Consider the following 561,890-nt stretch of genomic DNA (forward strand, 5'->3'; position numbering starts at 1 on the left):
AATTCCCTTTTCTCAAACATGGGACCTTCTGACCTGCTTCTAAGAAATAAAATCAAGTGGAGGTGGTAGTGTGAAACTTTGGAGTCTAGAATTTTAAATCACAAAAGGCGCTGTGGCTCTCTCCTCACTTCTTGCCCTCTCTTGGACCGCTTGCTCTGGAGGAGGCCAGCAGTCATGTGAGGAAAGTCAGTTTCCCTACTGAGAAGCACATGTGCTTCAGAAATTTGGAATCCTTGGATCCTGCCAACAACCACGCGATGAGCCGTCTTGGAAGCAGCTCCGCTAGCCCCGGTCAATCCTTCAGATCACTGCAACCCTAGAACACCTTGACTGCAACTTGAGAGACCCTGAGCCAAGACCACACCTCAGAAACCTTGTGTGATAATAAATGCTTATCGTTTTTACCTGCTGGACTGCAGGGGGATTGATTAGACAGCCACAAGTTAACTAATACGTGAGTCGACTGTCTTTGTCTTGAACAGCTCCCAGAATGTTAGAATATGCTCTCCTTCCTCTTTGCAATCTTCTGGAAAAGACAACTTTAAGGCAAAAAAAAAAAAAAAAAGGAAATAATATTTGCCAAGGCAAAAAGTAAATTTACAGAACTCACTAACCCATAATTTGTCATAGCTTGGATGTATTCCTAGGTTCATGGAGGGCTTGGCTACACTTACAAATGATACTCGTTGTTTATTCATTCATTCACAAGTCACCTAGAAGCACCTATTCTGTGTGAGTCACCATGACTGATGATGGTAGGGTCTTACTTGGCTGTTAAGGAAAAGGACTTATGTTGGGAGGAGACACCTGCAGCCCTCTGAGTCTGGGGTGAAGGCAGACATCCACACCCTCCTTCAAATGCACCAGAGTGGCCCCCTGGGAGATAAAAATGGGCTGTGAGGTACGGAACTGGAAGAGGATTAATTATGCCCTCGTAGTTAAGGTTTTCGAGTAGATCACTCACTGCCGTCTACATGATGAACCTGTGGTTTTCCTCTCTGCAGTACCCAGTGAAGTTCTTTCCATTTTCCATGTAGTACAGCAGACAGGAAAAGGAGAGGCTGCCCATCGTAGACCATCAGCAGAGTCCAAAACCTGGAGTCTCATCGTGCTTTCCCAGCCCGAAGTTGTTAGTCACTGTAAAACAGAAAACTTGTGGCACAGATGGAAAAGGAATTTCATCTAAGTGAAGCAGAGTAAATGAGAAGGGGGGAATAAAACCTCAAAGATCAAAAAGCTGCTCAAGAGATACTCTAAGGACACAGATTATATAAATACCTGTAAGCTATGAGTGTTTTCATACAGTGCTATTAAGAAACCTGCAATTAAGGTGCTGGAGGTTTTTCTTAAACACACACGCACACATACACTCCCAGGGAAACCCATCTCCTCTCACAAAAGAACAGCGGTAGGTGTGCGAAGCGGTTTCCGTGCCTCAGGAAAGCAGAGTGCTGCTCGAGGAAACACAGCTGAGTCAGTCTAACCTGTGGGAAGGTATAATTTGCTGCACCACTGAGAGAACAAAGGCAGCAACACTTCCCTAGGAGCCTGCCACTTCTCCTACAAGCCCCAAACAGAGATGTGCGGAGAACCCTGCCGCTGAGCGGGGCGGTGGGGAGGGCGGGGTGGGTGTGTTTACTCCAGAGCCGAGTGGGCATCTAGGAGACAGTCCTGTCATCACCTAACCAGGTACACGCCTGCGCCTCGTGCCTGCAGCCTCTCTGAATCAAGCCATCATGCCTTTGCTTAGCTGGTCCCTTTAAGGGGCACAAAGGGAACCCTTAAATTTTTGCATGGCCAATGTCATGCAGTGCTCTTTACTCGAGGCTGACTCACCACTGAAGTGTCTGAATATTTAGACCCACTGTGTCTGAAAAAGCAGTCCAGACCATGTGAAACTTTAGTCAACGAGACTCAATCAAAAAAATGTGGTATGGGTAAAATGAGAATTTCATATGCTTTCTTTAGGAGCTGGTTGTCCAGGCGTGGTCCCTGGACTGGCAGCATGGGCATCGCCTGGAACTTGTCGGAAATGAAAATTCTCAGGCCCCACCCAGACCTCCTGGAAGGGGCCCAGCAATCTGTGTGTTAAGAAGCCTTCCAGCCGTCTCGGGACCGTGACAGTTTGAGAATCACTGCCTTAGAGGGATGGGCTGTCATCCCACTCTGTGGCTATTTACAGAACCATAGGAATGGTACGGGAACCTACTGGGTCCTGTTCGAAGGTACTAAAGCAGTTCTGTTTCTGCACTTCCAGGTGAGGATTTCTGGCTACTCCATTTTCCTAGCTTGTTTCAGGAGCCTCGGTGAAAACTGAGAATACCTCCCCCACGCCCGTGGGGCTGACGGCTGCAGTGGCGTTTGTGTGACCCGTGTCAGCGCATCTTTCGCTTTCTCAAGATGTTATAATCGAGTCTGGTTCATGATTTTTCATATCGGAGTAATGCTTTCCCAGGGGTGAGGGACAGCGGGCTGTGCTGCCTGTGTATCAATAAGTAAGCATTTTGTGTCAATAATTCACTGTGTTTCGGCTTGTAAGTCCACAGAGGCTCAGGCAGAGGACGATTTTGTCCAGCAAGGAACAACCACCTCCAAGCCTCGCAGAATCACACTAGGCTCAGGACAGAGACAGGCAGAGGACCGAGACATTATGGCATCATTCTGACCTGTCACTCAAACTTAGAAAATGCGAGCTTCCTTCAAAATTGTAAAGGAGGGAGACCCATGACTTCCACTTAAATAAAACAGCCTTTCAATTCAAGGCTCTCGCAGCGATTAAGCTAATGTTAGTACAGTGCTTCTGGACTTACCGATGCAAAAAGCTAAACATGTGCATGTGGAGTATTATGATAAGCAACAGGCCACAACAGTGTTGGGGCCCACGAGAAGCGCAAATCAAATCCCTCATTGTTCTCCTTGACACGCGTCCTCCGTTCCACGGTGTCATTAGTCCCAGGGAGCTGACCTATAATTTCTGTAATCATAACCATCCAGTATTACAGCTCCAAAAGTGAGGGGTTTTTTCCTAATGTTTAGTGAAAGAGATTTCTACAATCATGTTTCTTATGTCATGGTAGTCAGAAAAGGAATAAAAATGTGGTTCAGAGATTTTTTTGAGATGTCATATAATTTGATACATAACTGTCACCATGGTTTTCACTGTGTTATTTTTCCAAGAGAAGATTTCAGAATTTCTTGCAGCGATAATTGTTATGAACATAGAGGAATACCTGTTGAGCAGCTCTGTAAACGTGAGGACGTTACGTGGGAGAGGACTCCAGACTAGAACGGAAGCTAAGCTCCCAGGGACACTCCCCTGGCTCTCAACCATATCTGAAGGTATCATCGTCTCACTACCCCTAAAACAGGCCTGGAAGACAAAACAGCATTTAAAATTCTGGTCCAACTCTCCCAGCAACATTATGATTTCTGTAAATGCTGCCACCATAATGCCTAAAACTTGAGGCATCAATAAAACCTCAACTTTAGCCCCCGTGTCAGTAGTGGTAGATCCAATAGTTTCCAAAAGCATCTCAATTTCTGTTCTCATATAGTAAGTGTGAGATAAAAGAAAATATATTTGTTGGCCTCTGCCCCCAGTTCCTGCACAGAGCTCCTGAAACCCCTGGAATTACCTGGGTGACAGGAGTGGCTTTTACTCTAACGAGGACACTCTGGGTGGGCTCCTGAATGGCTCCTGGATGTAAGCTGATCACTGGAAAGACCAAGCCAGGATAAGAAGCTTGGAATCTTCAGCTCCGCCCCTCACTCTCTTGAGAAGGGAGAAGGGCTGAGAATGGACTTTATGGTTGATTGTGCCAACATGATGAAGCCGCTGTAAAATTCCAAAAGTAAGGAGCTTCAGAGAGCCCCAGGTCAGTGAGCAGACGGAGCCGCTGGGAGAGTGGTGCCCCAGAGAAGGCGTGGGGCTCTGTGCTGCTTCCCACACACCTCGTCCTGTGTGTCTTCTCATCTGGCTGTTCATCTGTGTCTTTTATCACATTCTTTAATAAATTGGTAAATGCAAGTAAGTGCTTCCCTGAGTTCTGTGAGCTGCCCTAGCAAATGAACCGAACCCAAGGAGAGGTTGGTTGGAACCTCCTCTGTAGCCAAAGTCGGACAGAAGTCTGACTGGGGAGCTACTGCTTGCAGTTGGCTCCGAAGTGGGGTGGGGACAGTCTTGTGGGACTGAGCCCTTAACCTGTGGCATCTGATGCTATCTCCAGGTGGATAGTGTCAGAATTAAGTTGAATTGTAGGACACCCAGGTGGTGCCTGATGTGAGAATTGCTTCATGTGGGAAAGAACCTCTGCACTTTTGGTGACCAGAACCTTATAGTGGGTAACATTATTATTTGATTAAGGCAACAATTATTCTCAGCCTCCATTTTCTGTCACTCACCATCTATGATATAGGCTAAAAGAGTGAGATTATTTGCTTTCCCAGATTCTCTTTCAGCTAGGGGTTACTAAGAACGTTCCCAGGTCTAGATAATGAGCCAAAGGGGGTTTCTGGAAAAGCATTTATACTCAGTAGTATCAAAGATGTAAAAAGTGTTTGCTTCTGCCAATTCCATCTTGCTTAAAATGCTGGTGTTGGAAAATTATGCCCAGAATGTGGCAGCAATCATGTGACCTCGAGAGGACAACTTGGGGATGAAAGCGATTATGCTGAGGATGGTAAAGTGAAAGGATGGAAAGAATTTGAGTGTCTGGTGGTGTCACCAAGTCATCAGATCAAACCTGGAACTGCCTACCTCAATGTGGCTGATAGGGAAAATAATCAACTGTCTTCACTGATTAAAATATCATCAGATGAGTTATCTGTTGTTTGCAGCCCAAGTCATTCCTAATTGAAATATATATCATAGTTCAGATAGTTCACAGTTGTGTTTTAATTCTTGGCTTAGAAATTATCAGTGTATCATGGTTAATCGGTAAGTCCCCAAAGTATCCTTTGGGATTGCTTTCTCATATGTTCTTTTCTCTCTAGGCATGTTGTCACCTTACTTGATATGTGGATCAAAACCTGTTGTTAAGTTTTGTGTTTTTTACATTAGGTTTTGAATGTTTGTGTCCCTCCCCCAAATTTAAATGCTTAAGCCCTAACCTTCAATGTGATAGTGTTTGAAGGCGGGGCTTTTGGAGGGTAATCAGGGCTAGATGAGGTCACGAGGGTGGAGCCTTGGCCCAATGGGATCAGTGCTCTTATAAGAAGAGACATCAGAGAACTTGCTTCTCTCTCTGCCCCATGTGAAGACACAGCGTGAAGGCAGCCTTTTATAAGCCAGTAAGACAGCCTTCACCAGAAATTAACCGCACTGGCACCCTGATCTCAGGCTCCCAGCTTCACAACTGTGGGAAATACGTTTCTGTTGTTTAAGCCGCCCAGTCTCTGGTGTTGTGTGATGGCAGCCCTAGCAGAGCAATACACATGTTTTGGCTTATGAATCTTTTTGTAAGTAGGTTTAGTACTCATTTTTATTTTGGAGACACTACGGACGACAAATTAAGAAAAATAAAATATTTGTTGATCAATCTGTATATATCAGGAGCTTTAATTCTTAACTTCCCCATGAGTAATAATTATTATTATTATCATTATTATTATTATAGCTAAGGATACTGAAGTTTAGAAATGTTAAGTAATTATATGTCCAAGGTCTCTTTAATGAGGAACAGAGTCAGGGTAAGTCCCAGGATCTGTCTTATGGCAATGACTCTGACCTTTTCACCTCACCCAAATCCTCTTTCTCCTATGTTCTGTGAGAACTTGGCTTGTTCCATTCATGAAACTCTCTGTATCATCTTTCAATACAGGCTTTGTGAAAAAAAAAAAAAAAAAGAAAGTGTATACACAATCATTGACAATATAACAAATACACAATCGTTATTGTGTTTACATACATTTTACATTTACACAGGTTGAGCCCTTGAGCCCAGGAGCTGTGGACCTGAGAAGCTATGTCTCCCCACCGAGGTACCAACACTTGCAATACCTGGCGCTTGGTGAGGGACCTAATTCGTTACAAAAAGCGTAAGTTTATAATCATTACTCTCAATTAGGCCTTTTCTAACAAAAAGTATGTTAAAATAAAACTTGATGGGATCTTTAGTTTTAAAAATTCTGAAATAAAACCTTAGTGGACGACAAAGGTAAAAAGTTGGAAATTAAATTAAAATTTTGCAAAATTGAGTTATTTTTCTCACCATTAAAAATGATAGGATATAGAATAATATGTCCTTGAATAAGACTGTGAGGAGAAATTTAACATGTTATCAATTCTATAAAACTCTTGGTGCACTAAGGACATTTCACAGATGTTAATTGTTATTATCACTTATAAAAATACCAGTGATGAGGTCATTAGATATACTGCCCAGTCTAAATCCTAGTGAAAACAAAGTTAGCAAATGTAAAAAGATACCAGGAAAGTGCCTCAAAATTTTGTCTGCTAAGCTACTCTAAAAGTCTTAATCCATATTTAAATATGAATATATTTATACATAAAATAACAACTGGGCTTCAAAAAAGATAAAAACTCAAAATATCTTTTATCTCATTTCTTTAAAAACTCTTGGTATCATTTTAGGTGGACAAACACAAGAAAGGAGAAAAAATTAATCATTTCAGCTTGAACATACTGGTCCTTTTTTAAAAACCACCTACCCTTCGTTCTAACTGCCTAAACATAAAAATGATTTAGGAGCAAGAAGGTCTGAAACAATCTTTAAGTCAAGTAGTATATAAAAGCAATTATGGGAGGTGACATGTTCTATGCTATGTGGGGAAAAGTATATAAAAATGTCAAAATAGTAACAATAAAAAGACTATAAACTTCATCCTCATGTCCAGCCAGGAAATGAAAGATCTGTGTACAGGCTGTGCTTTGAAAAAAATGGAAGTGCTCTATGAGTGAAAGACATTGTAGGACCAGGTCATTACTAGCTCCCAGAAAGGGTAGGGGGGAGAAAGCACACAAGACTGAGAAGTGGTTGTTTTAGAACTTTCCTTCCATTTCTTTGTAGGCGGAGGACGTAAAGGGCAGACAGGGTTTGCTGTCTTATTTCTTCCGGGGCAGAGAAGTTCTAGACAAAACACCATCACGGTCACACGTGCTTGACCCCTTCATCATGTCTCCTGCACGTCCTTGCTCCCCTGCCATGACCCTCCCTCTGCAGAGTTCCAGGGGTGCTCTCTGGGGACCCACCTGTCCCTGCCTCCCAGACCCTCTCTCTCCTTGTCCTTCACCGCTGGCAGTTATCTGCCCTGAACTCCATTCTCCAGAGCCCTGCAGGTCTTGCCAACTGAATAAACAATATAAGCTAAAATGTTTCTCACTGATAAATGGCAAAGTGTGTTATCCAACCTAGAAGACATTTCATTTTAATGCCTTATGCCAAAAAGAAAATGGCATAGACATTTCTGGCAAGGCCAATAGAGGAAAATCTGTAGGTCTTAGAAATTTCTCCAAAGAAAATGTTTTACCCACATTTCTAAAGCCTTCCTAAGTCAACCAAGATGTAGTCTTCCAGCCTCACTGCCTAGTTCCACCAGAAAAGCCTCCAAAATACCACATTTTATGTCCTAAGAACTCCCCACATTAAAGATGCCTCCATACATACATATATATTTAAAGTTTAATAAATTGAGTCTCTCAGTTTGAGTAGAAACTTTATCCACTTCATTGTACTAGTCTTCTATGGCATTGTAACAAATTACCAAGAAGTGACTTAAAGCATCATCCACTTCCACTTACTAGCTCCCAGTACTGTAGGTCACAAGTCTGAGCTGGCTCAACTGAGTTATCTGCTGAGGGTCTCACAAGGCTGAGATCGAGGTGTCAGTCCAACTTGGCTCTTAACTGGAGCCTCTCTTCAAACATTCAGATTGTTGGCAGAATTCAGCTCCTCGTGGCTATAGGGCTGAAATCTCCACTTCCTTGGTAGCTGTCACTAGGGACCATGTTCAGCAACTGGAGGTCACTCTCAGTTCCTCCCTCTGAGCCTCCCTCCATCCTGACAACAGCTTACTTCACATTCATTCCTTCTCAGGCTTCCAGTCTCCCTGCCTTCCCCTTCTGCCACCAGCCAGAGAAAACTCCCTGCTTTTAAAGGGCTCCTGTGATGAGGGTGGGCCCTCTGGGTAACCTCACTCCCTTTATGGTCAACTGACTTAATTTTAACTTAACTGACTTAACCTTGGTTACGTCTGGAAAATCCTTTTTTGTCATGTAAGGTAACAATAACAGGAGGAACACTGGGGGCAATGTTCCTGGGGCCCATTTTAAAGTTCTGTCAGCAACAGGGATCGCATAGAAATTTGCTTAATCGTGATGCTTTTAGAGCCGTATTTATTTCTGCCCTCTTTGTAGGTGATTTATGTAGATGTTATGTAGATGTCTAAGCTGTCTCTAATAGAAAGATAACTCCTGAGAGCAGAGATGTTTTCTTTCTCAGTAAATTACTTGGGGAGAGCGATAGCTGAGACCAAAAAAAGTAAAATACAAAGAAAAGTGCTGAATGTGTTTTGTCTAATCAGATAACAAAGAGATAAGTTGCAGTTTAGATAGGGGATTCAGAATTCTGTCTCTGGAAATCAAATAATGAAAATTTGGGTAAGGCTGAAACTTGAAAGGCACACAGAAGACACACATGACCCATGGGACAGTGAAACTAAATTTTATCCCAGCCAAAAACTGCAAGCTTGGAGTTGGCCAGGGACACAGCTGCTTAAAATCAGGTTGTAAGAATGGGCTCAGAGGATGTGGCTCAGGGAGCACATCCTGGAAGTGGTACCTGGGTGTTGTTTCCAGGTCACGTTCCTTATCCTGACCTGGACCAGTACCCTTCTCCTGGTCCCATGTTTTCAACCAGCAAGCACAACAGACTCGCTGTCTCTTTTTTCCCGCCAGCTTTGTAATTGACAAAATTATTTATATTTAAAGTGTGCATGGTGGTGATTTGACATGCATATACTCTGGAATGATTACCACAATCAGATTAACGAACATATCCATAACCTCATAAGTTACCTTTCTGTGTGTGTGTGTGTGTGTGTGTGTGTGTGTGTGTGTTTGTACGCGAATGCTTAAGATCTATTCTCTTAGCAAACTTCACAACACGGCACTATTAACCAGAGTCATCATCTGCACAATAAATCCCAGAACTTATTCATATTATGACTGAAGCCTTCTACCCATTGACCAGCATTTCTCCCCATTTCTCCCCACCTCCCTCTTCCCAGCCTCTGGCAACCACCCTCTATTTTCATGAGTTTGGCTTTTTTTTTTTTTTTTTTAAGATTCCACATATACATGAGATCATACAGTATTGGTCTTTGTCACATAGCAGGCTCTTCTTTAAAAAATTTCTATTGAATTTTAGTTGAGTTACAATGTTAGTTTCAGATATACAGCAAAGTGATTCAGTTATACATACATATACATACACAAATATATTTTCCTTTCAGATTCTTTTCCATTATATGTTATTACAAGAAACTAAATACAGTTTCCTGTGCTGTACAGTAGGTCTTTGTTGTTTATCAGTTTTATATATGGCAGACACAGCGGGCTCTTGATGGTAACCTGCTCCCTTTAGTTGGGAAACTATAAATTCAAATCGCGTTTATCTTCTTGTGTAAGCTGTTTCATAGTCACTGTGCTGCTTTGGACATGCTTTGTCTGTTTTAAGATGTTTGAAATGGATAAGAGAATTCGCTTTATTGAATTTATAAATCTGATTTATTAAAAATCTGATTATTACAAGAGTTTTATAAAGATTGTAAATATCTTGCATGTTAGTAAGTTTGCTAAGTTTAACAGGTGTTCAAAATATTTGAAAGAATCAGTTTATCAAATTGGCAATGATAGTGTGAAATGTCTAAGAAAATCTAGTTAATAAAGTTTCTAAATAGTCTTAACATTTAAGAGATTTAATCCATCAAATTTATAAGCTAATTCAGCATTAATTAAATAACAATGTTAAGTGTTTAAAGTTGTAACAATATCATTTGTGAATATAGCAGCAAGATTTGTGAGTGAAAAATAAAGGCTTATAAAAACTAGGTTATAAAGTGGGAGGGTATAGCTCAAGTGACAGAGTGCATGCTTAGCATGCAGGGGGTCCTGGGTTCAATCCCCAGCACCTCCTCTAAAAAATAAATAAATAAATAAATCTAATTACCTCCCCCTCAAAAAAAAGAATATTAAAAAAATTAAAATTAGGTTATAAAATTTATACCTTTTATAAACTGAATATAAGCACAAGCATAAAGAACTAAAAATATTATTTTCTATGCCAAAAAAAGCAGCTTTGGGCACTAAAACCTCAATTACCATTATTAAACACTAAAGAGCAATATAACTGTAATGGATACTAATCATAGTATTCATTATTTATTATGTACTGACCACATACCAATTCTGTGATATATACTGAGTTTATTTAGTTATTTGTTTGTTTTTGAAGAGAAGAGATACTATAAATAAAGCACAATCTTTTAAAATCTAAAAATTACACACTGGTTGGAACTCCTTTGGCCACAAGTAACAGAAAAGTGAAGTCAAATTGTTTCAATAAGAAGAGTAATTAACAGCAACAACAAGAAGAAAGGGATTCAAGTCACTTAAGCAGTCCAGAGATAGAGGAAGCCCACCACCTGGCCCTTCCTTCCAAAAAGAAGAGTCGACTGTGAGGAGTGCAGGTAACCGATAGCCACCAGCTGCAGGGCATGTGGGGCTCCCCACAGTCTTGAGCTGGGACCACACTCTTTCTGGGCAAGCCCTGGTCAATAAGCACGGTGAGCAGACCAGGGCCTGGGCATTTCTGCCTGGTGTGAGACTCCGCCAACAAAGTGGTCTTTGCTCTGAGGCTCCGTGTTGGGTTGGCCAATACTTAATACAATCGGCATCATGGTCTAGGCTCCCCCTGCCCCATCCTGAGTCCTCCCCCTTTGCTTTCACAGGTATCACTGTCTAATATGCTGCCTGCACCTTCGTCTTTCACTGGCATTACCCCAGATAAGTCTTGGTCACTGGGAACTCTGTCCACATGCTGCTTACCAGAGGACCTGAGAGGACACTTGGGGAGAGCATGGTCCAGTAGTTTAATGATGCTTCATTTCCGTCTCTCTGCTCTGCCTTCCCCGGTGGCAGCACCGCCCTAAAGGTGTCACTCTTCATGATAGCACCAGGCCACAAGCATCGGCTGGAGCAAACTGCTTACCCATTCACAGCCAGTGGAGGAAGGGAGCATCTTTCGGTAGCATTCGTGAGGGAGAGAAAACTTCTTCTCCAGATGCTCCTCATTAAACATCTCTCTGTCCCTTTGACACAGTTTGAGTCATCATCCTATTCTAACCACCATGACCACAGCTCATCCCTAGAGCTCCTATGAGATCAGTTCCAACCAATCTGCTAAGCTGGGAAACTCTGGATCCTATTAGAAAGGGGGCAGAGAGAATGAATGCTGGGACAGAAACAATTACATTTCCCTGCAATGCTTATTTTAATGTAATTTCTTTAAGAAGATGAAACAATTCATATTACTCAGAACAGTAAAAATTTTGAAATTGACTATTATGTAGTCCACAGGTCCATTGCAGTTGACCCAATGTAAGGCCACAATCAAGGCCAGCTGTGCAAAATACTTACATCTATGGACACCTAGGAGGTGTTATGCAGGTATTATAGCATAACCCTTATTTTACTATTACTGGGGGAATGACCCTCTTGCCCTGTTGACAAACTCTGTTTTTGCTTCACTGACCTTGAGTCCCAAATCATCATAGTTAGCCTATTTCTTCTGGAGTAAACAGTATGCTCCAACTTAACTTTATTCCTCAAGAATTCTTTGTGTCTCTGCTTCTTGCGGCTTGTTTTTTTAAATGGTGACGTATCAGTTAAGTTTTTTAGGTCCAGATTAAAAGAGTAAGCATCCTTGAACACCACCCAACATCACACCACAGAATGAGTCCTGTGAGGACTCTGCTGCTACCAACAAGAGGCATAAACTCTGGGGCATAAACTGCTAATAATGCAGACACACAAGTCAGACGCTGCCATTGAAACTCTGACCACTGCAGCTTCTGGAAGCTGGAGGTCCTGTCGCCTCTGCCTGCAGACTTGCCAGAGTGGATTCTGCAGAGTTCTTCCTTCTCCAAGCCATCGGGTTCCCATTCAGACAAGAGCCAGTGCATCTGATTAGAAGAGTCCACATCCTGAGCCCCGGCCACAAGGGAGGTGGTGGGTGGAAAGTTTCTATCAACTTCAGCTTCTAGAATGGGAGGTGAGCTCTGCCTCCCAAGGTAGAAGATTCCAGATGCTGGATTCTTTGCACTTACTTTCGTTCTGCCTGAGTCTCCTGTGTGTAATCTTCAGAATGGCTTTAAAAGAGTTTTCTTTCATACCTAAGGAAGAAAAGAACACACTGGTGCTCAAATGTCTTAGACAAGTCAGTGTCGGTCAGAACAATCCCATTCAGTTTGGGCTTCTTTGGGGAAGCTGATTACCATATTAATAATACATTGCATTCCATTTTTGTTTTTGTTAGCAAGACAAGAATATATTGCCTTTATTAATGCTAAACCCATAGACTTTATACAGAGTACTTGTCACTATTACCCCACCATTCCTATAAACATTCATCTTGGAAAGATTAAATTCAACTTGACAGATGTTTATTTAGCTCATGATAAATGCAAGCCCTTGTGCTGGGGACTGGGGAATGACAGATTTGCCTTAAGTTGTCACTGTCATGACTGCTTGTTATTTCAATCCCTCCCTCATAGAAAAATTAGGAATTAACTATTCATGATCTACTTTTATGTTTCACTGTCAGTTTTCTATTATTTCCAGTTCTACAGCAGAGCTCCAAAATCTCCACAATACATTTTTAGAAGTGAATCTTCACTACAGATTCTCTTTTGTTCATATTATGAATATCATTTTGAAATGCAAGCAATAAATATCTGAATGTAAAAAGCAATTGTTAAAGGTGTTAATTATTCATACAGTAAAGTTACTACTATTATTATTGTGCAAAAGGAAATTCACAAATGTAAGTATGTGTTGGAGAGGATATGCTGTTTACACTTGCTTTTGTGCTAACATGGCATTTAGTAGCTGTTAACAGCAGAGGAAGCTTATGAGAAAACATTGATCAGAGCTCTGTTTCAATGCTGGAGGCTGTCCCCACACCATACTATTTGAACCGGATAAAAAGGTAAAAGTCATGACTCATCTTTGAATTGAATTTTGAATTGACTCTCGTCGTCAGCTATGAAGATGACATTTGCCAGTTTGTGATCTACTCCTGTTTTCCCCAAATCAACTCTATAAAGGTTCTTCGTGTTATACACTCTAATCCTTTCATTTCTCCATCTGAAATCAAGTCTTTATCACACTTGATCACAGGGGTGATGAGGTCACACTTTTTACTTTAATTTCCAAACTGACTAGACATTAGCTGGGGAGAAGTTGGCAGTAGCTATGGAAGAAGTGACAGTTGAGGCCCCAGTCCCTGCAGTCAAACAAGCTTAGATTTCTCCCCACTGGCCACAGAATGTGAGGCAATTACACAACCTCTTAATTCTTAGCTTTCATCTCTAAGGAGAAACTGGCCATAATACTTTCCACATACAACTGCTGGTGAGAACTGAATGACGTACTGTCTTTAAAAGTCTTTGGTCACAGCACCCAGTAATCACAATCTTAGGTATTTACCCAAATGAGATGAGGATATATGCCACCAAAACACCTGCACACAATGACCACTACCAATAGCAATGTGGTTGATGGGGTATGAATAGGACACTTAGAGTGTTATGTGCACAGCCAACTCTGAGGGAGGCAGGAGTGACAAGGCCATTGAGGAATTGTCAGGGTCATTTTTTCCATTTGTCAGAAGTGCCAGTCTAGGAACTCAGTCCTTATCAGTTCATTGTGAGTTGACAAGGTTACAGGAGACAGAGTTACATTAGTTAACCTCATAAACCACTGAAGTATCAAGGCGACAGCACTCACTGGGAGAACTAAAACGCCAGTCCTGGGCTCTGGTCCCGTCCTCACCGTTTCTCCCCCTGGGCAGATCTGCAGGAAGCCCGTTACAAATCAGCTCCTTGGGTGGGCAGGAGGTCCGTGCAAGGGAGAGGAGTGAGTCCTAAGGAACATGTGGTCCGGGTCACAGGAAAACCCCAGTCAGTCGTCCCTGTTCTCATAATTCACCAGAGCAGTGTCCTTGTTTATTGACACATGTGGGGTAAACACTGATACAATCTTGTTGGCATCTCTCTTTTCTGTAGACTCCGTGTTTCCCCTCTTCAGTCTTTCCTTGGATCTGGAGCGTCAGCCTTGACAGGAGCCGCTCTCTTGGTTACAGCCATGCCTTTTCCTTCACCTGGAGATGTTGCCTTTATTGAATTTGGTGTTCCCAGGTCACTTCTGCCCCACAGTGAGAGGGAGGATCTAGTCTTTCTTCGGCAGGTAGTTTATGGCATCTGTTTATATATTGCTTTTGCTCGTTTAACAATTAAAGAGCAATTAAAGTTTTAGTTACCTATTGCCCCATGGCAAACCACCGTAAGGCCTGGCAGTGTAAGATAACAACACTCATTTTCCTATTGACTCTCCTGGTTTGGGAGGGTCACTGGGCTCAGTTAGGTGGCTTTCAATCACAGTGTGTCCTGCAGTCACAGCCAGGTGATGGCTGGTGCGGGAATACTCTGAATGCTCGCTGCTAACACGTCTGGTATGTAGGCTGGGAAAACTCAGACAGCCAGAGTTTGGAACCTCTAGAGGCTCCTAGTCCTGTTTCTTTATCTCTGTGTGTCTCCACGTGGTCTCTCCAGCAGAACTGCTTAAGGGTAGCCGGACATCTCAGGGTCCAAAGGCTCATGTGCCAAGTGAGAGAGAGTCAGGCAGAATCTGTTCTACCGTTGATTCCCCAGCCTCAGAAGTCACACAGTGTCATTCCACCAGACTCTGCTAGTCAAGACATCACAAAGACACCCCACCACCACCCCAGGTTCAAGGGGAGGAACAAAGATTAGGCTCTCGATGAGAATGCAGCAAGGTTCTGGAGGTGGGACTGGAAATATCATCACAGACAGTTTTGGAAAATACAATCTACCGCAAAAGGTAACCTTCACTTTTAGTTTTTAGAAGATTGAGAGTATTTCATTACATAGCAGCCTGTTTCCAGGAGTGCTACTTACATGGCCTGTATTTGCTGCCCCTCTGCACAGCCCAGTGAGGTGGGCAAACTAATAGATGATGACATTAAGATGATTTAAAAATTGATAAACTTCCTCCAAAATCTAATTCAGAAATATTTGAGGATCTCTGACTCTGACCTAAATAGGCAAATGCTTTTCAAAATGAAATTGGCAATTAAAGGAGAAGAATATACTATAAACATTTTTTAAAACAACTACTTGAGTTGGTTTCAGATGTGTGTCAGGAAGTGAATAGTTTAATGTTTCTGTGTGGTTAGGGGCTTCCTGGCAAATTTACTGGGGACTGGTTACAAAATAGGCCACAGCAGTTAAACAATACCTGGATGGAGAACAAGAGATGTATCTTATTGAATTTTGAATTGACTATCATTGTCATCTATGAAGATGACATTTGCCAGTTTGGGAATAATAATAATAATAATAATAATAGTAAGTGGCCAGAGTGGGAAGGTTTTATCCCTTTTAGACAAAGAAACAATGAAAATAAGTAAAAACAAAGAACTGAGGCATGTGTTTACATGCAACGGGGGTTGAGACCCAAGCCTTGGAGACTTTCCAGAGGCTGTAACTCAGAGATGACGTCCTCCTCATCCACCAGAGACATTTATTTATATTTTAAAAAGTAGCAACCCAGGATCCTTCTTCTCTTCCCAAGGGGACTTTGCTTTCATTAGGGAGATGAAGTTTCTTTTCTGCCCTCAGGAGGGGAGATTTAACGCAAGTTCCCAGGTTCATGATCCTGCCCTCATCACAACTCTCTAAGGAGAAGAACTGGGACAAAAGGGCGTCAATGAGATCATCACTGTGAGCTGGTAATTGTAATCTGTTTTGGCCCCAGAAATCTCTTATCTATATGAATATAGACAATAAAAAACTACCAATGTTAAAACAGCACAAAACATACTTAAATATATGTATTTAGGTAATTATTTCTTAATTCTCTTTTTCTGGTTAATATACTTACTATTGCATTAGTTTTGGTCACAGAAGAAGTTAGAATTCACTGGGATTTTTTTTAGGTGAACTGTCGGAGAGGAAAAATTGTCTTTTACCCTCTTTGGGCCTAAGAATTAAATTGAGATAAGACATATTTATAGGAGAAAAGCACACATTTCATTGCATTTTTCCATGTACGTGGGAGCTTTCACGAGAGAACAAAGACCTGAAGAAGTGGCCAGAGTGGGAAGCTTTTATCCCTTTTAGACAAAGAAACAATGAAAATAAGTAAAAACAAAGAATTGACCAGACCGTGGGCTTTGGGCTGGGGTCGTAAGTGGTGAAGAAATGACTAGGAAATAAGGATTGGTTTGACACGGTTTATTTGTACAAATTTACTGGCCCCAAATGTCCTGTCTCTGGTGACAGGGATGTCTTCCTCCCTCTCGGTACAGGGAGGGCACCTTTCACATGAAAGCTTTGTCTGCTGCTTTCATGGAAGAAGGAATGATGGGGGCAGGTCAGAGTGACCTTCCTGCACCTGCTGTTTCCTCAAACTTCTTCAACTTAAGATATTCAATATGCCAAGGTGGCATATTTTGGGGAAGTGTGTCCTGGGTCTTATCACTCTGGAAGTCTTAGCCCATGGGTCCATGACTATGGGTCCCAAAGTCCTCCCATGGGACAAAGAAGCCCTAATTCCCAGGGAAGACAGGTACAGCGTCACTAGGGACCACGGGCACGTCTCTCGTGTCAATATAGTATGAGATTAAAAGCGTGATGGAGGCACAAACTTTGTTTTTATCTCTTCCACGGAGTCTTTTCAGTAAGTATTGTTGAATTGAATTCTGATGAAGAGGAAAAAAAGTTTGCAGTTGGGCTGCACTCTGTGCTTGCGCAGCCCCAAGACCGAAGAAAGAGCCCAGGGTCAGCTGTAGAGACATCAGGGGTTTAACGGATGGGGGATTGTCCACGTCTGAAGCAAGGTCCTGGAGTGACATCCCACTGTGCACAGCAGACAGCAGGCAGGACGTGGCGGCAGTCTTCCCTGGGGGTGGGGGGTTACCAGTGACAGGGGGAATTGACTTCAGGATGGCTCATTGGTTACCAGGGAAACCAGCAGGGGTGCACACCCCTCACTGCCCATTTGATAAGCTATCAAAGTGGAGATGTTCTGGTATTTAGATCAAAACAACCACTTGCTGGGGCAGGAGTCAAGTCTGTAGGCATTTACTGATTAGGCTGTATGATTAAGAAGGAGGGTCGGTCATGAGGTGAGGCAGGGGCTGGTCAAGCAGGGGATGTGCAGAGCGCAGGAGAACCGCCATCTTGAGTGGCCTGATCATACATCCATCCTTCTAGATTCTTCTGGCTGGTCTAAGAATTAAATTGACATGAGACAGATTAACAGGAGAAAATGAAATTTAATTTTACATATGTATGGCTCTGTAAGAATAGGAGGCCCAAGGACAAGTTAAGCTATTATGGTTTATATGTCATCTGAGAAAAGGGAAAGGAGGTAGGGTTTGGGGCATCAAAGGGAAGGAAGGCCGTTCACAAAGAAGATGAAAAAAATCAAATGTTTGGTAAACAAATGTTTGCTGGGCCATAGAGAAACAATGGGACACAGGAATTTTAACATACAGACTTTGCCAAGTTCCTCCCTGTCCACCACTGCCAATTCATATTAGACTCTATAGTTATCTGGGATGATAGCTGCCTTCCTGGAAAAGGTCATTGATCTAAATTCTTTTAGGCAGTTAGGGACAAGGACAAAGGGTCTTTCTGAGTTTTTTGAGCCTCGATTGTTTTTAGCTCAAAATAATCCCCAGCCCAAAGAGACATGTTTTGGAGTGGCAAGTTTTGCTCCCCTATAATTCCATTCATCCTCAAAGGTCCAATTTAAAGTCAGTGAAACTCCCCAGTCTGCTTAATTCAATATGCCTCTTATCATTTATGGGAACTACTTGTACTAGAGACCACAGCTCAGACATGGAGTGTTTTACCACATGGACGTCAGTGGGTTAAAGCCCATCGTCTGCCCCTCGCCCCGTTTCAGGCCTATCTCTGAGGCATGGGCAGAGCACCAGGAGACTGAAAATCTCTACATGGGTTTGCTGAAGTTTCTTTACACTTTGAAACTAAGCCACTGAGCATTTGTCAGGCCCACTCTTACTGGGTTTTCACACAAGGTTGTGGATCTGAGCTGCAGACATTTGGTGACCAGTCAGAGTTAACCCATTTCTCCTGGAGTCTAGGATAACTATTAGCAGGGGCATAGCGACAACCACTGCTTGGTAAGTCCCAACACAGAGCCTGCACGAGATGCTCAGTGAGTTCCCCTGATTCATACACATTGCAGAGGAAACCCTAGGAGTAAGTGAAAATTTGTTGATTCTACACTAAAATGTAAGACGCCCTCCAGAAAATGACACAGACGTGCAGTCAGGGAAGCCTGTTAAGTAGCAATTCTCAGAGAACAGTGCTGGCACCAGAATAAATTACCTCGCCACTTAGCAATGCTTTTCTCTTCCCTCCTAACTCACCCTTCTCACCTGCTGAGGACCAGGGGTGCCCAGACTGGATGATGTAACGTGGCCACCTAGACTGAAGAAGCAGAGTCTCATCACAGAGAGCGGAGTGCCCTGGTGAACTCGCACAGCCAACAGTAACTGCACTTTAATTGGTCTCCGTTGTCTACCTTCACAATTGCTTTTGATTAGGCTATGTTTACAGCAAGAGGAGGGTCTAAGCAACCCCACCAAAGAAGACATATTGTTCACAAGTGTCTGAAAAATTAAATATACCCTCAGAATTATTCACAACCTGATATCCAGCAAAGCTAATTGTTCCCAGAATGGTAATCAGCAGCCATAATATAAAGACAGGAAAGGAAACATCCACATTATAGCTTTGTTTCAGTGACACAGGAATTTTCTCACAGGTGCCATTTATATACATTCTCATTTAGCGGTAGTTTAAGACTCATTAAATATTTAAGAAGAAAATGAAAAAGGAAGGAACAGAAGACTGTTTTCTGGGGTTTTTGTTTGTTTGTTTGTTTTCCAGGGCAAAGTGACAGACTGTGTCCCTCTTAGGAGCCAAACTTGGGGAGAAATCACTCTTAGTTCCTTTACTTGTTTATTAATCTATTCAAAACACGTTTGTTGAACTCTCATACACTGCTACTGGGAGTGAAAATTGGTAACACCACTTTGAAAAACTGGTCACAGTTTTCTCTATTCTAAAAAATTATAAACCGAAACCTCAATTAAATAGAGTCAAGACCCCAGAAGGAGGAGCTCTCACGCCCTGTGACGACAGTGGAGCCCAACAGGAAGAAGAAAGACTCCTCTCCCCTTTCCTGGCAAGGACTCAGCCAGTGAAGAGCCGTGGACCTGGTTTGCTGCAGCCCTCCCAACTTCCCCTCCCCTTCTATAAAAGCATTCTCCTTCCCTGGGATGGGGAGACTAGCATGTGGCTCACCATGGTTGCAGATCCCGAGTTGCAAATTCTTTGGTGATCCTGAATAAATCCTTCTTTGCAGGAGGGATATCTGGCAGTCCATTTGTTTCAGGTCAACATCAAGAAAGATGAATATATGAAAAACCTATGATCCATCAATTTTTCTCTTAGAAAAGCAAACACATGTGCACCAAGAAACATGTATGGGAATGTTCATAGTAGCACTATACATCATGACCCCAAACTGAAGATTTCAATGCCCAATTAGAGTGGACCAAATAAATAAATTATGGTATACTTACACAGTGGAATACTGCCAAGCTAGGAAAACAAACCAACTGGAGCTTTACACACAAAAGTTCTTGGAAGAATGTTCTGTAGGGAAGGAAAAGGAATTTTCCCTCTACCCTTCTGAGACACCTTGTAATTAAAGACAAGTTCACAACAGGAAAAAAAAAGTTTATTAATATATATACCCCATATATACATGGGAGATACCTTGGAAAAATGAATAACTCTCCAAGGTGGCGCAAGCTGCTACCTTCAATACTATCTTCAGCTAAAGAAAAAAGAAAAATGTTGCATGATGGAGGAGAGGCCAGTTATGGGGAATTACCAGGAAAAGCCTGGTAAGTAAGGGATACAATTTATTATGTAGATTTTTCTGTGCCTTCTCCATTGATAAGAGTTTCTTGTGACTTAGAATCATCCTTCTCTTCCTCAAACAGAGAAGGAGATACTCTTACAAATGGAGATTTCCCTTATAAAGGTAAATTTCCCCCACAAAACGACAAGTTCTACTAGATTTTCAGAGCTTCTCCAGTGTCTGCTGTTTCTTAATAATCAGCTCCAGATAATCCATATGCCAAAGAAGCATATTTTGGGGCAGCATATTCTGCTCCCTTCACTTCCAAACATAATGTTTCATGAAAGAAGCAAACACAAAAGAATGCAACTATATTATTTCATTTATATAAAGTTCAAAAATGGCAAAAAATAACGTGTGGTGTTAGATGTCAGAATAGTTGTTGGCTTTGAGGGAGGGGAAGCAGTTGGAGCAGTGCACGGGGACTTCTGGGTCCCGGAAGTGTTCTATTCTTTGATCTGGTTGCTGGGTACATGGCTGTGTTCACTACTGATACAGAAAAGTGGGGCACGAGAGGATGGCCACATCCCAGGTCCTGGGCGAGTCCCTGGGACATGCCCTGTCAAGTGAGGGTCCTTGGCTTGGTACAGGAAAGAATCCAAAAGCAAGCCATAGTTGACTGAAAGCAGATTTATTCAGAGAGATGGACACTCCATAGAGAGGGTGTAGGCTGTCTCCGAAGGTGAGAGAGAACAGGCTTAGGAGACACACATTCCACAGACAGATTGTAGGCCATCTCAAAAGGCAAGAGGCAACCCCAGAGCACAGGGTCATCTAAGAGAATGAGATCGGCCACGAGGTGTGGTGGTGGTTAGTTTTTATGGGCTTCGTAATTTCATAAGCTAACAAGAGGGAAGATTATTCCAACTACTTTGGGGGAAAGGACAGGGGTTCCCAGGAACTGGGCCACCACCCTCTTTCTGGCCCTTGACGGCCAGCCTAGGAGCTGCCGTGGCACCTGCTGCGATGCTACTTTGTATGCTAATATACTACAATGAGCATATAATGAAGCTCAAAGTCTACTGGGAGTCAAATCTTCTGCCATCTTGGTCCTAACCAGTTTTTGTCCTGTCCTCAATCGTGTGTCATTCTTTTAATGGCTGTGCCCTTGCCCCTTCCCATCTGTCTTACTATCAGAAAATTAACCGAGCTGTAAATGTATAGTTTCTTTAATTTCCTGCATTGTGAAATGCTTTAAAAAAAAAAGGGAGAGAGATTACATTAAAAAAATTGTTATGTGCTGTGTGTCAGGTACAGAGTAACAGAAAAGAGTATGGTCCCAAGATAGTTTTTGACCTCTAGGAGCTCACAGACTTAAGACTTAAGAAACAAGCAAGGAGACAGTCCTGAATAATACTGAGTGACTGAGAAAGCATGAATGCTCCAGGGCAGGGGCCTTGCAGTCAGCGATGGGAGTGGGGAAAGGAATCGGGAGAGCTTCCTATGGGAGGCGAAGCCCGTGCGACACTGAAATGATAACTAGGAATCAGCCAGTAAGTTAAAGAATGTCAGAGAGCTGGCAGAGGGAGGGGAAGCAGGCAACGCCCCCCGCCCCCGAGCCCCACACTAAAGCAAGTGTACAAATGAGCCTATTTTGTCTCAAAAGAGAAGCAAAAGTCCTTGTAAGACCTCTGATTCACCTCAGTTAATAGTGAAAGAAAGCTCAGTAGTTTCTGCCTGAGAATTGAGACCACATAGATCAACACGACTTACTTGCTTGTTCCAGGAAATTCTTCTGCCCAGGAACATAAGACAGTCACTGGTCACAAAACGGGGCCTCCCAACAGTCTTGAGCACTTTGTTTCTCGTCAATCTATTTTGAAAGGTGCAATAAGGTGAGAGCCGCAAACAAGGAGATTTTTGTTTGCAGTAGACACTAAAAAAAGGACCGGGAACTTCCTATTTTCAAAGATTTAAAGGAGCGTTCATCTGTCAAAGGTTTACTCAGTTTGAATGTTTGACATATGAGCCTACAGGGGAAGAAAAATAATTTTCTCTCTACCCTTCTGAGTTCTTGGCTGAGACCCCTTGTAATAATAAATGAATTAACCAAAGAGGGGGAAAAAAGAAAATTATTAAACATATATATTTCATATATATGTGAGAGACACCCAGGAAAAAAGAGATCCTTTCTGAGATGGTGCAAGCTGCTACCTCATATACCATCTTCAGATAAAGACAGAAGAAAAATATTGGGGAGGGAGGTGCAGAGAGGCCAGTTATAAGAAATTACCAGGAAAAGCATGGTAAAAAAAAGGATACGGTTTGTTATGTGGCTTTAAGCCTGTGCCTCCTCCAGTGATAACAGTTTCTTGTGATTTGTAGTCATCCTTCTCGTCCTGGTAACAAAGAGGGAAACACCCTTACAAATGGAGATTTCCGTAATAAATATAACAAAAGGGTAACTTGTCTATTTTTAGAGCTTCTCTGTGTCTGTTATTTCTCAAAATAATCCCTATGCGAAAGAGGCACGTTCTGGGATGGCGTATTCTGCAGCCCTTCAAGCCTGTATGGGATATGACACCACGTATAAAAGTCCCTCTCCTTTCCCTACCATCAAAGTAACCCGATTAGGCCCAAGATGGAGTCACGGATGCTTAAGCCCCACATCAGCAAACCAGAACTCAACTGTCCATGCTCAGGCCTCCTCGAAAAGGAAGGTTGAAGTCAACTAACCAGAACTTGCCTCTCAGCACAAGTTACCTGACCCAACCCCAAGACTCCCTTTATAATTTTGGTTGGGGCTGCAAATTATACTCAGAGACTGAGATTGTCCTTGCCAATATTTTACTTAACACATATCCACTGTGGGGATTATAATAATTTCACAAAGCAATAGCATACAGGGTAATGTCTCTTAGTCAGCCAATAAAGAACTAACATACTCCAAACCAAGAAGGAGAGCTATTTACATCAGCAAAGAGTAGGATTGCCCAGACCCAACACTCTTGAGTTGCAGGTCAAATACATTGGTATTTAAAGCTTAAATGTCCCCTAGCCATAGTCTCTCCTCAACATGTTTTTCTTGATAAGCCCCAGCAGTACTCATCAATAGCTGATGGACAGCCACCTGCTGATTGACAACCACGGATGTCAATGACTACTTCCTGATGCAACTTCCTCAATGTAAACTACTTCACTCTTAGGACAAAGCAACTTCATTCTCAGATCAAAAAAATAACTGGATTTGAAATCATATCAAACCAATACACAACACATTTGTTTGTTCCACACAAGTTACTCTGGTTCATCTAATCAGCAAATGTCCAGTATTACTTCCTTGTTCCTGATCACATTGATCTACAAAAATCTCTGACCTGGTATAGCATTTCTGAGTTCCTCTCCACCTGCTAGGTTAGATGCTGCCTGATTCATGAATCACTGAATAAAAGCCTACTAGATCATTAAATTTTCTGTGGAAAAGTCATACTTTTAGCAGGACTAAAAGACTTTCTTTCTTCTTATCACTAACCATTCCACCATGTTTTCACAGAAATATGCCCCTAAGGACCTGAGCTTTCTAGGATTTCTTTAAAACCAACCCACTTAAGCCCTTCTAAAGGAAAAGGCATTCTTCATTATGGGCATCTCAGGCACTTGCAGCAGATTTCTCTCTTTATTGTTTTATACTTGAATTAGCCAATCTCTTGTATGGGTGACCCTGGCTTGTTCTCCAGAGCCCCTGCCTGCTGGTTCAGTTTCAGAAGACTGTTTGATGAGTACCTCCTTTGAGGGACCAGGAACCACCCCATCTCACTGTGCTTGTTAAGGGAGTTTAACCAGAAACCCAAAAGTTAAAGTTTTAACATTCTTGTATCAAAAAAAGAAATACTTAAAAATAAAGTGCTCTTTTAAAAGACTCAGATACTAGGCTTCTGTACCCCAGTGTAATGTTTCCTTTATGCAACTTGCAGAGTCATGGCCCTCAACTCCTTCTTTCAGTGACTAAACTCAAGAAACTAGAATATTTGACAAAATCATTTAACTCCTCTTCACACACACCTCCCCCACCATAAGACCCTGGGGCGTCAATCCAAATGAAGTTCCAGGGGTTCATCACTTTGATCACTTGGGTATCCCATATTTCTCCAAAGTAGCTGTGCAGATTTAATAGCAAAATGTTCCTGGGTTGGTGCCATATATTAAAAGAAACAAACCATATCCCCAAGAAGGAGACAGGATTTGCAGAAGCCTTTCTCTAAAGGAAAAGTTATAAGATGAAATCTTAGGATAAATCAGAGAGAGGCATGAAAGCTGGAAAAAGCAAATCTGAGTCAGGAGCCAAAGTCTAGTCCACTAGTGCTCAGGCTGGGGCTGACCATAGGACAGGTGCAATAGAGACGAGCTCAAAAGAAATCCATGATGCTCAAGAACAAAAGTATATCAGATCCAAACAGGAGAAGCTAGGGTAGACTGTATCCACTGAACTCAGGTAAATCTGTTGGAAATACTATACCGTCATTGTCTTCCCCTGGAGGACCTCATGCCATGACTGGTGCTGAGGGGCCTCTCACGTTCAGCATGACTTGGTCACAAGGGCAGAGAGTAGCAAGCAGTGTCTGGGAGTCCTGACGCCCTGCCTAGGACATTGCCTGGGCCAGCGAGGCCTCGGGAGTCATAGAGTCCCACCAGCCCACCAAATATTTGAATAGAAAAACTAGTTAGATGCTGATTTCAGCAACATTACAGACTGAATAACCTGAAACATACTTAAGGATGTTAGATAAACACAAATGGATGTTCTTATAAATTTTCATCTGATAATACTAGAAAAGAAATTCCCAGTGGCCAAAAATAGAGAGGAAACTGAAAAACAGAGTAGTAAGTGTATGAATTGATGCTGTGGTGGCTGTGGAGATGGAATGGTGCTGTTCCCATTGCCTGGGGGACTGGATACAGTTTGCAGGAGAAGAAAAATAGCTGTTTCTCTGCTCTTCTGAGTTCTTAGCTGAGATCCCTGTAACCAAAGACAGACAAACAAGAGAAAAACAAACAAAAGTTTCTTAACTGCTATACATCATGTATACACGGGAGATAGCCATGGAAAATGAGTAACTCAAAGAGGTGGGTTAGAATTCAGACGTAAATACCCTCTTCAGAGGGAAAAGGGAGAAGGAATGTAGGCCTCTTAGGGGAGAATAAATGATTTTTAGGAAAAATGAGTGGACCCTTAGAAGAATAGATGGGGTTATGATAGTCTGTGACAACACACTGGGTGTGGTATCAACTTCTAGTCTCCTCTTCTGGGACAAGAGTCAATCTTCCCTGGTTAATTGAACTCCTGAGAAGGGGATCCATGATGACTGATTTCCTTTAGAGGATCAGCCTTTAAACAGATAAGTGCAAAGAAAGCCTCTCCCTGAATTTGCTGTTTTTCAAGAGCCTGTATCTCAAAATAACCAATACGCCCAGGTAGCATAGTCTGCTGCACTTCAGATATTAACCCCAGATAGGAACAGGAATGAGATCTGGGGCCTACATAATAGACGGGGGTGGTTAGAGCTGTGTCAACAACATGAATCCAGGATCCTTGAAAGTCTTACTTGAAAAGGATTCTATAAAATGTCTAGAGTCAAGATGCTAAGTTTCTGCTCAGACACGTAAAAAGCTTGAAAGGTATCATTCTTGTTTTTATAACAAGATAAAGCTGGATAAACTGAAAATCAGTGACTTTTCTTGGACCATCATAGACCTGAGTTTGCAAGGTGAACCACCACCTTGAAGTCTGGAGAGGGAGGTGCATCTGTAGAGCCACAGCTGAGATCTGATGGAACAGAAGCTGCTGGAGTCAAACCTGGTAACAACACTTAAATGGCAATTTTGATGAATTACTGGAGGCTGCGTGTGAAATAACATGAGGATAAGAAACTCCTGGAAGACAGAGCTTTGGGAGAGATGGGCACAGTTTCATGGTCTTTACCTCCAGGAACTCTACCAGATTCTAGTGGTGAAGATCCAAGAGAGATCCTCTTAATATTCCGATAGGGGGAGAGAAAGAGTAATCGTTGTGAAACATACCCAAAGATCTCCTCTCCAGGGGGAAAGACTTTGCCAGAGCCTTATCCCAGCTAGGGGGAAATACATTCTCCTCTTCCTGCCCCACATAATTCAGAGGACAATGTAGTCAACAAAGGTCAAGGCTTAAAGAAATAGATCAGGAGCACTGCAGCCAGAGAGAGAATTATGGGATGTGGGGAAAAGCTATACCACTGGAGAAATGTTTCTGAAGGTGAAAGACTGAAGACACAGGCTCACTAATGGACTGAAATTTAATTGGAAGATTAGAGAATGCTTTCTCTCCCACATACCTTAGCACCACACCACGGGGCTCCCATATAACAGTGGGTACTGCTAAAACATCCACAAAACATATGCTCTCTCTGAGGAGGAGTACTAAGGGAAGCCTGAAGTCAAGAGAGGAGACAAAAAAGAACACTGGAGGAATTTAGAGCCTCTGGCACTTGTAGCTTAAAGAAGATTAAACACAACACAAATCCTAGCCATATTAATATAAATCCTCATACACGCTTATTTACTGTAATTTCTATCATCTAGTATAACATGTCCAGCTCTCAACAAAAGATTATAAGGGATGCCAAAAGGCAGAGAAAACGCAATTGGAAGAGACAAAGTAATCATCAGAACCAGACTTAGCTATGACAATGATGCTGGAATTACAAAACAAGGCATTTAAAATAATTAAGGGTTCTAATGGAAAGAGTAGACAACATGCAAAAGCAAATTTAAAAATGAGAAGTATACAGTAATAAGCTTTCATACAGTATTTAAAATAAAGTATATTTATATAATTTATCCTCTTTGCAGATTAAAAAAGAAAACCCTATGATCTGTCAGTAGATGCAAGTAAAAGCACATGCTAAAATTCAGTATATTCTCATGATTAAAAACTTAACCAAATAAGAAGAAAACTTTCTAAGCCTGATAGAGGGTCTCTATGACAGGAACTCACAGAAAACCTATAGTAGGCATAATTCTTAAAATACTAGAAGCAGTCCCTTTATAGTCAGAAAGAAGCCAAGGATTTCTACTATCATAGCTTTTGTTAAACATTACGCTGGAGGTCTTAACAACGTAGTAATATCAAAGAAAGTTAGAAAATTTATAAAGATCAGAGAGAAAAAAATACTGTCACTATTTACAAGTTATATGATTGTCTCAAAATTAAATCTAGAAGGATCTACACAAAATCTCTTAAGGCTAATAAGAAAATCTGGAAAGTTGTTGGACACAAAATCAACCCACTAAAATTGATTTTATTCCCATGAACCAATGATGAATAAAACATGAGATTTAAGGATATCATTTACAGTAACAAAAACTCAAGGTACCTGGGAATAAAGCTAACATAAGATGCACAGGTCTTCAGTAAGATATAAAAAGAAAGACCTGAATAAATGAATGAAATTCGTCAACAGAAAGTCATACTGTAAATATCCACTAATAGGGCAATGGACAAATAACATGTGCTTTATTTAAAAGTCGAGTACTATATAGCAATTCAAACAAATAAATTCTAGCTACTTGCATCAATGTGGATAACCTCAAAAAGATAACACTGAGTATAAAAAGCAAGTCAGTGCTTGCTTCAGTAGCACATAAACTAAAACTGGAATGATACAGAGAGGATTAGAATAGCCCTGCGCAAGGATGACACGCAAATTCGTGAAGCGTTCCATATTTGTATATATATGACTGACTAAAATACTATGCTGTACACCAGAAATTGATACAACATTGTAAACTGACAATACTTCAATAAAAAAGAAAAAAGAAATTCATATAAAACATACACTGTCATACAATTTTTGTATTTTTAAAATATGTAAACTGTACATTGTTTATGAATACATATATGTAGAAAAACATAAACATCATGTAGAATAGTAGTTACATTTGGAGTGGTGAGGAGGGCAATGTTTCCCATACTTTGCACATTGTAATAATTGCCTGGGAATCTTAAAAAATATTAATGACTGGCTGCCTTCAATTTAATTGGTATGAAACAAGACCTGGGCAACAGGAGTCTTAAATTTCTCCAGGTGATGCTTATGTGTATCAAAGTTTGGAAGCCACTAGGGAAAATGGGTTAATGGCGGGTGGTTATACAGGTAACTTCAGCTCTGTGAATTTCTGTTTCTTAAAATAAGTTCTGGATTCAATATGCAAAAATGCTAAGATTTGACAAGACTAGGTGGTAGGTATATAAGTGTTTATGATATTATTTTCTATATTTTCCTGCTTCCTTGAATATTTTCAAAAGAGGAAGGAAGGTAGGAAAGAAGGAAGGAAGAAAGAGAAAGGGAAGGGAGGGGAGGGAGGGAGGAAGAAAGATTCTGTTCCTCTGACTGAGTCACAATGTATAGCTGTTGGGAACAGTAGATTGTACCAATTTCCCTTATTCACCCTGGTGCCTATTTATCAAATTTGGAGTCACTTAACTGGAGCAGGAATGTGGTAAGAAAAAGGTCCTGGAATGCTGGCCTGGCTAACGTGATCTTGGTCCTACTATGATGGCAAACACCCAGCTCAGCACGTGGTAGAGACTAGCCCCTGAATGTTTACACATGTTGTAACAGGTAAGTAGAATAATGCCTTGGTTCTAGTGGTGAAATTACTCATTCAATGTGAAACTACTGGGTACAAGGTACAATAACTGGTTCAATTTTGGCATAAAAAAATGTAAGATAAAATACACTCTAACACTGTTTTAGCAATATCAATACTAACATTCATACCTGAGTACTTACAGATTTATTAAAAACAGACCCTCTTAATTGAATGAAACGTATCTCTTCTTGACAACAGATACAAATCAGTAGAGTTAAATAATGAAGTGAGATGGTTTGAGAGTCAGCAGTTATTCTTGGTGGGTGTCAAGGTGGGAATGTTGATTTATGTAGGAATATGAGAAGAAAGAATAAAATAATCTCCATGAACATTAATTCTCCTGGGCAAAACTCTATCTCTGGCAGAAAAAAAAATGAGACATAACTTATACTCATTTCTACTTAAAAAGAGATCAATGCAGTTGGACTAAAAATTAGTTCTCGGCCCTGGCTGCAAGTTAACATCCTCTGGCAAAATTTTTTAAAATGTCAGTGTACCTGGCAAATTCACTGAATCAGAGTATGTGGAGGTGGAATTTGGCATAAAGGGTGGATAACTGCAGGACTTAAGTGAACAGAAAATTCATAATTACCTAACTTGATGATTTTCAAAATTGTTATTTTTAAATTGTTGGGGCTTTTTTTCAAACCCAAATAAAGCAAACTAAGTACATAAAATTTGGGCTGTACTAGTTCAATCAGGGTTGGGAGGGCAGGGTTAGGACTGGAAAGATGATGTCCAGACCCATGCCTACTCTCACATTCTCATATTCTGTCCTTCTTTCTGTCCTCCCAGACCCTGAGTGGGTCTGGACTCCTTGGAGCCAGATTTTAAAACTTCACATCTGAAAGTTTAAAAGGTTTAATTTTACGGATTCAGAAGTGAAAACCCAGATGCTGCTCATTAGTGCCTAGGAATAGATTAACAGTCTTCTTAGATGTCTGTAAAGAAAAAAATCACTACAATGAGTGATCTAAAAAAGATTACAAAAGCCTTATAAAGAGCTTTACCATAAGGGGTCATTTGCCCATATTGGTTTGAAGGCAGTGAAATGGATTAAATGAACTCACAAGATTCCATTTTCACATCTGCTATTCTACCAATCAGCTCCTCTTTTAATCAACTTTTTCCAGCAGAGGAGCACTAAGCCTACTGTTGAAAAAAATTCTTTTTCTTAATATATTAGCTTATGTTGTTAACTACTGCTGCTGTTTAATGATTCATTTATGATAATTAATGTATTAATTCTTTGTACTTGTGCCCTTAAGCAATTCTGTGCAGGAGGCAAATTTCAAAATTCAACAAATATAAATAACAAGCAGTAACTGTCCAAGCAGTACCATTTAAGTGCTATTTCATGAATTATAATAATTCAATTCCATTAAGTTAAGAGGATTAGCTTCCAAAGTATTGTCGTCTTCTGATTCTATTTCATGTCAATTACTCTTGCAATACCAGTAACATCAGATTTCGTGCAGCATCTTTCTTTCACAGGCTCTTTACTCATAGTGAAAGCAAGAATGTAAAAAACAGAGATAGGGAATGCTCTAGTTCAGTTAAATCCAGCAAGTGTTTATGGAATACCCACTACGTGCTGGGCACTGAGACAGATACAAAGATGTGTGAGTCACAGTCAGTGGTCCAAGGCAGGCTAATGGGCTTTAAGATATAATAGCTTTGAGTACCTGCCATGTACCAGATCATGTATATTATCTTTCTCTTCCTGACAATGGCATAGGGTAGGAATTATAAACTCTATCTTACACATGATGAAAGATTAAGAGATAAATGACATGCACAGCTACCCAGCTACTACTGTCAGAGCCAGGATTTGAACCCAGGGATGATTTGCTGGACAATTCTGCCTTTCCCTAGTAGAATACACACTCTGAAGACTCTAGGCAAAATTGTGAAGTAGACAATGCTTCCCTTTGGTCTCCCGGCCATCCCCATTTTGTGTGATCTTATTTTTCTATGACCTCTCCCACCTCTTTTTTAGTACTTTTTTCTGGTTATTTGGATTCCAAGCACAGCATAAAAACAGTCCACTTAGACATGCTTTCTCCATCAAGTTCCCTTTACTCTAGACCAGAGCTATCCAATAAGTTTCGGTAATAATAGAAATGTTCTGTATCAGCACCATCCAATATGGTAGCCACTAGCTACACGTGGCTACTCAACTCTTAAAGGTAGCTGAGGTGACTAAGGGACTGAATTATTTATTTTATTTTAAGTAATTTAAGTTTGCATTTAGGTTTAAAAAAACCACACATGGCTAGTGTCCATTGCATTGGACAACACAGCTCCAAAACATTCTCAACTCACTTTGTGTTTAAAACATTTTTACCCATGTTTGATTTCCCAAAGCCTGTTCAGCTAGTCCACAGTATCACTGCATCTGATACACTGATGGTAATTAATTTGTATGTGTATCTCCCAGAAAAAAAAAATGCTGCATTTGAACAGAGGCCATCTGGACAGAAAAATGTGAATATTCAGATGCAATGACAAGCCACTGAGGGAGTTATTCTTTTTTATCAAAGGAAACTTTGAATCTCATTAATTCCATAATGTGAACAGCCAGATGTTTGTGTCACATAGTATTTTTTGTCACATTCACTCTTTACAATAATCAAGCAATTTGTATCATGTACTTCAATACAGAACTCTGGTGTTTTCAAGCATTTTTCAAAGTTCTCTTCCTGAAGTACGTTTTATCCTGTTCTCTGATTTCTTTCTATTTTGGAACCCAAAAAGGTAACATCAACTGGAGTACCCAGTTTCATGGAAAATACTGCTGCCAGGAGCCCAATGGCAACAGCCCCAACTTGTCCCGCACCTGTGGCAGGTGTCCAGGAGGTACTAACAAGGCTACAAGAGGGTCTCCATTCCAGAGAGATCACCTTTTTCCTCCAGAGTTACAAAACTGAAGGTAATCAGAGTTACAAAAGTGAGGCTTTCAGAGTAAAAAATTGAGGAGGAGCAAAGTGTGTAGCTGAGACACAGTAGCAGACAATAGGAGCAGACCTCTTCCATCAAAGGACTTTGGTAAAAGCAAAAGATGCACAGAGCTGGGGGAAGGTGGATCAAGGATCAAAGCCAAAGCTGAAATCCAAGGACCAAAGTAAGCTATTCCAAGTCATGCCCCAGGTGGGAGGGGACAGGCTCAAAGAAGCCTAGAAAACAACACATGTTCTGGGGGTTGAATCTGAAGATCCAATGATCTGAGAGTGCTTTTGCTTTCCGGCAGGTTTTCCCAGGTGACACCCAGATGGTCACCTGGCCTTGTCTAATCTTAAAGCAGCCTGACAGGAAGATGTGTGAGGATGTGCCTTGCCCTAATATATCCTTTCTTTCATGCACAAACATTTAGCACAGACCCCTAAATGGGCCATGTGCTGTTGGCCTTCAACTTCAGGAAACTGACATGGTAGCTATGAAATAATAAGAAATATATATTGGTCTCTGCTCCTGGTTCCTGCTCATATTTGGTCTTTGACCCCAGTTTCTGACACAGAGCTCCTAAATCCCTTGGAATTTCCTGGATGATAGGAGTGTCTTTTGTTCAAATGAGGTGACTCTGGGTGGCTCCTGGATGGGGGCCGGTCTTCACAAAAATCAAGCCATGATTGGAAGCATGGAACTTTCAGTCCCATCCTCCATCCTAAAGAAAGAAGAGAGGGGCTGGAGATCGAGTTAATGATTGATCATGCCTACTTGGTGCAGCGTCCATAAAAATCCCTAAAGTACCTGAAGTATAGGATGTGTTGCTGAGCATGTCCACATGCTAGGACTGAGGTGTCCCCTAAATCCACCGGGACAGAAACTTCTGCCCTTGGGACCCTTCCATACCTGGACTTATGTATCTCTTTATCTGACTGCCCATCTCTATCCTTTCTTATATCCTTTATAATAAACCAGTAAATGTAATAAGTGTTTCCTGGACTTGCGTGAGCACTTCTAGCAAATTATCAAGTCCAATAAGAGGGTCTGGGGAACTCTAATTTACAGGTGGTTGGTTGGTCATAAGTACAGGTGACAACCTGGGACTTGAATTGTCTGAAGTGGGGGCACTCCTGTGAGTCTGAGCCCTTAACCTGCGAACCTGCGAGATCCACGCCACCTGCAGGTGGACAACGTCAGAACTGAATTGAATTGTAGGACATCCTGCTGGTGTCAGAGTATTGGTCATTGTGGGGAAAACCCCACACATCTGGTGGCAGAATAACTGTGAGTGTGAGAGTAGAGGAAACCACAGGAGCTTTTCCCAGACAGCAGGGACAGAAAGGCAGGAACCCACAGAAAACAAGTGAACAAAGCTCTTAAAACAAATACCTCCCAATTTTCACTCAAAAGCAATGTAGGGGAAACCATCCTTGTAGATACCGTCAGTGTTTATTCTCAGAAATGTATGAATTCTTTCATTCATAATCTGTACAACTTCACTCTTGGTAATTCACATAAAAGCACCAAGTGGCTCAATTCTGATTGAAATTAGAGGGTTGCCCTCTGAGAAATGCATTACAGTTTATTAGATATGGCTCTTCATGTAGCTGGAGCCTCTCCCTTCAGGTGCACGAGTATTGCAGTATTAAGTCCACAGATGTGAAGTACCATGATTGCCCGATGAAAATAATAGTCATTTGGCTAAATAAAATAAAACATCTTTCTATAGGGCTTACAACCATTAATTTTCTGTCTCTCGAAGATGACTGTCCTCCATGTTTTAGGTAAGTGGCATACACTTTGGGTCCAAGACCAGGGATGAGAGGACAGGGCAACCTCTATTCCAAGGCTGTTTCCTGGTAGGGTTCCTCCAAGCCTTTGGAAAAGGTGACTCTGTTGTGTTCGCCGCGCTAACTCTTCAGGTTTCTTTCCGCATACATATTAAAGGAGCTTATTCTCCCTGGCAGAGCCTTCCTGATTTGACAGAACAGTGTAAGATATATTCACTCAAGTGAGAAAAAAGGAAATTGAGGTCTGTTTGTATTTCCTTTAGGCCATAAGCCTCCTAAGCAGACACGGTCAGGGTTTTCACTCCTTAGTGTGTAACCATAGCATGACTTTCTGCATCTAATTAGTCATTTCATTAATTTTATTGAAGCCACGATGGTGACCAGTGGCCTAATTTGAAGAAATCGCTGTTGGCTTCTAGGCTTAAAGATAAGCCCTTGTGGTGTAGAGGGAGGGGTTGTTCTTTACAAAAAACCCCACGGCAGTCCGCCGCCCGGCACTGCCCTCTCCGCTTCGCATTTCTCATTTCCCTCGGTCTCCCGCCTGCGGAGACCCAACAAGGGGGAGGGGGCAGTGGACATGGGTTCCACCGGCCTGTGATTTGTGGCTTCTGAGAGTCGAGTGACAGCTTGATCAGTGAATTCTTGTTTTTAAATTATTGACACGCATTTTAAAATTATAATTTGAATATACATATATGTGCATGTATGTGTGTGTGTATATATTTTTTTAATTAAAAACAGTACTCTCAGAAACAGTTACAACTGCCAAATATATAATCTATATAATGGTGAATATTCAAACTATTCACTCCTTCAAACACTTTTGAACTAATTTCTCAAGCTCTTCCAAAGGTGCTGTTGATAAGCTTCTGCCAACACCCGGGGGATGCGCCTGTGGCATCCGGGTCCACCGCGATTCTGGGGCTACAAGTTGAAGGAGATTTAATTTTCACACCTCAGAGGCTTTATTTTTCCTGCCAAAGTTTATTTGCAGAAGCCAGCTCCTGCCCCCAGATTTCTCATAACAATTCATTATAAAAAGCTGACTTAAGGAACAAACGGTTAAGCAGGAAGATTTAGTTGTCCTCACGTTTGCACGGTTTTATATTCACTGTTTAAATTTTCCGGTGCAAAGCACAATTAACATTTGAGTCCACCTAGCCATGAAGAAATAGCAATTACTGTTTTGACTGAAAAGAATTCACTTTGGTGTCTTCTCACATCCTGGCTGCCTAATCGTTCTGAGTTTCCTCTTCCCCATGACAACCATCCAATATGGCTCTCTTCCTGCCCTGGTGTTTTATCATATATTAGTAAAAACTCCTTTATGTGCTGCTTGGTATATTTGGCTAAAAGAAAAAAAAAAACTGTCGAGGACAGGGACTGGATTATATGTAGTAATTCTTTAGAAGTCCATTCAGCATCTAAAACAGTGTGAGGTACGTAAGGATTCTCCATAAATATTTGCTAAACTGAAACTAGAAGCAAATGTTATGTCAAGCTTAAAGCCATGAATCACTGTGGCTATTAATCAGCCTTCTTTTACAAAGAATTTGTATAATTTCTCAACTATTGCCTTATATCACTGAGACACCCTTTTTCTGACTTTTGCTCTTGCCATTCAACCACATATTTCTCAAATAGATTTTTACCCAAACCGAGAAGTCTGGGCTTAAAAGGAAATCATGGAGTAGACTTCTAGGCCAGTTCAGCAGCAGGGTTTTTTTTCAATAAAAATATCCTACTTTTTCCCATTTAGAAACAATGTGATTCTCTCCAGCTCACAAGTCCATTTGTGACCATACAAAATAAAGTGAGTGGCTGCTGACTGATCATTCTGGAAGAGAAAACGTCCTGCTTTTTGTGTTATATTTAGCGGCCGTTTCCCAGTCAAATCAACAGCCTTCTCCTGGTATCATCTTGTGCCTTCTGTGCTATGACCAAGAGAAGTACCCTCTTAGGTTTACCATCATCATTAAACCCCAGATACACTGGGTGACACGAACACTGTCAAGGACAAGGATGGTATCTCTTTCACCCCGGTGTTTCAGGGCCCTATTGTTTCACATGCTTTATCTCAGTTCTCACCACAATCTAACCAGTAGTCATGGTTATATTCCTTTTAGAGATGAGATATCATTTGAATGGGAAATTTAGTGCTTTGATTCAAAGATTTAAAAATACGTATACATAAAGATGAACTATTTTCTGTCTCCCACCTACTCAGCTCTCATTCTCCCAGCCCCCACACCACTTTTTGTTTGTTCCTGTGTACCCTTTCGGAGTTCATTTACGCATAAAGAGAAAGAGTGAATATATAGTCTTATTCCCCCTGTTTATTAAAAAAAAAGAAAGTCAGTATGCTACCATGCCATTTGTGACTTCATAGGAGAAATTTTAGTCCAGTACTAGCCAGCTTCAAAGCTCAAGATTTCTCCACCCTGAAAACTGCTTTCTTAACTACAGAGAAGCCAGAAAAAACATCTTGGATCTTGTTCCATATTCCTACCCACCAGTCTCCCTGTCCCAGCTATGCTAAGTCCTCAGGGCTCTAAAATTAAGCTCAGGAGTCTTAAGAGGATCACATGAAACTAGCAAAACTTTAAGCTTGCTGGTTTTAAGGTTTGCATCTGGTATGGTAAAGACAGGAGAAGAAAAAAGTTCCATGCTCTAGAATATTTTCTGACCTTGATACCTTCTAGCCAGCTTGCATTCCAATTCAAGATCTGTTTCTTTATATCAAAAGTAGCATCTTTTACTGGTGATAGGAGGTCTGGGGTGAATACTATAGACCTGGCCCAGGTTGCTCAGGGAGCTGGGCTTAGGGAGCAGGAGAAGAAGGGAGTCAGCTCTTACTACACTCCCAGTGGACAAGGAGCCCAAAGGGAATCATTTAAAATGCAAATGGTATCACATCACTCTCTTCCTTAAAAGCAGTCAGTGGCTCCCATCACCTTTAGGTAAAGAGTCCCAGCTGGTTCTAGCCATAACACCCAAGACCCTTGATTTCTTTTGGGCCTCCTGTCTTCTGCTCCCCACGCACCTCCGGCCATGCATAAAGTTCAAGTTGCCCTCTTGGCTTGCAGTGCTCTTCCATGCCCTTTCCCAGTGAATTCCCATTTGTTCTTCAAGACCCAGATCAGGCCGCAACTTCTCCAGAAAACCTTTCCAGACACCCCTCTTCTGGATGTGCTGTCCTTCCTGTGGTGCCTGCTGACACTTGGCTTGTGGAAGTATGCCACCTGCCACACTCCAGCTGCATCTTCTGTCTCCCCTACCAGCTGGGAAGTCAGTCCTACATTTAACAGGTGGTTTTCATAAAGTTTTATAGTGTAGTGAGCCCTGGAATAGGATTTCCTGAGTCTGTAGTTCATCTCTGCCTCTCATGGGCTTTGAGAGTTTGGGTACACTGATTTACCCTCTCTGTCCTTCATTTTACTCATTTGTAACATTAAGTGAATAGTCGTACCCACATGGGTTGTTCTGATAATTAAATGATATGGCGTAATTAAGTGCTTAGCACAGTGTAGAGAGAAAGTCGTTAGCGTGTTCATTTATTTGCTTACTTTTTATGGTTTTTTCTTTCCCCTCTGGAATGGTAGCTCCGAGAGAGTAAGGAGCATATCTGGTTTGTTCACGGCTGTGTTCCCAGCACCTAGAACAAGACGCAGGAGCCCAGTGGGTAACTGTCGGCTATTTTGTTCAACAGTTGCATCGATGAACGACATGTGAGCGAGTCAGAGTGTGTTCACGCCACGGCAGGCCAGCCAGTCTCCTAAGGAAGTGGATGTACCGTGTTCTCCCAGCATGGTCCCTAGACACATTAGCTGCTCAACAAATATTGGTGCCTTGTGCTTCCTGTTGTCAGCTGCAATCTCTTGCCTGAGAATGAGACCTTTGGCAATATCCGCTCTGGAGTTTGATGACAGAGACAAATACGAGTACAAACATCAGCAGTCCCAGTCTCTCAGGCGTGCACATGCACAGCCTTGCTGCTAACGATGACAGTCGTAACAACTATTTCAAAACAACTCAGGCAAAGCAAGTTCCTAGTTATCACTCGTATCTCTACAGATATTGGAATCCAAGTTTTTGCAGAGTTTATATCCTTCACCAGGAATTCATTTTTTTGTGGTCACTGACATTATCATTTAACAAACGGGAACCTGACATTTTTAATATGAGAAATATATTGTGACTCTGTAGAAAAAATTTTAAGCATCTCAAGTAAGGAGAGCATCATGTAATAAGAAAATTTTTTTGATTTGACAGCTATTTTTTATAAATGGAGTTTGGGGGATGGTTAAATTCATCAGAGTATTTATTTTGGCTCAAGCTGGCCAGCAATGCAGTGTGCAGAGAATAAGGAGACGAGGCTTTATTTGTTCTAGACCAGGCTGTTCAGCGTGCCACACTCTGGCTGTGTGACTGACTTTAAACAATCACTGCATTTCTCACTGCACATGCAGGGGCCACTGAGTACGTGGTCTCCAAGTCTTCCCAGCCCTATCCTTCTGGGTATTTTCAGCTGACGGTGCCCTAACGGCTCTATAATGGGTGGAGCAATCGTGGGATGACGCCCTGATTTGACTCTATGCAAAACATAGTAAAGGATGAATAAGAGGTGGGGTGTGCCCTCAAACAGCTTACCTATTCAATAATATTTAAGAATAATGGGGGTAGGTCGGACAGACTTTGAAACAAGGCAATTCTCTGCCCCATTACTTTGATTTTCTTTTAAATATACAAATTTATTTGTTTTAAAGGATTATTTTTAAAAATCATGCTGAAGGAGTCATGAAACTTTTTTTGGTTATCGTAGGGAAGGGATACAAGAATGGTTGGTGGTGGGAGAAGATGATGATGGTAGGACGGGTTGAAGGGGCTGATAAGCACTGGTCTAGTGAAACACGATACAGGTGTCAGCTGTGTGATGTTGGGCACATTCCTTAGTCTCTCTCTCCCAGCTTCCCAGCCTCCTCATCTATGCCGTGAGCATAATACCCTTCCTCCCTACCTCACACACTTCTGGGGAAGAGCCCATTTTTATCAAGTTCATGGAAATGCTTTGAAATGGTAAACTCTACAACTGTAAGTTTATTCATTCTAACTTCTACAAAATAGGGTATAAATAACACTATATGTGACATGAACCTTGTTCATAATTCAGATGTACAAAGATGTAGTTTATTTCCTACCACTAAACTTAATGTCTGTTTCAGACCTGCAAACTTCATCTCAGTCAGTCCCGTACTTCTTTGCTACAGAGTTGAGTGTAAGTTCTGGGGCCTCACAGAGTACAAGGTGCGAGTAAGGTGGGGCTCTCCGGTGCCTGGTTTCGCATCTCCACAGCCGCCTGCTGGGGCTTCCACGCATCCATCCGCAGCTGTTGATGCACACAGGTTGCCAGGGACATACAAAACCGTTCGTTCTATCCAGCTGGTGCCTTATACCCCGTGCCTCTCTGCGCTGTGCCTGTGCCTCCTGGGCGACGCAGGAATGTTTCTCTGAGGCCAGGTAAGGACCCTCTTCCTCTGTTCATCTGAAGTCCCTCCCTAGGGTCTTCCTGTCCTTGAGTTCCATCAGCTCTCATCTGTCACCCAGATCTGAGGTTCTCTCAGACTCCTAGTTACTAACAGGAAGGAAACATCTGTCTATGCTTTCTGGTCTCCTTACTGGTTCTGGGGAAATGCCTCCTGGGCCCCAGAGGAGTCTTCTTCCCTTCGAACCCCCTCTGATATTCTCCTTCCCGAGATCTGCTCTTTCCCTGGAGCTGTCATCATCCCCTCGGCCTCGGGTTTATCCTGCCGGTGCGCCCTCCCCGCCCCCGCCCAGTCCCAGCCTCCCTTGAGATGATGAGCACAGCGTAGCCCGGCTGCCTGAGGGGATGGAGACGGTGGGGGGAAATACTGGCTCAGAGACAGAAACGTCAGTTAACATTTTACAAGACTTAAAATATTTTATAGAAGTTAATATCCCGCTATCGCTACCAACAGCAATAATGGATGTGTGTAAATAGAACTCGGTTAGTTGAGTTTGAGACAGTCCATCCAGACAAAAAATAAATTGAAAGTTTCAGATAAGAAGGAAAGGAGAAAATAACACATGGTCTCTGCAACGTGGTTGCTTTTGAACTTACTAGAGTCACTGCGAGCAGCAGCGTTTTGTCACGTGACTTTCCTGCCTCTGTCCTGCCTCTACGCCCTTCTCTGACAGTCAGCAGCAGGAAGGAAGCACCTGTCTTGTGCCCTCAGGTGTTCAGGTGGCCCCTGGGTCAGTGTTCTTGGAGCCGGCATACGTTGTGCCCCAGTGGAGGGGCCGATAAGCCAGCCAGTGCCCTCCTCCTTCCACCCCTGCCTCGCAGGGCTGCTCCAGCGCCTCCTCTCCTGCTAACCTGCCAGGCTGCATTTTCAATTACTGCCTTTGAAAAATGTCCAGGTGGACCTATTAAATCAATGAATGTGATGAGTCGAACACAAGGCAATGGCAATTGTGTGGCCTCCCTTGGGATAATGGGTGATACCATGGGGTGTTAAAAATCTGAGCCTGAAAATCATTGCTTTGAAGGAGAGGATAACTCAACCGTTTCTTCCATTAAAATGCATGAAATTTAAATAACATCCCTGTTCTTCTCGAAGCCCATCAACGTTCCCCTTTTTATGCATTGAAAAGTCTAAATATTTATTAGCTTCAATTTACAGAATTTATTATAGCTGCATTCAGCCAGGGTACAACACACATTTTAAAAATATATGGCACTTTAAAAATAGCATCATTTAAAAATAATTAGGAAATAATTGTTTTTATTTTAAAGAAACAAAGTACTTCTTAGCTTAATAAAATAACCAAAAAAAAGTGGTTCTTGCCCAAAGGCCCACAAACCAACAGGTACGCATTAGTTAGATCAGGTAGATACAACCAGCATCATTCCATGCAGACAAACCAGAGTTGTTCACATCTGAGGAATAACTAGCTGGACCAGTTTGTCAGAGGGAGCAGAGAAAGGCTCTCTAGAAAGTCTGCTTCTAGCCACGTTCCAGGCCATCTGGTTTTTCTCTTCCGTGAAGTCAGAACGCTGGCTTTGTGCACTGGTGGGAAGAGGTGAGGTCCCAGCCCAGACTGTCATCACCAGGAGGGTCACCTTTTAAGGTGGCTGGAGGTGATGTCAAGGATTGGGGGAAGAGGGGAGGGGAAACTTTGGCCGTGATCTCCGTAAGCCACTCCCCTCATTTTTGACACGTAGAGAGTTGGAATAGATACTGTCTCTGTCTTATCTACAGTGCTCTGACACCTAGCTTCAGCCTGTTCTCTGCACAGATTCCTTTAGAGATGTTCTGGAACTGCTTCTCTCCATGTTTCTTAATGGCCACTTCCCACAAAAACTGCTACTGACTAAGCAGATGCCCTGTCTTTCTTGCCTGTTCCCTTCATCATCATGCTTTGTTACCAACTAACACAGTTTTTGGAGATAATATTAGGGGGAAAAAAGCCAACAAAGGAGTATAATTTGAAATCCCACCATGCAGAGAAAACCACTTTTCCTAGGGAATACAGACCTCTTCCAACTTACGCAATCAACTAGTTTTCAAAGGTCTTGAGTAAATCACATTTCACATACATTGAAATGCTTTAGATTTGCCTCCACTGCTTTTGTATCAGCACTAGCAGTGTTACCATTCCTTTTTAAACTTTTTTTTTCCAAGAAAAAGACAAGATTTTTAAAACTATTGAACCACCCGTGACTAGCCACAAACTTTGTACTAAGGATGCTGCATTTTTCCTTTTATGCCTTGAAATAGACTGCTAGCCTCCGCCTTATCACCACTTTGCAGTTGCAATTAAAATGCAGTAAAGGAGAATGCTACAAACCCGAGGTGAAGAGCGGCTGACCCCTGAGATCCCACTGGGCAGCAGGTGGGGTCAGCGGGACCAGGTGGGGAGGCTGCTGTGGGCTGACTTGCACTCCCTGCTGCTTGCCTGCACACTGGGCTACTTTGTGTTGCACACTGGATGCAAGAACGTCCACGTCTCTAAAATTAAATCACACACTTAATGGAGCAATTTGCCTGAAACAACGTTGTGTCCGTTCTGTGTCCCATCACCTGGGGAACTTCAGTGTACTTATAGTTTCTTTAAAAAAACAATAAAAATAAATCCAGAGTATACGTACCACTTTGTAACTCATTTTTTTGTTCGTAAATGCTTCATGTCCATAAATAAGCACAGGAGTCATAAAAAAAAGATTCCGTTATATGCATCTATACCAATTTGTTTAAACAGTCTCCAGTTAGTGCACATTCGGGGTGTTTGCATTTGGGGCCGGTTCCCAGGGTCGTGTTCTTTGGCCTACCTCCGGCTGCAGCCACAATGGCAATGGTGACGTGTCACAAGAGCTCAGACTCACCTGGTGCTGACAGCCCAGCTCCAGGCAGCATGGGCCCCTCCAGTGCTGAAGGAGCCTGGAAGCAGAGGAGAGAAGTTGTCCCCGTGACCCCAGGCAACCTGCAGCCAGTGGGGGACAGAGCTTCGAATAAATGCTGCAGCTGCCTGTCTTCCAGAGGAAAACTCCAGAGGCCTTCTGAGTGAGATCTGTGAGGGTGCAGTGGAGGGGAGGGGAGCCCCAGGAGCCAAAGCATCCACCTCATTATATTCGTTTTTCCTTCTTGCCTACCCTCTCCCTCCTGCTTCTCAGGACCATCTCGAAATACCTGTATCAAGGCCAGTCTTGCTCACAGGCTCTGAGCTAAAACAGGACTCTGAGAAACAGTGATGCATATATTGTCCTTAAATGTACATCTTGGCCATGGATCTAATTATTTCTTTAGGATAAACTCCTAGAAATGTACATTATTGGATCAAATGGCATGGACTTTCAAAAGCAAGCTCAAACTACTGCTCTGTTTAACAGAGTTCCTAACTGTAAGGGGGTTGCTTTTATTTTATTTGCCTGTGCCTGTTTAATCCCAGAACTATCATGAAGCCGACACTTCCATCAAAAAGCAAAGTGTTAACACTAACTTTCTGTAGTCTTTTCAGCGAGCCTCTCCGGAGGCTCTGGAAATCCCTGCCTTTTGCTGCCCTAAAATCATGATGAATGGAATAATTGGAATGCACACCCACTGTCTCCCAAATAGACAGCTCATTTTATTGCTTGGTAGTTATTAAGAATGAGTAGTAATTTTGCTGCTGAAAAGACTACTTATGGGGAAAGTAAGAAATAAGAAAAACATTCACTCATAATTTAAGCCACAAGGAAATAAAAACCACCACAAGATAAAATACCTGTCTCTCAGACAACTCGATCTTTATATCATAGTAGCAGCGGAACTCTTAATTATAGATAGTAAAGGCTCTGGATTTTATTTCTCATCCAGCATTCGTGGTAAGAGATGTGAAAGTAACTGCTCGGCGTCGTACTGAAGGAACTCTACAGGCAGGCACTCTGGGGGACAGCAGAACCTTCTCCCTAGAGAGGGGACCGTGGAAAGACAGTGTCAGCGCCAAACTGGATAAGCCACAGCCTTTCCAAGAGGGGAACTGGTGAGCATATGTTTGCATGTATAATTTATACAAACACATATGCGATTATTTTTTAAAATAGCTCCACTATTCATAAACCATTTAAAGAGCCAATGTACCTTTCTGACATCGTTCAGGAAGTCTATTTTTATTTATTTTTTTAGAATTTATTTTGGACAGAGAACAGTTTTATTTGACTTTTGAAGGCACGCAGCACACAGCATACCAGATTCTAATGCATACTCCCTCCTTCTCTCTTCCCCATCTTCATGTCGAAATCCCAGGGCCTCAGGAAGTCTATTTTTAAATGGTATATAAAATCTTTCTCTTGGCAGACTCTTGCAGGTTCTGCCCTCTTGAATGGTTTCCCTAAAAAGAAAAAGGAGGAAAAAAAAAAAAAAACAAACCTTCCTTGGCCGTGTTTGCCATCAACATCAATAACTGCAGCGAGGCATTCTGACTGCTATTTATTCTCTCATAATTACTATCACCAAACATACATGATTACAGCCTTAGTAATTCTGTTGATTATAAATAGCACTAACGCTGTAATACATCAGCAAAGACTGGCAGCATTGTGCAGACCTGGTCCATACACACGCGGAGAGTTGGACCTTTGAGGATTATAATGTAAACATCTCCCAGGACACGTTAGCCGCGCGTGGCCTCTCTTTCCAATGGCTCCAATAAAGGCTTTGTTTAAACAGCTCTATTGTTCTCCCTGCTCAGTGTCTCTGTGGTCTTCTCGGATGTCCTTCCCGCCATCTAGGCTGTGTATCGTATTCAAAAGATAATCCCTTGACAGTGTATGGACCTAGTACTGTCCTGGTTTCTTGCTAAGAGCAGGGGCATTGGGTTGTGAAAGCCACTACAGCCAATTCTATTTCCGTTTTAACAGTGATAGATCTTCCTTTTGTCAAGAAGTCTATTGAGTGAGTTCTTATAGCACCGAACCCTTCTCTGTTGCAGGTTTTTTTTATAATTATTTTTTGAAGGGGGAGGGCAAAGGGTACAATTGAGCCTTTATTCAAAACACCCACACATCACAGAGGGAATCTGCATTTACTGTGCAATTTTGGTTTTCAAAATTTTTGCACAGGGTCACCTGGGTAATGAGAATTCCCCTCTGGAACAACATGTTTCCACCTTCCCTGAAGCACACTGCTCTCCAAGGGAGGGTGCTTTCATTCAAAACGGTGTGTGCTGAATGAAGCTGACATATTCCCTGTTGTCAGCTGTCTACCTGATTCTTGAGAGTACTTTTTTTTTTTTAACATAACCCTTCCTTTATTGAATCAGAACTAGAAAAATGTTTAATGCAATCGTAACATTTTTTAACAAAGGAAGTCTGTTTTTGGCAATTCTCTGGTTCATGGCATGAATGTGTATGAGCCTGTCTATGTGTATAAAAATCTCCTCTGACTTATCTTAAGGTGAGTTTAAAAAAACTGGAAATGTATAAACTACTATCCTGCTAACTGAGACTACAGTTTGACACTTTACGATGTCATTTTTCTGCTCATATTCACACATGGTGGCCTCACATCCTGAAGTTTTCAAGGATAATCAAAATTCCAAATATTCTGTTCTGTTGTTAGATCATTTTTCCTGATTTGAAGGTACAGAAAAGATGCCACCTCAGGTAAGAACTGAAGAATGGATAATTGTAAAACGTGATAAAGATACACAGACTGTAAGTAAGCCTCATCCAAAATCTTCAGTTCAAAATAGGTATCTGTTCTTCTTGGAAGCATTTTGAAGTAAATAAATCTTTTGATTGTCTCCTAAATTTACTTCAAATTAAATTTATGTCCTGCTTAAACTTCTAACCGTTCTGCAGCTATATGCAGACCCCAAATGGATGCAAATAATGAGGCATATTGGCAGCTAGCTGTCTTGTGTAGACCCAACTTAAAAGAAACAAGGGGTAGATTTGTAGTATTGTCATTTTGTTTTGAAAGGAAAGCCAGCTCCACTCTACAGCTTACTTGTAGCATAAATTGATCTTTTTAACAAATAAAATCAATCTTCCTACCTTCCGTGACCCTGCCCCAAACAGAAAGAGACCCCGCCTCCAAGATTACTAAGCATTTTCTGAATAGCAACAGACTTCAGATTCTTGCATTAATTGTTAGAAATGTCAGGTAGAGAGAGTTTGACTGCATTTCCTTACACCTCCTGTAACTACGAAAAGGCTTTTGATGAGGCCCAGAGATCTGGATGAAAAGTAGAACACAACCAGTGACTCCAGTGGCTGCTGGGGTCACCAGGCCAAGGCAGTGAACTGGCTCTCATTTTGGATTTGCTCTGATTGAAGACCTCTCATGACTCAAAAGAGGGATGTATTACGTTGATTCCAATACTTCCAGAATATTTATATGTTCCTAGAGAGAAGAGAAAGGGGAAAAAAGCCTCTGGTGAGAGTCACACGGTGCTCACTTAATTTTGAATTTGAGGAGTGCTTGCTCTGTGTAGGGCTCGACTTCAAATCTGAATGACTATGAGAAGATTTGATTACAAATTTGAACACCCAAGAAGGCACAGCCTGCCCAGAAGGCAGACAGGTCAGGCTGCTTTTTCTTCACTGGTTTGATTCAATCCTCTGGCAGCTCAGATGTAACTTAAGGACGATTAAACTTTAGAACAAGATGCCAGGAGGACTGTGAAATCTTCATCCCTAAAATTAAGAGTGACAATCACTTGGCTCAGATGGTTTATGAAGCCACCAGTTTGGGCTGGATTAGTGATTTCTAAACACTGGCCCCTGTCCCTGTGCCAGACCACTGTGAGAACACCATTCCTCAGTAAAATGAGAAAAGTGAGTGATAGGTCATGTTTTTCCATAAGTTAAATTTGTCCCATTTCAATTATAGATTATATCCATAGTATAACTCCCTTTGTCTGTAACACCATATTGCTGCTGGTAGCTGTAAATTCATTTTCCTGTGCCTTAGCTAGAAAAATAAAAAGTAATCCATCCTATATCAATCCCAATTTCTTTTTTAAAGTTTTAATGGGCCTTGAAATCCAAAATTCTGGGAACCACTGATCTAGATAATCTTCATTCAACAAACATTCATTCATCTGTCTGTTCTTATGTCATATGAGGGAAAAATAATAACTTTGTCCCACAGGAGAATGAAAATAATAAAGTCAACTAACACTCATTGCATGAGACACCACACAAAGTGCTTTCCATACATTATTCTATTTAATTCTTGCCATGCCTTGCAGACAAAGATACTCAACCAAAAGCAGTGGAGGTGGGATTAACACCAGGTTACCTCTGGCATAGGATCCCATAATTGACCTTTTTTTTTTAATTAACCTCCTAAGAAAACAAACCATTAATGGTATTTCAGGGAGGTTAGCATGGTATCAGAGAAATACTTTAAAATACACTTCTTTGTATGAAATCAAAGCTTGAACTGTGGGATGGGTAGGGCATAGTGATAAAAAGAAACCAAAAAGAAAGAAAAGGTGGATGTTACAAGTATTAGTGGCATTTTTTCATATAGGAAACACCTCCGATTAGTCAGTTTTCAATAATCAGAGACCATGTGTCCAGAAGGCCTGATCATCCTAGCTCAACAGTTCATTCAACCCTAGGCACTTCTGCTTCACAAGGTATCTGCTTCTAGCTCCTTGATTCCTGTGAGCATTTCTGCATATGCTGCAGCACTAAACAAGGTGTGACCAGGAACTGGCATCTAGCTAATGGCGATGGCCAATTGCAGAATTGCAAAAGTGACCATTTGCATTTGATTGAACCACTTAAACATTAACCCTATATTAAAAATCAGGAGTAGGGATGTGGGTGTATGCCAAAGCCATTTGCAACTACAACAAATCCTTAAGTCACTGAGCCCTAAACTAGGTGAGTTAAGTCATCATTTTGATGCTATTTTTCACAGGTCGAGTGAGATGTGCTAGGTGGGGTCTAGGATCCCTAGAAGATAATCAGTTAGTTGTTGCTATGGACTGAACTGTGTCCCTCTCACCCCCAAAATCATGTATTGGAGCTCTAATCCCCAGTGTGATAGTATTTGGGGCTGTAGACTTTGGGAAGTAATTAGGTTTAGATGAGTTCATGAGGGTGGGGTCCATGTGATGGGATTAGTGCCCTTATGAAAAGAAGAGATACCTCTCCACTGTGGAGAAGAGCTCTCTCCACTCTGTGAGGACACAGCAAGAAGGCAGCTTTCTGCAAGCCAGGAAGAGAGCTCTCACCACAACCCAACCACTTGGCATCCTGATCTCAGACGTCCAGAACTATAAGAAAGTAAATCTCTGTTGTGTAAGCCACCCAGCCTACAGTGTTTTGTATCAGCAGCAGAGCTAAGACTGCTGTCCTTAGGACTGTGAGTCAGTAACTCAACTGCAGTAGAAAGGAGTTGTAACTGGCACTTTTTGATTGAGGTTTGAAAAAGGAAAAGCAACCTGACTCCAAGATTCATGAGTCTTTGGAGAGGAGAGGGAAGAAAGGTCTGTATCCACCAGAGGTAGAGGCCTGACATGATTCTGACACAATTCTGACACAGACAGCTGCAACCCCAGCAAGTCAGCAAGAGTGTCATCTCTGAACATCTCTGGCACGGAGAGAGTGCCAGGGCCATCGCAGAAAGCAGAGGCCAGGCCAGTGACGGCTCAGCCGGCTGTGATGGGGCGGCCTGCAGGGCCAGCTTTCAGGACAGCTCATGGACAGGAGGAAAAAGGCAGGAGTGGTGGCAGAGGACTTCCAGAGCATCCTACAACTAGATGGAGTGGACTCCTCGTGTGTCCTGCATAGTCTGCCACCCAAGACAATTCAGTGGAAGAGGAACACTCCAAAGGGAGAGAGTAGATTTGCTGACCATCTGGCACAGGGATTCCTAAGCCGATTTGTATTTTAATGGGAGAAATAGAGATGATATGTATCTGTCCTTGTACCCTTAGGTTACTGAGTTGTTACAATTGTCAGGTAGAAATAAAGGAAAAATGGCTTCTTTTTGTAGGAAAATCATCAGCTCTGGACTCAGGAAGGTCTCTTAGAGAGGCAGTACGGCATGGTGCTTAAGAGCATGGGCCCGGTACCATGTCACCTGGGTTGGAACCTCAGTCCTGCCAATTTACCAGCTGTGTAACCTTAAGCAAATTCCTTATCTTATGTGCCTCATCTGTTACATGGATATAATGACAGTACCTTCCTTCAGATGTTACAGTGAGTCTTAAGCATGAAGTATTCAGAACTACACCTTGGACAAAATTATTTCTTTGTATTATCAGTTCCAAACCTAATATTTTGTAGAACAGGTTACCAGGACTCAGAGGTAAATCCCTGAGGTCAAAAGCACATTTGGTATCATTACTATCAGTAACATGTTAGGGGAACTCCCACATCCAGCTTTCCTAGGACTAAAAGCCCTGCATTCTAAGCAAACCAGGACGTTTGGTCACTCTCCAGGGATGGGATAAAGTCACATGGCGTGAGATCAGCTAAACAAGGTCCTAACCATCGGAGAGATTTTCTTCTGGAAGGGACCAATATAACCACTGAAGCTGTAATGCCAAATCTAAGTGCCTGGTGTGAGACTCTGATAACTGTTAAGAAAGCATCTGTCAAGTTGTGTGCGACTATACAAAGCAAAGTTCCTCTAATAACGTGTTAGTTTGGTGGTCAGGAATTTTCCAGACAGGCTTTCTATCCTCTGAGGTATTCCAGCTGTGCAGATGTGGTCTGGTCTCATAAGCTGAGGGTCTGTGCTGATATTTACAGAATGGAGTTCTGAATAATAATCTAAGATTGCATTTGTAGAACATTTATCTCCAAGGAGCTTGGTGTTCTTGGCAGTCATTATTTAATTAATCCTCGCACTGTCTCTGTGCGACACAGAGCAGGCAGGTGTAATTATCTCTGTTTTGCAGATTATACGACTTGGAGTTATGCCTGGTTACAAGGTGCCTTGGAAAGAGATGTTTCACTCTGATAACAGGTTTGATTTGGTTCTCATTCTTTTTAGGGAGCCTTAGATTTGATGTGACTCTAGGGAACCCTAAATGAACACCAAAAGTGTACTCTTTGCTGACAGTCCATCCCTCTTCACTTGTCACGTGGTACATTTGGTCACCATGTTGAGCAGCTTGTGTCCAACAGGCAGGACACTCAGCCTCCAGAGGTCAGTCAACACAGTCCATTCCCTGCATGAAAAACACCCACGCTATGCCTTTGTGTACACTGTGAGATCTTTACTGATTGATTAAATAATGGATTAATAATTGAGAAATGCCAAACAACTCAGCCCACACTCTCGCCTCGGGAGTAGTAAGTCCAAACAGGAGGGGATAAGAGAGGATAAGAATTGATTTCCCCATCAGAAGAGAAGTGCTAAGAAGAACAAAATGGAATAATGGTCAACATGCACTGAATCCTTAAAGCAGACCAAGCATTTCATATGTATCAATGCTATGGATGCGAGGTTTGTATCCCCCAAAAATTCTTATGTTGAAATCTAATCCCAATGTGATAGTTTCAGGAGGTGGGACCTTTGGGAGGTGACTTGGCTGAGTGCCCTTATAAAAGAGGCCCCAGAGACCTCCCTGGCCCCTTCCACCCTATGTGGTTACAGGAGATGGATGAATGTCTATGAAGCAGGGAGCAGGTCCTCTCCAGACACCGAATCTGCCAGCACCTTGATCTTGGACTTCCCAGTCTTCAGAATGGAGAGAAGTAAATGTTGTTCAAGCCAGCCAGTCCATGGTATTTTGTTAGATCAGCCCACACTGACTCTGCTAACCGACTCATTTCATCCTCACCAATAAGGTGGGAGTTAATTTTTCAGATAAGGAAACTGAGGCACAAAGACATTAAATAATTTGTAAAAGGTTACAGAGCTAACAAGTGGCAGAGCTGGGATTTGAACCCAGGCACGGTGCCTTCAGAGACCTTGGACTTAACTACCACGCTGTAGTGAAGGCAGCGATCAGGCACTTAAAAAATAATTTCCTTCTTATTAAGTAGAACTCATGTCCTGCCTAAATGATAAACCCGATGGCCATGTGTCCTCTGACAGGTCCTCAGCCGCTCTGATTGGGGGTGTGACTGGCAAGGAGAAAGTTGTATCTATCTGAGACCAGGAGGGGTGGGTGCAGCACTGGGCATAGCAGCAGGTTTGCCAGTATTGAAGGACTTTCTCGGTTTAACTATTTTCCCAAACATGCCATTCAGGCTAATCGGAAATCAACATAATTATTTTACACCCAGTGCCTCCACATTTATCATGGTTTGCTCAAGGGACACAAGCTCATCATTTATTGTGATTTCAGCTACGGCGCCTCCATTTGTCCTTGTACAAGTCAGGGGAAGTGGGGTGGGGGGCAATCCAGAGAGAGGAAAGATCTGGGGAGCACTCAGCTAGGAAGGGGAAAGCTGTTTCATCCTGGAAACTCTTGTACTAGTTCCCAAAACCCAGAGCTGTCACCATGGGTCCAAGTCACTCCAGGGTCAGGCAGCCCCCATGAGCATTTGTGGCTGTGGGTGCAGATCCTCACAAGCACAAAGCATGTGTACATAATGAGAAGTGCATTGACAAAAGCTAGTTTTATAACAATTCTGAAACGTTACAAGATGATGTCGTCAGTAGGGTCTTAAATCAAGCCTCATGGGCAATTCCAATCAGTAGATGCTTTTTTTTTTCTTCTTTTTGAGACTTTGGAAGCTGCCATCAATCTGCTGGGGTGAGAACAATTGAGAACACCTTGTTTCCATTTCTGTTTCACCTTTAGAATACAAACCAATCTAAACTGGCATATCACTTGCCAATTTGGACATTGCTTTTAGGCAGTCAGCAATATTTGAGGGCAGCAACACCCATCTTACTGAAGCTGCCTTCGCCTGCCTCCGGTTCACTTAGTGGTTCTCCCACCGACATGTTCCGGCCATTGTCCCAGTCCCCAGGCTACTGGAGGCAGGGAATAGATGAAGGCGAGCAGCGTAAACACTGAGCTTGCCTTTCCACAAATCTCTTCCTCGACACCAGCTTCCTTCTTTCCTGAGACAGACCTGCTCTTCTTCTGCGCCAGACCCCGAGCCTCCTGCATAGGTCTGAGTTCCTTCCCAGCTCTGCCCGGATCCCTGTGGAGTCTAGCGGTTCCTCTGGGGTTCTGGGAACGTTACCATTCTCAAGACCTGCAGTTCACCCCGTGGGCAGCGCATATTGACAGGTTGTAGGAACTGGGGACTGCCAAGGAGCAAGGTGGACTGTCCTTGCCTCCTGAGGGCAAAAGGGAGATGGGTAACAAGCAAACAATAAATACTTGAATTTCACAAGTGAAGACTGCTCTAAAGAAACCTCCAGCAGGGTAAGGATATGCAAGTGATGGAGACTGTGGAACAGGATGGAGTTTTGTCCCAAGCCCTATATTGCTGCCGGGTGCCCTGTCACCTGTCACCTCTCACCTAAGAAGAAACTCCCCTCCGGTATCCAGGCCCCATACCACAACTCAAGACTGGTCCAGTGACAAATGAAAATGCCAGGCCCCTTGTTAAAAAAGTATTAAGAGTTTCAAGACCATGGAAGCAGAGAGTTAACCAAGCTCATGGCCCTGTGCACCTGTACAGGCTGCCAACCTCGTCTCCGAGGAACCTGCTCCGATTCGGTTCCTGGTTCCGGCTTCCCATTGGCAGGCTCTGCTCAGCTCAGCCCTCAGGCTGCTGTCTGCTTCTACTGCAACAGCCGGTTTCCCTTTATACAGCTGGGGCTGGCCAGGCCCCTCAAGCCCAGATCCTGCGCCTCCACTACCCTCCAGTCCCCATCCCAGCCTCGGAGAACCTCACCTGGCCACCAGGCCCACCCAGCAGCATGTGCTCTGCAGTAGAAGCTGGTCCATTTCCAGGTTATTTCAGATCATCCTTCCTCACCCCCAGGGGCTTCTCTCACTTCCCATGCTTCCACTCCCCACTCCATCCTTGCCTGCTGCTTCTCAGTCCTGCCACTGGCAAAACGATTAGGTCAATGAACACAACCAATGCTAATATTTGGCCTTGCTTTCACAAGCTCTGGGCATATTCCTCCAAGTACCACTTAAGGAGAGAGCTCAGCAGATTGCCTACATTGAGGATAAGGCTGCAGTGAACCAGCCAGTCCGTCCACTGGAGAAGCACAGACTACTCAACTACCAAGATGTAGCTGCAGGGAACATACCGGTGCGGGAGTACTCACTGGACTCTGTAAACCGCATGCAAGGGCATTTCAGCGCCCAGGTTTCAATGCCACGCTCACCTGGTCTCTGCTCCTGCTACTGCATGAGATGAAGAGGGAGGGATAACTGAATATGTGTTTGTTGAATCAGCTTCTGTGACAAGGGAGATAACAAATGTGAGTCAGAAAGTGAAAGGAACGGGTCTTAGAAATAGGAAGCAGCAGCATCCTTTCTTCCAGGCGTGAAACTTGGAGCGAGTCACGTGGAGAGGATCGGAGGGGTAAGCTTCTTTAATGCAAAGGAAGGAGGATGATAAGGGCTCCTGCCGGGACTCACTATTGTACGTGTGGGAACAAGGGAACTGATACCCTTTCTAGTTTAGTAATGAGGAGGATTAAAAATGTGCTTTCAGAACTGTGTGGGCTCCTTTTTATATGCTTCAGCAAGGGGCAAGAATACAGATTGACCTAGTTATATCTTCCCACCCCAGAAAACCTATGGGAAAAAAAAGTCTTAATTTTATGACTTGATATGACTTAAGTATATTCAGATAATCTGGGAAGATAGCTTATTATTTTGGTTAAAAAAAATTAAAGCATGCAACTGATTGCTGCTGAAAAGGAACTTACCCAAGGCGTAATTTCACTCCTAAAATCAAGACAGACCTGTGGAAAAGTGCAGGCTTTAAAGTGTGACGTCGACTCCTCCGAGCGGAGGAGGATGCCGCGCGTGACGTCGGGGGACCACCGCGGCGGCAGGAGGTGGGGGCGCCGGGGGAAGCCGTGCACCTGGTCCGGCCACCGGTGCGCGGGAGTTCTCTGGACCCAAGCCCTCTGTGCCCTTCCCGTACATTCCCTCCTTCTCTCAATCCTCTAGTTTTATTTTGCTTTTTTATTTGTTTTGGTTTTGTTTTCTTTATCTTGACTCATTTCTGGCTACACTGTCCTTGATATTGAAACTCTCTCAAGTGTCCACTTTGATCTGTCTAGCTTTAGACTCCTTTCTGGTGGATGACACTTGGACCGGCTCATCTGCAGCCTCCAGATCCAACCAGCTCTGCAGCTGAGCATCCCTGGACAGCCTCTCCCAGGGCAGGAGGCTCCTGCCCGTACTTTGCCTCCAAATGCCTGTGACTTCCTGCCAAGCTTGTGGCTTCCCCTGGACGTCCAGTTCAGCTCATACCAAACATCCGTAGTTCGTGGATTAACATCAGTGAACAAGAGTAGGCAAATTACTTCCTAATTCTCTTTCTTGGGATAGTTTTTCCAAGAAGTAATCTTTTTTGTTTGTTTGTTAAGCCTGGATCCTATGAGTAATATATGCAGAGGTGCTTTGAAAACTAAGTGCTGTGCAAACATTAACTACTATGTTCCATCTGAAGGGACCCTTCTGGAACCGCAAGTGGAAGTAAAGCCTTCACAAGAGACAGAGCTACTCATTTTAGGTTTTTGTTTTAGTTTTCTAAAAACATTCTTCAAATTTCAAACACCATTTAATATTTGAAAGTTCCCCTCATCCATATTTTTAATCATCTTGATCTTCAGGCATTCCATTCAGCCTACATGCCTACTGTATGAAATTACAACCTGTCACCCTGGAGTCCCAGACAGGGATGGCAATAGGCCAAATAGAACATTTCAGCCTTCTGCTCAAAACCTCCCTAGGATAGTTTCCGCTGGAATCTTTGTTATACCCAAAGCAATCTCTGATGTACGGTCCCAGGACATGTATGTAAAGAAACACACCCATGGGCCTTTTAAGATATCTATTCAGTACTCTGTTTCAATGACTTATCAATAAAAAATAAAAAATTTTTCCCAAACCACTTTGGCTTTATTGCGTCTTTATTGATCCGGTGTGATACACGACAACATAAGATTTAATTCTAAATCAAGGTTTTATAGGCTCTTTAGTGACGGCATTAATTTGAAATGAGCCTGTCTCATCTAAAATGTTTTCTATTGCTCCCATGTCAGAGACAATAACACATTTGTTTGTTCAGATTCTCCATTTTTGTTCAACACTCTGTTAGCTTCTTATAGGGCCTTGGTGAGGTCTGAGTAGAACAAATTGAAAAATGTTTAGGAGTGCAATTTAGTTTTGTTTTTTCACATATGCACTAAGAATTATTTTAAGAAGATAGTCATAGCCTTGCAAGTACTACATGTGCTAACGGCGAGAGCTACTGTTGGTGTAATAGTTGAGTCAATAAGTGCATTTAAAATTAGGTCACACTCAACTTTTGGCAGTTGGTGTTATGCTGCCTTTGTATTTAGCATAACATTTTCCACATCACGCTTAACTTGATATAAAAATTTTGAAGTTCATGTTTCTAAGAAAGGAGTCCACCAGATTTAATACAAAATTCTCAGCCCTAATTGCACATTAGAATCACCTGGGGAGCTTTTGAAGCTATAAATGCCCAGGCCCCGTCTGAGACCAATTAATTTCAGATCTCTAGGTCTTAGTTCTCAGTGTGGTCCCTGGACAGGGACTTCAGCACCACCTAGGAACTTGCCAGGGTTGCACATTTTCAGGCCTGACGCAGACCTGCGGAATCATTCCGCTGGGGCTGAGGGCGGGCGGGGGCCAGTCCCTCTGTGCTGAAAAAGTTCTCCACATGACTGCTGCTAAAGCTCAAGAATCATGGCTTCAGGTACCAAGACTTGTATTTTTAAAAAGCTTCCGGAGATTAAAATACACATCCAGGGTTGAGAATCCCTGGGACAGTAGTGCTGTATGAGGGCAATCTACTTTTCTCAGCCTAAAAAAGGAAGAAACTGCTGGAACAGAAAAATACATAAAACTTTTATTTTTAGGGGAGCTGCCTCCTACACCCCACGTGCACCTCTAGGGAGAAAAGCAGTCAGTGTAGCTTGCTGAGGTCACACTCAGTGCCTGGAGAAGGCGGGCCATCTCCCTGGTTGGAACATTACGCACGGTCCTGCCACACCAACCGGCCCCTCCCAGTCAGGATGCAAAGAAGGCAATCAGAATGACCGGCCAGGGACGCAGGACTCACCTGCATGCTCGGCTATACGACAGCCCTGCCTGGAGAGAATATTTTGCACCAGATGGTTGGATTTGGGATTCCAGGTACATAATATTTTATATGGCCTTTTTCCTAATAAGTTTCATTGAAATAAATATTCCAAGTGATTGTCTCAAAGAACATGCAGATAAATACAAACCAAGGAATGCTTCCACTTGATCAAGCATTCAGATTGAATACAATACATCATTTTCAACAGTTCTTTCAAAACTCTCCTCAGGAGTGGTTCTTTAAGAGGCTAGGCATGTGGAAAAATACTCATCTGAGTCCATTTATAGCTTAGGTTGTCCACAATGAATTCCCCTTACTAAATTCTTGGTAATGAAATGTACTAAAAAATAAAAGATCTATTTAATTTTCCCTACAGTGTGTATATATTTCCTAGACGTCAACATAAATTTCATTTTAAGTTATTTAGGATTTTTAAGCTCACCTTTGGCAGGCACTGTAGGGTTAAGGAAATTTTCATTGAAATCACTTCCTTCAGAAAGAAAGGAAGCTTTGTATTTACACCCAGTAAAATGTATTTTAAGAATTATTTAAAATAGAATTATCTTAGAAAAGAGTAAGAAAAAATAGGTATGAGATTCCAAGTCAGCTCATTGCAGGAAAAGCCTCCTGAATTGAAACCTTCTCATTAGTCTTCAAACAGAAGGCCGCCTCCTCCTCGTACTCTCGTTGCATGTTGATGAGATTTTATTTAGTGCCGTTTTAAATTCTGCTTGGTGTCTGGAAAAGGTATCATCCGATGCTCAAATCATCTGTACTACGCCCCTCTCTAAACCCCTCTAGTGACACGAAACCCACCCCCTCCTGATGCAGAGGATTCATCCCATTTTTGTTTTGTGGGCTAGAAAATGACGTCTCCCTGCTGGCCCCTTATCTGTCTTTCTATTGCCCACGTCTGCCCCACTTCTGGCTCTGGCCGCGTAGACCCTGTCTGTTCCCTCCACAAGTATACTAACCCTTCATGCACCTGAAAACTGCTACCAAGAAAAACTGCACCTGGATAAAAGTAAAGATTTCCACGGGACTCAAGAAATAAGCTGTGTAAATACAAGATTGGAACAGCGTGAGTTTCTACCCCAATACTTTAGCTCCAGTTTACAGAAGAGGAAGTTAAGGCTGGAAACCAGGAATGAGCTCCCTGCTCACAGTGCTGGTCACTGGTGGAACTGAGGCTCGAGCCCAGACTGTTCTCTGTGCACTTCTGTTCTCTTTCCGCCTCTCCCTGAAGCCACATGCTGCTCTTTGACAATCTTTCTGAATTTCCAGTTTATTACCCAGTATGGTCTTCCCACGCCAGCACTGTCTATATGGTGAACCATTTACTTGGCTTCCCTTGCCTCCCCTGTTAGAATCTGATTTTTTTTTTAATGGCAGAGATTATGCCTTTCATTTAATGTAACATTTTCCATTGTATCACCCACACTGAGATGTGGAAAAATCATTGACTTGCAAAGGAAAGTCAAATCTTTATTTGGACAGTTTACTCTCTATAGAAGCAACATAAGGAAAAAGAAAATTATCTCAACCTAGAAATGTAAATGCTTTTTTTTTTCAGTGTGGTCTTACATTACATATAGTTGCTGGTGCCAAAGATATGTCTTAGTTAAAAACTTGGTATTTTTTTTCCCTAAAGATATGAATGTTTTAAGTACTACGCTAACAAATGCCTAAATATTTTGCATTTTTCCACTTCTTCAATTAAACACGTTGCTGATCTTAAACATGTTTCTCTGCTTCCAATCTTTCTCTCCTCCAGATCTGTCTATAGATTCCTTCCATACTCTCCTTCTTCCCTAAGAAAACGAGTCTCCTGGCCTCCTGAGTCAGTTGCACACTCCTCGGCACGGTTCAGGGCTGCACGACGCCGCTCATTTATCTCACTCTGTGCCCCCGCGGGCCTGGCGGGCACCTGGCTGAACAGAACTCCGTGCCCTCCTCCAGGCCCACACCAGTTCTCCCGCCTGCCTTGCTGTGTTCTCTCTGCTGTCCTGAAAAACTGTGGAATATCAGCAGTTTGTTTCTTTTTGGTTCTCTTCCAAACTATTAAAAACAAATTTTTTTCCAAAAGCCAATCTTAGAAAATAATAGATTTATCTGGTTCCTAATATGACTATAAACCCAGAAAAGAACAGATTTCAGTTCCTGGTTATGCCTTATATAAGGAGAGTGCTGGCAAAGGAACTGTCATTGATTTGCTTCAGGCTGAGCCTTGTTGGCTGGGTGCGGTGCTTAATTTTACGTGTCAACTTGACTGGACTAAAGGATGCCCAGATAGCTGGTAAAACATTGTTTCTGGATGGCTCGGTGAGGGTGATTCTGGAAGTTTAGCACTCAGTAGGCTGAGAAAAGTAGATTGCCCTCATGAATGCCTTGAGGGTCTGAATGGAACAAAACAAAAAGGCAGAGGAAGAGCAAATTTGCTTTCTGTGCTAGAGCCTGGACATCCATCTTCTCCCGCCCTCAGACATCGGGGCTCCGGATGACAGGCCTCCAGACTCAGACTGAATTACACCTCAAGCTTTTCTGGTCTCCAGCTTGCAGACAGCAGATCGTGGGACTTCTCGGCCTCCGTAATCACATAAGCCGATTTCTGTCATGTAAGTATATATATTTATATATAAATAAATAAAATATCCTATTGGTTCTGGTTCTCTGGAGAATTATGAAAACACAGTAGGAAAAGCCTACTGACCTGGTTTCTTATGAGCATTTTGTTCTAGCCTTGAGCCAAATGGCGATGTTGAGGAGAATAATGAGGAAAATCGTGGTAGCTAACTTTTACTGACAGCTTACTATGTACTAATGTAAGGCTCTATCCTCAGCTCTTTACTTGTATAATTTTATCCACACCCCTGTACAGTGCTGTGAAGTTGGTACAGTCTTTACGAGAAGACTGAGGCTCAGAGAGTTTGGGTAACTTACTCAGGGTCACAGAGTTAGGAAATGGTAGAACGTCGTCTGATACGAAGCCCTGGCCTTTAACCATCTTCCCAGCTTTGAGGGTTTGTGAACACCAACTACCGGTAGATCGGGTCATACTTTATTTTCTGTTAGTATCAGATCTGTCCTTAGGTTCAAAGGACTCTGGTGCTGACTCCCCACATTTATGTGCATAGAAGAAAAGCATCTGATGGTGCTCAAATTTCATTGTGGTTCTCGCCTGGCTGTACCTTGGAACTACCGGGTGGGCCCTTTCAAAGGACAGACGCCCCATCTCAGAGATTCTGGTTATGTTATTCAGAGGTGAGGCACCAATGTTCATAGTTTTTTAAAGCTGAGGCTTCTGCTGAGAACAATGTGGGTCCAGATTGCCACAGGTAAGTGGACTGACTAATCCACTGACGAGGAGCCCACAGTGCAGACGGCACTCCAGAAGGGGGAGAGGCCGCCAGGACCCCCGTCCTCAATCTCCAGGCACATCTCGCAACCAGGGGTTAGCTGCACTTCACAGCCTACTTTGCTGGCCCGGGGGGGTGAAGAGGCGCTCTCAGGGGTGGCATACAGCTTTCACCAGGGTCCAGGTCCCTGCTGCACCCACAGTCCCGCCGAGGGCCCGACAGGCAGGTGTAATCAGAATTTCCTGGGGGATATTCAGAGCAGGTCCCCCAGGAAGCACAGCTTCTAAATTTGTCCTCGAAAATGATTAATCTGTTTAAGCAAATTCCTAGAGCATAATTAAGATGCTCTAATCAAGGAAGGAGATTGTTAATGCAGTGCCTCGGGCACTGATTCAGCGGTAGCAGCTCGTGACCAAGAGGCCTGAAAAACCTGAAGAACTCGGGAAGGTGACGGGGTGGGCTCCGCCGGGCGGCTGGAGCTCACGACGGTCCAGCGAGAGAAGGCTGTGAAGGCAGGGGGCTCAGCAGGTGGAGCCCTGCCGAGGGGCAGGGGTGGGGAGCCATGAGGTCACTCCTCCAGATTTGGGGGGTCAGGTTATTAATGGCTGTGGGAATGGCCGCAGAGTTTGTGGATGTTCTTCTCAGCCGAGTGAGGATTGGCTGTTTGGTCCCTGGGGGCTTCCAAGGCTGGGAAAGTGAGGCCAGAGTCCCTTGGGGAGTGTTAAGGAAAGGGGGGCTGGGGGGGCAGGGCTGTTTCTCCAGCATTCCTCCCCCTGTCTGGGGAGTAGAATTATACGATGATGGCCCAGATTACGTCTCTGGGCCCTGGGGGCTGACAGTGATTTACCATCTCCCCAAGAATCCCGGAGGCCCTAGCATCCCAATGGCATGTGCCTCCCCACTAGAGCCACAGCTCCCACACACATATTCTCAAAGGGACACACTGACCTCCTCGCTGGCCCCAGGTCTCAAATTACAATGACAGGTAGATCATCCCCTCTTCTCTCCCCTCCCTGCACAGAATGGTACATCTGGGGAACAGGTCCCCCTGCCCCCAGGGACTGAAAGAGGCCTGGGTGGGGGAGGGGCGGGGGAGGTGGGAGGAAGAAGGTTGGGGAGAGCAGGGAAAGGTAGGGCTGGGGGTGTTTAATAGTTCTAACTTCATCTCTGTCTCTGCTTCGCTCTGCCCTCACCACAGACCCTCACCACCTTCCCTTCCATCGTGCTTTGTCACTCCAACCCTTGAGGTAACACAGATCTCACCTTCCTGGTCCCCTCCTTCAAATCAGCGGCCCCAGGCCGGGCCCATGTCCCTGACACAAAGTCTCGGTTGGTTGGCGCTCTAATTTCCTTCTTAACCTGCGTGAGGCCCATTAGATTAAGTACTCTTGACACCCAGACTCTTAAAACAGAAACAGCTCAGAGGGCTGCACGGTCAGCACAGGAAATACGTGGAGGGTTCATCCAGCCCCTCCCTGGTTCTGGGGACGGAGCCCTTTCAGCCTCACACCTTGGCTGGCATGTCAGGTCCCTGTGGTTGAAACAAGGGGAAGGGCATGGGGATACAACAGATACAGAGGATGGTCCCAACTCAGGCACCGCTGCCACCTCGGCACCTGCTCAGTATCTCAGGTGAATTTTCCATAGGTGAATTACTTTCCCTTTCAAGACATTAATAGGATGTAGTTTCTGAACCAGGTCAAGAGAGGGAAGTGGAGTCAAGTGTGTGAGGCCAGTGTCAACAGGCTAGAGACGTTTTCCAGGAATTCAAGTTAGATGCTTGACTGGAAGGGAACGGGAGTGCTTCCCTTTGGAGAAGAGCTGCATCTCTCTCGGGAGGTGGAGCCTCTGTCCAGGGACCGGGGGGGGGGGGGGGGGGCTTCTACTGGGGAATCAGCAGCAGCAGGAATCGCACCAGTATCATCTCTACGACCCGTGTCTTCCTTGCCATCCCCGCCACCGGAGTGGAGTTTATCTTCCCCGTTCTCCAATTCAAGGGCCCCTTTAAGGAGCTGACACAGTCCTGATTCCTATTCAAATGTTTTCTAAGGTTTGTTGACTAATATTGAAGACAGATTCCAACTCCCTAAAGAGTGCGGCTATGGAACAATGTCAACAGCATTAATGCTCTACAAACACAAGATATGTTTAACTCAAATATTTAAATACAAATGCTCCGTTTTGGTACTGAGTACAGATGAAAGTACTCCACTGCGTTTAACTGCTGAGATCCATTGGGAGATGTCAACGTTATTAAATAACCACAAACTCGCTTCCCCGGAAAAATCCACTGGGGTGCCGTGTACTGACCCTGACTTTTTTTCTTTCCTAAATTGGCTTTATGTTGGTTCTGTTTTATCTTTCCATCTCGAGGGACAGCTTGTCTCCTGAATTGTTCATCTCTCTACCCTGGTTGGGCCTGAAGGGTGCTGTCATCACCAGACAGACACAGAGGGCTGGTGGCAGGGCACACGGGTGACCGGCCACGGCTCTTCCCTACCTTTCAGGCTGACAGCCCAGCTCCTCTCAAGGTCAGAGCCTCGAGTACTCAGCTGAGCAAAACATATGCTACCTCCTTGGGAGACTTTGATGTTCTGGGCTGGAGCTTCATTGAAAAGTACCAGGATATAATACCCTTACCCTTCAGGTCAGACACTCCAGAGGGGGAGGCCCAACTGAGACTCTAAGATGTCTGGAGCTTGAAAAAAATATATATGATTTCTCTCCCACCATACAATTCAAAATAATACATTAAGATACAAAAGAATTCGAGACATTTTGGTGCAATCAATGAACACATAAATACCCCAGCCAAGGATCGTCCCTTTGCCGTCCTGTTTCTCTCTGTCCTGCTCTGTGTCCTGGGAGCTTAAATGAGCTGATTGTTCCAACAAGTTCCCTTGCTCTTGGTTTCCAGGTGGGTTTGGCTAATGGGGCACAGAGCAGGAGGTGAGAGGGCGGGAGACGAGTGAAGTGGTAGTGCTGAGGGCTGACTGCAGCTCTGTGACCTGCCTTCCCTACCCAGCTCCACGAGTCTCCAGGTGCAGGTCAGCCTTCCAGGACCCAGACCCTTCTTCAGGCTTGGGAAAAACAGGGCTTACAGGGCCCACTGTTACCAGCCTGAGGACCCTGCACTATCTTTTGTGGCTTCCCTACTCCTTGATAAATAATACTCAAATTTGTCCAATTCAACTGTGCCATTTATTTCCTGCTGGGGCTTAACTAATATAATATCAAATATCAAATTATTTAAAAATGTTTCCTTTGGTGCCCTAGCTTTGAAAATGCCTTCAGAACATCCTGAGTCTTTTTCTTGGGTAATCCAGTGCCTCAAGCAAGGGCCAGTTTGTAATGCAAACAGATTACCCCTACGCTGGGTCTACCCCTAAGCCATTACACCAGGGCAGCTGCGCGGAAGTGTGGACGGCCAGGGGCAACCGACCCTGAAGAGCAAGATGGGAATATTCAACAGCAGAAGAATTAGTGCTTTTCTTACAAAAATTCAAAGAGTGATTATGACTTTTAATTTAGGACTGCTGAAGACCACAAATGGCTTTATTACAAAAATCTACTTAAATAAACATGATTTGGATTTCAGCATTGTCAGCTGAAAACACTGTAAAGAGCCTAAAACATTGTAAAGGAAATAGGAGTAAATTGTCAAGTTTTGTAACATTTGTGCTCACTGGGAAATCCACCCATGCCTCTCTCCTCCTGATGCCACGGCCTGCTTCCTGCAGAAATGAAACAGAAGCTAGTCCCTGCTCTGTGCGCAGTGAAGGATGCCGCAGTCTGCAGTATGCCTTCTGACTTCCTGGGTCAGGGACAGAGTTTAGATGACTCATCCCAGTTCCAGACTTAATTTAGCCCTCTCCTCTGGGAAGCCTTCCTGGCTCTCTCCGCTGTGCTCCTGAGACACTGAAAGGATTAGTATTTTATACTGTCGTTCTCAGATTTCTGTCTTCCCAGCCTCCCCACAGACTGACTTTGTGGAGGGCAGAAAGGAGGCCTTTCCTCCTGCCAAGAGCAGATGTCTCCCACGCACATCTCAAGGCCCCATTCTCAGTTATCTGCTGCGTGGATGGATGAATGAATCAGTGAGAGAGTGAAGGTCTATTACCACAAAATAGTGGTAAAGTTTGTAAGTCATTTTTTCCAAATCTAAAATTCCGAAGTGGTTTAGCCAAACAGGACAAGGCACAACTGCCTCTCCTTTGAGGGGCATCAGGACTTTCTAATAAATACACTTTTTAAAAACACTCTTGTATTTGGTACCAAGCAAAAACATTTGTGTCAAATGGGATAGCTGTCCCCCTCAGAGGAGAACTTTCTTTTATTTTCATTTATATGTAGTATTTACCAATCTCTTTTGTATATGGGCCTATTCAGGAAATGGAAAAGCTTACCAATGACTTATCTTTTCCATCCAAAACGGAAAAAAAATTAGTCTTGTTGAGTCCCAAAAAAGGAAAATTATGTGTGTGTGTGGTAGGGGAGAGGGGAGTTTCCCCAATTAATTTACTTATGTTATTAAACAGAAGAATGTCAATGAGAAAATTAACATGGCTTTTTAGTCACTAAACTGTTCCTCTTTGGAGATATTTGAGAAGTACACACATGAGGAAACTTTTTGATTTTTTGTTTAATTAACAGACTTTATTATTTATACTGGATTTAGGTTTACAGAAAAATTGAGCCAAAAGCACAGAGAATACCCGTATCCCCGCTTACTCTCCCAGCCCCTCTGCACAGCCCCCACCAGTGTCCCCATCAACATTTTGAATCAGTGTGGTGACTGTGTTATGACTGATGAACCAATATTGACGTATTCACTAAAATTCATCATCTACATGAGAGTTCCCTTTTTGTGGTACACATTCTTCAGATTTTAACAAGCTCATAACGTCGTGTATCCACCATTACAGCATCACACCGAAGAGTTTCACTACCTAAATATTCCCTGTGCTTCACCTGTTTACCCCTCCCCAACCACTTATCTTTTTATTGTCTCCATAGTTTTATTTTTTTATATGTCACATAGTTGGAATCATACAGTATGTAGCCTTTTCAGATTGGCTTCTTTCACTAAGTAATATGCACTTAAGTTCCCCCATATCTTTTCATGACTTGATAACTCATTTCCTATCACTGAATAATATTCCATTGTATGAATGTACCACAGTTTATTTATCCATTTGCCAATTGAAGGACAACTTAGGTGCTTCCAGTTTTTGACAATGATTTGTTTCTTTGTTTAGCTTCTATAAACATTCATGTGCAGGTTTTTCAATGTATTTAGCAAATACCAAAGGGGGACAACTGTTGGATCATGTGTTAAGCCTGTTTTTAGCTTTGTAAGAAACTGCCAAACTGTCCAAAGTGGCTGTACACATTCTGTATTCACACCAACAGTGAAGGAGAGTTCCAGTTGCTCAACATCCTTATCAGCATTTGGTGTTGTCAGTATTTTGGGTTTTGATTATTCTAATAGGAATCTAAGTGGTATCTCATTGTTGTGTTAATTTGTAGTCCTTAATGACATAAGATATCGAGCATCATTTTATATGCTTATTTGCCATCTGTATACCCTGTAGCATCTCTTATGTGATGTCTCTTGAGATCTTTTGCCCATTTTTAATTGGGTTGTTTACTTATTGTTGAGTTTTAAGAGATCTTTGTATAGTTTATATCTTTTATCAGATATGTGTTTGCGCATATTTTCTCACAGTCTATGGGATGCTTTTTTATTCTCTTAAAGCTTTCCAACTGTTTAAGCATTATAGCATTTTCGAGTTTACAGAACTCACTCAAATGTAGTATCTCATTGCATCCACAAAATGACCTCTGGAAGTCCATATTGTAATGGCCACATGAGAGAAATGGAAACAAAGAGGTGAGGAGATTTGATTCTGGTCACAGAGGGGTTCAGTGTAGAAAGGGGAAAAAAGTTTGCCTCAATCATTGGGATTTTTTAGTTTCCTGTTGTGTGTTGGCACTGTGCTTGCCAGGTGCTGCAGGGCTGTACAGAGTCACTCCCACGCCCCCAGCTTGCCTATCTGATGCCTGGACGTGTCTGTTTTCTACTTGGGCGGAGCTGAAGATTTACACTGAAGAGGATCCTGGTTTTCAGAGATCCTACTTCTAGCATCGTCATCCCAATCCTTCAACGGGTGAGGGGCTCAGAGCAGGCCGCCGCAGAACGTGCCACTTTCACATATTGCTTATTTTGAATTAAAGTTAAGAAACAGCCAGTACAAGAAGGACACTCTGACCCTCCTTTATCCCCACCGAAAGCAAGAAATACGTGTCCCATGTGAAAGGCACCAGGAGGAAGACAGACATCCTCATCACCAGAGATAGGAAAGTCAGGGCTGAGAAGGCTGTATAAACACACCTGGTTACTTCTTCACTAATTTATTACCCCAAGCCCAAACAATTCTTCACAAATTTATTGGCTTTTTGTCTAAAAGGTATAAAAGCTGCCTGCTTTGGTCACTTTTTTGAGTTTCATATTTTTTAATGAGCTCCCATATGTACAAAATTAAATTTGTTTTTCTCCTGTTAATCTGTCTTATGTCATTTTAATTATTAGGCCAGTTGAAGAACCTAGAGGGAAGGAGGGAGAAGTCTCCTCCCCTACGTGGGGTGATTCTGTCCACCAGCTCTCAGCCTGCATCCAAGGGCTGCCTGTGGTCCGGGGGCCAATGGGGAGCAGCTACTCGGAGACAAGAGATTTTAAAATGCTTTTTCCTTCCTTCCTTCCTTCCTTCCTTCCTTCCTTCCTTCCTTCCTTCCTTCCTTCCTTCCTTCCTTCTTTCCTTCCTTCCTTCCTTCCTTCCTTCCTTCCTTCCTTCCTTCCTTCCTTCCTTCTTTTTTCTTTCTCTTTCTTTCTCCAAGGTGATTGCCCTCTCCTCCTTTGACAAAAACAAAATACAAAAACTCATACACACAACAATAGGAAAACAAACAAGTGAGGTGCTCTCCTTGTGAACTGACATTCTGCATTTTGACTCAATTGTGAGTTAGCCCACTTACTGGGGGTTACTGATCTCCATCTTACTCTAGTCTCAGCTTCTCGGGAGGGGACTGCTCCCCTGGAGACTCAGGGCACATTAAGAAGCTGCACAAACTCTTCCAGGTGTCACCGCTGTAGTAAAGGGACCATGATGGTAACTCTGCACCGAGGATAACCCCAACCACATCATCCACGCACGGGGACCTGCATGCCACCTTCTACCCACCCGGATGCACGGCCCAGCCTAAGGCAGTGTCGGGGGCTTTGAGCTCCGCATCTTTCCTGAGTCGAGAGATTTAAAGCCCTTTCTCTTTTTGTTCTTGCTGAATCTGATTAAATAAAGACAGCATTAGCAATACGAAGAATTTAATGGAGTGGTTAATGGTGTGGGTGATGTCAATAGGAATTTGGCAGCATCTGTGAGGATAATCTGAGAGAGATAATCGAGTTGACAGCCCTTCTCTCAGAAAGCAAAATTGCCTGGTTCTGGTTATACCGGCTGTTATTGGCTTCCCTGCCTGCAAAAATGTCACAGTAATTCCAATGGAGTTGTTTACACAAGTGGAAAAATCTGACTCCTTGATAACATGTTTCAGTTGCAACCCCTTTAATGACACTCAGAGGCCTTCCAGTAAGAGAGAAATTTCCTCCCAACTAAGGGAGCAGTTATCTGGAAACAGCGCCCTTCCTCAGTAAGGTTATTTATGTTCATTGGGCTAATGGTTTTTGTCCAGTAATACATTTAAATTGCTTTTCATTTTAGAGTTATGCTTTGCTATCACATTGCAGAAAGTCGCTTCTCTTCCTCCGTACAGCCGGCAATTTCCTTAAGTATGCGATGACAGCATTGTCCTTTCGAAGTCATTTGAAATAGACTCTGTCTCAGCCACCTCTCAGGAGAATATTCTCTGTCTGATAATCATAGCCAAGTGGAAAGTGCAAACGAACTCAGGCCGTCTGGTCGCTCCTTTCTCTGGTTCCCTGCAGGGTGACGGTGCCCGGTTGTTCTGGGAAGGAGCCCTACATCCGGCCTCTGATTACCTGAGAAACAGGCCCCCAGCTCGGGGATAAGAAGTGCAGGGGTTGAGAGGAGTCACTCCACAAGTGATTTATAAACTGAGTCACACTTATCTGGTATGGACAACAAAGAAAATTTCTGTCTGTAGAAATGGACATAATTAGGGGTATACGACCTTGTAGCAGACATTTCTCAGTGAGACTGACAGCTCACAGGCAGTTGGGAATAAAAGTATTCCTTTATCTTTTATTTTTATCTTTTTAAATTTTTTTTTGCGGGGGAAGGTAGGTTTTTGTTCATTTTTTAAAATTAATTAATTCACTTATTTATTGGTGGGGCAGGTAATTAGGCTTATTTAATTTTGGAGGAGGTACTGGGACCTTGTGTATGCTAAGCATGCACTCTACCACTTGAGCTATACCCTCCCCCAAAAAACATTCTTTTAAAACTGGGGGAAAAAGGTGGATCAGGTGGGTTGAATCTGAAGCACATGTAATTTTAATTAAACATCTTGGGTAATAACTGTAATATAAGTGCTATAAAATACTAGCTTTATTTTTTTTAAAAAAGGTAAAAATTTAAGTGAAAATAGATCATACTTCTGCCTGATTTTCAAACTGAGAACTGTGTGTATACTGTAAGTTTTGAAGGTATAGACACATCTCATTTTATTGCACTTCACTTTATTTTACTCTGCGGATAACGCAGTTTTTACAAATTGAAGGTTTGTGGCAACTCTGGGTTGAGCAAGTCGATTGGCACCATTTTTTCCAACATTGGCTCACTTTGTGTCCCTGTGTCACGTTTTGGTAATTCCCACATTTCAGACCTTTTCATTATTACTATATTTGTTATGGTGATCTTTGGTGTTAATACAATGACTTGCTGAAGGCTCAGTCGATGATTACCATTTTTTAGCAATAAAGTATTTTTAAACTTAGGTATGTACATTGTTTTGGACATAATGCTTTTGCACACTTAGTAGATTACAGCATAGTGTAAACATAGCTTTTTTATGCACGGAGAAACCAGAAAACTTGTGTGGACTCGCTGTACTGCAGTGGTCTGGAACCAAACCCACAAAATCTCCGAGGCATGCCTGTAAATGGTTTAAGCTAATAGGAGGTTAACATTCAAGTTAAAAATTTTAACTTTAATATATAATTGACTATATAGAAATAAAAGAAAATCAAAGGGACCAAGAAATATAAATTGCATCGCTTATCTATAGCAGTTGCATCACAGAAACCTCGGCTCTGCTCCAAGACTTGGAGGCTTGTGACGGCAGCCAGCACTGCTCAGCAGGGAAAGGTGAACTGTTGAGGAGGTCGGGGACATCTTCCAGGGTCCCGCCCGCTGTGCAATCTTGCTACTTGTTTGGCCTTGACTTCTTTGACGGCGGGCGAAGGCCTGCTCTTCCCCAGGGAAGAATATTCATCAGCTAATTTATGGCTCAGTTCATCTTGCTACCACCAATTACTGACGCTGCTCTCTGCAGTAGACTCGAAGGGCTGGGGCTGAGTCTATCCAAAATAGATCTTTGGCTGAGGAGCAGGTGGTGGTGGTGGCAGGCCAGAATGTCACACAAAGGCAACCGGAAGAGAAATGCGCACACCCAGACCAGAAAGCCATTTGTTTTTTAAAAGAAGGCATATGGAATATTGGATGTGTGGGTAGGAGTGAAAGAGGAGCCCCGAAATAGTAATTCACATGGATAAATGCTCATGCATAGAAGAAAAAGATCTTGGTCTGATTCCAGGTTGAATGGTGTCTCTAGGGAGGACTGTGGCAGGCTTCAGAGAGCCAACCCCTCTGCCTTCCCCTTCGAACTGCAAATACTACATCAGGTGGGCCGGTGGAGACATTTGAAGACCATTGTTGTCGCTGTTGCTGCAGCCACGGTCCTCGGCATGCACAGGGTCCTCGGGAGATGTTGTTTCATGTGTGACCCACTCATTTGAAGTCAGATCTTTGGGACATGAAGAGAGAAAGGCTAAAGAAGACTTTTGGCAACACATATCCCCATGACCGAGTCTGGGGGCCACAGACAGATACCTGGTGAACTTCAAATTAAACTCTTTAATAAAATTTCTAAAACTTTTCCAAATTCATACATAAATTACAGTGTAGTTTCCATACCTAAGAGATAATCTTGATTCCTTAAGCAGATGATTTTGAAGTTAAAGAATTCCCTTAACTATCAGTCCCTAAAATGGGGATTTTTATTTGGCCGTACTGAGGTAAATATTTCATTTAAAAAGCAGATACACAGCCTTCGATATGCAGGAAGTAATCCCTTAAGAGTCATAGGTAAGAATAGGTTTGTCCTGCAGTAAAGTCCTTTTTAAAGGCTGAGGATTAGCAAAAGACTCACATGATCAACTGAGATGGAAACTGAAATGGTGGCAGCACACTTCAAAAATGAGAATCTTTCCCAACAGTTTCCTGGAGGAAGGGTTTCTGGAGTCTTTCACCCAGCCATAAAAAAACCTCACAGCTGTTCTCAGTGGAGAAGAACGTGAAAAACCAAGGGAAATCGGACTACAGCTTTTGTGTGTGGAGGTGTGGAAGTGGGAAGGGGTGCTGTTTCAGCAATACGCAAGGGTTGGGACTGCGGTGAGGAGAGGATACAGCCCAGGGAGAAGGAAAAGAAAGTCAGGGAATCACACTGTCTGGCCCCAGGATTAGCGCTCTAACCCTAAGGCCAACTGCTTAAATTGTGCTGCTTGACCTTCTGGTTTCAGGTAGCCTTAGACCATCCTTCCAAGGCTGTAGCCGATGTGCTGTCTAACCACGTCAGTCCTGGAATCGGCAGAGCTGGAAAGTTCCATACCCCAGGACACACATAAAAGAAACAGACACTGCATCACGGGTCTTCGCCCAAAGGCTTTTTATCGCATTTTTGTCATTCTTGAAGATCTGAGAAATTTAAAGAATTTTATTCTTTATAAGTAGAACAGTAACATTTTCTTAGTCTTCAAAATGCAGGTTATCAAGTTCCACAAGTTTATATGTAGCTTCTTCCTGACAGGCGCTGGTTTCCATGCCCAGTCTCATCTGTAGTGCATTTCAATGGACAGCTCCAGCCCCCACGAGACTACATACCCTCGGAAGACGGACTCGCTGGTACTTGGCAGGTCCAGTCGCAGGCATCCACCGCAGATCCCTGAAACAACTGGATTGTTGGGAAGAGCATGACAGCATTTTAATGGACATGTAGTTTGGGTGAAGAACTCTTCTGGAGCCAAAGCAAGTGAGGTGAACTAATTTTCATGGGTTTTAAAACAGAGGAGTGGTTGAAGCACTGTTTTTAAGCCACTTTGTTCTAACAATACACTTTTGATTTTGACTGATACACAATATAGGTTTAATGCAGGTGAGGCTAGCATGTGTTAAATACTTCATATTCTATTTACAAGGAGGGTTTAGATATTTGAGGACTTGTGCAGAATCTCACTTTTGTTTTTAATATACTGCTGTAAATACCTAAGCCAAGATATAGTATGGGAGAAATGAAAATTTAAAGTAATTTTATAAAAGGTCATCTAAGTTTCTCCAGTATTTATCTCGAAGATCATGTATCTTGCAGGGAAATTTTTTTAAAAATTGTATCAATATTGGTTTTCTATTAAATGTATTTCAAACAAATGCTTCAAAATAGATGCAAATTATTACCTATTTTTGTATCTACCGAGTATATTTTAATTGTTTATATTTTTTCAGTGCTTTCATATCTTTATTTCTGGAAGATGTGAATTGGTATCTGTTTAATGTGTTTTTCATAATTAATACCACAGATATAAGTGATAGTAGAAAAGATCAAGAAAAAATAATTATACTTGAGCATATTTCTCGGAAATATTTTCATGCTGGCTTTTAAACCATTTTAAATTTTAGACATTGAACTTTAAAGACCTGTTTGTATGAACTTTCCCTTTCTGCCCCTTCATTCTCAAGAAACTTTCAATCTCCACATTTTCTCTTCTGACTGCAGTACACAATCCTGAGACAAAATGACCTTTTGTGAAATTCCCTAGGGTAGAGGATCTCCAAGTAGGTGAGCCTTCAAGTAGGCATTATCATTTTCTCTCTTCCAGCAAGGGATTTCATTTTATGCTTTAATTCCTGGCCTGTTGACCCAGGATTGCAGATTTTTTAAGTCTTTGGCAAACTGCCTTTCAGAACTCAAAAATTTGGTCTCTACCTCTCCCCTACAGTAACAGATTTCACTCGTACAAGTCTGAGAGAGAAAATGTAGGGGGAACACGGTTGGAGGGAAAAGTGTGAAGGACATAGCAAGTTTATAAAGTTTTCTATAAAGTTATACAAGTTTCAGCCTTTGGGCTAGATATTAACTAGAAAAAAAAAACATAGAAAGCAAGACCTAAATAAGTAACATGCTAAGAAAAGCATGTCTTTGATCTAGTTTAAATCTGTTTGGAATCTTTAAATGAAAAAAGGGAAAATACAGAGATATCAAATTTGAACAGTGTTTTCTAATTCCAAATGATCTTCACTCCGGTACTACTGTGGCTCATAGGTTTTTCACTTTGGACAAGAAACAAACATATTTTTGGAATTGTGAGGAAGTGTGTATTGAGTTTTGGTTGTTTTTTTTTTTTTTTTACATGAAATCACACTTCTGGGATATGCATATCTGGGGTTAGGGGATGAAACAGAGGAAAATGGGTAAAATACAGATGAAACAGGAATTAAGATGTAGGTACTTGTGGAAGCTGGGTGAGGTTTACCTGGAGTTCAATATGCTAGCCTCCCTACCCTTCCATAATTTGAAAATTTCCTTAATTTCAAAAAGGTGAAAAGGTTTCTGATGAACAATTTTACCTTTGTTCAGTATGTACGGAATCGTGTCGGTAGTATTAGTTTAGCTCACTTAGATAAGAACCATTTTATTTTTTCCTTTTAAGAAATTTCATGTTCTACCCCAAAGGACAAATGTTAACTGTATATGTAGGACCATAAAACCACACACATAGGCATTTTCTGTCACCTTTTTCCCTAACAGAATTTATTTTCTTTGGCACGGAGCTCACCCTACCCACTACAACACACTGTATCCTTAGTAATTCAAAGGAAATGTGCTGGAGTATTAGAAGATGTAATTCATTAGGCAGACTGATTTTATAGTAAAATCTTATAGTGCTACATATACAAAGTATGAGTTAGCTATGTGGACTTAACCTACCATGAGTCTTCCACATCATCAAATCTCCTGAAACAGCTTACCCCTAAGGCATCAGGCCCCTACAAGTTAATTTTGAAGAGGAAGTTGTACTTCCATCTTTTTTGAATATACTAACGTACCAGCCTTATAGTGGAAATAAAAATAATGAAGTCAGTAATTATCATTTAATGAGCATTTCTGTTGCAGGCCCTATGCCAGTATTTTCATACATACTCTCTTTTCATCCCACAGGGGTGTTAAGGAGGTGTTATCACCACCATCATTTATCATTTAAGGTGGTGTTATCAACCACCACTACACAGTTCAGGGAGGTTAAAAAATCCAGGAGTAAATAGATACAGCCATACACTCTGGCGCCCAGTCTGTCTGAATGCAAAGGCTGTGATGTAATTATACCATATATGTATTTATACAGTGTGTATGTGTGTGTGCAATTCCAAAGGCTGTGATGTAATTATACTATCCATGTATCTATGCTGTGTGTATGTACTATTGTACACTTGTGTACTATTCCAAAGGCTAAAATAACACATCCGAGGTTCTAAGGTTCTGGAACATCATACTCGGCAAACTTGAGGTCTGAGTTTATACTACAGTCTTAATGATACTATTTCCGTACTTTTATTATAGTTTGGGGAAAGATGGTATGCTCAGATCACACTTTCCCACGGAGGCGCTCCTTCTGCACAGCAGACTCCATGTCTTTCGTCAGTCTGATTTCCGCTCCACACATTGGGGAAGAGTAACTGAAGCTGCTCAGACAATGGTGATTCTCAGGCAAAGTTTTGGGGAGACCATCACTGCACATTCTGAAATAGTTGAAATGTCTTACTTTGATTAAAGTATTTTCCCTACTGTTTTTAGCAGATATGGTATATTGAAGGCACATACTCTATGGCCAGTAGCGTGAACCAGAAAGAAATATATTTGAATAATATCTTTAAAATATTTCAAATTTTTATTAAATATTTTTATTCAGTTTTAAGATCACAGTTAAAGTACTTTAGCATGTTATACACATGACTTACATGTGCAATTTTTAGAAATATCAAATTAAGTATAAGATTTTGAAGAAAGAAATTATATAAATGTGTATATTGACTTTTACTACACATACATCTAAGAAAGCAATAATTCTGTTGTACCATTAAGTGGAAATCACTTATTACATGGCATGTTTACACCAACTCTAAAGAGAACCAAGCCAATTTCTGAAAGCAAAAAATGAGCGATTCGGTCATGCTGAAAACTGTCAACAGACTTAAGACCTGGTGGTCAAAGGAAGCTATGGTTAATTTATGACAGATAAGTAAGCAATTCAAACCTACAAGAAAAGTTCATAATCTGGTATGTGGAATCTCAGGTGGTTTTTATTCTTTTTTGACAAATTCCTGAGAGCAAGAAACTCGTTTAGTGCTAATGAAATGAGAAAAACATTGCTGAGCATGTGCTGAGCTCCAGATCCCAAACCTCCTCCACCCCAGGTCTGCCGCTATGAGCGAGGCACTGATGTGAGGTGTCGGGGTTCGTGACCAGCCCCTCTGGGGCTGCAAAGGGAGGTCACTGCTAGTCCATGAAACGAATGCGCCTCTGTGATTTAGGTTAGAGCTTGTGAGGTAAGATTTGCAGTGCGGGTGGGAGGGAGTGGAGGCATTGAATTAGGTCCTTGTTACTCAGTAACCAGTTCTGGCCTAAGTTATTAGAAAATCTTTGGAAGGAGTAGTAATGTTCACAATAACTAGTTCTGTGCATAAAAATCAATTTAAGGGCAGGATTAGTTTTGACCACTGACAGCAGCAGAAAACAGTGGTCACTGAACTTTTAAGTACAAGGTTTCCTCTTTCAGTTACTAGTATAAATCATACCACTACAAGTAAAATTTGGCCAGGAGAGGAAATTTTTTTTGTATGTGTGAAGAAAATGTATACATATGTTTTTTAAGGAAAGCGTAGTACAAACAGATGGAGGTGTATGAGGAGAGTCAAATATATTTGTATTGTTCTCTCTTTTGTTGCTTTTTCTCTGAAATGTAAGGAAGATAATGTCCCCAGTGAAAAGGACAAGGTCATTTAATATTGGGTATAATAAACTTAGCTATCACTTCCAAACTGAAAGTAAAGCAGTCCATCAAACCCTGAATACTTCACCAGACATACCTGGTAAGATGAACTGAACAACTGGGTTTTTTTTTTATTATAAGTATGTGTTAGTCAATCTAAATAAGACACTTTTTAAAAAAAAAAAATCCCAAAACTCAAATAAAAACAAAATCCAAATCTAAGTCTTTGGGAATGCTTGTATAAATAAAAGCAACATATAATTAACAATTAGTACACTCTTTATAAGGTGCAAAACAAGGTCCTATGTGGGGAAAGCTAAATTTTAATTCCCACCTAGCAGTCACTCTGAAATACTTCATAGGTCAAATGCAATAAGAGCATTTGCTTCTACTGCCCATTTTCAGCAACACATTGTTCTCTCTGGAGAAGGCGGTTTTTGTGAAGTCAAAACACTGCAGTGGAAAATAGTGGCACTGAAGGTAGAAGCAAAAAAAAGACAAACCTCTGAAACAGGACTCACTGAAATTAACTGTTAAAGCCGAGGTAGCCCATTAGAATTGGCCTTATCTGAGGGCTCTGCGGAGCAGTGCAATCAAAGGTGAACCTCCTCACAGCATCACATACACCCCGACCTTCCCTTCACAAAGGATGACTCAGGCCTTGCACGACTTCCGCTTCCCCTTTGTTGTATAGAAGCTGGCCTCCGGCCTCCAGCCTCCAGCCCCAGCTGCTGGTCTCCAGAACACTTAGGATTCATACAGTAGTTTAGCAGGCAGCATGGTCCCACTGCTTCACATTAATGCCAAATGCCAGACTTGGAACAGAGTTACTCGATATTCCCCACCCCTCCCCCCGGCACTGTATAAACACAACATGTCATATTTACTCTTCAGCTGACTCCTAGTTCTGTATCGGTTTATAATTTGCTTGAGATTTTTACATAGGTGCAAACATTTCCATACGATGAGCCAAAGACTACAGAGTGCAAACAAAATTTTCTATGACTCAGGAAGAGTAGCATCTGACTTGATAAGAGAATGACAAGGATTACACATGTTGGATTCTATACGACCAGAGCAGCTCAGATGCTCCTTTTTGTTCATAGTGTTTCATTACTTTTTTTCTCCGCAGCAGTTTTAATGGCAGAAACTAGAGTAACAGTGACACCGTGGGAATGATCTTGGGATGGTTTTGAGGGGGCACTGGTAGAAAGCTCACCTGACAGAATTAAATAAATATACGTCTGATGTTTGTGGGAGAAAGACTGTCGGAATTACAACCATATGATATATCCTCTAACAAGGGCTTTAATGAATTAACAATTTTGATCTAAAATCTGGGAACTAACCTAATTTGGGGATAGGAACCTGTATCTTCAATGTGGCTGTGGGACATTTTTCCTTTTCCTGATCTCATTACAGTTATCCAAACAAATAAAAACTTAAAAAGGATGTCTTACAGTATTTTTTTTCTTTCACTCAGCTTCTTAGAGCTGCAGCTTCAGTTACTATAATATACTCTACACACTTCAAAATTACATAGGAAAATACCCAGAATAACTAAATAAATAAAAGGCTAAAGAAAACTGGAACAGTACTGCGTCTCCATCTGAGACTAAATCATCCACTTCCAGCATCACAGAGAAGGGCTAGGACAAATTTTTTCAAAAGATTTATATACAGGTTTGAATCCAGAAATTAAGGTTAAAAGCATAAATATTGATAATTTCAACTAGATTCAGAATGGTTTCAGAAAGATATGATACAACAATTTAGAATAAGACAAAGCAGAAGAGCATCATATTTTGGTTTGCTTGAGATATACATAAGGTGCAACAACTTTTTCTCTTGAGGATGTTTGTGGGACAAATGTTAGTGTGGATGGTGTTTGCTGGCAGATTAAGGTACACACCATAGCAATATGATTTTCCAAAATAAAAAGAATGAGAGAAGTGAAATGAAAATACAAATGGGGGGGGGGGGCACTACATGTTGATCTGAAATATTTGTGCTAACAAATGTTGTTACCTGAAAATACCAACACCCCTTTCCAGCGGATTCAGGGCATGAGAAAAGCACTATTATTGAAACCAAGACTTCACTCAGAGAAACGACAAGGCAAGTGTCTAAAGGACTATAAAGCTTTGCAGGATTTCTGCTACTCTCAGTGCCTAACCGCTTAAAAATTAAGCATTTCTACAAAAAGGTTTTTTTTTTTTTTAAGTATCTGAAAACAGTCATATCCAGTAAGTTGCCCTCCCACTCCCCCCCCCCCACCTAAGGGAAAAGCCACTGAGGTTTAGGAAAAGCAGATCAAGTAAGATATATTAATCACATAGAAAAAAGTAATCTTTTGTTTTGCTTCTTTTTAAAAAAGGTCCCATGAATATACAGCAATCTCTTAAGGAACTCTAGTGAAATGTAATCGGAGGACTGAAGGAGGGTGCTCTGGCAAAAATAGATCTATTCTAACGTGTTCTAGAGAATAACAAGTTAGTACCATTGTCAAGGTGCATGTTCTGCACCAAACAATTTCTGTTGTTGATTTTTAATTTTCTTTTTTGGATTTTAGCTAATAATTTTTAAATCACTGCTAGCAAGTGGTCCAAAAACTCCAACAGCCACCAACATTGGGACCCAGCAATTTTCAAACATACACTTTGTGTTTTGAAACTTAGAAAACATTAGTAAAACAGCATCATAGTAAAAATATTACACTAAAATCTGGGGCTGCTCACCCGATTTATTTCTATGTGAATGGGGCTAACCTTGAACCTCTGATTAACCTTGCTTACTAATTCCTTCCTCCACCACGCCCGTAATGAATATGCATTTTTGAGGACACCATTCTAATGCCTTGCTGTCCTCTTTATCTGCTTTGAAAAAAAAAATCTCTATATTCTTTTTCAATTTTGTTAGTATGTTGTACCTATTTTTCCAGCACCGAAACTGAAGTAATATCTACAACCGTGAAAAGCTAAACCTAGTCAGTACTAATAGAGTCATTTTTTGTATGGCTATTAGGTCAAATTACGATTAGAAAAAAAAAATCAACATTATAATTCAGTCAAGTATAAATAAGAAAGCTAGATAAAACCTTGTAAACTGTCACCATTTAGAGATCTAATTCAAAAGCTTCAAACTCGAACTATCACTATCAAAATTCTGCCAGTTTGAAAACCAATAAAAATTATTGCTGGAATCCAATAATTAAAATTTGGTAGTTTGTGCTGTGATGCAAGAGTGGGGAAATACTTTGTGCTATGGAACAAATACCCTGTAAAATCTGTAGCCTCCGACTAATTTTGATTTATCACTTTGCATCCGTTGCTAAGAAACAAGACACTGTGAACATCAGGTGGTTGAGTCAATATGCTGAATGTTCTAAAGCCAGTTAATCCACTTGGCACTGGCATATGTATGGTTGGTTTTATGCTCAAAAGCAACAAAACACAAAAAGGAAACAAACTTGCAGGTGGATCTATGACTGAGAGTCCCACTCTGGTCAGGCATACCTCCCTCATCATTTACTCCATATCTCCTTAACAACAAAAATGCAAAATGGCTCTAAAAACCTGCAGTGCCAATTAGGCTGTGCATAGCAATTGCTACCCGTCCAGTCTGTCTAGGATGGATGTAAAAGGTCTGTAGGTCAAAGTCCACATGAAGTGAGTGTCTTCAATGTGTTCAGAATAGTGAAGTAATACTAAGGTCACTTCTGAATAATATTTTTCTTTTTTTTTGTTTGTTTGTTTGTATGAACGATCCATTGGTCACTCAGACCCTTGTGTAAAAATAAAAGAATCCTCAAGGCATGAAAACATCAGTAATCTGCAGGACTCTTCCCCTGTCTGGGAAAATATTTGCCACAATTTGCCCCAAGCAAATTCTTCTTGGTCACTCAAGGCTAAGAAAAAAATTCAGCTCGTAAGAATTTTAACTTTTTTTTTCCTCCATCTCTCTCTCTCTCTCTCTCTTTTTTGCCAGCAAACTACCACTCTGGTGGCAAATATAAAAGTGCAGAATATATGGACCACGAGGCCGAGCATACACCACTAACAATGGTACATCTGCCTGCCCGTGCTGCTTGGGAGTCTGGAACAGGCTTTTTAATATTATTCTACAATATAAATGTAGGTATAACCTATTATATAAACCATCTTAGAACTTAAATCTCCATGTACAAAAAAGACTAAGAATATCTAATAATAACTAGTGCAGTGCGTCAGTTTTTGTTTTTGTTTTTTTGTTTGTTTTTGTTTTTGTTTTGAAAGAATAACTAGGTAATATACGAAACTAGTTTCACACTCTCTGGTTGGTAAAAGAGATGCTGGATGAGCTACAGTAAAGGCAGCCTCTTACCAAGTTACCACCTATTACCATCAAAAGCCTTCAATAGAAAGCAAAGCTCTAGGATCATCCCGTTTCTGCTCATTATCAGACAGACAACATCACCCTCAAAGACTCTGGGTTTTGAAAGAACAAACTGGCCCAGGACGCCAACTTCTGCTTCAAGTCAATCTGGGCCATGTAGGGCAACAAGCACTTGTTTGCAGTCTATATTTTCCACCACATGGACTCACTAGCATCCCTCGGTAAAGACAAGGCTAGGGTAGTAGGTAAAGCACAATGTTTTACAATTAAAGGGCGCTTCACTGGTCAGCGCAGGAAATAAGTACAGGAGCCTGTGGCATTTCTTTTGGCTGTCCGTCATGGGTGAGCGGAGTTGACCTCTGACCTCTGTAAAAGAAGAAGAAGAAACAAAGAAAGAAAGCACTTATTCAGAGTACGTGATCAGAAACAGGAGAGGAAGATGAATGACCAACAAAAGCTTCCCAATATATCTTGTTTAATAGCTACTGCTGACTGACTGCTTATGCCGTTTAATTAAAACTCTTCTTATTCTTAAAGCTTCCTTATGTTTCTTTTTTAAGGATTTCTTATCTCAATTCCTCTCACACAACTCAATAAAATACTCTGCCCCTAAACCACCACCTCCATTTTGTAGAGACAAAACCTACGAACCAACAGATTCGGGGAAATTCTCTCAGAAGTAGGAAACTTTCAGTCCAGGGCTACGGTACTAAGACAACAATCTTCCTTTGGTTCTACTGATAATAAAAAATGACAGGTTCCCTTCCTTGACTTGACCAAGAGGAAGACTCTCCTATACTAATTGATAACCTTCAGGTTCATTTCTTGAGCTATGTAATAAGAAACCCTATTTCCAAACTTAAGGACAACAAAAGCAATGGCCTCTGCAGAGAAAGAGAGGTGAACTGTGACTTAAAAAAAAAAAAAGAATGAAAACAGTGAAACCCTCCTAACTAAAGAAAAGTCTCACAGGCATATGGAGAAAGAGTGTAGAGAGAAGAAGGCAGGTACCAGCTCTGAGTGTGTGAGAAAATCCAGTCAACTTGGGCCAAAATCAACACATACAGAGAGAGAACTCCAGACAAGATTAAAAACTTCATGGAAATGCTTATCGTTTGGTTTGGACCTATACCAAATACAGCTTATTTTTCATTCAGAATTTTTGTTTAATGAGTAGAAAAAAAATATGGTTTACTTCACGGTTATAAGAAAATTTCTTGATAGGTTCTATAGAGCTTCTCATTCTAGAAAGATGATTGGGCACCTCCTTGACATTTTCTAATAGGCTTACCAAGCTTCAGCAATGCACACTCACTGCTCTGGCCTACGGTGGTCTGCAGGCCACAGCACTGTGCTGACAATATGGAAGACAGCAGCAACGTCTTCACCAGTCTGGCCGTTTCAATACAGTACCTTCTTCAGATTATGTGAAGGAAAAGGAGTTATTTTAAAATTCAAATTGTGTCTGCCCCATATCTATATCCAAGTTTCTTTCCCTTGATGCACAAGAAAGAAAAATAATATAGATAAATTACAACATATGGGGATCCAATAATCACTTGGCTTAAGATATTAAGGAATTTAGAAAAACAAAACATGTGTTTTAATCAAACCTCTGGATTAATCTGTTTATTCATGTGGGGATGCTGTAAGAACCAACTGTTCAATATGTGCAACTCTCTGCTCAAGAAAGATAAAAGTAAAGTGCTATTCTTCACTTTTAAGATTGAGTATGTAACAATATTACACAAAGCCAGAAAAATTTTACTAAGTATTGGAAAAGGAAACATAGGGGAAGAAAAGATGTAAAGTACAATGTTAAAAAGAGAGCAAGAGGGAGAGAGAAACTGGGGTGAAAGCTTACTCAGCGGAAAAAGAAAAGAAGGTAGGAGCATGATGTGGCTGCAACCAGCTGATGGTTCCACCTCCCAGTGGAAGGGCAGGTGGGATTCCTCATGACTCTCTCCGACATGACGATGCTTGTTAAGCAGCACATTAGAGCAAAGGCAATGACACTGGTGTTCAAAGGCTTGGAGTCCAATCTTGACTCAGTTTAGCTGTGTGCTCTTGGCAAGATAACTAACCACCTGTACCATCATTAAAATGGAACTAAAAAGAGACACTTGGCAGGGTTGATTTTTAAGTTAGTTTAATGAGCTTTCCTCCTCATAAAACCCCTAGTAAATAAACAGGCTCTCAACAAAGGTTTACTCCAATTGCCTATTTCCTGCATTTTGTAAAAATGACTTCCTATTTTGAGTTTCTGAACCTAATGTTAAGATTTCTTCTGGCAAGAATGCAGGTAGTACATTGTCTACTTCTAACTCTGTTGACCACCCTCTAAATTATGAACCAAGCAATGCCTAAGCAATGATTAACAGATGTGCAACCCAGCTACAATTACATTAAGCCTATAGGGGGAGGGAGGGCTGGCAGCTCTGCTTTAACGGGTAAGGGCTAACATTACAACTGAGATTCTCCAGGGGGAATTGTCTTTCTAGATGTTAAGAACACTAACCATTTGTTAGGTTGATAGTAAAATTCTAGTACGCAATATTATTCTTTCTAATGGGAGATGTTAAAAAAGAAGAACCTTTACTCACACCATTTTTTCTATGCCTGCTAGCTAACTTAGGCAGTCATACCCAAGAACCTCTTACTTACTCATTCACCCACTCATTTGTTCATTTATCCATGGATGTAGCAGGAACTGAGGAAGCTAGGTACATGAAGAATGAAACCAGTGCTTTGCTTTCAAAACGTACTGGGGGAGACAGACGTATCAACAGTTAACTACAACGCAATGTGGCAGCTGGTGTAAGAGTGCGCACAGGAGTGTGCAGGATTTCGGGGGAAGAGAGAGAAGAGTACAAAGGATGAGACAGAGCTGAAGGAGCAGCAGCAGTTCATCTAAGAGGGGGACATACAAAGGCAAGAAGCGGCCTTATCTGGATGGGAGTAAGCGATTCTATGTGACTGCAGGGCAGGGAGAAAGGAGGTGGTGACAGGGCAGGAAAGTCTGTTGAGGCTTTCTGCTACTGCAGCTGGAAGTCACAGAAGGGGAGCTGGTTACAGAGCAGAGGCATGACCAGTCATGCTCAGAAAGGGAGGCTGGCAGCAGCAAGGGTGATGGTGTGGCAGACCTTTCTGAGCCCTGAATTACGACCCCCTCTGAATTCTTATATGACCTCTTGTTTCGACAATTTACGAGGGCACCTAATAACACTGAGGCATGTATTTCTTTCTGCAAGCATTATGAGTTTGTCCTCTGTACTCGGCTGTAAAACCCCACGAGTGGAAAAGTGTCTGCGTATTATCTCCCTCGGAGACTGGAGAAAGATTTTAACCATGTCTGTCAGCATTCACTTGCTATTAGGCACTGTCACTGTACACATGAAAAGGAATTTGACTTCCTGGAAATTTCTAGAGGCTATTTGCAAGGAAGCACTAGAACTGTAATACGACAGGTAAAGAGCAAGAGGCAAACAAAGCTCATGTCGGGGCCTCCTAACCCTGGATGTGAAGAAGAATGGGGCCTGACAGGTCGGTAGACAAGTTGGGCTAGACTTCAAGTTCTTTTGTACTGGAGACTGAAAAATCTAAAAGAGGAGTGCACCTGTGGATATTCCACTTTGAATAAAATTATGAAATACCCGAATTCATAAAATGCTTTTTTTTTAACCTTCCCAAAGGATCCATTATGTAGCAGAACACCCAATTATTTACTTAGAACTTAATATACTTTCTGTCGAACTTTACTGAATTCAAAGGGCTTGCACCTCTGTGATCTCATCTGATCCTTACAACTTGATGATTCTTTAGGGATATCATTATGCTAAATGGAAGAGGAGAAAACTGAGGCCCAAGGAAATAAATTACTTTGTGGCAAACACAGACAGAGGAGGAAAAATCCAGGCCTCCTCCTTGCAGTGAGTCAGATGCCGAGATGCTTTTTCCTGAATCACACTGTTTTCTTCCACTAGTACCACCACTGCCACCAACACCGTCCTCAATGGGGGTTAGTTACCACATGCTGGTACTGGGACATTAGATTGATTCTATACAACATCCCTGTGGAACGAGAACCTCTTACAGCCATTTTACAGAAGAAAAAAACAGATGGTAGAGAAGTGAATGATCTTGCTCAAGGCTTTACTGTCCAAAGATGGCAGAAGTAGGACTCAAACCCAGGTCTGAGACCTAACTCTAAAGCTCATGCATGATGATTAGATAATGCAGCTTCTCTGCTCTCTCAGATTTCTTCTAGAAAGGAAGCTTAGCCACTACAGTCACTGTGAAACACCGGGCTGGCTGGATTCCCCTGTATTTTTCCACACTGCTGAACAGTATACATGCTTGGGTGACATCTCATAAACAAAACTGCTCCTGAACCAAGTCTCGTGAACCCAGTACATTGTGAACAATACCACAAATCACGTCAGAGAGGACGATTCGGGTTTCCATGTCAGTGTCTCCACCCCTGTTCCGTGAAAGGGGCGAAGCTGCACGGGGTGCCCGGCACCGGAGAGGTTCTCCACCGCTAACCTGTGCACATTTTCCATGGCGGCCACCTCCGCCAGCGCCGCCAGGCTGAAGAAGGCGGACACGGCTGGCATCTCCGGGGTGCTGCTCCGCGTCTCCGCATGGTGTGAGCATTCGTCACTGCAGCCTGTCTCGGTAACTTTAGGGAGACTCCTCTGCAGTTGTTCCTTTGGTTTGTCATCTGTGACGAAAGGAAAATTCATCATGAGAGGCTCACTCTGTTCTCCCCGGAGAAGGGACACGGAGAAAACTCAGTGCCAGACAATGTGAAATGATCTAATATGCTTTACCATTCGCTTTTGTCATCCACCCAATATTAAGGCTTTTACAGAATCTTTCCTTCCACAGGAATAAAACTCTTTTATTATGCTCAATTGCAACTATGGGCAGCACTGAGCCCTGATGCTGGGCAGAAGCGCTGTGTTTCATCCAAGGTCAGAGTAGGTCGGTGTTGGAGTGAGAGGGAAAAACGGGCCTTGGACAAAATAAAACCCCAGGGACTTCTGCAGAGGGGCCTGTGGATGCTGTACAAGGGCCCTTAAAAACTCAACTGACCAAACTCTTCTGACAAAGCCGCCGCATGTCCCACCATGGCACCTGGGACATTTGGTACGCTGTGTTACCCACACTAGGATGGCCTACACAAATCCCAAGGAGCTTATCTATCCCAGTGAGATCCTAAACTGTTATTTTTGTTCTGAAGACCCACTGAAAGGAAGACAAGGGCTCTCTGGTATTTTTGAAGAGGTGGCTGAAATGTAATGCCAATACATCTGTTGGAAATGAGTACACCTGAGTACACCTTCTTTATCATGCAGCTGTTACAGAGGAGGAGGAGGAGAGATCTTTACCATGGTTTTAAAAACATTTTAACCACGGAAATTGATAAAATGCTGTAAATGTCACACAGAGCATGAAAATGCTACGTGCTTTTCAACATAAAAGGAAATGTTTTCGAAAATCTTCCACTCCTACAAGCAAACATGAGGCTACAACAATTTACATAATATGAAAGTCACAACAGAATCCCAAGTGGAAAGGGAAGGAGACAAGAGTCTGCTGGACTGAACATCAGGAAAACTAGATTCCGGTCCTCATCCCACTTAGTAGGCTGCTGCTTTATAAAACAAGATTCTAACTAACTCTTTGAGCTTCACCTCTTACGTGACAGGGCAAAACGGGGGGTATTTAATATGCTTTGAGGTTCTAACAATCTCCATATGCAAAACACAAGTGCCCAGAATTCACTAATTGACTTCTCTCTCAGTATACAATGAGTCTCTAGGAATAATGAGATTAACCTAAATCAGATATTTATAAATATCACTCTCAAAAATCATTCACTTACACACTTTTTTTCCCTATTTATAAAAGTCATTATGGACATTTGACCTTTTTCTGGAAACCAGATTAGGCTGAGGGGAAGGAATACTTCCTTCAGGGCAGATAGAATGAGATGCTGGAGGTGCTGAAAGGCAGAAAGGAAACAGCTAGGACCACTAATGCCATTGGTGCAGCACCATAATACTGGAGCGGGGGGTGCCCGGTGTCACTCTCTGACACCACTCCTTAACCAGGGCCACGCAGGCCGTTCCACAGAAGGCCCCAGAACAGCAAACAGACCACAGGCCACAAATGGAAATGGAGACATTCACTGTAAGGTAATGTTTGGTTAAGGATTAGCCCAGAGAACTAAGAAATCCAGAAGCACCCTCAGGCACCCTCCGTGGTCTGAATCAGCACAACAGGAAGTGCGGGGCGCTTCCTCAGGTCAATTCACTGGTTTGAATACCAGATGATCTGGCTTGTGGCGACCTGAACAGTGAGCCATGGAGAAAGACAAATTCGTCAGTACTTTTTAGTCTCGGATCTTTGGAAATTTATTAAATCAAGACTGTTTTTGTGCATGCGGAGCAAGGGAAGGAGTTGCTGAGAGCCTTAAAATTTTCCTTTCCTTTCCAGGAATTCCAGATATGCTCTTGGGAAAAAGAGTTATGATTTTAAAATACAGACTAAAACATGTACACTGAGGAGTCTGTAGAAAACCAATTCTTGAGGAGACCCAGAGAGAGACAACGTTACTGTGACCAAACCCACAGAACGGACGCATTTTTCAGTGAGGACCCACAGGTGGCTCACAGTCACTTATGGCCAGCTGCTTGCTCTGGTAACCTGTCTACTGTGCCCTCATCTTACCCAAAGTACCTCCTGCTGGTGATACCCGGCCATCTGCTGTCCTGACAAGGTGTGTGATCTTGGTTTTCCTTGCTTTTCTCTTTTGGCTGCCCACCAAGGGTTCTTGCATTGTTGTTGGCTCTGGAGTGTTGTAAATGGATGGGGCATTTTTAACCTTATAAGCAGGCTCTGTGGTGTTTTTGTCTTCTGAAAATATGGCTGAAATAGGACAAACCATATATATAGTTAACACAAGGCACCAACATTGCTCTTGGAAGGAAACATTTTAAATGTCTGACCCATCTAAATTACATTTAAGAGTTTTCAAAGTATTGATGGAAAAAAAAGAAGTAAAATATTGCCCATAATTTTAAACAAATATATCTATTTACATTTACTTTGATAAATTAAATACAGAGGATTATGATGCCCTCTCTTTCAACAGAATACTGAACCAAGAGGCCACTGGAGTAACATTTTCAAAGTATTTGTAATCTTGCAAGTTGGTAGAGAGGATAGTGTATGCAAATCTGAATAAATTGTGTCCCAAGAGACCACAATTTCTGCCTGTGGTCGGGGTCTCAGTCTGAGATCCTTTTGACCAGCTAGTCTGGAGAGGATGATGAAAGAAGGTTCTCTTCCTCTGAGGCCACTGAGATTAAGTACGTGCTTCTTAAATTTACAGTTATCATTGGGACATTTGCTTTCAACTTCCAGGTTGGACTGATGAGAAAAGAAGCCATTGGGGAGGCCTGGCCTCTTCTGCATACTGACTCCTCAGTAAGGACCTGGCAAACACTGGTGAAACCAGTATATAATGACTCTACCATCAGCTGAATTCTAGGAGCAGGTGAATGTGCTTTAAGAGATAATTTAATGAAGTACCACATATCAGTAGGGCAGGGCTCCTGGAAAGGTTAGTTTTAGGTACTCTAATTCTAATGGTAATACCAGCAAACCACTGAATAGCACAGGATTGTATCCTGTTAGTCACTGTGTCAAGAGTAAGGGATACACTTGCCACCAAAGACTTTGCTCCCGGTTCAAACGAGTCAGGAATGCTGCGTCTCTTCATACACACTCATTTCCTTACGAGTTTGCCCCTCCCTCTCTTCCCTCTTAAGATAAGAATATGCAGAAATATATAGATTAAGCATTTAAGAGTATATACTTGTAGTCAAGTTTCCTGATTGGGACTGCTTTTATTCCAGTGACCTAATGGCTTTTGGGTAGGGAAAAGAGACATCTTTCCATTTTTTTGATTATCCAATCTCTTAAGACAGCCAGAGAAATTGTTTTTGATAGAGAAAAGGGGAGTGTGGTTCAGGAAATCAAAGTCTGATATGACAAATTCTGTGCAAACTGTACCAGGAGGATACCTAGAGGTGCTTATCAGAAGGTGGATATGAAGGTAGACATTGGAAGTAAGACAATATATGTAATGTAGGAAGACAAGAAAAGCTAAAAGAAGAGGAAAAGAACAGAGCAAAAATAACCAAGGGTGTGAAAAAAAAATGCACTTACTGGTATAAACACTTGCATAGGTTTCATTTAAAAATTTAAACTAGCTCCCTAATGGGTTTAGGTACATCCTTCAGAAAGGAGGCTATGAATTAGTAAGATTTTTTGCCCTTAAGAGTTTGATTCTGGGCTTCCCGTTCCCAAACAAGTGGGAGATAATATCACTTACATCAAGAGAAAGAATTTGAAGCAGAAATCATATCATGATTTGTGGCTTGGCCTTATCATATTACTGTGTAACAGATGGCTGTGTGTAGAGAGGTTTAAGATAATAGTTCTTTGGGGGAAAAAAAAAACTTATTTGATAATGCTCCCAAACACCTTCTCAAGCAAATAATCAAAAATGAGGAAAAAGGCTCCTTTTAAATTGTAGATCTACACCCCAGTCAAACAGTCTTAGCACATTTATACTTTGATAGTTAGCTTACCATAAGCCAGTGGTAGTATAAATGTATTTTAATTTTTTTTCAATTTAAACTTCAATAAATGCTACCAGAAAAATAAGATAATTTGTTTAGAAACACTCCAAAGGAGTTTAATGACTCTGCATTAGCCCTGAAATTCAAAGCCTCCCACATAAAGAAGTCAAAATCTGAGTTTGCAATAAGCACTAAATAATCTCTATTGGGTATTCACAAGCTTCAAAATTTCTAGTTTCTTATCCAGATCCATCAGTTGATCCTTCTGATTATAGGGGGAACCTTGTGATTTCTCCAGTACGATCACTGCATTATCAATGGATCTTCTACAAGAACTAACTTCTTCCCTCTTTTCCTTCCGCTTCCCAGTAAAATCCTTGCAGGGTACACCAAAGGTGAAGGGTGCGTTACATCAGAACTGCTTACAGAAAGAAAGAACCAAACAGGTGAAGGAAAAGTCAAAGAAAAGGCACAGACATCAGAAGAGGGCCAAGAGAACTGGGAAAGATGACCTGATTTCTACACCAAGACTAAGCAGTAATGGAAATAATAGAGTCAAGGAGAGACTTGGATTCTACGCTTGGCTTTTTAATCTACTAACTGTGGGACCAGGAGTCTCAGTTTCTTCATGTAAAGATGGAAGCTGGACTAGATTAGCTCTAAAGGGGCCATCCAGCCCTAAAATTCTTTTTGTTTTGCCACATAGGCTAGAATCAGGGTCCTGGCCAGTGCTTTCTGCAGCCAGCTCCAGTCTCAAGGCTGTAGAAGAGTACCCCCTTGACTAGGGCTGTTAGTTTTTTGTTTTTGATGAGCCTACAGATGATTTCATTTCTTTTCAGTATCTACTCTTTTTCCCACGTGTTTCAGACGAATTTCCTGTGTATTTCAGGCAAAAGAAGCCAAGGGCTGGCTGCAAAGGGACTGCGAATGGGAGGTGTAGTTCAGGCCTGAAGGCAGACCGGGACTACAGGAAGCTTAGAAACCAGCAGACAAGGAACCAGGGGGTCAAAGGCAGACTGGCCAATGGATTACCAGTGATCATCAAGTCCCAGAGGTTAGCGTGCTGGGAGACAGTAAAGGAGTGAGTCAGGTTGCAGACAAGTAAAAGAGGCAAAAAAGGAGAATACACTGGAAGTTCTCATAAATCACTGAAAATGAGGCAATGTCATGTCTCCAGATGTCATCTTCTCTAAACCTACAGTCAGATCAAGAAGTAATCAGGGGGCCTGCAGATGATCCACATTTGAAAAAGGTATGTAATGTGATCTTGCTAGAGTTTAGAAGAGAGGCTAGAATGCTCTGACCCAGGGGTGACCCCCAGAACATCCTGTCTTGTCTGGTGGCCTACACCAATGACAGCCTTCAGGGTCAGTGCTCAGGGAGAAGCCTCTTCTAGGACAGAAGAACTGGGAAAGGCAGTTAGGGTTAAGTCACTACAGTTGACTCTCGAACAACACAAGTTTGAACTGAGCGGGTCTACTTATGAGTGGATCTTTTTCAATAAATGTGTTACTATAGTATGACACAATCCACAGTTGGTTGAACCCGTGGACGCAGAACTGCTGATGTTGAGGGCCTGGAGGGCCAGCTGTGAAGTTACACGTGAATTTTTAACTGAGGGGCTGGAGGGAGAGAGTGTACCCTTAATCCTGCTTTGCTGAAGGGTTAACTACAGTTGTCTAGGACAAAACAGTAGATCTGGGTCCAGCAACATCAGCAAAGCAAACAAAAGCTTAGTGGTATGAAAAATTAATAAACAGAAACCTCAATTAAACAGAGTCAAGAGACCGAAGGGGGAGCTCTCACGCCCTGTGATGATAGCGGAGCTCAACAGGAAGCAGAAAGACTCCTCTCTCTTTTCCTGGCAAGGACTCAGCCAATGAAAAGCCGTGGACCTGGTTTACTAAAGCCCTCACAATTTCTTTTTTCCCTAAAAGTGTCTCCTTCCCTGGATGTGTGGGGACTTGCATGTGGCTCACCATGATTACAGACCCCAAATTTAAATTCTCTGCTGATCCTGAATAAACCCATCTTTGCTGGAGAAATAACTGGCAGGCTGTTAGTTTCAGGTCAACAGTGGTGAGGAACAGGAGACAGAAAAAGCTAAGAGGGAAACAGCCCAAAGTTATATACCAGGATAGCAAGGCAGTTCCGTTTTTTTCTCTCCCTGCCAAACTAACGGAAATGTGAGAAAAGGAAGGCTTTTTGTCCTCTGAAAACAAATTAGTCATTTCTCTTTAGGCTTGTAATTGAACACACAAACCTACCCAAACACCACAAAACAAGTCCACAGGGCTGGTTTTTACACTCCACAATAATCATAACACATTTGGAGTGTATCATCTGAGGGTGATAATGGGAGCTCACTCCTGGAGCAACATTAGGAATGTGGTAATAAGAGGCTGTCTTGTTTTCCAAACTCTGCTCCCAAAATGTAGAGTAAGTTTTTTGGGAAAACAGCACTGAGCTTGTCTTGTACCCCAGGAGGCCACTAGAGAGCTCCAGAGTCATGAATTCACATGCCAATTAGGGGAGTCAAACTTGCACTGAAATTATTATAGCCAAATCTGGAATCTCACTGCCATGGGTTGGTCTCTCATGAGCTGAAGATGCAGTCAGATGCTGAATGGAACACAGGAATCAAATGAATGAGCCTTATCTAAGATCCTGGGGGACTCTGCTGAAGTTATAAAGCGACTACTTTGAACTTGAGAAAAGAGATCAAGTTAGACTAAATATGTGGATCATGTTTCAAAATCTAACTATAAGCCAGATTTTTTTCTCCCCTGTAATTAGATTTATCTATTTGCAAAGAAACTAGTCTTATGGATATACCTAGTCTGAGGTTTTTTGTTTGTTTGTTTTTGTTTTTCTTCTTGTGAGATAGCATTTATAGTTTCAATAAATAAGGGCTATCCAGATACACCTGAAAAATCCGCGGTAGTGGCCAGTGTGCTTTAGCGCTGGTTTCCTCCCTTCCTGCTAATGCTGGTTAGGCTTCAAGTCCTTATCATGTATTTGGGGTTAATAAGCCCTCCCTAAATCTACTGGCGTTGCTGTCAAGATTAGTTTTTACAAAAAGAATACGTGAAAGCTCTCTGGAAACATAAAGCAGTATTAAGTATTAATCATCACCATCAATATTATTACAGTTAGAAACCTCTAGCTTAAGCATGAACATATGACATCATAACTTGGTAGAAAGATAAACACAGTGGTAGAGGTAGGTTATCTTGGTTTATCTGAAAACTTTACCTTGAATTCTAGTCTATAGTCTACAGGCAATCTTTTTTTATGATCCTCAAAAGTTTTAAGAAATGGCTTTGATTTTGAATTTTAAAAGTATGGGGGAAATAAATCCTTAAAACACATTATAAGCTTAGCATTTAAACCTCAGCTGTGATTACTAAGAACCTGAAGATTCCTGATATTTGGGGGGGGGGGGGGAATTGAAAGCCAGCTATACTCAGGGTGGTGTAAAGAAAGGCCAGTGAACTTTAAGTCATCTACTTCAACAGAAGTCAGGAGCAGCTAACAGCTGCATAGCCCCAGTTGAATCAACATTTCATTTAATAGACGTCAGCTACAAACACCTACTAATGAACCTTTTGCCCAGGGTGGCTTACAAGAGCTAAAATTATCCAGATTATGGTTCCATTTTTCTGTTCTTGTATATTTATAACCTCCCAGGTAAAGTTTTAACAAGCAGTGATACAGCCATAGGCGAGAGAGGATGATGCAGTAAAGGGCCTAGATAATTCACAAAGCACAGCCACCAACTGAATCAGTAAATGTAGGGGATGGTATGGAAATAAATAACAAAAATGGTCACTTTAAATTACTGGTTAATTTCCAGTGCTCAAACTGATTCCTTTTTCCCTGGCCACGTAAAATGAATTTGCACTCTACACTAAAGGACATGCAATTTTCAATGCATGTTCTCCAAAGTTTTGTTCCATAAACACGAATAATAAATAATAAATATAATTAAATAATAACAATAATAAATATTTTCAACTAAGCCCTTGAGACTGCCTAGAAGAATCAAAATTGACTTGCTTTTCTGCCCTGCAAAGGACAGAAAATTAGGGCTTCAGAATATCGTATTTTCAGCATCACACCACCCACTCAAGGTATCACAGTAATGAAATCATTCAGTGTTAGAGGGGATATTTATAATTCATGTGTTACTATGCTTTATCATCCACCCCCCTCAAAGCACACATACCTTACAACAGAGTACAAATATGGAGAGTGAATCCTAGCGAGGTAAAGAGCTTGTGAATTAAAAACCGCTAATTAGTAGCAGATCTGAGACTAGTACCAGGTCTCCTAATTCCTATCTATTTCACTCTTTCCACCACCCTGCACGTGCTATGATTTCTCTTTTTATATGAGGTAGGGTTTTCATTGTTTAAAAAACAAAATATTTAGAACAGTACCATTTCAAGAAAAGAGTAATGAGGTCTTAAATGCCTCCTCTAGACTCCTCTGATAGTTCATCACAGCCCTACATTTATCAACTCTGTGCAGAACGTACTTTTAAAATATACAAGAGTGAATGTATGTCAAATTGGGGATGCTAGGATCTAATGCTGAGAGCAGCATATCTTGTTTTGTCAGCAAAGTGCAGAAATGATACTCCACAGAGGTTGTGAATGTGAAGTAACAGGTGAGAAAAGAGATGTACTGCTGGCGTTTTCCGTAAAAGCCAAACGACATAAAAGCAGACATAGCGCATGTGAGCCGTGCCTACCGAGCAACAAAATGAACTTGAGTTTGAATACTTTTAACAATTATCTTTAAAACATGAGTATTTTTGATAAGTGACTCAAGGCTACACGTCCATTTTAATTTTTTCTCCTTTTAATAAAGGAATGAGAGTGTATTTGGGAATCAAAAGACATGGACTTGTTCATTAAGTTCCCCTTGGCCATAAGTGAATCAAAGGATGATCTGTGAGATCCCTCCTAGTTCTCAAAGGAAGTGACTCCTCCGTGAGCACTACAAAAATGTTCAGCTCTTTAAAATATCTAAATAGGAAAAAAAGGGGATCAATGAGAAGAATGAAAGGATGGCCCCTTACCCACCACACAATTAGCATTCACCTAAGGGTTCAACTTTTAAGAGGAATTAGATAGTCACAAATAAACATGACTGTGGGAAATTTTGAAATAAAATCTGCACCTGGGACCTATAACCTTATACTACTCAACGTGGGACTTCTCTTTGGTTATTACCCATAAGCCTCTGGGGCATGCCATTCGATCAGCTAGAGGTACTGGGAGGGGAGCCAGGAAGGAAGTTCAGGTCGGGAACCACGTCCGCAGGGCGCCCAGGTCCAGCCAGCCAGGAAGCGCCCTGTGCTGCACGATGTGACTCCCCACGCAACGTCAGCTGCAACGCTAAGTATTTTTAGTTATACAAACCTCCAATTTCTGGTTATTGTGGTTCAAAGGTTACGAATCCCTCTTTGATAGAGTAAACGCCACATGACCCACAGCCTGACCGTAAGTAGGGTCAAAAATCTACCAGTTGTGATTTGAAAATTAAAAATAACCCAATTATGAACACTCAGGTCTAATGTTGTTGGTCGAGCCTGTATGAATTATGCCCTTTTAAACCTACAAAAATTATGCTATTTCCAGCACAGACCACCTGAAATGATACAATAAATGTTGCTTCTTTTACCTTCTGCAGGGTGAATGGCATCCAAGAAGAGTTGCTTGTTTGACCATTTATCCCCACTTCCTAAAAACAATGACAGAAAAGGAAAGTGAGCCTCTACCCCTAGTACAGACACATACACTATAAAAATAAGACAACACGCGAAACGACTTAAATAACAAGCATTATCAGACAAATGAAGCAGAATTTTACCTCAACTATTTAATTCTCAAAACTGCATTTGCCAACTAAAATAATTAGGTTATATAGGAGATGCATTAAACAATTTTGCCTTTCATAAAATATGTTGCTGGATAATTTCTAGGACTTTAATCAAGATACTCTGAGGATTGGTTAAAAGGTAACGATGAAACCTGACATTTTACCTAGAGTGATACCTCTCCACTGGAAGCAGGGAAAAAATATTAACACACAAAACAAAACTAAGAGGCCAAAGTGGGGGTGAATATAAAACCCAAATTAAGTAAAATGTTACACAAAAGACCACGCAGGCACGTATGTCTACACACAGAAGACAGCTGCAGTTTAAGCCTCATTCCAGAGATACGGAAGGCTCCACATCTGGCCATGCAAGTAGGATGCAAATGGGCATCGAATGAATAGGTTCATGGCAGTCATGACACTAACATGCAGAGAGATGCCAGAGAAAGCCTGACTTCCAGGACATGTGGCTGTATTCAACCAGATGGATTCTTTCTTCTGTGTGAAAGAAGATTGGGAGTCCTGAACTGTGAGAAGAGAGAAATCTTCAGATGAGCCCTGAAGAGGTTCAAGGGCCATCTAGATCGTAACAACGAGACAGATGCTCAGAGTAAAGGGAGGGTCGAGTGCATATGTCTCTAGTGCCCTCTGGAAATAACAGTTATGTGAATGAAGGAGGTGGGACGAGTCTAGCAAACGAAGTATATAGATAGAAAAAAGAGGTTACGACGTGGGAATGGAATCCTTCTTGACAAGAATCCTCGGGTGTCAGAGAAAGTACAGAAACTGGGGGACTATCACATGAATATGAAAATGATACGATTTCAAGAGGTAGGAAACTGTGGTCCTGGTATGAAGGCTGCCAAACGTGAAAAAAATCAAGAATAGTTGAAGAAAATAAGCAGAGAAGAGCTTAAGAAGACTAAATAACAAAATGTGCCAAATACAGACAAAAAAAAAAAAAGCAATTTCAGGATTCATGTGGAACTCTGAAAAGAGACAAACACAGGATTTGATTAGGAATCCAAGAGAAGGAGACCTCTCTTTGCATTTAGCTGCAGAGTCTAGAAATATTGAATGTGCCTGTGTCAGGAGCCGATGACACTGAAGCAAGCAGAGGGGAGGCAGAGGCAAAGGCGGTGCAGTGAAGCATCACTCAAAGATGGATTCACAATGGAGGTGGCCGAGAAACCTTAATGGAGGATGGAAGGCACCAATACCTTTTTCCGGAACATTAGGCTTCTCCTTTTTGTGCTTATATTTGCTGACAATTTTGTGGAATAAGTTCTTTTTCTGAGACTGGAAAGGACCTACAGACAATATTAATATAAATATATTTAAAATTCACAATGCTTCATAAAACAATACTGTGTATTTCTAAACAATTACACCCTCTCCCAACCTGTGGAATAAGCAAACTGAGTCACAAGAAATGTCATCTTGCATCTTTTTTTTTTTTTTCATCTAATTTATGCTTAAGTGCCCTTCCCTGGACTTATTGAAAACCCAGTGAGATTTTCCTTAGAAATGTATTGGGCAGAAGCCTCCATTAGGGCTGAGACTCACTCAGCAGAAACTGCAGATTCAGTGACTAGAGACAGACCACAACCAGTAACAGCAGAGCAGATGTAGTCTGTAATAAAGAAGAGATTTTACTTTAGATTCCTGAATATTACAAAGATGGCATGGGTATTTCCTCTCTCCTAAGAAACTGATTTTTCACAAGGACAGCACTTTGAGGACAAAGATCAGGTTGGCCCGATGGCATTAGATAGCTTTCTAGCTTTTTCTGAGGACATTCTAGGAAGAAAAACGTGTTTAAAAATAGAAAAATATTTGCTGAAACTGTTTGAGGGGGAGGGGAAGCAGGGATCGGGAAATAGGGAGATCTCAGACTGTGTCTTAGTTTTCCCAGATAAAGAAAACTGGGATTTTTCAGTTACCCATCAGAAATGCCAACAATAGCACTGACTTTCCAAAAGTAGGTTGCTTTCTACACTTTGCTGATATTCCTCCGTGAAACTGACATTTTACGTAACTTCTGTTTCCTCATCTGTAAATGTGGGTAATAATAGTGCCTAACTCACGGGGGTGAAATGAGGACTCACAAGGTCAGAAGCTCTGCAAACTGCCCTGCTGCATCTCCCCAGCTACCTGCATCTGCGCCCACGTGCCCTGCCTTCCTGCCAGAGGCAAACTATCTGTGCTCCTGTCTAAAGTATACAATTCAGTAGTTTTTATATTCACCAATACTGGCAACCACCATCACTTTCAGAACATTTTCACCACCTCAAAAATAAATCTCATGTCCTTTTGCTGTGACTGCTCCCTTATCTGTAGTCTCTCTACCCCTGAACAATCACTATCTACTTTCAGTCTCCATAGATTTACTTATCCCGGAAATTTTCCTACAAATGGAATCACAGAATAGGATTTACATTTCATATAAATGGAATCATATAATATGGTCTATGGTTTCTGGATTCTTTCACTGGGTGTAACATTTGCAAGGTTCCTTCATGTTGTAGCATGTATCAGTATTTCACTCCTCTTTAAGGTCAAATAATAGTCCATTGTATGAATACACCATATCTGTTTATCCATTCATCAGCGGATGGACATTTGTTTCCACCTCTTGCCTGTCATGAATAATCCTGTTATGAACATTCACGTACAGGCTTCTGTGCGGATACGTGTATTCATTTCTCTTGGACATCTACCTAGGAGTGGAATTGCTGCATCATAATAGTAAGTCTGTTTAACCTTTTGAGGAACTGCCATACTGCTTAACATCCTCAACCAAACTTACTATCTTCTTGACTACAGCCATCACGAGGAGGCAAAACTTTCTTATTCATCAGCGGATGAATAACTTTCTTATTGTGGTTCTGGTAGCCATTTCCCTGATGACTAATAATGCCAAGCATGTTTTCAAGTGCTTTTTGAGTTGTCTTTTCTTCTTGTTGAGTTGCAAGAGTTCTTTACATATTCTAGATAAAAGTCCCTTCTGTCAGATATGTGATTTGCCAATATTTTCTCCCATTCTATGGGACATTTCTTTACTTTCTTACTAGTGTCCTTTGAAGAACAAAAGTTTAACATTTTGATATAGTCCAACTTATCATTTTGCCTTTTTTTGCTTGGGCTTTTGGTGTCCTGTCAAAGGATCCATTGCCAAATCTGAGGTCATTAAGATTGATGTCTGTGTTTTCTCTGAAAAACTTACATAATTTTAGCTCTTACATTTAGGTCTTTGATCCATTTTGAGTTAATTTTTGTACACTGTGTGAGGTAAGTAAGGGTCCAACTTCTTTTTTTTTTTTTTTTTGCATGCAGACATCCAGCTGTCCCAGCACCAATTTTTGAAAAGACTATTCTTTTCCAAGTGACTAGTCTTGGCATCCTCACTGAAAAATCTATTTACCAATGATGTGTAGGTTTATTTCTGGACCATCAGTTCTATTCTATCGACCTCTATATGTCTATGTTTATGGCAGGACTATGCTGTCTTAACTACTATTTTTTGTAGCCAGTTTTGAAACTGAGAAGACCATTTTGGCTATTCTGAATCTCTCTCAATTCCACATTAATTTTATGATCACTTGTCAGTATCTACAAAGAAGCAAGCTAAGATTCTAATAAGGATTGGGTTGAATCTGTAGATCAGTTTGAGGGAGTGTTTCCATCATAACAGTACTAAGTCTTCTGATCCATGAACATGGGATATTTTCCCATTTATTTCAATCATCTTTCTTTCAATAATGTTTTGTAGCTTTCAGTGTGTTGCACTTATTTTGTGGAATTTATTCCCAAGTACTTTATTCTTTTTGATGCTATTGTAAATGGAATTGTTTTCCTGATTTCATTTTCAGATCACTCATTTCAAGCACATAGAAATACAACTGAATTTTGTATAATGATCTTGCACATTGAAACCCTGCTGAACTCATTTATCAGCAATAACAGTTTTCTAGTGGATTCCTTATTTTCCTATACAAAAGATCATGTCAGCTGAGAGTCAAGATAGTAATACTTTTTCCTTTCCACAATCTGGATGCCTTTTGTTTCTTTTTCTTGGCTAGAACCTCCACTACACTGCCGAATAGAAATGGTGGAAGTGGACATCCTTGTTTTGCTCTCCACCTTAGGGGGAAAGCAACCAATCCTTTACCTTTAAGCCTAAGTTTTTTTGTAGATGTCCTTTATCAGGCTCAGGAAGTTCCCTTCTATTCTGAGTTTGCTGGGTGTTATATGAAAGGGTGTTGAATGTATCAAATGCTTTTTCTATATCCACTGAGATGAACTTGTGGATTTTTCTTCGCTGTTGTTCTTTTGATATGCAATATTATGTTAATTGATTTCTGGATGTTAAACCAACCTTGCATTTCTGGGTAAAATCCCAGCTGGCCATGGTATGTAATTCTTGTATGGATTCAATTTGTTAGCATTTCGTTAAGGCTTTTTGTGCCCAAAGCTGTAAGAGACGGTGATCTGCAGTTTTTCTTTCTTGTCAGGTGTTTTGACATTAGGGTAATACTGACCTTATAGAATGAGTTGGAAAGTGTTCCTTCATCTTCTAATTTTACAGACAAGCATATGAAAAACTTGTATTAATTCTTCTTTACATGTTTGGTAGAATTCAGTGGTGAAGTCATCTGGGCCTTCGACTTTTTTGGGGGGAGGGCACTTTTTTGATTACTAAATTCAATCCGTATACTAGTTATAGGTCTATTCAGATTGTCAATTTCCCCTTAAGTCAATTTCAGCAGTCTGTGCCTTTCTAGTAATTGTCCATTTCATGTAGGTTATCTTATCTATTGGCATATAATTGTTCATAATATTATTGTTCATAATATTCCTTGATAATCCCTTCCACTTTTGTAAGGTCAGTAGTAATGGCCCCTATTTCATTTCTGATTCTAATAATTTGAGTCTTCTTTTTTTCCTGATCAGTTTAGCTAAACACTTCTCAAACTTACTGTTCTTTTCAAAGAATTAGCTTTTGGTTTCAATGATTTTCTCTATTGTCTTCCTATTCTTTAATTATTTTCATTTCATTAATTTCCTCTCTAATCTTTATTATTTTCTTTCTTCTACTCCCTTTAGGTTTAGTTTGTTCTTTTTCTGACAGTATCTCAAGACAGCTTAGGTTATGGATTTGAGATCTTTCTTCTTTCATAACATATGCATTTATATCGGTAAACTTTCCTCTAAGCAACGCTTTAGTTGTATCCTATAAATTTTGGTATGCTGTGTTTTCATTTTATTTCTCTCCGTTTTCATTTTATTTATCTCAAAGTATTTTCATATTTCCCTATTGACTTCTTTGATTTACTGGTTATTTAGAGTATATTGTTTAATATCCACATATTTGAATGTTCTATAAATGTCTGCTACATCTAGTTATTGCCCAGTGTTCAAGTCTTCTCCTTCCTTGTTGATCTTCTGCCTAGTTGTTCTATCAAACCTATTCTTTTTTCTATATTACTGCTCACCTTCTAACATATTATATACTTTTCTTATTGTTTAAGGCTTGCTTATAGTCCAGCATTCCCACTATAATGTAACCTCCATCGAAGCAGGGTTCTCTGTTTTCATTCACAGATATATTTTACATATCTAGAATGGTGTTTAACACATGACTAGTTCTCAATAATATTGTTGCATGAACAAATAAAGCTTCTAAAACACTGGATGGCACCAACAAAGAGCTTAAGAAGTGACAGCTGTTGTTGTTATTACTAATAACATAAAGGTGTGCAAGTGTTTTATGATGACTACACCAAGCCATCCTTCTAAATAACCAGTAGCAAATACTTCTGAATTAGCTGCTGGTGGTTTGAAATGGAAACAGAAAATGCTTCTTATTTGTTTTTTGTTTTTTGGGGGGAGAAGGGCAGGGAGCAACCAAGAAGGGCAAGAAAATAAATTTAACAAACAAAAAGCAAGTATATCAAGTACATATACTACACTAATATTAAAGGTATCCTCTATGGTTCATTTGCAATCACTCATATGTATTTTATACAACCTAGGAAACTGCAGGCTGGTGAACCTGAATGACACATACATGGGTAATCACGGAAAACAGAAGGAGAAGAAAGCAGAAAAACAAACCTGAGACTTCTCAGGACCATACGGACCCTAAGGATTTACGCACAGGGAAAGAATTTAATAACAGTAAGGTATTGGCTCATAGGGAGAATGATTTCTGTATTCATCACTGTGTATAAGAACAATGGAATAAGGAGGTGGTTCACAGAAGCAAATTGATTTGATGTATGGAATGATGTTTGATGTTAAGAAAGAAGAAAAGAATACATATTTTCAGGTCCAATCAAACTAGAGAAATCTAAAAAGTACAATTTAAGGACAAAGCTAAATATAGAGCTTGTCAACATTAATATGAAAAAAGAACATGAGTGGTTTAGTACACAGAAGAGCTCCTATAAACTTACATCTTTAAACTTCCTTGCTCCTGGCCATCCCCAAACTATAACTATAAACCAAATCTAAGTAAATGACAACCTCAGATAAAAAAGTGATGAACCTGAAGGAGTAATAGGATTGTATTTACTGAAAAGCAGCAATTTTAGAGTCAAGAAGTGAACATTTCGATTCCTGCCCACCAGTATGGCATATGTTTGATATTCTGTCTAAAGAAAACAGTCAAAATTTGTAATAAATAGCAAATATAAGAAAATTTATTATTTTTTCCTTAGTTAATTGTTACCTTACTGTAGAAATGTCTAAGGAGGGAAAAGAAGGTAGGAAGTCAAAGGAAAGACAAGAGTTTTAGAAGGAATCATTCAGAAAGCAAAGAACTGGCAATTGTCTTCCACTAAACCACCTCAAGTTTCTATGCTGGCTCATCCCCTCATCTTCCTACCAAATGCCTTGAAAGACTGTATCAGTTTCCACTTCCTATGACAAAATCACCTGTTAACTGGCATGTAAGCTAGCTTAGGACTCCACATTTCCTTTTGGGTAGAATGGCATGTATTTTTGAAGGTATAACTTCCTCTTGCACCCCAGCTTCACAGCTGGGTAGAAAAGAGCAGAGACAAATCATAATCTGAGAGGGCAAAAGGGGTGCCATAGAGGCATTTACAGTAACTTTTCCAAAACATTAATGTTGTTCATGGTTTGCTGAAAAATAGACATGTTTTGGCTGAGAAGTGTAGTGACACAGGAGCCATTTCAGTATTAGTGTGGTATGGCAATTTTTCAAAGTCAGCAGGTAAGGTGAATTAAGAGAAACTTGCTCTTTAAAACTGCTGTAGGAAACAAATGTTAGGCATAACTTGAATGGTGGTGGCTTAATGCCCAGTTTCTACAGTTTCATATTTTTAAGCTATAAAAAGACCAAAAGGTTTTATGCTAAGACTAGGGTGTAATTTCTGTAATGGATGTAAAGAATGAATGATCAATGAAACAATAAATTCCTTTGTAATAATGTATAGAAAAGTGCTTACAGCTGCTGGGCATATGGATCTGTGGACTTGATTAAGTTCAAGAAAACCAGCCACAATCAAGTTAGAACTCACTGAGGGGAAGGAGCCACCTTATTGGGCTAGACATGCGTGCCTCGTTAAAAAAAACTCGGGATTATATTAGGTATACCTTTTATATCTGCAAATGCGTTGTCATCATGTTTATGAAAATGTTTGGTGGCAATGAAACTCACAGTTACAGAACAAAAAAGCAGAGCTATGCCCAACCTGGAAGCTATCATTTCCTGATAGGAAAGAATGGCCCAGTTCTCATTAGATCTTGGTTCTCGAGCACTGACAGTGTCTGTAGGTTGGCTCAATCCCAAACAGGGGATTCTGTCCTCAATCTTTAATTTTGTAAACCTGCTTCTTTTATTACTACTGTGTTTTTTTTTAAAATCTCTAATCCTTAACCATTTGATATTCAATCTTGCAGTAAGTGTGCATTGGAAAAAATGAGAAAGACCAACAGTATGTTTGATAATGGGCTAAAAAACAATGTGAAAAGATAAAGAGATAAGGGAGGAAAACTTAAGTCAAGGGTCAAGTTTGGGCATAATTTAAACACTCTAAATTGAACTCAATTAACTTTCTCTCCATGACCCAACCTCGCTTGAAAATTACTATTTTGCAGAGCACTCTGACTTCTGATAGTTTTGTAAAAAGTGCTTCATATATTAACAGTATACTTTAAGTAATATGTCAAACAAATCTCTTAAGAAGTAGCAATTAAATTTAGACTTATAATTTAAAGCTTTCACTTGAATACATACAAGTAACCGTGAGAGATAAACCAGAAAATACTACAGGAATGGGCTGCTTCAGCCGACTTGCAATTTGAGTTAAACGGATCATAATTTCCTGGATAATTTGTTCTTAGAAGCAAAGGGAAATTCTATTCCTAAATCACCTATATCCTAAGTCTACTATAACGTAGTCTGAGCCTCATTTGAGGAAGGTGACATCGATTATTTTCACCAATTTTTATTGCATAGTTTCTGACAAGATCTATTACATAGAAATAAGGGACAGGGCAGAGATAGTGGAGGGGATCATGGGAAAGGGGAAGAGACTACTTGGAAATACAGATATAAAGAAGATCACCACTGGAAAAACAGAAGTGTAAGACCAAGCAGGTACTATGATTTTGAGATATATAACTATATAAATGCTATGTAATCATTTCCTCTAGAAATTATATTTCAGAAAAAAATCTATATATTTTATATAATCTGAAATAGATTTTTTTTTAAAAGTACCTAGTTTAAGTCAGGGAAAGAAACATAATGAATGTCAAATAAAAAATATAGGAGAAAATAAAATACAAACAAATGGTGAACTCTTGGAGAAAAAAATGAGGTCTCCTATGAACACATGCTCCTTTACTAATGAACTAAGGATCTCACACACAGTGTTTGCTTTGAACGATTCATTATGCAAAGATGCAAAGGGTCTAGAGTCTAAGAAAACAATCTCTTCTATCCGTTAAAGATCAGGCAATTAAAGCACAGCTGGTATGATAATTTCATAATAACTTGTAGGATAGTACACTGGTGCTGCTAATGCCAAATTACAATCAGTCATAAATACTATTTCTTTCGTTTGCTAAATAGAGAATATATTATTTAATTTCTGCTTTATTTTAATTGCATTTTGCTCCATGAGTTGGAATGCAGAGCAAAATCTAAGGTCTTAACAGACTTCCCACCTATGTAGTTACTGATACACTGTATAAAAACCAGGGACTTTGTGGCTTGAGAGGCATAATGGAAGAGTTAAGGTGATATTGTATGAAGCATAATCCAAAGCACCAAAAAGCTATTTCACATCAAAAGAAATACTGTTAATCTCAGCTGGGAGAGGAAAAACATGTAACAGACAACCAAGACCCAAGAGAAGGTCTCATGAAAATAGATCCTAACTTCAGGGTTTTATAGCTTTACAAAAATAAATCTATTGTTACAGTTCCTGAAAGATAATTCGGCCAACTTCAGAGCTCTAAAATTAATGTCTCAAACTGCAAGTAGAGGAAGAGAATGCATCCTGCACATCAATCAATTAAGTTCCATTTTATTGGCCTGTCAGGTGTTTATCAGCAACTTTAAATCCTTGAATTACGGGGGCTCAAGATACCTGGCATCTTTGGGCTCATGGACTACTTTGCGTACTCCTAAGTATCTCGAGGGCGCAAGGACTGTCATTTCACTTGGTGATCTATTATGTGTTCAGCTACCTACCTGTCAACAAGCTGCTTTATTTCTTTTCTGCTTATCTTGGAAAATCTCAGAACAACCTTATTTTATTTTCCCAGATGAGCAAACTTGGTGATGCAACATTTCTTTTTTAGTTCTTTATTTACTAGACTTGTTTTTATTAACCACAGCAGAAAACTGAGCTAATTCTAAAATCACTTTTACATTCCTCCCTGCCTTTAATCATTAAGGGGGAATTTTCTTCAGCCTTCAAATCCATCTTGAGATACAGATCTCAAAGTGACCCTCCCCAGTTGTTTCAACTGCAGTGTACAAGGAGGGGTTTTCAGGTCTTGAGGGAGAACCTAAACAGGTTTCTTCAGAGACATAATTTTTCCTCGACATACACTTTCTATCTTCTCCCCAAATCCATGAAATCACATATCTCAATATTTATCTTTGATTATTATCTATGATTGCTACATTTTAGCAAGATTTACATAAAGATTAATATCATTATCTATCCATCCATCTGACCAAAATACACAAAAGAACAGAATTAATCCGATTTGACATAAAGCAAGGAACAGGTATCCACTTTTACAGGGCAATTAGAAGAACCCTTTCATCAAATCCTGCTCTGACTTTGACCCTGGAAACAACAGAACCTTGGTCACACTAGCTCTTCATCTCTCCATTCACCATCCTGACAAGAGAGCTACCGAAGTCTTTCATATCTCGGTGGAAAACTAGAAGCATATTTCCCCATCAATCTTTAGACCGAAGTAAAATCAGAAGACAAGTTTCTCAATGGGAGCAATACTGTTGTTTTGGGTAGCACAATCTTTTATTGTGTTTGAATGTCCCGCATAGGTGAGGATATTTAGAACCCCAGCTTCTGCCCCTGTCCCACAAATGTAACAGTGGTCCCAGATATTGAGACCACTGAAAATGTCCCTACACTCTTTAAACCGCCTCATGAACTACAGTGTTGCCCCAATGAGTGCTGAGATCCACCCAAGTCATGTTGATAATTTAAAAAGCTTCCCTGATATACACAGAGGAGAATCTGACATTCCTGGAAATGAATATGCTAAACACAGTATTTTTCTAAATTTGACAAAACCAATAAAAATATATTGCCAGAGTATTGTGGGGAGTCTTATTTTCATTTGGTTCATAATGCCAGTAAAGAATAGAGTCTGCTTACTAGGTCAATGTTAGAATTTCACTGCCCCAGAGTCCAACCTGTTGCAGACACACAGGCAACAGAAGAATTGGACTCAGCCAGCAGTTTCTGCTCAAGAAAAGCTCAAGGTACCCAGTTTGAATTCTGAGAGCAGAAGGTCGAAGGCCATATGTAACACTTTCAAGAGAGCTACACGTTTAAAGGCAAATGTACCCAGGTTGAGATGCCAAAGGATGGAGACTGAGGAGAACTAGGAAGGAAAGAAGGGAGAAAGAAGTGAGCAAGAACCAAGATAATATTGGAAAGCAACCTGAAATTCCAACTCACTGCTGCTTCAATTCTAAACCCGACTGCGTATCTAAAGGGAGCTGCAGAGGCTTAGAATAGGTTAGATTCTGACCGCGCTGCATGAAGGCACAGCACACATCTAACCTTTGCTGGTTTTAGTCGGTTCTGAGGACATATTTCCAGTCTTCTTCTTTTTTCTTGGGACAGGTACACATTTCCGGTCAAATGTAACAGGACTGTATTGAGGGAGGCTGTTGAATTTCTTTTCAAATTCTTCATCCAGCTTTGCTGAGCTAATAAAAAAAGGGGAGGGGATAGAATCAATCAGCATATGATGTAAATATTAAAACAGAAAATGATACAAGATATATTTTAAAATATTTCATTTGAAAATGGGGTCCCTAAGAATTAGGGCATTGTTAATAAATTCTTTTCAAGGACAAAAAACATCTTTTCAGAAATGCTTGAAAAGATTTACCAGCACGGTTTTCTTAGTAAACTCACATGAAAGATTATGTTATTACCTTAGAAAAGCAGGAACATTAGATAAAATAATAGAATATTTTTGAAGGTGAGAATTTGCTGTTCTCTCCCTTAGCATGAGAATTTTTTATTAAATTCAACACAAAGCATGTTCCATTCAGATAAGTTTCTCATTCTAAAGATTCTCATATACACATATAAACACTGGCAAGCTTACTGATAATATGGCATATTGGTAATTTTGTAAGCTTAATTAAAAAAATCTATTGACTAGTTAGTACTTAATTAAAACATACCTATACAAAGAAAATGCAAACAAATATTCTGAATATCAGAAAAAAAAATTCTGCACAGTTGACCAGGATGAGGACAAAACACTCAATGAGAAAAGTAAAGCCAGTTTTCAATGAACACATTGGCAGAGAGGCAACATCGTTTTAACGCAAACCACAAATGACTTCAGAAAATGTCACCCGTGAAGTTGGGAAATCCTTAGCCTGCTTTTGACTGTCTCTAAGGCCCCTATACGGCAATGCCAGCATGCCTGCTGGAGCCTAGGCTGGCTGCTGGCTTTCCTTTATAGTGAGACTTATTAACTAAGATGCAACCCAAACAGATGGGAGAGGCTGCGGGAGAAAAATGCTGTGCTCGGTAGATGGAAAAGGGAAGGCGTACTGGGAAGAGAGCAGCTTGGAGTACAGACTTACAAAAAGCCAGTGTGTTAGGCTGCTGCCTGGGGGATGTACGTGATATGTGTCCACCTAAGATTGTTCTCAGTTCTGGAGGAATGTACAAGAACTGGAAGAAGTGATAAGACAGTCAAGGTGACCACCAAAATGGCCAACAGAAAAAGGCTACTACTCAGATATATCACAGCAGTGAATGGTGGTAGGCAGGGGGGATGTTTCTCCCTCAAAATTGTCTGTCCTCATTTCAGTTAAAACATGTTTATACTAATGGAAAATCAGATACTATCAGAAAGCTAAGTCATGAATTTTTCAGACGCTAAATAACTGGAAGAAAAATATGCAAATGCAAGGTGTAACTCGTAAGATCTCTTGGGACCTTCTTTTCCCTTTTTTCAACTAGAGTAATCACCTATGTTTTTCTTGGAGAAGGCTGCCAAAAAGTAGAACTGCCAACAGAGTGAATTTTTTATTGGCTACAGTTAACTAAACAGGTAGCACATTTTCTGTGATAAAAAGGTTTAAAATGCTCATTTAGAAATCTCAGAGAAGACCGACAGGACCTGGCATTTTTCACTGCTAAATCACTATGTTAGCATGTTCTAAACAAAGCAAACTCAGACAGTCTGATTCTGACAGGCCAATATTTAAAGAAAGGAGAGGAGGAGAGACCAGAGTTTGACCACTGATTCAGCCTGTAGAAAACCACATCCCCACTTAAGTACATGCGGCTTCCTTAGAAATGATTAAAACAAATAAACAAAGACACCCCACACCCCAGTCTCTTTTCAGGAACAGACTTTCAAAAGATTCTTTCACTTTTCTTGTCCCTCAGAGAAAATTGGTGAAAGCACCTCTCCCACTAGTTTAGTTTCTAATGGAAGCATCAGAGAACTTTCTGCTGGGGAACCCTCATGCCTGCTTTATTTCCCTGGGCCTTCATACTGTCTGCAGCAAGACCTGCCCCTCTCTCAGCATGCAGACCCACAGGGCAAGGAGTTTCAGAAGATACAGACACTTGGTCTGATGCTCAGTGGTCACTTTTTAAGGAAATTCTGCATTTAAAAGTATTTGACCATGACAAATGTAAAGGCTGTCATGCCACTGTTTAAGCATGATGTAAGCAAAACTAATCTGAATACTTCGGACTTCAAAAATATTAGAATGGAAATATTTAAAATTATAAATATATCGTCATCATCATGAGAAATAATTTCCACCCTCGCACTATGTGATGATGTAGAGCCTTAGGATAAACCAGACTTTAAAGGACTGTAATGTCCAGTTGAAAAAAAAATATTATCCCATATACAGAAATGCAAATATTTATGAATAACCAAATACGATACTCCCAATGCATAAAATTTGCATACCTTTAAACACACTTATGAAAAAATGTGGAATATATGAAAATGTACTTATTTCTATTCCCCAATGTATTCTTTTCAAATTGAGCTAATGAGAAACTGCAAAGGATCTTCAAAACAGGACAACTGAATACACAGATGCTTTCCTCAGCAATATAAAGTACTGGATCTCCTAAATAACAAAGTGCTTTGTGTGAAGACTGGTATTAGGTGTCTGTTTTATATCATAAAAAATGAAATAATTCTTAATGATATTGTCTTGACATATGCTATTTCTTGATACTGCATTTTATTACATAATTAGTTACTGAATAGTCTCTGTATGAAGAGAATATGTAATCTAAAATTTTATCTTAGAGCAACAGAACATGGTTTAAACAAAACAAGGTTAGAGGTAGAAACATAATTTTATTTATAGTTTCATTGTTTTATAAACATGTACATAACCTTTAGAAATATTAAATGAAGTACATACAGTATGTAAAATTAGCAAAACGTAAACATACTTACACAGTATCCGTCGTAAACTTCAGAAGGGAAATGCATCTGGTGATACCAAAGGATTTACAATGTCACACCACTAATGGGGTGGACCTCCATTCAAACTCAGGCCTAAGTCTAAAATCTACATATTCTCCACTGTACTTAAAATGTGAGTGACACTATCACTCACATAACCATGTTAACAGCAGGAATCACGTGATACACCTCATTTGTATTCCTTCACCTGTTCACTAAGACCGCAGTAAGTGCTGAACGGATACGCAAAGAACAAGCAGTTAGTGATTTGTTTACCCTGGAAATCTCACCACACTTGGCGTCTGTGTAGTGTGGCTGACTGTGCTCACAGGCACTTACCCGAGGAGAGAATCTTCCTTTGTCTTTGTCTTCTTGAACTTCTTGCTCCCACTGGTCCCACTCTGGTTAAATGTCCAGCTTTCTTCACTCCAACACCCCTCGTGATCGGAGGAGTTTCCTTTTCCTGAGCTTCGTTTCCCTAAGGAAATTTGACAGGAAGAGTGTGCTTAGTATATGGGGACGGAGGGCAAATCATCTCAGCTGCTTCACAAGCAACCTCCTCACTCCTTAGCTAGCATTTGCATGATGCTATTAACTATTTCAGAGTGGTCAGAGTGATCTGGACCACCCTCCATAACAGAACATGCAGAAAAGGAGCTTACGGCCTCTGTGATTCATTGTCTCATCACAACTCAACAGGTACCACATGGCTCATGAAACAGACTAACTACTGCTAGCTTTTCCATTAGAGAATCAGCCTGAAGTGTGAGAGCCTTTTGCTGATGGGCACTATGAATTCTAATTTCCCCAAGACATAGGGAATGACATCCCTGGAGAACTATGTATTCTCAAGGATATTCATTCAGGACAACTCAGACAAATTTTCACACATCTCTATAGTTGAAATTTCACGTGGCAAGAGGTAAGTCCTGTAGCCAGATACCGTATTTTAAAATAGATGAGTGTTTATGAAACACTCTATGGAATAAAAGTATATGCATTAACTGGTTTCTGGATATTATTATGTTTTAAAGAGAACTTCTCTTCAATTATAGTTTTGATTTCCTAGTGGGGGAGGCTAGGTAAGTTTTTTGCTTCTAGAGCCTACAGGTCAAGATTCTGCCAAACATATCTGCTTGATTCAGAAAATTATTTCCAGCAGTTTTAAAAACCAGAGCTCCAAGCACACAAAACTGAGCCTTCAAAATAAAAAGCCAGTCCATACCAGTAAAAAAAAGGTTTGAATAACTCTGAACACTCACATCCTGAGAACTATGTACAAAATAAATGCAAACGCTTCTCAATGGTTCCAGAAAACATACAGGTAAAACGACAAATGTATGTGACCTAAAACCATAAAGAACTGTACAAATGTAAAATATTATTTTGATACTCTATTGTTCTTTCTTTAAGGTGGTTCTTTTCAATAGGTCTAAAGGAGCAATTCTGCCAGGTTTCAGATTTGGAGAAGTCACCTACCTCTGTCAACATTAGCTCGCAGAGAGGTGAGCATGCCCTCAGACACCAGGGTTTTATAAAGAGCACCTTTGCAAGACCTCTCGGATTTCCGGGAGCCACAAGTCTCTATTTTCCTGTGACAGTCACTGTCCTCAGGCTTGGCCTGTCCAGATAGGCTGGGTGGTAATGCATCTTCCGTAGGGGTCAATGGTTCTGCTTTTATACCCTCTGGCACCTCACCAGGAATGTTCTTGCTGGCAGAAATACTGATGAAATCTGGAGGTCTTGACTCTTTGGTAGTGTCTGAGGATTTCTCCTTGGACATTTTCTTCTCTCTTGATTTCACTTTTTTCTTTGGTGGCTTGGCATCCAGAATGCTTCCCTTGCCACTCGAGGATGTGCGGACCTTCTTGCGAGGGGTTTCTCCAAGTTTCTCGATGCCCCAGTCTCCCTTTGCAACAGCTTCAATGGTGTATATGACACTCTCGATGTCAGACTCTGAGGACTGCCTCTTTTTGCAAGTCTTCTTGGGTGTGGATTTATCACTTCCGTGTCGATCTATTTTGCTTTTCTTCTTTTTCTTTTTCAGCTTTTCTGGTTTGTTTAATGCTGTGGGATCCTCAATGATCATAATTCCATGAGGATGGCACATGTGATCCTTTCTACTGGGAACATCACTTATTATTATCTTGCTACTAGCAGAGTAAGAAAAATCAGGGAAGTGACTACATTTTTGATCTTCCTCTAATTCCTCCTTTTTAATTTCTTTGGGATCTTCCATTTTTACACCCATTATATCACCCATTTGCAGCTCCTCAAAATTTCCTAATTCCTTAGACTCTCTTACATTCTCCTTAGCTGATTTTTCAAATTCTGCTTCTTTCTGTAGCCTGGCTTCTTCTGTTTTTTCCATTTTTATTTCTCTTTCTTCCTTCCCCTTCTCCAATTCTTTCATTCTTCCACCATCTGATTCTTTAGCTTTTATTAGCTTTGATTCTTCTATTTTCACCCCCTCTGATGCCAGGCACATCTAAACAGTTAAGACAAACATGAGAGAATAATAAAAAAATGTCATTATTCAATATCTGAAATTAGCTTAAATTTTTTAATTACATCCTTTTAAAAAAATAATCAAAACAAACTTCAAACTTCACAATAACAAATCCACTTCTGCCGAACTAACTTAAATGATTCAAATCAATAAAAGGTTTTGACATACTCATTTAACTCCAGAGGAGCATGCATAATCAAATTCCCATTTTCTAGCTTCTAATGAAGCTTTTCCTATGAAAACAAACTTTGGTAAAAGAAGGATAGGATCTAGAGTTGAAAGACCTGAGTGTGAGTCTTCATTTTGTTACTTGCTAACTATGTGCCTAGAATGAGTCATTTCAGTCCTCTCTAATCTGCTACCTTTGTAAAATAAAAACGGTAAGGATAGTTGTCTCAGAGGATTCTGTGAGGTCTAAGTGAGATGATGTATTTATGGCAGTACTTAGTAAATCATCCCCAAACTCTGTTCAGATATCTGCCTTTTCTTTTTTCTTGGAGTAATGAGGAAAACAGCAACAATTTCTACCTAGCCACTTGAAATTAGAAATGCTAAGATGACTCATTAAACAACTACAGGTTTTAGGTAATGAACAAAACGTTACAGGCCCACAAATGCTGACAGATAACTTCAAGATCACAAAAGCTCTGGAAAATCAGTGGTAGGGGTTTTTTGTTTTAACTCATTTGAGGGCAAACTCCATCTGAGCCGAACTTACCTGGCTACAAATTCTGACCAGAACTAATATAAAACCACTTAACATGTTACGTTCATTTATCTCACCTTAATGTGACTATTCATATGTTTTTGCTATCAAATCTCCATGAATCTGAATATGCACTGGGGGAATTAATGGCATACTGTAAGATATATATACTGTATCATTTTCCTAAAATCCGGAGAATTTAGAATACCAAAACACATCTGGAAGCAATTTGGTTAAGATTTTAATCTCCCCAAATTTCACATACAGGGTATTTAAGGAGAAACTTGCCATCTTCCTCTCCAGCAACCAAGTAATCTTGAAACTGTGATCTAAAGCTATTTTCTAAAAGAGGTAATTACAGCTTATTGTAAAATTCATTGTCAGTGCTGGGTTTTCATTTCATGAACACTCCCTGTGAGTCCCCCAAGTGCCAGGCCCAGTGGAGGACACGAAAGCCCATCCCATGTTGTCCTGCCAGTCTCTCCCCCTCCACAGTCCCTCTGAGGCATTCATCACAAGTGACAAGGCCGATTAGGCCAAGGGCAGCACAGGAATTCTTAGCCATTACTCATGTTATCTACTTTGCATTGTCAATTTACAGGAAAAAGGCTATTAGGGCTTGCTGAGCCCCAAATCAAGACATGAGTAGGAAACTGGTATGTTTTAAAAGAAAAACCATCATTTCAACCAATGGCAAGTTGTCAGAGATCATTAACACCAATAAAATTCATTTCTTAAATGGATAATACATTGAATTAAACATTATATGCTAGTTTACATCATTTTTCGCCTTAGGACTTTCAATGCATCTCAAATCCTTCCGTAAGAATTATGTTATAATTAGTAAGTCTGGGAAGAAACTGGATAAGAGGCGGGGGGAGGGAGACAGGGAAGGTTTTGGAAAAAAAAAAAGGAACACGACAAAAGCACCCAGCCCTTCAGATCATTCACAGGGAAGAGCTGAAATATCATGGATTCAAAACAGAGCTGTCTTTTCAGAAAGTCATGTAAGTTAAATTTTAGACCTCAGCAAGTAGTTATAAAGACTGAGAACTTCCCTTTATTAAACTGAACCAGAAGTAAGATCAAAGCAAAATGTTATCTTACATTAATTGTGAAACACTGAGACATTTCATCTACTCTTTACTCTCATGGAAGATTTGCTGGTTTTGTATCAACTTTGAAAGAATTTTTATTTTCTTTTCTCAATTATCCTAGCCCTACATGAATATAACTATCCCATATGGGGTCAGAGACTACACTAGCTCTGGAAGGAAGGATAGAAAAGCATCCTCAAGGTAAATTTTAGTTTTCAACCACCATCACTCTGAAGGCCTTTAATAAGTCATTTCAGGGACCTCTGGCCACAGAGGCACTGGTTTTTACAGTGGTATGCCAACAGTTTGCATTTGCACAGGTTCATCTCAGCAAACCCAATAATACTTTGCAAACTATTCTCGGCTTCAATATATTTCAAAACGATTCTCCTCATCACCCCAATAGGATTCTACACATAGGAATGAAATGGAACAAATGCAGACATTCACTCTGGGGACATATTCTGGGAAACAGCATAATATTTCTTGGGAAGGTAATTACACCAAGCACTAGTCATGCTTTACTTCCTTGTTTCAGGCTCTTAAAAGTTTTTTTCATAAATAGAGCATGTTAATTCTAAATTATAAGAAAAAAACAATGATATTGCTGGAAGTGAAACTATAAAAATAAAACAAATAACCACAAATCACAAATCCCACTAACCAAAACCCAAGTAAACACAAATCAGATTCTCAGAGTCAGGTGCCACTCTAGAAGTTATCTAATTTAACATTCTTCCTGATGTAGAAATTCATTTTACTATAAAATTCCTGAGAATGACTTATTCAACTTTTCACACAAAGACAGTGACCATATTAGAGGGCAGTTCTGTTTGAACATTTTAAATAGTAAGCAAAAAGTCTATAACCCTATCAGTATCTTAGTTGTTTCCTGAAGCCACTTAAATTAATCCACTTTTTCTGTCATGTGACAGACTTTCAAATCCTAAAAGACAGACTTAATGTTCTTGTGAGTCTCTTCCCCTGGCATAATGTCCCCTTAACTGCTCATCACAAGTAAAATGAGCTGTTTTTGTATCAATTTTGACTTTTCGAAAGTCGTGTCTCTCTTATCTACATGCAGTATGGTGTCCTGAAGTGGGAATGGAGTTTACAGAAATAAGCTGGGTTCACGTGCAAGCACCATTCTTGCTTGCCTAAGGCCACACAGTGAGCTACGCAGCTTACATTTGAACTCGCATGAGGATATAAAGGCTGAGAAATGGGTAACAGTACATCCTTAGCTGGGCAAAAGCGAACAAATGTGCCTGAAAACAACTTGTAAATGACACAAAGCTTATAAGGGCTGGAGAATACTGATGCTTCAATTAAGCAATATTTTTCTTATATTACATTCCTAGCCTTCCTATAATACTCTAGACGAAAAGTGGGACTATTTGTCAGTTGATAGGGACACTCATCTTCTAATGGGAACCAAAGATGAACTCCCCTCACTGATTTAAAAAAAAAAAAAAAAAAAAAGGATGACTTTCTGGCTTATACTGGGCCTATAGTCAATTCAAATCCTGGATTTCATTACCCACATACCATGCTGGGAAGCTTGGTCTCTCTCATTCTGTATCCTCATACTTTTTGTACCTAGACGCAAGATTTTCCATTTTTCCTTATAAAGTACATCCTTTCAAAATCTGAATTAAATTACCTTCCAGCTTTGTTATAGACACATTTGATAAGGTTGCTTTTTCTGTCCTCACCCAAATCTTTGTTGAGTAGGACATGGCCAAGGACAGAGGCTTCTGGCAAACCTCTAGAGCCCTTTCATCAGGTTGATTTGAACATTAATAAACTTCAGCAATCTAAGAATGCTTAATAATCCAGTCTAAATTTCCTACATTTTGTTTACAATGACATCATATCTGTCAAAAGTCTTGCTGAAATCCAGATACAGTATGCCAATAGCATTGTCTTAGCCATTTTACAAGCATACAAAATAGAAAATGAGAATGGCTTGTGCACCAGTCAGGATCTAACTAGGCAAACAAATACAGCATAGCTAGCCGAGGGAGTTTAACACAGGGAATAAGTTGACTGCACAGGTCATGAAGGACTGAGACACCCAAACAGGTGGTGAGGTAACCCAGGGATCAGCAACAGCAGGAACCCACAGCAGAGACAAATGGGGGAAGGAAGCCCAGGGACTAGGTCCCCAGTGGAAGATGGAACCATGGTGGGCCAATCTGGAGGGAGCTGGACACATGGAAGAGATGCTGCCTTTGTTTTATCCCCACCCCTCCTCACCCCTTCCCTGCACATCCGAGACTCTCTCTTTCTCCCACCCTCTAACCTTCCACCAATGTCTCCCACTGTCTAAACCTAGCTGGAAAACAGGGGACATGGGAACCCAGGAAAGGTAGTTCGTAGCCACCTGGGATAAGCTAGCATACAGGGCAAATGGATTCTGGGGAAACGCACTGGACAATGACTTTTTAAGGAGAGACTTCAATAATTCAGTTTTCATCTCCCTTTCTATCAGTTCAAACATTATATTATTAGAAATAATTTTCAAAAGTTTCTAGGAATTAATAGTCTATATTTCCACATGGGATAAACAGCCTGGGAACAGCCATGGATACAGTAAGCCTTAGAAGATGCCATCACTCTTATAAATAAGCAAATTTTACATTAAGAGGCAATTTCAAAAGGCAGGAGTTCTAGAGCTGGATTGTTTAGGACTACAGATTGGCTCTGCCACCAATGAACTCATTTTCTCTAAATCTTTCTGTGCCTCAGTTTCCCAATCTATAAAATATAGATGTTAATATAGTACTTGCCCTAGGAATACTGTGAGGTTCAATGAGTTGCACACGTAGAGTACTTAAATAGTGTCTAATACAGAGCAAGAATAATGTGTTGTGACAACCATCCCTTTGGGGCCTTAAGCCATGTAGGATAAATGCTAGCTATTATTAGTAGCAGTAATATCCGTATTGGTATCATTAATAGCACATCGTGGCCCTGGCAAACTAACTGCTTTGCTCTAATTTTTCACTCTAGGGATGAACGATTCTATAGCTGGAGGCAGAGGGGAACCATATACAACAAAATTAGATTCAGAAATATCTTAAATCAATTATCTTTCAAGAAGCAGCTCTTATTAAAGAGATAACTAAGCTCAGTTCTACTTTTGGGTACAAGCATATCTATTTGCATCTACTTTTGGGCGCATATATCAAGTCTTTAGTGGGGCTTTAGAAAGCACATACCAACCGCATTATGTACATGTGCATGGATGTGCACAGGGATAAGCACAGAGTGGACACAAAAGAACATAAATCAATGTGAACTCAAGTGAATAAAACTGCATTGCAGGAAGCACAGAATTAATGTCTGTTATTAACTGGCCAACTTGTCCTTAATAGAGGATTGGTTGTTAATCAGGCCTTGAAACAGAACTTCGGTAAATGACAATTTATTCTTTGATTATTACTTTAAATTGAACAATAACCTTCTTTAAAATGAGAATGTAAAATCATCTGCAGGACACCTTCTGGATGGATTCCCATGGCTGTATTCAAAGATGTTAAAATGTTAATGTTTTAAATCAAATGCTGGGCATAAGTATTTGATATCTATTGTCTATACCCTCAGGTACCACTCTATTTTTAATCACTGTAATTCAGGAGGCACAAAATGTATCCTCTTCACCCTTGTATTCTCCTCCAAGAATATCCCAGTATCTTTCAAAATGAAGGCATTCAACAGATAATTGTGTTGGATTGAATGGTTCATTAGTTCTGAGGTAAATGATGAATCTAAATGCATTCTGATTCATACCAGGAAAGAGCTACGAGTCTATAAAAAACAATGCTAATTATGACCATGCTACCGCTTGGCCCAGACCAGTGATCACACTGTCCTTAGTTATGGTTCCCAAGCGCACCAGTGAAAATTAATCACCAATATTTGAATTTTACCTCTGACAACTGAAACCACAATGAGGTTTCTTACTGTTCTGTGAAGTCAGAGTGGCTTGATAGTGATGTGTTAGAAGAAATGTAACTCACTCTTAAAAGAAAAACAGAAATCATTATGCTGAAGCTGAGAACCTATGGATGTACACGCTGGATAGATGTATAAAAAACTATCCTCTTCAAAATGCTTGCAAAGAAAAAATCAATAAAGATATTGAAGGGGTGAGATAAAATGGAGGAATTATTTTTCACATTCCTGAGTTCAGAGAGGCTGTCATTTTCAGTTCAGGGAAGACCACACCTTAGGTTCAGGTTTTGTTACTGGGGACTTGCTTTTAAGACACAATAAATCTGTGCTACACCAAGCTTTTATCTCTTTGAATCAAACACATTTTTAAGTGCATTTTCTTCTATAAATGTTAAGATATTGATTCATTTCTTTAATGTGTCCTGTTTTAAAAGACTGAATGAATTGACCAGTGAAAAATAATTAATCATGTGCACTAGATAAAAAAATTAGACCACAGAAGTAGATGGCCTTTAACTGGTACAAAGAAATGGGAAAGCAGTTCCAAAATGTACCATATTATTTCACTCTTAACTATATTTTTTCTTTCATTGTCTGATACGAAGGAGCCAGCTAGATTAAAAGCAAGGCAGTGAGAAAACAGAACAACTGACACTAATCAAGAAGTTTCGATTTCAAAATCTCTGCTTTTTAATGCAAAACAAATGCTTTGCAGCCAAGGTATGTTTATAGTCAATTTTGTCCTGGCTTATTATCTGCCAAAACAGTGCAGACATAACCCTAGGATGGCATTTAGCAGTGTTTTCCAAGATGTGCCTTTCTCCCATAATTAAATAGACCCAGAATGTTTTTGCCATAAAAATATATTGGCTGCTGGTTTCAGAGAATAAAGAATAGCATCAATGCTAAGAAAATTCAATTTTATTTATTATAAAAGATAACTGGTCACAGAACTGGTTTAAGCATCTCTTAACATGAAAACCTGTGCATATTAAATAGTTTACTATTCAGTTTGCTGAAACGACTGGGCCAGGTGAAATGGCGGTTTAAATGCTTACTCACCATATATCTTCAGAAATTATACCATTTCTTTTTTTTTTTTAATTAATTAATTAATTTGTTTTAGGTTTTTTTTTAGAGGGGGTATTTAGGTTTACGTATTTATTATTATTTTTTTAATGGAGGCAGTGGGGCTTGAACCCAGGACCTCCTGCATGCTAAGCAGGTGCTCTACCACTGAGCATCCCCCTCCCCCAGAAGCTATACCATTTCTGAAGACTCTGGACGGAGTGAGGGTGGCCTTTGCTCCAAAAGGCCATTTACTAAAGTCACCCCCAAAGGTGTTACAGGAAGTCATTAGCTGCAATCCTCTATTTCAGTTCCTACAGAATTAAGTTGGTGCAATTGGAAATAAAATGAAAAGTTTTAGAACAGGAGTTTTCTAAAACTGACTCCCAAATCTGCACAAAAAGGAAAGAAACACACCACTTTCAAATAAAAGTCTCCCTCACATGTACCATAAAAGTATTAGAATTCAGTTATATGATGAGAGGGTAGGTGGAGCTGAGGCGAGAAACTACACGTTGAAGTTCTGGGCCGCAGGGGGTTACAACAGGATGGAAGAGATAGTGCACATCAATACTATGAGGGCACAACAGAAAACTTCCAGGGAGTCACACCTCATACTGCAATCAATTACCAGCTATAACTGGTGGTGGTGATGGAATGCTAATACGGTTGGAGGGATGGAATTTTCTACTTTTTTCAATATAGTATATAATTTCTGTAATTGTATCCTAATTCAGCTTTTTGTTTAGTGAGCCATAACTTTCCATAAGATTTAATTCTTATAGAAACTAGAATAAATTTACCTTTACCTACTCATTTGATTTTGTTATTGTTGTTGTTTTAGTGGGGGGAGGTAATTAGGTCTATTTATTTCGTTTATTTTTAGAGAAGGTACTGGGGATTGAACCCAGGACCTCATGCATGCTAAGCAGTCTACAGCTTGAGCTATACCCCTCCCCCATTTGATTTTAATAAGTGGTTTTAGTAAGTTAGAATGTAAGAAAAACTAGGACATTGAGGACTCTAAAAATATCTTTATCCTTTTCTAATAAATAGGGTTAATGACAACTTTCCCAATTCCCTTGGACCCACCAGATCTACAATCTTGCTTTTTAGATACATGAAGAGTTTATCTGGAGAAATTCAGCATCGTCTCTCTTCAACTTCACCTTAACGGATTATTAGTTTCACAAATTGAGATAAAGAAAAGTACCATACAGACAAAGGGTATCACAGAACAAATTCAGCAACCCCGTGGTGACTTTTTGACATTTCTTTGTTCTGTGCTCAGAGAAACATGGGCTTTGCTTTCCAAACTCATCTGTTTACCTAGCTGCCTATCCCCTCACACTGACTCTTTCAGTACTGGATTTCTACAGCTATCCCGTCCCCCTCAGCATCTTTCATCTCTGCTTTCCTCCTAGTAGGGCTTCCTCTTGGTTTACAAACATCCAGGCTTCCTGAAGTCACGCTCCAAGGTCAGGGTCAAACTTCTGGAAGCCATTCTTCTCCACACACTCAGGTTCAGAGCCACAGTCCTCTCTGACTCTCCTTTTGCTTTACCTCTCACATCGACTCAGTCATCAGATCCATCTGAATCCCCTGCAGCCTCCCAGCTCACTGCCAGCTCCCCACATCCTGGGTCTTGTCTTCCCACATCTGTGTGTCCGCAGAGGCTTTCTGCTCTGTTCTGCACACAGCTGCTAAGCCAGTCTCTCCAAGTGCTGCTCTCACCTCTGCATACCTCTGCCCCAAGTCTTCAACCGCCCCTCATTATTTTCAAGTACAAATTTCTCTGCTTCACACTAAACACCTTCCCAATTCTGACTTGCAGCTACACTCCACCTTCATCTTCCATAAATCTCCTAGCACAGCCCTCTACTCCTGCCTGGCTGATTTACTTGCTGTCATCTACCTATTTCATGTTTGCCTGCCTTTATCTCTTTGCTGTATCTCCTCCATCTCTCCATTTAATTATGCATAAATCACAATTTCCACTGGGCATGTGTGGTTAGTTATAAAGCGGTGAGGGGGGATGGACAAATGTAAATGGATGGTGGCAATGACTGTTGGATTCAGAGACTGGGCTTAGTAGGGAAAGGAGACGATGGTAACATCTGTACAGCAAACCTCTCTCTAAGGGGGCAGCCGCTTTTCGGCTCTGACCAACTGTTCTCATGCAAAAAGGCTGGTCCAGTGTCTCTAGGTTCTCTAAATTTTCATAAGAAGTCAGAAGTATGCATTTATTTGAAATTTATAGTTTTAAAATAATTAGCCACCTGTAATACAGGTCAACAAATTGTGGGCCGGCCCAATAAGTTGCTAGTTTCAACCTCTGTTCCTCAACAGCTCCTACATCAAGAACCACGTTTCTTCATGCTCTTTCACCTGTGCTGGGTCCCCAGAACACTCCTGCTATTATTAATTTCTTCCTTTCCTGGTTTTACACATTCACTTTGGGGATCACACAAGTTGAGCTTCCTCATTTCACTGCATGCTTTCCTGTGAAACCACTGGCACTCTTAATTTATTTCTTATCCCTTAACTTTTTATATTTTATCTCTTTGCAACTGGAGAATAAGTTCCTGGAGGACAGGAGGGGTACACCATAATTTCCTATAGTCCTCCCGGTATCTTCCGAAGTGTATTCACAAACAGGCACTTATTTAAGGGTGTGAGATGTACCTTGGCAGTTTCAAAAGTAGAATCACTTTTTAAAAAGGAAATATCAGCTCCATTTCTTTGACAGCAGTATTGAACTATCTGTCATCTTATTCAGCCATACACATATGTGCAGGAGGAAGCTGTCTTCCAGAGCCTTCTATAAGACACAAGCTCCTATAACAAGCAACTTGCACAAAACAAAGTGACAATAGCCTGGTGCTGAAGAGCCCAGGCTGTGGAGAGACTGCCTGGGTTTCTACGGAGGCACTAACACTTTCTGTCCTTGTGATCTTAGGCAAGTCATAAAACCTCTCTGCCCTTTTGTTTCCTAATGTGTAAAAGAGGAATAATAACAGCACTTGCCTCAGCGGACAAGTGTGAGAATTCACGAAGAACATAATAAGTACTTAGAAAAGTGCCTAGCACACAGTAGATAACAGATGCCAGTCATTATTTTCCTAGGTTAGATGAAAAAACCTACCTGCAGGTAAAAAAATAAAATCTGCTATTAAAATGTATAATCTGTTTTCAAGAGCACATAAGATTATCTAAGCAAAATTATAAGTAAAACCAACTGTAATCTTTTTAGGCTTATGCTCCAGCCCCTAGTGGTACTCCAAATACCCAAAGTGGATCTGGAGGTAAAGTGTTTCTGTACCACTGATCTGAGAAGAAGGCTCACAGTCTCTCTGACTGCAGTAAAAATATTTGTACATCCATATGCAAGGAGCTTCAGCAGCCTCACTGGTAATGGCACGATGCAGACCCTCAGTAATTACTGTTTGTTAGAATAAATGAATAAAATGCTTCACTTACTACACTAGGCAATTTTAGTAACAGAGGTCTTTAAATGTAGAATTTTCTTTGCTAAAATGTACAGATAAAGATGTCTCTGTGTGTCCTCCGACTATAGCAACTATAATACACAATGATCTCCAGGGGAACACTTTTCTGCTTTGCTGTTCTTTATATAACCTGACCTAATTAATTTCAAAATGAAAGGAAACACAATACATTATAGTTACATGAGCCAATTAACTGATTAATTGAACACTATGAACCTCATGGAAGTTTAAACATAGAGGACTGTTTTTCTCAATTCTCTGACCTCAGCAGCACAATGCCAAATCTCCCTTCCTAGCTAGAGTAGATTCCTGAAAAAAAATACCTGGAATAGATCCCAGAATTTTCAGGTCATTTTTGGCTACTAAAAACCCATCCAGTTTAAAATGTCAATCAAATACCCGAAGCAGGGACTTCCCCAGGGCACCTCCTTGGTTCCAGGGTGCTGGGAAATGGGGAGGGGTTCTCACAACGCCAAAACTGAGTGTGCAGGCTGACCTAAATCTGTTTCTATCTGCTGCCAGCCTTCCTCAGTGTTCTTTTTGCCTGCTCAAGCAGGTGCAAGGCACCATAATAATTACATGCCTACAGTATTTCTTCCTTCTCGCCAAAAGAAGAGATTTCCTGCAAGCAACAACCCCTGTCTTAGAGAAAGCTCCTCATTCACTCCTTCTCCCAGGCCCACCCACAGGGATGAAGGTAGGAAGGGTCAGCAGTTCTTGAACTGGTGGCTGGCCCTTCCTTCACAAGGCACAAAGCCTCTGGTTGAGAGGACAGAAGGAGGAATAGTGGAGGTAAAACTAACTGCCCATGGTTACGTCTTTCTCTGTCAGTTTCTAACTCAACATAAGACTGAATGACCTTGACAGAGGATGCCAAGAACAGAGATTACAGACAAAATATTTAACAGGCAGGGTGCCAAGCGATCAGAAGGGGCGTGGCCTCAGGACTAGAATGGGGTGCTAGGGACCCCCGGCTGTGTCCTCCAGTTTCTAGAAGGATAGGAGAAGCCCAGGAATGCTGGCAGACTTGCTGCAAGGGTACTCACGGAAGTTGGGTTCCAGTCTTTTTACTAACAATAAGGAAGTATTTTGGTATTTTAGTCCCTGGACAGTTGTCCTGGTACAAACCAGCTGAGTATCACTTTTGCTTGCAGGAGCCCCTCAGAATGTCCTCAGTCAGAGATAGGATGGTTCTAGGACTGCTCTCTGCCAACCACTCCCCACCAATGTCCCATGGCCTCTTGCCTGATCAAGCTGAACTACATTCTTCATGCCCACTTGGCCCCTGGAAAACTCATGTATCTTTGCCATGCCAAGGCAGAGAGTGCAGCAAGCTATTCAAGTCTCTCCCTGCTGCTGACTTCCTCCAGTTCTCTTCTTGCCTGGCCAGAGAGGGGAAGGGCACATCAATAAACCGACATCTAAAACACTGCTTCCTTCTCACCAAAGAATGAGAAGATACTTCTTGCAGTACCACCCTCAGTCTTTAACAGGGGTTCTCTCAGAGCTGTCTTCATCCTGCTTGACAGGGGCCAGAGGGAAGAAGGGAAAGCACTTTGTTGTTTCCCTCCTCAGGACAGGAAGAAAAATGACAGTAGTCCAGATGACTGCAGAACCTATGATACCCCACCCATGGGGTTTGGGGTGGGGACGAGAGAGGAAACCCCTGGAGTGGCAGATGAGATGGTAGCTGGATTAGGCCTCCTCTTCATAAATCGCAGGAGAAGGGTCTGGCCCAAACTGAAGGTGGCTTTCCCTTTGGAACATGTGAATTTAAAGCTGTTCCTTAGGATTTCAGACAACCACACCAATTCTGGGCCACAGGAAAATTCCTCCTTAATATCCTGTGATATTTATTTAAAGAGGTACCCAAATAATTAAATACTACATTTTGTTCAATAAAAAGGAACACTGAACACATAAGGAATAAAAAATAACCGAGGAAGCATATTTCTACTGGTGATTATTTGGAGATGCTGATTAATCTACTGTGCACATATTTATGTTTAATTAGAAATTGGGAAGGTTTTGGGATGTTATTCTAAAACACACTCTATTAGCATTATGGCATCATATTCATGTGGTGCAAATAATACTGTGAGAAGATTTTCCTGGTAAATTATTTCTTAGCAATCCTGCTTCATCAAAAGCATGTATTTTTACTTGCATGTTATACGAAACTAAGTCTGAGTATAAGCTGATTTGCTATAATTGGAAGAGGCTTACTGCAGTCATTTTACCCCGTTAAATTATGATACCAGCATTCAAACATCTGTTAAACCATAGCATCTGTTTCATATTTGGGATACAACCCTACAAATTAGAAGAATGTTCTTTTTAATGAGCTCTGATTTAATGGGGAATCCTTTTTTTTTTAATGACTATTATGCAAAGAAAGGAAATGAGAAGACAAATTCATCTTTCTAGCAACCCCCACAGCAAAGCACCTCTAAGGCCCACACATTTATAATTCAAAACTATTTAATAAACATATATTCATAAGTTTTACTATTGTCTACTGTTTTGTTTTTACTGTTGTTTAATATTTAAAAGACCACATGTATATGATTGTATATGTGTACAGACATCCCCCCTATGAAATGCAGAAAGGGCCATATATTCATATTATTTAAGAAAAACAATCATGTTTTTGAAATAAATTGTCTTGACAACTATATAGTCTTAAAGATACTAGACAAATTCATGACCTCATTGTCTCTCTGTTTATTAAGACATGTTTACAGCTCTAACTCTAAAGGCACATTCATTGTGGGCCTTCACCACATGCGATCTTTACCATTTTAGTTTTATCAGAAATAGTACTTTGCCACTGACTCACTCAGGTTTTTAAAAACTATTTTCTGTGGTCTTCATAAGTTTTCTAGTAATTTGTAGCCCTTTGAGTCTGAATTTGTCTCACACAAGAAGCATGTAAGCTTCATATCAGACAATGAATTAGTTGTCCCACTGTCCACATACTTCTTTACTGTACTAGGCCTCTGTATTTTTATATTTCTAATTTGAATCTGGCTAGACTTTAAAAGCTTAATTTAAAGATATTTAAAACTCCTAAATTTTTATGATACAAGCTACCATAAAATTTAGAAAATGACAAGTCATGCCATTAAGTTCAATCTACTCAAAAGAATTTATAAAAGCACCATATCACACACACACACACACACACACACACACACACACACACACACACACCCTAAAAAACTCAGAAGGAACTCATTGGAAGGAAGCCAGAAAAAAGAGAGAAAAAAACATTTAATACAGAGATTTCTGGTCACCCATTTCATACCTCTTAATTTGTCTTACCAAAAGAGAAAACTGCTACTCTAGCGCCCAGGTGCTAAAGACATTTCTCCCATATGTTCCCTTAAGGAAGAGCGGGAACATTTTGGCCACGGCTCCTGCTCGTCCAGCAACAACCACTTCCAATTCCCACCAAGTGAGGGCTCTGTTGGTCACAGGTTTTACAAAAGCATATTTTCTACTTTGCCAAAAGAATCGTAGCATTTTATACCCATGTCACATCAAATGTACAACTGATAGATGTTATAAAACCAGGCTTCAGAACGTGTCACTTGAGTTCTTCACTTAAAAAAAAAAAAAAAAACCCAAATTGAGACATCAACCACCTGGTTTAAAAGTACTGATTTCCAGATGTTACAAGAGAATCAGAGAAGAGGAAAACCACCTAGGCCGTTCTTCTGTATTCAGAGTGGACTTATTTATTAACCAATAAGAGAGAGACAAAAACCAATCTTGGTTTAAAATACTACCTGTGGAAAAGATTTTGCAATTTCCCTGGGTAACTTTTTTCAATGCTTAATGACTTTTAGAAGCAAAATTGTTTTCCTTAAATTAAAGGTTAACTCTCTTGTTGAAAATTACATACAGCACACTTTATGATCACAGTGAGATGGGACAGTGAGGGAACACTCATCATAACTTCTGTCTAACTTGCACTGGCTGCAGATCTTATCTCAACATATTCTTAGAAACTTGCCTCTGCCAGTTGAAAGAGTGCAGATTTCCCACAGCGTTTTACAGGTTCAGCACCACCCAACTGCGATGTGTTTGAAGAAATCTGTATTGAAAAAAAAATTCACATAAAGAATATTGACTGTGATATCAGAATCTTTGCTTCCCATTCACACGCATTCAGGAACTTTCCTTAGTTTATGAGAACATCATTGCTCCCAAGGACCAAATAACTTTAAACGTGTCACGCTTGGGGTTATAATTTTGAAACCAATTTTAGTAAATAACCTCAAAAATAATAATGAAAAACAGGTGTGGCTTGGGTGGCTGCTTGATGACAAGAGTATTATTATTATCTTGAGTATTCCAGGCTTTAAATTTAACTCTATATCCTTAAAACAAGGCATGCATTTCCATTTCTATATAAATACCAACTCATCAACTGGCCAAATATAAAAGAGATTTAGGTTCATTTTGTATTTACCAAAGCAATTAGTTAATTTTTTAAAGAAATAGATTTGGAACCACTGTGGAAAGATAGCTTCAAGTCAGTCAACAAATATTCTTCTGAGAATCTAATACACATGTGAGAGGCAATATGACAGAAGCTGGGGAAGCTAAGAGTTTTATATAAAACATTAGCACTGGCTCTGAGAGTATGCTCTAAAGGACACCCAAAGACTGACAGTCAAGATCACAAATCTCAGGAAGCTGCACAGTTAAGGCCTGTACTGCAGCACTTCAACATATATGCAACATTACATCATGACTGCACACTCTTCTGAAATTTGGCTGAACAGCAGCCAGTCATTGATAGCACTGTGCTTTCTCACTTTTAGAAGAAAACTTCATTTTCAATGTCCAGCTTAACTCAGTAAAGAGCTGAGAAGGACATATATTCTTCAGGAATTTTACAAAGTATTCTTCTCCTGGAGAAGTTCTGTCATCATTAGGGCAGCTGGCTACAATCTAAGCTTTTATATTCTTTGTGATACTGAATTTTTCTCACTTTAAGACAGAGGGATCTCTCAGTTCAGTTTAGGAGGCAGTCCTGCCTTGTAACCATATCTTTACAGGTGACCCCAAGTCTCACAGCGAATTCTATGGAGTTCTCAGTTCCAGGAGAGACTGGGTGCTAGCTGCTACAGAAAATTTTTCTGTAGAACTTCTAACCTGCTGAATAAGAGACCTCTGCAGAGGCAAATATTTAATAAGCTACCTGGGCCATTTAGAAGGAAATCGTTTAAGAAAATTTTAAGGAATTTTTCTTCCTAGGTAATACCATTTTTAACAGAATCCTTTTCTGTTTATCCCAATCACTTACTTTTTCTTTACAAGATCAACTTACAGGCTGAATCTTTCTGAGGTTTGGAGTATTTTCCTCTAGCTGAATTTTCTGATATATGCCACTTCTACTTTTTCTAGACAAGGTGAATTCAATTACTAACCTTATCACCAGACTAAGAGAAACAAACACACTTAATATAATCACTGACTCTGAGTGACTTGAGGGAAAGCAGTACTGAACATAAATGCCAGTCTGTTGAACCAAGATTGTATATCAGAAAGGACATGGCTTTTGTATCAGACAAACACCTCTTCATCACTTTTTGCTGTGTGGACTTGAGCAAATAATTAAGAACTATCTTCACCTTTAAAACAGAAACAATAATACCTGCCCCGTTTTACTGTTGCTGTGGAGATTACATGTTATATTAGTGGAGAGTCTGGCACTGTGCTGAGCCCATATTACGGTCTCAATAAATGGTACAATGATTAGTAATGAGGGTTTATCATTACTAACACTACTAAACATAAACTCTTTTAGGACAATTCCAAAAATTAGTCACACACTGAAATTGGAACAGAATAAAAAACTGCAGCAGCAGAGAATAATGATTAAATTTAATGATTTGTAGAATATTAAATCTGTCACATAAGCATATGATACCCTCAAGAATTACTGAAGAACAGCTTCACTACACAGCCCACGGCACTGTCTTCTAGCTCTCCCACTGGCTCCCTCTGCTGTCGCCGGTGCCGCTGCAGGTTTACGCTCCCTGCCACTGTGAGTGTTCGTGCACTCTCATACTGCCTGTGCCAGATGTGTGCATGACACACGGAGAGGCTCAGGGAAGAACTTTGGACTGCCTGGACGCATTATCTGACATCTGAGTTAACGCACGGCTGTCTGAGTCGAGGCTTGAGAACGGTTTCTAGCCTTGCCGAAGAACACCATCACCTAATGTTTAGTAAGAATGGTTTACCTCATCACCTATGGGAGGACTGTTACCTATTTGTAGGTACAGGGCAGTGTTGGGGAGGATCAGTGTATTTCAGCAGCCCAACACTTCTAGACTCACCTAACAATAAAATTTTCATGGAATGACTTAGTCGTAAGGTATACTTTCTAAAAGTGTCTTTTAGCTCCTTAATTTGGGGGTGGGGTGGAAACTGAACATACACTGATGCCTATGGCTCAAGCTTCATCTTGACTCCCCTGCAGCACTGGACACAGCTGACCTTCCTGTAGAGAGATTTCCCTGGATCTCCAGTACTACAGAGCCCTGGTTCTCCTCCTCCCTCTCAGGCCACTCCTCGCTGTTCCCCTTTGTTGGCTCTCCTTTCTATAGTGAGTCCATAAGTGGTTTTCCTCAGGGTTTTTTCTTAGGGCCCATTCTCTTTTTCTTTCCACATTTTATCTCAGTAATCTCATCTACTCTGACAGCTTCTATTATAAGCATGGCTTGTATAAGGCCAATTTGTTATACCACTGTGTTCATCTCCCCATCTTCTTTTCTACTTGAGACATACACATCCTTTTAAGTAAGAACAATAGAGCTCATATATGTTTTTCAGTGACAGTCAGCTGGGGGAGGGAAGTGAGTGTTATGGTACACTCCTGGGTAGGGACACCAGTGGGCCATTTTGCGTCGTATGCTTGTGGCTATGCTTTTTATTTTCTGCAAATTGGATGGTGTTTGTAAATCTGTTATCACCACTATCGTGTTCTGATCATCAGGGTGGATGTAAGGTCCAGCAAAAGTGCCAGGACAATGATCACTCTGGATGCGAAACTGCTAATCTGATAGCTGCCTGAGGTAGGGAAGCACACCCGGGAAAGAGGTTGTAAAGAACAAAAGCAAATTAGGTGGAAGCCTTTTGCAATTATGAGGGGTATCATAAACACTGTAGCTTGGGAGGAAATGACCAATAATTGATGAATAAATGAATCAAAGAGCAAATGAACAATACAAGATGACTGGTCTTCCTTACTTTAAAAGAAGAAATCTTAACACTTCCAATAAAACAGGTAATACTTTCACGCTGATGGGCTACAGTGTGAGTATATGGAATTTGTGTCGAGTGTAATATTCCGTAACATACTGAGCATTCCATCATGAAAATGAATGCTTTAAATCTGCACCTATTGCTTATATCCAATTATGACAATACCCTGGTGAGATTACAGTTGTATTTATACTGGTAAAGTAAATACCTTCGAAGGAGTGTTTTAATGTTCCAATCTATTTGTCTAAATTGTCTGGATTAGCTTCCCTGTCTTCAAAGTAAATATGTAATTTTTCAATGCGAAGATACACTCTAGGGTGTTAAGAGCCAGCCACACCGCAGAGAAGAGAAGATGTGGAATGGCCTTCAGACTTGTTAAATAATGGGAGACAACAGCTTCCTTCTGGCATTGTATTTGCTCATTAGTCTTCAGTAAACAAGACCTGAACAGTGACGGATGTGTCACTACCCGTAAACAACAAAACATGCAGATAGGAAGCTCATTTTGACCAACGTAATGGATCAGAGCCTGGAAACAGAGTGACAGCTCTTCAGATGGGCCAAGCTGAATCTGGATGAATTACGAGTGTCTACACGGAACGGGAGACAGGAGACAGGCTGCACCGTGAGGAAAACAGGCTCTGCACCCTACACTTCTTTCTAGATCCTGTAGCGCAGACACAGCTTTCTCCCTTTAAGTGTGAACACTTACGAGGAACCTACAAACAAAACGTTCTTTGCTCAGTTTCAGGGTTCCATATAGGTCACTTCAATGGGTTTTTAAAATATCAGATTTGGTTAAGGAGGAAAGATATCCTTCTCAGCCTGCAAAACAGAGACCCAGGACTTGATGTAAAAGAAAAAAATATTTATTTTCAACTTAAAATAATGCCCAGGGCTTACTGTTTTTCAAACAGTGTGTTTCTAGGATAACTGTATCACATGATAAGTGATCAATAGCGAATCACTTCCTAGAGTTATGAACACTCATAAATGAAATGAACACAAACAGTCTCTGAGAATTTTACATGCCTGATCTTAAAATATTACAAGGTTAAACATTTTTAAAGAGTAAATTGTTTCCTGAATTATATAAACACTCACTTTTCTCTAAGTGTGCATAATAGGACTGAGAATTCCTCTGAAAAGGGATGGGGTACAAAGTGGCCCATTTAGTAAATTTCTATTATCTGCCCAACCCACCATCATTTAACCCTTTCCCTGTGTGGTCTCAGAGATTCTAGGAAGTGCTTTAACACTGCTGATTTAACAACTTGTGGTAAAAATTACACACTACAGAGCAGTGATCTCAAACTGAAGTTTCCTAATAGGAAACTTGTTGGAAGTGCAAATTCTCAAGTCCCACTCCAGATTTAGTAAATAAGAAACTCCAGGGGTGGGGGGTTCAGTGATCTGTGTTTGAACAAGTCTTTGAGGTGACTCTGATGTATTTTAAAATTTGAGAATCTCTGCTATAGACTAATTAGAACAAGAATCTCAAGAGTCAAGTGTTTTCTCAAAGGTGATGGGTGTTCTATGAAGTAATTATAAGAGCTTTAGGGATATGATCACAGTAATTAAAGGCTATTCTATTTCTACTACAATATATATGCTCATAGCAGATTTTACTATATAATTTTATTAGTCCATCTAGCTAGCTATTGTGTAGCTTTGAATAAACCAACCCAGTACTGGGCTGACAGTATGGTCAGATGAGAGAGACTGAAACTTAGGGTTCTCTTGGGTCAGCTCAGGTAAGTGACTACAGATTATACATCCTTAGAGAACCATGTACTCTACTTCTCCTGTATCATCACATATAACATGTCTAAGTAAACAACCAAGTATGTAATAATTTAACTTGTTTAGGAATTGAAAGGGCTTATATTATCAACCTATGCAAAACATAACTAGGAAAAACATATACTGAGTTTAGAGGGGGAACTGCATTTGATTCTAGGGCAAAACATTTTATTTTGGGCTTTCCATCATGTATGCCTTACTCTGTTATGATGCCTTGAAACAATCCCTAATAAGTTTTCACATTAATTTTTTTAAAGCTTCCTCAAATCTTATATATGTCCCATGGTCAAAAACCAAAAACCCACAGAAGACTAAGTGCCACTGAATAGAACAGTGACATCTGGAAACAACTCCCTGCACGACTCCCAAGTAAGAAGAGCTTCTTCTTAGAAAACTTTCTCATGCTTTAAGGAGTGACTGTGCTGAGCAGCAAGGGCAAATTAATTTAAGGGAGGCACAAAATCTCATTTTCCAGAATCAGAAGGACAGTGGCTATTACACCATCAAACTGGTCCTTCATGATGCCCACAGCTTCAGGGCCTCCTAATAAATCTGATAATGTTATCACTTAAATAACAACCACACTCTGAGTGGCAATAACTGTCAGAAATGCACCAGCTAAGATATCCCGTACAAACATTTTTAATTAAGTTGAAAACTTAGTAAATAACACGTATGTAAATACCAGGTGTGTCAAAGAAGAGTCACTACCTTTCTAATATTCCTGCTACAGAGCGTAGAATTCAATCAAACAGAATATATGGCAAATAAATTCTGTTCTGAAGGGAATCTTTCTAAAAAGTTGACTAGGTTTGGCTCAAGTAACAACATTAAAAATAAATTTAGTCACTATGCCAAAATTCTTTTTTACCTTTGAAAAAATTATTAGTATCAAGTAAATGGATGTCAATGATTGGAGGAAAGCAAGGAAATATTAAAACTATTCCCCAGATAGTGAAAACAGCAGCTTGTTTATCATAATGAAAAATTATCATAAAATCTTAATTTATTCAGATTCATCAAGCAAATTGTTCTTCGTGAAATGATACCATTATGATGTTTTGGTTACCAGTTTTATAGAATAGCCCTCAACTAAAGCAAATACTGTGGCAGAGAAGCTTAAAGATTTGCAGGCCAACTGGTGGGATCAAGTCAGGGTGGCTGACACAGGTGCGCCAAGAGGAAGCAGCATGTTTTTCTTTTTTAATGTAAGAGCTAAAAGTAATTTTTTCTTATTTTCAAAGTGAGATGCTGGGTTTTCTCCTGGCAAAAGGATATCACTTTACATTTCATTTATGCAGCATTCTTTATGCAAATGAATCAAAGTGATTCAATACATCAATATTAAGCAGAACAGTCCTGCTTGTCATTTTCTCTCAAGCCTATAAAAAAATTGCTTAGTTTATGATATGCATTTTTGGTTGAAATTAATAAAAAGGAAAATGAGGAAAGACCTAAAGCAGATGGCATCTTATTTTCACAAACAGGATACATTTTGTCATTTGTCAGATACTGCCCCTTAGAAATGAGCATATGGTTGAGGTCAGGGCTTCTGTGGTAAAATCAAGCATATCAGATTTGCCTTCTCATCACACCAAGAAGATGCTCTCTACTGTGTGCTCTCTCTGGTTGACAAACTGAAGAAATGTGAGATCCTGCAAGAGCTGACCTGACCTAAGTCTGGGATTAAACACTAATAAAAATACTGGCCAATACAGCTGAAGCTACACCACATCAAAAGCTCAGCATTGATGACCCAATACGTCGTATTCACCAGTGCAGTCACTGTGAAAGTTACTCATCCACTCCAGCATCTAATTTCACTACTAGAGCTGATCTATGATTACAGCAAAGGCAGCAGAAAACAATAAGCAGTCTGCCATATGTATTACATTCGTAATGGCAAGAGGCATGCCTCAAGTTCACTTTACGTTATAAAACCCCATTCCGCTATTTCCGGAGCTCCGTAAGTTTTCTGAACTCAACGTGTATTTTAAAAAGAGAAGGCCATACCTCTGCAAACTGAAACAAGGCTGATGCTTGACACTGTTTTGAAGGAGCCTCGGGGTGGGACGTACTTGAAGATATCTGAAAGGAAACAAGTCATTTTTAATGCACAAGGACATTTTACCATAATGGACTAACAGATTCTGCTCTATATTTCCCCAGTAGACACTGATTAAGATTAAAACACGAGTCATTGCCCTCAATCCCTTTTAGAAGTACAGCATCAATGATAAACGAAGACAAAGGCCACGTTTCTAAAAACAGACATGGAAAGAACAAAAAGACTGAGTTTGGCTCATATGCCACGTCTCTGGTAAGGATATCAGTTGAGGAGTCCCGTTGAGATAAATTTCCTTATTTCAGTGAATTTTTTTAAAATATTAGTAAATGTTGGAAGCTGGAAGTAAAGTCCATCTTGCTGTTCCCTCCACCACTCCCCACCAGCTGTTCTCTGCTTAGAGGAAGCTGTGAAACAGTGTTAAAGAAGCAAACGAAGTGGGTCAGGGTATCTGGGATTGAGTCTTAGCTCTGCTACTCACTAGCTGCATGACCTTAGGCAGCTCAGCTCATCTCTTTGAGGCTTACTTTTCCCAACTGGAAATTGATGGTGATGATGATGGTGATGATGATAATAATCCCCATTTTAGAGGACTATGGTGAGAAGAAAATAAACCATAGAATACACTGCCTGGCATGGCATCAGAACTCAGTAAATTGTTTGCTGAGTATGAACAACTTTTCTTTCCTTTATAACACCATACATCCTCCCTCCAACACACACACACACACACACACACACACACAGCCCTTTAGGTGTCTGACAGTGGACAGAGGATTCTTCTGTTTCAGCCTTGGTTCAATCAAGAGAACTTTGTTTCTGTTTGATGATTATGGCAGCCTCATTGCAAGTTTGCTCTGAGGGCCACATGGTAATACTTTCCGAGGATGTTTTGCGAGCAAGGTCAGTTATTAATTTTGGTTTTAAAGTGAACAAATCTTCTATCCAGCTACAAAATAGGATGAAAATGAGTAACAAGAGCAGAAAACATGGGCAGTATAAATGCAGCCCATTCCGAGTCCCATAAAGGTATTTTTCCTCAATTAACGGTGCTCATCAACTCCATTAAAGGGTACTTATCAAGCACTACATGCACCTTGATCATAACTCTTCTATCACAGGATTCACTTTTTCATCTTAATTAAAGTAAGTTGGTTAAACGATGGAGCCAGTTGGTGATACAGTATCAAAACGATTTTTAGGGATAAGAAAGAATTAACAGAGACTGATGTAATTATTGACTCTATTCACTGACTCTTTCTCTCTCTCGTTCTCACTCTCTCTCTCTCGCTCTCTTGCTCTCTCACTCTCACACTCTCTCTCGGCTTGGTTATAAACCAGGGACAGATTCCTGGATATCATTTTCTCACCTGGGCTCTTTAAGCCCCTCTGAAACCTTACCACATTTTTCATCATGCCTTTGGCTTAGGTGGGCTGCCCTTAACCTCTACTATGGTGCTGCCTTGCTGCAGCCTTCCAGAGGAGGCCTGCTGATTCTCTGTTCAGTAGTCAGGCCATCCAGACCAAAAGGAGGTAAAATGGAATACAAATTAGATACCCTCTTTCTCTTTTTCTGTGTCTCTAAACCCTGCTTAAGGTGAACTCTCAGTGCTGGTGTGGAACCTCCTGCCCAGGTCCCTCCTCACAAGGAATCAAATTGATAGATAACAAGACAAGAACTGCCACACTTGTGCTCAGTTACTTTCTCTTATCACTAAGCCAAACCATGCAAGGGGAATTGAATCAAACATCTGATCCCTTTCCTCCCCTTCTTCTTCATTCCATCCTCCCTCTTTGCTCTGTAATCTCCAGGATGAATTTTTTTTTTATTCTTCTATTTGTAGTCACCTTCTACTCAAAATAACAAGCTCCTTTTCTTACACAGCCCTTTTTTCTAAGTTCTATTTTTGCAATTCGATTTCATGGCTATGAAAATCTTACTTGCTAGGTAGATGATAAATGGATATTAAAATAACTGTTCTTAGTTTTAATCCCCAACTCCCATCCCTCAAGTACTATATTAATGTTCTAGTTACTTATAGCTATGTAACAGGCCATCCAGATACTTAGTGATCTAAAACAACAATCATAATTTCTTTTGCTTGCAAATCCACAATTTAGAAAGGATTTGGCAGGAACAGACCGAGTTAACTGGGATGGCTCAACTGGGCCTGGATGATGCACTTCCAAGATGGCTTACTCACAGGGCCAGTAAGTTAGCGCTCAGCTGAGGCTACTGACCAGGCGTCTCAGTGTCTTTCCATGAGGCCTCTCCATAGCGCTGCTTCTTCCTCATTGCATAGAAGATGAGTTTCTTTCTCTCTCAGAGAAAGAGGAAGCTACCAATCTCTTACGTCCTAGACCCTGAAATTGGCTAACAATCACCTCTGTTATATTCTTCAAGTCAAAGTTTTCACAGAGCCTCCTGGATTCAAGGGAGTTGGGCGGGGTGGGCAAAGGGAGAGGAGGGCTGGAGGGGGACAGACTCTACCTTTTATAGGTGACAACCATCTGTCGCCACTGTTAACAAACTAGGCTTAATTATATAATTTTCAGTTATATTAAGTTATTTCTAGGCTTTTGTGGTTAGTTACTGTTTAAAAACACTCGGAGTCAGATCTTCTACTGATGATAAAGAGGTCAGTAAATCCTCTCTCAAAAAAAAGAAAACTATAAAACTAGACAAAATTGTCAAAAACAATCATCAACCAAGAGCAAAAACCAAATTAAATGTTTATTTATGAAAATCTGCTGACCATTGGGTAAGAAGAATGGAAATTTGTAGTGTTCTTGTCTGAGGTTGCTCCTATCCCTTCCCATGGCTGAGATGGTGGGATACCAAGGCAGACACGGCCATGAAAATCAGCAACTTTACTGCTGATGGGGGCTGACTCATTTTTGAGAAGAAGGCAAAAACTATTTTCCCAGCTGCACTGCTGGGAAAAATGGGAAACTAGGTAGAAAATGAACAGGGAAAGCACACAGAGCAGCAACAATGAAATAGAAACAGAAAAATCAATAAAGTAGATGAAATAAATAGCTGGCTCTCTAAAAAGATCACAACATTGAGAAATCTTTAGCTGGACTGGCCACAAAAGAGAGAGAGAGAACAAAAATCACCAAAATCAGGTATAAAGGAAGGGACATTGCTACCAACCCTATAGAAATTAAAATATAAGATAATATTATGAATAACTCAGTATCAATAGATTAAGCAAATGTATGTATTTATGGAAAATGTTCTAGGAAAACATAAATTCTCAAAACTGACTAAAGAAGAAACAGGTAATCTAACTAGATCTATAACAAGTAAAAAAATAAAATGGCTAAGATCTAATCAATGATTTTGAAGACATTTGAGGGCAAAATTGTGGAACTCTTCTTGGTCAAACTATGAAACCTATCATTTCAAAAGACCACCACATCCAAGTTGTGACAGAGTGAGGATATGAATCCACAAGGATGTTCCTGAAATCCTGGGATTTATAAACTGTAGGTCCTACTTTAAACATGACTTTTCACTCCTACCAACCCTCCATAAAAGAAGAAAACAAATGGTTTGTGCAAGAGAAATGCCTGACTTACAATATATTTCTTTAAGGATTAAATCAGACAGTGAACAAAATAGAACCAGTGGTATAAATCATCTTGATTTCTGAAAAAAGCATTTCACAAGTTTCTAAACAAAGGGATGTTGCTACAAATTAATACCAGAATAAAGGAGATATTGACATGAATAAGAAGCTCCTGAAGAAATATCAGATTAGGGTCAGGGATCTCTTTGGAATCTTCAGTTTGCTGTAGTGCCCACAAAAATGCACATGTCAATATAGCCAAAATTTCATGTGAAATTCGAGAGACTTCACTAGATCTTTAGGGGCTCAGGGATCACTGATTAAATATCTCTGCTTTCAAAGTTGGGACCAACATTACTTAATATGTCTGTAACTATTGTTGTAAAGGGAGTGCAGAATAAAGTCTCTATTACATTAAATTCTTGGGGAAACAATGTGCAAAACAATTGGAATTCACAGCACACCTTCGAGAGCAGAAAGGAATGTGACAGATAAGGAGTATTATGTGAGCAAATATATATTATAACATTCTGGTGATATCAGCAGTGCACTTAGGCATATTATGAACAATGTCATAAAAGGAATGACCTAATATGCCAATGTGAAAAACGATTCTGTCAATGAAATGCTGAGAACCACCAGGAAGGGACACTAGAGAGGAGAAAAAAATCTGAAACTAAAAATATGCTCTCCTTGTACAAAACGATAACACATGGGGCAAACATTAGGAAGGACGACGGTGTGAGAGAAGGTCTAGTGAAATACAATTCAAATGACCATGGGAAGACCATGTGGTTTAAAGTTTAGAAAAAATTAACCAATGATAGCTCCATATTGAGTTCTAGAGTAAATGCAGACATTTTGGGAAGCAGTCTTCACCTTTAGACTTGATATCAAGGATAACGTGGCTCTTCTACATCATCTCTGACTATGTCAGAGACATATTCAGCCAAACAGGTTTGACACAAGACAAAGGCTTTGAAAACTGCCAACTGCATGCTAAAGTTTCAATTAAAAGAAAAGCGTACTTAAAATAAGTGAAAACGAACACACAGCCCATAACCATGAATCGATTCCATCTTCCGATTTAACACCTGATAAATGACAAAGTTCTAACAATAATTCAATTATATTCTTAACTTTCTCATCCAGGAATAAAAATTAGTGATGAGGTTTAAGTGGCATCGTATTTAGGACAAGTTAATAACAAGCTTTATAAACATATACTTATTCCTTAATTAAGAGACTCAAAGAGTTCCAAAATTACCTTTCCCAAAATTTGGTTCTATTTTCCCATTTATGGTTACTTGAGCTAAGTACGTAGAGCTCTTCATTGCTTTCAGTTACTGTCATCAGACCAAATTTAAGCTCACTTTACAATTTCCTCATTAAGTACAAACTATAACATATTACCTCAGCAAACTGAAATAATGGTGACTTCTGACGTAATTCAGAAGATTCTGAAACATCAGGCCTGCAAGTGCCAGAGGACATCTGAAACAAAGAAAGATGGTGTGAGACACCACAGGAATAGCTTCTGGACAAAAACAGTAGACATATGACACCTAAACCATTCCCATTTGAGGAAGGGATGGTTTTGAGTTCCCAAATTTGAGGCAATACTGTGACAAAAAAGTAATTATATTCTTCAAAGTTTTAAAAAGTGTTATCTACTCATTCAACAGCTAAATAATGCCATGTATAGCAGGAGGTAGACAGGATTTCAGAAAAATTACTATTAACCAAAGAGAAATTTCTACAATGATGCCCATTTGATCTCTTGGCTTTCTGCAGCCAAGCCCAGAGAATATCTACTTCTTCCATGTGCTGTGTTCCCACCTGACTATATAAAAACACAAATGAGCTTTGAGAATTATACACCTTTTGGGAAAACATAATTAATGTCAAATTTTTGTTTTCCAAGGTTTTCATGTATTTATACATAAGCCCCAATCTTAGAAATTTTAGTACTCTTTTCCTAAGAGAAATTTCCTTTATAATGTGTTCTTGTATATTATTTACTATGTTGGGTAAACATTTAATGCTCTACAATCTTCATTTGCAATTTTCATTATTAACAATCGTTACAGAAACACCACTGATATTTTTAAATTCCTTGCTCTTCTCAAGATACACATTTCCTCTTTATCTTAATGTTAAAATTGACCCATTTCTGCATTTGGTGAAATAATCACTTCTATGGTAGCCAACTGTAATTCAGGAGTCATAGAATGTTAGAAGGAAAGGATTGCAGTATTCCTCTGATCTAATCTTTTTCACACATGAAGTAACTTAGGACCAAAGAGGTAAATGACACCTCCCTTCCCCAACGCTCAATAAGCTCCTTACTCTTTATCTTCATGGCACCTAGCACTGACCACCACAGCACATAAACGTGTGTTTATGGTCCCTCTTACCCAGGGACTCTTTTTAATGTGGAATCCTCAACATTGCCTGAGCACAATGTAGATACTCAAGTATTTGTTGAATTAACTGAATCAAAGTTGATGTGTCTAAACACCAAACCAGTGTGTCCCCTCCTTGTCTTCCTGAATGACAAGGTTAGAGAGTCTTAGGGGAAAAGTTCTTTCACTTTAGAGGAAAAATGAAAGTTAGAAATACTTTTAAATAACATGTTTCTGACAATAAATAATACAAGTTCACTACTGAAAATCTGAAAAAAAAAATACAGAAGAAAAATCATCTAGTGTTATTGCCCAAAGGGAAGCAGCGTTAATTAAATTCCATGTATATTCTTCCAGTTATGTAGATCATTCTTTCAACATAAATGAGGTGTTGTACTACAGTTACAAAAATGCTCTTTTTAAACAATACATTGATTTTCCTGTGTTATTAAGCCTTTTCCACTGTACTTTTAATAGCTGTGATTATATTAGGTGGCTGAATCTACAGGAAGAGTTGACTGTCACCCAGGTTATGTTCCTAAAAGCAGAGTTTCTCATTAAACCTATTCATTAGACATCAGACATCAGAAGATGTGTTTCCCTAACAGCATCACAGGCCATTGGACAGGAGTAAGCATTTAAAATTTTAATTGTCACCTTTGGATTTGAAAGAGTAATGGCCACCTTCTTTCAGTGATAAGCACCATGGAAAAGGTGCAGAAGCTTTAATTAATTTGCCACCTGTGGTTTGGTTGCCAAAGTCTGACTCCCTTACTGTCACTCGACTATTTAACAAGTTGTATGCCAAAAAGCCCAATAGTTTTTATTTGCTCCCTAAGAATTTGAAGCCAAGGAGACATAAAATGCACTGGAAAAGGCCAGAAAATCCTAAAATTAACAACCACAGAAAAAATTTTTATTGGAAGGAATAACTAAACAAACTATATCTTTATATTGTAATTTCTAAACAATGAAAAAAACAATATTGCTTTGGTTTATAAAAAAAAATCCTGTGTTTAGCCCCTAGATATTTTGGTAAATAATCAAAATTTGACTTAAAATCGAGCCAAGGACTGAATGAAAATTATGAAGTGTCTTTATAAAACTTTAATAATGTAGGTTGTACATGTGACAGAGATCTATGGAGATATTTAAACATATTATCATTTAGGGTAGCTACACTACATAATACATATTATTTTTATTTCAGATCTTATGATGCATGAGAAAGTTGCCATTTGTGAGATTAGTTACCCTATGGCTTAATTAGAGTTCATATTAACTGTAAGAAGAAAAATTAACTTTCTTTTAAGTGTCATTATAGATCATTTGGCCATATTTACACATCCAGTCATAAAGGTTTGAAGTTAAATGAGGCCCTCTGCAAATTATTATGATGGATGGTCTTAAACAAAACTTTCTACTTGTATGGATAATTCAAATGTAAGTAATTATCAAAACTTCGGCAATCCTACATGTTATGTCAACTGTACTATGTAATCAAAGAAGTTACACACGCATGTTTGTGCTCCCATGCACCTGATGCAGGGCAGATGTGCAATGAGTATCTGTTGACTGACTCAATTCTCTGTGTTTCTGAATATGAGGAATCTCAATTACCTGGCCAGGAATCAAACAACAAAGGCTGTCCAATGGTTAAATCAGCAATGACAGAATCACTGAGACTGCATTTTACTGTAGTGGACAATGTCTTCTTTCAAAATCTAGTTACTTCCTTTAAAGCATTATGGATTTAGCCTCTATCTTCCGTGTAAAATAATGGAAATAGCACCGAATTAGGAGCCAGGAGAACTGGCTTTCTCCTAAGCTATGCACTTGCTGGACTCTCTAAGTCCACAGAAGAATAGAAGCAGCAAATCAGAAGGGCCCAAGAGTGGGATAAGAAAAAGGAAGAGGGTTGCAAAAACAAAAAAACAAAAAACAATGCCAGCAGCAAGGAGACACAGAACGAGAAGACAGAAAAACTGTAGACGCAAATGTTTTATAAAGCACTGTAGTCTATTTAAAACAAGTATGCCAAGTATTGGGTATAAGATAAGTTTAAGGATGTATCATACACCATGGGGAAAATAGTCAGTATTTTTTTAATAACTGTAAATGTAAAGTAATCTTCCAAAACTGCACAAAAAATTTTTAAATCCCAGTTATATAGTAAAGTGGATTATCTCAAAAGCTAAAAAAAAATTAAAATAGTCCTAAAGTTTCTCCTGAATGTAGTAATTAGTATTTATAATGATAACTGTAAGTTGTCAAGATAAGGATAATTATTAAAAAATCCTTTATTAAAAGGCAGAAATGCGTGTGATACACGCTAGCCATATTTCCATCTACAATCTCAAAATGTAAAAATGGTTCAATGACATGGAAAATGTACTGAGGTAGAATTCATTCCTGTGTGTTGGATAAATGAGGCATCCAGTGCAAGTGTGTATATTTGTGCATACGCTGATGCACGGAGATGTCTGGTAATCTGGGATTATAGCCACATGGGAGGAAGAGGTTATTTCCCACAAAAGGCTCCTATTGAAGTAACATTATTAGGGGGTCCTAGACACTGACACCTTGTGAAATCACCTTGCTGTTTGTACTTACAGTGTTCTAAATTACTTATTAGGTAGGGCATGCTTTTTAAGGAGAAACATCAATTCTTCAACATCCATTTATCTACTAGAGCCAACTTACTTTCTAAATATAACAAAGTACAAAGAGTCAAAGATACCTGTTCATAATCAAGAGGAAAGGAAAAAAATGCCAAATAAGCAGAGATTCAATGAAGCAAGGAAAAAACCCAAGGAGCTGTTTCTAGAAACAGTCTCTGAAATAATCCCAAAAGCCACTAGGTGTTGCTATACGCCCAATAAAGAAAACTGTGAAAAGGATTTTAAAAGCAGTTTTGTTAACCACATATGTATTCAGCTTCCCTTAAATGCAATCTTCCCTTTGGTTTAGCTGTCATTCTCAAAGCCAAGGAAGGGGGGTGACTAGTATAATTAAGAATTATGATGAGTATTATTTTCCCCCCACAGGCAAAATTCACAGCATGAAAACTAAAGACAAAAATGTGATGTGATACAGCCCCTTGACATAAAACAAGATCAAGTCAGTTAGATACATTTGGAAAGCTAAGTTTTATTAAGAGCCCGTTCCTACTTCACAAGACACAAGGCCACAGCCACAGAGTTGATTGTGATGAACATACAGTCAACAAAAGGGATGAAGTGCACTGGTTGTACCAAACTCCACATCTCTGCCCTTACTAATTCAAACATTTATTGATTACTCACTCCTTCAACAAATATTCAATAAACCCTATTATGTGCCAGCCAGAAAGATTGCTGCTGTCTTTCCAGAAGCTTACATCCCACTTGTGTGCATTATCTGCTGGGGAATAAAATGAGACTAAGGGGATGTGTCTGGCCCTTAAGCTACTTGCAATTCAAGCACAGGGGATAGTTACACATTAAGGACATACGTGTATCTTGGTGGAACATTACAAGGTCTATAGGAGGACTGAGAAGCAGCCTTCATTCTTTCTGGGGGCAGGTGGAAGAAGTAAGATAAGTAACATCTGAGACAAACCTAGAAGGACCACCAGAATTGTGGAAATGATGTGGCAAGGGCAGGAAGGAAAGTATGGAGGAAGTGCCCTGTATGTGAGAAGCAGTGACTTCCCAGTGTGGCTGAAGATCAAGATGCCTGGGAGTGTAGTGGGAGATGAATTGGACTGAGAGAAATTTGAATTCTATGTTAAGAAGTTTGAAAATTAGGCTGAAGGCAATGGGGAGCCAGCCAAGGTTTTCAGTCAGAGGAGCACCATGATGAGAGAAGTGCAGTCAGATAATTCGGTCAGTGGCACGCAGGATGACCTTGGTTGGGGAGTGACTGGAGGCAGAAGACCAGTTAGAAAGTTAAGGAAATAAACCAGTTGAGATGTGGGGCCCCAATTATATCATAGATGGCATTTGCAGGCCTCAGTAGTTGCCTGGAAGGATGTCAGGGCTGAGGGAGAGGGGTCAGTCAGTGCCAGTGTCTCTAAGGCAGGTTAGAGTCTTTCACTGAAAGAGCGAATCTGAGAGAAGGAAGAATGTTTAGGCACTGGTGAAAGTTGTCTTCCATGGGAGGAGAGGGGTTGGGAGAAGAGGACTCTGCTTCAGAGTTCAAGTGTAAAGATCATGTGCGACTCCAAGGCCCAGAGATCTGATTCTCACCCTCGTTCAGCCTGGCCCAAGCTTTCCTACAATTGGCAGCTTTTGCCAGGTATCCTGTAACAGAGGACCTGAGTGATCATTCAATTTGCATTTAATATGAGACGTTAAATGAAGCTCTGAAATGTTCAGCTTAAACACAGGTGAATTCAATGTAAGTATATTACATCCAAGTTAGTCCTTCAAAACCTATTTAAGGACTAAAACGAAGCCACTCTTAATTAAACCTAAATGAGGTTAAGGAGGACCTGAGGACTAAAGCCGTGCACTCGGCTGGCAGACATCAGGACTGGCTACAGCTGGGAAGAGAACTGGGCTACCCTGCGGAGCACAACCAAACAGCACTGCACAGAGCTGAGCGCTCTCCAAAATTAGAATATAAGTCAAGTCATCTGGCTGAAAGGAAGAGTTAAGTCCCTGATTCTTCTCAGGGCACCAGGGCTGCCAGAGTCTAGATTTCACACTGGGAGCCAGTCAACCTTCCTACCATTCTAAGCCACGTGGCAGAGCACTAGGATGGGGGTCCAGGACACACTCCAGGCCACTTCTACAAACTGCTATATTATGGCAGGTGAGACAAACTATAGCATCTTCCTGCCTCAGTTTCCTCATTTGATGAAACAAGTAACAAGCTGAAACGAGCTGAATGACTGTCCATATTTTAAACACTTGGAGTTTTACGTTTAAAACAAATACAGATTTAGATAGAACTGAAAGTTTTCACCTTTTATATAATTTTTGACACTAGTGAAGTGGGGAAAATAATTTTACTACCTGTTGGTACATATGAACTAGTTTGACACGCGCTTATATTTGACTACTTGAGGATGTTTAAATCCTGAATTCCAGTCCTCCCCAGACCCTCCAAATCTTACCCTTCTTCATAGGGCACTGTGAGGACAGATTGCAAACGTGTACATAAATATAATCTCAACAACAACACAGCAGCAAAAGTGCCACCTTCTAATTTATCCTCTTGTTCTCCGCCCTCCTCTTTCTATCCCTGATCACTTGCTGCCCGCCTTCCCACCACCCCTTGCCATCATCTCTGGGAGGCTGAGGAGCTCATCTGCGTTCATCACCAGCTTGAGTGATGAGGGCTGAGAATTCATTGGGGATAGATGCTTGTCAATCAGGCTGCGTAGAAGGACCCAGTTCTTTGGGCTTTGAGCCCCACCGCTGAGAGATGGAAGAGGCTGGGCTGGATGGGCAGTTCTAGCCAAAGCGCGCAGTGAGCTGAGACGTAAAAAGGAGAGGTCTCTACCCAAAAGAGAGAAAGCTCAAAGAGCCCATTTAATGTAAATTTAAAATATAGTGCTGAAGCTATAAAACTATAAGAAGGGGCTTAAAAGCTTTGATGAGAAAGGTTAAGATTTAGGGGGTCTGGGGAGGACTGGAATTCAGGGGATTTAAACATCCTCAAGTAGTCAAATATAAGCGCATGTCAAACTAGTTCATATGTACCAACAGGTAGTAAAATTATTTTCCCCACTTCACTGGTGTCAGAAATTATATGAAAGGTGAAAACTTTCAGTTCTATCTAAATCTGTACTTGTTTTAAATGTAAAACTCAAAGTGTTTAAAATACGGACAGTCATTCAACAAATTACCACCTTTTCTCCACCTCAGATTTCTCCTAGTTCACTACTTAATGGAAAATACATGGGCTTTAATCCCAGGGTAACGACTTTCTTGCTCTATGACCTAATTAGAGAGGCTATTTAACCTCTCTAGCCTAGTTTCCTCATTTATGAAAGGGGGATAATGATAATAAACCAACCTAAGGCTTGTGGAAGGGTGAAATGAGACTATTAGTGTAAGTGCTGAGCAGAGTGCCTGGTCCCCAGGAAGTACTCATGACATGCCTGCCTAAGTGTGCAGCACAGGACGCCACCCGAGAAGCGGCCCACGGTTGGGTTAAGTGGGCGGGGTCTGAATCACAAAAGCCCCTGTGGGCTACACAAGGACTGAGCTAGTCCCCTTGGGTTCACTTTCCAGTTCTGTCACTTCCTAGCTACACAGTCTTGAACAGGTGGTTTATCCCTTTTCTGCCTCCATTTCCTCATCTAATGGTTTAATATTTACTTATGAGGGAAATAAGACTTAACTCATTAGGTTATTAGGGGGACCAAGAGTTCCTCTCACATAATGCACTTAAGAACGAGCCCAGAATGGAGCCCAGCTCCCAATCTCAAGTTGCTTAGTCTCCTCCATGAGTCAAGACTTACACATAGCATACAGTGAGAAAAACTTAAAAAGAAAACTTTCATTATGGAGTTAAGGTAAAGAACCCAACTAAAGACAATCAAGTGCTATAACGTATAGTACTAACAGTAAGGAAGACATTAGGATGACATTAGGAAGAGAAGGAATCAAAGTTGGCTCAAGAAGTCATGGAGGGCTTTTAAGAGGAGGTGAGGGATCGATATTATAAACATAAAACAAAGCATATTTATTATTTTTAAATTTCAGTCTTTTAGAAATCTGACTACATGAACTATTTTGTTTTTAAATGGGCAGATGGTAATTAACAAATGAAAATCAACGTGACTTCCTTTGAAGCCAAGAGTATCACGTGAAGGGTTGCTATCTGTAAAAACCCGAATCTTAAAACATGTTCAGCTCCATGAGGTTGGAAACTTGTGCCAGTTTGTTCCCTGATGTGCCTGGCACACAGAAAACATTCAGTAAATACTTGCCGTATGACTGAATGTGTGAAGAGGGCACACAGTTCCTACTATGCTCAATCCTTACACATGACCTTTACAGTCCCTTACTGGAGGCAGGCCATCACCTGCTAGCATCTTCTCTACTAACTTTGATGCTAACTCTGCTATTCTGCTCAAATCATACTTCCTATATTGATTTCTCTTGGGTGTTAAAAAGTTGTCTCTTTCTTGAGTATCTATCAATAAAGTAAATTACAAATATAATTTCCTACAAATTTTCAATGGACAGGAACTCTGTGTGTGTGTGTGTGTGCATGCAGGTGTGCACATGTAAGTACACTGCTGGTAAAACATACTACAGCCTGTAGGAGTAATAGCCTGATGTAATTTAAGCTTTCAAGTTAAGTATAAAATGCCTAGAATAAATTATGGTAATAATACTAGATACATACAAGAATGCTTTTCAGGAGAGTTAGTTAAAAATGCCTTACAGGTTTTGTTTAATTAATCTTCACAGATGTCTTGGGAGTTAAAGGCAAGTGGGTGTTATTATTAGCTCCATTTGATAGGATGGAAGGCAAAGAAAAACATAGCTTGATCATAATCTTACTGTCGTATCTCTTCATTCCAACAAAAGAAACTAGGTATTCCGAAACCACAGACCCAGGTCTAATACACTAATACATTTGAAAGCTTGCCTTCAATTCATTTGTTCAACCAAATAGATACTGATACCTTCAAACCTTTTCAACAGCTATGATTACTCTGCCTAACTTACCTTATTTTTTTTTTTTTTTTTATTATTCCCCAAACCATCCCTTCTGTTCTAGCCAAGATGACTTTCTGGTGCCACTTAGGACCAATATTGAAATGTTGCCCTTTCCAATATTTCCCCAAGCTATTCTATATATTATGTGTTGAATAATCTCCCCTTTCATCTCTGAATTTTATCACTTCCTGCCTTTATTTTTAAAATTTAATTTAGCTTTACATTTTTATTAAAGTTAAAAATACAACACTATAGTCTTAGAGATTACTTCTACAAATTCTAGATCAAATACTTATACTTTATTTATTGCATTTTTATCTTTAGATAATAACCTACTGATAGGAAACATAAGGGCTTAACTCTTAATGTAACTGCCTTCTCTTTAGCTCTTCCCAGAGTTTGATGTGAACATTATTAGTTTTATTCCTTCTTTTTCTTTCCTATTCATTTTAAGTAAAAAAGAAGTGTATATGTTCACTTAACCTGCGGGACACTGTTGAACAGATGGCTCTCCGCAGCCCCCTGGCTAGCCTACTTAAGCTTATTTCATGTTTTATTGATCAAAAAGTCTCCTTTTCTTTCTGATTTAAGTAAGTTTGCTAAAATCTCATATTCATTGTAAACACTCCTTTCCATTTCCTTCACTATTATGGGGCTATCTCCTAATGAGATTTCTGTGCTTACATTTCACCAGATCTCAGTAAAGACAAGCTTAGTCTGCCACCTTGAGCCTGGGGTCACTCCCCTATGACTGTCTTGCTCAATACAGGCATGCCTTGGCAATATTGGGAGTTCAGTTCCAGACCACCACAATAAAGCAAATATCAATAAAGCACAATAAAGCAAGTCGCACAAATTATTCTGGCTTCCCAGAGCATATAAAAGTTACGATTACACTATACTGTAGCCTATTAAGTGTGCAATAACATTATGCCTAAAAAAAACCTCTGTACTGGCCTTAACTTAAAAATGCCTTGTTGCTAAAAAATGCTAACCATTATCTGAGCTTTCAGTGAGTCATAATCTTTCTGCTGATGGAGGGTGAGCATCTTGCCTTGATGTTGACGGCTCCTGACTGATCAGGGTGGTGGTTGCTAAAGGTCGGGGAGGCTTTGGCAATTTCTTAAAATGAGACAACAATGAAGTTTGCTGCATTGATTGACTCTACCTTTCAGGAAGGATTTCTCTGTAGCTTGTAATGTTGTTTGACAGCACTTTACCCACAGCAGATCTCCTTTCAAAACTGGAGTCAGCTCTCTCAAATCCTGCTGCTGCTTTATCAACTACATTTATGTCATATTCTAAATCCTCTCTTGTCATTCCAACAATCTTGACAGCATCTTCACCAGGAGTAGATTCCATCTCAAGAAACCACCTTCTTTGCTCCTCAAGAAGTAACTCCTCAACCATTAAAGTTTTATCGCAGGATTGAAGAAATTCGGTCCCATCTTCCGGCTCCACTTCTATCTCAAGTTCTCTTACTATTTTTACCACATCTGTAGTTACTTCCTCCATGGAAGTTTTCACTGACATTCATAAGGGTTGGAATCAACTTCTTACTAACTCGTTAATGCTGATGTTTTGCTGTCTTTCCATGAGATCAATGGCACATTCTCAATGGCATCTAGGAGGTGAATCCTTTCCAGAAGGTTTTCTACTGACTTTGCCCAGATCCATTTGAGGAATCATGATATATGGCAGCTACAGCCTTACAAAATATATTTCTTGAATACTAAGACTTGAAAGTCTAAATGACTCCTTGATCCATGGGCTGCAGAATGGATGCTGTGTTAGCAAGCATGAAAACATTTTCTCTAAAATATTTGAGCAGTAATATTTCAAAATGAATCTTCTTTTCAGCAGTAAGTCTCAACAATGGATTTAAAATATTCAGTAAACTATGCTGTAAACAGATGGGCTGTCCTCCAGGCTTTGTTGGTCCACTTACACAGCACGGGCAGAGTTGATTTTGCATTACTCTTACTTGCGGGCCAGCCCTCGGATTTTCAGAGTAGTAAATGAGCATTGGTTTCAACTTAAGTCATCAGCTGCATCAGCCCCTAACACCTAACAAGAGAGTCATCCTGTCCTTTGAAGTCTGGAAGTCAGGCACTGACTTCTCCTCTTCAGCTATGAAAGTCCTAGATGACCTCTTCTTCCAATATAAGCCTGTTTCATCTTCACTGAAGATCTGTTGTTTAGTGTTGCCACCTTCATGGATGATCTCGGCTAGATCTTCTGGATAACTTGCTGTGGCTTCTACATCAACACTTGCTGCTTCACCATGCACTTCAATGTTATGGAGACAGCTTCCTTCCTTAAATGTTGTGAAACAATCTCTGCTGGTTTCAAACTTTTCTTCTGCAGCTTCCTCACCTCTCTTATCCTTAATAGAATTAAGGCAGTTTTTGCATATTTCAATTTCCACTTACATTTTAAGCCTTTAACTGGTTTTATAAATTAAGTTTGTGCTTTCCTTGAAATGCATTTATTCTTATTACAGGCATTTTATAGTTTTGTATAAATGTCTACTTTTCCTAAATGTTTTGCTTTCAGTAAAATGCTTTCCAACTCTGCTTAGTGTACTACCAGTGGATTCGAATTGCTTTTTACTGACTAGTAAAATTTATTGCCTATGTTTTTTACCTCAGGCTTGCAAAATTAAACAAAAATTACTAGACATTCCAGAAAAAAACAAAACCAAAAACTTGCTCTGGATTAGGCTTTGGCTTAAGGAAATGTTATATCTGGTTTGATCTTCTATCCAGACAACTAAAAATTTCTCCATATCAGCAATATGACTTTCACTTTCTCATCATTCATGTGTTCACTGCAATAGCACTTTTAATTTCCTCCAAGAATTCTTCCTTTGCATTCACAACTTGGCTATCTGGCACAAGAAGCCTAGCTTTCAGCCTATATCTACTTTCAACATGCCTTCCTCACTAAGCTTAATCATTCCTAGTTTTTGATTTAAAGTTGAGAGACATGTGACTCTTCCTTTTACTTGAACACTTAGATACCAGTGTAGGGTTACTAATTGACCTAGTTTCAATGCTGTTGTGTCTCAGGAGATAGGGAGGCCAAGGAGAGGAGGAGGAATGGGGGAACTGCTGGTTGGTGGAGCAGTTAGAACACAAACTTATCAATTAAGTTCGCTATCTTATACGGGTGTGATTCATAGCACTGCACTCCACCACCCCCAACCCCGCAAAAATTACAACAGTAATGTCAGAGACCAGTGATCACAGATTGCCATAACAAATACAGTAATAATGAAAAGTTTGAAATATTGCAAGAATTAACAAAATGTGACATAAACACAAAGTGAGTAAACACAGTTGGAAAAATGGTACCGCAGTCATGCTCAATGCAGGGTTGCCACAAACCTTCAATTTGTAAAAAACGCAATATCCGCAAAGTGCAATAAAACGAAGTATGCCTATACATCTATTTTGCTTCTTTAATCAATAAACTCATTAATGACAAACATTGCTTTTAAAAATTTATCCCAAATATATAATGCATTTCTATGTACTCTGGGTATAAAGAAAATACAGGGCTGATCATTAATGTGAAGAAGAAAAGAACCAAACAAACTGTAAATGCAATTTCACCCCTTTTATTTATCAGAGACACAAAGTTACCACAATTGAAATTACAGAACCAAGCATGGCTTAGTAACAGTAGCTATAAAAGCGCTGACCTAGTAACGCCAAAATTCTATTGTGGCAGATTCGAGTTAATCAGAAGACTGAGGAAAAAGAGAAAACTCAAACATCTTGCTTCTTCTTATTTAGTCACTGCTCTCTCAAGAACCTGAGAATTTCTCTTTAAAAACTCTAAGAACATATCAGGTAGACCTAGGAAATCATACAGACCAAAGAAACTTTTAATCTGGATTTTTATTATTCCAGTAACAGCAAGCCTCTTTACCTTCTAGAATTGTTCTTTAAAATATAACTATAACCTATATTAAATTTGCCATATTAAAAAACAGACTTTTGAGGACTTTTTCTATGTGATTAAGGTTTCAGGATAATAAACAAAGGAAAATCTCCTCTCTTTAAATATAATATTTCAGAATAAGAATTGTCTTGTGGCATTTGAAAAAGCCATTATGATTAGACCTTCTTTGTGACAGAATTTTTGTAAAATGTCACTTTATTTGACTGGTCCTACCTAACAGTATAAACAGACTTCACAGTAATTATTCCAAATGTTGAAAGTATGAAATTTCTGTATTTCTCCCCTTATCTCATTCTCCTTACAATTTTCTTTAAAAACTCTATGTATTCACTGTATTTGTCTTATGTTCATCATCAGCCAATGTACATAAGCCCTTAAAGTTCTATGACCATGTCTACATATCTGGAATAAGACTTTGCATAGAAATTAGGTGCTAAATGAAATCTACTCATATCTATGACATAAACTCTCAAACTAATTATATTTAGAGACAGCATTATTTTATTCAAATTTTGCTGCTTTATTGCTTCAGTATCTCAAGCTTAATTTCAATAACGACCTAAATATATCTGAGATGAGAAGGTAGGGATTATGAAGAAAGACTTGTATTCCTAGATGTGGTTCTTAAAGACAGAAGTGCTGGCAACTTCTTTCTTAGTGTAAAGGAACTCTTATACTTAGGAAGGAACTTTAGCATCCTTTTCTTATCCTGCATGGCTCCCTTTTTTAAGTCATTTAACTTTGTTTCTTTAGCTTGAGAATTTTCAAATCAGTTCCCCTTCATTAGAAATAAAAGGTTGACCAATACATGGTTGAAACTGCTTGTTTTAAACCCTGCCATCCTTAAAAGTGGGGGGAAGAGCTATTCACTGAAAATTCAGAGCCCAAAAGTCAAACTTTAATCAAAGAAAAAAATTCTTTTCTTTGACTAGCATTTTCGTCTACCTGTAAGCTCTATAGATGTGAATTTGTTTGCATTCATTCCTGAAAGTTAAAAGGAATACTAATAGATGTTGGGAAGAAAACATCATTATTTTCTAATCTATTAGAAAAGATGTTGACTTTCACAATACAGCGCATTCTTGGAAATCTGAGTCAGACTGTGTTGAGAGGTCAAATGGGCATTATTACCTCCGCATTCACCTTCGGAAGCATGTTTGGGATATGCTACACCTTAGTGAGGGTTAGCCTGACTGCTGCTAGGTAGCAGCCATGCGTTGGGAAGTAAAATGATGCCCAGAATGCTGCTGTGTGAGGAAGTACAAACGCACTGAATGATGAATAAGCAAAGATACAAAGTGATAAGTTTACTTTTGTCAGCTAAAGATTAGTACAATGTAAGTAACTACCAGTCTACCAAATTTACACATTTATTGCTACACCAAATTAAACAGAATAAAAAAGATAAATTGAGCATCTGGCCAACTACTATGGATCCCCAATCTAAACTATAAATAATAAAAGCCTTTTGTGATGTAAATATCTTATATAGTATCTTCTAAAGCCACTTTTGGATAGACTTCAGTTGTATCCAGATGACATATTTACAGCTTAAAAAAATGAAAAGAAATATATATATCTGCAATAAAATTGCTATTATATCCTAAATAGCAACTCTGGTTAGGGTTAAAAAATTTCCATCTCAAGGACCTGAGTGTGGTAAAATAATGTGACCTGCAGGTTAATTCATCTGGCCTCTGTTCAATGGGTCTGGAAAACACAAGAATTCCACAAATGCAAACTATGCATGGTTAACTGCGCCTTCCTGTCCGTCAAAACTGTACCTGAAAATATTTAGCAAAAGCAGCCCAATAACTATACAAAGGAATAAAGACGAAACTAAGGTCATGAGGGCTTTGGTCCTTTTCACTTTCCATTTAAAAAAATAAATCTTGGAATGCCATATTTCTTGATTTTGAAAAACAGGAGTTTGGATTTATTCAGGTACAGGAGAGACCAAAAATTTCATGTTTTTTTTAAACTCTCGCCTTTTCACTAGCACATCTAAATGAGAATATTGCAAAAGCAGGGAATGTTATGAATAGAATAAATGAATCATAGGATCCATCCTCCAGACCCCGTGACACAGTCATGGCAAATGCTAATTATCTGTACGTTGCATGTCCTACTCTTATGCTTATGGAACTTCCAAATCTGCACCTGACTTGTGTCTGTGCCCTCTTGGACTTATTTACACCACTCTATTACCCTCAAGGCATAACATAATGCACGTACAGATCTTAATGAAAACAATTAAAAGCAGAGTTTGTTCATGAGCTGTAAACAGTGAAGCTGCAGAGCTAACAGTGTGAACAGAACACAAATGTCTGTGTTCTCAACCCCCAGCATGAGCAGAGTGGAGAGGGATGAGGGACTGCTTACCTCTGGTGTACTAAGAGCATGTTCTCCAGCTAAAAGCAGCATGCTCAGGCCTCCCATTTGAGTAGGATCTACGTAAGACAAAAACAAGTAAATGATCAGTTTACAGCCATGATATAATCCAGAGTCAAAAAAGAATACTCACAAAGACTAGTAATCAGAAATCCAACAGAACCACATGTAGCTTGTTATAGAAAACTTTTGAAACTCTTTATGGAGCAATGACCTGGGGTATACGTGCCTGGTACTCACACTCTGATGAGCCTTTTAAATACCACTGTTGTCCACCATTCCAACAAAATGCTTTCTTCAATACCACAGCTGTTTACAACATGAATTATCTCCTAATGTGGTGCTTCTTTCCTTACTGCCTGTGAAGTTGGGATGGATTTTTTTTTTTTTTGAACAAAAGAGCATTTATACTTTTCTTCTAAGAAATTTGAGATTGTTATTCTCAAATTGTTATTTCTATCACGTGAAATCAGGGCTGATCAAAAAAACCAGGCCATCAGAGGAACTAGAGAACAGAGAGACATTTTATAAATGGGCCTCCAAAAATCTAGTGGGCTTTGTTCAATCAAATCATCTCTCTTTAAAACTTTCCAAAACAAATTTAAATTGAACAATGATGTATTTTTGACATTTTAAATATTAGGGGTATACAGTCAGGTACTTCCTCAAAGTACCTTTAAAAAGATTCAAAATGAATCCTTTACTGAAGGCCTTTGTTTTCATTCCTTCAACAATTAACAGAACTAGAAAGACAAAATGAAAACAACAAACTGGCAGATCTATGACCTAGGATTATATCTAAACAAAGAAAGTGTACACAATTAAGAAACCTATATCCTCTAAGGTTGTTTTAAATGAATTAAATTTCGGAACTTAAATGATATATCATATGAAAATACCTAATTTCAGTGCTTCTCCTAGGGCATATTGGTCCTCAATAAACACACTTTTAATTTCTGTAATCTCTCTACAATTAAAAATGAGGATCAGACATTCTGCTGCCTGAAGACATTCAAGTGTTTCTTTTCTCTTTCTTTTTTTGATTTTTTGTTTAAAGAAATGCCCTTAAGTACACTTTGTATACAATCTGTCTTGAGAACTCACGAAGCAACTCTGACCACATCTTACATACAGTCAAAATAAAGAAAATTGAAAAACAAAATCTGAGGGAGGGGAGAGAGGGAGGAAGAAAGGAAGAGCTTAGCGGAGGTGAAAATATGTCACCAAACGATCAGGTGGTCGCCAAACAGCTCCAGCTGGAACGTAGCCAAACAGCTCCAGCTGGAACACAGCCACACAGGAAGACACATGGGAACACGGGCTGATTTGCTGAAACAGGGTTCTTTGTTGTTTTAAGATTCCACCCTTAATTAAATGTTAAGTTTACTAACTAGTGTGGCTGCTAAAATAGATACTACTGGCAAATAAAAATCAGGAAGGGGAAATGAATTTAGTGGAGGGTAACTTTGGTTCTTTGGGCAGCTAAATACTTTGGCAGCTGTCATTCCAGAGATCAGGAGGATTGGATGGTTACTTTTGAATAAAGATAACAATGTGTTAGTTCAAATTATAAAGTAAAATAGAACACACTTCCGTGATAATTTATTCAAGCTATATGCCAATATGGCTGCAAGAAGTTTGCTGCTGCATAGACACTAAAACACAGACAAGAAATCATCATCAGCCTTTATATTAATTTACACCTATATAGTGTTATCCAGATACGTCAAAATATATTTATGTAAGTTGCATGCTTTCTCTTCACTGAGAGGACTTGTACTAAATTAAATTCTACAGAGCTTTCTCTTCTTGGAAGTCATACACTTGACTGCTTTGGGGTTATTCAAAAATGCAAAATGTCATGTGATGAAGACTAGTGGGAAAACAAAACAAAATGAGATTCCACATTGGGGAAAAGCTTAAACTGGCCTCTAAAAGCCCTACAGTATCCCCTGGATTTAAACAGCTAAGCACTATGTTTTAATTAAAGGCAAACTCATTTGTTTTCATTGTGTTAAAAAGTAGCATAACTAGAAATATCAGATCAGTGTTATCCCCTATATACTAGCTAACAAGGGCTCTGATTATGGATTCCCAACATCCATCACAGGCCCCTACATAATGAGATACATGTCAGAGAAAGCTGTTTTCCTTCTTTCCTGTATTTTGCTTAAAGAATGCTGTTTTTAAAAGGTCACCTGTAAATACCTTGGTTGAAGTCTAGGTCCTACTTTCAATTTGTAAGTGTAACAGGTAGATTAATAAACTCTCAGAAATGGGCTACAGACAGAAATCTTTCTTAGTCTTCTGTACTAAATCTACAACTATTTTTGGTTTGTGAAGAGCCACTGTATACAAAAAACCTATATAGACTGATCTAGATTTAGAAATGGGAGAGAAAGCAATAGAAGACAAATGATAATAGAAGGAATTCACTTAAAAGCCAGTCTATGCTCTTACTTGGTGCTGATAACAAAATGTTTGATAAAACACTCTTATTGATACAATCTGGGGAGTCCAGGGAGCTCACCAAGACTACTAGCAAGTGCGCTGAAGCTAAAATTGTACAAAATGACATCTAAAACAAGGACAGACCTCTGTTCTGATTCTTCTGGGATATGCAAAAGCTCACCTAGAATTATACTACAGACATCTACGTAACAATCACCTGACGACTTTATTCCCCTAGAATGCTACTGTTGCATCAGACTACATTTCTTAGATTTACATGTGACACCATCACATACTTTGTTATGCCATGAATCACTGAACTATTAAAGTTCATTAGGCCTATTGGCTATTAAAAAATAAAATGTCATCACAATACTGCTCAACCTCCATTCCCAAGCTTTCCATTTTGCAAACTCTTCAGAGCTTTCTTGAAGAAAATTTGCTTGTAATAATAAAACAGGAACCCTACAGCTCAACACCAACTTCAATGCTTCCATCTGTCTAATCTCCCTATTTCATTCTGGAAAATTCCTCTCTTGATTACAGTATTACAATAGAAGGAAGACAGAGTCATTTGTAGGGTGGATATAAATACTTCATTTCATGGTGATAAATGCTCTAGCATTCTTTACCACCCAAAGAATATTAAGGTCTCATAACACATGGGACCATCTGGAATGTTAAATCTGCCTGGCCTGTAACAGGAATGGGGGCGGGATAGAGGGCAGGATGGGAATCCCCACTAAGAAACAGCTGTCAGACCCATCCCAGATTTGTGATAGAATTGTTCATATTCTTGCCCTTGCTGTTTCAGAAACTCAGATGATCCATGTTAATTGTGGCTTTTCAGGTATCCATGATAACTGAGGTGCTTACTGGGATAGCTTAATAGTGTGCATGCATGTGTAAGCTATATGGTTACATTATAAATAAAATTCCATTCCCTGCGCTCCTGACAACCTCCACCTTGCTGTCTGCTTCTCAGTAATATCAATGTCAGGAATCCACATCTGTTTAGGACAACTCTACCACTTGGTCTCTACCTCCTTTCTTTAGTTTTATACACACAGTCTATACACACCATGCTCCAAAGCTTTAAGCTATGCTACATATTTGCCATTGCTTCCCACTGGTCATAAATTTTGCTTCTCTCTCTCTCTGTATTATGTTAAAAATAGTGCCTAAATGAATTGCCCTGTTTTTAAGAACAGGTAAAAATAGTGTCTAAACTCACCAGCTATTCCAAAGTTAAGCTGAGGCATTTCTTCAGTCTTTGCTTTCTTGGGGCTTGGCAAGTCTCTTGAAGAGTCAGATGGGAAGGCCCATAGTTTCTTTCGTGGATTGACAGTGGGTGTTGGGGACTTGACAGGCTTGTTTGTGGTAGGACACCATTTGTAGCCAGGATTTGCTTTCATAAATGCATCTTTATACTGTAAATAAAGAACAGATAACAGATTTTAATTAACACATAGATTGAGAAAGTTCTAGTAGCCTTCCCCTTACCTAAATAATGAGTGAAAAAACACTTTCAGTAACTTCTCTGTTTTTCCTTTTAGAAGAATGACAATCTCAGGACTTTAGAGACAGACTATGAATCTATTAGAAAGTTCACTTGTGGGATAAGGATACAGAGGTAGTAAATTTTGTATCTTTTAACCATCTTCTGTATTTTTTTTCCAGGATCCAAAAAGTTAGTTGAACTTGGTGGAGAGTTATTTGTAATGGAAAGACCAAAGGGCTTAAGACAGAAAAACCAGAGTTCAAACTCTAGCATTTCCACTTAGGGCTACAGTGATCAAGGACAGAGAACACAATCTCTGTGGGCCTCAGCCTTAGTTTCCATAAACTGAGAGCAAACCACCAATGCCCAGGGTTATTGTAAACAGTAGTGCAAAGAGCAGCACCTATTTCAAAGAAGGTTATCAGGCACACATTATAAAATGCAAGTCAATACCCAGGCCAGTAACTAGATTCTGCTCACTGCTTAATTTGGTAAGTATGTTAAAAATTAAAACTGTGCTTTAATGTATAGGCAAATGCAGGCAAACCTAACAGAGCAAAGCAATCAGTTGTGGGATAAGCAAACCAAGATCAAGAATAGGAGAAGGAGAACAAAGCAGGGCAAACTGATGCGTAACTTCTTTTTTTTTTTTAATATTTTTATTTAAGTATAATCAGTTTACAGTATGTCAGGAATATGAAAACAAATATATGTATGTTCCTATATGACTGAAGTATTGTGCTGTAACTAGAAACTGACACAACGTGTAACTTCTTAGTTACTTGAAGAGGCAAGGTCATGTACAAGAAAGAGCACTGGATGCAGAGTTTGTATGACCTGGGTTCAAAACCTACCTCTGCTATTAGCCAGCTGAGGACATACTAGCTTTCTCAGCCTCAGTTCCTCCATCTACAAAACGTAACTAAGGCACTGACAACATCCCAGGGTTTTGTAATGAGCACATGAAGTCTCAAAAGTGAATGTGCTGAGAGCTATGATGTTGCTATTAATCCATCACAAACTTTACGTTCTTAACTTGGAGGTTTCAGTCTTCACTATCGTATCTACCTTTCTCCCAACTTTGCCATTTCTTTCCCCTCTACTGACAATAAAATTAAATAAAATATATTTATTGCTATTCATTATATATTGTCAAAAGTTACATCATTTGATAAAATGTGTTTTCCATGCATTCTTCAATGATTACATGTTATTACTGCTGGATACTTTATTAAATTAATACAATTCTTTCTATCCCACAAAATTGCCTTTTAAAATGTTTACTCTGTGTGTAAAATTAACTAATAGCTTTTTTATCTAACCCATTTTTTTAAAAAAAGGTTCCTTTATCCTTAGTGTAAGAAAAGTATATGTAATCCAACTAACAAACATTTTTCACCACTCCCCTTTAAATCATATAAATGAAAAATGTACTTATATAATACAATGCAATGTTCATAGTCAATGGTTTAGGATTACTCTAAAGTTATCTTAATCCAAATTTTATGAATAATCCATTTTTTAACAAAATCTTAACATCTGCATATTTATACACAGTTACATGTAGAAGGAAGGTAAGCATAGAAAAACAGTAAAATACAGTTTTACTTTTCTTACAGAAATAATTACAATAGGATACAAGGCCAGACCCAAACTTGAATTTAACATCACACAGCAGAATAAATTTGGAGATATCAGTGTAATAAAAGAGATACTTTATCCCAGTGCATTCATATGCATAGCGGGGATTTACATACTGAGCTGAAGCAGACAAATAGCCTTGCCTGCTGTCTGGAGGTGGAAAGTGACAAATGACAGGGTGAGATGAAGATGAAAGTAGCAGGCACAAGCATCATCATTTTGTCCCAGCAAAAGGCACACGAGCTGGGTCTGTCAGGTGAACAGTCATTTGGACAAAGGTCACCACTCTATAAAGTGACAAAAGACTATCAAACTAATGTATTTGTCATGAGAAATCAAATTTTTTTTTTTTTTGTATTTTGGTGGTTTTTAAGAAGAAAGCCTCAGCTGTGAAGGATGCTAGATGGATGTCACTTGCACTCTGATACCTTCCGTTTCTTAGGTGTCCCCTTCCTGTCCTCCAATGTCACTGATCTGCATAAGTTCTTTCCCAGTAAGATAGTACATCCTTTGTTAAGAATCATTTAGCAATTTGCTTTGATGAAAATCAGTATGTGTAATGAAAATGATTATACCGTCATCCTCATAAATTTTTAAAAGTACTGATGGCATTAATAAAGGCCAGCTTAAACTAACTTATGATGTGGATCTGTGCTGCAGACAATATAAAGCACTGACAATCCCTGACCACAAACATCTCTTCCTCTTGCATATATTCCACCCACCCACCCACCTCCATCTCAATCCTGTCTGAGGACTGACGAGATGACAGACACTGGCTAGCCACTGGGGATGGAAAGAGCATGAGTTAGAGTCTCTGCCCTCAAATTGTTTACAATCTACAATTCCACTCAAACACATTACTTCTTTTTATACATGGTCCATAAACCTTCCCCTGGCTTAGGCATAAAAAATGGTTTTGTAAAGGGTCTGTAAAAGGGGAAGCTACCTATGAGTTGAAGAACAAAGGGTAAGAGAAAAGCCTGGAGTATATAGGGTTTTATGGAAAATGGTAACTGAGAATTCACCTTGAGGGTCAATACTCTGTAACTGTATCATAGTATTAATCTTGCAGGTTCTTAAACTCAGCGTAAAAGTTCAATACCAAAACAACATTCATTAGCTCAATCAAGTATGTACTGAGCAAAAGAGTTAAGAATATAGGGGACAGAGAAAAGAGTAACACACAGCCCTTGTCCTTAAAGAGTTTAAAGCCTACATAGAGATGCCATAAATTCATAAGACATACAAGTCAACACAAGCAGCGTATAAACAACAAGGGAGAGCGGAGGCAGGAAGAGCCTCAGGATGTGAGGATGCCTGTCCTTGGACTGGGCACACCATCAATCACTTGCTCTGAATCAGCTGTAAGAGACAACAGAAAGGCTTAATCATTCATTGTGATGAGGTTATTAGGAAAGGGATTACAGAGAAAGCTGAGCAAGGGAGAAATGAGAAAAGACTGTATATAGTCTGAAGCAAATAGCTGAGTGAAACTATTAGCATGCTGGTCAACCAAGTGGGCAAAAATCCATCATCACAGGATTGAAAGGGACAAAGAGACAGGCCCACCCATCCGGATCCCCAGGGCAGGGCTTTCATGCTGGGGGTGGAAGGAGGACTCAGTTATCCTCTAGGAACATCAATCACAGGTTACTGGTCTTATCTCATGGGTAACTGACTTCTTGCTAAAATACTGATTTTCAAAAATCTCCCATTACAATAAAAATTCCCCTCCTAAGTTCCTTTTTTAAATGCAAATTTCCAGCTGATTGGATAACCTAAGTGAATTTACTTTATAGGCACAGTTCCTGACTTACATAAGGTGCTCAGTAAACACTGGCTCCCTTCTCCCCAACCCCAGCCACTACCACATTTCATTAGCAATAATAATACATCACTGTTATTCAGTAATGATATTAAATACATACCCTTTATCATAGTGTTTTTGCCTACTTCATATATGACAATGGCACTATTTTATACCAAAAGACAAAACTTTCAAAAACTGGGTCTCAACACTAGTTTTGCACATCACTTGTAAGAACGAAAATCAGGTCTTAAACAACACTTTAATGAGATATACTTATTAATTGTTCTCCAATTGTTTTTGCTTTTTTTCTTTTATTTTCAATGAGCAGGGGTATCAGAAAGTCTGGTAGTATTTCTAGCTATTATCACAGTCTAGAGCTTCTCAACAGAGTGAAAGGGAATGGTAACCCTGGTGAGGTCCAATAATAAGGGGCCCTGGGAATATCTATACAAATCAAGACAAGTGATTCTGGTGCCAGTATGTGAAATAACACCATGATTTAAAAAAACCTATCAGAATCATGAAGGAGCAATTACACAGGAATTACCTGAATTTTAAAAAAGAGATATACCACACTTTCTCATTCTGTAACTCTGAAGGGGCTAAGTGAACCCCTAGCATAATAAATTCTGAGACAGCTGTACCTTCTTCACACTGGCAGGCAGAAGTCGTATTATACCGGGTGAAAGAGGAGAGGAAGATATTTGAGAAGTGGCACTAATCTGTACTTCCTTAGTTCTAGGAACTTTCCCTGACGAAAATTTAAAACTTATCATTTAGATCTGAAATATTCTTACTAGGTATTTTAATAGGAAGAAAATAAGACTGTTTATATGGCAGAACACTGAATTAAGTTTATGGTTTTGACAGAACAAATACATTTTAAATTATACATTAATGTGTAAGACTTCCATGATAAAGCCACTCCAATAAAACCTATGCCATTCAAAAAGTGACATGAATAAGTGACCAAGGAATTCTTTGGTTCTCTTATGGAAAAGTCATAAAGGAAAAATTGAGTTGGCTACAGATATGGTTGCATAAGTTGGCTGTAAAGATTACTGTGGCAACAGTGGTTCATATTCACATACAAGTTTCTTTAAAAGGACAATTTTAATTCCTAATTTGGGTGATTAGGAGGAAGGTCAGCTTAATCAGTTAGCATTAATCTAAAAAAAAGTCAAACTTTCAGAATTTCTTTTAAAATGTAATTTTGTTACTTTTAAAATTTTGATAAGGATCTGTAAACATTATTTTTATTTCTAGAAATGTATTAATAGACACACTCATGTGTTAACTGATTTGAACTGTAAAATGTTTAAGTTTTCTTTAAAAAATATGTTCATTTAGGCTTAGTAATTTCCTTAAACACTTTAAACTTTTTCTTTATAAAATAGTTTATAGCATGAATTTCCAATTTTTCAAACACTGCAAAAAATTAATTAACTTTCACCTACATCCCTTTGAATTATCACAAATTCCAAACTAATTAAGGTTTACTATAGGAACATCTCACAGGATACTGGAGTATTAGGTCCCTCAGTCAATCTAAATATTAACATCTGGAACTAACACCAGAAATGAATTTCAAGAGACTCAGTTTAAATTCAAAATATATCACTCACTATGGGATCTTTATAAAGTCCTTATAATTTTATTTGATTTGAATATTTAAATGCTAGTGTTTACTAACTAGCAAATAGATTGCTACTTCTGAAATCAAGTAGTTAGCTCACTTATGGAACATCTATTTGTTAGGGGCTATTAATCACATTGGACAGTATCTGCCAGGTTGGGCAAACGATATATTCAGTTTTGTGAATTCTTGCGTTTCAAAGACTAACTTTGCATTTTAGTAGCCCTTCAGTGTGTTAACAGGTCCTAATAAAAATAGCAAATAATTGCTAAGTAGAGAAGTATCAAATACAAACATAAGTTTGTTTATCAGCAATAATGATAAAACTAACACTTGTATAGCATTTTAAACTTCACAGCATGCTTCTGCATACAATAACCTTACTTGTATCTTACCTCGACCCTGTGAGGGCAGGCATCTTTACTGCAGTTTTACAGATGTGGAACCTCAGAAGGTCTGAGAAGGAAGGCTACGTATGAGACCCAAACTCTACTACTGTTACTAGCTTGCTTCCTTGGATAAATCATTTCACTTTTCTGGGCTGCAGTGTCCTCATCTTTAGCTTTTGGAAAATGATATCTATCTCAGGGGATTATTTTTAAGATTAAATAAGTCAAATGTTTATAAAAGAACCCTGGGCAGAATACTCAAAAATAAACACTTGAATTTTTTTTATAGTAAGAAAGTCCTGATATCTGGAACACAGGAATGGGAAAAGTCTCAGAACAAGGATTACTGGGAAAGATGGAGCCTAAATCTTTGGTTTTACTACTCGCATCCCCCCAGAGCGGTGGGGCTCCTAACTAAGTTATATTCAGAAAACTCCACATAGAGTAAGTAGTTTCATTAGTGGTAGCTAAACATAGCTAAAAGTGGAAAGAAATGGCAATTGAGGCTGGGCCCAAAATAAAGACTCATGGTAATACAAAGAGGAAATTCAAAAGAACAAAAAAGTTAATAATCATTTAATATACAGATAAAGATGTGACTATAACTCAGTTATTCACAAAGGTCTCACCAAATTACAGACCACAAAATAATTCTTGTTTGTAAATAATAGATAGAAATTTTTGAAAAATTCAAAAGGCATTCTGAAGTAAGAAAGTATGTAATCAAAATTTTAAATTAACTTTCCAGGATAAATTTATAAAATAAAAAGTTTCATCTGCCTGGAAACCACATATGTGTTAACACCTGTTTCTCAAGAAGGTGGGATAAATGAGGTACCATTCTAGCTTAGTAGTATGTAAGATGCCACAGCATGCTTGTCAAAATACAAACCCTATTAAGTATGACTTGACAATTAACAAAAACTGTCCAGTGTAGTAATACGTGAGAAAATAACAGTAAATCTTCTTCAGAGAAGAATCCATTTCTGATGAAACCAAAACAAGGGAATGAATACGTTTAATTTTTCTTGAAGAAATATGGAGGAAGAGCTAATCACTAAAACCTCATAGAGATTTGTGGTGATAATTTTTCCTATAGTACTGATGACAACAGATACCAATAGTTACGAAAGGCTATTATAAAAAAGCCTTCAAGTTGTATTTTATTGCATTTGATTCCACAGCTGTTTTACTGATATACAACTGAAATTCTAAACTTTCAGGCCAGCCTTTCACAACTTTTGCCTCATCTTTTCCTGATACTGTCCTACACGTATCCCAGGCTTGGGGTAAAAGTTTCTTCTTCCTGAAATAGTTCTTATTTCCCATATCTGCTTGTATCCTTGCCTTTCTTCTGAACCAAAGCCCATGCCAAATCCTACCAACTTCATAAAGCCTTTTCTGAAATACCTCCATCTACCCACCCCAGTACAAGCAGATTCTTCCCATAAGATCTGTGACATTTTATTGTCACCATTTTTGACTGACTTACTCAAATATCTTGTTTCTTAGCCATCTAAAGTGAGCAGCATACATTAACAGGGTGCTAGAGTCAAACAAGCAAGAGTATCCCAGGCTCCACAAATGCATGGCTGGTCAAGACACTAACCCCTAAGAGCCTGAGATCCCTGCTCTGAGGAATGGGGACACTCATACCCGACTTTACATGTTTGTGCTTATGCAAAACATCAAACCTGGAATGAACCAATTAATCAATAAATGCATGCATTCTGCCTCACGCCTCTGATCCTACAAAAACGAAGGAAGAGGGCGCTATGAGTAAGGTCATTCAAAATTGCCTTGCCTTTCCAGATGCTCCCTGCTTCTCTGCACTGACTCTGCTCCACCTGAAGGACAACTGTGATCCTCTATATTGACTACCAATTAATTAATTATGATTATTAGTTTAAATGACTCCTGGAACTTTCCAGCAATATCCTAGTCAAAATGCAAACCTGTATTCACACATCTGTGAGAGTACATATATAAAGATGTTAAAAGGAAAAATAATACTGTTTCTGAGTCTCCCAAGTCCACAGAAGTCAGAGCCTGGGAACATCTGTAAAGCTGCACCATCACGTGCACTGAATTTAAGAAGAGAATCCAGGTTATAGCCTTCGGACTGTATTTTTAAAATGACTTATAAACAATTATTGCTCTAATGAGATTCATCAGAAAACATGAAACCCCCATTCAACCATTCTTTTCAACAATGCAAATTAGTACTGGGCAATAATTCAGGAAACTGAAAACAAATCCCAGAACGGGTGCTTCCTCTTGCCAGATGCACTAATACAAGATAATCAGAAGCAAGGGAAGAGTCAGAGAAAGTTTTAACAGGTAAAAAAAATCTCTTCAAAGTTATATTAATTATTACTGACATTTAAAATGTGTTAATTTTAAAAACAAGAGGAGGAAGGAAAAACAAGTATTTCTCACTCAATTGGGAATGACAGGATAGATACTGGTAAATACCATGTAAGCATTTACAGTCACATACAAACTATGCTGAAAGACTATGTTTTGTTCCTAATAAAGAATATATTTTAAATTTGGGGGTTTTAATGAAAAAGTTACACATACAAAAACAGTTTTAAAAATGACGGCCTGGGGGGAGGGGACTTTGAGGAACTGAGACCATATTTTTGACTAACAATCTCAAGTCCTGGTACATTGAAGCCACTCAGTAAGTTTTTGTTGATTAAACTGACACTTCAATTAAGGCTGCAATATTAACACAAAAAGCACCAGCACAATTACCTGCACTTTAATGTAATTTTGAAACCATTTAGTAAATTAAGTTGAAACAAGTATCACTTATGACCAGAAACCAACTGTATAATGATTTTGAAAGTAGCTAAACTTCCACACTTGGCACTAGACATGAGACAGTATTTCATAAGAGCAACTCTGAACAGGGCAAGCTGTGAGGTGGGAGATCCAGTTATGGTCTTGCAGTAGTTTGAAAGGGTGGAGTGGAGGAGTGGGATGGGGAGACCTTAACAGATTTAGATTTCATTACTCACCACAATGGCAAATATTGTAAAGCTAATTAGGTAATTACTAAGGGAATTCCTGAATGAAAATAATGCTTTAAAAGTGGCCACCTATTGGGTTTGTAAATTAGCAGTATTTAAGAAAAGGCAAACAGTATACTTGGGACAGGCTGCATGTTATCCAAAAACAGTAATCCAAAAACAAACTCAAGAGTTTAATTATAGGAAGCTTATGCAGTTCTCTATGAGGTTTCAGATAATTGTTTGTTTTATCGTATAAACATGACTATGAAAGGATCTGAAACTATTTAATGGGAAAATTTTACTGTTAATTACTGTTATGCTAGTGAAAATCCCCTGCAACACTTAAAATTACTTAGGTAACGGAACAGATTTTAAATTTTCTAGGTGCTCTAGAGTTAAAATCCAGTCTTTAACAATATAGTTAACTTCTGAAGCCTTATGTGATTATTAATTACATAGCAACAATGCTAAGCATTTACTCTGGATTCAAATTTCCCAGAACATTGCATAAGAAATTTTTATGCTCCATGTTAGCTTGTTAAACAACTCAGTAAAACCACAGCAATTGAAAGAATTATTTTTCTACATACTGAGATGTCTAATCAAGTGTCTCACTTGAAACTCTGTATTTGTCCCCTGTTGGTTCATCTTTCCACAGAACTTAACTAAACGTTTGGGTGGCTGGGCTTTCATGAACCAAGACTACTTGCAGGTTGGGATGCTGGAGAAATAATGTCAGAATCATTCCGTTCAAGTTTAAACACAACGATATTGCTTTGCTTTCTCCTGACTTGCTAAATACACTGCACAATACACTTTAAGTGTACAACACACTGATACTAATTTAAGAATATTTTAGAAAGAGATCAGTATACAATATTTAAGAAATTCAGTCATATTTTGGAATTAATGCCCACCTTTCTGAATAGCCTTCCTGCATAAAAATACTTCTCACCAACTACTGCCTACACAAGTGTTTATGTGCAAGCACACATCACATTATCATATACATCCTGTTCCACTCACTTACTGGTTTTAAATATTCATGCTGCACTATCTTTAGAAACAAGTCTAAGCATCTCTCTTGATAATTGCATTTATTATAAAATCAAAAAATATTAGCACTGAAAGGGATACAAGTTTTGGTCCAACTTCCTCATTCTAATAACATATATTAAAAAAAGAAAAAAAGCTGAGACACAGAGATTGACTTAGATGTGGTTACAAAGCTATTTAGCAGAACTAGATCAAGACTGTCATCTTTATCATGAGCATTCTCTGACAGCAGAAGCTGGGTTCCTAGAAAAGCTAAAAACAAAAACCATTCATAATAAATAAATCACCATTCATAAAAGTCAATCCCCTATATCAATCAGTGGAATATATACAATGAGAAGAAAACTTGGTAATAGATTGCTTTTGGCACCTCACCAGTATTTGCAAAGTGGACCTGGAACTCAGCAATAGGAACAAAGCTGTTCTTTATGTTTTTACTTAACCCCTGATTCATGATTCACCTTCAGCATGGACTCCATATTCGCTGACTGGGGGTTATGGATTTGGTTGTTCACAGCTACCATAAACCCTCAATACTGTAACCTACCTCCTTGGCCATGTCTGTGTATTTCTGCTTCTCCTTTGGATCGAGAACAGCCCACCAGTCAGCTAGTATCTTGGTAGCACCTCGGTTATCAAGCCTGGGGTGTTCCTGACGTACAAGGGAGCGATGACGTTTGCAAAATAAGAGAAATGCATTCATTGGTCTCCGGGCTCGCTGTTCTGGTGATTCATCGTCTTCAGTCTCACCAACATCTTGCTCTAGGCCATCGGCCCCAAGAAGGTGAACCTATGACCAACATAACAAAAGCTAGATGTTTTAACACATGCTGGATAACTTTGCTTCAAAAATTAGTCTTGGTTTTCAAATTGTATTTTTCCTTAGCTTCATAGAAACAACTTAAAAATCCAAAAAAAGATGGTTTTTTAAAAGTCATCAACCACTGTTTGTAGTTGGTAACCAACCCGTGATGTATTCCTTTGCTTACTTTCTATAGCAACCTGTGCATGTCCCTATTACAGCATATACTACACTGCTGTTAGAACTGCTTACTTTTTTTCTCTCACTAAACAGTGAGCTCTTTGAGGACAAAAGCTCTCTTATTTACTTTATACACAGTGCCTAGCTCAATGTCTGGTATAAAAGTAGTACTTAATTGACAGCTGAATAAACAGTTAAGCCCATTCTCTGGTATATGGGTCTCAAGATTGACACATAAAATACATGAATTAGTTCTGTCTTTCTCCTTTTTGGAAAGTGCTTTTCCATAGCCAATAACATAAAAATGTTTAACATGAAAGCATATAATAAAAATCTAATACAGACTACTTAAGAGTTTTTGTGCCCATCACAAGTGGAACCACCTACCATAAAAATCAAAATAGACATTTAACATTATTTGAAGGAAGAACTACATAATAACATTTCAAGCCTGTAAGTATCATGCTTTCTTGTCCACTGAAATGCTATGGTGACAGGGCTTACACTTTCAAAATCGGTTTTGAATCCTCCCATTTCCTAAGCATTTCATTCAATTCAAGGTCTTCAAGGACTACGGAAAAGCTCTGATCCTGTCCATCTGTGTAATTCTCATTGCCACTGCCCTACTACCACTCTGGCCTGTGGCCTCGTGTTACTGCCTTTAATCTCTTACAGTACTTTCTGCACATGGCTGCAGATTACAATTCTTAAAGTACACCTCTGATCACAGAATCTCAGAATATAGTGGGATTGTTAAGTAACTTCTAAGGCTAAAATATGATTCTATGATATTTCTTAGAAATGGTGCAACCAAGAACTGAAGTCCAGAATGCTTATTAAAACCACTTCTTCGGTTGCTGTTTCATAGTTAAAATTAAGAAGGGATCAAGGTAGTTATTAGTCTGCATTATACAGTAGGGTAGTACTTCTTAAATGTGAGTGGGCATCGGAATCCCTGGAGGTCTCGTTAAAACACAGATGGTTATGTCCCATTCTAGTTTCTGATTCTGTAGGTCTGGAGGGGGTCTTAAGAATTTGTATATCTAGCAAGCTGCCAGGTTATGCTGCTGGTCTAAGGATCACACTTTAAGAACCACTACTATAAGGGAACCAGGTTCTCTTATATCATGTTTATTGGGCAACTGTTACAGATGCATATTCTAGGACAAATCACAAGTTTAATCCAGTTAGGTATTTTTTAAAAGTCTTCTAAATTTATATTAAGTATTGCCAATGCATTTAATTAACCATCAATTATCATCTTCAAACACAAATAGTACAGAACAATTTTGAAGTCACAGCTACCTGATTTGGAAATACATTAGGGATTATTATTAAGGGTGAAGGCTACAGATTTATCTTCCTCATTATGTGTATAATCATTAACAATGATTTGCATTTTCAAGGAATATTTATTTAGCATCCTGAAACTGACTAAGAAGCTATTGAAAAATCGGGCGTAAACAATGTATTATGTAGGTTGAGGATGTAATTATATTTTCCCTTCAGAAAAGAATAACTTTTGATTCAGTTACTAAATTATAAAACTCATGCCAAGAGCTGGAAAAATAGATAAATAAGACAAGATCCTGGCCCAAGGAGCTCAATGTTTTGGGAGAGGAAAAAGATATATAAGCAAATAAATTAAAAAGCAGGATGATTTTAACAAGGAACCAGTGTGATAATGAAGCAGAAGTGGTTGGGTAGGAGCACAGGGAAGTCTCCCTAGACAAGATGCAACAAATCAACACCAGCATCAGACCAGGATATAGAAACCACAGCTGGATGCAATGCAAAGTCATGAGTAGTTTTAAGCAGGAGAAGGATACTGTTAGATTTGTATTTTAAGGTAACTCCTATCAGCAATGTAGAGCATGAATTAAGTAACAAAATCAGAAGCAGCGAAAACTAGAGAAACCAGTTAAAAGTTCATTCCAGCTGTCCAGCAAGAATGGGGACAGAGCTGAATCAAGGTAGTAGTAATGAGAATGGAGAACTGAGAACAGAGACGATACTCACTAATGAAGTAGAACTAAGAGTGACTGGGGTCTAAGTGGATTTAAAGGTTGAAAAAGGAAGAGTGTTTCCAGCTTTGGTGGCAAGATTCCTTCATATACAACAGAGAATACTTTTTCTCAAATGAGAGAAATTAGATCTGGTGGGGAGCAGAAACATCAGAGCTGAGTAGGCTGAATGTGAAGTGGCTCTCAGCAGAGAAGTCTCAGCTGGAATGACAAACTGATGTACCAATAGAAAGAAGAAAGACCAGGGGCATGGATGAGAGCTCTGAACGTGGACTAAAAAGAGAAGAAGATTCAATGACTCCATCCTTTCACTCAGTAACTGTTTACTGGCACCTGACATGCACCAGGCACTGTTCCAGGTGATGCAGACAGAGCAGTGAGCATACAAATCCCCTATAACCAGCCTTCCATTTTGGAAGGATCTCTCTGGCTGCTCTGTTGAAAACACACTGAGAAGAGCAAGAGCAGAGGCAGGGAGAGGCAGAAAACAATCACCCGCACTAGCACTGGTGGTGGCTTGAACAAGGTAGCAGTAGTGGCGTTGCTAAGAAGGGGCCAAATGGAGAACTTATTTTTAAGGTATAGCTGAGAATTTGCTGACAGATGCGAGACTTGAGCAAAAGAAAACAGACAAGGTTTCAGGTCTGACCCTTGAAAGTTTGTGTTGCTATTTACCAAGAAAGGAAAGAAGTAGAGGATTGGGTTTGGAGGAGAAAAGTGAAAGTTTCATTTTGAACACATTCAAACTGAGATACTGATTTGATATCTAAGTGGATATGTCAAGTAAATAGTCAGAAATACAAGTCCAGAGTTTAGAAGAAAGGTCGAGGGTGGAGACAGAAATTAAAATAAGAGGCCCAGAGAATATCAACATTTGAGGGCAGAATAATGGAGGGGCATCAACTGAAAGAAACTAGAAAGGTATAGTTGGGAAGGCAGGAATAGAAATACGAGTCACAGAAATAGGAGACACGGAAACAGGAGACAGCTTCAAGGACCAAGTGATCAGCAAGTGCAAATGTGTCAGAAAGATCAAATTAAGCATAAACTTGGCAATTTCCTCGAATAGGAAAAATAACTTATTTCTCTGAAAAAGGGAAGGAAAAGGGAAAGACAAGGAGTGAGGGACAAGTAAGGTGAGTAGAGAAAGCTGAAGGAGTCATTTCTTGTGGCCCCTATTTTCTCTGTGAAGGAGGAAAAAAGGTCAATGGTGAAGAGACCATAACTCGTATGCATAGAGGATATCTGAGAAACAGGAAAAACGTTTACAATTCCTGCTGAGACAAGTGGAAGAGGGAGCTGACCGAAGCCAAGAATAAAAGACTGTATGGATGTCAAAGGCCTGAACTATGTCAAAGACATGTTCATAAAATTTGTAGTAACACAAAATATGCCCTCATGTGTTCTTCCACTGAATGTGCATCTATTCAAAACCTACTTTGGTCCAGCCAACATTCTAGGTTTTAAGCAAAGAGAACAGGTGGGGCAAGACCCCTGCTCTCACTGAGTTTGTACTCTAGCCCATGAAGAAAGGCACAAACAAGTACACAGCTAAACAGAAGGCAACAGGAAGAAGTGTGAGGAAGGAAGGCCTCTGACGTGCAATGAGCTGGGTGGGAGGGACCTGAGAGGATGAGGGCCCACCTCTCGGGGAGGTAGTCATTGAGCTGAGACCTGAGTGACAAAGAGGAGGATCCAGTTATACCAAAACCTGGAGGAATACATGTCTTTCTAAAGTCACCTGCATGGTTGTGAGACTTTTTAAACAAGAGCCGAATGCTCAAGCGTGAGACCAGAGAAGGGACTTGGAGGACTGACCACAGAGGCTTGGAGAGGTGACAGCAGCCAGATGCCCTGAAGGCCTCAGAGGTGAGGACCTAAACAGCTCTGAAACTGCCTGTGGTGGCAAGACCCGGCTGGGAGGGAAGAGAGGCCAGAGGAACAACAGGTGGGTGCCAGGTGAGCACATCAAAGTTTACGAACTCCCTCGTCTCACTGCATTTGAGTATTACTTGCAAATCATTAGCTAATTGACAATAATATGATTTAAGAAGGATCTGTTTCAGTCTAAACTATTAGGAAGTATGGACACTCTAAGAGTCATCAACATTTGTAATGAAAATGTAGATTAAGTAGTTAAACAGGATTCAAGTTATACAGACTCCTGGAAACGCATCCTTCACACCATACATGTTCACTGAAGTTTGTAGAACGGATGCTCAAATAAACTTAAAACTTCGACAATAAATGGAGGAATTACCTTATCAATATCTTCCTCTTCGTCTTCCTCGTCTTCCTCTTCTGAAAAGTCAAGAAGTTTCTTTGCTAGCAATGGATGCCACTGAAGACACTTCCGTTTTGGTCGTTTTCCAGTCCCTTCTCCTTCAGCTGAATGATCCTTATTTCTATTACTGCCTTTCATTACTGTGACCTATGGTAAGGGGAAAAAAGGGAGAGAAACAGAGAGAAATCAAAGTAAATTTGATTAAAATTAGTTTATTTACCTTCCTTTGCTTTAACTGGATTATAATTTTAAAGATTAAAATATCTACCAACTCAGGCATTTACTGGATTCAGTAAGAATTCTAAGTACATAATCAAACATTCATTTTCATGTGCTAAAGTGAGCTAATAAAATTGGCCTTTTATGAAATCTACTTCCTTCCACTTCATAACTTCAGGACTCAAACTCCAAATAAAGTGTTAGGATGATTACAAGTTACTGCCACCTGTTCATATTTACTCAGAATAGTGTTTCTCAACATTTTTCACCAGAGGAATGTGAAAGACACCTGCCAGGGGAGCAGAGGTGCTCACTGAGGTGGGCCTCCATATTCTCCGTTGGCTCCTATTTTATCATGCTTTACATGAATTTCACATTCTATACTATGATAAATCTAAGCTTGGAGTATTATTAAGTAAAATGAACACTTCGTAAGAAACAAATGTTTTATTTTATTTTTTAAAACATTTTATCTATTATTGTATTATTTTTATTTTGGTAGGGGGAAGGGGGAGAGGTAATTAGGTTTATTTATTTTTCGAAGAGGTACTAAGGACTGGACCCAGGACCTCATTCATGCTAAGCATACATTATACCACTTGAGTTATACTCTCCCCTCAGAATAGAATGTTTTAGACTTAAAACTATGTCATAAGATGACACACATTTTTCAAAAACTAGCTGTGTGCAGCCTCCAAGGACCCCACCCATGCATCAAGTCACTTAGTGGGATGAGCACCCTCTGTACCTGCCTGTGACACAACAAATCACAAATCTCTCTCTCTGCATCCCCCTGTTACATATGCAGCCAATCCAGTAACCAAGCTTTGTTCTCTAAACCCCCTTCCTCTATAAGATGACGGGCTGAAATAGCTGGGCTAGAGTCAGGCTATGAATCTGACAAAATCTTTCAGAAGCCCAAAATTCTAAATTACTTTTCAATGACTTAAAAAAAAATGTTTTTGTCAATGAAAGAAACAACTATGTACTCATATTATACAGTGAAAACAGCAAAAAATGAGGTTTACCTTCTCTATCATGCCCAGCCCCACAGCCCAAAGGTAAACTATACACATGAGTTTCTTACATGCTTTCTCACAATTATTTAATATTTCTCATTCATTCATTTGAAGTAACATTAATAAACAAATTACTGTTTATACATACTCAAGTGAAAATTATAAATAATACAGTTAAATGCCATCAATTTAAATGCTTCATGCTGACAATTACTAACATAAACGCAACTGCCAAAATCACAGGCTGATGATTATTTTGGGTTGGTCCAAACCAAACCAAAAGTTTTCAAGTTTTTGCACAGGTCCAGATGCTTGCAAAGTGAAATCAATAAACTTTTAATGCCATGTTGCTGAAACAGGGTCCATGAGAATATAGTTTTAAGAGCCATCTAGTTCTCAAGACTTCAAAACAATATGGCATAGGCAATTTTTTATCTTCCTTCCTTAATTGTTTCTGAGTTTAAGGTCATACTTAGGTCTTCTTCACTTCAAAATTGAGAAATATTCAGTAATGCTTCCTTCTAGAACTTAACAACTTCATTATTTTTAAAAACATGTAAACATTTGATCAACCTGGAATTCATTCTGACAAGAGTGAGGTAAGGGTCTAGTTTATTCTTTTCTTTCCAAATAGCTATCCATCTGTCCCAAACCATTTATTGAATCATCCAGCTTTTCCCTATTCCTTAGAAATGCTACTTTTATCTTATACGACATTACCACTTGTCTATTTCTGGATTCTCTGCTGTTAATAACCATCCTTTCCTAACTATTTTCCTATCCTTTGACCAATTTTAATATCCTAAGGACAATATCATTCTCTTTTTCTATAAACAAATGTATCAGTAAACCACCATTTAATACTCTTAAGTTGAACAGATCATGCTCTTCTAAGGTAATACACCTTGAGCATCCTTACTTTGTAATAATATAACATTCCAAAGTAAAAACATATCACAATTTTCTCAATCATCCTATGATTGATAGATATTCAGATTATTTCTTGTACTGCAACAAAATCTTCACTTTAATAATTTTTAAATCTTCATTTGGATAAAAATCCTTATTAATTTATTAAAAGCTGTGTCTAGTCAAAAACAGAATGAGGAGGAGAAAAATGTTTCTGTGGTTTTCTTAACAAGAAACTTCTGCTGAATATCTGAAGCAGTTACATGATTCATGTGGTTGTCTCAAGAGTAGAAGTTACTGAAAACTCTAAATGGAATTAGTTATCTGCTGTGCTCCTAATAAAGGAACGAAGATTTCTTAGAATTGATAGACCATTTAACAATTCCCAGTCTATCCACAAATAAAACTTGGCACAGCAACCCAATTTCCAAAAATGCCAATGCTATAGAGAGAGAAGAGGAAATAGTTCTTACTTCTGCGGCTTATTAATCACTTCAGGATGTGATGCCTGAGTGGTAATTAAATCCACACTGGGTTTAATACTAGATGTTTTATGATATAATACATTTTTTAAATAGTAAAAGAAATCAATAGGAAACTATAAGTCAGGCAAGCTGTTATCAACTGGAGAGGTCAAAGTGATTGCCAGTGTGCGTAGAGAAAAATATATCATTCAGCCGCCAAGATTTTGATTATGCTATTTAATTATGTGTGAATGTGTTTAAGTGTATGTGCCCTTGTATATATTTATGTATAATTTCAATATTCAAACAGAAGACAGAATATGAAGAATCAAATAAGTGAATAGTATATGTGGCTTTTAGGTTCAAAATAATCACATTCCCCTCCCCCACTGCTCGAATTCTTTCTACATAACTGCCATGCCACTACGATACTGTATATCTTCTCTGATACTCCCCAAATTAATCTCTTCTTCCCCAGAAATACAACAGAAAGATTTGCTATATCTAAAGACACCACATTTTCTGTTGAATGATAATTACTCGGTACATCCTACCTCCATCATTAGGCCTTTCTCTTGATGATCCAAGACAAGTTACCTTTATATGCTCAGAAGCATCTGGCTTCTCAGAACATCAAGATCAGTTAGTTGTGAAGGTTGTTACAAGCAACCATATGAACCTCCATACTAAATTATGGTGATAATTCACTATATTTATATGCTAGAATGGCTTCAAAATTAATCCCTATCTCTCTCATTCCCCTGAATTCAGATATTCCTTCTGGGGTCAGGGTGGGGGTCTGAAAATCATGTATAACGCTGACATGCAGGCCAAGGTGGCATGTGATGTGTGAGAACAACCAGCTACTTGGGCTGTGGAAAAATAAGATTGACAACCCCTAGGGTCTAGAACAAAGTAGGAGAAAAATAAGTATTTTCAGCATAAATGAAAGATGAATAAATGAGTAAGTGAACTGGAGACAGTATCCCTGGGACAAAAATAGTCAAGAAAAGTGAAACTAATGTAATGACCATGAAATACCTCAAACTGTAAACTGGATACTTTAATAACTTACAGTTATCTGATTACTTTAATTCTCCAGGGATCTACTTTCAAACTCTTGAAAGGAAGGCAAAAGTTGGGGGAAATGATGCTCCAGATTATCACTCAGATTTAATAAGAAGGCAAGAGACAAGAATGAAAGAAAAGATAAAAAAAAAATCTTTCGGGAAAGACAAGGGCAAAGAAGGCAAAATTTTATTTCAGCAATGAGGAGGAGGAAAAATTGTTAATTTTTTATAGTAGCAGAGGCCTACCTTTCTAAGTATTTTGCCAGTAAAACCCCCATGCATTATAAAATTTGGCTTCTTGTTCTGGAATAAAAGCAAATCAAGCTAGCAATCTATATGTAATGAACGGAGCAACCGGTGGGATTTTTTTCAAAAAGAGTCCTTTTTTTTTTCTGCACTGCAACTCTAGAATAACTGAAATCAGGTCATTTAATGTCAGTGGACTCTGTACTTGAAGGACTCAAGACTCAGTATCATCAAATTATTGTTCCTGAGACTGTTAGTGATGGAGTCTGACGGTCCCTATCCAAAATACAGTTGACCGCTGAACAACACAGGTTTGAACTGCAAGTGTCTAACTATACATGAAGCTTTTTCAATAAAAACATACTACAGTACTAAGTGATCCACAGCTGGTTGACTCCACAGATGGGGAAACCGTGGCTACAGATGGATTACTGTAAAGTTACATAACCCCTGCATTCAAGGGTCAACTGTACTGAATATTTATCTTATAAAAACAAACCAACCCCTGTATTCCCTTTTCTTTGCTAGGATGAGTTACTCAATTAGAAACTCGTAATACTGAACTAACTGTAAATCAACCTGGTGATAAATTAGGAAAAACTTCACTTGAGTATATTCTTCAAATGCAGCAAGCCCATTCATCAAGACCTTTACTGAGGTCAAACTGCACAAGAAATTTAAAGAAGAAATATCATAAAAGAAACATTACAAAGCAAATAACACATTTAACAAAGGGAAAAAATGGACACTGAAGCCTAACAGACCTCACTGAGAATCCTGCCTCTACCAATTACTTGCTGTAAAGTTACTCATATTGCTGATCTTTCTTTATGTTAAATCTGAATAATAGTTCTACTGTGAGAACACTTTTTCTATAACACCCAACACGGAGCCTGGCACCTAGAAGGGTCTCACTCCATGTTAGTAAATCCTCCCTTCACCCACAAGCTTTTTAGAGGGAGTATGGGTTTAACAGGCAGCAGGTGCTCGCTTAACTCAGCTTAAGATGCTGTTCCAGAGAGAGCACAGAGGACTCCCATTTAACAGTGGTCCACATGCTTCCCAGATGATACAACCTCCAGCCTCAGAAACTGAAAAAGAAAGATGGTAAGTTTCCTTTTTTTGTCTCAGTGATATACAGTCAGTGCCTTGGTACAGTCATAAATTTTGTAAGATCCTCTATGCTTTCTACCCTCTTGTCTCACAACTTAGGCAATCAGTACCCTTCAGCTTTTAAAACACTGTGTAAATTTAAATGTGTCACAGGGGTATTTTAGAGTTTAAACTGTTTCCTAAATGTCCAATAAAACCCCATTCAAATCATATTAATGGAAATTCAGACCAAATGAGACAGGGGAAGGTAAGGGAGGCCCACAAAATCTCACTGTTAGACAACCATACATTCTAGCCCCAAGTAAGGCCTCTCCTGGGTCCAACTAAGACTGCAAAGCTTCAGAGCTTCTTAGGGACTATAGAGAAAAGGAGAAACCAGCCCAAAGAAATGGTGATAAAGTTACCACTTTAGCCCTAGAGCTTTCACACAAATTAGACCGACCTGCTAAAAATCTTCCAAGAGAATGTTGCTGCTTTCAAGACACACCTTGCTTCCATTCTTTCAGGGGGTCCTGCTGACAAAGATGCTGGCAAACACCCCAACTTTGAAGACCTGTGCATCCTAAAATTCTCCCATTTTCTGTCAAAATTGATATCATCCCTCCAAGGCCCAGGTCACATACCATTTCCCTTCTAAAGCTTCCTTTAAGAGCTTTGATCGTACTTGACGTTGTTGGTCAAGCACTTTTCATGCTGCTTCGGTCTGTGTTAACTGTGCCCTCCCCACCCCCAAAACAGGTTGTGAACTTCTAGGAAGAAGGTGTCATGGTTTCATACATTTTTTCCACCCGGGCCTCAAATGGAGCCTGGTACATAGCAGTCCCTGAAAAAGTAACTTATGGCTTAAAATTTCCTTACATTACACTTAATCACATATAACAACTTCCCAGAATGACATGTTCCTATGCATAGTTTTAAAACAACACTAATACACACCTAATATTTATTAATACTATTTGTCCCATACTTAGTATTCATTATCTCATTTAATCCTTACAAGAACTCTCTGAAGCAGGTACTACGATGCATCTCAGCTGAAGAAGCTGAGGGTTAAGTCATTTGCCCAGGGCCACACAGTCAGCAGCGGAGAAGCTGGCACTATAACCAGGAAGCCCAACTTAACAGCCCAAATGCTCACCTAGGACAAGCTGTTCTAACATAAAGCCTTCCATCTGTCAACTCTCTGGGCAGTTCCCATAGAACAAATAGCTTATGAGCCATGGAACTACCTAAAGGAGCACTGAGGGGCTGGAAAGTGAACACTTGCAAGGGTTCATGGCAGAAGAGCAAGTGTACATCTCGGATGACGCCGAGACAGATTAGATTGACTTTAAAACTCTTTGAAGATAAAAGCCCTATGAGTGCTAATCATTACTATTTATTGTAATTCTAATGACAATTCTAAACTGTAGACAGATTAAATGAAAAATATCTCATTCAATAAAGTAATACTCTCATTTTAGAAGCAATTCAGTCACTCTATTCACACAAAGAGTGTCTTTAAATGCACTCCTTATTGAAAAGCAGTAGCTCTTCAAGCTGAAACTTTAACTCTGACAAGATGTTATCTACATGCTCTCATGAATACTAATACGACACCCACTATTCAAAGGGCTTAGCTATACTGGCAGTTCTGGTCCCTGTGCCCTTACCTATGAAGGAATGTGTATTCGAAGATCTCTAACACATACCCCATGATGTTTAGCTTAACATGGTCCTCAAAGTGCACACAGCTCTAGGCTAAAGATAGAGACAACAGCTACCCTGAAAGAGATAAGGCACCAAAGGAAGTGGCTTAGGGAAGAAAAACTACACAGAGAATTCAGTAACAGGCTACAGCATGTTCCCCATCATACAGCCCTTGCCCACAAAAGCCCAACTCTCTGTTTGCCCATAATTTCATGGTGGCATTTACATTCTTCATCATAAAGTCACCACATTCTTATTCTTCAACAAGCGTAGCATCACACATTTCCCTCTTTTAGTTTGTACCCCACATACCATTCTCACCTTCTAGGCAAGCCCCTCTGAACCCCCATTTCTGAGACGCTGTCTTTATTTTCCCCAGCTCCTGTCTGTTTCCTTCCTGGGCACCTTTTTTGAGCACCCACATTTAATGGATATGCCATGTTTTTGGACACTTGATTGTGTAACAATCATTTTTCTGTATAATATATGTATGATGATTCTGTGTGTATTCCTCCCACAGAGACCCTTGAGGGTAAAGAACATGCCAGATGTTTTTTTCTGGATCTGCAGAGCAAACTTCCCTGTGCTAGACAGGGAATACGTGAGGAAGTGAACATAGAAACAATACTTGTCTGCTTTCTTATTATGCCTTTTCTTTGTGTTGTTTTGCTAGAAGGCAGAAGAGATATAAGGCTTGAAAAGAAAACATGCAAAGAAGAAAATACAAGAACCCAGAAGGCTCAGGAGGGGAGGAGAGAGAAGAAAAACAGGCAAATTGACAAGGCAATATAATAAATACAATGAAATCTAAGTCGCTTCCAAACAGCTGTCAGTACTAGTCTGAAAACATGTTCTCGTAGCTTTCTTTATTTCCTTCTCTGGTCATTTGTCAATGACTCTCACTATTCTCTCAAAACAGAATATGTAGTACCTTCAGCTCACCAGCTCTCTTTGCCTTTCATAACTGGTCTGTTAATTAACCCCAGCTCTGAACTCATCCAACCATTTTTTCTTCCCTAGTCTATCCCCAGGTTGCCGGCTGCTCCCGTGGTCTGACACTGTTACAAGAACCTCCGGCTGTCTTCAGTGCTCGTTCGCAGTCTTTTTCACTTGTCTTAGTCTCACCCAATCCCATGGTGCCTATTATTGGTTTCTCCTCAACCCCTATTGATGATGATGAGTGAGGGTAATAATAGTAATTATATACATGTGTAAAATGCTTCTATGTATATATAATGTTTATGTATATATTGCTTCCTATGTGCCAGAAGCTAAGAGCTTTAAACTTAACTAATTCTTTTAACTCACAAGCCTAAGAGGTAGGTACTATTTTAATACCATTCTAATCTGCTTTTTACAGATGAGAAAACTGTGGCACAAATAACATACAGTTTGTCACGTTTCGTTTATAAGTTAACAAAGGTTTTTATTATATGTACTGTGACGTGAGTGAGATGTAATTAACACATCGGCAAGAAGCTGAGGCACAAGAAGATGAGCTCATAGAATCTTCTCATTTACTGTCAGTGAAGCTGGATACATATTTACTGATCACCTGATTAACTATGCATTATATTTGGACATTATAGAATGTCCAAGGTCACACAGCTAGCTCGTAATTGGTGGGGCCCGTATTTGAACTCAGGAAGGTCTGGCTTCAGGATCCAGTTCTTGACCATTATAATAACATTGCCTTCTAATAACTAACTTGATTAAACATTTGCTACATGCTAAACACTTTATATACAATAATTTCCTTAATCCTCCATATACCTCTTGGAGAAAATAACTATAACAGGAAGCAACTGAAAACGACAAAGCTTAAACAACATGGCGGGGCCAGGATTCAAACCTACGGTCTTCTGTCCCCAGAGCCCACGCTTCTCCAGACTGTCTTTCCCACCACAATCCTAGTCATTCTAAGAAAATGCCTTTGCCTCCTGGTTAACAGAGTGGTCTTCATATGTAGACCTCGCCTACCAATTTCAAAATTGCTTCTTTTCATCTTCTGCCTTTTCTCAAAGGCAGAGTTTCAAGGTTCACATTTCAACTCCTCTCACTCCCAGTCTGTGCTTTTCATCTTTCCTCCTACCCTGGGCCGTTGATGAACTGTCAACAGTTCCTTCTCGTTAATACCTTCTCCGCCAGTCTGTACACAATCTCAAGTCTAAAGCTTCTCTGAAACCTCCTCCTCCTCCTTTAACTGGTCCTCTTTTTTGGTACAAACTGGCCTCTAGCCGTCAGGCCAGGAGACTGCCTAACCCCAAGTCACTAGCAGCCAAGAAGAACTGGCCTGCCTGGTACTAACACTATTCACAGGCTCCACCTTGCACTTCATTTATTGACTTGGTTCCTAATCTTCTTGGTCTAAACCCCAGGATTAATTTCCTAGAAATCACAACTCATTCCAACTGTGTCACAGGCCCTGGCTTCTCTACCTCACCATGATTCACACTTAGATCTTTGATTTCCAGCCTCTCAGAGAAAACACCTTGCCTGGGCTAGGCCTCTGTCTCCACCATAACCCTGGGGAGTATGCCAGAACCTGCCTGGTGCTTAGGAACTGGACATGCCTTCCTTGGACAGAAACATCTGGAAAGCATATACATATCTCTTCTACTTTCTCACCATAAATTCAAATCATTGCAGCTGGCTTCTTGCCCCGATATCTAATCTCTCACCAAGTTCTGTCCCTTCTACCTCTTACATTTATGGTCCACTCCTCTCCATCCCCCACGCTGGCTCAGCAGCCTGGTCTTCTTATCTACAGCTGAGCTGACTTCAGTTCTCCACCCCACAGATACCTGCTCATGTCCTTCTCCTGCATGAGTCTCTTTAATAGCCCTTCAGTGTACTCAGGAAGAAGCCCAAGCCACTTCCTTCATACAGCACAAGACTCCTCCTGACCTCATCCCTACCTACTTTTACGGATCACATTTCTTTGCTTCATTCGCACTCTTAAAGCTCTGCCTGCACTGAGCCACGTGCCATCACCTAGAATTCACCACGGACTCTCACCCCTTGACCTCTGTGCTGCTGTCTCCTCGCAGCGGAACCCTCATCCCTGCTTCAGAGCAGAGCATGGATCTCACTTCAGCCCTTGTTGGCTCCTTCTAGTCCGAGAGAGAGGTGCTTCCTAGGTGCCCCCACAGCACCCTATGTTCAGTAGTCACAATGAAATGGCACGCTTCCCTCTTCATATCCACTTGGCTTTGAGAGAGCAGGAAGCTGTATAATGTTCACCATGGTATTTGCAAGGCCTGACACGGAGCTGGGCCCACTGTGGGCCAATATTTGTTGGGTGAAAAGCTCCAGGTCTGCTCCTCATTTGCCACTGCTTCTGCTCCACTGTCACCATGCCCTGCTTTTTCTTCCTGCTCTGTGACCCTCCATCTCAGAAATTCCTTGCACCAACTTCAAATAGCTACTCAAACTACCAACCAAAACACCTGGCAATTTTATGTGTTTGAAAGTATTAGTTTCTATGCAGCAAATGTCAAAACGACTCAATGAATAATCTTGACCTCACAAGAGAAATAATTAACTATTCCCTTTTCTCATGTGCCCATCACTGAACAAATAATAATCTTCTGTGAACCAGTTTACATACAGCCTTTTAAAATGGAAGAGTGATCGCACGTATCTTTAAAAATTAAATATATTAAACCCCACCTAAAATGACCAAGTTGTTAAAATTATTTTTTCATTTACATTAACTTAAAAAAAATTTAAACTAATAAAAAGATCTGAATGTCTTTCACCATCCTGATCTTTAATTACAACTTAAAAAAACAAAGCCAGAGACAATGGTTCCAGTTAAGAAACAATAATCTATGATACTTTTACTTGGAAATCTCTTTTTCCCAAGCTACTGTTTCGTACTCTAAAAAGATGGCAAATTATGTGTTAAATTTAATTCTTAAATAAAGCAAAACTTCTCAGTTTTAATGGCCACAAAAGTCTTTATTTTTTCCACAACAGAAAGAAGAATTGATATTTCTTATTTTAGCAGTTTTAGTGTTTATTGAAGTAGCTTATCCTAGTTTCTGCAACGCCCACTTGCTTTACACCTTGGCATACTAGGATTGAGTTAACTTGTCATTTACTGAATTATACATTTTAAGACGGTGGGATGTTGCTTATCTTTATATTCCCAAATGCTTGGAATACTGCCTTGAATATATTATGTATTTAATAAAAAGTGCTTGAAAATGCATTAACTAAATGATTTTATATCAGACCGCACATTTGCCAAGGAAATTAATTAGAATACACAGGGAGCTGTGATACATTTATAGCTTCTGTTTAACTAGAGTTAAGCAGAAAACAGTTTGTTTTATACTTGCTTCACACTTGGTTAAAATTTTTTCTTAAATACATTCCAATTTTCTGACTTAATACACATGATACAAAAGCGCTTATTTGCTGATTCAGAGTCATAACAGTGCCCTGTTCAGAGCCCTGACCATTCCATTTATATTCTTTCAGCTGTTATACTCCTTTAAAGTGTTTCGTCTGAATGTGCTTTAATTTCAATGCCAAGTACTGAAAGCTTTTTTAAAATTTACTAAATGTATTAAATTCACGACATTTGTTTTAAAAAGTTCTTCATTTCATAGAATTAACAAGTTCCTATTTGTATACCATTTGCTTGTTTTTCTTGTCCATTTTAAAAACTACCAAAGTGAGAATATAAATAGCTAGACAAGGTGGGGAGACAAGTATAGCTCAGTGGTAGAGCGCATGCTTAGCATGCACGAGGTTCTGGGTTCAATCCCCAATACCTCCAGTGAATAAATAAACAAATAAACAAATAAAAATGAGTAAGCAAGCCTAATTACCCCCCCAAATTAAAAATAATAATAATAATAAAAAAATTTTTTAAATAGCTAGAAGTTTCAGTACAACCCTAAACTCATTCCTCCTTCCTTCCATTTTTCTCTCAAAGCACAGTATGAGAAGGCATTATCCACATGTTTACTGAGGCATCTTATAATATTTTTCTTAAAGCCTAATTTACATAAATCTGCTCCCTCTGCTGGCCGAATTTTTACCTTCTAGCATCCTGTTTAAACACAAAGGAAATGCTTTATAGTATAAAGAGAGCAAAGCTCCTCCATAAAGAATTATAAACCAAATAAACCTGGAAAATCACTTAAGACGCTTTTCTATATCATAAACGCATGGCATTTGCTGATTTTAGGGAGAAGCAGTCTTCCAAGTATTGAGTTAAATCCAGGAATTTTCAAATTTAGTATCATTTTTCCCCTCAATTAAGACTCTTAACTCTACTGAGACCATTTTTCATTAATTCAGTTCCTTTTTAGCTAGCATCTCCACAGTACTTTGCAACAAGTATCTAACCACGTGTTTCCATATTTGCACAAGAGCATTACGCAGAGAGGGCGAGCAGGGGGGATTGCTCTCACTTACACACAAGAGTTAATGCCAACAACGGGTTACAGTGCTACCCACAGGCCCACACTATTTGTTCTCTCACCTTCTTTTTCAAAGATGGAAGCTATTTTGCTGACATATCTAAGAAATTCTGTTTTGATTTTTATAATAAAGCTCTTTGTAATAGAAATTTGGGTACATTTCACTAATAAGTTCTAAATATAATTTCTAATAGGAAAAATCAATACTGCTATAAAAACCTGGGCTACTTTAATCACTACTTTCCAATTAGGTACCATGTTATAACTTAAAAAGCACTTATTGCATACGTTAATTTATTTAATATTACTCAATCCCATGAAACGGGTATAATTAATCCCATTTTACAGCTGAGTAAGAGAAGCCTCAAAGAGATTTACATAATCTTTCCAATGTCACTGGGAGGGAAGAGGGGTAGGGGGAGAATCAGGACACAGTCTAAGGCTCTGGACTTTAATCCCAAAGCACAGTTACTTTCTTCCTCCTAACTGAATCACTGATTTTAGTTTTTAATCAATACATTTATTTTGGGAGGAAAAGTAGTTCCATTTTACAAGCCTTTTTTTCTGCAATTTTTTTAGTCTCTTAGACTTTACTTTAAGCTGGAGGATTCCCAAATTTCCATTCATATCTCAAAATAGTGCTTCACATGGATTTAGACATACTATATACATCGGGGAGGGAGGGAATAGGGGAATAACAAAGCATATGTATCTGTGACTCAGTGTACTTTTCTTCACTTTGCATTTTGTAAATATTGATGTTGCAGCTCCTAACATGCTCTCTGAAGTTGTTATGACTGACAGCCCATGAGGGTTGTGTCTTTCAAAACAAATATGCTTTATTGATGGAGAGCATGTGCATCTCCAGTTAATTATTCTGAGAGGCAGGGTGGAACAAACAACTTGATTTCTCAGTTCAGCATTCTACATTGAAGACAATAGGCAGGTTATAGCTTAATACACATCATGAAAGCTTGTCATTCCCATGAGCAACACAACATGTAAGGGAAGGGTACTACAAATCTGCCATATAATCCCAGAGCAACATACAACTTCCTGTGTTTGTTGCAAATATTTTTAAGTATAAACAAAAATTCAGAACATATTTAATACAAAAAAAAGCCCTTACATATGCCCAAGTTATTTTCTGGATTATAAAATATGTAATAACATAACAGTTTGATAATAAAAGTAAGTTGGGGTAAGAATTTGAAAAAAACCAACGGGAGTAAATAAAATATGCTCTATCTTGATTGAGCATACTTGCCTAATTTTAGGGGGAAAAAAAAAACCTGTCATTGTCTGATGTGTACCAAGAGTCACACTCTAACAGCTAATATCAGATGTATTATTTATATCGCATTATAGCATTTCTCAAACTGGAGGGTAAGGTTCATTGAGGAGTCAAAGAATTCTGCTTGCAGCTGTCTGGATTCGGTGACAACCAAATCTGTTTTTGAGAAGTGGGCAAATTCCTCCTACAGCTCTTACATAGCTCCTCTAGGGAGACCTCCTGATTCCAAATCAACCTTATAAGGACCTATTAATGGACTAGCATTAAGAGAGATGACACTGATTATAAAACATGAGTTGGACCAATAAAACACCTGGTGAGATAAGATCTATACAGTAAAGAAATAATTTGGGAACCAGACAGCATGCAATAGAGTGCCAACAAATATGGTCCAATTTGGGAGCAGACAGTACACAATAATAAGACATTATTCTCCATTCACTTTGATGATCTCAGTTCATCCCACTGTTAACCGTTATAACTAGTGGCTAAACTTAACCACACATTACTGAGGAAATGCCAAGGGTGAATGCCAGGTTGTGGGATTTTCCTGTCACTGCAAACTCTGCCAACTCTGACCTGGCTTCTCTTACTCTGGGGATCTAGCAAAAATAGTCCTTTGAAAAATTCCTGAAAAGAACTACTCAGATCCTTGTTGTGTTGTTATTTAAGAGTAGCGGCTGGAGTAGCGGCTGCAGCTTTCCACAGGATGAGGAAGTTGGAAAGAAGTCAGGTGGCTGGCCATTCCTGAAACCTCAGGCTTGATTTAATAATTGGCTGGGACTTTATGGGAAAGCAATGCTTAAGGGAGAATTAAACTGGGATTTTGTTGACATTCACATAGAAACTGGTCAATGATGACCTGAGACAGGCGTAAAGTGTCGTAACATTTTCATGCTTCTCATACGCATTTTTTCTCTTGCTTGTAGAGTTTTTGAGTAGAGAAAAGACGGGAACCATGGGCCCAATAACAGAACCAGATTAAGGATGCCCAGCATCTAGTCCTGGTTTTCACTTCACAAAAAGAGAAAGATTCAATACTAGACCTGCTCAAGGACAAAATAAGCAATTGATGAAGTAGAAAAACTGTGAAAGGTCTTTGGGTGTCAAAAGGTTGGTCTAGACGACCTTGAAGGCCCATGATTACCACTCTCTGCTATGATTTTACTTCAGTAACTCCAGCTGAGACCAGGCTGTATTGCAGAGTCCCTCCTCTCCTTTACATAGGCCTCCACTCCCTCGTCTCACCTCCTAGCAGGTAGATAAAGACACAATAAGTCAGCTTTCAAAGCCCCTGACACAGCCTTTACATTGGTGACAATTTCTTACCTGTATAGGTGGGTTAAAAAAATGGCAACAGCTGTTTTGTATATCTCTTTCCTACATTGCTTTTCTCATAGTCTACGCCAACCCTTCCACCATTAATTAACACTGAATTCTATAATTTGAAAATTGAATACAATTTTGAATTTTGTATATCCCCACTAAGTTGTTTTTAATTACTGACATTTTAAATACTTTCCATATGTTTTGTTAGGAAAAATAAAGTCTCCAACATTTAAATAAGACTTTCCAACATCTTTTTAGAGAATGTATGGGAATTTTTTTTTTCCCTTAAAAGAAAAGGTCATTTCTAACAGCTTCAAATCAAGGCCATGGAGGCCCCTAGTAATTTTTTTGCCTTACAAATAATTTAGTGTATGCTTTATTGTGGAAATGTTAAATTCTCAGAGAGTAGGAGATTCAGATTCCTAACATATTGGTTAGGATTCAACCACCTTTGCCCTACTTTTGTATTTATTAAGAATCACAAGAGCCACATCTGGAGCAAAACTCTGCCTATGACACCGGAAAATTTGAACACCACAATATGCAGCTGAGACAGGTAATAAATGTGGCCAAATCTGGGACTTTAAATCCTGGTTCTTTTCACATCAATCCAAACCATTCACGTGCCAAGAGGTGAACTAGCTGAAACACTGAGGAGTTCCTTGGGGACAGAAAGATTAATGGGAATCGTAAGCACCTGATATATGAACAGTAGACAAAGGGGGCTGTCCTTGACAACTGAAAGTGCTAAATTATTAATTGTGCCAAGTCCCGGCAACTTTTGTCAATATTCTTTCAACACCTATCTTTCACACAGTTTACAACATTTACTTTTTAATCTAAAAATTACAATAGGTTCATAGTCATAGAAATTCAGTCATCATATGCCCATTTTAATATGTTATGCCTAATCTTTAGGATGTACAAAGTCAAAAAGAATGCTGTGTAATAAAAACAATGAACACTTCTCAGAAATTTACTTTGAATTTAGTAAACCACACTTTTATTGTAAGGGAAGATCTATGGGTTTACTACTGAAAATGGAATTTTCATGTATACAAAATATGCTTTTTATCTTTTCCTTTCTGGACTTAATTATGTATCAGGGCACTATTCCACCTACCATTATTAGTTCATTTACTCCTCAAAACAACTCTATGAATTAGGAAGCATAATTATCCACATTTGACAGAAAAAGCAACTGAGGCTTGGAGGCAAACTTGCCCAGGGTAAACAGCTAGGATACTAGTGCACTGGACACCAGGATTCAGACTCAAGTGGTGCAGCTGCCACACTACACTGCTGTCTGATACTTCTTCATCCATACGTAGATCGCTCTGGAAGCATTTGGGAAAATGACAAACTCTGTAGTTGTTACATTTTAAAAAATGGGACTAGTTTTAAAGGTTCCTCTTGAGTCCTCTGAAGATCAAGGTGCTCAGAAGTAAAACTTATGATGATTACCTTTGTCAGCTTTAACCTGTGATTTTCTTTTTCAAGTGACACACACCATGTACTGCTAAAGTGACTCAGTATAGTTTAACTTCACTGTAATTAGCATTATGAGCCTTTAAATCACTGCCTTATCTTGGTAGTTTATAAGGGTTGTATTATTAAATATCCTTGAGAATATTTAATAATTTTTATATGAGAAATAAATACTAACAGAATCCAGATAAATATTTTATTGGGTGGTTTTCCCCCCTACTCTTTGGATGGTAAGTTAAGAATTTCACAACTGTAATTTGCTTTATTTATTATTCCCCAAATATCCTGGAGTCCATATATTATACCAACTTTCAAAAATTCTGAGATTCATCTAAGAGGTATCACTGCTACCAAACAGCTAGATGGAACCCCAAGTCCTAATTTCTCCTCTATTACTGCCAATCTCACATCCTGGGTGGGATAAAGCAAAGTATGTGGGGGACAACAGGTACAGGATCTAGAACTAGTCTGTTCATAAAGGTAACAGGAGCTGAACTGTGACAACTACCTAGCTTGTGGAACTCTGTAACTACAGTTCCCAAACCCTGTCTGGAATGCTCCCTGAACATACTGCAGGCAGAAATTACTGGCCAGATACCTATCACCAAAAAAGATGTAACTCTTCTAAACACAGTTTTCAACAGGTTTGGGGTAGGGGGAATGAACAGTTATTCTTATATAAAAGTTGGACTCTGCTACTGCTAAAATGGAGAGAAGCAAACCAGAAGATTTCTTGCAGTTGCTTCTAGATACTGGATTCGATGAGATATAAATTTGAGTTTGCTAATAAAACTGCACGTTAGAATTAAAAGGGACCTTAGAAATTAGAGTCCAACCCCATCAATTTAAAGATCTGTAAAAGTTCACAAGAGGTTGGGTTTAAAATTAAACCTTCTTATTCCCTGTGTTGGTATAGAGTTTAGGACCCTTTTGAGGAAATTATTGTAATTAGGATTTTTTTTACTGCATTACAAATCTGAAATTGCTTTAAAGTTGTATTATTAGTAAGACGAATGAGTAAACTGCTATTTTTAAAATTCAAAATTGCCAGGTTTATTCACAATAAAAGAACAGAAAGAACTCTTAGTTTCTTTCTTTTTCTCCACTATGAAATGAACTAGATCGATACAGGAAAAGCTTCTAAAGGGCAGTTTTATCCTATTATCCTAATGAAAGAAGTCATTGCAGAATGGAGCAGACAAGAAATGATCTATTTTGAGGGCAACTTACAATTCTCCAGTTTCCTTGCTATTTGAAAGAATAAATTACCTCAAAGAAAAAGTACATACCAACAAAAAACCTAGCGGCCACAAAATGTAGAAAAGCAAAAACCTGCACTGAGAGTTTTAACCGAAAATCAATCGATTAGACAAAAATCAGGAACACTGGATGAAGGATTCCGTGGTTTGGGGTCTTTTGCCCCAAACACAACATTAGTCAGAATGCTCCAGGGCACAGGGAGTTATTTCTGTAAGGCATTACTGACAGCAGATAGCAAGCAATCAGAAAAGTGAAAATCAGGGTCCCCTTACTCACAGCATGATAACCTGCATTATTCCTCTTACAGATGCATCACTGGCAAGAGCTGATGAAGAAAAATGAAGGCTGAGAAAGAAAGGGAATGGTGTTTCCTTCACATGTAATTTTCAGCAAACTTTGATGAGTTTCAATTCTGGATGAGTTTTCCTCCCTCTCCTTCAATTTCGTTTACAAAAAGCATCTTAGTTAGGTTGTTCAAGCGTGACTTTGCAACTAGCCTAATGTGGGCCCACATTACCACCTTTAACATTCCTTTGCAGCATGCACTTGATTAAATACCCTCTAGTTAAGCAGATCAAGGTAGCTTTATGCTGATTCCAAGAACAAGAATCTGTCAAGCTGACAAATCAGTGTATTTCCCCTGTCAGATACTGTCCCCTGTCAGGAGGAATTCTTACTTCATAAAAGTTGCTTCTCCACTCTGGCAGCCTCCTATCAGTCTATATAAGGACCTGGCTCCTAAAGCTGGTAAATTCTTATTTTCCATTCTCCTATTTCTCTACAGATTACACCACTAATCTCTGCTACTGATCTGGCAGGAAGCTGGCTGGAAATCATTTGTAGTGACCCTACCACAGAATTAGAACTGCATTCCTATGAGAGCCAACTTAATTTCTAAAATACCTTAATCAGTTGCCTGTATTTTAAAACAGCTCATAAAAAAGGAGCGCCACTACCATGGTGCTGCTTTTTTCCCCACTTTGTCCATAGTCAGAAAAAAAGATGAAAGGCAGGAAGTAGCCTATCAACAAGCAGTCCTCCTTTGAAGACAGATAACAAAATACTGCAGTTAAAAGTATATTTGTAATTGCAAAGTTACTCTTCATGAACAAATTCCAAATACGGTATTTGCCTTTGATCTTGGAAAAGCATTTTTCTCACTGTTCATAGCTGACATTGATAATTCAGTTAGGCACCCCCACTCCCAACTATGGGAAAAATGTTCCCTGAAATTCAATCATATGAGTTATTAGCTTTTAGTTGTCAGCCTAGAAGTAGCTGCTTATGCTCTGCCACTGCTGCTGCCTGGGACAGTTCTGCCTGCTATGACGATATGAGAACTTGTCACAGTAACAGCATTCATCTGACCACCTGGCAGATCCTCTCTATTCCTTCTGTGTGGTGTCAGACTGTTCTGGAGAGTTATTTAGCATTTCCTTGGACAGCAATTATTGCCTCCATAAAACATGTATTGCAACTATAAGGAAGAAGTTTGAGGGTCTTAAACCTGAACAGAGTTTAAGTTTCATATTTAAAAATGAAACCTATTCTTGACCTTCTACATTTTCTATTACAGCAAAAGTCTAATGGTAATATGTGGCTTCAATAATGAAACAAACCTATTTTAAAACAGAAAAAATATTCCTAGTGTCTCCAGGGTCCATTTTAAGCAATTAGGAGAGATAAACACTTCAGCATCGTATCATCATTTATTCAAAAATATTTCCTTAACTTTGATAGCTATTGGTTGTGGATCTTTTAATTATAAACAGGAAACAAGAGACATTAACATGGTAAAATTATGGGGGAAGCTCTTATCTTTGGTAACTAATAGTCCTTGAAGTTCAGTTAGCAGAGAAAAACAATAGTGTCTAACTGAACCCTAAAGAAGGTTTGTAATCCTAGGTTAAAAGCCCCCATTACAACAATAGAATTTTTCCAAACAATAAGAAAAAGAACACCTTCCATGGAAAAGAACTATGCTTTTAAAGTGCGCACACACACACATATACACACATATTCTCAAAATGCAGAGCTGATATATTGATAGAAACTATAGAATTGCTATCTGAACTTGGATAGCATTCCATGCTCTCACAAAATATGATTTTGTTTGAACATGACCTCAAAAGCCAAATCTAACTTTTGACACTCATCCATAAAGTCAGCACTCAGTATATTCTTGACTGATAGCCTGATAGCTTAGCTTTGAAAGTAGCATTAACCACCTAAGCATGTGCACACACAGTGACTCACAGTATCTGCAGTAACATCCTAGGAAGCATAATTAAAGAATGATAATCAAGTGTCATCCTATCTGTCGGCATCAGGCAAATGTCATCAATAAGTCCTTACAATATCCTAGCAAAACAGCTATTTCCTTTTCCCTTGAAAAGAAAAATTTGCATCCCATCTTTATCAAATGGCAGTGATTTTACAGATGTACAGGGGATACATAAAGAAGCATACATTTCTAAACTATATGTGCACCTCCACAGTACATCAAGCCCTGAATCCCATTGTCTTTGTGAAATACAAATAAAACACCATTTAAATAGGGAGAAAACTCTTAACAAGAAAGGGCAGAGGAATTAGATAATAAAATCAAGAAATAAAAAAACAATCTTTCCTGAAATGTATGTACAATAACATTTATACTCCTTGATTCTAATTTAGAAGAAAACAAACCGTAAAACTGTATCTATGCCTAGAAAAAAACATTGGAATAATAAACATCAAAATGTTTTGTTCACAATGGATATGGAATGGTATATGCATCGAGGGTGACTTCCATTTTTGTCTTCATGCTTTTCAGTGTTTTTGACATGTATTATTTTATTAGCAAGAAAGAAAGCCAATAAGGTATTTTAAAATCAAATATTTTAAATGTAATTTAATAGAGAACAAAGTACCAGGATTCAGAGGGACCAAATCAATATGCTGCAGTGGAAAGTCATTTTCTCTTTCTGATCCTGTGACATCTTTTCAACACTTGCTCAAAATTAACTGCTTCACTACATAATGACTGCAACTACAGCAAATGGGCCTTTTTGTCTGTAATTCAATTATTGTAGAAGGTTCTATAGTTTAAATATTAAGAAGTGAAGCATATATTTGACTATATACAGAGAAATAAAGCAGACTCTCAACATATCATATGCTAATTAAGAGTGAATTTAAAAATCCCATTGTCTATTTATACCAGAGGCAACCTAGCTTATAAGCCAATACTCTGGGTCTAGTGGGAGAGTAGAGACATAGTTCTGTCTCATTTTCAGGTAACTTAAGTGATTTCCATACTATGATCAAAGGCCAGAGCTGGTTTGCTAGAATGTATTCCTTGGGTCCCACAGTATTTTTTTACACAGCTACTGCGACATTATCACCTTGAATAGAAGTTTTCATGTTTGCAGATTTGTCTTCCACACTTGACTGAAGCATATTTACTACAAAGAATGCATGCAATAAATGATAAAGGAATGAATGCACTGTCTTAGAAATAGCTAAATTTGGAGACAAATATCAGAGATGGCTCAAGAAATCATGGTGGATCATCAGTAATCTCAATAACAAAACACTGAAAGAAAGCAAGTAATTGTTCCTTCTTTATGAAAGGTTTCTAGCAAGTTAAGGCTTCTTTCCTTCAACCACTACTCACCCCCTATCCATGTTCCTAACATCTGCATGAATTTATTCAACATCTGCTTTTAAAAACAGAGGAACAAAATTAGTTTTATATGTACTACATTTACAAAACCTGATTTTTCCCCCTCATTAACTATAAATTATATTTTGGATTTCATTGCACTGCACCAATATAAAGAATGCTGAATATGTGTCATTTTACCTTGCATTTGATTACATTATCAGTAGCTGCTGAGGACCTGTTTTAGCTATAGGTGCAGCCTCCTCGGTGATCTAGACTGACTTTCAGAGTCAGCAGGTGTTAGATTTGGGGAATTTGTATCTACAGCCACCCTGTGGCTAGCGTTGCTCTGAGACTGGGAAATAAAATTTACTCTCAGTTAAACAACTGAGTAAAACCATCCACAAGATAATTTAACTTAATAAAATAGCAAGCATAGAAACTTCCAGAATTTCTGCAGGATTACAGTTCCACCCACCTTATTTATGTATGTGGCATGCATCCTCAGAGCCTGAAGAGCAGAAACTTCCAATTATTTACCTGGCTTTGCTCAACTTAAACGAATATCCTTTACTCTAAATCAGCATTTCTTAGTGAATATGCTTGTGGCACTTTGGGTGGGGCAGTTCTTTAGCAGGCAAGAGTGTTTCACTCACTGCTGAGTCAGCAAACACCTCAGCTCCTTCCCCATCCTTTCATCCCCAACCCTCAGTCTCAGGTGGTAGTATTCCCCAGCCACTGAGATACACAATGCCCCACAAATTTCCAAACACTCCCTGGGAATTGAGAATTATTGTTTTAAATAAACCCAATATATAAAAATTCACATTTTGAAGCTAATTTAATTAAAACTCTTCCCCCAAAACAAGCGTCATAGGGCTTTCCCCTCAATGAGGACATTCATCCATCAACCCACTCCCACCCCTCCCGTTTCAGGAATATGTGAGGCTCACCCATACTATACTCTTAAGGTATCCTTGGTCAGCTTAAATATTTTCTATGTAACCCCTGATCACTTACCCTTATGTCATAAAACATCTGTCAGTTAATATTTCTATGTCTATTTGTGCTGATTACATATGAGCTATCTAAATTGACTTAACCTTGTCAAAACAGGTTTCTAAAGCATTACTTATTCGTATTACGATGATGCTTCCACTAGTCAGTTATTTGAAGTGCAACAAAGACCCAATTTGTTCACTTAATGAAAAGTTATCTGGAATTGTACATTTGTACTTTTTTTTAATTCTAAGAACTGAATAGTCACTGAGTGTGGAAGTTGAAGCACGAGGGCCTCCCTTATCTACATGTGCAGCAGGTCCTATAGGACCGTCAACTGCTGAAGAGGCTTTTTAAAAATTGGTATAACAAGACCTGGTAATTCAATAGAATCTCAAATGGTCTCCTATAAATATTACATAAATAGTGGTTTTAGTAGTTTCTGATAAACACCGAGCCTCCTCGTCAGGTTCAGCAAGGTCTAAAGTTTTCATAATTTGCTCTGTCGCCGAAGTCAAGCCAATCAACATTCTCATTTCATCCGAAAACCAGTTCACCCTTGCTTTTTGTGTGCCCACCACCACTTGCACTCCTTGGTCTCTTTTTAGCAATCTTGGGCTTCTGAAATCCCATTTGGATTTCAGGATATTCTGCCTTGGGAAGAGATACTCTTGAGACGGTAAATGACGTTAAATGAGTCTGCTCTAGTTAAAACAGGGAAGAATGGTGTATTCACATTTCTGCCACCCTTCAACTCTGCCCTGCAAAAAACTTTTCCAGACCTTCCTAAGAACCAAACAGTCCCATGTGATCAATGAGCAAGTCTGGCCTCTTCTGCTCTCCATCATCCAAAAATCAGACTCATCAGTGCCCACAAACCTTATGGGCACATTAATACTTATGGGCTCAGTAGGAAGCATCTGAAATCCTAAATTACTTTCTGTTACACATTTTTTCCTCCCAGTCTTCCTTGATCCCTGGGACTCAGACCCAACTTTCTAACTGCAGCTGTTCACTGCTACCAGACTTTCTGCTTTAAAATGTCTGTGCTGATTCTTCCCAGGCTGTCATAGTCTGGGCTGTTTCAATGAGACAAGGAGCATCAAGCAATATATAATAAATTAACACATTTTAAAAAATGGTTTTGTGAGTCATTTTCAATGACTGACTCTTTGTGGAGGAATTTTAAGTACATGGTAACAAGGTAAGAGGGGCTTTTACAAATTCACCTCAGGACAAGTTCAGAGGGAAGAGAAATGCTGGACTATACTAACATCTCCTTGTTTTTGTTTGTTTGCTTATTCATTTGTTTTATTTTTTTTCATTTTATAAAGACACAAAGTAAGTAACCAAGCACTATTACAGAAATCTGTTGCTTTGGGAATCTTTCCAATGCTGCTGGCCACACCTCAGGCACTTCTTAAAGAGGCTACCTTTTATTTGTCTTGAATGCCCAGTGTGATTTTTGTTCCTGGCACATATTAGTTACTTAATAAATGTTCATGAGCCATGCAGCTTCCTCTGTCAGAGCAGTCTGCCCTGGACAAAAGCCTGCCCTGAATCAAAGCTCAGAAAATTCCATGAGCCTAAATTTTGGGTAATATACATTAAATTATTACCATGGTCTATAAATTCCAAACAAGTTAAAAATTAGGTATCTTTGTGTCATCTTCACAAAATAACTCATCTTCTATGTAGCATAATTCTAATCTATATTGAGAACTTTCAACGTCCAGTATCATATTCAGTAAGAAAATCTGAAGATATTGATACCATTTTTAAAAGAACCACATAAATTTCTAGTATTTTTTTTTTAAACTGAAGCCCTTAAATACAGCTTTGAAAGAAATTCATAATTCCACTGCCTAATTCCACTTTGTCTGTATCTATTGCTTCATGTGGTTTGGCAGAAAGGTTAACAGTGTGGATTTTCTTGCTTTTTCCTAGATTCATAGACCTGGATCAATAAACAACTTACTGTGTGACCTATGGCAAGTAACCCAACCTCTCTGTGCCTTGGCATCCTCATCTATAAAAGGGGGATAATAATAGTTCTACCACATTGTGAGGATTAAACCACTTTGTATGTACATAAACTAACTTGCAGGGGGGAGGGTATAGCTCAGTGGTAGAGCACATGCCTAGCAAGCACGAGGTCCTGGGTTCAATCCCCAATACCGTCATCAAAAAAAAAAAAAAAAAAGTAAATAAATTAAAAAAACCTAATTACCTACCCCCAAAATAAAAAATAATATTTTTAAAAACCTAACTTGCTTATAGTGACTGTATATACACCTTGCATAGAGTATGAAAGTTTAGTATAATTATCATTGTTATGATTAATCACAGAACATAAACATTCAGATCAATTTGAAATAAACTACAATTAACAACTACTAAATCCTTAACTTCATATTAGTCAGAAAGTAAGAAATTCACTCAATATTGAGAACTTACTTATAAACAGATGCTGTGTGCTAGGTTGACCCATGATGCTTTAATACAATGCTTTTATTAGTAAATGTTACAAGTAAAGGAATACCTCTGCATTTTTAAATTCTAGGGGTAGGAAAAAATCGAGGGAACCCAAAATACAAACAGCGGGAGATTAGTTTAAAAGATTGTTAAAAAGGAATATTATGAAAATCCTTTTATTGACATGAAAAGATGTTTGAGATAAACTTAAGGTTCATGAGATAAAAGAATATAATTTTTTAAATAAAAATATGTGCCTATATATGCGCAGACCAAAAACAAAAGCCTGGAAGAATGAACACTAAATTGTTCACAATATTATCTCTGAATAACAGGATTATGATTGAGTTTTTCTTCTTTTGGGTAAGTTTTTGGTAAATACAAATACTTTAAAAACCAAAAGTAAGAAAATACTGAGGTGTACTATAAGCTTTCATAAAGAATAAGCTTTTAAAAAATACTAATTGGCTAAATGGAGATTAACCAAACCATTCATAAATTTGTATGCACTAGGTAGAATAAGATTATTAGCATATTAACAATTATCTGAAAAATCAACTCAAATAGTAAAAATCCTCCACAGAACCAGGCCAGTGCTTCTTAGAACCTTATCTTAAAAAGAACTTTGGAACCACACTAAATATATAATCTATATCTGTTACAAGCACCATGTCCTGTTTTTGGCAGAAAAAACATACATTATTTTCTAATTGATAGCTATTCCAATAAAGGATCAGTTTTTCTATGCTTGTCATATTTTATATAAAGTTAAGACTTTTAAATGGCTAGGAAAGCAGGCTTCCCCACGTTACTAATACAGGTTACCAGTGTCATGCTGTTTGAGAATGTACCAGGGATGTGGTAGAAGAAGCATTCCTTACAAAGAGTGGGCAAGTCGACAAAATCGCTGATAAAAACTTTTCCCTTTAGGATTGTTTTACAGTTCATATGAATCCAGATATTCATGAACACCAACATTCAGAGAAAGACATTTTCTGTGTCAATTTTATCCTCTAGTCAAGAATGCTGCAGGGCTGATTCTAAACACAATTATAAAGTGCCACCTAGTGGATGTTTTTATAAAATTTTTCTGCTTGCATTTAAATGTTATGAAATAATCTTCAGAAAAGCTACTCTGGGTAGTCAAAAGGTACAGACTTCTATTTATAAAATAAATATAAATCCTGGGGATGTAATGTACTGCATGGTGACTATAGTTAATACTACTGGATTGCATATTTGAAAGTTGCTAAGAGAGGGGGTCTTAAAAGTTCTTACCACAAGAAAAGATTTCTAACTATGTGTGGCAACGGATGCTAACTAGATTTACTGTGGTAAGCATTTATATATATATATATAAATATTCATTATGTTGTACACCTGAAAATGTAATATGTCAATTATATCTCAATAAAAATAGACAGCTACTCTGTATGAGGAAACAGATATTCCTTACAGCATTTCCTCACCAATTACTGATCTGAACTAGTAGATAACATATCATTTTTTTCTAAATCACACCTCTGGCTGATAATATTGATTTCATATCTCAAGTTCAACCTCTGCCACCACCACAGAGAATAAAAAAGAGCCCAATTATCTCCTACGCGGTCCAGGACGTATAAGGACAGCACACAGAGCTAGAAAGGAGATCCAATTTAACAAATGTGCTTTCATCATTCACTTCAGATGATGACACTAAAACATTAGCATCATTATATCATGACAGTAATTACTATGACTTCTGGCCTACATTATGAAAACAAATTCACTTGGTCTAAATAAGCTGTAACTGGTATTTAGAAATAAGCAGGGTTTCCAGCAAAGTCTTTAAAGTAGTATCATGTCCCGGCACATACAAGCTGCCAAGGCCCTCGTTTATCACTGGGGTGACAGCAACACAAGTTATGACCAATTAAAATGAAACTGATGAAAACAATTCAAGTGAAATAAATACATAATCAAGGTAAAGCAGAAGGCTGAGGTATCCAAGTGTTTGTAGTTTTAATCCATGATAATTCAGATAAAAGCTTAGGGCTAAATTTAAACAGATGAAATCCAAATCTATCTAAATGTTCTTAGTTATAGCCTCAATATTTTGCCTTCAGAAGCAGAGTCCATAAATATCTTTTAAAAGCTGCTAATTATCTAAGTATTTTCGGATTCCCACATTGTACAACAGAAATGATCGATTCACTTGGAAAGCATTGTACTCACTGATGGAAAGTTTTGACTTACAAAAGAGTTGTCCACAACCAGTTGTAACTGACATCCTTGGGGAAATTTTGCATGTTTTACTACCATTCCTGAATGTTATATTTAACTTATAGGATAATTTGAGAAGCTACTCTTCTAAAATGAGATGCTTCATTTTCTAGAGTTGACAGGGACTACAAATCCAAAAATCCAGTCCTTGGATTTGTGTCTTCCAATTTACAGGTGAGGAAAAGCAAGTCAAAGGTCAGCTGAAGTTCACCGAATGCATTAGTGGCAGAGTTAAGACCCAACTCACTTAATCACAAAATTAGAATCCTTTCCACTATATCCAACTGCTTTTATTCTTCTCCAAACAGAAATGGAATATTTCCACTAAATTCTTTTTTGGATACTACAGTTTCATTTTTAATCTAAAAGGACCACAGGGTAACTGCCACACAGCTGTACATGAAAGGCAAATAGGGGTGTTAGAACTGTGAGTTTTTCATTGTCACCGAAGAAAATACAGTGAGACTGGTGCAAAGCAGCGTCTGTGGAGCAATTGACATCAGTGATTTTGAATTGGCGACGGAGAGACCAGGGAAGAGACCCCCAGTTACTGAAGCGGAAACTGTTACGGTTCACTGAGAGGATAGAAGGATATGCTTCTGCTTCCCACCGGTACTGTCCCTCAGCTTTCCATAGCTGGGGAGACATCCTTTTCCTTTCCTTTTCCCAGGTGCTCAAAAAGTGATAGCTGAGAAACAGGAGCTCACAGGATGAACAGAAGTGCGCACGCTAACTCGTATTACTTGGGAAAGGCTCTGATTTCCCTCAGAACCACTATCATTCTCTCACTGAGTAAGCTATACAAACCCATCACACATGCTCTCAGCTCCGAATCAGTTCCAACTTCCAGGGTCTGAAACTCGTATCTGTGCTCTTCCTGTCAGATTTGGGGCAACTGACACTTCTATTTAACTTTTAATCTACGGTTTAAAATGTCCTTTCTGTTCCTCCTTTACAACTCATAGGACCCTATTTCTGACACAGTAAATACACACATTTAAGTGAAAGTCTGAAAACTTGGATTCAAATGCCCTAAGTGGGAGCATGCCTTGGCCAAATCACCTAGCCTCTGAATCTCCGGTTGCCTCCACCTGGCTCTGGAGAGGTCCGTCTAGCTCTAAATTACTCTAAGGCTCTTATTTCTTGAAAACACTCTACAACAGACTTCAGCACAAGCAAAGTTACCCAGCCTGCCCCTCACACTGTGTCTTCAGCAAAGGCTTTGACGGAAGTCGAGAAGTGTAGTGATAGGACCAAATCTAAAAAGGGGTTCTTTGTAGCGTATAAGTGAATTGCTTTTGAGACAGTCTCTGTAGACATCTTACTCTGGCTCCTCCTCTATACAAACTGCTGTGGGAGCCTAAGAAAAGCAGCTTTCAAATGTGCAAGTGCACAGATTGAGTGTTGCTGCCGCCAGGTTGCAACGGCTGCCAGGGGACTGGAGTGAGTCAAAGCAATTCTACACATCGCCGGCCGCAACATCTTCCCCGCACTTGGCAGCTACACACTGGGATCACTCATCCAGCTAAATGTCAAGAGTCCCAAAGTCATTGCTGGTGCAGAGGGTTCCAGTCTGAAACTTTCAAAACGATAACAACTCTTAAATCATTACAAAGGAGATCTTTTATGTTATTATTATAAGCTTGGAATAATTTGTGAAAAATTAAAAGGGTAGTGGGACTCTGACTCAGAAATTACACGGTGTGTGTATCTGAGAGAACATTCACATACACCTTTCTGGATCAAAGGCATTACTGGCACTTATTAAAAGAATCAAATAGACTCAACAGGAACCATTTTTAATGCTACTTACACAGTATGAGAATTCTCAAGGATATTTACATGTGAATACCTCATTTTCAAGCTCCTCTAACACTTATTTCCAACTTTTAAGGCAATTACAGATGATTTACCTACAGGCTCTTTTCCCTCGAAAAATGTATCTTCGTGAGTATTATTAAAGGTTTCGGTCAAAATACATCATACGTAAGCTTGAATGCATTTTATTTTTTCGAAAAGGAGAAGGGTTAACTTTACTTTTATGGTCACACCCCTGTAAAAAGCAGTTCATTTCTTTCTCCAACACAAATCAAATATTTGAAGACTGTCACTGAAGACAGCTCTCTTTTATAGACATTGTTCTATGCATCTTTTAGCTGAAAAGAAACTACCAAATGAAAAAAAGGTACATGTTTAGATATTAGGAAATGTATTTCTATCAAACAGACGTCTTAATTTTGAAAATAATTCTGCATGTAATATGTTATGATAATTTTAGAAAGAGTTTTTTTAGTAATATCCTGAGTAAGAGATATTTTAAGAAAAGTTTTGAAATGGCCCTTACTAACAATCTGTTATCAAGAGCAATTTGTAAAAAGGAGAATCTTATTATAATGGAGACACGCTTTGATGTTAATCAGTATTATTTTCATTCTCCAACAGGCTGACAATTTTTTAACTTTTGGCTGTGCTCTTAATTTTGGGAGAAAACTATACAATGCAGTTAAAGAGGAAATGAATAATATAGTTCTTATGGTTTTGGGGTGTGTGGTGGGGAGTGGGTGGGCAATGAAGCAAAAATGCTGGGGTATAAAGGAAATGTAGAATAAAAGCTTTTTATAAACAGATTTTAAATGGTCATTTTACTAGAAATTGAGCTTTTAGACACAGTATATGAAAACTCCAAGAAAACTCTTTGCTTGAATCAAACAAATCTCACTGTCACTGCATCCCACACAAAGTTGTGTTACTGTGCAACTCCTTGCATTACTTCTATAAGGAATATTTTCTCTACCAACTTGCTCTCTTATCTTCCTCATCAAAATTCTGCTAAAAATTAATGAATATGGAACTCCTCTTACTAACCTCGGTAACTCGATTTAGGAATAGTCATACTTATTTAGAACTCTAACTTTCTTCTTCATTCAAAATCACAAACTTTAAAGATTATCCAATTTAATAGTCTCACTGAAAGAAGAGGATATTCTGGTCCAAATTAAGAGTTTTGCTCAAGGTCCCAGAACTAGTTCAAGGTGAAAGAGCTAGGACTATAAAACAAAAGTCATCCTTGGGGTTAATTTTTCATTTTCATTCATCATTGAGAAACTCTAAAAGGTAACATTTAATAATAACTGAAGTTTATTCACTTAATATTTTTCTAAAACAACAAAGCAAACCATTGACACTTTTCACAAAGTACAAAAATGTCATTTCACTAAAATTCAAATCATTAAATTTGTTTCATTAAAATGACCAACAGCCATTCAACATTTAAAACAAATATCCTGAGCATGTGCTGCTTCGCCAAGCACCTTAAAAAAAGGCAAAACGATATATGAAAACTAAGGAATTCAGACCTATGAGAAAATTCATCATAAGTTCATAATATTATCCTGAAAAGGTTTAATTAACTCACCACACCACATTGCAGATTACAGTACTTAGTAAAAACGAAACAAAACAAACAAACAAAACCATAGTCTATATTCTTCCTCTGTTGTAGCGCCTTTTTTATATCATCTGCAACTTCAACCTCTAAATAATTCACAACTTACACTGAAGGTGTATCTTATCTTGAGAAATTGGTGAGAGTACAGCACAACACTGATTCAGAAATACTATAAATGTTCTATAAAGTTCCCATCTGGACTACAAAACATTTTCAACGTAGGTTCTTTCCATGAAATGCCACATTCAACTATGCTTGAAAACTGCAATTGTATTTTCTAGATCCTCTAACTTAAAATACCATTTTGTGTCACATGTCTCTACAAAGCAGCTAGCACCTTTCTATTAATAGGTCAAATCCTTCCAATACTTATTTTTCAAATTGTAATTGCAGAATAAAAATAATCATTCTCAAATAACCTGAGCTAAGAATTATGTAAGAATACATAAAATAATTAATGCATTTATTTTACACTTGGGGTCCTAAGGTAAAGAGATCCTTAAGGTTTCACATAAGTGACTCTAAAACATCTTTTCTACTTCTCAATTCAATATTCCAGACATAAGTTTACATTTCATCTGAAAATCATCAAACATCTCCAATTTGCCAAGTTTTAATAATGAGTTTTATGGACATTATATTAAGTGAAATAAGCCAGGCAGAGAAAAGAGTATATTTTTTGTCTCACTTATATGTGGAATCTACAAAAAAAAAAAAAATTGAACTCATAGAAACAAAGTGTAAAATGGTGATTGCCAGGGACTGAGGAGTGGCAGAAATGAGGAACCACAAATTTTCAGTTATAAGATAAGTAAGTTCTGGGGATCTAATGTATAGCATGGCGACTATAGTTAATAATACTGTATTATATACTTGAAATATGCTAGAGAGTAGACGTAAAGCAGTCTCACCAAACAAAAAAATGATAACTGTGAGGTGATAGATGTGTTCATTAATTTGATTATGGTAATTATTTCAAGGTATATTTATATCAAATCATCATGTTGTATACCTTAAATATATACAGTTTATTTGTCAATTATACCTCAGTAAGGTTGAAAAAAATTTTTAAATGAGTTTTATCAAATGATCATAATTTAGTGTTTAGTATTTTTCCCAACCATATAAATTTTTCTGTACCTATCAGAGATGAAGAGTCACAAGTAAAAACTTGGAAGATAGGCGATTTTTAAGAAAAGGATCTCAGAAAACAGAATCGTAAAAGTAACCTGGGTTTCCAACCAAAATACAACTTATTCTTTTAATACACTCTTCCATTGTGAATGTTTAGTTATGCCAGAGACTTATCAACACTCTCTTTCTCCCTAAATATTTACAGCAACAGTCTCTCAAGGAGACAAATCAGTTTGCAGTCCTACATGGATCTAAAAAAATGTGTGAATAGTTGTATACCACTGCACTCAGTTTTACAGTTCCTAAAAGTCTTTTGGGACATCATTTTCAACACACTTCTGGCTTTGTCCATTTCATTCTTTGGATTGATTTTCTTTGATGAACTAAAGCATTTATCGCTTTACAAAATTACAATTTTTTTTTCATCTTGTGAACAATATTGAGATATTCCCCTTGTCATGTCAACCTTGAGATGAAGATTCAATGTTTCCTTTGAGGATCACAGAAATAATTCAGGAGAAAAATACTAAACATATTATCACTTAAGCTTTCATATTAACAATCTCATTAGTGTTTAGGCTCAAATCTGTCCAAATTGCAACATAAGATTATACTACATGTGAACTTCAAAACTTCAAGTTACAGACAGAAGTTCTTATTATAGCAGTCAAAGTCTAATCTGAATGCTTATTTTTATTTCTCTACACTACCCAAACCAAGTAACTTTTGTTGGGCAACTGCAGACACTCAGCTGAGTCAATGAACTTATTTCAGACAGCTGCTTCTTGATTGTGAACCTAAATCTATTTTTGCTGAAGGAAATGCAGGTTATACAAAGAGAAATAAAAATTAGGATCCAAAATTTTTTAAATGTTCCCAAAAGAAAGGCCTCCAACTTAGCACAGTTTGAGAATGAAGAAACAGCCATCTGAAATATATATGAAAATCTCATTTAACCAGAAAACAACTAATAAATATTCCTCAATTAGCCACACTTGGGGGGGGGAGCGCTTTTACAAAAAGTCGCAAATTATAAAAATAAGCTAACATCAATCTAAAAACAAAAAACAAAAACAATGTTCCAGAATGTCTTAGGCAGGAGGTAGAGAGGTTTTTGGTGTTGGTAGTAGGCAATTCATTGGATGTCAGTACCTACTTCTTTAAATCTCTCACCTCTTCTACATATCACATATTTTCAAACTGTAAAATAAGTGTTAATTACTAGAGTGATGACACCAAGATCATCTTCCCATTAAAAAATAAGCATCACTTACTATTAAGAAATTCAGTTACATATAGCATTTCTACAATGATTTACAAATATGAAAACTCTTCTAGCTAACTTTCATTGAGTAAGAAAGATTAACCAAAATTATTCTTTTCTATATATTCCAGTTTATCTTATAATTTTTATTCTAGGAAACTGGGACATTGATTTCATTTGTTATACTCCAAATTACTATTTGATAGGAAATATAATCTCTTCCCATTTATTCTGAATCGATTTAAAATATATCAATGACCCAAATTTTGTCAATTGACATTTTCCTCTAAATGATCAGAAAAGAGCATCTTCTCAACTGAGAAATAGCCAGGTCTAACGTCTAACACATAACACCTTAATCAAACTCAAACTCAAGTGTACTGACATACATATAGTTATATATATAAGAATATGCGTGAATATACTCCTAATTTGGATCCATTTAATAATTCTTAAGAAAAGAATCTATGACAAATCAAGTAAGGAATAAAACATTCATCTGTTCTCCATTTCATGCTTCATGAGTCAGAGCAAGGGAGTAGGAAGGGCTTGGACTTGGCAGTCAGATAGGCATGGCTATGAATTTTTATCACTATTAGTTGTCTAATTTAAGAGACTCTCTGTTACTCATCTATAAAAGTAGGCTAGTACCTACCTTCATAGCATGGTTAAGAATGGAAACAGATAATACAGAAAATCACTTTTAGAATACCTCACATATGCTGCTTTAAATATTTACCTTTAAAAAAAAAAAAAAAAGCATGAATGAATGTATTTCCTTTTTTCTTCAAGCTCTTTGGCACCACCTAACCCCAAGAGATGATTACAGTAACTTGTTTCTAAGTGATAATCTCCATTTCCAAACCAATCTCTATCAGTAGATTTATTCAGTCATGCTTTAAGCCTTTCATTCTCTGAATCCAAACTTTTCAGTGACACTTCAAAGTCTACTCTCAGAAATTAGTTCCTTAGATAGGCGTTCCACATCTTTTTTGTGCCCCTCCTACCCCCACTCTCACACTCACACACACAAAATCTGGCCTCAAATTTCCTTTGCCTTTCTCTATATCCCCAAAGATGTATTCAAAGCCAAGCTTCCTGCATTGCGGACTTTCTTGCGTCTCTATTTGTCCAGAGATCCCTTATTTAAAATGCCGCTTCTTTGTCTCCATGTAAGTGAAAATAATACCCCCTTCCTGCAAATGTCTTAATTCCCTATAGCATGAGCCATAAACTTCCTTGTGACTCTCTTCTGTTACTGTCTTGGATGATTATTTTAAATCTGTGACTCAGCCTCTTATCATTTTTATCTCCACCACAGACACAGCTACAGTACCATCAGTAGCCTCTTAACCATTGACACGGAGTCATTACAGAGAAAGTTCCCCACTGAAAATCACAGATTCAAATCCTGTAAGTTAAACTTGTCCAGGTTTATCCTCCCCATAACTATAAACTCTAAATGAAGGAGAGGGGATGAGATAGGGCAGATATCTCTTATGGGTCTTTCATCTCCCCAGAAAAATGCAAACAGGAGAACACAATACAACCATGATTTCACCATCCTTACTATATACAAAGAGTAAAAAAGAGCCAGAACATCTCAATGAAAACTGTCTTTGAAATTCTTTAAATGCAAATCATTTTAAACAGATCAACAACAACAACAATCTCTGGCACATTTTTTAAAGTTTGAAGGAAAAAGAAACATACTCAAACAATCCTTGAGTTAGCTCCAGTAAGAGCAGAAGAAAGGCTATCTTGACACGCTTTAATCCCGAGAGAACAGCTGACTGGATGATTCCATTTGGTGAAAATCAGACTCACTCTTGCCCTGGCACTGAGATCTGGAAGTTCTCTGACTCAAGTGTTCCAGAGCACCAACTTCCCTAGCTCCAGTCATTCTTCACAGTTGACAGGGTACTAACTGACGGACACACAAACTCTGCGTTTACAGGGCAGCTTGAAACTCAGAAAGTAATGCTGCCATCCACCTCGTGTAAGGGTTAAATAACAGCAAATAACTATAAATCGATGAAAATGGCAGCCAAGATTCCTCTAAGCTCGAAACAGACCTTAACCTAAGGGCAATGATGCCATCATTCAAACGAGACATGATGCCTGGCTGGCACGGGAAAGGGAATGAAGCATCCACCAGCAAAGCACAAAAGAAACATACAGATTCCGAGGAAGATCTGGTGGGAGAAACAGTTGGCATAGACACAGAAGAAAACCATATTTAGTGATCTTAGCATTAAGATGGTTAGGTGAGCTTCTTAGGAGTCCCAATCCCTCAAAACAATCATTAATATTAAAGTGCAGCTACTCTACTTTCTGTTCTACTGTTTTGATAAAAGAAGACTCAGTCATTTATTTTTCAGATTTAATAAAATCTAGTTAGACTTTTAGAAATCTGGATTTAGCAACTAAGATAATGAATGGAATTAGCTTTGGAAAAAGATTCATTGCTCATTTCTTTTTCCTCAAAATTACAGACCCATTTGAACATTTCACTGTCTTTTTTATCCAGATATAAACTGTCTTTTTTAACCAGATATAAACTCCTAGACAAAATGAATAGTGCTATTCCAGCAACACCTACATTTGAATGAGTTATTGAAAACTATTTTAATAAGATGTTTTTTAGTAATATAGATAAATCTGTATTTTGCATAATTACATGACTACACAAAAGCTCAACTTTGAATTTACTTATAAATATCTCTACTAACTTTGCTGTGTAATAGATATAAAACAAGAGTAAAAATTAAATGAGTTCAAAATTTATTAATTTAGCATTTAAAAATTCCTCTTCCAAAAGCTAAGCACACTCAATGCAAATTCCGTAGAAAATGCATTTCCTAGTTCCCAAAGGAAAATTTTGTATCACATGTTCATATACATTTATAAATTTTCTACTGTATTTAAACATGATCCAACTTATTAATACAATGGAGTATTTTTAATATTTGCTGCAACTTAATCATTAGAGAATATATGGTTCTTTTTCAAAAGACATTAAACTGAAATACTTAATGAATGCTGTAGGTTTTCAGAAGCACTTTCAAGCTTGTCTAAATTAATAAAATACTAAGTGAATCAGTACTACAAAAGAAACTTATCACTGACAGGTTAAAATATTAATGCAAATACTTAATAGGTCAAACCTTTTACATTAATCAAAGACATAATACAAGAGTGGTTTAAGTAAGCATTCTCCTATCAGCAAAGTCATGTCAGGTAATTTATCCCATTTTTCCCTTATAAGCATAAAAGGATGTTTCTCTCCTTACATTCCTGAGAAACAAAAAGTAATCTGTTCTTCTAGAGAGAGGATGGTATTAACTACTTCTTTCAATAATACATTTGGCATAATATGTTTTTGTAGAATTTTGTCAAGTAAGCAGGTAGGAGGGGTGAATTATCTTAGGTAGCCTGACTTCTTGCTCCTTATGGCAGGATAGCCCAATAAATCTCGGGTGTTTTACACGTATTGAGGCTGGAGGTAAGGTGGCAGGTTAACAACTGGTATTTCAATAAGTATTTAACGTTAAAAAAAAAAAAAAACTACAAAGATTTTTAAAATTCCATGTAGAATCAAGTTAATGTTATTAAAAATAAATCCTCATTTAAAAAGTACCCCCCCACACACCCTTAGCCTAAAATTTGCCTGTCTTACACGGGATTTTTCATAAAGCAAATTCACAATATCACAACAAGTTTAGATTATTTTATGTTCCTTAGTAAAAGAAAGAGCCTCCTTAATCTTGGTTAATAATTAAATAGACAGCTCTCTGGCCAGGGCCCTAAGGAGTGATTGGGCAGTGTTTACAAGTCATAGAAAGTTAAGACAGGTTGTGTCTCTTGCTCCGTGTAGTCTGCTCTCTGGCTTATTTTGCCTTTGATCCACAGGGTTCAGCAGTACTTACAAAATGAACTCTGGACAAGTAAGAGGTTCAGGAAACATCAGTCATATGAGAATTCAGAGAGTCAGGTAACTCTATGAAAGGGTTTATAGCATGAATCAGTCTTAGAGTGGGTGTCCCTGCAATAGCTATGAGAAGATGGCGTGCAGGTAGCAAGGGAAGCTCAGGTCTCACCATTTACCTTGGGTTGAGGGGTTCCTAGCAAAGAAACCACAGGAGAAAGGAACTTGCTGCAGCACCAGATGAAGACAGACCCACTGACTTCAAGGATCGACAACACTCAAAACCAACAGTTAAAACCAACACTGACTCAAAGATAGTAGCTCGTGCGTGAAAAAAGACGCAGCGTTAAGTTGCACAGCAAGTAACAAGGGTAGGACAAACTGCCCTGGTCACAGCTGTGGGGCTGGAGGAAGAGAAGGAGGAGAAGAGGCCAGGACTCAAGATTTTACACTGAATAATGCCTGGCTGCCTGGTGAATGAAACTGGGAAGCCAAAGGCATTCATTACATTTTCTCAAAGAAAGATAAATGTATTCTTCTTCTAGAACAAATCAAATCTAAATAACAATGGAGGAAGGGAAGTTCAATGCTCGCCCCACTTGCTGGGGTTATGAGAGATAATAACTGGCAAGTTGCTGGGACACAGTTATAGGCCTAACACCCAGTAAGGTAGATGGACTCAGGCTTTGGTAGTGGTGCCCAGACATTCCGTGAGAAACTATTTTTATTTCAATTGAAGACAGAACACAAAAGGTTGGAGTCAAAAGGATTCTTACAGATCACCATCTACCACTCTCATTTTGCCAAAAAAAAACAAAAAACAAAAACAAAAACAAAAACAAAAACAAAACCCAGCGCGAAGCTCAAGAAGAAATGACTACTTACGGTTTACAAAGCTACCCGTAGTTAGAACTGTTTACAGGGCACGATTTTTGCCCATTGCTTTTAGGGTAATTATTATTGCTGAGCAGGAAAAAGGCATTTCAGTCCTTACTGCATTTACATCTTTCCTTCATTCAATAAACATCTATTGAATAATAAGTACTAGGCATTAGACTAGAGCCTGGTAGACTTCCCTGGAAAACCTCAGAAAATGAATGTGGCAGATAATGTTACCAAGTTTGACAACAGGCAACACACTGAAGTCAATCAACTAAAATTGCAGACCACTGAGTACAAACTGTCAGGTTAGGAGGAACTGTGATATAAAAACTGGACTGGATCATGCAAGTATAATGAGATACCAAAAGAACCAATGGTTGAGAAAAACAGAAGCAGGTGAAGGACGAAAAAGGGAAAAGAGTGGCAAATACAAGTTACGTTTGAGTAAAACTTCTGGGATTTTTGCAACACAGAACAAAACACAGGTTAAATCACCACAGCTTGCAAACAGTCCTCTGTGGGTCACTCTTTCTCTATCTCAACTCAAATTAAGGGGGAAAAAATCAGATCAGTAAAAAAAGTGTACATTTCTCTGCCCAAACTGTCTTTAGAAGTCAAGAATAGCTGACAATTTTCATTTAATATAGAACATTGCATTAATATGATGTAGTTTTCCTGGGAGAAAAAACTTAGCTAGCAAACATAACTCAGCTATTTCAGGATGTCTAGACTTATCTGGGTTTAAGAAAAGGTATGAGTGACCATTGGAAAACTAAGAGAAATAAAAATAGCTGCTGCAAAGGATAAAACTAAGAAAAAAAGTTCATCAGGATTACTGTTAAAATGGTGTTATAGGCAACTTACAAAATTCTTTAAACAAAAATTTAATGATTCTAAAGACCTATACAGTAGACACAGAACAAGAACACACTCAGCTGGAGGGAGGATAAATGTAACAAGTTCTGTAGGAATCCATCTGCCACTGTCCTATAGATTTTGCAGTTGGACATACCCTTTGACCCAGCAGTTCTACCCCTGAACATGTATCCTAGAGAAATAATATATGCATAAAGAGGCATGAACAGGACTGTCAAGACTTTTTCCTCTGCAGCTTTATCTCTCATAACACAAAAACTGGAAACAATCTAAATAGTCATCAAAAGAAAGTGGATAAATAAATTGTAGACAATGAAAATACAACTGTGATCATAAATGACTCAAACATACTGAGCGGCAACATAGGTGTTGCAAAAGAAAACATACACCATTATTAGTTGTATAAAATTCAGAAACAAGTAAAACAATGTAGGATATACATAAAACTATAAAGAAAAACTATAAAACTATAAAAAAAAAAGAAAAAGGAAGTAATATACTGAACATCCAGGGTTGTGGTGGTGGTTAAAGAGAGGTGATGGAATGTGGACCAGGCATAGCTCTGTTTCCTAAGTTAGTGGCAGGTACTCAGTTATTCATGTTAATGTTAGTCTCCGTATCCTATTCACATATTATAAATATTCTTTGTATATACAGCATTTTCTAAATACTATGGGTTTACTTTTCTTTTTAAAAAGCTCTCGGAAATCACACTATATTTAACAAACTATTTTAAAGCTACTTTTTAAGTATCTGCAAGTAACAAGTACCTAGCATGCACTCAGGACTTTATAAAATTATCTCTCTTAACTCACACAACAACTCTTTGAGGTAAATATTTTCGTATTTAGTTTACATAGGAAGAAACGGAGATTCAGTTTTGTCATGTAGATTGTCCAACATTACACAGTTAGCAGAGGTGGGATTCAAACCATATCCAACTTCCGGTGTGTCTGTAGGTAGGATCACCCAAAATACAACAGCACAAATAAACTTCCAATACAAACACAAAACTGACATGTTACACTGCAGTTTACTATATGAATTCATCTTAGCATTTATAATCCATCCGTAGATCATATTTTAATAGTTTGTATTAATTTTATGTCATAGTATATCATTATTACTTCATAATCACAATTTACCCTTACAAATCTATAAATTCTAAAACCAGCAACAGATACCTAGTATGTTTATGGAAAGTCTCAATTTGGCTGTACTTCTTTTCATACCTTGAATTTCTCTAAGACTGGGAATTTAAGGAAAGTTAGCTGTTGTAAGCTGAAACTCAGCACTCTCATTTCACTGCCTTCCCATCAGGGACTCACTCACAGGCAAGCAAACAGGCTTGCCAAGCCCCACAGAAATTACTCACTTCCACCCTCTTTTTCCTCATATTTCTTCCAATAATACTTCAAAACCTAATTTTAAACTCATGCAGGAAACCCGATTAATACCACCTGGTTTTCTCTACTCTATTAACTCTGGGCCTCTTCAGCAAACATACAACACAACTCATTTATATAATTATTTTGTCAGCTTATTTCTTGTTTTCACTGGCATGTGTCCAAGCCTGCAAGACCCACTGAGAAGTGTTTACAAGTTTACTTCTTCTGAGCTATGCCCTAACTCATTCTTCTTCACCAAAAGCACCACCAACTGTGCTCTGTAAACAGTAGTCACTTAATAAATGCTGATTGACTTACTACAGTGGAACAATTCGCCTCTGGTATTTCTCAATATCCCAGTGAATCCTCCACATCTACAAACATGCTGGAGATGAAACCAGGTACTGCTAGAGGCTTGGGGTCTTCCTGAGGGTGCCTGGGACAAGAAAAACACAGAGAGACCAAAGACAGTCAGGAGAAACACAGAGAGAGGGAACATGGAAATAAACAGAGGATAGCATAGAGAGAGAAGAGCCAAAGAGTCAGGAGTTTAGAGAGATTAAGCAGCCAGAGACACTCAGAGACAGGGAGGAGGTCAGCAATCTGAACCTGGGGTTTGGGTCAGAAACCACATTTCTGGTATCATTTACTCCAAGAAGAGATGCCTTCATGGTGCTCAATTCATGATATAATCAACCACTTCGAAGTTATTTCTAAGGTTTTTCTGAGCTTGTATCTTTATTACAATTCATCTTTACGTGGTAGCATCTTTGGAGATACATACACACAGATACAAACACAATTCTCAAAACAACCTATCTGTAAATAAGGAAATATTTTTCCAATTCTTCAAATTAGAAAATGGTAGTTCAGAGATACAATGTGACTTTTCCAAGGTTACAAGCAAAACCCAGTGCTTTTTCTGATATCCTATGTTCTCTACTAGAAATGAATCATATATAAATCCAAACTATTTTTATAAAATAAAATTCAAACTGCACATTCAAGATAAGATGTTCTATCTTTTCAGACAATGAACTTCTCGGGTTCAATAGGATACTTGACTTCAGAGCTTCAATATTTTAAAAAATCTATCAGAGAAAAATAAATTAGAATGAGAATATAGCAGAATAATGGAAACTTTCAAACAGAAATGAAATTATGTTAATAGGCACTTAACAAAATTTTAACATTTAAAAAAGGAGCTAGAGTTAGTTCATTGCTTTTACAACTATAATTTCAAAGTTTTAATGATTCAACACATTTCAGTTGAAAGATCAGAAGCGCCAAATTTCAATGAGTTCTTAGATCTAAACGCTAGTAGTAAACCTTGTTCTTTAACAATGTCTCATCTAAAGTCTACACTACAGTTCTATTTCAGGGTACCACATAGAGTAGAAATGACTTAATGCACTGCTCTTTGTAAGCAACAGTATTTTCTCTTGAGGGATAATGATACTCTTCTAAATAATCATGCCCTTTTGGAAGCAATCAATTGTAATCAATTTTCTGTAATTGCCAGAAAAGTTCCTTTGATACAAGTAAAATAAGCATGTTATTGGATTTCACAGCAAGACAAGATAATAAGAATACAAAGAAATTTCTATTCAATTGTGCATCATATATTTTTTCACGTTCAACAATTTTTTAAATTGTTAAATCAGGCCTAAGTATAGTACTGCTCTGCCCTCTAGTGACTGGCTAGGTTTTGCTAACTACATGTTTTTATTTATTTTTTATATTGCTTTTTGAATAATACTTAGGATATTTTAAACAATATATATGACAGCGCTTTTTCATATTTCAATAGTGATCAAAACATACTTTGTCAATTTTAAAATATGGCTTGTGGTATGAACACAAGGCAGGGAAGAGACACAATTTCTTTTCAGAGGGATGGTACACCTAAGTACTACAAATAAAAAAATTAGTATCATCTATTCCAATCTTGATTCATATTTTTATGCAATTTTTTTGGAAAGGCCAAAGAATGCTGCTCAGTTTCTTTGTTAAAAACTTAACAAATTTCACAGCTATAAATCCCAAATTGGCTACTTCTATTATTTTGGACACTGAGGTATCAAGGCAAATGGTACTATATAAAACACGCACAGATGAACAATTTGTTAATTACAACAGAGCAAAGGTATGCCTAATACAAAACTATACTGAACATCATTTACCTTTAATTGTTCAAGTGGCACCTGAGGATTTTCCTGAACCTCAGAGTCATCATTAAGAAACTGACTGTCACTTTATATGCAGAAATATTAATCAAGGATGCCAGTTAAAGCATAGTTATTACACAGAGAGTCCCTGTAGTATTTTGACAAAGGAAACTTCTTTCCCTCTTAGTCTCTCTTGCCATAATCCTCTTGTAAGGAACCAATGCACTTCTAGAAAAGCATTTCTGCATTCACTAATCCCAAGCATACTACTTCTGTGTCTACACACATTAAAAAAATATCAATTTGTACACCTCAATGTAAAAGGATACCCGAACATGTAGGGATAATCCACAGGCAGTATGGTGGTGTGGTTAGGAGCCAGAGTTCCGGAGTCTGAATTCCAGCTCTGCCCCTTATTAGCAGTGTGGCCTTTGGCAGATTATTTCTTTGTGTTTCAAGTTTCCTCAGGTACAAAATGGGAATGAAAAGAGACACCTACCAATAGTCATGTTTGTACCTTGGTAGGTATTTGGATTACACAGGTACGTATATGCATTTATCAAAATTCAGAGAATGTCTAAGATTTGAGCATTTCACTGAATGTAAATTTTACATCAAAAGAAAAAAATTGCACATAAATACTGAGCTAGATAGATAATACACAGGCTTAAGTATTTAGGGGATTTGTAGAGATGTCTTTATTTTTCAATGCATCAAGAATAAGTTGGTTTGATGATAGATACACAGGTTATAGATATGTAATAAAGTAAGTATAGTAAAATGTTAATGGCCGAATATAGGTGGTGAGTGTATGAGTGTAATGCTATAGGTTTGAAAGTTATAAAGTAAAATGTTGGGGGAGGGAATACATCTATCTTTCATATAATTGATGTGAAGATTAAATAAATACAAGAATTAAATATACAGAAGAGTGCAAATCAACAGTGTAGAATGGTAATACATTTAAGCAAATGAAAGTGATCTATTCTTCCCTAGTTGGAGGGAAAAGGTAAGAAAGTAATGAGGCATTGGGCTCCCAAACTGGAGTGAGTAGTTGCTGTAAAGGGTGTTAAAGCTCTAACCTCAAATACATCATTAAACTGCATGGACCATGTAGAGAACATGGTCTTTGAAAGTCAGAAAGAGCTGATTTGCATCCTGGCTCTGCTTTTAATTAGCCAAGAAGCTCAGACAATTTGTTTCAATGTTCCGGGCCTCAGTTCTCTCAGATATGAAATGAGAATAACAACACCTACATCTAAGGGTCATTGGGAAGATTAGGAAAGAACACACATACATACACATAGAGAGAAATTAGCACATAAAATGTAAATAATAACAATTGCAGTTTTTATCATGACAATCATTACTACTTACAGTGAGTCTTTTATATCCTTACCACTATTCTCTGCAGATGGAAACAAAAGTGGCTATGGATCTGATTCTAACCTAGAAATTTCATATGCAGGTGGCCCTACTACTCCAAAGAGCTTTCTATAGGATATTTACTAAAACAGTAGGTCTTTTTAAAAGTACCACTGTACTGAGTGTAAAAGAAGAACTGGCAATGACAGGGAATTCATTTATCATCCCTATATAATGCCAATTAGAATAAATGTAAGCCCCATTGGTGAGGCATTTAGGAAGCAAGTTTGCTGATGATTTATTTTAAAGAAAGTCACACTTCAGTGCATTTGAGGAAATGATATTAGCACCTGGATAAGATCTGATTTGAAAGAGTCTTAGGTAATACATTTTTTAAAAACAATATTAACACTGCATTTATAGAAGAGGAGTTCTGTGCTCCCAGGAGAGGCTTTGTAAGTCATTCTAGACTACTCTATGAAGACAGTGGCTCAACAGATAGTTTCAGCTAAAAACAATCAAGAAAGTGGCAATGAAAGTGGGAATACTGGAAACATTTATGCAACCTGGCCTTTGCCTTGATTACTCCACAAAAACTGCTTCTCCAAATGCAAATCAAAACCACAATGAGATATCCCCTCACATCTGTCAGAATGGATATCACCAGAAAGGTGAGGATGTGGAGAAAAGGGAATCCTGTTACACTGTGAGTGCGAGTGCAAATCGTTACAGCCACCACAGAAAACAGTATTAGAGTTCCTCAAAAAATGAAAAATACAACTACAATATGATCCAGCAATTCCACTCCTGGGTATATATCCAAAGAAAATGAAAATACCAATTCGAAAAAATACCTGAACCCCAATGTTACAGCAGCATTATTTGCAACAGCCAAGATATAAAAGCAACCTATAACTGGAAAATTGTGCTCTGCCCTGGAATTTGACACAACATTGTAAAGTGATTATAAATCAATAAAAAATTTTTAAAAAAAGCAACCTAAGTGTCCATCAACAGATGAATGGACAAAGCATATGTAGAGTATATATACAAAGAAATATTAGCCATAAAAAAGAATGAAAGCCTGCCATTAGTAACAACATGGATGGACCCAGTAGAGGGTATTATGCTTAGTGAAATAAGTCAGACAGAGAAAGATAAATACTGTATGTTATCATTTATGTGTGAAATCTAAACAATAAAACAAATTAATATAACAAAACAGAAACATAGTTATGGATACAGAGAACTAGTGGTTATCAGCAGAGAGGGGAGGTGGAAGGGGCAAGGTTAGAGGATTAAGAGGTACAAACTACTACGTATAAAATAAATAAGCTATAAGGATATATTGTACAGCACAGGGAATATAGCCAATGTTTAAAGATAAATTTAAATGGAGTACAATCTATGAAAATATTGAATCACTATGTTGTACACCTAAAACTAATACAATATTGTAAATCAACTAAACTTCAATAAAATTACTTAATTAATTATTTTTAAAACTGTTTTCTCCAAAGGACCCCAGATCACCTAAAACAAACACATTTTTTAAGCATTTAAATGTCTCTATTTTTCAACACTTTTGTTGAAAACTCCATCTTCCTTAGCATTATACTCTAATTGCTTTTCCCACCACAGATCTGATTGTTTTTCTTTCCTTTGGACTTCTCTTAGCAAGTAGGTGTCTTCAAAGGTTCTGTCTTTGCCGTATTTTCTGCTTTCACCAATTTTCTAAGTTTCAGCTCTGTCTCTCTCTGTTAAGCTATACCTATCTTCAGCTGGAATCTCTTCCAAATTCATTAGCAAATTTATAAACACATTCTATACATAACCACACGGATATTCTCTCTGCATTTCAAATCCAATCCATTCCAAACTTCACCTTCCTCTTCCACAAATCAGTTTCTACTACTATCTCTCTGCTTCTGGTAGTAGTATTATCTAAACATCACACTTAAAAACTTGTCTCTGACTTCTTTTTCAAAGCCTCCCAACTGCTTCCTTTCCTCTCCAGGATTCCTTCTACAACACAAGTTTAATCTACTGCTAAACTCTATACATTAGTAGTTTGGTTCAAATGACAAGACAGGACTTGTATTCTTTAATAAACACAGTGAAAGCTAAATGTACAATAACTAAAAACACACACAGACATACATAGGATAAACAACAGTAGGCATTAAGCATTTGAGAAAATCTTCATTGAAGGAATCCTTTAAAGTGAGTATTATTTTTTACCCTGCAAATTGGGAAAAGACTTATGTGATTTGGTGAGTTGGATAACTGCAATCCAAAATACTTTAAGACAGATCCAGACAAGTTATAACCTTCATAATGACTCCCATAATGGTCCTGCTTATAACTGTCAAACCCTATCAAGAACAAAGCCCCTCCAAACTAAACTTTCCAATGCCTACTTCTTTTTCCTTCCAATCCATCCCCACTTATATTGTCTGCTCAAAATTTTTCAGTGGTTTATCTTCCTTAAAGGAAAAAAAAAAAAAGTAAACTCACCGACATTGAAGATTCTTTTAATTTCCACCAAAATTTCCCATTTACCCTTACAGACATCCCATCCAAATGGCAAAAGCAGTCTACAGGCATACCTTGAAGACACTGTGTTTGGATCCAGTCCAACTTGAATGCAGCGAGTATCATCACAATAAAGCAAGGCACACAAATTTTTCGGTTTCTCAGTGCTTATAAAAGCATGTCTATACTAAACTGTAGTGTATCACAACTATGTAACAGCATTATGCCTTAAAAATGTACATAACTTGATTAAAAAACACTTCATTGCTAGAAAATGCTAACCATCATCTGAGCCTTCAGCACGTCATAATCTTTCTGCAATAGTAACATCAATGATGACTGATCCCAGATCACTATGATGAATACAGTAACAATGGAAAAGTCTGAAATATTGCGAGAATTACCATAATGTGATAAAGGACACAAAGTAAGCAAACGGTGTTGGAAAAAAACAATGCTGATAGACTTGCTCAACACACAGTTGTCACAAACCTTCAATTTGTTAAAAAAACAAAAAACAAAAAAAACCCCACATATCTGCAAAGCTCAATAAAATGAGGTATGGCTGTATTCACCTTCTCCAGACTTCTGTTACTTCCTCCACTGTGTAGTCTTCCCTGTTATTTCTACATGGGATTTTAGGTCTTCCTCAAAACTCTTAATGAGGTTTATTTATCTTTTTCTGCCTAATTAGTTTGCCTTCTATTATCATATTGTGACTGTGAAAGTGTCTAACACATTGCACGTAATACTTCAAGTAAATATTTATCAGATAAAAAGAGGAGCAGAAGGTGTATTACTGTATATTCAAATAAAATATTTTTCCAGAGAGATTACTATAGGCAGTTTAGGTACTAAAAAGGAATACAAGAGCTGGAGAAAGAGAGCAAACCCTCTTCATTCTTATAGGTGGACCAGAAAGGTTTAGAATTTCAATATACGCTAATAAGTGAAAAACTATATAACTGAAGTCTATAAAATCCATAGTTGTTATGGTTAGAAAGTTCACATATTTGACTAGGAAAAGGCAAAATTGCTATAAAAAGACCACAAACACATTAGGTAGCATACACAGAACAGCTTTTAAAAGGAAACAGTATTTTCATAGATGGTCCTATTAAACTATCTCCAAAACCAGTTTAGATACATGAATCATACAGATACTCAAAATTAATAAATAAAAGTTACTAGGGACAAAAGATGAAGTTGTACTGGTTCATGCTCATGTGCATAAAAATTATTAGAAATAAAAATACTTTCTTCTCTTGGATCAATTAATTTAGAAATGCTAACCCACTGACCTAAACTGAAGGAAAATTTTGCTTTTCTGGTGTATGGATAAACTAGCAGAGTAAGGTCATGAGTTCACAGCTGTTTAAAATTTTTTTAATTTTTTATAGTTATCAGGTTGAGATAATCAATTTATAAAAATAGCTTTCATAGTTTAAAATTCATTAAGAATTCATAATGCCATAATACAGCTCCTTGTTTTGTTAAAGTAATTACAATCTTTGAAAAAAACTGTGTAGATTATAAAAAATTACTATTATGCTTAAATAATTTACTTGTTGTTTAGGGTGATAATTTTGTTAATACTCATGGTATGAGGTGATAATATCCCTGAAATAAGTATAATCCACTGAACAACATATGACTTATCTCTTAATACTTTCACATATTTTAGCTTTGATTTCACTTTAATAAAACTGCAAAATTAATCAGGGCAAGTATAATTAAACTCAAACTTCTATTACTTATGGTTATGTAGAAAATATTTTAAGATATCTAACAATAAAAAGAATAAACATTGTTCTTCCCTAATTATTTAAAGCAAGTCTATCCTGTATTCAATAAAGACTTCAACATATTAAAGATGTGCAACATAATAAAGACATTTCCCTTGTAAAAAGAGACATGCTTGAATTTCAAGGAACAGTTAAAGCAGTTAAAAACAAAAAAAGGCAAATGCTACTTTTGACCTACTATCCATTTTGACAATGAAACACACATTCTTAGCAATGCTGCCATGTGCTGGATTGGCAGTGTACCCTCCGGCACTTTTTAGCCTCGTAAGAACCTCATGTGGTCATTATTCACCCCATTTCCAGATGAAGTTAAATAATTTTCCCCACCGCCCAATCACTAAGCAATTGAGATAGATTTAGTCCTGTCTTGGATCCATCTAACTCCACAGCCTACATTTCTAAGATCAAGTTATAGCTGAAAAAAGTGATCCATTTAAAGCTGTCTTCCATAAGGAAAACTTTAAGTTTCTGCCTATCCATATTAATCTCCAGGAAGCAATAGTGAGCATTATGCAGTTGATAATCTAGAGGCAAGAATAAGAATGTTTGTAAGCATTAGGAAGTAAAAGTTCTAAAATATTTTTTCACAGGCACACTATAAACTCTAATGTATGGAATATTTTATTACAATAGAAATAATCATTTTTTAAAATTCTATGATTTTGATGACTAAGTAAAAATTCATAAAAAGAGACGTAACTGAGACACCTTAACCATCAACAAGATATACTGTAATAGCCTCATTAGAAAGATTCCTTTTTTAATATATTCTCATTGAAGTATAGTCAGTTTGCAATGCTGTATCAATTTCTGGTGTACAGCACAATGCTTCTGTCATACACAAACATACATATATTCGTTTTCATATTCTTTTTCACCATAAGTTACTACAAGATATTGAATATAATTCCCTGTGCTATACAGTATGACCCTGTTGTTTATCTATTTCATATATATTAGTATCTGCAAATCTTGAACTTCCTCCCAGCAACCAAAGTTTGTTTTCTATGTCTGTGAATCTGTTTCTGTTTTGTAAATAAGTCCATTTGTCTTTTTTTTTTTTTTAGATTCCACATATAAGTCATATCATATGGTATTTTTCTTTCTCCTTCTGGCTTACTTCACTTAGAATGACAACCTCCAGGTCCATCCATGTTGCTACAAATGGCATTATTTTATTATTTTTAATGGCTGAGTAGTATTCCATTGTATATATATACCACAGCTTCTTTATCCAGTCATCTGTCGATGGACATTTAGGTAGAAAGATTTATCTTATGTTCTCTAAAAAGTGAAACTCTCTGTGAATAATAAAGAAAGGCAACACCTATCATTTTAACAGGAACAACTAAACTTTCAAACCTGAAAACTGTATCATTCCTGTAAGTGTTCACTTCACCAAATGAACTGAAAGATGAGCTGTATGCTTCATCAAATGGCAGGACAAAACAACTGCTATAGCAAGAGGTTTGGTATTTAAAAAGGGGATTGGTAGTGGCTACTGATTTCAAACTTTTCTTTATTATCTCTTGTTGTAATATAAGACACCTATTTGATGACTTGGCAACTCTAACAATGCTGAAAACATGGTAAGTTTTCAAAAACTATATTAAGAACATGGCTCAGAGTTTCAATTCATGTCCATCTGGGTGGTCGCTGTATGGATTGATGGGCATACACTACTCTGCACGCAGATACACCTCACACTTCATAGATTTCACTCTAATCTTGTCATCAGTGTGGCATAACTGAGAATGCTTTGGACAGTGTTCACCATATAAATGGTATCTTTTTATAATTTAAGCCTTGTTTAGAAGCCAGTTCCTCTCTGTCTAGCTGGCTCTCTCAAGAAACTTGTACACTGTAAGTGTCTATGGTAACTTAACCCCTAAAAACACTACCGGAAGTGGATTATTTCTGCCACGAAGAGATTCTTGGTAATAAACAGACTTAAAGTAAATGTTAAGGAAACACTGAAATAATTACATAACTCGTCTGTGTTTTAAGAACCATGGCAGAGGCATAACAACTGAAAATTAAGCAGGTTATACAAAGTCTACAAAACCAAAACACAGTGTTCCTCTTCATCTTCATAGATCAATTTGAATACAGAAATATCAAAAAAAAAAAAGCCACCCCCTCAAGAATAAAACACCTAAAAGTGGACTTTAGTCAACCTTTCTGTTATATATTAACTGAATCCAAGTACCATATAGCATCTCTTTAGGCCCAGCCTGAACCAACTTGCCTACCTTAAATCTCAGAACCTTCACATGTCCTCCACTCAGAGCGCCACTGATGGGCTGTTACAGAAGTACTTGGCAGAAGGCTTACAATTCTTAATAAACCATTGCTGACTCAGTGTACACTGTAAATAGCCAACAGTTACCCAGAAATTTTTTGCTGCTATTTTAAGTTGTTATACTCACTAGCATTTATTGATTATAGAACTAACTGCAACTTAAAGGCACAGAAAGACTTTTATTTTTGAGGAGCACTCCTCTCTCCCTGAACTCAGTCTGAGAAAAAATAATCTCCAGGTAGACAGGGAATGCATATTAACATCAACATCAATGGAATACATGATTAATGAAATGTGAACTCCTGTATTACTAATTCACCAAATGTTTACCAATGAGCAAGTTCCACATGCCAGACACTGTTTCTAGGTTTGGGCAAAACAGCCATCAACAAAATAAACTCTATAGTGTAAATTTAAGTCTCTTAGCTTCTTGAAGAGGTTATATGAAAAAGCCACACATATACACTCAGATACATTTACACTTATATGTGTATGTACAGAATATCCAGTAAATGCAGTGCATATTTTACATTAAAATGCATGGAAATTCTGAGAGAAATGTTATGAGAAATTTCACCTTATTAGATCAATTTAGTTTCCTAGAAAAAACACATTTCTCTGTAATAGAGATCAGAGGAAATACAGACTTCAGGATAAAATACTTAATTTATCCATCACCTTTCAAAGTAGTATTAATGAATGAAGTGGTTATGTCTGAATTTATTTATGCTGTCTTTAACTAGTAAATTTAATAATCAGTAGACTGATCCTATTGTTTAGAAGAAATATATTGCCAAAATGTATTATATATAAGGCTTGAGTTTGAGTCATTCTGTAAATAACATTAACAGGGAAATTGAAATAAAAAGTAGATAAAACAGTTAAAATACCTTTCAACCAATTAAACTGTCATCCACAAAACAGATTAGTGCCCAACAGCTTATCTTTTGGCCTATAAACACACAAGGTGAGAAAATAAATATTACAAATCAATTTAAAATTTTTATACAAACGTTTAAGTCTCAAAGGTTTGTTTCCTCTTGAGTGTATTTTCTATTTTAGATAGGCATCAACTCACCAGAAACTGAAATCATTCTAGTGACACAGAACACACATTGAAAAAAAAAATTTCAAGATAAAACTAAGAGTTAAGTTGAGCCTCCATAAATACTACTTACCCATCACTAATACCAAATACCCATCAACTGACTTAATAGAAAAAGCATCCTACTGTATAGCAGAAAGAAGTACTATATAGATGTTCAAAGAATTGCATTTAGACTATTACTTGAGAAATCCAAACAACAATTACCTACTTAAGAGCTGGTATCAGAGGAAAGAAGGAAAAGGAAGAGGAAATAAAAAGGGGATAACAATTAAAAAGAAGAACGCAGGAAGAATAGCAGGTAGATGTATCAGATTTAGGATACTTTGGCTTCTGCTGGCTTTATTTCAAATGCACAGTCTTTTCTGTTTCCCAAAATCTTAAGAGTATGCCATTTCCCTGTTGTATTCGCAATTGATTCACAAAATAAAAGAATATAGCCTTGAAAAATGTGAATTGGCTTAATTATAGTAAGCAGAAACAGATATAACTTGAAAGAATAATTATCTGATTCCTCAACCTAATTTTCAAACACCTTCTATTCAGGAATAACAGTGAATACACCTGAAAAATCAGTTTTTACAATGATGTAACTCCTCCATCATACAAAACACTGATTTTCAAGTTCTTAGATTTGATCCCTTCCCTTGAAAAACACTCTTTTTCATGCACAGAGACTTCAAGATGGAAGAAATATGAATTTGGTAATCTGAAATGTCTCCCACCTCAAAGACCAAAGATGTTTTTAGAAACTTAGATGACTACAATAAACTAGTTTTCTTGTTTAGAGATTAAATAACATAGAAAGTTGTGTTGTTTTTGTTTTTAACTTTCACTTCACTCTTTGGCACAGAAAACCAATTACTTCTGAGTTGGTTGCCCTCAAATTCATATGATGAAGCCTCAAAGCCCAATGTGACTGTGTTTGGAGATAGACCCTGGAAGTAGGTAAAAGTTAAGTAAGGTCATTAGGGTGGGGCTATTATCTGAAAGAACTGGTGTCCTTATAAGAGGAAGAGATCAGAGCATGCTTTCTCCACACACGCATGGAGAAAAGGTCATCTAAGGACACTGCAAGAAGGCGACTGTCTACAAGCCAGGAAGAGAAACCTCACCAGAAACAGAATTTGTCAGCACCCTGACGATGAACTTTTAGCCTCCAGAACTCTGTGAAAAAAATATCTTGTTGAAGTCACTCGTCTGTGGTATTTTGTTATGGCAGCCCAAGCAGACCATATAACCTCTAGAAGAGAGAAGCTTCTATTTTTGAGATTGTTTTACTCTACTAATAATCCTGCCCAATAATAGGTAACTGATAGCTGTTACAAAGGTGATTCATTTACAAAGAGAAGCACTTGGAACAATTTGAAGAATAAGTCACCCTAAAATGATTTATTATATGTTATTCTAAATTAAATTAAATTATCATTTAGAAATAGCATAAAACTTTGAAGCATAAGAGATATCATTCTGCTGTGCCTGATTCTGGGTGTGAGGGCACAATATCGATACAGAAAAAATCTAAATTTCAGCCTCACTAGAAAACTGTAGAATAAAAACTTTGATGTAGAATTGCTGATTATTTTGAAATCAAATAATATTTGCTCTACATGGTGAAGAAAGTTTCAGTGGCACTATCTCTTATACCTTGTGCCTCGAGATTACATAGAATTTGATTTCCTTAATGCTGACAGCTCATTAATATTCAAAGTCAAGGCCATAGATCCACATTGGCTATCACTCTGTCCTTAGGACTTTTTCAGTGGCAAGAAGTGAATTACTGAATCACAGGTGGCTAATATTTCTACCGGATTCACCCTTTCAGTGATAAAGATAAAGCTACTTTTAATTTTTAATAAAAGTACAGAAGAATACATAGGTTCTTACCCATTAGGGACAATTTTTTAAAACTCTTATAGGTGTGTGTGTGTTTAAATATAAATATCCAAACACATTTTAGACATACACATACTGTCAGATGTCTATTAAAGGTATTTTATAATACATTCAAGATTCTTGAAGTTTGATCATTTTTTTATTTTCTTAACTACCATTTCTTGAGTGTGTCCCATGTGACAGGCATTGTATCAGGCACTTAACATAATTACCTCATTTAATTATCACAATTCCACAAGGTAGAGCTCATTATCCAATATTAAGATGAGAAAAGAAAATTCCAGAGGTTAAATAATCACCCAAATTCTTTCAGTATAAAAGTGTCAGAACTAGGATTAATGCCTAAGTTTCTCTAAATCCAGAGATGTCTAAGAATATTCTTTTCCCCCAATCTCAGGGAACTATAAACTGTGAAACAAAGCATTGTTTATATACTCCTGGATATTTATATCATCCTAATCCACACAGGCCTGGTAGCAATGTTTTATAAAACCCATGGGATTAATCAAATCAACACTGTCTGAGTAGTTCATTGTGCCATTTTTCAGAAAGCTTAGGAGACAACAATACAATCACTGAATAGGGAATATGACCACAGGTGAAGTAACTCATGGGCTACGACTGTTAACCTTGCTACAGGGTCTGTCTGTATTCTTTCTTTCTAGAATGATTCTTGAAATTGATCTTAAGTAGAAGTATTTGGTTACCATTAAATGGTAAAATTATTATATTACTACCAGAAAAAGCAAAGTACCCATTTTCTCATGCTCTTTCTCTGTATCAAATTAGAGAGTATCTGTCGAGTATCTGTAACCTATGATACATCAGTAAGGAGTCAGTATGAGTATCGTTATTTCCCTTCTCTAACTCTGTATGCAAATTGCAGCGGGTCCCCTCTACACTAATTTTCGTTCACTTTAAAACAACTTATAAAACAATAATGTAAGTCTAATATACACTATATATCCACCTACTGTATGGTGGAAAAAGTGATAACGTCGAGTTGTATCAATTCCTCATTCCTTAAAATCTGTCACAGATAGGGTATCATAGCTCACCATGTTCCATGTAACAACAAGAGGATTCACAGTCAAATAATTTTACATGTTAAATAAACAGATTCATTTACTACAGGACTTCTTGGAAACTTAATATACTAGGTGCATTCTGTCTGTCTAGAAGAGCCCTAGATAGGATTATGAAGATACAGTACTTAAAATATGCACTGTACCTCATCTCTCTTAAAAGCCACTCCTAACTATGGGGTGGCCATGGGATGTGTTTTAGACAATGAAATATGACAGGTAGTGATCTGTGCCACCTCCAAGCAGCAGTTTTAAGAGCCCAGATTCCACCATCATTCCTGTCTCCTTCTGCCACAAGTCTTGTGCATCCCAGAGATGCTGTCCTTCAGCTTTGGTCCAGGAAAGAAGAGGACATGGAGCAGAGTGGCAGCAGACTCATCAGGAACAGGAACATGAGAGAGAAACTTTCACTGCTATAAACCACTAAGATTTGGGGGCTTTTTGGATAATAAAATGTAAGTTTGTCTAAACTGACTAATGCAGCATGTTTCCAAGATTTATTAAACCCTTGCATCACTCTGCCAGGTAATATCTTCCATGATTTGTTTCCTAAATTACTCCTGATTTTGTATGGCATATTTTCTATTAGTCACTACTGCATTTAAGATGAATATATATGTATGCAAAGAAATAAACAGTCTCAGGTTTTCTTAAATTTAATCAGCAATTGGATTTTCTGTCAATTTCTGCCTATATTCAATAAAAATATTTTACTGAAATAATCTGATTAACATTCAGAAATCACAGATCGGATGGCTACTTAAGTCAAGACTGACATACAAGTCCTAATTAATGATTTGGTTTTCTGAATAGGTAATATAAAAGGTCCTGGTTCACTTATGTATGTATTCACGTTTAACAAATTCAAAATACTGTCACAAATTTAATTTTCTTTAAATTTCACTATACTCAACTCCCTTTATGATTAGTAAATGAGAACATATTTGAAATTTCAGTATCGATATTCAAATATTCTATAGTCTATCCTGCTGACCCAGTAAAACCATAAGCTGTATCCTAACTGGCATTCTTAAATTCAGAATTTGTATTTCTAACTTAACTGCGCCTTAAAGGATAGCACAGAAAGGAAGAAATAAACTAAATCCTAATTTTTGTTTCAATATCCTGTTAAACACACTTTCAAGCTAAATTGCATTTATTTTTACAGTGTGTCAATCCTAGACCATAACATTCAGAAGAATGGTTAGAAGTCTTATATTTACATTTGGCTGTACCACAAAAGCAACATTCAGTTATATACTTACTAAAACAAAAATGTAGACACAGATATTCTAGGCAGGCTTAAGCTATCAAAAATACTTAAGAACAGAAATGACTTAAGATTAATTTTCAATGAATCTAACAACTGAAGAATAACTTAATGTCCTGAAAATACAAATAAACAATATTTACTCTTTCTGTTCATTTTCATTTACATCAAATTCCTTGGTCTTACAAATCACCAGTTCACCATAAAGTGTTCAGTAAAGCAATCACGTTTTTACGTGTGTATTTAAGTAGAGTTTAATTAATCTTAAAATATTCCTAAAAAGGCAGTTAAGAGGACAGAAAGTATTTTAATGAAACTGTGAGTTTCATAGTTTGATATAATGTGCCACATATATATATTTTTAAATCTCAACTTCTTCCTCATTGTATATTTTCATACTCAAAATAGTTTCATGATACTGCTAAACATGCTTCTATTTTATTTTTAATAGTTTTTTAAAAACCTCCATGTTTTGATATTGATTCATTTTTTTCAATTAAAGCTAAAGGCAGTTTTTAAAAAAGCTTTGGGCAACAGACCAGTGTAGTATCTATTTAGGTAAGTATCCTCTAGGTATTCAGGACTTTAATAAATTAACTTCACCAAACAGCCCATTACTATGGAGAAACAAACCAGAGATTTTTGAAATAGTTATTTCCTTAAACTTCATGATTTTAAAAGAAAATTTAACTTACTTGATGATTGAGATTAAAATGTCACACTTCAAAAATACTAATAAAATTGACGGAAAAAATACACAATTATCACGCTTCTCTGATCAAAACGGAAGGTGAATCCATCAGATGGGGAAAAGCTGAGACCAGATCTGATGACACACAACTCTTGACTGCTTCACTCTTGCTTCCAGGTAACCAAGTGAGATGCACCCCCAGTGAAGCTCTTACCGGTCAAGTCAAGAATTTCCATTGTGATTTCAATGGAACATCAGAACTTCCAGCTTCGGTGATGCAGCAGGATTCTGTGAAGGACCACAGCAAAGTGGTTAAAATGGTGAGCCAGGAAGCCCTTTCAAACAAAGCTGATACTTATTCTCCTTTAGCAAAATAATCCCTAGATAAGGTGAATTAACAGCCGAACAATCAAAACTAGGCAAATTATTAAACATCCCTCTAACTAACACTATTTAGAAAAAAAGACCTAAAGTGTTTATTGTCAACTTTAATTTAACAGAAAAAGTCACTAAAATTACTCAACGAGAACTCTGAGATTAAAGTTACAGAGACAAAGGATTACGGGCAATCATTTCTCAGCTTTTTGACTATAATTAAGTGTGGAGTTACAGAAGAATCCTCCAGAAAAACATGACATTAAATTGACATCCTGATGAAATCCAAGTTATCTGAAATGACTAGTCCAAGCCAACCAGTGATTCTGTGGTTCAGATGTTAGTATCTTAGTCTATGTGCTGCTGAAGTGAGCACCAGATGTTAGTATCTTATATTTTATTCTTTAAGTGTTTTAAAGATAATGAGTGAAGCCAAGATTTTTTTTTAAGTGGGGAATGGTGGGGGGAACACAATAGAGAAAAGCTGTTTCCTAAAAATTACTTTCTAACTACATGGGATGAACTAAATATAAAAGGATCAAAATCAGCAAAAGAGTATACAAATTAAATGAACATTATACATTAATACTGCCAATATATATTGACATATATCCAAACTGTACCATTTTTAAGAATTAAGTTATTTCCATTTCTGTGTGAGACATGTTCATTTAGTTTCTTGGGTGCTTCAGTGGTAATTCTAATTTCACTCTCAACTAAGAGAGACAATTTCCTGTGCCCCTGCAGATTATGACAATATATTTCTTTACAATCAGTAGGTTATAACACACTCTAGAAATCGGATATCACTTACTGTCTTACAGCTTTATCAATACTGTTAGTCATTTTATGACTTGGATAAAGTTTTTCTAATTAGCCACCATGATTTGAAAGAATTAAATATCAAAAATGTGTAATGATTCATCTGAGTAATCCTAATTAGACTTAGATGATTCAGTTGTCACCCAGTGCTACTGAAAAAAATAATAGCTGAAAAGAATGAGTAAAATATTAAGCGGTCTCCTGTGGCTTCACACAAGATACTACTCATTCATCCACATTTTTTAAAACAAGGGTATGGATAAAAAAATAAATCCAGATCTTTGAAGCAAACTACAAGGGACATTTACAAATACTTCCAAATTAAATGCCTGTTTTTTACCAAGGAAGCATACAATTTCAAAAACTGATTAAATGGTATAAAAGTCTATCCTGAATTATCATGAAATAGGCAACTAACATTATTATAAAAATACTGTTTTAAGAAAATCACATACACCATCTCATATTTTTATTTCCATACATTTTCTTCATATAAACCCATAAAAACCAGTAGAGAGAAGAACCATTAAAATAAACATTGTAAAATAAATAGATAAAAATCATGAATATCTATAAATAACTATCAAGTGAATAAACTGGCATAAGCTAAAAAAATAAATAAACATAATCAGTACTGCCAAAATTGGGAGAGGAGGGTCCATCATTAACTTTGACATTGTGGGTTTCATTCTTATTTTGGTTTAGAGATTTGCTAACTTTGTAGCTTAAGAAGTGAGTGCATGCTATCTGGAGAAATAAAATACGCTAATACATCCTATATACAGAAGTTCTTTTAGGAGCTCAAAATTAAATTCTTACTAATCTTAAGGAACCCTTTATAGATCTGTCTGTTTCTATAATCAGATACATACCTAAAAATGGACCATATCTATGCCTTATTTTGACTGTTGTTCAATAATTTATCACCTGTGCTGCTACTATTTATGGATAAAGTGGTCAGGGAGAGGAAGGAGGTCGACTGTGCTGTGCCAATATGGGTTTTAAAACTCAGGATAACAAAGAAATCGTGTTGGACTTAACTGACTAGGAGGGAGAAAACAGGGAATCAAACACAGAGCAGAGGTCAATTTTGAGGCTGAAGATCTTGCCAGAGACAGACTCCCTTTGAGCTCTCTGACAGCCCAACTTAAAGACTCCAGATTTTATCTGGCTATTACAAATGCCCACATGGGTAGCTTCAGAAAAGCAGTTTCAGCATAAGCTGTTCTGCATTTAAGTTACAAGTACTTCACAGAGTGTTTTGATTTGATGGAAATGGGTAGCTGTGTGAAGTGTCAGAAGGACAAGAAGGGGAAATGGTGGGCAAGAAGGGGAAATGTCTAAAGGGTGAACACAACCCTGCAGAATGGTGATTTGAATATGCCCTTAGACCAAAGCCAGGACAGATTTCCCAAGGAGCCACCCCATGCCTGTCTGTGTCCTTTGGGTTCCACTATGGCTTCCTCTTAACCCTCATTCTCACCCATACAGGGCCTCGGATTCCTGACTCCCCATGACTTAGCTCCCACTGCCTCATTAAGAACCTGCTGCTTTTTGCTTTCCAAAGCTCATTTCCCACCATGACACTGCCTCCCACAGGATGCACACCTAGCCAGCACTGATCTGGCACAGCTCAGCATTCTCTCTAAGAAACTCCATCAATGTGGGTGAGAGAGCTAACTATTAAATATCTATTATTTACCTTTTACCACAAATAGGGCATTTGACTTGGCATCTGAAAAACCCATCTTAAAGATCTGGCCTAAGCAATCACTGAAATATTCCAAAGCAACTGGCTTTCTGGCAGTTTACACACAGCCCCTTGGGGTCCTATGTTTTGAAAGCTTATTGTACTAAAAAAGGTAAGGTGCCACTTCTTACAATGAGGCAGGCTCCCTCGTTAGTGGTAATGTCCAGTATAACATTCAAAGACACATCATGGCAAAATCCCCTTCTATGCCAACAACGTGTGTTTTGCACCCTGATGGCACCACAACCTAGTCAGTGCAGAAGGGACTCCAGGCAACCATGCTGCCCACTTACACAGAAGAATATTTAATCCCCATGAATGACTGCTTTTCTGATGTTTTCATCAATTCTCTGGGTAATAGATTAAGCTTTAACTAACTCATTTTCATACATAACCCTAATTCAATCAAGCTCAATAAAAGTCATTCTGGATTGCAATTATTTGCTAAGGAACGACTGCATTCAAATGAAAAAGAAAAACTTGCTGGGTATGATACAATGCACGGCACAGATGCCTCCCCATTTCCGGAGCCAGAAACAACAACAAAAAGAGCCAAACTGCTAGAAAAGGAAATAGATTTCTTCCTCATCTTCCTGAAAATAGAATACTCATGCTTTCACACCTGAACAAAACAAAATGGAGAACCCAAGAAAGCAAATTTTAAAATTATTATTTTCAATTATGTTTATGATTTGAGAGAGGCTGCATTTCTAATCTGAGAGTCAGCACGACCTCTGAGAGCCAAAACAAGTCCAGGTTACAAATAACAGTGTTAACATCTACTCTTTCACTAAATCTGACACTGGCCTCCTTCATTTTCCCAACAATATGTATTTCAATTTCACTTTATAAAGCAGGTGCTCTTCAGAGATTTTTCCTGTCTTAAAAAGCTACTTCTTTAAATAAATATAATTCTTATACTTCCCTTAATTCATTCTTTTATAGACTACATGTTTACAAATAAAACTTAAATGCAAACTCCAAGCTCTTACTTCTACGTAAATGTATCATGTTTGTAGGGAAAAAAAAAAATCCTCATTGATTTAACTAAAGCCTTCCCTTTACTGTGTGTGCATAAGGTCCTCCACCCACCCCACTGTACTCAATATTCTTTTCATCTCCTCCATAGTAGCACCAGGCACACTACAAAATAACATAGTGCTGAAGATGCATACCAGCTGTGATGCAGTTTTGGCCAATGAATTCCACACCCCAGGTCACTGTGGTACACTAGAGGTCAAAGGATTTTTTTTTCTAGAAATGATAAGTTCCAGTTAAACTATTTGCTGAAATAAATTATCTTCATGTAGACAAAGATAAATGAATGCAGGAAGATATATATGCTTTTTAACAAAAGACTTGTCTTTATCCATACTTCACATTGTCACTGTCTTTATTTTATGATAGTAACAGTAAAAAGTATGGATAAAGACAACACTTTTGTTAGAAGTCACATACCCTGCCTGTCTTTATAGTTGAAGCTTAAACCGCAGCTATTTCACAGGCATTTTTGGCCAGGCACCAATCTTTAACAGAAACTACAAGTGTCAGCTATACTGAGAACAGATATTTCTCAAAAGAAAATGCAAATCTGAAGTATCTCTTTATCACCTTCCCACTCCCTACCCTTGCATTTCCTCATGACCCACAGACTTTCAGTTAAGAAACCTTAAACATAGTCTTAAAGGCCAAACAACAGTTCTCTAGATACTAACAGTAAACCAAAGTAACAACAAGTCATTACAGATTTGTCCATCTGTTTGGAATTTCCAGAAAGGTGTCAGAAAATACCAGCAGGCAGAGACAGAAAACTTGAGCATTCATTGTTAGACACGGACCTCTTAAAATAGCAAGACAAAAGATTTGGAAATCCTTTCTCCTTCAGTACTCAATACCAACCAATTACAAATTAAGCTTTAAAAACTATGTACCACCTATATGTCAATAGCACAGAGATGCAAATGGTATAATCTTTTACAGTTTGAGAAATTATTAATGACCTACTATGTATTAACACGGCAAAAGGTATTATAAGAGTTGTTTCCTGCTCCTGCGCATATATCCAGAAGGGACCCTACTTCAGGATGACACCTGTACCCCAATGTTCATAGCAGCACTATTTACAATAGCCAAGACATGGAAGCAGCCTAAGTGCCCATCAACAGATGACTGGATAAAGAAGGTGTGGTATATTTATACAATGGAATACTACTCAGCCATAAAAACCAACAACATAATGCCTTTGCAGCAACATGGATGCTCCTGGAGAATGTCATTCTAAGTGAAGTAAGCCAAGAGAAAGAAAAATATCATATGAGATCGCTCATATGTGGAATCTTAAAAAAAAAACAAAAAAAAAAAACCATAAATACAAAACAGAAATAGACTCACAGACATAGAATATAAAATTGTGGTTGCCAAGGGGGTGGGGGGGTGGGAAGAGATAGACTGGGATTTCAAAATTGTAGAATAGATAAACAGGATTATATTGTATAGCACAGGGAAATATATACAAGATCTTATGGTAGCTCACAGAGAAAAAAATGTGACAATGAATATATATATATGTTCATGTATAACTGAAAAATTGTGCTCTACACTGGAATTTGACACATTGTAAAATAATTATAATTCAATAAAAAAATGTTAAAAAAAAAAGAGTTGTTTTCTGGAAGCTGATATCTAGTTGGGTAATTGCGCGCGCACACACACACACACACACACACACACACACACACACAGTTACATAATAGTAGGGAGAAATGCATATCAAAATGGTAAGCAAAGAACTCCAAAAAAGTTATACTGCACAAGGGAATTTTTTATGCAGATGAATAAAGCTGGATCCTAAAGCACCAGCTGCAAGTTGGGATACAGGGAGAGAAGATGGAGAAGGTCATTACAGGCACAGGCAAAGGCTGAGCCCAAGTTCAATGCTGGGAAGAAGTACACTGGGAAGGGACAAGAGGCAGATTTGGTGGAAGTCCAGGGTTCATATCAGAAAGTAGAACACGAAATGTAGGCAAATCAGAAGTAATGCAATCTGCTTTTTTTCCCCCTCTCCCCGTAGTCTCATGAACAGCAGGACAGAGTTAGTAGCATGGTGTTCTGCAAAGCATACTGACCTTAGGACCAAACCCATGTCCTCCATTTACTTACTACTATGCAACTGTAGGCCAATTCCTGAGATTCTCTGAGCCCCCAATTCCTTATCTGCAAATCAGGATAACAATCCCTCCACCTCTAAAGGTTTCCTTAAATTATTAGAAGACATTATAAATACAAAGGGCCTGGCATACAGGAAGTGCTCAATAAATGTTAATATCTCGAGAGTTAAAACTAAGTGGTAGAAGAGCATTTAATAAAGTTACAGTGTGAACACGCTGAAGTTTGCCTTAAATATTCTCAGTATTTGGATGCGAAGTGACTTGCTAGTTTTTCAAAAGGTGGATTTTGTTTTAATTTAGGTAGCTTTAACATATAGTTAATTCTGACATTCTAAACAACCACTTTTTACTCCTACCAATTTCGGCCTACATTAGCTGATTTAATAATATGGACATTTTATTATAATGTTCATTTGCTCTAAAACTGTTGTTGCAGGGACCATAGTGGAACTACGAATTTCTGCAGTTTCCGTAAGTAGAGGTGGAAAATGAGCAGGCATTAGTCCAGTCAGATGGCTTGGCAGGGAGGCCCTGAATGCCTCTTTTATACTCTTGTGAACTATATAAATGTGCCTTTGACCTTCTCAGGCAGGGGAAATTGCACATTTAAGGCAGAAGGAGTTTCACTTCCATAAAGAGTATAAAAACATGCCTGCCAGCAGCTATATGAGGAACACCGACAGGGAACCCCCAGGTACTTTGAGAAGATTCATTAGCTCTATCAGGCCACTGAGCTGGAAAATACATGGTTAAGATAATCCAAACCCTCTGGGATATCCCATCTATGCATTACTGTAGGTTACCCCAAGAAAAACTGTGGCTTACACACATAAGGAATTAGCCAGTATCTTTAGGGAGGGGTTCTGTGAATGAAACCCACTGGAGGAACCTCAGGGCTGCCTTGCCTTTTAAGGTAAAAAAGGATTCCTTTGATCAGCAATAATTCACAATATACAGAAAATCACACTCTTACTTTAACAAGTCAGTCCAAAGTCATTTGATTAAAAAAGGAAGTCAGTTGTTAGCAATTCACATAATTTTAAACGGAAAAATTCTGTTCTGAGAAGCAAGGGTCACTAGTCTTTCCCTTTTTTCCTTTATTAATTAATTAAATTGCACAAAGACAACTTAAAGAAATATAAACATATATGTAATTTAAAAAGCACATCTCTATTAAAATTTATATTGTATTATTAAAAAAACAAATTTTAAAAACTATTGTCTGTAAAGAGTCCCTGTCCCTTTCAGATGTGCCTAATGTATATCTAGCAAATAGCTTTGTTGCAGAAAGGCTTTTGCTCCATATTATGCTAATTGCAAGAACATTCCTGATATGAAGACACAAAGGAGTCTGCTCAAAAACGATCCATGATGAATGTCAATACACTCTCTTTTGAAGTTATTTACTCACAAAGCAGTTATTCCTAGACAAATAATACTATACAGTACTTAGCTATTTTAAACCAGAAAGGGCCAAGAAACTTCCCTGAGGGGAACAGGGAAGCCCAAACACATTTCCACAGCTGAAACCAAGACAGACCCAAAAAGGCTAAGTAACTGGACAAAAGGCATTCAGCTGGTTTGTGGCTAGGCTGGGACAACACCCCGTGACTCCACACTGTAGCATTTGATGTTAGTCCCTACCAGACATTCCATTCAGTCATGGACTTGCAGAATGCTGGCGGCAGTCAGAGGCCACTCAGTTCAACCCCTTCGACCACACAGCAAGCTAGAGGCAGAGCCAGGCCAGAACCCAGGGTTCCTGCTCTGGGTCAGTGCACTTGGCCCTACAGCACACTGCTCTTCTGGACTATCGTCAATCAGTCTGACCTGCAGTTTGCCATCCACGGAACAGCAGGAGGCTCCAGACCAAGTTACATTAGGTCCCTACTCTCCCTATGGTCTTCCTTAGCAGCAACATTCAGCTGGAAAAGTTTTATTAAAAAAGGCCTAGATAGATAAATAAGTTTATAATGCATAGCACAGGGAAATATATTCAATATCTTGTAGTAGCTTATGGTGAAAAAGAACAGGAAAATGAATATATGTATATTCATGTATGACTTTAGAATTGTGCTGTACACCAGAAATTGGCACAACATTGTAGACTGACTATACCTCAATTAAAAAAAAAGCCTACATTTTCATTCCTGGAGTTAAGTCAGAGAACGCTGCTTGGCTCTTGAACACTTTCCCCTTTCTAGTCTGAATGCAGAGAAAGACATCTTTTATTTGTAACAGTAAGCATGTGAAATATTTCTTTGTGTTTCTAAATACTTGGAGTGAAATGGTAATGCTCATTTACCTGTGTGGGGGAAGGTAGTATATGGAAACTCTATACTTTCTACCCAATTTTGCTGTGAATCTAAAACTGCTCTAAAAAGTAAAGCTTATTAAGTTTTTTTTAAAAAGCTAGTATCAATTTACTTCATTCTAACAATATTAAAATTACATACTGACCAGTGAATGATAGGCCAAAGCCAGCTGAGAATTTATAAACAGTAATTTCCCTTAAATGCTCACTCCCACCAGAAACACCTAGTAACAATTGAATTTATATCCTCCATTAAAACAAAGCACATGCCTACAACAACGATCTCTGTACAGTATACATGCTCCACTAGTCACTAATCGTCAATAAATGCCTCTGATGCTATGGCAGTCAATATTTGAAGTAGCATAAAATATTTGGCTCAAATTAAGCCAATTCAAAAAAAAAAAAAAAAAAAACAAGAAAATATTCTCCAAGTATTCCCATTGGAAGACACAGGGTTTATCCTTTATCACTAACTCCAGCATAGTGACTCTCAGAGCTCAGTGTTACACAACCACAAAGGCCACCAATTACACAGAACTCAAGGGGAATGACGAAAGATATACGCCCTGCAGACATCTGTAACAGCCATGGTTCTCCATACTGCTAATAAGCATCTTAAAATTTTAACTTTTTTTATAATTAAGAAAATCAGATTTTGTCACCTTTCAAGTTGAAAAGGAAATTCACTGTAGATGCCCTATTTAAATGGGAGAATAATCATCCATAGAAGTGCGTTTTTCTATACTGGTTTTTCTTAAGCAGAAATTATAGACATAGATGTTTTTGCCTGCCTTTTATACGTGTATCTCCCATTTTCTGGTAAAAGCACTTTGATTCTTAGGAAAATACTCCTCCTTGCTCACAGTCCATGTATCTTAAGTGGAACTGACCCAACTCTACCCAAGCTTCAGGAATAGAAGTATCTTCCAGGCTCGGCCAATCAGCTTATTCCATCTTCCTGGACACAGTGAATGGGTGAGAAATGGGTTTGAAACCTTAATCGGGGCACAGAATACAAAATAAATAACAGGTATGTTAAGCTATAGTATTACTAGTGCCTGAAGTAAGAGGAGAAAAGTAGAAAGGCTGCAATAAGAAAAAGAACATAAAAGTACTGGCCCACACACATAACCTCCTGAAAAGAAATGAAAGGGAGTACTGATTTATTGTATGTTACTTCAAATCCTAATTTCAACAGATTTCCTGAAAATCTTTGGCACATCATGATATTTAATAAGTCAAGATGTTTAAATTTTCAATCTGTACTCCCATAACACCCATTTCTCTTTCAATTTATATTTCCTACAAGGAGAAGTCTCAGGTTTCAACAAAAACACTAAAAAACTAAATAATGTTAATGTGACTTCTAAAACCAATTCTAAGGGCATTTCCAGTGTCTTGAAATTTATTATGTATGCCATTATACTTAGGCAGACAGTGGCACACAATTCATTCTCCATGTCTGAAATTGTATCTTTTCTTATATTTAGGAGACGGGGGGGGGGGGGGGGGACATGGAAGAGTTGGGAATACAGTGTTTGCTTTAGTGAGAATTACACACTTCTGGAAAAAAACAACTTTTGAAGAACTAAAATACAGTACAATATAATGATACTAAAGCTATTCTGAATATAATTGTTTTATTGAGATAAAACTGAATCTAGTCAGCATCAAGAGTTTCATCTCATATCATGAATTTTGGAAAATCTTAGAGATATAGTCTAAGATACAGACTTGAATAGAAGTCTATGTATTTATAGTAAAATCTGCAACACAGTCCAACAAAGTAGCTAATGAGATAATTTTAATTAGCTAATTAGCTTCCCTTTATCTTATACTCCATTCCCATTCCTCTTCCTCCCTCCAAAACAATCATTGTATTGACTATTTTCCTTCCAGTTTTATTGAGGTATAATTGCCATACAGTACTGTGTAAGTTTAAGGTGTAGAGCATGATGTTTGACTTATATACATCATGAAATGATTATTACAGTAAGTTTAAGAAGCATCCATCATCTCAGAGACATAAAATTAAAGGAATAGAAAAGAATTTCCCTTGTGATGAGAACTTCTTAGTATTTATTCTTTTAACTTTCATACACAGCATAGAACAGTGTTAACTATATTTAGCATGTGGTACACTGTATCTCTAGTACTTATTTATACCTTTTGTACCTTTTGACTACTTTTATCCAATTCTCCCTCCCTCTCCTCTGGGACCACAAATCTGATCTTGTTTTTTATGACTGAGTTTGTTTCCTTGTTTTGGAAGTATAACTGACCTACAACACTATGCTAGTTCCTGTTACACAACACAGTGATTCAATATTTCTATACATTTCAAAATGATCACTATACTAAGTCACTGTATATCACCATACAAGGCTATTACAGTTACTGACTATATTTCCCATACTGTAAATTCCATACCCATGACTCGCTTACTTTGCAACTGGAAGTTTGTACCTCTTAATCTTCCTCATCTATTTCTTTCCTCTACCCAACCTGGTCCCCTTTGGCAACCACTTCTTTGTTCTCTAAACCTACAACTCTGTTTCTGTTTTGTTATGTTCATTCATTTGTTTTGGGTTTTAGATTCTACATATAAGTAAAATCATACAGCATTTGTCTTCCTCTGTTTGACATATTTCACTTGGCATAACACCCTCTAGGTCCATCCATGTTGTTGCAAACGTCAATATTTCATTCTTTTTTATGGCTAATACTCTATTCAGCAACTCTATGTCTTCAGATTGGAGCACACAGTCCATTTTGTTTAAAATTAATTATTAATAGGAATGTACTTACTGCCATTTTACTCATTGTTTTGGAGTTGTCTTTGTAGTTCTTTTTTGTTCCTTTCTTCTTTTGCTCTCTTCCTTTGTTATATGACTAACTTTAGTGTTATGTTTGGATTTTTATTTGTATGTGTATCTAGTATAAACTTTTTTATTTGTGGTTACCATGAGATTTATACATAGCAATCTATATATATATGATTAAAGTTGCTGATTTCTTAAGGCTATATACATTTTTACTCTCCCCCACAATGTTTACTATTTTTGACCTCATGTTTTACAGTTTCTGTTTTTGCATGCCTTAACTAATTATTATATAGATGATTTTACTCCTTTTGTCATTTAACCCCAGGTAGGCAAGGCTGGTTCCTGACATTGATGCCTGTGGGGTCCAGGGTGTCCCAAAGCTGATGTCAGCCCGCTGGTGCATGGGATAAGGGCTGGGGGAGGGTGGATCCAGGGCTGGTGCTGGACCACTGATGAGTGGGCTGGGTCCTGGGGTCTCTGGCTGCTGGGCCCCGGGGGTCTTGAAGCTGGTATCGGCCTGCTGGTACAGGGCTAAGGCCCAGGGGGTGCTGGGGCTAGTGCAGTCCCAGTGGTGAACAGGGCTTAGTCCTGGGGCAGCTGTGAGCTCAGGGGATCTTAAGGCTGCTGTGCTACTGGTGGGCGGGGCTGCGCTCCTGCTTGGCTAGTTCCTTGGCCTGAGGCATCCCAGCACAGGAGCCAATAGGCTTATTGGGGGAGGGGGGTGGGGTCCCAGCACTTACAAGTCAGAGGGAGGATTCTAAAATGGTGCTTCCCAGCCCCAGTGTCCTCGCTGTAAAACAAGCTCCCCAAAATGGCTGCTGCCAGTGTCTTCGTCCCCAGGGCGAGTCCCAGTTGCCTCCTGCTTCTCCAGAAAGCTCTCCGTGATCAGCAAGTGGGTCTAACCCAGGCTCCTTTCAAATTCCTGCCTCTGCCCTGGGTCTCAGAGTATGTGAGATTTTGTGTGTGCCCTTTAAGAGTGGAGTCTCTGTTTCTCACAGCCTTCTGGGTCTGCCGAAAGTAAGAGTCGCTGGCCTGCAAAGCCAACTGTTCTAGGGGCTCGTCTTCCCAGTGCAGGTCCCAGCCTGGAGAGCCTGATTTAGGGCTCGGACCCTTCGCTCCTTGGAGAGAACCTGTGCCTGTGCAGTTGTAATTATCCTCCCATTTGCGGGTCGCCCCCCTCCTCCCCCAGGGGTATGGGTCTTGACTATACCATGTCTCAGCCCCTCCTACCTGTCTCATTGTGGTTCCTTCTTTATATCGTTAGTTGTAGAAGATCTTTTCTGTTAGTCTTCCCGATCTTTCTCATCGACAGTTGCTCTGTAGACACTTGTAATTTTAGTGTGCCCCCGGGCGGAGGTAAGCTCACCGTCTTCCTACTCCGTCATCTTGGCCACTCCTCCAAAGCAATCATTTTAATGTGCTTACTCAGTATTTTGAATATGTACTAATTTCACACAGAACTGAGAATAGTACATCAGATAAACAGAGGTGGGTGAAAGGACAGATGCTATTAGGAGGGAAATCTCTTGAATTTCCAATATTAGAACTTAAATAATACTTTTCTTCTATTTATTTTCTGAGCTATGTTATTTCCCTTAAAGCAAAACAAAATTGAAGGTTCAACTCTCTGCCCACCTCACCTTCACCACCACCTTAAACTTGGGTCACCTAACTCTTGGTAAAGAGGTTGGTGGGAACTGGGACAGGAAGAGAGAAGGATTTGACAAAGTTAATGTAAATCTGACAAGACCAGAGATACTGTATGATATAACTTTCAGACTACAAAGCAGCTTCAAGGCATCAAAAATTCATTGTAAAGTTTCCCCAAAAAACATAGTTTCTGCCTCATGAATACTCAATTACTCAGCAAAGAGTCTCAACAAACATACAGAACTGTTTGCTTATCTGTGGCATAAAGATTTAAAATTAGAAGAAGTACTATAGAATTGGTCCTGAGCGAAGTTAAAGCTGAGGTTTGCTGCCCTCAAATTTTCTTCACAAATCTCCTCTCCCCGAAAGATTCCTCACTCCACCACAGGTACCAGGAGGTTTCACTCTGTCATCCTCCACATCAAAACCTGCTTTTACATCAATGACTGAGAATGTTGACAAAAATAACTAGAGTAAAGTTTGCATGGTAACAAGCACTATGTCCAAGTAAAAAAATCTCCAACTGTGGAGCAGTAAGAGTAGGTAACATGAAAGCACACCCAGAGATTTATAAATAACCATCATCATCTTACCTTTATTTTTTCTATGTTTTATATCACTAAATTGCAACATCTATAGCCTAAACTGAGTAGCATCTATGGAATGAATAGAAGTCTGAAAGTGTCAAATAAGGGATGCCCACCTTAACAGAAAAGCATATAAAATGACATACTGCAATGAGTCATCAGAGTGAAGAACTCAAAAAGAAATGGGATTTGATAGAATTACACTGTCCAGCAAGAGGGAAAGAGACCCACTCTACCTGATGCTGTCTGTCTCTGTCAAGTGAGGACAGAAAAGAACTAAAGTGCCCCTAGGCTAGATCCCTGAGAGATTTTGACAGGGGCTAGCAAACCTTTTAGGGGCAAAATGGTAAAAGGAAATGAAAATGTTTCTTTGGAAAAGAAGAAGTGCTATTTTCATATCTTTTTGCATGTTTTAAGGAAGAGGTGTCACAGACATAATTTATATGGTGGTGTCAGAGTTTAAAACTGGAGTCAATTAACAGATGTTTCTAGGAGGCAGTTTTGGGTATTCAGTATGAGGAAATAGTTTCTGACCATCAGATCTGTCCCAAAATGAAGCAAATCTCTCTTGGATATTTATCCATCAACGGAGATATTCAAACAGAATTTTAGGGTTTACTGTATGAGTACTGAGGGCTGATCACTAAGCCTTATCGTCTAAAATCCAAACATTTCAAGATTCTCCAGCTTTCTGAAATCAAAGCAAATAAAAGCTGGAAGCCACGAGACTTGGAATCCATCATATTCAGCAGTCATGGTGCCCAGCAGCCACAGATCTATGTCCTTAATCCAAATGCCAAACTTGTTAGTGCAGTAATATATCAAAAGAAAGTTTAGGCTATTTGTGCTTTAAATCCCAATGAATGTTAGTTTAAGGAACTGGGAATTGATCAGATGCTAGTTTCTAATTAAAAGTCAGTCTATACAGATCTTGTCATATAATCCTAAGATTTAATATTAATACAATTCAATTATCACCTACTAAGCTTATGCTCAAATTGTTACACTGAAACTGGTTTAATATAATAAATTCATAATAAATATGAAGTACTATTATTTTCATAAAATTGTTCTTTGGAATCCAAGAGACTTTCAACACATTCAAATCTATAAAAAAATCATTACAGTAATTGATATAACATTTTTTAAATTTTATATATAAAGAAGACACAGCCACCAACAGTAGTTATACTCATCAACTTCACAAATATGGAAAAAATGTCCAGAGTAAAATTTAGGAGATGGGTAAGTCATTTAACCACATGTCTTCTATACGTATTATTTTTATCATTATTTTATGAACATCTTTAAAGACCAGGCTACTAGTTGTAAGAGAGCAGAGATTTGTCAGATACATTTGGCTAGGGATTTTATTTTCTAATGTGCATCTTTCAGACTTAGGTCCACGTTCTTATTTCAGTATCTTACAAAATTTGCCTTTCAGCATATTTTTAGCTGAACTTGCAGGGTGGAGAATACACCCTGGAATTGAAGAACATGAGGTTAATACCTTGGTAGGATTAATATACCTTATAGTTGACTTCCTGAGGGATCATGCCACTGTTCTCCTGCCAGAGGACATTCCCTTTCAGTTAAAATTCCACTGTACAGATAAGTACTTTGATACCTGCCCAGTGAGTTCTTTTTGTAATTGTACATTTTTATCGTGCGAACCCTTCTCTAGAGGTTACCAAGCATCTGACTTAAAAGCAAGAAACAAAATCCTACAACCCTAACTTTAGAAATCATATTTCCGCAATAAAAATGAATTTTAAATAAATTACAAGTAGATACACGTAGACACTTCCAAAAACTGAAAAGCACTAATAAACAAGTAGAAACAAGCATTTCTAAGACACCATGGAAGGTTCCCAACAGGATCTGTAATTGGGACATGCTAGCCAGCTCTTCATTGCCCATGCTTACGGAAGGCAACTAGATTCAGTATTCTGAAAACCATTTCCAATTCACTTTGGAATACTCTCTTCCCATAAATTAATTTCCTTAAAGTGATAAAATATATGCAAAAATAATCTGAATAAAGTTTTAAATATATAAAACCTTAAATAACTACTACTGCTATTTCTTGTAGTTAAAAGTAAAATCGATTTTACATTTCTTAAGTACAGGTCAGAAAGGTAGCAACTGGAGAGAAGTTAAAAGAGTCTTTGGTAGCTAAAGAAAACTGACCTGAATGAAATGTCACCAGGTTGCTATGGATAATCCACAAATAGCAAGAAGAATGCATGCACTGGTAATATTTATATGCAAGAGATCTCCTACTAAAAAAGACAATGTCTTTAAAAACAAAACAGAACCCCCAAACTTGTCTTTAATTATTAGCTTTTCCTTTTCCTTTTAAGCCAATTCCAAGCAAAAAGAATGATTCTAGACCAAATAGGCAAGAATACAACTATACTAACATATCAAACACAATGCTTAATTAAAATCTTCTATATACTCTAATCCAGGAGGCTTATTTAAAACTTTGACCTTTTTCCTAACACTTTACTTTCTCCTACTGCACAGATATTCTTTGAAGATTTTCTTCTTCCTTTTAACCTAAATATCTTCACTGTTTCCATCCAAGTTTACTATCATCACTGCATGCCGGGGGCACTTGATGAGGCAGATATGATTAGGCAACAGTAAGATGTGTTGAGTGAACTGGGGGATGAGCCCAGAAAGAGCCCAAGGGCTTTCAGGCCAGGGCAGAGTGACAAGGTAGTATTACCCTACTGTCATGGAAAAGAGGAGTGTCCTGGTAGTTAGGATGAGGAGGGAGCAAAACTGTTTGCTCAAGTTGGCAGAGATCCAGTTTGTGATGGAATGTTACCATGGAATGAACTAGATAAAAGTTGAGCAGACAGCAGGATCTGTGAGTCATCCCAACACACACAGGTTAAATTCATGGATGAGAGGTGTCATCCAGGGTCCTCAGCTAAGAAGAATGGGGAGACCAGAAGCCCCAGGACTGAAATCTTAGGGAATCTTTACAGCGTGCCTTTCGACAGTTCCTTCATCATTGTGAGAAGAGTTAGGAAAGACGCATGAGGGATGATCACGCCAGCCCACGACTGACACTGTTGAGTTCTTTTAAAAGTCAGTGTGACCTGCTGTCGCGGAGCCTGCTGATCCTGAAGTTCCCTCTCCCTACAGCCTGCCTGGAGCATATACTGTTCTTCCACGACTTTTCCTATTTATAATCCCACATGTTGCAAAAGATCTCTATACACCTAAGCATAGAATTATGTTTCCTTGGCCAGACCTTGTGCCATTTTCTGTTAGAACTGGTTTAAAAGTGAAAAGATAAGCTGACTGCTTGAGTGGGTAACAGAAATAACAAACTTATCAGGACAGAGCAAATCCTATTCGAAAATCTAGAATCACTTTCCCCAGTTCTCACCCCAGAAATTTCAGTGGTTCAATTCAAAATAATTTAGGCAATGTTAGCAACCAAAATAATACCAAGTTTGGTTTTTCCTTAGGGGGTGAGTTGGGGGTGAGGAGAAAACATATTCAAATATAAATAGTAGCTATATTTACTCAGAGACATTTGTTTAACTAACCAGAACTTGGAGGGGCCACAGTTTCCACAATGCAGCTTCCTTTTGAATCAATCACTCAATGTAGACCACAAAACACAATCACATGAGACGCTTTTAAAAATGCAGATGACGAGAGAGAAGCAAGATGGCAGAGTAGAAGAACGCTTGCAGCTCACCCTCTCCCACAAATACACCAAAACTCACACCTACGGACCTACTCAGACAACCAGAGTACCTGCCGAACTCCGACAGGACATCGCCCTCTTCGAAAGACAAAGACGCCAAAAATCTGGTAGGAGAAAAGGAAAAAAGAAAGAAGAAAAACCAAACAGTGCGGGACCCATCCCGTGGGGAGGGAGCGGCAAAGGAGGACTGGCGCTTGTTCGCTGGGCCCCTCACCTCCAACAGAGAGGCCAGCGGGATGGAGGGGGGGCCTCCGAGGCTCAGATCTGCCCTGAGCACCCCTTGACCGACAGAACTGAGTTAAATGGGCACAAAGGGTCTCCGCGACACCCAGCCCAAGACACGAGCCGAGCCGGCAGCTGGGACCGGGACAGGCCGCCCGAGCCAGGCAGAGGACTGGGGCAGCTGCACTGAGGCAGCCCCGGGGACTGCAGGGGGCTGCTCGCTGTGGCTGGGAGGGTATATGGAGCAGAACAACCTCAGGCCCCCATAAATTGCGAAAAAAGCAAAGTGGCACGGCTTGTGTGCCTTGGGGGGAGGGGCGCCATAGCCTTTGTCTCCTCGGACCTGCACTGCCATTACTGGCACTTCTCAGCGAGAAGAGTCAGGGCTCAGCCACAGCCACCATCTCCTCCTGTGCGCAGGGCCTGGGTGCGGGCGGGGCCAAGACCTGAAACTGCACCCAGGGGCTCTGCAACCTCCTAGGTAGGACTGAGACTTGTTTACAGCCTGAGGCAGATAGGATCTTTCTGCCCTGGCACCTCAGAGAACTCATGCCACCAAGACAAACAAGGAGCTGAGATTTGGCACGGAGCAGGGGCAGGGCCGTTCCATGGTCTTCCCCAAGACCACCTTCGGAACAGCGACCCGAGGTGGAGCGGGCAGCAGCACAGAGCAGCGGAGCAACCGGCACTGGGAGAGGGCGGGCAGCCACCCCGCTTCCTGGTAGGAGCGCTGCACCTGACCACAGTGCTGAGAGGGGGCGCAATCCGCCCACCTGCCTCCCCCAGAGCGCAGCATCTGATTGCGGCATCAGGAGGGGGAGTGAGAGCTCAGCTCCTGACCCAGTGTTAGGAGGGGGCGCGATCTGCTAACCAACAGCCACTGGGAGCAGCATAGACGAGGGCGCCCACAGAGGGCCTCTGGAAACGGCAAGCTGAGTTTGCAAAACAGGACGAAGACACAAAGACCTCTCGATAAAATCATTAAGAGTACACCATCTCCAGGAGAACTAGATAACTGATACTCCTTAAGCCACAGTGCCAGAGAGATATGAGCAATATGAAGAAGCAGAGGAACCACTCCCACGTAAAAGATCAAGAGAAATCTCCTGAAAGCATGAGCAAGGAAATAGACATTGATGGCCTACTAGATCAAGATTTCAAAAAAGGACTGATCAAAGTACTGAAGGAACTAAAAGAAATAGTGTTTAGAGATATAAAATATGTCAAAAATGAAATAGAAGCTATAAAGAAGAGCGAAATAGAATTAGTAAACTCACTTGCTGAGATGAGAGCTGACCTAAAGGCTGTGCAAAGCAGGCTAGATAATGCAGAGGAACGAATAAGTGACCTAGAAGACCGGAGAACAGAAAGCACGCAATCAGAACAGCTGAGAGAAAAGCAAATAAAAAACAATGAAAACAATATAAGGGACCTGTGGGATAATATAAAGCGTGCCAATCTATGCATTATAGGGGTTCCAGAAGGGGAAGAAGAACAAAGGGGACTGGAAAGGTATTTGAAGAAATCATGACTGAAAACTTCCCAAACCTAAAGAAGGAATCAGATATCCAAGTACAGGAGGATCAGAGGGTCCCAAACAGACCCACACCAAGACACATCATAATCAAGATGGCCAGAGTCAAGGAGAAAGAAATGATCCTAAAGGCAGCAAGAGAAAAGCAAAGAGTGAGTTACAAGGGAACCCCTATAAGGCTCTCAGTTGATTTTTCTACACAAACACTACAGGCCAGAAGGGAGTGGCAAGATATATTCAAAGTCCTGAATGAAAAAATGATGCAGCCTAAGATACTCTATCCAGCAAGGCTATCCTTTAGAATAGAAGGAGAGATAAAGAACTTCACAGACAAGCAAAAACTAAGAGTTTAGCAACACTAAACCCATGCTAAAAGAAATATTGACAGGTCTACTCTAAATAGAAAAGAAGTAGGATGCTACAAAAATAAGAAACTCATAACTGGAAAGGAGATAACTGCCATGAATTACAAAAAGAATAAACACAAAACTGTAAAAGAAGACACCTAAATCATTAAGAGTGGGAGAGGGAAGCAAGGAAAGCCACTGTGGAAAACAGTATGGAGATTCCTCAAAAGACTAGGAATAGACTTACCATATGACCCAGGAATCCCACTCCTGCGCATATAACCAGAAGGAACCCTACTTCAAAATGACACCTGCACCCCAATGTTCGTAGCAGCACTATTTACAATAGCCAAGACATGGAAGCAGCCTAGATGTCCATCAACAGATGACTGGATAAAGAAGATGTGGTATATTTATACAATGGAATACTATTCAGCCACAAAAACCGACAACATAACGCTATTTGCAGCAACATGAATGTTCCTGGAGAATGTCATTCTAAGTGAAGTGAGGCAGAAAGAGAAAGAAAAATACCATATGAGGTCGCTTATATGAGGAATCTAAAACAAACAAACAAACAAAACATAAATAAAAGACAGGAACACACTCATAGACATAGAATACAAACTTGTGGTTGCCAAGGGGTAAGGGGTGGGAAGGGACAGACTGGGGATTTTAAAATGCAGAATAGATAAACAAGATTATACTGTATAGCACAGGGAAATATATACAAGATCTTGTGGTAGCTCATAGCAAAAAAGAAATGTGACAATGAATATATACGTGTTCATGTATGACTGAAAAACTGTGCTCTACACTAGAATTTGACACAACATTGTAAAATAACTATTACTCAATAAAAAAATGTAAAAAAAAAAATGCAGATGCTTAGGCACTTCCTACCCTGAAATCACTTAAACGCGAATACTCTGTGAGAATGCCTATGATGGGTTTAAAAAAAAAAAATCATTCCATACAGTGCCTCAACATCATGTGCAGAATTAGTGAGGAATATTAGGGACTACCACCTTGCATGATTTTTTGGTATCTTTGTCCCTATATTAATAGTTAGTAAACTATTTTCAACATAAATTTATTATGTTGAAACAAGGAAGGATTTACTCATAGACCCTGGAAAATTTTCAAAGGAAAAGGTACAGAAGTTGTTTGCTTTTCACTCTGTTTGGTTTTGGTTTGTTTCCTCCTCATTAGCAATTAATTTGCCTTACAGCTTCCTTTATGAAGAGGAGGTGCTAAGGGACAAAGATACCAAATAACTGGGTAATTTAACTACTCAGATCACCCAAAACACACAGACTCAGCTCTGCAAGCTCAGTACAAAGAGACCCACTTCTTTTCAGGGGAAAAAATGCTTAACTACCCTAGAAATTGCAGGCTTCCCTGAGTTCAGATCAAACATTTAAAAAGTAAACACTTCACAATTATAAAGAAATCAAAACATTTCTTTCAAGTAGGAGAGATCATGGAAGTAAAAATGCTGTTTCTGAGAAACGCAGTAGTTTCCTACCTAGAATTTTTCTAGACAAAAAGATTCTTCCTTCAGGTACTGATACCTGCTATATGAGTTTCCAAATTCTCAATTTTTTAAGTTCCCATTTTACTTTAATACTGGAAAATAAACCCTGAAGCTCAGTTTTCAGTGTATAACAATGTAAACTACACATCTGGATCAAAGAAATGCTAATATTAAACATAAAAAGACTTCTTAAAATCAGTGATTGCCAATGATTTGATGCAACATCTACTTTTGGGTTTGGTTCCATTTCGAAATGTCTCCTACTAATGTTTTGTGAATTTTATTAATTCTATCATAGCATTCACTGAGATAACTGAGTTCCTTAAACTAAATGGAAATCATCTCAATGAACCCTAAAATAAGTTTCCTCATATAAAATCAATATACAGGAGAGGGATGAGAAAAAAATTATTTAATCTGTCTCAACCTCTTTGTTTATGAGGGGCTTTCATGTGACTAGTCTTATATTTTGACATCAGAGTTGGGAAATATTTTATTTATGAAGAAATTGTGTAATGTTTTACTTTCATTCCAAAATAAGGAAAAGGAGAAAGCAAGCACCTGTTAAATACACTTTATTTGCACACACACACACACACACACACACAGTTTTCATTTATAACTAGCAAGTATTTAATTTAATCTTTACTAAAAAATATGGAGCCCTTTAAATCTTTCTGCACTGTTTAAAATTATTGCAGTGAGCATTTTTATCTTTAGTGTAATTTTTTAAAATATGGAGCCCTCCAGTGGCCAAATATTTACGTTACCATTTAAAGAAAAACATTAAATAAGAGAGTTCATGCTTTCTTTTTCACAATTTTCTCTATTCTCTCATGTGCTGGACCTCAAGCATTTCTCTGATAGAGGGAGGCAGCAAAAACAGGAGCTCATGGGAACAAAAACTCTGAGCAAGGGGAACCTTCATCTCTGAAGGAGGAACATTGGTTCCAAGAGGGTGTTGCTTTTATTCTCTTTAACCTCCCACCACTTACTGCCAGACATGGGTTCAATCATGGGACGTGCACAGTAAGAAAAGATAACTAAATGGCCTTCCAACCAGAGAACCAAAACAAAAGTGGGAGGTGGTAGAAAATAGTTCTTTAAGTACTCTTGGTCTCACCCCAAGCTACACATGCATGGATCTCATCCTCAAAAGTATACATTGGACACTGAGAACTGAACTATTGGCTCTGCTCAGTTCTCAGATTGGCCACTAGGGGGCAAATAAGAAGATAAATCCAAGTAACACTAAAAAGACTGAAAACGGAACTGATCTAGGAAACAACTCACAGATGGCTGGTTGGAACTTGAATCCTGAACTTAACCAAAACAAATTTTCTACTAAAACTAAAACATCGCTATTTTCCACAGACTTAATAAAAGAACCAGGGTCTCATAATAATCACACTGTCCAGGATAAAACCCAAAATTAGTCAGCATATGAAGAAACAGAAAAAAATCTCAACTTGCACAGAAAAAGACAATCAACAGACCCCAACTCTGAAACAATGCAGGTATCAAATTTATCTGGCAAAGATTTTTAAAATGTTCCAACAAGTAAAGGCAAACACTCTTAAAGATGACAAAAGGAAAGAAAGGTGGTATAGCTTGCTCTTGAAAAGTCTGGACATTCCTTATATAAATATGCACAGTGTAAACATGCAGACCCACTCCTAGGTATTATTTCAGGAGAAATCAATGGTCAGGTTCACAGAAAAATATGTAAATGAATGTTTATAATGGATTTATTCATAATTGCCATAAACTGGAAATAATCTGATTGGTAAACAGATAAACTCTAATACATATATAATATAATAAATACCACTCAGAAGAAACAAAGAACAGGCTATTGATGCAACAACTTTGGTGAACCTCAGCCATTATAGAAAGTTAAAAAAAAAAAAGTCTCAAAAGGAACATACTATATGATTCCATTTATATTACATGCTCCAAAAGACAAAACTATTGAAGTGAAGAAAAGAACAGCGTTGCCAAGGGTTGGGGTTGGGGGAAGGTATGACTACAAATGGCATAAAGGAAGTTTGGGAGGGTGGAACTTTATAAACTTTAACATTGAATTGTTCATAAAATCTATTCATGGTTTAAAATAAATGGAACTGTACACATTGAAAGGCAATTTTTTGTCAGTTAATCTAAAAAATACAAAAAAAAAATTTTTAAGCCCAAAGTTGATTTGGTACATTGCACTAAAGCCCAGTGGAATCAACTCATAAGCATCAGAACTGAAAATGACTTACAAAAGTGTATTCTTACCCAATACGCTTTCTATTCTATTATATATACAAAACCAAGACCAAAACAGCACATGGAAAGAAAATCAAAGAACACCATGTCATTGTCAGTCACCAAACAGCAACTCGGGTATTCAAGCTGAAAGATATCTAAATTACTTGAGAGAAGACTCTTTGTCTTTGGAAGATCCATTCCAATATTAATACTTCCACCTGGAAATTCCAAGCTATGTTCTCCATAATACCATCTATGCAGTGTTTTTATTTTTTCTGCCACATTAAAAAACAGGTTGAGGGCACTTTACTGCCAGAAAGGTGGTACTAACATACTTACCCCTAAGGTCCTCACTAAATACAACTAAAAACACTGGAGATCATACATAAAACAATTGCAAGAAGACACTAAAAGGAAGGAAAAAAGGCAATCTAGCTAGGGACTTCAAGACCCAGGAGCAACACAGTGTTGAGTTCCCTGGATCTTCTTTTTGCCCTATACATCCTAGACTAGGAACTGAAGAAGCCAGCAACCCAGAAGCACCAATGAGGAGCAGACAAAAGAGTCCCAAAGAAAGCCAGCTCTCTCCAGCCAAAGGACCAGGAAAGTCTAGCAAGACAGATCATTTTTAGACAATAACTGTGCTACATGAGACAAACATAACAGAAAAAACTATGGCCCCATACCTACCAATGCCAGCTAAGGCTAAGCACAGAATCTAGACTAACATCCTCTCCAGAATGTAAAGATGAGACACAATCCCCACAACGCAGAAGTGTCAGAGAAGGACAAGTAGGGAGCTGGGATTTTCATCCTGTCAGATGGTAAGTCCAAGTTCTCCCTCTCCCCGCAACATATAGAGAGTCAATGGAGATCATGTGCGGACACAAAACTACCAACTCCCACCTATCAGTAATTTTCCTCTGTTCTAGCAGTTTTCCTCTCTCTCCCCAGCTGGGTAGTATCAGAAGAGGTTAGATAAGACACATCAGAACTTTGATCACTGCCCAGCAATAAAAAGGCCACCCTCGACCCTGACCCTTGGTATCAGCAGAAGCCATGCATAAAGCAGTAATGAAACACTGCTAACCCTTCCAGCTGCAGCAGTACCATCAAAGGCCCACTAAGGAATGGGAACTCCCACCTCTGCCCAGAAGTACCAAGCAGTCCTTTCCTACCTTGGATGTCAATGGAAGCCAAGTGGGGAAAACTAGACTTCTCTCTCAATCTGGCAGTAATAAGATGGTGCCATCCCTTCCTCCTGCTACAGCAGTGTCAGAGGAGGTCAGCTAAAAGAGGAGGTTTGTGTAAGATCCAAAGATTCAAAACTTAATGCCCAAAATATCCAGGTTTCAATTAAAAGTCACCTCACATACCAAAACCAAGACTGTCTCAACGTAAATGAAAAAGAAAAAAAGTTAATTAACAGACAATAAACTAAAGATGTGATGTTAAAATTATCTGACAAAGATTTTAAAGTAGATATTATTAAAAGTGTTTCAATGAGCAGCTACAAACATACCTGAAAGAAATTAAACACATAAAATGTCTCAGCAAATAAATAAAAGATATAAAAAAGAACCAAGTGGAAATATTGGAACACAATAATCAAAATTTAAAACTTAATGAATGTGCTCAAAGGCAGAGTGGAGGAGACAGAGGAAAGAATCAGTGAATTAGAAAATAAAACAACAGATATTTATGCAAGTGAAGCAAAAGCAAGAAAAATTTATGGAAATACTAAACAGAGCCTCAGGGATCTACGAAAAAAATAAAAGACTTTAAATCCATGTTACTGCAATCCAGGAAGGAAGGAAAAAAAAGGGCAAGGCTGAGAAAGTACTCAAAACAAGTAACAGCTGAAAACTTTCCAAGTCTGGGAACCACCATATACTAAGACACATCACAACCAAACTAGAAACCATGGAGATAAGGCAGTGGCAATTTTTTGAGGGCTAAAAGAACAGAACTATTAACCTAGAATCCTATATCCAATGAAAATATCCTTCAGGAAGGAAATGAAAATAAAGATATTATCAGGTGAAAGAAAACTCAAGAGAATTTTCACCAGTAGCCTTGACCAAAAAGAGTGACTAAAGAAGTCCAATAAATGAAAAGGAAAACATAAAAGAAGAAATCTCCGACCGTAAAGAAGAAAAAAGAACATGATAAAAATATGGGTAAATACAACATGCTTTCCTTCTTCTCCTGAATTTTCTAAATTATTTTTGATGGTTTTAACAAACTGTAAAGTGCCTAATACAGTTCTAAATGTATGTAGATAAGTGCTTAAGACAACTGTATTATAAATGGAGGAAGTAAAGGGACATAAAGAAAGTGGAAGTAAATGCACTAATTAAAAAGACAGACTGGCAGTGGGTTAAAAAACATGATCCAACTATATGCTACAAAAAACTCACTTCAAATATATGACATAGGTAGGCTGAAAATAAAAGAATGGAAATGGTATACCCTGCAAATATTAATCAAAATAAAACAAGAATGCTATATTAATTAGAAAAGTAGACTTCAAAAAAAATCATCAGACATAGAGAGGGATGTTGAGGGCCTCATGACAAATGGGCCATACCACCAAGAAGACAGAGCAATCCTAAGTATGTATGTACTAATAACACATCTATAATATATGTAAAATAAAAATCTATAGAATTGAAATGAGACATAAATCCACAATTAGAATGGGAGACAATGACAAACTTCTCTCAGCAATTGACTAAATGACTAAAGAGAGAAAATCAGAAAGAATATACAAGATCTCAATAACACCATCAAAGAAGAGGATCTAACATTTATAGAACATTTGACCCAACAACAGCAGAATACACATTCTTTTTCAAGTGCCCAAGGGACACACACCAAGAAAGACTATATGTTGGTCTATAAAACAACAAATTTAAAGAGATAGAAATCTTACAGAGTATATTCTCTGATCACAAACAGAATCAAATTAGAAATTGTTTACAGAAAGATAACAGGAAAACTCCCTAACACTTGAAAGCTAATAATATACTTAAAAATAATGCATGAATCAAAAGTCTCAAGGGAAATTTTTTTAAAACACATTGAATTAAATGAAAATAAAAATATAGCCTATTAAAATTTGTGGGACCCAGCAAAAGCAGTGTTTGACAGGGAATCTGTAGCACTAAATGCTTTCTTTTGAAAAAGAAAGTTTTAAAACCAGTAATTTAAATTCCCACCCCAAGAACCTTGGAAAAGATACAAATAAATCCAAATAAGCAGAAATTAAGAAAATACTAAAGATAAGAAATCAATGAAATTGGAAACAGAAAAACTGATTTGGTATTACCTTGATACCAAAATCAAAGTACCAAAAGGGAAAGCTACACATCACTATTCTTCATTAGTACAGATGCAAGAATCCTTAACAAAATATTAGCAAACAGAATTCAGCAATATATGAAAAGAATTACATAACATAACCAGAGATTTATTCCAGGAATGCAAGGATAGTTCAATATTCAAAAATCAATTAATACTATCCACCATGTTAATAGGTAAAAAGAGAAAAATCATATGATCATATCAACTGATTCAGGAAAAGTATTCAACGAAATTCAACATCCATTCATGATAAAAACATTCAGTAAGAAAAATCAAGGAGAATCTCTTCAACTTGATGAAGAGCATGTAAAAATAACCTACAGCTAATATTTATAACAGTAAAAGACTGAATGCCCTTTCCCTAAGATCAGAAACAAGGCAAAAATATTCACTCTCATCACTTTTATTGTATAGTGCTGCAAGTTCTAGCCAGCACAGTAAACTAAAGAAAGGAAATAAAAGGCATATAGTTCTAAAAGGAAGAGATAAAACTATCCCTATTTGCAGATGACGGGGTTGTCTACATGAAAAATCCCAAGGAATGTACAAAAACAATTTCTAAAATAAATACATGAGTTTAAAAGGTCAAAAAATACAAATTAAACATACAGAAATCAATTGTATTTTTATTTATGAGCAATGAACACATGGATGCCAGAATGACATATTTTATATACTAGAAATGAATATGTAAACACCAAAATTAAAAATACAACACCATTTACAGTAGTTTTTAAAAATGAAATAATATGAATTATTTTATATTTAAATCTGATAAAAGCATGTCCAACACATGTATGCTGAAAAGTATAAAATGCTCAAGGAAAAAAAATCAAGGATCTAAATAAACGAAGAGATACACTGTGTTCAAGAAATAGAAGACTAAATATAATAAAGATGTAAATTCTCTCCAAACTGATATACAGATTTAACACAATTAAAAAAAAATCCCAGAAAGATTTTTTGAAGATTCAATAGAGACAAGATTAGTCTAGACTTTATATAGAAAAACAAAGGAACTAGAATAGCTAAAACAGTTTTGAAAATAAAGAATGAAGTGTGAGAAATCAATCTACATGATTTCAAGACTTAATACATAGCTACAGTAATAATCAAGAATGTATGATATTGGTGGAGAGGCAGACACATAGATCAATGAAACAGAACAGAGAATCCAGAAATAGACCCATATAAATATGACTATCTTACTTTTGACCAAGGCACAAAAGCAGTGGAGTTGCTTTTCAAACCAACAGTGCTGGAGCAACTGTACATTCACATGCAAAGAAAGAACCTCAACCTAAGAATTGCATCTTAAACAGAAATTAACTCACAATGAATCATGAATGTAAATGTAAAACACAAAACTAAAGAGCTGTTAGAGAAAAAAATGAGAAAATCTTCAGAACGTAGGGTTAGGTAAAGAGTTCTTGGACCTGACAACAAAAGCACATCCAAAATGGAAAAACTGATAAACTGAACTCTTAACAAAATTCAAGACTTTTGCCCTGCCAAAAACCCTTTGAAGAAGATCTGCTTTTCCTAGGGCCATCCCTGTATAGGCAGTTGTCACTTGATCATCCAGTGCACCAGACACTAATGTTAATGTGTCATTTCCTCTGTCTCACTCTCACACGCCGAGTCAATCATAAAACACGATTAATCCAAGTTCCTAAATAAATGGTAAATCAGAAAAGATGAGACCATTCTTCTCATCTTCACTGGTAAACCTGTTCTAAGCTACACTATAACAATCTCTTGACTGACTTCTGCATCCCCATTTGTGCCTCCCTCAAAAGCATCCCTACCGTAGAAACCAAACTTATCTTTACAAGGTGTAAATACGAACACCTCACTCTCTAGCCAAAAACTTTTCAGTGTTTCCCACTGTGCTTGCAATAATCTCATCAAAGCACAAAAAAGCCCACATATTCCGGTTTCTACCTGCACGATTCCACCTTTTTTACTCTTCTATAAACTCCAGCCATAATATTCTTCTAGTTTCTCCTAGGCATCCTGTACTTTCTCACCTCAGAGCCTCTGCATTTCCTCCTACCACTCCCAGCCCAATCTACCTAATAACTACTCATCAGACTTTATCTTATCCATTACTTCCTCCAAAATGGGTTTTCCTGAACTCTCAGATGAGAATCGATCCCTTATTGAATAATGAAAGAGATACCTATACAACTTAAACCTAACTGAAGTGTTTTAACACAAAGAATCAAATAATTCTTAGATTTATGCAAAGGTAATATCTAAGGTATAAATCAATATATTTCAATATACGACTCATACATATTTGGTTTGGTGCTTTTTTAGGTTAATTTAGACCTGTTTGATAAAGATACTTGGTATCTATTTTCTTTGAAACATTCTAAATATGAAGGGCAATAATAATTCTCCTAGTAAGAAGCTTTGTCATTCATAGTCAGACTATGACCATGATCTCAGATTTCTAGCCTCCAGAACTGTGAGAAATTAATGTTTGTTGTTTATGAGCTACCCAGTCTGTGATACTGTCACAGCACCTTGAATAGACTAAGACAGAAAATTAGTACTGGAAGTGTGCTGCTGCTTTAACAAATAACTAAAAAAGTGAAGTGGCATTGGTACTGAGTAACGGGTAGAGGCTGAAAGAGTTTTGAAGTGCATGCTAGAAAAAGCCTACATTATGGTGAACGGAACATTAAAAGTTACTCTGGTGAGCGCTCAGAAGAAGAGAAGAGCTTCAGAGAAAGCCTCAATCTTCCTAGAGAACACCGATGTGGTCTTGAACAGAATGTTAATGGAAATATGGACAGTTAAAGCCATCCTGATGAAGTCTCGGATGGAAATGAGGAACGTGTTCCTGAAAACTGGAGGAAAGACCATTGTTGTTCTAAAAAGGTGCAAAGAACGTGGTTGAACTGTGCTCATGACCTAGTGTTTTGAGGAAGATAAAAACTTCTAGTACTGTCTTGCGGAAAACAGAAATAGCCAACGAAATTCTCTATTTGGGTGAATCTTTTTCTAAGCAAAGTGTTAAAGGTGCCACTTGGTTCCCTCGAATGTTATAGTAAAATGTGAGAAGAAATAAATGACTTAAAGATGGAATTTTTAATCAAAAGGGAAGCAAAAATTTTAAATCTGGAAAATTCTCGGCTTAGCCATATTACAAAAAATGAGCAAGCATGTTTGGAAAAGATGACTAAAGGTGTGGCCAAGAGACCCTTTGATAAGAAGATTGGCATGTGTATGAAACAGAGATTTAATCAGCCACCCCAGGAAGAAAACGGCAATTTGAGCCCAAAGGGAAGGAGACAGAACAAACGAACGTTGTTTATAGGACTTCTTGAAATTCACAGGAGGGAGACCTAGATCTATTCTGCTTCACACGTGCGTTATTTAAGGTAAGATGATTCAGAAATCATCAGAGCTTCCTGTTCAGTTTCAAAAGTGGGGAGGGGTTTCAACAGGCCAAAAGACTCCCACCAAAAGCCATGGCAGCCAGAATCCTCCCCAGCAGAGCTGTTGGAGAGTGGCTATCTCCACCTAAATTTCAAAGAATGGAGACACCTGGAGTTTTAGGCGCAAGACCCACGCAGAGGGCGGAGCAAGGGCAAGGCCACCACAGAGCCCCCCACTAGGGCAATGCCCAGCACAGCTGTTGGGGTAGGACTGCAACTCCAAACCAGCAGAGCCACAGGTGTACCATTCCAGCCTGGGAGATGCTGTGAGGCTGTGGTCAGCAAAGCCAGGGGGGTGCAGGGACACTCTACTGTGTCCCGAAAGTGGGACTCCTGCCCCAGTGGACCTGGCAGGCAGAGCATCAAGTAAGGATTATTCTTGAGCCTTAAGACTTGATGCTGTTTGTCCTGCTGGGTTCTGACTTGCTTAGGAACTATTGCCCCTTTCTTGCCTATTGTCCTTTTAGAACCGGAGTGTTTAACTCTATGCCTGTCCCACTACTACATTTTGGAAGCACATAACTGATTTCCAGATTCACGGCTAAAGGGGAATTTGGCCTCAGGATGAATCATACCCTGAGACTCACCCATACCTGATGTAGATAATATTTAGATGAGACTTTAGATTTTAGACTTTTGAATTGATGCTAGAACCAGTAAGATCTGGAGGGCTACTGGGATGACAATGAATGCATTCTGCATGCAAGAAATTCATGAATTTTTGGGGGCCAGGGGCAGAATGCTGTAGTTTAAATCCTTGTGTCCCCACTCCCAAATTCATGCGTTGGAATCCTAGTGTCCAATGTGACAGTATTAGAAGGTGAGGCCTTTGGAAAGTGCTTAGGCCATAAAGGTGGAATCCTCATGAATGGGAGTAGCGCCCTTTAATTGGCCATTCTGTCATGTGAGGATACAAGAAGCTGCGATTCAGAAGAGGGCCATGCTGGCCATGCTGGCACTCTGATCGCGAACTTCCAACTTCCAGAAATATAGGAAGCAAATGTTTTTTATTTATAAGCCACCCAGTCTGTGGTATTTCATTATAGCAGCCTGAACAGACTAAGACAGACTATTATTCACTATGAATAATTTAACACCCAATGCGCTAATTTCTTGCAATTCTTTGCCAGTTTATGGGCTTTAAGGGCAACTGTGGGCACACACACACACATTTTGTTAGAGGTTGTTAAGTTTGCTGTGTGAAAAACAACACATGATTTGTAAATAAATACTGAAAATTAAACATAAAGTTTAGTTAATCCATCATTCTTTCTAAAGTTTGATAAGCTCGACCCAGTCTCTTAATAATGATACAAACAATTAACAAAGAAAAAAATATAGGAAAATGACCATTGGGATGTGCCACATAAAAAATAATTTGTTTGAAGCTTTAGAAAATATGTCTATAAGCACTCTCTAAATAGTAATTTAAAGATGTTAGGGTTTTAGATCTTTACATTTTAAAATTCTACAAGTATTCATAACAAATCTGTATTTCCCAATCTCATGTTTTTTCCAATATCCTATGTTGATTTCAAATTAAATATGGACACTTTGTACTGAATACTACTTCTTGACTAATCCCACTAGTAATCATGCCTACACTTATTTTTCATATTACAGTTTTCAACTGTATGCTTCTGTATAGTTCATGTATACATGGTTCATAGTTCTGTATACATTTGTATCTTCGTTACCTACTAAAAACATCATTAAAAGCACCATTATGAAGTATTAAAAATAATGAAGGGCTCATGAGACTGGATTTCAAGATACGACATAAGAATAGCCATGTAAAAATACAACCACTATTAACTGATGTAAAATGTGCTTATAAAGTAGGAAATAGACACTTGGGACTATTGGGTTTTGCAAAAGCAGCAAGGGATGCTCTAAAAGTACAGCTTCACAGGGTATTACTGTTCATATTTTGCCAGACTCAGGTTACTAAAACTGGGTGCTTCCAAACTGTGAAGAAAGACACACAATCATACCTATATTAACCAAAAGGCTGGAGGAGGAGTTTAATCTGACTGACTAAATTTACTTATAAGGCCTTTTTGTTTCAACTACTAGTATTGAAAATCTTTCTAAAATGTATTAAGGAATACGTTCTTGCTTTAGTAAGTACCGTACAGTGAGCATAATTAAATCACTGGTGACTGCAGGTCTTATCATACATTAGGGGCAGCCTTGTGAGCATCAGTTTTCACTGGACCCTAATGAAGATGTGCACATTTGGACTAAATGTATACAGACTGGCCCTAGGCTATTCATTCTTTGGAAGCTCCTTTTTTTTTTAACTAAATTGTTTGAAATAAATTTCTCAAAAGGGAGAAAAGGAGCTTATTTTCCTATAAGTCAAAAAGCGGGAAAAAATAAACCTGGTTACCTGAGCTTTTACTATATCACTGGTGATTTCCTAAAGTAATAGGTATTCTTGAAAAATCTGTTCCATTTCAACACTTTAAAGGAAATGAATTGCCCAAGGGCAAAGCTGGGGAAAAAGAAAGGTAAAATCCAATTCCTGTGTGGAAAAGAAAACAACACTGAAGAAAGCTGTGCAATATCCAGGTATTTACTACATATGTATTATGTACTAATATTGCTTATATACTAAGTACACAGCGAGGCACTACAGCTTCAGTAAGCCTTTCGTACCTGGGCCTCAGTTTCTTCACCTGCAAAATTAGAAGTTAACCTATATATGCCTCTCGTTTAATATACAAGATCTTCCCGTGCTGTGATTCACTATGAACAAAGTGATATTACTCTACCATCCACTGTGTGTGTATGCAGTGGGCAGGAGGCTGTGAAATAACTTTCCAAAGGGAGCTAGGATGCCCAAACTACTAAGAATACTATTCTCTGCAGTTTATTTAGGAATGCTGGCTGGTTATTTTATTCCTCTTTTATTGATCTGGGCAGAATATTAAATAAATAACAAATCAAGAGTTGATTCAGCTATATGTTAAGGTATTAAATATTAAATATTCCAAAAGAAACAGTGAAATATCCATGGAGGTCTTAATTCCTTTCAATTTCCTTTGAAGTCTTATCCTAAATGACAAATGGCATTGGCACTTGCAGTCTGATCCACAGAGCACTGGAGTGAACACCAGTAGAGCTGGATTTGGGTTCTAGCCTTGACAGTAGCAAACTGTGTGATCTTAGACAAGTCATCATCTGCTCATCTGCAAAATAGTTTCTTCTACTTCTGTCGTTAAACAAGAAAGCCATGACAAATTCAACACATTTCCTTTTAAAATAAAGATATCACACAAATAGTTCAGGAGAATGCCATGGATGTATTTTGATTTTGGAAAGCCATTTGACCAAGTATTGAATACAAACAGTAAGACAGGCTGTACAGTCAAATAGGTCATTACTTTGAAAAGCAAGCATTGAGTAATGAATCAGAAGGAATGCTGGAAAGATGGACTGAACTAACAAGATTAAATTTAACTGTGGATTCAGATGAATAGTCTAGATTACTCTAGAATTACTGTTACACGCATATAACAAACTTCTGGCATTCAGTTTGGATACATCACTCTCCCTCTGTGGAATAACTGATTCATTGGGTTTTCCTCTTACATTTCACAAGTACAAATGTAAACCCTGGTACTACAGTGAAAAAAAATCCACCAAGCACGGAGTAGTAGAGGCCTGACTTCAGTACAGTTCATGTGAAAAAGAACTAAGAGCTTGAGCTGACTTTGAGCTCAACATGAGTCAACAGTGTGACGTGACTGCTAAAAAGGCTAACATAATCTTAGCCACCAACAACAGAAGTGTAGTGTCCAGAACAAGGGAGTTACAGTTTTACTGCATTCTCTGCATCCTGTGCTGGGCACCACACTTCCAGAATGATGAGCTCTGTCCCGAGGGCACCCTCTTTAAGAGTGATACTGACAACACATGCTCAATTTCAAGACAGGAAGTGAGCAGAATGGGAAAGGATCTAGCAAATAAGCCCTCAAGACTGAAGAAACAAAGACTATTTTGCCTGGAAAAGCAAAGTCTTAAGGGAGAGATATTAAATATCTGATGAGCTGCTAGTGAAAGAGTTCAGATCTAAGAGGACACATACCCAAAGCAGATTTGGTGTCAAACAGAACCCAAAACACAATGGGCTGTTGCTTCATCACTGCTGGAACGCTCAGGTAATGCGACTGTCAACTCTGGCTACACACAGAAACCCTGGGAATGGTTTTAAGTCTATCAATGCCCAGGCCCTACCCTCGACCAATTAAATTAGAATCCCTGGGGTTAGGCCTGGGCAACGGTAGGTATTAAAGGCTCTTCAGGGGGTTCTAATGTGCAGCTACACTTGAGAATGACCAAGGTAAACACAGTCAGGGTGGCCACCTGTCTGTGTGTGGTGTAGTGCAGAGGGGATTCCTTCTCAGAAGCCTGAATTAGGTTTACTTATTTTTAACCTATGAAGATTGGCTCTCTTTGTAAATATTTGAGAAGAAATCAAGTTTAAATGGCGCAGCCTCTTAAAGGGAAGAATTCACATTGAGTTATATTAGGTAACCTACTCTATTCATGAATAAGTGCTTTCAATGATTTAAGCATTACCATCTTTGTGGAAAAGGACAACACTGACATGTGTATATGTTGATAAATTTGAACAATTTAATTCCAAAGTTATGTAAAATAAATTTAAAACATTCAAGAGTTCTCAAGTTTCTTCCATAAAATAATTTTTAACATCAAGCAGAAGCTAGTTTGAATGGTCTCTGCCACTAGTTGCTTACCCCATGTACATGATAAAATATGTTATTTTTTAATTTTAAATATTTTCTAAAACATTTTATAACATAATAGCCTGGAATTTTTTTTTTTTTTGTAATCAATATAAAGTCCCCCATACTTTCCTCAGTTTTTGGTTTTATCCTTATTCTTAATCCTATCCTATTCCTTTGACCACTGAATGGAGGCATTTATACACATTTCCTAATCTCCTTTGAAGAAAAGATACATCCAGAGCTTTCTGGTCTTCTTTTTTTTTTTAACCAGAGCCTTCTGGTCTTAATATAGGTCAAGCAAACACTTAGACGGGTGGAGTTATGCTTCTAAATTTTAGAGACCCCTCCAGATTTTTCCACTTAGACGTAACACACCCTTTAAACTTTAAAACTTTCACTTTAGGTTACGGTAAATCATCAACAATTTCCTTTTACTTTTGCCATCTGTCAATGCAAAAAACTCCAAACGAATCTGAAGCTTCTTCTAGGCTACTCAAAGTCTCTCATTAATCTTTGTCATGTGGTTCTAAATAACGAGAAATATGAACAATCATTACCCTGTTTACAGACAACCATCAAACAAGCCTGGAATAACGCCGTGGAATTGACTAGACAGATTCAGGCTGAACGAGCATTTCAGGAGTTCTGATGCGGGGACCAAGCACACAGTTAACATTTTACTAGTAGCTGGCTAACTGTAGCACATTTCAAGTAATGATTGCTCTTTCCATATCAAAACACTAGAAAGAATTACGACCTTACAGCCATCTGAGCAGCCGCTGGGCAGACAGTCTGCTCTATAGCCAACAGCCACCTTTCCATTTTTCAGGCACATACCTCTCACAGAAATATTTTCAGTGCGGCAGTCTACAAAGCTGGTTATAACACCGGCACGATGTGACAACAAAATTCATGATGATTTTGCTTTTTCAGCCTGCCCTTTCCTTTTTTTTTTTAAATTCCTCCCTCCTACTCCGTCCCCCAAAGAAAACTAAACCAACAATACTTCCACAAAACCTGACTCAGACTTATGAATATAATGCTTTCAGTGAAAGCAGACCAGCTTTATAGGAGAACAGCTTTCATGAGAAGCAGGAAGCTGATCTGAGCAGCAGAGAGAGCAGGGATGGGGCGGAGCAGAAAGGAACTGAGCTGGGGGAGAGCGAAGCACAGATAGTCCTGGCTGCTTCTAGTTACTTATTGACAGTTTCATCTTATAGCACAGATTTACGAACAGGGTGAGCATCCGTCCTGCCGTACCTTTTCTTTCTTTTACGAATCTCTGCCAATCTGGCAAACTATTACTCAGGGGAAGGTGAGGCCTTACAGCCTCGCCAGAGCCCAGCTGCAGGGAAATGATGTAAGCTTCCCACCTCCCACCAGCCCCTGCTCTGCCAATCCACCTCTACTGACCTGTTAACATCCCCTCCCTCCCGCAGTGCCACTGCCCTGGGGCGGCCAGGGCCCCAGGCTCTCCTGGCTGTGTCCTACTGTGCGGCAGAAAGTATTTGCCAGGGGATAAGGAGCATTTTTGTTTTGAGAAAAGTCTTCAATGAAAAAGCAAATGTCTATTTAAAAAATAATCCTGAAATGACAAAAGCTAACCAGTCCCCAAGACATATAATATTAAATAGCGTGGAGTAAGGAATGCAATTTGGCATAAGGCAGCAGAGGTGTGATGTAGCAAAAGATGTAATAATGGGAGTTAGGAGACACCATTCTCCTATTAAAATGCTACCTCAATGACCTTGAACAATTGGCTTAATCTCTCTGGTTTCATTTTCTGTAAAATGAAAGAGATGACATAAATTACGTCTGAGGTCTCTTGTGGTAATTTTATGAACTGATTCCCAAAAGAAATAAATCAGGAGTAAAAAAGTAACCTGACTGTGGCTGACTGTTAGTTGTTTATTCAAAATTGCATGTAATTCTTACATTGAGTTATGTAAGATATACTTTGCCAAGGTGCTAGTAAATATGAGTAGGACAAGCAAAAGATGTCCAGGGGAAAAAGTTACAGACAATTCAAGTGTTAATCCTGCCCTGGAGAATTTATAGAGAACTAGGATTGTGAAGATTCATACTCAGAAAAGGACAATTTATAAACAGATGCTTAGAAGCAATTAAGATCTATGACATTACCTTAGACAACAGAAACTATTTACCTTGGTCAGCAGTGTTTTAAGCTTAAAGGACAGACATACAGACAGACACACACACACACATATGCACACACACGAGAGACAAAAAAAAAAAAATTCTTTTAAATTAAGAGCCCACAATATACTGGTTATTAGGACAACAGTCTTTAAATTAGGGTAGCCAAACTCCTATAAGTACATGAGACTTTCCAAAGGATATGAAGGGTATGCAGGCACATAGACGGCAAGTCAATTTCCATATCAACCTTTCTAGGCACCCTTTCCTAAAACTGATGTGACTGAGAATGGCCCTGGAGAGCAGGTTCACGTTTCCCACCTTCCCTTTTCCAATCCTTTTCCTCCGCTTTACAAAATCAAGGCACTCAGTCACCCATCACAAACCTCACTCTGGGGCATTTCTTAAGGTAGGGAAAAAACCTCTGAGCAGCACACAAGGGGACAATTAGAAGTACTGGTAGTGAAAAAAGTGCGTGGTCCTAATCTCTCTTCTCTTGCAACTCAGGTGGTTTTGCCAACTTTTTGCTTGATAAAATTGGAGGAGGACCTAATTTGCTTGTCAGCTGATAAATCATTAAAGACAATTTTAAATGACAGAGAACTGTGGTTTTGAATATAACTGAGGAGTTCAAAGAACTGAGTGACACTGCTATATTAATACTCTCATCCTTTTCAACTTATCTATGTAAACAAAATTTCACAGTGTATATATTAATATACTGAACTCTTTTTGCAGTGAATAATATTCATGGGCTGATATATGAACTAATTAGTAGAAAAGCACCAATAATGCACTGAGATAAATTTTCAGTAAAATTGTATTTTTTCTCTACATTATTTATCAAAACTTATAACTCACACATTATTTTGATCAACTGTGTACTGATAATCACCATAATAACTTTTAAAAAGTCACTTAAAGTCTTATGGTCACCGTAAATTAAATTTTGTCACCAGAAGTATGACAGGGTGATCAAAAAGAGATTTTTTAAACATAATAACACATAAGGATAAAATTTACTGAGAAAAGTAAATAATAAAGACTTCAAAGAGAAAAATTAACACTAAAATTTCGGACTGTTAAGAGAGTAGTTGTAAATGGACAGTGTTAAGTATTAAACAGCTATGGTATCTGATTCAATTAAATACATTTAAGAAGGTTGTAACAGTTTTACTAAGAAATGTCAATACTTACAATCAATGACAATTTTATCATTAGCAAATGATTAAAGCTATGATGAAATTTTAGATGTCATTGAAGAAATCTTTGAGGGAATCCAATAGTTTTCAAAATTCTTCCACTGCAACAAAAACGTTTAAAGACTGGTTCACCCCCTTCTATTCCAGCACATCTTTCAAGTGTTACTACAGAGTTTAAAATTAATAAATAAACAATAAAACAAAAAGAACAGAAAATCAAGAACCTCTGGAAATGAGCCACTCAGAGCAATTAACTTTTCCTGTTACCTGTGGTTATATTCTTTGAGTGCCACAACAGTTTGTCTCCTAATTTGAAGCTATGATAAATGAAAATCTTCTCAAAATGGGGAACTTCTTAGACCACATCAATGTGATTTAACTGTATATTAGTGTTTCCCAAGCAATTATTACTAACCCCAATCCTGCAGAGCATTCATATAATGTCCACAAGGGTTTTGCTGCTCCTCCTATTTGGCATTCTGCATTTCTGCCAGCAAGTCAGGGATGCGGGTTCAATTCCTAGCCTGCCAACAACAAGCTATCAGCCCCTAGGCCGAAGTACTGAAACAGTACTGAGCTTCAACTTTCTTCCCTATAAAACTAAGTTAATCTTACTTCCTTAAACTATCTCACAAAATTGAGATGAGTTCACAGATGTGAGCATGCTTTACTTAAAAATTCCATATCAAGAACACATGGTCTCACCACTGAGCACCTGCATGAAGCTCCCGTTTCCTTTCTAAGTGCTGTCGGTGTGGAAATCAGCCAAAAAGCTGGCTAGATCTGTTTGTTTAATTCTGATAAAAATGGTTTAAGTAAGGGACGGGGGTCTTCTATAAAATAACATCAAGTTTGTGACATTTATTTCCAGAGGTCATATGAGTTCTGGATCACTGATACTGCTGGACAGCTGAGTAATATGCAGAAAGATACAACTCTATACAACGTTCCACCCAAAGCTTCAACCTGCTCTGATACAACAAAGGATTCACAAACAGGCGAAGCCTAACATATTTTTAAGATGTGATCTTCATTCACTTTAGGATCAAACCCATCACCCCCTCAACCACCAATACACAGATACATCTTGCTTTTATTAATTATCTGCTCACTAAATGTTTTTTATTACGGTGTTTGGTAGTCCAAAACTTCAATTCCCAAGTTGCTGGTCCATCTAGGGCCATAGAACCTTAGATTCATTCCCAGAAGCACAAAATAAGCCTTTCACTTTCAAAAGTAGCAAATAAAATTAAAGTAACATCAAAGAGGAGATAAGGTTTTTAAACAGTTAACTGATATTACCTGTTCTATTTAAAATGTCCATATGGTAAGCCAGGTACCTTATTCTCTTCCATGAATTATTATGTAGTTACTATCATTATAGTCTCCCTCGACCCTTTAAACAATTCTACTATTATTTCCAGGCTACTGATTATGAATCTTAGCCTCAACAGTATTTTAAGTGATTTGCTCAAGATCACAAAGGTAGGCAATGAAAGACAGAACTAGAACTCAATCCTGCAGACAGATGGTCCAGCAAAGTTCCCTAGTACACGTACTTGCCCCACTGAAACTGCTGGTACAATCAACAAAAACTGCAGTGTGCAGCTGTGGCAGCATTCCCGCTCTGTTCTGTGTTTCCCACGGGGCACCATGGTTTTAGTTCAAAGAACAGGCATTCTGGAATTGCACAGATCAGAGTTTGAATCCAGACTATGTGACCTTAGGCAAGTTAGTTAGCTTTTCTAAGCTCAATTTCCTCATCTGTAAAAGGTAGTAACAGCATCTATAAGGTGGTTGTGGGGATTAAAAGAGATAGTGTCACAGTAGTCACAAACTTAAGTTTACTAAATAACAATAATATGTTTGAGCACCATTAGGTGTTGTGCCTTAATTCACCTAATTTTCCCAATAATCCTATGGTATAGTAGATACTATTATTATCATCCTGTTTTACAGAGGAGGGAAGACTGTCCAAGAGAGGAAAGGCAATCTGCCTAGGGGCACAGAGCTAAGAAGTGCAAGAGCTGGCCCTGAGGCTCAGCAGCCTGACTCCAGGGCTCATGCTCTCAACTGCTGTACACTGCCTCTCTACACGTGAGTTTAATGAGAGCACTACCTTCATTCTCACCATCATCATCACCCACCTTCTCCACAGTTAGCCTGAAGGGACTCAGGTCTATGAAGCACCCCGGGGATGAGACATAAAGACCTAGGACTCTGACTAAGTGAGACTGACAGGAGTTAGGGCTTCAGGGAAGAAGTCAAGAAGGAAGCTGGTCCCTGGAAGAGAATAAGGTGCAACAGAATGAAGAAACTAAATGGAGGCCTGAAAGTGGAAACAGGAAAAAATATCAGCTACAGATTAAGGGTGAGATTTAGTCTAAGAAAAACAAACCTCTATTTATAAAATTTTCTCAGGTGCCTAAAGGAATACCAAAAAGAAAACTTTTAAAAACCTGGTCTGTGATATAATTTGGGATCTACTCTATCTATTTAATAATTGTTATCAACTCTGGGGGGAAATGTGATCATTTAAATCATCTCTCATTGATGACACTTAAGTAGGCACAATGTATTTACCTCTGAAAGTTATCACAGGCATTTACCTCTGAAAGTATCAGGGCCCAGCAAAATGTCACTCTAACTACTGAATGTCCCTTCTACTCCTTTGGCAAATCTTAAATTTCATGCTCATGCAATGTTATTTCTGAGTTCCTTTGGGTAATGGTGTTTTGGGCTTTCAATCTACATTATTTTCCTCTATGGCTTTTGTCTAAATCTAAAACCTGTTTTATTTCACTTAAAGGGATTGCTGGAAATCAGTTTCCCTAACTCCCTCAGGCTGAGTTAGGCTGCATCCCATGTGTTCCCAAAAGCCCTGCATATGCCACCATTAGAGCACTGATGACCCTCGTTTGTGACTACAGATCTGGTCTCGCCACTACCCTGTAAAATCCCAGAGAAGAGAATCCATGTTTTGCTCATTGTTACAACCCCAGCATCTAGTACACTGTGCTGAACTCAATAAATGTTAAAAGATTAGCTGAAAGTCTTTGAGCCTGTTTTCTTACTCCTTCAAGGTTTCCCTTGCCACTGAGCTTACTCTAAAAACCTCTCTCTTTAGATAGTAATAATCTTGGATCACCAAAAGTGATTAGGATTTAGTAGATTAGTGATTACTTCTCTGGTAATTGGTTGGGGAAATAAAAAGGAAACACCCCTGGGTTGATATTTCAGTATCCACGCTGCTGAACAGGGCTAGAACTCAGTTTTCAGAAAAAGGATATGCCTTAGGGTCATGATCACTTAAAATTTATTGACTAGCTCAAGAGGCTTTGTTTATCCCATAATAACCAGCAAAGTGCCTGGCACAAGGTCAGTGTCAGGTAAAGACTTTTATATGGTTGATTAATTGACTACTGCTATTAGAACTGCTACAGGCCAAATGCAGAAGATCCTTGAACAATGGTGTGTAAAGATTCAGCAAAACACCAGTTAGTTTCTAATTATAAATCATTAACTTCTTAGAAATGGAAAATTATGATTAAATAGAGTCAGAGACAATAAAAATTCCCCCAAAATATCATACTTCTATTTTTTTTTCCACATGGAAGTCTTTGAAAGGCATAATGCTAAAAAAAGTTTTAAGCTTAATCTGAAAAAAAACCCACTCTCCCATAAACTATATGGCACAACCTAACAGAAATTGTTGGTCCTTAAGGTATGTGTATGAAGAGGGGACTCAGGATCAATGATCAGACAATACTGAAATTTCCCAAATCTGACTATTATCCTGTTAAAACTAAACATACCTGTTCGAAGAAGTTACTTGGGGGACTAATGAAAATTGCATGATCCTTTTTGTTAATAAAACCTAAATTTGTGTGTACTGGTAAAACAGAGCAAAATAAACAAATTTTAAAACAACAAAAAAACTTAAACTAAAAATTTAGGTTGTATATGAAAATCTATCTTTAAATTTTCAAATTCCCCTAAGATTTCCTTGCATTATTAGACTCCAAGAGAAACTAAGATTGAGATTCTGTTCAATGCTAAGGCTGCTATTATACTAAAAATCATTTTAAGGTATTTTTAAAAATCAGCAGTCTCTCAAAGAACATCTGGTGATCTTAACATCCATTTTTTAACCGAAAACATTAAGAAAAAAAAAAAGTACAGTAAGTAGATTACATTTTGCATCCTCCTAAGCTTACAAATTTTCCCAAATATCAAAGTCACACTAAACTGGGAGATTATTAACTTCCTGATGGAGTTAATCTCTTAAACACAAAGCCACAGTCACAGCTACCATATAATCAAAGTTATATATACAATGCCAAAAAATACTCAGAATAACACTTCTTTGGTACCATAATGATTATAAAGGTTGAACAGCATACATTTACTGGCAAGTTACAGATTCTCCTCACCACATACATTCAAATATTTTCCTTTCACTTTCTTGAAATTTTAGTAAGAATATTTCAATTACCTATAGTAAAATACTCTGCCTCAAGGAAACATTTCTATTAGTATTGAGACCCTCTAAAATAAATAAAACGTTATTAGGTATGCGATTTGTATCCTCCTTTAAACTGTACCATTACTAACAGATATAACATTCATTGATTTTTATAGTTCCTTAGAAAATAAATAAATCGTATTTGGTAGAAATATATTCTCTCAAATTAGATTACATATCATTTATCTGCATGTTCTTTTTAATATGATAACTTTCCCAGAGAAAAGGTTTATTTCTATTATCCTCTAACATCTTTCTAGGTCTAAGAGGTTTCAGAATTGAAAATCATAATTTGTCAATGTCTTGGCAAGCCCCTTCTAGTTACAGATATCTAAGATGGGTCTACAATACACAAATTTTTACTGATAGAAATTTAGCAAGCATATTTTACAGTATGTTTTCACTTAGATGAAAACCACTAAAGTAAATATTATTTTCATTTTACAGAGGAAACACATGAAGCTCCACAAAGGCCAAGCACTTCACCTATTAAATAACCTTAAAAAGTAAAGATTTGAACTAAGTTTTCTTCAGTGAAATCAGGTGCTTTTAGCATATATTGGAAAGTTTAAAAATACATTTGTTCATCAGTGCAGAATAAAATTGGGGGGAGCAGGGAATTTCACATGTTTCTCAAATGCCTCACGCTTTTCCATCTACCCTCCATGTAAGCAGCTGTTTCTGTATCATAAACCAAGTCTTTCTAAGCCTCTTTCATTAGACTTGCACTGCTCCCCTGAATTCTCTAACTATGGTTTCGATCTCTTCCATTATCTCTTTCATTATTTTTATAACTTTCTTCACTATCTTATGAAAAGTGAAGAATGTTATCTAAGTTAGCTTTTAAAAAAAATAGGAGTTATAGTTTTTTTAAAAAGGCTTCTTTTAGAACTTACAAGAACCAAGGAGAAGGGATATATACCTTGAAAACTAATGATGTGATTCTATACTTAATCTATGATTCTGTCCTTAAGACTATGGGAAAAAATCTATCCGGAATGGCATTAACCTTTAGGAAATTGGCCGATTCCCAAGAGTGGATAATGCCTGGAAGCTGGAGGTATTATGGGTTGTGTTAAGGAGGCAAGGTCACGAAAGGTCAGTAACTAAGCTTCCGGCAATACTGGGGCAGGCAAAGCTGTGACTTCTGCTGGGACCACACACAATCTGTGCTGTTATTGATGAGTGGGACCCCTGACCTCACACTCCCAAACAGCTTAATTCCTACTATCTGTCCCAAACCCCAAGTGCTGGTCGTAGGCCCACTGATGTGGCTTTTGATGATAGAGTAAGTAATTAGTAAATAAGCTCTCAGATGTGAAACAGAGAAGCAAGCAGCCCAACATGGTCACTGAAACAGGGATTCATCTATGCAGGTAGGAAGTGCTCTGGATGAAAGTTAAACTCTAAAATGATTTAAAGAAATAAGAGAAGGACTGTTAAAATAAGAGAGATGACGATTTAGAAAAATGAAATAAAATTGATGCATGTATATAAACATACATAAATAATTTCCTGTTTATTCATAATACAAATCATATAACTAATTATTTGATTTATTAAATCATCACACTTAAGGTTGATACAACCCTTCTGGTCCCACAGAATGGTTATTTATGAAAACATTTTCAGAAGTGTTTACAAAGGTTTACTTTAACAAAATACTTCCTATTTGAAACTGTGAAACTCTTTAATGTTGTATATGAGAAGTCATATATTCCTGGGGGGAAAAATGAAAGAATTAATGTCTATAAAAAGGATGAAGGGACCAAATTACATCCCCAAATGTCAGAAAGCAATAAGACCAAGGCATAAAGGACTAATCAAAATCCATGGAGCATGCTGCAAAATTTCTAGCCAACTATAAAAATCACACTTTTAAAACAAATTTTGTTTTGCTAAATCTTGCCCTTTCTCTAAATACATCTATGTACCTTTTTTATGATTAAGAAGGCCAAAATTCTCAAAACAGGCATAGAAACATTGAGATATTTCTGTACTTGAACAACAGTCAGGTTAACTGCCCTCTTTGCTATCTTCCCAGAGAAAATGAAGCGCACAATTCCACTTCCGAAACTTTGAAAAAGCACTGCTCTGTGGCACTGCTCAAAACCAAGCCAGCACTTAGGCTTTCGTGCTTCCTCTGGTGGAACTTCTTGAAACAGTGCCAAGAATCATTTGATCACTTAAACCAGTGCTGATGAGTTAGAAGCAGCTGGAGTATATGATTCAGTGGTCATTTCTCTGTTACATTTTTGTTTTCAAATAATTATCTGAAGGACCAAGTAATTTGATCAAAATGGCGCTCTGGAAACAAAGATTAGGAGGCAGAACGGTTCTGAATTAGGATTAAAGTGCTTTGACTTCAACAGTTCTCTATTTTCACCTAATAGCTTTGTTTTCTCAGTCTTCATTGTTAAGATTTTAGAGAGTAAGGAACCAAGTATATTTCTTTATCTATCTTCCTAAGAACACAACAAGAAAATGGTCAAATATCAGATGTTCAAAAGATACTTACTCATTGAGTATAATTAATAAGCTCAAATAATAAAATGCTTCCTTATTTTTTTCCCCACTAAAGTCAAGTTTGCATTAAAAATAGGAGAAATAGCATAAAATGATTTCTAAAGGTTCCAATGTGATGTGTCAACAAGGCTAAAGGGAAGTTTTATGGGGCAGAGTAAATGGCAGAAATGGAAATAAGTGTGTGTAACATATCATCCCTGACTCTGACATCAGTTTTTTTCTTTGTAAACATCATTTATGTTATTTTTTTTTACCTAATTTAGGAGACTTAATTTCTCACATTCATGAATGTTCACAAATAGACTACATATATGATTTTAAATTGAAATAAATATCTACCATCACATCACTCAATAGTGATTTTTGACTGCCAGTCTTTTTTTCTTTGTAACCTCAAAGCCTGCCACATAAATAAGTATTCTACCATTAGATCATGCTATCTATGTTCAATTTTTACCCCATTCTTGAACATTACAATCATAGAGAATAGGACATGAGAAGGGCAAGAGATAAAAGGAAAAGATAAGTGGGCATTGAGAAATAAGAACAAAAAGATAAACAGCCAAATCATCCAGGAATTTCTTAGCCACGGTAATGAGTATGTACTTATCCTAAGAATGATGAGAATTCAGTATAGGAGTAATAAGATCAGATCTGTATTTTGGAAGGACTTTTCTGGCAGGAATGAGGGTATGGACAAAAAAAGGGCAAAACTAGAGGCAGGGACACATGTTAAGAACTTGCTTACGTAACACAAGCAAGTAATGTGGTGATCTGTTAGGATGTGACCAGGAAAGAGGAGCTACGAATCAACTCCAGAGATGCACAGGAAGTGGAATCAACTAGACTTGATGATTCCACGTACCAGGGTAGCAGATGGAAAGACAGGGAGAGAAAGGGAGGTTTTACCATAAATCCTTCCTGGGGAGTATTTTTAAAGATGATGAGCTGCAATTATCATAAACTTGCTTCTCTTTATAGTAGTTGCCTCTATGCATGAGTATTTCTAAACAATACACTGTTTAAATTTGCCAGCTTCTAAACTTTATATATGTGAAATATTCTTTTGTGACTTGCTCCCTTCTCTTAGGATTATATATTTGATATTCAACTCAGTACCTGTGTTTAGCTCTTTCAATTATATGGCTGTATGGTGTGTTGAATGAGTATAGCAAAATTAATTGATCTATTGAATGAATGATATTCAAAAAAAATTTTGTACCCCATTCTTTGTTACTCACTTATGTTAGCTTTAGGAAAAATAACATAAGGATTTCCTCCTCTTATCAAAAATATAAAGTGAATATAATCTTAATGGCTGAATTTTTTAAAAAGGAAATGGGGAAACTCAGGAACGGAGAAGTTAAGCATCTTGAACAAAGCTACCCAGCTTGTAGGTAGCAAACTGGGATTTGAACCCACAGTGTGTGATTCCAGAGCCCATGCTAGTAAACAAAATGCCTCTTCATTTTGTGTGACGTATGCCACACGCCCCACCCCCCTTTTTCCCACCTATGCCTATTCAACCCTGTTAGCTCCTGGCTTCTCTCCAACATGAAAGGGCTAGTCAATCTAGGCTGGCTTCTTTACTGATCCACCTACTCTCCACCATATCGTCCCATATCCCCATGAACCAGGCTCCTTTCTGTCCTTTGTGACCATTTTGTTCAGACAAACTGTCAGTCACTTCCTCCTTTTCCACCTCCTCAAAGCCTGACCCCCTTTTAATATCTGACTCATGTCCCCTTCCCTCCATAAGATCTTACAGGACCATCAGAACCTTCACTCATTCAATGATTCAATGATTCATTCAAATCATTCAATAATTCCTTATGTTAACACCTACTGTGTATCAGATATTGCTCTGAGCACTGGGTAGAAAGGGGAACAAAACACACAAGGCTTCTACTCTCACAGAAGAACAGAAGATACACAAGTTCAAAAATGCAAAAATAATGCCAGTGATACATATTATGAAAACAAGATGATTTCTGTACTATTTCTGCCTAATTTTCTGGCAACTTGCTTTAAAACTGTGAATTACTGAAGACAAGAAGTCCATCTTTTGTCTAAAACTTGGCATGTACTAGTTAGTCCATTAATCAGTGAATTAATGAATGTATAAATGAAAAGAATGGATGACTGGATAGAATGATAGATGGGTGGACTGAAGGAAGGATGAATGGAAGAATGAATGAAAAAGCAACCGCCTCAAACTGTGACTAAACCACTCCATCTCTAAGTTTTGCTTCTCCCAACTAGGTTGAGGGTGGAGAGTCTAGAGCCTGCAAACTTGTTTTGGTCTGGCTTGCCCAGTGAAGGTGACGATGAATCTGAGGGATTTTATGCAGGGCGGCACCTTCACTTAAGCATGATCCTCACTATTTCCTATCTTACCCAATGCCCATTTCCCATAGTCAAGCTCCCTGCCTGGCTCCTGCAAGTATCTGTCCCTGTGCAGACTTTCCTTTAGGATAAGATGCCAAAATTTAATAACAGTAGATAGAAAATTGAGAAACTCCATAACATAATTTTAACTAAGTCTTTAGAGGTTGTGAGAACAACAATTTCTAGCTCAGATTATCTAAAATTATAAGAGGTTCTGAATCATTCTAATATGTGACTAAATTCTCAAAAGCTTATCAAAATTAATTTCATTTATTTTTAAAAATACTAATTTAAGTTTTCAAAACATTCAGAAGAGGTGGAATACATTTTTAAATTAAAGCAAGATAAAATGGCAAAGCCCAATAGTGTGGAGTCACTTGCTTACATCACTGGAGAGAATAATCACAGACCATAATCAAGGACTCTGCTTCTCAAACTTATTTATTTAGCCTTGACAACAAAAATAATTACACAGACAACTCTGTGGACCCCCATCTAAGGATCATGGTCTTAATAGTTCAATACTCACTTTAGGTGCATGTTTAATTAACAGTATCATAAACACAAATTCAAACTTTGTGACAAAAATCCAGTGATAATGCTTAGTTATAAATAAGTTAACTAACCAGGGCACCCAGAAATACATTCTTTCTTTTGTATTTATCATTTAAATGAAACATAAAAAAATTTTTTTCTCATTAAGAACTAGCTAACCCCTGAGGATATGTCTATTACTTGACTTAAGTTGAAGAAACTCAGATCTAAAAGAATACAACGAAAGGTATCTCTCAGGAAATGAATTGATGTATATTTGCGGTATATATGTGTACAACACACCCAGTACTTTAATCAAAGTTCATTCCTAATTACTACTCAAATGCTAGTGATTCTTAAAACATTAATATTTTAAATTTCTCTGCCCATCAGCCACAGTTCTGATGAACAAATATGTTAACATACATAAATAAACTCTATAAAACAGCAGCTTAGTGCTATTTAAGAGAACCATGTGAATGAATTACCTTGGCCAAACAATTATCCTCTGTTTATTTGATATTAACTTCTGATTTTGCATTGGGTTTTCTTAAAATGAGAACGTTTGTTTAACGTTAAAGTTATATGGGGGGGAGGGTATAGCTCAAGTGATAGAGCACATGCTTAGCATACACAAGTTCCTGGGTTCAATTCCCAGTACATCCTCTAAAAATAAATAAGTAAGTAAGCCTAATTCCCTCCCCTCCACAAAAAAAAAAAAAAAAAAAAAAAAAAAAAGTTATATGAAAGAGCATCAACAAACAGATCTGAAAGTTGATCTTTTATTGTTCACTAAAAACAAATGTACAAAAATTATAGATAAAGTGTAACCCTAACCAACAAGAGTTACTGTGGACTGAAATCTGAAAATTCTGGAACCCATTAGTTTAGGGGTTACTGACCTCCTCTGTGAAATAAATAATACAACCAATTATCTTGTTTTCTTGGATCTCTCTAATGCGTTTTAATAACAACAAAATAAGTTTACTTTTTAGTTATCCGGAGAGTCTTAAATACATAAAGCACAAGTTTCCTATTCAGGAAATATTTTTATTATTTCAGTTGTCTCATGCCAATTTAGCATCACTAAAAATTACACGTTTTGATACAATATTTTCCAAAGAAAACAAAGAACCATAGAAAAATAAATAGGATTGTATTTTTATGGTATTGAGTTAGCTAAAAGCCATATAATTGAAAAGAAAGGCTTCTCATAAACACCATAAATACAAAAAAACTAAATAAGTTAAAGACTTTTTAATTGTACTTGCTTTCATATATACAGTAGGGGCCTTTCAAGAAGCTATTTTTTCCTACTTGGAAATAAACATATTTCCTTCTTATCTTAGCATTAATAACCAACCATCTCCCAATTCTATCTCCAGGTACTATCCTATCCCCTCACCTGCTTTCCAAATAACACTTATCAAAACGTTTGTCAGCAGCAACTATCACCTTTTTCTCTCTTCCTACTTGCTCCTCAACCCACTGCTATACAGGTCTCACCCCTTCCAATTCTCAAAAACAGCTCTCCTCAAGATCATCAACAGCCTGAACACTGCTAAATGCACTGGTGGATCTACATCCTCACCTGTTTCCTCTGCTTGAGTTACTGATCTGCCATTCCCCCGGTTTCTTTCCTACATCCCTGACCAGTCCTCAGCCCCTATACTGGTTCATGCCATCTGCCCTCTTCTGGGCCTTATTTCTATACTCCCCTGCATGTCCATCTCCCAAAGGCCTAACAATTCTTAATATTTCAACTGAACCATCACTTCCTCATAGCAGCCAGGCCTGTTTCCACAGCTTTGGTCAGCTACTCAATTATAATTCTCTTACTACCCCATTCATTTGTTTTTAAGCATTTATTACTATTTGAGTTAAAAGAACTGTATAAGTAATTATGTGATGTCAGTTGTCCTCACTGGAATGTAAGGTTAGCGGCTGTGAACCATGGTGCCCTGTACACAGCCTTCTATACATGAACATTTGAAGGAATGAAGGGAGAAAGGGATGGATGGAGGAATGAGTTTCACAAGCTAAACTGCTAACTATTAACTCTGAATCTAAATCGTACGTAAACTAAAGAAAAACATGGCATTGTTTCAATAATTTGATTCAGGTGTTAAAAATAAACCAACTGCAAAATTAGTTGAGGTTCCAACAAATAATATTAAGAGATACTATATATTATTTAAAGTACAATTTATCCTGAAGATTGAAATGACTGGCACTTAAAACAACTACAACTCTATTTTTAAAAAAATAGTTCCAAAATCAAAACTGAAGATTGTTCTGCAGAATAATTAACCCTCTCAGGCTCAGCAGAAATCTGGCTCTAATGAAGAAAATCATAAACATACTGGAATAAATATTTCTTAAACCTGAATTAACATTTTAAAACTACTCTTGATGATTCAATTTGTTCTTAAAATGATAAAGGAAGCATTAATTACTCCAAAAATCTAGTATCCTGTGCTGTTGGTAATAAGGTGTAAATCATTCATGCTCCATTTCTTCATTCATAAAATAAGCAGTTGAGTAGCTGATCTGTGAGTTCTTTTCCAACCCTTTTGAAAGTTTAAGAATTACAGCAAGAAACCTAACACAGCAACATCCTAGTTAATCTGAAAGTCTGCTTCTGAGTCTCTTTTAACTTTTCAAAATACAAAAGATTATAAGCCTAGAAAAAACATTAAAAGCCCTCCGAATAGCCAAGATTTGTTTTTCTTAATACCCGACAAATTGCATATATTTAAGGCAGGCCTTTAAACTTTTCACAACACCTTGATTTTTATTTTGATCATTGTTGCAATATGTTTCATTATCCAGCAGCAAATCATAACTAGGCTACTAACAGCCTTGAGAAGAGTCAAAAAAGGGAATGGGATAAGAAAAATGGAACAGGAAAAATATTAAAGCACAGATCATTCTCTAAAGAACAGCAACATAGAATTTTTTAGTAAAGCAAAGAGCACAATAAACTTCCATAGCTCATACCTACATCATTCTATTAATACTAACAGAAATAATGATTTTTAATGATCAAAAAATATAATTGTGTTTGTTATATTCTATTTAGCAAAGCAGGAAAACAGATCATCATTGAAATGTTTAAAATTTAAACTTACACTTTTTTAAAGTTAAAAACTATTAAAAACAACAGATCCTAGAACTTAAACTACCAAGCACTACACTTGACCTGATGCATTACTGTCCCAGAGATAAAACATTAACACAGGAAGTATTACCTTTTTATATGCCAACAGCTTTAAGATGGAAAAATACTACTTAAGATAGTAATACTTATACTAGTAAGATACTAGTAAGTAAAGAACTGTTTCCCACTCATGATTTAAAACAAACAAAGAAAAAAAAAAAAGGGAGAAGACTCTCTTTGATGATATTTATGTCTGGAAACTGTCCTAAAATTAGTATTAATTGTTTGAAATTTGATTGACTCTGGGTTTTTAAAGATGGCTACTTACCATGCATACTAAGAAAATCTTTTAACCGCAAAGATATAACTTCAATGCTTTTATAAAAAAAAAAATTAATACCGCCAAAAAAAATCTTAGTTTTATAAATACTGTCTGGGTACTAGGATAAAACTAAACGTAATGTGACCTAAAAACAAAACACACAAGTGAATGTGGTCAAAAGGTACAACCTTCCAGAAAAAAATAAAAATGTCATGTAAAAACAGTTCCCACATATTTCATATACATACTGAAACTTCTTAATAAATACTACACAATTTTTTGCCAAATGTTTAAGATACACAGTTTTGCTAAATATTTACTACCTGTGGAAAATACTTTAAAAAAATACTTCTACCAAGCCAATGTGAATATTTTATTAAACAGAAAGTTTGCCAAAATATCTGATGCCCTAACAAGCTAAGAAGAAACTATTGCTTCTGCTGAAATCTTTGAAAAAAATAATTTTTAGAGAGTCTTTCTTTCTACTCTCACATATACATATTGGACTAAAATGAATATTATAAAGTAAATATGTCTTACAACTATGCCACCATAGATGTAGTAATACTATATAAACTAATAGAATCCAAATTATATTTTAAAACATTTTAGTAATAGTAATTACAATTATAAAGCATTATTCTTTTTCTAAAAATATCAGACTACTCCTTAGAGGAAATAGTACATGATTAAGAATTATATTTAATAAATTCTATAAATTCTGCCCTGTTGTTGATAAACTGTATTCTTTATGTAAAACTGGAATTCAGATTTTATCTTAAATTCCTGTTTGCAAAGTAAAAGAAACCGCCAACTCAAGGATATTAAGTACCAAGGTTGTATGCAATGTATAAAAACCAAACAACATCAGCTCATGCCCATAACAGAAAAGATTAATTAGCAAAATTTTAATTTTAATTTGGAGGATCATTCCATTCTTAAAGCTACTTTTTCAAAAAAATCTCTGCTTAATTCCACAGTTATTACCTGTCTAGTATGTACATCGGCTGTGCAAGTTGGAAGAATGAAAAAAATATGGTCCCTTCACTTCAGACTTGGTAGGAGCAAGGCACAAATACAGGATCACAGAAACGGAATTTCCAAGTTTAGGAATTCTGAAAGAAACTGGCCTGTATCACCAAAGACGATTCAGCATAAACAGGGAAATGACTATTCCTTTCCCAGGATGTGGGGGAAAGGTCTTAAATTTCTCTTTTATCCATCCAACACTTCAGCACTTAAGTGTGATTACTCTCTAAAAGCTCAGTAAGTGAAAGTATGATTAAAGGTATTTTAACACAAAAGTAGCAGCTTCTATGAAAACTTAGTAGCTGGGTTTAAATTTGATCCTTGTTAAATATAGATTGTTCTTTATTAAGCAAAACTCATTCACGAATTCACTTAATAACAGCTAAAAAGGTTAGCAAGAGACCAGGTATCAGGTAGACTTTAGGTTTTACGTATTTAAACATTTATTTATATAATTACACCATAAAATTTAATATCTCTTATTTAAAATATTGACGGTTTAATTTCTTTAACTATAGAATATTTTTCTTCCTGATAGCATACCTATATATCAGTTGTATTTCTGGTAATTACTTAACTACTAAGATTTCAATTAAAGTTTGAAGTGGCTAACATCAAAGAACAATGTTCCTTCGCCAAACTGTACTGTGTCTCTCCCCAGAGATTCCAGCTAGGCTAGAGTCTGAGCACCTTTGGGAACAACATTTAAGGGTATGTAAGCACAATGCAAAGTGTCTTTAAAAGCATGTTGTGATATTTAAATTTAAAAAAGAAAAGACAATGTGCCTTTATTAATTGAATCCCACATGGAAATCTTACTTTTGACTCTTCAGTAAAATAAAGCAAATTGTTAATATATATTATCATACAAACATGCTGAAAACAGTATTGAACATGCAAAGAAATATCAAGGATGACTATGTTGAAGAAGAATAGTGAGAATAAGGGAAAAAACAAACAAAAATCTTTGGATTTAAGACATCTTCTGTCTAAAATGTTAGCGTAACAGAAGCAATGTCTATAAAAATCGCGTAAAGAGCCAACATAAACTCCTGATAAACAATTATTTTTTCATTTTTAAAGTATGATGTGTAGAGTCTATTTTATTACATTAATCTTTCATAATTTCCTCTATCTGAAATTAAATTCTATACCTAATGTCAAGTAGTTAAAATGAACTAGACCCAACTAACTGCCTATATAATGCCATAAGTAACTCAAATTTTACATAAAAGATTATTGGCCTTTTAAAATCTGCTGCACTGATTTAAAGTGAGCTTCTCGAGTACAATTCAAAGTTATTTGAAGTTAAAAAATTCACAGCCATTAATATATAATTATATAACATGATTAACAAGTACACCAGAACTTGCCAAATCATGTCCTTAAAACCAAATTTAAAAATTAATTCTATAGAAAATGACAGTAAAACTCAAAAGAGACCTGGGGGGAGGTATAGCTCAGTGGTAGAGTGAGGGCTTAGCATGCCTAGTATGCCTGAGATCCTGGGTTCAATGCCTAGTACCTCCATTAATAAATACATAAATAAATAAACCTAAATTACCTCCCCCCCAAAAAAAACCTAAACAAACACAAAAAACCACACCTAGGCTCTTCAAATAAAAACAGAAGTAAAGAAAAAAGAAAGAAGAAAAAAATTAATAAAAAAGAAGCTCTTTTAAAAAAATAAAATAAAAGAGACTCAGTCTACCATAGGTCCTTTTTAAACATCCCCATAGGATAGAAGTACACAAGTACAGAAAAGAGGGATACAGTTTGACATCTGACTAAAAGCCACCAGGCAAAGAAGAACAAACTATAAACCGTGAGGATGAAACTCCTTTAATTTCTTCTCTCTGGTCATAAAGGAGGCACCCTCTATGTAGGTTAAGTGTCTATGTAAAAAGAAGCATAAAGAAATCTGTTGGGGTGGGAGGGACTGCAAGGCATCCATCAACATTTGTTTGAAAAGACCTGCCAGGCTCTCAGGAGTTACATTTAAATAATGTGACCCTTCCAGACAAGACAATAAGGAAACAGATTAGACCCTTCAAGGGGTGATTCATCCTCAGAGACATGGTGAGAGGGGATCCAATATAAAGCTTGGATCCTGAATGTTTGCTTAAGAGTCTGGGCAGCTCTTTCTGTGGCCCTGAAAGTAATTAGTGGAGGTAAGGCACCTATAGTCCCTGGAGGAGTCACTCAAGGAGGCTCCAGACTAAGCAATAAAATGCAGGGCTCGCCCAGGCCAACCCCCAACCAACAGCACCTGCTTTTCTCCTCTCCTCTGAGCAGAGGGCAGTTCCGAGTGCAAGATCCACAGGGTGCTTAACCCCTTCACAAGACCTATCGTTTGCCTGAGATTTTGAAGAAAACTCTTATAAACATAAGCAGTCTAATGAAACAATGAAAAGTAGATTTTAAAAGAAAAGTAGCTCACCTTAACAACTCTAAAGGGAATCCAATGTGAAAGTGAGGAAAGAATGCATTCTACACAGGCAATTCTTTTCTGCGTGTGTAACCGTCTCCGGGTTTCTCACCAATCTCTAAACTTGCCCACCCACGCACTCCAGTGCTGGAGTGTAAAACTGGAGGGTCCTTCAGGGCCCAGAGATTTACTGCATCAGTTACAAGATCTTTGGGGAACCAGTATTTAAACAACCACCTTTCTTAATACCCAGGATTAACCCACCCCCATCAGGGAGCTGCCTCCCGCTGACGCCTTCTTCCATTCTTCCAAATACACCACTCGCCTGCGTTTCACGGGTCAGGGAAAAAAAATGCCACAAGCAGGTGACCAGCCCAAGCTCCCCCTGGCTCAGGGAGGAGGGATTTGTCCCCTCCGCTCCGGCTGAACCTCGGGGCTGGCTTCACCGCAGGAGGAAGCACGTCCCTGTGAGCGAGGGTGCTGTGCTTCTCCCTCCTTCCTGCAGATGGAGGCAGGCGGGGAAGGCGCCTGCTCTAAAGCCAAGAGTCCCTCCGCTCTCTCCGCAGACGTCTAGACGGGAAAATGAAGCACAGAATGCCCCGTGCTTCTGGAAAAGGAGAAAGGCGAGCACGCTGGTTGCTACTGTTTTCAAAATACTGCAAAATTCTAACTTGGCCACTAGTACATGGTATTGTTTTAGTACACACAAAACCTGAAGAGAATGAGGTTTCCAATAACTTTACCCATTGACAAGTGAAGTTTAAACCTACACTATCTTCCAGAATCAAGTCTGTGTCCCCATCGGCTACAAGGCAGTGTGGCAAAATGTCCTCTCCTGAATGAATTTATATTCAAGTTGCTTTCCCTCTGTAGCTCCTCGCTGTTGCCTGGAAACAGGAAACCCTTCCCACCTACATGCTTCCTGACTACTCCCCCCCTTCCCTCTTACAATGCAGTGAATGTACCTGGTCATGCTTCTAGATACTGTTTATCTTAAAGAAGAGCCGAGTCTTAAATAGAGCAATGGCAGACTTTTTGCCATTCACTAGCCAAACAAATTAGTACCAAAAACTTGAATTAGACAGGAGAACAACAACAAAAGCACTATACATAAAAAAGCATTTGAAACTGGTGAACGTGAAATACAAATTAATTAAAACAAGTGTGTCAAATAAAAAACAAAAGTTATCCTCAATTCTTTTTATTTTTTTTTCTTTCCTTTTACCTACTACTTTGCCTCAGTAATATTTCTTTGAAATCCTGTGTTCTTGAGGTAAGGGAGAATACCATATCTTTAAAACAGCCCCCTATCCTTGACTGATCACAGTCACCTTGGTGCCCCCTTAACTTCAACACCCACATCACACCAGCTGCTAAGCCCCCATGGAGTCTAGTTATCTATTCTTCACTCATTTTATCATTCCTTTCCACACCTTTTGCTACCACTGAACTTTAGCTATGAACTGATTTTCATTAAAGATTATTGCAGCAACAAGAGTTACTGCTACTACTATTATCATTTACTTAGAGAATATCATATGCCAAGAAGTATAGAAGCCATTTACATGTTTTATCTCACTATTTCTCTCAACAGTCAATGAGGAAGGTACTATTATTACCCCCACTTTAAAGATAAGGAAACGGAGATTTAGAGAGTTTAAATAACTTGCCCAAAGTCATACACACTTAAAGTAAGCCTCAAATTCTTCTCCTAGGAAGACAGAGCCAGAATATCCTTATCTTCCAACCTTGCCTTCTATTTCTACTAATTTTTATTGTGAAATTTTGTTTTGATAAATTTAAAACCATACATGTGCATTTACTTGCTTGCTAAGTGAATCACACTGTGCTTCACACTCACATCAACAGTACCACACACTGGTCCAGCTCCCTCCCTTCAGAGAAGAACAGGTGTGTTAGGGATCCTTTTTAGTACTTTAATTAATGGGATTTATGGCAGCAAATTTTATGTGCTTCTCAGAGATGCAGTAAAAAAATAAATTTCTTCTTGTGATTTAATGTTTATAAAGAGCTTTGGGAGAATAAAAAAAAAAATCACAAGAAAAGTTTTGATCAGTCCCTTGCAGCCAAAGACACAAGACCCTAATAATAAAACAAAATTCACAGGGTAAAAATAACTAGATAGATAGGTAGACAGCAGACAGGAAGATCAAACCTTAGACTTAAAGCAAAACTGAAAACTAGAAACTGCCCCAAAGTTAGTGTACTAGTGAGGCCAATAAGTTGAAATTATAAACTGTTACTGAGAGTTTCCAAATAACATATTGTTTTTTTAAAAAAGTCAGTTATTCATTCAACAAAATATCGGTAGTGTTTCGATTCTTAAAAGCATGGAAAAAATCACTTATATTTGTGCTAACAACATCATAAAACAGCCATTTAATTCTAAGCAAACACCACAGGCAGGACTGGGTTCCTGTTGTAGTGTAATGAGTTATGAGCCACTTCAACTTCACCATATCCCTCATATTGCCTGAGCCTCAGTTCCCCCACATCTGCAAAGATAACAATGGCAACCCTGACTCTACCATAAGTTGTTCTGAAAATTAAATGAGAATATGGATGGAATCTAAAAATATAAAGTTAGTTTTTCTGAACTGTATGTTCCTTGGTTCTCTTCACATTTTAAACTGTCAAACATACAACAGAAAGACTTGAAGTCAGCACTCCTCTAATTTCTGGCATATAGGCTTCATTTATCTACATTTAGAAAATTTGCTTTTTCATTTTTCATTAAAGCTTTGGAGATATTCTGTTACTCAAGGACTACGTGCCTCTTAAAATTATTTAAATTACCCAGTGAAGTTAGTACAATGACCAGTATACTGCATCTGCAATTACCGAAGATGTGATTTTTACTTATGAAATTTTCAGTTATGGAAATTGTATTTATCTAAAGCCAAAACCAAAAAGCTAAGATAAATGGGCAGATAATACAGTATTTTGATAAAAATTAATATTATAACTAACATAATACCGTATGGTACTTCTTCAGACTATAGATACCTGTCCCCAGCAGACGGTCAGTATATGCAACGCTGGTGGCAGTTTTGCCAAAAACTGAAATATTTGTGAGCTGATAGGTTTTGGGGTTTTTTCCCCCCTAAATTAAAACCTATGCCACTCACTGCAAAATATAGTCCAAAAACATCCTATTCACTAGGAGGGTGATAAAAACAAGCAAACTAGATAATCAAGCTGTCCATGAATACTGGCAACAGAATGAGAGAATGTCAAATAAACCTGAATTGATGTTACTAAATGTTTTAAAAATTTAGTATGGTGCATAAATTAATACAGAACTAAATAGTCTATGTCTTCATAAAGTGGTGAGGAGGGGAGAGGAAAAGGGGAGAACAACTGAGAGTGCCACTATTTTTAATTCAAGTTGTTTAATTAGAAAACTAAAGAGGAGAGAAAATCCTTTACAAGAAACTTTATCACCAAGTTCACTGACACAAAAATGCTATTTTTAGGCCTAAATTATCCAGGTAATGATCCTGGTTTTGCCACTAGAGTTTATAAGAACAGAAAGAGTGTGTGTTTAATTGCCAGGTTCTTTGTGGGTTTATGTAATTCTCTGGTTCTAATACACCTTTCATTTATCCTTCTCCATTTTTAAGTGTCAGACAATTTTAATAGTCAGTGGTCAGATACTTGGGCTGTTAAAACTTAACTGGATAGCTGGACCACAGCAACAATTATAGCATCTCTCTAACACAGAAAGTCCACTTGAGCTGGTCTACACTGCCCTCTACAGCCTTGAGTCACTCTTTCTGAAAAATAAATCTGTATATTCATAAAGTGGAATGGGTCAAGAGATATTCTTCAGCATTTAGTGTTCATCTCTAAATCACATTAATAATGGAAACTTGAAAGCTGAATTTTTATATATTGTTACATATCGTTACCCACTTTTATTCATTAAGCTCCCAATCAAGAATTTTCCTTATTTCATTTCAACAATTATTGAGTGCTTGTCATTATACATGACATTACACTAAGTGTCAGAGTACCAAAAAATGTATGATGTAATCCTTTATTCTTCATAATTTCCGAAGAGCAGCCTAAGCTTTAATAGACAATTAAACATATATATGTATTTGAAATTACATTTCTTGAAAGATCAAGCTAAAGCTGCTATATTGCAAAGAAGAGTGAAATAGCCTACATCCAAATGTAATTTAATATAATGTTATCTTGAAACAAGAGAATGCTGGGCTTGAATCTAGAGTCCTCTACTAGCTGTGTAATCATGGATGTTACTTAACTTTGAGGATCTCGATTTTCTCATTTATAAAATGGGGATGTGTATAATCCTTACCACCAGTTTTTGGCAAGAATAAGTGACATAATCCTTGAAACCATACTGCTTTATCATAATGAGTGTTCAATAAATGGCAGCTATTATTTTTATTATCCACATATATTTTCCAAACCATGATCTGAGAAAATGCTCATGTATTTATAAAGACAATGAGAGAGATTTTAAATTAGGACTGTCCCAGAAAGCCAAAACTTTGTAGTTCCTGTTAAATATACTGAAATTAGTTAATAAAATTGTAACTATGTTTAATCTACGGTTTCATTTTTAAAGCCTGTGTAATATTTTCACATATTTATTATTTGTACCTCAAGAAACTCAGAGTTTATACAAAGATATCAGATGATTTGACTAATAAATCTTCAAGGCGAACACTTCATAATCTTCATAAGACATAATTTATTTGATTTCTTTCCGTTCTTATTTAGATTTAATCTATGTACATTATTAAAGGACCATAATTGTGAAACACTGAAAAATAGCTGCATTAATACAGGTTAATTATTATAAATATAATCTTATTCCTATAATAAGGGTGTAAGATTGAATATAATCTTTTCATTGTTTTTACTTGGTTAATCTTTTAATTACTAAATTAGAATAACATTAAAATTTGGTATATGAGTTACACATTTACTCAGAATTTTTAAATAAGCCAAAAAATACATGTATTGGTATACTGGCAGTAAATTAAAAGCATTGACTTCTTTTGAAGACAGACTTAACCAATAGTGTGGCTCATTTAGGAACATCACTTAAGAAATTTTTGTTGTTTCATATTATTTAAAATGGGCATCTTACTGTATCAGAGGTAAATCACTGTATTTCCAAAAACATTAGCTTTCCTAGTCATCTTTCAATAAATTGTTTACTTTGAGTGGCTCATAATTTAAATGTTACTTTTAAAAATTAGCCTGTACACATATTTGTATATTAAACACTGCAATGATTATACCATATTGATGGTAATTTTAGTCTTTTTTAAAAAAGAATTTGTAAACATACTAATAATCAGAAGATAACAATGAAAGGAGGTAACATGTTGAGAGTTTACTCATGATTATAAAACATTCAGATATAAAGACTAACATGCAATTACTTTTAACACATGAAAACCTCCAATCCATTTCAGGCATTCTGGGCTTCTTTGAAGAGTGACAGTCTCAGTAAAGTAGCCCTTTAATGGGCACCAATTGTCTCAAGACAATGTATTAAATTAGTTTTAACTTATTTGCTCTTATTTTAAAACATAAACAACTGTCCACAAATCCTTTCACTAGGAATTGTTGAGAAGAAAAGAAAGGGCTAGCTGAATACTGCAATTCCAAAAAGTTGAGGCAACAGTTTCAGAAGTGGTCACCAGCACACAGTGGTTCTATTCAGGAATAACTGTACCATCCTAAGAATCTTAAAGAACGTAGTGTACTTTCTGGGTTAATATTTTCATGATATAATTTCCCATAACCTTTATTTACCCTCTATGTAGCTAAATGATTTCTTCCCCAAGTCTATTATCCTTTCAGAAAGAGTAAATGCCCTGTACAGTCAACAGCAAACGGGAGAAACTGCACCAATGGTACACAGCTCAATTAATGAATCCCAGCAAAGGGATGAAGCGACAATTCACACACACAAGGACCTAACAATGAGCAGGGGAACATAAGATGGAAAAGGAATCACTCTAAAAAAGAAACGCAGTCAAAGGTAGGCCAAGCATACCTCTCTTCAATATACTGTTTACTTAGTAAGTTTGAGAAGCCAATAGAACTAGTGATCAAAGATTTGCTTAAGGCAATGAATTTCAACAACTAGAACAACATGATCAGCTGCTTTCAGGGGAATAAGATACAAGAAACTATCCTAGATAGGATAGTTTCTTAGGATTGTTGAAAAGGAATTTCTGAATTAAATAAGATAACAGTTGTGAGTAGAATAACCTAGTAGAGTTCCTGGCATGTAGTGTCTAACAAGTTAGCTAATATTACAGTTACAGAATTTCATCCCCACACCAACACAGCATAGTGATATTTTATCACACTTTTGCCAGAAAATTGAAGCTTAAACAGAGGCATCAAGTAACCAGCCATAACACAGTTAAGTGGTAGTGAAACAAGATCTGAACACAGGTCTGTGTGATTATTGGAAGCTGCATGCTTATATCAGACACGTACTTTACATGTACTTCAAAACCATCTGGATGTGTGTAAAAAGAACCTTGAATTATGGAAATGAAACTTTGGACAGCTTGGAAATGAAAAAAATGTATTTACTGAACTAAAAGACTGAAAATGAATAGTAGGACACCACTAAAGGAACACTACTGAAGAGGGAGTTAGTGAGCTCGAACCTGAGCCAAAGATTTCTCCAGAACGTAAAAGAAAAGAATAAAGAAATCAAAGGTAAAAAAAGAAAAGATTTGAGACCCAGAGTACAGATCTACTTTCCATTATCTACCAGCAATTCCAATAGGTGCAAACTGAGAGTGAAGGAGAGGCAACATCTGAAAACTGAGTATTTGAGAAATTGACATAATTGAAGAACATGATTCCAAAGGCAGAAAGCGTCACAATGAAAGCTGTTACTGAGTGCCAACTGGGATACATTAAAAACAAAAACATTTACACATACTAAAGAGAAATTTTGAGTAATAAGGATAAAGCAAAAATCTTTAAAATTATCATAAAAAAGAGAAAAGATTTATCCACAAAAGAGATACCAAACTTCTACTTTTAACAATTATCCAGGAGGAAATTTCTGTCTTTATCAACCTAAAAGGCTGAAAACCTAGAATGGGGGAAAATAAGAGCATGCTCAAGTTCTTCTCTCATTTAGAAAAAAAGCTACAGACACCTGTAACTCCAGACATTGTAAGAAAAACATGTTTAAATACACCTGTTAAAAGTATATCATGAAGGTGGAGGAGTTAGATAAAGGGGGTCAAAAGATACAAACTTCCCTAAGTACTGGGGATGTAATGTACAGCATGATGACTATTTAACACTGCTGTATGGTATACTTGAAAGTTGCTTAGAGACTAAATTCTAAAAGTTCTCATCATAAGAGAAAAACATTTTTTTCTTTTTTTTGGGGGGGTGGGTATCTATATGAGAGAATGGATGTTCTAAACTTATAGTAGTAAACATTTCACCATATATGTAAGTCAAATTATTAATGCTGTACACCTTAAACTTGCACAGTGTTGTATGCTAACTGTATCTAAATAAAACTGAAAGAAAATAAACAAATAAGTAGAAGTAATCACGAAGTAGGAAAAAAATGTGTGCTATTCAAACCAGCAGAACAAATAAAGACTAAAACAAAGAAAATGTGATCATTCTAATGATAGTGTGGAAAATGGAAAGCGAGAATAATATTAAAAAAAATAGCAGATAAGTCATAATAAATACAAATACACTTAGTCAGAGATATGCTTGGCTAAATTAAAAAATAAAAATCTAAGTCCACATCTATGAAAGACACACCTAAAACAAAATGACACACAAAGGTTTAAAACTCAGGGATGTGAAACTACAGCAGGCAAACGCAAAGAGAAAGTACATATAGCAACAGTGACACCAGACAAGAAATCAAAGAGAAAATCATTAAAAGGGAAAAAGATATATTTACACTGCCAAAAAGAATAATCTTCCACGAGTAAATAATAGTCACTGATTCTTATACATCTAACAGTGCAGTTTTTGAAATGTAAAAACAAAAAAATTTCAAATAGCAAAAATTAACAAATCACAATCACAGATTTTTAAATATCCCTCTCAGAAAATAAAAGGTAAATTTAAAAAAATAATTAATGTTATAAAAGGATAGGAATAACATACTCAAATTAACCTAGTAGATATAATATTAACCTAACAAACATAAAAATATGTAGCATCCTGGACTCCACATAAAAAGAAATCACATTCTTTTCAAAGAAGTATTCAGAGACTGATCATATGGCAAACAACAAAGGCTAAATTAACAAATTACTAAATACTGCTATCCTGCTGGTCACAGTCACTAACCTAAATACAATAAGAAGTCATTAATTAAATACCAGCCAAAAAAATTTTAACTGGCAATTTTAAACCATATTTCTAAAAGTAGCATATTAGAGAGTAAATCAAAGTGCAATTTTTAAATATTGCAAATTGACAATGATCATGCTATACAAGAAAATGTGTGAGATATGTCATCAAAATGGTACTCATTGTAAACAGTGCGACAAATGACATTTTAGAGAACAATAGAAGTTTGAAGACAAATGAATTATCAAAAAAAAAAAAAAAGCACTAGAAAAACAAGAGAAAAAGAACCAAAAAAACCCAGAATTAACTAGGGTAAAAATTAATAAACATATGAGAAAAACTAGAGACAGAAAAAAATTAAGCATTCTAAGAGAACACTAAGAGCAACTATATAACAAAAACTTAAAAGTCTATAATGAAAGGGTTTCCTCACAAAATATAAATTATCAAAAATTACCAAAGAACAAGCAGAAAGAAAACACCACCACAATAACCAAAGTAAAACAATTAAAGCAGTTTCCAAAAGTCTACATCCTTAAAAAAAAGGGACTAGCCTGAGTCAGTTTTATAGGAGTTTAAATAAGCATTCAGAATAATTTATACCTGAAGCTACCTATTCCATAGCATAGAAAGGCAGAAGAAACTATTTAAACTGAGGCTCACTTAATCCCATCCAAGAACCAGGTAAAAACAGCAAAGGAAAGAAAAAAATTACTATTCCATCACACCTCAGTGTGGATGCAAAATTCTTAAGGGAAGTTTAAAATGAGAATAAAACATAATAACAAACAGAATTTAGCCCAGAAATGTAAGGATGATTGCCTTCGGAAAATTTATCAATGCAATGAATTACATCAACAGGGTAAAGAGGGAAATGACATGATCAGGCCAAAAAAGCATTTTACCACCCATTTATGATAAAATTTCTTAGCTAAGAATAGGAGAGGATTTCCTTAACCTGATAAAAAAGGATCTAGGTGAAGGACAGAAAAAAAATCCCAGTAGTTAGATAAATATTAGATGCATTAAAATACATAAAAATATATACAAGAAAAAATGTACACTATCACCAGGAGTGATCAACATTATAGCAGAGGTACTAGCCAATGCATTAACCAAAAGCGAAAATAAAAAAAAACAAAAATGGGAAAAGGAAAAGATTGGACAAGGTGACGATTATCATTCGTCTCACAATTTGACTTTTTGTAAGAAAATGCCCAAGAGAATCAACTGACAAACTGATGAAACTCGTAAGAAAGGTTCATATTTCAATCTGTTATTTCCACAGAAATAGAAAAATATATCAATAGAACACAGTATTTTAAGTTCCAAAACATTTGTATATGATAAAAGCATTTCAAATTAGAGAAAGCACACACTATTCCACAGAAGGAGCAGGGACAACTAGCTGCACCTTGGTGGGGGTGTGTGTCTGTGTGTGTGGTGTGTGTCTCGTGGGGAAGGTGAGGGGCAAGGGTTAACAAGATGCATCTCTACCTCACAACATTAACAATAAATTGCAGACAGAATTTTTTTAAAGCTATGAGAATCAAACAGATACATGTATAAGAGAATGCACAAAGTATCATAGACTCTGGGGTAGGAAAGGCCTTCTTAAAATACAAATGAAAAGAAAGAAAAGATTGATAAAGTTGACTAGATAAAAGCCGTCGATGTACCCTGGGGAAATGACATTAAAACAAAGTTAAAAGAAAACACACCTAACAGACACAATACCTGGCTTTGGGAGTTAGTGGGGTGGACAGTAAAACACTAAGACTAGGAATGAAAAGTCAAAGGAAATTTATTCTTAGCTTTTATTCATTCAGCATTCATTCATAAACATTTATTGAGTATTTAATATGTGGCAGACTCTGGTATGAGCACTTGATACATGGAGCAAACAAAACAAAGGGCCCTGTTTTCATGAAGCTTCCTTTCTAGAAAGAGAGAGGCAAGGCTCTAAAAATGCAAGCCAGCAAATAACTAAAATGCTTTTAATTTTATATTACAGTAACTTCGGAAATTAGTAAATAGTAGGAAAAGTAAAACAGGAGTATATTTATTCTAAAATGTATTAGTCTTTGGCAAAGTGTATTCATGCATTAGCTCTGAAATAGGAACATTAACTTCTGAAAATTTATTAAAATTTTATTTTCTCTGTAACAGTTTATATTTAAGGAATTTATGCACATAGAAGTATTTAACCTTCTGAAGTACCTGGATAAAAATTCCTAAAAGGCCAAATCTAGCAATGACTGACCAGAAAATGGAGGTTTAATGAAAGAAATTCAGGCTTTATGGAGAGATATTTGTATATCCATCAAGAGACAGAGCTGAAAGCCACACTGGGCTTCACACAGGTGGTGGCAAGTTCCATGGGTCTTGAGACGAAGGCAAGGAATGGCCCTTAAGGTCACAAACACTCGGGCCCTAACTGAGCGAAGGAGACTGTCTGAAGACACTCCGTTTACAACCTGCCACTCTCTTCCTTATTTTCTCTCTGTCTCTGATACACACTCTGAGACACACTCTTGCCCTGAATTCCTCCCACAAAGCAGGAAGAAGAAGCTGTAGTGCCCAGAGCTGTGGGGCTGACAAGACTTCTAAACCAAAAAACTTACATGGACAGTAAAATAACTTACAGCCTTTCAGGTCAAAAACAGATGTCAGTTTGTCTACTTCTCTAAATATCTGCACAATAGCACACATAAAAAGCCACCCACCTCATTTTGGAAGGAAAGCAAGACCTCTAGTTGCTATAATCTTATGGTTCATTTGATAAGAAAAAAACTCAAATATTGGTACTTCATACGTTATATTCTATTTGATTAAAATTATTTTGTAGAAGGCTGAAGCATGTTAACTCATTTCTTTGCATGTTACCTACAGTCATTTCAGCAAAAATATAAATGTGAACAGTACTTTTTCCAGTTTGGAACTTTTCTTTATTTTCATTCTAAAATTTAAAACATAAAAATACAGATTTACAAGTCTGGTTAAACAAGAAGCAGTTTCCAAAATATAAAAATCTCCTTCACTTTTTAACTTATCATTAATGTTTCTTAAAAATATACTCACAAATATACTTTAAGGATTACATGATTTATTTTAAATTACATTCAGTAACCTGTCAAGAATAAATGAATTATATAAAAAATAATATTCAAAGATTATTTTTAATTAATTACTTACATAGGACAATTACCAACATATTAAAAAAACAGCCAACTAAATAAACCCTGCATTTCTCTAAAGCAATGACAGACTCTAAAGAACTATTATTCTTTTAAGACACTCATGTCCACATCTGCCTACTATAAAACACATGTTCAAAGCATGAATATTTGAGTAAAGCAAAACTTCCCTTAAAACAAGTGTGTTTATTTGAACACACAATTTCAGAACCAAATCAACAAGTGTTTTACGGGTTCACGCTCATAAGGGATCACATGTGTGTTTATTTGAATGTAATCTCATTGAAATAAACACAGCTGAGTTTATTTCAACGTGTGAGAATAGAGATCTACACATGTTTGTGCAAGAATGAATCATGAAACCACAGCTTAGTGCATGGAAATGTGACTAGGAAATTGCACACAGCACAATCACTTTCTTCAAACATGTCACTGAAAAGTAAATCTACAGCTAAAAGATATTTCAGGGAAAGGTACAGTTCAATGTATCCCATAATGAACTCAGGAATACCAATTTTTACTGTCAAACATTAAAGTGTCTCTTTATGTTTCATTTGAAAAAATAATAAAGAAAAATACAAAGAATGATAAATAACAAATACACATGAACCTACCCACTGAAATTTAACACTTTGTAGTAATACCTCAGATCTTAAAAATAAATAAATAAATAAAATTAATATCCCCCATTTTTCTCTCCTTGGTTCTAGTTATCTTTATCTCTTCCTCTTCAGAAGAGGTCACTGTCATGAATTTGAGCCAAACAGTATATATAGCATAGTTTTGGGTGTTTATAAAGCATAAATAGAAGATATAAAGTAAAAACTATTCCATGATTTGTTTTTCTTTTTTGTCTATCAACTTTGTTTCTGGGATTTATATATACTAATTCACTTCATTCATTCTAACTGGTTCATATTTACTCCAGCATGTGAATATACCATAATCTGTTTCCCTACTGGTGGTCAATGATGCTATTTCCAGTTTTCTGTATTACAAAACAATTCTGCCATGAATATTTTTGTTTGAGAGCAGATGTCTGAGAGCCTCTCTCTAGGGTATAGCCAGATACAGAAGAACTGCTGTATTTCTCACCTTTTGTTAGATATTGACAAATTGCTCCCCTAAGTGGTTGTACCAAACTGTACTTTGGGCAAATGCCCCTTGAAGATAATTATTTTTAATAGTAATAATAAAGAGGATGGAAGAAAACTTTTGAGGAGATGAATAAATTTATGGCATAGGTGTCGTAATGCTTTCACAGATGTATGCTTCTCTACAAATTCATCAAATTGTCAATATTAACTATGTATATAGCTTTTTGTACGTCAATCATACCTCAATAGTTTTAAAAAAGGGGGAAAAAAACTGTATTTTGATTTGGAATAAGTTTTATATAATCAGAATCAGGACAATCTGTCCCAAGCATCGTGTTCAAGGAATTGGTTTCCTTTTTTTTTAATGAAGGATAGTCAGTTTACTATGTTGTGTCAATTTCTGGTGTACAGCATAATGTTTTAGTCATACATATATTCTTTTAAGGAATTGGTTTTTTAAATGACAAAATTCCATTTATTCCACACCTTACAACACTTAAAACACAGACACACAGCCTTATGCTCTTGTTTGATCTGCTTAGGTCAGTTAGCACAGTGGTTCTCAACCAGAGGTGACTATGCCCCAGGAGACATTTTGATGGTCATGACTAGGGGAATGGTACTAGCATCTAGTGTTAGAGATCAGGGATGTCCCACTTTTCCCAGAGTTACCTTTTGAAAAATAAAATGTACAACTGGTTTGTTCTGGAATAAGTTCACTTTCACTCCTTGGCCAAGTATAAATTCAAAAAACTTTCAGCCTCTGAAATCGTTCTTTAGATAATAATAAGCAGTGACCTCAAGTGGAAGTGTTTTCTGATATCACAGTTGGACTCAATAAGGAGAACAAGCTACATACAGCACGTACATTCTATAGCCCCATTAATCAGCTATTTAAAACACCTCTTTTGTGAAGTAACTGACTACACGTATCTAAACTGAAACAACTGGAAATACAATTAAATCTGAGTCTCATGGTTTATCAGAATGAAATCTTACTCTCACTTTGTAGTTGACTTTACTTAGTATCCTGGCTGACATTTTTGCCTTTTCTTTTATTTACATATCTAAGCCATAGCAGGAGCAAGAAAGAAAGATTTTTAAGCTAAACTATTTAATTATCTCTTTTGGAAATAAAAGGAGACAGGCAATAAAAGGTCAAGATACTACCTAGAAGAGCTGAAAAGATAAATGTTTGCTTTTGCCTGAGAGGATTTTTTTTTCCCGTTTTCCCCATTATATTCCCTATCCTGAGTTAGAAAGCAGTAAAGGGTTTAACTTTCTCTCAATTTAATATGCAAGATGTAATTTCATTGTTCATTTGGAGGCCATGTGAGTCAATGGATTAAAAAACTGAACAAGTTATGAGACCAAAAATTTTAATCCTAACTGACAGTGACCCTCTCTTATAACTGCCATCCTTGGCAATTTTATTATCTGATCTTGTGGCTCTCAGTAATTGTCTCTACAATGAAGTCTTCTAAATCTATATATCCATCACTGAGGTTTAGTTCAATATTTCCAGCTACTTACTTGACGTCTCCACAATGGTTGCCCCTCACCAAATTCCATGCTCCAGAACCTAAACTGTAATTTCTCTGCATGCTCTCAAACACCCTCCATTGCAGAAGCGTCATTCATCTGAAAAAACACACAGCCAGCTTCCTCAATGGCTTCCTCTCCTTTATTCCCTTAACTCCTGTACTGTTTCTTCCACAGCATCTTTTCTATTTCTTCTCTTCCAGTTTAAATGCCACAGCCAAGAGCATGTCCTAGTTTACCGTGTTTACTCTCTGCTTCCAGATTTGTCTCGCATCCACTTATCCTCAGTTTCTCCTCCTGAATTCATCCTACACATATGCAGTCGTGTTAATTTTTTTGTTTAAGTCTGTTTTGTTAACAGCTTTATAGAGGTATAATTGACACAATCAACTGCACATATTTGAAGTGTACAATTCGACAAGTTTGAGACTCTTGTGAAACCATCACCACATTCAAGATAATGAGCGTATCCATCATCCTCCCAATTTTTTCTTGTGCCTTTGTAATCCCTCCCTCTATTCCTCTCTATTCTGAAGCAACTACTTATCTGCTTTTTCACTACAGATTAGTTTGTATTTTTTAGAATTTCATGTAAATGGAATCATACAGTATGCATACTTTTTTTGCCTGAGTTTTTCAATCAGCATAATTATTTTGAGATTCACCAATGTTGATGGATGGATCAACAGTTCATTCCTTTTTATTGCTGAATAGTACTCCATTGTAAGCATAGACCATGATGTGTTTATCCATTCACTTGTTGATGGATATTCTGGATATTACAAATAAATCTACTATGAACATTCATGTACTCATCTTTGTATGAACATATGTTTTCTTTCACTTGGATAAATAAGAGGTAAATGATGAAATCAGTGATAAGTATAGGTTTAACTTTTTAATAAACTGCCAAACTATTTCCCAAAGCAGTTATACCATTTTACATTCCCATCCATAGTCTATGAGAGTTCTAGTTTCTCTGCACTGGATATGATGAGTCTTTTTAATTTTAGCTATCTTAATTAGGTGTGTAGTTGTATCTCATTGTGGCTTTAATATGCATTTTCGTAATGACTAATGATGTTGAGAATTTTTCTTGTGTTTAGTAGCCATCACCTATCTTCTTTGATAAAATGTCTATTCAATCTTTCACCATCTTTTATTAGGTTGTTAATCTTTCTAAACTATGGCTCTGACTATTTCACTTCCAGATTAAAAATCTTCACTTGCCTAGCATCTAAGGATATCCATGACCCGGTCTCGAATCACTATGGATTGACTTTTCTCCCTGAACTCTTCAATAAGCCAAATTGCAGCACAACAGAATAACTAGCTTTCTAGACACAAACCCATCCTTACTCTATGCCTTTTCTCAGGCTATTCCTTCCATCTAGAAAACCCCTCACAGAAATATTTATATACATGCCCAGATCTTTCTTACTTCAAGGCAAAATAAAATGACACTCCTTTCATGAGGGTTTCTGTTTTCCTCAGCCAGACGAAACTCCTTCCTCTTGTCCCCTGTTCATTTGCATCCATGTTGCTATTTCTATCATTGTTCTGACCACAGGAGACGGTAAGTACAGCTAACGGTTAGAAGATGTGGATCCAGGCTGCCTGAGTTCAGATCCCATTACCAGCTGTGGGACCTCAAGCTAGTTACTTAACTTCCCTGTGCCTCAGTATGGTGGACACTGGCATGCCCCACCTAGATCCCCTTGAGGCCAGCAGACCCACTGCCCAGCTGCTGGGAGTGCTGAATGCGAAGGGCTCACAAATGCACAAGAGCTACCATTCCCAGAGATTCTGGGAAATTAAGCCCTTCCCTCATGGTCTGTCCCCCAGGGCAATCGCCCACAGCCAATGTCTGACTGATGTGGAGTATCACAGTGGCCCTCTTCTCAATGGCAACTCTGTGGTACCATTCCCACTCCATAACTACTCCAAGGATCTGCTGAGGATACATTTTTATCAAAACCCATATCTTTACTGGCTTCTCCTTCTATCCAAGTAGTTCTCAAATTTTAGTATCAATCAGAATCACTTGGAAGACTAGTTAAACCACAAGTTGATGCCCAGTCACACCAAGTTCCTGACTCAGGGTTCCTGAGTGAAACCTGAGAATATGTATTTTCAGGCATCACTGTGACCAGTGCCCTCCCCCATCCTATCTCCCTCCCTTGTTCAGGATCCTCCAGGGCCCTCCCTCAATAAATCACCTGTGCAAGACTCTGCAACTCAGTCTGTGCTTCTGAGAAATCTGATCTAAGACACACAACTTAAATGTATAAAACAGGTACACAATTAATTAGCTTAAATAATTATTATGGAGATAAAATCAGGTAATATATGCACTAGGCTTAGAACAGTACTTAGCACACAAAAAGCTCTTAATAAGTATTAGTTACTACCACCAGCTCCCCTAATATTACTAAACATTCCTTGAGCATAGGGTCTACCCTTGTCCAACTTTGCATCTCCTATATTATCTAACACCAATACCTACAACTGAAATTAACCTAGTGGGCTTAATGTATCGTGCTCTGCATTACATACAATAATTAAAACCTGGTCTCTACTAAAAGGGAGCTTTAATACCTGGCCTCTGAAAGAATCTGGAGGAGAACAAAGTATAAGCACTCAGTTATAGAAAGAAAGAATTCAAAAAATGAGAATAAAAAGCTGGGAGTGGGTTATCAGAGGGATTCCTGGAAGGTGACTACTGAAAAGGAAAGAGAGTCAAATGTTATCTGAAAAGAATGTCAAAGGAACTAAATGATAGATCACACATATGTGAATAAGGCCTTACTATAAAATAGATTACCAGCAAAAAAAAATGAAGTTGAACAAATCTTTAATTTCCTGATCATAGGTCTATTGCTTGACTTGAAAAACAATTTACAATTAGAGCAGTCAGAATCTTTTGATGTTTCAGTAAACAACTGGAATTAACCAACTTCTCTAGCCAGGCTTTCACTAAAAACCCATTAAGATGCCTAGCCATTGTGCAGAGCTCTCCTGATGAAGCCCACACTTCTTTAGCATAATCATGTCATGTCCACTGCCACCATCCCTAGGGAATACAGAGTGGTACAACAAGTATAAGACACAAAATTAAAAGGGCAGATATTCCTAGGACATGAATTTTTTTTTTCTTCTTTGGAGGGACAGAAATTTTCTTGATGGAAAGTAACTTCAAATACTACTTCCATGTTAAAACAGGTAGGTATATTCTTGACAGATGTGTAGATTACACCAGTATATCCTTTTGTCAATATTCACCAAATTCTATACTTAAGATCGATCTATGCATTTTGGTGTATGCCATTTTTACCTCAACTTTTTTTTTAAAAAAAGAAGCATATATTATGGAAAAAGAATATAATATGCAAATAGATTTTTAAGATAAAGCATTCTAGAAATTTCAACAAAATGTAAGCTTCTGGAAGCACAATTTGGCCTATGATTTGTGATTTCACAAAAAAATGAGTATTGTCTTCTGCGATTCAGGTACTTTAGCAGAAAATTTGAGAAGCAGAACACTAAGAAAACCAACTATTGATGTTTCATTGGTTATTTTGTATAAATTGAGCCTTTTCTGGAAATTTAAATGGATGACCTGATGGAATTACCATGTAAGACTGGTCTGTGCCTTAAAATACATTTCCTAAAGCAACCTCCTCAAAAAAAAAAAAAAAAAAAAAAAACAGAAAAATCACCACAACCACAGTAGCCCCAGTGGGGCAGCCCCCAATGGTTCTGCTCTTTAAAGGAATAACTGCAGAAAGTTACCAGATACCTGTAAAGCTGTAACACCCAGAACTTAGATGTAACTGTCTTCTACAGGGAGAGGGGCTCTGAAAGGTTGCTCAGCAAAATGACCTGGCTCAAGGCCAGCATCTAATCCAAAATATAAAATAAATAAAATACACATAACACTCTTAAAAATCATTAATCTAATGTGAGCTATTTTATATGTAATTAAAAGCATATAAATCTATTCAATAAATATCTGTTGAATCACAGAGTTGAATAGGCAGTGGATTCTATTAACCAGTAATTTTCTAAAATGGAAAGCAAAGTCCTAGAATCTTGGTGGAACTTGGCAGGATAGCAACAAAGAGTGATATAATATCAGAGCACTGAACAACAAAGCTGGGCAGGCCCTGAGCCACCCAGGCCCGTACTGGATCTGACAGTAGAGACAAGGGGCTTGTTGTGGAAGGACAGGGCTTTCTCCCCTGACATCAACCTCACAAGATTATGGGTAAACTCCAAAACGTCCTACTTGCTATAATGCTCCATTATTTTTCCATCGTAAGTTTATTTAAATTATACTTCTGCAGAAATGTGTAGTTTCTATTTTTATCTGCTCTGAGGACAGCAGTGTATAACATTTCTCCCCTAATGTTTAAGACAGTCATGCATTGAGAGCTGTGGAGGGATGGGGATGGTATTTGTCTGGAAATTTTTAGGACTATAAGGCATTACCACTCACTCGAATTCACAAGAATTTGGGTGAACAATACTTTGCTGGCTTTATCCATGATTCCATAGGTTTAAACCAGGGATCCTTCAGCATTCAAAAAGAGCCTCCTTCAAAGACAGTGCTCCATCCCAGCAGTGTTTCAGATGCCCTTCCTTGGGGCTTCTTTAACTCACATCTTTCTAACCTAGAGATGCATACTGTATCTCTAGAAGATGAGCACTGTGTTCTTAAACATGAGTGGGACGGTATTTTTTGTTTCTGCCTTCTGATGAATAATTTTTTGTTGCTGGACCTTCATGATCATAGTAGTGATGTGATCATAGTAATGTCTTCTTGAAAAAGTTAACAAGCACTCAAGCTTCTTCTAGGGTCTTTAATGAAGAATCCAACTTGTGTGAATTATTTTGACCTTTGCACATCACTTTTCCTTTCTAAAGTGCCCTTGGAAATCTACAAATTCCTTTGTAAAATAGGTATATCTAAAACCTTAAACCAAGAGGCAGGCACAAGAAAAGTAACCCAACTGTGTTATTTTATTTGGTCAAATATTCTGTTCTCACCCCATCCTATTCAAAACTGTTAGTCTACATGCAAATAGAGAGGGTAAGATAGGGTGGGAAATCGAACAACTAAACCTCAAACAGGAGGCTTTGGCTGAGTAGAAATACTCTGAAAAAAGAAGTAGAAACAAAGATTTTTTTTTCCAAAGGACGGATTGCCATGTTAAGATAAAGCCATTCTCAGTCGTTTGCATGGATTTATTTCCTGCCAAAAATATTTTTTTATGTAGTAAAGAGATTTAGACAATATGGAGAAAGGCAAAAAAAAAAATGATGTTATAATAATTGCTGTGGATAAAAAGACCTCAGGAAAACCCCATCACCAGATTCAATATTACTTCTGGATAGTCCTCCCACAGATTCACTTCCATATCATCTTCTTTTCTATCACTCGAGGTTTTAGAGAAAAAAATTACTGTTAGCAAGTTTAAAGTATTTACAAACCATAAGATACAGCCACTCCTCCAGAGTTACTCATGGTAGCTGCTTACCTGGAGCATTAAAATAAAAATTAAAAAAAATCACAAAGCAAACCTAAAATAGTACCATCTTTCTGAAATAACATCATTGTTAGAAATCTAAAAAATAAGTTTGTAGAATTAAAGATTTAATGAAACTAGACAGAATAAATAATTTAAAGAATTAATAAAATCCATAAAAGTTAAGCTGAGTGAATAACCATATCTTTTGCTTAAAATTAATATTGTGCTCAAAAAATTAAGTGAAATGATATTAGCTCATCTACAACAAAATCTCTTTGGGTACCAGGTCATTTAACATAGACCCACATTACACACAGAAAATATAACAGAAAAAGATCAGTTCATTTTCAAATAGCCAGAAAAGAGTTTACAGCCTAAGAATGAATAACATCCCACGTCTGTAATCAACAGCCCCTCACCACTGTCTCTTTTGTTCACTGGTGTTCAGCTCTCCTCTTCAGAAAAAGAACAGCCCTCCACATACTCAGCACTCCTGGGTTTAGATCCCAAATCCCATTTCATTCATTTCACTCTCTCCACATACTTAGCCATATCCTACTAGCATTTGGGCACAGCAGAATCATCTGCAGGACTTGTGAATAATACACAAATTCTTGGATCCTACCCTGAAGATTCTGATTTGTTCAGAAAGAGACCAGGGAGGCAACTGTTGAGGCAGTAGTGGTAGGTAGCTACACCTCAAAACCTCATTTATTTACCTCTTCATCTGCCCTTTCACTTTATAGTGTCTGATGCAGTATCTTTCAGTTGCTGACTTGGGTTCTCCCCATGACTATTGCTTCCTTGTTCTCACTTCAACTTTTAAAATCCACCTCTCTCCTGTTAAAGCTCCAGTCTCTCCTCCCTCGGGTGCCCTCAGTCACAAGCCTCATCTACACAATCTGTCCTTTAGCCCAGCCATTAAAAAGCACAGGCCTAGATATTAGCCATAATTACGTGAGAGCAGGGGGGAAAGTGGCAAATTGCACTTAGACTCTAGAGTCAGAATGACTAGAATTCAAACCCTGAACATAGAAAGCATGTATGGATAAGATACAGCCAAACCACTTGCAGTCTTAGGTGCTTCACAGGTAAAATGGGGAATAATGATATCTCTTTTACAGGATTACTGTAAAGATTAAATAAGATGCCACATTGTCTGGTACATAATGTTCAAAGAACAGTAGCATTTACTATTATTATAATTATTATTATTATTATTATTATATTATTATTATTATTATTATTATTATAGAGAAGAATTTATAAAAATGGTTAAACATCAGTGGAATGCAGTGAGAACTGGTATTATTCACTTTAATGGGATGTCTAAATACCAAGTAAGTCAAACTTTTCACTACTGCCCAGTCTGTTAAAACTCAGATTTAGCAAATCTTTACCAACCTGAGGTCACTCTGTTACTCCAAAATACAATTTTTGAAATGGAGTTTTCTCCTTATGAAGCCAAATGAAGTACAGCATTTAAAGGGTGGGTAAAAATGAAGTCTTTGCTACCTCAGCAAAAATGACTTTGATCTATAAATTCCTAAATAATTGGAGCTGCAATGTCCTTAGAGACTACATATGTCCCTGCCTCCTGTCATCATTGTTGAGATTAGCTGAAATGTCTCTGTTCTTCAGGCCTGAACACGGGAAATACGAAGAAACCAGGTGAGAATTTGTCATCTGACTTCAAGAGAAAGAACCTTAAGCTGGGGGAGGGGAAGCTGGGATAAGTCCTATTATCTTTCAATTTTTAGGTACTTTTACTAATTTGGACATTGTTTTAAAAACACAACTTTACTTTTAACAATGATGTAGAGGACGGTCACTTGATTTCACACTTTCCCACCTGTGCAGTAATATCTATCTGGACTAAGTCGCAATGCCCATTTTCTCTACTACTATGGAAGCTGGTGCTGGGGCATACCTATTTTACTTACTTTATATTCCCACAGCTTAATATCATGCCTCCCAAGCCAATGTCAGGACCTCAATAAATGTTCCCTGAGTGAATGTAATGGCTTCTGTGATTATCCATTCAAGAGTTTACTTCTGATACAGCAAGAGTTGTTTCAACTGCTTCTCTGACATCAGTAGAGGATCAAACCAAGACTAAGAATAATCCCTAACAAACTAATGTCTCTCACAGCTGAAACAAACCCAGCAATTATTCACTGGGGGCATCCTCCATGTGCCCTGCACTCTGCTCAGAAAAGGGCAATGTTCTGCATCGAAAGTAAACATGGGCCTTTCAGCCTCCTACGTGGAAAAGATACAAGTCAGGAACACAGGAAGAATACTAAATACTTTGAATTTGAAATATTACAATTTGTCAATGTTTATGAGCCATTCCTCCCTGTGTGCCTCTAATGGGTCAGAGAGGCACAAGGAGTTACCCTGCGAAGGACCTTACTGATCATTTCAGGCCAGACCCTTATTTCATGAATGAGAAAATTGAGGCCTGCTGAAGTAAAGTGTCTGACATAGATTACACACTTCAGTACCATGAAAGCCAGGGCTGGAACCTGGGTTCCTCAATTTTCAGGACTTCCACCCTAGCACATGAGTATACTGATGAGGTCTGTGACACTGGAGGGAAAAGATCATACATATTACATTTTTATACTGTTTCTCCTCACAGTCTTACACATTTATGCTAGATGTGAAGGCAAAAGCTGATATGATTTTTCTAAAAATGCTTTTCTTAACAAAAATGTACTGTACTAAATGAAACCTAAATAGCATTACTATTCAAAGGTTACTATTCAAAAACATTTTTTTCTTTAAATGGAAAACAAAACAAAACAAAACAAAACACAAAACTTCCTGAAATGCTTTCTTGGAAACCACTTCATAAAACTGATGATCAGAAAGAATTTTTACATAAAAAACCCAACAGTTTTACCATTGGGCTACATTACTGATTCAAGATGCAGCATCAAATAAGTAACTGATTTGTAGTTATTTCTGTATTTCCGCTCTTCTCTGCTGGTGTGTGTGTGTGTGTGTTTGTGTATTTATAACAATACACAAAGGGCTCAAAAGAGCTATAAAACTGTATTTTTAGTATATAAAAATTGAACTCTGCTGTACATTACCTAAACACTAATACAACTTTTTTTGCTTTCACAGTGTTTATAAGGGTTCCTGAGAACATGACTTTAGATAGCGCTAAACTCTTAGAAGAGTTGTTCCAGTAAATTTGATTTGATGCTTTCATTTTCTCAAAAAGAGTTCCTATGGCAAAAGAAGGCATTCAAAAATCATTTCCACTGAGATACAGCTGAAGTACTTTAGTGTGCTGTCAATTCAGTCTAAAATATCACTTGGGTCCACTGGTGTCTCTACAATTCCTCTGGCCACCCTACATGAGTTCCCAACGACTTCCAGCTTCTTATGCTGTAATAGTTTCCTCACCTGGTGTTCCTGCCACCCCTCCCAGCTCCAGTGTTACCGGTACAGGGTGCAGGCTACAGAGCCTGTTTCCACACTCCTCCACTGCCTGGCCTGACAATTATGACCTCCTAGGTTCTGACTCTTTATTACCTTAAAGCATATTTCCCTTGCAGTCACACTTTCCTAGAGGCTCCTGGGCATCCCAATCTCTACCATGCCCTTGCTCTAGGTTTCCCTTCACAAGGATTGTCCTTTCCCCTTATTTATTCATCCAAAAAACATTTGTTGACAGTCTCCTGTCTACCACCTGCTGAAAATACAAAATCAAATAAAGTAATCTCCCCACACTCAGCAGGTATGCTCAAATCCCACTTAATCTCTAAGGTCCATTTCCAGTTCCCATGAAGACTTCCCTAACAATGAAGTCAGATGTTACTGCTCCCTATCTGACCTCCTTTTAGCATACTATTGTCTTTACCTCTCCTGAGTTACTAATCACGTGATCCAAGAGTCAACACACAGGTGTTGAGCACCCACTATGCCCAATTCCCCTGTGTAAGCTCATTTATATCTCATAAGGAGGTTATTTCTGTACTTCCTCCCCCTCCCTACTGTATACACTCCTCATGAGCAAGGATATCACCTTATCCACCTGTATCTTCTTGGTAACATTCACACAGCAGTTGCTCAATAAATACATGTTGAAAAAGTTAATAGATTTATAAATGATCGTGGTGGGGGGAGAAAATAGTATTTTAAAAGTATTAGTTCACCACTATTCCTCTTCTCCTTAATCTGGTTCTTCATAAAGTAATTTAAAATTTAAATGTACCTTCCTCTCATTCAGTTGGAAAAAAAGGCAATTGACAGCACACTTGCTCTTCTCAGTCTGAAAGGTCTCCTTACTAGCTCACTTGACTGCTACCAGGGAATTTCAAAGAAAAGTCTTGAGAAGTATGAGCGAGTACTTTAGCTGCAAGGAATGCACATGGTTTCCCCCTAACTCGGCCAACTACAGAGAAAGCCATGCAGAGTACCAGGCATCCTCTTCCAAGCATAATAGTAGATTCCCCAAAGCCTGCCACCAGGTACAAACTTCTGTACCACCTTTCATGCTGAGCAGGAATGTCTCCAAGAGCCAGAGGCACTCTAAAAAAGGTACAGAAAAAGATACTCGGCTCCTGGAAGAGGAAAGGGCATTCCTGAGGTCAGCACCAAGCTCTGCTCGCCATCTCTGTATGAACCCCTCCTGGACGTGTACAGTTCCTGACAGAGTATGACCCCTCTCTAATCACAAACCACCGTTCAAAACTGCAACCTCACACCCTCCTTCCTGTGCTTTATTTTTCCTGTAACATATTACCATCTAACGTATCATACAGCTTACTTGTTTTATTGTCTGTTTTTCCTCACAAGAAGGTACCTTCCATCCAGGAAGCATTTTTTTAACCATCTTATTATTACCATAGTCCCAGAGACTAGGACACAGCCTAGCCCATAGGAGGACCTCAACAAATGTTTGTTCAATGAATGCTACAATTCTCTTATTATTTATCTTTAAGTGTATAATACTACCTATTATTGGGATTCCCTCCACCTCCAAGAAAGCCATTTGTCTTCTGATTTTTGTTTTCATACATAAATGATTATAAGATAATCGTTATACATATGAATAGACAAATGAACACACACATAAACACAGATGTACTAAATACACCCAACAAAAGCAGGAGTGTCTTTTTTACAAAGGAGTATAAATTTACAGATGCTAAGCATTTATATGCAAAGCACTTGACCACTTTACATGTGTTATAACTTTTTAATTTTCAAAACAATTTTAAAAAGTAACTATTATTTTTCTTGTTTATAGACAAGAAAACCAAAGCACCAAGAGGTTAAGTGTCTGGCTCAAACTCACACAGCTAAGAAGTAGCAGAGATGACATTCAGACAGGGCTTGTCTGACACACAATGATACTTTTAAACCATGCTACCTCCTAGGTAGATATTAAAAGACCAACTTAATTAGGTTTCTGAAGTGTGGCTGGGCCCAGAATACCATTTTAAATCATGAAAAAGAAACCAAGCAAATGAGGGGGGACGGGAAGCAACAGTTTCAGGAATGAGATATTAAAGGGTTCAGGATTAAGATTCCTTGGATAAGTGAGGACACTGGAAAGGGAATTGGCCTTGGATTTAGATGCTGACCCCTCCTGTGTTATCCTAGTAAGTTACTCATCCTTGTAGAGCCTTAGTTTCAAAACTGTGAGAGAGGAGGAAGAAAGATGAGGGAAGGAGAGAGGGGAGGGGAGAGGACAGGACGGGGCGGTTGGATAAATTATATCTAACAGCAAAAATTTGCTATGATTTTTAAAGTGAGATATTTGAAAGTACACAGAAGAGTGCCTGGTATACAATAGGCAGTAAATATATGTTATATTTAATGAAAGATTTTACTGATTTCTTGAAGGGTAAGACAAATATAAAACAAAAAGAAAAACCAACTGCGTAGATTTCATGAGGATCTGGGAAAGATCTAATCAGATCTTAAAATTATATGTTATACGAGCCTACAAAACTCTGAAATCAGCCTTACATTTCACTCATCCACTAAGTAACTCTCAAATGCGTCTTGATAGGTATTGGAGAAGGCACTGTTCGGTCATGTAAGGCACAATCATCAACTACAATAAGACAAAGTTCAATAATTTTATCCACCAAACAGGTACTTAGTGAATGGTCACCAATACCATAAATTTACTAAAAGTAAGATTCAGAACCACTGTAAATTCTCCTGAACTTTTTTTAAATTTCTGTAAGAAAACTATAATTTATGCCATCATCCTAAGCTTAGCTAAGATTTATATATTATTTATTTATAGTATAAATCTTTAAAATTTTGAGAATGTTTGAGTTTTAGTTCATGTTGTCAAAGCAAATACTTTCCGAGCACTACCTCACTGTAAAATAGCTTGTTTAGGCAACTGTTACTTGAATAGCACTAATACATTTTAAAGCACAGAAATAAGTATTGATTAATCTTCAGTCTTGAACATTATGAAGTTTACCTAAAATACTCATTACTCACAAGTCCGAATAAATAAACTAGCAGAGCAGTTATGTTAACAGACCATAACACAAACTGGTTGGGTAAAAAGTTACTCAGCAAATCAATATAATCACTTTTTCTTCTGAATATACAGCAGGAGCTGGGGGGATTAAAGGACCATACATTATTTTCAGGTACAATAACTGTATCACAGTTGTAATGAAATAAGATAGTTCTACAGGTATGCTGAATCCAAGGCCCAGCATGACAACCAGTTTTCCAAATATGATCAAACAGTTAACTCATACTTTTTTAAATTAATAAGACATATTTAACAAAAAATTTTTCTTGCATTATTGTGATTACTATGGATTTTTACGAAGGTGATTTAGAAGACCCAATCCTTTTCATAATCACAACCTAAAAAGAAAGTAAAAGAAATCCAAAAGAGGATATGAATTTCTTGCAAAAAATTATCTGTCTCATGTGAGATAAAGTGATTTTGTCATATTTCCTAAAATGATCTGTCACACAACCACCTGATAAGGATTTATTTAATCATGTGACCCTGTGTATCATGAAATCTAAAAATCCTCGGTTCTATTTAGCCAATAAAGTAAGGAAATAACCAGTGTTCTGACAAAGGGCTTTAAAAACCATGGTCCTTAAGTTACTCACACTAACATTTCCTAAAATTATGGCAACAGTAAAAATAAAATCTAAAAACTAGTAATTTATGGCCAGGAATGACTAGAGTACAAATGTCATCTCAGCAAAGTCTAAATAGTTGAGGAATCAAAATACAGATCGTCAGTGGCTCCCAGGTTTTAGAGCTAATCTTCAGAAGGCAGAGATAAGGGTACGAATGCAAACTTAACATTATGGAACCAGTCTTCTGTGAGCCAGGAAGCGGGCAGGAAAGTTCTGGCCAGGTTAGGCATTACAGTGTGGGAAAACTGGTCACTGGCCAGTGGGACCCAAATAAAAGTAAAAGGCTAAGGATTACCTTGAGTTTTCCTGCTTAGTATTGCCACTAGAAACAATTAACGCCTTTGGGCTACTGTAAACAAACATTCTGCTTTTTACAAACCAGCAATGCTTTAAGGCTCTTTCTCCCAAACTGTGAGGAGGACTGGTAAGAGAATACATTTCAAAATCTTTGTTTGGAGCCTAGTAATTACAATCATGTCACAGAGCTGAATGAAAGACCCAGCACAACTGTGGTTTTACCTACTTAATGCATCAACACTACCTATTGGGCAAGGCTCAAACTCAACCAGGGAAGCACCACAGACTACAAAAGGGTAATGGATTTCCTGCTGAATATCCCACCAACTGCCACTCCTTAAATAAGAATGAGAAAGGTAATTAATGCTCCTGTTAAGAAAATAATTCCATGGACCAGCACAAAGATAGTGAATGCATTATTATCTTCCTAAACATGTAGGGGACTAAACCTCTACAATCCTGAGTGGCCCGAACGACTGCCCTCACATCAGACAAGATGCGTTCTGAAACCTTCTGCTTCCAACTAAACATAAGGTACTGCTCTGCTATCAGCATCCCCCCACAAAAATTAAAAGCTTTTATTTCCATTTAGCTGCCACTTAAGATTTATAAAAAGTTCATTTTTCCTTTCATTCTCTTAACTCAAGTCCTTACAGAGCATACTTTCCTCATCACAGGTTGCCAATTTTTGGTACGTTAAAAATCCCATCAAGTTGCACTTACATGATGTGACAATTAACTTTTAATGATGGATAAAAGAGGTGGATGCTTAAAGTCATTCTGCATTCTATTACTGCACCCATTTAATAAAGGAAAGCTCCTTCATAAAGGTCAAAAAATTTTCTTCTTTAATCAGAACTCTAAAAGACAGACTAACTTTGAAAATATATTAAATTGGTTGGGCTAAAAGATGTGTAATAGAATATAGAGCCTATTGTCGGTACACTGCAGAGGTAGGGTACTCCACTCCACTCCAATAGAGACAATTTTTATTATGTTTATAACTAAAAAATAATAATGATTTCATAAATAGCATTTTATATTCTAGAACTGTATTTATAGTTTTCTAGATGTGATGTTTTAATATCTGATGTCTAAAGACAATCTCTTCAGATACAATTCCCTGCAGGATCTCTAAGTACAGCTGGGTAAGTTGTGCTCTGCACAACCCTAGGAGGTGCCGTTTACATTAGAGAGCATCTATCTCTATATGTATTATGATGATTTCCTGCCAAAAGGCAGTAAAGTGTCTTGTTCAAAAAAACCAACCTATTATGACAACTTTCCAACATTTGGAACTAGACTACCTCAAGAAAAGGTGACTTTTTTCTAATTTACACAGAAAGTAGAGGAAGCCAGCAGTTGCTGAAACTACCTGGCTCTTATTCTCTGGAAATTCGAGGCTGGAGGATGGCCACTCCCCAGATGAACTCCCAGGAGCAGTGCTCTGATAAGGTATACCAGGCTTCCTCCCTGAACTGCAGAGCAGAGGTTAATTTCTTCCAAATGAAACATAAAAACACAAACCTTGACAATATTATCTAGGGTCTTAACTCACCAATGTTTAGTTACCAACATTCGAGGGAATTCGGGGAGAGTTACAAGGAATGTAGTCACTTCAGTTTCGCTATAGTAGTTTCTTAATCAGGCCACCATGAGGCGTCGCAGTACACAAAGCAGTTAAATCATTTTTCACAACTAAATCTGTTAGGGTTTTAAAACTTCTTCCTCCTGATCAACAGCTTTCATGGACAGAACAAAATCTAACAGTCCTAGAATAACTTTAAAGGCTCTTTTGCTTAAGATTAGGATGAGCTACTGTAAGGCTGGGATGGTTTTTCCTAAGACCAAACTGTAATAAACTTATGGCATTTGATAAACTGGCACGCCTTTTAACAATGTGTTATTGTTTTACAAATTCTTCCTCTGTTTTCGAAGGACACAGGGAACTAAACCAAAGCCATGTATCTGTTAGCTACCAAAATTATGTTATACTACTAAATAAATTATAAGTCAACTAGTACAATAAAAAAATGCTTTCAAAGTTAATATGCATAATGTATTGCATACAACTCTACTCTAACAATATATAACATTTTAGTTCTTCTGTCTTTTTAACCATTTATCAACAACACCACACAAAAAAAGGACACATATTGCTGCTATGAAAATGGTGCTATCAACTGACTAAAAATATTTTCTACATACTTTTGGAGCTAAGCAGATTTCTCAAGCAAAACACCAAATCAGAAGTCTTATGTCTTGGTTCTAGCTCTGCCACTCACATGGCCTGGGTCCCAGTTCCTTAATCTGGGCCTTGCTTTCTTCAAATTTAAAGTGATGGATTATAGGACTCCAAGATCATCTGCAATGTCCCTTCTAGAGCTCAAATTCTATTATTCTCTTTAAATATAAATTATCTGAATTCTAAAACTATTGTCTTTTTTATGATGCGGCACGACATTATTTTTTTTTAAACTGCAGCTATTTCACCTCTTAGAATACTTTTTTAACTTTAGAAGTTTATCATATGCTTAGAATGATTTCAGAAGTAGTTATGAATAACTCAATGTGAATATGGCAATCTGCTCGACAAAGAGACAAGAGTACTTTTATCCTGGGCCAGAACCTCAACGTTACATTTCAGTACGAGTCAAGACCAGTACAGGGCACTCTGCCGGCTGCCTCCTTGGTACAAAGGCCATGTGGGCAGCACAAGAGGCAGTGAAGGGAGTGAGCAGGAGCGTGGCCTCCTTAGACAGAACAAGCTGGAATGGAATGCCAGCTCCACTACTTACCGGAAGAATGACCTTGGGCAAGCTGCCTCTGAGACTCTGAGCCTCTGAGACTCAATTCCCTCCCCTAAAACGGAGATAATTCCTCCCTCACAGGCTGTTTCAAGGTGGAAAGAGAGGGACTACTTCAAAACTGAAGGTGAGGGGGAACTCTGTCTCATTATTCTTGTGACTTTTATTTTGCATACCCCATTTTAAAGGAAAAGCAAAGTAAAGAAAAGAAAGTTCAGAGCTTCTAACCCCTTCCATCGTTATATGCCTTCTTCAATAAACACATACTCCGGCTTTTCTTCAAATTGCAATTCAACAAATTTCTTCTTTTGCCAGTAATACTACACCATGTCCCAGAGTTGGTATAAATATTCAAAATCAAATTATAAAAATTAAGTTGAAGCAAAAGAAACGTATAGAAATATTCTAAATAAGTTGTTTTTGTGTTAGACCTTACATCTGTTAAATAAAAATGGTTTCTGGAGCCCTAATGCAATCAATCTCTTATCATTCTCCCACAGTACAATAATTAGTAAGCCTCTTTACTCTTGGGGAACTTTGAGATAAGATTCTAACAAATAAAACTTTTCTACTATGTAAAATATTAATTGAATAATTGATCCTGTCGCAATTTTTGGATAGAAGTATCTTCTCTTGGATAGTTGGCAGCAGTGTGATACTGAATCCTCTAACTGGCCTGTGAAACGTTCCTTTCCTACAGAGTGCCAAGTTAAAATGCCTTTTAAATTTAAAAAGAAAAAAACTTTAGCACTTGCCATCACGTGTTTGAAAACACCAGTTGATATCACGTTAGAATATGAATGTGTTCCAAAAATGGGTGTAGCTCAGATATCTAGGTATCAATTCACATTTTCCAATTAATTTTCATTATAATTTCAGAAATATGTCTCACAGGAAAAAAATGGCCCCGATACATAATCCAAATCTCACTTAAGAATCCTTAATATACACTTCAAAGCACATTTTTTGTCAGTGTGTGGTCTCTATGCATTTAATTTTCCATCACAAGCTGTAAAAAAGTGAAGTCAAATGGACAGTCCTTCCACATGATCTGAGAACACTTATTTAAATACACAGATAGATTTAAATACACCACAAATTTAAGGCCCCTTTCACTGATATTTTATAGCCCATAGAGCATTAACAATTAAACAACCATATTGTGTATGCCACTGCTGTTCCAAATATTTACAATAACTTATCAGGTTGAAAATAAGTAAAAGAAAAAAAATCTTAGTGTAAATAAGATAACTTCTGCTTTGCACAGCGGGCAGTTCTCAAGAGGAATGGTCAGAATACAGGGGTTTTGTCTCAGGGGAGCCACTGCAAACTCAGTGACCTGGGTCCATGCACTTGACAACGCTGAGCCTGCTTCTTCATCTGCAAAAATGGGATAAATGATACCCTACTATCTACTCACAACATAGTTACAAAGAGCAAATAAGATGTCAGAGAAATCACAACGTAAACTCTAGCTTCCAATAACAAATGTAAGCAATATATTACTATTGTGCTTTAAGGGTGACAAACTTGCAGTAAAGAAAGATTTGACGACTTAACAAAAAGGATGAGAGCAAATAAGTTTTCAGCCTTTACTTGGAGACTCTGCTAAAGATGCAGAAAGTCTCTCAGAAGAAATTTTTATTCAGCTCTAGGAAGCTTGGGCAGACTAAGCTGTTTTTGTAAGGGCAAAGGGGAACTTGCTGTGCTTACTACAGACATCAGAAATGCAAATTAGAGCACAGTAATTTATTAATTGTGCAGATGTGAAACTGCTTTAAATAAACATGCCCTAAATGAGACTGAACTGTAGAGGGAGTAAGGGGGTACCTGTCTTGAGTGATGCGTCAGAGCCAAAGAGGGATGCCTTGGTCTGGCCAGCTTCTAAAGGAGAGAGCTAATGCCAATGGTTGCTTCTCAGGGGAAATGTTTGTTCTCCCCATCTCCGACACCACTCAATAAAATGCATGACAGGTTTATTTTAAGACCACAAAACCAGAATTTTACCACCTCTTAAAGAGGAAGTCTGAATAAGAAAATTCCAAAAACAGGAGGTGGAAATGCAAACTATTTGTTTTATTTATTTGTAAATAAAATCAGCCCTAATTGTAATAGCATACATGAGGGTGATTCATGACGTATGCCAGCTTTAGTGACAAGGGAAGAAGGTAGAGGGCGAGAGCATACAAGAAATAATTCTATCATAAACTCCATTTTCTTCATTGATAATGTGTTCATAAAAGTACGTTAATCACGACATTTAAATAAACAGCTAAGTATGATCTGGAAGCTGCGGTCACCAGAGCACCTCTGTGCCGGCAACATGACCAAGGCTTAAAAACATATCTGCATATGAGTTAATCCCAGAAACGTTGGCTTTGCTTCTCAACCAGGGCAGGATTCATTTACAGGCCTCTGATCTTTACGCTGATCCATCCTGTACACAGAGCCTCCTACACCCAGTACATAGTATAAAATAGAGCGATTCAACAAAAATTAATCAGACACCTACTATTCTATAGTCTAGGCAATGTGGGTACAAAGATGAGTAAAATCCAGATCTTATCGCTTAAAAAGGTCACAGTTTTTAAAGATCTGAGGTTACCAAAGTCATTTCTCTGAGATGTTCTTACTGACACTGTGACCCTCTCCCCACATTGCTACATTTTTTCTGCCTACTTATAGCTAGTCTATCTCCATATGCTGTCTTGCTTTCAAGGACCTCCTGGAATTTACCTTTTCATGCCTGTGGATCTATGGCCTCTGCCAGATGCCTCATGCTGAGCTACACAATGTCCACACCCCTATCTCAGTCAACTAATATTTACTGAGTCCCTACTATGTGGCAGGCACTTATACAGGCATGGGAGATACAGCAATAGACAAAAAGTGTCTCTATTCTTACCAGATCCCTCATGTTAAGCTAGACTCTTCCTCATCCCTACCAACCAGCCTAATTCGGTCCATTCGCTCTAAAGTATTTGCTGAGTTCCTACCACATTCTAAGGGCTGAGGATACAGCAGTGAGCAAAACAAAGTCCTTGATATCATGGAACTTACCTAAATTTGTTGTGGCACAGCCCAGTTTTAGTCTATGGTCTCCAAAATGGGGTTCTAACCCCAAACAAGAACAAGACATGCCCACTAGAGTAAAAAGGAAACATAATTTTTCTTTACATTCAATTTATTTTATCTCTAATAAGCTATTTATATTTTTGTTACATAAATAATATATTCATAGCTCAATATATGTAATTTATAAATAAATGTATAGATATCAAGGATACAGGCTCAAACTCTTTTACCGACGAGGATACAGCACTTTAAAAGTTCAAAGGCCTTTGGCTTGGATGACAACACAATTGGAGGGAACTGTTTGGCTGAGATGGGTTAGCCTGGGCTTTCTAGGTTCATCTACTCTCTGAGAGACTCAGGTAAGCATTTTGGCAAGGATACCTAAACATTAAGCTAAACAACCAAAGTTCATGTCCATCCTTATTTCCCCCGCTGTCTCCTAACAACCATATATTCACCACCCCTGCAACCCAAAGATATTAAAGCATCTTCACTTTCTATTCCACATCTGGTATATGTGTGTCATTACTATACTAGAAACATCCTGAAGCCAGAGCCATTACCGTTTTATTCTGCAGGCCCCAGAATTCCTAATCCAGCTTTACACATAATGGGCACCTAATAAACACATGTCGCATCAAATAAAGACACTTCAATATATGGAACCCCGAATTACCAAACAGGTATGAAAGAGGCCAATCATTTGCTTTACCAAAGATTACTTCTCTTCATAATGATTAGTACTGCATTCCTTCACAGAGTTCCCCTACATGTACTTTACAGATCACTGATTACTATTAGGACCTGGGAATGGTAACATGTAAATCTGTAAAATCAGTATCCACTGCTAACTGAAGATCAATTAGAAATACATATGAAGCATTCTGAAATTATAATTTGCCAATAAGAATATATAGTTAGTTTTTAAAAACTAATCAAAACTTCAGGAAAACATCTTTAATAAAGGCAAGTACAAATCACCTTAATTTTTAAGACCTACACATTAGAACCTATGGTCATCTAACTGTATTTGAGATATATGTCAGGAATAATACATATGGTGACATTAAAAAAACCACACAGTAGAGAAATGAAATTCACCTGCTACAAACTGTTTCAAGATCGCAGTTCCTTATGCAGTAAACTCATCACTATGTGTGTGAGACCGAATCCTCACATGTGTAACTCTGCCCACTCAAGACCCATTCCCAAGACCTTTCAAGCTACAGAAAACTTTTGTATGGATTTACATTATTCATGCAGAGGCTATAAATAGAAAATTATTAAAATTATTTAAAAATATGGTCCTTACAACAAACTTCAACACTCTCTCTGGGATGACTAAGAATGGAAAACACCAAATAAGATAAGAATGCATATCCATGTATAAAACTTATAAAGAAGTTCATTATTACCATGAGAACTGGTAAATCAGATCTGAGTGGCTATACTTCCATGATACCGAACAGCCCCACGCCAGAGAACGGAAGAAAGACTCACAAATTATTATTCTGTGCATCTCCGTTTCTTTGCTTCTTCAATGTAAACATTGGGATCATTATCAATGTTGTGAGCTTATGAAGAAATATTTTCCCAGATCAGCTTCTTCCTTATTATTTCACTTATAAATGTATCTGTTTATTATTAAATTACCCAGGGTTGACATCTGGAACATTGTGCACAGTATTTTAGAAACAAAGTTTTAATCTAAACTGTGCTGATGTCCAGAAATGACCAGTCAAAAGAGGGCCACAAATAAAACTGGGTGAAAATGCATACATACTGAGGTGTGATAAACACAAATGTCATGATTTTAAAAAGCGATACTGAAGGTCTGACCAAGTCAAAGGGAAATCCAAAGACCAGAACCCAGACCACTAAATATAAAAGCTAACCAGGACCAAATCGTGGGGGCCCTCCAGGCCATGGCTTACTAAGCCACGAGAGAAAGCACAGCTGTAAATACAAGTTAAAAAACGCCCAGGAAAACCTGAAATCTGCTTGATGGAAGTACTGGGCATAATTTTTAATTTATAATCTCTCACAAATAAAAAAGTACATTTTCACCTCTTTAGAATCTCATGTTATGTTTAATAACTGGGCTTGAGATCTTATGAATAATGTATGTACTTCTAACTAGTATAATTTATGTAAGTAAGAGGAAGTATTAGCCATACTAGTTTATAATATTTCCATTGGAATGTGTTTGGACATAGAGTTCAAACTTACTCTATTCAGTATGCTTTTAACATGATTTGGTATACACAGAATCCTCAAACACTTCCCTTTACTTCAAAAGTGTTGTCATTACAGATTGTGACATTACCAGCAATAAATAAAAAAGGAAAAATAAGAAGAAAGTCAAAAACACTTGAATGAAACTTAACTTTCTAATACAAATTAAAACATTCATCAAAAAAAAAAAAAAAAGTCAGGCCTTTCAAATAGACTAAAAGCCAAAAGAATGCACTAATATTTAACTAAAAGCCAAATTAGGGTTAAAAGCCTAATTTTTAATATCCACTTCAGTGCTTGGGCCAAACTAGTTTACAACCTTAACGACAATTAGGACAAATACAGTGCCAACGGAAGAAGCCCCTTCCGTATTTCAGTGTCCAGCTCCTATGCTGGAATTTGCCAGTTGTAACTCAGTACCATTTTATGCCATTTCTGTTGGAACAATTAGCAGAGACTAACTTACACATTTACATCTACTGGACTTTTCCAGCCAGTAGAACACATCTGCTTTGAGAACAAGGGCTGTTACATATCCTCAAAGTTTAAATCAGCGTCAACACAGTATAGACACTCAATCCATGAGCAGGGAATTAAATTGGTAATAGTTTTTGCTACTTGAATGTCATCTACACTTGACCAAATTATTTTATATGCAAAACATTCTTTGAACATGACCCAAGAAAACAAGTCAAAAGAAAGTTATCAGATGCCATAAAACTTACACAGTTTACCAACCCACTTGAAGGAGAACATTATGGAAGTGGTTTATTGCAGGGGGTGTAAGACAAGAAATGGAAGCCTGACACACTTTTGGTAAAGCATCATGAAGCTAGAACCGTGCAAAAGCACGCTTTTAACAAGATTATCATCCACAGAAGCTACTTTGCCAGAATAGAAAAATACTCTATTTCCATGTTTCATGGATCAGAGGAAAAGAAAAGCCATTTAAAAAGAAAGATAAACTTTTTTTATCTCCTGTATCTGAATTAGGCTCTGACTCTGCTGAATTTGCAAAGATAAAAGAATTAAATTTTAGATGAAAAAGCAACATGTTACTTTGTATTTTCTAAATGATTTGCTACTTGTATACAAATGTGTAATTTATAAAATCTCTCCTACTTATTACAGCAGAAATAAGTTTCTTACCTAAAATAAATCAAAAGAACCCATAAACCACTTTGAAAACTGGTTAACTTTTGACTGGCTCTCTAATTCATGTTTGATCATCAGAAACTGAAATGAAGTCTATGAATCTGCTTATATTTTTATATTATTTTATATTTCCACTAATATTGAATTTCTTTTCAAAACAAATGTCAGAAAACTATTTTATAACACAATCCATGTTATACTGTTAAATTCCTTTTGTAAAATACACTCACTGATTAAGTATTAAAAAGTACCGGAGGAAAAAACATCATAGAATATTCAGTTAGGAAAACAACTCTTCATAAAGAAAGAATGAATGATTGCTACTGATGTACCAGAGTAATTAATAAATAATAAAATCAGTAACTGTTGTTATTACACATTTCTATACTCGCTATACCAAACAGAAAGAAAGTTCACTAAGTAGCAATTTATATACTAAGTTTGGGGCTGGTTTTGTCTTTGACTATGACCTCATAGATGAAAACTGACAACAGGCCCCAACTCAGAGACTTTTGCATCTACCTTGTCTTGAGATTGATAGCGAACAGTGTTCCAAGACCTATCACTTCAAAATGAAGACTATTTTTCTTTGGGGAGAAGAAAAATTGGAGGGAATTCTTGGCTAGAAGTTGCTTCAAACCTTTCATTTCTAACCTTCTGGAATGTGGTCCTAAAGGCAGGTAACTACAGATCGAGCCTAGGAGACGGTGGCATTGCAGACAGGCATTCTTAGCCTGGCACAGTCACTTGCTAGCTGTGTGACCTCAGACAAATTACTTAACCTGAGACTTAGTTTCCTCATCATTAGCATTAAGGTTACCTCTCATCAGAAAGTTGTTGTGAAAAATACACGAAGTAGTAAAAATAAAACCTGTACTTCACAAGGAGGCCCTCAGTCCAAATCATCCTTCTCCTGAGGGGTACAGCTCAGTGGTAGAGCATCTGACTGCAAATTATCTACCTCCCTCCCAAAGTGAAATACTATTTGGGCAACTCTTCTAAAAACTGCCTTCAATTTTCCCTTAAATATAAATAAAACCATGTAATCATTCTACCACCTTAAAGAAATGACTAGATAAGGAATTTCTTTCCAATTTACTTTATAAAAGTGACAGGTGAATTTACTTCACACAGTCCTGCTAAATGCTCCTCGTAATCCCTTCCTGACAGTTACACTGTCGGGCTGTGTAAGTCTCAAATTCACATATCAACAACTTCATTATATGAGTAGTGATGAATACTAAAAGGACTCAAGAATTACAAACAAATCTATAAAATCAAATAACAGTAAATTTTTAAAAAGTTCAACCCCACATTCCCATCCTCAAACATTTCTAAGCAGTACTACAGACTCATGTTAGTGAATAAAATAATCAGCTGAGAGAAACAGAATAGACTGATACATAGATAAGTGGGGAAGGGAGAGAAGGAAGAGAAGAAAGAAAGAAGAAAGAGGAAAAAAACTAATAACTTCAGTAACTCAAAATATAATCCAAGTTTGACAGCTGAACGGAGAGAATTATTTTTTCGTTTTGTTCCATGCTCTACCACATTCCCTTTGCAGTCAATGAGAACTCTACACTTGCGTGAGTTTTGAGAGGTGCACAAGCTGAAAAGCTCAGCAGTTTTTAATTTTTAAAGAATCAGCATGGTTAATAAGACTTCGTCTGAATTAGTCAATCTGTAGCTTTCCTACACCAAAGGATGCAGTCGTATCAATAAATAATAAAAGATGAAAAACTTTCTTTATCCGTTAACAGTTTCAACTTATACCAGATGAAACCTGATTTGTCTTACAGTAATGATAGATCAGACACAGCTACTACTTTATTCCTAGAATGTCACATAGATTCTTCCTCACATCATACTTTTCATTTTTCTATAGTGGTTTTATAGGAAAAGTACAGATGCAAGTTCTCAACTTAGCATTTCAGCTAATTACTGAAAATAAAGATACCTAGAACCTCTATAAAACAATACAACCCAAAACACTCTCACCTGAGAGGAGACCAAATTTGCAGAAAACACTTTCTATTTTTTCTTCTCTGAAAGAAGGAAAGAAATGTGCAAGAAACAAAATAAAAAAGGAAATACAACCCCTTCATGAAAGCTCTCCTAGAGTAAACCTAAAGAGTAATGAAAGTAGCCCAAATTTTGTTCACTATTATATAACAAATGTTCAACATGGTAGAAGTTCCAAACGTTATAGATATCAGTGTATTTGTTCCTTTAGTATAATTAACAACAACAAAAAAGGAATCACAAAGTCAAAGTGGATACATAAGGCTCAGCCAATGTGTGTGTGCATGTGTGTGTGTCTGTGTTTAAGCTCTCTTTACCCAGAACCGAGAACCCCTCCACCCTGCTCAATTTAGGAGGCACAAATGATATTAAGTACTACTATTTTGCTTACCTGACTTTATAAGCTCTGATACCTTCCACCTTTATATCTGAAGCCATAAGGTTTCAACAGACAGTCTGAGTTAATATAGGTTATCTTCCATAATTCATTCCCTTGCAATGAATTCAAAATGTTCAGATGATCAGTGATCAAAATTAGCAAAATGATTTTCATAGAGTAAAGGGTTAGGAGTAACAAAGAATTTTAATGTGTGGACTAAGGGAGTTAATACAATAGGAGCACAATCCTTTATTTGAAAGCCTTAGGTCCAAGTGAGCTTCAGATTTTTGTGGGCTTTAAAAAGGTCAGACAGAGCATATAGCATGTTACGTAACACTCCTAGCTAGGTCTAGGATAGCACCTCATAAACGTATTACTATTTGTACAGCAAAATACGTGACTAGTCTAGGTGGGCTTTAAAACCATTTTAAACAGGCCCTTGACAGTCTGAGTCAGGTTTTGCCACCGAGTTCTGATACCAACTTTTGGAGGAAAAAAAGCTTTCTGGTTTTTCAGAGATTTTTTAGATACAGGATTGTGACTGTATATCCAACACTACTACACATTAAGGTACAAAGACAATTTCAATATGTAGACAGTTTATTCGTTTATTAGAGATTTTTTAAAGTATGGCAAATTAAAATTTAGCCAAATAGAAAGATGTTCCTGGCAAATATAACCCTAAAAATTAGGAAATGCTAAGTTATTTAACTTTAATGTATTCAAATAAATTAAATGAAGGTTAAGACTACTTAAAAATAAATGTCTATGTTAGAGGCAATGAGTATTCAAGTAAGACAGACTGAAAACCCTGGTCCTTGCAGTCTTCTGCACTTTCTTTGCATTTAACCACATGTTGCATTTTCCTTGGCTTTTGATTTTTACATTGTTCAAGATTTCAGGGATTTGGTGTATTTCCCATTCATCTTCTCCTTAGTTTGCCCCTCTTTTATTTAAGTGCCTATTTTGTGCAGTGCAATTTGTCATGCACTCCAGATGTAATGCTTCTCAATCTTCACGCCTTGACATAAAGGTAAGTTTTAATTGGTTGTGAGGAGTGCCCCAAGTAATTAGTTATGAAAAGTTAATGTACCACAGTTTATAAAGGATTTTATGTCTATGTATGGGTGTATTCAAGGTTTTCATTGTAATACCACTCCTGCTTGTATTCTGATACACTTTCTTGATAGGGAAGAAGTGGCTTTATCACACTGTGAACTACCTATAAAACCCGCTGCATAATTTATCTATGTCTATAACCAGGGAACTCATATAATGTCCCGTGTGTAAACATCAGTCGCATGTATCTTGGTAGAAGAAAGTTTAAAAATTGATGCTCTAAGACATTCCAAAATGCATCAAAGTCACCAGAGAGAATGCCCAATGCTGTCAACTAACCACTTTGAAATATGTGTCCTGTCCTGTGCTGTGTTGTCTTTTTAAAGAGGTGGGAGAATCATTGCCCAAAGCTGAAGGAGCACCATTCTTAAATGTGGCATGCCTCAGCTCTTCTTTTCTTTTTTCCTTCTGGTTATTCTTATTATTTCCTTCAGTAACAAATTGCTTGTCCAGCACCTCACATTCAATTCAAAATACACCAGTGTTTCATGATACCAGGGTTGAAAATTACTTTAGAGGAAACAAAAATTAAAAGGCACAGCCTTGAGAAATTTCAAACTTAGTGGGAGTTGGGGTGAGGTGAGATATAACTATAAACACATAAACTATTGAGTGCTGACTGTGGATAAGAGTCAACACAGACATTATTGTCTTGTGTAATTCTCATTCTGCTGCATGGTAACTATTAAGATGCCCTCTTGCACATATGATAATGGAAGTTTATTCTGAAGTGACAGGCCCAGAGTCCCTCAGCTTGTAAGTGAGAGAGGCAGCAGGAGTGGAACCCAGGGCTCTTTCGCTGCAAAGTCTCTGCTACTTGTACTGTATCTGCTACTACGGGACAACTACAGAGGGCGGTGAGAGCCCTCCAAGCATTGCAAACAGGCTAAGTAAAATACAGCCGTAGATTCTTGAAGCCAGAAGAGACCTCAGCAGTTAATGAACACTAACCCCACATTCAGTATGTGACTCCCAATCTTTAGCCATCTGTTCTTTATACTAGAGTTGCTCAAAGTGTGTCAGAGGACCTCACACCTGCTTCAGAATCAGCTGCAACACTAGTTAAAATGCAGATTCCTGGGCCCTATCCCAGACACACTGAATCAGAATATGAAGATGGGGCCTCCATTTGCTGCAAGCACTCCAGACCGGTGTTTTTTAATCTGTAAGTCATAAAATGAATTTAGTGAATGACACTGTACTTTTTTTTAATAAAATGGTTTGGAACAGATTAGATTTATAAAGATAGGAACAGAAAATATCAGAGGGCATTGCTCTTAGGACCATTTCAGGAAACTTTTGTTCCAGGTTTTGTATGTGAAAAGGGATATAAAAGCTATTTCTTACCATACATCTCAAAAACATTTGAGAAACACAGCTGCTTTAAACAACTTTTATCCGCATTCTCATTTGTCCTTTAAAGTAAGTTGTTGATCTTTTATTTAATTATTCCCTTTACAACACAAAACTTCTATGTCCTTTTCAGGATCACAGTTATTCCATTCCAGGAGTTTCTGTTTGATTTCCTGATCTTTTCACCCAAGGGCCATGTTTAACTATTGTTTTAATCAATCAATTATTCTACAATATTTTTCATTTTCCTAAGATTTCATGAAATCCAACTCATTGTTACTGATTTTACTTTGTATTTTATACAACTTCTTCACTATCCAAAGTTATTTCACTGCCTATATCTTTGAACTGACTCACATATTTTAACTTATAAAGTTTATATTTTGGAAGGTGTGTCAATGCTTCATGGTCTATATTTAATCCTTTAAGTCTTTCATTCCCTTAGTCTTTCATTTTCTATTTATATATGGATAAATTTCTTTACTGGCTTGCCTTATTTTGCTTTTCCATTGTGTAATTGGTACTTATTTCAATTCTCACCTTATCTTTTTCTTTGAAAGAAAAAAAAATGATAACAATCTCCATTAATACATGAGGATTTTCTGAGTGTACCTTTACAGTTTTAAAATGATGTCCTGGCACTTCAAGGAACTGTAATTCCCTTATAAGGGATAACATGAACACATATGAATGTTGAGTGAAGCTGTACTCAGAAAGTGCTCTCCTCAGGTATGACTTAAAATACAGAAATCTCTACAATTCGACACAGTATGCAACGACTGCCCTTGAGGAAGTACAAACCCACAGACTGAAATACAGTCACAGAATCTTCAAGCTGGAAGAACATCCATTCAGTCTTTAGCCTTAGTCCCTACTACCTTCAAACCAGTGTTTCTCAAAGTGTAGCCTGAGGACCAAGAGCATCTGATTCACCTGGGACACGTGATAAAAATGAAGCAGTGAAATTACAATGTTTTTATAATTTGGGCTTATTTTCATTTCATATAGAGAGGAAGGAAGCTGACTAAAAATACAGGAGAGATACCACTCAGACCTATTTTAAAAGGCCCCCTTGGTGGTAAAATGTTAAAAAACGAGGTGGGCTTCAAACTACAAGTTCAAGAAAAGTGTCTTCTTAAATTAAGCACCTGATTAAGTTTAATTTTTTTAAATATAGGGAAGCCATTGGTGGTGATGCAATATGCCAAAATTAATTGCTTATATTTAGTAATTTAGAACATTTGAACATCACAATTTTAAACATTTCTGCACTCTTGTAAGAGACGAATAATTTTAGGGATTTCCTTTAGAACAGCAAAAACAGGCACTTCCATAATGAGGCTATTTTCAAAAAGTTTTTTTAATAGGGTTAAGCTGTGAAGTCTTTATTACTTCTATTAAAGATTTCTGATATTAAAGTAATTGATATTCATAGTAAGGTCCTATTAAAAATTCGGCCCTCACTTTACTCATGTGCATTATAAAATGTAGGAAAACATAAACTTTAAGTATGCAGGCTGATGATTAATAATTAGAAATTATGTTTGCAATTTTACTAAAAATCATGGCTTATTAATACTTCAGCTGCTCAGTCAGATTTTCATGAGTTATTCCATATTATTTTAAGGCTGTTGGTTCCTTCTTTTACTAACTACATACAAAAGCCTTATCAATTACATACTTACAGCACAAGCAAATCATAATTATATTTTCATTCTAGCTTTCACAAAGCTATATTCTAAATTCAATATCTAAACAAGCCTGTTTCAATGGATTAAGTATAAAGATCAGGTCTATAAGGTCAAACGTGGTAGACACTTCTCAAGTTGTATAGCAGAGCTACACATATATTAAAAGCAGAGCTATCTCATAAATTCTTAAACCTGGAACTTTTTTTCAATTTGGATATGAAAATCAAGATGAATTTAAAAAAAGAAAAGTGACAAAATTGCAAATTTTTGTTAATATCTAAGTCTCAAGTGGAAGATTCTTCCTAAAACTGCCACAATATCTCCAAAGATGTACCACTAAGAAACAACATAGATGAACCCCCTTATCAAGTACTAGTGTTAGATGTGAAATGCAAGTTAACACTTCAGTTTCAGAACTTTAATAGAGATATGTAGAATAATAAAATAGGAAGTTTGAAAACTTGGCGATGTAGAAGCAAACTTTTACCCAAAATCTTATTTTGATAATTAAGCTTCAAATCTAATAAATACATTTTAGATGCAAATAACTGGTAATTCATTGTCAGAGACTTTTTAAAACCACTGCTGCAAGTTTCACAGTCTATAAAAACTACTCTGACTTCAAAGACCAAGACTTTTCTTGAAAATATTGTTTTAATGAAGCAGTTATTTGATATTTCAAAGAAATGCAAGAGCTCATCAGATCGCTTTTATTCTGTAAATTACTGATTCCCATTTCAAATTTTGAATTGGTCAAATATATTTCCATGGGGAAAAAAACTAACATTAAAAGTTTGCTCCAGTGAACAAAATAATGTTCCTCACATGTATAAATGTAGTGTTCTTTAGCAATCAGGAATGCATTTTGAATACTCTTGCCATATGTTCAAAAATGAAAAACTTCTCTTGCAAACAAGCATTAAAAAAAAAAATCAAAGACACAGAAATCTATATATTTTGATTTGCACTACATTCATCTTATAGACCCAGCTCATTCTGACCACTCCAACTGGCCTGTTACGCATTCAATGTATTAGGAAGCTCTCCTAACTATCTGAAATAACATGATATTTTACATTCCCTTAAAAAATGTTGGACACAGAACTTCTTTTATTACATATCATCTAACATCTCAGCGATGTCAAAGTATATTTTGCTACCATACAGAAACTACCAGAAAGGCCTGGTTTTCAAACTGAAATTCTCTCAATACTAAGACAACCTTTTAATAGTGTACACAATATCCCAGCAAGCCAGGAAACAAAACAAACAAGATCTCTTTTCTTTTTCTTTTACGGAAAACTGAGTTCAAGTCCATTTTCATTTACGAAATACAGTCTCTGTCTTCACTATGATAATATTACAAAGCACCAAGCTGATTTACACAATTTAGAGCAACCAATTTTCTTAACATATCAGAGCACTTGAGGTGTTCCTTGCAGTGGAGGGGCAAAATTGCACATTGGTTTTCCCCAGTTCAGGCTCATCACACTGCTTTCAAAAGTTAAACCCTCAGTTTTCACCTAGACCATTACTTCTCACAAACAAACATTTTAGACACTTAACTTTCCCACATGCTATTTCATCATTTTTTCCATTTGGGAGGCATATATCTGAAAAAGGCACTTAAAAGATTTCAAAGTTGCTGTTTATTATACATACAGAATGTTAAAATGTACCCAATTTCTCCAAATATATAAATTTTGAAGAAAATAAGGATCAATTTGGAGTTATTTGCCTTTTAAATCAAGCTGGTACACTAAACACTAGATTTACTACACTGCCCAGTCCACCCTTCGGGCACCACAACTGTCACAAACAGCACAAGTTACCCAAGAAAGAGTACCTAGGAAAGAGTAAGCAAATGTCAGTGGCTGTAATTTAGAGAGGCCTTCTACACAATGGTTCCTTGGGTTTTTGATAATTCTCTCCATTCACAAGCTACAATCTTTCTACCATATTACCTAGCATTAAATTTCCTAGACCTTCAACTCTGTGTAAAATTTCATTATCAACTAAAGTGATAAAATAAGTTTTCAAATGACTCTTACTTGCAGATAAATGTGAAATGCACATTTAAACTACCTTAAAATAATAACCGCACCTGAATTCTAAGTACTAAAAATCATAAATTGACTTCTGCTACAGGAAACTCAGTGAGACAAGCTTTCTGGGGTGCTGCAACCCCAAGAAAGCATTTTCTTATGTGAACAGTAAAAAACCCTTCTGTCATTACTAATAGATGTCCAGCTTCTCTGTTTGAAGAGTTTGCATACTTACCCAGGAAGGCAAATGGAAAGTACAGGGGGGAGGAAGATGAACTGCAGCAAAGCCTTTGTCATATGATAGTGACCTATAAAGTATCAAATAAAGGTACATCATCAGTATGATAGAGCTTTACAACTGAATCCCAACTCCTACAACATCTATGAAGGAAGGACCCTGGAAACCCAGGAGTCCAGCTCCCCAACAACCCCTCCCCTCTCTTCACCCCCATCCCCACCCCCACGCTCGAACTGTGGCAATAAAGGCAAAGAAGCTCCCTGTACTCAAAGGGCAAAGACTGAGGGCAGCGCAGTTGGCATTCTAGGGTGTCTCCAGCACCCTCGCTCCCTACTCCCGGTATGCACAAGGCAGAAAGTTGATCCATTCTGCAAACCCAAAACCCATACCGCGATCATTCAACTTGCACAAGTGATCGCCGCCCCCAGAACAAATATACCAGTAACCAAATCATGGCAATCGATAGGCAGTCCGAGCCTCCCTGGTTCCCAGTAGCGGGCTGGAGGTAGCAGGGCGACAGCAACGAGTCCAGGTAGTGCAGCCCTCAGCCCTGCAGACCTGGGCGGCCACAGCCATCGCCCAAACGCCCGTCCGCGGTCACAATCCCCAGACTGGATATCGCAACAGAGAGGAGAAACACAGTCGCCAGAGCCCCCCGGCGTCAAGTGCAGGGCCACCAGGTCTTCGAGGTCGGGGTTGTGGTTGGGGGTAGGGAGGGCTAGGAAACGGAGAGGGAGGAAGGGAACGAGGGATCCCACCCCGGCTTTGTTGCTGGTCACCATCAAGTTTGCATCTTAGTACAAAATGTCGATCTTAAAGGCTGACAAGACAGAGGCAGAGGCAGAGGGAGAAAGAGAAAGGGAATAGAGTCCATCTTGCTTTGGGGAAGAGGGGGGAGAAAAAAAATGAAGTGCAAATCCCACACTCTGGGCGTAAAAGTCTGCTAAACACCTTTCCATAACGGAGGAGCAACGAGTGGGGTGTCCCCGTCCCCATGCCCACTCGAACTGGCGGCGGTCTGGGCAGAAAACGCCTCCCTCTCCTCCTCTTCCTCCTCCTTCCCCTCCTCCTCCTCCCTCTCCTCCTCCTCCCGCGGGCCCCGGCGAAGATCCCGCCGCCACCGCCGCTGCCTCCGCTGCCCCCCGGGGAGGCACCGCCGCCCGGCCCGGCGCTGCCATTCCGGGCTTGGACCGCGCGGCGCGCGTGGGGCCGGGAGCAGGGTGGCCGCGCGGGGACGTCCGCGCTGGGGACCCCCTGCGCCCCCTCGCCGCGGGCTGGCTACAAAAGTCGCGCGAGCAGAGGTGGCGGCGGCGCGCATAAGAGGGGGCGCGCGTGGGGCCCCACGCCGCGAGTGGGCAACCCCAGGGGATGGCGAAGACCGCCCCTCCGCGCGCGGGGAAAGTACCCCAGTCCCCCGCAGCCCGGCGTCCGCGGCCGGGAGATGAGAACTGGACGTGTCATTAGCAGGACAGGCAATGGTTTCAAAGCCCCAGGCCAATGACCATTAGCAGAGGCAGAGCTCGCTCCGTCCCCATCCCCCACCACCTCCACCCACCTTCCCCTTCTTCCCCCCCCCACCTCCACCCCACCTCGCGAAACTTTTCAACGAGATCCACCTGGACTAATTTGTCCTCAGACAGTTAAAATACTGACTAGACCCTACACACCAGGAGGGAAGGGGAATGCACGCTTTATTTTCTTTCTACAGAAAGGAAAGCAAAAAATAGCTTCTCTCTCCGTCTCTCCCTCTCCCCCCCCCCTCTGTCGTACATGTTGTGTCTTAGCTTTTTGCATCGTTTCGTTTTACCTTCCTCATTTAGCTGAAATGATCGCGGATATTTCACACATAAACGTGTTCCATTTTCTTGGATTCAGGGTCCCTGTAAATTACAGGACTCGGGTTTGGTCTCAGTTACGTTAAGTTTCATACAATACCAAAAAATAGAAAAATAATAATAAATTTCTGAGGGTGAGCGAGCGAGACGAGGTGGAGGAGGAAAAGAAACCTCGAGTCTGATTTCTGTAATTTACTAGCGACCCAGATCGCAGCAAATAACAGTGTAACACGAGTGTGGCTTAAGAGGGCTGGGGAGCTCTTTCTAGAGGCATCGACCCCATCCCCGGATAAAGGATCTGCAAGTTTTCTGTCATCGCGACCATGCAATGCCATAACTTACCTTCAGAAATAAGACTTTAAACAGCCAAGGCCTTCCTCCTCCCCTCCACCACCACCCCCAGCTTCGCTCTCTCCACCTTAAACTTATTGACACAACATAATCCCACATTCAAGCAAAATCCTGACACAGCCTCCCTCCTCCTCTTCCCCCTCCTCTCTTCCCTCCCGTTCTCTCGTTCTCTCTCTCTCTCTCTCTGGTTCTCGCTCGCTCGCTCTCTCTCTCCCGTCCCCCCCCCCGCCGGCTTTCCCTCCCTCTTCTCTCTCCCCTTCTCCCTCGCCCTCTTCCCCCTCTCCCCCATTCTTCCTCCTAGCCACTCTGGCACTAAAACAGCACTTTCTCTACTCGCCGCGCATTTGGTTAGGGGTGGGGGGTGAGAGGGCACCGATCTGCGGGGCCGGAACACCCAAATCCCAACTCTCCAGATGAACGAGCAACTGGGCTGCTGTTCCCGGTCACCGACGCACACGAAACGTTCAATAAATCCACTGAGGGCTGGCTCCTCGTACCTTCCTCCCCTGCCCCGACTCCCCAGGCCCCACCTCCCCGTCAGCCGAGCCCAAGCTGGGCTCCACGTACTTTCGCCGAGATGAAGTTTGGGGCTCCCCGGGCGGCCACGAGCCGCCCGCCGGCGTGAGGGCTCTGTTGTTGTTTTCCTCGGGCTGCTCCTGCCCGCGCCCCGGCTCCCGTGCCCCTCTCGGGCGGCGCTGCCTGTGTGCCGAGAGGTGCTGGTTGCAAACGCAGCCTGGCACCGGCTGGCCTACTACTCCCCAGCCCGGCCCCCAGCCTCCCGCCCCAGGGCACTGCCTCCGCGCCCCCCGCCCCCCGCCGGCGCGGCGGCCGCGACCCTCGCCCCCGACCTCTCCCGACCCAAAGTTTTGGCGGAGGGGGAAAGTGCCCGGGGAGCGGGCCGGCTGGCGGCGGCTCCGGACGCGCGGGGTTCCCTCCGTCTTCCTCAAGTCCAGCCTACCGGCTGCCGCCGCCGCCGCTGCTCCTGCCGCGGAGTCCTTGGGGCTGCAGCCCGGCGGCTCGCAAGTGAGTAGGAAAACAGAAAGTGCGGGGAGAGCGCCCGGGAAGGGCTGGGGATGGGGGGCGCTTACCTCGCGGGCTCGCGGGGCGTGAGGGCGTGTGTGTGGCTCGCCCTCAGCGGCCAGTCAGGGGTTCTCTATGGGAAAGTGGAGAGGAGCTCGCGGAGCCGCTCTGCCTCCGCTTCACTGTACACTGCTCCACATACAGTACATGCAACCCGGAGAGACTGAAAACACTCATTTTATATAAGGCAGCCTGCCATTGGCCCGCGCCGTGACGGACAGGCCACGCGGCCAAACAGAAGGCCCGTTACACCCAAACACACGCACACATACACACATTTTACAGAGACACACAAAGATCATCACATTTTCTATTTTCTAATGTTCGGGACCTGTAGACAGTGGGAGAAGACAGGTAGAGAGGCCCAGCAGAGTGGGTTGAGGAGGAAAGACCCTCTCTGCACCAAGTTGCAAGGCTTGAAACTGGTGTCCTTTTGACTTGGGAGGGTTATAGTAATAAACTACAACTCCACTGGATATGGAAGTAGGGGTTTTTGGTTTTTTTTTTTAAATCGTGGCCGTGTGGTGCCCCATGGAAGAGGCATGCATTGTGTCATGATTTTACAGCCTGACCTGGCTAACAAGTGGCCACGAAAGGCTTTTATCTGCATGGATATCTTTGGGTCAATGGGTTAGCGATCACATAGGCCAAAAGAGTGCAAGATAAGTTTATTAGGACTAAAATGCATTGAAGTTGTTAGTGCTTCATTTGTAGGTAAATTGAGAAAAATCAATACAACAATACACAGAAACAAGGATAAATATTTGGTTGAACTAGCCAATCTACTTTTGGCTGGTCAGAGGACTGCAAATCAACTGTGTGGGCACACAAACTGTGCTGTACAGTAGAATAAGTTATGAAAGATTAGCTATTGACCCCTTTCCTTAAAAACAGGCCTTTTGAATCCATATGTGTAAGATTTATAATTTGCATACTACATATGATATTTACTTTATATATTTCACATAATATGTGAACATCACGTGTTGGGTGACTTTGGGAGATGGTGAACCCAAGGGCTGTTCTTTCTGATTTTTTTCTCTATGATGCCCTTTTGACAAATTATGTTTGACAGTCCTATATAAACAAGTCAACAGGTTGCTAGGAAAAAGCCATAGCTGGAAACTAAGAGGAATAGATTCTAGACCCTACTCTTAAAACTCACTAAACGATCTTGAGCAACTCATTTAGCCCCTTTGATGCTCAGATTTGGGTTGGGGTTTTGTTTTTATTTTTTCTTTTAAGCTTAAAATAAGAAGCTTCCCCCAGTTTCCCTTCATTAAATGTTTATTCAGCATCTACTGTGTACCAGACATTACCATAGGCCCTAGATGTTTTCTTAAGGTTCTTTCTGATTTAAGTCTGCGAATTATTCTTAAACATAAACATTTTGAAGATTAAATAAACATTACGATTTTATGGCCTAGATGTGTAGCTTTAAAACTTAAAGGAAAGCTGGATAAGAGAACTTAATTCAAATCCCCGTTTATTTCCTTGATGTTATCTTGAGGTTTTTCTCTCACATCCATAAAGTTACCAAATAAGTGTGTTTGTAAGTGAAAGACGGAATGGGAAACAGATACAGAGTATACTTAAGTTTATGAAGTTTAGAAAACAAATAGTGGTATTTAAAAATGTGATGTTTTGTTTATTTTTTAGAGGAAAATAATTTTTAAAGGGAAGAGTATATCAAATCACAGCAGTTTGAACTGATACTATTAAAGGTTATGTTAATGATGCTCTGCATTTAGTGGGCAGAAGGAGCAAAGTGGTCTTTATCCACACTACACACTGCTGTGAGTTTGGTGCTAAGTATTATTGTCTCTATTTTCTCCATAAGAGAAATGGGACAGGGCCAAATTATAGAACCTGCTCAAGATTACACAGAATACTAGTGAAGAAAGAACTTAAACCCACAACTCTTAATACCCGACACAGTCTTTCCTTCCAAATGACAAACTTCAGGGACAAGAGGCAGATGGAGGAAAAGCTAGAAAAACTTTCTCAAGATTTCACTGTGCTCCTTTTTGAAGAGGGAAAAAAAAATCAACACAAGTTGCTATATTTAATTGCTGAGTGAAATGTGAATTTTTTGCTAGTATATTCACATTGTGAAAAATATAAAAGACCAGTCCACTTCCCACCCCTACCACCAACCCCAACTATAAGAAAACATTCTTTATTTCTTAATGGTCACAAAGATTTTTTTTTTTTTTTTGGTTGCATTACGCTTAGCTTAACAGAATTATTTAGAGCTACAGTTTTCAAACTTTTAGATCACACATTGTGATCAGTAAAATGTTTGAGCATGTACCCTCAGTATATGTATATTTATGTATATGTTTTAAAAATGCACCACTGAGTTTGGAGTTTTTTAGGCACTAGCCATTCAATCTCCTTGCTCAGCCCTGCAATAAGCCTTTCTCTGCATCAAAAATTAAAAAATAAAATCAAATAAAAATGCCAACTGCATGGATTTATTATTTATTATTACAAACCATACACTCACAAAAACAAAATGAAAATGCATGAGATAAAAATAAAAATTAAATAAGAGTTTTAATATTTTCTTCCCATACTCTGATGATATGGAGTATCACGTGCCCCGGGGTTTTTGCATTCAAGTTTGGAGATCTTCGACAGTATAAGGTGCTAACTGACTGGGACTGATGCAAGGGAGCATGAAGAAGTGCATAGACATGAGACTTTGCAAGTCATTATTGCTACTGGAAAACTGGTGGGTCCACAGAGCCTTGAGATCCAGATAATTACACATTTTTTAAACACATATGATACATTGGTGGTACACTGAGCATCATGTGGCAGTATAAGCCATCATTCAATGTTCTTTTGCAGATCATTTATTGAGAAGGATCTGTGTGCTAGGCATTGTGCATACCAGAATTCTGGAAAAGGAAAATTGCCTGCTCCTAGAAGTGATAGAATAGAATTCCAGTCTCATGTATGATAGACGGGGCCTTTCCACTCAGTAAGGGTAAGAGTCTTAGAACTAAATGTATTATAGTACTTTTACCATTTAGGAAATACTTTTTAGATTTTTAATTACCTCATTTAAGAATAAATGTCAAGAAATTTTAAATGCCAGTAATGCCCCAAAAATAAAAATATGAAAAATCATAGCTTTCAGAGAGTTTATTTAATTTTTATAATGTAGTGTTATGAGAATAAAAACAACTGTTGGTTTCCTGAGTGAAATGGCATTAAAAAGGGTCTACAAGAAAAGGCTTTTCCTTTCATGTTTTCACATTTGATGGTCAATTACAGGTTGAACCCACATGGTTAACATATTCCTCCTTCTCATAGCTTCGATTGTCCATTTTCTTAAATTCATTTTATTTGAAATTTCATTGTAAGCCACATAAAATAATTTGGGGAGAGTAAATTTAAATATGTGTGTAAATGTGTATGTACAGTGTTTTTGTATGTTCATGTGTATGTATATGTTGTTTAAATATATATCTATAAACAATCTTTTATTTCCTTATTTTACATTACTTCTTTAGAGAGTGCCAAATCAAATCCTGATTTCACCAGTCCCTAGCTGTATAACCTTGGAAAATTCCTTGATCACTCCAAGACTCAGTTTCCTTGTTTGTAAAATAGGGTTAATAAAAGTAATCATAAATGAAACAATCCATATAAAATGCTTAAACCTGGAACGTACTAAACATTCAATGAGTATTATTTTTATTTATCTTTTACACATACAAGCCAATGACAACTGCTTTGCAGGAAGTTTTCTAAGACTTAACCCTCAAAATGAAATGGAGTTTATGGAACCTGATGTAACTTGCTTGCCCAGTGTTTGCAATTTCCCTTTAGCCTGCATTCTACTAAGTCCAGCATCTCTGCACGTAAAGGATGTCAGCCTGATCCTAGGATAAAGCAAACATCCTATGGGGTGGCTATTATTAAGCACCTAAAAAGGCAAACTTGTAATAAATCACTCTTTGAAACAAGCCTTGTTTTGTGCATTGAAACTTCAGATAATTGCAGAGATGAGGGTCTGCCTTACATAACAATTTTTGACTTGTACTTGACCTTTCTGAGCATCACTTTTTTTTCTCTCTGTAAGAGAAAGGTAGAGAAAATCATACCTCTTTCCCCAAGGCCAGTGCAAAAGGACTGAAAATTGGAACCTGGACAGTTGGACCACTTCTCAGCACCAATGCAAAAATTCATAATCTTGAAGAGAACCAGCTTCTCTTGGATTCCAGAGTTGGGATAGAAAGAAAAAGGAAAACACCCTGCTTTTCTCAGGCAATGCTAGCCAAAGCATCTTGGAATTCCCACTCTCTTGTGATCTTCTGTAGCATTTCATCTGTATTACTCTTAAGGCATTCAAATACCTTGCCTTGTATTACATTATTTGTATATTGATAGAGATAGCTATTTGATGGCAAACACCTTGAAGAAAATGATGATGTCTCATTCATCATTTTGTTTTCCAGCAGTGATTAGCACAACAGCTTGTACTTTGCCTAACATGTAGCAGTAACTCAACAAAGATTTGTAAAACATATGAGCAAAACAAGCAAAGACAAACAAACAAAAAGACTATAAATTCTAAAAAGGATCAGAGAGAATCTAGGAATGACACAGGTACCAGAAAACATTGGGCGTCCCAGGTATATGGTGAACAGAACTTACATTGTAGTCATTGTAGGTTATACTTGCATATTGTTTACATTTTCTAAAGCACTTTTACACCTGAGAGAGCCTAGCATACTCACTAAAATCCATGTGAAGTAAAGATGAGACAGACAGAGGGAACTTCTTTATAAAGATGAAAAAATTGAAGCAGGGAAGGGTTAAATGGGTCCTTCAATATTATACAGCTAGTAGCAGAGATGGATTAGTACAAAGGTTCTAGACACCTAGTTCTGCAAGCTTTCTGCCTTAGGGGGAGGGGGAGAGGGGTCACCAAAGAGTCACTTAAGGATCATATCATAAAAATAGGTCTCTAAGTGGACGATGATTTTACACTAATGGATTTGATAATAAAGTCAGTAAGCACTAGCATTAGCATTAGACAGCCCTTCTAGCCACTGTCTCATGAGAAGCTTCAGTAACATGCTGAACACCATCCTGAACAAGGACGGTGTCCTATGACACATCCAGCTTTTGGGAACTCCCTTCTTCCCGAGACAATCTGTTTCATCCTCTGATGGTTTTGATCACTGCAGACTCCTTCCCAATCTTTAACATAACTTCTCTGTTCTTAAGTGTTATCCATTGTTCCTTTTCCTGTACCCTTGTTGCCATGCAGAACAATCCGATCCCTTTTCCATGTGCCACTTGAATTGCATGAAGACAGTCTCATGACTGCCTCCTGCCTTGAGTTGTGCCTTTTCCAGGCGAACAGTCTCAGATAAATCATTCTTCCTATTTTCAGTTCTTGGTCTCCTCTCCCACCCTGCCCATTGTCTTTGTTGGTGTGATAGGCAGAGCAGGCGGGGGCTGCGGCAGTGTGCAGTACATTATGACCATGGCTCCCTTCTCTTTGATACAAAATTTCTATTATTGCAGCCTAGGATGGAACTTACTTTTCTGATAGTTACATCACTCTGCCAACCATTATTGTGTTTACTCTTTAAAAGAAATTTTTTTTGAAATGTGGGTTGTTAAGCCATGTCTCCTCCATCTGTATTATATAATTTATTTTGGGAAAACTGAGGTATCAGCCTTTATAAACCTGTTGTTGTATAATGGTTAAGATCCAAGGCTTTGGAGGAGAGGGTATACATCAGTGGTAGAGTGCATGCTTAGCATTCACAAGGTCCTGGGTTCAATCCCCAGTACGTCCATTAAACAAACAAACAAACAAACCTAATTATCTCCCTCCCCAACAACAAAAAAAAACAACAAAAAAACAGAGATCCAAGGCTTTGGAGGTAAAACAATATGAGTTCATAGCTTGGCTCCAGTACTTACTAATTTGTGTGGACAAATTTCATAACCTATGTTTGCTTCAGTTCTTCGTGTATATAGGTTGAGGGGGGTGGGTAATATGTAACTCATAAGGTTATTATAAGGATTTGATAAAAATTATGTATGTAAAATACTTAAAACAGTGCTTGTCATATAATAAGCGCTCAATAAATGGTAGAGTTTTCTTTTTTCTTTAGCTGATGGAATTCAGCCTAGAATTCCATTTGCCAACATCTTTTTGTATGCTGATTATTCCATTCAATATATTTGCCTCTGATCTCACTGTGTGTGGTTCATTCACAAATTTGATGCTTTCTTTACATGTCCCAAGTCATTTATTGAAAGCATTATCTAAGTCAGAACCCAGAGCACCTACCCCTGATAGGTTAACATTGATCATTAATCAGCACTCCCATGGCCACTATTGTTGAACCTGTGACAGAGCCACCTAATTTCACCTACATTTAAAAAAATTAAACCTAAAGAAATTTATACAGAATTATATAAATAAGTGATCATGTAAGAGCTTTCTTACAATTTAACAACTTATTATATTGTCTCAGATTTCTTTATAAGAAATAAAATGAATGTATAATTGAAACCCTCTTCCCTGGTCCAGTTCCTCTCCAGTTCTCCCCAGAGGTGACCATTAATTTCTAATTTCACTCTCATCCTATCCATATTTTTTGCAACTCACTCTTGAAAATATCTGACATGACTTTATCAAAAGGTTTTATGAAATTTTCATTCACTAATGTTATCAGAGAGGAGTTCTTTGATGGGTGGAATATACTAATTCTTGTTAATTCAAACAAAAGCAGGAAATTATGGGATGAAATGGAAAGGCTCTTAGAAATGAATGAAGAGCTGCAGAACCGGATCTCAGAAAGCCCAGGGACACTTTCAACTCCAGGGATCAAGATCACTTTTGGTGAGAATATCTCCATTATGATTAATTTGCTCAAACTCTTTTCCATCCTTTCTTCATGCCACTGAGGACAATGGAATGAAACAGTCCACTTGCCTTTATCTAAGTTTTATGCTTACCCTTTGGCCAGAGTAGAAAAGAACACTTTGCTTGACCCTCCCACCAAGATTGCATGGTACCTGGTGTGAGGAGGAGGGGGCACTGGTGGAGGTGGCAGGGAGCCGAGTTAGGACAAATATTTAGATAGATGCAATGTATTGGTAACATTCTACTTCTTAGATTCACAGGTGTGCTCATTTTATAACTTACATAAATGTTACATTATTCTTTTGTATGTATCAAGTATATTTTGAAAATAAAAGTAAAAGAAACAATAGAAAAAATTTCATGCAAAGAAGGCTATTAGATTTCCAAAGTAAAACTGGAGTACTACTAAGAGAACAAGGCAAACAGATACTAGGCAGGTGAAAACAAGAGATCTGTAACATCTCCAACGGCCACAGTGCAACTGAGCTATCAGTTTATTAAACGTGTTACGAAAGAAAAATAGGTTTACGCTAGTTTTAGTGATTCTACGTTGGCTCCTAGAGATAACTTGGTCTTTTTTCTAAGTACACACAGATATTTCCTTCACTTGCCTGTCTTAGTCAAATTTCATTTTGTTTCAAGGACCACAAATCCATTCAGATAAGCTTAAGAAAAAAAGGATCTTAACTATGACTACTGGGGTTTCTCACAGAACTCAAGAGCAGTAAGGATAATCAGGGGTAGAAACGAAAGCACGTGGCCTCCATTGCTGTCAGTGTCCCCAGATGAGGGGCAAGGATTCACCTATAAAGGAGGCTGCTCTTTTGGTGTCTGTAGGCAAAAACAGTCCTCTAAAGTGAGCACAGCAATGGGAGGAGATAATGGGCATTTTACTACGTAGTACTTCCTAGAAAATTATCCAGGCTGTATGTCTCATTTACTACCCTATAATTTGCAGAATCTACTTTTTTTCCCCAGACCCCAGGACATTTAACTAGAGTATTTATTGGCCTGATTTCATACCCACATCTATTTAGAAATAAATTATTTCTTTATATGTTTATTTGTTATATTCCTTGACTCATTCCAGAAAGGATTTCCATTGATCTTTAGCAGTTCAAACTTAACTGCCTAGTTTCTCAAACTCTCAGGTATTATTCAGTAGATCTAGGAAATCTGAACACATTTAGAATGCCTAGGTGGTCTCTTAATTTTTTTTTTAAACGTATGTTTACTTCCTATTACATTATACAGCAATCTACTTAAACTAGCTAAAGAATAGGAGGATTTATTAGAATCACCACACAGGTAAGGTTACGGCAAGGAACAACCAACAGAAAACTATACTTTAAACCCCAAATGAAGTGAGATTATCAGGGCTCGGAGATAGGCAGTAGGCCAGGAACATTTTCTGAAGGTGCAGTTGCAATGAGGGAAGTACAGCTGTGAGAAAGGTTGCTTTAACCTGAAGTGGCATGGGACAGACAGGAGAGGCATGCAACTGAGAAGTTAACTAAAACAATGATGTTCTGAGGTAATGGAGTTAAAACTAAGGGAAGAGCGTTATGTAAAATGATGGTTTCTGTATGCATTCACCACTAGGCTCACCCCAATCACATGGAGTTAGTGACAAAAAACAAATCTGTTGAGGATGGCCAGAAAGGACAGCTTTAAAAAACAAAGAAAAAACTACAATGTGACAGTGCTCAAAAAGGAAGCATTAAACTTGTTACCTGAAATTAAGCTGAAGTCTCTTTACAGTGGAAGAAACGACTCCAGGTCTTAGGAGTACTAAACTGTTTGGAAAGGGATGTTTTCCTTCTTCATCATTTGACATCTTTTCTTACAATACCATCTTCTTCATTCAAAAACAAAACTTCCTCCTCTGTTGGATGTCTAATTCTCTTTCCAAATATCAGATTGACTGTTACAAGTCTGCTCAAGTGCTGACCTTTGGCCAGTGCTATTTAGAGAAGGAAAAATGAAATGAATAACTTTGCTTGTCACAATATAGGAGGGAGGGAAGGAAGAAATGAGAGAAGGTAAAAAATAGGAAGGGAGGGAAGAAAGACATGTTCTAAGAGAAGTTATGCTGAGATGACTTCAGAAGTCACCCGTCCTGGGCTCTGACTGCATTTAGATGTGACCTGGGTGGAAGAGGGGAGAAAATAAATATAAAAGAAACTTTTTCTAAGTTGATAATTCTGAATTAGAAGAAGAAAGTCTCTCCAGCAACATCTGGGTCCCCACAGGACTGAGGGATAAGGGCCTCTCTGCCCTCTAAGTCCCCAGCTACCCCAGACCCAAGTCAGTGGCTGCAGCAAGACAGGGCCTCCTTTAGCCATCCTGCCTTAGGTGATACGCATCTTCCTACTATACCTTAATGGCTCAGAAGAGTCCTATTCCTTCTCTTCAGTCTTACTTGTTCTGTTCACAGAAGAAAAGCAGGCAGCAGAAAGCTCTCACTTTTTCATCTATCCAGTCTTCCCTTCCCAATTTGGAGGCTGTATCTGCCCTCACAGACCGGAGTTGTCTCTAGCACTCCAAAAGAGGAAGAGCTAGCGATTTGCAAGGAATCTCAGAGTGGTAAGTAGGGAAGAGCTGGTCCAAATTCTTGGCAGTCCTCTGTGAAACCAGTGGCTTTTCAATCCTAAGTGAAGTAAAGAAGAAAAGAGTATCCAATAAAGTTCAAACTGTTCTCCCAGTTAGGTTGGAAGGAAGAACCAAGCTCTAGGAGCCACTAAGTTTCCTGGGTTACACGTCCATTAATTCATTCAACAGCATTTATTAAGTGCCTTCTCTGGGCCAGATACTGTGGTTATTGCAAGAGATACCAAACAGATGTGGTCCCCTGCGAATGGAGCTTATGGCCTACCAGCAGAGATGGATGTAACATACAACACAGACACAGTGTTTCTTGGAATCAGGGAGAGAGGCAAAGCAAACCCGTTTGCAGTGCTGGGGGATCTAAAAGTGGAGGAGCAGAGGCAGGATCTGAGGGTGCTAAAAGTTTAGCTGTTTTAAAGAGTAAAGAGGTTTTCCTTAGTCAGCTAAGGGAAAAGGCTGGATTTGGGTATATTTAGATTCTTAGGCTAGCTTTGTATTCTAAGTAAAAGAAAATGCTACTTTGGGACATGTCTTTTTTATGATTTTTGTATTCAGTATTATTCTTTATAAATTCTAAGGTTTGTGTGTAGTAGTGAGTGGTTGGGAGAGACGATTTTATTTGCTTCTGAAGTTTCAGTAGGAGGCTAAATGTACTAGTATTCAGAAAAAAAAATTAAAGTGTTAGTCGTTATAAGAAGATATGTTAGGAAATACAACATATTGGAGGTTTCAGGTACCAGCTACACTGAACAAAAATTGAACTATGTTGCTAGCGATAAGATTGACCATTTCCATAGTTAAAGCATGTCTGGTAAGGATGGAAAATACTGGATAGTGATGTAGATTTTAGTTTTGTTTTTATTTTGGACAGAAATAATTACATTCTGATTTTATGTCATTTCTTATGAAATAGACCTGTTGCTCTCCTGGGATTGTGTATCTTTGCTAAGCTATGCAATCTGTATTGGTATTTGCTTTATCTACGCATGATCATAGGGTGTGTATGAACAAAGACTCCCGGTGGAGACAGAATTTCTTAGAGCTGAAGAACTGGTGTTTTTGGAGTCAGAAAGATCTGAATTCAAACACTGGCTTCACTACTTATTAGCTATGTGACTTTAGATAACCTTTTTTTTTTTTTTTGAGGTAACATTGGCTTATAGGATTAAATAAATTTATGTATACACTACAGCATGCTCACTACCAAAAATTTGGTTTCCATCTATTGGGCAAACTTCTTAAACCCGACAAGCCTTTGACTTCAGTTTCCTAACCTGTAAGATGAGGATAACGGTTCCTACATGTCAGGCTTATTGTGAGAATTAAATAAGATACTGCATGTAAAAACAGTCTCTGACACTCAATAAATAGTGGCTCTTATTTTAAGTGTGGCTTGTCATATACAGTAATGTTTTGTGTCCAATAATACGGAGCCCTGGAAGGTAAACAGAAATTATATCTTCTGAGAATGACAATTAAAATGCTTGAGAGATTTGGGAGGGCCATTGATGGAAGATTGCTAAAAGTTAATATGGTGGCACAGTAAGTACAATGGGTGGAATGAACTAAATATTTCCTTCTGTTTTCTTTACAAAAGACAGTGGTGTTCACAGTTTAGCTAACATTGGAGAATTTCGGAGTATTTATGCACTTCTGATTTGACTTATTTCACTTTCTTAATATAAGTCTGTAGTCTAACAAGAACTCTAACATTTTTAGCTCGAAGTCACCATTGTATCCATAACGCTCTGCAGTCTTATGATAGCATCTTTCAAAATGTAGTTCATCAGAATCACCCAGGTGACTTGTTACAAATTCAGATTCCTGGCTCTGACGTGTGAAGAACTCTCTAAATTTCAAATAAATATCTCAACCCAGCTGATTTTTATCATTCCCTAAGCTGAAGAATGACTAGACCACATGAATAATGGTGCTTCACAGATCATCTCTACTCTCCAAGCTCCATCAGGTTGTGCCTATTATTTAAATGGTAGTTTCTATGAAACATTTATGGGACACACCCTAAAATCCTCACAGGACATAAAACTATTTGTTCTTTATGCCTTAACAACCATTCCAATGTCACTTGATTAAAAATCATTTATTTTCTCTTCCAGTCTTCAGAAACAATTGTCTTTCCCTGCTTGTTGTGGTTAACAGCTAAACTGTTACCTTATTCTTGTTACTGAAGAATAGGGCTGGTGTTGGAGCAAAGGAGAATACGTGTGTTATTGGGATCGTGGAGGCCCTCTGGTTTATGCAAACCTCTCGATGGTTGAACTTGTTAAAGGTGGCCTTTCTCTCCCTGGTTCCCTCTGTCCTTACAGTCTCAGATGTCCCCGGAATATATCTCCATAGCATCCCCAACCTAGAGGTCCCTGACCCTTCTTCCACCCTGATTACTACTCCAGATCCATTTTGACCACATCAGCCATATACCTGTGATGACTATCTGATTCTGCTTCTAGAAATTTGTTATCTTTGAAGGCAGTAAAACTTATATTTCCATGTTCCAGTTTGTAAACAGAAAAGAAATATATGTGTCAAAGTGTCAACTCAACTTGTGGGGTATGGAGTAGAAAAGGAAAGATGCCTATGACATCAGGGAAAACATCTCTACCTTTATTTTACCTGACCTAAGTGATTGCAGGCAAAGAGGCAGGTAAGCCACGGAGGCAGATCTGATTGTGAGTACTTAACTCATTAAGCCATTTTCTACTGCCCAGGCAACATGATGAGGTTTGATATTTGAGTTCTTTGGTTTGGTGGATTGATTCATAGATGAAACAATGCTAATTTACTTTTGATTAAAAATGTTTTTAAGAGATGCTTCTAGCTTTTCTGGAGATAGACATTCTTTATGTGGTAATTTGGAAAGCAAAACTTCTTCAGCATGAATCTGTTAATGTCCCACAAAAGAAACCTGTCCATTTAACCACTTAAATAAAATCAGGCCTGTAGGCTGAGATGGCTCCACCAGCACTGTGGTTCACAGGGGTGGCATTACATAGTCTGTTACAAAGCATTGGTGACACCCAGGGGCTTTGGAATCAATGTGGGCTTTGAGTCCTGGCTCCACCCTTCATTAGTTGTATGAGCCTGGATAAGTTATGCAGCCTCAATTTCATCAACTGTTGGATGAGGGTAATAGTGGCTGTGGTAATAAGGTAATGAACATAAAGCTCTTTGCATTGCTCCTGGCATGTTGCGGCACTGTGTAAGTGTTCTTTTCCTTTGTCTTCTTATGATTCTATTGTCCCCAACTTTTCTTTGCATCTTTCTTTGCAACTAATTTTCAAATGTAACTATATAATATATCAAGATGTGCCTTAATTCCCTATTCTTCATTTTCCCAATTTTGTTTATTAATTCAGCAAGTATTTCCTGAGCACCTACTATATGCCAGGCACTATTTGAGGTGAGCAATCAGAGAACTAAACAGATAGAAATCCTTGCCATCATGGAGCTTACATTCCAGTTGAGGAGAGAAATATGAGACGAAAAACATAGTAAATGAGTTAATTACATAGTATGCTAAGTGGTATAAGTATTATGAAAAAAGAGAGAGAGCAGGGGAATGGAGACTGGGTGTAGAGGTGTTCCAGTTTCAAATGAAATGATCAGATAGATCTTTCTGAGTTGTTTAAACACAGAGCGAGTGGGAACTGCCTTTTTTGTGAAGTTGTGCAGAGCTCACTATACTTGAGTAATTTTAAGCAAAAGTGAGAGACTGGAATGCTTAAAAGAAGTAGGATGTTATTCCTTAATCTCTCAAATGCAGCAGGAAACAAGCAGAAGGCAGCTTAGTGAGGCTTGCCCATTAGGTGGCAAGAACTATTTTTCTGTTTGTTTTCTCTTTTTGACCTCACTAACCTGTAATTCCCAAGATTACAGAATCTTCATCTCTCACTGGCCTTGCTTTCTGTCTCAGGACCTTGGGTAATGGTCAGTGTTATCAGTGAAAAATAATAAATTAAAGTTTCTTATGCTACATCTCTGTGCTTTATGCAACAGAAATCCTTTGCAATTCAGGGAAACATGTAATTTAATTACAAACCCATGATTGGGTTTAACCTTAGACAAGTTTTATTAAAACAAAGCGTAATTTTTTTTTAAGCCTGATAAAGTAGAAGGAGTCCTGCAGTGGGATTCAGAGGCCAGGGTCTGCCCCAGCCCTGCCACTAACAAGCATTTAACAGTCTATGTCCCAGACATTCTCACCTATAAATTGGAGGTAAAGAGAGGTGTCCCTTCTACCTCTCTAATTCCAGGAGTCTTTGAAAAACTCCAAGAAAATTTTTCTCCTAGAAAGTAAAGCAGGTATAATGTGTGGGCCTGTAATCTCCTGACATCTGCTTTACTGAAAACTGCAATTAAGGTGATTTGTCCATTTTTGGATGGGAACAAAAGTGGAATGGTAATCTTCCACATATTATTTGTGCCTCTTTACCTTTTATGCAGTAAATGAAGGGGAGAATGGATTCTTCCCACATACCGCTCACCAGCAGTTTTGCCATATACATAGGACTTCAAGGCCTTTCCATTAGATGTTATCGATCAGACACTTGAAATAATCCAGTACTTAGGAAGTTAAAGAGACCTACCAGTGACAAAGGCCTGTCCTCAAGATCTCCAAGCCTTTTAGTCATTATTATTTTAATCCCAGAGTTAACTATATTAGTAATATGTTATTAAATAAGTACTATGTTATAATCTTCATTTTACATGGGAATAAATTAAAATGCACACAAATGTCTACTAAAAATATTAATCACTGCACACTGTAAACTCAGACCTTTCCTTAACCTCTGAAACCAGGGACTGGCAAACTGCTGCCTGCAGGGCGAATCTGCTTTCCCTTACCTGCCCACGACCTGTGTTTATACGGCTTTTACATTTTTTTTAATTGTTGAAAAAAATCAAAAGAATACTATTTGGGGACACGAAAATTATATGACATTCGTATTTCAGTGTTCATAGACAAAGATTTACTGGACTGAGGGGAGGGTATAGATCAGTGATTGAGAGTGTGCTTAGCATGCACAAAGTACTGGGTTCAATCCCCAGTACCTCCATTAAATAAATCAGTAAATAAACCTAATTACCTCCCAATCCCCCAAAGAGTTTAATTTAAAAAATTAATTAATTAAAATTAAATTAAAAATTCGAAGGAAAAAAAAGATTTACTGGACCACAACCATTCTCATTACTTATGTATTACTTGTTTCATACAGACTCGTGTGCGTTGGAGGGGGCCCGAGAGGGCGTGACCTCGGGTTGACCTGCAGGCAGGCCCTGCGCAATCGCAATCGGAGGCGCCTCCCCCACGCCCCCGTCTTGGAGTGTCCGTTCTGCCCACCGTTGCCTCAAGTGGGAGCTGCTCCAGGGAGGCAGCCTGGGGAGAGGAAGATGTTGAGACCATCTGGACTGAAATACGTGACTGAACCCAGGTAAGGCCTCTGGATAAGCGTTTCTGGCGGGCGGCTGTGGAGATCCACCCGGCTTGCGGCCGCCGCGGACACGTCTCATATGTAAGGTTTCTCGCTTATTAAACCTGCCACCTACCAGCCTGGAGTGGTCTGCCTCTGTCTTCAGTGTCTCCAGGCTTCCGTGCCTGGGGCCAGTTTTCCAACCAACAATGTGGCTGCTTTCTCCTGAAAACGGCAGATTTGAGTAGTTGTGACAAAGGTCGTATGGCCCACTAAGCCTAAGATATTTACTGTCTGACCCTTTGCGGGGAAAAAAAATTGCCAAGCCCTGGTCTGGTCAGGGATCTAAGGAGAACAGACGTAGACTTAACGGCATTCCAGCCCCTTATTTTCCGTATACTCGTACGTGGTACCATTTTGCAAGAAAAACCATGTCTTCTCCCGTGCAAATGCATTTCCTCCTTTATGAGTTGTTAATTGTTATTCATAGAAATCCCCATTTGTTCATTCGTTCACTTCACGAGCTCTGAGGGTACACCTACCTGGGAACTAGTAACTAACAAAAAGTATCTTTATTAGTTTACTTCTATAGACAAATATAGACCATTATTAGACAATAGTGAGAAGTGCCAACCTAGGGTTATGACTGAGACAGAAAAGAAAGGTACTTGACTCAGCCGCAGGGGTTGGTGAATGCTTCCTAGAAAATAAAACACTTGAGTTGAGAACAAGAGGATGAGGGGTTAAGAGGGGACATGCATTCCATGTTAGAGCAATATTTTCCGAAACCTGTGTTAGTCAGGGTTCAGTGCAGAAAACAAAAAGCAGTACAGTCATTTTAAGAAGGGAAGGGTTTAGATAAAAATCTGTAGGTGATTAGGACAAAATCATGGAAGGGCTGGAAGAATGGACTGTAGACTGGCCTCCTACCAGCAATAATTCCCAAAAGACTATAGTACTGTTCCACTGAGGCCACCATTGGAATTACTCAGTCCGAGAACATGTTGCCATTCTCTGGTGAGGAATCAGGAAGACAGCCCCCTGATGCTGCTGCCACTGGGCTCCACTAGGGAAAAGGATCTCTGCAAAATTGCTTACCAATAGAAAAATAGCCAGGAGAGTAGGAACGTGGCCTCAGCTCTGTTTTAAATTTCTAAATCTCATGGGAATACATCCATTTTGTGCATTCAGAACTCCTGCTGCAAAAGAAGTTGAGAAAGATAGCCATTAGCTTTCTAGTCTCTGCAGCAAAGAAAGGCACCCTAGAAGTAAGGTGGAGTGCAAGTTGACCAAGCCAAGCCACAGACTCTGCCACATGTGCCGAATCAGTGTTACAAGGAATTGCGAATAGTTTGGAATGGCTACAGCAATAATTCTCAGAGTCAAGAGCTGATCCCTTTTTAACCTCCAAACATTGAGCCCCTGATACACGTGACAGTAGTTTAACATTTAGCTTCCTACAACTGAGAAATATATTACAAATAGTTACATTCAAAAGGAATTTTATCAATCAGAAGAGCAAATAAATATATTTAGAAAATGATGATGATAACAGTAGCTCACATATTTTGTGTGTATTAATATGTTAACTCATTTACTAATAATGCATTTATATTCAAGCTGTATCATTTGTTTAGTCAGCAAATAATGCCTGGACCACTTATGAATTGAAGAATTCAGAATTCCAGAACTCTTTTTAGTAATGCCTAGTAAACCAGATATTTTCGACTCACACTTGGGAGCCATTGAGCTATAATACTTTAGGATGTATGATAAGGGAGACATAAGCAAAGAGGTTCTAAAAGAAGGCCTATTTCTTTAGGTAATAATCAAGAGGTGTTGGGGAGCTACTGAATTCTGAGCAAAGGAATGACAAGATCAGATTTTCATGTCGGAAAGACCACTCTGGCAAAGGCTGGCTGATGAACTGAAAGAATGAAAGGCTGAGGGCAAGGAGAAAATATAGGAGGCTATTTCAGTGATTCAGGTGGGAAAATCAGGGGTCTAATAAACAAGGTTTAGAGAGTGGAGATAAAGGGAAATGGATATTTAGGGGCAGAATTGATTGCTGATTGATTGACTTGGTGTGATGTGGATGACTAAGAGGGCAGAAGAAAGAGGCCATGCTTGGGTAACCATGTAATTATGAAATATAGGGGGAAAATGAATTATTTCAAGTTATCAAGATGTATAGATATAGGTCTATTTTTAATATTCTCAATAAAATATATATATTTAAAATAAAAATTAGTAGACTGACATGATTACTGTTCTGAATTAGTCAAGACAAGCTAACTGCTATAAAAATAACCCCAAATCTCAGTGACTTAATACAATAAAGATATATTTCTCATTCACATCACAATCCAATGAGGGGTGATATGTGTGCATATGATGGTGAGGAGAGAGTCAGACTCTGCCCCGTGTGATAATTTAGTGACCCAGGCTTTTCCTTACTTTGGTTCTACCATCTCCTAGGGCCACTGGATTCTCTACGTTCATCTGGATAAAGGAAGATAGAGAGCTGAATTGCAAATAGGAAGATTTTATGGGCTCTAGGCAAGGAAGAAATATGTATCACTTGTGCACACGTCCAAATGATTAGGGCTCAATCGTGTGGCCGCATCTGACTGAGTTAGTTGGTCATGAGAAATGTAACCTAGCTGTGTGCCCAGGAAAAAGGAGACATTTTCCAGAGCATTTAGCTAGTCTCTACCCTAAGCACTTATTAGGTTATAATGCAGAACTCACAGATTTTTGAAATATGATTGCAGTGAATGACAAAGTGATTTGAGTTTAATTAGACAATGTCTAAATGTGATTGATGTAACAGAGAAATCTGTGAATCACTTGATTATATTACTGAGGAAATTCTGTGGCCATATAGTGTGGGGATTGGAGAGAAATGGGAGGGAGCTGTACCTCTGTTAAGTCCAGAAATAGTTGAACCAAAGATAGAGGAATTATCACGGTCTCCTGTACTACCTAAGGGTTGGGGTACTCTACCCATTTATTCATTAACTGGTTATTATGTGCCATTTGCTAGGCACTGTTCTAGGTGCTAGAATAGAACAACTTATATACTGTCTGCCAGATAGGCATATCCCTAGAGTCAAGGTGGATCTACTAGATCTTCGTGGCTTGAAAGCCCAAGCTTTTATAATATTCTAGTCAGTACACTTTGCTCTGATTTTCTACCAAAAGATTCTCTTCTAATTCTCTCTTGACTGTCTTCAATCAGGCAGCACAAGTCTTCAAATCCCTGTGGTTCCTCCTCTCCCTTCTCTTCTCCTCCTCTGTTCTTAACCACCACTGTCATGCTCATCATAATCACCATTCACTGAGTACTGGGCGTTGTGCTGGGTACTTTATACATTTCTTCTAAACCTCATGACAGGTGCATTTTACAAACAGAAATACTGATTCTCAGAAATTTAGTCACTTGCCCTCACAGTTAGTAGCAGTGAGCCTGGATCAGAACCCAGTTCTGCTGATTTCTTAGCTCAAGTTCTTCCAACCATTATGAAAGAGCAAAAATGCATCTAGGTGTATAGATAAGTCCCTTGAAAATTTATTAAATGTGAATAACTTTCTAGAATTGATTGAGTCTGGGTACACTGATAAAATTACATTTCTAGCCTCACAACACTCAATCCTGATACTGAGCTGGGAAAACTCCTCAAAGGTCACTGACCCTGTGAGGTTTTGCCAGGGCTCCGGGTTGGCCACCTGCCTCTAACATCCCTATTTCTTTTTTTTTTTTTTTAAGGTAAAAAGTCATCTGTCTCATTCTTTAATTGAAATGTAGTTGATTTATAGCATTGTGTTAGTTTCAGGTGTTCAGCATAGTGATTCAGTATTTTTTCAGATTATATTCCATTATAGGCCATTACAAGATAATGGGTATAATTCCCTGTGCTATACAGTAAATCCTTGTTGCTTATCTAGTTTATATATAGTGGTTTTTATCTGTTAATCCTATACCCCTAATTTGTTCCTAACATCCGTATTTCTGAACTTTAACGTCAGCATTGGTGACCTGGTAATATCACACAATAATCTGTTTGTTAGAAAGAACTATTAACATATGAACATTTTTATAATGAGAAAAAACACTCTCATAAATAGAGCCCAAATAGATACAAGATTTAGTGAGGTTATCAGATAAAAATTACATTTGATTCCTTCAACAAAAACCATATTGTGTAGTTTCAATTGAGCAAAGGTGTAATCAGAAAAATATATTTTGAATTAAAATGTATTGATAGGAATAAATCAAAGTAAATGTGTTTTCTTCTAATGACAGTTTTATTTTCCTAGAGTGGGAATTTAAAATTGCTTAAATTGCTTCTAAGTTAGTGAGTAAGAAAAGTGCTTAAATGGTGATAAAATGCATAACAAATGTTTACCTACCATGCAAAGGATGACAATGAAGAGTGGTTCTGCACATGTCAAGATAAACCATGCACTTACATTACTCTGTACTGATTTTTCTAACACACATACAACTAGCAAAAGCATAGACTTCACTATAATCTTTCACATTATTATACATTCTTATGTACCACTAAACTCTTGCACAATGTATCATTTCTTTTATTTCACAGTATTTCTGACTTTTGCATCTTTTGTTGTCATTTCTCCTGGTTCTTCACTGCTGAATTATATCATCGTTATGTTATAGAAGTAGTAAAAACGTAGGTCAAAGCATGTCTTTCAAAAATCACTGCAGGAACCCTAGAAGAAACAAATGAGGGAAGGATGTGCTTATCTTAGACAATATCCAATAATGGTGACAATTGCTGTTCTTGGGAGAAGGACCATGGTAAATGTGTGACTTGAGTTGCAATGGCATTTTTGGTGATATGTATAAACTTGAAAGCCCACCATTCTCAAGTGAGTCACACTAAGGCCAAGCTTTATCAGAAGTAAACATGTGATGATTATCCAGCTCAACATCTGTCTACAACTACAACCACAAGGCTGCCTGGCAGGGCTTGATAATTCATCAATCTATTAGCACTTTCACGTGGAGAAATCCTATTCTGAGAAAGTGGTGGAGCACAGTCTAGGAGTGAGGATACATGATTCTAGCTCAGGTCCAACCTTGTGCACCTGAAGGATTCACCTAATCTGCAGGTTCAAGTTTTTAATCTGAAGAATGATGGGGATGGACTAGATCTATAAGATCCCTTCCAAGTTCAAAATACAGCAATATTGCTCCATTGTGGGAGAAAAAAGGGCTTCCATTAAAAATTGATTAGCAATATCATATATAAGGTGATGTTTAGAAAATAATTTCAATCTATATGGTTGCAGTACTAGTATGATGAATATGAATGCTCTTTAAAACAATTGTGTTTCTTTCCGTCCTATAAACCAGTTTAAACCTGAGCCAGCATCATTGGCCTCCAGGCTGGTGATGGCTTCAGTCTGTGCTTACTGGGACTCCCCACGCCTGCAGGGGTTGATACAAAATTGCCAGGTTCTCTTGAAGTCACAAGGCTCCTGGGAAGCTGTTCTGTTGCCCCTACAGTCAAAACTAGTTTCCACTGGAACCTGTGCCAGCCCACGAGGACCTTTGTCTCAGGGGTTCTGAATGATGCTTTGGGTGCCTGCTGGGGCAAGGCAAGGTTGGGGGAGACAGGTTATGTCTGTGCCTGGGACCTGGCCCTGCCAGATACCCCAGGTCAGGGCCACCTGCCCCAGGGTTCTGTTCCCTGTGTACCCTTGACTTCTCCCAGGGTTGAGAACAGCCCTCCATTTTCCCTCTTGCTACTTTCAAAGGGTCCTCCCTCTCTACTGTCCACCTCTAAGAAACTTTGCATAAACTCTTTAATGAGTTTAGATTTTTATCCAAGGTGGAAGGAGAATGTGGTTCATGCAGCCTCTACTTGGTCATGCAAATACCTCCAAAGAAAGGAAATACAGAATACTGAGACTAACATTTGGGATTGAGGGCAGAGAAAAATGCATAGGCCAAAACACAAATTAATATCTCAGTAAGTCATCCTGTCACACTATGAAGTAATTAAAAATGTAATCACATTTGGGGGAAATGGATTTGTATTTATTTTTGTATTTTTTATTATTATTATTATTATAATTTTTTAAGTAACAGTTTTACTAAGATATAATTATATACTATATGATTAACCTATTTAATGTGTATGTATTTGTTTTTAATAGCGAGTTTGAGTAAAGGCAAGTTTAATTAGCGAGGACAGCTAGAAAAATTTATGAATGTTTTTAAAAGGAACTTCCGAATACCTTTTCAAAGTTTTAAGAGTTTAATGATACAAGCATTTTTGTTGTGTAAAATTTCAATAAAATATTACTTGTATAGGATGTTATGGGGTATATAATAACATTAAAAGTTTTTATATTATGATGTTAGCTGAAAGGGCAGGCTATAAAATTATAGATATAATATGACCACTCCTATAGGAAAATATGCATAGATAAAAAGACAGCAGCAAAAAAATGGGCTAATTTTGGGTGGTCAGATTTAGGGCACTTTTTTTTCCATTTTTATAGAATATTATATTCCTTTGTTAGTATGTATAATTTTGGAGTAGGAAAGGAAAACTTATTTATGAAACTTCGGAATTTTCTTTTTTTTTGAAACTTGTATCATGGGTACTGCTCATCAGGTCTGACTAGGGTTATTTGGGGAGATCATAAATGATAATAAACTGCCTTTATTTATTGCTTTGTGGTTTACAAATTGCATTCAAGAACATTATCTTATTTCATTGCACAAAGAAGTAGGCATTTTCCTGAGGAAATTGTCAAAAGTTGGGGAAGTCAAGTAAAGAAGGATATTTTATTATTTATTTATTTTTTCCAGTTTTATCTTTGTTTTCTTGGCAAAGAATATACCTGCCTTAATTTTGCTTTCATCTTTGAGGTCCTGCTTTTCAGATATTTTCTTAAACACCTTTATTGTGGCATGGTTCCTGTACAGTAAACTACACCTATTTCAGATGTACACTTTGATGAATTTTGATAGATGTATGTGTACACCAATGAAACCACCACCACAATCAAGACAGCTAACATTTCCATCACTCCCCAAGAGGTGCAATAAGGACATTTTAAAGGGACTCCTCAGTGTAAGCAGTTGTCTCAGGTGGGGATGACTGTCATCTGAGGTGATGGGAGGCGGGGGCGGGAAAAGCACAGAGCAATTACATAGGGCATCACTGATCAGAGGAAAAGAGGGAATGAATGGGATTTGGGGGCGTGGGATTTTTATACATATTTCTATGCCTTTTTTTCTTTTTTTAATAGAGGTAGTGGGAATTGAGCCCAGAACCGTATGCATGCTAAGCATATGCTCTACCACTGAGCTACACCCTCCCCACTATGCCTTTCTGTAGTCTTGTTAACTTAGGTCAGGTTAGCAGTTGTTCATAATGAGATTGTTCACAGAGGGAAAAAGAGGAGTGAGGAGTAAGGAACCACACTTGAGTGCGAGTGAGTGAGTGTGAGAGAAGGAAGAAAATAACCAAATAGCCTTCCACCAGGGGCATTTGTAAATCAGTTGTTAGTAAGTTTGAAAACACATTGGGGAGTATGCAAGATGAGTTTAGATAAAGTCTGTATCAAATACATTTTAAGAGAAATGGAGTTTTACTAATATGAGTAGATTGTACTGACAGCAATAAGGAAGATGGGATGAATGAAAAAATCTCTTTTGAAAGACTCACATTTTACATTAAGATTATAAACACTTTTTAAAATACACACACTTTGACATAACAGCTGGCTCCTAAATATAAAGAAATTTCTTTATTTTTGTTTTACGGATTCCCTATAAACAAAGCTATGACAATTCAGAGGGAAAAATATGTCATCTGTTTTACTCAGTAGTAACAGCTTATTTTATCAGAATTATCAAGTTAAATTATCATAGGCTGTATTTTTTAACATAAGGACTTTTAAAATAACCACTATTAACTTTCTCAGAATTTCCAGTCCTCTAAAATCACTTGAATTGAGGGAATGTTTTTTGGTGTCAGAGCCCAGGCAAGTATTTAAAAGATGCATAAATGCCATCATCTCAGTGTAACGTCATTGCAAGAAACAGAAAGCAGACTGAATCACAGAGGTGCAGTGCACTGGGATGGATAACTGCCGCCTTTAACACACCAGACTTTGGAGAACTCCAGATCCTGATGTGTTGCAAAATTTCTGGCATAAGAAATTCCATCAGTTCTTCCCAGGCTCAGCTGGAGTCCAGCCTCCTTAAGGAAGCCTCTCCAGACACTGAGGCCTGTAGTGACCCTGTGCTTATTTGAAGGCATCACCCCTATTTAGTGCATCTGTAGGCTGACAGTTGTAACAAGCACCTCTAGTGCCCTTGTCACCTCCCTTTGACTCACCTCTGATTTCAGCTACAGCTGTAGTAGAAGGGTCTGTGCAAGCTCAGACTTCAGAGAGTCACTCAGTGGGCATCCCAGCTCATCTACCTCAAGTTCCCTTGCTTACGGGGCTTCCTCCAACACAAGGGAACTCACGCTGTGGACGAGCCCCTCCTGGAAGTGTGGGAGAGTTATCGTTCCTGGGGAAAAGCCTGCATCAATAGGATGTGGGAACCAGTGGGTAAATACTTTCACCTGCTGTGAACATTTCTATTCTGTATGCTTCTTAAAGATCCTAGCAGAAGTGAGCCCCCATTGTCTACAACAATGACCTCTAAGTGGCACTATTATATTGACTTTTCCTCTCTTTCTTGTGCATTTTTCCTGCTCCCTCACTTTTGCTTCCTGGGACCACCTCCAAAATAGACTGCCTGACCCACGTCCTCCCTTCAGGTTCTGCTTTGAACAATAGTTATGCACTACTTTGCGTTGCTCCTGTGTTTTGTCAGCCTTTAAAAATCTTATTGATATGTTTTGCTTCCGCAACTCGATTGTAGTCTAATGAGGACAGCAAGAATTTCTTAAACATTATATCATGCCTTTCACATGGTAGATTTCTATTAGTAAATATTTGTTAACTAAGAGGCTTAAGATGGAAGTAACTTGTCAGTGCCTTTGAGAACTCTGGTCACCTAGTGATTCTTATAAAAACACTAGGTGTTCATCTGCATCAGTCTAGAAAATGGACATTTGACATTCTTTATGTCTACTGAGAATCTGTGCCCGTTCCTCATAAGATGGACAACCCTCATCTTAGGCACTGAAAATATTGGCAGATCACTTTCCAAGCTTTCCTTGCAGTTATGTCATAAATTCCACCAATCAGATTGACCCATTCTGGACTCTGAGTCAAAGTCAGGATGCGAAGAAGCAAGGACTACTCAGAATCCATCCTGGTAATAGGGTAGTGGCAGCTGCAGTGGCAGCCACATCATGAAGCCGGTTCTTCAGCACATTTGAGGGCACGCTGCCTGGCAGGATAGCCTCTAATCCTGATTCTCCAGGCCTCTTAGACATTTCATAAGCTATTGAAAAATTTTTAAGTTCTTTTTTCTGAGCAAATTAGCCAGGGTGGCAGTTTGTTGTTTTCAATAAGACCTTTGATCCATTCTGTGTTTTCAAGGAGCCTTGAGGATAATTATTTTGGGTTGCTGGTGAGAAATGAATAGCAAACTCCAGTGTGTGGAGGGGTGAGGGGCAGAGGTGGTATTCAAAACCTCCTGGGGAATTTTAACACATTCCATGAAAGTATGTGTCCTTCCTAAGTGGAACACCCCAGAAACATCCTTAGTCTTTATACAACACAACCTGACTTGTGGCAAGCAAGGAAAGTAGAAATGTATTGGAAGCCAGAAGAATGGGGTAGGGAGGAACACCTTGTAAAGCTACTACATATTTCCTTCAGCTCCTCTGGCATTGCTGCCAGCCATTTCACAAACATAAAAAACACACACACCCCTTCAGTAAGGACAGTACAGCGGACCCTTAACCAATATGGATTTGAACTGTGCAAGTCCACTTATATGCCAGTTTTTTCAGTAGTAAATATTACAGTGCTACGTATTCCCCTGTTGGTTTAATCTGTGAGTGTAGAACCACAGATACAGAGAAACGACAGATACAGAAGACCAACTATAAGTTATGTGCAGATTTTTGACTATGTAGAGGGTCGGTGCCCCTAAACCTCGCATTGTTCGGGTCAAATATATTTCACATTTAAAAGGCAAGTGACTGTTAACATGCCTACCATCTATAAGCTAGGAACTTTCACTTTAGCAGACATGATTCCCTCACATGATGAGGAGAATGATCTCTTTAACAAAAATAATAAATAAGAGACCTGTAAATAATAAAAGGCTAGGCCATTATGGATGCTGTGTACTTTTATCAAGACAATCATAAGACAAATAAAGCAAGTCCATGCTTATTATTAATTTTTTAAAGCACATAGCTCAATTCCTCCAAATCCTCCCCCCGTGCCAAAAATGCTTGGTATTGTCTACAGATTTTGCAAATATGTTAGGGTTAAGTTTAAGATTATCAAATAATGAGTATATTATTATATTTTTAGGGAAAAAAGTGTCATACTTTACCACATGTGATACTAAAAACTGAACTAAAAACTGAAATAGTAAAATAGCTAAGACTGGACAAGAAAGGATAGAATAGAGGTGACTCTGGTGTCAGGATGAGGAGGAACCCTCTTAATATAAATCAACAAAAGAAGCACTAAGAAAATTGATTACATATTCAATACATAATTAAAATACAGTAAAAAATTTTTAATTTCACAAACGCATCATAACTAAAATGAAAATGATATGAAAAAAATTTTAAATACATGAAAAATTGGTTGAGAGCCGTAATATATAAGGAAGTTTTAAAAATTAAAAGTAAAATAGGTTGATCCCAATCTTTAAAAAACAGGGTGCATATAAATAGATACTTGGCATCAAAAGGAATAAACAGGAAAACATGCACAATTAGTAAAAATAAAAAGTAACAAGTGAAAGTAAATAGTATTTTCAACAACTAAATTTTTTTTCAAACCATTTTGTTTGCTTGAATATGTGTTGAAATGCTATTCTCATGTTAGAGTGCAAATTAATGCATAGTTTTTGGAAGGAAATTTGGCAAGTTTCAAAAAACCATAGAAATTTTGTATGCTTTGATCTAGTACATCCTCCCACTAATTTCTTTTAATGAAATAATCAGAGATGTGCATAAATATTTGTGGGAATATTTATCTTAATACTTTTTTAGTTGCAAAGAAGTTAAAATATCGTGTGTCCAAATAACGTTATACATTTTTGACAGTTTATTCATATGATGGAATAACAGCCAATAAAAATATATTTTTAAAAGAGGATTTATGACATAGGAATATTCTTACAACATTACATTGAATGGAAAAAGCAGACTGAAAAACTATACATATAGTTTTTTCTCAATTTTGTTTTTTAAAATATTCATGGAAAAAGTACTAGAAAACTATATGAAAATGTTAAGTTTTATCTCTGGTTAGTAAGATTTTGTTTATTTTCTTTATACTTTCTGTGTTTTTTAAATTCTATAATTAATTACAATAGTTGAAAAATAAAATCTTTTTAAAAGAGTAATTCTTCATTTTTTCCCACATGAAGTAACATATTTAGTAGCATGATCTGCCTTTAGTTATATTGTGAAAATAGAAACAAATATTCATTTAGTCCATTTTAAGAACTTTTGAAATAAATAGAGCAGGTGTTAATGATACCAGTAAGAAGAGGAAGAAATTGAAGATCAGAAAGACTAAATGATTTGCAAGTATTCAGTTAGTTTAACAGCATCTTTTTGGAGCATATATTAATTACTGTGAATTGGATTATGTGTTTAGGCATTAGGAATAAAAGATTAAAAATTGTTCCCAAGAGTGTACATTCTTATAGTAGATGACATTATATTAACAAATATTTTCAATTAGTGGGATAAGTGCTGGCAGAGGTATGCAGTGGAAAATACAGAGAAAATATTAGTTTGAACCACTGAAATTGCCAACATTCAACTATTTTTGACTTACAAAAATAGCAATTTTGTAAGATTCATTCTAATATACCTGATGTTGATGGCTAAGCTGACTCTTGAGGAAGAGAGAGGAAGTTACCAGATGAGGATGTATTCATCCATCAGGGTTAAATCAGGAGACAAAAACCATACTGTGAATTGAAGAGGAAAGTTTTATATAAAGAAATAGGGGATCTGATTAAGGCAGGATTGGCTAGGAAGAAGTAAAGAGAGCTCTAAAGAATATAGAAATAGCAGATGTAAGAACTAGCCAGTACCCAACCCTAGCAATATACCCAAGGAAGAGCTCTCTCCTCCACCCCAGGTCTGAGATCTAGAAATGACAGAGAAGTTGCTGTGACTGAAATCCTGGATATACACCTTCTAGGATGCAGGGAGGAGTTGTTTCCAAAGAGGTATCTCACTGAAGGCACTCTGCTGGGAAACAACCCAACCAAATAGATGCTGGGGAAAGCTGCTGGTGGCTCCTTGCTGCTGACTGTCCTGTACTGGAGAGACTGCCTGTGCTGCAGAAGCCTGGTATTGATGAAGCCAAAGTCACCCACACTGCAGGAAGTGGGTGTCTGGGAAGCCATGTGTACTCCAGGAGCCAGGCACTAGGGAAGTTATGAGTTCTGTAGCAGCCTGGTACTGGAGAATCTGCACATGCTGCAGAAACCACCAAAGGAGCAGACTGGGAACTGGAAGGAAAACCCTTTCATCCTACAGTGTCTCCCCACCGCCCTCTCCTGACAAAGTTTAGCGTGTGTCAGCTGGCAAATAAAAAGTATTTAAAAGGCCCACCTGCATTTTTGCATAGCAGGCAATGAAGAGTGAGTTTGGAACTTAGATGATAAATTTGTAACTGGCAAGGTGTGGAAAGGGTCTTCTAGCTTATAGAATAACATGAGAGAAGACATGTAAGGCGGATTTCCGTATCTGACAGCATGATAGCCTAGGTACCCAGACCATCATTCTCACCATAAAACAAAAACAAAACAAAACAAAATAAAAACAACTCAAACAAAACCTCTAACATCCTGGATTTTAAAAATAAGAAACTTGTGTTTAAATATATTAGTGAGGTTGCAGGAGAGTGTGGAATAATATAGATGTCAAAACTAAGTGAAAGCATGAACTTGACCACTGAAAATGTCTTTCACTTTGTGAGCAATTGCCAAATCTTTTGAATTTGAATTTTACTTTTCACTTCTTGGGAACACAAGAGACAAAAGACTAATTCCAAGCTTCGCTCAAATTGTGAAATCTAATTTTGAGACTCTTACACTAGAATGCAGAATACTCTGTGAAAGTAAACAAAACACTGATGGTGAATTTGTACTTATTCAGTGTGACAGTGAAATAAATTCACCCTACTCCCCATTTTGTAAAGGAACTGCAAAGAAAATTCTAGTGTTTAAACTTTTGTGCTGGTTGAAGGAGGAAAATTCTCTCCTTAGAATTCATGTCCACAAATCAACCCCCTAAGGATTACAGCCTGAATTTACACTGTCCACTGGGTTTGGAAAACTTGAAGGTAAATATTAAGTTTAAAGTGATGCCAAGTTAGTAGTGTTCTAGGGTTTGGAGAAAGTAAACACAAATCCTCTCAGAAGAAGGTGTCTTCAATCCAGGCATCAAAAAGTCTTACATATAAATCCCCCAAATTACTAGGTCATCCATCAGAAATCAGAAAATACACAAGGAAACATAGTTACAATGAGCAAGAACCAGCAGAATCAGTAAACTCACAAAAGCTATAACTATTTGAATTATCAACACAATTAGTGTGTTTAATATGTGTAAAGAAATAAAAGAGTAAAAGATGAACAATATAATTTGAAAATAAATCTCATAGAAACTTTAGAAGTGAAAAGGATAATAACTGAAACAAAATTCAATAGGTTGGTTTAAAAGCAGATTAGGCACTGCAGAAGTCATAATTGGTGAACTGGAAGATAGCACTGAAAATTCTGCAGGATGTAGTACAGAGATAAAAAGAGGCAGAGAATAGGGAAAGACACTGAGACATAAATGATAGAATGAGAAGATTTCACATACATCAAATATTTCAAAGCCAAGTCAAAATGAAGACACTTTAGACAAACAAAAACTGAGAGTTTGCAATCAATAACCCCTAACCTAAGGAAATTCTAAAATATGTGCTTAGGATGCAAGAAAGTGATTCCAAATTAATGGTCTGAGATTCAAGAAGAGGTGATAAAACAAAATGTAAAAATATGGGTAAATCTAGGCAAACACAGTAAAAAAAAAAAAAAAGAATTTAAGGAACTAAAAAAAGATATACCTCCAATACATGGCTATAAATTGTAAGGGATTATTAAAGTGTTCTAGAGACAGACCTTTTATTGTTCAGGAGGGTGATTCAAATATTGAATAATTTTAGATTTTGTAAATTAAATATGGTCAGATTTCTATGGTAAATATAAAAGTAATAGAAATAGAGTGGGCTTATCTGTATTTTCAGATTTTTATTCTAAATAACTTAATGAAAAATATTCCAGCCAATTAAGAATTCAATTAATTGTCCTCTGTGAAGAAGTTTGGATGCATAAAGGGCTTTGTGAATGCTTTGATCTGGATTTCGTCTTACTATATTTTTGTCATTCTTTTCCTGGCTTTCTTGGTATGTCAGCTTCATTCTTGTAAGAAAATGACTGTAACAGTCCTAGAGATAATGTATGAATGACTCAGATTCCAGAGTAAGAGGAAACTTCTCTCTGCTCAACTAACAAATGGAAGTCTTAGACTTCACTGTGATTGAAGCCACATATAAACCAATTACTGTGGCCCGGGGTAGGGGTGGGGGTGTGTGTGGGGAGAGTAGGGGGGTGGGGAGGTTTGAGGGGGACGATGTCATGCACAAACTCTCTTGGGCTTGGGTTGCACAGCCTTCACTCTATACGTCTGAATGTCCTAGTCTATTAAACTAAAGAAATTAAGACGTCAGTTTTGAGGATTTGCATCCCTTTTTCAATCACTTACTGCACATATGCTTATTGAAGGTTTACATTATTCTAAATCTCACTGTTAAAGTTTTGAAATAATTTGAATATTAAATCAAACATGTTTTTGGGATAAGCCCCACTTTGTCATGACATAATATCCTTTTTGTTCATGGCTAGATTCAACTTCCTAATACGATGTTAAGAACTTACGAGTCTGTAGGGATATTGGGTTAGAGTTTTGTTGTACTGTTTCTTTCTGGTTTTGGTATCATAGTAATGCTGTCTTCATAAAATGAGTTGGGAAGTATCCCCTCCTCATACTTTATTTTCTTAAAGCTTTTGTGTAAATTTGTATGTATTTTTAAAAATATTCAGTAGAATTCACCTGTGAAGCCATCTGGACCTGGGGTTTTCTTTGTGAGAAACTTTTAAATTATGGTATTCTAGTTATTTAATAGACATGGGATGATTCAGATTTTCTGTTTCTTATTCTGTTAAGTTTGGTCATTTCTACCTCTCAAGCAATTTGTTCATTTTCTGTAAGTTGTTGGAAGTATTGGCATAAAGTTGTTGATAATTTTTCCTTATATTTTCTTAATATCTATAAGACTTGTAGGGATATATCCTCTTTTATTTTTGAGACTGGTAATTTGTGTTTTTTTCTCTTTTTGAAAGTTTTTAAATAATTTGAATAATGGTATTCACCTCCATATTGCAGAATTACAAATGGCAAGAAGCAAACTTGGTGTAATGAGGCCTAACTACTACTGAAAGTCACACTTGTCAATTTAGTGCCAAGGAAATCTAAGGATATTGGGGTTTCTTAAAGTTGAAAGGAACTAAACGTTAGTTAATCAATGGTAGTATTATATACCTGGTCATGATAACTCAAAATACTATTCTTGGCCCATGATAGTAGTTAGGGGAATAAATGGATAAACATCTTTATCACAGAATGAGGGGAAGCAGATTGATACTGGAGGAATATTCATAGAATTCACTGCAGTTTGTTCAGTCTCCACATTGTCACAGGTGTTATTTTTCTAAAACACAACCATGCTTTTGTAAATTCCCAAATTAAAAGCTTTCCATGGTTTTCCCTTATCTTTTTGATCCATTTGAATGTTACACAGTGGCCTGCAAGGCTTTTTATACAATGGTCCTATCAGTCATTCAGCCTTTTTTCTTACCTCTTTCTCCAATGCAGTGCACGCATCCTAGATACATTCCTTCTGCTAATTTTATTATTTTGCCTCAGGTCACTATATTCATGTTGTTCTCTTTTGCCTGAATTTTTCTTCAAGGCCAAACTCAAAGGTCACGTCATATGCATTTTTTTCTTTTCTCACTCCCAGAATAATTCATAGAGTCTTTTTCTGTTCTCCCATGGCACTTGTCCGTCCCTCGAGTCTATTCTAACATGTGTCACAATCACCTTTAGATGGTTTAGTGGCTGCTCCCTGATACATAGAAGTTCTTTGAGGGCAGTGACTGTCTTACTCATTTCATACTCCAGATTTCTAGCACAATGCTTTGAGTATTGTATGGACTCAGCAAATGTCACATAATGCAAAGACACATGATAATTCCATAGTCCAAAATCGCAGTCTCACTCATAGAATAAACTAGAATTTTTACTGGGGTCTAGGAAAACACTACCAATCTGGGTTAACTAATTTACAAACGTCTTTATTTCACAAGGGAGAAAAATCTAACTGTTAAGTTCAGCTGGGAAAAGATTATCATTTTCATGTACAAAAGAAACTGTACTCATCAAAACAATTATAAAATAATTGGAGATTGTACTTAGCTGCTGAATGAACAGCACAAGTATACTGTTAATTTTGCAGGTCAACATTATGACCTTTGATGTGAGTTTGCAAATGGCTTAATACTGCATTGTAAATGTAATCCTAAGAATGTGCTGGAAAATTGCTACAAGGTGTACTGGGACAGAGACATGGTAATATCATTAAAGTCTACCAATAGACTAGGCATTCTGCTGTTTGATAGGCCTATAAAATTGTAGTGCTTATTGGTATTCCCATTTTGCTAAGTGTAAATATTATAAGAAATACACAGAAGGGAAGCAAATATATAGGTTATATTAAGAAGCCAAAGAGGAAAAGTGACATTTTCAGCACATCGAAGGAATGAAATCATCATCTCAATGACTCTATTTAATTATCAGTTGTTTAAAAACATGTACCAAGCTAAATATTTTAAGGAACTGCATTTATCATATGTTTGCATTAGTTCCAAATGGAATATTTCTGCAAATAACAAAGTCTTTTCTCTTTAATATAGTACATTATTATAAATCACACTAGAGCATGGTTTTCTACCTTTTATCCAGACAAGCAAAACGAAGGGACATGATATACTCCTATGAGTAACAGTAGTTCATTACAGTGTTATAGTGCAATCCGAGGGATGGATACCCATCCCTAGCTCAGGGAATCACCTTAATAGAGCATGTTAGTGATGACAATCATTTATTCTCCTCCATGCAGGCTTCTTGGACAATTTGACCCTCCATAACATGGGGAGAGACAGACCTTTATATCACATTGTTCCCTCAGCAATACTGCATTAGATGCTTGAACAAGGAAATTGACCCAGAGACTGTTAATGGCCACAGAAGCTAAATGTATAAGGTCATATAGCCACTGATGCCACCACTTAGGGGCATTCACTGTGGGCCATGCCTGTTTGTTAAACAGGCAGGGAGCACTGAGAGGGAGAATATGGTTTTGGGAAGAGGGAGAGCTGGAGAAGTAAGTGGCCATGGGCTCTGATAGCTTTCTAGTTCTTAGTCCCTTCTAGCTATGAGACTCAGTGATTTCTCCTGTCCTTGGATTCCGCAGTTTCCTTGGATTCAGTCTTCACTTGAGTTTTCTCCAGTGAGCCTGATTCTTATAAGCAAATGGTCCTTGAACATCAAGACAGAGTTAAAAAATAAATTAGTAAATGTCCATGTTTCAGTGTTTTAAGATCTGAATAATCTGACAAATATGAACACAGTTTATTAACATACTGTCAATGTAAGATCGCCAAATATTTTCAGCACGTTTATTCCTTTTTAAAATTAAAGTATAGTTGATTTACAATGTTGTGTAGAATTTTATTCTTTATTGAGGTTTAGGAAATAACAATTTAGAGTTTGTAATATTCCTTATTTCAGATTGTCTTTCAGAGTGGTAAATCAGTGAATTGTGTTTCAGAAAAATAGGCAGTGGGTCAGATTTGGCCTCTGGCTATAATTTGCTGACCCCTGAACTAAACAGTTATAAACCCCTGGGCCTAAACAACTTTAAGTTTTACTGTTAGTTTTTCCAGTGATTCTCTGAAATTTTAGAAATTCATTCAGTGTTTTTCAGACTTTATGTTTTTTAGTTTATAAAATGAGGTTGTGATAATAATTCTAATTGGCCCCACAGAATTTAATGAAGAATATTTAATTAATCAGATCAAATGAGATTAACTATAATAAAGTAGTAAATACAGTGCCTGGCTCAGAATTTATTCAAGAAATACTGGCCCTTCAGACTTTGTTGTAAGCACTGGAGAGATACTGGGGGAAAAAACAGTCATAAGTGGTATTGTTATTTGTGGAAGGTGAATGGAACACTGGAGAGAAGATCATAAACTATACATTTCACTCACCAATCACCTATTAAATAGGAAGTTTTTAAAAATTTAAAATGCTGGTAATTTAAATTAACTGCCAGGAGCTATAAATAACCCTATAACAGGATGAGAAAAAATAAATTACACTCTAATTGCTAGTAAATAGCAATAAGACTGTTATATATAAAAGATATGTTTAATATGTTAGGAAAATATGTTTTTCACTTCTTTGTTAACATAAAATTTAGATTCATTCTGTCTCGAATAAAGAATCTTACCACCTGTGTGCTAGATAGAGTCTAGGTGGCTTTAGTTAAATTTCTAATAAAGTCTTGACTGGTGAGATTGAAGATATAAAAGGATCAGGAAGCCTCAAGCCTCCCTCCTGTGTTTATTCCAAATAGAGGTCAAGGGTTGAATGACAGAGAGAGGTTTATGTCATTGTTCTCTTAACACCGACTGAAGTTATCTTCCAGATTACAGATGCAGTTATTGCAGATAAGATAAAGGAGTTATCCCAGGCACTGTGGACTCCTGAGTCCAAGAAATCCTCACCCTGTGTACTGCAAAGTTACGGCTTCTTGAAACATCAGTATATTTATCTGGCACGTCTGTTAAGTGGTCAAACCTCTCTCTGAATCATGGTATTCCTTCTGGTCTCTGCAGAATCCTGAGGGGAAAACGGGAGCTGAGAGAGAAAAAGAGGGTGAATATTTCCCTTCCGCAGAAGAGGAAAATTTAGTCACAGATTTCATTTCTGATGGGAACCATAAACTGCTCTGCCCTGGTGGTGAACCTGTAGAGTTAGGCTGCTGTCTACCCTAAACCAGTCACCCGAGGCGCTGGCCTGGCAGCTGTTGGGAAATATTTTGAAAGGCCTTGATGCTTGCTTCTTTCTCTTCCATTTGGAAACACAAATTGCTCTCAAAAGAGGTCTCTGGTGAGCTAGACTCTAGGCTAATGCATCTGGTCAGCAGCAGCTTAATTACCTGATGAGGTCATTTAAAATGCAGATTCCTGGGCCCCTACCCTAGACCCACTGAATTAGAAGCTCTGAGGGTGTGTGTGTGTGTGTGTGTAAAGAAAGTTTTGTAGGGAGTGGTGGTGGGGATTGTGGGCATGTCCATGAGTCTGCATTTTTTTCCTAGATTCTCCAGTGATTGTTAAGCAAAGCAAAGATAAAGGCTACTTTCCAGAAGTACTTTTCTAACTAATCCTTCCCCACAGCACTTCTCAATTCTTCTCATCATACGGGTCACTGTGTCCAAAGCTATTGCTGTGTCGAAAGACTGTGTCCTGGACAGAGAAACAAGCTTGTGTTTACCAGGGGGGGAAAGGGGAGTGTGGAGAGAGAAACTGGGAGTTAAGGATTTGCAGATACTAACTACTATATATAAAATAGATAAACAGCAAGGTCTTACTGCATGGCACAGGGAACTATATTCACTATCTTGTAGTAGCCTATAATGAAAAAGAATATGAAAAAGAATATACATATATAATATATATATTATATATACATATATGACTGAATCACTATGCTGTACATCAGAAATTAACACATTGTAAATCAACTATACTTCAATTTTAAACAATTAAAAATAAAATAAAAAAATAAAAAAAGAGAGAGAGAGACTGTGTTGTGTACTTCTGGAGACACTTTCCTGGCCAGAAATTTTAACAGTGATGGAGCTAGTCTGTGGAGTTTCTTTAAATCAAGACAGGCCAGGTTGGGCAGGAGGGAGCAGATAGGGCTAGGCTATTGCAGTTCCATAGCGGGGATTTTAACCTGGGATCCACAGGTCCCCCCAAGGGGTCCATGGATAGGAAAACATTTACATCTTTATTTTCACTAACCTTTAACTGAAAATTAACATTTCTTTCTACTATGAATTTGGCAACAAACCACATTAGTGTTAGCAGTACCTGTGACTCTTTGTCACCAATAGAAATCATAGATGTTACTGTGTCACATTTTAGTTGTTACGGATAGTTTGAATTATGGTTTACACTCATCACAACTTCAAATTAGAGTTGTTTTTAGACTTGTCACTATATCTTTTTAAAAATGTTAATGAGGAAACATATTACCCTACCACACGTTAAGAATTTTTTGATACATAAAATTCAATATAGTTGCTTGCCTTTGTCATCTCATATTACACATTTACACATTAGAAACATTTCTCTGAGAAGTGTCTATAGGCTTCAACCTTTCTCAGAATAATTTTCTAAATATATGCTATGTGAGTTCATATATGGTTGCCAGAGGAGTCTATGAAACTTAAGAAAAGAATCCCTGATCTAAAGGAACCCCAAACCACCACGTGGCTTTGAAACAATGAGAATGAACATTTTGAGATTGTTGTTGGCTTAACCTTGCGTTAACAGTGGTAAAGCGCTGGAGATTTCCCAAGTAGTACCCATACCTCTCAAGAAAGTGTTCTTATCCTTGCCCGTTTAACCAGCTTCATAACTAACCCAGTCAGTCAGTGGAATCTAACCCCTGTGATCCTAACCTACGATCTTGATACAAGGTGCCGCATCGTCCTACTGTTGTCTGGCTGGCAGTTCTTTGGTTCCTTATTTGTATCATAGTCATTAATTCCACAGATGCTCTTTGGCCTCTTCTGTATATGAAGCATTCTGCTGCTTGTGGAAGGAATAGACAGTGCTATGAGGCATGTCTCCTACCCTCCAGCACAAGCTCTGGCACTTGAGGCTATATAATTAGGGGTTAAGTATGTGAGCACGAATGCCTGGGTTCAAATCTTTTCCGTCTTTTACTAGCTATGTGACCTTGGGCAAATATTCTGTGTGCCTGTTTTTTTCATCTGTAAAGTGAAGGTAACGAGTGGGTGCATTTGGAAGAATACTCGGTAGTAAGCATGCAAATGTTAGTTGTCATTCAATATACAGAATTCTGGGCCACAGACCAAATGCCTGATCAGAATCTCTGGGGGCTTGGCCACGTGCAATTTGTCAAGCTCCACAGGTGATTCTGATACACTTTCAAGCAGTGTTTCTGACATGTTTTTCATTATTGCCCATCTAAGAAGCCATTTTAGACATTTTTTTCTTTGCAAATGTAATTGAGTTTAGGATCTTGAAATGAGTTCATCCTGGATTAGGGTGGGCCTGAAGACAAGGATCCTTAAAAGAAAAAGAGAGGACACCCAGAGAAGGCCATGTAAAGATGGAGGTAGAGATTGGAAAGGGACATGTATTCAAGTCAAGGAACACGAGGGATTGCTAGCAGTGCCAGAAGCCAGAAGCAGCAATGAAGGATACTTCAGAAAACTCGTAGGAGGGAACAGAGCCCTGCTGAAACCTTGATTTGAGACTCCTAGCCTCCAGAAGGGTAAGAGAACATATTTCTGTTGTTTTCAGCACTCTAGTTTGTAGCAGTTTTTTACGGGCAGCCCTAGGAAACTAACACAGGGGACAATGAAGAAACCAATCTGATAGAGTAAAGGGATTGTAATAAGACTGGAAAATAAAATTGGAAATATAGGGTGGGTCCAAACAGGAAGGCCATTGTTTGCACAGTATACTGCAATGAGAACAATTAGAGGTCTGGGGATAGAGAGTGTAACCTGATGAAACCAGTGTTACTGGAGAATTAGTCTAGTAATTAATGCAGTTTAACCCATAGGGAGTAAATAGAGTTAGAGAAAACACTTAATGATTATAACAAAATTAAGTAAGGAACTAATAAAGATCTGGATGAGTAAGATGGCTTCAGAAAGAAAAATAAAGAAATGGGCTCATGCAGTAAAATTCACAGGAAAAACCGGGAATGCCTTAATACCTGCTCTGTGTGACCATGAAGTAGAGGAATATTCCAATAATGACTTTAAGATTTGAGTTTGACTAAAGGATGTGTAGTCCATCTAGAATCAAGTGATACAGTTTGACTTTTACTAGTAGAATATAGTTTATTTTTTAATTTAACAACTTCATTGGGGTATCTTTTACATATAAAATTTACCTAATTCAGGTATACAATTCAATGATGTTTAGTAACTTTACTAAAGGGTACAACCATCACCATAAAAAAAATTTTAGAACGTTTTCATCCCCCTAATAAGATCCCTCATGCTTATTTACAGTTAATCCTAGCTAGTACCCCTAGCCCCAGGAGCCAGTCTTTTACTTTCTTTGTCTATACATTTGCCCTTTTTTTGGAAATTTTATAAAAATGGAATCTTACAATATGTGGTCTTTGTGTCTGGCTTCACTTCATGTGGTATTTCTGAAGTTCATCAATTACATGGCTCCTTTTTATTGTTGAATAGCATTCCATTGTATAGATAGACCACATTTTGTGTATTGATTCACCAGTTGATGAGCTGTTTCCAGTATGTGTTCATATGAACATTTGGTGCAAGTCTTTGTGTGGACATGTGTTCATTTCTCTTGAGTGGACACCTCGGAGTAGACTTGTTGGATTGTATGGGAATTTTATGTTCAACTTTTTAAGAAACTGCCAAATTGTTTTCCAAAGTGGCTGTACAATTGACATTCTTATCAGCAATGGATAAGTGTTCTCATTTCTCCAAATCCTGGCCAACATTTGTTATTGTCTGTCTTCAAGCAATTCTAGTGGGTGTAAAATGATATCTCACTGGGGTTTTAATTTACATTTGCCTAATGAATAATGATGTTGAGCATCTTTTCATTTGCCTGTTACCTGTCCACATACCTTCTTTGGTGAACTCTCTATTCATGTCTCTGCCCATTTGTTGATTGAGCTTTTGGTCTTCTTATTACTGAGTTGTAAGGGCTCTCTGTATACCCTGGATACAAATCTTTAATGTGATATAAAGTTTGCAGATATTTTCTCCTAGTCTGTTACTTGTGTTTTTATTTTCTTAATGATGTACTTTGAAGTAAAAATGTTTTGAGTTTTGGTATCTTTTTTGTTCTTGTATGCACTATGCTTTTAGTGTCATATCTAAGAAAGTTTACCTAATCTATAATAGTGAAGATTTTCTCCTATATTTTCTTCTTCCAAAAGCTGTGTTGTTTCAGCTCTTACATTTAAGTTTGTGGATCCATTTTTAGTTAATTTTGGTGTATGGTGTGATATGAGGATCTAAGGTAATTTTTTGCATGTTGATACTCATTTGTCTTAGCACTACTTGTTGAGCAGAATCCTTTCCCCAGTGAATTGCCTTGGTACTTTTGTCAAAACTCAATTGACTACAAATATAAAGATTTATTTCTGGACTCAATTCTGTTCCACTGATCTGTCTATATTTATACTAGTACCACACTGTCTCGATAACTGTAGCTTTATGGTAAGTTTTTAAATTGGGAAGTGAAAGTCCTACAGCTTATTCTTTCCCCAAATTGTTTTGGCTATTCTTGATGTTTTATGTTTTCATTTAAATTTCTGGATCTGCTTGTCAATTTCTGCAAAAGAAATCTGCTGGAACTTTGATAAGAATTGGATTGAATGTATAGCTCAATTTGGGGAGACTAATCTTCTTAGCAATATTGAGTCTTTCCATGAATATGGAATGTCTCTCCATTTATTTAGATCTTCTTTAGCAAAGTTTAAAAATTTTTAGTATACGAGCCTTGCATTTCTTTTGTTAAACTTATTCTAAGTATTTTTTCCTTGTGATGGTATTTTGAATAGGATTGCATTCTTAATTTCATTAATAAGTTGTTTATTTCCCATTTGTGTAAATTTATTATCCCACCTATTGTTTACTAAATACTTTTTAGATTAAGGGGTTGATGACGTGTGAATGAGCAAGAGTGAAATTTTTAGCCAAAGAGGAGAGAAAGATGAAAGTTTAAAGATAGATGTATACTACATAAGCTTGGTATTTCAACTTAACAGTTGTGAAGGTCCGTGACATGTATGATTTGTGATAGAGTTTATAATGCCTATAATGAAGTGACTGTAAAGGTTGAAATAGAATAGCACGTGTAAAGTTCCTGGCGTAAATATAAACTTCAAATAGGCTGGTATTCAGAAGGGAAGCATTTTGCTCAGGAGTGAAGTTGGCTTAGTGTTTACCATTTTCTTGTCAATCTGGAGAATCACTCAGGTTGTCAGGACTGCCCCTCATAAATATTAAGGCTCTCCTGACTACTTTTTTTCCAGTTGGATCTTTGTCCTGCTGTTTTTTTACTCTCAGGTTTCCTTTCCATTCTGTTCACCGAAGTCAACTTGAATAATTGTTAATATTTGCTAATAACTGTTTCAAACAAAAACTTTCAGAAAGTAAATTGATACATTTCTCCATTGAGATTTTTTAATTGCCTTAACTGTAACCGCATCAATTTTTTTCGTGTACTCTTTTCAAATGAGAGAGAAACTTTATTCATTTGTCCATTTATTTATTAATTCATTTATTATTTCCCATTTATTGAGTGCTTACTGTTTGCCAGGCTCTGTGCCAACTGGGAAGTGATTCCACAGAAACAAATGGACAGGATAAGTCTTTTGCCATTTCTTAGGTAGAAAAGACTGAATCTTCTAGAGTAGAAGAAGGAGCATAGCCAGTGACCTCAGAAAATATTGCTCAGATCAGGATAATTAAGGGCCATGTGAAAATCTGCTGCTTTATTAAGTTCCTCCCTGGGTTAGAGATTCTTTCGAAAAGTTATCACAATCTGGCTGATGTTTCTGCTCAAAGGCACCTTTGGGTGGTACACAAAATTGTGGAATCAAGCAACTGTGTTTTTTCAGATCTCTTCTTTAAGCTGAAGTATCCTAGCTTAAGATCTTTCACTAATGAACTGTGTGACTTTGGGCAAGTCACTTCACATCCCTGCACTGACAATTCAGGGTCAGTGATCTCAAAAGATTTTTCTAACTCTAGATTTTGTTTTCCAACTGCTCTTAAGTCCTTGGACTATAGATTTGTGGATAGTGCAGAAGGGAGGTGGGTAACAAAGAAGAGAGGAGTCTGTTTCAGATGGCTTCATGTTTTCAAGATACAGGGCATCCAAGTAAAGAAGTGACTGAAGAATAAATGACTTCACTTGTTGGTGAAATGCGATAAGGAACTGGGCGTGCATGGCTCCACAGCCCTTTTCCTTTCTTTTACTTTTGATGCTGGGAGCATCATTTCTGGTTGTCTTTTCTGTGCCTGAAGTTTGTTTTACAAGGTTGGTTCATACGTAAGGAGGCCTGTGGTTCTCTACTTTTGCATATGACTTGGTGGATAAATTCTAATTCAAGGGTTCGGCATTAGCATGTCCATTGTTCCTCATCTAAGCCACATCTCCTATCCTGATCTTTATCAGTGATGATGGTTGTGATGGTGGTGATGATCATAATCATGATAATAATAAAGGTGATATGTTCTTCTCCATTGGCCTGATGTCTTTTGATCCAAAACTCAAATGAGGAGAACAATAGTATTATTTATTGGACTTCTGCAAACTTCAGCCCATGTCCTATCACTGTCTGTTTGCTGAGCCTTAGTAAGGAAAACAGCAGAGAGGTGGCCTGACCTGAAGTTGCTCAGGGGATATTCTGCTGAGCCTTTGGAGTAGCGGATCACCAGTCACCCAGACTTTGGAAAAGGCAGCCAAGTGGCCAGATTAGGATATTAGAGGAGCTTGGCAAATGTGAAGTGGGTAACTGCTTTGTTTTACACTGTAAAATTAGTAGCTCCCTTCCTGGAACACAGTTGGAGTATTTCTGGAATCAGTCAATCACTGCTGTCATGATGTAGTGGTTCAGGTACTTTTAGCCATTATCCAAAAGATCTGAACAATGCATTTGTAATTTATCCTCAATTTATGCTTGTAATTCCTATATTCTGATTCATAGAATAAATTATATTTAGTAAGAAAAGGAAATGTTTTATATTTTAAAACTTGGTAAGCCTTTAACTCTCATATTCAAAAGAAAAATTGGAGGGTGAAATTCTATATCCTAATTAGTGAGTATCCTGAAATGATTGCTCCAAGTTATTTGTACAGGAAGACATCACTAATTCTGAGTATCTGGGAGGGAACCAACCTGGAATTGTCTCACTTTATCCTCTTCCTTGGAAAATTCTTTTGGATAAATCTTAAATGTATATCTCTGGCTCCAGCTGTCTCTGGACATACCTTTCTAAATGCTTGCTGGACTGCTCCAGATTAACAGCCTACCTTGAATTCAACAGATCCAAATTCCAACCACAAAACCTTCTATTCCTGCTGTGATTTATTACCTCAGTTAAAGACATCAGTCCTGTATGTCACCAGGCTTAATCTGTGGGATGCTCATCTGCTCCTCCATCTTCCTCTCTGGTACCCAGCCGTGGGAGCTTCTCCCAAAGTGCCTTCTGCCCGTACTCCTTCTCTGTTCTTACTGTCCCTCTTCTTGAACCATTGCTGACTGTGTCTCATGCTGGCTATTGCTGACTGTGTCTCATGCTGGCTGTAGCAATAGCCTCCTATCCACCCTCCATCCTGAACATTATGACAAAGTTTTCAGAGTAATCTTGCTAAAATAAAAATTTTATCATGTCACTCGAGTAAGCAAACATATTCAACGTCTTCAAGATCTATAGTATAGACTTTAAAGTTGCTAGATGGGACATTTAAAGAGGCCTTCTCATTCTGATTGCAGCCTGTCTTTTAGCCATATTCCCTTCTAGTCCTCCTTCTTTGTGAACCCTAAATTCTGTTTACCCAGGGCTGTTTGTCTTTAGTGACTGCTACATGCCTCTCTCCATCCCTGTGGGAATAGTCGTATAGTTACTATAGTCGTTACTGTCCATGTGGCCTTTCCTCCATCACCACCTTCCTCTTGTGTGGCTTTACTAAAACACCACTACTTCCAACAGCCTTCTTTAATAATCCTATCTGGAATCACGTTTTCTCCTTGCGGAGTAGCTACTATGAGTACCCTGCCCTTTCCCCCTAGGAACATCATTCCCATGCACTCCAACGAAATGGGCTTCCAGCTGTGAGCAGCTGCCTGAGGACTTTCCTCTTGCACCTGGAAGCAGGCAGACCACAAGAGCCAGGAGTTTTCATTTTCCAGAAGTAGCTCTCAACCAATGAATGAAGCAAGCTGGAAGATAAATACCCAGGAGTCCTCGCCCCTCGGTTAGGATAACGGAGACATCGTCTGTACTGTCTCCCAGAACTTCCCAGCAGGATTGAGCCCCAGTTGCTCCCAAGAGGAATCTGCCCAGTAGTGCCCCTTTTGTTACTGGCTACCTTGCTTCTTTGCCTAACTTCCCTGCTGCCCTGCTGGTGCTTTCTGTTACCTCCCAAATAAACCATCTGCACGCACATTCTTGTCTCAGGGTTGGCTTTTGGTGGAACCCAGCGTAATAGCCTGTGTCTGCGCTTTCATAGCAGGCTGCTTAGGCTGCTCCTGTTATAACTTCACATACCTTGGGAAATGTTCATTCGGGAATCCATCCAGATCTTTGAGGTCAGGAACCGCATCTTCCTCTGTATGTTCCTTTTAACACCTAGCACCATCTCTTACTTGAAGTAGATGCTCAACAACTAAAGGTTGAGTGAAAGCATTTCAATCAAGAAGAAAATCGGCATTACAGAACTTAAAAGAAATAAAAAATTAAAATCTCAAGTACTTAACAGTAACTCTGTAACAGAGCAATGACCACTTTATGCTTTAGGAGATTTGCCCTAATGCGCAGAACAGATTATTTGAAGCCTTCATTCCGTACTTTTGAAGATACCTGGGAATCACATTCCATATACCTGTCCTGTTTCACCCCTGGCCTCTCAGCTCACTGAAGACAGGCCTTTAATTTATGCTTCTTTATAGCACCAGCCCTGCGTAGCTTGACGTCCTGCGCGTAGTATGTACTCAACTCCAGAAATATGTTTAAATAAAGCTATGAGTTATAAAACACCTAAAATTGTTCTTTTTTAAAAAAACATAGTTTACTTTTTAATTACCATCTTTATACCAGTTACTTTTATGTCCACTATATAAAAAGGGAAACCAGCAGAGTTCTATCATATTGCTTATACAAATTTTAAGTTGAAAGCATCCAAATTAATGGGGTTTCTCTGTACTTATGAAAGTACTTGAACAATTACTGAAATTGGAATCTTTTAGAAAGAGTGTGTGATACAAATGAGTAGTCTGAATATCCGAATTTTGTGGACTTCATCCATCAGCTTCTCTTTTTGCCATCACCTCTAATGCAGCATTTATTCACATTTAGCTCTCTTTCTCTCTTCACTCCAAAGAGGCAGTTTACAGATCTTGTAACTTTTCCTGCAGCCAGAAAATCTAATTCACCATAACAGACACAGCTGTGTGTGTTCCCTAGGCTGCTGTAGACATAACCCTTTAAAAGTTAGCTTAAAGAAAATAAAATAACACAAAACAATAGGGGGAAAATCAGTGTTGTGTGATCTGGACCCAGTCATATCTTTCTTATAAAATGACTCTGTGTTTAGTATTTTAGCTTTACTTCAATTATCAGCAAGTCCTGGTAGGTCATAATATCACTTGGGCCTCATTCTTTAGGAAATAGTGTTAGACATTCTCTGCCAGTGGCATTTGCAGCCAAGAAGGGACAAATTAGGGATCAGTCAGTACCCACTTTGCTTCCCTGGATGATCCACAAATCTGCATGATTTTACATGTGGTAATAAAAGTCAAACACTTTGAATAGGTTGTTCATGTGGATATGCGTGGAAGGCATGTGGATGTAGTTGTGGTTAAGAAGCAGCTACACTGTGAAAAGGAATACAGATACAATGCAAATGTATATAAAGAAAAAACATTCTGAGTGAAACTATACTCATAAGATTACAGCTCTGGCATTCTTTTTTAACGTAAAATAAATTTTGGATTAAATAAATTTGAACTCTGCAAGATTTGAAAATTCTTGTTAAGGAACAATAGAACACACAGTTTGTCTGGAAGTAGCAAGTTGCTTTGAATGACCATTTCTTTTGAAAAATATCGAAAGCAGGAGTAGGGTGCCCAGGCAGAAGAGATTTGCCAAGAGGGAGGGAGCTGCAATCCAGATACTGCATTGTTATACTCAGGACTGCTTACATAATCTGACGCCTGATGCAAACTGAAAATGCAGAAACCTTTGTTCAAAATTTATTAAAAATTTCGAGGCAGCAACTACAGAACTTTAAACCAAGTTGGGGGAGGGGGACCTGTGTGACTGCACAGGTGCCAGGCCTGTGAGGCTGGTCCTGGTTACCCTCCACTTATTGAGATTCTACAAGTCCTCGTTCTTAATGATTCTTGACCAAATGCAGTGTCCCTGATACAGTTAGAAATCCACAGCATGAATGAGCCTAGAGAGGGGCTATGTAAACATGGTTCTATAAATTTCTTAATACACTAGAATAACTATCCATACCACAATGGGAAACATCAGAGGTGTTTTGTAGGGTTGGCTCTTAATTGAACTTTAATAATTAACCCTAGATAGGTATTCTCTCATTCCTTCTCATTTGATTGTCAGTTGTTAAAAGCCGAGACCCCAGTCTTGGAATCCCGAGATTTTATGCAACCATCTACCCCTACAGTGCTTGGGAGTAAGGAAGAAATGACAAATACACCCATATTATTATTTCACTCTTGTTCCTTGCTGGAACCGAGTCTTTGCGCCCCTTTATTTCAGGACCACCCACCAGAAGGTCTGAGCAGTCTCCTCTAGGCTTTTCCTCCCTCGTCTCGCACCCTCACCCTCGGCAGCGAGTTGGGGAGCTTGATGTTCTTCACTCCTCCTGCCTCAAACTCCACTTCTCTCCTTATCTTGGAGGCCCATTTGCATCCTTGAGTTTATCCTTGACTTGTATTACTTTGTTCTCCCTGGGAATAGAGTGACGGAACAGAACCACTTACGTTTTCCTTTGAAATTGGAATAAATATAGAGTGGGTACATAACCCACCTCTATCATGCATTCAGTTTTGCATTCCTGAACCAGTGGGTTTCATGTATCTACTAAGCCACAACCTGAGAACAACATGTATTAGTAATCCTCAAAAATTCCAAGTATAGTTCCATAGGAGTGTCTCCAAATTTGATTAGAATTCTTTGCTCACTGACATCATATTTCTTTCAAGTCCTAAAAACACGTGCTGTGTGAATTACTTTTAATTGTTCTAATTAATGTCTTTAAAGAGCACTGGCTCTTATGCTTATTAGTGAACTCCTGTGACAAAGCAGGCCATTCAACTGAATTTTAAACCAAGTTTTGACACTGAGCAAAGCAAACTTCCAAACATACTGTGATTGTTATCAAAAGCAGTTAAGAAAAACGTTATGAAACATTATGGGGTCAACTTAAATTTTAACATCTGTTAAATGTGAATAATCCTACCTTCTTATTTATTTTCAAAGGAAAATGAGACTTTTGGGATTTTTTTTTAAGTGAGAAATTTAATAAGAAATGGTATTGCTTCAACTAATACTATTATTACTATTATAATCCCATTTAAGTATTATTTTAGTTTTTAGAATTCACAACCTCTTAAGGCCCCACTGTTTTTTAATGAACTAGAATTTTCTGTTGAGTTAGATTTTCATAGAACCTAAGTGATTGTTTAATTGATATTTCTACTTCGAAATTGGTAAGACATATTGAGTATAGATTAGATATGCTGAAGGGATTGGTTTATTAAAATTACCTGTTCTATAGGTCTGAACCTATACCAAACACAATTTTCAATCAGTTATACATAGGCTAATAATACTGGCTACTTCATAGAATTTGTGGATTTTACTTAATATATTTAAATACAAATGTGTTTTATATAGCTTTATTGTACTATAATTTATATACAAGAAACTGTGCATATTTAAAGTGTACAGTTCAATAAATTTTAACATATTTAGATACCCTTGAAAGCATCACCATTATCAAGATAGTGAGTACACTTATTACCCCCAAAAGTTTCCTTTTGCCCATTTGTAATCCTTACCCACATGTCTTTCCAAGGTTCCCTTCCCACCATCCCTAGGCAACCACTGATATGCTTTCTGTCACTATATAGATTAGTTAGTATTTTCTAATCTATTTTTTGTTTGTCTTTGGCTTCTTTCACTCACCATAATCATCTTGAGGTTCATTCAGATTGTTGCCTGTTGTTTTCAAAAGCTCAGTTCATTTTTATTGCTGAGAAGTATATTATATGGATATACCATATTCTATTCATTCATTTCCCATCAAATGTTTGATCTTTCTCTCTTTATTCTCTTCTTTAGGCTAAGCTTTGACTTCAGTCATGCCTCCAGGGAGGCCTCATGGTATCATAGGAGTTTTGTTGGGAACACGTCTAGATACAAATCCCAGCCATGTCTCTTGTGAGCTGGCTGAACATCACCTGCATGGGTTTCTTACCAGGGTTGCCATTTCCTCATGTGATAAATGGGCATGGTAATATGTAGGTTTGTTGTAAGGGCTACATATGTAAAGCACATGGAACAAAACCTGACACACAGTGAGTGCTATTGGGGGTGGTTATTACTGTTATTACTGTTGTTATTATTACTGTTATTAATTTTACATGACATGTTTGGTGGAACGTCTAGCCTACAAGAAACACTCAACAAATGTTAGTTATATTAGTAATTTTATTAAAATTACTATATTACTAAACAACTATTCATTCCCTTTCTTTCCTAGTCCCTCTTATGTTTTCAGTCTCTTCACTATCCTAGTTACTAGTAATCCGGCTGTTACCTGACCTTGGAGAACAGAGGAAGGCAGTGGCTCCCCAAGTATGATGCAGAGGGAGCCACATTAACACCGACCTGGGAACTTGTTAGAAATGCAGATTCTCAAGCCCCACCCTCAACCCACTGTATCAGAAACTTTGAGGGTGGGACGTTTTAACGAGACTTCCCAGTGATTCTGCCCAAGCTGAATAACTAGAGCAGTGGGGGAATCACACAAGGCTTGGGCAGGAGTTAATGCAGGCTCAGTTCATGTTGACTTTCTTGTTAGCAGAAGCACACTGTTGACTAATTGAGCTTAATATCAAGTAAAACCCCTAAGTCTTTTACACACATGTTGCTGCTAATCCCCATATTCCCCATCTAGTACTTGTACAGGATTCTTTTTGGACTGAAGTATAAGTCTTTACATTTATCCCTATTAAACTTAATCTTGTTAGATTCGGCCCATCGCTCCAGTCATGTTTGGGGAAATTTTAGTTCAGCTGGAATGAACCATGACAAAGAAGCAGGGCCTGGAGATGGAGGAGGGGTGCTGTAAGGACAACGTCCTTTTATATATTAGCCAGACACTGGCTGTTGAGACTTGGGCTGAGGTGAACTTCTAATTAAACTCTTGAAACCCAGTAAGACTGGTAATTTGATTTCAATCTAATTCTCCTAGTATTTATTAGGCTCCTACCAAGTTCCTGACTTGTAAACAAAGTATAGGAGAGATTGGTTAATACCATTCTCTTTAAGGTTAGATATAAGTGGAGATAAAGTGGTTTTCATTTTTTTAACATGTGAAGCCCAATACACCAACACTTGCAAGTCTCTCAAGGAAGAGAACTAATATTTTTTGAGTACCAGATCCTTTGTTATGTGTTTTGTTTACATTTTCATGTTTAATTTTCAAGCCAATTCAGTGATAAAGGAATGATTACCCCATTTACAAATAAAGAAATTTAGAATCAGATGTTAATGTATTTCCTCAAGGTCGCATAGGTAGTTGGCAATGGCACTAAAGGAAATCCCAGATTTGTATGGGTTCAAAGGACATGCTGTATGTAGGCTTTCTCCCTGAGATCAAGAAAATTAAGCCCTTTAAATATCATAACTATCAACAGCTTAACCATAACAATTGATACTCTTGGGCTGATTTATAGCGAGTAAGTTTACGATCCCCAAAACATTAAATTATCGATAGGTGACCCAATCTTATATACATTAAGAAATGCATCTAACTGTACTCACAGTACTAATTTTAAAAAAATATGTTGGATTTATTTGTATTTGCCACTTTTAAAGTGTTAGGCACAATCTATAACTCAATAAAATAAAATTTAAAAAAAGACTTAGGCACAATATCTATCACAATAGTAATACTGTAATTGCAAATTGTTGCCTCTAACAAACAAGTCTTTGGAAAGGATATAATTTCTTCCTCTAGGGGGCAAAACTAGTTGATTCTACTCTAACAGGCAATACCCACTATATTTTAACAATGATATAAAATGTGTATTTTAATAAAGTAGATTGTAGTATAATGGGAGATGCACTGGACTTGAAGTTTGAAGATTAAATTTTGGTTCCACTTGCTAGTTCTACCACCCTGGGCAGCAAGATGAACTTTTATAAACCTCAGTTTTAAGATCTCTAAAATGGGGCAATAATGTTCGTGGAGTGGTAAGAATTAACTGAAATAATATCTATGATAGAAGGTACTCTATATTCTGTTAAATGTTTTACAAATATAAGATGTTATTATTGTACTTCTGATACTTACCTATTATACAGGTTGCTAGCAAGAAGAGAAAATGTGAAATATTTTGGGCATTTCTGCCACCTACACATCTATTTAATTGAGAGAGCATAATTCAGAGTTTTTGAGTTTCTCTGAAAACGCTTCCATTCTTTCATAGTTTCTTTTTTAACTCTAGAGCTTCCAGTAGAATTATGTGAGATCAGTGTGGTAGAACTGGTATTGAAATACTAGATTTTGTTGGTTAATTTGCATTTCAAAGGTAAGTTCTCTGTAAACAGCATTAACACTGTCAGTCTCACTAGCATCATCATTATAAAAGGACACTCACTAGGTGCCTGTCTGCCTGGAGGCAAGTGCTATTGTTATACAAAGTGAGCTAAGCTGGTAACAACTCCAGTTCTTTAGGGCTTTATAATGTAGTAACAGACAGACTTTATATGAATAGGGAAAAATAAAGATATGCACTTAAATGCCTTCTCTTGAATCCCTGCTATATCCCTTATCAGTTATGTGACTTTAAGCAAATGACAATCTCTTAAACTTCAGTTTCCTTACCTTTCAAATGGTGTAACAATTGTACCTACCTGAGATGTGACAGTGAAATGCTGTCTAATGTACTAAAGGCTGAAGTCTTTAGTACAATATCCGTACTTAATGCACAGACAATTTAACTTTTGTTAAAGGAGAAACTGAGGCATATTAAATATTTTAAGAATTAGAGCAAAATTTTATTCCAGTCAAGAGCACAGAACCAGAAGTGCTCAGGAGCCCTCCACCAACAAGAATACCGGGAGAGACTTTTATGGAGAAAAGACACAGCAAAGTAAGGAAATTAATAATTGGCTACAGTTTAAAGCCTAGTTGGCTGTGATTGGTTGTCCTTAGGTTTCAGTTTCGTAACCCTGAGGTATTTACAGGCCTAGAGTTTGGTTTGTTTATGTGGGCATCCCTGCATTACAGCCACCTCAGTCCAATGGCTTCCTTGTTTAATTTAACAGATATTATTCGAGCTAAGTACTGTATACTCCAAAATCAAACTCCTAAACCTTTCTCCTCTCCCTTCTGGTCTGCATACCCTGCAAATAATGAGCTTTCTCTGGTCATAATGAATAATATGTGTAGCCTGGAAATCATTGTCAGTCACCCACGGTGCTTCATTAACTTCCTGGAATCACAGAGTCTTAGAGTAGGAACCCCAGACTTCCAAAGTCATTTAGACCAGCAGCCTTACTTTGCAAATAAGGGCACTGAGTCCCAAAGAGGTTAAGTGTCCTACCCAAGCTATAGGGCCAGGTAGTGACAAAGATAGAAGAATCTGGACTCCACACTCAAAGTATGTCACTCTGCCTCCTCTACACGGTCTCTCCAGACTCCCTGGTCCCCTTAATCTCCTCTTGTACTTGCCCTGCCAATAGGACTGTGCTCATGTGGCCTGCTACCAGTCTGTGCTGTCTGGCTTTAGCCAAGTCTTCATGTTTAATCTTGTTACTCGTTTTCTCTCTTTTTCTTAGTAGGTGAGTTTCACAATTTATTTAGAGGAAAAAAAAAAACCAACAAAAACCTCTGCCTTTATCCAAATAAAGCCTTACTTGTGACAATAAATGAAACCAATCAAAGCTTCCTGGTTGGAGTAGTAATAGAATTACGGGACCACAGGCCCATAGACTCAGCTCAGCCCTTCTCTCTCGTCCTTTCTAAAGTGGTCCCTGAGGGAGTTCCACTGAATTCTTAGGGCATCTCTTAGCAAAACAATTTTTAAAAGCTCCTACCTAACACCTACACTTAACAGTAGTTGTTCCTGGGGACTCTTTAAGTGTCAAGAGAGGCTCAGGCCATGTCCATGTGAAACATACTGGAATGCTAAACAGGATCGCACAACTTGTGATCTGTTTTAAAGGTTTCCACTTAACAGGTTAACACTTTCAACTCAGATACAAAATTGATGACACCTGTGTGGCGTTATCTTGACATCACATCAGTGGTTAATTCTGAGGCACTTCACTCCCATCCCCAACTTTCCACTGGCTCTGACTTTTATTAACCTGGCATGTTCCTCATCCCTCCAGTTCTGTTTCTGCTCTCTCACTCAACCGTCATTTAATGAATGTCCACTAAGAGTTAAGTTCCATGCTAGGTACTGGGGTCACAAAGATGAAAAGGATGTAATCTTTGCCCCTCAGGCAAATAGCAGACTACTGAGGAAGATAGCCCCAAAGATAGTTCCCACGTAACCATGCCTTCTGGTACTCATGCCTTTGAGTAGTCTCTGGCCTTGTGACTTGTGTTAATAGCAGGGGAAGTGACACAGTGTGGGAGCTGCATTTAAGAGGACCTGCGGCTTTTGATCCCTTTCTTTTGGAATGTTCTTTTTGAGAGCCCTGAACTGCTGTGTAAGAAGTTGGGCTACCTTGGTAGAAAGACCATGTAGAGAGAAATCATGGAGAGAAAGACGGCCAGTTTTCCCAGCATCCCAGCTTGAGCCCAGTCTTCCAGCTATCTTATCCAAGGCACCAGAGATATGATGAGTGAGCCATCTTGGAAGTTCAGCTTAGTTGAGCCCTGCAGTTGACTGTAGCCCCGGCTGATTATCACATGGAGTGGAAGAACCACACAGCTCCCATAGAGTTTATAGAGATAATAAACTAGTTGTTATTTAAACCTGTATGTTTTGGAGCAGACGATTGCATAGTAGTAGATAACTGAAACAGGTGAAAAGAAAAATTATGCATGTGGTGCGGCCATTGAAGTATGTAGAAACTGAAGTGGTAGCACTGAGGAAGCATTGACTGCAGTATTTGCCTATGAACTTGGGGTATACAAGGGTTCACAGAAGAACTGATGCTATGAGCTGGTCTTGAGTGAGTAGAATTTTGTCAGGCAAAGAAAGTAGCATGTATAAACATAAAGAATCTTAAAAGAGCATATTTTCATGGAGAATAGTATGCAGTTCAGTTTGGGTTGAGTTATCTATTAGAGCCCACTTACAAAGGCCTTTTCTTTTTGGGCTAATACTATTCTGTAGGCTGTGGAAAGCCAAGGATGGCTCTTAGGCACTACCATGAAATGAGTAGATATCATATCTGTTATCTCAAGCCTCCTCTTTGGCTGTTTAACCCCAGTGATCACTTTTTTCCCCTTTTGCTTCTTTTCTGGCCCTATTCAGGGTCTCCTCCTGCCTGTCTAACAGATGCTTCCGTTTCGGCTCTGTTATCTCCACAATGGTATTTTCCAAGTTTCTGTCTTTGGTTCTCATCTCATCTTTCTCAATATTCTCTTTTGGCTGCCAGTGAGATTTCCTGACAGAATATTCCAGATCTGTCTCTAGACTGGCCTTACTTTCTATACATCACATTATCTCAAACAAGTCTAAAACCCAAATCAACCCTCTTTCCTTCTCCACTTTCCTCCCAAGAAAATTTAGCCTCTTGTCTTCATTTTCCCATTTCTGTAATTTCTTTCTATTACCTAGGCTTACAACTTCAGAATTATATCATCAGTTCCCAACTTTCTCACATAGATAATCTATCAGTCAAGTTCAATTTTTCCTCCTTTATAACATCTTTCGTATTTTTCATTTTCACTGCTTTCTTCTTTATAATTTCCTTAAAATCTGATATTGATCTTGTCAATCTCCTGCTGAATTATATTTTTCAAGGCCATTGGCTTTATAGCTGAAAAAATGGTCCCTCTTCACTCTGGTCCATATCTGTCTTATTTTTCAATACTCTATTTCCTAAACTCACTGCTTCATAATGTAGCTATGAAAAGGTCTTAATGTCAAGTCAAATGTGAAACCCCATCCCTACATTGTATGTTCCATTTGTAACATCCCCTTTTTATCTTGCAAATTGGGAAGTAAGTTTAGCTAAATGAGGATGAGAAAGAGAGCAAGAGGTAAGAAAGAGAGAAAAGAAGTGCCATATTTGTTTTTTCTTAGGGGAGTAGAGAAAGCTGACTGAGGAATAGAAGATAGATGTCTCAGTGCTGAGGATCAAATGCTTTTCATGGGTTGGCTAGGGAGAATTACTTGGGAAGCCTACTGAAAGCACAGATATTCAGGCCCTACTGCTTTCAACAGTGGCTCTCCAACTTGAGTACACATTGGAATCACCTGGGGAGCTTAAAAAATACTGGTACCTATCTCCTACCACCAGTTAAGTTGGATTTAATTGGTCTGAACTATAGCTTTGGCATCGGAATTTTTTAAAGCTCTCTGGGTGATTATAAGGCAGCCTAGTTTGAGGTTCTGCCATAGAGATTCTGTTTGACTACATCTGGGATGGGGACAATGAGTAAAGCCTCCCATGTGATTTTAGGAGTCATTGCCATTGATAGAAACATCTATTTTTTTTTTTTATTGATGTATAGTTGATTTACAATGTTGTGTTAGTTTTGGGTATACAGCAAAATGATTCAGTTAAACACATACATATATATTTTTTTTCAGATTTTTTTCCATTATAGGTTATTACAAGATATTTAATAAAGTTCCATGTGCTATACAGTAGGTCCTTGTTGTTTATCTATTTTTTATATAGTAGTGTATATATGTTAATCCCAAACACCTAATTTATCCCTCCCCTCCCCACCCCTTTCCTCTTTGGTAACCAGTTTATTTTCTATGTCTGTGGGTCTATTTCTGGTTTGCAAGTAAGTTTATTTGTGTCTCTTTTTTTTTAGATTCCACATGATAAGAGATACCAAATGATATTTGTCTTTGTCTGACTTACTCTGCTTAATTTGATAATCTCTAGGTCCATCCATGTTGTAGAAGCATCTGCTTCCCTGGGTATTTCTGGAAAAGGATTCAAAATGCGTAAGACAGCCACAGGATGGTGTCAGGTCACCAGCAGGTGCTCTTGTAGACATGGTAATAGACTGGCTTTTGAGATGAGGCCAGTGGATATGCTGAGCTCATCCTCCCACCCTCCCCTCACCATGAGATTATCCCTCATTCTTTTCCAGTTCTCTCTTCCCAGAAACCAAAATGACTTAATTTCCTCACTTCTTCTGCTCTAGCCAAACTGTCCTGTTTGGTGTTCTTTATGATTTTTCACTTGCATAGTCTCTTCCTTATCCTGTTCCTTAGCTACTCACATCAAAACCTTATCCATTCTTAATACTCAGCATAAATCACATCACTTTAGTGAAAACTCCTCTTCTGTCTAATCTAGAATTGATCTTGTGAAAATCTGAATGCCCATCCAGTCTGTAACACTATCACTCTGGTGTCATTTTAACTTGCATGTGATTATGATTGCCTGATGAATAATGCCTCTATTCAAAACATAGTAAATGTGTACACATGATTAATATATGTACTTGTATTTTTGAAAAAGTGAGGGCAATGGTATTTTAATACTAATATATTATGTAAGTCAGTTATGCTATTAACCTGTGCAAGCAACTGAGTCTTAGCTATTGTATTAGTTTGCTAGAACCATAACAAAATACCATAGACTGGATGGCTGAACAACAGGAATTTATTTTCTCATAATTCTGGAGGCCAGAAGTCTGAGATCAAGGTGTCCTCAGGTTTACTTTCTTCGGAGGCCTCTCTCTTCAGCTAGTAGATGACTGTCTTCTGTCTGTTCCTTCTGAAGGTGTTAGTGTCCAAAATTCCTCTTCTTACAAAGTCACTGGTCATATTGGATTAGGACTCACTCTAATGATCTTTATTTTAACTTAATTACTTCTTTTAAAACCCCATCTCCAAATAGTCACATTCCAAGGTACTAGGGAGTTAGGACTTCAACATACGAAATTTGGTGGGACATAATTCAGCCCACAACAGCTATCTTGCTATATTATTGGCATGCATTATATGTCAGGACTGTATGTAAATTTTAGCAGACTGAAGAAAAGCAAGCAAAGAGATACCTAGTTGGAGATACATCTGTGTTTTATAATCATGCTAATAATTTTGTGTTGAATGATAATTGTATGTGTAAGACTCTGTAGGTAAGAAAACAAACTAATTAAGAACTTAAATTTAAATTTAATGATATAACTTATAAAGTTTTGACTCATAACTGCCTACATAAGAGTTTACTTTTCAAGCAATAGACACACCTGAAGTTAAAATTAAATAATATAAAAGAGTTTAAAACATAGTTGAAAGAGGCTAGGATTTTTAGGGTGACCTTGGGTAAACTACTTTTTGGAGCCTTTGTCTCATCATCTGTGAAAGGGGATATTAGCTGCTTTATCTCCACTTTATCTCTGAATGTTAAAATTCTTTGCAAATTATGAATCATCATTGAAATATTATTCATTATTATTGCAATGAGGAAATTTAGAGAGAACCCCCTAAAACGGTATCATCCCCCTACCCAAATGAGCAGTTAACAGAGGCTCAGAGAAACTAAGAGTAAATTGCTCCAGATAAAATCTAGCTGTCTTTTGTTGTTTGACTTTACTAAAATCTCCCATCACAGTTGTATATGTTTATTTGGAATAAGTTACATAGAAGAACTTTTATCATTAGCAAGTCTTATGATTGAGAACGTGCTTTTATGCATATGCTTACAATATGCATAGCATTTAGAGTCTGTCCTCAAGGCATTCACAGTTTTATGGTAAAAAGTCAGAATCTACCTACTGGGTATGACAACATGGATGAACCTAGACGTTATGCTAAATGAAATAAGCCAATTAGAGAAAGACAGATACTTTGTGATTCCACTTACATGAGGTATCTCAAATAGTCAAACTCATAGAAAAGGAGAGTAGAAGGGTGGCTGCCAGGGGCTGGGGGGAAGGAGAAGCGTGGAGCTGCTGTTCAGTGGGTATAGAGTTTCAGTCATTTAAGATGAATAAGTTCTAGAGAGCTGCTGTACGACATTGTCATTATGGTTGATAATACTTTATTGTACACTTAACAAATTTGTTAAGAAGATAGATCTCATGTTATCTGTTGTTACTATGAAAAAAAAAAAAAAAGGCCAGAACCCAAAACTAGAGTGGCATAACACAGCCTTTTCCCAAGTCTCTCATATTGAAAGGGCCCATATATTTTTAATGCTTTTTAAAGGTTGTGCAAATTTTCAAGCCACTCCCTACTTGGCCTCCCCTGAATCTCTAGTCAAGGGGGGAAATTAGCCTTGGGTCTTGGCCCAGCTCCCGTGGCAGTCAGCTGATATGATGGATTGGGTGGCCAAAGATCAAGATTGAGAAGCCTATTAGTGCTTTCAGTCTCTCTCTCCCTTGTCTCTTTCCTTCCCTACACTACTGATTTAAGGGTTCTGTTGTAGTCTTTGCACTTGGGTCAGAATTGTTACCTGAGGCTCTAAAAGGCATATAAAAGTGTCAAAGGCTTTGAAATCAATGCCTATCTGGTCTTTGCTCCTCATTTTTAAAGACAAATGTAGTGAGAAGTTTGAATACCCACTGGGTCTATAACACGGTAAATAGATTTGATCCTTTATTTTGGTCCAGCTTACCAGTCAACATCAACTCACCACCTTCTTCACCTGTCTCTCTTGTTCATACCTATATTCTGCATACCTACCATAATCCCTGTCACTTAGTGAGTAACAATCTCAGTGGAAAAGATAGTAAGTAGAGTTGCTGAAGCCCATATGGCTCAAGCAAATCATGTTAAAACAAAGCAGGACACATCGTAAGTCTGCTTAGGGCCCATTTCTAAGTTTGCTGCATCATTTCTTATGGTCACCAAACTTGTCAGTGATCTCAGAGCCATTGAGAATGGATAAAGTAGCCAAGCAGCACTTGAAAGGTGGGAGGTAATGTTGTATAGCCTGTTTTTACATAATTAATTTCTTTTTTTTAAGGATTGAAAGGCCAATGTGAAAAGCCAGAAATTCAACCGAGAAGACTAGGTCAGATCATAGCCCCTCCATGTCCCAGGCTAGCTAGCTGGGAGGTGAGGCAAAGTGACACAAAGCTTGAGAGAATGACTTCTTTAATCAATGTCAAGGCTCATTAAGTTGCAACTAGCCTAGGAAATAGCTGGGATCTTCTTTAGGATGAAAGACCACTGTTGCTGCCCTTGCTTTTCCAGGAGAGTATGGAAATGAAGAGTCCTGCTGACAGAGATGAGGTTTTTGGAGTGGTGATGGCAGCCAGGGAAGCAATCTGCATGACCTCTGTTGAGCCGAGAAAACAGCTGGACAGCTGATATTTTCATCAGCTATGTCTTTGCCCAGCTGCACAGATGGGCACTTAAATTATATAATAAATCACCAGCATTCCAATGTACCCATCAAGCCTTGTCAGTCACATTGCTTAAAGCCTTTAGAAACACACGATTCTTGAGTATTTTAGTCACAAATGGGCCAGTGTGCTTTGTAATACATTATTTTGCCTATTGTTGTAAAGAAAAGGAATCTATTGGGCAAGGAAAAGTAACACTTGTATTAAACTCCATGTTATACCTTTGATTCTTGTTGAAGAGCTTGCTTGGCTTCTTAGGGAACACACTGCCTCATCTGTGAATGAGAATGGTTGCTGTCTACTCCAGTGTATCTTCTAGGGTAAAACTGAAATTGAGCTTTGTGGAATAAAAAAAGTAATAGTATTTTTATTTCTTGCAGACTGTAAAGAGTTTAACTTCATCAGTATTCAAGTGGTCTTGTATCATTCTTGATGACTCAATAGCAGTGTGTCTACAAATTATTCAAGCCCTTTTCATGACTCATGCCATGTATTATGGCAAAGTAAATTTTTCCCTCTCTCCTGGAAAAAAGACCTATTTTTCTTATGAAAAAGATTAGACATTTGGAAACTTTTAAGGAACCGATTTTGCTAATAATATAAATGGTTATTAACATTTTTAAAGTGAATTAAAAGCTTGTCACTAAGATACAACTAAGATCCTAGAAACCAAATACCTCTATTTGGTGAACAATGAGCACTGATATTATAAAGATTCTCAATGATTCTTCTAGAAATGCTGGTTCAGAGATGCATGTACCCAAGTGAAAAGAGGCTGGTCTATGGTCTATGTAGGTTTGGAACCAGTCTGACATTAGTTTGTCTAGACAGCCTATTGTCATTGAGAGTGAATCTAACCCTTTTGAAACCTTCTCCACCTATTTGGGTAGCTTCCCTCTCCTTTCTTCTGGTCAATTTCCCAAGGAATCCAGGGGTAAAGTTATTGAATGCAGAAGATAGTTTGCAGGACAGGACCATTCCTGCTCCCAGGGCTGGGCATAAAGAGATGTGGAATGACTGATGGACACTGGCTGGTGCCTACTATCTCCGTGAAGTCTGGGCCAAAGTCCACTAGATACCTTTTTACTCTGTGTGATGCCCTTGTTGGTCTGGATTCCTGCCAGCCTCATGATGGTCCTCTGAACTTGGGCTTTCAACTTATAGCTCTCTTAGTATGTACTCAGATATTCTGCCACTGTTCATGGAAATAAAACCTTCTATGTGTCACTGTGTCATCATGGGTAGCCTTAGTCACACACCATAGAGACCACTTCACAAGTGTAGACTGAGATGCCACCCTAGACTTTAGCTTGCCTCAAGGTTACTTCAGGGGCATCCTTATCAGTTCTACTTCCTAAGCCTTGGGCAGGACCATCCTATCCACACTTCCAAGTGTATTTAACTTTGAGTCTCAAGGAAAAGAGGTCAGTTATTTGGGCCCTTTGCTGCAGAAGGCCTGGGTTCCTTTTGCAAAATGATCCATCACCTTCCAAGGACAAATTATCTTTGTGAGGTAATGATGCAGTTGTGTTAAAACACTTTTTAACATACATTATTCAACCTCCTTTTAAAACCTAGATACTTAGTTATTTACATAACTAAGACTTTGCTTTGGAATAACTCTTCTCTGAGATTTTTCACAGGTAATTTTTAATCTATACATAACATAAGAGTGAGTGATGTAATTTTTAAATACTTCTTTGTCCCCACCAAGAGGCACCTCTTTTATGCTTAATCATAATAGGTATCCTGAATATACAAATATCATCCCAGTAAATGGTACAGCTTTCACCACATGGCATAAACTAAAGACCTGTTTGATTTTTATACTTCAACATCCAAATCCAAGGCCTAGTGACCAAACAGGACATAGTACCAAAATAATGTAAACAGCATCAAGTATTTTAATATATCATCAAAATATACCTTCAAAATATATCACAAATTTATCCATCTCAATAGTCATCCCCTAGTGCAAACTGCATCATCTTGGACAACATAAATGACTTCCTTATCATTCACCCGTTGCCATTCTAGCTATACTCCAGCAGATTTCCTTGCCACAGCAAGAGATAAAAACATAAATCAGATCATATCACTCCCCAACTTAAAATCCATCAGAGGCTTCCCTTACTTTTTATTTCTCAAAAACAAAAAGCCCTTTCCCAACTCTGGGCCTTTGCACTTATTCCCTAGTTCTGACTCTCTTATTATCTTATTTCCTTCATGGAATTGTCATTTCAGTGTAGTTTCAAGGAGTAAAGGTAAATGTTCAGTCTGTAGTATTTACATGGCTATTGTGGTCATACTTTTCTGGGGGAGCAAAAATTATGCTCTGTGTGGTTTTAAAACCTGCTTTTATAATATTAAATCCAAACCTTTCTTCATTATTAAATATTCATCTAGAACATGATTTTTAATACATCATATTGATATGACATAACTTAAGTAACCAGACTCCATTGTAGAAATTTTAGGACGATGTTAGTCTTTTACAGAAAAGTTGAAGACCAAGATGCTTATTAAAGCCTTCCAAAGAAAATGGAGGTGGGCTTTGGAAAATAAGATTGTTGTCCTAATGGAGAAATGATGGATCAATGAAAGGGTAAATTAAAATTAAAAAATACAAAATCATAGAGAGTTACCCTTTAAGATTGAAAGAACTAAATTTAGGACAAATAAAGGAAGTGTAATGCTAAACATTATTGAGCTCATTACACTGAGGTTTCTCACTTAAGCAACATGGTGAATAGTGACAGAAGAGAAGACTTGATAGTGAAAGCAATTGTTTGGGGTTTGATGTTTAATTTGAGATATTTGTGGAGTATCCAAGGGGAGCTATCTAGTAAGCTGTTGAATTTAATGGCGTGTGGTTTAGGAGGAAGTTCTGGTTTAGAGTTAAAGATTGGGGAGACATCAGCATATATTGCATGGTAATTGAGACCAATGGAACCTGAGGCAAAAATCCAGGGAGAATATGGAGAACGAGAAGAGAAGAGAGCCTAGGACAAAATGGTGACAAACATAAACACTTGCAGAATGGACGGAGGAAGACGGGCATGTAAAGAAGGTAGAGAACAAGAGGCCAGAGCACTAGGAGCAAAGCTGGGAGAGAATGTGTTGTGAGATTCTCCAGCATTGATTAGCCTGACACATTTAAGTGGTTATATGACTGCTGACTTTTCCTCCTCTTCATTCTTTGTTTATATCTCTCCAAACTGTGCTCACACAGAATATCTTTTCCAGATAGATCATGTTCTTCTTCAACAGAAGATAAGTGTGTTGTTGCATTCCCTGGGTAGGATATCCAGTAAGTTCTCTGAGCTCATTGAATGAGCAGGTGGAGATCTCCTGGGTGTGATTTGTAGCATTCAGGGAAAGCTGCTTCTGTGTCCTAAAATAGTTCCTTGGCCAACCCACAGCAATGCCTGACATAGTGTGTGTTCAGAAAACCCTCCTGGGTAAATGGATCCATGAATATTGAATGACTAAGTATCCTATTAAAATGCAAATACTCTGAGAAGGATGACAAATATATTGTCAATTGCTATTTAACTAGTTGGTCTGCTGGAGATTTGTTATCAAAACTCCTTCCATTGTGGTCAGTGTCTGTGCAGGTCACTCACAGGGCCAGGTATCATGGTCGGTTTACAGGCCTAGACTGGAGGCTTACCTGGGAAGGGTGTATCTGAGCACATTAGTTCAGTTTTACAACTATCTATACAAACCATCTGTTTTCGTTTTCTAGGCTGCCATAACAAATTATGTACTACATACCAGGTGGCTTAGAATAACAGATATTTATGGTCTCACAGTTCTGGAGACTGCAAGTCTGAAATCAAGGTGTCAGCAGTGCTGTACTGTCACTGAAAGCTCTAGGGGAGAATCCTTCCTTGCCTCTTCTTAGCTGCTGGTCGTTGTCAGGAATCCTTGGTGTTCCTTGTCTTGTAGGTGCAGCACTCCAATTTCTACCCTCGTCTTCAAAGGGCGTTCCTCCCTCTGTGTCTGTGTCTGTGTGCCTCTGTTTGCTTTTCCTATAAGGATGCCAGTCATTGGATTAGAGCACACCCACACCCGAATCCAGTATGATCTTATTTTAGCTTAATTAATCATATCCGCAAATACCCTATTTTCAAATAAGTTTGCATTCTAAGTTCTGGGTGGACATGAATTTTGGGGGAATGTTACTTAGCCAGCACACTTCTATTAAGATGAGACACTCAGCTAACCTCTGGGGCAAATCTGGTTGTGGAGATAAGTCATCATGATATAATATGGGGCTATGACGCTGAGTGTGTGTGTGTGTGTGTGTGTGTGTGTGTGTGTGTGTGTGTGTGTGTGTGTGTGTGTGTTTCCATTGTGTAGCATAAAGGCACTTGGCACCTATTGAATGTGAGAGGTAACCTGGGATTATCATGCAGTGGAAAAGAGTGAAAAAGACGTTAAGTTACTCTAAAAAATATTGTGAGTACATATAATGGGCCAGGCTTTGGATAAGGCCCTGGAAGGAGAGTGGTAAATGGAAGAACATTATTCATGTCCGCAGGGAACATACAACTAGGAGGACAAGAGGAGCAATAGCCACATATAGAATAAATACACTTGAAATTTAAAAGCTAAGAAGTGTTATGAGATTTACTGAGAGCTTTGTGATGGAGGACTGAGAAGAATCTTTTCAGATAATATGGTCAGGAAGAAACATTTATGCTATAACTGTAAAACTGAGGAGGATTCAGTCATGGGAAGAGCCAAGAATACGCGTTTCACTTCTTTCATCAGTTTTTCAGGGCTGCCTCTAAGCAGAGACCCAGAAACTCGGCGATCAAGATGAGGGCCTTCTATCCTATCTCACGCCTTAAGGTTTTAGTTGTACTTCCAGGTAGAGGCCTTGATAGTTTTCTCCTCACACTTGCCCTGCACACAAACACACACACACACAAATGCAGACACCACCTTTCTTTAGTCTCTCTCTTTGTAAGTGATACAAACAAACTTTATGTAACACTTCATGAAGTGGACAGTCTTCTTTCAGAGAACTGCCACACTTTTTTTCTGAATCATTTGAGAGTTAGATATTTTGACACCTTAGCCCTACAAATTTCAACATGTGTCACCTAAGAGAAAGGACATTTTCCTACATAACCACTGTATAACTCCTATCATTGGACAATTTAACACTAATTCAATACTATTATCTAATATACAATACAAAATTTAAATTGCTCAAATTATCTCAATAATGTCTTTTATAACTATTTTTTTTCTGATCCAAAATCTAATGAAGAATCAAGGTTAACACTTAATTGACATGTCTTTTTTAGTATCCTTCAATCTAGAACAGTTCCCCAAACTATTTTGTCTTTTATGTCTTGACATTTTTTTAAGAATCTAAGCCATTGCTTTGTAGAATATCCAAGAGAGGCCCAAACATCTACTAGATTTGTAGCAGTTTTTGATATTTGCTCTAAATGCTCACTGGGAAATTTAAAACTAACTGAAATATACCAGAAATTGACACAACATTGTAAACTGACTCTACTTCAATAAGGATGTATATACAAAATAAAAAATCTTGCAGTAACTTATGGTGAAAAAGAATATGAAAATGAATATATGTATGTTCATGTATGACTGAAGCATTATGCTGCCCACCAGAAACTGACACAACATTGTAAACTGACTATACTTCAATAAAAAATATATATATAAAGCTAACTGAAATGGCTAGCAACCTATACTGTTGCAGTTCAGAGTACCCCAAACCAGTTCTGTGGAATGTGAAAGTTATTTTGTTTAAGGGGACTTGGAACTGCATAGTGAAAAAAAGTAAAAACAGGTTTCTTTGCTGAAGGACTTTTCTAAAACCTTTATATACTAAGAGACATTATGCATCTTAATTGATCATAGAACACTTTGAGGACTGTATTAATTATCCATTGATGAATAATAAATCACCCCAGACTTACAGACTTAAAGCAACAAGCATTTATTATCTACAGTTTCTGAGAATCAAGAATCAGGAAGTGGTTTTGCTGTGTGGTTCTGGGTCAGAGTTTCTCCTCAGGTTGTAGTAAAGTTGTTGGCTGGAGCTGCAGTCATTTGGAGGCTTGGCCGGGCCAAAATGGTCTGCTTCCAAGGTGACTCATTCACATGGCTATTGGCAGGAGGCCTCAGTTCCTCACCATGTGGACCTCTTCATCGGGCTGCATGAATACCCTCATGCCATCAGCTGGCTTCCCCCAGAGTGAACGATCTACAAGGGAGCAAGGAGAAAGCTGTAATGTCCTTTATGACCTCCTTAGAGAAGTCACATACCACCACATCTACCAATGAGTCACCAAATTCACCCCACATACAAGACAAGGTGAATTAAGTTCCACACTTTTTTTTTAGACTTCAAGTTTTGAAGGGAGAAATGCCAAAGAATTTGGGGACATATTTTAAAATCACTCTTAGGGCTATTTTAGGAGTTCGGAATTCTTCATAGCACACTTTAGAAAACGTCAGCTATAATGTTGAAAGAACTTAGGGTGAGAATTTACAAGAGGTGGGTCTGAGCTCCGCCTCACTGTTAATTGTGTCTTATTAACCAACAACTTGGTTATTGAGATAACTTGGGCTTATTTCTGAACTTTTTGAGCTTGAATTTTTACATCAATAAAATGAAGATGATAATACTGTCAGTCTTTGTGATATCTTAGGTTTGTTGTGAAGATAAAATGAACCAACATACATAAAAATGCTTAAATAATTATGTCTTACTCAGATGTTCACTCTTAACTAAAATCATTGGCCAGCATATGGCCTGTGAAATCAATGGACGCTAGATGTCTGACTTTTCATATTAAAAAGTTCCTCTTCCTATCTTCCAGAAGAATGTCACATGTATACACGTGCTTAAAAATGCTTCTAATGAACCTTATAACAACTCCATTGGAGTTTTAACATGACATTTGTCTTCTTATGCAATTGTTCTTTGCTAGGCATATAGAACTTTGCCTCTGCAAGGTGCTAGTTATCTGCCAAATGAATTGTTGTTGTTGTTTTTAATGACTTTTATTTCTCTAAACCATAAGGAGGCTGCTTTTCTCCCTTGTCTCATAAGCTGGCTCCAAAGTAGTTCCTGAAGAGCAGTTTAGAAAATGTTTTAAGTAATGGCAGCCTCAGCAAAGTAAGTACAGAGTCTCCTATGATAACCACATGACAGGACAAAGCAGAGTTGGACGCATGAGTCTTGATGGGATATGCTTGTCCAAGATTAGTCTCCTTCCTTTAAAGTCGTATCCCATTACCAAATGAACCACACAGACTAGACATAAAGAAAATGTTGCTGCCAGCCAACTGCAGTTTTTAAATCCAAAGAGCTTAGAATACTTATAGGCATAATCTTGTTAATCTTCATAATAATGTGAAGTAAGTCAAAGTATCATCACTCTTAGAGGGAAGTGTGACCAGACTCTGGTTTATTTTGAATCTCTGCATTTTTTAATACCTCTGTCTGTGCAACTATTATTTGAATATTGAATAAGGTTTAGTCCTAGTACATTAAAAAGAACAGAACATAGTTATTATGGTTGAATTAGGACCAGGGCTCTTAACCTAGAAAGAGCTATTGGTCAATACATTAATTAAGACATCAAGTTTACACCCTGTCGTCAACAATCATTGTTTATTGCCTAACGAAACCCTCCTTAATTTATTATAGTCATTAGTGTCTCTTAGCAAGGGAAAATGTGCTTGAATTTTACAAGGGTATGTGGTTAGCAGTTTTCTGTCTCTGAGCTGGGACCTGACTCACTTGATCCTCTCACCTCACACTTAACAAAGGACCAGGCCTGACTTAAGAAATGATTAGCCTTCATTGCTGAATTATAAACAGTCACAGGTCCTTCTGTTCTGCACCTCAGCTATAAAATGAGAGGATGGGATTAGAGTATCTCTAAATTACCTTGTATATCTAAAATTCTCAGTTAATGATTATCTGCTTTGATACAGAGATTAAGGCAACGATGGCAGAAAGAAATACCCTAAATTAGAGCATTTGAGACAGTCTGAATTGTTTGCATATTTTCATAATTTCCTAAAGTCAGTTTGAGGGTCAATACTTGATCCAAGAAAGGGAAAGTCCTTTGGCCACCTCAGTATGGACTTTCAGAGACGGAGAGGGAAAAGGAGAGGAAGAGGGAGAGGGTGAAGGAGAGGGAGAAGGAGGGGGAGAGAACTTCTGCTTTGCGGTTCAGCAACACACGTTTAGGGCAGCAGGAAGTCTCCAGAAATCTAGACATCACTGAGGAAATAGGCTGTTAAGGAAGAATTGCTAAACCTGTAGGGGCAGTTCCAGGCTTTGTAGGGCCTAGAGCTTCTTCAGTTCCAAAGGCCTGCTTTAAAGAAAAAAATTCGGGATTAAGTATGCAAATGCATGTTTATTCAGAAGTGAATTCATTTGGAAGTGAATATTTATTTGAATGTTCATAGCCTCTCCAAATACCATCCAAAACAGGGAAAGTGCCATGGAGGAAATTTAGACAGAGACTGTGGTCTTAAGCAATCATGTTTGAAATATCTTTAAATTAAAAAAAAATTTTTATTGAAGTATAGTTGATTTACAGTGTTGTGTCAATTTCAGATGTATTGCATTCAGTAATATATATACATATATATACTTTTTCAGATTCTTTTCCATTATAGGTTATTACAAGGTACTGAATTATAGTTCCCTGTGCTATACAGTAGAGCTTTGTTGAAATATCTTACTTTTGCAAATTTTATAAAAACCTATGGCCATGTGAGCACATTGCTAACCCCTGCCCAGGTCCGGGAAAGGGTCTATGAAAGTGAGGAACCCAGAAGCCTGAGTTTTGTTAGTTTCACATTCCATCCATCATTATAAACATGAAGCATATCTAGTCTAGTCCAATAGATAGTTCAAATGGAAGTTCATTTAACTGAAAAATAAAAAAATGATGCCATTAAAAAAATGAGAAGGATCTATGTAAGCAATCTTGAAAATTCCAGACTATATTGTTAAATGAAAAGACAAGGAATGGATAATAAAGCGTGATCCCATTTACGTAAAAACCAAGTAAAACCAACACTGAAGCAATGTGTGTGTTGCATGTATATATGTTCTATGTGATATACATTTGATACATAAAAGATCCTTAACAGTAGTTATATTTGGAAAGTGTATGGGATTGTGAGGTATTATTCAAATTTTGCATAACAGACATTCATGGGTTACATGTAGGCCTCTTTATTAGTAATAACTGCACATCCTTCCATAATCTCTATTTCAAGCACCCCATTCTCACACCATCATTGGCTACTTTCCCAGCTCTCTTCCTCCATAGCCTCTATTTTTCTCTGATCTACCAGGATCTACAATCATGTCTCCCATCATTCAGTGTCCTCAGTCCCTTCATATCCCCACTAACATCCTTATCCAGCTTAAATTCCATGGTCCATTATTATAATCATTTATTTGCATACACCTTCACTGCCCTGGCACCTCTCACTGTGTCATTCTTGGTAAACTCCATCCCTGCTTGAATCCAGCTCTCCTCCTACTCAGCTCCTGCAACTTGGCAGCTGAATGTGACTAGAGAAAAACCACACAACTCATGCTGCCTGGTCTCATTTTAAATTCCTCACCTAACCTCAGCAGGACTTTTAGTGCTGCCCTGGAATCCTACTACATTTTCCCTGGTCCATTCACACTCCCACACTCCTTGGTGGCTGTTTCATACTTTTTCTGTCTCTTCAAACCTCCATACCTCCTCCACCATCCTCACTCTTAACTTATAACTATGTTTACTAGTTCATTGAGAAAAAGAAACAGTCATGGAAAAAGCATCAGAATACGCTCCCTGCACAAACTCCCAGCACTGTACGTAGCCCGTGTTCTCTGCCTTCTTTCCTGTTCCTGTGGATGAAACACCAGGGCTTTCATCTTAGGCCAGCCCTCTATTGTGCACTAACCCCTCCCTTTCTCACCTCCTTAATAACATCCAGGGCCAAGGATCTATAGGGACAGTAGGCACAGTGCCTAGGGCCCACCTTATTCTAGGGGCCCATGAAAATGTGTAATTCCCTTTAAAATCAGAAGACTAAATTGAACTTTTAGGTCAAAAAGATTTTAATGTACAATGGTAGTATATTCATTCTTACCCAATGCAGCTCTTGTTCTCTGGGGTCTCCTTAAAGGGCACTAATCCCATTCGTGAGTGCTCCACCCTCATGACTTAATCACCTCCCAAAGGCCCCCACCTCCTACTACCCTCACATTGGGGATTATACTTTAACGTCACAAATCTGGGGTGGGGAGGGAACAAATGTTCAGTCCACAGCATCACCTAAACCCTGTCTTGACTCACTTTCCCTTCTAACCACCCATTCCACATCAATTTTCTGCCTCTTCTTTTTAACAGCAAAACTTCTTCAGAGATTTGTCTGCATTGACTGTCATCAGTCCCTCTCCTCCCACTCTCCTTTGACTTCCGGTTTTCACACCTGCTGCACTACTGAAACTGCTTTCCTGACAAGGTCCCAGTGGCCTCCATGAGACTAAATCCAGCAGCCAATTCTCAGTCCTCCTCTCACTTCACTTAGCAGCCACATTTTAAATAGTTGATCATTCCTTCCACTTCAACTACTTTCTCCACTTGGCTTCTTTGTAGGGAGACCACATAATTTTTCATCAGAATGAAGACCTTTTTGATATTGAAAGTTGGACATACTGGCACATAGATGCCAATTTGGACTGTCTCAAATGGGACCAGAGTCACTGTTCTTTTAGGACCCCACCCCTTTCTGGCTCTTCCTCCACAGTTTCCTTTGCTGTTTTCCTCTTCTCCCCCACCTCTAAATATTGGCCTGCCCAGGGCACCCTTGGACGTCTTCTTGCTCTTCTTGTCCTTGTTCTCTTCCTTCTCTACGCTCCTTTGGGGCTATTTTTCCAACTGCTGCACACTGGTACACTGTACTGCTTGATAAAATGTGGAAGTATTTCCATTCAAATTAGTACAGAGCTGCTCTCAAGCTCTCTCATGCCCTCCCCACCGCACCACCCCGGCCTCACTCTGGGATCCCCACACCTATCCATGATCTAGTTTCTAAAATGTTAACACCTGACCCTTTAGAAACGTGCTCCAGCACCTTCTGATAGGGTAGATTGATGACCGCACTGGTTAAGTGTTTTGAATATCATCCTTGTACTCATTTACAGGATTTTAAATAAACTCCTAAATTTATACCTCTAGCTCAGACTGAAACAATTCCCCTCAACCCCAAGACTTGTATATCTAGTTGCCTAGCCAATATCTCAACTTGAATACGTAAGGAGTATTTTGAACTTAAAATATCCAGATTTTGCCTCCAAATCTGCTCATACAGTCTTCCCCAATTCAGGTGATGGCAACTCTATCCTTTCAGTTGCTCTGGCCCCAAGTCCTGGTTTTTTTGTTTAACTTCTCTCACACCCCACACCCAACAGCAAATGCTGTTAGCTCTACCTTCAAATACGTATCCCACTTTTCACTTCATCCACCACTATCAGTTTCCACCATTGTCTCTCACCTTGACCACTGCAGTAGCGCCTGTTTCTCTGCTTCCACCTTTACCCTTTCTAGTTATTTTCAACTCAGCAGACAGAGTGCTTCTTCTAAAGAATAAGACAGCTCATGTCAGAATCCTCCCATCTCACTTACATAAAGGCCAGACCCTTACAGTGGCCTCAAGGTCCTATGTGTCTGCTCCACACCGCCCACTTATTACCTCTGACCCCATCTCCTACTCCTCTCCCCATCCTCCACCCATTCCAGCCACACTCGCCTCCCTGATCTGCCCCACCAGGCACATTCCTGCATCTGAGCCTTGGCACTTGCTGTCTTCCCCTGCCTGGCCTGTTCTTTCCCCATGCTGCACACAGCTGGCTTTTTACCTCCTTCAGGTCATTAATTAAAGGTCACCCTCTCAGTGAATTCTTCCTTTAACAAATTATAACCTCTACCCATTGCCCTTTCCTGCCTTATTTTTGTCCACAGCACTTATAACCACCAGACCCATTGTAGATTTTACTTACGTTACTTCTCAGTTTTGTTCTTTGCTGTCTTAGTCAGCTTGGGCGGCCAGCTGTAACAAAATACTGTAGACTGAATGGCTTAAACAGCGTAAATTAATTTCTAACAGTGTTGGAGGCTGGAAGTCTGAGATCAAGATGCTGGCAACTAAGTTTCATTCTGAGGCCTCTACTCTTGGCTTGCCCACATCACAGGACTTCTTTGTGCAGGCGCCTGAAGGGAGGGAGAGAGAACAAGCTCTCTGGTATCTTCTTATACAAGGGCATCAATTCCATCAGAGGGTCCCCCCTCATGACCTTATCTAACCCTAAGTGCTTTGCAAAGACCCCATCTCCAAATACCATCACATTGGAGTTAGGGCCTCAACATATGAATTTTGGGGACACAATTTTGTCATTAACACTTGATGTTACCTCAGGGCCCTTTTTTTTTAAGTCAAATATTACTTACTATTTTTTTCAATTTCTCAAAAAGCTTTACCACTATTAAAGCTTACTCATTATTAATTACTATGCAATAGGGAAATTCTCCAAAAACATAGCTGTGTACTAGAACTTTTATATAGAGGTAGTAAAATATAAATTTTGTGTATTCTTTGGAAGTTTATATACTAAAAGATACATTGTGCAGACTTACAGGATAAGAGGGAAGTCCAGAGCACTGAGGCCAGGGACACAGTGTTCCAAGCCAGTCACCCAGTCCAGTCCACCTATGCCAGTCTCTGGTCACGCTGCTGAATTCACCATCACGCAGTGGTGGAGAACTCTTGCTGGCTAACCCAGGTCTGTCAAATAACACTGAAAACCGAACTAAGGAAAAGTAAGAATCAGGCCCTCTGTTCTTCAAGGAAGATTGGACATAGAAGAAAATTAAAAATGAACTGGATCCATGGAGATGCTGTGAGGGTTTTCCAACCCATCCATTTCCTTTTCTTGTGATCCTTAGACTAATTCTCGTCATTAAAACCACTAATTGGCACCGTGTATCATGAAATACTATATATATAATACTGTAATACTCCTTATGTAGACTTGGACCTATCTTTTATTCTGTCCACTTAAGAACAGTTTAATTTACTGAGTTAAGCAAGAAAATACAATCATAAAACTGAAAAGTCATTAATAATTCTAGTGGGTGTTTTCTAGTGTTTTTGAACATTAGCCTCTGAGGAGTCTCTCTAACATGCCCACACATACAGATATTCATATCATAACCCCCTGGACACCTTTGCAACCCTGAATCTGAACATTGCTCACTTCTTGGCCTTTCCAGGGAAACCTCCAGAGAACATTACTTCCTATTTGCAAAGAGATGGGAGGTGCCAGTTGCTGCCCTCCCCACTACAGGGTTATCCAGAATCATCTTAAACCTAGTTTCTTTACTTGTTATAAAAGACCTCAATTCAGTAAGTCACTCAGGATGGTTATAACCTCATAGATTTAAAAGATGTAAGGAACTTGATTTTATGTACAATTTTTATGTAATTTATAAAAGGCAGTGATGCTCAAATTCTCCCTTTCCTTCTCCAAAATAAACAAAGAAATGTTTTGAGTCAAGCTCTTTTTATATCTTCATTTCGCAATAATTATTCTTCTGTTTTTTCTAATAGCTGGGAGGTAGGATGAAAGTGAGGGGCATGTTAATGCAATTATTATGAAAAGGATATACATTTTAATCATTAATCACCAACTACTAGGGAAGGTAGAGGTGGGAGCTGAAGCAGACATGTCTTATTTAAGAAAACTTAACTGGAAGAAATGGATGTTATTTTGAGTTATGATGCCCCTTGTTGCTTCATTCTTGTAATTTTTGTTTGTTTATTTGTGTTTTAAAAATACTTTGCTTGTTTTTTTGGTGAGGGAGATAATTAGGTTTATTTTATTTATTTGTTTGTTTTATTTTAATGGAGGTACTAGGGATTGAACCCAGGATCTCGTGCATGCTAAGCATATACTCTACCATTGAGCTACACCCTCTCCCATCTTGTTGCTTGATTCTTGTAAGGCTCTTTTTAATAATACATTTTTCTCTCATTTCCACCTTGAACAGCACTAGTTTAGAATTATGAATTCATAGCATCTCTTTTACTTGGGGAAAGAATGGTTTCACAATCAAATATAAGGATCCACAATAGAAAAGAACCATTTTTGTCCTTCAATTTTCTCAACTACCTAGTGTATAAACTCTGGATAAATGTCTGGATAAATGGCTACAGAATTTATAAATGTTTTGTTTTATGACTTTTGGTATAGATGTTAATAATGAATCCAATGAACTAACAGTAAAATAAATTATGTAAATTGACAAGAGGAGTCAGTGATACTTTTTGTCACTCCATTGATGCTTTCTTCACTGGTTTAGAGTAGAAATTGTTTGGTAGCTTCAGTAGTATCAGAACTCATTTTACTGATCAAATACAAAACAAAACAAAATGTACAAATATTTGAGAAGATGATTTCTTGGTGTCTAAGTCAGAGAATTCTATTCTGTGAGTAATTCTAAGAATCAATTTGGATATTTCCTTGCTTCATTTCAAGGGATATTTATTTCTCCCAACTGAAAATTGTATGACCTACATCAGAAATATATTTGAACAGCACTCTGCAGTTCAAAGTGCAGTTTTCATATCCAGTATCTTATTTGATTCTCACCATACCTCCCTAAGGACAAGTGAGATATACCTATTTCACAAAAGAGTTAACCGAAAGAGGAAAGAAGCTAAGCAAGGCAGAGATCACAGAACTAATAAATGGCGGAATCAGGATTTGAATACAAATCATTGGCTCCAAATATGTCCAATATGTTGTGTTGCCTTCCTACTTTAAGCTAATATGATTGCAATGGTGATACTGCTATGGTAATTCAAACAAAGATAGTTTTCTCTGGGGCCTAAATTACTCAGATAACTGATTGGATATTTTTGGTTGCTTTACAAATTGAGACATGACCTGAGTGTCACTGAGGGAAAAAACATAAAAATTACATTTCTAAAAATGCCCCTTTTGGGGGGTGGGTACCAACACTTGCTCTTATCTCTCCAGCCTATAATCTGAGAAATATTTCTTAAGCCAAGAATTCCCAAAATGATTTTTGTTAGAGAATATAGTCACTCTTCAGAAATGGAGACTTCATTAATTCTTCCTAGTTTGCTATATTTCACATTATTTTCCTCAGGACTAAAGGATCTAAAGTTCTAGATTCTCCTCCCTAGTGATATACAAGGTGTACTTTCGTGATGTTAAAAAGTATATTCAGCTGTACCTACTATATCACAGGCTTTCTTCCTCATTAGTTATCTGAGGCTAGTATGTAAACATTACTAATATTCCTAAATAGGCAAACATGTAAGATAGTCCCTGTATTATTAAATGCTACATGAACCTGCTAGAGGTGCAGATCTCTTATCATACGAGATCAGTTTGTTAATGTGAGATAATTTTTCAGGTATATGGACTATAGGTATATCTGTATTTGTACTCCAGAGGTGCTGTTAAATATCTATCAATTGTGTCTTAAATTTTGCATAAATATTCCCAATTTTGCATAAATATACACACAACTCTTTGGTCATTAAAGAGTTAACCTGACATGGAAAATGTATCCATGCAAAGCCCTTAATTTAAGTGGCTGGTTTTGACATGCCTTAATGGTCTTGGATTGTATAGAAAGTTCTTGCCCACTCGTAAGTTTCTGGCAATAGGAACTTCTGCAACAAGTAAAATAGAGATGTTGGCTAGAATAGGGCTCCACTACAGTCTGGGAGGCCATTGCCTGGCCTGTAGCCTAGCAGGTTGAACATGCTGGAAAAATATTTGTCAAATGAATGAATGATTCACTAGCTGATTTGGAGGCCTTGTCTGCTCTGCTGCTCCATCAACCATCTCTACCCCTCAATTATGGGTCCTATCATCAATGGGGAAAAGCCTGGGGATTCCTTTCCACAGCAAATGTCAAAAGCATGTAAATAATTACAGTTTAGTCAAAAGCATTAATTCTAGGTGAAACAGAGATCAAGTAGAGGAGTGTGACTGACAAAGTGACTGAAGCTGTTTAGAGCTCAACAAAAGGAGAGACAGAAGCTGGAGCTGTGATTAGCTTGAACCCGAAGCTCCTGGACCAGTGGCTGTTTCAGCTGGTTGCTCTGTTCAGTTTAGAACAACTGAATAGGCATATTATGTGTCAGGCACTGGACACAGTGTTAGGTGGTGGGACTACAGGGGTCTGAAATTCAGGAAACAGTATACACTTATATTTAAGCAGTATTTTACTTACATTTTCAAATAATGTGCTTAGTATTTTTTCTTCAACCTCCAGAAATTTTTTTAGGTTAAGTATCTGTATAGTCATAGAGTAATCTGAAAAAAGTATCATGCATACACCAAATTTTCCTTTATGTCCAGGTTTTTTGGACATTCTGTACTTTATCACAAATGGACCTATTGTTTTAAACATACTGATCATATTATTTCAAAATGTAAATGATATTCTACTTAAAAATAAATTAATCTTATATTCCCTAGCTTTTCCAACATACTACACAAAAATTATATAGACAGATTCCCAAGGAAGTCTAGTCTACCAGAAGAGAAGGACATAGGGAAAAAAAAAATTTTGTTACACAGACTAAGAGCCATAACAGAGAATATACAAGGAACAGAAGTGGTTTCCTACATGAGCAAGAGACTATTGTTTTGGGGGAGATATCAGAGAGGAAAGAATTCACAGGGTTGGCACTGAGCAGGGTTTGGGGGAGTGAGGAGGCATTCACCAAGAGGACAAGGTGGGGAAGGAATTCCAGGGAGAGGATAGGCATAATGCAAGAACACGAGGGCAGGAGACAGAGTTGTGTGTTCGGAGGACCACAGCTAGTTTAGTATTGCTCAGCGTTTCAATGAGAGGCAGAGGTGAGGGCGGTGAGCAGTCAGGGGCTAATCATGTAACATATTGTTTGCCTTGTTAAAGAGTCAGATTTTATTCTGTTGAGTTTATGAGGAATCAGCAAATGATTTTAAGTAAGGAAATAATTTGATCAGAGTTGCTGAGAAGAGGCAGCAGTCCCCATGGTTCTTGTACAGTTTCTCAGCATCCCTATGACCTGAGAGTAGGTTCAAAAGAAAGAGAGTAAAAGCAAAATATGAAGATGTTGGGATGTTAAAAGCTAGCTAAATCTATTTGTTTAATGACAGTGTATGTGTATGCTCCGTGTTTGAGACTAACGATGGAGGAACAGTGGCCTAGTTAATTCTTTTTCACACTGTAACTATTAAACTCTCCAAAACAGAAGTGAAAATTGTTCTAGAATGATTCACCACATCCCTTTATTATTTCCTTTCCTTTTTCCTACTCCTCACATAGCAGCAGTTGGTAGGCATGGGGTGCACAGGAAGAGGAAGAATGGAGGAATGGTTGCTTTAGATGGGGCATCCATGTTGCTTCTTTCCTGAGTTTCAACCCTTCACTACATCAATGGGAGTTACTGGTAGTATGGAAAACCAAACTCCAGGGATCACCTGCAAATCTTATTTGAGGAACTTGTTCTAGCGTTTTCTTCTATCAAACCTCTCTGGCTTCCCCTCCCCCATTTTTCTTTTTTTAATATTAGAGTTCTTACCAGTTAATATTAGCAGAAAGGAAACAATTGAATTTCACCTGGTTTTTTACTCCCTCTGGGAGAGAAACTACAACAGTAAAATATCCAGAAGGGAAACAGGTAGAAGAGGAAGCTAAAGATAATCAAGATTTGACTGTATGTTTATTGTAGTTGTTGAAATATTTACATTTTTTGACTCCTCTTGGACTGAGCTGATGTGGTTTGGATGGTACGGTGGACATTGGGCAAGGAACCAGGAGGTGGCTCTCTGGATCTCATTCTGCAATTAATTGACTGTATGTCTTTGGATAAATCACTTCTTTGGGTCTGTTTTCTAATCAGGAAAAAGAGGGAGTGTGATTATATCCGTGCTTCTCAAGTTCTGCTTCGCTTCTGATCTGCATAAGTTAGTTCCAAAATAAACAGATTCCCAGATCTGACTGGAGGATGTAGCGTTGTGGTTGAGCCTGGGGACTCTCCATCAGACTGGGCTTAACCCCTTTCCATGCCATTTACTAACTAGGTGACCTTGAGAAAGTTATTTAAAGCCTGCAATATCTCATTTTTCTCCTCTGTAAAGCAGATGACAGTAACAGTAACGAATCAATATTGTCCCTGGAAGGGCAAAATGGTCTAATCTTTAAAACGTCGATTATACTGCCTGTCTCATACTAAGCATTCAACAAATGTTATGTTATCATTTATACAGCCCACAGTATGTATGTATGGTGTGTGTGTGTGTGTGTGTGTGTGTGTGTGTGTGTGTGTGTGTGTGTGTGTGTGTGTGGTGCCGGGTAGGTGCTCCATAAATATCTGTGGAATAAATAAGGGAAGTAAAACTGAACGCTTTTTCTTTTTTTTAAACAACATTTTTGGACCTCAGATCTGAAATTCTTTATTAGCCCCAGGAATTACTTCCCCAAGAAAGGTAAAGATTGTTTTAGGGACGTCCAAGTGTTGTTCTCAGTCTTTGTCCTATTCCTACTCTTAGACTCATGAAAGCCTCATGATAATGAAAAAAATAATTAAATGATAAAAATTCCACTAAAGAGGGTGAGCTGAAAGAGGCAAGAAATGTCTCACGGACTTTGTTGGCTGGATCCAGCCTGCTACTACATAATACAACGATTCTCACCTAGGTGTACATCTCCATTTTATTTCACAAGATGCTGTGAAATTCTCAAAGTTACTGTCATTACAATTGACTCTGAATCATTAAAAAAACAAAGCAATATTCCATTTTCTCTGTTGTTGACCGAGCAGAAAAGAGAGCAATGTAACTTTAAAAAAGCTTCAAAATCAGGACTATCAAAAACAGAGAGCGAACTTCTATCCCCCATTAACCCACTGATCAAAACATTCCATGCACATTGAACTGTGTGCTTTTTCGGTGGTGGTAATCTCTTGCCAAATACTCAGCTTGTAATTCTTCCCTGTGTATTTAGTGAGAGGAGTTGCCAGCTCAGTGCCGGCAGAGAGGAAATCGCCTCGGAATCTCTGGAGGTGGCCTCCTAGAAAGATCGCGGGGAGGGGAGGAGCCCTGATTGTCCTGGAAGAAAAGCATGGCCCCATCCGGGAAGTCTCCGCTTGCCGGGAGGCTGGGGTGGGCGGCTTTAGGTGCTGGAGGTGGCAGACACGGGAGCGGCCAACCTCAGAGCTGGGGTCCGCGCCGCTGTAGGGGGCTCAGTGTGTGCAAGTGAAAGACGCACAGTCGGACGGACACGCGTGGACGCCGGCCTCGCCCCACCACGCGTGTGGACGGGGCTGAAACTGACCAGGGGCCATTCTTGCCTTGCGGCGCAGTGGCCGCCCGAGATCTGCTCCTGCACCGACGGGCGCCGCTGGGGGCCGGGAGCCCTGGGCCTCGCGGGGCGCGGCAGGCCCTCCCCTCCGGAGCCCGCGCTTCCGCCCGAGACCCAGCGGCGGCCGTGACCGTGGCTGTGCCGCGCCTTCCGCCTGCGCTAGTAGCTGCCGCCGCCCGCCAGCGCCCCTGCGCACCGCACCCAAAGGCCGCGGGAAAGGGGAACACCCGAGCCCCGGGTCCTCCGCCACGCGCAGGAGACCCTCCTTCAACTAGACCCTGGGAGGGCTCAGCCAGTCGGGCGTTCCTCTCCCGCCAGGGATGGGCCAGTCGGCACCTGCGGCCGCTCAGGAGCGGGGAATTGGCGGGGACTTGGCGGGGCCATGGTCGGCGGCGGCAGCCACGGCGAGCTGGGAGGGAAAACGGAGCCAGCGGAGCTTCCTTCCCCTCCCAGACTCGCAGCGACACTGGAGGGCCCGACCCCCACCGCGGACCGGTGGGAACCTCGAAGAGGACCAACTGGACCCCGGATCTCCAGCAGCCACTGGCAGACTAGGGGTGCCAGTACTATCGCTGTGAGCGTGTAGTAGGACTTTTCCGTTGTCGTCCTCTAGATCCTCCGCCGGGAGTGTCTTCCCGCTTAAACAAAGTCTGGTGTGGAAGACGATTCTCCTCCCTCTTCCTTCCTCCCCCTTCCCCCACTCACCTTCGTTCATCTTTCTCTTGCCTCCTTCCCGAAAGGGCCAAGGCAAATATGGACACGAGCGAACAAGTTAGGATACTACAAAGTGTGTGTGTGTGTGTGTTTAGAAGAGAAGTGGTAGTGGGTAGAATATAATGAAAATAAAATTAGTAATATCTGAGTATATAGTATTAACACGCCCCACCCTGCCGGCAGTCTTTGCTGTGTCCAAGTGGAGGCAAATTTTACACGCTCGGTCCTAGGAGAAAATAGCCTGGGGTATCCGGGAGCTTTCTTCTCAGTGTTTATTGTACTTTACTGAATGAAACATGTTCATAGTCACCAGAGGGACCACAGAAGTAGCATGCTGTTGGGAAGCCATTCCTGGACACAACTAGGGCAGCTTCTCAGGGAAGGTGGCCTTTGTCACCTTTGCAGCAGGTCACTGGCCTCTGCACAAAGTGTAACAGGAGGGAACAGGTGCTTGAGAAAACACCATACTATACTCTAATGAATGACCCCATCCCGACTAAGGGCAAACGCTTTTCATAAGGATGAGGTAGACTGATGAATAGGAGGGTGAAAAACAAACTGAACCTTGGGTGTATCCTGGACTACTCCCCGCCCCCCCCCCGCCCCCAAGCCCCCACAGGGACAGTTTCCTCTTCACAATCCAGCATCCTCTCCCACAGTTGTGAACACCTGCATTAAAACGCAGCAATCGGAGGAGAGTGTCTGCGGAAAGCAGGCTCCCTGATAGTCCTCTCGGTACTGCGTAGTCATGGAATATTCTTTTAATCAAGAGGCCCTTCTAGTTGATTCTAACCGGGCTCGGGTATTTTTCCCCTCACCACCGATAGGGGGCGGCAGATGCCCTGCGATGCCCCGGCGACGTGCAGGAAGAACGTCCTGCTGTCTCTGGGAATCCAGCTTCATTGAACGTGTGGGGTTGAAGGCAGGACCTATTGCCTCTACGGCCATCACAGCAGCTCCGGGCCTCAGATCCTAGGCGCCTCCTCGGGACCCTCGGGATTTCCCTGTGCGAGGAGTGGGCGAAGCCATCTGTGCACCAAGCAGCGCCTGTAAACTTAGCGTACCGCATAAATAAATACACTCAAATGTATGCAGATGTTATGATTAATAGGATATATAGGCGTTTGAAAGTGTTTCAGAATCTTCTGAAGCTTTTGATCTCGTTTTAAGTTCTCTCCGTAAGCAGAATTTTAAAGTGCGGCTGCTACACATTCTGGGTGGTGGTGGTGGTAGGGTCTGCTAAATTATTTTTAATTTTAAAAGGGTTTCTCTCAGAAGTTGGGAACTACTGTTGAGGCATAATGTCGTCAGGTTGCTGTGGTAAAGATTCCGAGGCATCTAGGAAAGGAAACTGGGAGGACTCCGCGGGTTTGGCCAGGGTGTGTGCCTGCGAGCGCGGCGAGGCGTCTGCTGCCCAGCCCTGTTCCGAGAGCGCGGAGCTGTGGCCGCGCGGATTGGTCCACCTCCAGAGAGATTCGCAATCCGCCGGATTTTCCCGAAAACATACCTCACTCGGTAGCTCCCCTCCAGTCCCTGAGTTTTCAGAATTGTCAGAGGCATTGTGTATCTTCTTTAAAGCCATATTTCCTCAGAAATGAGCACCTTTTTTTCTAAATTGAAAAATGCATTGTGGAGCAGTAATTTTCTTTCGAAGGAAAGAAAAATCCAAAAATATGTTTTGAAAAACTTATAGAGACTGGCTATTACAGTCATCTCTAAACAGCCCTTGACAAGTGATGGCTTCTAGGCTTTCCAAATGAAAGCGTATATAATAGTAGAAAGGTTGTGCCCTTACTCCATAAAACTCATGCACGGTTAAAAACCCTGATTAATCCCTAATATACCTTCAGAAGGTAGGGGAAATTACAGTTTTCAATTGTAGAATTTATCACAACGTGACGCTAAGGTGTTTTAATTTTATTACAATTATGAACAAAACATATTGGTGATACCTACTTTTGGTATACTTTTCTGATGCTATAACAGATTCTAGAAATGCAGCAATAATTACTAAAAAAGGGAAGACTTTCAACAGCACACTTGTCAGAAATTTCACTAACATGGAAAGTCCATATCGTAAGAGTATAGAATCTTCCCAAAATAATGATGGGTACTAATTAAGGTACTGTAAAATTTGTAAGAAAATGTTAAATTTGTATTTGAGAGGAATGAAGAAGAATTAAGAAGAGGAGAAGGAAAGGAGTAACTTGTCCATGTTGGGGAGAAAAAAGGAAATTGGGGTGGAGGATTTCCAAATGGGGTTCAAAATCCTAAGACAAACTAGAGGCCCAGATACTCCTGTGGATAGTCAGTCCTACAGGTGTTGAACTAGGGGATCCTGCTCACCCTGGCGTCTGAGAACACAGATAGTTGTGTCCCAAGATAACCCTGAACAATTTTTAATTTGCCAAGGGCCAACACTATTTACCTTCAAATATATGTATTAAACAATTGCACACTGAGCATGGAAATACGTTTTCTTCCATATTTTAAAGTTGGCAAAAAATTGCACCAAGGACTAATCACAAAAGGTTTTCTTTAAAAAAAATTTTTTTTTTGCCAAAATTGACAATACTATGAAATATTAGCACTGTCAACTTTTAAAACAGTGTATTGATGTGTAACACAACTTGGCTTATTTGCTCTATAGTGATGGCTATCATTCTGTATGCCATACAGCAAATGTACGAGGAGTTGGCATTAGTTCTGTTTCACAGGTAAGGAAACAGGTTCAAAGAGTTGAAGCTATTTGTTTAAATTCACACAACTATTAACTAGAAAGTCATTCTAATTCTAGAGCCTAGGCTTTTTCACACTATCTTGCTGCAAACCCTAAACCTACAGTGTATCCCTAAAGGGACGTAAACTCCAGACTCTCAGATGTCTGGTGACTGAGCAAAAATGGGCGAATTCATTACTATCACAATCTCAGTGACCAAAAACCCAATACTAAATTAAAAACAAAACACCCTACATGCTACATTTCACCCTCCAGATCTTTTGTGGAGGTAATAATGGACAGGGAGGAGTCCACAACCTGTTTGAAAATTTCAAAAATCTAAACAGCAATTTCATGATTACTATAGGTAGAATAACTAAAATTCCACTGTTTTTGCTTTGCCTGATATTACATGAACCAGAGAATCCATGTAAATTTCCATGGCTGTATCCAAACAAATTTCCTATTTATTTTTCAATCTAAAAGAGGAAAATGAATTAACTGCCACTTTAAAAATGTAGTTTGTTTGCTAGACAGTATCTTTAATTACATAAGGTTCATGGAGGGTTGTAAGTTACAATAAATATTAAAAAGGAGACTTTGAACATGAAAAGGAACCACTGATATATTCATATAATGGTTATTCTGTATTAATTATTATTTCTGCCACTTAATAGTAGGTCTCTGATTATGAAGGGATTTTGCTGAATTGGGGAATTTTATATTGCATTTCCACAAGTACGATGCATTGATAAGTAAAGAACACTAAAGTAAATTGGTCATATGTAAGTAATGAACATCATTCATTTGGGGCCTTAAAAGATTTCCAGGGAAGAGTATGTTTGGATTGGTCCCACGGAACAGTTTCCCTAGCTCCTCCTGATTGCTCCCTTTTCTCTAGTCCAATAATTCTTAAATATTTTGATCTCTGGGCCCCCCAAAACTTTTGTTTATGTGGGTTGCATCTGTTGATACTCATATTAGAAATTAAAATCGGAGAAATGTTTAAAATATTTGTTAACTTATAATAATAATCAGCCCATTTCATATTAACATATTTTTAATAAAAAATAGCAGAATTTTCCAAAACAAAGCAAAATTAAGAAAAATGTTTGCATTTTGTAAAGCTCTTTAGTATCTACCTGGATTTGATATTTAGTTGAATCTTCTTACATTTGTTTCTGCAGTCCATCTATTGTGATACTGCATATAGTTTGAAGTATATGAAGAAAATCTGGCTTTTAAGAGATATATAGTTGGAAAAAGGAGAAATATTTTAATAGCTTTTTCAGATAATTTTGGATATTCTTTACTACTACTCCAAAATTCTTCATGTGGTATTTTTTGAAAAGTTAGCTACAGTGTGGAATAAAAATCCGTATCAATAAACTTTTCATACTCTGAGGCATGGAAACTTATTAGTCTCTTGAATGGACCTTTACTCATGCATGATTTGTAATGTTATACACTGGTCACTTGGAGACTGTTGGTTCACTGAATTATGCAGATCTTCCAAACGTTGACTCGTTTTGTCATACGATATCAAAAATACCATATTCCTGAATTTTATCATTGTTTTCATCAGGAAACATTTTACATATTAGGATACAAGTACTCCAAAATTCTAATTTTTGTTTGAAAGTTCAAATTTTATCATTGGCAAGAAATACTGTTGGTTGTTTTCCTTAAAGGACAGGCTCACTTTGTTTATTTCTGAGAAAATATCTGCCAGATAGTCAAGTCTGAATAACCATAGTTCGTTCGTCTGTCAGTTGTTCTTTCAAACAAAAATGCTACTTCATGAAAAAAGTCGCTAGTTCAATTTGAAACTCAGTTGCACCAGTGCTTTTCCTCAAGATAATCATTGTACTTCTGTACATAGAAGTACGTGTATCCCGCCCATTTAGTCCCTCAGATTATAAAGACATGCTTGGAAAGGTCAAGATTTAATAAAATTAATAATTTCCACTGCTTTCTCAGACATTCTTAAGTGAAAATGAGTTTCTTCTTCTTTGTCTTCTTCTTTTGACTGCCGGTGTGTGGTGGTGAAGAAATTCAGTGACTGTTAGTACAGCTTGATGCTACCACCTTGCTTGGTGCTGAAGCAATCAGAGTTTTACCCACCATCAGTGAAAATACCAACCCCCTGAAAAAGGTAAAGAACATCTTAATATTATTATAAAACTAGTTTTAATCTCACAGAACCCGCGAAAGAATCTTGGGGACCCTGAGGGTTCTGCGGACCCCACTTGGAGAGCCACTGCTCTTGTCTTAAGATCAGTTTTTATTTGGATCACTCTTGCAACTTTACTATATGCTGCCTTAGGTTATAAATTATCTTCTGCTGTTTACAAACCTAATCTCCCTGATTAGGAGCTGTATCATTTATGTAGTTGTATCCTGATGACTGTTGAAGTACCTGGCACTCAGTACAACTAAAGTTTGTTGATGTTTGATTGACTGACATATTGGAATTAGTGATTCTTGTACACTCTTATTATGTACCCTGTCCTAGTTAGTTTTGCTTTTTACTTATGTTACCAAGTGAGGACTATGGTTTGGGGGAATACATTTATTCAGAGAAAGGAAAGCAGCATTTGTCATGATGTGTTACCATTTTTCCAAACAAGTAGCATCTTTGGCAGCCGCGTTCATGTATGTGTTCTATTTTAGCTATTCCACTGCTAGTGCTCAGGTCATGATTTCACATATCCAGTACATAAGAATTCAAGTCCAGTTTGATGCATTTAAAATATTGTAGTCACTAGCACCACCAGGGGAATGGCTTCCAACAGTAAAGGGCTTGTCCAATTTGTATGAACAAGCTGAAAAGCGCAGCCCAGCTTTGGACAGTTCATTAGTTCCATTCCTTTGGGTCATGCAAGACTTCTTAAATATGGGAGGAAGTTCTGTTGCCTGAGCAGTCACAAATCTATCTACTGTAAATAGCCTAATGCCTGTGTTTTGCATCTCTTCACACCTTCAGTCTTTACTATTAGAAATTGTATGGTGGTAGAATCATCCCTAAGTCCAACAAAGGGAAGTGAAATTGTGTAAGGAATTTATTGCTGGAAGCAATACCTCATTTTCAGTATGGGATATTACTTCTTTTTTTTTGTAGATAGATTTGCTAAGAATAACTCATCATGTGTGTTATTCAGTGATATTAAAGAGAGGCCAAGAAAGTAGGTAAGGATCCACAATTTACATTTCTTTTAACATGGTTAAGATTTAGATTTGAACTTGCTGACTAGTAGGTATAGTCATATAAAGTTCCCCCATAAAGTAGCATGTCCAATGTCAATACATCACTAGTAATCACTTCCAGGAGAGCTATCCAAAAAGGTAGCCTCTAGCCACACATGAAATGTGGCTGGTGTAATGAGGATCTTGATTTTTAATTTTATTTAATTTTAATTCACTTAAATTCAAATTTGAAAACAGATTCTCAATTCAATTGTGCAAAAATTTAGTTATGTTTGGAAAAATTTAGGTATGCTAACCTACTCTTTTAGCAGTACATTTTATGAAACCTAAACTACTTCTAGTGAAAATTTAGCAAGTAAATTAGATATGCTGCAAATGTAAAATTCACATCAGGTTTCAGTGACTTAATAAATTAAAAGGGGTAAAATAGCTCAATAATTTTTTATACTGATTACATGTTAAAAAGATAATATTTGGGTCAAGTAAAATATATTTTTAAAACTTATTTTACTCATTTCCATGTATATTTATATATTAATGCAGCTCCCAGATAATTTAAAATTACTTAATGCGCCTCTTAACTTTCTAGTGAATAGTGCTGTTATAGGTCACTTTCCTTCCATCTATGTGAATAAGAAGGCAAATGAAAAAAATTTTTGTCTAAATTCCATCCTCATTATGTGAGATATAGTTTTGCTCAAAGCAATTGTTATCTAAACTTTTCATTATGCATCTGATCAGCATACTTTAAAGGCTTCTACACTAATCAGTATTGTTTTAAAATTCTGTGTTATGCGGTGCCAGATCTACTTTGTGTCCAATTTGCATTCCAGGAATTTTTTTTTTTAACTTTAATTTTTAGAACAGTTTTAGGTTCACAGAGAAACTGAGCAGAAAGTACAGAGAGTTCCCATATACTCCCTGCCCCCCACCACACACATAGCTTCCCCACTATCAACATCTTGCATTTGTTACAATCATTGAACCTACTTTGATACATCTTATTACCCAAAGTCCATAGTTTACAGTGGGAGTTTATTCTTGGTGATGTGTATTCTATGGGTATTTACATATGATGTTTCTGTGTTCCCATTAGAACTTGATTTTAAAATGGAATTGAAATAAGAGTTTTTAATGGTTTTAAAACAACTTTTTTTCCAAATTAAAATGTAGTATTGTAGAAAGGTAAAAAATACAAACAAGTATTTTAAAAAAGAAAATAAATTAACGATAATCTTACCAGAAGAAAAATCAATTAACAATGTGTTTTCAAACTTTTCTCTCTGTGTATATAAGTATACATTATGATTATTCTGTAATCTAGCTTAATAACTCTCGTTAATCACTTCATAAATACTTGGGCATTTTCCAATGCAATTTTTGAATAATTATTGAATAAATAACTGAATAGTATTAATTATATGTAGGTATCCTTATTTATTTTATCAGTCCCTACTGTGATTATTCTTATATATAAATTTGTTTTAGATCTTGATTATTCTCTTTGGACATGCAGAACTATGGCCTAAGGATTTGCTAGGTCATAGAGTAAGAGCATTAAGACTTTGGAAATACAGTGTCAAACTATCATCCAGAAAAGGTTATATGTGAGAGTGCCATTTTTGCAACACCCTTATGAAATCAGATCTTACAATTTTAAAAATATTTATTCATTTTAGAGGCAAAAACTTGCTATTTCAATTTGAATTACTGAGATTAAACATTTAAAATTGTATATTGAACAAGAATGTTTCTTTTGAATTGTATATTCATGACTTTTGCTCATTTTTTGCTGTATAGGTATTTATCTTACTTGTAAGGTATCTTTAGATATAAAGATACTCAACTTTTATGTGCCATTAATGTTGAAAATTATTTATACAAGTTTACTGTTTATTGTTTAATTATATTTATGATGTTTTTAACAGAGATGCTTTACATTTTTCTTAACCCACATATCAATCTCTTTTCTCCTTATCTACATTATAATCCAATAAATATTCACTTGTACTTTTAAATAGACCTTTACTTAAAAATATAGTTCATTCTACTTTGTTTGGGTTTTATTTTGGTGTATTATGAGGTAGGAGATCTAATTTTATTTTATTGTTTTTTCAAATAGTTAGCCAGTTAACTGTTCTATCATCATTTATTAAATAAGCAATCTTCCCCACTTTAAAAAAATGATAGTTTAACACATGTTAAATTCTTATCTATATTACCATCCATTTCTTCTCCATTCATCTGTTCTTCTTTTCACATTGAGATTTTAATTTACACAATTTTAAATTAATCTGGGGGAACTGACATCTTTATAACTGTCGGATTACTTTAGGAATTAAAAATAAGAGGAGGTTTTGTGTATGTGTCCTTTCCAATTGGTCTGTGTAATTTGTGCCTTGTAGAACACTTGTGACATTTCACAGTAATTGTACTAAAAAAAAAAAACCACAAAACAACCTTGATTTGGAAAAGTACTTGATGCATTGTCTGATAATGGGGAATGGATTTTGAATAAAGGGAAAGCAGAAAGAGGGTACTGTGTACATAGCTAATAGGACATAAAAGAAATTGGCAACTTATAATGGACTTTCTAGGTGAAGGAAACATAAACCAAAGAAGAGAGGAGAATGGGGAGAGGGATGGGAAGGGACAGACTGGGAATTCGAAATTTGTAGATACTGACAGGCATATGTAGAATAGATAAACAAGATTATATTGTATAACACAGAGAAATATATACAAGATCTTGTGGTAGCTCATGGTGAAAAAGAATGCAACAATGAATGTATGTATGTTCATGTATAAATGAAAATTTGTGCTCTAGTCTGGAAATTGACACAACATTGTAAACTGACTATAACCCAATTAAAAAAAAAAACAGAAGAGAGGAGGAAGATGGGAAAAAAGGAGGGAAAAGTATAAGCAAAGGGAAAAGTAATTTTAATAATAATAGTAATAAAAATTAGATCAAGAGCAGGTTATAAAAAAGAGTTCTGGATTTGTAAAAGAAAAAGAAAGCAGAGAGAGAGAAGGAAGGAGAGGGAGAGAGAGAGAGAGTAAAAAAGTTGGCATGGAACTGCTGATAATTTTTATGTTAACCCATAACTGAAGGAGGAGCTAGAATGTAAGGGAGAAGAGAGCTTCTATTTTAGAAGCCTCGATTTAAAGACTTTTTTTTGTAAAATGTACAAACTGTTTTGGAATTTTTTTAATGTATACCTAGATGTTTATATATATTTTATTATTTGGTTGCAGAAAATATCTTAGAGCTTGTTCTTCATGCTTTTTAATACCTAAAAATCCCTGGTCTTATTAAAGTTGTTTTTATTTGATTGATAATAGTGTCTTCCATTTACTATTTCTGGGCAGCTTTTCACTGTAGTACTTAGTTGTTTGAGGGAAAAAGATAATAAGGTAAAAAGATACACGGAGATAGGTTACTAATATTTAGATATATTGGGAAAATAGCTTGAACAGGATAATTCACAGCTGTGTGTAAAGATAGTTAAGTACAGAGTTTGGATTTAAGTAAGGAAACCCAGTGAGACTGCAGTTGCAGATTCCCACGTTTCTTCCTGAAGGTGGCAGTATTTCAGTGACTAAAACAGTGACGACAATCCAAATAAGTGTACCAAGAGCTCTCAGAGATCTATGAAGGTGTCATTTTGTGACTGGAAGTCCCTTCAGCGAGACTTTTCTCTTTCTTGGTTTGAATCATATGCCTGTGGGGACACATGCTGCCTGTCTGCTAAGCAATGACTCCTTAGGATGAGGACTCTGTAGAGTAAGGTAGCATTTTAGTTGCTCAGATACTGAAGAAAACATTTTGTTGGCATTTGAAAGAGAGAGAAAGAGGGAGAGGAAGAGAGGGAGGATAGAATTACGTTATCAAATTTAGAATTTAGTGCAAAGTAGAATATGTAAAGAGACAAGAAACAGGATGATGTGTTTTATGACTCAGCTATCATCTTTAATGGATAAGTAGCCGTTTAATCCACACTGTAATTTTTCTTAAGAGACAAGCAAAATTTTCCAAGTGTTTGGTAGATAAAATGACTATACAAACACAACTTTATTTCTGTCAGTAGTTAACACGTTGCCAAAAGAATTAAGAACATTAATGAATTTTGGAACAAATTTATGCTAACAAGCAAAAGAAAATGAGTTTTACATTTTGAGCAGCATATTCTAAGAGGGGAACATGTACGTATCTATGTGTATATGTTTTAATTAACATATGGAGAAGTAAATACACATAAGCAACAAAAGTCAATACAGATGAGCAAAACTAATCTAAAGTGTGTCAAACTCATAGTACTATTTAATTTTATTATGATATTTTAAATAATAAACATTAACAGTATTGATTAAGGTTCGAGGGTTAATTCATCATTTATTTTGATTGGTCAAGGCCCCATTAAACTGAACATGGAATGGCTGATTTGTAGTCTCATCTGATACTTAAATATCTGGATTGTGGTTCTTAAAAAGAAATTTGAAATGACAAAACCCGAAGTGATGCTTGGAATGTAGTCCTCTGAAAATTGTCATCAGGAATGGAGCTGATTCTGGAGTAACCAGCAGGATGATGTTTTATTCAGGTTACGATATATTAAAAAATTCTCTTGAAGGTAAAATATTTCTCCTTTAGACTTTTCATCAATTCAATGTCAAAATATACCTCAGTAGAATTGTCAATATGTGTATGTATAATTATGCCAATTTTAACTTCCCTCTTCTTTCAGTCCCAGCTATATAAATTATGCCAATTTATGTTGACATTCCATTTATGACCATAGTCCCACAAACTTTTTCGAGATCTCAGTTTCTACATTTATAGACACCTTGGGCATATTCTCTCATACATCCCGATCTCTAGTGAATTAATTCTCTTTTCTTGAATCATAGGTATTTACTGGACTCTATTTTTTCTCTCTTCTTTTCTTCCCTACACTATCATTATCTACTAGATTGATGCCCACTTTTAAAATCAGGAACTACCTTATTCGGTTATTTAGTTTATTTATTAGAACAGTTTAGTTTCATAGCAAAATTGACTAGAAAAGTACAGAGTTCCCATATATCCCCTGCCCAGACACACTGCAGCGTCCCCGACTATTAACATTCTGCACCAGAGTGGTACCTTTGTTACAGTCAAGGAACCTACACTGATATGCTTACCCAAAGTCCATTGTTTACATTAAAGTTTATTCTTGGTGTTGTAAATTCTATGGGTTTGGACAAATATATAATTCCTCCCTCCGGTTCCTTATATCGTTGCTGTCATTCATTTCACTTATACATAAGCATATACATGTATCTGTATACACACACATACATAAGCATACATAGTCAAATACATTGTTGTTGTTATTATTATGAACCAATTAGATCAATAAAGGCTGACAAAAATAAAAGGGGATTTTTTGCCTTTACTTATTCATTCTCTGGTGCTCTTCCTTTCTTTATGTAGATCCAAGTTTCTGAGCTACATCATTTTCCTTCTCTCTAAAAATCTTCTTTTAACATTTCTTGCAAGGCAAGCCTACTGGCAACAAATTCCCTCCATTGTTGTTTGAGAAAGAGTATTTCTCCTTCTATATTGAAGGATAATTTCACAGGTTACAGAATTCTAGGGTGGTTTTTTTTGTTTTTCTCTCAACACTTTAAATACTCCACCTTCTTCTTGTTTGCATGATTTCTGAGAAATAGGATGTAATTCTTATCTTTGCTGCTTTTCAGGTAAGGTGTCTTTTTCCTCTGCCTTCTTTCAGGATTTTTTCTTTATTTTTGATTTTCTGTAATTTGAAAATGATATCCCTCTGTGTGGTTTTTGGGGGACATTTATTTTGCCTGGTGTTCTCTGATCTTGGATTAGTGGTCTGGTGCCTGACATTATTTTGGGAGAAATTATCAGTCATTATTGCTTCTGGTATTGCTTCAGTTCTTTTCTCCTCTTCTCTTCTGGTACTCCCTCTACATGTATGTAGTTGTCCTACAGTCCTTGGATAGTCTCTTCTATTTTTTTCCCTTTTTTTCTCTCTGCTTGTCAATTTTGGAAGTTTTTATCGCGTATCTCCAAGCTTGGAGATTCTTTCCTCAACATGTATCCAGCCTACTTATGGGCCCATCAGAGACCTTCATTGTTCCTGTGTACACTCTTTTTGATCACTAGTATTTCTTTTTGGTTCTTGGAATTCCCACCTCTCTGCTTACGTTATCCATCTGGCCTTGCATGTTGTCTGATTTTCCCATTAGAGCTCTTAGCCTATTAATCATAGTTGTTTTAAATTCTCAGTCTGATTATTCCAACATACCTGCCATATCTGACTCTGGTTCTGATATTTGCTCAATCTCTTCAAACTATATTTTTCGCCTTTTAATATGCTTGGTAGTTGTTTGCTGAAATCCAGTCATAATGTACTGACAGGAAGGAACTGCAGTAAACAGGCCTGTAGTGGTGGGGTGGCAAGGTGCTGGGGAAGGGGAAACCTGATGCAGTCTTGTGACAGGTCTCAGTCTTTCGATGAGCCTGTGCTCCTGGATTGTGGACCTCACCAGTGCTTCTCAGTTTTCCCTCTTGTGTGCAGAACAGGATAGCTAGAGGGGGCTGGAATTATGTATTTCCCTTTCCCCATGGGGAAGGCTAGAGGGAGCTGAATTTCAGTATTTACCTTCCCCAGGTGTGTTAGGCCCTGATAAAACCCCAGCAGGTTAGGTTCTGGTAAAGTAGTTTCTCCTGAGAGCAAGCCTTGTTAAGAACAGAAATCTCTGGCATATTTCGAAATGGTTATTTCCCCCTCCCCCTGCCAGAAGCATGAGGAAATTTTTCTCCACTAGTCACTGAGGACCTGGGAGAGCTCCTGGAGGTGAGACCCACAGTTTGCCCCTTCCTACTCCACTCCTCTCCACCAAGACTGAATCTTTCTGGAGCTTTAAACTCTCAGACTTGTCCACACTGAGCCTCCAGCAATTCATCAATTGTGGTTTAAGGTTTTATACACTGGCACTGATTCCCATGGGGGTTTCTGCTCTGGGGTTTCTGTTCTGTAAGTTGTGATGCTCTGTATTGCCTGTCTGCCTTTCCAATTTGGTGGGGGGCAGCATTGTGCTCTGTGACCTCATTTGTCCTTCAGATCTTTGCTTTTTAATCACAAATGTGAATCCACTATGCAGGGAAACTGAAATAATATCCATATTTTCACTTAATTTTTGCACCTAACGCTTTGGAAAGCTTTTGGAGAAAGTCATTAATGTGGTGTAATCATAGCATTCTCCTGAGATGTAGCAGAATAGGAGCAAAAGAAGCACAGAATAGTTCTATATTCATATTGGTTGGGAAAACCTGAGACATGCAAAATTTCATTTTTTTAATGACTCGCTTTTTAGAGATTATGAGATGTTAATGTAGATACAACCTCAAACATAAACCAAATGCACCCTTGACCCCTCTATACCCTGACTCCTCCCAACATAACACCCTCGCTCTAAGCGGTGGAACTCACTGAGAAGGGACATGATAAGCACACACTGACTACATTCCTTTTTTGTGTTCTTTCTTTGAAGTGTCACAAAGAATTTTTTTTAAGCTCTCAAAATACAAAATGTTCCTGAGCTATTAAATATTTCACCAGTGTGGTTAATTTTTCCACATGGATTATCATCCCAGAAAGCTCAGAAAATGTTTTTTGGAGACTCTTGTTCTCTCTGACAACTATTTTTCTTGGCATTAATTAAGCAATCCATACTATTTTCCCAGTTTAGGTTCTTCAGAAAAATGGGTCCCTAATACTTTGTAAGGATTGTTTCCCCAGTTTTCTGCATAGAATAATATAACCCAAAAGACGTAAGGTTCAAAAATGATATAAAAATTCATTGCTGAGTGAAATTACCTTTGCTTGAGGGATCAAAACAGGGATAACAAGCTAATGGCATAGAAAACAAGCCCTTTCAGGCCAGCAGTGTGTACCAATAAACAGTCTTAAAGCTCTCCATGGTGTTTTGTGTAGTAATTCCACTTTAACGTGGTTCCGATTACAAGTTGGAGTTATTCACCATAACATCATTTATGATAGCAAGACAACTGACATTAGGGGAATAGGAACCCCCCCCCCATTTTTTTATCCTTTTGATGGAAATCCAAGCAGCTGTTGGCATAACCTTGAAGATGTTTGTTGTCCATGTCATTAGCTTCATTATCTCTTTTTTGGTCCCTTGACCAAGGGTAATTTCACTCATCTATGAACTTTTACATCATTTTGAACATTATGTTCATCAGTTTACAGAAAGCATTTAATTATCCTATTGGTGACCATTAAACTGTAAATGTGTTGAAGTGAGGGACTTTGCCTTTCTAATCCGTGTTTTTCTTGAACATGGTACGCATTACTAGATTATTCAAGAAAAATACAGATAAAAAAGACTGAAAGTCTCTTGAAGGAATTTTAGTTACCACGGTTTATTTAAATAACACCCATGCCCCCAAAACATGATTCAAATTTTAGTTAATGAAGTATGTTAATAGTAACTAATTACATAAAGTACAGGCTTTGTTGCTCACTCTTCAGTTCGTAAATCACTTCGTAAATAGGAGAGGCACATAGTGATGAGTGACCAGTCACATTGCTGCTGTCAAAGACTGTTGGTGATTGGTCACTGGACAGCTGTTATTAAGTTTATGTAGTTGTGTTGCCTCCCTGTCTCCCCAGTGATAAATCCACCTGACATTTTTACAAAAACAGATAATCAAAAGAGGAAATTGGCCGACAAAAATGAACATGCAGCAAAACAACAAAAGCGGTAGCACTGGAAGTGAACTTTGAATCAAGTGTAAAAGAGAGTTATAGAAGAAAGAGCTGACCATGGGAATACTGACACTACTGCTGTTCGAGAGAGTCTAGATGTGCAGCCAGAGAAAAATAATGAAAGTGAACTTGTAGACATCTATGAGGCGCTTGGTTGTGGTGCAAAGAATGACGACGTCCCAGATAAAGTGACGCTAGCAAACAACTTCATACTAGAGGAGCTTCTGGAAATATTTCTTGACATTAAAATGCCAAGTATAAAAGCTGAGCCAAACTTAGAAGCACCGTAGTTCACCAAAGTATAGAAACAGTGTGTGCTTCATATCATAAGTTAATGCGATGAGAGGACAAGCACCATTCAAATTTTGATTTTTTTTTCACAAAGAAATTAGACACTTTACTTTTCAGTGTTTCAAATTATTGTGCGTTAAGTAAATACTAATTTTACTATTTTTTCATTTCTCTATATGATTATAACTGATAGAGTTTTTAATGTCTTGATAAAAATAGGAAAATTTCTCACTAGGCTTTTAACTTTTAACAGTGTTAATGCTAATTTTGATTCTGTCACCAGAATTAAGTTAAATAACTTGCATTTTTCTGCATATAATGTTAAGAGTGTAAAGCAGAATATATCTTAGTGTGATCTCTAAAATTACACTGAATTTAAAAAACAGCAGCAACAAACATACTAATATTCCCATAATAATTATTTAATTAAAAATGTACACCTCCTCATCTCTTTGGTTTATAAAACTACAATATTTTTATAGTTTAAAAATAAATTAATAAAGTAGAAAGGACAAGAAGCTAAGATGGAAAACATTCAAAGTAAAAATTATTTCTTCACTTTTGAAGACAGAAAATTTTAACTGTGTACACAGCATCACTCTTAAACTTAGGGGAAAACCCACACAGTTGCTTCTTCTTCCTCCTCTGAAATATTCTCTTTGTGGTCCATGCTCCACCTTCCTGGACTTCTCTGCCTCTTTCCATCTCTTAGAACAAGACAGAAATTGGAAATCTCTGTGGGGCCCACTGTGTGTCATTCCTTAATTTTCCTCCTCAATGTATCCCCTGCGTGGGAACTTCAGTAAGAAATAGGTCCTTTGTGGGGAGGGTATAGCTCAGTGGTATTGTGTGTGCCTCCTTTAAAAAATTAATATATAAATAAACCTAATAATCCCCCCCCAAAAAAACCCCGCAAAAAACAAAAGAAAAAAGAAAAAAAGAAATAGGTCCTTTGCCTTCATTTGACTCCTTTTACAGTCCAGTTTCTCATCCACTGATACAGGATTAGACAATACCATAATATTAGTATATCCAGTCATGTTCATACTTTTTTCCTAAGGCAGTGGAATCTATTTTTCAAAAAAATTCTTAAGTGGAAGTGGAATGTAAGAGTCAGAGGAAGAATTCAATGGAGGGGCCTGGAGACCCATCTGATTTTGTTTCAGGAGGGACCTCTGGGGCCTCTGCCTGCAAATCTCAGCTGTCAGAGCACAGTTGCAACATCTCTGGCTCGATTCACTAATTGTTCTTCACCTGCATAAGCAGCGTTTCCTAGCATTTTAAGATTTCTTTTAAAAGTCCATATCTTTCCCTCTTGAACTAACATTAATAAAGCACATTCAAAAGTGTTTTTTAAACATAGGTTTTACCACCCGGAGGCAGAAAGTTTAATGTCTCTAATTTCTACTTGCATGATATGGCAGATACAGTGGATGACACACATTCAGTTTGGGTTTTTTCAAGATCAATGACAAGACAGGCGAGGCCGGTGATTAAAAGGCTAGTCAGAAACCAGTGTTTCAGCTAGTCGCAGGATTGGAATTTAGGCAATATAGCTGGGGATGAGTGACATTGTGATGTGTTTTTTAAGTAGCCACATCTGGTTTTTCACATATCATGAGAATTTCAAATACACACTAATCATAGTTACTTTCCTGTGAGTTGCACCGTAGATAGATAGTGTTTTCTACAGTAAGCTGCCACTTTGTTTTGTTCTGCTTTCTAGGAGTCTTCTGTTCACAGCAAAGTCATTTAATAGAAAAATTCTCAGTAAAAACCTAGTTACACCACAAAATGATATAAATGTATTTTTTACACCTTGTCTTTAGGAAAACATATACCAAAAGGACAAAGAAAGACAATTTAGTAATAGTTTACACAGCAGAGTCTTCCCAGAGAAGCAGTTTTGGAACCTGGGAATAGGGTGGATATTTATTTCTTTTTACCTGTGATTAAAACAACAAAATGCACTTCAGAAGTTATTGAATACATTGAGTATTCTCTTAGACTCCTAAATTTAAAATCTTTTGCTGTGGTTTTTTTGTTTTCTTACTAGCAAAGCTGTTTTAGACCAATTGACTCTATTGATCTCCAACTCAGATTATTCTCAAGCACCAGCTTTGAATTTTATTATGTAACAACCACCCTCTTCTCCTGCTTCCAACACACTTACAGCTTTAATCAATATAAAGAATATTTAACCATATTTGCTAGGAATAGGTAGGTAATGTTGTGAAAGTACAATGGCTTGAGAACACTAAACTTTTGGGGAGGAGAAATAAAGCACAGTGCCGGGTTTTCTAGACTTTCTTTGACCATATACTCTCCAATACCAACATTTTTGAATGCAGCTTCAATATATGTTTATTTATGTATTTATACAGTACATAAATAAATGAGTGTATTTAATGTATTATAAAGAACATTCAAAAATAGACTTAAAACAAATAAAATACTTAAATATAATTTATTTTATTTTACTTTTGATGGTATGTCAGTATGTTTAATAAGAGCACTATTACTAAATATGATTTATTACTTTTGAAAAAATTTTAGCACTTATTTATGTAGCAAACCAAAATTCTGCTTTTATATTTAATCTTAATCCTGTCTTCCTGGGGGAAAAAAACTTTCAAGAATATGGAGATTGAAATGAAAGAAATATATCATTGGCTAAAAAAATTTTAATTTTGAAATTAATTTTTCAACTCTATCCTCTAGTTTTGCAAAGTTTCAGCTGAAGCTTATATGGTATGTTACCTTCTTCCTTCATGATAACCAATACTTCTTTACAAATTAATATGAAGATTTTATACTTTTAATATTGGGCCCCAAGCTCACCAAAAGTCTTTTTATTTTATTTTATTTTATTGTTTTGGTTTTTAAAATTTTTTTAACTTTTTTTTATTGAGTTATAGTCATTTTACAATGTGTCAAATTCCAGTATAGAGCACAATTTTTCAGTTATACATAAACAAAAGTCTTTTTAAATTGGATGAAAAACTTTGTTTTCAAGTTTTTGATTGTATATCTATGATGACATCACTTTTCCAACAATAAAATAATAGAAACATGTCTAAACACACATTTTCAAAATCCATTCTCTATATCATAATTACCTTTTGAAAAGCAATGATTATTTCACTCATTATCAAAGTGCTAGTTTTTCCTCAAAAGGAAAGATAAAGTTAATGTATTTTTAAAAAATCTGTTAGCATGCTATTCATAGCAGTTTTTCATTATAGAAAAGGTCAATAAATTAGGAACACTTTTCAGTTGTAAAAGAACAATGTGTAACATGCCCTTAAATTTAAGAACTCAAGCGCTCATGAACCTCTATTTTCAGTGGCTCTCAACTGTGGGCTACCTGTTAGAATCACTTGGAACATTAAAAAACAAAAAACAATAAAATGTTCTCAGATTTCACCCCTGGAGATTCTGATTTAATTGCTGTGGGGTGGGACTCAGATGGTAGTATTTTTCAAAAACAACCTAAGTCATTCTCACAGGCAGTCAAGATAAAGAGCCACTGTTAGATGTAGGACAGAGATTTCATTGGATACTCTCTATATCATTACAAAGTTCTGTTTATGCTCTATTTAAGCTAATGAAATCCATAAATTCGCTTAACTGGGCACAGGTCAAGAGTAGTATGTCCTAGTATCCAGGAGGAGAAAGACTATGATGGCCATGTCTAATCCTCTGTTTGGTAAAACTCTCACTCTTCCCTCTAGTTGTTGTTTTAAAATTTAAACTTAAAACTTAATTGCTTAAATTAAAAAGTTTAATCAAACATTTTTAATTAAAAAATTTTAAGCACATAATATAAAATTTACTGTCTTAATCTTTTTTATTTTTATTTTCTTTATTGAAGTATAGTTGACTTACAGTGTTTTGTTAGTGTTTGGTGTACAACATAGTAATTCAGTTATATATGTATATATCTTCTTCTCCTGTCTTAATCATTTTTGAGTATACAGTTCAGTGGTGTTGACTAGACTTGCAGTGTTGCATAACAAATCTCTAGAACTTTTCCATTTTGCAAAACTGAAACTCTATACCCATCAAACAACAGCTCCACATTTCTCCCTTCCCCAAGCCTCTGGCAATCACCATTCTGCTTTCTGTTTCCATGACTTTGACTACTCTGGGTAGCTTATGTAAGTGGAATCATACAGTATATGTCCTTTTGTGACCCTCTAGCTATCTTACTGTTACCCCTTGTGTACCTTGTATGTCATGTGGCCATCTCACAGAGGGAGGGATGGAAGAAGACAGCCATATCTCTACACTATGTCACATATTGATTAAGATTGTTTTTCTTATTACAAATGAAAGTTCTAACATTTTCTTTCTTTAGCCCCACAGCTAGTCATAAAACTCACTGTCAATGCCCTCCAGCCAGAGACCACCGAGAACATATTTATAGTTGAACAAGTTGGATTTATACCTCATTGCAGCAAGGGAGAACACACACCATGGGAACAGTGGTGCATTTCATAAGAGGATGTTAAAAAAGACTTGTAGGATTTGGGTGATTTTGAGAAAGGTCTAAGGAAACAAAATCACTCTAGATTGGTGCTATTAGGAAGTGAGACAATTCTTTGAGTATCTCAATGTATCTTATCCATAGAGAGGCAAGGATAAAGCTATAGTTGGTAAAGAAGCAGCAGAAACTCGTATAAGTCAGGAGAAGGGGATATTTGGTGTTTTTTGTTTTTCACAGTGAACATACTTTGATCTGTGCTTAGACAAAATTATGAAATGGCCTTGTTTTGTCTCACTCTGTCATAGTCTCAGAGTGGCCTTGTCTGATGTTGATATTCTGTGAGGTTATTTTTGTGCAACAGGAGGAAAGCATGGCCCAGCTGTTGAGGTCAGTCTCCAGTTTGTGATAACTCTGAGACCTGGCTGGGAGTCTCAGACCAGTTCCGGGATTTCAGGAGCCACTATTTTCCTCTTCACCACATTTGGAGATATGTAGGTTTGGAATCAGGAAACCTGTGATTTAACCTCATTTTCACCACTTACCAGCAGTCTGATCATGGGCAAGTATCTTACTCTCTGTCATTTCAGTTTCCTACCTGGTACTTACCTCAGAGGAAGATGGTGAGCATTAAACGAGATAGAGCATCTAGAAGGCTGAGCAGATTAGTTCTTATAGAGTGGGAACTCATGTTAGCAATAATAGCCTCTTTATAGCTCATGTGGGAGATTCTTTTATTCATTTAAGAAGCACTTACTGGGTGATTACCATGTATGAGTCACTGTGCTAGAAAACAGTGCTGAGTGAACAAGACACATGAGGCCTCTGCCCTCACAGAGCTGACCGTCTAGCATGGGTTTCAGACAATTAAATAGGAAACTTAATAGAGGGTGAAAGGTTCTCTGAAGGGAGACTGCAGGGGTTCCTAACATAGCGCAGCAGGGCTGGGAAACTGTCTCTTGGAGAAAGTGAGGTTTAAGCTGATACCTGATAGATGCATGGGAGTTATCTGGGGAGGAGTGATCCTGGAAGAAGGAACAGCAAAAGCTGAAACAGAAGAGTGAGACAGAACATAGTTCGCCCTATTTGGTGGAAAGCAAATAAACAAATAAAAAACAACAAGACCAGAAAGGAAAAAAAATTCTCACTCTTTCAGTGCACGCCATATAAAACAATTTCTTTCCAAATCTTCTGTACAATTTTATATGCCACTGCAATTAATTATCACTCAATTAATTAATGATGATACAATGCTTTGAAAATACAAAATGCAGCACATTTGCTAACAAATTGATGATTAGCATGATTGCTATTTTGATATAGCCTCTGTTTACTCTCTGCACTTGGACTTCCAACTGTCTGCTTGCCTGTGTGCACCAAAGACAGCTGCTTCACAATAGGCTGGGCCTGGTGGCTATTTTTGGCTTTTCTTTCTGTGGATTGTGAATGAACCTAGGAATGACTAATTGTAGAAATGGAAAAAGTGACTGAATGACTTCCAGTGTCCTTTTCTAATAAGTCATTCTGCAAAGTTTATTGCTCTTCCAGTTTCTGATACACTGAAATCTGGCTGAAAGTATTGGGAGTCTGTGCTGTGGGGGTACCTGGTAAAGCAAGTGTACCAAGGGCTATTTTTGATTATTTAAGTATGTAAATTTCCTTGATTGGTGTCCACCAAATAAACAATTTCTTGTGGCTTCTGCTTATACCTCTACTACTGCAGTTTCCAGAGAAATAATAACTAAATGGAATTTTAGCAGCTTGTATCTTTTCCCTTGATAAAAAAGATTTCAGTGTTATCATCTTCTGCCATTAAAAAAATCCCCCAAAATAAAACCCAGCTCTAATAAATTTTGATTAAGTGAAGATCTGAAAGCACTGAGTTTATAATTAAACACTATCAAAGTGGTTTTTTTTTTATTTATTGCTGCAACAAATAACCGGATATGGGTGACAGCATCCTCTCGATAAAAATCACATTGACTAGTAGACATATTTCCATCAAAATGTTGGCTTTAACCCAGTTTGAAGGAAGATTCTGGTGAAATGTCCATCTCCTTGTTAGGTAGTTAGATAGGTGGGGACACCGGGCAGATAGGTGGCAGAGTGGGAGGATGGTCTGGAAGATGACATTATGCCCACCTCCACCATAAAGGAACTTCACTTCTTCTAACCGAGTGCCAGCAAGAAACTGGTTAAAACCTGACAGTCACAACTGCGGTAGTAGAAAGGACTTAACTGGACACGATCCAATACTCATTGTATTATAATTAACATTACAATTTAGAACCCCCTGTAAGTTTTTCTGTATACACCATGGGTAAGGACATGTGCAAAGGGGCCAAACATGACTAAGCATTCCAGAAACAAGAGCTGTCAATCAATCAAAAAACCACCTCTAAGCCAGCTTATAAGACAAATGGGAGATAAAAACTGTAGCTTTTCCTCCCTTGGATCAGCCTGCCTCCCGTTCTTGGGGGTGTACTTTTCCTTTTTAAAAATAAATCTTTTGCTATACAACGCACTGTCTCCCAACTGTAAACTTGTCTTTCAGGTAAGACAAGAATGGGGTCTTTATTTACCTTTTGGGGTAACATCCTTAGTTTGTAGAGAGCACTCCTCAGTTGTCCTGAGTCTCCAGTGACTTGTACACTTGGTTGGTTGCCTAGATAAGCTGATGGGAATTAGGCTTGGAGAGGCTGCATTAACAGACCTGGGCCTGTTGTTAAAACAGGATAGAAGTGGTTGAGGACATATTTTTGTGGCATATGTTGAATGCGTACAGCTCTTTTGGCCTAAAGTATGATCCCTGCCATCAAGAGGTTATGTCTGGTAGGGGAGAAAAGACACAGTTACAAGTATATTTACATTAAATTTAGTAGATAGTGGCAAGTGCAGTAGGAGATGACAAATCCATGCTGAAAAGAGAACAGGGAAGGGAGAGATTACGCTCAGCTGGGAATTTTCGTGTTGGAGATGCTTTTCCTTGAACAACAGGAATTATCTGAAACAGCAGAGGTGGAATCATGGGTGGGAGAAAGGAGTGCATACCAGGACTTGGCAATGGCAATCATAAGAACACGGAGGAAAGATGGCAATTGATGTCAGTCCTGTCTTTTCTATTAGGAAAGGGTGACCCAATGTCCCAGTTTTGTTGGGATAGTCCCAGTTTATGCCTTCTACCCCTGGTCTCTTTGATAAGCTGAATAGTATCCCACAAAGATGTTTATGTCCCAATTTTCAGAACCCATGAGTTTGTTACCTTACATGGTAAACGGTACTTCAAAGCTGTAAATTACATTAGGGATCTTGAGATGGAGAGGTTATCTTGGATTAGCTGGATGGGCCCAGTGCAATCACAAGAGTGCTTTTGGAAGGGAGGCAAAAGGATTAGAGTTAGTAGCAGGAGATGTGGTGATGAAGCATGATGTTGGAGGGATGAAAGAAGGGGCCATAAACCAAGGAATGCAGGCAGCTTCTAGAAGCCGAAAAGACAAGGAAATGGATCCCACCCTTGGGGCATCTACAAAAAGCCAGCCCTGCCAGCATCTTGAATTTAACCCAGTGAGACCAATGTGAAACTTCTGACCTCTGGAACTGTAAGATAATAAATTTATATTGTTTTAAGTCACAGAGCTTGTAGTAATTTGCTACAGTAGCAATAGAAAACTAATACAGTAACTATATTGAACCCCTGATTTGGTGATAAATTATACCCTTATTCTATGCCTAGGCCACAGCAATTTATAAATCCATGATTCTGTCAAAAGTAACTTGAGGAAGTAAAATTTAGGTCCATCTATTCTGATCATCAGGGATTAAACCTTGGAGGTCTGAAAGAGGATAGTCTCTCAGAGTGTGGGGGATGGGTGGTTACATGTATATGCACATAGCGGGAGTTACCAACTAAGCAGATTAAATGGGGTGAGGATCCAGAGGGTGCAAATAGGGAGATGGGTGTTACACTGAATCCTTTTCTTCAGCGGCCTCGTGTATTCACATTTCCCTGGGATCTTGATGGAAGGTTTAGCTTGGCTTCAGTAATGTCTTCTTGTTCTGTTTGCTGGACCCAAACATAGAGAAGAAATAGAAGTCATGGTGCAGCATTTTCAGGACCATATTTATGGAACAGTTGGGAGTATTCCCAACTGTCTGGGAGCCTTTTAGATTCACGGACACTCTTAAGACGTTCACTTCCTGAAACTATATAGAAAGGATATTTTCTTCTAGGTAAATATCTTAATTGTATCTATTATCTATTTTAAAATAAATGCAGTAACTTCTAATACCATGGTTTCTTCAATCAAAAAGTCTCCAACTATTTTAGTCAGAGAAAACCTCTCGCAGCTTATTTCTGTAACATCTGTATTGCTTGAGGGATTAAATCTCTAGTCAGTTGTTTTTTACTTATAAAATGTTTTGATTCTTCAAGAATTTCCCATAAATTTCTGAAGGATTCTTTGTAGGAGAATTAATTTAAGATGGCAACTCATTCATATATGTACAATAATGGTATCTTGGCCCAGTTTATGATATTATAGAGAAATTCATTTCAGTAGTGACTAAGTAAAGCAGTAAAATAATTCTATCTTTGTGACGTTGTAAAAACCATCTATTTCTGTCTCATTATTTCTTGAGCTTTTAGATTTGTTCAAATGCTTATATAAATGAGCAATTAAATTATATACTACTTTTAGTTTTCTGACAGGTATTAAAAGATTTATTTTTATATTTTGAGACCTTATAATGTGAGTCCTAGGAAAAAGTTATCACTTGGACTTAATAGATTGACTATTTTTATCCTTTGTATTGACAGAATATTATTTTATATTATAATTATTCTAAATAAGGCTATGTGCTTATTTAACTTTTCACAACAGAGTATATGTGGTTGTATTCTAAATTTTAGACATTATTTATTAATTAAAACAACTGTAGGGAAAAGTCAATAGAAGAAACAGACAGCTATACAGAAGCAAAATAAAAATTAGCTTATGAAACAATGATTAGCATAAATTAAAGTGAAAATTCTAGTGAAAACTTTATTTGTGAGCAAACTCTCATATAAAGTAAATAATTAAAGAAGTATAATTTATAAAAGAAAAAATTTCTGTCATGGATTAATGTGTTATTCTTAGTAAAATCTTTCTTTAAAAATTTCCAAGACTTTAGAAAAAAAACATTAGATCTAAGAATCTGTGAAAATAATATGATAAAATAATGCTAGGTAGTAGTTGGAAAAGAACAAGTCAAAAAAGGAGAGAAACAATGCTAAAAACAAATGTATGTGCATCAAGATTAATAAAGCATATGTAAATGCAATGACATATAAAAATGAGTTTGGATGGTAAAACCTCACATAGTCAGTAATAAGTAGACTGAAAAAGTCAATTCTAATTCCTGGGTAAACAGAAACTCAGTCCCACAGGACTATCTTCTTATGTTAAACATTTTCATCCTTGACTGTATTAGTGATTTGTTAAGATAAACAGTTTATCAAAAGAAACAAAGAGCGATAATTAAACCAAAACAACATAGTATGTTCTAATCCATGTTTTCTGCAATATCCTGAAATCCCTTCCAAAACTAAGGATTCATGGTTGCTACACAGGATACTCTTATCACAGATAAGGTGATCTTGTCAAATGATCCCCAGTGAACATCTGCTTCTTAATGAAGACAAATGTTCCAGTCTGTCTACAGAGCTGAATTATTTTGGAATTTTATTTTACTTTATTTTATTTTATTATTTATTTATTTATTTATTTATTTTTATTAAGTTATAGTCAGTTTACAATGTGTCGATTTCCAGTGTAGAACACAATTTTTCAGTTATACATGAACATACATATATTCATTGTCACACTCTTTTTCACTGTGAGCTACCACAAGATCTTGTATATATTTCCCTATGCTATACAGTATAATCTTGTTTATCTGTTCTACATATGCCTGTCAGTATCTACAAATTTCGAACTCCCAGTCTGTCCCTTCCCACCCCTCTCCCCCTGGCAACCACATGTTTGTATTCTATGTTTATGAGTCTGTTTCTGTTTTGTATTTATGTTCCTTTTTTTTTTTTAGATTCCACGTATGAGCGATCTCATATGGTATTTTTCTTTCTCTTTCTGGCTTACTGCACTTAGAATGACATTCTCCAGGAACATCCATGTTGCTGCAAATGGCGTTATGTTGTTGGTTTTTATGGCTGAATAGTATTCCATTGTGTAAATATACCACATCTTCTTTATCCAGTCATCTGTTGATGGACATTTAGGCTGTTTTCATGTCTTGGCTATTGTAAATAGTGCTGCTATGAACATTGGGGTGCAGGTGTCTTTTTGAAGTAGGGTTCCTTCTGGATATATGCCCAGGAGCGGCATTCCTGGGTCATATGGTAAGTCTATTTTTAATCTTTTGAGGAATCTCCAAAGTGTTTTCCACAGTGACTGCACCAAACTGCATTCCCACCAGCAGCGTAGGAGGGTTCCCTTTTCTCCACAGCCTCTCAAGCTTTTGTCATTTGTGGACTTTTGAATGATGGCCATTCTGGCGGGCATGAGGTGATACCTCATTTATCTTGGAATTTTAGATACCTTACTGAGGTCACTTATTAGTCTCCATTTATAACCTTTGTATAACATCAAGTTGCATCTTTTGGGTAATAGGCATATTTCTAAAGTTTGTGTGCTGTATTTGTAACATACCAGAGAAAAGACTTTATGACACTCAGAGTCACTCAACAGGCAAAGAAGTAAGTGGGGATGACTCAAAGGTCATATAAATATTGCACAAAAAGCTCTGCAGGCACATGGGAAAGAAAGCTGTAAATGGTAAAGCCATGTGAACCAAGCATTTTATATGTTAAATATTTGTGTATATAAATATTTATAAATATATAAAAATTATAATTATGGAGAATAGCTAATTTACTACACAATTGGCTTATAAATGCTAATCTAGGTATAATTTAGTAAGTTTCCTTAAGCTCTGTCTCAATTTGTATCAGTATTCGTGAATGATTGATTACTAATAGAGTCATGTAAGTTAAACTTCAGTTACTTAGGACTAGAAGGCCATCAGTTAAGTAGGTATACCCCTAAATATACATGAGAGAATTCAAAGAAGGAAAGAACCCTATAAACAAAGGAAATACAGGCAAGTTTTGAACCATCAGTTATCCCTTAATGAATATCAGTTACAACCCTTTGGATCTAATCAATATGGAAAATCCTTTGTGCCAACACAGGTACACACACACCTTTCTCTACAGGCCACCAGATACTGAAGACTTATGCATCATTTACTGGAGAAAAACCATGTTAGATTTTATACCTGAAGGAAATCTTTAAAATTATCTATTCCAAACTCTTTATTTTACAATTGGAATGTGAGCCCCAAAAAGAGAACTTCACATGCTTATTAGGTCTTGAAAACCACTAGGTGGCAGAAAATGTCATGTCACAGGTAGACAGTGCTAGTCACAGAATATTTCTTTAATTAACATTTATTGAGTATTCACAGTGTATCCGAGTCTAAGTGTTACAGGTTAGAGAGGTTCTATGTGAGGTTTAGAAAGGTTCTATGTGATGATGTACTGAGAATTGAGCTGGGAGTCTAGATATCTCAGTTTCTGTCATGACTCATATCTCCTGGCAAGGAGACTCTTACAGCTTCAATTTTCACATCTATAAAATAATGATAATAGTGTATAATAGTATACAAAATTCTTCAAGTGAGATCATGTGTGATCAAATTTTCACAAGTACACATATAATGTACCATTATCATTATCTTCTGAGTTAATCTCTTTGATTTATTTAGACCAATGTTTATTAGGTTCAGCAGAATTTTTGGTTTTATCAGATCACTATGGGGGGAAAAAACAATCGTGCTGAACTCTCCTTAGGCTGGAGAGTAAGTGTAGAGAACATACCTTAACCTTTAAGGGAAAGCCTTCAGAGAATCATACACGAGACAAGATGTGCCTACTTTGTATGCTTGTGGGAAGCGTTATTTTTCATGAGCAATAAGTGGAATGTAGATATTATCATTTCCTTCTGTACCTACAGTTTGTTTCTCCCCAAAAGGTTTTTCAAAGTTTTTCTGCAATAGTGGTTTTCTCCAAATAGTCACTTTCCCCTTAATATTTGACAATTGCTTGTCTATCCCATGTCTTGTCCCTGTCCTGTGGCAATAATTTTCCTGGGCCACTCTCCTCACATGGTTCTTCTGTCCCTGGCTGGGATTTCCTGATCCCTTGTGGGTTCAGCCTCACTCAAGAAATCACCACCCTACTCTGAAATCAACCAATCAATCATATTCTTAGACAAAAGAACTGGACCAAGGATCTATTCAATCTTGCTATTTATATTTGAGCCTGAGTTTTGGCAACCAGGCTCTGCCTTCTTGGAGTTCAGGCTGCCAGCCTATGCCCATGTTCTAACCTCTGAGAAGCTGGATCTGCAGCAATGGAAGCAGGTTTCTCCCCATAAGAATATTCTCCCAAAATTAAAAGTGCCGAATATTTTTTGAAAAAGATAATTATTACTATGATAAATACATGTTGAGGAAGTAGTAGGAAACCAAACTATTGAGGAATATGGGAGAGAGTCAAATGGTGACTCCTTTTTAGATATGTATTCTCCCACCAATAAGAGCCCAGGCCCTTCCCACATGCACCGTTGGAACTTAAATCTGAACCTCAGTTCCATGACAATGTTGCTTCTAAATCTCTTTGATGCAACTACCTACCTGCTTTGATCTCTAAATTGCAACTTCTCTCTACTGATACTCAGTGGTTGACATGCCCTGATTACATCTTGCTGGAATTCTCTGTTACACACTGCTTGTCTAAAGTACCACATATTGTCCATTACTATATTGGAAAGATATGCTAATTTGTTATCTCCATGGTTTTTCCTTGCAATATTATCTGCATGGTCTTGATTTAAACCCTTCTAATGTCAAAGGACCACCCAACGCCAACACTACTATCTTTGAAAGGCAGTGGTGGTTGTAATGGAGGTGGTTGAAGGAGTGCTGGCATAATTGGATTGAAAGTCCCCCCATTTTTTTTTTTTAATGATTTAGACAATTGACTGGAAATCTGCATGAGAGAAAACACACAAGGTATCCAGGCTGCAAAGTTAGAAACCACCATCTTAATTCTTTACGGATTTTATATCAACAGATAGTCTGGCTAAATTCAGGATTTCATCCTACTTTCAACTCCTTTCAACATTTATAAATCAGTGAACTAACCCTTTGCTAAAAGTGATACTAAATAATGAATGGGTAGTGTCTTAGTTTGAGTTCTCTAGGAAACACACTCTGAGCTGGAGATTTGTGTCCAGGAGGTTTACTGGAGCATATGCTCCAGAACAGCCCCTATGAGGGAGTGAGAGAAGCAGTGCAGATAGAGCAAAGGCTTCAGCTAATATAATATCATAGGAAGCTCTGGAGCTGGGATAGTTCTTTATAGTTGTTCCAAACTGAGACAAAGAGGCCTAGCTTTTGTACACCCACGTTGATTAGTCACTGAGTGTGCACTGCCCCCAGGGCGTAGGACGTGAACTTGACTGAGTCATCTCTTTCCCTGAGGGCACTTGCTAGGGAGACCTGAGCTGTTAGCAGTCTGCAACCAATCTCTTTCACAGCTGACAAAATATGCCTGATTTGTGAAAGGGGGGTCTGGACGGCTCCCACAGCGAATACATACATATACCCGCACACACACATACAATTATGCAAATATACGCATGTACAATATACCTATACACATGCAAATATCTACATGTACATGTACCCAAATACACATACACATTTATATACACATTTATACACAGTACAGCTATACACATGCAGACACACACATGTACATGTATACTCACACATATGTACACACACACATACATATACATATATAGCTCTTCTGCTGTTTATCGTAGTTAATTGACTTCACCCAACAACTGCCTTGATCTTTTTATTTAAACACAGAATTCCTCAAGAGGGAAGTTAGTCCTGTTTGAGCAAGAAATCCTTCTGGAAATTCTAAGTTCAAATCAGGTTAGTTCATACTCAGAATCAAAAAGTCATTTTAGAGTCTAAAAATAGCATTCTCCCTACCTCCACATTCTCACCACTGCCCCACAGCCTCACCAGAAAGCTTTTATAATAAATTATTTGAAATGTTTCTGAAGGCATCTCTTTCACAAAGAGAACAATACTCTCATGTACAAAAATCTGTCTCTCAGCTAATGGCTAAGGATTAAACTGACTAAGGCGTAATGAGGTCATCACGTCAGGTTAATATTAAGGATATTTCTCTTTAGCCTTTTGGGTCTAAGTGCCAGAGTGGTTATTCCTCTGTGTTAAAAATTGTATATTCTTTTTCATTTATAATAAGAAATTCCATTACAGTAGCACCTTGACCATAATCTCTAACCTTGTACTCAATTGTTTAATCCATTTTTACTCCCAGCTGACATTGTCAAAAAACTTTTTTTAAAAAATGATTTTTGATAATACCGGAGTAATTCCTTTTTTAAAAAATTGTAATGAATTTATTACTGAACTAATAGGATTAATTGGTTAAATGACCTATCTTCATTAACATAATACATTCTACATTATGATAAATTATATCTTACTGTAGTCACTTGACATGAGCATTTTGGGGCTAACTATATAATATAATAATATTTAAACTGATTACGATGTGAGTCGTTTTTCCCTCTGGTGACTTGTCAGGGTAGGGGTCAGATTCTCCAATAATATTTTCCCATGGTGCCTAAGCCACTGTGGACCAAAAACTTGAGTTCTCCCTTATGACCTCTTGTGACTTCATTCTACCATCATTATCTATGACTGATTATTCTTTTTGACATGGTGATGGGCATTAAAGAAAATGATAATGTAAAGTTAACAAGCTGAAAATGGGCTTGCAATTGAAGTGTGTAAAACAACAGTCAGCAGGTAATGTTTACTGAGTGCTTAATATGGGGCAGCCAATGTCCTAAGAGCTTTAGTATTTTAACAATCGTATGAGGCAGGGATTATTTCTGAATTTTTCAATTGAGGAAATTGAGGCAAGGGAAGGATATGCTCAAAGTCACATACCCAGTGACCTTGTGAGTTCAGTCCAGACAGCCTGGCTCCAGAGTAAATGCCCCTAACCATTACACAGTTACTTCTAATTGAGAGAAATGTATTAGAAAGATTATATTTGCTCCTCCCATTTCTGTATTTTTGAATATTTTCATTGATATAAATTATTACTCCTGATTTTTTTTTCTTGAAATATAAAGGAATGCAATGGAAAAAGGAACACTGACCGAAACCCCAAGATTAAAGTAGGAAGGCAAGATTTTAAACATACGTAGCTAGTGATATGTAAGGAAGACCTAGATCACACTCCCTGCGCCCCCCCACCTCCAGCCCCCTCTGTCTGTCTCACAAGAGGAAATCTAGCACTCTGGGATATGGTGAAGATGATGTCAGAGCTAGAGATATTGGTGTTAGGTGTCACTTTAAAATTGTGGGCCTGTGGCTTGGCTAGTGGTTCCACCTGAACCAAAGGTTGGGGGAAGGTATAATGGACTGACCCACTGCCACATTTGTTGGAACTAATAATATGAAACTGGACAATACTGGCTGATAAAACATTTACATCTGTGAACTGACTCTTGATTATCTTATGAATCTTTTGGATTCTTAATGGCATCATGAAGCTTAGTGTCAATGTCCAACCCAAAGTAACAAATTTATTTTGGGGGTAGAAGGGGATTTAGGCCCTGGAAAAATTGACCTCAGGAAGAATGTAATACTAATTGCCCATGTGTGTTTCTCTTGATTGCTCCCTTAGAAGGAAGAGGAGGGCCTGTTTACACCTCTGTCTATTGGCCATTGTAGTTTTATCTTTTTAGATAAATAGTGTTCTAAGTGCACTATATCTAAAAGTTATCTTTTTAACACTGTCCAGCTGTATTAGTCTGTTTGGGCTCCTATAACAAAGTACCACAGACTAGATGGCTTATAAACAGCGGAAATGTGTTGTTCACAGTTCTGGAGTCTGGAAGTCCGAGATCAGCATGGTAGGATGAGGGCCCTCTTCCAGGTGGCAAACTTTTCCTTGTATCCTCACATAGTAGAAAGTGCTAAGGAGCTCTGTGGGATCTCTTTTATAAAAGCACCCACTCCATGTGTAAGAGTTCCACAACATGACCTAAGCTCATTCTAAAGGCCCCACCTTCTAACACCATTATATTGGGTGTTAGGATTTTGATATATGAATTTTGAGGGGACACAAACATTCAGACCATAGCACTAGCTTTTTGTGTGTATGTATGTCAACCTAATATTTTATATACTAGTAAATGATGTTTTTGCACTGATATAATCTTTTCTTTCTTTCCTTTCTCCGTTGACATCCCCTTCCATCCTCAATTCAAGCAGCTAGTTTCTTTAAGCTCATTGCCTCATTGGAAGAATGTACAAGGTGGGAAAGAGAAACCAAAAGTGCCTTCCTGTTTTTGGTCCATAAACTATGGTACCTAGGGGAAACATCACAAGTGAAAGTTAGACTTCCTTCCCCTAAGTCCCCAAAGGAAAAATACACTCCCAAACCTATACTGAAGATGGAGAGAGACTGAAGAAATGAGCAGAGAAGTTGAGAAGAAAAGAAGATGGCTGGACTTGAAAGGGCTAATACAGCCAGGAATGATGGCTGCCTCAGAGCAGGGCCCCTGTGAGAGGTATTGTCAAGTGCCCAAGGGCTTCCTGAGATTGGAGTCTGTATCCTTCCATGCAGGGACTCTGCTGTTGCCTTTCCCATTAGAACCTAGTGGGGATTTTCTTGGCCAGGCCAGGATTTTGCCTGGTGATGTCCAGCAGGAGTGTTATCGCACATCCTTTTCCAAGCCTTTGTTCAAAGCCAACCTCTGCCCAACTATGCAGTGTAAATGAATCTCTCTTTCCCCCAGTTTTCATCCATAGAGGAAGAGTGGGTCCTTGAAGACTTAGATCAGGCTGGAAATAGAAAACCTGATTGGAACTAGCTCAAGGTCCCAAACATCCATAAGCAGGGACAATGCAAAGCCCCTACTCTTACTTACTTTCTTAAATTGAAGTATCTTACTTGATAATTCTATGACATTTGATTCTTCTTTTTTTCTGCCTCTATTCACTTACATCTCTGGATGCTTCTCTTAAAGCTTTGTCTCCTCCTTTTTTCCTGCACATTTTATAATGTTGGTGTCGTAGGTCCCCTTTCATTGCTCTTCTCTTTTCATTTTACATGACAATAACTACCATCAACATTGCAAAATTCTCAAATCTGTTCCATTAGCTTAGACCCCTCTCTAAGCTCAAGATCTACATATCAAGGTACCCAATGAACATCTCCTGTTTAATGTACCACAAACATTTCAACTCAGAATATCTACAACTTTGAACTCACATTTCCCCACTCCCAGTTTTCTCCTCCTGTGTCTTAAAGAATGTCACCACTATTCTACTATATTTCAGGATAATTTGGCAGTCATCCTTGTAGTCTTCCCGAGCCTCATACCCAATTGACCTTCTAATTCAGATCTTTTTGAACTTACAGAATTCTGACCCTCAATTTATAGAATTCTGACCCTCATTTTCTTGTATGGATCAGTGCCATCAACTCTGTATAGGACTCCCTGCCCCTGTTCTCTCAAAATCTCAAAAAGCAAATCTGCTTATGCTATCTCTCCATAGAGGCTCTGGGATAAATTCTGAAATCTTAGCAAGTCCTGCAATGACCAGTCTGAGGTCAGAGGTTAGGGTAGTCTTCCTAAGACCAAACATTGGTAGACAAGGAAGATAGATTTGTTTAGCAATGAGCTGGCCTAGGAGCTCAGGAGTTCAGTCTCTGTTTGGACCTCAATGCGGCTTATGAGAGTAGATTGCTGGCCTCTTTTAGGCATAATTTCAATTTTGTAGCTTTCTTGGGCATCTGGAAATCTCAGAAACAGCATTCAGTGCTATAATAATTTTATGTAAAAGAAACTATTTTCAAAACACTAATATGCTTTAATCTTTTATAATTTGGTGTACTTGGAAATATCCATTTGCTTCAAGGGATGCTTATTGTGTGGGATTACATGCATTACATCAAAAGTGCAAAGAAAAAGGATTGCTATCAGCTTCTAAAATTCTAAACAAGACTTTAAGCAAGACAGTTTGTTAGAAAAACAGGCTTTATAGAAAAAAGGATTATAAAAATTCCCTCAGAATATAAAAAAAATTAGCCTAGAAAATTCAAAATTTACTGTTTCTTTAATAGTGTAAAAAAAGATTTCCCTTTGCCTGTGACCCATACCATGCAACTTGTTCCCCAACAGTTTACTTTTTCTCCTAGACACATATCTAGATTACAGTTCTCAGCCTCCCTTGGATTTAGGCATAGCTGTGTTACTGAGTTCTGGTCAGTGGAAGTGATTTGTGTCATTGCCACAACCTTAGATGTTTCTTAGCAATCTCATAGGTAGGATTCCTCAAGGACCAAGAGAAAATCAGAACTGCATGATGGAAGAAACTTTGTCCCTGTATGGCCACATAGAAAGGCACCTGACCAGGAACACACATATTGAACTGTGACAACATAAATGAGATATAAAGTTTTTGTTATGTTAAGCCATGAATACTACAAGGCATATTTGTTACAGCAGTCAGTGTTCTCCTAGCTACTACAAAGATATGATTCAGAGGACATGGAAAGCTCTTACTGGATTCAAGAGATTGTGAAAAGGAGGAAGGAAGGGAAGATAAAGAAGTAGAGGAGTTCCCATCATCCCTCTCTAGGTTTGGCTTAGACAACAGAGGTGTGGTGTGTTAGAGAAGTTGAGGAAACAGCAACTGCCTGAAGGCTTTTGCCTTTCTTCACATGTGGAACTCAGGAAGGAGATGCCTCACAGACCATCCCACATCAAAACTGGGAGTAACTGAATCAGAATACACTCAAAAGCTTGACAAAGTTGAGAGGGCTGAAGATATTCCAGAATTTAACTTTCCTGACTCACTCTCAATTTCTCAGTTGTGGCTGGGATCAGATGTTTTCTCATCCCCTTGAAGAGGAACCCAGAATTCCTCTGACTGGAGAGCAGGTCACTGTATCAGAGGGGGGCTGCTATAGAAGAGGGGGTGAAGTGGCTTGAAAAAGGGCTATAGGGTGGGGAGAGCTAGGCCTGTGTGTGTGTGTGTGTGTGTGTGTGTGTGTGTGTGTGTATGGTCTGTAGCACTAGAGAGGACAGAGATGGGACTGAATCAACCAAGGAGGGATGTTGAACCCTTCCCACCATATAGACCAGCCCGTGAGTTTACATCAGCATCCCAACATCATCCTTAAATGTCAGGAGGATACTCAAATAAAGGATCTTGCTGTGGAGATGGAAGCAAGGATCAGAGGACCTTCTGCCCCTGCTGTCTGGAGATTACATGAGCCACACAATTCCCCATATTTTCTATTCTAGGTATCACTTTAGGGATGAGAAGGGGGAAGAGCAGGCATCTGAAAGACAAAAAACTGAGTCATCCAAAGGAGATTTAAAAAAATTGCATAGGGAAATGAAATTCTGGTAGACTGAACATTTGAAATGAATGGAGATAATGTAAAACAGAAAAATCAAAATACTGTAGATTAACAATTTTAAAATGCTGTCACTACTTAGCAGGATGATAGTTCAAAAGGAAGATTAGGCAGGGGGAGAGTATAGCTCAGTGGTAGAGTGTGTTCTTGGCATGGATGAGGTCCTGGGTTCAGTCTGCAGCACCTGCATTAAAATAAATAAAGTAAATAAATAAACCTAATTACCTCCTTCCCCCCAGAAAAAAATTAAGTAATAATTAAAAAAATAAAATAAAATATATTAGTTGGACCAAAAAAAATTTAAAACCAAAAACAAATCAAAAATAATCCCCCCCCCAAAAAAAACCAAAAAAGGAAGATTAGGCATGTTCTGGAGATTAAAAGAACCAAGTATTATTTGCATATGTGAGTATCCCTCAGGTATGATAGTGAGTCATCTGTCTTTTGTTATTTTTTGTTGTTTTTAATAAAATCATCTCTTATGCCAAAGAAAAAGTCTTGTTTCGATTTTCTTATTCTCTCGCGCCACTCTCAATTCTCATAGAAAATTATCTTTTTTGCTCTTCCTTGCCCACACCCCATATTTCCTGGTCTGAAGGAGAAAGAAGGAGAAATTTTTCTGTTACATGTGGGGGCCCACACTGGACTTTGTTGCCTGAGATATATTTTTCGTTCACCTCTTGCCATTTCTGAAGACAGGAAAACTCTTATGGTTAATATATCTTAAAAGTTTTCAGGCAGTGGAAAGAGTTGTAGAATTGTGAGAGAAGTCATTTCTTGAGCATATGTGAACCAAGAGATGCTTCATGGTATTTCTTCATTTTATTGTCTCTCCCAGTCGAGCTTTTTGGCATTGATAACAAGTAGTTGAATTTAATGTAAATTTGGATCCCTGATTCTTTCCTTAGAATATCTGCAAAAAGATATCTTTATGATGCAGCACTGAAGTGAAAATAAATTCTGTACATAGAAGATTGCTTGACATGTACTCCAGGTGATAGAATTAACGGGCATTGAACTTACCAAATCTCTTGCAACAGACCATAGGATTTCCAATGCAGGGAGAAGTCTGTGTGATTAGTTTGTTTTCACATAGGACCATTATTCAGTACTGGAATATAGATTTGTAAAAAGTTTCTGGCTAACTTTTAAGAGAAGCTATTTGACCTAGAGTAATATTTAAGTTAATAGTGGAGAAAACAAAACTCTGAGCTTAACCAAATAGGAAGTACAGAGGAGGAAATCCTAAAATAATTTGATATGGTTTAAAAATTTACTGTCAGTCTTGGAAAAAAAACAGTCAAGACTACAGGCACTGGTGAAAATCTAACTATAACCAACCTACAAATGACTGAGAGTGATTTAGAAGGAACTCCAGATCCCCTAGACTCTCACAAGCAGATAATGTCAGGAAGGTTGAGGTCGAATTCTGGTTTAGGTATCAAAAAGAGAAGAGTTTAGATTGATAAGTGAGTGGTATTTTTAGTTGGCTTTAAAAGAAAATTAGTACATTTAGTGTAGTGTTTCCATTTTTAACTTGAAACCTTTTATAAAGTAGACAGTGTGTTCTATCATCAGTGGCCACTTAGACTCAAGAAAATGTGGACGTTATATTGCCCTCCTCTCCACCCCTCTTCTTGATCTTGTCTCTGCTGCCCAGCTGATCTCTTACCACTCCCTACCTCTCATTATCCAGCCATGCTGAACACTTTCTGGCTCTGTAAATATTCCACGCTTTGTCAACTTTTCATACCTGTGTGTGTCACATCCTCTGCTTGGCCTGCTCTGTCCTTTCACCCACCCTCAAATGCAAGTTTCCTGACATGTTACTACTCACACTTTAAGACTCAGCTCTGGCATCACTTCTGTAAAAGATTTTCCCTGACTGTGTACCACCTCCATATTGCACCCTGTGCTTATCTCTGGCACTGCACTTACAGTGCAATCTTATATTTTTACTTGTATCAATTCAACAACACACAAACAAAAGCAAACATATTTTTCATGCAGCATGGCCTCTAAATGGAAGCCAAATTCTTCATCTGGTGCTTAACTGAAGAATCTCTGATCTGTTTTCATACTGGGGGGGTGTGATCACACTGTGTGATGGGTTTACTGAGTTATTACAGTTTGTTGTATAGAGTTGCTGGGCTCAATTTGCAAAAAGCAGAACTCATTCTAGATATTTTAAGCAGGATAAACTATAATTCAAGCAATCAGGTCCATACATATTCATCAGAGTGCTACAGACTATGGTTGAATCTTTCAGAATAAATTCCAGAATAATACTGCTACCTGGCCTGCCAGGAGTGCTGCTGCCTCTCACAGGGCAGGAAAGTGGAGTTAGGAGCTCACTACTGACCTGCTGAGTTCAAGAACACAGTGCTATAGCTGCTATTTGGGGGTTAGGAAGCCACTGTTATCCCCACTGCACCTTGGTATGGGCACTGGAGCACTCTGTGGAAAAGCCAGATACTCCAGGACTGTGCCTCTGAGCAGCAAGCAGTAGGAAGATGGGCTCATCCTCACTTGTAGAGTCAGTCTCATGCAAAGGACAAGAGGACTGAGCCAATCTGTACTGAGAAACCTAGTGGCAAGGGATTCTGGGCAAAGTAGTTTTATCTCTTCAACTAGTGCAGGTCAGGAGCATGCTCTAGGCAGCTGAATTGAATGCTGAATGCTAATTCCCTACATCCACCATGACCAGGTGTGCTGTGCATTTTGAACAAGTTTTGGACTTCTCTTTGGTAATTTTGTTAATGTATTAAAACCATCATCTCACATAACTACAAATCCATGGTATGTTTTAAGACAGTTGGCTTCTTTGTCTTTTAGTAGACTGAGCTCTGAACAGAGACTATGCTCTACTCATCTTTGGAACATACTATCTAGTACTGTGTCTAGTCGAATGAATGAATGTATCAATCAATAAGCCGGTGAATGATTCTGATTTTCAAAAAAACCTGTGTCCCTTTGTCCTTTTTTGAATCAGTTAATTCCTTTGACTTTTTCTACTTCAGTTGTTTTCAATCAGGGGCAGTTTTGTCCTAAGGGACATTTGGAGATGTCTAGAGACATTTTTGAGTATAACTATTTTCAGAGGACAGTGCTATTGGCATTCATTGAGTAGAGACCCGGCTTGCTGCTAAATATCCTATAATGCATAGGACAGCCCCCTAAAACAAAGAGTTATTCAGCACAAAATGTCAGTAGTGCCAAAGTTGAGAAATCTGCTCTAATTACTTCTTCTCACTCTGTCTGCCACAATATTCTTATGTCAATAGATCAGAACCCTTGAGAATTTGAACTGTCTCAGCATTCAAATCCTCATCAATCTTTTTCCTCTTTGGCAGGGGTTTCCCCCTGTCGTCTCTCATTCCATGTTAATCATTCTAGTCCCGTGTGTACTAATAATGGACCTCAGGGACACAGACTGGCCTTTAAGTTTCATATTAGAATGTTACTAGAGGAAACTTTGAAGTGTCACTTTTCAACTTTTTAAAAAAATCTCACAGGTCTAGATTTGGAATTAAAATTTCATTCAACTTAGAAAGTGTCTCAAAAAAGTGAGAGATGTTATTCTAATATATTTTGAACCTTGATGGACAATACACCAATTTTACTGAATTAATTGATTTTTTTACATTTTTCTTTCTCCCTTTTAAAAATAACGTGACAGTTGTCTGGCCAGTAGTCTTTATGAACAATGGATTTTTCCTCTTAAACTGAACTTCCTAGAAAAATTCAGGAAGTTAGTAGAAATATGTCCTTTTTCATAATTAAATACTTCTGGAAGTATAAATATACCAGAATTAGATAATTAAGGTAATTAAATACTTATCATAGTTAAAACACAAGTATTTAGTCATAATTAAGTGATATGTGTCTATGATCAGAACAGGAAGTAAATTTAGGTCTTAAAGCCAGAACTATATGAAACTCAGGTTATGCATCCAACAAATCTTGCTGAGCACCTACTATTCCCTTCTGCTTACCATTGAGAATGTTAGTGAGCATATTATAACCAGTCCCTTCCCTCACCCAGCTTATATTATTTAGTTAGAGTTTCCCTACTAGATAAACACAAGTAGAATTTAATTACTATGGTGACAAGACCTATAATTAATCATGTTAGTATGAAAGTAAATAGGGAATCTGAGACTATTTCTAACTTAATCAGGAGAGAGTTCCTTAAGAAAAGAGTGATTAAGCTCATACCTGAATGATGAGTAAGAGTTAGCTGTGCATAGTTTGGAGGAAAAGCAGCATTCCTGGCAGAGGCATATATGTCTTGGGGCAAAAAAGAGATTGTTTGTTCAGGAAACACAAAGAAAGATTTTGAATTTAATACTTTGAACTGGGAAGCCATGAAGTGGTTTTAGTAGAGTAATGATTTGATCAGATTTACATTTTAAATGACTGTTCTCATTGTTACATGAAAAATGGGGCTGGAGCAAGAAAAAGTGGGTTTGAGGAAACCAGCAGGAGGGTAATTTGAGTAGTCCAGGTGAGAGACGATGGTGACTTAAATTGGAAAGCAAATGGATTTAAGTGGCAGAGTCAACTGAATTTGTGATTGATTTTTGGGGAGGAGGGGAGGGAGAGGCTGGGGAAGAGTCATTGAAGGAGAGGGAAGCATTAAGGATGGCTGACAGACTTCTGACTGGAGAGTCTGGAAGGATGTTGGTACCATTTACCATCATAGGTAATGCTAGAGGAGAAGCAGTTTTGGGGCAATGCAGTTAAAGAGACCATTTATTTGGAGGCATGTTGTATTTGAGATTCTTATAACACCTTCAAGTGTCCCAAATGGAGATAATATAAACATTTGGACCTATGAGTCTGTAACTCAGAAGAGCAGTCTGGGCTGGAGATATGATTTTGAAACCATTGCCTATAGACAATATTTGAAGATTTGGGAGTAGATGAGATCACTTTGGGAGAGAATTGAAGAGGGCCCAAGACTGATGAGTCCCGAGGGAGGTCCATACAAAAAGGTGCTTAGAGAAGGAGAAATCTGCAAAACCGCCTGATAAGTCAGAAGAAAAACAAAGGAAGTATGGGGACATGGAAGACTGGAAGGCAAGGAAGGAGAACTACTAGAGGGAGGAGTAGAAACCTGTACACTACAGAGGAAGCTGGGAGTTAAAATAAGATAAACATGAACATTTTCATTGACTTGGCAATATGCAGGTCATGGGTGACTTCATGCTAGAATTTAGGTGGTAAGAGCAGAAGCCAGATTGAAATGGATTGAATAGTCAATGGTAGGAGGAAGTAAAAATTGAAGCTGTAGCTATATATTTTGTAACTGGGAGAATAGATAAGATTTTAGTTGGAAATTTGTAGTTTAGTAAAATTTTGGTTTTGTTTTTTTAAGGTAGGGAGACAATGGTATGTTTAAATGATAAGGAAGAAAGTCTAGTAAAGAAGGAGAGTTTGAAGTTACGTAAGAGACAATGGATGTAATCCAGAGGGGAAGTTCCTGAGCAAGTGGGAGGAGATGGGATTCACAGCATAGATCAGGAGATTTTCCCATGATAGAAGACACTTTCTATTTAGTAACAGGAGGAAAGAGATAATGAATGTGAAGTTTAGAATATGTAAATATGATTCTTCTTTAGAATGAAATATGACTTAAATCCTCTAGAATGAATGATCTTAGTGATCTGAAGTTATTTGCGTATATACCTCCAAAGCTTGAAATTAGTATTCATATTATTAGGAGATCAAGTTGTAGGAGTGTATTTGTGGATGCCTTCCTACTTGGGGAGAACTTAAGAGGTAAGGTGCCATAATCTCATTTGAAGTGAGTCGATATCCATGTCACTCCACTGGCATGGAGACTGTGTACGTACGCATACTGTCGGTGTCACTCTCACATCCAGTCCCACAAGATGATTTGGTAAGTACCCCCAGGCAAACAACCAAAATAAAAGTTGATGGGCACCAAACAACCATGAGAATCCTGATATGTCTGTAGACTTCATCAGGATTAAACAACATTTTGGGGTTAGTTTTTCATCCTTGTTCTGGACAGCACAGGAATAGAAACATTTGCTAAACTCCTAAGAGGCAGAGGCAGTTTTGGCTTTGATAGTAGCAATTGGGAATATGTCAGTAAAAATTGCTTTTGACTGCAAGTGACAGAAAAATCAACTATGTTGGCTTAAACAGTATGGGTTTATTTCTCATATAATAATCAGTCCTTCAGTATAGATTGCTAGTCTTTCAGTGGCTTGGCAGTGCCAGAGTCAGCATCCTTGTCATTTTCTTGATCTTTCCTCATTTACACAATGTAAGTGCTGAAGTTTCAGCCATTATTTCTATGTTCAAATCAGGAAGATGTAGAAACTTGGAAACGATTACCAGCTGCATGTGTTCCTTTTTGCTAATGAAGAAAGATTCCTCAGAATTCTCTCCAGCAGATCCCTGCTGACACCTGGGGCCAGAGGGAAAAAGGAAGTTGGTAAATTATATATTCGACTCTGTAGCCTCCATGGTTGGAGGCATCATGGTAGAAAAGGGTGGGAAATGGCTTTTTGGTAGTCCAGTCAGCAGTGTCTGTCGCCTAACAATAGGAGCCAAGGAAGCACTCCAGAGCAGATAAAATTGGCAAGTCATGGCCAAGGCCAAAGCAAAAGAAACAAGAGTCACCACACAGCAATGGCTCTGAAGAGACTGAAAATAGACTGGCATCTGGGAAGAGGAATCTTTAGGAAGACAAAAGCTCTGTGGGTCTCTAAACCATTCCCTGGGAACTTCCAGAGAGTATCACATCTGTTTTACCAACATATTACCAAGTAGTTAGGATGGTGTCTGGTATATAGCAGGCTCTCTATGATTGTTTAGTTCATTAATGAATAAATGAATCATCTATGACCATGGTGAGATAAACCCAAGATGATGGTAAGAGGAACTTGGTGCTGCCTCACTCAATTTGGGACTTATTTCAATGGAACTGGGCTGATTTGGCAGATTAAAATAGTTAATTTTCACAGACTGGGAGGAGGAGGACATATACTCTTCATTTTCCTTTCCAGTGAAAGTTTGGAGAGGAGCCTGTTTAAAAAAATCACACAGAATTGAGGAGTTTGGGATTGAGATAAGTTTCAGGGCTGGGACAAACTGGGATTCTTACCCAATGCTGGGACTGCAGAAGAATACACTGGGGAGAGGGATCCAGTGTAACCCAGCCCCATCATGTCCATGCTTGTCTTTCTTGTCCTTAAAGAATACTCTGCATGTTCAATTAACAAGGGACCAGAAGAGTTGGCTGGGGAAATTTCATTCCTGATTAAAAATTCCATTTGTCTATGAGCTGAGCTTGTTTTAATAAAGTAACAGAGAAATGAATCTGAGGCTGCTAGTTCTTTGGCCCATTTAGATGAGTCATAGTGAATTGAATCTTCCCAGTTTTTTCAGTTTCCTTTAGGCTGCTCAGTCATACAGTATTTCAGAAGTTATAAGTACACTGAAATTGATTTTACAATTGTGAAAGTTCAAAACCTATGAGTTTTTTTTTAAACTGAGAAAAGGGGGAGCTATGCAAATTATCTTACTTCAGATTCAGTAATTTCCAAAAACGGAAACTTTTATATAATTATTTTGTCCATGTGATTCTTGACTTTCTTTTAATTATTCTAGATGACAGTTAATGACTGGAGTTTCTGAAAAACATGCTTATTCTAAAAACCATTTTCAGTTAACTAGAAAAAAAAACAACAAAATTACCTCCTACCCCTCCATAGGAATTAAAAAATTTAATGGAAACCATAAAGGGATCAGAATATTAGAGCAAATAAAGAGAAGAAAATTAGATTAAGACCTTTTTTCATATATTTTCTCAGGGTAGAGTTTTGTCCCCCCTCAATTGAGAGACTATAGGAAAATAATAAGTAAAAACAATTACAATTAATGTTATTTCCCTAGTTAAAGTATAACTTGCTCCACTCACCTGCATTTGAAATTCAGACCAAGGAACATTCTGCTGTCTTCATTATGTATAATAAATCCTATAATAAAATTTTATTCTATATTATGATTCATGTTTTCCCCAAGCAATTAGGTATTTATTTATTTTATCATCTCATTTGTGGTTGCAATCTGAGTTGTGGGTTATGTTATGATTAGTTTTGTGAGGAAAAACATGAGGGTTGGAGGGAAAAAAGAAAGACATGTGAGGAAAATAGCAAAGGGAGATTGACCAAAAATGGAGGAAGTAGGACGTAATTGGGAAAGTGTGTTCGGGGGCTAGCCTAAAACATTAATCAGAGTGCAGATACAGTGCAGGATCAGCTATGTACACTGAAGCAGCCGTTCAAGGGGCATAATCAGAGGATGAAGTGTGGTTGCTGGCATGAGTTGGATACAGAAATAAGGACCTGGAGAGGAGAGTTTGGAGAATGAATGTATATTGCAGAGGCCCAGATAACTGGTTATGTTTCTGATGGTGTTTCTGGAACAGATTACCACTTGAGTGGGTGAACCTAGTAAAGTAGATGGGCTTCTCTGATGTGCACGAACATCACCTAATCTGCTGAGGGCCTGACTAGAACAAAAAGGTGAAGGAAGGTTGAATTCACTCTCTTCCTGACTGAGTGAGCTGGGACATAAATCTTCTCCTGTCCTTGGTGCTCCTGGCTCTCCACTCTTGAGACTCGGACTGGAATCTACACCATCAGCTTTCTGGCTCTCAGGCTATTGAACTACACCATTGGCTATCCTGGGCCTCCAGCATGCAGATGGCAGATTATGGGACTTCTCAGAGTCCATTATGACCTTATAATAAATCTCTTTATATGTATTTATACTTTTAAAATTTAATTAATCAATTCATTCATTGGTTCTATTTGTGGAGACTCCTGACTAATATATCAGGTATACCTGGAAGCAGAATCAGAAAGAATAGGAAAAGGTCAGCACTAAGGTTCATGGGCTGAAACTGAGCAGGGGACAAGAGGAAAGACAAATAACACAAGTGCACATGACCTTGGCTGGCAAGTGAGTAAAAGTGTGGAAAGAACTGAGATAGAGGGAGTAAGGAGGGAGGGACACCGAGACAGATGGAGAGAGAGAGGCAGAGAGGAGGCAGAAACCCATGGGTGGAAATAGTAACACATTATCAAAAACACAGGATAAGAGGGAAAGAGAAATACTCTACATTGTAAAGATGGTGAGAAGGAAGGCAGGCTAAGAGTGGTTCACTAGCTTTTACGTTAAGTGTATTAATACACGTTTCCTGTCAAACTCTGTTGTTCCCTTGAATGATAGGCTTTGCAGTAAGTTATTACTGTACTTTAAAACTCATATAAGCTGCTTAAACACTATCCACAGCTCCTCAACTTTTAAAAAATACTTCAACATTTAGAAGGATGATCTGAAGCTTCTACCAGAAGAATATGTGTATTTATTATTATTATTATTACTTTTGCAAAAACTATAACGATACTAACTGGAACAATGTCACTGACAATAGGAAAAGAAATTAATCAAAAGGTTTATATATACATATATATTTAATGCCAAGTATATGTATGTATTACATGTGTATATGTGTGTTTGTATGTATACACACCCACTGTCATATAATATTAGTGCCTGGTCCCTAATGAAATGCTCGGATAATAGAAGATCAACAAGGCAAATTCTGGTGTGAGAAAGGCCAAAGTTTCAAAAATAATGGAACGTGGACTGTATGACCTGGGGAAAGGGACTTTAGTTGGGTGTCAGTAATCACAGATTCCTTATCCTAGATCAATGCACTGCCCTACTTATGGAACACTAGGAAGCCCACACCGATGGTGAAAGACATGGTTAAATGTGTCTTTGACCTCTAGGCCAGTACATTTGCCCCTATGTTTTGCTATTCTTTTACCTGACAGAATGCATGAATTCTTTGTGGCTTAAAGAGTGCTAGACCTACCATCTGAAGCCTTGGAATCTGGTCCAGACCCTTATAAGTTGGGTAATTTTAGGCAAGTCACTTCCACCTCTGAATCTCAGGCTCCTTCTGAGTGAGTTGGACTAACATTTTGGTCCTCAGTCTTTTTTCTGCCTCAACATACTCTCAGCAAATTCAATAGTAGTAGTAGTAGAGTTATGTATTAGGGTTCTGCAGAGAAACAGAATAAATAGAATAGATACATAGAAAGAGATTTATTGTGAGGGACTGGCTCGTGCCATTATGGAGGCTAAGAAGTCCCGTGATATGCCATCTTCAAGCTGAAGTCCCAGGAAAGCCAGTGGTCTAGTTCCAGTTCAAACCCAAAGGCTTGAGAACCCAGGGGAGCCAGTGTTTTAAGTGTCAGTCTGATTCTCAAGGCCTGAGGACTAGGGGACTGACAGTGTAAGTCCTGGTCTGAGGCCAAAGGCCCCAAAACCAGGCGTGCGGATGTCCAAGGGCAGGAGAAGATGAATTCGCTAGCTCCAACAGAGCAAATTCACCCTTCCTCCAGCTTTTGTTCTATTCAGGTCCTCAGCAGATTGGATGATGCCCACTGCATTGGGGAGGGCAGTCTCTTTTTACTTAGTCTACAGAATCAAATGCTAATCTCTTCTGGAAATATCTTCACAGACACACCCAGAAATGTTTGACTAGCTATCTGGGCATGCCTTAGACTAGTCAAGTTGACACCTAAAATTAACCATCACAAGTTATATTTATTGAGTAGTTACCATGTGTCAGATGGTGAGCTAGGCACTTTTCCTCATCTCATCCGCAGCACATGATTTTGCATTTATTTTATTATTATCCACAATTTAGACACAAGGAAACTGGTCCAGAGAATTTAAGAAACTCAGCAAGGTCACACAACTAGTGAGTAACGTACCTGTTATTAATTCAGGCCTATCTAACATCTAGATGTTTGTTCTTAGTCCCTACATTATGCTGTTCCTTACAGTCACGATTCTCCAATGGGGTAGCAACAAGTTTATGCCCCTGACCCCGTGGACGTATCATGATACTGGCCTGCCAGGAGATTTTAAAGGGCCTTTACCCCCACTTGAATATCACTGAGCTAGGTACTCTTTAGACTTCTTTTCACAGATAACTTTTGTGAGGTGAGGATCCTGCTGCTGAGAAGAAAATAAACTTTTATTGCAATAAGAGTAAATCTAGTAAATTCCACTGCTTTTTGCTGTCCTCTAACAGCCTGTATGAATCCGCCACTCGTCAGTCCCTCTTTGTCTCCTTCAATAACTTACTGTCTTCAGAGCAGCCTCTGATCAGAAACTTCATTCAGTCAGCTCTGACTTGTCTTCTGATCATACCTCTTAGATAACACATTGAAAATGCCACTTGGGTCACCTATGGTGCTCTTCTAATTAGACTGCCTTGGGCATAATTTTGTTAATATTGCTATAACATCAAATAACCATGTCACTAATGGCTGTGATCCAATTACAACCTGTACATCAAGCAATTATTGTCTTTATAGTTGGCAAATGTAAGTTGATTGAGGGTCACTGTAAATGAGAGTGGCACCCACATTTCAGTTTTCTGATATCTGAAAGATGTGTCACTCCTTCCATCAGGATATTGTCTCGTGAGAGCTCCCCTTCTGAAGGGACTGGTGGAAAGAATACATCATCAAAATCAGACTATCCCCTGGGCACATTTTCATGCATTTCTTTTTCTATTCCAGATGAGAGCTGGGGAGAAGGGAAAGGTCTAAAAATAGGTGAGATGACCATCACATTTGACTTAACTGCCTGTAGAGGTACTGCCTTTGTCTTTTTTTTTTTTTTTTTTTTTTTAAGTATTTTCAGAGCACATGGTGTGGTGCCTTACCTCTACCTGGTGGGAATGAAAGGCTACACCAGAACCTCAGCTGTTTCTCACTCCTGTTGGGAATTTTCTTTTTTCTTCTCCTTGTCTTCCACTTCTCCTTGACTCTGCCTCTAGCTGGGGTGCATCTCCTGAAGCCCTGCACCCTTCCACCTCAGGCTTGCAGTGTGAAGAATACAGTAGGGGAGGGAAAGATGAGGGGATATGCACACCTATCCTGTATTTGTCACAGGAGCCCCACAATGGCAACATTTCTACCTGCATGTTCCATTGGTTCAGCCATTGCCCTGCTCCACTAACTCCATCAGCCACTAATATTTCATCTTTCAGATGGACTTCGAGTTCCACATTCCTCACCAATACAGTTATTTTCCAAGTAGATTATATTTCAAAAGACAAATGAGGGAGCAGAGCCTCCAAGCTTCGCCTCTACCTCACCGTCTCCAATATCTCCATCACCATTTATGGAACACCACTATGTGCCAAGAATTATGCTAAGTTCTCTGCGTATATAAACCCTCTCCCTTCTATCTCAGCTTTCAATTCTTCATCACTGTAAAAGATGACCTTGGCTGCACTTCAGCCCTTATTTTCTAGACTATATTTTCAAGAGGCACATGGAGCCCTTGCCCAAGAACTCCCCACCTCAGCTTTTCATCCCTAGAGTTCCTGCCTTGTTCCCCATTTGGACCTGCCCTTTGTCTCCATGTTCCCCAGGATGTCCTCCTAGTGCCACCAATCTGTGAAATTTTCACTCTGCTATCAGAAGTGGGGACCCTGATCCAGCTGTCAGGATACTGCTCTTGTAGTTGCTTTCCTGAACACACTTTGGCATGGGAACACACAAAAGTTCAACTCTATAGTTTAATGCATACCGATATCTCAGGTATTTTGTAGCTCAGTCAGCTTTTACAGGTTGGCCCAAAATGTAACTCTAATACTGTTTCTTTGTAATATGCTTTCTGAGTTGTTTTCAGTGGATTGACAAATGAAGTTTTGGAGCATAATCCATTGATACGTTAGGGATTGTCTACATTTTGGATTCATATAGAACAATACAGGAAAAGTTGCATTTTTGTGGCTTGAAGAATGAACCTTAAAATATTCTTTTTAGGAAGAGCAATGCATTTTTCTAAATGAGACCTGAGTTGTGTCCCATGACAAAACTAAATTAAGTTTTAAAGGAAGTGTGTGGTTTTCTACTTCAAATCTAAGCAACAAACCCAAGTAATTGGCAACTGGAGAGAACACTATTGGAAAGTATGTTCCTTTTTCATGAAAGGAAAAGAAAGTATGTGTCATTTTCATCTCTATTTCTTCACATCTAGCTCAGCTAGTTCCTGGCATAGAGTCAGATTTTAATAAATGCTGTTTTTGAATAAATAGGACGTTCCAGTGTCTGTGTCTATGCAAGCAAGTATTCCAAACTGAACTAAATTATTTATCTTAAACTGAATCCCTTCCCTTCCCCCCACAATACTTTTATCTGATGCTTATTTTTATAGTGTGCAATTAAAGGTTGGCAAATGGCTGTTACAAATGATGGCATATTGGTTGAGTGCCCAGACCAGGAGGACAGCTTCACACCCTATCTTATTCTTATCACACTGTCTTCAAATGAGGGAGTCAAGAGTTGGTTTGGAGCTTTTGTATTCAGCCTGTCACTTGGTTCATTATTTGTTTGGAGTCCTTTATGGCTGATGAAAGGAGGCACAGTTCTGAATGGGAGCTCCTTGAGGCAGGGTCTGTGTCCTGTTCGCCATCATGCCCCTTTTAATATCTAGCCTAGGGAAGGAAGGACATGACTATCATTTGTTAAGTGTCTACTAAGTCAGGCACTGTTTTGGGCAGGTTAGACACATGGTCTTATTTAATTAACACAGCTGTCTTATGAGAAAAGTCCAATTTAGAGTTGAGAAAACTGAAGAATACAAGGCTTAAGGAATTGGCCAAAATCACATAGTTATGAAGTTCACCATTGTATACCCAGCTCCTAGCACAGTGCTTGATACATAATAAAGACTCAATAAATAACATCTGTTCTGCTTTGAACGTCCTTCCTCTTTTCACTATTGAGCACTGCCTGCCCAATAAATGTGCTCAATTTAATAGCCACAAGAGTGGTTTGAGACATTCTGGTGAATGTGCCATGGTTTTCATGTTTGACACACACATTATAACCGTTCTCCTACTTATACCCACCTTTTTGTAGAGAAGGATGGTGCTTTCTTTTCTGTCTTTTTTTTAATTCAAAGGTATTTGCTTAGAACCTATTGATGAAAGTGATTGTGGTGTTCAAGGTAAATAGGAAAGTTTCTATCTCTATCACAAAAACTCAAAAGTTTTATGAGGGAGACAGATTATGTGAATACAAAATGACAATGTGATGAAAATAAATGCTTTTCTTTCTCCCTCTCTCTCTCTCTCTATGCATATGTGTACATATATTTTGTATATATAGTATATATCATCAATAGCAACACTGGCAGGGGTGTTGTGGGAGTCCCCAATTCCTGCCACAGAGACTAAGGTAAAGGGTAAGAATCAGGGAAGGTGTACTCTTAGAGAAAAAATATTTGAGACTCAAATGACAAATTATTACTTAACAGTCAGATAAAAGAATGGCATCCAAGGCAGTAGTGGCAGCAAGTACAAAGATACAAGATTTGAGAAAATCTGCAAGATGTTTTGTGCGGTTAGATGGTGGTTTGCATGTAAAGTTATCATGAGAGGATGAGGACAAAGAAGTAATATTAATAAATACCCTTTATTTCATACTTACTGTACATCAATTATATTACTATATTATTCCTATAATAATCATCATTATTCCTGGCAACAATCTATGATTATTATTTTTATTTTAAGAATAGGACACTGAGGCTTTAGGAATTTAAGCTTTGGCTTAATTCCCAGTTTACACAGCTAATGAGTGACAGAGCCGGCTCTTGAACCAGGTCAGTCTGACACCAAAGCCATTGTGCTTTACCGCTTTGGAACACTACCTTCCAAGGGTAAAAATTCAGGTTGGAGAGAGTTGCATAGGCTCTGCCAAGAAATTTGGATTTTATTCTTCTAAATAAGAGAAACAATAAAAAGATCTTACAACTGTTTAAAAAAAATCCTCTCTTTGACATTTACCTTGGAAATAGCTTTCTGCACTTGTGCCCTCAGCCAAGGGAAAAACAAAAATAAACAAATGGAACTACATCAAGCAAAAAAGCTTCTGTATAGCAAAGGAAACCATCAATAAAATGAAAAGATAATCTGTTGGACAGAAGATTTGCAAAGCATATATCTGATAAGGGGTTAATATCCAAAATAGATAAAGAGCTCGTACAACTGAATAACCAAAAAAAACCCCAAAACCAAAAAAACCCAAAAACCCAAATAGTCTGATTGGAAAATGGGCAGAGGACCGGAATAGACATTTTTCCAAAGAAGACATACAGATGGCCAACAGTCATATGAAAAGATGTTCAACATCACTAGTTATTAGGGAAATGCAAATCAAAACTACAAAGAGATGTCACCTCATGTCTGTTCTAATGGCTGTTACCAAAAAGGCAAGCAATAACAGGCGTTGGCAAGGATGTGAAGAGGGAACCCTTGTATACTGGAGGTAGGAATGTAAATTGGTGCAGCCACTGTGGGAAACAGTATGGAGAGTCCTCAAAAAATTAAGTAAAGAACTACCACATGATCCAGCTATCCTACTTCTGGGTATTTATCCAAAGGATATGAAAACATTAATTTGAAAAGATAGACATATCCCTATGTTCACTGCAGCATTATTTATAATAGCCAGTATAATAGCCAGAGTGCCCATTGATGGATAAATGAGTAAAGAATATATGATATATATTATATATACAATATAAAATATGTACAATGGAACACTACTCAGCCATAAAAAAGATGAAGTCTTGCCATTTGTGACAATATGGATGGACCTAGAAGGTCTGTTATGCTAAGTCAGGTAAATCAGAGAAATTCACTTATATGTGGAATCTAAAAAACAAAACAAATGAACAACCATAACTAAACAGAAACAGTGTCATAGATACAGGTTAAAAATGGGAGGTTGCCAGAGGGGAGGGGCATAGGGCATGGTGGTCATTTTGTAACGTATGGAAATATTGAATCACTGTGTTGTGCACCAGGAACTAACATAGTGTTGTCGGTCAGTTATACTTCAAAAAGCAAACAAACGTATAGAAAAAGCTTTGTGGTTACCCTAGGCAGGAGGTAGGGGAAGGGGGAATTGGATGAAAGTGTTCAAAAGGTACACACCTCTGCTTGTAAGATAAATAAGTACAAGGGATGTAATGTACAACATGATTAATATAATCAACACTGCTGTATGTTATATATGAAAGTTGTTACGAGAGTAAATCTTAAGAGTTCTCATCACAGGGAAAAATATTTTTTTCTTTTTATTTAATTTTTTATCTATATGAGATGATGGATGTTCATTAAACTTATTGTGATAATCATTTCATGATGTATGTAAGTCAAATCATTATGTTGTATGCTTTAAACTTACACAGTGCTGTATGTCAATTATATCTCAATAAAACTGGAAGGATAAAAAGATAAAACTTGCTAGTTGTTTTTTTCTGGACTGTGAAATCACAAACACAATAAATGAACAGATCAAACCAAATAAAAACAAACACATAGATACAGAGAACAGAGGAGTGGTTACCAGAGGGGAAAGGAGGCTGGGGGAGGGTGAAATGCATAAAGGGAATCAACTGTATGGTGACGGATGGAAACTAAGTTTTTGGTGGTGAGTATGCTGTAGTATATACAGAAGAAGAAATATAATGTTGTATACATGAAACATGTAACATTATAAACCAATGTTAACCTCAATAAAAAATAAATTTAAGAAACTATCTTTCTTCCATAAAAATTACCCTATCAGAATTGGATTATGGACATTGTGGAAGCTGGGATACCAAGAAGAAAAACTTTTCATTCACACAGAGATATTATGGCTTTAACCAAAACAGAAGTGGGGACAAAGATAGAGGATGGATTCCATGAATCACTGGAAGATAAACAGGGAAAGATCTGATGATTAATACATCAAGTAAGAGAGACGATGACAGTAGTTTCCAGTTTGGTGATGTGGATAGCTTGCATTGTGATGCCATTAACAAAAAGGACACTGGAAGAGAAATGGGTTTGAGTCAGAAGAAGAAAGAATTATTAAGGTTAATCTTAGAAAGTCAAGAATTTGAGACTGCTGTACACATCCAAGTGGAGAAGATAAGTAGTCATTTGGAAAGCTCAGGATGTCCCAGGAGAGGCTGGGTTAGGGGTCCTTTGATTTGGGAGTGATTGAAGTGAAGCATCAGTATTTTAAGGTAACAGTCAGTGGCAGAAGAATCATCAAAGAAATTGAGAAGGCTCTGCCAGAGTGATGAGAAGAGGACCAGAAGAGACAGTGTGGAAGACATGATTCTAAGAGCTGTGGAAAGAGTAGGAGATGTGGACTTCGGCATGGGGAGTGGGCTTCTTATTCAAAGAGGATGATGAGAGATTAGCAAGAGGGGAGGGGAAAACAGAGACAAAGCAAACATACACTTTTGTAAGCTGAGTATAAAGAACTGGAAGGTGGAGATTAAGATGGAGGAAAGAAGAGGACTAACTGATGACGACCCTGCAAACCCCCTGAGGAGGAATGTGGATAAGAGAGACATCATTTCCTCTGAGCCAGGTAGGATGAAGATGAGTAGGGTGAGACGAGGTGAATTTGAAAGCAAGAACTGGGGAAAAATGATTTCTTGACATGTATTACACATTGAGTTATAATTTTAATGAGTCACATGAGATCTCGTGTAGGTGATAATAGTACATCATTGACTCAGGAGGAAAATCCTCTTTCCTCACAGGGAGCATAGGTGAAAGAACAGGACCAACAGTCATTTTTAGGGAAAGTAGGAGATTCTGAGAAAATCCTGTAGTGTCTCTCTCACTTTCTCTTCCTCTTAACATTCTTATGTTGGTAAAAAACAGGTTAAAATGAACATGGTAGTGATCCCTGAATGGAAAAATCAGATCCATAAAAAAGTTGAAATAATAGCCTGTCAGTACTTTACGTTTATAAAATGCTTGGTGGCTTTTATTTCCCATGTTCCCTACCGGCCCCGCTCCTGTGCTCTTGTTTGTTTTTCTTTCTGCCTTGTCACTGTCCTCACCACCTCCTCCTCTCCTTACCTTCTTACTACAGGGCTCATCAACCCTCTTTCTCCTCTGATAGCACGAGCACTTTTTACATTGCTCTTTGCTTCCTGTCCCTATCTGTCGAACCTTAGAGTTGTGCACACGTTTTGTTCGTCCCATTCGATGTTGTGTGTCTATAGTACATGTCTCCTACTTTTTCTTTTACCCTCCACTATCCCTTGCTATGAGCAAACACTTAAGAAATATTTACTACATTAATAAAATGATGACAAAACAAAGCTAGTTGAAAAGTTGAGATGAAATGATAAAACTTGTACGTGTATATGACTGCTCAGAACTAGGGTCTTTTGATTCCCAGCTCTCACCCTGAACTCTGTGCTTCTCTAGAAACATTTAGCAGGTGATAAGGGGGCAGATAGGGGAGACAAAGTGAAAGTGTGCATCAATGAGGCTCAGATGACCCAGGCAAATTCTGCCTGAGTCACTTTTTACTCTCCCAGAAGCCACTTGTGGTGTCATTTGCCTGTGTCATGGCTGACCTTCCCTAGTTACTCTGATGTGATGGCCACAGCCAATGTGCCGAGCTAGAACGCTGGCTGTTCTCTATGGATATCTCTGATAGTCAATAGAGACAATGAGCAGAGACTGCTGGTGCCTTTGCCGGAATAATGCTTTACTTCATTAGCACTGTCAATCCATTTAAAACAAACCCATTTAATAGATAGCCCTGCTTTAAGTAGGTATGTGATAGTATCATCCATGCTGCCCCATCACATATTTTAAGTTATTTATGTACATATCTGTAAATTTGTAAAGAAGGATCAAATACAATGCATTTGGAAATGAAAAAGTTGTATCGTTATTACCAGACTGGCCCCAGACATCCTACTCCTCCCTTAGTTTTCCTCAGTGCTCATCTTAGTTCCTTTTTCCTCATTTGAAGCTGGGTTGTTCTCAGCTAATTGCCAAAGCCCTCCTTTCAAATTATTAACTGAGTATAGTTTGAAATAATATGTTTGCCAAGAATATTTGTAATTTAACAATATATGACTCTCTGTTGGTAGATTTCCTTTACTGAGATAAGTGTTGAAGGAAATTTTTTTTTGCAGTTAATTTGTATAATTATTTAGAAAAAACTACATTACAATGGCAACCACCTATTATGTCCAAAAATGAAGCCCACCTCGGTAATGTATTATATGGTTGATCCAAGAAAAACACTTTGCCATACAAGAATCTATGGTGGTACAGTGTTGAGATTTAACTTAGCTCACAAATCCCTCCTCAGATTTTCCCTTTTCCTCTCTATCAAACCTGTGAGACAAGGTATTTATTTCATTTTATGAAAATGTAAAAAAATACCCAATACCATATTTGGCTTTCCCCTCCTTTTCAATTATTTGATAGAGATGAAGTTGAAAGAAAAATCCCATTTTTGGAATGAATTTTCCTGGTAATAACTTGTCCTTTCAGTGCCTTTCATTTTTGTAGCTCTAACTTCAGTAGACTTGACAGTGAGTATCTTTTTCACTCCATGCTATTTAAAATTTAGTTAGTAGAGTCTGTCTGTGGTATCACAAATCTTATCTGCAGAGGCCACTGGGACAAAAGTGCATAGAAAACTGACCTGGGAGCTACCAAATGTGTTTCTCATTCCTTTGACTGCTTTATTCTTTGCTTCCACATATAAATGAAATAGGCACTGAAAGAGTCCTCATAAATGGCCTTTGAGAAAACAAGAAACTTGACAGTGTATCACAATTGTCCAATGGGGTGATATGCCTCAACTTACCATAGGTGTACAGAAATTTCACAGACTGCTGTGGGTCTGCTACCCACAGTGAGCTAACTACCAAGGAGTTCACAGCAACCACAAAGATGTCTGAATGCTTGGAATGGCCAAGTTACATTTATTTTGTACCAAGCAAAGCAGAAAATTACTCTACAGTCGAGTTACTTCCTCTTTTGAGGAAACAAAAAGACCGTAAACGTACTTGAAAACAGAGAGACAGATTGCGGTCAAGCTCACAATAGGCCCAGGGAATGTACAATATCTCTGGGTTATGACTTGTGGTTCCTCAGGAGGGATGGTTGGCCTAGAAAGAAGCCACTGGATGAATTCTTCTAACTTGGTTGCACTAAGGAAAAATCTCCACTTTCCTCCATGGACAAAAGTTAGCTTGATCCATGTATTAAAGTCTGGGTAAATATAAATATTTGACTTTGCTTTTCGAAAGCTTCTTAATGTGTTGTGATGATTATTTTTCTTCAGAGCTTTAATTTGGGGAGAAATTGGTTTTTCCTCAAGATCATCAGTGAGCTTGGGACAACTGGACACTTTCTCTGATTCTGCCGAAGAGCTTTCGGAGTCTGTGGAGGCTACCATGTGCTTCAGAGTTCCTGGATGTATGAGTTTGTGAAGAAGATCTATGATCTCTTTACCCTTTTCTCCTTCCAGAACCTCTAAACAATGTATATGAGAGCAAGAATTCTGGTTTTCCAATTCTATCACCTTCTTCTTTAAAGCATCAATGTCTTCCTTCATAGAGAAGATATCTTTAGTTATTTTGCACTGTTTGTCTTCATTAACATTCACTCTGGTTTCCAGTACCTCCATCTGCATCTGATAAAAGTCAGTCCTTTCCTGGATTTTTGATACAGTGCTGACGATGTCAGTCATTTCGCCAAGTAGTTCAATCTGGGAAGTTTTGATATCTTGGAGCATTACTGCAAGATTCATTTCTTCATCAGCAATAACGTCATCTTGATCACAATCATAGAAAGTCATAGTTGGATATCTAGTTGAATTTGGGTGCTGGTTCTTACATTTATGGTAAACATTTTTAAGAGATTGTCTCATCTTGGAGAAATTTGAATTCCACATCTGCCCAGCAGCAGCTTTTACCCTTTTGGTTTGAAGTTTGTACATCTTTCATAATGAAACAAGAGGCAAGGTGTTGGGAAACCTGACCAAAATCAAAGAAAGGAGCAATGTCAGAATGAAATGGTCTTTCTCTTACTATTTGTTGGGTGTCTTTCCTGGTAACATCCTAGAACGCCTTATGGAGAGTATCAAGGGCAACAGTGGGCACTCTTTGACAGTTAGCCTCTTATAGGGTGGTCCAGCTGGAGAGTGCTGTGAAATAACTGTCAATTGCATGGAATCCTTCATAAGCTGACCTGATGCTGATGTCACAATGGCTGCTGGCTTAGAATACATTTAACCTTTCAAAATTTTTGGTCACAGGACTCTTTTTCACTAGTAAAAATTGAGGACTCCAGAACTTTTGTTTATGTGAGTTATATCAATTGATAATCCATAATAGAAATTAAAACTAAGGAAGATTTAAGATATTGATTTATTTAAAAAACCCATTACATGTTAACATAAATGACATATTGTTATGAAAAAATACTTTTCCAAAAGAAAAAAATAGTGAAAAGAGTGTCATTATTTATATATTTGCAAATGTTTTAAATACCTGGATTAATAGAAGACACCTGGATTGTCATATCTGCTTCTGCATTGTATCTGTTGTGATTTGTTGTTTTGTTTGAAGTATATGAAGAAAATATGGCCTCATAGAGCTATGTAAATGGAGAGAGTATTTTAATGGCCATTTCAGATAACTGAGGCTTGCTTTCTCTGCTACTCGACCAATGATAATTGATTAGAAGTTAAGTGCAATATATAATCTTAAACCAGGTTAATATCGTTACATTACAATTCACAGATCTATCTTCCATTTTGTATAGATATTTAATATCATGCATTGGTCATTTGGAAAATAATGATTCACTGAAATGCACATCTTCCAAATGGTAATTCATCTTATTATGTAATATCAAAAATATCATGTTCATTAATATCACCACCAATCTCACCAGAAAAGTCTTTGAGTATTGGGAAGAGGCCAAGCCCAAGGTGGCAGATAAAATTTTCCAAAATTCTAACTTTATCTTGAAAAGCTGGAAATGTATTAAGCTTGTTAGTTATTTTCCTTAAAGTGACATGCTCCCTACATACATTAAAAAATTTTTTTTTGCAAAAATGCTTGCCAAATACCCAAATATGAAAACCATAGTTTTCTGCCAGTTTTTTTTCAAGTGAAAATGATGTTCCATGAAAAAAGCAGCTACTTTAGTTTGTAACTCAGATAGGTCCTTTTCCTGGAGACAACTATGATACTTCTGTAAGCAGCAGAAGTGCTTTATGTGTAGTTCTCATTATGTCACGCTTAGTATTAAAAAGAGCTACTGAACGTGGAGATTTAATAAAAATTTTTTTTTTACTGCTTAATCAAGGACATTCTAGAGCTAAGACTGGCTTTTTCTTGTATGCATTCTTTTTTTTTTTTTCTCTGAATCAGTGGGGGTGAAAAATACAATCACTGTTGGTACAGTTAAGTGCCATTGCCTTGGCTTGTGCTAAGGTATCAGTTTTACCCACCGTTGCTCTTGCAATGCAATTTGGAAAATGCAAATATCAACACAGTGAAGAAGATAGTGTTCTAATACTATTTTGAAATACTTTTGCCCTCATGGTCCATTGTATGCCACACTTTGAGAACCACTGCCTTAAAGTTTTAAAATGACATCATACATTTTTCATGTTTCTTCTTAAGATTTTTCTGAACAATAGTATGTGAAATCCAAATCCTTTGAAATATTAAATATTTTGTCTGTTTTGTATATTGGGAAATGCCAGTCAAGGGACAGTCTCACTCTATTGAAGAGGATATTCCTTCTTGGATCAGTACCAGTTCCAGTCCTCTACTAAATCACTCTTTCTCCTATTTACGCCTAATTGCAGGGCCAACTTAGGCCTAGGTTTTGGTATAAACTCCGAATTTAGGTAAAAGTAATTTAAGAATTTTGTCTCATCAATGATATCTGGGATTTTTCTTTACTGTCCTATCTTTGAATCCCTGTTTAGTAACCTTTCCAAAACTTCTAGAAGCCTTTCCAAACTCTTGCTGAGAAAAAATGTTCTCCAGGAGGCAGACTATCACAGAAATGGTATTTAGAGCCAGAAAAGGTAGCGTTCAAAGCTGTCCCATTTACTTTGGCCAAGGCCATTCTATCCATCAAGCACTACAGACACAGTGCTTAGGGCCTATGAAATTTCAAGGGCCAATAAAAATAAATATTTGAGATTGGAAAGAAAAGCAAATGGTCTCAGAATACTAAAAGCTGCAAGATTGAAACAATAAATGTTTAATTAAATGTCTCCGAAGTGTACTATTATATCATCTTCATTAATTGTTAAATTTAGTGTTAAAATTTCATTACATTTGGAGGCAATTTGTAGATTAGGTATTCTTGCTTTACAGAAATTCCCAATTAAATTAGAAGGATTGCTTGTAGCAATTACTCTCTCTGGGTTAATAACAGGTAACTGTTACTGAGAGTATACCAGACATTGTTCTAAATATTAGCTTATTAAACTGAAATCCAGAGAAGTCAAGTAATTTTCCTGCTAAAAAAATGGATAGTCAAATTTCAGATCCATACGTTCTGGCTCCAGGGTCCATTTTTTCCCCCTACTGCCACACATACAAACATGACCAAAATATGCATTTGTCAACTCAGAAACAGATAATTTCATTTTTTTAGAAAAAAAAATCACACTATATACAAAAAAAACTTATTTTGATTAAATTTTTTAGAAGTATGAAAAAACTAAAGGTTTATTTGGTTATTTATCAAAGCAATTTGATGTATTAATTTGTGAAGACTTCAGAAATTGAATGATCTCTAATTCAAGTAGGTAAAAATTAACATTTAGAGGCTATTTTTGCCTTGTAGTGAAAGTATAACAACTATAATGAAAAATGACAGACTTAAACATTTTCAACTAAGAATATTCATGAATACTGATTATTTTTCTAAAACAAAAATTAATCTGGTAGGTTTGATGCAGACATAAATTTATGTGAGTTTCTAGTTATTTCTGTAAAAATGTTAATGAAAGGAGCCTCAGTCTATTTGGGGCTTGTTGGACAGTGAAAAGCTGTATTGGGGGTAAGCCTTTTGATTTCCATGATGTTGTGAGAGTAGTCAGCACGTGAATGAATAATGAGAAATGAGCTGACTCCCTCTCTTCCAGTTCCTGCCAGGGGTATGGAGCCATTTAGGATGAAAATAACACTGCAGAATGGAGCCTAGCCACTGACTCTTACCAGGGAAATATGTCCTCCAGGAGACAGGCTTTTTCAGTAATGGTATTTGGAGCCAGAAAGATTATAGTTCAAGGTTCTCCCATTTACTAACTCTGTGCTGTTAGGTTTCTAACTTCTCATGAGGCTGTAAAATGGGATAATAACAGCACCTATTTCATAGAATGGTTTTGAGGATTAAAGTGCTCAATATCTGTAAACCCTTTTCCTACTCCTCATTGACCATTTTCTAACTCTCCTTTCAAATGAAAGAAGAAATAGTTAAGAGTTTTAAACTTTAGTTCTGCTCTCCCTCTCTTACTCTGCTTTTCATTCCCCTATTTGAACAAAGAGGCCTTACTACCATCATATGACCAAGACATAAAGCATGTGATGCTCACTGTTCAAAATCTACAGATGCAGGTAAAGCATTTGGATTAGAAGAACACTATAATGAAATGAAACTTGCTAATGACAATTTACTTTTTCACTATAAAATTGTGTGGTGCCTTTCTGGGATCCCCTCCAATCAAACTTCTACTCATCCTTTAGGAGACATCCAGGTAATGCTTTCCTTGTCCTGTCCTATTCTGATTCTCCATGTATTCTTACCAGCACTACTGACATGTTCTGAGTCCCTACCCAGCAGCGATTGGCGTACTGTATTGTCACTGGTGTGCCTACCTCCCCTCTAGACTGGGCACTCCTTGAGGGGCGAGACTTGTTTTTCAACTCTACACCTCCAGTGTCACAAAGCTTAACATATAATTGGTGCTCAGTACATTTTCCCTCAGTGAATGAATGAATAAATAAATGAACACATGCATACACTTGTGGATGATTGTTAAGGTATACGTTAGGTCTCTCCTGAGCTTATTTCTGTGGGTGGCTAGGGAACATATTGCTTGCTTCATAAAGGGAATCTATGGGATAACTCTTGTCAGTTCCTGAGGGATCATTTAGCATTTTGGGACAGGGATTTAATAATTGCTTCCCTAAAGACCTGAAGCAGTTAAGTGGCAGGAGAGGTAAACTGAGATCAGGTAGATGGAGGTAATGAACCTGGAAAAAGCTATGGCATGGAGAAGAGAGAGCCCAGCAAATGATGGGAGCAGCACTGGTATTAATGGCACTGATCCTAGGGGTGACTAAGGTAGCCAGCATACTCCCCCTCTGTGGCATATTAAGTTTTTCAGGCCTCCAGGGAACCACAGGTAATCAGTGTATTCTCCAAGCCCCTGCGGGAATGCCTGCAAATGCATTTGTCATCATCGTGGGTACTCAGGCACTTATCTCTTTATTCATGTCATCTTATACTCTGAACTCCAAATTTACAATGAACTCTCTCCAGCTTATCTAGACATACTCTTCACCATTTAGTTCCAGAACCCTGGGGGCACATTAGTATTTTATGTAATCTCTCCTCCCTGTCATCTTCCTCTAGTTCTTTCTGTTATGCTTGACTCTCTCTGGTAATATATTATATAAGGTTGCTTAGTGTCTGTAATTCTCAACCTCACCTCTTGGTTTTCCTTCTCTGATATTACCTTTAAAACTCTGCTCCCTTTAGCTTATGATTGACACTCTTTTTGTAGTGCTTTGTAAGTCCTGATGTGCACAATTGATGTAGCCATAAAAATAAATGACTCAAAAAAGGAAGAGAAAACAAAAGAGAAGTGTTTTTGCTTAACCATTCACCTTCCTTTAATGGAACTGGTGAATAAATTCAGTGAGTTAGTCTTTAAACATCTCTGTTTCACTGAATTTATATAATTTAGCAGGTCTTTTTGAAAATCATTATCTGATAAGTACAGCCCAGTGTTAACTTTCTGTCTTGTTCCTGCATTGCTGTGTACTTCATTTAGGGAACCCCCAAAGTTAAAACATATGGAATACATAGTGATCACATAGAAAATAAAATAGAGATTTAAAATGTGAGCAAATCTGGAAGTCATAAAGTGAAAACTGAAGAATGATAGTTTTCTCACTTTGAGTTATGAGTATTGTGTAGTTTGCAGCCTTGTCTTATTTGGGTCTGTTAATATATTAGTACAGCCCTATTTTAATAAAAAAAACAACAACTCTGTTTTAGTGTTTTAGTGTTCAGTTATAATGATGCTTTATAGTACTTTGGATTACAACATCCAAGGACCTATCTTCTTTTTAAGTTTAAAGTTTGAAAGATTATAATATGAAAGATTGCACTGTCTTTCCTTAGTAGTACTCACCTTGAAAGACATCTCTTATTATGGGATTTTATGTTTCTGAGGGAATTTGCAACAATGTCTCTGTGAAGTAATATGTATTTATCCCTTGGCTCTGTTTCCTTCTATCTGCACTCTGTCTGTCTTGGGCATATCACGTCCCATTCTGTTTTACTCATCTGTAGAGTGAGAACAGCAACAATGCCATGTGCTGACACTGAAGGACTGTCATAAGGGTTAACATGAAAATTTCTGTCACATCCAATTTTTTTAGCTTATATAATACCTCTTATTCAAGAACCCCAAACTATTATTATTATGCACTGTTTCTGCAGTGTTTTTTCTTTAGGAGTTTGATTTTTAGAATCATTTCCTTTCTCTGTTTAAAGCTATCTGCCTCCTTTCTCCTGCACTGGTTTGGATTACGAATATCTTATTTAACTTTCCAAATGTGTTCTTTCTCCTTACACACTCTGATTACACGCAAAACAGAAAATGCCCAAAGGCAATCATAAACTAAAGTTTTTTCACTTCCTTCTCTACCTAGGCTTTTACAACTATGATCTAAAGGAAAAAGAATTTAGTGATTGTTTTAAATATTTGTCGAAGGCTCTCCACCCCACCCCTGGCCCCGCCCCATCAAGAAACAGTGTGCTGCAGGTATTTCTGGTATGCCAAAAGCCAACTAGAGTATAAAAGGTATTTAGTAATGTTTAAATATAAGATTGAGGGGTTTTTTTGGGGGGGAGGGGGCATTTCTTTCTGGAAATTTGAGGTCCCTTTCTGGTGGTCTGAATGTAATGTAAGTATCAAATGACAGAAATGGAGAGTGACAAGACAGTTTTATTCACATATTTCAATAATTTTCAGCTTCAGCTTTTGGCACTTATGGCTATGATTCTCACTGTGACTTGTGAGAATTAATTACCACTCATTCTATTTAGGTACCAGTTTCTCCTCCATGATGTAGTATAAAAATGATAGCAAGCTGGCTTAAGCCCTCAGGCAATTTCCATATTAAAATAGGTAAAAATCTTTATGATAACCTCCACTGGACTTTCAATTTAAATTTTTCCATGGCACTCAAAGAGAAAAAAGAAGATGTTTCTGGAAATCACATTGTTGTTAGAAATTAGAGCTGAAATAAAATGGATGCCCAGGCTCAAAACTGTTATAATTGAAAAAGTGACATAACTGCTTAAAACCTAGTAAAACAGGAGATCTTAAACTTTTTTGGCTCCAGTATTGCTTTAAAAATCCTGTGAAAGCTTCACATGCTTCCGTAGGAAACAGTATGTACATAAAATTTTTCACGTAATTTTCGGTGGTTCAGCGACCTCCCTCTTCTCCTCTGCCCCCGCAGGCATTTATGGGTAGTATAAACGGTACCTCAGGTTAAAATTCCTGACAGTAAGAGTAGGATTATTCTGGCTCCAGTATCTGTTTTGTGGGTGTTTTGCTTCTAAGGGGTGTGGTAGTTTTTAGGTAGTTTGGCCCCAGAACTTGGAACATGTGAAGTGTTAAGAGTGAAGGCCATTGATTATTGGGGGTCAAAGGAGGGGAGGACCGTGGAATGCAGTGGCTTGGGAATGGTTCCAGGGAGAGCCTTTAAGGGTAGGTGAGATCTGGGCTGATGAAAGTAAGAAGAGTCTTCCAGGCTATGTATACCATGAAGGCAGGGGCTCTGGTTTGTTCTTCACTGGTGTCTGCTTTATCCCCCTAGGCTTTCAATAAATATTTACATAGTGCTATGTGCCTCATTTCTACTGAGAAGCATGAGTCAAGGAAAGTGGCATCAACCCAGGGCTGGAGTTCTGTTAAGGACCCTTTCCAGTTGGGCCCCAACAAGGGTCCTCCTGCCCTGTGTCTTTTGATCCAATAGAATAAGATCAAGTTGGTTCAGAAGCAAAGGAAAGCTGCTGCTCTGGTCACAGACTGGCGAGGTGGGGGCTCCTGCTCTAGAGCAGACGCTCTCCCCAACCAGAGGCCGTGGGCGGGGCTGCTGTGTAGGGATCTTGTTAGCAGGGAGGGGCGCGGTGCTCTCCCGGTGCAGGTCAAAGTGCCTGCGCAGCGTCTCCGCACGTGGCCCGCCGCCGCCATCTTGAATTGCAGTGTCGTGTGCCGGCTTCTGCACACAGCCCGCCGGGCTGAGGTGTCCGCGCAGCCGTTTCACAGAAGGAACCCTAGTATGATGTGCTGGGTGCGAGGCCTCTGCACGCGGCGCCCTGTGAGCAAGTGAAATTAGACAAACCACAAAGGAAAGAAAAAAGGTTAGACTTTATTTTATTACCCAGATTGCATTTTTATTCCCCAGGCATTGTTAATGGGCTTTGCTGGTGACAAACCCCTCCTCTGGCTTTTGTCCTGCTCCTCATTCTTGAGGGGCTCTGAGGGTGCAGGTCTGTCTGCTGTAACTGCTTCCTGCCGAGGCTGGGCATCGTCAAAACCCCGGGAGGAGGAGCGGGACTTCTCCCAGCTGCCTTTAGATGCGTTTGCTTGTCCTCAGGCCTCAGCCCTGACTGTTGGCATCCCTGAGCCACCACCATTTGTCTAACCTTTCAGAGAAGAAGGACACCAGATAATTTAAGATACATGGCTCGAATAACAAGAGAATAATGGTCACATGTCAAATTTTTCCTAAAAATGCAAGTATCTGGTCTTTGGCCTGTAGGCACAGGTGTTTCCTGATGCTGAGGCTCACTGCTGTGGTGTGAATACCTGGTCACATGTTTGTTGCTTTTGGAAGAGAAGCTTCGGGACAGAGAAGGGTTCAAAATGTTGTCTACATACTACAGACCTAAAAGATGTATATATATATATAGAAAGAGAAATGTATATATAAAGATATGTGTGTATCTTTTAGGTCTTTAGTTAGTTTCCCCCAAAGATGGTGCAGGAATTTTTGAACCCTTGGGGCAGGACTGTCTGGCAGAACTGTTGTTTTTGTTGAATGTTTGTTTGAATGTCTGGACACTCAAACGCCAAAATTTCTTGTGACTCTGGGACTAATGGAATACAGAAGAAGGTATCTTTTAAATCTAACACAGATTACCAGGTTTTAGTAGATGGTAGGGTGGCCAGCAGGGTGTAGGGATTAGAGACTACTGGATGTATATCCCAGGTGGCTTCACTGACTGCCCTGAGCCCTGTACCATCTGGTATTCCCCATTGGGTTTCTTTACAGGGAGAAAGAGGGGATTACCGGCTGGCTGGTATGGTCTGATAAGGCCCTGGCCAATTAGGCCTGTATAACAGGGGCAATACCCAACAAGGCCTCCCGAGGGAGAGGATATTGTTTTCTGTTGGGCCATTACGTCCAGGTTTTAGATGGACTATCCCAGGACTGGCTCCTACAACTTGTCCCCCTTGTCCATGATTTACTCGAGATTTGCTCCAGGGATAACAACTTGCTCTGTCCAGGGAGGTTTTTCCTCAGCCATTAACATTATCACCTTGGCCCCTTTGTCTAAGGGGATGCCAGTCTCCAATTTGTTTCTTATTAGGTGGATAGTAGCCCCCAATTTATGTAAGATATCTCTTCCTAGTAGAGATATAGGGCATTCGGGGACATAAGGAAGGAATGGGAGAGCATATGTTCACTCAGTTTAAATTCTGATGGCTCTATGAATGCCTGTTCTTGGCCCTTCCCTGATAGCCCCATAATTTTACACCTCTTGTGATTGAGTTTGCCTCAGTGTTCAGAACCAAGTAAGTGGCACCAGTGTCAACCAAGGGTTTGACAGGTTTGCCTCTATGTCCAGTGTCAGCCAGGTCTCCTCCAGGGTCAGTTGGAGTGCCAGCTTAGAAACCCCTGGCCCTGTCATTCGTCATCTCTTTGGACTAGCTGTCTTCGAGATCTGCCATTTCTGTCCTCCTTCGGGGGCAGCGAGGGCATTCTCTCTTCCAGTGTCCCTCTTATTTACATCTGGCTCACTGATTGGGTCCCAGTTTTTTTGGTTTGCTATCCCTTGGTGGGGGTCAGGGTTCAGTTACCAGAATGGAGGCTTTCTCTGGGCATTTAGTCCAGATTCCTGTGCTGAATGGTCTACACTGGAGGGCAACAGCCAGGAGGTGGGTTTGCCTCTGGGCCTTTTCAGCCTCTGACTTTTCCTCCTCCATATATTGGTTATTAAACACCCAGTAGGAAACCTCCACCAGGTGAGAGGTAGGGGTTTCTGGTTCTATGTCCAGGTTCTGATGTTCATGCCTAGTATTGGGGGAATTTTGGGAAATGAAATGCTACCTCCAGATTGCATTCCCTTCCAATGACTCAGGGTCAGTGGTGGTAGATACAGAGGCATTCCCTGAGGTGCTCTAATGCTAAGGATTTTCTGTTGGCTTCTGATTGATTTCCTGTATCTTATTCCAGTTGACAGGTTTCTGTCCTGCTGTCTGGATTCTCTTTAGGATCATACTTTTATAACGGGGTCAGCCTCTGTCTTTCACCCCCTTCTCCATTGTCTAACTGGTCCCAGTTGGGTTCGTTATCTAGGACTGCTTGATTCCCCAGTCTGAAAATAGCATAACCTGCATTGTTTCTGTTCTCTTTGTTTGCTTTTTCTTGGAATTTTGAAAAGATTGTAGCCTTTTCTTCCCCTGTTAGAAGTACTTTGAGGAGGCTCTGGATGTCAGCCCGGGTGGGTTCCTGAGTCTGAAAGATTCTCTTAGTCAGATTCAGGTACCCCTCTGGATCTTCCCTCAACCCCTTACTGTGAGTGTTCCAGTTATACGGGTCAGAAGTGGTAAACGGGATGTGTACATGGATGGGCTTTCCTCCTCCATCGGGGACTTGCCTTAAAGGGAGTACTTTTCCTGGCAGGTTGTTGGACCCTGGCTGGTAATTAGTCCTACTTCTCGTAGTGGGCCCTCCGGCCCGTGGCCCAAATATAGGTATATTACCTCAGTCAGTGGGGGAGAACCCACATCCCTTTTGAAGGCCTTAGTTCTAATAGCAGGCCATAAAAACCTGGACACAGGGGACTTCATCCCATTTCTTTTGTCTCTGGCATAGCAGTCCTCTTGTAAAATGGTGTTGTAATTTGGAGACCTGTTGATGGGCCATCTTTCCCTGCCTCCCAGCCAGCAGTGGGGCCAGGCTATCCAGCTACTAAGAGGGTGCTGGAGTGATTTGTTGGCAAACAAATGCCACAAGATTTGGCCCAAATAAGATTTCTCGTTTAGGAAATTTGGAGACAGCAGCAAACTGTTAATGAATTTCTGAAAAGACCAAAATAAGAGGCATCCAAATGGCATGGACTCTCATATAACTGGGTGTCCCCCTTGAATTTGTAACAGCCTGTGCTTGGGATGATCCCTCCTCAGTTGGAATGTCCCACAGGAGTTTAGACAAGGCCAGAGCAGCTTAGCCTCGTTAGTTCCTGACCAACTTGGTCCCTTTAGGGGTGGCACAGCTGTCTGAGGCAGGGGTCTCCTCCTTCCTCCTTAGAGAAAAGGAGGAGTTTTTGGACTTTGCACCTGGTAAGAGCTAAAAACACGTGAGATTCCCGTGGGGTACTCATCAGATCACTGAGACGGATGATACCTGTGCTGATACTGGAAGGAGAGCCCATGAAACCTCAGTCGATAAAGAATCAACCAAGATTCCCTCACAAGCAGAGAGGGGAGGAGAGGTCAGATCCTGGGTATTTCTTGTTCTTGCCAGCAGATCACAGGGCTTCCCAATAATGAGGTTCCTGGACTTGTGAGCAGCTCACAGAGCTCCCCAGCCCACCTCAGAGACACTAGCACTGACTAGAAGAGGTCAAGCCACTGGTCACATATCTACATTGGGACCCTTTTGTATTTGGACGTCCCCAATACCTTTCCTTGAACTCAGATTGAGCATCCTCATTCTGTTTGTCAGGTGGTCCTTATTAACTGGTCTTTTCTAGACTTCACCTCTTCTCTCACAGGGCTGGCCACTTTCCTTTTACTAAACCAAAAGTGACTATGGAGAATGCTACTGTTGACCCCTGGAGGTCAGCAAGGAGGGCAAAAAGCCCTGTTGCGGCTACTACCACCTTATACAGGGGTCAAGAGGACAGCACTGCTGGACAGACAGCAGGCAAGATTGCTATGGCTCCCACTCATCCACAGGCATCTGGTACTACAGAGAAGGCAGCCAGAGGCAGGAGGCAGACGTGCGTGAGCCTCAGTCTTTGATCCCTAGCCATGCCACAATATGATCCCCTCAAGGGGGCGCAGTCCAGAAGAGTCTAGGGGCTACACAATGTGTGCACCACACCCAGGCATCAGGTTGCTGGGCAGAGTTGCTCTGAATTATGCCAAAGGCTGCCACCATTCTACCCCATCAGACTGTACTCAAAGATCAGAGTCAGTCATCCTCATGTGAACTTACCAAAGCCTCTACCATCCTCCCACTGGAGCTAGGGTGAGCCCAGAGCTCAGTGGATATAGGTCCAGGTGAAAATGCCATGGTCTGTCCCTTCGTTCTCCAAAACTTTGTTACTGACCATTTTGAGTTGAACTCCAACAAGAGTCCTCTTGCACTGTGTTGTTTGAGCTAATAGAATGAGACCAAGTTTGGTGCTGAAGCAAAGGAAAGCTTTATTCTCTGATCAGAGAATGGAGAGAGTTGCAAGCCTGTGCTCTAGAGTCCAGGCTCTCCTGGACAGACTAGGGGCAGGGCTGCTTTATAGGGATTTTGTCAGTGAGGGAGGGGGTGGAGTTCTTGAGGGGCGGGCGCAGTTGTGCTGCTCATGCTCTACATCGCAGTGCTGGGAACAGCATCTCTGCATAAAGCTGCGCCCACTGCCACCAACTTGAATTGAGGTGTTGTGTTGAGGCACTTTTGCACACAGTTCCCAAGCTGAAGTGACAGGTGCATCCATTTTGCAAGAGGAACTCTGGTCTGAAGTGCTGATTGCAAGGCCTGTGCACACAGCACCCTATGAGCAGGTGAAACCAGACTAAGTACAAAGGAAAATAAAATGATTACATTTTATTACTCAGATTCTATTTTTATTCCCTGGGAATTGTTAATGGCTTTGCAGGTGAAAGTTCTACCTGTGCCTTGGATGCAAAGTGACTGAGATAAATGTAGTGGCTGGTCTGGATATCTCTGGTGATCAGTTGGAAGCATGGAGGTTTTCAAAAAGAGTTCTTGGGAGGTCAAAGCTGCAAAATTAAATGTCTTAATTTTACTGCTAAGGAAATGAAAATCAGCAGATGTAATATATCCAATATTTTATTATGAAATTGTGATAGCCCTTAGGTCTAGAACTTGTAGTGGTGATTCCAAATCTGAGAACTAACTCCCAGACCTAAATCCCCCATAGCAGTGGAGGAGCTGCTGTATTTTAGCTTGCAGTTTTCACCTGAGCTCTGCACCTAATTTTCCAGAGTGAGGAGAAAAGAAGGAAAGGTTTTGTGGAACAACTGAGTCATTTTTCATTTTGACTTTCTCTCCTCTTTCAGTATCATTTTAAAAGGAGGTTTTATCATCAAACACAGAACGTGCTTTATTCCTACCCCTACCCCTTTTCTGGCCTCCTCTTCCTACCTATACACATGAGGGCTCTCTATCTGCTGAGTCATCACAGCAGGGCAATGAGTCAGCTTGTGGCTTTCCTTTATCCTGAGGTGTGAATTAACCATTGGTTATTATTTAATTTAATCCTGAGTCACCAGTGGGCATTTTTGTTTTCCTTTCTATATAATTTCCATATCTATAGATATATTAGTCTCTCATACCCATTATAATACAAGTGACAATGAAGTTTTCCGTTTTTAAACCCTCAACTTCACCTGCAGCAAGCAGGACAATATCATTTCATTTCCTATTCCTTCCTGATTGTTGTGAAGAAATGATCATGAAGTGCCTGAGGCCCAACATGTCCAAAATGAAAAGAATGGACTATATCACAGTCCAGCCACATAGCGTGTATCTGTGTGTGTCTGAGTGTGGTGGTGGTGATACTGCCTTCTGCAGACTTCATGGTTCCACCAGGAGGGATGTGAATTAGCATGTCACTCCTGCCCTCTCTCCATCCCCTCAGAGGAGGAGGAGTGCTTTTGCTTAAGGCTGAGTTTGACATAAAGAACTAAGAATGCATACCTCATCTCCTTCCTCCTTTCCTCTGTCTTTGGGATTTGCCTGACGGCCAAGAGCTCTTCATTCTGCCCTCCTTGTCACCAGCTGGACAAGGGCTGACTCTACTCCCCTTCCCTCTCCCTGACCAGCTCAGGAGTTGAGGACAGGGCTGAAATGCAGAGAGACAATCCAATTCTGAGCTTGGGTATTAGGAAGACTGTGGTTGCCATATATCCATGCCATATCCATCATAAGTGGGATTTTTTTTTATCTCTGAATTGTTGTACTCTTCTGCCTATTTCAATTATAGAAACTGGGAGAGAAAAAACAGCATAATTTACTCACCTTGTCCTACACCCAGCAAAATAGGCTCATTTTTAGTCATTACAATTTGGATGACATTACTTAGCTGCTTGTTTTGGAGAAGCCCAGATTAAAACCTATCAATAGTGGACTGCATTTGGTGAGAACCCCATGAATTTGAAACTCTGATTTTAGGTGCGTCGTTCATAATGTAGATATGATTGGACATATTTTTTTTCCTTGCCACCACAAACGTGAGAAAAATGATAATGACCTGATTTTTTACGACAGCATTGTAAGTAGTAAACTGAAATTACCAGGTGTAGATACTTCAATCAGTTTCTTGAAATTTTTTATGCCCGTTTCCTTATCTGTGATATAGGGATGATAGTACCTCTCAAAATTGTTGGAAGGGTTAAATTAAATGAAAAGATGTATATGAGAAACAGTTCGGTACCAGGCCCATCATAAGCATTTGATATATGTTTAGTGAACACCTATGGTATGGTAGGTGCTGTGTCATAGAAAAGTATTCTTTATGAATCAGCAAACTCAGTGACCTAACATTTTGCTGTCCAAGATAGAACCATTTAAAAAGAAGGAAAAATAAATTAGTCTTTAACTGGTGACCTCATCTTTTCCCCTTTTATCTATTCTTTAAATTTATCTTTTTATTTTTAATTCAACCAGTGCCATTTTGAGTCTATAATATCTAGTTCTTGATGTTTCTAATCAATGGAATTTCTTTTAAAAATTGTTAATATTGCCTTAAGAAAGAGAGAAATACAGAAGCGTGCTGCCAGGTTGGTCTCTTGGTGGCATCCCAGCTGACCACAGGGTGGAGGGGACAGGGAGGAAGGCTGGAAGGTTACTTGGCTCATGACTCCAGACTAGTCAAGACTGAGTTTGAGGTGCAAAAGGAGAAAGGTAGAAATGATCTCAAATTTTTCTTTCCTGTCTGTCTGGAAGATGAAACAAGCTTCACCAAACTTGTTTAGTTTCTTTGATATTCCTATGGAACAGCACGTGTTCATGAGCCATAGGTTTTGGGAAAGGAGTCTGGGAATTGGAGTTGGTTCCCTGAGTCTTTATCATCTCACCTACTTCACAGTGACTCTGTCACAGTTGGTTCTTCTCAGGAAGGTGCTGAGGAAGAGGGAGACTACTGCACAAAGTCAGTCCACACATTTACAATCTCTAACAGTCCTGTCTCCCTCCCAGAACTGGAAGATCCCCAAATCTCCTGGTTTAAGAAGAAAAAAAGAAAAAGGAGAAAGAATTCTTTCTCACTTTGAAGATCTGAGCCTGCTGGATTTGTTTGCTTCTGCATAATTTAAGGCAATGAAGAGACCATCTCTTCTCTATGCTGAGGAAAGGAGATTCTCTTTCTCTCTGAGTGGCCTTAGGAGGGCTTGTCCAAAGCAAGTGTGACAGTCTAGGGTTTGGCTTGGTGAAGTGGTGGAGAGAGTCTTAGGCAGAAGGCTCTGGTTTTGCTCTGTCAATTACCTTCCTGGGCTTCATGGTGATTTTCAGAAAAATGAAGGGACCAGACTCAATGATATCTTAATTCCACTTCAATTTCAATATGAGAAGAAGTATACCTTCTGAGTCAGAAGGGGGAGTTAATTAACTTTCAGACTTCTGAATTTTTAAAAAATGTCTCCTGTTGTACTAAATGTTAAGTATTTATTATATATCACATTCATAATGTAAACCCACTTTTATATGCTTAATAAGCTTGAAGCTTTTAAAATTCACTTGATCTTTTTTCCAATATTTGATTGAAAATAATCATATATCATGCAAAAATAATTCAAGAGTTGGAGACTCTTCCTTTATTAATGTCTGCTTCAGGTATTAAAAACATAAAAATAATCTGAGACCAGGAAGAGGTCATATAAAAGTGCATTTTATTGGATCAAAGATTCATTTATTTAACCTTTTAATATCACTGAAATTGGAATTTGCCTTATAATGGATAGCATCTTAGCATTCTGCCATAGATTAATTGATGATGCTTTTCTTTTCTTAGCGATACTTAAAAATAATATGCATGCTTGCAATTAATGGCATCTTAGATTTATTGAAATACAGTAAATATTAATTTACTATAAATGCCTAAATTTAAGACTAACTTTCTAATCTTACATAAATGCATTATATATGCTAATCTTTAAGCTTAAATCTGAATTTCATGAATCTAATATATCTTAACAATCATTTTAAATACACAAAGCTATATTGAACATTTTTCATTCAGTGGAAGTTCCAACTTGAACCTAAGCTGGGATTTAACATGTCTGGGCATGTTGAATGGACCTGAGGCTGATTATGAGATATTAACATATATGAATTGATTCGTATGAGGTACTCTCAGAGGAAGAAGAATGTTCTGTTTTGGTGTCTACAACTGGATGCACGCATATTGGTTGTGTTCTCTGGGAAGCAGCACTGAGATGAAGTAGGGCGTCCAAACAGTTTATTAGGGAAACATCCATGAAAGATAAAAGCAAGAATTGTACTGAGCAGGGAAAGTCTACAGATCTGACAGTCTGGGCCCACATACCAGGGAGCTCTAGAGCAAAGATTGTCTGTAAGATTGAGTCCCCTACTGAACAGAAATATCCTGTTAGGGTTGCCAAGATACACGATGGTCTCCACTTGAAAGTTGAGGTGGATTTTGAACACACTGCAACTGGAGACTCAGCAAACTGCATTCCTTGCAGGCAAAATAAAAATTCTTTCTTAATGAGAAATCTGAGAACTTCCCAGGTAGTACAGTGTCTGTCTTAAGTAGCCGTTCTGATCCAAGGACTTATGCCTAAATCCTGTAGCAAGAGGCATGTGTCAAGAGGTCTGAGATTTTACCCTAACAACTTAGCCTGGCACAGTGTCATGGACACCGATAGAAGACATGAGACTCCTCGATCAGAGACAGAGGACTTTATTGTTTACAGCACAGCATTATTATTATTATTCATAGCATGGTTGCATATTTCCACAAGGTGATGCAAAGAGGGCTAGAAGATGTCTGTGCATGCAGTGGGGTGTGTTGAAGGAGAACCTCAAGCTTAGGGAATCTGACTCTTTCATAATGGGTAGAGAGCCTGCCTGACTTTTGCCCCAGAGGACAGTAAACAAATCTACCCTTTGCTCCAGAGGCAGACATTCTATCTTCCAAGGCTTTTGGTATGCAAACATCCTTAAAAAGCTAACCCAGAAGAATGGAAGCCAATTCTCTGCTCATAAGATGTGCAGAAATATGGGAGACCCATGGAGAATCATCTCCCAACAAGTTGCTCCTAACAGAAGCTTAAGGGAATGTTTTCATAAGTGACTCTAGAAGACAAGGGGCACAAAGTAGAGACAACTCTGCCTGGTTCTAAAGTGTTGACATATTATAGGGAGAAGGATATTCTTCCTACTTCTTGCAACACAAAGGACTTCAGCTCAGAGAGAATTATAGGGGAGGCTGTGCCATGTAGGCACCTGGAGGATTTACAGTTTGAGGATCACCAAAAAACCCCCAGCATTATCAACGTGAACATCAGTGCTCTCACTGACTTCCCCTCTCAGTTTGACTGTAGTGAGTTAGGCCACAGCCTGAAAATGATGAGAAGATTGTGAAAATTTTGGAGATACTCTTTCAGGACCTCTAGAGATAGTTGGGCAGGGATGCAAGGGCTGATTTTCTTCGGACCAATTCCTATCACCTGTGGAGGTGAGGATAAGAGGCAGAGAAATTTGAGATGTGACCACTGCTATTATCCTACTAGTATCCTGGGGAGACCTGCTTAAAGAAACTCAGGTCATGCCAGTCGTGCTTATTCAGTAATTCTCATGAGTTCTTTGAGATATGAATGACTATATTTAGTAACTCTTTTCAGCCTAATTATAGTTGGCAGTGTGTCTGTTTCCTTATTTGTCCCGTAACCTTCCTTTCTCCGGAATGCTGAAGAGAAGACTGAATAAGCAAATAATTTCATCTAGGTTAAAAAAAAATTAAAGATTTAGAATTAATGAAGGGATTTCTCATTCACATTTCAAAGCTCAGTTCAATATTTGTCTTTTTCTTGAAGCTGGTTATTCTAGATCAGTGTGGTTTCTTTCTTCTTCAACTCATATGACTAATTCTAGGAATGGCAAAACTGTTTCATCACGTATACTTAATCAGTTAGAAGTGAGTAGTCGAGTAGTCAGAGTACGTTATTGAGAATTGTGAGACCATGTCCCAACTCTTGGGAAAGGCAGCTGCGAGCAATGTGGTCCATGAAGTTGATATGGAGAGGTTGCAGATGCGTGTTATATATTTAATGATACTTGCCTGAGTATGTCCTTAAATGCTTTTCCACAGAAGACAGCTTTTTTTTTTTTAACACAGAGCAATGAAATTCCATGAAACAGGTGTTCTTTTTCCAAACAAGTTTGGAAAACATTGCAAAGTATGAAACTCTTTGAAATTCACAGTAAATATTACCATAACAAAGGCTATAAGAAATCATGCATTAAAGAAACCTGCTTGAGTATGTATAATTTAGGATCTTCAAAAAATTTACTACAGTACCTCTTTTCTCCATAATATCCTAACAAGCTAGTCACTACATAACACCCCATGATAGGCTTAGTTTTATTCTCTTGTGTAGAAATATAATTCTTGAGTTATTTACCTTTTCATGTTTTTGTTTATCTCTCTCTGCAGCTGAACTATAAGCTTGTTGAGAACAGGGACTGTGTCCTAAACTTCTTGTATGTATCACAGAATTTAAATCAATGCCATGTACATAGTTGGAGTTCAATAAGTATTTTTTTAATGTCTTATCTAAGTGTACCATGGTAATAATGGTGGCGATAGATACTTCACAGATTCACTGGTATATTCCCAGTGAATTCCTAACTGAATTGCAAGTTAGGATTAAGTGTTAAGACAGAAGAGGAGACTAAAGTAAAACACAGTTCTTGAAAAAAGGAGCCTAAAGGTTTTTAAGGCAATTAAACATTTTATTTTATTTAAATTTTATCAGTCTTACTGAGATATAATTGACATACAACATTGTGTAAGTTTAAAGTGTACAATATGATGATTTAATACACATATATATTGTGAAACGTTTACCACAATAAGGTGAGTTAATACATCCTTTACCTTAATTACCATTTCATTGTTGCTGTTGTTATGGTGGGAACATTAAAGCTCTACTCTCATAACAGTTTTAAGTATACCAACAGTATTGTTAACTATAGTCACCATGGGTGCCTTAGATCCCTGGAACTTACTCATCTTAAAACTGGAAGTTTGTGCCCGTTGTTCAACATCTCCTCGTTTTCCCTACCTCTCTGTCCCTAGCAACCTCCATTCCATATATAAGTAAGATCGTATGGTATATTTGTCTTTCTCAGTCTGATTTGTTTCACTTAGCATAATGTTGAGACAATTTTCAAGTAAAAACAATGGGCTCGTATTGCAGCAGAAGAGAATGAAGTAAGAATATAGAGAAGAGCCTGACAGTGGGTGTTGGCTTCCCTGGAACGGGTTGTCTGACAGGGGGTTCCCATCTGGACCAAATGTTCAGTTTGCTTGGATGCTTGTGAAACAGTATAGCAAGTAGTGAAGTGCGTTTTCCTGGCCACACTGCCCAAGTTCAAGACTTAGCTCTGCCACTTGCTGGTTGTCTGACCTCAAGTCAATCTCAACTGCCTATCAAGAAAATGGAATAAAAAGAGTGCCTACCTTGAAGGATTATTATGAACATTAAATAAGATATTTATAGAATTTTCACAGTGCCTGTTCCATGTAGTAGGCAAAAATCAATACATGTAATCTATTATTCTTGCTAGAGTAGATAAGAAAAAACACAGAAAGGTCTTTGAATTTTTGAAAAGCAATGTAGTGTAAGTCTTTTTTCCTTGATGTTTTCAGATGTCTCTTTTTTTCTCATTTTTTACACACCTGATACATGCTATGTCTTGTATGGCAGTATGATCAGTCAAATTTGTACAATCAATTAAAGTCTTACTTTAGTGAATGATTTTACTTAAGGGCAAAAACCATATCCTACATTTTTTGTAACACTTGCTGAGCCAGCACAGTATTTCCTAGCAGTTTTATGCTCAGGAAAAGATCATTAAATATTACATTAAAGAGTTAAAAAATATATTAAACATTAAAAATAAATAACTTCCAAATGTGATTATAAATTAAGAGGTAACTGGTTCTTTTAAGTATGACCAGGTATGTTAGCTGGCTAGATACCTGAATTGCTGCTCTGCATGTTTTCTTAAAATATATGCATACTTTCTTAAAGCTGCTATTATTTTGGATATTAACTATTTCAGTGTACATTTCTTGGAGCCTACTTTTAGAGTTGCGTTGCCTGTTTACCAATTCCCAAGCATTTTAATTGCATTTTTAAATAGCCATTTTTCTCTTTTTTCTATTTAAAATTCATTATTTATTTTCTTCAACAGTACCAGTCATTCTTTCAGGTTTAAAACCATCAAGTTTAGAATTAAATATTTTAAAACAATTCCTCAATTGTATATTACTAAAAATATAATGGGTGATGGTAACATATATTTTTAAACATCCCATTTGTTCATTATTTCTGTTGGCTATTTAGGCTTTACTCAGCTTAGGCAAAGCATGGATTGAGCACCAGCTTATGTTTTTTCGTCTTCTCTCATAAGTCATAAGGTCTATTTTGGAGCTTGGCTGGAAGACTCTCCCTCCCTTATTCTTCCTGGACAAGAAAAGCATAGCCGGGAAGAAAAAACTTGATAAACCTCCTAAATTGTTACTGTGTTTTAGGAACTTGTTGTTATATCTGAAAGCCTCATAGCAATCTTATGAGGCAAATACTAACATTATTTTACTGAAGATCTGGAAGCCTGGGAAAGTGAAGAAAGTCATCTGAAGTTAATTGCTAGTAACTAGTTGAACTAGGATTTAAGCCTGAAGGTCAGTCTGGTCTGAGTCTATAGTTGTAACACCACCCTATGTATTTCACCTATCACTTTTGAGACAGTACAGATAGCCCTGGACTTAAAACTTTTTGACTTTATGATGGTATGAAAGCAATATGCTTTTCAGTAGAAACTGTATTTTGAATTTTGAATTTGGGTCTTTCCTAGGCTAGTAATGTGCGGACTGACACTCTCATGATGCTGGGCAGCGGCAGTCAGTCAGCCATGCCATCAGGAGGGTGAACAAGTGATACACTTAACAACCATTCTGCTTTTCACGTTCAGTGCAATGTTCGATAAACTACACGACATATTCAACACTTCAGTATAAAATAGGCTTTATGTTGGGTGTTTTTAACCTAACTGTAGGCTAATGTATGTGTTTTGAGCATGTTTAAGGTAGGCTAGACTAAGCTGTGATGTTCAGGAGGTTAGGTGTATTAAATGTATTTTTGACTTACAATACTTTCAGCTTATGATGGGTTCATAGGGATGTAACCGTATTGTAAGTCAAGGAAGATCTGTGGTATTATTTTTATAGTTAAAATACAAATGAATAAGCAGAAGTAGACCATTTTAGACTGTTCATGGACAGAACATTGGAATACCTCCCACTTTTCTTCATACATACTACAACTCTCTGAATATGTTTCATCTTAAAAAGAAACGGAAATGGTTCACAGTAACTTTTAAAAAGCTAACATTTGTTCTGCAGACTTGAGTCTGGTTCTCCTGTTTTCACATTCACTCAGCACCCACTGAGAACTCCCATTCATGTTGAGTCAGCTAGTAAGTGCATAGACAGTTCTAAAGCTTATGAGTAAGAGAATTGGGATGACTACCATCTTTATTTTAAAGCCAAAATTTGAAGTTTGAATAAATGGCTTAGTCTCACCGATCCCCCTGTGAGACTAAGGTTTTATATCATTGACTCACTTGAAACTTAGTCATCTATAAAGCAACTAGAACATAATGAAGAAGAGGAATAATTGTTTTATTTCTGTTATAAAGCATTTCAAAAACATGTATTTCTTGTTATCGACGTTGTGTGCTTTTATCCACTATTAGTTTTTTCCTGTAAGAGCTCTAAGCCTAAACTTGGCTTTCATCTGGAAAGTTTTCTGAGAATATTATCTTCCTCAGAAAGCTCACAAAATGATAACTTGGCAAAAAAGGAAGCAGAGGCTTTTGTTCTGGGCCTTCCACCATATGATAAGAAGATTTTGCATAAATCCCACATTAAGAAAATTTTCTTGTATCACTGAGCTTGCAAGAAGAAAGGAAAATCTCCAAGAACCCCAAACACAGAAACACATGGAGAAGAAAATACACATGCACAAAAATCTATGATGTAAAATCAGAGGAATGAGTAAGCTTCTGTGAAAAAGCAGGGTTACACTGCTTGTAATGCCTGTGTCAGAGCTAAGATAAGGAGACTAAGCCTTAGGCATGTAACAAAGTGGAGTGGCTGATACCATGACTCCCAGATTAAGCTGTGGATTTTGGAATGGCCTAGAGTGTTCTCAAGTCAGCAGTGCTAACTGGATCTCAGAAAAAATTAATTATTCTCTGGATGATAGTATATTCAATTTAGCTTCCCATGATTTCCCAAATTATTGGAGAACTGTGTCTATTAAGAAAGGTGAGAAAAAGGAAAACAAGAATCCTCCTGCTTTAAGTTGAGACCCTCTCCATTCAGGGGAGGTTTACTTTTTCTCTTTTTTACCTTCTCTTCTTTCTTGAAGTAAAACAGCTACACTCTAGAAGTAGTAGTGAACGAGAAACAAAGCAAACCCTTGCAGGGTCTGAACCCTAGCTTGAAATAATCTCAGCTTCTAAAATAACACTAAAGTGACCCTAGATTGTTAAAGCCCTTAACCACTTGCCAAAAGGAATATAAAAATCTCTCTCTGGAAAGATAATGTAGGCCTAAATTTCATTCTAAAAATTTTCAATATTCAATATCTGGCACTCAAGAAAATAAGTAATGAAAGGCACATAAGTATGTAAAAGAATATGATCAAAATTTAAGAGAAACAATAAATAATGTAAAAGAGCCACAGGAGTTCGAGAAAATGCAGGTACTGGATGCAGATTTTAAAGTAACTATGCTGACTATGTTCAAGGTAATTTTACCAGGGGATGAAATGGAAGCTTTATAACTAAAGTAAGTTTTTAAGATCCCTGAAATTAAGAATTTCATAATGAATATGGAATCAGATTAAATCCAGCAGAAGAGAGAATTAATGAATCAGAAGATAGTTCAAAGAAAATATTGTTTAAAGATAGAAAGTAGCTAAAGTATTAGAGGATGCTGAGGGGATTGTCTGAGAAAGGTTTAACATGTGGCTAATCAGAGTTCCTGGAGGAGAGGAGAAAGAAAATAAAGCAGGAGTATATTTGAAGTAATAATGGACTTTTAATTTTTCAAAAATGATTGAAAACATCAAGCCACAGATTTAGGGTGCTTTATGAAACCCAAGCAGAGCAAATAAAAGCAAAATCACTCATAGATATGTAATAGTAAAACTGATGAACTACAAAGACAGAGAAATGCTTAAAAGCAGTTGGAAAACAGTTTTTGTAACTCCACAGGAATCAAAGAAGGATTAGCTGTCTAAACTCATGGTATGTAGCTAAAGCCATGCTGAGAGAGATTTTTAGTTTTAAATACATATATTAGAAAAGAAGAAAGATTCAAGTTAATGAGCTAAATAAAAACAGTAGAAGCTAGAGGACAATGAAGTAAGTGTTGAAAAATCCAAATGCTAATTTAGAATCCTTTTTCCACTGAAAATTTTCTTTATGAATGAAAGTGAAATAAAGGCATTTTCATACAACCAAAAACAGAAAATTCATCACTAGCAGATTCACACTAAAAGAAATACTAAAGCCTGTCCTTCAGTAGGAAAAGAGAAATGATTCCACACAGATGACTGGAAGTGCAAGGAAAAGTAAAGAGCACCAAAAAGGGCAAATATGTAAGCAAACCTAAAGAAATGTTTATTATTATTATTATTATCATCATCATTATCATCTTTGGAATTTAAAATATATGGAGTTAAAACACATGGTAACAGTGTCATATAAATCTGGAGTGGTAAACATGAGGTCACGTGCTCTAAGTTTGCTGCATTATCTTGGAAGAAAAGTACTAAATTATGTTAGACTCTGTTAAATCAAGAATCTGTGTTTTAATGGAATACTACTCAGCCATGAAAAGAATAAAATAATGCCATTTGCAGCAACATGGTTGGACTTGGAGATCATCATACCAAGTGAAATGAGCCAGAAAGAGAAAGAAAAATATCATATGATGTCACTTGTATGTGGAATCTAAAAAAAGGACACAAATGAACTTATTTACAAAACAGAGACAGACTCATAGACATAGAAAACAAACTTAGGGTTACTGGGAAAAAGAGAATGGGGAAGGACAAATTGGGATTTAAGCATTTGCAGATACAAACTACTATATATAAAATAGATAAACAACAAGGTCCTACTGTATAGCATAGGGGACTATATTTAATACCTTATAATAGCCTATAATAAAAAAGAATATGAAAAGGAATATATTTTTAAAAGGATAAAGAGGGGAAAATCCATGTTTTAATACCTCAGGATAACTCTCCACCCCAATAAAAAAGAACAATAAAGAGTGTATAACTAAAATAGTCAGTTACTCAAAAAAGGTAAGAAAAAGTAACACTGGAAAAAAAAAAAAGCAACACTGAATGGTGATATTTTTAGCTTGATTCTTTGTGATCAGAGTAAGTTTACTAAAATTTAATATGTGCTAGGCCAGAAAGCATGTCTCAACATATTTTTTAAAGGGATAAACATAAAATAGGATATGCTTACTGACCATAGTGGAATTAAGATAAAAGTCAATAAGATAAGTAGAAAATCCCCTAAATGTTTGGAAAACAAGCAATATGCTTCTAAATAATCTGTGAGTCAAGGAAGAAATCACAATAGGAATTAGGAAACATTTTTAAATGTTAGAAAAAAATACAACCTGGCAAGCTCATGTTATGGAGCTATGCTGAAAGAGAAATTTTTTAGTTTTAAATGCATCTATTAGAAGAGAAGAAAGGTTAACTGAGTTAAGCATCTATTTCAGGAAGTTAGGAAAAAAACAGCAAATGAACCTTGAAGAGAGTAGAGAGAGGATAGAAATATTAAAGAAAATAAATCAGTGGTAGATTTTTGAAAAAATTTTATAGATCAACAAAACCAAGAAGTGGTACATTGGGAAGAAAAATAAAATTGACAAACCTATTATGAGACTGATTAAGGCAAAAAAAAAGACAGAGTGGAGAAGGCAGAAATACTTAACATTGGAAATAAAAAGGTGACATTTCTGTACTTCCTGTTTCTATGCCAATTAATTTGAAAATTTACATAAAATTAACAAAGTTTTAGAAAAATATAACATTAAAACTGATACAAGAAAAAGTAGAAAATTTGAATATTCTTGAATAAAGATATTTGCCAGTGAATTTTAAAAAAATATTTAAGAAAAAAATGCTAGTTTTATTATAAATTTATTATTTTTCCTGGAGAACAAAATAGGAAGAAACACTCCCAGCTTACTTTACGAGGCCAGTATAATTTTTATAATAAAAATTTTACGAGGTTTCAAAAATGAAAATTATAGGCCAAACTGACTCATAGTTGTGGAAGTGCAGTTAGGAAACTGAATCAAGCAATATGTAAACTATTGACCTAGTTTGATACAGGATAGTCCAAAACAAACAAAACAAACTATAGCAAGCATTATATTTAATGGTGAAATGTTTCTCTCTGAGATAAGAACGATGTAAGGGTATTACCTATCATCACTTTAAGTCAACATTTTAGTATATGCCCTAGCCAGTACAATAAATCAGGAAAAGAAGTTAAAATATTATAATTGGAAAGGAAATATCATTATTCATGCACAATATAATTTTCTACTTAGAAATCTGGACTAATCACTAATAAATGATTAGAACTAATAAATAATTTTAGCAGATTTGCTGCATTATTTTTATGTATCAGTAATGAGTTAGAAAATGAAATAAAATAACAATTGCAGTATCATTAAAAAGAACACAACAAATACCTAGGAATAAATCTGACAAAAGTTGTGCAAGACCACTATTCAAAAAACAATAAAAAATAAGGAGAGAAAAAAATTTAAAGTCTAAATAAATGGAAGAATATACCATATTCATGGCTTGAGTCAGTATTTTAAAGATGTCAGTTCTCCCCAATATGAGTGACTGGATTCAGTGCAATCCCAATGAAAATTCTGGTTTTTATGTAGAAATCAACAAGTGCATTCTAAAGCTTATATAACAATGCAAAGAGCCAAGAGTCAAGAATAATCAGCTATCCAGAAGAACACGGTGAGAGAACTTGCTCTCTCTGATATTAAGCTAATTAGGAAGTTACAGTAATTACAATAATAGATGCTGGCACAAGATGGATAAATAGACCACTGTAACCAAACAGTGCCCAGAAGCAAACCCATACGTATATGTCTGCTTGATTTGTGATAAAGAAGGAATTACTGGACAGCGTGAAAAGGGAGATCTTTCAACAAATACTGTAGATGAACCTCATATCCACATAGACAAAAGTGATAATCTCTACTTGATAACACATGCGAGTATCAATTCTAGATGGATGTTAGATCTTTTATAGTATTATTAATAAAAATGGGCATGACTATCCATAGTTTTTATTAATAATAATATATATAAGTCATTAATCTAGCCAAAATTTGTTGACTTTATTAATATTTTAGAAACTAACATAGAATACAATGAACAATTTTGTGCCAATTTATTGAAAACTTAGACAAAATTTCTTAGAAAAATGACTTACCAAAGTCAATTCAAGAAGAAATGGAAAGCCTCAATAATCTTTGGATCATTATCTTCACAAAAAAGAAAGAAAACAGGGACAACTGGTTTTAAAGGAAACTTCTATAAAGCATTTAAGGAGAGATGATTACAATTCTACTAAATGTTTAAGGAGAGATGATTACAATTCTACTAAATGTTTTCTTGGGAATAGAAAAAGAGGAAATATTTCAAACTCATAAACTAGTTTGGCCTTGAAACAAAATCATAAACAGGTATTGTGGTAGATTAAAAAAAAAGTGTATGCACATTCTTTTCATCAGGATGAGGGCTTCATATCCTTTCCTCTGTGATATTCACTGCTTGTGACTGTTTTATCAATAAAGGATGACAGATAGCAGAAATTGTGTTTCCAGTTGTGGACCTAGCTTTTAGAAGGACTGACAGGTACTGCGTTGGTCTCTCGGAGCTCTGAGCCTCTATTAAGTAGTGTGACTACCCTGTTATACAGACCATGGAGAGGCCCTGATACTATCTGGAGGAACCCAGCTGAGCTTAACATTCCAGCCTTCCCTGTTAAGGCACCAGACTTTTAAATGAATTTGTCTTAAACTTCGGCCCAGTCCAGTCACTAGCTGAATACACTGAGTGATCCCAGTTGTGCCACAAGAACTGAGAATTTTCCCAGTTGAAAAAAAACCCTGCCCAAGTTTTCAACCCAATAAAATCAGGAGACAATGTAAGTGTTGTTTTAAGCCTCTATGTTGGGGAGAACCTTGTTCTGCAGCAATAAATAACTGGAAAAGACTGTATGAAGGAGCATATTTGCATTTCAATATCAGGTATGAACACAGATGCAATAATTCTAAACAAATTATTTGCAAATGAAGTTCAGTGAAGTATAAAAAAAGAACATATTGTGACCAAATTGGGTTTTTCCAAATATGCAAGAGCGTTTATTATTAGAAACATCATTCATGTAATGTAATGAATGTAATTTGCTGCAGTAATAGATTAAAATTTAACTTTATTTCAGTAAATGCAAAAAAAGCATTGACATGTCAACAGATATTCGTTATAAACACTCAGAAAAATAGGATTAAAGAATATTTTTAAATTTTGGTAAAGAATCTTTCAAAAATGAACTGCAAACATTCTTAATGGCAAAATGTATTAGCATTTCATTTAAAATCAGGAGGTTGTCTATTTTCAACATTTCTACTTGACATTGTACTAGAGATCCTAGCTTACATGGTAATACATGAAAAAATAGAAAGTGTTAAAAATACTATTTATAAAAGCAACAAAAATAAATACAACGTAACAAGTCTAACAAAAGATAGGCAAAACCAAATAGAAACTATTTAAAACTTTGTTGAAAGATATTAAAGAAGACCTATATAAATGGAAAGGCATAGTATTTCATGGATAGGAAGATTCAAATCATTAAGATTTGTGTTTTAAATTAATCTTTAGAATTGATAAAATTCCAATAAAAATTTCAACAGTTTTGTTTTAGTGAAATTTGACAAACTGATACTAAAATTTTATATGAAACAGAAAAACCCCAAAGATAGACAAGACATCTTTCTTTTTTAAATTTTAGTTTATATTGACATATAGTTCATTTACAAAATAGCTTCAAGTGTATGGCAAAGTGATTCAGTTATACATATACATACATATATATTTTCTTTTCAGATTCTTTCTGTTATATGTTAATAAGAAATTTAATATAGTTCCCTGTGCTATACAGTAGTTCCTTGTTGTTTATTTTGTATGTAGTAATGTGTATCTGTTAATCCCAGACTCCTAATTTATTCCTCCCCCACCCTTTTGGTAACCATAGTTTGTTTTCTATGTCCATGAGTCTGTTTTTGGTTTGTAAATGGAATTTTTTATTATTTTTCTTTAGATTACACATATAAGTGAAATCATATGATATTTGTCTTTGTCTGACTTACTTCCCTTAATATGTTAATCTCTAGGTCCATCCATGTTGCTGCAAATGGCATTATTACATTCTTTTTTATCGCTGAGTAATATTCCATTATATATATTATATATATATAAATAATATATATCTATAGCACATCTTCTTAATCCAGTCATCTGTCAATGGACATTTAGATTATTTCCATGTCTTGGCCATTGTAAATAGTGCTGCTGTGAACATTGGTGTACATGTGTCTTTTCAAATTATAGTTTTCTCCAGATATATGCTCAGGATTGGGATTGCTGATCATATAGTAAGTCTATTTTTAGTTTTTTAAGGAACCTCCATATTGTCCTTCACAGTGGCTGCACCCATTTACATTCCCACCTTTACTGTAGGAAGGTTTTTCTCCGCATCCTCTCCAGAATTTATTATTTGTGGATTTTTTTAAAGATGGCCATTCTGACTGGTGTGAGGTGATATCTCATTGTAGTTTTGATTTGCATTTCTCTAATAATTAGAGATATTGAACATCTTTTCATGTGCCTGTTGCCCATCTGGATGTCTTCTTTGGAGAAATGTCTATTTAGATCTTTTGCCATTTTTTGATTGGGTTGTTTGTTTTTTTGATAGTAAGCTGTGTGGGCTGTTTATATATTTTGGAAATTAGTCCTTTGTCGGTCGTGTCATTTGCAAATATTTTGTCCCATTCTGTATGTTGTCTTTTCGTTTTGTTTATGGTTTCCTTTGCTGTGCAAAAGCTTTTAAATTTAATTAGGTCCCATTTGTTTATTTTTGCTTTTATTTCCAATACTCTAGGAGCTGGCTTGAAAAAAAAAAATATTGCTTTAATTTATGCCAAAGAGTGTTCTGCCTATGTTTCCCTTTAGGAGTTTTAGCGTATCTGGTCTTACATTTAGGTCTTTAATCCATTTCGAGTTTGTTTTTGTAAATGGTGTTAGAGAATGTTCTAATTTCATTCTCTTGCATGTAGCTGTTCAGTTTTCCTAGTACCACTTATTGAAGAGACTGTCTTTTCTCCATTGTACATCCTTGCGTCCTTTGTCGTGGATTGACCACAGTACATAGGTTTATTTCTGGACTTTCTATCCTATTCCATTGATTTATACAGACAAGATATTCTTGAAGAAGAAAAATAAAGTGGTAGGACTTGCTATATCAGCTATCATGATATGTTATAGAGCTATAGTGGTTATTGTTAAAGGATAAGCATACTGATCAATGGAACTGAACAGAGTTCCCAAATAATATATAAAAATATAATATTTGATATATGTATAAGATATATAATAATCAAGAAGTACTAAATGTAAAATAAATATTTCAGTTGCAATAAGCAATTTATAAGTTTAATAAACTATCACTCAGAAAGGAGGATATACAGGAAATCTGATTTTCAAGGACAGAAAATTCATGACAATTAAAATTGTTGTATCTGCACCTAAGGAGAACACACAACTCTGTCACGGCTCCAGTGAACATTCTGTTCCCTCTGCTGCCTGACTAGTTTCTAATCATTGAAAAAATATGTTTCAGATACTGAGATGTTCCCTCCTTAATTAAGTTTCTCTGGGCTAGCTTAAAGAACAGGTCATCGGTCTCTTTGCTGTACTGTCTTTGTGAGGAATATAAATTACTAATGTATTTTTGAACTAGAATCACAGTAATGCAATTTGTTTATATGTTTGCTCTATCAGATTGAGTTTCTTGAAGATAAACAGCCCTTTTTATAGACTGCGATTTTGGCCAGTCTGTGTGCTAGGTACTGAAGATACAGATATAATTATGTGTTGAGAACGTGGTTGGATTCATGAAAAGGGTTGAGAGAAAAAGGAAAGAAAAGAAGAAAGAATGGAGAGATAGTAACTTATTTTGAATTATTCAGCACTGTGCCAAGAACATTAACATATATGGAGTCATGGAATTATAGAGCTGGAAGGGACTTTAAGGCCATCTATCAAATCCTTTTATTTTACAAAAACAACTAAGCCCTGAAGAGGTTTTGTGACTCATTCAAGGACACCTGGCTCTTTGGTCGTGGAAATTACTGAAGTCCAGACATCCTGACTCGTAGGCCAGTGTTATTTCCCTATGTCATATTGCATCTAGTCCTGGCCTCTCTAAAATAAAAGGACGGAATTTAGTATCTGAAAACTCATGCGTATTATCTGACCATGACACATGTCCACTATGTCCTAATGCTTCTAAAATAATGGTTTTAAGTTTGCTTAAGAGGTTGTTTTGTATCTTCCTGTGAAAAATCAGGTATACATACCTTAAGATTATGTGATTTAATATTAAATTATGTACCATGGTTTAGTCCCTATATTATTTGTAAAACCCAAATATCGTCAAGTTATTCTAATTTATGTTAGAAAAACATCTGAACCCTGGGCTGGACAAGTAGCATTATTCAGATGTATGTAAATTTACAGAATTAAGTATTTTTAATGTTTAGATTATGTGATTGTCCCTAATTACATCAGGTCAAAACCTCTTCTTAAAATTTTGTTTCAACCTGAGTTATATCCAATCAATTAAGACACTGTTAGTTAATATCTGCTTTTATAATTTTACATAGTTTAATAATCCACTTAATGTGATTTAATTTTCTAAAGCCTGAAGTGTTTTTTAATAAGCTTTGCCTTCAAATCCTAATAGGATTCTTTCCCTTTCATAAAAAAGTTGTCTCATTTATATTGCAAGAACTACACACAAAATAAAATATTTTTCCTGGCTTATAATGATGTCTCAATATGAACCTGTATCATTCATTAATTAAGCCACCTAATTAACTAAAAAAAATTGACTGAATAACCACTTATCATTTGTCAGAGAGCTAAACTCAACAGAATTTTCCTTGTTCTCTGGAGATGGAAGGTAAAGAAAGGGGAGCCATTGAGAACATAGATAAAAGATAGTCAAAACAGCATCTAGTTTCTGCTTTCTGGGTCTCTAGAGACGTCCTAGACATGTTCCAGGATGTATTGGAAATTTTCTCCTGTCTTCCCTGACCTCTCCAAAAGCAGGTATTTGATTAATCAATTTGAAATTCTCAGCTTTTCCTAAAACCAGATCTCTGAAAGCATAACTATATCAATAATAGATTGCTGCGTCAGGCCTGTTTATTGATACCCTCAGAAGTTACGTTGTTTGAATGTCATGAATAGGATTTGACTGCACTGCAGTTCCACTGTTCCCGTGTGTGAGTGTGAGTGTGTGTGTGTGTGTGTGTGTGTGTGTGTCTGTGTGTCTTAACCTGTGTCTTACTCTACTTACTCATTTCTAAATGGGGAAGACAACTTTCCTGGAGCTGAGAGCTTGAGGGAGCTGTTCTGAAGCAGGAATGAGTGCTGTTGTGTTGCTCTGCCCTGGTGCCCTGCTCCTTTGGGGCCAGTACTCTGTGGTTTTGCTGGGGGCAGCCAGTCACACCATCACAGGCCCAGTGTGATCACACAGGGAGACAACCAGCCTGACTGTGGCCAACCAGTGACCTGGCCAGGGAGCAGCAAGGGGCCTAGGCCATGTTAGCCAGGGCCCTCTGGGATGTTCTAAACTGAAGTTGAGAGAGAAAAAAATCTCTCTCCTCTGTGTTTAGAGGCTGTGAAAATGTGATTGTGTCACCTGCCACGTGAAAATACTGAGACAGGCGTACCATCATGCAGTGCTGAATAGAACAGAGCAAAGTGAGAAAGCAGAGACAGGACCGACAACATCTCATCCCTGGTCCTGGCCCTGTTCCCAAAGGAGCCCTCATTCCTTTTGTTCTTTCTTTGATTCTGGGGCATGATCCAGGATCTTCAGGAAATACTCTTTTCACGCAAATGTATTTGGGTTGTGTTTCCTGATAATACCATTAGCTAGCTAACTCTTCTTTTTTAAAAATGACAAAAATAAGAAGACTGCCAAAAGGAGGCACTTTTTTAGAGTTAAGTCATGTATTTATAGTACAGGTGGATGTTGGAATAGCAGCAACACATGGGACGGTTTCATCCTTGCTGGATTAATTGATGGAGGTTAGCAGACTTTCACATCAGAGAAAATATCCTTATATGGCCTCTCCCTACGGGTCTTTACCTCTTGTTGAGGGGCTTTTGAAAGTCAGGTCAGGTACTAAGGGGTGGAGAGTCTGACTGAGTTCTGTTCTCTCTGTGCCCCAGTACTTCTGGTCTAGACCACTGCCCCGAGGCCACCTACGAGTACACAGAGGAGGAGTGACTCATTATCCCCTTGGCCAAATTGGGGTTGTACCAAAATGTGTTTTCACAGAAATCCACAGCACTGATGTTTTCTCCAAAGCCTCTATTCTTGCTAGCACATTTATAAACAAAATTTTAAACAGAAAAATTGACAAGGTTTCTGAACAGAAAATAAAGCAATTTCATGATAGTGTTAGCTCCTGTAGCCCCACAGTATTTCAGCGAGGAGACAGGTAATATCCTGTTTATTAGAGGGATAAAAAGTGCCGAGGAATATATACTTGCCCCTGGTCATCTAAGTGGTGTAAATGTAAGAACAGGAACAGTATGTTGAGAAATTATCATTGAGAGGCACAGCTTTGTCTTGAATTCACATGCATGTTCTGAAGTTTTTCCTGTGATAAAAGTAAAATGCTCTAAGAATTCTTCTGAAAGCTGTTACACCTATGAAATGTGCTGTAATAATATCAACTTCTGGCAATAGGGCTGACATATTTCAGCATAAAGTACGTACACACACACACACACAGATGTTATTTTAAAGGCAACAATCCAGCAATTACCCGAGATGTGATTCAAATTTTTGCATCACATTCCTGACTCCAGCAATGCTTGGAAGGAAATGTTGCATTTTAATTGATGATAACAATAAGAATTTTCATACAATAACAGTAAAGGCAGAGAACAAAAGCAGCACATCATTGTTTGACAACATTTAAAGCATTGATCAGGTGTGGAGATACTCTCTTACAGCTTTTAGGTGAATTCTGGCTGTGTGTTGTTTGTTTAGATTAGAGTTTAATTGAGTACTTGAAGAACATTGCCTGAGTATTTTTGTTCTTAATCATCATCATAATAGGCCAGTGATTAATTGAATTTATATATAGTAGTATACTATCTTTAGTGGCGCTCAGTTCTATGTTAACAGGCTATCTTCCATGTAACATGTTCTTTTTACCAATGGATCATAGTATATTAATAAAATATTAGTACATTGTGTTCATTCATATATTTCATTGGAAACAATGGATAATCTTTCTTAATTACAAGAAAGAATGAGTTCCAATGATTGAACTAAAAGATTGAGACGAATTTAAGGAGGGGAACAAATAGTTATTCTTCACTAAGTGTAGGTAGTGATGTAATTTCCATGCACTTTGATGTAAATGCCATTATTGAGTTATATTTTCATGTTTATGTAATTTTGTGATTCATGTACCTGCCCTAGAATCCGCTTTCCTAAGACAGTAGTTATTTCAGACCACGTGTGGATTAAAAGTAAGTTTTCCATCATGATATCATGTAAACAAATGCCACTGAAAGTGTGGTCTGCGGACCTTTAGCCTCTTTATCACCTGTGAGCTTATTAGAAATTTAGAACCTCACTGAACCAGAATATTTCTGTTGAAGAGGAGTTAGGAATCTATGCTTTAACAAGCTTTCTTGGTGATACAATATACACTAAGATTGGAGAACCACTAATGTAGACATTGTAACATTTCAGTTCCCTAGGTATCAGTGTTCATTCAAACTTTGTATTCTAGAGCCATCATAAGAACTGGGCTTTCCTCTTTCCCCCGTGAACACTTACCCAAATAAATAATCAAGATTCCTTTAGGGAACAAGTGGGTCAATTACTACCTTTGTGTTCAGGGCACTTTCCGTGATTATCTAGTCATTCCTTTGGTCTATGGGTTCTGAGTCTAAGAAGTGACTAAATTTTTCAAACTGGTTTGTGATACTCCAATGGGACAACTGACTTCAGCTTAATTCTCTCTCTCTCTCTTTTTTTTAAAGTAAATTTATAGAGTTGTGTTAACAATTACCCTAATTCCATTTTAGAACATTTCTGTCACCCCTTAAAATTCCTTTGGGCCCATTTAAAGTCAATCATTTGAGACAATCCTCACTTCCTCTAGTCTCAGATAACATCTGATCTGCTTTCTAACTCTATAAATTAGTCCTGTTTGGACATTTTATATAAATGGAACCATACAATATATATTATTTTATACCTGGCTTCTTTCAATTTGCATAATGTTATTGAGGTTTGTCTAGTTTGCAGAATATATAAATATTTGTTATTTTTTATTGCTGAATAGTATTCCATTGTATAGATACACATTTTGTTTATCCATCACCAATTGTTGGATATTATGAATAATACTACTATAAACTTTCATGTACAAATCTTTGTATGGACATGTTTTCATTTCTTTTTTCTTTAGGTCAGTTAGTTAAACATTTTTTTATTGTTGATATACAATATTATATACATTTCAGATGTACAACAAAGTGATTCACAATTCTTAAAGGTTATTTTCCATTTATATTTGTTATAAAATATCAGCTGTATTCCCAGTACTGTACAATATATCCTTATAGTTTATTTTAGACATAGTAGTTTCTACCTCTTAATCCTCTGCCCCTATTTTGTCCCTCCCCCATCCTTTTCCCCACCGGTAATCACTAATTTGTCCTCTGTATCAAAGAGTTGTTTCTTTTTTGCTATGTTCACTATTTTGTTTTATTTTTTAGATTCCACATATAAGTGATATCATATCATATTTGTCTTTTCCTGACTTATTTCACTTGGTATAATACCCTCCAAATCCATCATTGTTGCAAATGGCAAAATTTCACTCCTTTTTACCTCTGAGTAGTATTCCATTGTACATATATACTACATCTTCTTTATCCGTTCATCTGATGTTGGAGACATGTTTTCATTTCTTGTGGGTAGATACCTAGACTGGATTTGCTAGGTCGTATGATAAGTTTATGTTTAAATTTTTACAAAAAGACATTACCCAACTTATTTCCAAAGTGGCTGTACTATTTTACATTCCCACCAACAGCGTATGAAGGTTTGAATTTCTCTATGCCCTCACCTACACTTGTCTGTATTTTAGATTTATCTCTTCTAGTGGAAGTGCAGTGGTATCTTACTATGTTTTTAATTTGTTTTCTTTGATGAAATGTCTATTCAAGTCTATTTTTATATTTGGTTGTGTATATTTTTCTTACTGAATTGAAGGGGTTTTAATATATTCTCAGTACAATCCTTTATGAGATATATCATTTGCAAATATTTTCTCCTGGTCTGTGGGACAACCTATTTTCTTAATGATGCATTTTAAGCACAAAAGGTTTTGAATGTTATGGAATTTCAATTCATCAGTCTTATTTTTCAGTTGTAACTTCTGACTGTTGTATCATAGTTAGGAACTTTTTGCCTAATCAGTGTCACAGAAATTTTTCTCCTGTTCTTTTTTCTAGGAGATTCATAGTTTTAGTTTTTTATGTCCATGATTCATTCTTCACTTATTTATGTGAGAGCAGGCTAATTGACTTAATTAACGGTATTAGTAAATGGTTCATATTTTTAAATGTATTCAATTGTCCCACCACCACTTGTTGAAGAGAATATCTTTTTGCAAAGAAAACTGGTGAATATAAAGGTAAGGATTCTTTCTGTATTCTCAGTTCTGTTGCATCTATCTCTATGCCTCTACTTATGCTTATACCACACTTTCTTGATTATTGTAACTGTATAGTACAATACTTTAAAGTACTTTATAGTTTAAATTAGGTAGGTGTAAGACCTCCAACTTTGTTCTTTTTCAAAATTGTTTTAGCTGTTCATGTTGCCAGTAGAACTTCAGATCATTCTGGAAGAAAGGTTAAATCTGTGGTATAGCTATATTGGGACTAGATATGCAATCTTTTGTAGAGATATCAACTTGAATGAATATGTAAGGAGTCCTGTTGGCACTAGGGAATCTAACAAATGGCATATGACAGTAATTTCTGATTTTTAACTATGCTTATTTTTTTCACAAAGCCTGAGAAAATTTTGAGAACACAGAAGTCTGCATATGATTGACAGTTCTAATAAATACTTTTCTTAAATCTTTATGTATATCGCTGTTGACTAGTGTTTCTCTGTGGCTATAGCTGTAGGTATATGTTCAGTAGCTCAACTGTATTAATCAGCTCTTCTTGTTGAACCAGTCGTCTTTGACACCTGTGTTTAGCCCAATATCACTTCTTGTCATTATTATTGATTATCTGAATTCATCAATAAGTTTTAAAACACTTCTTCAGTTGTACAATTTAGCTGTGGAAAAGTTTTTGTAGACTACTTTTATTCACATTATTTTTGAGATATTTTTTCAGATTATATCAAAGATTTTCTAACTGTACAATCTTAGTGGATTCATCAGTCTGCAGAGAATTGTATTGACTTTGTCACTCTCTGAATAGTAATTGCTGCTTTACTTTCTGTTCATAACTGTAACTCTAAAAAGAACCCTGTTATTTGACAGAGGCACATTATCAATCATTTTTCTTTCTTTGTCCCCAATCATTGCTTTTACTTTTTTTTGCCATTAGGATTCTATGTGTTTCACCAATTATTTCACAACACCATAAAGCTTTTCCTTATTTTACAGCATGTTAGTTCCTAGGATGTTTGAATGTCCTTCTATTTTGCTTCAGTATTTTTGATAAGTTTCTCATAGCATTATTTGTATGTGTCAAAATGACACCAATGTTTCTAAACACAACACATAATGAAATAGATTCATTCTCAACTGGCAATGAAATTCCAAATTTCAAACAATATTCATTACATTTGTGCAGTATTTTTTTGTTTTTTTTGTTGAAGCTGGCATTTCTGTAACACTAACAGGTGATTCAGTTGTTAATGTGGCTTTTTTTACTCTTACCACTAGTGCTCATATTTGTTATAAATTTCTTTTATTATGCCTAAAAATCTTTTTAAACCTCTTAACCATGATAGTTTCAATTAAAACACAAAGAACTCAATCCAAAGTATAATTCACAATGGTATATACTCATATAGTAAACTGTGATTGACTTCTGGAAGTGATGAATTGATAACATTAGTAAGAAAGACATGATGATGAGAATGGAAATTTGATATACAAGAATCTGTATCAAAAAAAAAAAAAAGAATCTGTATCAGCCATCTGTTCGTTCATATTACCCTTACATCCAAAGCAGAAGTTTTAATTATTGACGGTTTGACATATTCATGGATTTTCTGGAGTAACCAGACTCACCCTGTACAAAGTAAATTACCATAGCGCTGCCTATTTTGGCTTTGTTGCAAGGAATAACCTCTATAGGAATAAGAGTTTGTTTTGCTAGTTAATTTATTTCCTGATAGATGTTAAAATATATACATATTGAAATGTTAAAAGTATATAGTAAAATGATCAAACGCTAACAAAATTATCTTGGGGCCAGGGGTGGAATATGTGGCACGCTGTAGGAAACACTTCCTTATCTTATAACATCAGGACCTTGAGTCACCTAAACAAACCATGTTTAAGTCATTGGACCATCAACACTGTGCCATCCAAAGATATTAACTCTTATAAGGATATTTGTCAATATCCTTGATTCCTTCTTCTGAATCTAACTCTTTAATGAATAGTTGAGATTATTAATAGATGAAAGTGGCAAAGGAAAAATTAGATAATAAAAACCTCCTCTACTCTCTTTTCTGCATCCTTCTTGTGAAGAAACCAGATTGTTAAAAAAAAATGTAGCTGGAGAAATCTGGATTCCAGTCCAGGTTTTTAAACTAAGAGCTCTTAGGTAGCTTAAACCATTCCACATGTTAAAAATAATTCTGCATATTAAAAATAATCATACATATTTTGGGGGATTCTTTTAGGTTTAAATAAGATGTCAAATATAGCTTGCCTGGCATAGGACTTAGTGCATAGTAGATGTTCAAATTATTAAAAATACTTCTAATTTTTTTTTACTCTGGGCTAGGAATAACCTTCATACTCTTTATGCTACTGTAGAAACTAAATTACATTGTTTGTAAAAATTCTTTGAGCTGCCTATCGAGTTAACAAGACTTTCTTTGAAAATTCCAAAGGCATCGACAAGTCTAAGAAGTAAGACAAATAATGAAAAAATTGAAACATTCTAAAATATAGTACATTTGTCACAGAGTCAGCTTGGCCTAATAATGTATTCTAAATGTTGGATGTTTTGAGATCTTCAGATGAAAGACACTGGAAATAAGGTATCATTACTGTTAATTTTACTATGCCTTGCCAAGCAATTTTTTTTTTAATTACAGAATCAAGACATGTAGCTCAGCCTTCCTATCACATTATCCCTTAAAATATGTACAGAATCTCTAAATGTATCAGTAAACTTGAATCACAATATACAAAATTATGATCCCAATTATGGCAGTGTAGTATTGTATTCCCTAATTGGTGAACTAGAATTAAATAATTTTAAGAGAGGAAAAGATGAAAGTTGTTCAGACAAATTAATATCTAAACAAAAGACTTGTTAACATAGAATACATAAAGCTAAAATGGTTTCTCTTTTTAATATCATTGTTACTCTTGTTATTTTCTTCTCCAAGAAAAAAGATCAAAGTTTATTTGTTCAAAGAATTCAGGAATGAATTTCTATATCAGGTGGTTTGTTTGGTGATTGTTTTTCTGAGAGATAGGCTACCTAGAACCATGGGTGATTTTTCTAAACCCATCCTCTCCTCCCCTGCTCCTGCACTTTTTCACTCATTACAAATATTATAGGACAAGCCTAGAGCAAAAGACCTTGACCTTAAAATATTAGGAATATAAGAAACCAAGGAAAAACCTTAACACCATTCAAAGACCATTGTTCCCTAAGGCATCAATAGTGAGTAATAACACAAAAGAATGTGGTCACTCTTCTGGGATAGTTAGTGAGCTAAATAAACTTGTGTTTCATTCAGATCCTGTATCTTTCTGTTGGACTATTCAAAATTACTGAATGGATCTACCAGACACATCTATTTTCTTTTTAGATCACTTAAGAAATCTTTCTAAATTATTTTGAATTTTAAAGTGCATATTTGTTAGTACAAAAGCAGCGTGTGTTCACTGTACAAAAACTAGGCAACAGAAAAAAATCTATTTTGTATTTTATGTTGAACATTCTTTTGTATAGGTGTTAATCTGTCCCCTCAGTCTTGTCTTTTTCTCACTATAAACATTATTTGATTCTTAGGAAATATAATGCTTTATTTTTATTATTGGGATCATCATTTTGCATTATATTTTAAATCTGCTGATGCAAGAAACAAGAAAAAAAGATTTTTGTACGAATAAACAAAACCTCACCAATAACCCTATCATCCAAGTATAATCACTATTTAACATGTTGGAGATATATATCCTTTCAGAGTTTTCTCAGTTATTAAGTCACTATCAGAAACAATAAGGTTGTTAAATTAGTTTATTTGTGAGTCAAAAATGCATTGGTTCTTTGCATTCTGAAAGTGTTCATTGTTTCTTTCCTTCAGTACTCCACATTTTACTAAGAACTATTAAAAAATTTGCCTTTAAGAAGCTTATAGTTAAGTGGAGGAGTCAGACAAGCAAAGAGCTGTTAACCTACACAATGTGCTGCAAGAGCCTGAGGAATGACATGTACTGAGCCCAGGGGGCTCTGGGGAGCTTTACAGAGGAGGGGATGTTTGAGCTGATCTTTGAGTAAGGAACGGAGAGTCTATTATTCAGGCGAGGCCAAGGGAGCCATTCCAGGCAAGGAGTCTGTATAAAGGCTAGGGGAGGATGTTTTAGGAACTGTGGTAGGTGAATATGGTATATGAGGGTGAAAAATAAATCTTGAAAAATAGACAAAGACCTGGCTGTGCAAAGGTCTGATTGTCCAGATGAGGAGCCTGGGCTTTATCTGGTAGGTTGTGGGAATTTTTTAAGGAGTGTGTGTGTCTGTGTGTGTCTGTGTTTGTCTGTGTGGTATGTGTGTATGCTGTAAGAAATCTACAAACTGTCTGTGGATGGTTTTGTCCGTATGGGTTTAGATTCTTGGGACTCAGGAAGAATTATAAAGTGAATGAAAAGGGCTGATTGTGGCTGTGGACTCAACAGGATGTTTCTGTCTGACCCCATGGAGAAGCTCTGGAGCACAAATTGCACCACAGAGTCAGTCCCATCCTTTACCCCCCCAGTTCAGTCAGTGATCATGGGTCGGGGGTGGGGTGGGTGGTTGGAGCTTCCTTGGCTGGAATTGGACAAGAGCATTCCTCAGGAGAAGGGGCACTGCTTGATATGCATAGCAGCCGGTGGACGGGTGCACAAACAACTACGTTGGCGCAGAGTGCCAACTACATCTGTTGCAGAAAGCTTTCGTATAACCGCACAAGTGGATTCCCAATGAACATTTCTGGCCCTTCCCCGGAAGTTTGGAAGTGTAATCTGCCTGTGTATATCTGATTAGGAAAGTCCTGAAGTCTTGACAACCAACTAACCATTTTATATTGATAAAATGATTCTTTCTGGCCCAAGGTAATGTGCTCTTCTCTCTGATAAGTTTACAAGGCAGAATTTGCTACCTACCAGGAGACACTTAGAGTTGGAAAAAAATCACATTTGAACCTGTAAGAATGCTAAATAATGGTAGATGAGTAAAGATTTCCATGGTGCAGCAGAAAATGGGCTATCAAAGAAATAAGGTTAATTGTCAAGTGAATGGCTGTGACTTCAGCTAGACCAGAGCCACTTTTTTGCTTATTTAGAACACCCTCCTTCTTATAACATCTCAGGACTCTTGAGAAATGGCATCCGCTTCAAAATGTATCAGCTTACCTGTACTGTGTATAGAATATGGTTATGGAAGCAATGATGGCTGCCTTTCAACACGAGGTCCTCATTCATTCATTCATTCATTCAGTAAATACTATGTGGCATGCTATATTCCAGGTGATAGAAATATTGCAACAAATAGCATAAAATCCCTGATTTTGGGGAGCTTACATTTTAGATGAGGATGTAATAGAAAAATTATTTATGACACTTGTTAAAGATGTAAGGCACACTTTACTCAAGGGGGCTACTGTAATAGGATTTTGTGATAGGAGAGAGAGATTGGACTCAACTCCAACTCCAGAAAGAACAAATGGGGATTTATAGTCAGAGATCAGGGTGGGGGGGTCCATGGATTGAAAATTTCTAAGAGGAAACATCAGGGTCAAGGGGGATTCTTGTTAGACCAACTCAAAAGAATTTTTGCTGAAGACAGATCAGGGTGATAAAATATCAGAAGTGGGGGATTTCTGCTAAACTCATTTAGCAGCAACAATTTGCTTAAGCTGTATTCTCCAAGGACAGAGAAGGAAATTTAAATTTGAACCAGTTGAGCAGAGAGCTCAGAGGAGTCTGATTAAAGTTAGGTCAAGGAAAGAGTTTCTTTTCCAGGGGAAGGCAGACAAACTGTGTATTAATAATTAAGTAAACATGGATGTCAGCTTGTGATAAGTTCTATGGTAAAAAATAAAACAGGATAACAACCTAAGTGTCCATTGATGGATGAATGGTTAAAGAAGATGTGGTATATATACACAATAGAATACTACTCAGCTATAAAAAAGAAGGAAATCTTGCCATTTGCAATAATATGAATGGATCTTGAGAGTGTTATGCTAAGTGAAATAAGTCAGACAGAGTAAGACAAATACTGTTTGATCTCACTTATATGTGGAATCTTAAAACCAAAACAAAACAGCAAACAAAATGAAATGAAATCCATAGATACAGAGAACAGATTGGTGGTTACCAGAGGGGAGGGGGATTGGGATGGGCAAAATGGGTAAAAGAGGTCAATTATATGGTGATGGATGGTAACTATACTTATCGTAGTGATCACTTTGTAGTGCATACAGATGTTGCATTATAATCTTCCAATTTTATCACAACAAAACTAAACAAATAAATAAATGAAACAGCATAAGGTAGATGCAGAGTGCCAGGATGTGGAGGGTTGGTGGTGGGTTTCTATTTTATTTAGAGTGATCAGAGAAGGGCTCATTTATACTGTGGCTTGAAGAACATAAGAGAACAAGTCATGCAGTGTTCAACTAAATGTGCAGTAGACAGAAGGAACAGGTATGCAAGGGTCCTAAGGTTGAAGTGCTCTCAGCATGTTTGAGGAACTTCAGTGAGTGTGTAAAAGTCAGAGTGATAGAAGATAAGATCAGGGAGGTGGGAGTGGGATGAGGCGGGGCGTCACATGGTCTTTTGATGCCATAGTAGGGCTTTACCTTTTACTCTGAGTGTGATGGGAAGTCTTTGTAGCCTGATGAGCAAAGAAGTAATATAATCTGGCTTATGAAAACACTAATTAAATGTATTCAGGACTGGCTACATAATTTACAGGACCCAGTGTAAAATAAAACTGCATGGCCATTTGTTAAAAATTATATTCTGAACGAATTCTTTCTTTCTTTTTTTTTGAGGGGGGCAACACAGGAAGTAGATTTATCAACAGATACTGAGGCTAAGGAATATGATGTTGCAGTTCAATCCAGTTCCAATTAGAATGAACTCTAGTCACAAGCAAACAGCCATAGCAGTCCAAACTGGCTTACTGAAGTTTCGAGAGAGAAGTTACTGTGGACTGAATTGTGCACCGCCACCCCGCCCAACCAAATTCATGTGTTGAACTCTAACAGCCAAAATGATGGTAGTTGGAGGGAGGGCCTTTAGGAGGTAATTAGATTTAGATGAAGTAATGAAGATGTGGTCTTCATGATAGGATTAGTGCCCTTATTGGAAGAGACACCAGAGAGCTTGTGTTCTCTTCTCTTTCGCAAGTGAGGACACAGGGAGAAGGTGGCCATCGGCTAACTATGAAAAGAGCCCTCACCAGAACCTGACCATGCTGACACAGTGATCTTGGAGTCTTCAGCCTCCAGAATTGTGAGAAGTAGGTTTCTGTTGTAGAAGCCACCCCTGTGGTGTTTGTTATGTCATTCCAAACAAACTGAGACAGAGGTAAAAGTATGAATTACTTGTCTAGGAGAGGGCAACAGTAATGGATTAGAGAAATTAGAATTGCTAGTTAGTACTGAGTGCCCACTTGAGATTAGAATTGATACATCTCAAGTGAGACCTGCCATCCTGAGAGTGTTTTTCACCAGTTACCTTTCTCCATGCAGATGCAGAGTCACAGACAGTCATCTTTCACTGACCACGTAGTGAGAGTTGACAGCAAGACAACTTAGCAGCTGCTACATGTCCAGCCACGGTTAAGAAGCATAGGTAGATAGAATAAACAAAATAAGAAGACCCAAACTCAATAGGGCTGCATCTGCAGTTGATTGTAAACCACAAATAGAATAGATAACTGACTTTAAGCCAAGGAGTTTCAATGTTGGGATGCTCTGAATCCAGAAAAGCTTGGATAATGGATAGCTTTTTCGATTTTTGTCTCCTGTTTGGCATACTGTAGACTTAATTAGAAATATGTCTAGGATGGAGTCAGTGTCAGATATTGGAACTCTCTAACCATTAACATTTATCTAAGGGTGAAACTTGATATGTGCAGTCAATCCTCATTATTCACAGGTTTCATATTTGTGAATTCATCTGCTCATTAGAATTTATTTGTGACCACAGAAGTAATACTGTGATGTTTTTGTAGTCATTTGTACACATACACAAAATGGTGAAAAATTTGAGTCCTCTGACAAGCACTTTCCCAGCTGAGGTCAAACAAGGTGACACTCTGCCTTTTTGTGTCAGCTCTTTTATTGTGAATAAATATCTTTTCCTTGATCTATTTGGTGCCATATTTTTTGCATTGTTGTGCTTTCTGTTGGTGATTTTACTATTTAATATGGCCCACAACTATAATAGTGTTCCTAAGAAGAGAAGGCTAGAATGTGCCTTATAGAGAAAATATGTGTGTTATGTAAAATTTATTTAGATGTGAGTTATATGCTGTTGGTCAAGAATTCAATGTTAATGAATCAACAATATGTGTTAAATAAGGTGTATTTAAACAGAAACACACATAAAACAAGGTTAAGTATTGATCAGTTGGTGAAAATGTTATGACTAGAGTCTTACAGGAACTTAACCCTGTATTTCTCCTAGGAGCAATGATTTAGTATTTGCTAATTCGGTGTTCATTTGTGACTTTATAATCCTTACCTACCATGAATAATAAGAATCAGTTGTATCTGCTAGGTCATTCAGTTATTCATATTAAAATTTTCAGAAACACTGAACTCTTGGTCTGTCCCATTTTCCCCATGAGACTCCATAACATTCTCCCTGTCCTTTGGCCTTGTAGATTTCCTTTGTGCCTGTAGGTGGCAAAACAAATCCTGTAGTTACCTTCCTACCTCAGCAGATCTCTTCCTTCTCCCATAAACATTGAAAATTAGCCACTTTCATCCTGCCTTGGAGTCCCCACTGGCGTTTTATGACTGCACTCTCCCTTCAATTACTTTTTTTTTTTTTTAACATTTTTTATTGATTTATAATCATTTTACAATGTTGTGTCAAATTCCAGTGTTCAGCACAATTTTTCAGTTATTCATGGACATATACACACTCATTGTCACATTTTTTTCTCTGTGAGTTATCATAACATTTTGTGTATATTTCCCTGTGCTATACAGTGTAGTCTATTCTACAATTTTGAAATCCCAGTCTATCCCTTCCCACCCTCCACCCCCCTGGTAACCACAAGTCTGTATTCTCTGTCTGTGAGTCTATTTCTGTCCTTTATTTATGCTTTGTTTTTGTTTGTTTGTTTTTGTTTTTGTTTTTTAGATTCCACATATGAGCAATCTCATATGGTATTTTTCTTTCTCTTTCTGGCTTACTTCACTTAGAATGACATTCTCCAGGAGCATCCGTGTTGCTGCAAATGGCATTATGTTGTCGGTTTTTATGGCTGAGTAGTATTCCATTGTATAAATATACCACCTCTTCTTTATCCAGTCACCTGTTGATGGACATTTAGGCTGTTTCCATGTTTTGGCTATTGTAAATAGTGCTGCTATGAACATTGTGGTGCAGGTGTCATCCTGAAGTAGATTTCCTTCTGGATACAAGCCCAGGAGTGGGATTCCTGGGTCATATGGTAAGTCTATTCCTAGTCTTTTGAGGAATCTCCACACTGTTTTCCGTAGTGGCTGCACCAGACTGCATTCCCACCAGCAGTGTAGGAGGGTTCCCCTTTCTCCACAGCCTCTCCAGCATTTGTCATTTGTGGATTTTTGAATGACGGCCATTCTGACTGGTGTGAGGTGATACCTCATTGTAGTTTTGATTTGCATTTCTCTGATAATTAGTGATATTGAGCATTTTTTCATGTGCTTTTTGATCATTTGTATGTCTTCCTTGGAGAATTGCTTGTTTAGGTCTTCTGCCCATTTTTGGATTGGGTTGTTTATTTTTTTCTTACTGAGTCGTATGAGCTGCTTATATATTCTGGAGATCAAGCCTTTGTCGGTTTCACTTGCAAAAATTTTCTCCCATTCCGTAGGTTTTCTTCTTGTTTTACTTCTGGTTTCCTTTGCTGTGCAGAAGCTTGTAAGTTTCATTAGGTCCCATTTGTTTATTCTTGCTTTTATTTTTTCTAGGAGAAAATTTTTGAGATGTATGTCAGATAATGTTTTGCTTATGTTTTCCTCTAGGAGGTTTATTGTATCTTGTCTTATATTTAAGTCTTTAATCCATTTTGAGTTGATTTTTGTATATGGTGTAAGGGAGTGTTCTAGCTTCATTGTTTTACATGCTGCTGTCCAGTTTTCCCAACACCATTTGCTGAAGAGACTGTCTTTATTCCAATGTATATTCTTGCCTCCTTTGTCAAAGATGAGTTGACCAAAAGTTTGTGGGTTCATTTCTGGGCTCTCTATTCTGTTCCATTGGTCTATATGTCTGTTTTGGTACCAATACCATGCTGTCTTGATGACTGTAGCTCTATAGTATTGTCTGAAGTCTGGGAGAATTATTCCTCCAGCCTCTTTCTTTCTCTTCAGTAATGCTTTGGCAATTCTAGGTCTTTGATGGTTCCATATGAATTTTATTATGATTTTTTCTAGTTCTGTGAAATATGTCCTGGGTAATTGGATAGGGATTGCATTAAATCTGTAGATTGCCTTGGGCAGTGTGACCATTTTGACAATATTGATTCTTCCAATCCAAGAGCATGGAATATCTTTCCATTTTTTAAAGTCTTCTTTAATTTCCTTCATCAATGGTTTATAGTTTTCTGTGTATAATTCTTTCACCTCCTTGGTTAGATTTATTCCCAGATATTTTATTACTTTGGGTGCTATTTTAAAGGGGATTGTTTCTTTACTTTCTTCTTCTGTTGATTTATCGTTAGTGTAAAGAAATGCAACTGATTTTTGAACATTAATTTTGTAACCTGCTACCTTGCTGAATTCTTCAATCAGCTCTAGTAGCTTTTGTGTGGACCTTTTAGGGTTTTCTATATATAGTAACATGTCATCAACATATAATGACACTTTTACCTCTTCTTTTCCAATTTGGATCCTTTTTATTTCTTTCTCTTGCCTGACTGCTGTGGCTAGGACTTCCAGGACTATGTTGAATAGGAGTGGTGATAGTGGGCATCCTTGTCTTGTCCCAGATTTTAGTGGGAAGCTTTTGAGTTTTTCACCGTTGAGTACTATGCTGGCTGTAGGTTTGTCATATATAGCTTTTATATGTTGAGATATGTTCCCTCTATACCCACTTTGGCGAGAGTTTTTATCATAAATGGGTATTGAATTTTATCAAATGCTTTTTCTGCATCGATTGAGATGATCATGTGGTTTTTGTCCTTTCTCTTGTTGATGTGATGTATTACACTGATTGATTTGCGTATGTTGAACCAGCCTTGTGTCCCTGGGATGAACCCCACTTGGTCATGATGTATAATCTTTTTTATGTGTTGTTGGATTCTATTTGCTAAAATTTTGGTGAGGATTTTGGCGTCTATGTTCATCAGTGATATTGGCCTATAATTCTCTTTTTTTGTAGTGTCTTTGCCTGGTTTTGGTATCAGGGTGATGGTGGCTTCATAGAATGAGTTTGGGAGTATTCCCTCCTTTTCAATCGTCTGGAAGAGTTTGAGAAGGACTGGTATGAGTTCTTCTTTGTATGTTTGGTAGAATTCCCTGGTGAAGCCGTCCGGTCCTGGACTTTTATTTGTAGGGAGGCTTTTAATTGCTATTTCTATTTCCTTTCTAGTGATCGGATTGTTCAAGTGTTCAGATTCTTCTTGATTCGGTTTTGGTGGACAGTATGTTTCCAGAAACTTGTCCATCTCCTCTAGGTTATCCAGTTTGGTTCCATATAGTTTTTCATAATATTCTCGTATGATATTCTGTATTTCTATTTTGTTTGTTGTAATTTCTCCATTTTCCTTTCTTATTTTGCTAATTTGTGCTCTCTCTTTTTTCTTCTTTGTGAGTTTGGCCAGAGGTTTGTCGATTTCATTTACTTTTTCAAAAAACCAGCTTTTGGTTTGGTTGATTTTTTCTATGGTCTTGTTAATCTCTATTAATTCCTCTCTGATCTTTATTATTTCCTTCCTTCTGCTGCTACTTTTTGGGGCTTTTTGTTCTTCTTTTTCTAATTCATTCAGGTGGTGGGTTAAATTGTTTATTTGAGATTGTTCTTCTTTTTTGAGGAAGGCCTGTATCGCTATAAATTTCCCTCTTAGCACTGCCTTTGCTGTGTCCCATAGGTTTTGAGTGGTTGTGCTTTCATTATCATTTGTCTCAAGGTACTTTTTAATTTCAGCTTTGATTTCCTCATTGATCCATTGTTTTTTCAATAACATATTGTTTAATCTCCATGCTTTCCTTTTTTTCTCCTTTGTTTCTCTGTTGTTGATTTCCAGTTTCATGGCATTGTGGTCAATAAAGATGCTTGAGATAATTTCTATCTTCTTAAAATTGTTGAGGTTTCTTTTGTGCCCAAGTACATGATCGATCCTGGAAAATGTTCCATGTGCACTTGAAAAGAATGTATATCCTATTTTTGGGGGGTGTAATGCTCTGAAAATATCCACCAAATCTAGTTTTTCTATTGTAGTATTTAATTTCTCTGTTGCCTTGTTTATTTTCTGTCTGGAAGATCTGTCTAGTGATGTTAATGCAGTGTTAAAGTCTCCAACTATGATTGTATTCCCATCAATATACCCCTTTATCTCTGTTAGTAATTCTTGTATGTACTTAGGTGCTCCTATATTGGGTGCATATATATTAACGAGTGTAATATCCTCATCTTGTATCACTCCTTTAATCATTATAAAATGTCCTTCTTTATCTTTCTTTATGGCCTTTGTTTTAAAGTCTATTTTGTCTGAAATCAGTACTGCAACACCTGCTTTTTTGGCTTTTCCATTTGCATGGAATATCCTTTTCCATCCTTTCACTCTCAATCTATATGTGTCCTTCTCCCTAAAGTGGGTCTCTTGTATGCAGCATATTGAAGGTTCTTGCTTTATTATCCAGTCTGCCACTCTGTGTCTTTTGACTGGAGCATTTAGTCCATTAACATTTACACTAATTAATGATAGATGTGTGTTTATTGCCATTTTGAACTTAACTTTGCAGTTGAATTGGTATTTCCTCTTTGTTCCTTTCTTCTTCCTTTTGTGGTTTGGTAGTTTTCCTTTGTATTATCATGGATTTTATTTAATTTTTGTGACTCCTTTGTAAATTTTTGGCTTGTGGTTACCCTTTTTTGTAAATCTATCAACCCATTACTATAACTGTTTTTATTAAACTGATAGTAACATGATCTTAAACCCATCCTACTGTTAAAAAAATTTAAAAAAGAAAGAAAAAAATATTCTATATTTCCCTGCCTCCCTCTCCCACTCTCAGTGATTTGTATGTCTTCTTTTATAATTTCATGTTTACTTTATTTGTAATTCATGAGTTATCACCTTTCCAGTTGTGTGTTTCTCATTTCTGTAGCATCCTGCTGCTTTTCTATTTAGAATAACCCTTTCAATATTTCTTTTAGCATGGGTTTAGTGTTGCTAAACTCCTGCAGCTTTTTTTTGTCTGTGAAACTCTTTATTTCTCCTTCTATCCTAAAGGATAGCCTTGCTGGATAAAGGATCCTAGGCTGCATCTTTTTTTCATTCAGGGCTTTGAATATATCTTGCCACTCCCTTCTGGCCTGTAGTGTTTGTGTAGAGAAATCAGCTGAGAGCCTTATGGGGGTTCCCTTGTAACTTACTCTTTGCTTTTCTCTTGCTGCCTTTAGAATCATTTCTTTATCCTTGACTCTGGCCATCTTGATTATATGTCTTGGTGTGGGTCTATTTGGGTTCTTCCTGTTTGGGACCCTCTGAGCTTCCTGTACTCGGATATCTGATTCCTTCTTTAAGTTTGGGAAGTTTTCAGTCATGATTTCTTCGAAAACCTTTTCAATCCCCTTTGATCTTTCTTCTCCTTCTGGGACCCCTATTATGCGAAGATTGGGACGCTTTATATTATCCCATAGGTCCCTTATGCTATTTTCATTATTTTTTATTTGCTTCTCTTGTAGTTCTTCTGAATGGGTTCTATTGCCCTGTCTTCTAGATCACTAATTCGTTCCTCTGCATTATCTAGTCGGCTTTGCACAGCTATTAGATCATTCCTCATCTCTGTCAATGAGTTTACCCATTCTACTTGGCTCTTCTTTATAGCTTCAATTTCATTTTTGACATATTTTATCTCTCTAAACACTATCTCTTTTAATTCCTTCAGCAATTCGATCACTCCTTTTTTGAAATCTTGATCTAGTAGGCTATCGATGTCTATTTCGTTGATCTTTCTTTCAGGGGATTTCTCTTGTTCTTTTAATTGGGAAAGGTTTTTCTGCTTCTTCATCTTGCTCATACCTCTTTGGCACTGTGGTTTATGGAGTATCAGTTGTTTATTTTGGTCCTTAAGGATTTTATCTATCTGATGCCTATTTAGGAATAGAACTTAGGAAAAAAAGAAAAAAAATAAGAGAGAGAGAGAAAGAATTTTAAAAGAAGGGAGAAAGGGTTTGAAAACAGTGTATAATGAATAATAGAAGAGTGAGTTGAAGCAGAGTATTAATCGGGTTGAGACGTCCTTTTGAAACCTTTACAAAAAAGGGGGGGGGGGAGATGAATAGATGTATTTGAAACCTGTGTCTAATCAATAGCAGGACATCAAAACCCAAGAGAAATAGAAATGAATTAAGAAGTAAAGATTAAGAGAGTAATAGAAAATAGAACAGGTAAAAACAGATTTAAAAAAAAAAGGGGGGGGGGTTTGTCGGTGTTCTCCTGGATTCTGTGTGCTTTTAATGTGAAGTCTTTCTGTCTTCGTCCTGTTTTGGAAGCTCAGCTTGCTGTTTTCAGAGGCCTTCCGTTGGCGCCCTCTTCTGTGCTGCTCCCAGCACCTGTCGGCAAGCAGATCGCGCCTCCTCCTAACACTGGGTCAGGTGCAGCTCTCTGCTGTGGACGGGCGGGTCGCTGCCCCTCCGGATGCCGCAGTCAGATGTTGCAGACTGGCCGGGTAGGAGGGCGGGTCGTGCCCCCTCCCAGCACCTCGGTCAGGGGCTGTGTTCCTGCCCGAAAGGCGGGGGGCCGCTCTCGCTCTACCTGCGCCGCCGCCGGTAGCTCCGCTGCTCTGTGCAGCTGCACGCTCCGCCCTGGTCGGCGCTCCGCCCTGGTCGGCGCTCCGCGGGTGGGCTCGGGGAAGACCGAGGGACAGCCGTGTCCCTGCTCCGAGCCAGAACCCAGCTCCTTGTTTGTCTTTGTGGAGCAAGTTCTCTGAGGGACCAGGATGGAAGGATCCTATCTGCCCCGGGCTGCAGGCCAGTCTCAGTCTGGCCTTTGAGGCTGCTAATCCCTTCGCTGCGGATGCAGGTTTCGCCCCCGTCCCCGCCTGAGTGCTCAGCGCGGAGGTTATGGCGGCTGTGCCTGAGCCCCGCCTCTCTTCCCCCGAAAACTTTCCCCGGGTTTTCAGAGATGGGGGTGTGCACCCTTCCCCCGAGAGCACATCAACCTTCCTGTTTTATGGAGGGCCCAGGTTGTTCTGCCCTGTGCACCCACAGCCACGGCGCGCAGCCCCTTGAGTTCACCCGGGGCTGCCTCCGTGCAGCCACTTCCGTCCTCCGCCCGGCTTGTGCAGCCTGGCCCTGCCCGCAGCTGCCGGCCCGCTTCTCAGGCTGGGTGTTGGGGGGACGCTCTGTGCCCGTTTAACTTAGTTCTGTTAGTCAAGGGCTGCTCTGTACAGATCCGAGCCTGGGAGGCTCCCCCTCCGTCCCGGTGGCCTCTCAGTTGGAGAGGGGAGACCCAGCGAGCGAGCGCCAGTCCTCCTTTGCCACTCCCTCCCCACGGGACCGTCCTGCGCTGCTTTGCCTTTTGTTCTTTCTTTTTTCCTTTTCTCCTACCAGATTTTTGGCGTCTTTATCTTTTGAAGAGGGCGATGTTCTGTCGGAGTTCCGCAGGTGCTCTGGTTGGCTGAGTGGGTCTGTAGATGTGGGTCTTGGTGTATTTGTGGGAGAGGGTGACCTGCGAGCGTCCTTCTACTCCGCCATCTTCTCCTTACCCTTCAATTACTTTTTTAAAAGAAGCCATAAGTATTTCATCTATTCTGTGTTCTTGCCTTTGGATTGTCTTGGCTGTCCCTCCCCCTTTCCCCTGCCCTATATCTTATAGAATCCCCTTGTCTCTCTTGGTGGCTTTGGAATGTGTCAACTTGGCTAGAATGAACAACAGTCTCTAGAATTCCCTTTCTAATGTTTCTGGTTAGGATGGGCTACAAGAGATGTCCTCCTAGGAGAGCTGAAAGGCTGCAGTTTTGTAGCTTACACCACCCTATCCCAGTTATTCATCCAAACACTAATCTAGGTTCTGCTGTGAAGGGATTGTGTCAATGTGATTAAGGTCCCTAATCAGTTGACTTTGAATTAATCAAAATGAACATTTTCCTAGGTATACTTAACTTAATCAGTTGAAAGGCCTTCAAAAGAGGGCTTAGGTCTTCCCTGAGGGAGAGACCAGAAATAGCTTCTGGGTCTGTAATTGTTCTTCCTCTCCCCTGGATCTTTTGTTCTGGTTTCCACCTATAGACAAGAAACTTTGAACTGTGCCCATAAGCTCTAACCCTGCTTGGGAGCTTTCTTTCCTGCTTGTCCGTTCTACTGACTTCAGATTTACTTAGCTAGCCTCCATAATTGCATCAGTCAATTCCTTGTTTAGAAAACAAAACAAAACAAACAAAAACCTCTTCATGTATATGTATATATCTGCTACTGGTTTTATTCTTCTGGTTGAACCCTGATTGATGTACTTCCCATGTTGTAGACTGCCCCTCCCCGTCATCCTCTTTTCTTCTGTAAATATTTTACCTTTTTCATACAGTATAGGATAAAAATTCATATCCTGGCTCTTTCACTTTCTAGATGTATGCGTTGAGTTACCTGGACTTCCTGAATCTCAATTCCTTCATCTATAAAATGAGAATGTTACTAGTATATTCCTTATAGAATTGTTGTGAGGATTAAATTAGTTAGTGTGTGTAAAGCACTTAAAAATACCAAGCATACTGAAAGCCATCAATTAATATAATTGCTCTAATTATTATTGTCTAGAGAATTTCATTTGTTCCTTTCACACTCCCAGCACTGTGGAGAACCACAAAGAAAGCAGAAGATGATTCTTTCTCTTTAGAATTTTATAATGTGCTTGGGAAGAGAAGACAAACATATGGCGATTTATTTTCTGAGCCAAAAACAAAAAAGACATAATAGGATGGATTGTATTTATAGAGACAGTGGATGTAATGTGAGATGTGTAGTTCTCTGGGAGAGGGCAGATACTCAAGATTTCTGCTCTTTTCTTTCACCTCTCTTTCTTAATTTCTCCCAAGTAGAGAAATTATTAATCTGGATAGTTATATACAAGGACTCTGATTGTGTCATGTTTACTGGTAAACCATGGTCAGTGTACATTACAAGGTTCCATGCCTGGGTCCCATACATGGACTCTTCCTGTTTTGCCCCTGCTTCAGAAGTAGTAAGTGGACTATTGAGATGAGCCCTGCTACTTCCTTTTTCCACAGAGTGACTCCCACATGACAAGATCTGTTCACCTGAATTCTCTTTCTTCTTCTTTTATATACACTTAAATAGAGTTCACATTTCCAGTCTGTGTTTCATGTAGCTTGCAAGAAAGTGATTATATCATGAGATTTGGGTTTGGAGGTTAAGGCCACTGAAAGGCAAGCTCAGGTAGCTAGAACTCTTTACAGTGGGGTTTTAGGAACAGGTCTAGCTAACAAGAAATGGGTGTTCTGTTTTGTTTGGTTCTATCTTACTGTGTATATTCCTGAGGGCTTCTCAGGGAGAAGAGGGACATTGACCAAATTTTTCTGCCCTCAAATCCTTGAAGATATACACATAGGGTAAAATCTACCATGTAGTGTGTCATCATTATTTGTAGTTTTTGGTCTCTTTTGAAAAATTCAAGTATGCTGGGCTGTGTAGCATTTCTGTATAAATTATAGGCCTAAATGTCATCCTTCCTCCACATTCAAATTGAAACCTCCAGATTCATCACTCCATAGAAATAAAAAGCCACTCATACCAGTACCAAAGGACACAAGTCCAGAGAGTGGAAGAGTGCTTTGAGGTCTAGGGATGTGCCCTGCTGGACTTCTGGGCAGGGTTAGAGTCTTGAGCCCATGATGACATAAGCATGTGGAAAACTAACTCTAAATTGTTCAACAAAAAAACGTTTCTAGAGGAAAATAGCAGAGAAAGGATGGTCTCTTTGGGTGATGTGATCAGAGAAAGTTTTTTGAAGGAGATGAAATTTGGACTGGGTTTTAAAGAATGTGAAAAACTTTGACAGAAAGAAGAGGAAGAGAATTTAGGCAAAGGTGATCTATAAACTCAAATTCTACTACCATCATTATTATTTGTCTTAGTTTGTGTATCCTTTAAAACCAAAGCCTGAGGCAGCCATTTATTTGGAAGTTGATTCCAGGAAGCAAAAATGAGGAAGTAGGTGAAAGGGAGATAGGGTAATGAGGAGAGCCAACAAGGAATATGTTAGTGAGCCTATTACCACCATAGTCAAATGGAGCTCAGTCCACTGGGGATTCTCTGAGAAAAAAATGTGGACCATGCTTCAGAATTGTTCCAACAGGGGCCAGGGAAACTGAGGCATTTATCCACCCCGTCTCACACTCCCCATTGGTTGAGAGTTGTATGCCTAATATGTTAGTTTAAATCTGCTTGTGGCTCAGCCAGCTCTTGAGGTACTGGAGAGAGCCCTCAGAAAGAGGGCTTCAGGATGCAGAAAACGATCCTGATTCCTCTTTCACTTCACCAAAGCAGTTTCTCCCCCAAACTTCCCTAGTTCAATAAATGGCACCACAATCTATCCAACTGGAAGACCCAAAACTTGAGTCATTTACTCAGCTACAACATTTATGGAGCACTTACCCTATGCCTGGTGCTCATCCAAGTGCTGAGTGCTGGCAAGTCCTATGTATATACTCTCCTCCAGAAACATCTCAAAGCAGTCCTCTTCTCTCCAAATCCATTCTATTTCTGTAATTTGGAGCATGATGGCCATTTAAAATTGTTGCCCAGTTGAGACAAAGTGTTGAATCTTTGTAATTCCTCATTGTGTAATGTCCCACAGACCACTCCCATGCCTTTCCCTCATACAACTTTTGTTCCTGATCTTCCAGTTTTGTTCTTTCTAGACACCTGTCCAGCCAGCCAATTAATTAAACCCTGCATATGAGTCTATGTATAATCCTAGCTTCTCTTTTCACACCCTAAGTAGATGATTATGATGGTTAATTTTATGTGTCATCTTGACTGGGCTAAGGGATCCCCAATATCTGCAAAAACGTAATTTCTGAGTTTGTCTGTGAGGGTGTTTCTTGAGGAGATTAGCATTTGAATCTGTATACTGAGTAAAGACAATCACCCTCGCCAGTGAGGGAGGGCATCATCCAGTCCACTGAGGGTCTGAGTAAAACAAAAAGGCAGAGGAAGTACCAATTTGCTTTCTGTGTTTTAGCTAAGAAATTCCTCTTCTTGGACATTGGACATTGGTACTCCTAGTTCCTGGACTTTTGGACTTGGACCAGGACTTTCACCATCACCACTCCCACTCCTCTAAATTCTCAGGCCTTAAGCCTTGGGCTGAATTATGCCACCGGCTTTCCTGGTTCTTCAGCTTGCAAATGGCATATTGTGGGGCTTCTTAGCTCCACAACCATATAAGGCAATTCTTGTAATAATAAATCTCCTCTTATATATATTTTATTTGTTCTGTTTCTCGGGAGAACCCTGAGTAATACAATGGCAAAGTGCACCATCTGAAGCATGTCCAATGGGAAGATTTTCTCTTGTTTCTGTCTTTCAAGGTGTTGTGAGTTGAACTGAGTTGAGTCTGCCAAGTGGTACATTGAAGTCCTAACCCCTGGTACCTGTGAATGTGACCTTATTTGGAAATGTGGTCTTTGCAGATGTAATCATTAAGATGAGCTCATACTGGACAAGGGTGGACCCAAATTCTAGTGACAACTGTTCTTTTAGGGAGGGGGAGATTTGGAGACAGACAAAGGGAAGGAGGCCATGTGAAGACACAGGCAGAAATTAGAGTTATGATGCCACAAGCCAAGGAATGCCAAGAATTGCCAGCAATCACCAGAAGCTAGAAGAGACAAGGAAAGATTCTTTCCTAGAGCCTTAAGAGGGAGGATAGCCCTGAGAACACTTTGATTTTGGACTTCTATCCTCTAGAACTGTGAGAGAATATATTTCTGTTGTTTTAAGCCACCTAGTTTGTGGTGCTTTGTTACAGCAGCCCTAGCTGCTAACATACTAACATACAGGTCACTCCTGAGTGGACTGTGGTGCGCCTGCAGTCCATTTTCAGCTTGCATCAATCCATCAACCGAACTCAGCTGTTTTTCTCCTGTACTGTTGATCACAAAGGACCCTACTAACCTAACCTACTAACATTGTGACATAGGTCTGAGCTGAGAAAGAGTTGCCATTACAGTAGTGGTAAATGATGTGGAGTTCAGGGCCACCATTGGCATAGTTTTAGTGCCCTCTGGCCCTGCTTGTGACTGGTCATAACTGATCACACTTTCATCTTACAGTTGATTGCAGCTGGACTTCCTGACCACATGACTTGATAGGTCTGGCAGAATTCAGCTTAGGATGGGTTTCTCTTACCACATGGTCACTTGATATCATATGGTCAGATGTCTTTTCACTACATGGGCCTGATAGCGTACTGGAAGCTGTTTATCATATGGTGTATACATGTTTGCTGCAGATGGCATGGCCCTGCTCCAGGCCTTAGAGTGTCTATGTTGTGAATTTTCCATTGTGGCTTCCTAACTCCCCTGTTGTCTTTTCCCATCACTGATAACTTTAGCAACCAAGATCTGCTGGATCATTTGACCCACACTGCATGTCCGATTGCACTGCAGTCTGGACCTACTACTGTAGGCTCTTTCCTGATGCAGGCCCCAGTGAAAGCTGGAAGCTTTCCTTGTAGCCCAGTAAATACGTTGAAGCACTATTCCCAGGTATGGAATATGCTGCCTCCAAAACTCAGAGGCCTAGCAAGCTTTATGCTTCCTTTTTATTGCTGGGAGGAACAAGATGCAATAATTTGTCCTTCACTTTAATATGGATGTTCTTTTATGCCTCAGACCACCTGCCCCTTAAAATCTTCACTGATGTGGAAGGATCACTATTATAAACATTTGTGGTGTGGTTGCAGGATTCTCCTTCACAGGGACGCAGCCCATCTTTCAATCAATGGATTTTAGGCCTGAGAATTGGCTCTGGTTTGGAAACTGGATATAGGGTTATGGGTTTTCATTGGGATGACTGACCCCATACTTGTGTTCATCCACTCTTGATTACTTTTGATTATATGTATTTAACAATGTTTTTGTTGGTTGCCCACTTATACCTGTGACTAAAATATTTTGTAAGCCATCTCTGTAGAACCCTACAAGTCAGGTCTGCCTGGCTGCCCTTCCTACCTTAAGGGCAAGCTTGTTCATTATGGCAGTTATTACCACCTTGCTTCTGTCACTAAGGTGCTACCATCTGGTCCCTGCTGTTTCATGATCCTATCATCCTCACTGGCACTAAGGGCTTGGTTCTGTAATAACATTTCCTACTGTTAGTTATGGCCCACGAGAACAGCCACAACTGAGCTTTTCAGTGATGCTAGGGCACTTTTCACCAACATGTTTCTTATTTTTTTGATCAATGGAATGCTCTCTGGGTCCTCCCATAGGATAGAATTGGCTTGTAGGTTGTTAGGCCTTGAAAAACATGTTCATTGTTGCATGCTCATTTCTCTGAGCTTTTCTTCTACGTCCACTGTCTGTTTCAGCAGACCTAGCATGTATACTTCATGTAATGTGGGCCATAACTTTCCTCCAGCTGCCAAGAGCCATCATCTTAACAGATGTTAGTAACATCTCCTATGGTCTTTGCTAGGATGTTAAATTCAGTATTGTAAGCGAGTACCCTCCTATCAATAAACTCTCTCTTATCCATCTTTGTGTTTTGCATCCCTTCATCCAACAACCTCATTTTCCTGCCCCATGTATACTCTTCTAGCTCCTAACAGTTCTGTCGGGTTGCTTTGCACTCTTCCAGTGCATAGTTCCTTTTCCTCTCTTAGCAGGCTCAACAATTCCTCAGGTGGGAATTATGCTGAGATTTGACCCTAATTAGGGTTTTGTGGCTAGGAGGTAGGTGAGGATAGATTCATAGAGGTAATGTGTTGTCTCTTGAGAATGGATCTCTGCATCATTTTCAAGCAAGGGGGCAGGTTAGCCTTTAACATGAAGAGGTGAGACATTTACTGGCCCATAGGTTTATCTAGATTTCAGTGCCAGGGTTCTAATGTGTTTGGACCCAGATGTTTCTAGTCCTAGGGTTGTACTTCTTTTTGGTTAAAGCCTTCTCTTTGGTGTAGCAGAGCTGCCAGGGTTAGAGTTCAACCTTTTCTGAAGCTTCATTTCCCTTGTAATGTTAGTAGGCTGACTTTAGCTTTTTTCTACCTTTTAGCAGGTAATCCAGATCAAAGATTCAACTTAGAGTCTACTTCCTAGGACCATTTCTGGCACCTCCGTCTTAGGCTGAATTTCCTGGAAACAAATCTGAGATGAAGATTTGTGTGGAGAGTTCCCTCAGGAACAGTACCTTTAAGGATGTACAGGAAGCAGTACTCAGTACAGACAGAAATTCCACTATGTGTGGAGTTGTAACAGAAATTTCAGATGATCCTTTGAGAATCTCTGGATCTGAGACTGCTCTTCAGAGTTATCCACAAATTGATGCAGGGGGAACAGGTCTTTATACTTTATATTAACCAGACATTCAATGTAGGCTGCCCCAGGGCAGTGATTGTGACCTTGGATGAGGTGGGTCCCTTTTTGATAGAAGGCAATTCTTGGGGAGAGATTTGGCTATGAGATGGGCAGCTAACACTTCCAGGAACTCACAAAAGAGTGTGAGCAAACAGCACACTTTAGCATTTAACATAATTCCTAAAAAACACATTCCTGCATTTATTTGTTTATTTTAAGACAAGAGTTATACATTCCAAGAGAACAGGGATCTTGTCTGTCTCATACATTGCTATATATTCAGAATTTAGAGTAGCCTGGTTTACTATTTACTCAGTAAGTATTTGTTGACTAAATGATTGGACTAAATGAGTAATTAAAGTATATTTATAGGTGCTGCATTTTGTAAATTGACAATCACTTGGCACAACACAGGCAATGCAAATAAATGAAAATGTAAATAGGAAAGCATCCCGAAGTACATCTCTACTCTCACATTTGAGTACAAATCTCTAACATGAGATTTTTTAGTACTCTACAATTGAAACCACTTTAATGCATTAAATGAATTGATGAATGGCATGGGGAATGTACTCATCTTTAGTCATGACCTTTCCCTCTGATGTGGATTCTTGATGAACTGACTTGGCTGTAACTGGTGTTAAAGAGTATTAAGAGAGAGATTATAATTGGATCAGCTTTTGTAGTTGGATTGACTCACAAAGGCAAATTTGGTTTTGCACCTAGATCTTGTTAATATTCACTTTCAACTGCCTTCCAACAGATGTCTGCTTTTGATTTTAAACATAGATTTTTCAAACATTTTTATTATACGATAAACATATAGAATCTTCTGAAACATTTTCTTCTAACCATATTCTGTTAAATTTTGGCACTCTCCCACATGGAGTGAGAAAAAAAGTAAGTCTGAAATGTCATCTTGTCCACTCTTTAAATATTTCTAATGCAAAATGTCACAAAAATTTAACATTAATAAAACACTTACTTTTCCCCACTTTAACAACTACCATGTATGAGTTCAGGTTTACAATCGAAAACAAATGACCAACTAATTATGAAGAGCAAATATCAAGAACAGCAGCAACAAGGAATCCCGTGTACCTGTTCCCCAGCAAAACAAGCATAACTGGTGATAATTATTTTTTAAAAAATTTAAAAATCTTTGGAACTTGTGCTAAGGGCATGCAGCAAATAAAGAAGCATTTATAAAAGAAAATCTACTCAAATTCGGTAAGGAATAGGAACTCTGTGGCACTTGATTCATGACCCTTTCCCTCATTCTTACCCCCAGCACACCTTGACTGAAACTCCACTCCAAGTGGGTATGGCCAAGAAAATGGGACTCCCTCTTGCCTAAACCCCCAGTCGGGGGATACCATATCTTACGTGGAGGGACAGGGCCGGCACTTCTGCCCTCCCACTCTTGAGTTGCAGAGACTAAATACTTGATGAGTATGGCTGAGAGGTCAGAAGTGCCATTCCTTTCCCCAGTCTCCATTCATAGGAAGGAGGCTCTACCCAGGCATGGCAGACTGAGAGTCCCGGGGCCCCAATCACTTCCACTCCACCTCACTACTGGGGTGGAAATTCCATGCCAGGACAGGCAAACTGAGAAGAACATAGGCTAGCACTTCTATCCAGTGTACCGAGTATTGGCTCAGAGATTTTTTTCCTCGGGGTACATGCAACCCATAAGAACAGACATCTACAAAGCTTTCTTTAAAGGAACTGATTTTATTTGAAACAGTGTGGGGGAATTTCAAGCCTCAGAAACGATATGCTCAAAACTGGAGATTTTGTGTAAGCAATTAGAAGGAGATTGGTACATCTATAAGAGCAACAACCTAAACCAGAAGCCAGCTGGTTTATGAGAGAGAACCAGCAAAAGAGACAATTAAGAAGAGCCACCCTGGGGCCAGGCCAAACCTCAAAAACTGCTCTCCAAAAGTATTCCTGAAAAGGGGCCCCAATTCAGTTAGGTCAGACTGGAGAACCATTTACGCCCCAGAGCATTGTCAAAAACAATAGAACAATCAGTCAGCAATTAATGGAGCCTGAGGGCTTGGTGTGATGCCCAAAGAGGAAGACAGCTTAACAGGGAGATCAGAGAAAGATAAAGTCAAAGAGAGCTCTGCTGAAACCACTGTCATCACAGGTGACCGTGTATATGCCCAAAGCTTTTCCCTCTGAGGAGCAGTATCAGAGGTTTCACACTGCAGGGAAGTGGACTTCACTAAAATTGTCTATCCAGGTCATTAGACAAATGAACCATCAAACAACAATAACAAAAACACAGACAAGCTCTAGAAAGAGGGGAGAGGAATCCAGTGTGTTGCTACAATATATTACTTAAAAAGTCCAGTTTCAAGAAAAAACTATGAGACATGCAAAGAAACAACAAAGTGTACCCACCCAAGGAAGAAAAAGTAGACAACAGAAATTGCCTGTGACCCAAGACAGTAATTTGAATCCATGTGAAAAAACAGAGCGTTGGTAAAGGTAATTATGTAATTTTAAAAGACAGTATAAGATGCAAAGTTCTTTTCCTGTCTTTACTTAACTGATCTAAAAGCAATTATAATATATGTACATAATTGTATTGTTGGACCTATAACACATAGGAATGCAATATATTTGCCAATAACAGTACAAAGAAGGTAGGTGGGAACAAAGCTGTGCTAGAGTAAAGAAGAGACACCAGATGGTAACTCACATCCACAGGAATAAGTAAAGAGAACCAGAAATGGTAAATAAGAAGGTTAATAGAACAAATTCTATAAATATATATTTGCTTTTCTTTCTTTTCTCAGCTTCTTTAATAGACATAAAATAAGTAATTAAACATTAATTTATATAATGTAATAATTATAACAATGTGTATTGTTGGATTCAAAACACACATATGTAATATGTACAATAATAATAGCACAAAATTGGGGAAGAGAGAATAGACCTGTATAAGAATAACATTTCTGTATCACACTGCAGTTAAATTAGTATAAATCTGAAGTCAATTCTAATTAAGTTAAGATGAATATGATAAGCCTTGGAGCAACCACTGAGAAATAACTTTTTTTAAAAGTGAAAAAAGATAATTAAAGACAGCCATGTGAAGATGGAAACAGAGATTGGAGTGATAAAACTACATGCCAAGGAATGCCAACGACTGCCTGCAACCGCAGAACCTAGGAAGAGGCAAGGAAACGTCTTCCTTGGAGCCTTTAAAGGGACCGGGGCCCTGCCAACACCTTGATTTTGTACTTCTTTTAGTCTCCCAAACTATAAGAGAATAAATTTCTGTTGTTTTACACCTGCCAATTTGTGATAATTTGTGATAACAGCCCTAGGAAACTAATACAGACATGAACTGTTGAATGTTTTTGGAAATGGGTGTTGGCATTTAGTTTTTCTGAAAATTTAGAAAGTGATGTCTTGGACAAAAATTAATGCATTATTATGGGCTTGTCGAGTCCACCATGTTTGAATTCTAACCCCCAACACTTCAGAATGTGACTTTACTTGGAAATAGGGTCATTGCAGATATAATTAGTTACGTTAAAATGAGATCATATGGGACTAAGGTGGGCCTAGTTCAATGCAGTATGACTCGTGTTCTTAAAAAAGGGGAAACGTGGACACAAACCTGCATACAGGGTCACCGTGTAAAGACTGGAGTTATACTGCCACAAGCAAAGCAGGAGCTAGGGAAGAGGCCTGGAACTGATCCTTCCCTAACACTTTTAGAGGAAATCATGGCACCCTGATGATGAACTCCTAAGGTTGTGAGACAGTACATTTCTGTTGTTGAAGCCACTCAGTCTGAGTACTTTGTTCTGTCAGACCTCACAAAACAAAACACCCATAATGCTATTTCCAAGTCACAATAACTTAATTTTTTGGTTTATCTCCTTTCAGTTTCGTATCTATAAATCTGTAGGTCCACATTTACTTACGCATACGTTTATACATGTAACCTCCATCCAAATATCTTTATGAAATTATCCAAAACTTGGAAAGCAAAGCAGAAAGATTACTGTGTGGCCTTCCAAACTCATGCTAGAGACTGTCTAATGAGCTGGTCTGAGTCACCTGCCATTCTAAGGGAAAGTAATTTTGACTTAAACTATTTACTATTGATTAAGAGCCAGTGTCTATAAAATTACGTGTTAACTTGAAGAAGATTAATAAGTTGCAAATTAATTTTTTTCTTATAGAAATTCAAATGATTTCTGTCCTATAGAAAAGATAGCCCCCAAAAGTTACTGTTTTATTGACCAGTATCTAAATTAGCAACCTTATTTCAGCTTTCTTTTGGTCACTCTCTTTCAATGTTTCATATCCTCCTTTGAAACAGGTTTACCATCCTGCTTATTCTCTCATTAATGAGTTCAAAAAATCTTTGACAACTATATACTGTATATTTGTATGAGAGTCATGATTTTAATTTTTTTTAAATTATACTTCGACATGCCTTTGAAGAGTAGTTCCCAAACTTTCAGAGTTCCTGAAGAAGAAATATTCTTAAAATAAAATGAGATTGGATGACTGAGATAGAGTGGCCAATTTTAATTTTCCAAGTAATATCAATTTTAAAATTACAAACACAGAAAACTAATCTATTAATACCATCATTTCCTAAAAGACAGTGCAGGGCTTTCTAACACCAAAAGAATAGAATGAAATGTAATATAAACTATATAACATTATGAAAATTTATCCCATTCTACTTATTTTTCTCATTGCACAGGATGGTGAAAATAAGCATAATTTAGGAAGCACTGCCTACAGATGACTGGTTTTCTTCCTACATGTGCAGTTTCTTTTACTCACTCATTTAAAGTTTTTACTAGGGGCTTCCTATGTCCTAACAAGAGCCTGGCGAAAGGGCACCAACTGTATGCCAAGGAGGTATCTTCTATATACAGACAAGTTTGCCAACACTAGGGAACATATATCCTAGGGGGAAGGAGGCATTGAATAATTTCTCAAATAAATATGTAATTAAAACTATGCTAAATATTATAAGGAAAAAGCATAAGTTTAATAGTATGTATTGAGCTGCATCTCAGTCTCTTCTCAGTGAAAATTGCTGTCTTGACAGAAGGACCTAGAAAATAATTCTCAGAGTTGTTTGTCTCAATAAAAAAAGCTACTTTCCTCACACTGAAACTTAAATATGGGACTGTTCTTGGTGGTAACAGATCACTAATAATAATAGACCCTGAGCTGCAGAGCTGCCTGGCCTTAACAGGAACCCTCAGAAAGAGCAGAGACCTCCTACCTCTCCCTTCCTTCTTCATCCCTGGAAGAAAGAAGCTGGGCACTGAATGCTCCCTTCTAGATGAAATGAACAAATTAAAATAAAGTCAGTTCATAGTTAGCTTTTTAAAGAGCACAAAAGTGTTTTGTTGCAGTTGATAATAATGTTATATACTTCATTACCCCTAATTAGTGCAGCAGCTCCGTAGACTCAGGCCCTAAGGCTGTGAAGCGGTCCTACGAGGAGGGAGGATGCATTATCATGTGCAAATCCCCTTTATTGTAAACTTCCTGGAGAAAAATTCTGACTTGATTTTAAAAGTGTGGGCAATTTGGTCTACAGGAGAGTTTGCAAATACCTAAGTGAGGAGCCACTAGCAGGCCAGACACTTCATGCTCTCCCATTCTGTGTCATGGAGAGTTGATAGGAAAGACAAGAAACCAAAACTCAAAAATTTAGGACCAAGGACACTTGCTTAACAAAGATGGGGATAAATCCTAGAAGAGAAAGATATCAGCATGTGTTTGGACTGGGAATCTGAGATTATGAATTTGGTTGAGGAATGTCGAGTAACTGACTCCTAGAAAACAGAGCTTGCTGCATATTGCAAGCATGAAAGTGACTGGTGAATCTCTCCTTGTAATAAAGTCAGGGAATACGCCCTATATGTTTGCATACGGACGTAATTCAACAGAGTAGAAATTTGTAGATTTGGCAGAGGAGTAGGACAATGAATAATCTTCTCATTCTTTTACCACTTCCAAGATTTATCTGCATTCCACTGTAGTGTTCATAGCTAGGGGATGAGCCATATGGGTGAGGATTACCCAATGTGCAGATGAAAGTCTTCTATAAGCTTCTGAGGAAGCTTGAGGGATAATTATTTAATTTATAGAAAACCAGTCAGTAAGATATTCTAAAGACTAAAGGCACATTTTGCCACTCAGCGTAGGAAAAGGGAAGTTTAATGAAAAGTTTAGTAATGTCAACTCTCTACTCCCCAGTAGATCACCAGAGAAGCCCACTGATCAACCAAGACTGAGTTTATTAGACTTATAGCAGTGAGGGAGAATACCGACTTGAAAAATAATGGTTGAGTCTCAAAATGGAAAAATTGTGGAAGAGTACTTACAAGGTTTTAGAGCCAACTAATTTGGGAGATTTCAAGCTGAGTCCTGTAAAGTGAGTAACTTGTTGGGATTGGGAAGATTTTATGATATAATAACTTTGGGTTGATGGCACAGTAAGATGAGAGTCTTGATAAACACATTGCTAGTTTTGGTAAGTAAGCTGTTAAGTTGGCTCATAGGCTTCCCTTCTTGGGAGCAAGTAATTCCCATAAAAACGAGGAATTATGCTGCTTTCAGTTTTCAGGATTCCTGTTGGTCTTTCTCCAGCCTAAGCTGCAAGATAGACCATTGTCACCTAGAGACATGATCATTTGAGATCTATATCACTGTTTGATGTGTTGTGGTCAAGTGAAGAGTTTCTGAGGGTGCTCATTCAACCTCTATTAGTGACAGATTTTCTTATTTATTTTGTTGGAGGATCATGTTTGGATCATTTGATGGAACAGCAAAATTTAAGACTTTGGAGAGCACAAATTTGAGAGTTGCAACTTGGACAATTACTAAGAAAAAGATTGTAATATGAGCCTGTAATACTTCTAAGTCAGGAGCCAGGAGTGACCAAATTAAACCAAAAGAATTGATACCATTCCCAATTTGAAAAGGCCACACAATGAGATATAGTGATATTAGCCAAATTAATAACTTCATGATTTTTATGTTTCCTCCCAGGTAATTTTGGTACTAGTAAAGATCCAGGAGAGGTCTATACCAATGTAAGTACAACGTTCTTTCCTTAAGAAAGGAAAAAATCTGAAAAAAATTCTGTACACATGCTCCACCTTAAAAGACCTCTATTTTGAACAGCAACCTGTCCAGATTTATTAACTTCTTTGGGGAGAAATTTTATGGCCTCAGTGATGTTGTCATTCTTCTGCTATTCTCTGTACCACTGCCTATAGCATTCTGCCTACTTTTTAAGCCTCATGTAAAGAGTGAAATGAAGAAGAAAACGGTCTAAAATATTCCTTCATTGGTTAATTTTTAAATGTAAATTGAAGCTCAGAATTTTTTCTTTTTGAATTTGATTATTTAAATGCCTATTTTTCCTATGAGGGAAATTGATGGGTCAAAATGGATCCAGGATGATAGAAGGCAGCCATCGGTTTACTGACATTATTGATCCCTATTCAATTCACAGATTTCTGATTATAGTCGATAGTCTTTTGTGCTTCAGATACTCATATGTATAGATATCAAATAGAATAGGCCTGGCACAAATTCCATTACCTGGTGCCAGGCAAGTTCTATTTGACATCCACATGTGAGGATTTCCACTGAAAGCAGATCATTGGGCAGCTCCTAATGACTAGTTTTGGACTTAAAGCAGAAAAGACTGTTGACTGCTATCTGTAAATTGGACGGGATGAGGGTTTAGCCAACTAACACACGTTTCTGTAGAGGTGAGGCGACCTCTCATTATACCCCATCTGTCCCCGGACTTCTCTATGCTCTGTTCCTGTGAGAGCTTGATCGCAGAGGCTAGCTCTTCCGTGCATGTGTTTTCTCTGCAGAGAAAGGAACACTCCTTTCTAGGTTTGACATACTGGAGGCTGTATGTAGCTTTCTATCTGGTCTACTGTGGTTTTCGCTGTCTAAAAAGATGCTTGGCAGTTAGGTCCTCTGGGCAATGATTATAACAGGGAATGTGTTTTGTCTGATTTGCAGCAAAGAAATGATACCAAATGAAGCTGGATAGCTCCCAAAGTGAAATGAGTACAAGCCCAGCATTCTGTTTGATTGAATGCTTTAACTAAATCATAATCAAATGATAGGCAGGTATTGGAATCATGCCAAGTATCTAAGTATGCAAAAAAATTATTAAATATAAGAAGTTTACATGTATCATCATTAAGAAATAATAAGTATTTGTTAAGTGTTAGGAATCATAAACCAGAAAGGAGGAAAGAAAATATCTAGGGAAATAGAGGAAAACATTATGCAAATTAAAGCATGTGAATCAGTGGTTATGGTCATCTGGATCATAATCATGGGTCTTAAATGGAAGCTTTTATTCACAGTTGTCTCCTGGATCTGCAGGTCTTTGTTAGAAGCTGTCTCCACTCCCAAACTCATGTGCTTCTTGAGGATTCCTAATGATCCTCAGCTTGAAGTCTGGCTGGGACAGTTTTTTTTTTTTCCAGGAATGAATTATATCTCTTTAGTTAAACATGTAGATCTAAGGGTCCACACCCTATAGTTTTTCTCTTGTATTTTTTATTAATAGGATCCACTAAGGTTCTTTACATCAAGTATCAAGGATGGTTTTTCTCTGATGTTTCTTCTAAAGACTAAATCTCCTGCATAATTAACAAAATGGAAGAAAGTGAAATTCTCTTGAGGCAGAAAACACCGTAAGTTTATGAGGATATAATCTTACTCTGGGAGTAAGAACATATTATGAACAGTGAGAACACTGACAAACCTCCAGTATCTTTCGGTTTGTGCCTTAAAGTATGTACTACGATTGATTTTGATACTATTTTGATTAAAATAGGTGTTGAGATTGGGTAATCTAGAAATCAAATCTTTTTTAGACAGTTACACCAGTCTATATACAGTAACACTTGCATGTTTCTTTTAACATACATGTATACACAGTTATTGAAATATTTTGTTATATTAGACTTAATATAATTAATCTAGTTTTTGTCAATATTTTAAAAATACACAATAATAAGTAAAAATGATCACTAGTAATTTATTTTTTCTCAAAAATAAGATACTTTGGTTAAAACAAATGAGGATTATGACAAAAATTGAGAGAAGTATCTTAGTGATAAAAAGGAACCTTTGTTACTGAGCAAAGAATGGCTGAAAAACTCACAAGTTTGGTGAAGGAAAATAAATCCACATCTAAGAAGCTCAGCAAATTCTGAACAGGATAAACTTAAAAAAAAACCCTTCCAAACACATTGTAATCAAACTTCTGAAAACCAAATATAAAAAAGAAAACTCTTGAAAACAGTTATTGAAAACTGCCAACAGTTCCAATGACTGAAGATTTCTCATCAGAAACCAGGAGATCAGAAAATAGTGGAACAACATTTTTCAAGTGCTGAAAGAAAAGAACTATCACCCCAAAATTCTATAGCCAGTGAAAATATCCTTCAGGAATAAAGGCAAACAAACATTCTCAGGTGAAGGAGAATGAGACGATTTACTGCCTTTAAAATAAATGCTTAGTTTTTTCAGGTATCAGGAAAATAGTAACAGATTAAAATCTGGAACTTTACAAGTTAAGGAAGAGCAATTGAAATAATAAATAACCAGGTTTGTTAGTTTCCTAGGACTGCCATAACAAATTACCATAAACCTAGTAAACAGCATAAATTTATTCCCTCATAGAAGTCCAATATCAGGGTGATGGAAGGACTGCACACTCTCCAAAGACTCTAGGGGAGAATCCTTCCTTTCCTCTCACGGCTTCTGGTTGCTGCAGACATTCCTTAGCTTTCTCAGCTGCATCACTTAAGTATTGCCTGTGGTCACATTACCTCCTCCTCTTCATGTTTGTATTTGCACTTCTGTCTCTTATATATACACTTGTCATTGGATATAGAGCCCACCTGGGTAACCCAGGATGATCTCATTTTGGGATCCTCAAGTTAGTTATATCTACAAATATCCTTTTCCCAAATAAGGTCACATTGACCTTTTATGTGCTTTAAAATATATATGGCTTTTGAAATTAAAAAAATATATAGCATTATGAGATAAGATTTTCTATGCACTTCTTCCTGTGCATCAGATGTTTTATATCTGTCTATCTTTGTATCTATGTATCTATCCATCTATATATCAAGTATATATATATTACAAGTATATATATATATATATCTCAAAAGTACAATATGAGGGTGGATAAAGGGACACGTGTTTATCGTAAGGTTTCTATATTTCATCTGTAGTGACAAAATATTAACTTTAAGTTTATATTTTAGGTTAACAAATTGTGAAAAGTTAGGCATGTATATTGTAATCTCTAGAGAAACCACTGAAAAATATATGAGAAGGGATAGTTTAAAAATCCAATATTTAAAATGGTTTACTAAAAAATACTTAAGTAATCTAAAAGAAGAGAAAAAAGGGGAAACAGGAACAAAAAACAGAAGAACTAGTAGAAAACGAATAATAATAATGGTAGACCTAAATCCAACAATATTACGTCAAGTGTAAAAATTTTTTTCAATTAAAAAAAAAACAAACAGATCGTGTCAGATTGGTTAGAAAAACAATACCCAACTATATGCTGTCTACAGGAAACCCACTTAAACTATAATGCTGTAGATAAGTTAAAAATAAAAGCTATAGATAATTTAAAAGAAAAATGATATACCATGCAAACACTAAAGAAAAAAAGAAGCTAGAGTGCCTATATTAATATCAGACAAAATTGACTCAGAACATGGAAAATTACCAGGAATAAAGAGGCCCTTTACACAATTATAAAAGGCTTAATTTGCTAATGAGACATTAAAATGTTAAATGTTTATGTGTTAACAGAGCTTCAAAAATGCTGTTTAAAATGATGCAAATGCTGACAGAATTAGAAGGAAGCATAGGCAAGTCCATAATTATACTTTAACATTCTCCTCAGTAATTTTTTTAAAAGTAGATAGAAAATCACCAAGGATTTAGAGGACTTGAACAATGCTATCAACCAATTAACCTGATTGTCATTTATAAAACACTCTATTCAACAACAGAGTACATACTTTTTTTCAAGCGCACATAGAATACTCACCAAAATTTAAGTCCATGTTCTAAGTCACAAAAAACTTATTATATTAAAACAATTGAAATAATACAAATTATATTCTCTGACTATAAAGGAGATAAAATAGAAATCAACAAAAGAAAATTACCTTGAAAGTCCCTAAATATTTGTAAATTAATAAACATAATCCTATAGAAAATACAGGTTAGAGAGGAAGTTTTGTTTAAGAGAAAACCAGAAAACATTTTGAAGAAAAGGAAAATAGAGCATATTAAAATTTGTGGGATGCAGTTAAGCAGTCTTTAGAGGGAAACTTACAGCACTCAGAGCTGATATTGGAAAACAAAGTAGTCTCAAACCAATAAGGTAAGTTCACATTAATAAATTAGAGGATCAGTGCAAACTATACCAAAAGGGAGCAGAAAGAACGAAGTAATAAAAATAGGGGGAAAAAAAACCAATGAAATTGAAACCCAAAAAAGAGGAAAACAAATAAATGCTAAAAGATATTTCCTTGAAAAGATTAGTAAATTGATATACTTCTAGCAAAAGAAAGAAAGCACAAAATACCAATATTAGAGAAGAGATACCACTGCAGTCTCACAGATGTTAAAAGGATAATAAGGGATTACTATGAACAACTTTATGCACAGCTTAGATTAAATAGACTGATTTCTTCAAAGACACAGCAAAAACAGATAGAGAGCCTAAAGTGTCCCATATCTATTTAAGAAATCAACTTCATTGTTTAAAATAGTCCAAAAAAGAAAACACCTGTCCTGATGATTTCATTAGTAAATTATACCAAACATTTTTGGAAGAAATATCACCAATTTTGCATAATCTCTTCCACAAAATAGAAGGATCATTTCCCAATTAATTTTATGTAGCCAGCATTACCCTGATCTCAAAACCAAAGATAATACAAGAAAAGAAAACTATAGAGCAGTATCTCTCATAAACACAGATGCAAAAATCCTCAACAAAATGTTGCAAGTTGAATTCAGCATAAGATAAAAAGAACAATACATCATGATCAAATGGGGTTTATCTTGGGACTGCAAGGCTCGTTCACCATTCAGAAATCAATCAGTGTAACTCACCATACTAAAAGACTTAAGAAAAACCACGTAGTCATATCAGTTGTTGCAGATAAGTCATTTGATGAAATTCAGTGTCTATTTATGATAAAACCCTCTCACAAACTAAAAGGAAGGTGGAAATTTTTAAATATGATAATGGGCATTTGCAAAAATGAAAAACAACAACCTATAACTAACATTATATCTAGTGGTAGTACAAACTGGAACAGCTATTCTGGAAAAGATTAGAACTTAAACATACGCCTGTCATATCTGGTTCTAGGAGCTTACTCTAGAGAAATAAAAATTTATTTTCACACAAAAGCCTGGATATGAATGCTTATAATAGCATTATTCATAATATCCCCAAAAGAGAAATAAACCAAATGTTCTTTAGTGGGCGAATGGATAAACATACCTTGGAATACTTCTTAGCAATAAAAAGGAATGAATACTGACACACACAATAATGTGGTTGTATTTCTTATGTTTCATGCTAAGCTGAAGAAGTCAGTCTTTAAAGTTTAAATTTATATAACATTATGAAAAAGGCAAAACTATAGGGAGAGAGGAACAGCTTTTACCAGGCCTAGGTGTGAGGAGAGACTGCTACCTCTTGGGCAGTAAGAAGGAATTTGGGGGGAGTTTTGGAATTGTTCTATATCCTGTTTGTGTGGAGCTTACAAGAATCTGTGTATGTATTAAAACTCATACAACTGTACACAAGAAGTGAAGTTTACTCTATGTAAATTAAAAAAGACTAATATAGAGATTATGTATTTTATTAAGAATATGTGAGAATGAATATACTTACATATATAAAATTTACATATAAAACTTGTATTTATAAAATATATAATATATAAAAAAATCAATATAAAAATTTAATAAGTATTTATTAACTTGTATATATATTATGATTTCTCTAGTCAATTTTAACAAAATTTTAACTTTCAGCAAGATTAACCAACTTTTATTTTTTAAACCACAAGAGAAAATTAGAAGAAACCAAGATCAGTATAGCTAATTTTTATGAGCATATTTTTTATTTTACTTAAATAAATTTTAAGATAGCAAACTAAATTATTTAATATCATTTAAAGAAATTTTTATATCTCCTTAATATGCAGTAATTCTCAGTATAAAAATAAACAATAAGGGAAATTTAAAACTATGTTAAATGAGTAAAGTGTTGTATTTTCTTACCAAGAAATTATTCAGAAAGCCAAAGATTATTTAAGAAATAACACAATTTAACATTAGTCTAAAATCTTAGATTGACTATAGGTCCAGAAAGAACAATTTAAATCAGAACATCCTATGATTTAGATTAGCATTAGAAAAGTTAACAGGTTAAACTCTTGAAAAAAAAATCTGTCAATCCAATTTCACTTATTAAAAATATTTTTATCTTTTTCCAATTTTAAACAATTTCTGGAAAAATTATACCTACTAAAACACATGGAACTAATGGAGGAAATTTTAAAAATAGTAATTATTACAAATTAAACCCAAATCTTGTACTAATCAAAATATTGTGCAAACATTATTTTTCACATGGTGATAAAACCAGGGAGAAGACATGGAGTTGTTTTTTAGCTAAAATTAAATCATTTAAATTTGTCCAAAGTTCATCTATTTATCAGGCATGTTTTAAGAATCGAATTAATTTCAAACGCTCTGAGTGTCTAGCTTTTTTTCTTATTTGGAATCAAGAGTGATTAACCAAATTCACAGTTAAACCTTTTTTCTCAGTTACTGTTTCAGCTGGGAAAACATACAAAAGAAACATACAATTAATATTTTCTTTCTTTAAAAAAAATTCTTGACTACCTTGAGTAGGTACTTCTAGAGTATGTAAATTAGTAGAAAACATTTTTTTAAATGATTTAATTAATCTCCAGAGTTTCCTAAGAGTAGGGAAATGGAGAGGGAAAGAAAGGAAAAAGAAAAAAGAAGTAGCTGGCTTTAGAAAAATGTAAAATTATCATTGAAAAAGGCTAATTATCTCCTCTTTACAATGAGAGAGTAGACTGAGATGTGGAAGGGGTTGGGGAACCCATCTGCACACATAAGCACTCTTGTGTGTGCTTGCACACACGTGCACACACAGAATCAGGCCAGGAGAGACAGAGGCAGAGACAGAGGCAGAGACAGACAGACCTACTAAAACCAGTTTAAACTAACTCAAACCCTTGACAGTTTTATCAAATGTACAATTTAAAATGCCAACACCATTTAATCTCTGAAGCACAAAAACAAAAAGGAGGATTTCTCCTTTATTATCAGAGTGATCTCCCTTCTATATTGACAAAACAGAATTTTCTGAGGGGTTCTTCCTTTTTCCTTTGAATGTACCTCTCAAATGAATAAACTTATTCTTGTCAAAATTTCCCTAAAGTGGCCACTGAGTATTAGTGGTAGAATTATGCCAGGTACAGAAAAATGCACATGAAAGAAAACAGTAATCATGGAGGCATTCAGCCAGGCAGGCAAACAGATGGAGAAGATCCCATTAGAATTGCAGTGATTACCAAAAATGATGCTTGTGCAAACCTCCTATCTCAAAACTGACCAAAGATGATTTGTCACCAGCTGAGGTTCAGTGACCCCATCATCTCTGGGTAGACAAAACCAAATAAAGCAGTTCTTAGGGAAACAAAGACAACACTGAGGAAGATCCTGATAAGAGAGTGTCCAAGGAATTTGATCTGGCAAGAACTTCTGGACTTGGCAGTTCTTAGGGCTGGCTTGAGGACACACTTATCAGGTCCATGTCCTCTTCCTTAACTTTCATCTTACAGACTCAAACAGAAAGTGACAGGAGAAGACGGGGAAGCAAACAGAAGCAGGTTCTGCCATGGGTGAGAGATTTCAGTGGGGAAGAGCAAATCACTGATTGTATCTGGAGAATTACTCGAACCTTCTGATAAATGATCAAATGGTATCTTTTTATAGAAGGTAGAGTGAATGACAGACTAAAAGTTTCACCTAATCATAGAAATTATGAAATACATGGTTCTTAGTTTATCAGGGGCTGAGGTTGCTGAGGATTTTTTACTCATAAAGTCACATGAAGATTATAATTTTTATTTATTTATTTCAGTTTATAAGCCTACTAAGTAATTTGAGGTTTGAATTCACTAAAAGATTCTGGGGCATAAGAATACCATTTATGAAATACTTTAAAAGTGATGATGAACTTGTGGTGATAACAAATATATTAGATCTAGTTCCAGTCTTCCAGGGGCTTTCAGTCTGGGCAAAAAGATAATCATTTGCAATAACAAAAGGGCATCGTTATGTTGTTCCTGCCTTTAGGAAAATGTGGTTCAGATGTCTAAAATTATGTTTATTACTATCTTATGATAATTTAAAAAGTCACATTATGGAGATGCTTTTCAATTCTCATTTTCTAAGATATTTTTATCAGGGATATGGTTGAATTTTGCCAAGTGTCTTTCCTGCATCTCTTGAGATGATCATGTGATTTTCTGCTTTAATAAATGTCTTAATATTGAACTGCTCTTTTATTCTTGATATGACACACTTGCTTTTATACTTCTTTATTACACTTCTGGAATAATTTTATAACACTGTATTTAGGGTTTTGGCATCTGCATTCATAGACACTCTTTTAAGTTTCATTAGGCTAGCTTAACTAAAGCTATGAATTGGTTTTAATAGCAAATAGAAATTGCTTGTCTCAGAAATGTTTGATAGAGCCTATCTCCAAAGTCATCTGGTCCTGTCGCCTTTTTGGGGTGAAAATTTTTTCATTTTTTTCTTACATGTTTGATTTATTCAGTGCTTCCACAGGTATATACTCAACGTCTCTATCTGGTAACTGTGAGATACTCTGGATAGGGGCATTTACTATGGTGAGCAGGGCAGCCACTACTCCCACCTTCTGCCTGTGTGGGTGTAAGGATCTATTCAGATTTCCTACCTCCTCTTGAGTCAGTTTGGTAATTTTTGTTTTTCTAGTGTATGACATGTTTAATCTGGATTTCCAAATTTATTGTTAGAGTTTACAATATGATCTCTTAAAAATTTTTATATCTATATTTCCTCTTGCATTTTTTTAAATTTTATTTTTTGTTGTTGTCTTTTTTTTAATTGAAGTATAGTCAGTTTACAATGCTGTGTCAATTTCTGGTGTACAGCACAATGCTTCAGTCATATGTGAATATACATATATTTGTTTACATATTCTTTTACCATAAGCTACTACAAGATACTGAATATAGTTCCTATGCTATGCAGTATAAACTTGTTTATCTATTTTATATATACTATCAGTATCTGCAAATCTCGAACTCCCAATTTATCCCTTCCCACCCACTTCCCCCCTGGTAACCATAAGTTTGTTTTCTATGTCTGTGAGTCTGTTTCTGTTTTATAAATAAGTTTGTCTTTTTTTTTTTTTGATTCCACATATGAGTGATATATGCTATTTTTCTTTCTCTTTCTGGCTTACTTCACTTAGAATGACATTCTCCAGGAACATCCATGTTGCTGCAAATGGCATTATTTTATTATTTTCTTATGGCTGAATAGTATTCCATTGTATAAATATACTACAATTTCCTTATTCAGTCATCTGTTGATGGACATTTAGGTTGTTTCCATGTCTTGGCTGTTGTAAATAGTGCTGCTGTGAACATTGAGGTGCAAGTATCTTTTTGAATTAAGGTTCCCTCTGGATGTATGCCCAACAGTGGGATGGCTGGATCATATGGTAAGTCTATTTTTAGTCTTTTGAGGAATATCCATACTGTTTTCCACAATGGATGCACCAAACTACATTCCCACCAACAGTGTAGGAGGGTTTCCTTTTCTCCACATCCTCTCCAGCATTTATTGTTTGTGGACTTTTGAATGATGGCCATTCTGACTGGTATGAGGTGATATCTCATTGTAGTTTTGATTTGCATTTCTCTGATAATTAGCAATATTAAGAATTTTTTCATGTGTCTATTGGCCATTTGTACGTGTTTGTTGGAGAATTGCTTGTTTAGTTCTTCTGCCAATTTTTGGATTGGGTTGTTTGTTTTTTTCTTATTAAGTTGTATGAGCTGTTTATATATTCTGGAAATTAAGCCCTTGTCAGTCTCTTGTAAATATTTTCTCCCATTCCGTTAGGTTGTCATTTTGTTTTGTTTATGGTTTCCTTTGCTGTACAAAAGCTTGTAAGCTTAATTAGGTCCCATTTGTTTATTTTTGCTTTTATTTATATTGCTTGGGTAGACTACCCTAAGAGAACATTGCTGAGATCCAAGTCAGATAATGTTTGCCTATGTTTTCTTCTAGGAGATTTATTGTGTCTTGTCTTATGTTTAAGTCCTTAAGCCATTTTGAGTTTATTTTTATGTATGGTTTGAGGGAGTATTCTAACTTCATTGATTTACATGCAGCTGTCCAGTTTTCCCAACACTATTTGCTGAAGAGACTGTCTTTATTCCATTGTATGTTCTTGACTCCTTTGTCAAAGATTAATTGACCAAAAGCTTGTGGGTTCATTTCTGGGCTCTCTATTCTGTTCCACTGATCCATATGTCTGTTTTTTTTTTTTTTTAAACCAATACCATGTTGTTTTGATTACTGTAGCTCTGTAGTATTGTCTGAAGTCTGGGAGGGTTATTCTTCCAGCTTCATTCTTTTTCTTCAGTAATGCTTTGACAATTCTGGGTCTTTTTTGATTCCATATAAATTTTGGTATGATTTGTCCTAGTTCTATGAAAAGTGTCCTGGGTAATTTGATAGGGATTGCATTAAATCTGTAGATTACTTTGGGTAGTATGGCCATTTTTGGGTAATATGGCCATTAAAATGGCCATCCCCTTGTATTTCTAATAGTATTTTTTTTTCCTTTTTATTTCTTAGTCAGGAGGTGGTGTATAAAACAAGGTCTAAAAAGGTGCATTTTTATAATAATAATCACTAATGCTTACATAGTACTTCCAATCTGTTTTGTTTTTTGTATATTACTTTATATAATGCTCCCCAAACCCTATCAAACCTGACAGCTTATGCTCTTTTAAAGACACTATGCCAATTTTCTATATGTGGTATATAGAAATCTTATTTTGTATCTGCCATTATTTCTTTTTCCTTAGGGAATATTTCTCTTCTTTCTTTTTCTTTTTAATTTTTTTTTAGCTTAAGTATTTCACTGTCTCTGTGAGAAATAAATACTAGAGAGAAGAAATGAGATCAGGAACACCACCACAAAGGAAAAGATAGATAATTTAAAAAAAACACCTTTTGCCGTCTGTTTTGTTTAGGAGCAAATGTTTACTTGTTAAATGACTGGAGTGAACATTCTAAAAGCTCTTCAAGACAAAGCCAGGAAAAAGTAAATATACTGAAATTGTAAACATTATAAAATCTGCTTGGGTGGACAGGAACCAGAAGATACTGTTCTTAAAATTTCTTCTAGAGAAAAGGTCCTGGAATTTAATTTGTGTAGGTTCAGAAGGCAGAACTAAACTAAGAAAAATTTACCAGGAAGCAGATATTGAATAAGCATGAGGAAGAGCTTTCTAGGAACTGTAGCTTCTATCTGTAAATAGGAAGGACTGCCTCATGGTGTAATGAGTTTCCTCTTCAGATAGGGTGACCATATAAAATTTTGAGAGCAAAATGGGATGCTGATAATTATAGTTACATAATTAAAAAATAAAATTCTTAATAAATAAATGAAATAAATCTATGTATGTTAAAGCAAAATATAAAAGATGTTTATATGGATTATCTGTATATTAAAATTATTATATAAGCAGAGAATTGTCTCATTTGAATCCTTTATTTTTTAACTTGTGTTTTGTACTTATTTGAATGCTTAGTCAGTAGTTTACAGGTTAGGACATCTTGTCTTTGTTTCTCCTGCATATTTCACATATATCAGCCCTATAATCCCCCAATTTCCTAAAGACAATAGGCAGGCTGACAGCTTCAGGAATCCTGTGGGCTAGGGTGAGGACTATGACAAGAATTACCACCTCAGTCACACCCCACTGGCTGGACCACCACTACGCCAGCAGGGCAGCAAGCACCAAGATGGTATCTGTGTGCATTTCCTTTTGTTACTAAGTGACCTGCATGATCTCCTTGGGAGACTGGTGTTAGTTTGTTCCTAGAAAGATCTGGGTGTCTATTAGATTTAATCCTGCACTCTTGTGGGAACTCCACTCCCTGCACAAAATCTCTATTGGTCCTAGCTGAGTAAGAGCTAAATCTGGAAAAGTGAAAGTCCACAGACCCATCTTGACATTTTTAATGAACTGTAACTAATAATACAAGGTTAAAAATGAAAAACCCAGGGCAAATGCTAAACTGAACAGGCCAACAGTATGACAGAGTGTAAGAAGATACCATACTTGGCAAACCAGCTGTGAAGATCTCAGACATGCAGAGTTGTTTTCTCTTTTATTAAGCATGAATTCTATGCATGCAGAAGGAATTCAAAATAAAAATTCATGAAGTATTTTCAGTATGTCTAAAATGTTGTGCTTCTAGTGCAGTTTGTTTGGTGCATTATTCATTAGAAGTTTCCCTCCAGCCCCATTGGAGGCTGGAGACTTGGAGACCTCCAAGAAGGGAAGAAAGTAGCTGGCTGCTACTGAGCGATGGGCTGAGTAACCTACACTTGAACCTGGGCTCACTGCCTGCTGGTCTTGAGCACTCAGTGTCTCATTTTCTCCTTTGTAAATTGGAGATAACCGTAGTAACTACGTCACAAGGTTGCTACGAAGATTAAATAGGATAACATTTGTCAAATAGCATTTGCTGTGTAATTGTTAAATAAAATAAATCGGCTCCAGAGCCACGGGGAAGAGAAGAGGAAATGTGTTCTGTTCTACTGTGTCCTGTTCTTCAGACTGACTGTTGAGAGTTTCTCTTCACTCTCTACAAAGAAAGAATTGCTTCTAGGGCTAAAATAAGAATTCTATTTGATACGGTGACAAAGACACAATGGCATGATTGCTGCTACTCTCAAAGGGTCTTTAGTGCAAGACCATCTTGCTTGTGATTAGAAACTTAATTTAGGGCTTTTAGGTCCCTGCCCTCTGGTTAGAGATATCTTTACCATTCGGAAACCTGGAGCTCCAGGATACTGCCTGCAAAGAGCATCAGCTGCAGACAGTAAGTAGCAGCTTCAGGGAGGAAAATTAGGATGAGCTGAAAATCTCTTCAGGTTCCCGTCATAGTTACAAGGGAGAACAAAATGTTAGCACCGTAAACAGGACCATGATTCATCATCATATGGCCTCTGAAATTATCGTCATGAAAACCAAAATGCTGTACATAAGAAATCACATAGCAGCTTTGATATACTATAAGATTATGTCATTATTCTGGTTTTTAAATGTAACTGCCTGTCATACCATGTTTATGCTAACCCCACACCATTGTGGGGCATTCAGTATTTTTTTTTCATTCCAGAATAAAATGTTCTTTAAAAGAAAAACTGTTCAGATGAATCATAGCCTAGGAAGCGCACGTGGGCAGCTCATAATAAAATAAAAGCATTACCTTTGCGAAAGCATCAGAATAATAATTTTTTTTAGCAGGATGCACTTTGCATTCAGTGGTAATTACTATGTTTTTAAAAACAGCAGTTGAAAAAAAAGCTTGTACTACTTATTACTGACCTGCTGACTCACCTGAATTTTAGTGCCTCTAGATGATGCCAGATTAACTTTTTTTCAAAAATGATATCCCAGATTTAACCATGAATTAGGATACTGGTCATGGCATTCACACTTCTCTGACATCACCCCTGTCTGTTATCACCTATTTAGGACAGTCTCAGTTCCAGTTCCTATTCTTCAGACACTATGATGAAAGAAGTTTGAAATTACTTGTCAATGGGTGGCTCTTTTCTTCCTTGAAATCAAAGGGTCAAGCTCAAAGCATTTACCCATGGAGTGGACTTGTCTCAATTAAGACTTGCTGAAAAGCTCTCTGCATGGCTATGCTATAAAGGAGTTAGTTGCTAAGGGATAAAGACCTGATTAGCCACACTGGAACATAGAAGCACTTCCACACACAGCTCACTTGCATTTCCATTTGTTCAAATTCTCAGACCTTTCAAAACAGAAGCCTGAGAATAAGAAGAACATGGTCAATGAAACTCTTCCTCTTAAATTTCAGGGCTTCCTAATACACCCCATAACTACAGGTAATAAAGAACAATTTGTTAGACCAGGAACAAAGTTTTTAGGAGTTGAGGTTTTGTTTATATAAGAAGGCTCTTGAATTTCAAGTATCTGCAGCAAAAGAATTTGAGTCTTTATTAACTTTGTCGGTAAGAAATCAGATTTTTCGTAGGCACAAATCCTTTATTGTTTCATCAGTGAAGGACCAAGTAATTTATATTTGAAGCTCAGACATATATGTTGTATTGATTTGCTTAATGCAGAAGGTGGCAAGCTATGGTCTGCAGGTCCAATCTAGCCTTCACCTATTTTTGTAAATATTTGTTGGAACATAGCCACACTCATTCATTTAGATATTGTTTATAGCTGCTTTCACTCAGACAGTTTGCAGAGTGTAAAATAATTTCTCTTTGCTCTTTTACAGAAAATGTTTGCTGATCTCTGGATTAATAGGTTTTCTTTATGGTGGCTTGCATAATGGGTCCTGGGGGAAGAGAGGAAAGTAATGTAGGTGCAGCTGAGTGAAGATCCATTCAATACGTTTATACTCTGTGTTGCCTTCGTTTACCTATCCAAGCAAAGTTGCTTCTTACTTCCTTCGTGTGTCTCTAGATTTTAGAGATAAGTCTATTTTTGCACAGTTGTTTAAATACTTGTCTACCCTATTTGATTTTGAGTAACCTGAGAGTAAAGTTCATGCTTGATTTAATTTTTTCTTTTCAAAATCTAACATAATACTTACTATAATACTAAAAATTTTAAGGAATGGAATTAAGTTGAGCAGAATTTCCCAGCATCCCAAAGCAGAAGCATTTTATTATGGGTGCAGAGAGGCAAAGAATGCATTCTCCTTCACAGCAGTCTAAATTATTTTTGAAATAACTTAACATGAACCCTAACCCTAGGGTTATATGGAAGAAGAATAGAAATTGAAAGCCTTTGATGTGTCTTGATCATACAGCTCAAAATTAGTAACCAGGAAGTGTATTTAACAAAGACAAAGATTTTGTTTTGCTTTTGATTTTACTTTGTCTTTTAAAACAGTTAAACACTCTGAACTCCTATTTCATTGAAATGATGAGGGAATGGGATTTTATAGTTAATTTAATAATCTGGCTAATTACTATACAGTAACAGGCTTTCAAGTTTTAGGGGAAAATGATGAAATAAACAGTCATAAAACCATCTGGACAAATTTTAAACTTGTTTTAATGATTTAAAAGGCACTTCAGGATCTTGAAGTAACACAGTTATCAAAACGGATGTAAATAGTAGGTGGTCAAATACTTATTGATTTGCATTCTACACTTCAAAGTAGACAGTTTAAGAAACTGAGCTGAAAATACGCTGACCCTGTGGTATTTTTTGGAAATTGCTTCAAAAATTCCTGATATCAGCTTGTTTACTTGTCATTTGTATTTTTCACATAAAAGTAAATTGGAGTTTAAAAAAACCCACTTCTGTTACTTGAGTCTCTAGGCTATTTGCATTATAGACAAAGGAGAGTTTTATAGTTCTTAAATATCTTGAGAGTTGTCAGGATTCTAAAATACTTTGCCCTTCAATATTTTTTTTTTTTTGCCTTTCAGTTTAGATGTTAGTAATAAATACTAGTTTGTAACCACCTTAAACAGCAGAAGCAAATATTCTGCTATCAGTCTTCTTCCAAAATTGGTTTTCTGTCTCAATACCCAAAGTGATGATTGTTATGGGCCTAGATGGAGAGAGACAAGTTTAAATCCTGACTCAGCCACTTATTATTTCTATGATCATGAGCAAGTTTTTTTTATCTCTCCCATTGTTCAATTTCCTCAACTATGGAATAAGAAAATTTAACAGGGTTTTGGTAGGGATTAATAAGTTAATGGATATAAAGCCTGTAGATGGCAAGTTTCTGGCACATAGTTCGAGATCAGAAAATGGTAACTATTTTCCTCCTTAGAATTCAGATAATTGAAAATTATTTAATTTTTATTTTTTAATTAACATATGGTAAAACTCATTTTTTGGGTCTCTAGTTCTATGAGTTTTAACCATCATCACAGTTGAGATGTGGAACCGTCTGTTACCCCAAAAAGCTCCTCATGCTGTCCCTTTGAGGTCACACCCTCCCCTGAGCCCTAACCCATGGCAGCCACTGATCCAATTTCCGTTACTGTAATTTTTCCTTTTCTGGAATGTCATATAAATGGAATCATACCATGTAACCTTTTTGAGACTGTCTTCTTCATCCAGGAGGATGCATTTGGGACTTATACAAGTTTTCTTGTGTGTCAATATTGTTCCTTTTATTTCTGAATAATACTCCATTGTATGGATGTATCACAGTTTGTTTATCCATTCACCCATTTAAAGACATTTGTGTTGGTTCCAGTTTTATATGTTTTTGAATGGAGCTTCTGTGTGAACATATGTTGTTTGAAATATGTTTTTGTTTCCCCTGAGTAAATACCTAGGAATAGGATTTTTAGGTCATATGGCAAATGTGTTTATAAGAAACTATTAAGTTGTTTTCCAGAGTGGCTGTATCATTTTGCATTCCGTGAATGTATGAAAGTTCCAGTTTCTCTGCATCCTCACCAACACTTGGTATTATCATATTTTTTAAAAAAAATTTAGCTTTTCTTATAGGTATAAGATGGTATCTCATTTTTAAAAATAATAACATTGAGCATATCTTCATATGCTTATTTGAAAACTATGTATTTTCTTTCATGCAATGTCTGTACGAATATTTTTTCTGTTTTAAAATTGGGTTGTTTCCTTATTGGTGAGTTTTTGAGAGTTCTTTGAATATTTTTGTATATTTTGGATAGAAATCTTTTGTCAGATATATGACTTGCAAATATTTTCTCTCAGTTTGTGACTGGTCTTTTCCTTCTCTTAACGGTCTTTTGCAAGATAAAAGTTTTAAAGTTTGATGAAGTCCAATTTATCATTTTTTCCTTTTATGAATTGTCATGTCTAAGAATTCTTTGCTAACCTCATATCATGAAAATTTTCTCCTATTTTTTTAAAAAAGTTTTACAGTTCTATGTATATTTAGATCTAGGATTCATTTTGAGTTAATTTTACATATGATGTGAGGGGTTTTTTGTTGTTGCTGTTTGTTTTGTAAAATATCATAGGCCATATATGTGTGGGTCTGTATCTGGATTCTTTATTTTATTCCATTGATCTTTGTGTATATCTCTTAGCCAATAGCAAACTGCCTTGATTATTAAAGATTACAATATATTGATATATTACAGGTTATATTGTAGGCATAATATTATTATAATTTTAATTTTAAAATTACTTCCAATTTTATTCTAATATCTCAAAATTGTTTTGACTATTCTCGTTTCTTTTATTTTTTGTCTTTCCATATGAATTTTAGAATCCTCTTATATATATTTATAAAATCATGTTATTTTGATTGGAATTACATTAAATCTATAGATCAATCTGTGGAGAATTGACACCTTTATTATGTTAAATCTTTAATCTACAAACACAGCATATCTCTCCATTTATTTTGGGCTGTATTGACTTTTTCATCAGTATTATATAATTTTCAGCATACAGTGCTTACAAATATTTTGTTAGATTGATACCTAAGCAGTTCATTATTCTGGGGCTATTGTGTTTTAAAAGATTGTCTTTAGTTTCCAATTGTTCATTTTTAGCATCTAGAAATAAGACTGATTTTTGTGTGTCCTGAGACCTTTCAAAACTCATTTACTAGTTCTTGGAGTTTGGGGTGGGGTTTTTTTTGGGGGGTAAAGTACTTTGGATTTTCTACAAAGACAATTTTGCCTCTTGCAAATAGGAACAATTTTATTTCCCCTTTTCAAATCTTCTTCCTGTTGAATAGGAGTGGTGAAAGAAGATATTTTTGTTTTGGTCATCATTTAAGGGGGGGATTATTCAGCTTTTCATTTAAGAAAATGTGAAAGGTTTTATTTTTTGTTTTGTTTGTAGGTGTTCTTTAACAAGTTATCTTCTTTTACTAGTTTGCTGAGTTTTTCTTTTTTCAATCATGAAGTGATGAATTCCATCAAAAAATTTTGTGATATCTATTGATTTCTCTTTTTTAGATGGTTAATATGGTAGATATAGTGATTGGTCATGATGGTCATTATTTTATATGTTACTGCATAGTATTTGCTGATATTTATAGAGGATTTTTGTGTCAATGTTCAGGAGTGATACTTTTATCACTGTTTTCTTTTATTTCCTTGTCCTCTTTGTCTGGTTTTGGTATCAGACAGAAGAATGCCTGCTTCATGAACAGATTTAAGAAGTGTTCCCTGCTCTTTTATTTTCAGGAAAAGACTGTAGAACTGATGTTTTTTCTTCTTTAAATATACCAGTGAAATCATCTGAGCCAGGAGGTTTTTGAGGAAAGATTTTTTTCCTCAATCAATTAAAAATTTTAAATAACTATAAGACTCTTCAGAATACTGATTTCATCTTGGGTGAGTGTTGGTAGTTAATGGTTTTTGGAGTGTTGGTCCATTTTATAAAGTTACTAGGCTGATATGCAATTAATTGTCCATAGTATTCCCATATTTTCCTTTTAATACCTGTAGAGTCCTTAATGATATCCTCTGTTTCACTCATGATACTAATAATTTGTCTTCTTTTCCTTTTTCAGTTTTTCTAGGACTTTTGTCAACTTTATTAACCTTCCTAAGATTAATAAAACCCAATTTTTTCTTCTCTATTGTTTTTTGTTTCCTTTTCAGTTTCTGCTCTTATCTTTGTCATTGTCATTTCCTTCTTATGCTTGCTTTTGAGTTTAGTCCCCCCTCGCCCAGTTTCTTAATGTAAAATTTTGGATTACTCATTTGAGACCTTTCTTTTTTTCTAACGTAAGCATTTAATGCTATAAATTTATCTCAATGGATGGCATTAGAGGCATCCCTCAAATTTTAATATGCTGGACTTTAATTTGTTTCAGTACAATATTTTAAAAAATTTTTTCTTGAGATTTATTCTTTGATCTGTGGCTTACTAATTAGTGTGTTGTTTAATATCCAAGTGTTTGGAAATTTTTATCCAAACTTTATGTTTGTGTTATCAATTTCTAGTTCAGTCTATTATGGAGAACATATTTTATATGATTTCAATTTTTTAAAATTTATTAATTTTTGTTTTGTAACCCAGGATGTAGTCTGTATTGGTGATTGTTCCATGTGCACTTGAAAAGAATGTGTACTTGGCTATTATTGAGTGTTCTGTAAATATGTACTGAATCCACTTAGTTGATGGTCCTGTTCAGTTCTTTTATATCCTTTCTGATTTTTGTTGGCTTGTTCTATCAAATACTGAGGGAAGTTGAGACTGTCAAATATTTCTTTTTCCACTTAGTTAAGTTTTTCTTCATGTGTTTTGCAGCTTTATTATTCATTTAGGATTATTTTGTCTTCTTGGTGGATTGATCCTTTAATTACTATGTAATATTCGTTTTTATCATTTAGCTTTCTTTTGATTAATATTTGCATGGTGTATCTTTTTCCATAATTTTATCTTTAATCTACCTAATTTTTCTTTTTAAGTCCTTTTTGATAATCTGTCTTTTGTTTTTAAATTATTTACCTTTAATATAATTACTGATTTATTTGGATTTAAGTCTATCATTTTGTTATTTGTTTGCCGTTTTTCCCTTCATTTTTTGCCTTTCTGTTTCCCCATTACAACCTTCCTTTGGATTATATGAACTTTTTTTAGTATTTCACTTTAATTTACTTATTATATGTTTGTCAATCTCTCTCCTCCCTCCCCAGTTTATGTGGTGCTCAAGAGTTATAACATACTTAACTTTTCACAGCTTATATAAAATCAGTATTTTACCACTTCAGTTAAAATGTAGAAAACTAACCACTGTATAGCTTTTTCTCTTCTTCCCCATTTATGTTGTAGCTACCCTATATACTACTTTAATGTACATTGAAAAATTATCAGTGTAATGATTTTTGACTTCATATATCAAATGTATTTTAAAGAGTTCAAGAGAAGTTGTATTTACCCAAGTACCTACATTTCAGTGGATTTCCCTTTAATCATGTTAGTACAAGTTTTCCTGTGGTATCATTTCCCTTTTGTCTGAAAAGCTTCCTTTAGCAGTTGTTTTAGAGCAAGTTTTCAAGCAACAAATTGCCTTCATTTGAGAAAGCATTTATTTTACCTTAATTCCTGAAGGAAATTTTTGCACTTGAAAATATCTAGCCAATTCCTTCTGGCCTCCATGATTTCAGATGAGAAACAACATTTGAGATGTTGCCCTATAGTTAATGTTTGGCCTTTTGTTCTACTTAAAAATTTTTTCTTTGTCTTTGATTTTCATAAGTTCGCTTATAGTATGTCTTGGCATGAACTACTTTGTGTTTATCCTGTTTGGGGTTTAACTGAACTTTTAAAATCTATAAATTCTTGATTTTCACCAAAAGTAGGACATTTCAGGCATTATTTCTTTAGATTTTTTATGCACCACTCTTTTTTTTTTTTTTTTTGTCTTTCCTGCTGGAATTCCAATTACACAGATGTTAGAGCTTTTGGTACAATCTCACAGATCCTCTTTCCTGTCATCTCTATTCTACTATTAAGCCTATTAGAACTTTTTTTTTTTAAGACATGTAAAGTTTGAAAAATATTATGCTGTTGAAAAGTTCATGGAAAATCCTCTGTATCCTGCAGAGTTTAGTATTTGCTGCAGATTTTTATTTGTAACAAAGTATTATTAGTAGTAGTTGCATTAATATAAGCTGCCAGTCAGATCATTGGGACATAGGATAAATTATTTGTTTCATGTTAAGAATATATTTGTGTGTGTTGTGGTTTTTAAACATGTCCACAAACTTTTAAAACACTTTTCATCAAAAGATCATTTTAACTACCCTCCCCTTGAATAGCTTTCAGTTTGTACTAGTGACTTGCATTTAACAGAGAGAATGAATTGAAAAGTGATTCTGTGTCAATACCAAGGTCAAGCTAGAAAAGGCAATACAGCTTTCTTATAACTCTCTTTCTTGAAAAACTTACCCTTGGAAATCAGCCACCATATGGTGAGGGCATGGGCAGAGAACACATGTAGGTATTTTAACTGATATCTGCAGCCAAGTTTCCAGGAGAACTCCAGCATCAACCACCAGATATCAGAGTGAGCACGCCTTCAGATGATTCCAGTCACCAACCTTCCATCTACCTCAGCCAAAGCTGAGTGGAGTATAGATGAACAGTCCCAGCTCAGCCCTGCTCAAATCGTTGGTTTTAAGCAAAATACACATTGCTGTTAGAAGCTTCTATATTTGGGGTTATTTGCTATCTAGCGATAGATAAAATGGAATAGATTTTGATACTTGTTACCTAGAAATGCTACTGGGGGTGCTGCTATAACAAGAAACATAAAACATGTAGGGATTGCTTTGGAACCTCAAGCAGAGTGCTAATGAAAGCCTAACACCTTGAAGAAACTGTTGATAGAAAACAGTCTTTCTTCAAGTCTTCTGAGGCAGTTAGCAAAATCCATCTACCAACGGTTTCCATTTTTTAAAATTTAAAATTTAATTTTTTTTTACTGTTTTATTTTTTTGGCAGGGAGGAATTTGATTGATTGATAGATTAATGTAGGTATCGAGGATTGAACCTAGGACCTTGTGAATGCTAAGTACATACTCTACCACTGAGCTTATACCCTCCCTCCCCATTCTTTTAATTACATCTGCCCCCATACTGCTCAAGTGTTAGAGATACTGCATATGCCCACCTTTTGCCTTTACCTAGACCTCATTCTTATACACTGCAGCTGAGAACCTTAGTTATTGTGACTCACAGCATGCTAGGAGTTAACTTTCCCCACTCAGTGGTTGCTATCTGCCAGTTGGGCAATTCAGTTTCAAAATCTTATCCTAAGTGGTTGTTTTCTGGAGTCTTCCTGTTCCAACTCTTAAATTGTGTTTTCATGAAAGCAGAGTCTGACTCAATGACTCAGTGCAGGTGGTTTATATGGGACATAATCCCAGGAAACAAGTGAGAGAGTGGAGAGAATGAAACAGGAAAGGGAAAAAAGTCAACAAGTGGTATATTACTGTGCAGGTTATTGTTGAGAACAACTGCGACTCAGTCCCACTTGTGAACTCTGAAGAACCTTGTAGAATATGCCTCCGAATTGTCTTGCTAAAGAACTGGATGCTAGTATATTTACATAAAAACTCCTGTTCAACATTGTTTAAGGGTTGTCCCCATGATTACTAACATTTCTGCACTTTTATGTGTTCTGAGCATCTATGGAGTTACTTCCAAGACCTCAGAGAAAGTCCTGAGGCAAAAAAGCAGAGAGATGTCATATTTAAGGAGAGACACTGACAACATACATGAAACTGTTTACCTCAGATGCACTGGATTTAGATGGACTGAGTGGATGTCACAAATGTCCACTACACCTACATTTATATTTGAGGAGTATGCACAATTTCAGATAGGCGTTAGGATGGAATTCATTTTCCTTGAAGCTAAAAGACCTTTTGGCAAAACTCCTGGTCTAGAAGCCCAGTAATTCTGTACATATCCTCTTTCTAGGCACACAGGAAGCCAAGCTCTCTAGCCTCCTTTGCAATTAGGTTGATCATGTGACTGAGTTTGAGACAATAGCTAGAGAACAGAAGTAAAAGATACTGTTTCCAGGTCTGTCCCCTAAAATGTTGCCATTGTTTGCTCATCAGCCAAGAGAGAATTCAGTGGGAAGATGATGGAGTTATACAGTGGAAGGAATTTGAATCCTTGAATTATCACTTGAAAGAGAGCAGCCCATGCTAGTCCCCCAACTCCCATCAGTAACTTGAGTGAGAAATAAGTCGTGTGTGTGTGTGTGTGTGTGTGTGTGTGTGTGTGTGTGTGAGTGTGTGAATCCATGGATATTCTGAGGGGTTTTTTTTTAGCAGTTGGTTTTAATTGCTTTGGCTAATACAGTCAAAGTATCTTACAAAGCAATACTGGTATTTTACATAAGACTGGCAGTTTCTTGATTCTCACTACACTTTGGTCATTGAAGAAAGTATTAATTACCACTTCTTTATCTCGTAGGCAGGCATGTGATGATAATTGACAGAATCATGTTTGTGGCTTGCTTTTACCTTTAACCTCTTAGGGACTACGCAAGAGCTAAGCTCCAAGCAATAGTATCATTATTTTTAGATAATTAATTGCCTTCCTCTGAGTTAGGGAGAATTGCCCATTGCTGTCTTTGCACTTGCTGAACACAATTTGGGAGAAATCCTCTGTCAAAATCCCAAGGTAATAAACAAGAGAAAGAACCAGCATGAAATACTGTCTGCTTTCTCCCTTATCAAGAGTGCCAAAGAAAATACCCGGGCTATAATAAATATGAATCAATGAAAGACAAACAGATAATCACTTGGATTTTAGATGAGTGATGAGAAGCTTCCCTAGTGTTTAATAGTACGTCTTATCATCTTCAGACAAGCATAAGGGTAATATGTCTGGTGTCAGAGATGGACTGTGGCAAAGAAGTAAGAATACTCCCTCTTGTGGTTCTTGAGGAAAATAATCCCTCCTGTGAGAATGTGCTGAGAAAACAGACATTCTGGATTCAGAGACGATTTCAGTGGATAGTTAGAGTTTATACTTTTCTCTCTGACCTGGTTCTGTGAAGCTGAGTAACCATTTTAAGCTGTGGATCTTGAGGGTGTTTATGAGCATGGACAGCTATCCTTGGGGAGAAACTGAGAATATGCCTTGAGGAAAGGCCTCTTCGTTCTGAACTGGAAAAAGACTGCTTCCACTTGAATTTTTTTTTTTTTCCCTGAAGGGTTAAGAAGTAATAATTGTCACCCAATTCTTTCTTTGACTTGCGACTGGTTCCCCAGTGCGGCCTTATACTAGCTCTTGGGGAAGCTTTGACTTAAGAGGAGTAAATTTGTGTTAGGACACTATCTCCTCTAAAACACATCACTCGTTATTTTGTGGGGCGGGTGTAAATGTATTTCTCAGCTATGTTTTTTCTCCCTATCTATTTGGAATCTTATTTAGCAGCTTTATTTTTCTCAGGGGATGATTGGCTGCAAAAGGCTGAATACAGTAAATTTACTCATTTCTTAAGAAGTAGAATAGGATTGTCAGCAGTGGTTTGATGTAAAATTATCATTTGTTTTCTCATACAAATGCCTCCTGCTTTTTAATTCTAATGTTTCACCATTAGAAACATGATATCCTCCATTTCTGAGGAGGGTTGACATCTGTGTAGGAAATCAATATCTCTTGATCTCTCTCTCTGTTTCTTTAGTTAGGTTGTACATACTATTCTGGTTTGCCTTGAAAAGTCCTGGTTTACACTGTTGTCTGTGTGTCCCATTTAGCTTAGGATTTGTTCCTTTTCCTTTTGTTTTCAGTTAAAATTTTAACAATTTCAATTTCATTAGTCATAAAATGCAGCTTTAAGAATACTGGAGACAATTTTAAATTTGAAAAGAGTTTAAGATTACATTGAAAAAATACATTCTTTAGGAAAATACTGTGACATGATATTAGAAGCTAAAAACCTTAAGTGTATGAATTGTGAAGGGAAAAGAAACTGCCTTGGACTGTATGAAACACATCACTTCTACTTATGTTCTGTTAGAGAGACAGGTCACATGGGCCATCAAGATGCATGGCTGCTGGGAAGTGGAGTTTAGCTGTTGGCCCAGAAATAAGAAATGGGTTTGAAAAACATACACTCAGTCTCTGTCATATTATGTTAGAACAAATGAAGGAAGAGAGGACATGGAAGATATATGCAGTATAAAATCAAGAAAGGTGTTATTTACACCTTGTAGACAGAGAAACTGAAGCTCAGAAGAACTAAGAGAATTGCTTATGGCCACACAGCCAAACGAAGGCAGAATAAAGCACCAAACTTAAGTCTACTCGACGTAAGTCCCAATATTTATCAGCACATTCCAAAGACCTCTTTGTAGTTTCCAGAAATCATACTTTATACTATCACTTATGTCTTTATCTATGGTTAACAGAAGCTAAGATTTAAGTGATTTAGTTTATTATTTCTAATTTTACCTGAGTTACGATACTTGTATACTTTTTTGGAAGCTATGACTAAGTATAAATATTGAAATAATTTGTATATACTTGTCTATCAGTAATTTAGATTTGATTTGAACTTTCTAGTTGTGAAAGTGCATTTATTACCTTAATTATAAACAGACAGAAAATAGCCTTTCCTTTTGCCTATGTATCCATCATTTTGTTTTTTTCTTATTTGAGTCCTTGGAGTTAGAAACAAAATCTCAGGAGATTTTATCTTTTTTTATTTCTGGATTGAGTGTCAACACATAAACTGGTTCTTGCTCAGAGCTTTTTATTAATTTTGGGGGTGAGTATATTATAAACCCAGGAGGTGTCTCTCTTTATATGCATCATTCTCTTACATATATAATCTTCAGACTCGTAAAAGGAAAATTAAATTCTGAAATTAAATTCTCTGTTACTTTTGTTGGTTCATTTTATCAACTGTCTGTTGACTGGTTGGTGTAACGGAACAAATCCCTAAAAACGTATAACAAATTGACCAATCCACTTTGCTATTTTCCCATATTTTTTCAGAAGTCAAGACACCAGAAAGATTTTTTTTTGTTACCAAACAGACAATAAGCAGAATTATGTGAATCTTAGATGTTGAAAAAAATCACAGACATTATATATGACTTGGGAACTTATTGCTTTTTGGAGTTACTTTCCATCAAAGATAAAGTTACCTGACACCTGTTAATAAGCAAAGTTGAAAAAAATTAAAAGATTGGTTGGCGTCCTTTAACTTCCCCCCCTTATATTTTTGTCTGCCTCCTTCGCAGTTCAGTCAGAGTTCACATTTAGGCTGTGTCTAGAGCAAACTGGATGGAAAAAAGTGAAAGGAGAGGACACTACCATTTCTTCCCATAATGCTAACTCTAGTCTTGCTTTGATTCCGCTGTTCTCTGTCCTTGCTTAGAGTACTTGATTTGGTACCTGCAGACCTTCCTGCAGAAACAGCACTGATGATCTTTCTACTTGTCCTGTCTGGAAATGTGTTTGGTTCATTGTTGCTTTGCCCTTACCCTTTCGGAGCACAAAGACTCTGAGCCTTGCTCAGAAGGAAGCATGTAAGCTAGCGTAGCATAAATCCCTGTTTGTCTCAGATGGCAAGTCATACATTTGTCTGCTCATTGAGAAACAGTCTCTCTCTCTTCCACAGAGAACAGCAGCTCAGCGTGCTCAGTGTCCTGACTGACGCTAAGCTCGAGATCCCCTATCAATAGTATGTAGATGTAAGAGAACAAGCTGCAGATTCAGCTGGAATTCAGACATGTCTGGACATGCCTGGTGTACTGGTAAGGCCATCTCCCCCAGCGACTTGTTTTTCTGATGGACCAAGGAGATTTCTGAGAAAATATGTGTCCTCAAAGGGGAGAGTTTGACCCTGTAACAAAGCCTTAGTTGTCTGGGTGGATGGGTAATTCTGAATACAGCATCAACATTTTCACTTTCATTTGGCTAGGAGGCAAGACCCTACTGGATTGAGGTTTAAATCCTGTGGAAAGCAATGAGTCTGCTCTTAAACCCTAAAAGATTTGATTTTCTAAAAACTCTCAAGTATAGATGCACAAACAGTGCTTTGTTGGGGCTCTCTAAAGAGATGCAGAGGTGAGAGAAACTCTTCTCCACTTGGTAAGTGTGGTAACAGGATTCTAAAGATGCTTTACCCCAACCCCACAAGACTTCTGACTCATGATTACTCATTCAGTTATCTAGGTGCATCTTTAAAGGGATTTTGCAGATGTAATTTAAGTCCCGAGTTAGCTGACCTTAAAGTATAGAGATTACCCAGCTGGGCCAGATCCTATCAGGTAGAATTTTTCTGTAGGTAAGTGCACAAAAGGAAGTCAGAGATTCAAAGCACAAGGGGGGTTTGATGCACTGTTGCTGGATTGAAGATGAAGGGGGCCTTGTGCCAAGGAATGCAGGTGGCCTTAAGGAATGTAAGAGTGGCCCCTTTCTGACAGCTGGCAAAGAAGCAAGGACCCCATACTTGGCTAACAATCTGAATGAGTTTGGAAGCAGATTCTTTCCTAAGGCCTCGAGATAAAAGCCTAGCCTCAGGGACATCTTGACTTCAGCCTTGTGAGGCACTCAGCAGAAGACCCGGTTGAGCTATGCCAGACTTCTGACCTATAGAAGTGTGATAGAATTTATTTGTATTGTTTTAAGTCATGACATTTGCAGTGATTTGTTATGCAGCAAGAGAAAACTAATGCAGTAATAGAATATGATGAATCTTTGTATCTTGTGGGACTCAGTCTTCAGCTGTGGTGAGAGATCCCGTGTCTCACAAACCTAGTGGTATCCAATGGATCCCGATGGTAAATGGTGGAGCATGGTGAGAGCTTGTGAAACATACCCTAGGATCTCCCAGAAATTCTCCTGGGTAGGGGAAGCAATCAGTGAAAACTGGGTGGTTATATTTAATATGGGCCACCAGAACCTGTAGGCTGATGAAGTTCAGAGAAATTGACTGCACACATCTCCATATAGTCCAGGTTAGTTCAGTCTTATAGCATATACTTTGTTTCCCAAAAGGGACACCATTTTTGTTTCTTTTGTTCTTTGTTTTTTTCTGCTTTACTTCCCCCGACTCCTAAATTCCCTTGCTTTTTTCTTGGCTCTGATCTCTTTTCTTGTTTTCTCTCTTTTCTTTTCTTTTTTTGTTACTGTTTCTTTTAGGGGATGGTGGTTAGGATCATTTATTCATTGGAGGTGCTGGTGATTGAACCCAGGACCTCATGCATGCTAAGCACACAGTCTACCACTGAGCTATACCCGCCCCATCTGATCTTTTTTCGTAGATGCCAAAAAATGGATTTAGTAAGTATGTCTTAAAATAATGGAAACAATAGAAATGAATATCTCTATTTCTTTATTATTAAATCTTTGCTACTGAGATAGAGTAGCAACTTATTCTTGAGAAGTAGGTCATTTTTTTCAGTATACTTAGGTGCCTTTATCACAAACTTCCTATTGAAAAAAAACAGTGAGCAAATGTTTTGTGTGGAGTCCTTAACAAAGGAGACTTGACCAAGTATGGGAGAGTATAGACTTTTCATTTTCAAAGCCAAGACATATATTATCACAGAGAAGACTGCAGTTTAATTACACTGCAATTTATAGGAATAGTTTGGAAGACAAATCCTCCTCAAATCTCTTGTATTTCTGCATGTCTTGTGAGCAGATACACTGGCAGTTTCTGTTCTAGAATATCTTTTTAAGTATGTTTGTATGGCAAACAGTTTTGGAAGATAAAGATAGTGTCTCTCTCTGAGGCAAAGGGCAGATTTGTTTGTTGTCCAGGATAATAAAGATAGTGTCTCTTTCTGGAGCAAAGGTTGGGAAAATTTGCTGGCAATTTTCTTTTTAAAAATTTGATGTTTCCTAAGCTCAGGGCATCTGGGCTGTGATACAAACTCTGTGTGTACCGGGTGACAAACTTGTCTTGGTTTGCCTGAGCTTTCTGATTGCAGCATAAAGTTCTGAATACCAGGAACCACTCAGTTTGAGACATACCAGGGAGTTGGTCACTGGTCATTGAGCTGCATGCACCTGAGATGCTCCATTTCATCCCCATGGGATTTGGGAGGCAGGGAACCAATGTAAACTTGAAGCTCATGCTGCCCTGTGCTGTGAGTAATACAATCCTTTGGCTCTGACCCAGGAGTCTCATGTCTTCCACTAGCACCTTTAAAACTGTGGTAGCCTAACTTGTTAGGTAGCGAGCATAGTAAAATCTCAGGTCCTTCATAGTTCTTTACAAATACAAGTCCAGTAATGGCTGGAATTGTAGCTGGAAAAAATGTCTATTTTAGATTGGAGAGGTGGAGTAAGCTCATAAGCTTCCTCTAATGTTTTTCCAAAGCTGTTTTATGAAATGAGCAATTCAAAAGCAATTCAACTTATGAAAGTGACTTAGTAAGGACTTATTTCTGTTTTCCATCGCAGTTGTTTTCTCTTACTCATACATTATTTAGAAGTGTATTGCTTAATTACCAAACATTGAGAAATTTTTCTAGTTATGTTTATGTCACTATCCTTTAGTTTAATTTCACTCCAGTCAAAAAACATACTCTATGATTTCAGTTCTTTAAAATTTGTTAACAATTGCTGTGGTCTACTTTGGCGAAAATCTAAGTGCATTTGAAAAAAAAAATTGTACTTTGCAGTTGTTGACTTTAGTGACTATATTCTTGCTGATTATTCTGTCAGTTATTACAACATATCCAAGAATGATTGTGGATTTGTCTCTTTTGCCTTTATGTATTAGGGGACACAAATTTAGGAATGTTTTATCTTCCTGTTTAATGGACTCTTCTGTGATTTTGAAATATCACTCTATTTCTAGTAATACAGTCTTCTTTGCTTGGTATTAGTAAAGCTGTAGTAGCTTTCTTTTGTTTAGTTTTTGCATTCTATGTATTTTTGCATTCTTTTTGTTTTTAAGGTTTCTGTGTTCTTATATTTAAAGTCTGTCTCTTATAAACATCATATAGCTGAATCTTATTGGTTTGGTTTAATTCAGTCCAACAGTCTTTGTCTTTTAATTGAAGTCTTTGTTCTATTTACATCTCATATAACTACTGATACAGTTTGTGTTATGGACTGAATGTTTCCTCCTAAAATCCATATGTTGAAACCATACCTCTTAATGTGATGCTGTTAGGAGGTAGAATCTTTGGGAGGTAACTAGGATTAGATGAGGTCATGATGGTAAAGCACTCATGAAAGGGATTAGTGCCCTTAGGGGGAACTTGCTTCCCCTTTCTGATCTCTGCCATGTGAGAATACAAGAAGAAATCAGTATTCTGCAACCTGGAGGAGGGCTCTCACCAGAACTCAACCATGCTAGCACCCTGATCTGGGGCTTATAGTCTTCAGAACTGTGAGAAATAAATTTCTGTTGTTTATAAACCATCTAGGCTATGGTATTTTGTTATAGCAGCCCAAACTGACTAAAATAGTTTGGTTTATGTCTAACAACATATTATTTGTTTTTGATATATATCATCTGCTCTTTGATCCTTTATTTTTCTTTTCTTGAAATACCTTAGATTAATCAGGTATTGTTCATTATTCTGTTTTCCCTCTATAGGGATTTTCAGTTATACAATTTGGAAATTATTATTTTTGGTGTTTTCTGTATAATTACACTATATATCCATATTTTATTGTGGTCTGCTTTAAATTTAGTAACTTTACCAGTTACTGACCAATACCGCAGCAGTTTAATTCCATTTACCCACCTGCTGCCATTTGTGCTAGTGTTGCCATGTATCTTAACACCATGAGACATGAACATGAATTGAAGGGAATTCAAATGCAGATTTTTGGATCCTTCTCTCAATTACTTTACTGTTTGGGATTTTGATGTTCAATTCTAAGACACACTGGCAGTCTTGAATTCAGACATCTTTCCCTGCAGCCCAGTAAGATTGTCACTTTCTGCTTGAGCTATATTCCCTCCATCACAACTAGAAGGAATGCCCTCAGAAAAAAGCCATAGCACAAATGTAGTTTCACCGTATGTGCTTCTCTTCTCTCAGGGACTAAGAGAATCATGCCCATTCTGGTTTCTTGCCAGGTCCTTCAAACAGTTGATTTATGTATGCCATCCAGCTTTTATAGTTGTTCTTGGCAGAAGGCTTTGTTCAATACCAGTACTTTATCATGCATGGCTGAGACTGGAAATCCCTTAGAACATTTTTATAAACAAATTTCTCCTCATCTAGTATTTGATACACCAATGGTATAGTTCATGTAAATGCATAATTATTTTTTATCAGTATTTGAAACAATGAGATAATCTTTATATTCTTCTATTTTGACAAAATATTTTTTTTAGTATAATTACAAAATCATAGATTTAAACATATTTGTTGTACTTCCATTCATTGTAGGTACTCTTCTTAGTGATGCCCAAGTTTTCCAATCTTTGACCATTTATGTCTCTTTAAGTAGCTCTTGAATCTTTTTTTCATGACCCTGGTGGGCTTTGATACCTTCATTGTTACATGTTTGACAAGATATTTCTAGGATCATCTTGTGTATTTTTTTCTTTCTAGATCTGGAATTAGCGATTTATCTAAGGAACCAAAGATAGAGTATGAGAGGAGGATCAAGGGTCAGTGGTGTTCTCAGGACACCACCAAGTTTCATTTAAAGCAGGAAGGTAAAGAGCCTAACCAGAAGAAAACTGAAGATATAGATGATTTTACTGATGATGGTTTATAATTTCTAGAGGGCAGAAAGACTCTTAGAGGTAGGAAAAGGGTGAGAGATTAGGTGAAATGAATGAGTAAAAAGGAGATGGAGAATGAAAGGTGGGTGAATACTAACATGTATTGTATATTAAACCACTTAGTATATGTGTGCTTGTTTCTTGTCCTAACAAATTTCAATATATTAAAAATCATCATCAGATTATCCCCATATTGCTAATAATTGAATAGACACAAGTATAGAACTTGACTGAGGATATCCATCGGCTCTGCCTTTGTTTGTATCAAAAATGTATCTGGAAAATAACTCTGTACAGAGCTCAGAAAATGCAAATATTTCCTTTTTTCTATTATCCTAGTTAAGTGGTCCCCTTTGAGAAGTGGGAAGAATTGTCAGACACTGTATTGAAAGAATGAGTAGAAGGACTCTAATTCATTTGTACATTTTATTCGGTAATAACTCTTCTCCATTCACTATGATGTTACTGTTATAACTGTAATACATTTAACTATTTATTTCATATACATTTATTATTGAAGGAGTCTTTGTGTATGAACTGTTGATTGATATTTTCTGTTGGACTGATGGAGTTTAGAGAAATTCCTGGGATGAACAGTATAACTATTTGCAATGTTACCTTCCTGGGCAGGAGTCTCCTGAAATTGTAGTTATGCTAAGGAAGACAGTTGAATAGTAAAGTCCTATTAATGTTGCATAAACTGTGTATGTTTGTGTGTATGTGTTTGTGTGTATGTGTTTGTGTGTATGTGGTACATGGTTTTGATTTTCACTGAGACGTCTCTTATTTCAAGAATTTCATTAAGTCTAGTGGTAGAGATAGCTAAGCTATAGAAAATATTTAGAATAAGTAATAAATGCTTTATGCTTGGGCAGCAGGGAGCATGAGAGGCTTCACTCAGGAGATGATCCTTGAGTCTTCTTGCTGGAGTTCACCCAGAGTGGAAGGAGTCATTCCAAACAGAGCATTGCAAGGGTGCGTAAGGGAGAAGGATAGACAATAAGGCTATAATGTGGCTAAATCTAATGGGCTTTTATGCCATCCTAAGGAGTTTGGACTTTATCCTATACCAGAAAGGGCAAATAACCATTTGTTTAAATTAGGTATGGGCAAGAGATATTTGGTTAGTAGAATAGAACCAGAGCATTTTAAATAATTAGGTATTGGAGATTAGGGAAAAGGATATGTTAAGTGGGCTTCCCACGTCCCTGATTTTATAACTGGATGAATAATAGAGTGGAGTGGGAGTGGAAATGAGCAGTCGTTGGGGGAATGTGAAAATGATGAATTTAATATTTATATATCTCTGTTAATACAATTATGTA

At 37.9% G+C, this 561,890-nt stretch overlaps 2 protein-coding genes and 1 non-coding gene across 12 annotated transcripts; 1 reads left to right on the forward strand and 2 right to left on the reverse strand.

The window, feature by feature from the left end:
* Positions 1-27,881: 27,881 nt before the first annotated feature.
* Positions 27,882-27,987, forward strand: LOC116155873 (U6 spliceosomal RNA). The gene has a single exon (XR_004139774.1). It is a non-coding gene; the product is annotated as a U6 spliceosomal RNA (small nuclear RNA).
* A 44,930-nt stretch (positions 27,988-72,917) lies between these two features.
* Positions 72,918-329,739, reverse strand: BBX (BBX high mobility group box domain containing). 10 transcript variants are annotated; one of them, XM_010978412.3, is made up of 19 exons: positions 329,593-329,739; positions 326,316-326,388; positions 226,260-226,333; positions 210,142-210,259; positions 169,957-170,127; positions 165,238-165,480; positions 154,869-155,064; positions 151,175-151,242; positions 136,168-136,248; positions 131,128-131,202; positions 124,046-124,126; positions 108,658-109,666; positions 107,518-107,656; positions 104,268-104,416; positions 94,182-94,271; positions 92,764-92,823; positions 85,154-85,351; positions 82,961-83,138; positions 72,918-78,781 (listed from the first exon to the last, which is right to left on the reverse strand). In XM_010978412.3, exons 5-19 carry the CDS (start codon positions 170,116-170,118, stop codon positions 78,694-78,696), a joined length of 2,817 nt encoding a protein of 938 aa, XP_010976714.2. In that variant the 5' UTR covers positions 170,119-170,127; positions 210,142-210,259; positions 226,260-226,333; positions 326,316-326,388; positions 329,593-329,739; the 3' UTR covers positions 72,918-78,693. The 10 variants fall into 10 exon arrangements, with proteins under 10 accessions (XP_010976714.2, XP_064351804.1, XP_064351786.1 ...); XM_064495734.1 differs by lacking the exon at positions 210,142-210,259 and adding an exon at positions 220,889-220,950; XM_064495716.1 differs by lacking the exon at positions 210,142-210,259 and adding an exon at positions 238,532-238,697.
* Positions 329,740-461,857: 132,118 nt separating this feature from the next.
* Positions 461,858-463,091, reverse strand: CCDC54 (coiled-coil domain containing 54). Its single transcript, XM_010978416.3, has one exon. The coding sequence runs from the start codon at positions 462,897-462,899 to the stop codon at positions 461,913-461,915; it is 987 nt and encodes a 328-aa protein (XP_010976718.3). The 5' UTR covers positions 462,900-463,091; the 3' UTR covers positions 461,858-461,912.
* Between the last annotated feature and the right edge of the window lie 98,799 nt (positions 463,092-561,890).

Source organism: Camelus dromedarius, chromosome 2 (assembly GCF_036321535.1).
Source record: "Camelus dromedarius isolate mCamDro1 chromosome 2, mCamDro1.pat, whole genome shotgun sequence".
In the NCBI taxonomy this organism is placed as follows: Eukaryota; Metazoa; Chordata; class Mammalia; order Artiodactyla; family Camelidae; genus Camelus; species Camelus dromedarius.

Excerpts from the sequence above, each read along its gene's own strand:
- CCDC54 (XM_010978416.3), bottom strand. The coding sequence starts at position 462,899 with ATGTACAAACTTCAAACCAAAAGGGTAAAAGCTGCTGCTGGGCAGATG.
- BBX (XM_031456188.2), bottom strand. The coding sequence starts at position 170,118 with ATGAAAGGCAGTAATAGAAATAAGGATCATTCAGCTGAAGGAGAAGGG. Across the intron at positions 151,243-154,868 it reads GCTTAACTTTGGAATAGCTG|ATCCTACTCAAATGGGAGGC; the intron begins GTGAGTTTAGAC and ends TGTCTTACGTAG. Across the intron at positions 78,782-82,960 it reads GCCATGGAAAATGTGCACAG|AGGTCAGAGGTCAACTCCGC; the intron begins GTTAGCGGTGGA and ends CTTCTTTTACAG.